Here is a 576,716-nt window from a genome sequence, read left to right on the forward strand (position 1 = left end):
TCATTGCAATATAGCACTAATGAAGACACCGATGGAGATTTTTCAAAGCACGTAAAACTACAGCACAAGCTTAAAATCAACAGGGTTTGCACATCCCAAAGCCCGAGACACGTCTGGAAATGAGGTATCTGCTATGACTGACACCAGCTGTGCTGTGCAGTCTGTCTGAAACAGCTGAAAGAATCCAGACTGGCTGCCCTGGGGCAGCAGAGACAGCCCACCTTTAGGACCATGATGCTACCCAGAGTCTGAGGTCTTTCTTGTCCGTTAGACTGTTGCTTGTCAAAATATCACTGGCTTCCCAAATTCTGTATTTTTTCTCAACAGTAGCAGCGATTGCTTTTGGAAATGTGACTTTTAAGGGTTTTCACAAGAAGCCGGTATCTTTTCCATCCTATTTCTTTGTTTAGAGATGTCCTCAGAGTTGCCAGGTGATCTTTTTGTCAGAAATGTATCACTTTTTACAATGTTTAACGTGCTTCATTAAACCACTAATACATACAAAAGTGCAACAACTCCATTGTCATGTGGCTGCATTCTTGTAGACCTTAAAAAATCCTGTCTCCTTATTTTAGTGGTTGTTTTAACTGGAAAAGTCTAGGCTTCACAAATCTTATTTAATTTTTAAGTTTGCCAGACTGTCAGTGCTTTCTACATAGCAGTTTCACCACTCCCTATAGAGGGTTTGCTTTGTCCAGTCCTGAAGACGAGTGTGCACATGCCAAACTGAGGGCAAATATGACCATTTCTTGAGATCTGCACAGTACTATTTAGCTGTTTCATTTGTTGCTGCGCAGCACAGAAAATGAATTAGTCTGTTTCCCCTTTTGCCTGTTAATTCTTAATGGCAGGCAAGAAAAGAAAGAAAAAAAGAAAGAAAGAAAGAAAGAAACAGAGAAAGATGCTAAGAATGACAAAATGCCATTGTAAGACTATCAGCCTTTCAAGTAGATTGCAAAGGAAGATGACTAAACCCACAAATTATAGTGAAGAATTTTCTAGTGAAAAATAAATTTGAATATTAGGATAATACCCTATGGAGGATTTAACACCCCCAATGACTAAAAATATGATTTTCTGCTTTTTGGAACCAATAATATATTATTTCCTCATTTTATTCTCAGGGTGGAAATCCTGTTGGCACATAACAACCACAGTGTTCTCTCACTGCTAATATTGCCTTGTCAATGTGTTTAGGGAGGTCTTTTGTGGTCTGCCTCTATTCAATGTCAATAGTCGCTTATCAGCAAAGCCAGACCCAGCTCAACTGGAGCAGGCAATATGTGGCAAAGAAATCCAGTGCTAATCCTTGAATATTAGGGAGCCATCTCCATCTGTAATTCTGTTGAGTTGGCATACTGTCTCCATTTCTTATTTCTCTAGAGCATTGTGGTCATTCCCAACCCAAGCAGCAGTGACACTAATGTTTCCATTAAGGCTAAAACTTAATACACATGCCAAAGTGGCTCCCTCATGATTATATTAAAGAAAAGCAGGAGGCAGAAGTACAAGCTGGAGAATCTGTAGAAATAAATGCTCCACATATTGAGCAGACAAAACTGTAAGGAGGAAGCAAGCAGGGCTCTCAGGCCCCTGTCATTTTCCTTCCCAGTCATGGATTTGCCTGCAGTTCATGTTGGGCGTTTGTGAAACCTGCTTGCATGTTTCCTGCAGGAACCGCACAAGCCCTGATTTCATGGTGGTAAGAGCAGAAGTGGTACCAGACATGCCATTAATAGAGCAGGGATTTCCTTCAGCTGAGAGACACGCAGCTTTGAAGAGTGCTGATCTCGATAACATGAAGAAGCTGGATGGATTTACTACGTGGGGCCTGACAATATGTGTCAGGACTCACCCAGATAAAAGATGCCTACGGGGCTGACAGCTCATGGGTTCTCGCAGGAAACTGCAGCAGCCTTCCCCATGTTAACGTGGTTCCCTTCTTGGGAATGATCACATACTCTTCCTCCATTCCTGTGTCATTTTCCTTCTGATGCATTTCAGATCTGTCGCAACAGATTGGTTATTCGAAACGCAGGTAAACAAAGTATTTTGTTGCTATTAAGCCAGCTAGATGTCTCAGCAAAACCAGATAAAGCTACAGGGAAGAAACAATTCTCTAAGAGGCCATAATATACACCAAATAGGTAATTACCAATAATTGATAGGGGTGGGAAGGAGTTTCTGTTTGGAGCACGAATCCTATTAATTTTCATAGGTTTATAAGACAAAAATGGATCATATCTTCCCAAACAGCACATTTTAAAATATAACTCCGCAGTTCTTATGTCAAGTCCATATGCTTCTAACTCCTTTTAAAATACCACAGAAAGTCAATTTCTTTCCCAAGTGTTTTAAGCTCTCGAGAGTTAAACGGTCTTCCTCCAGACATCTAAAGTCTTCTAAACCATCTATAAGGCTACTGTATTCCTTCTAAGTTTTGCTGTCTTTTTGCATTCCACCCCTTTTCTCCTCCCAGAAGGTTCATTTGCTCCCCAGAGGATGTCACAGGATGCTTACCCTCCCTGCACCATTTCAAATCCCTCCATATCTCAGTTTCCCAGATTTCTCCTACACAGAGGGGGGGACCCTTTATAATGCTTGAGATGCACCTGACCCATTGATGTGTGCAACAGACCCCTGGAGAAATAAAGCCCAAGATTTGCCTTCACGTAGCAGGATGCTCATCTGCTTTCTACCTGTGTGTGCATATCTCATGTTACAGCACTTAATACTAATACAAATAGAAGAATAAACTGGGAATTTGAGCATGCTTAGTGATTTATTTTGATGATGGAAGGGAAAGGCAATGTCTTACTGCCCTCTGGGGAAGACTTCTGGCACAAGTGTAAGATTGCTTGATGACAAATTCATCCATGTGATGTAGAAGTGGTAGGAGACTGACTGTCCAGGCTATTCCCAAAGAAGAGGCAGAGAGAAAGAGGGTTAAGAGACCTTCTTCTGGAGCACTGTAGGGGACCAGCTAGCTATCTCTGACTTGGCGTCTGTGATGACCAACCCAAATTCTGCTGAGCATTTCCAGGAAATGTTTTTATTCACTGTTTTGTATGATTACTATTGGTCACATGGTCACACTTAAAAAAACTGCATGAGTTTGTGTATTACATCCAATTTGCTCGCACCACGAACACACACACTTCTCTCACCCCAGCCCCTTCTCATCACCCCATGCCCACCTCTTCTCATCCCCTCTCCCAAATCTCCAGTGAGTGCCCCCATGTTTGTTCTTGGCACACAAATATTGAGATGGGTGGAGGGAGTGGCAAATCAAAATGACACATACTCCCAAATTTTGCATCCTATATTAGCTTTATGGCAGCTGAATAGCAGATGGTGAAAAGCACATCAGCCCACCAGAGAACACACAGTCAGTCTTTGTACAAAGCTGCCTGAGGCTGCTTTCCAGCTGCAACCTCACCAGTGTCCAGGAGACACTGCTATAGCACAGTGCCTGTTGGGGCTGCAAGCCAAATGTATTCATGGCACCAGCAGGAGCCTGTGTGGGACAGGCGGGTGGGAAGGTGCTTTACGTTCTTAATAAAGCCTCTGGCCAGTTTCTAAATGCCATTTAAGAAGTCATGTCAGCTCTGCAGGGATATTGTGTTTACAAAGAGGTACATGACCAGGGATGCACTGCTAAAATTAGAAAATGTGTTTTGAAAACCAATGATAAATGATTTCGTTGACTATCCTTTGCCAATTTTTCTTCCTTTCTGGCTCCTGTCTGATTGCCTATCCAGTTCTTGCATTCATGCTGGACAGCCTAGGAGCCCTACATAATTGGCTCTGAACTCCCAAAACTATGTTTAGACAAAAAGCATCAGAAAATATGATACGTGAGTGTGGGAACTAGAATACATTCTGAGTCCCAATGAAATCCTCAGAGAGTATCCTTGTGGGCTTGGCCCAGAAGTGGAAATCAAACACAGCATGATTTTAACTGAGTATTTTACAGTCAACTTTGGGAATGGTCACTTAACATCGGTGCCTTGTTTTCCTCATTTAGAAAGATAAGCTTTCTTTTATAAAATGCAGAGTTATGTAAGGCTCAGCTCACATGCCTACATGCTGCCCCATGAACCTCTGAAGTGTGAGTAGCTTCCACCAGTCAAAAGCTCTGGTTACCCTACCATTCAATATCTGAATTATAAAGATTATAAGGGTTACAAGACTGGCCGGCTTTAATTAAGAATGCAATGACCAAGTCTTTCAAAGACAGATGAATCTGTAGACACTACAGGTGAAAAAAAAAAAAAGAAGCTTTCTCAGAGGAAAAAGTTTGACACTTAGAATCATTTTATAACTGGAAATGTAAAGGGTTAATCCACAAAGTTATTTCAATTTCTCCTCCTCCCATAATCACAGATATTCACCAAAACTTCTCTCCCAAGCCTGGAAAGCATAGAAAGAAAGAGAAGAGGGGTAACGAGAGTGTCATGACTGTTCTGCACCCAGACAGCCCAAGCAGAGCACAGCGGGAGGCATCTCACCACATGCGCTGGGATGAACTCTGTCTGGGTGTAAGCACGAATGCAGCGCGACTAACCAGCTACAGTTAGCATGAATATCACAGCAGTGAGAACAGATATGGACAGGTCCTGCAAATCTCAGACAGAAGCTATCGAGACTGATACTGGGGGCTCCTTTTCTGCATTTCTGGCCTGACTAGCAGGCAGGTAGCCAGGCTAATATTGTAGTATTTATGTATGATTGTAGGATGATATTTCTAATGATAGAAGTAGTGTTGCTAAGTATTGTACTTCCATGGGACAGTCTGTTTTTAATCAGAGCTAAGCAGTGCTTACTGCTTAGTCTCATGTCCCATGGGACTAAAGCTTACTGATAAAAGTCATTTTTACTTTGGATATGTATTTACATGAAAAAAGATGTGCCCAAGAGTAGACTGTAAGATCAGCTGATGAGTCCAAAACAAACACTGCAAAGCTTCAGGTAATACCTAGAGAGCTTCCTCCTTGCTCTGCTGGCTTTATTTTCAGCTCTTTCCCAGAACAAACACCTGAGCCCTCAGATTCATAAAAGCTAGCTAGAATAAAACCATGCATCTTGAAATTGCCCATCTTGTAACAACCTGCATCACTATGTCATCCCTAAACAGTCCCAGAACAGGTTAAAATCCCCCAAACCCAGGGCACAACTTGTTAGTTTCAAGCTTTCAGAAGCTGGCATGGATGGCAGGGCAATAACTACATCAGGCCTAGGAAATATATTTATTCCCTGCAGCTTTGCACACACGTACACACTCATGGGACCCAGCTTCCCCCAGTAACACGATCGCACAAATTCTGCCTATGCTGACACTTGCATATACACAGTGTTTTCCATAAGCTGGAATTAAATGCAGATGTGATCTTCCTGTATGTTGTAGCACAGCAATCAGTATGGTAAAATGTACAATACATCATTCTCTTTTTCATGACTGCACACAAATGGAAAACCAATTTTATGCCTTTTGCTGATACAAATAGCAGTTCAATTCCCTGCTTTTTCACTGTGGACTTACTTTCTGACTTTGAGCAAGTCATTTAACTGCTCTGTGTCCTTGTACACCTGACTGCATAATGATATTTCTGTTAACAAAAAAAAAAAAAAAGTATGGAAAGGCTAAATTTGTTCCAATATGAGAAAGACTGAGGTGCACAGTGCCATAAATACAGATTGCAGAGGCGTTCTATAATATAGAAGGTAAGCATAGCATCTATTTTAAATCAAATCTACTTGAAAACTGAAAATTGTATTACTTCGAACATGGAAGAATATGCAGCAAACCAACCAGTTCCCAGTTCAAATGAGAGCTGCTGAGATCACTGGAGTCCAGTTTCAGAGCTGATCACTGCAAAAACAATTCTATACACCCAAAAGAAAGATGTTAATTGTGTACAAAGATAGTGTATGGGTGACCTTTTATAAATAAGCCGAGTTAGATACAAGGATTTCTACCTCCTTTTCTTTCTATTCCAATGCAAACACAATATCTAAACATGCCTCAGTGAGTGCTGGACTTATGAATGTCTGGCATCATTACTGAACTCCATAGCAGTAGTGGATCACATTCACATGTAAGTCATGGATCTTCCACATCCGCATATATTTCCCTAAGAGCTCCTGGAAGAACTCTGGTTAAAGCACTTCATATGAAAATTCAGATGTAAAACCATACCAAGAGAGTGCTAATAAGAATGTACTATTGTGAGCACTAATAAAAATGTACATTTCATGGTACCAAATACATAAAAATCCTTCACTATTATCAGCTTAATCACTTGCTGCCTTCTTGCTTCATCTCCCCATCATTAGAAACTCTTTCCTGCAAGAGGATAATTGCTCTGAATCTCTTCAATTACTACTGAAGCACTGCAGAGCATTTATAAAAAAACAAGTAGAGCTGAAGACTAGGATCATTGACCATGGCCTCCCACTCAGTGCGGTCCCGGTATTTTCTGCCAACAACCCCTGCAATAAGTTTATCATTTCTGATTCAAAAACCAGCTCCAAAGATAGTTTGTAAACACTCACCAGTCTGGTCCAAGCCAGCCCTATGTCTAAGCCACTGTCACTGCAGCAAGAGCAAGAGCAAAGCAGTAGCTCCCTGAAGCCTGGATGAAGAAAACAGTTTCTCAGCTGGCTTTGACAATCCCCCAGCTGCAGTGGGGACTGCACGGCTGTATGATGCTCCAGCGCCAAAGATATTTGCCCAAGCATCCCAGTAGAGCTCAGATGTTCAAGATGTAAAGCAGCAGCTGTCTCCTGAGCAGCTAAATCTTGTGCAGCAGCTGTTGCCAACACATTGTCTGCAAGGCTAGTCAGAACCTGGCAGCAGTCCCTACCTGAGCTGATTTCTTGATTTCTGTCACCCTGAAGGTTGTACAAGGAACACTGTCAAGTGCTGCAGGAGCTGGTAACTGCTTTGTCAGCCATGGTCCTGCCCTCCTCCTGCCTGTTTGTCACAAAGTCGCACAGCGGGGCCATCCCCTGGGATTGTTGCCAGCCACGGCCCACTGAGCCTTCAGTGCTAGCATGCAGCAGTGACGCAGCAGACCTCTCTCCAACTGTTGGTCTTCAGTGGCATCTCGGTGCAATCACAGCACCTGCCTGATGCTCTTTACTGCTAACAAAGCAGCAGCAGCAGAAACATCCTGGTTAGAGAAGTTGTGATGGACAACCTAGTTGGTAACTCAGCATTCCTACCTGTGAAGTGTTAACAGCAGCCCTGTATTAGCAAAGAAACATCTGAGTGTTGCCAAGAGGAACTGCAGAACTTGATGTTAGTTAAAATAGACACCCTGGCTGTACTTCGGTTCCAGAAGTGCTCTTTAGAGACACACACAGACTCCTCTCCTCACTTATGACTCTTCCACCTTCCACCCAGCTGCTCGCCCTGACCATACCATGAAGCAGGCACACGCTATGCACTACTTAAAAAAAATCTTCTTTTTTTTTTTTTACTGTTCCATAGACCTTGATGTTCTACCACTAACTAAGCACAAAACCATACATTTACAAGGTTGGGCACCTAAGGGAAATTTTAAGACTCCTATCATTCTTCACCACTAACTCCGCTCTGAAAATACATTCTGGTCTTGCGGCATAGTTTGAAATTAACTAAATATTGTCTCTATCAGACCAAGGTATGGGAGAAACTTTCAGTTGCAGATGGTTGACTAAAAGCTAAATCCTTTCAGTGTCTTCTCTCTTTTCAAGCCAGAGGACAGCTATCTCACAGTCCTTGGAAGATCACAGCTATCTAAAGATCAGATGGAGAGAAAGGCAGTCTGACAAAGGCAGGACTGAAAGTGTAGATCCTTCTGAGCAGAATCACAAAGCACTTTTCAACAGTGATTGTATGGTAGGAATCAAAACATGGGGAGACATAGGAAGCTGGACTAAGAATGGTCAATGGTTTAAAATTACTATATTTGTAAGAGTAGGTTGAAAACCAGACTGCTCATTTCAAGGAAATTTTGCCATTTCAAAATATTTTCTGTTCCACAGCAGGACAAAAACATTCCAAAATTTCCTGCAATGTGTAAGTGGAGTATCAAATGTCCCATTCATTCCCAGACTTTGCTTTCCAAACAAAGATGGACAAAGATAGCATTCAAAGATGGCATTTCTGCAGCCTGTCTCATGACTGATGACCTGTCATCTTTCAATGGAGAGATGTTGCACTAAAACCTTGCTAGCTGAGTGCTTCTTACAGTGGAGCTGGGAAAGAATTATGAGGTTTGGATATCACAAATTACAGTATATTACTGTTCTCATATATTCCAGGCAACCAAAGCTGACCACAAAACTTTTCCATCCAAAAGACAAAATGCCACAGCAATGCAGAAACTCATGTCTTGTATCTTCCCCTGATGACTGCATTGCTTTTACTGGAACATTTACCAAATTCCAGTAATTTGTGCAAGCTAGCAGAAAAGTGCGTACAAGAAAACTCCCAATGCTGATTATTGAACTGGAAAATCTTAGAAAGTGAGAGTCAATTCTTTCTCTTCCAGCTCAGGGAAAATTCCCATCAACTTCAACAGGATCCTCACCGAAATAGAAGTTACCTAAAACTTTTGGGTCCATATCTGGTTCCTCTCTCTTTCTGGTCACAGCACAGGGAAGATGATTTGGCATGGCTGTCATGACTTTTGCAGGAGAGACCAGCTAGTGACTCCAGAAGACCTGCAAGTGTTCAGTGTAATTAAAAGCACCGTGCTGCTCTTTCTGTGGGTAACTCCTGGGGAGGAGGCAATTTTTATCACATCTGACCGCTGGGCTCAGCAAAAGAGGTGGCACTTTCATTCATGGCAGAGGCATGACATAAAGCCAGAGGCCTGTGACCTATGACCAACAGTCAGAAGCATCAAAGGATCTCCCTGGGAAAAGCCTTCCCGCATGTTAATAGGAATTATCAGCTCTAGCTCTTGAAAGGCACTGTCCATCCTATGCCTCACGTTTCTTAGGAACTGGCGTATTGAATGGTCTCAAGGAAAGAAATTTTTATACATGAAACTGCCCTTGCAGGGAACAGCAGGGAAAGCCCTGACTGAAAGGCTCTACTGAATTATTAAGGTTGCCCAGAGTAAACCAGGGAAACCTCCATATTAATTCCTGATGGTCTCTTTCAGTTTTATTATAAAGCAACACCCCCCACCTCACCTACTCCTCTCTCTCCTCTTAAAAGAAACTTCACAAATCTGCTGAAGTAAGAAAGCCTGCCTGCAAGATTAGCTAAATACACAGGAGTATATTTTAGATAGATGCACCAAGCTAAATACAGCAGCCTTCAGCTGCTGGAGGGAGCGCATCATTTTGTCCAACCCCTCTCTCCAAAATGCATTAATGCTTTAGTAACCAGAAAGGAATACAGGCAGTGGGTCCTTTAAGCAGCAAAACCAAATATCTCATGGCTAAAAAAGAATAAATGCTTCCTAACTGGTCAGGTTTTTTGGGTTCATCAAGTTTCTTTCAGATAGATGTGTTTCTCTGCCCAAGTGTTGTTTCCATACAGCCCCTTGCAGCTACCTGTGACAGGCAGTGCATTAGAGGTGCACAGCGTGAGTCAGTGACAGAAACACCAAGTCCTTCACCTCTGGGACCGTATGATCATTCTTTTTCCCAGATTTACATTTTTTTCACTGTTCTACAGCTGTGGTTGAAAACAACTGCACTGAGCTAATAAGTTGAATGAGAAAACTGATTTTCTTGACTTCTTTCTCTGAGAAGGGTCTGTATTTTTTAGTATCTACCCCTGGTGTTTGCAGCTTGTTCAGTGGCTTCATGCAAAGGTGTTTCCGTAGCCTAGGTCTTTGACATGCTGCTGGTCTGGAACATACTACAGGGCTGTTCAGTCTTGCTCTAAGCCCAGCAAATTGTACATGAAAACAAAGAGGAAGAGGACAGTGTAACAGATGTATTTGTTGTATTGTACAGGGAGAAGCCAACCACGCAGGGCAAAGATATATTAAAAATAATACTTTCTGTCTTGAAAAGGAGTGTTACTATATTTTTTAAACAGCAGATTCTAAAGGTCTGAATCATCTGGGAGCTGAATGTCCTGCTGCTCTTGATTTTATTTTTCTAATGGTCCTCTGTAAATATGCTTGTGTTTGCTTATAAAGTTAATTTAGTGCTGGTGAAAGGCTACCGGTCCTTAACAGATAGCTATGTAAGCTACATATATGTAGCTGCATTAGCTACATAAGAAGTATAGCATAAGCAGCTCTGGCCCTTTTCTTAGCACCAGGCTCAGAAGTCCTGGGCCCCAGTGAAGCATGAATTTCTCCGCTTACTTGGATGGGAATGATATTTCAGTTAATCTCTTCTTCTGCTCTGAATAGTGTGAATGGTTTCAGCTATCACATCTAACAAGAAGTGGTTTATTAGTGTCTCTTCTTAAACAGTCTTGTGGTTTTAAGGGACTAGAATTAGCAAGTTTAAAAGTATTTCCTTCTGTATTTGTGCCATTGTAAATTAAATGTACAATTAAATTGTAAATTAAAATGTAAGGCTTGAATTAACACACTTTTTACACTTGACTGAGCTGAAAAACAGCCATTTCAGACTATGAAGACGTGGCAGAAGACACTGCTTTCCAGACTTTAAAAGGAGTTGGTATGTGTGGGTTTGCTTCTGTGGGTGAAAAAAAAAAAGAAAAAAAAAAGAAAAAAAAAAGGAAGCCAGTGCTTTTCTGTGTTTCCTAGTTGAAGTATTTGAGAAGTGCTGGCTCTGATTGAGTAAAGCTGAGGGCAGTAAATCACTCAAAAAACGCATTTCAAAAATGAAATTTCCTTCTTTAAGAAAAGACAATCCCCCGATCCCCTTTGCACTACTCTTCATCTGTCTGTCCAGCCCTTCAATTTTCCTCCTTTTTACACAAATTCTGGCTTCTTTTTCTGGCACATCATAGGAAGATAATGCTTCCATAAGGCTACCAATGTTCTTTAGGATGGAACAACGTGCAATACAGCAGTTGTCTGTCTTGTTCATATTCCAGTTTGGTAGTTTATAGCAAATGTGGTATTTAACATGCCTTTTGGAATGACTGCAGTCATTCTCTGGAAAGCAATTTGAAGGCAGGCTCAGTAAGTCTGGCAAAGACTGCTCTATCCCTATCCAATCTGCTTTGTATCCATCACCAGAATACAGACCTCCTTTGCGTCACTACTCGCAATGAAGAACTCGGCCCTTTGCAACAGAGCGATGTCATCAGGACAAAAGACCATTTCCACCCTGAAGGCCACATTAAAGAATCATTTTCCTACTTTACCAAGGCAATTCCATTATTTTTTTTCCTCTTTATGACCAAGGTCTAAATTGCAAGCACATGCCCCAGGCCACCATTCTTGTGACAAATGTAAATCTGCTACTGGCAGCAAAGTCCTACTGCACCCTTGCTTGAAGTGTTTGATCTGCACAGCCACGATAGGATTATCTCTCATTAAGCAGACAATAGATGATTGTCTGCAATCTGACAGCCATTATTACAGACATCATTAGATCTCCATAATAACTGAATTTTCCTTGATAACTAAATTATAAATTCATATGAGCCTACCATAGCTAACGAGCAACAGTTCCACAACTGGTAATCAGTCAGATTTCTGTTGTTTGTCAGCATTCAGAAAAAATTCCTTGACATATTATAATCTGTAGATGAGATAAGACAATACCACAATAAGTCATGAAGGACAGGAAGTAAAAAAATCCAGAATGGAGAGATAGCATGGCTTCCCCGCTGCTTAAACAGAAAGGAAGCCATTTTATCCTGCAAATAACAAGTTTATCTAGAAATTGGAAGCTTTCCATTCTGTTTTGCTGATTCTGTTTGAAAACTTATGACTGAGGGCTTTGTAAACCTGTGGGGACTAAAGTCAGCCCAAAAAAAGGGATGACTGAGGGGAGGAAACACCAGAGTGAGTGAGGGGAGGAATCTAGGAGGCAGAGCAGTGAGTTGCTTGAAAGAAAATGCACTTCCAAATCTCTTCATTCAGTTCTGAAAATGCACTAGGTGTTTTCTTTCACATTTTGAGTTAGCAGTTTCACCTACCAGTAGGTTATCAGATCAACTTGCTGTACCTTTATCAGCTAATCGTATCTAGGCCAAGACATTTCTTTGTTATGCCCACCACAGAGTTCAGTGCTTATTTGCTTAGCTGTTAAAGTGGCAGGAAAGAGATATGCCTAAAAACTTCAAAAAAAGATTGAAACATCCTAGAGTGCTTACTGCAAAAAGGGGCATTCTGGAGAATTTCCAGACTGATTAAGAAGGGATTCTGCGCCCCTATAGATAGGGCAGCATCCTCTGGGGGGGAAAATTCAATGATTCAATACCCCGGCCACTATGTAACAAGAGCAAAACTTGCATTTTTTCCTTTATTTTTTAAAGAAGGAAAATAATTGTTTTGCCAAAAAATGTGATGAAAATGCCATAATTACAAGGAATTTTTGGAAGATGGAATTAGAATTCCAAGGTGGGAAGGACCCTAATTAAGTAGCAAGATTAAAGCAAAATCCTTCTTAAGAGGGAATCCTGAAAGTTACAGGCACAATGTTTCAGAGCTACAGAGTAGAATTTGCAGCACCATAAATCCTAGGAGGGCAACTGCTCACACAACACACCAAAAAAACCATGAAGGGGAAGGGCGGAGTACAAAAGAACACATTTCTGGGGCAGGAAAGATTTTTCTGGGCATCTGGGGTTGGAGGATGCTGTTGCTAGCAGCTTGTAATTAGAGTTAACATTAGCAAGAAGCAAAAGTTTGGCATCCCATCACACCCCTCAATTACTAGAGTACCTAACCTTCTGACCTCTACCCAGGAAAATGAAATCGTTACATGAATTAATCATTTAGGCAATTAATGGCAAAAGTGACCTCAGGTTTCCAGCATAGTCTCTGGCACCAGTGGATTGGCAATGATGTAAGCTTCTCTGGGAATACGCTGGCATTGTGCCCATTTCTGATTTCTCACTGTTGACTCTGAGGGCAGAAGCAAACAATGTATTCACCCAGGCAGGGATAAATGCTGCAACTGAATGCCAGCCTACTCCTGCTGCAGTGTCACAGGGATGCTCCTCCTGCCAGCACCCCGTGTGCATCTCCCAAGAGCATGTGTATCCCAGAATGAGCAACTGCAAACAGCTTTCTTGGAAGCGCATGGAGATGAACTGTCTGGGCATGCAGAATACCTACCCCCTTTTTAGTAATGAGGGCCCTCTATTTGGCACCTGGAGGCTGTGCTATCTTTTGAAACATATGAATAAGCAAGATCTTTGTTTATTGCTCTCTTTCTGGGGCAGAAATAAGGAGAGAGAAGTCAATTTTACTGGGAGTGCTATTTTCAGATGGCCAGACTTATTTTGCTTCATTTCCCAGCTCACTTTGTTGCCATGAGTTTTCTGAAAGCTGGACTCAAACTCAGATACGACCATGTTTTTGCTGACTTAGAGAAGCTGGGGCAGGGGGGAAGAGATGTGAGAAATTAAAAGACAAAAATCTGCCTCGTCTAGTCCGGGTGAGGTGAGGAGGGCACGGCTCTGTCCCAGCAGAAGCTGATTCCCTGTGGGTTTCCATCAAAGAGAAATGTCCTCTGCAAGGTGGAGCCTTTTGTACCTGTGCCAAGGGAGTGGAAGCATTTTCTAGTCCCTTTGGTCTCACTTGGTGCATATACAAGCTGCAAGACGGTGGGGGCTCAGACTCACATCACAGCAGCACACCACAGAGATGTCCAGAGGGCTTGTGGGCAGAGGGCAAAGGCAAGTGGGGAGGTGCTCACTGATGGGAATATTGGCCATGTGTGGATTTTCCCATCTTTGGGCCATGTGAAAAAAACACAACAGAGAAAGGACTTTTGATAGGGAAAGTTAACCCCCCATACGAGAGATGTAGCATCAGGGAATAAGGAGGACCTATTCAGGACCAGTCCTTCCTTTGAATGAATTGGCCTGGTTAATCCAAGACAAGCCAGTCCGGACACTTGTCCTTATGGGGCTTTTTGCCTTCCTGCTCTTTTTAGAGGGAACCTACAGCTGTTGTTTTCTGAGTGAGGGGAAAGATGGTACCTCCCTCAGCACTCGTCACAAGAGTTTGCTTCCAGCTGAGATAAAATATCCACAGGTGAGAAACAACATTCTTGTACTCTGTCTCTTAAAAACGCCTTCTCTTGGATCCTGTTCTTTGAAAGAATGAGGTGGTAAATACACATGAAAAGGAGATAAACCTGTTAATGCCTTACAGCCAGCTGCAATTCCCACTCCAGGCAGTGTCTGGGCTAAGGCTACCCAGCTCTAGAGAGCCTTCTGTTAAAGGTTGTTAAAAGATGTATGCTGTAGAAGTGGGGTTGTACATCATCACTACAAACATCATTCCCTCTCTTTGGTCTACATGGCCTAACGGCAGTTGCCACATTTGTAATCCAACTTCCTCCACCTGCCCTGTCTGTCTAGCAGTTGCTTGTTAATAGAGCAAAGGTGGTGTAACAAAAGGGAGGGCAGATGCTAATTTACTTGATGCGCTCCTGTTTTTCCAGATAACATTAATTTGTGGACTCTAACCTGCTCCTCAGAGATTCTCACCCTTTCTTCGCATGATTAAAAGGGAGATAGCAAATCTGTGGAAGCAGATTTCCTCCCTTAGCAGCAGGCAAACAGGATGGTTTAATCATCAGTTCTTCTAACCAGTCAGGTAACCTCTCCTGATTCCCCCCTCCCCTTGCTATGCAGGTGTAGCTGGCTCAGCAGCGGACAGGATTAATCCACTTTCCTACTCACTCGCTCTCTCTCCATGTTAGAGAATCTGATTACACAGATTGCTTGCCATTTATCTCCACCTGCCATGACTAATGCTCCAGTCTGACCTCCTCTTTCTCATTCTTACATCTCTCTGCAGATTCGGTAGATACACAGACAGATGCACACACACTTGCTCTTTTTTTAATTGCAAGCAGCTCACTAAGAACGTCGGCATTTCTATTTTCAGTCAAACCAGATTTGTATCGTTACTGTTTTCCCCAGATTGCCTCAGACCGTGAGGCAGTTTCTCCCTTTTGGCTTCTCTCACTACATTTATAATGCACAGGCTTTACGGATTGCTGCTGCAGCTGTATAGAGCCCAGGCACCTCCACACAGACACGCAGAGTGAAAACACGTTATTAGAAACCCCTGCAGCATGTATAGAGACAAAGGCACAGGCTACGGGCACTGAGCAAGTGCACAACACACATTCCTTTTCCCTCCAGATCCTGCAGGAAAATATTGCCTGCAGAATGTTTTCCTTTAAACGAAAACGCCCTTGCAACACAGGTTCTGTAAATGATTCTGGCAAAACCCATTCCCACTTGCTCCCTTACCTTTCCGTAGTTGCTAATCCAGAGGCCCTGGACCTATTCGCTTTCCCTCTTGCACACAAACTGCCAGTCCCTCCTGCTTCACATTCACAGCACACTAGCAAGATTCACCGTCATCCCATTCTGCTGGATCCTTATCACCCTATTGGCCAAAGCCAGACAGTAAATTCACTTAGGCTCCTCCTTATAACTATATTATCACAGGAACAGGATGAATAATTTAGTAAAACAACTGGTTGACAGGCTCTGGTGTCACAGATTTCACCCCCACTGGCAGGCTTTTCTCTTATTAAAGAGAGGCAGGTAAAGAAACCAGAGTCTGTCACTATCCTGAAAAAGAGACCTTGGATTACCCATTGTATTCCTCATTCTGCCCCTCTTCTCCTCCTCCTGCTAAAGCTGTGGTATTCCCTATTTATCCTTGTGCATCCATCCCTAGCCCACAATGCAGTATTCCCCCACTGAAAGGGTCATTATCTTCTCAGTAGATGCAGAGATTTCTGTCCAGGTGCAAAGTGATACTGCAACATATCAAACACCTCACATCCTCCCTGGATTCCAGACATGACAAAAGAATAAAACTGTGCTGTAGAAGAGAGTGGCAAGACAAGCAGATCACAAGGAAATAGGAAAATGTCTCTTATATCATGACATCTTCTATTCAGCAACTACACTGTCATCCCCAAGGGGTGCAAATACATGGTTTCTGAAAGAGAAAGAATCATATGCACACTGTTCAGGGACCATGCTTTCACGTGCCTGTTGTGGGAGTTTGCATCCGCACACCATAAAACTATGTCGAAGTGGCATTTTTCTCCCAGGCCAAATGACTAGGTTGTCTTGGGGGTTCCTTCTGGCCAGAAACTTATAGAAACAACTAACACCACATCTCATTCCCAAGGAGTAATTTACCCCAAAATGAACGTAGTTCTTCTTCCTCACCGAAGCTTCCTCTGAAGGGTTACAGAATGCTGCAGCTTCCCCTAGCAGGGGCACTACTCTCCAGGTCAAGCCTCAGACCATCTCATGTTTGTTATGGGACCAGTGATGGAAGTGATTGCGCTCTGCGGGACAGCCACCCTCTCCTCATATCAAGCCACTGTGACTTAAAAATAAACAGACAGGTAGGATGTAGAAACATTTTTTCTCCTCCCTATAATAGTGCTTTTACCCTGTGCACTCTCCCTCCCCCTTAAGGGTCAATATTTACTCAGCTATGTATCTGCTATCATAATATGAAGTCCAAATTCACACTGGAGCACAAATTTCTCCATGTAACTTTTATACCAGCTCTCAGTTTGGTTCATCTGCCAGGACTGTCTGGACTGGATAGCACTTGAGCTCTCTCTCTCTAGAGGCACTATGGACATAATGAATTTGAGTTCTCTGCCTCTGTGAAGTCAAGCCCAAGTACCAGCATAGATAGAAAGGTGGACCACTGGTGACAGACCAACAGTTTCCCCAAAGGGCAATGTCTTTCTTTAGGCACTTCCCTCATGCTGAAGGACCAACAGGAAGCTTGGATAACACAAGGCATTTGCAACTTTTTTGCACCTTTACGCTTAAATTGCTGGACTGCCTACCTTCAGCCCAAGCCCAATCCAGAATGGAGAGTCAAACTGCCATACCCAGGAAAATAGTGCTAAGGCATGATGGGAAAGCCAAAAGTACTAGCCAAGTTCAAAATGAGCTAAGGAGAGCAAAAGTAAGAGTCCTGGTCAAGTTTTTGTTTTGTCTTTTTTGTTACAGATTTCTCTGTAAACTATCCTTCTGCTCCCAAAGTTGCTTCACTTTCGAAGAACGACAGCTGCTCTTTTCACCCCTCTCTCCCTTGCTGCCTTCCAAACTTTTAAGGGTTTTTGTGTTAAAGGAGGTCTTGAATTATGCACTCAATGATAGCCTTAGAGAAATTAAATTAAGCCGTGTGGCAAGTTGCCCAATGTCACTATCAAAACTCAGAGGGTTTTAGCATCATTTATTGAAGAGTTTTTATATGGTGCTTACTTAAATCACAAAAAGAGAGAAATTTAGGCTGTTGCCATGACAACTAGAGAATCTGCTCAAAATTCAGGAGATGCTTGCAGGGGGAAGCTCTTCAATGGAGAACTCCACATCATGAATATGGCCCTTGGTTATCAAATCCCTTTCAAGTTAATTCTTAGCATCAAAGCTTCTCTGACAAAGGGTTTAATAATCAGGAGCAAAGCTCTGGCTGAAAAGGGCACAAGCCAACTCTCCCAGCACTAATGTGAATTTAGGTGTGGTGAGAGGTCCTCAGCTGACAGCCCAACAGAGCACTCACAGAACTGGCAACAGTATTGCATAAACATGCATGAGGCAGGGTCGGAGGAACGGTATGAGACTTCATCTCAGACAAGCACTGAATAGAAAGGCAGATCATGAACCCTCAGTGCAGTAAATGTGAAAGAGAACTTCTACGGACAAGACATGGAGGGAGAGAAGGAAGCAGGGTCAAAGCTGCTGCCTGTGGAAATGCACTGAAAGTTGGGACAAGCTAAGCAAGGTCTTCCAGCAACCTCAAGAGACGAATTAAAGCAGATAAGAAAACAAAAGGACAAAACAAAAAGCAGGATGAAAGGTGTCAGAAGAAGCTGACAGACTGAGTAGAGGGAAGACAGGGCACCAGTCTGAGCTTTTGCAGGAATTAAATACTTGGAAGGTTGTTGAACATTTGCTATCAAAGCTGGTTCTCTGTATAAAAACTATTTTTTCAGCTGAACATTTTCTGATGCAGACCTTCTAAAAAAAGCACTATTTCAGTAGAAATTTTTGAGTGAAGTCTTTTGGTTTTCAATTGCAATACTTGAAGTATTTTTGGATGAAAACAAAGAACCTTTTTTTGGAAAACTTTGAGAAAGCTGTGTAGCTTCCACGGAAGATATCCCTTTCCTCATAATTATTTTTTCTTCAGACAATTTCTTGTCATTGTGGTATGCCCCTTTGCAATGATGTCTCACATGGCATAAGTTCCCTTTGGAACAAAGGGACAATAAATAATATTTACAGGGAGCATATTCAAAATCAGAGAAAATGAAATAAAACAAAGGCAAATGGAGTCAAGTATGAAAGCTTTTCCCATTCTTTCTTCATACCCAGATGAGAGGAACTGTGCTTAGAGATGAAATGCAAAAAGACATTGAGAAATTTAAGAAAAGATATATGATTGTATTCTTGCGAGTGTTACCCTTCAAGTAGGATAGCTGCCAGGGCAAAAGGATACAAACTGCAGGAATCCAAAAATCCAAGAATTTATTAAAAACTTCACTAATAACAACAACAAATATTAATAGTCAAGTTATAACTACCCCCTTTTATGGTGTCCTTTTCGCTCTTTGAGTCCCAAGATCAATAGGCTTACTCAAGGCAGTGGAACAATATTTTGGCTCCTCAAGTTCTCACTGGGAGGTGTTGATCTTTTGAGGGAGTCCTCTTCTTCCTCACCTCTGGGGAAGACTTTTATTGATTGTTTATGTGATCTCAGGTTGGTGGGACCCAAATATATAACCAGACTTCAATTGGCTATCTACTTGCAAATGAGTCTCTAACTGGCTATTTATTTTCTTTTTTTTTTTCCTCATAATTTGCCTAAAGCCTTTAATTTGCAAAAAGCCACTATTTGCTAGTGACAGAGTAATAGCAGGACTCAGCCAGACTGCAAATAGGCCATGTAGGCTCCTTTTGGACCCACCACATGTGACAGATCAGAGTTTGGAGTGAGCATTTTTTCATGCTGAATACAGTGTGGTGCCCTCCTTAACAGCTGTCAGCGTGGCAAAAGTGCTCTTGGGAGAGTATAACAGCAGTGGAAGCATTTGGGTGACAGGCTCCACAGAAGTAAATCTGAGATATAGGAGACAGGGTGAGACAAAGCAGAAGGAAAGGGTAATACATAACAGGGTAGGAATGGACTCTTTGGCAGTACCTGGGATGCCATTTTCTGTAGTGAGATGCTTTTGGGACAAGCTGTATTTTATCTGGTCAGACTGAGGTGTTATCCCGGGAATTCAATGCTACTGTGTATATATATGGTGATCTCCATAAGAAGCATGCTTACTGTCTTACTTAAAATATGATTCAATGTCTCAAACATGCTCCTAACTAGAATTTTCCATTCTTCAGCAATAGCGATTTGTGATTTCAGTAAACCTTTCAAGATCTTATAGCTACCATGTCTTGCTCTAGAAAAAAGCCACTAATTTTTTTTCTAGTGCCATTCTTTACTTATCTTAGTAACATTTTTCTGTAACAAGTTTATTAGTTGCAGTGACTTCTTGCCATCTCAACCATCATAGCAATATGAGTTCTTAAAAAGCCATATTTTATCCAGCTATGTTCCTCTAACACAAGAAAACACAAATGTCACAGTTTTCCATGAGGCTTTCTGAGTGAGAATCTATTTAATAGCAATCAACTTTAAAAATGCAACAAATACACCACTTCACCAGATCACCTGCCATATTTTGCAAAACACTGTTCCTAGGCTGTGAAAGTTTCCAAGATGAGAAGAATGTTTTTCTTTACTTCTGGGACAGTTTTTCACCTTTGGAAGACTGGAAAAGGGAGAGACACAGCCTGATCCCATGCCAGCATAGGCAATATCCCAAAGGTTATGGCACTCATTTAGGATACAGGAAACAGAGGGCCTAAATCTGAACACAGCGAACTGGAGTCTCATCTCTGGGTCCTCCCCAGGGCAGTTACCTAGCAAAAGCTTATTAGCTATTTGGAAGAAAGATTATCATTATATCTCCTTCATATTCCACTCTGTATCTAGGCTCTGGTAACGCTGGGACGAAGACTGAGTGCATGGCCAATGGTCAAGACTCTCACTGGAGAATGAGATTTGCACCAGTAGCTTGCGACTCACAGACCACAGATTTAACTTTTTTCTCTCACACCCCTGGTGCCTCTAACTCATTATTCTGATCTGAACTACAAATCTTATGCTGGACATAAGTAAGCAGAGCTGGCAATTTATGCTTTTTGTTTGTTTGTTTTCTTGGACTGTAAAACCTACTTCATCTTCCAGAGTTTACAGCCCTTTTGAACAACCAGGGTGAACATCTGGTACAAAAACTGAGCCTGAACATCATGTTCAGAAGAGATGGCTGAGGTGAATTCTTCTTTGGTTTGTTTTAAACCAAGAGGCATTGCTCAGTCACACTGTGCAGCTAAGAAACCACAGGTAAGCACTGTGCAGTGACCTAATCTTGTTTCTTATCTCACTTATTCTCATGCAAGACAAACAGTTCTGGCAATCCCAAAGGTTACGTATTAGGATAAAACTCATAAAATTAAAGCAGAATCGTGGTCCTCACCTTCAGCAGACAATCATCAAAAAGGGAACAGGTCAGCTGAACAGCATTATGGAAATACAATAAGAGAACCAAAAATTGATTTAGAAAGTTGGTTTGCTGCAGAGAATCTGCTCCTGCCATGTTCAGCTATTTCTTCAGGTACCTCTGCACTCTCACATCTTCCTCCTCCCTTCCCTGGTTGCCAGGCAACTAAAAAAAGTACTGGAGAACATGCTGGAGGAAACCACCTTGCAGGACACTGTGTGGGTTCCGCTTCCTTTCCTATAAAACCCACACAGGCAAATTGGCCTCGGCCTCAGAGGCAACATTTCTCAGTGAAACATTGCTTTGCATGAACAGTGGTTGTAAGGCAACTGATATATAACAACCAAAATAAATTCTTCCACAGACTCCAAGCTTGCTTCTGAGTTTTTTGGGGACTCAGCTGTTATCCATCAATTCAGTAGGTCAATAATTTAAGCAGTTAAAGCATAGAAATTGCCAACCTATGCAGTGGGAGATTTTGCAATATCCTGATACCCCATGTATGGATTGAAACACCTCTGAGGATCACAGCCTTGGTTGTACCCTTGCAACATGTAGCTGACCACAGCTATATGTTTACAGTGATAACCTAACCCTGTGTCCCGCAGAGCAAATGCAAAACAAATACAAAATTTTTGACCAGAAGTCTGCTTGCTAATAAAAGCCTAGGCACTTTTGGATGAGGGGTTAGTGAGATCAGTCACAAGAAAGTGAAAGGGAAAGCCCTTTACTGCCTCCATGAAGTCCCTTGGCCAACTTGGCATTGGAGAGGCTGTCTCATTCTCCCGGGTCTATGCAGCTTCCCATCCTCAGGGTCTGTATTGAAGGATAAATCTTGGGTATACCAATATAAGAGGCTAGGATCTGGCGCTTGGAGCTGCAAAAGGAGTACCTACACCTTGAAAGGACACCGTATTTATTTCAAAATACAATCTAGCTTAAAAAATGGTGGCATCAACTGAACACAGATGCAAAGTCAGGTCCAAAACACCTGGAAGACTAGACACATACCTGTGATTTTGCTTTCAAACCAAGCTTGATTTGCTAAGTCTCCTCCTGTATAGGACCAAACCTAAAGAAGAAAGAGGAGGAGGGAAGGAAAGGTGCGAATGCACAAACTTTCCATTTCAGGAGCTTTAACATTACCCTTTGTTTCCTAAGATCATACTGAATTCTTAATATTTTTCAATATTTCAGGCATATTTTTTGACAGAACTATTGCTGCAAAATAAAATCTGATTTTTAGCCCTCTTTCCATATATCATGTCAGAAAACCTATCTAAGCAAGGTTTGTCACTTTTATTATATAGTTTTCACCATAAAATGATAAGGTTGTGCCCTGAAGCCATTCAGATTAGTAGCATTCATTACAGACTTTAGAGTCATGTAGTTTAGGACTATGTCTTCTTAACCACATATCCCAAATGTCTTGGGAATTTGGCACTAGTTTTCAGTTTCCCCAAGAAATCTGCTCCTTCCACCCCTTCCGAGTAACCACTTGCTATTTCTGAATAGTTACCAGATTACAAATTACTACTGATGTAAATGATCCAGTCATTACTGGACTGAGATTCCACTCTTAGCTGAAAGGAGAAGTTCTTTTGCTTCCCTCCATACATGTACTTAGTTCACTGAAATTTTGTTTTACTAGCAATGAGATGTTTCAGGACTGTAAAGATCCTACTCTGGGTCTTGCTGTTCTTGGTTAAGCCTCACTTAAACAACTGGATTCAGCTTTCAAATTTGCAGCTGACATCAGCTATAAGCAGCAGATTTCTCCTTGGGTTCTCCAGCAGTGCAATACAGGTAGTTAATCTTTGTCTCCCTGTTTTTTTTTTTTTAAACATTTCAAATTTCCTTTTTCCCCTAAGGTCACAGTTTGGCTTGCTGCCTTTTTCTTTGAGGTCTAAAGTAGTACTCTATCACAAAATCCCAGTAATACCTTTACAGCTCTTAGAGTAGCAAATTGAAGTTGAGAGTGATTGAAAAAAGGAAATTAGGAGTTAGGAATAAGTTTTTGCTGAGTTGTCTCCTTCCTCCTTTTAAACACCTCTTAAATTTAGCACCTGAGGGTAGAAAACAAAACAGATGCTCTGATTAAGTACTTATTTCAGCTTTTTAATGTTAAGGTGCCTCTGCTACTATGGGAAGGATAGGGATGGGATTATGAACTCTGGCAACTGAACCTCACTATTTTTTGAAAACAGTTTACCCTGCTCTAGTTCCAGGGGGAAAAGTTTTTAGAATAAGATATAAAAGCATTTCCTTGAAAAAAATGGATAGGCTGGATGGAGGGACACATATTTCTGCATGATACAAAGACTTTCACTACATACTCTTGAGCAGTGATTGCTGCTTGCACTATCACCAGCAGTAGCCCAACCAGGTGGTGAATTCTGGATAGAGGCACATTTGAATTATCACAAACCCACGACATTGCATTTTGCAGCAGGCAGGCTGAGGTGGGAGGAACAAGTAATGGGGCAGAATGGGAATAGGGTTGCATGGAGAGGAAAGCAGAGAATGAGTATACGGTGGTGTGGCAGGTGAAGTGGCAGGACCCTGGTGGAGCCATGCAGGCTCATTTCAGTTGGGAGAATCAGAGTTTTGTTCCTTAGGGGAGAAAGGTGAGTGAATAAATCCTTTCAAGGGTGCACACATCCTAACGGAGCTTTTCAAATAGCAGTCTGCAGTGGGCAAGTAACCACTGCATTCAAATACAGCTTGCTTCCCAAGGGCATAGGAATCAAATGAGAAGCTATTCGTAAGGCTGTAAAACAGAAACCACAGAAAATGTTAACAAAAAAGTCATGTTTTAATTAAAAACTACTCATTGACTGATAAGAGAGACAAAATACTAACATTTTCCTTAACACTGTTGCCTGAAAGCCTTTCTCAAAGCATGGTAAAGGGGAAGGAGACAGCAGTAAAAGGCTGGAATGAATCTGAGAGAAAATGGGGCACATGCTCTGGTACCAGACAGAACTGCAAGGAAAAAATGACATGCTAGGGTAGTGTAGTTATTGATCACCATTCCCATTTCATACTTCTTATATCTCCTCTAGAACATCACAAATAAAGTGACTTAGGGGAATTTTGGAAATAACCTGTTGTTCTTCTTTATGGAAGATTTTCTGGGATTGAATAGGTCAGGGGCATCCTAACATTTCTTATGGCATGTCTATGCTACACAATACAATGCCATGTGAAGGTAACTACAGTAGGAATCCAATCCCAGCCACAACATTATGTGAGCTGCAGGGTAAGCCTGCTTAGTTGGAGGAGCATACTAATGCGGTTCAGCTGTTCCTGGTTCCTGTGTTATTGCTCTAACGCCAGCTCTGCCCTGTACCATGTAGGTACACTTTTACATTCTCATAAGGCAGCAGCTTTCACTTGAAGGGACTCAGATACAGATCAATACTGCTTACAGCCTTGGCAACAACAAACATATTATATCTTTTCTCTATAAAGGAGGTAAGTGATGGGCAATGATACCCCATCACTTTTCACCTGTTTTTCTCTGGTACTGTCCTGCAAATGCAGTTAAACAAAAATGCATGGGAATCCTATCTCCTAATGAGCCAGGAGAACACTTTCATATCAACAGCTCAAATAGACTTTGCACAGATCTCTAAAATGGGGCCTTCTCTCTTTCTTAATTGTTCCTACTGGTTCTGATACCTAACAACCTCCTACCTGAATGACACGATCTTTACAAAAAGGAGTCTTTCCCATCTTTATGGATTTTAAATTTAGATATATAATACATTTCTTTCTCCAGTTCCTTCTTGGATTGAGCATATCTGGACAGCTTCAGGTTTTCTACACCTTCCCCAGAGGCCCTTAGACATCACAGTCAAGCACTGTCCTCCACATGTGTTTCCTTTCCCTTCTTAGGTTCAGTAGGCACCTCTGTTGCTCAGTTCCTGAGCTGGCACTAAGAGCCTCCTGTGGAGAGGGAAAGACAACACAGAGAGACACGAATGCTGCAACAATAACACCTACCCTTGCCTTACGAGGCCTCTTGGGCAGCCCTCTGCCCATTCCCTTATTCAGCACTGAACTTGCACCAGGAGTTCAAACCATCTTGCAGTACAGCGCCTATGCAACTACATGCAAAGCACTGCCAGTAAAACCCCCAAAGAAGTTTATATTTTCTGAAGAAAGCTGCAACAATTTATTTGTACTGGGGCTTCTTCTCCATACATATTTATGGGGTCTGTTTATTCAAACAAAGCAATGTGTGAAATTCAACAGACACAGAACCTCACAGAGAAGTCTTCTGTCTGCTTTAATTAAAGAGAGAAGTAAAACACCCAAGGATTCTTTAGTGAAAATAGAGTTAAAAAAATCAACAGGAACCTCTGTGGGAAGATGAAGCTCCTACATTTTAATGACTTGTGACATGTCTAAGTCCTCCAGGCTTTCAAACCATTATGATTCAAGAACGTTCACTGTGGTCACTAAACAGACAGACACTATCCCAGATTATGTACTGCAGGTTGTTAAAATGAAAAACAAAACACAGCAAAACACCTTCTGCTTCAAGGAAGGAAAGCAAAAATTCACACTTTTTTTTTTTTTTGAGTTTACAAAAATGTACAATAGCCAAGATGCAGAGCATGAAGGCAAAGCAGTCTTCACCCTGGGTTAATGATCTCCATTTCTAACATGCACATCACAAACAGGAAACGGAGAAGAAGTCAAATCTTGGGAATATCAGCTGCAAAGAGAAAAATAAAGAGTTTATTTACACAAAAAAGAGAGAGATTTATATGTAAATAGAACTACCATGCTTTCGCTTATCCCCTTCTGTTTTGTTTGGATCGAGTGTTGATTTGTTTACAGTATTTAAAGGTCCTTTTTAATGAGCTGTGTGAAATCTGGCAGATGCAGGACCTCTTTGAACAACAAAGAATTTCCTGCATTAATGAAGGACGAAAGAAACCCAAGAATTAATTACAACATATTAAATCCTGTATGAAATGAAAGTTCAGATATCAGCAGGAACCACAGGGGTGAGGTAAAGGTGAGTGGAGATAAAATATGTGTACTCATCTTTGATGATGTGCAAAAACACCCTGTCACTACTAACCATCCCTATCAAAAAATGCATCTGGGGGTTGTAATTACAAAAAAGGGGTTAAATGGAAGGAACTTCTGGAAGTCTTTCCTCTTGATAAACAACTTCTCAAACTCTACCCAGAGGAAGTAAGGTGGAAAAAATAAATACAAAATAAACTATGGCCAAATGATCAACAGAAGTCAGTGGTAAGTATACAGGATAGCATAGCTTGTCCTGAGACAGATACCTGTCACAATGAGCAGGCAACTAGAGACCTGGAGGAAACTTACCACAACAGTGAAAAAAAAACCCCACCTATGAACCTTTTTCCCCTTGAAATACGGATTTCATACTGTATGTTGTAAAAGTGTGTGTGCAGGTAAATATGGAAGGATAGACTGAGGATAGAAATCCATTTATCTTTACTGTTGCAATGAGGAAAAGCACAATTATTTTGCTATACTGAAAGGTGAAGACAACTGTATGCCTGTGCATGCACAAATGAGGTTGGAGTTCTTCTTTTAAAGTGTATACTGGAATATCTTTTAGAGACAAAGTGGGGGGACTGCACCTGTGTATCCAAGTGTCTCAATGCTCTTCCTTCTAATATCTCCAGTCAAACTGAAATGTCTCCACTCAAGCAAAGTGATGCCAACAGTCTTGCTCAGAGCCTAGCATTCCAGTCTTGTATCTGCTGCCACAGTTCCGAGACCAGAAAACAGTATTCCATAATATGTGCTATGTACAATGGTGCTGCTAAATCTCAGTAACTGTGCTGATCCCAAGCCCTTGTCAATGACCAGGAAGAGGTGACTCAGTCCCACCATCCGTGTCTTGTATTAAAGCTTGACTAGGAAACATCCACACTATTGAATAGGGGGTATCAAATAAACTACCATGAACTTGTTGGATTAGATGCCTTGAAGAATTTCACTGCATCAGATGCTGAGGTGTCAACTGGCTTCTCTGGCTAATTACAAGAAGTTCTACAGACCCTTTCACTGGGAGCATGAGATAAACATCTGTGGTCTAACTTGAATTTCTTTGGTCATAGTTTTCCTCAAAAGAAATATGGATTTCCAATTCGTAATAGATGCAGGCGATAAAGCTTCTTTATTTGGCCATGAATCCACAGGACATAACCAGAGTTACAGGTGAAGGTTCAGATTTCTGGCAACACTACTAACACTCCCTGCTGTGTGAGCAGCTGATTTTAGATAGAGAAAGAATAATGTTGTGGCACTGTCTTTGGTATTTGATTCTGGATATCCCAGAAGGCCATGTGGAGAGCAATTGACTTCCTGTAACAGATAAAGGATAATACGAGGCTGTTAACTGCAAAAGGAAATGGATCAACTGAATGCAAGGCTGAGATATTCAGAGAACAGAAACAAGGCTCTTTGAGAGAAGGTTTGCATTGATGGGGAACGGATCTTTAGTCTTCTTACTTGGCCAATGCAGAAAACCTCAAAGATTACACAGAAGTCAAAAAGCGCTGTAATAATTGCTAAAAGGAATCCAGAATATTTAAAGGGCTTGCCCAAGCCTGCTTGCAAGGGCAGCATGTATTGGAACAGGAGTGCTGCTCCTTCCCCTCAGCTCTCCCACTCCAAGCGCTGCTGGCTGTTTGGTGAACAGCCTCACTCCCTGCATGCTGCAGTTGCCTAAAGCTGATAATCCATCTCCACCCCTCCCTTCTCCCTCTTCTCAGCCTATCACTAGCTTTCATGGGATATTTTTTTCCCTGCCTTCTCTCAGCTTCTCTCTCTTTGGGAGCTGGGCTTGCTTCCTCCTCCTAATTATTCATGCAGGGGAGCAGATGGCAGAGGGAGTGGATTTCTCACTCACTGGGAGTGTGCTAGCTTATACAGCCACTAGGTTTTGTCACACAAAGAAGGAGAAAATAATGCCAATTTCAGAAGAAAGCAAGATATTCCAGAACATGATTCCTAACTTCCCTTTTTCTCTATTTTTCTATTCAAGTAGAACATATTTTGGGCAACACTGTTCAGCTCTCAGTGTGTATTTATGCCAGTTACATTACAGTATCACATCACGGTACTTTTTTCTTCTCTTTTTAAATTTTTAATTAGGCTGAGAAAATAATTCACAGCATATCATTTATCAAAATGAATGTAGCCTTTTCATTTCAAGAAATATCTGCAATTCAGTTACTCAAATACAGTCACAAACATTTAGAAGTAATATTTTCAGCTCTGCTGTGGAAGTATCAGCAGTCCTCTGCAATCCTCCTATACTCAGATAGTGCTGGTCAGTTGTGATGAGACAAACGGGATACGAGCAGGATATCTCTGGCCTGAGTGGAGAACATCTGTAAGTACGCCTTGCTTGCAGCTACATTAGCAAATTACACAGCACCCAGCAATATTTCTGGAGACTAGATGGCAACCACCTGCTCCATGAAACTGTTGGTACACCTCCTGATACATCTTTGGCCTGAGCCACTTGCATGTTCACCAACATGCCTAGGTCTGCTTCAGTGACAAGAGCCTTCCTCAATAGGTGTCCTGGATAAGCCATGATTTTTCGGTGTTCAGGAGTACGGGCAGATAAACCATGCTGTTTTGGAGTCCAGCGTATTTACTATCCCAGGAATAGGCCAGTCTGTGCCAGCTGGCCTCAGTGCCCAGGGAAATTCTTGGGCATGTATAATTTATTAGGCTGGATATAACTGTGCTACAAGTATCCACAGAGGCATTTCAGTTTGCTAGCCCAAGTGACCTTTACATTATCACCCTGAAATGTTGCCACTGGAATGTGGCTGCAATTATTATTTGGGAATGTTTCTGTGGCAGTTATCAGCATCACCAAAATAATAGCACTAAAATACATATGGAAATATACATACTGTTATCCAATACTTTCAATATGTGACCAGCTCTAGTTGACAAACTGCTGCTGGGGACATTATCAGCAAATCTACTGTTGTAGCATAACTAATAAAGAATAGCAGTGCTTTACAGGAAGTCTTTCAATCAAACTTTTGCCTGACAGTTTCTGTGGCAATAATGAAGTGCAAACACCTTTTGAGCTACAGTGACATTCAGTTGATACTCCAAGAACAGCACAGAAAAAGAAGTCATTGGTGAAGGCCACTGGGGTCAGTCCTATTTTAATTGAAGCAACAATGCAGTCTTTAATAGCTAGACAAGCACTGCTAGACCTTGAGAGTTTCTGGTGATTTTCAGAAAGCCTGAACTGAAATGACCCTGCAGAAAACTACATGCAGCTGAAAACAGCCATTCAGAAAGAACGGACAAGTCAACCAAGCCCAGATTTTAATCTGCAGCTTTAAAAGCTTCTCTCCTTCATTATAACTTAGAGTAACTGAGTTGTAAATCAATGGAGTTGCAGTAGGGGAAAGCTGATGAGAAAGGAGAAGTCAGGCTTGTGATGTTTAGTGCAGTAAAGCAAAAGCTCTATTTCAGTTTTATGCCAGGAGAAAGAGAAGCAGGAGCCAATGCATTCCTAAGCAGCAATACACCAATTTATCAAGGCAAGTCTTGTGGAAAAAAAGCCAGCAAAGAGGAACAAGGGGAAAAAAAAAAAAAAAAAACAAAAAAAACCCAAACATGACAAAGTAATTTAAGGTGCTGTCTTCAGGCATCAGAACCCATTTAATTAAATGTATTACTAATGCCAATGCTGCTTTGCTTCTATTTGTTGCCAGTAATGTTAGACTGTCAAGGTAACACAGACAAAGGAAACCTAAGAAATATGTTTTCCATTACATCTTGCAGGTAAGAGCTACAGTAGTCAGAGCAGAAAAAGGAAGAATTACAGTAAACATTCCCTGTTTCCATCATATGTAACATGTAGCACACATCTCCTGGGACTGCTTCTTCATAGACATGAAAATAAGACTATTGTGGCTATAATGGACATACTAACCAACTTCTCTTTAATGGGATCCCTGCCGTGTGTAATTGAGAAATGTTTTTTTGCTATGAAGCTAGTCAATAACTCTTCACATTACAGCAACAGAAGTGTAGTCAAAGAAGGAAGCTGTAAGAATAGCAAACAATAATCCTTTGAGATTCAACAAGGAAGCACAAACTCTGTTCAGTCAGGTTTTTCTCTATCCATCATACAATAATCAAATCAATCAGTTTATCAGTTCAATCTCCTGAGCCCAAGGTCTCGTGATCGGATTCTTAACTGCTTTGGTCGCATGCCCTTCTAGTCCAGTACAGGTTGAGACTTGGCAAAACAATTCAGAGTGCAATAGTGTCTTGTTGATTTAAGAATTTAGTCATTGGACCATGAAGAAATTTTTTTTGTGCAATACTATTGCTTATACAAAAAGACTAGAAGAACTGAAGGCTATTACTGCAAAGACATACTACAATATCAACAGCCTTCAGAAGCAACTAGGAGGCTCCTCTGAGCAGTTTATAAGTTGTGTATGCAGAGCAGGGCCTTGGAGCAACTGTTTGGAGTCACTTGCTCTAGGTCATTCTAAGCATTCAAGCCCAGTCACGTTAGTATCCAAAGAAATGATCTCCAGGCCTATTAGCATTTGCAACTGGTAATACCAGAGGGCTTTTCTCAGCTTTGCCCCTGGAAGTAGTCCATAGCTGTGTTTTCTCTTACAGGATTCTCTATGACAGCACATTTGAGTTCAGCCCATGGTGTTACACACCCCTTGGCCCCAGATGAACAGCTGCAGAACTCTTCTAGCAAAAGCTCTGTTTGCCTAAAATTTTCCTCTGCAGAGATGACAGATCCTTTCTCTTTGTGTGAATAATGTGAAGCCAGTATGCAGCATCTGAGTCTGATCTTTTTTTCAGAAAGTTTCTGTAGTTTTCTGTAGTTTTTCCAGGAAGCCTGCACACAGTGCTGACAGCTAACCTGAAAGTAGCATATTTGACTGGTTGCAGATTGCAAGAGAAATAACCTTCTGGGCAAGCTTCAATTTCTACAGCTCTGTCCCACCCCCTTGCTATACTTTATAACTTGGATCTTCTCCTCCCCCACTCCCAACTGTTGCTGACTCACTGGCAGGATTCTTTTTCCTCCAATTTGCTGTAATTGCTTTATGCTGAGGCTATATTGATCCATCCAGGCTGTGCGCGAGGGGGAATTTCTCAACAATTCTGAGGCCACAGGTCTCTGTGCCTGTTGACAAGCAAGCACGGTGAGATCAGATGGCAGAGGTGCCGGGCCAAATCGAAATTCCTTTTTACTGATTACCATCTCTCCCGTGTCAAGTTCACTACCATTCTTTACACGGCATAGCAAAAGCACTTGAACGGCACATGAAGTCATGGTAGTTCACATCTTTCCCAAGCCCTAAGACAGATGGAGTCCATTTTGCTTTTTCTAGCAGAAGAACAGGCAGGCAAAGCATGTTATCTACAGTGACACTGATCTGGAAACAGTGCAAGTTAATGAACCTAGTTCTTGCAGCTCAAGCTACTGGAAGATTTTTTTCACACAGCTTTGAAAGTACTGTAGTTGTTCTCCTCAGGAATTGAACTGCCATTCCATCCACCACTCCCAATTAACTGAGCATTTGCAGCTGCCTTTGGCATCATGCTTCCCTGGGACAGGTAGTAGAGTCTGGTAGGAGCCACACAACCCTGAGTGCAGCCCCATCAGTTCTCAGCCACTGTTTCTTCAAATATTAATAGTTTTGAGGTTGCAAAATGGTGACTGTTTATCCTGGCTCACAGCAGTGACCAGTGATGCTTTAGAAGTCTCATTACTGGTTAATGAAACAGATGGTCCATTAGCCATGTACCAACTCACACTGCCCACCCAAACAGGCTCCTGCCTGAATTCAAACTCTGGTAATGTCTGAACTCCCAGAGGTTTCCCTAGCCAAGCTTTATGCTCAGTTGGCATAAAGGTGCCAGCACTTCAAACTCACTATTCCTCAAGCTCTTGTATGGGCTTTGCAATCTGGATGCAGTCAAAGTGAGCCTGAGCAGCACTTCACAAAGTACTTGCTTCTCTTTGTTTCGTACAAAGCTCTTTCATTAACAGTTCCTGCAATGCAATGTTATATTGCCATTCAGCAGGAGAAGTATTTGTGAAAATGGATTAGCTTTTTCATCTGGAGTGCTCCCAGCATATAAGAATAGGGATCTGATAAAATTAAAGGTCTGCTGTCAGGAATCAGCTTCCACATGTATCTAAGCTTTTGTAAGGCATTCATATTCTAGCCATGACAGCTGCATTGGAGCCAATATCAGAAAATAAGGAAAAAAAATGGGTGGGAGTAATGAGGCAATTGCAAACAGGGTACACAAATGTAGGAGACACCCTTACTTCCTTGTTCAGGAGATTTTTGTAGGCAGAAAGAATGAGTCCTAACTCAGTTGATTAAAAAAACAAAACACCCTACAAAGCTCATCTGACTAGTCTCCAAAGATGTGCCCATTAGACAGCAAAGTTGACAGCACTCAATTTTTCCCTGCCCCTGAGATTTGTTCTGTAGCCCAATAAATCTGTTTTTTTGTTATAATGACTTAGAGGCCAAAGCCTTTGTATTGATCTGGCAGCACAGGATCTAAGGAATTGTCTGGGCTTGTTCTGGCCTGAACACACTTTAGATAGTTTAGCTGTGATAGTTTCATTATTGCTAGATGGTTGCTATTGCTTAATTTTGTTCCATGTGCACTTTAGCTGTGATAGCAACCATCTAGCAATAATCAAACTATTGCTTAAATTTGTTCCATTTTCACTTTAGTTTAGAGTAATAACAAGCAGTTATTCTGTGTGGACTGAAATGCCTATGAGTGTAGAATCAAACGTGGTGTAGAAGAGCACAGACATAAGACAATGCCAGTAGACCCAGACTGTAAACACAAATCACTATGGTCAACCAAAGGCCACTATGGTCAACCAATGGCAACCTTTTTTGTTCAGGTAAAGAGCAGTTTTAGAGATAACAAAGAACAGAGAAACTGATCAACTGGAAACCAATGAAAAAAGAGCATGCAAGCAGATGGTGTTAAAAGTATAAACATAAACCCAAATGTACCATAAGACTGAAGAAGAAATCATCAGCATCATGTACCTACCAGCAAAGAGGGGGAAGAAATCCCCGCTATAAACGTCATAGCCCTCCTGGGGAAGACCTCAGAATGCCTACAGCTCATCATACCCTCCCCTGATGCACACATTCTCACTATTTTGCTTGAGAAGGACCAAAACAATCAGTGTTCAAGCCCAGAGGAACACCAGAACAGTGAGCACACCACCAGATAGAAGATCTGCACTTCCTGTTCTAGGAAGATTTTCTGTATAATTTTAACTTTATTACTGCGGCTTTTCTGTATTAATGTATGAGTGTATGTTATTGTAGCTAAGTTAATAGTTAGAACTAGTAAACTGTTAAAACAGTAATTGCACAAGTTATTGGCTTCATATATAAGGCAAGTTCCCCTTGTTGCCCTTAACAGGATTTTGGGAGTAACAGTTCCTGACCCGAGGCCTTTGTCCGAGTCTCAAAGAGGCTCCCTTTCTTGGGGAGCATCGAGCGGTTTCTTACTGTGTGGGGAGAACAACAACCTCTGCTCTCTGCATCCATCCCCTTTCTCTGGGTCCCAGCCTGGATACCACTGATGAGGCAGCTGGTGCTTTTCTCTGGCTCTCATGATTCCCTCTCTCTGCACATAAGCCCAACCTGCAGTGTCCCCTTTTGCTGTCTCAGTGCCACCTCTTGGTCTGTAGCCAACTCACAGATGCAGTCCTTTGTTTGCCACCATCACACATGGATCATCCCTGGACTACCGGATGCTCACTTTCTGGCAGTAAAAACCCACCTGCACTGCTGCCTACGAACTGCTTCCTTTTTCCTTCAAAAAGCAGCATCTCTCCAGTGTAGCTGGCAGATCTCCCAGCCTTTGAGACACAGTCAGTCTAGTGGGAATCTACTTGCATCAGCCATTCTTGTCTACAACTCATCATGCACAATTTCTGGTGTGGAGGCCCAGAAGAAAGCAGTCAAAGACTGAAGATAATTATGAGGTTCCTTCACACAATGCTGGGACTGCAGCACACTGACCAACTTAGATTCTCAAAGGTGTAAGGGACAGTTGTCCACCTTTATATCATTTTCCTTTCCTAGGATCTTCCACAACTAACTTAAACATGCACCATAGGATTTGGCAGTTTTCTATCTCATTCCAAGAAAGGAGCTCTGCTTCCATTTGTAAACAATGCAGGCACTTTCAGAAACATCAGATAATCTTCAGTTTATTATTGGTATTCTATTTCTGGGGCTTCTACAAGCTTTTAAAAATCATACTTCAGTCCTGAAAAGAAGAATGCTAATCCTTTCTCCCTGGAATTAACTGACAACTTTTTGTGAACCTGAGGTTATCAGCTGTACTGAATGAGTGGCGATTTTGGAGAAATAAAATTAGAAATGAGTGTGAAAAAAATTTATTTCAGAACTTAATCAACAGTGGATCTCTAGTCAACCCACCATAATCTTCTGCTGATGGCAAAAAAAAAAAAAAAAAAAAAGCAACATGAAAAATTACAGCCTATAATAAAAAGAAAAAATCCCTCCCTGACAAATCCAATCCACAGACTAAAAACCAGCAAAAAGCACTACCAACAGTAAAAATCTTTCAACTTCTTTCTGGTAACAGTCTTAATCTTGATCTTAAATGTTTCTGAATTATCACATGCTATACAACAAAACATTAGTAACTTGGAGATTTGGAGGAATGACTGAAATTTAAGGAAAAGGTCTGGGTGGAAGAACAGTCTTTCATTAGAACTAAAGCAAGCTCTCAGGAGAGTTTGAAAGTACAGGTTTTCCATCTTATGTTTGGGAGATTTGAAATGTCAACCTTTTCATGTGGCAGAATGAAAGTTGTCATTTCTGATCGAAGGATTGAGCATCTCTGATTTGAAGCCTTTTAGAATATGTTTTTCCTTCATTATTTTTCTGCCTCTGTGGATTAGAGGAGAAGCTGACTTTGAAACATTTTCAGGCCTAAAAGCTCTATTTCTGTACCAGATCTATTGAATATGCTGTGTGTCACTTTGTCCTTGTGCTAGGAAAGAACTTTGAAGCCACTTCGCAGACACACAGAAAGAAACAAGTCCAGTTATACTCTTAGGTCATGGACTTTAACACCATGTGAGGGCTGACATCAAGTGGAGAGGGCTTACATCAGAAATGACAGACAGCAAGATGGTCGCAACAGCTATCAACTCTATCCTGCCACAAGCTCTTGACTCTGAACCTGCCTGCCATCAGAACAGCTCCAGTTTACAGCTGTTAAAACTGAAAGGATGTATTTTTCGTGTCAGCAGAGCAGAACAGTTAGTAGTTTTTTCCAGAGCAGAGATTACAGCAGGCTGCCAGGCAGCCTTCAATTCTGATATGGGGTTCAGAGATCCCCTGTTGCTGGGTACCAAATGTCTAATTCATTGCTCAGGGAAGAACTGGAAAGTTGACTACCAGCTGACATGCATGTAATATGCAGCATGTTGAATTCTCTAACAATCCTTTAAAGAGGATAAAATATACCAAACTTTGTTCATTTAAAATGCTGAGATTTAGTTACGTATTCACACATACACACTGTGATGGAAGGTAAATATTCATGTACATGCACTGAACACCAAATTCTACAAATATTTCAATTAGTCTAACACATTTAACATGTTTAGCTTTGGAGATGGAGGTAGACACAGACAATATTATAGAAAGAAGTATAGTCTTCTGTCCCTTTTCCCCTTCACAGGTTGAGCGACAGTGAAGAACATTTCTCCTTGCAGGTCAGCCCTGGGCTTGGAGACTATTGTACAGGAATCTATAGTCCTGGCTTTGGACTACTGAATGTTACCTCAAAGCAATGCCTTTGCCTCATACACAGTGCCATATTTCAGACATGTCAGTGAAGTGCTCTGGTACAGTATTGGTACTATCACTTTGTTAGCAGGACGTGGCTGGAAGGAAATGCAGCCTGCCTGGAGAGCAACCACCCCTTCCCTGATCATCCTGTTCTCTCACTTGAGCAGTTAAAAATTAAGCAAGAAAAGAGCTGATGAAGGCAGCAGTTTAATAGGTCATTGGATTCATTCTGCTGTAGGGAGAAAGTATCCCTCAAGAAACACTTTCTTGGCTATTGGTTGTTCAGGCATACATACACATACTCAACTCCCCTGATCCTACCCTGTGAAAGTCTCCATAAGGCTGACTCCTACTGCTCTGGGCCATCTGGATATATTAATTCTGAAGTACTGTGATCGAAAAAACCCACAGTCATTCAAGTCCATAATGTACTAGAAGACAACATGTAGTGTTAGCTGGGCACCAGAAATCGGGCAGACTAGAAATTCTCACCAGTTGCCATGTGCCGTTTGTACTGTGAGTGTAGGATGTGTGGGTATTTAACAGTTTCCTCACTTGGAACAAGACCTCATTGACCAGATGGTTACAATTCTTTTATGGTTAAGTTTAAAAAAAATTTTCACTTAAGTCCTGATTAACTAACCCACGAACTTATTACTGTGAGAAAATATTAGGTCAAATAGAGCATTTACTACACCTTAAAGATCATTCAACACCCCAGTGGAATAACTAGCTTCTGCAGGGTTCTTACAGCCCTAACAGTAAAAAGAAATAGCATTTCCAGTAACATTAGGAAGGAGAAAATTGCAGCTTTTTTTTTATTATTAAATAAAGCTTCAGAAGATTATCCACCAGCTAGAACTTAGGCTAAAACATCCTTCCCTGAAGTACAGTAAATAAAACGTACAATGGCAATTGCATACCTTTCTTTGAAGCACTGAGGTCTAGTAACTGAGTAAAGAAGAGACATGCACTTATTGCAGCAAGATAGTTCTTATGCTATTATGTGCCTGATGTCATTCTCTGTCTTACAGAGGGAAGCAGTGAACATACCACCAGGCCAATATCCTGCATGATGGAATTTCAGCCAGTAATAGAGAATGAGCTTGCTCAGGTGCAAATGCATCAACTGGAAAAAGTGTCATCTGCTGCTTCAGTATCATTTTCCTCACAGCATTTCTGTCACCCCGATTTGCTGCTCTTCAGTCTAGTGAAGTGTAATCCTGTTGTGCGACCACCTCCCGTTCCAGTAATTAATTTGTTGCTTGAAGGAACACAACTAAATGACTTTAATTTCGTTCTGAAATAAACTGTGCTTTGGAACTCCTTTTGCAGAAGCTAAAAATTAACCAAGCTTTCTTCTGGATCAGGTGGTTTTATCTTAGCATTGTGTGCTTGGTACATTACATTAGCACAACATGAAGTTGGCACAAGAGATGTCACTCAGGCTCAACTGTAAAATAAAAACTGGTTTGGCTGGAAAAATAAAGGATATTTCTCCCCATGGTGTTCAGGGAAGAGAAAAAAGTTTGGTTACGTTACCTAATTTGTCATTAAAACCTATAAATATATTCTACAATTTTCTTTTGACTGATGCTAAATGCCTGACTTCATCTGACCTAAGCCTACAGAATAAGTGACAAAAAGTGACAAAAAGCTTTAATATGAAATACAGTGCACTTTCTTCTTTTTGATCAGTCCCAACTCAACAACACTACTTTGAAGAGTCTTGCTTAACCTCTGTAAACAGTCCTGAACAACTGCAGAGGCTGGATGGTCAAAGAGAGGATAAGTGATTCAGGATCTAGCTCCAGTATATCCCTTTTCAAGAGCAACAACTTCAATACTGCCTCAGGGCAGGACCTCTTTAGCATGCCTCGCTGGACAAGTTTAGCCAAAACACTCAGTCCAGTGGAGAGATCAAATGTCATAAGACATCTCTTTTCCGCTCCCATAAGGCATCTCTGGAGCTCAGGTAGATTCAGATGTCCTGAAACAAAACACCTCCATCAAAATAGCCAGAATTTTCTTTTGGATCAATCAGACTTTGATTAACTGCTTTCCCTGCTAAAGCTTTCAGTGTTCAAAGATTTTGGGTATGATGAAAGGCCAATGCTAAAAAGGATTGAAGGGGTTTGTTATCATTTTTATTGGAATTCTCTGTGGAAGTATTCTACATTTTTACAACCAGTTTTAAAGCTTACATACTGGTTATTTCACATGGCAAGCATCATCTGTGCTGAAGATCGTAAAAATGTAGTTATCTTAAAGGGAATCTCCACCTTGTCTGGCTGTTTCTAGCCATGAGCAAACTCTCAGAAGAAGCACTTATCTACAGGAATATGTTTAGAAACTCATCTTTAGAAAGTGTTACCCATGGCTGGTAACACTGAACCTCAAACTCGAACAACTTTTTTGCCTTTAGAGGGAAGCTCACACTACAGAAATGGTAAACAGATTTTAGAAATAAAGTTGAAGGGTTTCTTTTTATTAGTTAATAGTGCAACTTCAGAACAGACAACTTCAACTCCTGCTGTCCCATCTGAATAGGAAGGATCAGAACTGTGATGATGTCCAGTGGCAGGACGGAAACAGAACATCAGATTTCATGTTGGAAGCAGGTGCTCATGAAAACACACAGAAAAGTACTTACCTGTTACAGGTTTCCTTCATTTACATCATCCATAAAAAAAAAGCAAGAGATGTTCTCCCTTTCCTTGTGAAGTAAAGCAGAAGCAGCTAATGGAGGTGACCACAGTTCTGAATGGTTTTACCTAATGGACTGAGTACTTAAGTAGCATTAGCTTACCACGTGACATACAGTCTTTTGCCGATATTCACAGTGATCCTTGCTGCAACATGCATTACAGAGCTAACTTTGTGCATGAGATACAGACGGCAGGTTTTCTGAGACCTCAGATAGCGCTCCTTCAATGTCTTAAATATGCATGAATAATATTAAAGACAGGGCATGACAGAAAAATCCTAAAATGAGAAGAAATGGAATCAAGAGTTGGCTCCATTTCATTTAACAACCTATAAAGCAGCTTCTAACTCAGCACCCTGAACAAGGGATCAAGGTGAGTTTCAGATTTGCACCATCTTCAAAGAATGGCCTTCTTTCTGTGTATGAGCACACATATGAACCAAGTGGCACTTTTTGCCAGGAGAGAGTTACCTGTGAGCTGTTCTTATCTGAGAAGACTAAGAGGTCCTAGAGTCTTGCCACTAGCAATAAAGACTTTAGGGCATAAGTATGGTGAAAAAGATGGGCTGAAATATGAACACTGTCTCCAAATTACTATATTACTAAAAGTTTTAGAAAGATCATGAAGCAAAGGCAAGGAATGAAGAACACTTCTTAGCCACCACAGCTGTATCTTGTTCAACATTTCAAGTCCAAATGAATAAAAGTATGTGTAGTGATTGAGTTATTTCTGTAAAAAAAATTTCAAGAGGAGTAGATCATCCCATGGCAGGTCTACTGTAGGACAACATTTCAGCTGGTTAAGAAACAGCAGGTATTTTTTCTGCAAGAAAACTAAATTTTCTGCAGATGGTGATAGCACAGCATAAAGTGAAGGTTGATTAGTTTGTTCAATACACTAAGTACATTTTTCAAAGGAGGCTTCATTCACTCAAGTGCGTGCTCATCTTGAGTGAACATGCAAAGAGAAGAGTTTGTATATTAACCCCCCCCCCCAAAAAAAAAAAACCACACACACCCCACACCCTAACAAGATAAACTGAGCAGAGGGGAGATGTCTAAGTCATGTAAAATTTTCAATGAATTATCAGAAAAGCAGGTAAGAATACACTGAAATATTCTCGAATTTCCCAGGCCTCCCTTGATCTCTTTTCTTTTTCCACTAGCATGCTTCAAGAAAACCAGGCCCCAATTCGTTTACATTCAATCTCTCCCTTATTTATAAAGCTCAGCTCATTCACTAGAGAGAAGCAATTAACCTCCCAGCACAAATACTGAATCATATACTTAAGAAAACACATAGAATGAGTGATGTGCTCTGTCTGACATTAAATCACACTCGAGTTTTAAACTTTGAACATAAACATGAAGACCCCTGTTGAGATAGAAAGACACTTGCATTCACTGCAGATCCTTGCTGAACTGATCACTCTAGTTTAATCACAAAAAAACCCTCCCTATTATATTACAGTTTATCTTGGTATGATGCAAAATAAGTAATTAACTTTTCTTTAAAAAGTGCACAAATAAATCCACTGAAGTAGAGAACTTCGGACCCAAATACTTCTCAAAGGCTTAACCTTTTTTTATGAAGAACAGCTTGAAAATTGCATAGCTTCCTATTTACCTCTAAAGCAATATGATCTACTGCTACCACAGTAGAATGTGTTAATGCAACATTTCAGAGTTATACATATGAGACTAATATTATCTTTGCAGAAATTTCAATAGTAAGATGCTCAGAAGATAAAGAAAGAAAGAGTTCGTGTGGGAGCACACAAACAGACACACACACACACACACACGCATAAATTGCAGAGTGCCTGGAGGAAGTTGGCTATGTTTCAATTTTAAGTAGAAAAATCAGTTCCACAGATCAGCCAGTTATTCCCACAGGGTAAAGGCTGAAGTATTTTCTATATTTTAACTCAACATTACTAAACTTCTGTTATTATCCTGAAAGATATATAGGGCAGTAATACTTTGGCATATGCTTAATATTGTTATTAACAAGCAAGAGAGGAAAATACTGCATTAGTGCATTCAGAGGAAATCTGCAGGCATGGATAGGGCACCAGTTTGAAGAGAAGACTGAATCCTGGCCTGATTCAGCTACTGTGAAGAATTTAGATTTCTCTTGTGTTAGAGTGGGGTATTCAAAAAGTGTCCAACAGACTGAGATCAGCATACTCAACTCATTTTTAGAGAAAAATCTCTGAAATGATTTATGAACCGATTATTAGAAAAAGATGGAAGAAGAACCCTAAGAAATACTGAACCAAAGGCATTGTTAGATGAGTGACCAGAGTCGCTGTTTCCCAGCATCTAGATTAGTCAGATCATCCGGATCAGTTTAACTAGGTTTAAGATACAACAGCTGGCTGGAAATTGTACTCAGAATATTTAACACTGAGTGCAAAATTTTCCAGGGAGTCTGTATGCAACATGATGAATGAAAGTAGAAAAAGCTTTTGACTGCAATGGAAGGTTTTATTTAAGGCTGTGGCTAACTTTTCTCCTCCCTTGCTGCTATTTTTATAATGCAGAATAACATGCTATACCTTTTTCTAAAACTGAAGCTCCTCCAGAAGATGTTATTTAATGGCTCCATTTTCAGAGGGAGCTAAAGACCATATGAATGCCTGATACCACCTCTGCTTTGAGCTTTAAACACTTATTATGAAGCTGCTTATCAAGTCCCCTGATAAGAGGTGTGAACAGCAGACCATAAGGTTAAAAAAAAAAAAAAAAAAAAAAGTATTTCTCTCCCCTGTTTTTGAAAACAGTTTTACCAACTTCGATCACTCTTCAAATGCAAAGTGTTAGGCACTAGAGGTCACATTTCCAAGGAACTCAAATTAGACACAGAAGCTAGAAGTCCTTTGAAAATCATTAAGACTTTACTTAGACTCAGTTTATTGTTGTCCCTAAGTCACTATATACCTCCGTGCCCTGCAAATGAGGGGTCAGATTCTCAATGTTCTTCCTTTTCCCCCTTCTTTATCAGTTCGCACACTTGATTCATGGAGAAATCAAATGCCAGGCTGCTCACCTGAGATATGCATCTTCTTTGAGCCAAGATGCTCTTGCCACAGCACGGTGAGAGAACTGGACATACAGCCATATGCCTGAGGAGCAACTTCAGTTTGCTACTGCACCCTGTGGAGCAACAGATTGCTGGACACAACTTTGGCTTTGCAAAGTTTGCTTCTGGACCCATCCATGCTTCACACTCGGAGCCCAGAAGCGTGTCAGCTTGTCTCCTCAGCTTACACTGTCCTGTCATGTTGACTGCATACTTATATTTCTGTGCTGTATTTTAGCACTGCAGGAGTATAGCTCAATTACTGATGACAGGGATGAACATAGCATATCATGCAGTGTCACATGTATAGACACTGTTTGCAGGACAAGCATATTCTGCTTATACTGGTGAGATAGCTCAGGGTGGGACAGACCAGCAAATATGCCAGGACAGCAGAACAAACAGAGCTGCTGCCCAGTTCCTGTATGTGAGAGCCAAGCTAGCCAGGGGAGCAATGAGGTATATGGAGTACTAGGTCTTGCGGGGAAGGGGAGGAAAAGAGCATGTCGACATTGAGGGACACCACCAGGCCAGAGAGAGCAGAAGAGGTTAGAGTTCTACAGATGCACCCAAACAGAGCAGCTCCACATTTTAACCAAACAACCATTTAAATACCACTATTAGGAGGAAATCTGATCTTCCCTAGCTGGCTGTTCCAAAACAAACAAACAAGAAGGAAATTGATAGCTTCTCTCCCCACCCTGAGCAAGATACCTTGGCACAGCTGGGTTTGCAATGAAAATCACAACTATTGATAAATATGTTGCCAAGATGACAATGTATGTTTGCTCATTTTGTTCCATTTGTCTCCATGGAACTCATCAGGGACAACTACTCTGCTGGCTGAAAGAATGCTTTTGTCAGAGCCAAAAATCTTCCAGCTTGTCTGCAGGGAATTCCTTGCCTTTCACTATGATTGAAGGCCTGTACCTCACTGCTGAGCTGCATCTCATTAACTGAGCAGGCTTTGCAGAGCTGCTTCCTTCCTCCACACACCACGGTAGTCAAAGCTTGCTGCTGCCATGAGGAAGGGGTTGCTGACTGTTACAAGAACACTGACATTTGCTGCAACTAGATACAGATGTCATTAGGAGCCACATATTCAGGTGAAAAATCATTTCAATACCAAATTTATCCCCCTCCTCCCATTATTAATAAGAAATAGATAACCTTTTATGTTTTGGTTTCAGCAGCCTGGTTTGCTTTTGCTGTTTCTAGATCACTTCCATCAGCTTTGGGAAAAGCTTGGGTATACAGAAAGCTCTTTGATTCAAGTCTGAGTCAGTGCGAAAGCCTTCAGCAGCAAGGCCTTCCTACAGACTGCTTGTGCACTTTACATAAAAACAAATGCTTAAACACATCCACAGACCTCAGTCCACCAGTTTGCAGAGGAGGATGGGAGGAAAAAGAAACATTTGAACGTAGCCATGAGAAAGATGCTTATCTTTACAGGTCAGCCCTTCCAGATAAAAGCTAGCAAGCCTCATGGAGCAGCTACTGAGGGGAAGAATAAGGAAAAGCAGCTTCCTAGACATCCTGCCCCAAATCAAAGTGTAAAACCTATAGCTTATGGAACTGAGATGGTGATGTCTTATGACAAAGAAGAGCCTTATACATCATTACTGCTTATCAAATGGCTGCTTTCCACTTTCTTCCCTGCCCCCCCCCCCCGAATTTTCTCTCCAGGAAGCAGGCTGAAGCCCAACAGCCTTGTTTCTTCTTAAACAACTGGCAGCCCACCATTAAAGTTGTCAGAGAGTGCAGTTGTGCACACACTCTCAGGCATCACTGTTGAACCTACCTAAGAGTACACCATCAAAGACTTAGGGGTAGGAGCAGAGTTTTGTTTTTATTTGCTGTTACTCTAGTATATTAAAAAGAGAAAGGAGGAGTAAGGTAATTACCTAAGTTTTTTACAGGAGGTTCTAGAAGCAAGAGGTTAAGAGGATTTCTTTTAAGGGTGAAACTTCTCCAGTGTATCTACATCTACAAATAGTATAGAATATTGACCAATAGAGACTTCCCCACGCTTACTCAAAAATTTTGCTTACTCTCATTTAATAACAAATTTTTCATTTGGAAGCCCAGAGTTTCAGCATTAAGAGACAGTGATACATATCAGTTTTCCTTCTCTCCAATAGAGGAGAAGACTTAGAGACACTGAAACAAGTGCACTCAGGAAGACATCAGGAATTGAAGGCTTAGAGAAAACCAAAATAATTCTGCCTCAAATCCAGGAGGGGATGTTGATGAAGAGAGTGCAGCAAGATCACCTACACAGCCCACCTGTTCCCAGGCACACGTGCATATCCCCCAGGTATCTGAGGCCCTGCATACTGGCACAACTGTCACTACACAGCACAGCAGAAGAGCACAGCTAGCTGGCTTTTGGATGGATGTGGATCATTTTCTTCAAAGCAACTCTTTAAAAAAAACATGTTTCGGTAGTTCCAAGATCATGCAATGGGCAGCCCAAGTTTAGCACAGGGAAGCAGAACCATTTGTAGGTAACCAGATGTCAGACTAAGTGGTGCAAGGATTCTTGTCTGGCCTTAGGAGTTTGAGAAGCTGAACTCTCCTCTTGGACAAGTGTCCACACTTCAAGTGGTGGCTCTGGCACTACTTCAGTATCCACTCTTGAAACTGAGCTGGCCACAGTAGACAGATGTCAGATCAGCATGTGGAAGCTTCTGCTGTTCATGCTGAGCAGCATAACTCAACGCAGCAAATTCACAGTCTCTGCTGTTTGCTTTGTGGCCCCTTCAAAGTACGCCATAGAAAGCTTTAAAAGGCAGCTCTGAAGGTGCAGGGCCTGTTCATGCCCTATCCTATGTTAGCACCCTGCTTGCTTTTGCACTGCTTCTCAGAGCCTCCTTATGTATCCAAGAGCCCTCTAAAGTGATATAGTCTTCATTACATTCATGAGTTTTGGTAGGATTTTCTTTTGCAGGAATAAATTCAGCCTCAAACAAATGATTTTACTTTGTGAACAAACACTGTCTTAGCATGTTTCACTGCACACTGCTGCCTCTCTGCTAGAGCACAGCTCAGTCTAGAAAGATGCAAGAAAAAGAAGAACAAAGGCTCATTGCAAAAAGAGTTAGTTTTTTTTTCTTGCTGCGTAATGTTCTGTTTCTATCCAGTCAGAAAGATTAGGAAGGACTTGAACACCTTCACAATATCACAGGAGATTTATCCTTTCAAGTAGTGACATTTTCTTCTAGCAATTACAGATACAACACATAGTCACTGGCTACATCTTTAGCTCTGCTGTATGGCCGAGGACAGGCAACCTAACACTAAGCCACATCCAGGTTTTCTGAGATGAATGTAGCATTTCTGTTACTATTCCCCCTGAAAGCATGTTCAGAACTCGAAAATTTCTCTTGCTGAAGAATATGACAGGCCAACTCTGATCCTTTTATGAGATCAGACCTTCTGAGGTTTTACTATCTAGTGAAAAGAGCACTGAACTGTGAATGGTACCCAATGTTACCTAACCCATAGCAATAGCAACACTTTTTAGGTGTTTTCTTCCACTCCTTCTCCCCACTGCCCCACCCAGCAGAAGTAAATTTAATCTGTTAAACATAAATCAAAGCTGAAGAGTAGGAATAGCCATGCTATGTCAAAAAACCATAATATCAAATTAAAAGAAAGCAAAAAAGCAGCCATGGGAAGAACTCTCTCTTCTCATATTCTGCCTCTTGGCAATTATTGTCTCTTGCACTTTGAGAGTCCATCTTTTTATATTCATAATGCAAGATGTCTTCTGCTGCTTCATTCACATTTCACTACCTTTTTAACTAGAAAATAAGAATTTCAGTGCTTCTTGAAGGCCAACAACAACACGTTTGTACATTACATGGCACCACTTAAAAAAAAAGAACAGGGACCTTTCAGCAAGAGGTACAGAGGCAATTCAACCTGTGGAGCTGCAAATCACCTTTGGACCTGCAACACCACCAACTGAATCACACCTCTCTCTGCCTCACTGGCAGAACTGTCAGAGGCAGATTGCCTTGGTCTCTTCTGTGGCGGATGAATGGCACGGACTCAGGAGGGTTTGCGTCCTGAGACCTTTATTGTTTATTTCTGAGCATATTTAAAAAGTTAGCTGCTTCAGTGGTTTCACAGACACACTTTGCTAAGCCAATCATCATGCAGATTATGTCACAGGGAGCCAATCATTACACCGATCACGCACGCAGTGGTCATGCCTTGTACCTTGCTACTTGTTTAGAAAAGCTGTCTTGCCCTTAACCTTGGTTCCCACTGGCTTCTGCTAGTTTATCTGTACTTTCTCAGGATGTATCATTCCCAGCTGCACCGGTGTCCTTGGGTATGTTTGTCTGAGGCTCCTGTTGCTTGCTACTTGCAACTTTCCACCAGTTTAACCCTGTCATGACCCTCCACACTCTTCAGCTCTGTTTACTGTTCTGATGCTAGGGCTGAAGCATCCATGTTTTATTCCTGTCACTACCTGGGTGCCATTTGCTCAGCTAGCCTGGTGCATCTTCACAGACTGGGCTGCTACTTGAAGCTAGCCGGAACTGACAAGTCATGAAGGGGCTTTCTACACAAAGAAAGCTTTGGGCAGGTGTCTTAAAAAACACACACACACGCTTTTGAACCAACAGTTAAAAACTTGCTGCTTTTATCAGATTTCAAAGGTTTTGTGATACTTCAGCATTGGAAAAATAGCTTTCTATGAAAGGAGGGCTAAGAAAGCAAGCCTTCTTCAGATTCCTCTCAGAGAGGCTACTGCTGGGAGCTGAGGTCTTTCACAGCCTCATGGGAGGGAGGCCATGAGCTTGTCCCCTCTCACCAGAGCCCGTTGCTGCATACCTGACTGAACCTTTTGGTCCCGCCATCCCTGGCTGGGGCGCCAGCCTTTCTGGCAAAGGCCCTTTGCTGCATGTTCATAGCTGACCTTGGTAAGGAGAAAGTAATCCAGCAGTACCCCCATTCACAGTGGCCAGGCCACCTGCTAGAAGCAGGTTGTCACATGCAGAAGATTCAGTCCCTGGTTATTTTTTGTGCAGTAACAGTTAGCAGGTCTCAGATTGTCCCAGGTCCCCTCCTCCTGCCTCCTTGTTCTTATCCTGAAGCACATTTCTTTAGCAGCTTGAATCTTTTGCTAAAAGCAGCAGTCTCATGTTATACTACTAGTTTCACAGGATTAAAACCATGACAACACTAAAATGTATCCAGCCTGAAGGCTGGAAGGTGAGAGCCAACTTTACAGCTGCAGGGAAAGGAAGTTTTGGCAATAAACCCCCTGCAATTCTGAGGAGTACCATAAGACACAAGGACCACATGGGTCATGAGTCATTGCAGCTTTCCTCTGAAAAGTCACCACACAGCAAGTTGCACAGAACTCAATTTGTCTGCCTCCAATAACACCACAGCACAGTCTACCCTACCAAGATATAAACCAGCAGTTCCAGGAAATCCATATAATTTTGTCATGGTATCTAAAAGAAGAAATATGACATTTCTAGAAATACTGGAAGGATGAAGACACCCTCCCCCCCCCCCCCCAGTTTTCTTTGGTCCATTCAAGAATACAATTTTCAGTGATAGCTTAAATATCTGTAATAGCTACTTGCTTATCACCAAACTCTATTGCCTTAAGAATGTGAAAAATATTGAGTACAATTCAGTTAGCGCATATACTGTGCAAAGCAGCTCCACCACTAATACTAGGTGCAACTTTCATTACTCAAAGAAATCATATTTATTTTATAAATTTTCTAACCCACATGCTAATACTGCAGCACATTTCTTGCTGTATGAAGCCTCAAGCATGGGGGGAAGAGAAAGTTTTGGAAGTAGAACACGAGTGCTGACTTGGTAAAAAATAAAAAGGAAAGTTACATTCATGTGATTCAGGAACAGCATGTAAAGAGAGACTAACAGAGAAGAAGCAAGATTTCTAGAGAGAAAACTATGAAAAATGAACATATCACACAAAGATTTGCTCATTATAATGTGTAGTAGACATCAAAGATTATGGAAACTTGCAAAACATAACATTTGCAAGTATTCAAATGAGATAATGATATCAAAAGGAATATAATTGGGCAATTACAAGTGAGAGCATTTTGAAGGAGTGACACATCTATAATTTTACAATACACTTACACTCTAAATGCTCTTACACTGTTTTTTTCAGCATGAACATCTTACAGGTTTTCTGTTCATGGTTTCCTAAGACTCCCATATCAGGCTTTTAAAAAAAATCCCCCATCCCCTCAGGTTTCCTCATCATGGACTCTCCCTCACACATCTACAATTAGATTATCAACTAAACATGTCCTTCCTGTGTAAAACAATTTTGTGTAAGAAGAGATAGTCATAAACACTGAATTCCTCAATGGACAGACAAGTTCAGTTTTTGCAGGCCAGCTCACACATGATTTCAAAACGACGTGTTACATTTTAGAAGTATATGGGCAATAGAAATCATAGGTTTCCTTCCCTCACCTGATGAGACTAAAACTGCTCAGGCTTCATGGGGAAGTCAGTTATAGCTTTGAAGACTTAACTGACAGGCTATTAATTCCATAGTTTCCCCACAAACTGCTTAAATATTTAATCTCTCTACCTCTTAATGATATTCATCATTGCTGAAGCTTCAGCTTTGCGAAGGCACTTACTGGCTGCCCAGCATCCAGCTGTTGAAGTCCCAGTAGAGTTATGCAGGGAGACAGCAACCAAAGAGTTAAGGCTGCAGAAAAACAGTGTATACACAATAACTGTAACTAGCCCTCATTTAGGCCTACTTAATGAACATAGCAGATTACCTGTGACACAATCTCTAGCAAGTGAAAAACCCCAATTGAATCCGAGACATTCCTACATGGCATGGCTAAGCACAGTGGCTTTAGCAAGTGTAAGGAGAAATGTGAGAAGGCAAATGGGGTTAAACAGCTCAGATGGCAGCTGTTCTTGTCCCTGAAAAGGAAATGTGTTCAGTTATTCATGTTCTGCTTAAACTGACAATGAAGCCAGCTTCAACAGAGCAGTTCTTCTGCATTATTCATACCATGAAGCTAGAGCTTCTGCAAAGAGATGTTTTTGTGGATGGACAGACACTACAGATGGTTCAGAAGCTAAGCTTGTTCATAAACCTCAATGAAGGGAGAGTGTGTGGTGGGGGAGATTTAAATATCAAAACCCACTGAATGTTCATGTGAGTGAATAGATAAGGCTGACACCATCTGAAATCCATGCAGGTACAGAAACATCCTTGAAGTACATGGGGAAGCACTGAAATCCCCATCTCAGGTGTATGGTCACTTGTGTTTGTTATCCTGCAGGGCACAGCTGTACCTAGAGAATCAATTTAGCATAGTGGTTATTGCATCACACCAGGGCTTTTGTGGCTGTTTCTATCTAACTGGAAAGCGAAGGGATCTCAAAGACTCCAGCTACTCTCCAGAGCAACTTCAGAAGATGCTTCTATCTCTCTGCTATGCCTCTAGAGGAACACTCCAGAGGAAACAGCTGTGCTCTTACGGCATCAACAACAGGAGCTGCTCAGGTCACTAAAAGGCATCCAGAGGGCAATCAAGATAGTATATCTGGAAATGAAATATCTCAATGTAGGCCATTTTGTGAGCATGAATTTCAGAGAAGTCCGAGTAGGCTTTGGCAATACCTCTCTTAGGTGTATGAGCACAGAACAGAGTTCTCCTGCAAGCATTCATATGGGGCTGCATTTTTGGAAGCACCATGCAATCACAAATTAATTGAAAGGAGGACCTGCACCTTTTAAAGTCACCACTTCTATTCTTCTCTGAAGCTGGTGTTCTTCGGAGTGGCAAGGATGCCCCAGAGGTAACATGCTAAGTGGATGCAAGCACAGACCCTGAATCTCCTTACAGCAGTTAGCTGTTTCAGCCACTGGCAGTGTAAAGGAGGGAGTGCTGGAGAGACACAGTAAGTCTCTTTGAGCAAGCTAGACAGAGACTTTTTTCTGTGGGCAAAGAAAAATTGCTCTGAAGAAGTGCTACCAGCACAGTTCAGAAGTCAATTCTCCAGGGACTCTCAGAGCCAGGGATGTGTCCCTCAAAATTGCATGAGCAGAGACAGTTCCCTTTTGCTCCAGCTGACTTCCCCAGTCACCATAACAGCTCTGCATGAGAAACACTGCCTCCACTTGCAGTCCCTGAGGGAACCAGCTGTACAAAGATTTATCAGCAAATTCCACAATTATTTGCAAGCCAGGACAACCTCTCTAGGCCATGCCATCACATTTATTTATAATCATGGGTACACAAACTCAACTACAAATATGCTATATATGCCCACAGCGGCAGTAATGTTGTGGAGCCTCAGCATCCAGAGAAATACGATGGGCATGATGTAGCCTGGTAACATTTGCTTCCTGCCAGAGGCGAGCAAGGAGCTTTGAACTCCAGTCCATATCACTTGAATGGTTTCTTACCGCTAAGCTGTGGTAGAAGAAACGAGACTGCTGACAACGTTAATGCAGGATTCAGCCTCAACACAGCCATAGGGATGTATGGGTAAGTGGGTAGTCAGTGTCCTACTGTAGGCAGGCATTCAAACCAATGAGCTCACAGAATAATCCCCGTCACTGCAACGCAGAGAAAACAGTACCAAGCTGTAAGTTAAGATCACATCTGATGGCAGCTCCTTTTGGTACTTTGTTTCATGAAAGCCCAACAAAGTCAGATATAGTGCAGCCCTTTAGTCCATGTAGGGGATCGCAGGCTGACCTCTCACAATAAGTGTGCTTGTATAAAACTGGCAAGGCATGGCAGAAATCTTAAGCTGCTGCCTCTGTGTTACTCACCTCCAACAGACATCTACACGCACACGCTTTCTAGCAATTGGTGCCAATATGCAAAGCTCGCTTACCTGATCTCAGTTTCACCTCATATTACATTAAAGTCCCTTATTCCTACTAAATGGGCTACATATATTTACCTCTTACCAGATCAGAAGCTCTTCTTCTATAGTTGTTTTATTTCAGAGACCAAGGCCCTCCTTCCACAGAGCAGGCCTAAAATTCTTGCAGAAATTTCTACATCAAATCCAGAATCCATCTCTGGGACATAATATATTTTGACAACAAGAGCCAGGTTTTTAATCAAGATTTAAGTCATGGAGTCCTCATGTCTTCCTTGCAATTAGTCATCACTTTTAATCAATTATCCTCACTGTTGGGCACTTGAACTTAGTTTTTAGTCAGAATTTGTCTCACTTCAGGTGCCAACCACCATGTATCATAATTTTCTCTTAGGTTAGAGAGCCATCTAGCAGAAGTCTCATCACTTTATAGACTCTGGTAGGACATGAATCACTTAACCACCTTTCATATAAACAAACTGAACATGAGTCTTCTGCTACAGACATTTTCCTGAATCAGCTTTGTAATATTTTCTAAACCCTTCCAGACCTCTCCCAGCACCAGTATCCTTTTTGAAGTGTGGGCCCAGACTGATGAAAGAAAAGTACTCAGGAGCTTAATGGGTGCCAGCATTATTATTTTACAAGTTATCATTTTACTGACTTGTTAACTGAAGGGTTGTCTCTTATTACCAAAATTAATCAATTTTCATAGCTTTACTTGGTTTTTATCTCACAGCACGTGCCCAACACACTATACAAGTATCTGGATTTTTCACTGTGTTTTCTCTTGGGATCACCATATCCTGGATAATCTTGATAGGATTTCAGAGGTCCACTTGGAGTTTATGGAAAACGTTTTATTAACAAAAGGAATCCAAACTAAACACAGCAAATTTCTTTCTCTGCATTTCAAGCACAGCCAACTGCATGCTTTCTCCTTGGGGCTTCTAGGCCTGATTTTTCCTCCCCATCAGCAGAAAGCTACAGCACTGAAATTCAGTGGCAGAGAATGAAGCGTTTGGGAACTGAGTCTTTCATCTCCTAACACAAAACACACTTATTTTAGTGGTATATTTACAACAGCCATAGAGTAAGTGTTGGAGTAAAAGAAAAAAGGGAGGAAAAAATAAGTCAAGATCAAGAATGATGCTGAATCCTGGTGTAGTGAGAACAAAGTCAAATATTTATCTGTTTTCTAGATGTACAAGTCATTCAAGACAAGCAACAGATGCCAGTCTGATTTCATTTGTAGCCCTTGAATAAACTCATTGATGTAGGTAACTCCAGACTTATGCAAGCCAGAATCTAGCCCTGAGCATTTTAGAAGAAAGCTTTTTTATAGACCTATTTCTGACAGTACATCAGCCTCAAGGCAGATGCAGACCTGATGTGAGCAGTGAGGAGGAGAGTAATAGAGCTCTTCCCCGCTCCTGCACTCTTGTTCACTCCCTGGGTCCTTTGCTACCAAAGACAACGTGAGCTGGCAGTGCTGCAACAGAAGACCAGGGATGGGTTTCGTGAAAAACTGAAGTCCTCGTAGCCTTTCTGGTTGATCCATGTGTGGATCAGTCCCTTGAGTCTGTATCATTTGATATTTCTCCCTTCAGTAGTATCCACTCTCCATATTTCAGCACGGCCAGAAGGCCAGACTTATTATAGGCATCCAAACCACACCTCTAATCTACTCTTTGTTTTTTATTAATTAACAAAGGAAGGCTCTAGAATTTATATTTGTTAAGGAAACACTGAAAACGTGACATAATTAAAGCTTATCAGTGCAGGAATCAAAAACATTATTTTAAAAATATCTGTGATGATGTTTAAAACACTTGGAAGTCAAAAGTAATTTTTTCAGATGGGAGGCAGGTTACTCCTAAATTTTGCTTGCTTTATTTCAGTTAATGGAGCTGCTTAAAATTTACCTGAAACCCAGCCCTTTCAGATCTCTTCCTCTGCATTTGGCTCATACAAGATTAATTGAATAACACAAGTCCTTCAGATTACTACCAAGCCTCAGGAATCAGGGATGCTTCCCCACTGATGATCATTTAATTGCATGGATTTATTGAAAGTATAAGCTACTGAATTTCCTGGTGTGCTTAAACAAAGAAATAACAGTTTACGCAGAGTCGAAAGTTATCCATTTCCCTTCATGGGTCTTTTATAACTGGGTGAGCTCAGAGGAGGCAGAGGTTAATGCTTCCAGAGCTTGCAGACTTGGTCTAGATTTTTCAAAGACTTTCTGTCAAGGATTTCCAAGGGACACCTCTGCCTGCCCATCTGCACAGTTATATTGCTTCTCCAGACTCTCATCTTGTGCCTGTCCAGGTTTCCCTACTCGTGGGCTCTGAGCCTTTCTATTCCCACAACCAACTGTGCAATTCATCCCCCCTTGTCTTTCCTGCTGTTTGTTTTCCTGGATGAGCATTAAGTTACTCTTCCAACAATAGTGATCAGGAAGCACCATCTAGTGGTTCCTTTGAAATCCACTCTCTTCATTTACTTACAATCCCTGAGAATGATAGAAACAGAGTTTTGTACTATGCTCTAAGCATGCATCCCCCACAACAGACAGGAAAGGAAAACTAATATAGAGAAAGCAAGACAGCCCCGTGGAAACAATATGACAGGCAATTGCTCACCAGTCTTGGAAATGCTCTGGACTAAAGAAAGCAGGATAAAAAGACTGAATGGGGTGTGAGTGCACGTTACCTGGCAGGGAGAGGATGGCACTTGGGGGCATTACTCCTGCAACCTGCCCTGGGGACATTCAGGTTTTCAGAGCCAAAGCTGGTACTCTGCCAGGGCTGAGGTCTGCCTTGTCAAGATGAGAGCTCGCAAAAAATGTGGTCCTTACACCAAAGCCAAACTCTGAAAACCAGGTAGCTTTGTCGAGGGGAGAAACTTTGTTATAACAATAGGGCCTGGTAATACAAAGTTCAGTATGAGGTTGATAAGACTCCCTGATCCTAAAGGGTTTTTTTTGTTTGTTTGTTTGTTTTTAAATCCTACCCTTCCACCAGCTTTGTCCTTTGACAGACACTTGCATTCTTCTTCCTATCTATCTTCAGCAATACCAAGAAATCAGAGATACAAACTAAGGTACATACCTTGCCTAGGATTTAACATATACAGTCTGTCTTTAGCTACGTTCACTCAAACAAGTTACTGGGAGGTAAGTGCACTGCAAACTTAATGAGCTTTAGCTATGTCACAATAAAACACACAGATCCATGTCCTATGGTAAATATGATATTTTGATGCTCAGCAAAAGAGTAATAACTTACCTTCACATGTTTTTTGGCTAGCAGTCCACACACAGCACTTGCTGTAGATACATGGCGCAGTGTAAATTTCGAAGTTTTCTTACGTCCCTGAAGCGTATTACTGTGTCCATCCTTTACCTTCCTTTCAGTTCTCCTGTCTCCAACATAGCACCCAGCAAGACAGCTTCCCTACAGACTTCTTCTAATTCAAAAGTCCTCAGTAGGCACTTCATCAGCTTTCTCCATGCACCTACCTCTCCAAGCACCCAGTCAACCCTCATTCTCCAGAGTTTAATAACCTCTCACAACACTGTACTCCTTTAATACTGTTGCTAAACCCATGCAAACTCCAGCAAAGCAGAACTAATAGATTCTTCCTGGACTTTTGGAGATATCCACCACACCCTGCCAGTGTGAGTCAGCTAATTGATTCCCCAGGTGGGCCCAATGCTCATCAGTGATGCTTGGCAGCAATCAGTTTTTAAATGTGGAAAACATAAAACTGAAAATCCCATTATAGGAACAACTTCAAGGGCTGGTTCTTACATGGCAGGTTTCAAAAGCAAAAGGCCCAGTGCTCCAGAACCTGGGAGCCTTGAAATGGGAAAACAATACTGCAAGTTGTAAAAACAGAACTGAGTCCAGATATTAAACCATGGTACTGGGTTATCTCAAAGCCAGTACTAAGTGCTGCAAGCCTGGTTCCTCACATCTAAGCCTGAAATTGGAGCTCTGACTGCTGAAATCAGGCCATGTTTGATTACCTCGCACCTTCTGGACTTCTAAAGTTTTCAAATCTCAGTAAACAAGCTCTGAGTTTTGAAACTGGAAATCCAGGCTCCCAAAGCCGTGGTGTGAGAAATGAGTGACAGTGCCCCTCCTTTCCACAGCTGACACTTAAAGAGTTTCCTGGCAGTAGGGTGACATGTATGTTCCCATACCCTCACCTAGACACCGCTGAGCTTCCCATCAGTATGAGAGTACTCAGGAACTGGCAGAGGAGAGGTATGCGGGACAATAGGAAATAATGAGTTTCTAGGATGGGGAAGTTTGGGATTTGCTGCTTCTCTCAGTCCAGACTCTAAAGTGTCCTAGAGCAGCCTCTTGAACCTCAAAGGAAATGAATCAGTCCCCAAGGGTTTAAAGTTAATAACTGACTGTTACTGTAAATGTGTAACTAGCACACAACTTCTATTAAAAGCCTGGCTTTCTCTTCCTGGCTCTTGTGATCCTGGTTCCTTGAGCTGGATCAATTACGAGGTTAATAGCTCTGTCATAGGCCTATAATCACTCACCCTGTGCTTTAAAAACTACTGCAGGTCCTAAACAGTTTAAATCCTTCAGGCGCTTTGCAGTCCAAATTACTTCTCACCCCACCTAAGCAAGATGGTTCACCAAGAGAGAACTTGTGACACAGGAGGTAGCACTTGCCAAATGATCGGCTAGGCTTCTTAAAGGAGTAGTAAACCCTCAGCTTTTAGAAATAAAGTATTTCAAGGTGCATTACCAAAAACTAACTGAAAACACTTCTGCTGCCAGGCTGCAGCTGTCAACACATCTGTCAAGGGGAGCACGAAGTTATTGGTAGCTCCAAAGCAGGAATGACTGTTTTTACATTCACTGTTCTCTCTCATTTACTTGCATTGACCTTCCATTGAAAGGAAAACATCTTAAGAACTATAAATGAAAAAGACTGAAAGAGCTATGTTAGTAGTAGTGGTAGTATTAGTAACCGATGCTTTCTCTGAGGCTGGTTTATGACATAGATTGGGTATCTCTTAGAATTAATAAAAGGCCACAAAGGACCTCCGTATAAAGTGAAGGGACAAGGTCATTTCTTGTATTTCTCTTCTGTTTTTTTTCTTTTTTTCTCCTGAAAAATGAATAAAGCTGGTGTGTTAAACAGGAGTATGCATTGAAGTAAAATGTTTAGAGGTACATAGGTCTTTGCATTCCCAAGAAATAACCTATTCCTCAGCTGGCTAAACTGCTTTATTTTTTCCTGACACGCTTTTGTTTCACCTTCCATGCACCAAAGATTATCATACAATAGTTGCTGGCAGAACAATGAAGGAAATTGCACAAATGGTCTCTTAGTGCAACTGCATTAATTTCAGCAGACGTTTCCTAGGGCTGAATTGGCCTACTACCCATATACAGTAATTACAGCAGGCTTTTTGCTGTAGTTATTACTAGATATAACATGTTATTATCCTTAAGAGATGGGGAATATAGTGGAGAGAAGCAGTAATGTTTTGGGGACAGTCTGCTTGGTATAACAACAAGGAATCAGGAAGTCAGCAAACTAGTTTGTTGGCTAGAGAAAGATGGTGGGTCCTGGGAAAGGCAGGATCACAGTAGCTGGCTTTCTAAGAAGCAATAATTAGAAAAAGCCATTCAGCCAGCTCTGTGGCTGTGGGGTCTTATACAGAACAGTGTGAGGAAAACATGGCAGCTGCAGACAGAAGTTATTGTAGGGGCTTGTTCCAGCCTACTGGGACAGCAGAAAAAGGCCGAGAAACTCAGATCATGTCATTTTCAGGTGGCTGGTGCTCTCAGAGCCATGTGGGACTCCCCCCTTGCACTGGAAATCTGGAGCAAACTTGTGCTGTCAGCAGAATCCCACTTCTGTAAAACCAGGAAGAGAAAGTATCAGCACTGCACAGGGCTGCTGACTGCAGTGGACCTAACTTTGGGAGCCCCTGGAAGAACAGGATGGCCACATCGGGTGAAGGAGTCTCCATGCTCAGCACTGAGGGATGGGTAGTGCTTTCAAAGAAAATGTATGTCACACCCACTGCATTATTTGAAAGGATCATTTTGCAGTGGAAGGGAAGTTCCAGCTCCTTCAAAGTTGGAGGGTTTCTGTCATTGACATCAGTGCAGCCAAAATCACTGGAGTGGAAACAGAGTCCACTTACTGCTTTAGGGTGCTCTGCATCAGAGGCTATGTTCCAGACAGGCATGGATGGACTTCAGTTTCTTTCTTTTACTAGATTTCAAAATGTCAGGGCAGGGCTTTTTTTCCATTAGAATGCCCATCACCTAGATTGTCCCACATGCTTGGGACCTACTGCAGGCAGTTATGTTATTTATCTTTCTCTCCACTTGCTTTTCCATCTTGTTTTCAACAGAAGCTGACTGATAGTCTCCAGCTTCTGTCTTTTCCCTTCCCTTCTTCTTCAACTACCTGGAGTTTAGATGCTTCTGTTGCAATGGCTGTGCTATCACAAAAAGAAAAACCTCTTTCACAGTCTTCAGAGGACTCAGGGTCCTGCTGGGAACAGTAGCATTCTAGACCCGTAGGGACAGAGTGGATTTCATCCCACAAAAAAGGACAGTGAGGGCTGTCCCAAAAAAGAGCCTGGGGAGAGCCAGGGAAGTTCTCAGGCACCTTTTAATTCAATGTTGTTTACCTAATGCCAACCTTCTATTGCTTCTTTCAGGATTTAATAAGCAGCTGAAATATAGTGACTGGATTAGTTTTGCACATTTAGTTGCTGAGTCAAAGAATTATGACTTTAATACAGGAGAAATTGTATCCATCCTGGACTGCTTTGAATGTTATATTTGGATGAATAAGTACATGCACGCTCCTCATATATCCTTGTGGAAAAAGCAGTAAATGACTTCATTAAGCAATGAGACTATTTAGGAGAAATACAACACATGGCTTGTGTAGGTAAAAAGTATTCTGCTCATGTTGCTCTCTTATTTCATGCCCTCTCCAGTGTAAAGAAATTTTTGATCAACACACTTTCTGGATTGTACTTTAGTGCTTTGCTTTTCCCTCCATCCTCAGAAGTGGTGGTGCAGGAGGCTGCGAGAAGAGATGGAGCATGTTAAAGTCAAAGCAAGGTTGCTGCTTGGCTCAAGTGAGTCTCTGCTCTTGCAAGGCCCTGAGTGGAGGCAAAGGGACACAAATTTAGAAATAGAGCTGGTTGAGCATTTCTTCTTTACTGCATTTTCCATCTTTTTTTTTTTAATTTTAGAAGAATTTGTCATCCAAAATTGCTTTGTGTGTATATATTGAGATATTTCAGCACTGGCAAGAAGACAGGGCCCTCCGCAAAAACAGGATTAAGTCCTTCCAGACTACAAGGAAGCCCAAGAAAAATTTTATCCTGTCATGTTTGTGTTTGCAGTAAAACTGGGAAATCCCCACCACCACCACCTTTTTTCTATGTGTGCCACACAGTGAAAGCTATGCTTTGAAGCTCTGAAGTGTAGCCTAAAGCATTAGAAAAAACAAAAGCAAATACAAAACAAAACCCAAACCCTATTTTCTTAGAGATGAAAACACAGCACCCAAACAAATCGATCTCTTTGTTCAGAAGTTCCCTGTGTAACAGTTCCCCATGGATGAACTGGGACAATGCTGCCCTTTCATTTCGCAGGACTTTGGTGGAAACCCCTGAGTGCTGGCAGAACACTCAGGTACTTCGGCCAGAAGCTGCCCATTGTCAGGACACAATAGACAGTTTTGCATAAGTTAACACTGGCCACGCACTGGCTGATCAAGATTGAAGAGCTGTCCAGAAGTGATCCATCAGTGCACAGAATTAGACAAAGATTATGGGCCAGATCTTGGCATCTCTTCAAGTTGCTTGCAACTGGAAAGTTGATCTAAAGCCAGAAGAGTACTGAGAGGTGCTTTGCTGATGTCATTTGTTCAATGTTACCTGACAGCCCTGATCAGGGGATGAGAAGGCTGGGAGTTTTCTGGAGGCGAGATGTGGTTCAACCACTTTTTTGAGGGGAATTCGGAGATCATGGGCCAAAAAAGTGCTCCGTCAGGCTGTCTTCCATCCAAGATAAAGTGGACCTCATCCTAAATTATGCCAGAAACCAAACATGTAAAAATTTGATGTTCTTTCCCTCTCTTTCTCATGTCTCATGAAGTTTGCTAAATTTTTTCTGCAGTCTCAGAGCTTTTTTTTCTGCACTTCGCGTAGCAGCGCTGTTATTTCCCAGGGCCTTTGTAGTTCTAAGTATCTTAAATATAAGACTTCTTAAGCAGAAGAAAACATGTTCTTCTATAATTATGTATCCTTGCACAATATTGGATGGCAATAAAGATTTCATAATATTTGTTTACTTATAGTGTAATATCATTAGTTAATATCATCAGTTAATATCATCCAAAGACACTGATAGTAGGCTTCTTTTGGTAATGCTTAAGTCTAAAAAGGGATTAAGCGCTTTCTTGTAGGTGTTTGCCTTGCAGCTCAGGGTTGAGCTGATTTTGCTTATGTTTCTTAGTGTCCTCTGTCACTTTTCCCTAATCAGTGACTTACCCTTTTCTGGCATTGCTATTTTGTGTAGTTAGCTACCAGCACAATCCAGTTACTCTGGCACTTGCTCTTTATATAAAGAAGAAAGCAGTTCCTTTAATGTTTATACTGTCTCTCCAATGGCTATTTTTTGTCCTGTAGACATATTTATTTAAAGAATACAAAAATGCTTGGAATCCCCTTACCTGTAAATATGAATATATATATTTTTTTCTTTTTGGCATCCCCTGCAGATTCTGCACTGGAAGCATTCTCTCAGATTAATTGGATTCTTGTCAAGAAACCTTCCAAAATTAATGCACTATCAGACTAATATCATAGTTACATTTCAGCATCCTTTGAGTGATACAGGCCCCCCCATATCAAGTCCATATGGAACATTGCAGTGAAAGCCATCTTTGTCCATGAGTGCCTGATTACAGTACAGTAAGAGACAGGTGGAGATCTTGGGCTAGTGTCAGTGTGAGAGCTGAGTCCAGTGAGCAGGTAAAAACTCAAGATCAGAGGAAATCAAAGTATGTGTGGAAGCCTGAGCTGAGCTTGAATGGCAAATGGTAGCCTAAGGAAAGTTGGCAAGAACAGCCTTTGATATCAGATCACGTTTGGTTGCTGGCTCTGGGGAAAGGTTAGTGTCTCCTCTGCTGAAAATGGCCTGAGCTTGACTTGTGAGGCCTCAGCATAGCACTGAAAGGGAGAGCAGCCTCTTGTCTCATGCTAAGGCTGATAATAGACCAGGTCATTGTCTGCAGGGAGGATTGCCTCTAAGGTAATGACTCTGAGCTTGGCTTATTGACTAGTGCTTGTATGGGTCTGGCCTTAGCACTAGTAGGGACCATGTGTCTGGGCCATGGTTAAGGTGGGAGCTCTCTTGGACTATCGAACTGTGGTCAAATTCAGTGGTATACTGTGGGCCTAGCCTGCAGATGGGATGTGCGTCCAGGCCACTGGTCTGGCCTATGGTTCTGGCTGGCTATGGTGACTATATTTGTGTTAAGGTCTGGGCCTTACCTGAGAAGAGGATGGGAACCCTCACATGGACTCTGGCTGTGACTTGGTGGACCTAGTTAATGGCTCTTTCGCAGTGCTGGAGTTGGACTTAGGTCATGAGCGTGGATGTCAGCAAGAATATAAAACTTTAAGAAGGGATATCTTTAAAGGTAGAGTGTAAAAAAAAAGATGAAAACGTTTCTTTATGATGGGTAAAATAATGTCCCAGGCTTGCCTCCCCCACTCTTTTTCTGTAAAATGGTTGAAATTGATGGGCTGACTCTGTCTGGAATATATTCAGCCCCACCATGGAAAACAGCAGCTTAAAGAATTTGTCAAAGTTCAAAGCAACAGAAAACAGTCAGATAAGAAAGTCCAGAAACCTTGACTATAGCTATTGCTTCCTGCACAGCCTATAATTAGATACCAGGGTAGTACCTTGTATATACTTAAGATACAAGCTGGAATATCTTTTCCCAACTCTTCTGTCTCTGCATTCACATCTGTGCTCTTTGTGCTGTTCCTAGTCAGCTTTCTGATAAAGCAATATATCTATGATTGATCTTTGCTAGGAATCACTGTGAAAAATGTTTTCTACAAAACAAAATGCTATTGATTTTTCTCCAAATAAGTGCTGAGAACAGTAAGGTTTAATTTCCTGCCTCTCCATTTTTCTAACTTCTCTTGTTAACCTCAATTTATTTTCTCACCTCAGCCTGTAAGAGAACTTTGCAAATCAGTGTCATTTCAACATTTATTTTTCATTCTGAGGCCTGGTTTGTGAAAATATCAAGGCAGATACTCTATGTTCTTAAAAAAAGATGACCCTTATTTAGATGTGTAAATGCACTCAGAAGCTTGACTTTAAGCAGTTGTTTTTGGATACCTTGGCCCTAGCAAAGTGCTGCTCAGACGATGTTGCTCATCTGAGTGGTGCTGATCATTGTGTTTTTCAGAAGTCAAGAAACACATCCAGTAGTTAGTGGCACATTTTCAGTCTTGCTTTTTAAACACTCAATGGGGAAGTCCCAGAAGGTGTGTGGTTGGCAAAGGTGGCTCGTGTGCACACCTCACATTGTCCTTGGTACTGCATTTATAGATGAGGACAAGGGGAAAGTGTGGCAGAAACATGCTTATATCTGTCAATCCTCAACAAGGATACAGCCCTAAAGTACCTTGGGCATTTGATACAAGAAGTGACACAATATGATGTTTGCAAGAGCTAAAAATGGCATCCAGGCTCACACACCACAGCTCAGGAGAGGTAGAGGGAAAGCTGTGGTGACTGGGTGGACTTGGGCACCTTTCCGTCCTTGCTCTACATTCACATCAGCTTTGCCATGTCCATTCCTAGAAGTTATTTAATTTAGTCTGCGGCACAGAATCACGGTTCTGTTCCCCAATGAAAACATTTACAGAGCTCCGGCGCTAACCTGGTTTTGTTACAGTGGCCAGGGACACTCTGGAATTGCAGCGCAAGCGTGTGCCTCCCTCTACTCCTGGTCACAGGGCATTACACCACCCTCCTTGATTTTACTTGCCTGTAGCGAAATACTAAGTTTAGCCTATCAAATATATCACCAGGAATGGTTTTCATTTGAATTCAAGACTGATAAAAGATGAGTTCATTAGCTTCAGATACACTTAAAAGATAGCAGACAAGAGGTGAAGTCTTGATCTTGGTCTTTCCATCTCACTGTTAGCCTCCCTAACAAAAAAAGGTGTGTTTCTTCTAAAAACCTTACCAAAAGTTCCCTACCAGCCATGTACATCTAATGAATTACTGCACGTGAACATATGTTTAACTTAAATTTCTCTAAATACTGCCCAAAGCTAAAATATATGGAATTTAATGCAGGTGCCCATGAAGCATCAACAAAACCCCAAAATTTTAGATTGCATACTCATTTGGGGGGAAAAAAAAAAGAGCTTCTTTTAGTGTCTACTAGAAGATTTAGTCAAATGGGGAAAGACAGAGTTAAAAAGGCCAGAAACACTGGCCTGTTATTTCTTGCTGTTACATTTTAATGAACTTTTTATAAGTGTTAATGGAAGTTTCTTATTTCTTCTCACACAAAGTCCTCAATGTATTTGCAGTTGTGCTTTCTCTACTCTTTTCTTTGTTATATGAGTTTCTCTTTTCCAGGATAAGGCTGGGTGAAGGATGTGAAATATTGTTAATTATCAGCTTTTACTACTGAGACTGGAGTCAGTCTCTTCTTGGGAGCATTTACAATCCAGGGCCAGCATCCTGTATACATTAATGCTGAGGAGAGGTTATAGGCATGTAAGTAACTACTTTATCCTCTTCAGTCATTACTGAGAGCTGTCCCTGTGCAAGTGCATACGACAAATCCACACTGCACAAGATAACCCTGGCTTTACACACACCCCACCTGCCCTTACAGTGCTCCCACAAGGATGCTATCGAATTTTTCCTGTCTCACTGCTCTGCCCCTTTCACAACCCCAGTTACTACTATGCTGTCTCACATTAGGAAACCTAACCACATTCTGCCATCCACACTGCTCTCACTGCTTTAGCATGCTGCCCCAGGCAGATATTCACAAGAGCAAAAGACAAGGCACATAGCCATGGAGGGAGTCCATGATCTTCTGCAATTGTTACGAGTGTTGTTTCATCATTTACCTAACCAGGTGACTGCAAATGGGACACACTGCTGATGTGCAGGACTCTTGCCTCCTTAAGATCTCTATGGTAATCACTTGTCCATGCACGACAACTGAGTTTTGTCTTCTTGCCATATGACACTGGCACTGAGGGTGCCTACTTTCACTGCAATGCTGCTTACCCTCCATTGCCATGGTGTCTGTATCCTTCTTTGATGAGACAAGCATTCACAAGGAAGTCTCACCAGGTGACTCATGAGTCAGGTGGCTCACAGACCACTGCCAGTGATTGCAAAACCACCTTGACGCCAGCTTGGAGAAAGCTGCCAGAATCACTGTGACCTTCCACTCACTTCACAAGCTACACAAGCAGAGCAGGAGCCCTGTCAGACCAAGGGACAGCCCAAGACCAGACATCTGAGGAGTCTTTGTCATCCTGCAGCTGATGTTGGGTGCAGTCTTGGTGGATGTGGCTCTGGGCAGGAAGAACCGTACCTGATACCCCCAGCTCACGTAAGTGAGCAACTATGCCTATGCTCTGATGCTGAGCGCTGCAGCTGCTAAGACCTCTACCTCCTCCCAGTCTTAGGACGCTCCACTCCTCCCTTTCCAAATCATCTTCCAAATCCTTCCCTTCCCTCCTTCAGGCAATCTTCCCTTCTGCTCTGCACTTTCCCACTCTGTCTGCCATAGCAAGCTGTATCCTCTGTTGCCATAGTAGCAAGTAGCAAGCAGCAGATTAGCCATGCTGATCAGCCCATGCTGGAGGTCAGAGTGCTCCATTTGAGAGGAAAAAAAGACCTAAAACACTTGCTTTTTTATGGGTATTTCATTACCTTCTATAATAGGGGAGAAAATTGGTGCTGGTAATCTTCCTCCACACCACCACCATCACTCAGAAAACTCATTTTCCAGGGACAGTCAGAAAACTCTGCTTACAGGGACATATGGCTGCCTTTAGTGGTATTCTGACTGGAAGACTTCCCCATAAGAATATGTGCCAGGAGGAAAAGGATCCCATGCAAGTTCCTCCTACAGATATGCATACACATTGGCCGGTCATCCCTGCCTAGGCTTCCTCTAATCTTCATGCTGCAGCCATCATTTATGTCCATGAGGGATGCATCAGCTAGGAGATAGCAGAGAAATCAACAGGTGTGTCAGTAGCCAGCAGAAACTGAAGCAGGGAGATGGATAGGAAAACATCTCAAATATCAAGATTTGCCCAGAGACTGACTCCCCAACTGACCTCTTCCTTTTGTGGCTATGCTGACCCAAGAACCAGGTCCCCTTGCCTTGCCCTCTATTCTGTCTGCATCTGTGCCAAGAAAGATGACTTAGTTACTTGCATGCTCTCGTTCTGTCTCCCATAAAAGATTAACCCAAACTGATAGAAGTGCAACCACCCACAGAAAGGGCTTGTGTCAATGCTACTGTACCTTCTGAGATGTCTATAAAACAATGTAGGCAAGACTTCTCACTTCATATATGCTGAACTGGAAAAGAAAATAAGCTAAAGATCCCAAAAGAGAGCTCTGCAATGCATAAATATCCTGCAAAGGGCCAAGATGGCCCTGGATGTCTTGCAGCTCTTCCACCTCCCTCATTTACCACTGCTGGGTCAACCACTACCCCTGCTGAGGGAGCCTCACCTGGGCATCCTGTCAGGTGAAAGCTCCCCGGTGTCCCCATTCTCAGGGCCTCAGGAGCCAACACAGATGACTAATGTGCCAGTCTGGCCATCTGGAGAGGCAAAGATATAACAGCAGTTGAGGTGGACAGCCATGCGACGGGACGCCATGGACTCCCTTAGGTAGCTGAGAGTGAATTTGAGCATGTGTGCCAGACCTGCCTGGTACTCCTCTTCCCGCCTGCTGCCCTCACCCAGGATTTGCTGCAATATCACCCTCCTCCTCCCTGAGGCTGGGAAAAGCAGTGCTCTGCCCATATGTTTTTGCTGCAGACAAGATCCTCTGTGCCCTGGTGAAAATAACTGAGGCCTGCAGCTCCCATCCTACACACTCTGGGGGCATAGTGCCCTTCACTGGCTTCTCCTCCTCCTCCTCCTCCTCCAAGGGGCTGCAGGAACCAGCAGTGCCGACTCTGCGAAGCAGTTGTGGGACAAGGCTGATCCTGAGATGGGCTGTGATCAGACAGATGGGAAAGGCTGCCATTGACCTCAGTACAACACACATTAGGCACTTTCTTCTGAATACTGTGGGCACTTAAGAACTCACTTTGGATAATGTAGGCTTGGTAAAGAGCATTTAACCAACTGATCAAGTGGTACTACTTGTTGGCTGAAAGCTATCACATGGGACAAAATGATACAGTCCTAGCACTTCTTTTTCAATGTATCTTCCTCACTTGAGTGTGGGTTGTCATCTCCCTCCTCTATCACTCCTAGTTTAAGTCTCTCCCCACCAGGTTGGCCAGCTTGTTGGCAAAGATGCTTTTGCCCCACTTGGTCAGGTGGATCTGTCAGTCCTTGATCCTCAGAGAGGGTTCCCTATGTAAGTAAATTATCATATTGATGTCTCAGTTGTCCCACCACAAAATAGAGGTGACAATGATTCTCTTCTTCCCAGTGTGGCTGCAACAGTAAAGGCGTGAAAGACTGTGAAGCACCTGGATGCAGGAGCAATGGTGGGGTGTGGGGCAGAAGTCTACAATGATAGATGCTGATGGAAGTGGTGTTGATGGGGTACATCTCCTGTGATGATGCAGTCATGGTGCTGCCCTGTAGGGGGCGGTTAGGTACACCCCAAAAAACTTCTGATGCCACTTCCAGCATGCGGTATCTGTGACATGGCTTTTGTTGGAGCACCATTGCTAGGCTCTGGGCATGGCTGTTTTGATGAAATGAATTCATACATCACCATCTTGCTGGAGTTTAATTGACATAAGGGAACGGAACAGAACATGGAAGAAATCTGTGCTGCAGAGTGAGCTGAAGATATATGGGGCCTACTTACAAGCTCAGGTGAAAAATGGGAGAATAATGGCACCTATTTTGCAAGGTATTTGACTTATGGGCCTATAACTCTTAAAATCTTGGCAAACGTGCTCCAGAATGACTTGAAAATATGAGAAATTTACTGCGCACTAAGCATTCTCCTCCTTATAGAAAGCAGGGGGCCTTCTTTCTCTCTTTTCCTCCCCCCTCCTGCCATTCATCACCAAGTAGAGAAAAATCAGAAGTTCCAAAGCATATAGGTAGAAATATGATTCTAACACCAGGTTTTACACCTCAATCTACTCCTTATTTCAGCAAAGGGTGCTTTACATTATCAGCCTGTCAGTCCAATTTACGTGATGGAAGAGGTAAAGAGTGGGGGAACAGACAGGATGTCAAGAAAGGTCTGTTTCAGAAGATGTGTCAGAGAGGAATGTTTTTCACAGAGCGGTTTGCATCTGCTGGTTGGGGGGGTGAGGTGACACAACATTCATATTATTCATGCTGGACAAAACCATAGGACATGCAGCCCAGCTGCTTTTGCTGCTGCTGCTACTACCACTGCCTTGTCAGAGTCGATTCAAACACTGTCCTGTGCCCCAGAGATGGTACCCAACCAAACTGTCCTGGTCTAGAGAGGAGAAAAATCATGGCTAGGGCAAAAGGAAAGGTTTATGCTCTTGGAGACAGCCAGGGAAATGGGTCTGAGAAAAGATCTGCAAGGCCTTTTAGAGATGGAAAGAGTATAGAAGCATACAGAAGAAGATAGAAGTAAAAGTATGATGTGAGGTCACAATCTTTAGTGTGGGCTTGAAACCTGGTGTTGGCACCTTTCTTTACCAGGGGCCCAGTGCTGAGGAACCCAGGATGAGCTCTCTGTCTCATTGAAAGGGACAGGAACAGAGCAAAAAGGCTAATGAGTGCAGGCAGCCTAAAGATTTTGTTTGCTTAAAATTCATCAAGTATTTTGCCTGTATAGAGCTGAAGGACTATGCAGCTTCAGTCTGGACTTTTTTTTAATAATCATTATTTCTTGCCTTGGAAGGGGAGGCTTTTATAGTTTGACAGAAGATATAAAGCATTCTACCAGAAAACAAGCGAGGCATGAATTGCGATAAGAACAAGGGGAGTTCTGTTTACCAGGCAGGACGAAAGGATAAGTAATTAGCTTACCAACAGATACTGCTCTATCAAAAGGGAACATGATGCATAGAGGACCTTTACTGATGGACACATAAGAAACTATTTCAAGGAGATCAAATTTAAGCTCAGCTAACAAGAATTCCATAACACTCTGTTACTAGCACTTCAGATAGATAGCTCTCAGAGAAGACCTCACTTGCAGTATCCAAACTGTTCCAGTCTATTTTATTGTTCGCAAAGTGTTCATGAACCTTTGCAGGGAACCCCAGGCTGACTAGGTGCTGCTACTGGTTAATGAGCATCTCGTTCAGGATTACTGTAGTTGAGAGGTGGTCTTAGGCCTTCAAATGGTGTGCTCCTATTTCACATAGATTCAATAGGACAATCACAAATGCAATTCTGTGATCTTAAAAGGGACTTTTTTATCTAAAAAGAAGTGTGGATGAAGGTCAAAGCACAGGTCAGGATGTGGAAGTTAGAGACTGTCATTTCTGATCCAACAACAGCATCCTGTGTGACTCTAAGTAAAGCATGATCTCTGCATGTATTCATTTCAAAAGCTGAAATAATGGTAATAGTTACTTACTTCAGAAGGCTGCTGTGATGCCTAATCTCAAAAGTGTTTATAAAACACTATCAAATTCTTGGGCAGAAGACATCAGAGAAATGCAAAATATTATTTATAATTGCAGAGAAAAAAATAAGTTAAAAACATCAAGGTTGCAAAGTCAATCATTTGAAAGCTGGGAAATGCCCAAATTAAGGTCGTCGCTGAATACTTAGTTTGGCTTCTCTGTGTGCATGAGTTACAAAGTACGTTGTAATTATGACATGTTTTTTCAGGAGAGCATATGGCATCTGTGGATCAGAGAGGCTCTCCCTCTATCAACATATAAGCAGAAGCATTACAAAGGAGACAGGCTCCCTTGTGGGGGATGTGAGTGGAGTCAGCCAAAAGCCTAAATATCTGTGCACCCCAAAGTTTACTACTGACAGGGAATTAAGTATTTAAAAGTGTGGGATAAAAGACAATGCTGGAAGTATCTGTCTTGATTTATATATTACAGCAGTGGAAGGTAACACAACTCATAGTAGTGTTATTGACAGTGATTGGTGACATTTTGCCATTCAATTTTGTTATAATTTATTTTCAGTTAACTCATTCTGGTGTTGCTTTTTCTTCTTTCACTTTTCTTTCATACCTGTGGTGTCCCATATTGCCTCCTGGTTTCTATATCTCTTCCTTTGTTCCTCTCCCTCCAGCCCTTCTATTCTCCTTCCTTCTTTCCCTCCTTGCTTTTTCATCATATGCACTTCCAGTTTTTTCTCAAAACTCAGTATTTATTTCTCCTCTCTTTTTCTCCCTTTTATTTAATCTTACTGTATTATCTTACTGCCATCTCTGCTAGACGCCCAGTTATGCCCTTTTTCTTCCCCATCCCAATGCCTTTAGATCAAAACCAATTTCCTTGACAAGAACAGTGGCAACAGATTAGCATCACTTTGATTATAACTGAACTGTTTGTTGGAACTGAAAAGAAATCCAAATCAAGAGAGAAAAAACAACATGAAGGGGAGCGCAGGAGGGTTTGCAAGTACCACAGAGCTCAATGAAGTAAACAGCTGCTTCCCAGAAGATAATTTCTACATCCTCTCTGCTACTTTGAGTCTCCCTGCAATCCTGGCAATGGTGGGGCCTGAACAGCTGAGTGGCTGCCTGTGCAAACTGCCCCACTGCTTTGCCTCTTCTTCCTCCACTTCCTCACTGGAGGAGAAAAGCAGAACTCGTGATGAGGTGGCTTTTGTCTACATGACATGTTTCATGCTATCTCATTTACTTCCCAGCTCTTCTCTGCTGCTCTCAGTAGTGACATCATAACCAAAACCATGATGTCACAGTATCCAAAAATTGATTTTATTGGTACCATGTCCATCAACAGGATTTCTGTGTTGAATCACCTGAAAGACAGTTAGGTTCTTAGAGATGAAATACTATTAGAAGTAGAATGTATAGCTAGTAAACTTGATAAGAAATATTACAGAGAAAATGAAATTTTGAACAGAGAGAAATGGGTTAATGATAAGCCTCTTGCACTTGGGCAATTATTTCATATCAGTTAACCTTGAAATGTATCTATTAGGTTTCATTGGAATTACAACACTGTACATAACATCAGAATTGTCCTATGGTATTTTAAATATTATTCCCCCCCTGCTCTCCCTACAGCAAGAAAGTGTCTGTCTAAAGGGCAGGAGTCACATTTGCACAACCCAAATAACAGAATTCAAAGTGTGCTAATGATCCAAGCTGATGCAGCTGGCATTTTGAAAGGGCAATGCTAGGATCTGAGATTATGGGCACAAAGACAGATTTAAGCAAATCAGATTCTCAGAAATATTCCTGTATAGCCCACTCAGTTGAATTACAATGTTTCTAGAGGTGACATTTTGCTAACTATAGCATCTGAAGCAAAAGGATGTGGCTTCCTAAGACAACTTTTTATTTGACTTCCTGAATTCCAATTCCCAGGCCTGAAGGATAGAGCCCAGTGTAATAATGAAGTGGAAAACTCAATTACAAACATCAGATCACCTCATATAGGATTAGACATTCCTTTTTTGCCTCATTGAAGAGTATTGGCTTTTCTGCAGGCTGGGAAATTAAACGGGGTCTGAGATAAAATATTGATTACATTGTGCCACCCACAGAACTATCTAGGAATAACTACTGCGCTTTAAATTCACAGCCTATCTTACCCAAACTTACTCAAGGCATACAAGTCACTAGAGAACATCACAGAGCACATTTACACTTCCAAACTTATGTGCCTTTCAGCCTGGCCCACTGCAAAACTCTCCTCCTTTATTCCAAGCATGAGTAGAATTTCTGTCAATGGTACCAGATAACCTGGCTGTACGATAATACCGTTTTCTTTGGGCTGGCTGTACAGGGAGGAATTAGTTCATTTGGCTCATTCAGAGTCTCGACTGACTCAGCTTCCTCTGGAGCATCACCACAACAAACTGCATAAAGCATGCACCAATCACTGCTTAAAGTACCTGAAGCTTTCTGGTGTCTACAGATAATCCAATCACCCTGGATGTAAATGATCTAAACAGCTTGGGACAGCCTGATTTGAAGAAGTGCTCTGTCCTGGGTATAAGGGAAGTGGATGAAACATCATGCCATATGTATTAAGGGGCATAGGAGTAGAAGCTCTCAGGTTCATTTTGGCCATCTCCATGCTCCGAACTGTGGTCACCAAGTTACCAGTCACTCAAGAGAAATAGGCCGACATTTCCAGGAGAACATATATTTAGTCCTTGGGGCCTTTGCTAATAACTTCTCTTGATTAACCTTATCCCCAACTATAATGAGTTAGTCTGATGTGTTACTCACCCACCTTCAAGTGTTTCCAAGGCATCCTCAGAGATTTCTATCCACCTGACACAGACTTTAACCTTGTCTGGGTTGTTAAACCTGTAGTTGCTATTATGAGGGATTCAGGAAGGTGACTGATATTTTGCAGGAGTCTCTAGTGGCAGAACACAAAGGGCTGTCATTAATCATAACTTGTTTTTCCTTCCTCCTCCCCTCACTCTTGTTCACAGAATGCAGGAGACAATGCAAACTGTAAGTGGGTGGCCCTCTGGATGAAACCATTGTCTTTGCGAAAACTAAAAAAAAAAATCCCAAACCCAAAATGCAGCAGGAAACAGGCAGATAAAGTTTCAGCTAAGAACAAAAACTCATTATACTCATGATTTCCCCAGCAGAATTACTTTCTGATCCCAGAAGAATAGCTGTTTTCAGAGTAGATTAGCATCACCCTGCCACTGACCCTTCAGAGTGAAGTATTTGGGCAACAGCTTCTCCAGTTCTACAAGATTTACCATTCAGTATTTTTGCTGTTGTAGTTGATCATCCTCAATGCTAAATTGCACTGAGCAGGCCACTGATTCCTGTGTGAGATTAGTCATAAGAAGGAGCTTCTGCCTGGTTCTCAATGCAGGCAGGTCACATAGAGACCAGTCAAAGAGAGGTGCTGGGTTGAGAGTAGTATACCTCCTTTGGGGGAATCAGAGACTATGGACCATGCTTTTGTTGCTGTTACGTCTCCAAAGGCCATTAGCATATGCCCAGCAGAAGGTATGGTCCCACATACTCAGGGGAAGAGATCAGCTGATCCTATCTTTCGCCCATATTTTAGCTCAGCTGGCACAAATAAGATGAAAGCCAACAACTAGAAATATTACTGCATGAAATAATACCACAGTGTAGGTTGTACTCCATGACACTCAGTTTTGAAGTTTGCCCACACTGCCATCAATCTCCACAAGAATACAGTTTTCTTACAGAGAACTTGGCATCAGATCATAAAGCATTTGCAAGAGCATCTTGTTTGTGCAGGTAGCTAAGGGCAGGCACTAAGAGGTGAAGTAGGTTATCCAAGGCTACAGCAGTGCCAGACATTGAAGCCAGGTCCTTTCATGCCCAGGTCAGGGCTTTCTCTCTCCCTGCATACTTTTACAGGATTGTCCTAATGACTGGAGGATGCAGGGAACATCTCCTCCCAGCTCATTAAGATGATAGATCTGTGTTCCACTTCAGTGCTTCATGATAATTCCCTGAGCGTAAGGTACTTAACACTGACTTTGATCCCCATGTTTGTTCAGCTCCATTATCCTGGACTGTGCTGGTTCAGCCTACCTACCAGCGGGATCAGTCTGGATTAGATCTAGGTCTTCAGCCCAGAAAGCAAGGAAGTTCTTTCCCTTCTGCTGCCCTATTGTCCCTTCACAATCCTTTGCCAAAAGGGTCTTCAGACCTCTTTTGGTTTCTTTCCATCCCCAGCTCTTCTCCTAGGTTTTTGCTTCTTGGGCCAGTTTTGCAGGCTGCCATCACCAAGGGTGTATGTTTTGGTGCTAATTGTTATGCATATTGACCCAATCCTACTAGAAGCTGAGCACTGTCAAGTGTCAACAATATGTAATACCTGTTGGTTGCACTTAATATGAGAATGATACTCATTCTGGGCTCATGGCCACTCTCACCTCCTCCCAGTGTTTAATTACTCTGCCAACCGGAGATGTCAGCAATGTTTCAACCGCGGAGACTTTGGAAATCAAATTCAAGAAGGAAAACTGTAGCCAGTGGTGTTATTTAGCTCTGACTGTGATGTTATTGGTATGGGAGGAAATAGCTTTCAACCAGCCTTTCCTTTATGCTTTTTCTTAACTTTCATTGGCTCCAACAAAAAGTTTGCACAACCCACCAGACAGCAGCAGGAGCCCTTCTGTTGGAGGGACAGGCCAGAGGTCTTTGAATAAACAAACCAGCCACCTGTGGGAACACACAGTGCTGGCAAGGGTGAAAGAAGAACTCAGTCCCTGGAGTAGTTTGGCTGTTGTCTTTCTGTGAGATGGGAGCAGCTCATAAAGCCTTTCCATTTCCATTCTGCACCCCCAAAACTGGGCTTATACTTCCCTTCCCTCCTCTGTCTTGTTTGTGAAAGATCTATATTCTTCCAGAAAATACCAACTCTCTAAGGGCAGGACTGCAAAATGCAATGTGTATAATGCAATATAGGGAGAGCAGTAAAATCGCTTCTTATGGCTGTCGCACCTGTGAGCTTTGTTCTTTATTAATGCAACTCCACTATAAGCAATGGGCCTACACCCATCAAAGAATAGTGCCCCAGAAACTTTGGCAAGAGCAGAAACAAAGTCTTTGACCAGTAATCTGAAAACCAAAAAAAAGAAACAAAAGCTATGTTTCAACTTCCTGACCCTCCATGAAAAGAATCTTGTCCTGTTTATTCCAGTGTTTTAAATTGCAATGGTTAAAATTTGCTAGCTAACTTGTTAAAAAATGCTAGATAGTGTTTCCACACAGTTGCTAGCACAGTGGGCAATGACACCCCTAGCACAGTGGGGCAATGACATTTGTGCTGAGAAGAGGAAGACAAGGGCAAAAGCACACACACAGAAGAAAAAAAAAAAAAGCTGAACAAAGTGTAAAATACAGAAGAGTGAAGCTGGACCCTGCCCATTTGCTGCCAGAGGATCAAGAAAGCAGAACCGCCATTCGGCTAAATGTCATACAAAGGGAAGGAGAGATGCTTCCAGTCACAGGAAGAAACCTGGCAAGGTCCTGAAATGCCCAGTACACCCTGCGTGGTCATAGGCACCCATGCTGAGATCTTGCCAGTAGAGGGCAATGCCAGTTCAGGTAGACAGCAGTTCACTTGCAAAAGCTATTGGGGGTGGCCCTGTTTGCTAGCCGGTGTCCCCCACACTGTCCTGAAGCTGTGAATTAGATATTTCCCGTTTTCAGACTGTGAGACATTTTAGTTCTGATTACACTCTTACTTTCACTGACAGAGCCCTAAGCAGCTCTGCCTGCCACGGTGTAGGGAGACTGGGACCTGTAAGCTGCCTGTCCTTCCTTCGGAAGAGATGTGGGAGGTTGGGGGGTTTGTTTTCATTCTTCTGCAGACAGAGAAGATTGCTGGCCTGGATCAAATAAAAATGCTTATGGCAAGGAGCGAATACTAACCAACCCAATCAATACAGACACTGCTTTTTCTTTACTTGTCAGTCCTGTAGTCCATGCATTTGGCTTTCTTGAATCAGTCATTATGCACAGTGGTCAGAGTTATTACCCACCAGCTCTCAGACCTGAAACAGGTAAATGATAAGCAGTTTTGTGCTGCATGATTTCTCTGCATTTCTGCAGCATGCCTTGTTAAGCCTTTGGCACTGGACTGTGCAGCCTGACATCATTAATGCCTTCAGGGAGATGCCAAGCAGCCTAGAATAACAGGGCCCAGGACACAGGTGAATGCTAGCTTATCCACCTAGTAGTTACAGTCATAGGTCGCTCTTTTGGGTTGTCCCCTCTGCCACCACTTGTTTCCAAAAAACAAAGCAAGTTTTGAACTGTTTCAAACGATATTTCATGCATGAAATAATAACAAGAAAATCTACCTGCCCGTGACCATAAACTTCAATTCATGCCAATACAGACTGGTTTATATAGCAATGGGGGCAGAGCACATGGACGAGCAGGAGGGTGCCTGGGTGTGCTGGGTTCTCAGACAGGGCAGGGGCTGAGGTGCTAACAGGGAAGCAATTCAGGAAGGTGGGTTGGGCAGAATGGGACTGTGAAGGCTGGGTGAGTGCAGAGTTTATGGCCTGGGTAGCTTAAGCAGAGGCTAAGAGTCTGATGGAGGCTATGGCGAAGGAGAGACTGAGGTATCTCCAAAGAGCTGGGTTTAGCAAGCAGAAGCAAGGACAGGCAGAGTTACTGTGTGACTGCTCTGAGGGTGGGAGCTGGGGGCTGCCTGGGGTGAGAGAGGTGGAGAGCAGTGCGTAGCTGTGAAGCCCCAGCACTGAAATCACTCTCCCCCACCCCAGCTTGTTCTCCCATGCATTTGGCCTTTTCTTCTCATCCTGGAGACAGATAAGCCAAAGGAGGGGCCTCTGTCCAGGATTTTCAGTTGCCTCTGGCATCTCTAAGCAGAATTCAGTTTCTCCCTCATGCTTCCCCGAGACCTTTTCTCACTCTGCTCTGCCTCATTTTTATCTTCTAGTTAAATAATCTTTTACATTAGACTCATCTCCCTCCCTTTAGCCCACTTTTTCCCTCCTTTTTTTCCCTCATCACTTTTTCTCTGCTCCTACTAGACTATTTCCACACCAGCCTTGCCCTTCCAAGTCACGTCTTCTCGCTGCATTTCCCCCTCACCACTCCTTCCTTGTCTTTTCTCAGATCCTCTCTGGAGGCTTTAGGAAGTTGGAAATGTTGTGAAGGCTCCTCTGTGGCAGAAAAGCAGAGGTGCTGGAGCCAAGAGAGGTTCTTTAGGATGTCTGTCCCAGTTACCCTCCGCAGCCACTGAAAAGGGGCACTGGACAGACTGGGGATGGCTTCCTAGGATCACAGGATCACCAGACTGTTGGAAGGGACCTCAGGAAGTCTCTAGTCCAACCTCTTGCTCAAAGCAGGGTCATCATGCCTGGTCAGATCAGACCAGGTTGCTCAGGAATTTATCCAGTCTGGTCTTGAACACCTCCAAGGATGGAGACTTCATGGCCTCCCTGGACAACCTGTGCCACTGCTTGACAGTCCTCAGGTGGAAAAATTTCTCCTTATATTCAGACTGAATCTCTCTGCTTCAATTTACAGCTGATGTCTCTTGTCCTGCCACCATACACCACTGTGAAGAGTCTGTCTTCTTGATATATACTCTCCTCCTAGGCATGGGGGAGCTGCTGTTAGGTCCCCCCTGAAGCTGTCTTTTCTCCAGGCTAAACAAGCCTGGGTCTCTCAGCTCCTCCTCACAGAGCGAGTGCTCCAGCCCCTGACCATCCAGAGCTGAACTTGCTCCAGTTGATTGATATCTTTCCTGTATTGAGGGAACCCAAAACTGACTACAATATTCTAGATGGGGTCTATCGAGTGCTATGTAGAGGGGGATAATCACTCCTCTTGACCTACCAGCTGTGCTCCTGTGAATGCAGCCCAGGGTGGTGCTGGCCCTAATTGCTGCCAGCATATACCTTTGGCTCAGGCTCAGCTCATTGACCCCCAGGACCCCCAGGGCCTTTTCTGCAGAGCTGCTTCCCAGCTGATCAGTCCCAGCCCGTACTGCTGCAGGGGACTCTGCCTTCCCGGCTGCAGCACTTGGCTTTTGCCTTGCTGAATTTCATAAGGTGTCTGTCAGCCCATTCCCCCAGTCTAAGTCCTGCTGGATGGCAGCCCTGCCCTCAACTGTATTGACTGGTCCCCCACTGCCCCCCAAGTCAGTGTCACCTGCAAACTTGATGAACGTGCACTTTGTCACCTCCTCCAGGTTATTGATAATGATGTTAAATAGGTCCCAGGACAGACCCCTGTGGCACACCACTTGTTACTGGCCTCCAGGTGAGGTAAGACCCATTAAGCACATTATTGCACCAGCCTTTCTGTAGAGGCTGGCACACAGGAAAAGGGACTTCTTATCCCCATGGGTCCAGTGAGGATGCAGGACAAGTCCCTCACCTGTTCCCTTCCTCCCCAGTTTTTGCTGTACACTAAAGCAAAAGCAGCTAGGCTGAAGGAATTTACTACCCTATTGGCAAAGCCCCATTTTTTGCTGTGGAACAGCCTGGGGAGCATAATATTTAGGATCCCTTCAGCCACATCAAATATGTATTGTAATCCAAGCTCCTCATTTCAGCCAGCTTTTTAGGAGTTACTGCAGTAAGGAAAAGAAGCCACGAACCTCTTGTGTGCTGAGGAGCCTCTTTCCAGACAAAGCTGAAAGAGAATTTGTCTGCGTGCCATGCCCAGAGTCTCAGTGTGATGCCCAGGTCACAGCCTTTAGAGACTATTGGTGCTCTGGCCTTTTGTGCCAACAGGTTGGAAAAAAAGTGGGAAAGTGGGTGCTGTGGTCACTGTGAAGTCAACACAGAAATGTCTCCCCAACTCTCTTATTCAGCAGGAGTTAGATTTTTCAGATCACTCAGTAATGAATGTGGTCTAGAAATGTGATGGTGCCTGCAGGTATTCTGGGCTTAGGTACATTTGGGATTACCCTAGCTAGGGAGTGAGAAAAGTCCAGTGATCATGTTAGGGAAATAAACTCTAAGGTCTGGATTTTGACCCATGCCGCTGGCTGCTTATTTGAGATTTTACATAGACATCCATCAGTAAAGCAGAATCACCTTCCCAGTAAAATCAGTAGCAACAGTATTGAGTCCTGGTGGGACACATCGTATGACAATGCCAGTTAACCTCAACCTACTTCAGATAACTCACTTATAAAATGGGGTAAGTACCCTTTCCTCCATTGCAGGAGACCACGTACATGGAGGTTGGACATTCAGGGAACACTGTATATTATAGCCTTTGGTGCATGGCATCCAGTCACAACCTTTTCATGTCAATGCCATCTCCTGAGCTCTGTAGCTGGAAGAGGTACCTGAACTGAAAGGACATACAAAGGCCTCTCATTCACCTGTGAAAACCAGCCCCACAGCACTGCTGTCCTGCCAGCCAGCAGACCGCTGATTCCTCATTTGCCCTGAACCAGGAAATTTTGCCATGGCAGCTCTGCCCCCGAAGAAGGGATCCAGTTACACATTTCCTCACCTCATTTCAACACATGCACATACATATTCCTACACCTTTGTCTTCTAGTCAAAGTCAAGCAGCGATATGACACAGACTGAAATACTTCCCTTTTCAATAACCAAAAGTTCTAGTTCCTATGCCTTTAGCTTTGCAACAGTTTGTAAAGCAAACTGCACTGAGCGTTGGAATCAGCAGTAAAGTTCCATCTGATTTTATTTTTTTCCCTAGAAACAGCTGTGTTAAAAATCTTTGACTAACAAGTTTTCACTGCCATGCTAATCACTTTTCTTAATCAAACCAATGAACTGTCCAATTTAAATCTGTTTCTCATGAAACAAACATTTCACAAAGATTCAGTTACGATAAATAACCTACAAACTTGAGACACCAGTCTTAAATGGGCCCCCAGCTCGCAGTTCTTGCATTTCCTGACAACCAAAGAAGTGAGGGGAGCAGTCACCCAGTTAGGACTGGGACTGCTCCTTGCCGTGTCCAGAAAGGCAGATAATTCGCTTTGCCTCTACCATGTTTTGTTGTAGCTGAGGGGGGTAGGTGTAGCACTGCAGCAGAAGGGCTTTTACGGGCTCCAGCTGAAAATTAAATGTCCTGTTGTTATTTTAAGGGGGATTTAAAGTTAAAAATCTATGCCTCTCGCATAACTGGAGTGACTAGAAGTGGCAGATTGTTTCCATTGCTCAGAATAAATCTATCCTCTCTGCAGGGAGAACACAACAAAATTAAGCCTGCCCATCTGCAGGCAGACATTCCCTAAACAAGGCAATTCCCTATCAGGGAACAAAGCTCTCAGCCACGAACCGCTTTGATGTATGGCACCGAACGCCCTCACCACGCTGGAAAGGAGAGCATGATGGCACTGTGCTAGTGGGTGCTGAAATAACCTGGGATTTCCCATTCCCTTTGCACGGCTTGCACCATCTAGCAGGGACAGCGTGTGAAAATAATGTGAGGGCAGCAGCACAGACAGAGCAAGCAGGAATTTGCCGCGTCAGTTCTTCTCCCTGTACTTGAAGTGATTTGTGGTTTGCAGGCTTCCAGCCTGCCCATATGAAAGCACACAGCCTCACTACACAAACAGTCACTGCATGATAGAAAAACACAGAGATGAGAAGAAAGCCTGAACACTGAACACTGAACACTGAAAACAAGAACTGATCTCCAAGGGGGAATCGGCAACGATTGCTGGTAAGACTGAAGTGTAAAGGATTCCCCCAGCCATGGGCCAAAGGGGAACAACATAATTGCTAGGTACCTTGCAACCCAGCTGAAAAACAGCATGTTATGATTGGGGCCTACGTGCTCTAATAGGAGACCACCTTACATCCCCACCCCTTCTTCCCCTGCTCAAGACACAACCAGACTGAGCAACCTGCCAGGTGCTGTTAAAACAAACAAACAAACAAAAAAAACCCCTAACCACCTCAAAAGTCAACATCTAAAGCCTCTGCAGCTAATGCATGCCAGTAGGATAAATACCCTATTTAGAGAAATGCTATCTTAATCAGAGAATTAGTTACAGGATATTAAACTCACTGAGGTGCTGTTATCAAATACATACGGCAAACAATATTCTGTGTACTTAACACACATGCATGAAGAGTATGCAGTCTAAATAAGGGTTTTATTACCTGTGCATCCCTAGACATTTCCTAATGGTTTGTCCAGGTAACCACGACAGACAAGTCTGACTTTACAAACTTCCCCTGAATTATTTTGTGCTCACTGAGATGTAGCAGTAGCACAGATCTCCTCCTGATTTCTTTACCACGAAGTTGAGTAAAGGTTTCCTACTTTCTGCAACCATTGCTCAAGCTGAGCAGGTAGTAAACAGTATGTGGGTGTGCATGTATGCTCTCCCTGGTGCCCCAGCACTTGAAAAAGAGTTTAATTGTCTGAGGAAGGAACAAGGACTTGTGCCTCTCCAGGAGCAGCACGGAGACTAACGTGGTGGTAACTGCTGGCTGTCTCTGGAAAACAACATGAAAGAGTTATTCTCTGCAAGAAATACAGGGGACTGCTTGTGTGAAAGAAGAATCCAAGGACGTGCTAAAGGAAAGGCAACTGCGTATGAATGCCTCACACTTTTCTACGCAGTTCAGGAGAGAGGAAAGATTACTTCTAAAAAGCGTTGTTATGCCCTGAAGCAGGGGATGAATTGAACCTGTTGTAATTGTTCATCTTTTTCCCTGGTGGCTGCCAGCATGCACTTCAAAATATTGGCTTTTGTTTCAAAAAAAATATGTACGGCATTTATAATTGCAAAATTAACCTTCAAAATCAGAACCTAACATACATGAAGATGCTGTATCAGCAGACAGCCTGAAACAGGAGCTCTGAGAGGTGTCGGCTGCTGTCATTCACCAACTGTAGTTGTCAGCTCTGGTACCTAATTTGGGGTGAATGTCAGCAAAAATCTTTTTCTCTCCTAGTGTATAAAGGTTATCTAGTGAGCAGCTGATGTTGCTGGATTTACCACAGGCAGTATTTGGGTAAGTATAACTGTCACCCCATTTTGGCCTTGGTCTGAAGAAATATATTATGCTTTTTTAAATATTCAAATGGAAAATTGCCAAGACAAAAATTTTCAGAATTTTTCAGGTAGCCAGATTTGATCTGTGGAAATCCAAGACAAATGCAATTGGCAGATTATGTAGATAAATCCTCTTTTATGCTTTTTTTTAATGGCCAAATCTGTGGCAGAACTCTCACAGATATCACCAGCCTGAGTAACACCTGGCGCTTGAGCTGGATAACATATCCTGAGGTGGCACACACATCCCAGTTCTGTCTATATGCTCTAGTCACTAGCTAACTCTTTTTTTAAAGTAGTGTGAAGGTGAATGTGGCTATACAAGTGCCACAGAGAACCATTCAAAGACCCTGGCAGTAGGGTGGTGTGAAGCAAGGTACTGCCCCATCCCTACTTGGGTCTTGGGAACCCAGCTTGGCTCCCTTTGATGAAACATAATTCCCAGCCCTAAGGTAAATATATTGTAATCTGCCCTACTGCATCAGGCCTAAAACATTAATATTTGACATGAATCCTAGAGGATGCTCTGTTCATTATTGCTGATTTGTCAGAGGTGGATGGATAGGAACAGTTGTGAGTAATATGGAAATGGCATCAGCAGAGGATCCCTTCTGGAAGCCTGATTATTGAAAAATCAGCTGCTATTTACACAGTTAATGCCATTCACTTCTTGCACCTGCTCAATTACTCATTTTATAGTGCAAGCCAGCTTTGCCCTGCTGCAAAGTCAAGGAATTGAAGGGAGTTACACCTGCAGGCTTTCCCTTTCTCTCTAAAGAGAGCAGAGTTCAGCTTATAAAACTCCCACTTGCACATTTCCAGCTCTTCATCTTCTTTTTCTTTGAATTCTTTTCTACCTAAATATACATTTCCAAGCATTTGTTTCTTGTAATGAACTCAGAGATCGCTCTCTTTCTAAAATCTTCTTGGACTCCTAGTCTCTTTCGGCACCACACAAAACCCATTTGATTGTGCAATCACCTGAAAGAGAGGAAATTCAGCTAGCTTTCCAACTTACACTAGTCTTTGTTCAGATTCCATTTAACTTTGATAGAGGCTCCATATCCTTCATTCAGGGACATCCTATTCTTTATAATGTCCTTAAAAACATAAATTCTGTTCTGACATTCCTGGCAAAAACACTTTTATAGTAGACACTGCTTTAACATTTGGTTAAAAAAAAAAAAAAAGGATTAAGCAGCTGACCTGTCTTCCCACTCTTGCCCCATCTCCGTTCTCAACAGTGAAGCTCTTGAACGCAGAAGCTGCAGGCCTGCTGAGTGGCAGGGAGGAAGCTGTTTCCCTACGGCTGTACTTACTGCTAGTGCTAAGAGAATTACCAGCTGCAAGTGAGATTATGGTAGGTGCAGTTGCAGCTCTGAGCACCTAAAAATCCTATCACCAAAGGTTAATTCATGGAAAAGTGAAGGCTTCTGGTGTTTGCACAGCTTATTCTGTTGTCAGGAGAAGGACTCCCATATAATGGAAAATCCATGCTTACTAGTAGATAAAGCATTTATAGTACTAACCTGCTGGCTGGGTTTGCTTCTGTGGTGTTGGTGAGATTTTGTTCATTGTAGGGCATCCATCTGCTTGTTGTCACACTAAAACATGAACAGAATGAACCCCTATCTGTCAAATTCTTGTCTGTTTACAGAAAGCCCTAATAAACAGCAGAGAGAAGGTCCAGGTCAAGTAAAGCAGATAATCAGAGGATTAACTCTAAGCAGGTAAGGACTCACCTGTCTTCAGTGGGAACTGCCTTGTACTGTCTCTCATTGAACCAGGTATGGGGAATAAACCAGATTAAAGGGAAAGACAGCTCAAATGAAAAAGTAATAAATAGTTTAAAGATGAAAATGAAACAACCCAGGATCTCTCTTTTTTTGTTTCCATCTGAAGAAACAACAGCTTCTGAAACCAGCACATGTCAAGTCAGACACTGGAAAGGAATTGAGAGGATTATTTCACAATTTTATTGCACAACTGAAAATTAACTTTTTTTTCATATTTACAAGCCATTTATTTTGCACACACAATCTAAACAGCATTTTCCCCAATAAAATTGTCACCTAGAAAACTTGCACACGGACTGAAGCATACATATAAACTAAGTGGTTTGTGTTAAATGCAAGTTGCCTCAGTCTAACAACCCTGGAGGGGGGAGGTGCTCGGGACACACGAGCAGGGGAAGGAAAAAAAAGAAACACGTTCTTTTTTTCTTCCCTGAAACGTTGCTGAAGGATCTTTCCCCAACCTGGGGAGAGAAACAGAAGGGTTCAGTATTAGTTCAGGCAGAAGGCCATCCGGTCGGGTAATGTACTGACAGGGTGGTGATCTTAAGATTCAAAACCCTGCAGCGCAACAAGCCTGGCAAGAAAATGACAAGCTGTGTTTCATGCCTGCTTCACCTTAAAAGTCACGACATGCCAGTTTTCCCCTGGAAGATGTAAACGAAGTGAGGCTGGAGTCTGAAGCAGAAAAAACACATGGGTGGGTGGGGTTTCTCCTCCTTTCTTACGGATTCCTTACCTGCGCTTCTGGAAAAGTGCTGGCTGACACACTGCGGATGCTGCCGCCGCTCGCAGCAAAGTCACGCAGTGGTGATACAATGCAGTGAATGTTGCACAGCTTGACCAACAAGGCCTTGGGTCATATTTTAATAATTGTTATGAAGCTTATAGCTCTATCCTGAAAACCAGCATCTCCCTGGCTGTTTGCACAAGCTGTCAATCACAACGTGTATCACAGTCTCCAGAGCCCATAAATCACTCCCCTTCCCTGGCTGATCCACCCACACGTTTTTTCATTGTATAGATTGTTGTTTTCAAGTTTGTCAGCTAATTTTGAATGTGCTGCCTTGAAGCACTTAGCGCTTAGTTTCCGGGAGATTTTGACACCCACAATCACAAATGAGTAGGTGGTTTTTGGTAGCTCGAAAACAGGCTTGCAGGCCCAGCTTTGACCCATGCTGCATCAGGCAGGTGTGTACCTGAGGCACTGGAGTGGGGAACGTCAGGACTTTGGTCTGTCCGGCTGGTCTGGGAGCAGAGGGTGAGTTAGAGCTGAGGCAAGCAGAAGTGCTCTCTACACAAGTCCATCTCACTCCATTGATAGGGGACCAACTCCAACATTAAGGGTGGCAGGCAGCTGCCAAGTAGCATGGGATGAATCTGGCCTGAAGGCTTCCAGCTGGGCACCTAAAAACTTAGGGATTCTGGCATTACAAAATGTATTTGAAATTTAGATCACTTTGCTGCCTTTTAAATACACTCAGCGCCTGCTAGCTTTCTTCAAGCTGTGGGACTTTTTCTGCTGAATGGCTGAGAAACAGCATAAGTGATGCTAGCATGATCTATAAAGAGTTTGGAAGGAAAGGGAATATTTTCAGACTTGTCAAGCTATTTAGTGATGGTCCAGTGGGAAGTATGCTACTGGGAGATGGCTTTGTGAAAGGCAATTCACAAAGTGTAAGGCGAGCAAAACCTATGACCTAAGACCAAATGACTGATGTCAGGTCTACTTGGCGTTATTTCTTCTGCAGTGGCATATAATCACCATCACCATCTTAGCATGGCTAACAAATTGTAGTGATGTGTCACTGAGCACCTGACTTCTTTTCGGCATTAAACATATTAAAGACCTAGGTCTCTCTGTCCCCTTCCACAGCAGCCCGAGTATTTGTTTTTTAAGTGAGTTCTTACTATTTTTAGGGACCCAGCAATGGAGAGGCATCTTTTTCTATGAAGTCTTCATAACCACTTCTCAAGACCGTGGAAAGTGTCTATACTGTCTTTAAAATATCTGCCAACATCTATCTAAGGCTGGTATAAACATGGATTGGGGGTAGAGGGGGAAGGCAACGGGGGAAAAAGTGGTAACTCTAGGATGGGCTGCCTGAGGAAGGCTCCTGAAATTGAGCCTTACAGAAATTGTAGCAAATTTGTAAATTGTAGAAACTTGTGTAAAAATATATGGTCCAAGTAAGTTACCTATTATTACAAATACTGCTGCTGTCAACCCCCTTGGATTACTGGCAATGATTCTCCTTCTCTCAAAACAGTATTTTTCTGGAAGATATATAGAGAAGCATAGATAGGTATAGGGGACAGAAACGTTTAAATATAAATAGGTTGCAAATAAAACACAGAGATCCCATTCTTACAGCTTCAAAGTGCTCAATTTCCTCTCAGTTTTAGACTTGAAAACTGAAATAGGAAAAACTTGCAGAATAAACTTGTGTGGAGGCCTAGGTGCCATGCCAGATACATAATGTGTTAGTATTGCTTTAGTAATGAACTCACCCAATGGGATAGGACACGCCAGTGGTCTTTCATACTTACAAGAAGAGAGTCTCCTAAGACAGAAATAAAATCAGTGATAGCACAAGAGCAATTCTCCAGGCAATAGGAAAAGCCATCTCTTAGTAGAGAAGTGCTTAGGACACCTCAACGACCCCTCAGTTCTATTCTTTGCCTCAGTAAACACTGTAATATTTGCAAGTCTGATTGATGCAGAAGAAAGCACTATCAGTTTAAGGAAAAAAAGTTTTGCGATCTCTGTTAGTTTCATATATGAAAATGGTAATGAAAGCAGCAGAATTACTTATAAAGTATTTGGGTCCTATGTGATCTGATTCAGAGGGTGGTTTTTATTACATGCATTTGTTTTGCTCTATTAAGTGTAATCAGAAAGAAGATGACAGGGCCTGTATTATCTGCTTTTGTGATGAAACCTGGCAGGTTAACCTGGTGAATAGTCTGCACTGATGAATCGCCATGAATGCTAATCCTTGCAGGTCCTTACAGAACTCATTGCTCTTTTCAGATTGCCTTTGCGGTACTTTGAATAAACCCTAACTGTGAAAAGTAAAAGACGTAAACTCTCCATGAGCCATGTGAACCAGTACAAACAATACTATTTGATGTTAAGAACAGAAAGCTTCATTTTGTTCATCTGTCCTCTTTCTTACACAACATAGACAGTAGAAACTTGCTGCTCAGCTTGAACACCAAGTTTCAAACCAACTGGATTAATTGCTGCCAATATAATTAGCAAACACCGGGCAGGGTGTGAAGGGAAAATACATACATCTCCTGCTCCATTCTGAATCTGCAAACTGCTGAGTCCCATCTCGACGTAACCCCAAGGGGCCTCTGTCACCCTCTGTGGGTATCCATCTAAAATGCAGAAAAGCTCAGCAAAGTCTATTAGAATAACAGATTTAATACCAAACTCACTATTACCATCTAAAAAAACTCAAAGCAGCCAGACATGCTGCTTCCTTCCTGCTGCTGGTATTTAGTTCTGCCTGGATGAAGAGTTCACAGATCAATGAACACAGGATAGTTTTTCCTTTTCTTATTGCATTGCTGGGGAGCACTGCTGTAACAACAGATCCACAGGCAAATCAAAAAAAAGAAATTCTATGAAACTTGCTATCTCCAGCTTTGCCCCAACCATTGACCCAAGTGCTGATTTAAGGTGGAGACAATTTTAAAGACTGGATATTCAGCCTGCTACTGTTATCAAGCTGTTATATATATTTTTTATGAGCATCAGAGAAGCAATGCGGGAACTCAAAGAATCAAAACAGATTAGACATCTTTGCACTGAGGATGGTTTAATCTCAGTGCTGACTTTCATGAATTTTACAACAACTTAATTTACTGCAGGTGGGCCACATAGACCACTGTTCAAAATTGAAATGCCACAGATTCGGGATGACTTTAATCAAACCCCCGAACCCTATGAGCATGTCTTCTGAGGGACCTTCCTCATCCCTCTGAAATTTCGGTTATTTAAAACAACAGACTTGCTCCCCCTAACTGCTTATTTACACAATGTTTTCACTGCTTTACTGACAGACTGTGCTGATAGCCTTTAAAGAGCACTCCCAAAGGGATGGCAGGTATGCTGTAGGCTTGGTCAGAGCTGAGATCCATCGCTCTTGCACATTCAGCTGTTAGCATTCATAGACTTAGGGCTGAGTGCTATGAGCCCTCTGCGTGTGTAATTTCCATCAGCTCCGTAGGATCCCTTCACATAAGAAAAGCCTGTAGAACAGAACTGCAGGCTTTCTGCTCAGAAAGACTGAGGGCACAGAGGACAATTGATTTTCCTAAATCGCAGTTTAAACCTATCCTTTGGTGGGGGGGGGACCCAAGTCTGGCTATGCTCAGAATCAAGGCAGCTAACATATTATGAAAAGCTCAGTGAGAGCAAGAATAAAAGGAAATATCACCCAGCTGCTTCATTCTCTGAGTATCATCTGCTCTGATCATGGAATGAAGAGGAGTTCTCTAAAAAATCCAGGCAAATGATTGTGTAACTAGAGACTATATCCTAATACATATGTACCAGGGGTCAGAATGAAGTTGTATGAGCAAAGCACCAGTTCTACCAGCAACTTGAATTTTCATATCTTACAACTTCCATATGACTGACTTTGCAACCGTAGCAAGAGTCATGTGATATAATGGTTTGTGTTGAAGGTGCACATGTCCATTGTCTGAGAATTACATTGCCATAATAATAAGGAATAGGCTTAGCTTAGCCTGAATTACTTTGCTTCATTTATTGGGCACTTCTTGAATATACTAGGCGAGGGTGGTGTCTGTGTCTGATCAGAGAATCAGGCCAAAGTCAGAACTATTTCTTTTGGATTGAAATCTGGTATCTAGTGACAAAGGACTCTGGCCCTCAAATGAAGCCTTTGCCAACTGCACAGTGATTTCCCATGAATCCACGTTGCAGGTTGCAGAGGTTTGGGATATTTTCAGCCTACTGAAACAATAATTAGTTGGGAGTCAGGAGGCTGTTCTCATCCTTAGAGTGGAAACTATAGTACAGAATGACTGAAAAGATGATAAACTCTTAACCTGGGTTGCAAATCTTTTGCATCCTGATGTGTATCTACTTGTGAAAACAAGTCCCTATGAAAGCTGGGTATTTCTAAATCCACATTTGTAAGTGTTTCCTGAATTTCTTAGCATTTTCTAGCATTTCTGAATTTGCTGTACACAGCCAGAAGCTTTCTCAAACTTAATTTTATATTGTGAACCCAAGTAACAATCTTCAAATAATCCCTGATTCACCTGTTTGGATGTACACATAGTCTAAATATATATTTTGAATCCCTAATGCAAAAATTACTTCATTTACCCATCAGTATTTCTGCATCTTCAATACTATAAGTGGAAATAATAGTTTATGCCTACGAGTGACTTATTTGTTCCAGTCCTGTTTACTGGCGATGCAGAAACTTAGCTGCTTTCTTTTTCTAAAATTGAAATATTCTTTGGGCTAACAACAATACATTATTTTTTTGCAATCCCACCATCTAACACATTAGGCCTTGTTGAAGTTCATAAATAATGATGCTCACCCCACTTGCTGAGCTTGCCGTGTTCTCCGGATGCTGTGCTGAAACCTGAGGAACACCCATACAATAGCTGGCAGAGTAGGAAGAAATGTTTTGTGCAATACCTAAGAGTAATATCTCTGCTGATTTGCCAGGACTCCCTGTGCTGTTGGTCATTAATCTTTCTCAGCCAAAAACAGATGGGGCTATTAGGCAGGCTGCAGTAATGGGGGAAACTGGCAAGATACAGAAGAAAACACATTATCTTCTGGATAGAATTGCATGTAAAAATGAGAACATTAAAAATGTATTTTTCATATTTAATTGGACGATGTACGATTATACCTACCAGAAAATAATGTGCAATGTGTTTTGTGCAGGGCATTTGTAAAATTGATGGCTCAGCTGTGCTAGGGCCTTATTTTCCCCTATGGAAAGAAACACTAGCTACAACCCTGACAAGCTTTTTGAGCTTTTCCCTCTTACTCTGCTGCAAAAGCTACCGCAAATAAAACTACAAAGTGCCTTCACTTTTAGCAGTATAAGGAAAATGCAGTTTATGATTTACATACAAACCACATGAAGCCTATCAGGTAAAAAATCGGTACTTTAGAAATAATGTGAGCACATCTGATATTCGAACTAAAAAAGAGCGGTGGAACTGCAGGTACAGCTGCTAATTCCTTTATGACATTGAGTTCAAGATGATGATTACAGATAAAATAAAAATCACACATCACAAGTGGAACCAGATTGCTCGCAAAGGAAACTGGCAAGGTTGGAAGGAATTACTGAAAGTAGAACTTGGAAAAAAATTCTGATAGATACTAAGGACTATTCAAGCTCAACAAAGGCATTTTCTAGGGCTGTCAGGTAGGCAAATGTTAGATAACCCTTAGCCGGAAAAATGATAGGATGGAAATTACAGCCAAGCACTTGAATGTACACATTGTGATGACAGAGATAAATTATGGAAGCATATTAGAGGGTTACAATAAGGAATTAAATAAAAGTAAGTACTTTGGCTAAAACTTAAATCAAAGAGCATTTTATATCAAAGGGAGAAGCATGAAAACAAAAAAGAAGGATTAGGCACCTGCCAGAATATTATTATTTGAAATAGTAATTATGGCTGAAACATGGTGGGATGTCAGAACGTGATGGGATACTGCATTTGGAAATACACACTTCAGATTCTGGTGCTGGAAGAGGCTTAGTGAGCTGAAAAGACTCTAGTGACTCAAGTGAGTTAACATTTTTGGAATGGAGAGGAAAAGGGAGACACAGAACAAAATGTGTCAAATTAAGATCCCAAATTAGAAGACTGCAAGAATTTCGTAGGATTTTATTTCTGATCCCTTGACTAGGAGAAGGTTAGCATTTAGAAAGATTAAAAACACAACTTCTTCAAAATTTAAACCCCCCAAACCTCGTTGGATTAAATTAGATACAAAAATTTAAAAACAAAAACCCCACCTTTTTTCTTTTAAAGGAAGAATCAGAAGCCCTAAATAAATAAACTAAAATCCTCAGATTCAAAATGTAAGAGGCTTATGAATAGCAAAGTAGTATGATATTCCCCTAGATAAATGAAAGACAAGGACAAGGAAATGCTGGCATGATTCAACTGTAAATTTGAGAAGTTATTCAGACCAAATAGGGAACCTTCAGAGAATGGAAATCAAAACTTTGTAAAGCTGAAAGGAAGGTATATAATTAAGATGGAAACTAAGCAAGCTAAGAGGGAATTTGAAGAGCAAATAGGAGAAAGTTAAAACTGAAAATACACATTTGCTTAGTACATCAAAACCGGAAAACCTGAGATAACTGGTAGGCCACCCCAAACAATAAGTAGAGGGAATAATTAAAGACAATAAGGACATTGGCAAGAATCTAAATGATTTATTTGCATCAGTCTTCACCAGAGAGGGTGTTGGAGTGATATTTAAATGAGACTCGCACTTTCCAAATAACAAAGATAAGGAGAGGTCATAGACTGAAGAGTCAAGAGAGAAGTTGATGGAACAAATCAATAAATCAAAGGCATTAAATCACCAGGTTTGTCTGATATTTCTTGATGAGTTCAGGAGAAATCTGAGAATTAAGTAACAGAGTTGCTAACAAACATCTACTATAGCAGAGGACTGGAAGACAGTCAGGGTTGTAACTGGGTTGGCGATTTTTGCTGTTGCTGGTTTTTTTCACGGTGTTGGAGGAGGAGTCCTGGCAGTTAGAGACAGGCAAGTAAGCCTAATTTGCTACCAGGTAAATTTGCTGAAATGTATTTAAAAACCAGCCCCCATTCCTCTCAAATTATGAAGCATGTAGACAAACATGACATGACAGATACAAGTCACACAGTGTCTTTAAAGAAAAGAACAGGCTCTTTGAAATTACTAGCAATCGCTGAGCTGGTTACACCAGCCAGCACACCTAAGCCTATCTGGGAGGTCCCACAACTGCTGCACATATAGGAAAGTAGCAGATGATTACCTCCCCGCTCCCCCATCCCCATCTCATGAGCATCGAGGAGGGGATAACATTAGTGTTGATAATGGCACACCCCAGTAATGTACAGGTCCATGCTACAGGTTATGCTGTTGCAGGGCAATATCTATTCCATCTCTGGCCAACACTGTTAAGCCAAGGACAGGTGTACATCTGGAAATGAAAGTTTTCTGTATAGATAAAATTTATTGGTGGTTACACTGAAGCTCTGGAGATTTTATGTGGGTACAGCCAGTGTTCAGCCTCTCTTAGGATAAGCTTTTGATGTCTTTCTTCACATTATATGATCAACAGGACTTTGTGCTGCAGGGTTCTTCTCATCTGCAATAGTCACACTGACCTGGGCCCTTAATGGTGAGTGATATGGGATTTGGGGAGTTAAGATTTCGCTTTTTTTTTTTTTTTAATATATTTTAGCCAGGACTGAGCAGTCATTTCACTTCTTCTCAGCTCTTCACAGGTTTTTATGCAAATCTTTAAATGAAGCCAGTAAGAATAGAAGAAAAGTACTTTGGAAAATTATGCAGTGAAGTATTCATATGCAGCCAAAACTCCCAGGGGAAAATGTAACAATTACACATAGCTTTCCGCCCCTTTTTATTTCCTGTCAAAGATGTTGCCTTTTTTGGCTTTTCTTATATATACACAGCATGATGAACTGATATTTGTAGTTTAAATGTCTCGTTTAACTGCGTGGTTCCCACTGTAGCAGAAAGCTCTCACAAAATGTCAGGTTAGAAATAAAACCAAGCTCTAGAGGGATGAGGTGGGGAGGAAAGTAGAAGGAAGATCCAGTGGCTGAAAAACAAAATGGAATAAAGTGAGCAGAATGCAACGTGGATCCATTTAACAGCCTAGTCAGTGGTATCGGTAAGTATGGTCTATGTGGGTCTGGGGCAGGGAGAGAGACACATTTCTCATTGAGTCGTTTCTGCTTTCTCTATTAACATTGCAACAGAAATTACAAGTAGCCCTGCAAGGGGTAGTGCATTAAACCTCATCTCCTTATCCAATGTAAATACAACATTAATACTGAAGAAGAAAATGGCAAAAAGTCCAGCGTCTTGTTTTCTGTGTTTTGCTTGTTAGGTTTCCTGTCCACCCTCCAGAATATTCCTGTGCATATTGACATTGTGAACTTGACCAGCCCACATTCAAGCAAACGCTCACACTCAGATTCCCAGTGCATTCTCTTCTCCCCCTCAAATGGGGAGTTTATTCCTAGCAGTTCTGCTCCTTTTATTTATAAACTCCTTTAACGAAGTAGTTCTGAGACCTTGTAGCAGGCAGCAGGACAGCACCCAGGCTACTAATTGCCGTGTTTATATTCCCTGTTCAGCAAAGAAGTCCACTTAAAGCCCAAGGCCCAGTGCCTTCACGGATGGACATGCACCGAAAGAGTCTACAGGTCAATATCCCCCAGCACAAAATGCCTTCTATGGAAAATCCAATTCTTGCCTAAAAAAGATAGAGAGTTACAACCAGGCCTTTTATTTTACGAGACACACATGAACAAGTTGCTCTGGTGAAAACAGACCTTACACTAACAAGTTTTGTTCACATTCTGGCAGAACTATTGTTCTCTTTTACTGGACTACCAGAACCGAAGATGGAAAAGGAACACAAGGGTGACGTTTCCTTGGCAAGGAAAGCAACGGCATTTAGAACTGGGGAAATGGCAGGGTAGGGCATAGAGGATTTTCCTGATAAAACAGAATTAATTTGAGAATAAAAGACCAACAGATAGCATGTACACACCTAAACCAGTAACACACCTTCTCTAGAGTGCAGTATTGTATAAGCTTCCCCCTTCATTTTCAAGGCTAATTCAGACCTTTGGCTCATCCTGCATTAACAAGGTCATCCATGTTAACAGGGCCACTGTGAAAGTTCACAGCTGAAAGTTCCCTTTTAGAGTAGTGCAGATTTGAAATTCACAGGACAGCGATCCGAAGATCTTCCTTTACAGATAAAAAGCATGTCAAATTATTAAATAGCAACATGAAATCCTATATTCTGAAGGTCTGTCTTTGCTCTGCAGTTAAGAGAACGGCATTCCCAGCCCGTCCCCATTCCCCACCTCCTGTGGTACGATGGGATTGCGGCTGGCCCCTCTCATTCACACTTCACAAATGCTAAAGCTGAAAGGCCTGGGGTAGTCAGGGAAGGGACTAATGAGCATAGTCTGAAGACATGTCACTTCAAATCTCTACTGTTAGAATTGCCAGGTATGATATAAAAACAGAAAGTATTTCTCAGTTCAAAGTTTAAAGACTGGACCCCAAACATGAAGTGGCTCCTCCCTTCGGTGTCTTTGTTTCCCGTAAACGGGCTCTGTTGTGCTAGCTGTTGTTCTCTGCCGTGAGATATTTGAGAGCTGCAAAGCCGTAATGGCGTGACATATCTTGCTGGAATTCCTCCTTCAGGGTCTTGAGACAGATGCGGTATTGCTTGTTGGAGCGAAACTTGGTGATGTCAAAGCTGGGGGCATGCGGCATATGGATCATGTAGGCGTTGGGCAGCACTGTGAACTCGTACTCCTAGGGGAGAAAGACACCAGCTGTGAGGCGTGTTCCCAAACCCTCCTGCAACGCATCTCTCTCATACCTCTGTAGTCAAACATGCTCAGTCACGTGACAGTGAATGTAGATCTCAAAAACAACCCACAATGATATGCTAACCCATAAAGATACGCTAAATCAGCCTTCTTTTTTTAACTTGCATTTTCTTGGGTTTATGACGGACTTGCTTTCTCTTTTAAAAGTCTTTACCCCATATAAGCCAAATAATGGGGAAACAGGGCTAAAGTTATGTCTGAAGTCATGTTTGCAGCAGTGTGACTGCTACCAATGCAGCTGTGAGTGCGGACAGTATGAACCTCAAGCATCCATGCAAATGCATGCTTTTGTCCCTATAATTTATCTTACTCTTGGTGCTGGAATAAGCTATAATCACAAAAGCATACCTTAGGCTACACCTGTTGCTTTTTCTGTATCCTAACATACCTACAGTAACAAAACTGTCTGAAAGCATTTAGAAATCTGCAATAACAGGAGAAGATGGTATCTTTCATAGGCCACGTGTGAAAAGGGACGTGCTAAATCCATACTCTTTGAGATGCTTTTATGCAAATTAGCTTCTCCTTCACAAAGTATGAGACACTGGTAATTATTCCTCTCCTCTGAAACTGCTTCACTAATTTTATATGTTTAAACATGACCAAGATTTCTGACAATATTTTTTGTTGTTTAAAAATGGTGGTTTATCTAAGTTTCAGTTTCCCCTGTTAGAACTGTTCCAGTTTTATAAGTACATATATGATCATTAGAGCAAAGCTAGACAAAGACTTGATTCTGCAGACAAGTTGTAAGGGCAGTAGTGTAAGATATGCAAGAACCAGGTATCTACTCCTACAAGGCACTGGGAAGAAAAGGGACTTGAACCTCAGTGTTTTGCAGCCAAACCAAGTGCCCTAAGCACTCAGGTATCAGCTCTTTCTTCGTATGAACTTTCAAAAAGTCTGAGTTTAGATGGGATGCAAATGACAAGGAACTTTGAAGCCTCCAAAGACAGAATTCCTGTGATCCTTACCAGTCTCTACTACAACTGTTGTTGCATTGCCTCTTCAACCAAGACTGTATAAGATAGTGGGCAGTGAAGGAACAGCCAGAGAGCTCCTCCAGAGCATGCTGGCTTTAAAAGAAATGGTGCCCAATTTCTCCTGCTTTGCCAACTCCAGTTACTTGTAGATTAAAGAATCTGTGCAGAGATGCAGAGTATCTGCAGCACAGAGGCAGAGTATTGCAAAATATTCTGTATATTTCTATAAAGAAATTTATGGGTGAGAACACACTTGTAATAAACAAGAGTGCTCTCATCTACATATCTCTCTTTACCTAACAAAATCTGATCAACCTGGAAGAGACTCAAAACTGCTGGGTCATGATGCTATTAGAAACCAACTCTTTGAACAACATTGCTGGAAATGGAGCAGCTAAGGCTGCAGTACTGTCCCAGAGACACCTATGAAACAGTAGTACATGTGGGACCAGCAGGTGCAGATGCAGCTTTATGGCTGCTGCTTTCTCATTATGGGAGTCCCTGTACGTTGCTGGCTAGTGCTGAAGTGGTAAATCTTTGTGTCAAGCGACAGTGCTGTCATACTTGGGAATGGGCCCCTCTGAGCTTCTGTGTGGGACAACACACATACAGTAAGAGCAAAATAATGTGATGCTCACATGCAGAACTCCTTTAGCTGGAAGAGATTTAGAACTAATGGGGAACCAAACATAGAAACAAAGGCTGGCATGGTGGAGTGAGGAGAGCAGATAAGCAACAAACTACAAAATACATCTCCACAGGTCCTTAACATCTAGGGCTGAATCTACAGAGGAAGATATATTCCTCTCATACAATCTTCTCCTTTCTCTCTGTATGTCAAGTCTGCAACTCTGCAGGTCAGGTCAGGTCTATGTTCTGTGGTGTAAAACATTCAGCACTGCAGTGCTCCCATCCCTCCAAAAAGCCTTCAGGCACATACATTGTTCCAAAAACTTACTGGTCTGTTGCTAATAAGCCCCTTTGAAAGATGCTGGGCTGGAGTCCTGGAAAAGGGGAAGCTCACAGGCTAGTTCCACAGTCACTGGAAGAGTGGGGAAAGGTTTCTGAATGGCCCATCTCTACTATAAGGAAATGTCTCTTCAGAAAGCAATGCACTTGCTGAAACCTCTGTCCCTACCTCACAGGTTATAAATTCTTTAGACAGGGACTGCCATTATCTATGTATTTGTACAGCACTCAGCTCCGTGGACATCTGCATGCCCCCAGAATAATAACTATGATTATCTCTGCACTGTCTGCTGCTCTGAAGGACAATAGCCGCACAGGCCCCTGTAATGGAGGCTCACGCAATCCTCTTGACAGATGCTGGAGTTGTGAGGAGCAGTGAAATAATTCAATTGAGAAGCTGCTCTTCCTGCTGATAATGGAGCCAGCTGAGCAGCTGCAGGACCCTGATTTGCATACACCTCGAAGCAGAGGAATGCCTTGTGGGTGCTCAGTGCAGTGTTCCCTCTTTTTAGGGAGGGGGTGTTGTCACACTTATTCCAAATCCTCCCTGTTAATCTAAGGAGCAGTCAACCAGAAGAGACAGAATTCAGGAGAAGGATCAAAATACAAAAAAGAAGAAGCAGTTGAGAGCTTGAAGCAACACTAAACAAGTCCTAATTAGGGGCACATCTTAGTTTATTGCAAGGAAAACAGAACAACAGAGTAGTACAGTAGATTCTGGGCTGGCGCATGGAATGCTCCTGATATTTCTAGCTGTCATAGGGGAAGGTAGCTATGCAATTCCACATCTTCTCCAGACTGAGACTGTGTAGCACACTATCCCAGTATGCCCATTACTACAGATGGAATGAAATTTCTTTTCAATATCAGGGTGGTTTTAAGACTGGAAAAGAGAGAAAAGCAACTTCCCAGAATCAGTTCCAATCCAAGGGCTAATTAAAATAGCTGCTATGATCAACTTTTGAAAAATCTTCTGAATTATTCTCCATGAGTCTGTATGCTTGGCAAAACAGTCTCTGAACAAGAAAGTTAAACTCTGAGTGCTAGATGAGAGCAGCCACTGGAAAGGTAAGCTGTGTTACCCAGATTAACAAATAATAAATAATTATCCTGGCACTCTCCACTTTGATTAGTGTTTGGAAAGCACACTGGAAAAATTAAAGTGCTATAGCAGAGCAAAATACTATTATTAAGGATAATATAGTAGACTACTTTTGCTTACTCTGCAATCATTTTTTCTCAACATAAGTAGGTAAAGATTCATTGGGAATGCCCTTTTGCAAACAGAGGTGAGTGGCAGCCAGCCCAAAGTGACCATGTGGTATTGTAAGCAGAAGTAGAAAATATTCCTCCCACATTGGTGCCTGCACATAAGTACACTGTACCCCCCATCCCAAACTTAAAATCTCCCAGTAACATGTTGCATGTCTTGTACTGCTCAGCTCCATGCAAATTGCTAAGGGGTGAGGATCAGCCATATCCCAGACCCAAGTTCTCATAGCAGAAGCTAGCACAGTGGAATGCAGCTGGCCAAAAAGTATGGCTTTCAGTTAGCATGAAATGCTACTAGTTCAAAAACTGGGATCAGTCCACACTGAACTGAAACAAAACTAAAAAAATACATATATATAGAGAAAATGCCATGACCAAGACCCTGCTGACTGACACACTGGTTAGCTTCACATCCAAGAACAGCAGGGACATGCAAAACCAGCCATTTCAGTCAGCAGCAGTACTGGGCTCCCAGAGAATCATAGCCACTTCCAGTCTCTTAGATCTAGGGCTGTGGCAGGGACCATGGCAGCTCTGACAGCTCTGGTGCCAGTCTGGGACTTTCCAGGTTTCCCCGGATCTTTATTCTTATAGATTGTGCCCAGCAGCTCCATCCTAGAGCCACAGACCCAAGAGGCAAATAGCCCAAAGATAAGGTACCTGGATCCTTTAGGGTCTGCCCCACAGCCAGAGATCATGAAAATGTAAAGTCCTTGGCTTTGCAGAGATACACTCTAAATCCAGGCCAGAAAATGAAGATGCTTGCCTTCGATTCAATTTAAGATTGCTTTTTGAATTCTAGAATTAGCATTTAGGACTGACCAAAGTTTGTGTAACTAAAAAACTTCTAGCTAGCTCTATAGCTCCCCTAGTAGGTGATGTGATTGCCAACAAGTGCTGCAATACTTTGGCACACTGTTGGGGAAGAGGAGGGCACAGCAGGAACAGTAACACTCTGAGACAACAGATTTCTCAGCACCGATAAATGAATTCATTCAAACACTCTTCTCTGTGCTTGATAAGTACTAAACTGGGTGTTCCCAACTCAAAAATTACTCATTAAAGAGTTCAGTAAGGCCAAAGGAGCAATTTGGTGATGCAAAGTCTCAATCTATTCCACAGAACATGGATATATTTAACTACTCCGCTGCCCCTCGGTCAGATATGAAGAAGTTGTCTCCTCACCTGTGCATCCAGTTCCATGATGTGAGCTACTTTGTTCCAGCCAAATCCAACAAACCGTCTGTCATATTCAGGGCAGTCCTTCCTCACAACAACGTATGGCTCAAAGTCTGCTTCCCACTCAACGCGGTAGGGGGTGGTGGCTGTTCGCCATTTGGCAAAGTTTGTTGGCGCATGCCCTTTTGTCCAGACGTGATACCTTAAACAGACATTAATGGCGTGGACATGGGGAAGCAATTAAATAGGAGGCATCTTGGCAAGGCTACAGAAAGTTACTTGCTAGATAGAATGCTCAAAAATAAGGACATTAGCTTGCAGTTCACATCACCATTTTCAAGACACATTAGAGGCAATTTCTAGGACTATTTCCAACAGGCTTCCCAGACCCTCTATGTGCTCAGTGCTTAAACACATCTAGTTGGTGAAGGATAGTGTGAAAAAGGTACCTAACACTAATGCTAGTGTGAGAAACAATTACAAAGTACACAGACAGTTCATCTGCTCTAGCAAGTGCTGTCTCTCTTTCCTAGCAACCAAGTGGCTGTAACAGTGCTCTAAAATCAGTATGAAATTCTGCAGTTCAGATAAGGCCCCTGAGAACTAGCTATTTCTACACCACAGTGACATTCACGGTCTGTTTGATATGTAATTTTATAATTTGTATGAGAGACACCTGCAGCTCTGGATAGATGTTCCTTTTTATTAATTACTGTTATTATTATGGTAGGAGCCAAAGTATCTAATTAAGTTAATAAGTAAAATACTACATAAAGGCTTTCTGCTGTACTTTTTATATTGCGGGGAGTGCCCATGTGATCCTGAGTAGGATAATCAATTTGATTTACAGAAAAAAATCCTTTTATAGTTCGTTAATCTTATTTAGATCACAGCAGGTCCCTTCCAAGCACAGCTTGAATCCACCCCATTAGTGTCAGGGTCAATGATTCTCTCGCCCACTTACTCTTCTTACACCTTCCCAAAAATCAATGAGACAGGCTCTTTCTGCAGACTCATAGATTAAATAATGAAACAAAGGCATAGCACTGTATTACAGTGCTCTGAGATGTGTAACTGGAGGGGCAAAGCAAACATCCTACCAGTGTGTAATGTAAGGTATATTGAATTCACAGGGATGACTCATATGCTAAAAGTGAAGGGATTTAAGCATTAACTATTTACAGAATTAGCACCTAAGGCAATGTTTCAACCCCAGAAATTCTGATAATATTGTAAGCCTTCATTGCTCGAAACAGAGAGGTAAAAATCACAACCTAGGAGTTTATACTTTGGCTGTATATTTGTACAGGTTATAACTGGAAAAACAGAGAGGTGTGCAGTTTCTCTGACTCTCTTTGTTAAGGGGTTGTGCAGGAGGACAGAGTTATCAGGATAGCACTTGGGACCCAAGTAATTTATGTTCCTTTGAAGGCTGCGTTTCTAAATTGTAAAAAGGTTGCATCACTTTCAGATATTTGGCTTGTGGAAGTTTCATCTTATTTTCTACATCTACTGTTTTCTTTTTTTAATAAAATTTCAAAGCTATAGTAAACTTTGCTAAAGATAACAAAATGAAATTTTTATTCTTCTCAGAGTGTTCTTGCTCCCTGCCTTTTCCCTCAAAGCTTCACGTTTCAGTGAGAAAATGATTTAGTGAAATAAAAACATTCCTTGTTCTGTTCTCAGATGCTTAAGCATTTTGCTGGATTGTAGACGCAATCAATTAATTACTTAATCAGTTGCTGATTATGTTTTCTCAATATGATGCATCTTCTACCAACTGTGGTTTTCGTTGTGACTGAAAGCAATCTCGGCAGTACAATTTGTGGTTCATCAGCTACTATGCAGCCACAAAGTGGGCATATCCTCATGAGGCACAGTCACAGCCAGAACCAGCAAAGCCAGCAAGACTGCACAAAGCATCCCACTGCCATGGAGGGTTTCCACACAGCATACCTTGCCAGCCATGGATGCTCACGTGTCTTCTTTTTTTCTTTTGGTGGTGACTGGGGGATGTAATTGAGAGCTGTTTTGTACTTCTTAGCTGCCCAGAGGCAGAAAAGGTCACCATTTGGAAAAGAGGTGACAAAAGCAATTTCACTGAGGGAAAGACTGTAATCTGCCAGGTGGTGTGAAGGACTGGGATGCTGCAGGCACTCTCAGCAATCACTGTCACAGCAGCCCTCCTCCCAGCTCACTCCCACCAGCTCAGCCTCGAATTGTGGCATTATTAAAGCACCTTGAAAGTGGAGGTGGAAATTCCCAGCCCAGATCACAGCTGCTATGTGGCTGTTGATAGATTTGAGCAATGAAATGAGCCAAGGAAAGCTAGGGAAATATTTGTAAAATGTGTCCCACATTAATATGTAAACCAACTACAGACCTCATGTCCTTCAATTCTTATTTAACCTTGCTCTGGCAAAACTCCCACTGATGTTAAAGAGACTTTTGCCTGAGTGAGACTTAGGAAAGGACCTGCAAATCTGGCTGTGTATGTAACATGCCAATAGGATGTATAGCTCGAAGATGAAATCTGTAGTTGAAGACCACTGCTGTGCAGGCTGAAAATTTGATTGTTGGTGGAAGGTAACATCAGAAATAAAATCCTGAGGGTGTTATGTTCCACTAGATGGATTTTTTCTTTCAATGATGGAGAAACATTTTTTTTCTATCAACAGATCTCTTGTTAATTGGTATTTCTTCTACTGTTAAAGAATAATTGGAGAGGGAAAGATGCTTGTTCTCTTAGTGTACTTGGATGATTTTCCAGAGAGGCATGCCTCCCCAGTATCTCAATCACCTTGAGTTTCTATTTCAAGGCAGTCCCTGGTACAGGTAGTGTCAGAATTACGTTCTCCAGGATCACACAGGCTGTCTGTTATGACATTTGCATACAGCAATATGAAGGAATGGTATCTGCTGCAATGAGAGAGGTGTATAATACAGGGAGTGGGAGAAGTGCGAGAAAAGCTCTAAGGTAAGGGAAGGATGAGAGAGGCAATAAAGAGCTCCTTCAGCTATAGATAATACCTAGCATTTTTATAGCTGTTTTCATCTTTAGATCTCAAAATACTGTACAAAGGAGAGGTGAACATTGTTACCTGCCTTTCACAGATGGGGAACAGAGACATAAGACAGCAAAGTAATTTTCATACCATCTCCCAGCAGAGCAGTAGCGGAGCTGAGAAGAGAACCCATTTCCTAAGCTCTTTCCTGTGCAATACCATAAGGCCATATTATACTCTTTCCATTACTGTGATGTTTAAAAACATCTACCAATCATACCTTACCACACACCCAAGAGACAGTTAACCCTTGGTGGTTACATTTTAAAGCTAAAGAATCTGTGGCAGATAATAGAAGTGACTTGCTCACAGCTCCAGAAGGAGACTGCTTCAGAAAAGAGCTCAAAATTCAGGTGTTCCTGACTTCTCAACTTATATCAGAGCACACTGTTTTATTTCTGCATTGAGAAATTCTATTTAAGCAGCTGTTTCATACCTTAAAAGAACACATGACAAGCCTGCGTTTGTTTTCCCAATCAGTCAGTAAGGAAGTGAACCAATGAACAGAGAGAAATTATTTTTGGACACGTGAATGATACAGTTATCTGGATAATATTTGGCAGCCAAAAAAGCAAATTACATGCACATGAGTGTAATGGTCTCGCCTGATTTTGTAGCGCAATAAAAAATAATGAAAATAAAACAAATACAATTTAACAACTGAAGTCCTTCAGTAGAGCAGTATACTACTAGACAAAATGCTGAGCTTACAGATGGAATATATCCACATATGATGCTGTTCACTGCCTCTCTATGAAAGGGGGGAGGAAAATCAAATGCACTTCTTAGTGGAGCTAGCTAGCTAAGAGAGAGAGAGAGATCAAATATTCACAGAACAGTAAAAAAAACCCTTTAGGGATAATTACCACACATTCAACAAAAGCACTTTCTGCTACCTGAATGTGAAGAGGGTTCCCATGTCCAACATAGAGAGCAGCTCTGCTTTTGACTTGGGGAAGGAGAGGCGATAACGCAGAGTCTCAAAAGCAGGTACGATCAGAGCTTTCTTGGTGTTGGCCAAGTCTAACTGAATGACGGACTTCCTGGCAGAGAGAAACAACAAATACAAGCAGGAAAATTTTAACTTGGGCAAATTACTCAGCTTTTCAAAATAGAAAGTAGAGAAAGGGCGGTTTAATATTGTAAATGTGACTGCGGCTCACATTTTATTCCTGGGTTGCCTTGTTTTTTCCTCTCTTTTTTTAATTTACTGCTTTAAGAACTAGTATAATACTTTTCAAAAAGAGTATGGTGTTTGAGGTGTGCTTGAGTGATCAATGCTACCTGCATGTCCAGGGGTGCACAGAACTGAACTATCACTCTTGAGTACAGTCAGTTGACCAGTCCTATAAGGGAAACACAGTTAGATCTGTTTATGTTATTACAGATTATGGGAAAGAGGTTGCCCAGTCAATGGTAGTTCTAACAAAAAGGCATTTGTCCAGAACTCAGGGGGACTCTACAAGAGGAGGAGCTGGGCAGTGTGGTTACACTTCAGCCTAGCCATTGTCTGTGCTTTCTGGGCCATCATACTTCCTTTCTACCTCTGCTTTACAGCTCTGCGTGTCCTGATAGGTGAGTGTAAACTCACTGTGGACCAGCTAGTTGTCCACAGAAACACTGTTTGCCACAATGGTCAGTCTTTGGTCAAGGCAAGGCACAGATCTATTGCAACAGGACATGATGCAAATTAGCAAAAATGTAAACTAATGGAAGTAATTTTTTTTTAATTGTTGTTATTCACATGCACCGTAGTGCCCAGAGATCAGAGTTCATTTGTGCTTAGTGCTGTACGTAAGGCAGAGACGCTGTTCCCTGCAGAGCAGAGCTGTGCATTAGGTGCACGGAGATACCTTGCTCTTTGCCTTCTTCTGCTGCGAGCTGTTCAGTGCTGAAACTGTTACAGAGTGTGTGTGTGCATTCTGCATTTTGCACAACAGGGCCTTTCTCTAGACAGGGGCCTTAGGGTGACTGCTGCAGGAGAACAACAACAGCTTAGCAATCTTATGCACTGCCTGCCAGAGGTATTCAGTCTTTTCTTTCCTAACAAAGTAAAACCCAGAGAGAAGAAAGAGATGTTACTTTTCCATTCCCAGACTGAATCTTACTATGCTTGCCATTAGAAATAACTCCATCTTGATTTTCCTTTCATTATCTGTATATTTCATATGAGAAATCTCCCTCTCTCCCCTGTCAAAGTCAGTTCGCCTTAACAGGATTCACTGTCCTGACTTTTATGTCACTGCAACAAGCAATCAAGGATAATGCTGACGAGCAACAAACTCTCTACAGCCTTATAAGATGAAGGAATTGGGATCACTGTCATAATGCCAGAAAGGACTGAACAAACCACTTTTCTAGGCCTAGAATACCTAGAATTCATTTCTATTGCCATCAGAGAAGAACAGGGTTATTTAATAAAATTTGCATTTTAGAGAATTCATAACAGCCCCTATGGGCCTGTTCTATAAAAAGAATCTGTTCTCAGTGACTTTTTGGAAAGTTTGCATTGTTCAAAGAACCACTGCCACATTCCAGTGAACTTTTCACAACTGAGGGATTTTAACAGCCTCTTATAATAACTTTTCTGTACTTTTTCCACTATCTTCTCCCTCACTGTCACTAATGGCCAAGATATGTGCATGTAAATAGATGACTTCTTCAAAATCAGCCTCCTTGACCTTCCCAAATCACTGAGCAGTGCTAGCATCCAGTCTTGATGACACTCCTAATGATTCTTCCCCTTCGCACCTTCTCTGCAAGCAGCACGTGCTAATATAGTTTCTCTCACAATATCTTTGGCTTTCTGGACTCTATTCAAACTGTCAACTTTGAGCTATGCATCTTTGGGTGTTCATTTCTAGAAAGGAGCAGATGATGTTTGGAGTGACGCTCACCATTCAGGTTCTGCAAGGAAACAGCAGCTTCAGTCTATGCCTGTTGCTATCTTTTTGTCTGATGGAGAGCTCAAAAGTCCCAGGCAAAAATCAAGGTCCCACTGTGCTTGGCACTGTGCAAAGAGTTGGAAACAATCCTGCCCACAAAAGTTCACAGTCTGATATAGGACAAAGCTGAAGTAGGTGTAGGTATCAAGCAAGGGTAAGAGCAGAGACTGTCAGGTGGAGTAAGCTGTGGTGAAACTAGTGTTCAGCATGACTCATTTTGTAAGATACAGGATACAAGCAAAAAATGATGTGGATATCAATAATCCTTGCACACACTCTCTACTGTTATCAACTGCAAATTTAATATAGGTGTCAATGGCATAACCGGGTCTTGGAAAGAGTAGATGACAGTACCCGTACGAATAAAAGTGAAAAGAAGCATGAACAGGCAGATACGTGAGGCTGAAATCACTGGCACAGTCAAAAGTCAGGATGAAAAGACAGGTAAGTGGAGAGAAGCAGACGTCTGAAAACAAGATGCTTGTGGTAGATGCAGTCAAACACAGAGAACTGGTGAAGGTATTTCAAGGGTGCAATAACATAGCGGGATAATCTATGCAGAAATAATTTCAAGAGATATGTGAGCATCTGAGGGGGGATATTATTACGGCCAAAGTGGAGGGGTTCACCATAACTGAGCTGAGGCTTGGGACAGGCTCAGTCAAGAATTCCAGGGGCATGGATCTCCAAGTAGAAGAACAGCATGATTTTGATGGGGGCCAGATGACATAATGGACTAAAGTAAGGGGAAGAAGGAATCAGTGATGACATCCAGATGATGAACCTCAGTGATAAAGAACAACAGAGGCCATGTTAGATGTGATAAAGGCAGAGGGGATTTGGTAGAGAAGAAAACACCTTTCATTTTCTTCTAGGAACCTTAGCTGGTGCTCAGTTCCTTAGCTATGCAGGAAACATGATCATCCACATCGAAATGTTAGCAAGATGGACTGCAGGTAGAGCTCAGAACATAATTCTTTTGATGTTTTTGATCCTTACTTGCTTGTGAGTAAAGGGCCTATCTTAAGTCCCATACATAAACAACATGAGCCAACCCAGAACAACATGGAGAGCTAAGAGTTTTACCTCTTTTTGCCTTTCGCTTTATATTCTCAGTTTTATCAAATATTTTTCAGGGATTAATTTTCTAGAGTCATCATCCTAATTACAATCTAGTCTCCTCCTACCAAAAACAACTTTGTTTTTCCTTGTCTGTGGTGTGATTTTTTTTCCTGTTTGATTGGAGGTGCTTTTTGCTGGTTGATTGGTTCTGTGATGTGTGGAAATGGAAAATTTCCACTATTAGTATTGAAAGATGGGTGGAATATAACACCAATAATACATTTGGTTATTTTGCAAACCAGTGTTGGGGAAACTGTTTAATTCCTACAGTATCCTTCTGAGGGCCATTTTTTGGATTCAGTAATGTAGTTTCAAGGCACATTTTTCCATATTTGTCCTTTTCCCCAGCTCCCAAAACAAGGATATATGATTTTGTGAAGAGCTTTCTCTTTGCTAGTGTTGTCCAGGAAACTGTTTCCCAGGCATCTTTGTGTTCAGACCTGCTGTATGTCATTCTGACACAGCAAAGGTTGGGCTAAATTTCTAATCTACTAATAAACCCTATTTTTTGCAAGGCATGGAAGAAATGACTCTTAAACCACAAGAGTCTCCTCAGAGGTTGAACTAACTCCAGCACGTTGATATCAATCTTTTCATCTTCACATTCCTTTCCAAAAATTAACACGTAATTCTCCTTCCCATGTGGACAGACAGTAATATCATCCCCATTTCTGGAGGATGGGAAAGCTCAGACAGAGAAAGTTTAGCAACCTAATCCTAAACACTTGAATTTGGGAGGGGAAAAAAAAAAATCAATCCATTAATTCAAATTGGCTTTCATCATTTGGACCCTAATTGATTAGTTCAAGAATAATGTACAAAGAAGTCATAGAGCTTGTGATAAGAACTGAAGAGTTGTCAGTCCAGTGTTAAATTCATTAGAACATTCTTTCTCTCTGCAAAAACAACGAATGCATAACCTATGAATGCATCCAACAAATACAAATTAACAGTCAGAACATGAAGCCTGTCTCTTGCTGAGATGCTAAAGAGCAACTTCACAATTCAGGTTGGAAGGGACAGGTAAAAAACCTGTGGCTAGAATTAGGATACAAGCTCCCAATTCATGCTAAATGTGTCACTGTAAGCAAAGGGCCTATTTTACACAAATGTATCAGGAAGGAACTTTAATGCTAGCTGTGACAACTGTAGATACTATAAAGAAACAGCCTGTCTAGTTATTTTATAAGAACCTTTAGGATGACCCACAGACCTTACATATAGCAATCAGAAGGAGCCTTTAGCTCTGTGGCAGTGACAAGATGACCTCAGTAATTAATGACTGAAGGTGACAAAAGACTCCTACTCAGCACAGACCACAGAAGGCTCTGAGTTTTGTAAACAGGAAATCTTTAAATGACACATTTCTTTCCCTGTGTACTTTACAGAAGAATAAGGTGGGACAGAAAGAGATTTTGATGGAGATTAAAAGCATTGAAATGGCCTTACTTAACAGCTGTGGAAAAACTCAGTCTAAGTGCTAGAAACAGATACATAGAGGGACAACTAACCATCAGCTCCTCTTTCAAAAATGGCTACAACCCTTCACATACAGTGCCTTCAAAATATGTCAAAAATGTCTTTCAAAATTCCTCTCTTTCTTAGAATATTCTGTAGATATACAATCTACAGTATATGTAAACCAGTAAATTAGCAAGTGAGGACTTTTGTGACTTGTCCTGTACAAAGCCATGCCTGAAACACCACACTATTTCTATTTGCTTACAGTTAGTCTATCTGAGAAAATGAAGATGAAAATGTTTGCTTGCCTTTCTAAAGAACAGTTGTTAACATTCAGATAGATAGTACTAATCAGTTATTTGCAGAGTCAATGCAGAAAGATACAAGGTATAAGTATTTAAAATAATCTCATAGCACCCCCTGCTATTTTGCTCAGAAAAAAATCATTATTTAAACAGCTACAAAAGATTCTTGTTCATACAAAAAAAATCCAATTCCCTTTTAAAGAGCTGGTACTAGCAGATTAGCAATTTCGATATTCCTGGGCAGCAGAGGCTCACAATCAGAGTTAAGCTGGTATGAGACTCACAAAAAGACTTGTAGAGTCACACAAGGTCTCAGATGCAACAATTTTCAGTGCAAATCTGTTTTCTTTCTGAACGGCACCAATGGGTGGCATCACTGTGCATTTAGTCCTATGATTCATTATCATCATCCGAGAATAATTTCCATGGCTGTAATGTTTCAAGCATATTGTGGTACATCATTCTGTCTTCTCTCCTCTCTTCTTCCTTTAAGTGTTGGCTCCCATCAGTGCACTGTGAAGCAGCATGGAGGAACAAGTTGCTTTTTTGCTAATAAATGCCAATATCAACAGACGCTATCCCTACTGTGCCCAGCATCAATCTGAAGAAACGTATCCTATGCAACAGTAACATAAAAGAACAGAAAAGCTAATAACAATAGTCCCTATACATAACCTGAGACAGTTACTTTGTGGCAGGGACAGAATTATTTTGTAGTCCTCATAGTCTAAGTCACAAAGAAATATCCCTAAAATAAGTGAGAAACAAGCTGACACAGTGGAGTACAACTTAAATGATATTACTGGACCCCAAGGTCTTAAACGAAGTAGTGAATTTGGCCCAGTGTATGAATGTAGAAAGTAAAAAAGGCAATTAAGTCTCCACGTGAGGTGGAAGTGAGAGAAAGAAGAAACTTAGCTGCAAGCCTGAAACAAAGGAATTTGTCCATAAGTTTATGATACAGGAAGGTATATATATCTTTACACTCCAGAAACGTGGGAGTGCACTATGCACTTAATGGAACACCTACAGGCAGATTCTCACTGAAACCCTTTACCAAATTTAAACAAAGATGAAAAGCAAAACTGGTAGGGAGTAAGAAAATGAAATCCTCCTGTCTGGCCACAGGGCGTCCTCCTTGCTCTATTCTTTGCCCTCAGATGACCAGGTTCTGTAAGAGGGAAAAAGTCTTTATTAAAAGAAGCTGTGTTAATGGATCAGAGGCTCAGCCCAGCCTGCTCACATTCTTTAGGATACAATACACAGTGAGGTTACTCTTCCCACTTTCCTTATACTAATTATTTTGCCTTTACAGGTGCTGGCCTTGCAATCATACTATTGAGCTGATTAGACTATCACTCTATTTTCAAGGTATGGAACTGGATTAAGAGTGTGTCACAGGGAAAAAAGTTCAGTAATGTTTTGCATGCTTTCTTCTGTCACCGACATTGAGAACCAGGGATGTTTAGGGAAATTGCCTGGTTCACATCTCTGCTAATATAGGATGCTATTGCACATTTAATAATGCTTAGTCCAGTTCAGTTTTCAAACTGATTCTTCTGCTGCTGTAAGGGAATTATTCTGATGGCTAACAGAGCTCACATTTAGATCTGACTTTTTCTTTCTTAATCATATTGCCTTACTTCTAGTTACAGCCTCTTCTTCTACCCTAAAAACTTTTTTCCTTTGCTGGGCATTGACACATCAAACATCTATAAGCTGCTTGCTGTTTATTAGGCCCTCTTTCAGACCTAGTCAAACTGCATTATTTCAGGAATGTGTTAGAAGGATGGGTGGTGGAGGAGCTGGAAAAGTGGATGGCAGTGGGAAGCACTGCACTATCTGCTTACCTGAGGTACTCGTAGAGTCCATACATGGGCAAGAAGTCAATGTCGGAGAGAAACATGTATGGTGTGCTGATATGCTTCATGGCCACGTTCCGCAGAAGATTCACAGGGTAGAACTGGCCCTCCTTGTACACAATATGGTATCCGACATTGTGGCGGCTCATAAGGACTTCTGAGCCCTGGGCATAGCGCAGAAATTGCTGAGCTTCTGCATCAGAAAGATAGAGTGCCAGGCTAATTGGACCCTCCCAGTGTTTGCAGATGGCTTCAAGCATCTGGAGCCTGAAAGAAGAAGGGGGAGAATAAGAAAAGGATGTCTCCCTGTCTGGGACTCTTTGCCTGTGATTCATCTGATCAAATACAGATATCTATATCTAAGCGAGACAGATTGGGGTCACTCTATATCCTGTGGAAAGCAATAAGCATTTCTACAGCACAATTCATCTCATCTAAGTCGGTTTCTTTCTGGACAGATGCACTGCACCATAGATTTGGCTGTTTCTCTCCACTGAATACAAGGGTGTCTACAGTGGCCCTAGCTCAGATACAAACATACACAATGCAAATACCTAAAGTCAAGTGAAATCATCACCACCCTTTCTGCCTAAAGCCTTGATGCTGCAGGAAAACCCATAAGGATGATTGCCTTTGTCTGATGGGAGCTTTGAGCAGTTGCAGGGATCTGTCCATGTGGATCGAGATACAGGATAGGGGTCTTGTAATCTTAAGGAGTGCCTAGTGCCCAGTTTACACTTTAGGTTAAGATATTCTCACACACTAACACACTACAGTGCTCTTCAACAAGCTTGTGGAGGACAAAAGGTGTACAGACCCACAGACCATTTTATCTGCTGTTTAGGAAAATCTTCCCAAAATTTTTGCAAAGCAGTGAGTCAGATCTTAAAAGTTGTTAAAAGTGATGGGTCAAGGGAATACTGAGTTATATGAACATTTGCATTGACTAAAACAAAACTCGCTGTCAGGGAAAGGGCCAAAGGATGACACATCAATAGAAATGGTTTTTACTGTGTGTGGGGAGTAAGGAGAGAGGGAGGGAATGACATGGCATGGCTATGAGGTATAAACAAAAAACATTTCAAACAAAAACATCCTTTTAAATACTAATTTATATATGTTACAGCAGTACCTACTCATGTTTCACGAAATGACTTTTAAAATAAGTTGTATCAACGTATATACTTTCAAACTCATGTCAGTTATGACATTATTGATGAAGATGAGAACAAAAAGTCCCATATACAAAGTTAAATCAAATTCACTCTGATCAAAATAGTTCAAGCATTTTGGCAAATTTATACAGAACTGACTAGAGATTAAGATATGCCACCGCAAAATACAGCAAGGACTGATTACAAAGCCTCTTCAGTTAGTGTAAGGAGAAATGAACCTATGCAGCCTAGCCAGACATTCTATTAAAAATTAGGAAGAGCAGACCAGGCAACACAATCATCTTCTCTACCTTTCAAATCCACATGAGTAGATTTTTCCTATTAATATTTATACAAAATACAAAAAAAAGTTTTCTGCATCACTGTAATCAAAGAAAATAATTTTCCCCTTCTACTATCTCCCTAAGCTTTGCAGCAAAAAGGGATGATATACTCATACCAGTAAATACAAATTCTGATTTAACATTAATAGCTTTTTCCTGCATTTCTGAATGATCCTGATGACATCCAAGAAGATATAATTGTTTTTCTTAGATATGAGATATTACATTTACTAGTCTATACCCAGTACATTATTTTCTTTTTGTCTATTATTGAAACAAAGGTTATTATCAGCCTGAAACATACAGCTGAATTAGAAACACAAATCAATAAAAAGGATCTGAAAAGTATGTGAAGGCTATAGGCTTTTGATTGTACAAATAATAAATAGAGAAAAGTATATGCTTTTCACCTTTTTACAATACAGTGGAAACTTATTAATCAGGAGAATCCAATTCATCAGCACTCAGATTTAGGGCAGCTTTTTATAAATGGAATACTTGCCTCAAAAGAAATGCAGCAGAATGCCTTTCAAGGACTCCAAGCAGTGGACAAATGGCAAACATAACTTATTTAAATGGCACACCTGATAATGCCTGAAAAGCTTTTCATGATATTTAAGTGGGAATTGGGTTTTGCTGGTATAAATTTCCAGCTGGGCAGCTTAGTTCCCTTCCGAATACTCCATTTTGCTGTGTCTTTCTCGCTGACAAGCTCCACTTCTGTGAGTTTGATACAGGGGCTGATGGGTGATGTTCCATAATCTGCACTCTGTAGGTGTTTAGAATAGTTTCTTTTGACCATAAAACCTAGAATTACAAGCTTCTAAGCATACCATCACCGAATAATTTCATTTTTGTTAGTGGTCTTGTGGAATGCTTTCTCTTAAGGAATCCAGGGAAAACAAATATACCCCAGTACTGCATAACAACAAGATCATTATTTAGGTGGTACATTTTTCTTTTTTTTCATTTTTTTTTAAAGGTCTGTTTCAGTCAAGAGAATTTTACTGGAATTCAATAATATTGTGAGATTCTGTTTCCACTTTTCCTCTTAAGAACACTCAACCAATTTACAACTCATTTGTACTCTGATTTCAAGCCGTCTAATGCTAGTTGTGTTTTTCCTTGTCCACATTCTGATCTTACATTTTTATAACTCTCATTCTGATTTCTGAAACCTAGGTATGTACCATGCCTTTAAAAAGGCTGCCTAGCCAAAACACCCTCTTGAAAATCACATACATAGCCCGTGATGCAACCAAGCCATTATTAGAGAAAATGTCACATCAGTACAAAACGTGACAGGTAACCAATAAAAAACAGCACTGAATGAAGTCTCCCTCAGAGGTTCTATCCGAAGGTATTACTGCTGGCTCTTAAAATGCACCATTGCTCTCCATTCCCCAAGTCTACAGCACAAACACACGTAAACCTGTCACCATAGTCATGTCAGTCTCAGCTCCGACAGGACTGGACCTGGAGACACTGAGAATTGCTTTTTTGACTTTCCTTATTGCAGACAATCACTTGAATGAATGACACAGGGGTGTAGGATATAGCACATTGTTTATGTACATGTCATCTTACATCTGAGATGCTATGTGTAAATGTCTATAGTTACTCTGGAGGACTTTAATAAACATGGTCTAAAGAAGACCCCCCAAAATAGGGCAGTAACTGAAGGACGTGAAAGAAAACAAAACAGCTAAACACTTCTTTGGTATGATATTATTTATTGATTTTAGCTGAAAGAGAGTATTTCCAACCCAAATCAATAATTCATAGCAACACACCAATGAAGCAGGAAAGATTTTTCCTGCACAGTATCAGGAGGGCTGTTCTTTCTGAATAAAAATGTGTGGTTCTGTCTATCAATAAAAACATATGCCCCAGTGAGGATCCAGAAAGGGAAACAGATGCTCAGACTTTGCATCAGTGCCAGTGAAACAGCACCAAGCCGCAGCTCATTCTTTTGAATTAAATTCTAGAGGGTAAATATACCACGTGCACACACCAGCTTTACTAATTTATTGTGGCATTCACTCAGAGTCTGGCTTAATTTATGTCTTTAGTTTTTTACTCAAAGGTTTCTGAACACTTAAGAAATGTTTCCTCAATTAAAAATCAATAGAACAGTCACCGATGAGCATAGCAAATCGTAATAGGATGTGCAGGATGAAGTGCCGAGGTACTGGTGAAACATTTGTGCTTATTTTTAAAACAGGCTGTAAACGTTTTGTTGATCTGAATTCCTCCAACCCGCCCTGGAATACTGCTGACCTTCCCCTGGTGTAACAGCGGCGGTGCTCATATGTCATGTTGCATTCTGTATGTGCACTACCTGCTTATATTCAAGTAGTTCTGCTCTGTTTTGTAACCTACTCTGACAGCAACAACAATGAAGTTTGGATTAGGTTTGAATTAATAAGCAGAAAGAAAAAGAGATTGACCAGTTAAAAATATAACTGAGTTGGCCGATTTGGAATGTACTTTCAGAGCTTCTGAAAGGTGCCAACTCAGTGCAGTAGTGGGAATCAGAAAGGTGCAAGTAAAGCTTGGCATGAAATGGATTTTTTTTTCCCCAAAGGAAATACCAACATTTGAAAACTGAATTCCACTTTACAACAGAACTGAAAGTTAAAAAGAGTTAAATTAGAAATATTACCCTGAAAAATCAGCATTTGTATAAAAATGCAATGACTCCTCTCAAAAGGACATTTTTAATTTCACACCAGCACCTTGAAATTAAAAATTATTTATTTTAAATCACCCAATTTGAAACAAAAATGTTCGGTTTTGATTCTCATTATAAGAAAAATTAAATCATTAACTGAAATTTTCTGCAAGGAAATTGTCGATGAAATCAAAACAAGCATTGCCTAATGGGGAAATACTGTATATAAAAACTTGTGACCAGCTACCACTGCATGCCTAAATCCATCAAAAATGTCTCCTATTTTTTTCTAAGTTATTGTAAAACTCCATAAACTAATAATGCCTTTCAATCCTGACAGGTAACAAGTTCTGTTGTTCCAGTATTCAGCCTCCCATGAACTCTGTCCACACCCCAATGTGTACTGCAGAGCTGAAGTATGGATATATATGTAATATCTACATGTGCTGCTCCTAATTTAAGACAGGTCTTACAGCATGATATTTTAGTTTTCTGTGAAAATAAAATTTTTCTCTCCCTAAAGCATTACAAAGCTGGATTTCTGGAAAAGTTCTTACGCTGTAAGAACATACTCATTGTCCTTCACTTCCTGATGAACAAGAGGTCTTTCCTACCTGTCCATTGAAAGCTGAGCCACCAGTGTTACATCAGTGTTGTCTGAAGCAGGCTCATATTCGTAATGTAGAAAATACAAATGAGTGCGATGGACGGTGAAACGTTCTCGACGAAATTCATAGCATAAGTCATCCTCATCCAGCTCAGACAGTTGTTTCTGGAGCTGTAAGGAAAGAGTGGACGTAAAGACATGTTCTTTACAATTCCTTGTGCAACCAAGAGAGAATAAGGAGAACTTGAGAACTTGCAGGATGAGGCAACAAGGAGTGTAAGTAAGTGGGGCAGACAGAGTAGCAGTGATTTCCCAAACACTATTCCTTCAAGTCACCGGACAAGAGATTAAAAGAAAACATTTGCAAGTAAAGAGGTGAGGCAGACAGGCCATTGTATTATGATTATCTCTCTCCTTTTTCCACTTCTAGGCTAGCAATGAAACTGTCAACAATCACAATGTTTAATAATCACAAAGTTTCAGAGTTAATGCTCCACCATGATGCATAAGGTCATTCCTTACTAAAAGCAGTATTTCAGCTATCTGTAGATATACAGCTCTAGTGGACAAGATTCAGTGACAGATTAAGCTAGTACCCTGAACTGAGCAACTTCCATTCTGCTGCCTCTGTTGGAAGATAGTAATCTCCGGTAGCGGCATGGGATAGACAGCTGGAAATGTAACATCTTAAACTGAACATTAGTCAATGCCTTGAGACTTATGTATTTGTACCAGTTTAATTTTGCACTGAAATTACTCATTCAGCCACAGCTGACAGTATTAAGCTTACATTTTTAACAGGATTTGTGCTTCTGGATACCCAGTTTGAGAAATCCAAAGATGTCAGATTAACAGAAAACAGGTATTTTTTGGCTCCTCTGAAAATCAAGCCCCTTCAAAGTCAAAATGTGCATCTCAAAAGAAAGTACTCCAATCATGAGTCACTTAAATGTGTAGTTTTAAGAGAATAAAAGTTCAGCCCTGGGAAAAGAAGGGAGATAAAAATTTACCAACCCCCTATATTTCTGGCCAATTCCATTCCTGAACTAAACTATTTTAAAGCCAAACAATTGGCTGGATTATTTAAAAGGCATTTTAAAAGGAAAAATTGGGTATCCCTGTTGTAAAATGTCCTACAAAATATAATGAAGGTAAAAATTATTTATGGTCTTAACATGTCAAACTAAGTTCTGTTTGAGTTGCTCTAAAATGTAGATTTTTAATAAATGCATCATTTTTATACTTTATTTCTTTAAAGGATTCAATAAGAAGGATAGAATTATCTATTAACCAAAAAAAAGTTAAGAAAAAATACTTTATTAATTTTATAAGAATTTTTTACAAGTTTTGACAAAAATTAGTTCACCTTAAAATTGTTTTGTGAAAGTTTATGAATTATATACATTTTTTTTTAGATTTAAAAATCTCTTGTTTTTGTCCTGCTCAGAATGATATAAAGTAATAGTTTATGACACTATTTTTAAGAAAAGAATTGGAAAATATGGGAGTTTCTTGTTCTAATACTGTGTCAAGAAGAAAAGCTCTTGTTCTTGGAATTGTAAGTGCAATGGCTGCCGTCAACCATAATGCTTACAGCTGAATGTTTTCCTGTGAAGCCTGATGGAATAATTCCTGATATTTTCCTGTATATTACTCTTTAATCTTCTTTTGAATAATGGAAACACCTCCTTTGATTTCAATGAGCTTTGGATCACCTTCTGGTTCTTCCTTGCTATTGCTCTACAGAGATCTTAAAACATGCCCCCAAGAGAGACTGCTTTTAGAAAGATGAGAGTCCAAATCTTGACAAATCTTTGCTCAAGCAAAACTTCTATTGAAATCAAGGTTTCTTTTGGTGGAATAGGAATCAGGAGTTCTTTTACATTTTGTTGGAGTTTCATTCATTCTGCTTTATAAATCATCATTCAGCTGAGCCCATACTTCATTTTCCAAAGCACATTCAAATAATCTTCAAATCAAACCTTGATATTGACAATAACCAGAAAGAATATTTTATAATTTCTGTTTCTTCCTTAAACAGAGACATTGGTACGCCCCTATCAGAATTATCAATCAACCTCAAGTTTATATGGTTAAAAATACAGCAAGGTAGTTTTCAAGAATACCTTACTGTCCTGCTTTACATACAAATGACTGGGCTAGAAGTTTATAATTGCACAGCGGCTATTAACCAGGCAGTCACTGAACAATTATTGGATTATATTTGGGTTGCAAGCTAAGAGGGTATAAATACTTAATTAACAGTTACAGAATAATATTTTGGGCTACATTATGGCTTTGAGCACCACCAAGCCTTGGTGGGGGAAAAGGAGGAGACACAGCTTCTTTTAGGCCCCCATATTTTGATTGTGAAAGCCACAAAGTTGCTGACAGAAGTGAAGGAGAGCAGCAATCAGCAAAAGTTGCCTCCTACTACGTGGAAAGGGTAGCTTGCTCTTCCTGTTACATTTCTCAGGGTCGTGATTTTGTCTCAGGCTTTGTCTCTGAAGCCTGCCCGACTTGTGTGAGCTTGTAGCTGCACTGACGGTCCTGGAGGTTCTGCCTTGCACCTCTCCATGGCTCACAGCCAGTACTGTAGCTAGTGTTGGGATCCAAGGGAAGAGCTGGGGAGGTTGTGCCTGTACCCCTTGAGAAGAGCACACTGTGCTCATGGTCGTTCTGGGGACTGCTCTTCTCAAGGGGTACGGGCACAGCCTCCTCAGCTCTTTCCTTTGGACTCTCACCCGGCCTCTCTCAACCTCTAGCATGGTTACTCCATAGCTGGCAAGCAGCCTGCATTAAGAATGGACCTATCCTGCAATGGTGAGGCAGTATGCCTCAGAAAGCAAGAGCGTATGATCAACCCTGTGAAAATTCCCCTCATGTTGGGAGCAATACTGGACATTTTAGGCACTCTGGCTTTGGTCCAGCAAAACATGTAAGCTCACAAGCTATCTCACTGAAGCTAATAGCATGACATGCACAAAGTATCAGGACCAGTGTGCTGAGTGCTGCGCTGGATTATGCACTGTGAAGCAAACAGCCGGTCCATGCAACTGCCACCTGAGGCCTGCATGGTCTGGAAAAGTTAGTGCCCAGAAATCTTCAGGGGATAATTAGCCAGACACTTTTCTCTTGTATCCAAACTATTTCAAGGACAATGCTGTTGTTGTTGTAGCTTTTTTGCTATTTTTCAAGTGAAATTCTTAGAGCTATAATAATGGAACATAATGGAACACTGCAGACAATTTCCGAAGCTGAATAAACAAGCAAATCTCTCCTTCCTTTCTTTCCTCCAGACCCCCCAAAATCATATCCTTGAAAACAGCTACCTTCATATTTGAACACCTATCTTTTCTGATGCCTGGCAACAACAGGAAGTGGAGAAAATACTGCAAAGTGAATCCCCAAATTCTAGGGCAACCCCTCACCTATATTTCCTTCTGTGAAGAATGGTCCATCTTCACAATATATCTGAGCTTAATAAAACCAGTGTGTCTGCTCTCCAGCTTGCCTAATGTTTGCTAAAAACACAAAAAGGCAGAAGATGGGGGAGAGGAAATGAAAACAAAATGTATTTTCAACATTAAAAAAAGCATTCAGGCCATACTGTTCAGCTCTAACAATTAAGGAAAAAAAACCCAGTGTTCCTCTTCCTCAAAAACCAGTGTTTCTTTTGAACAAAGACCAAATTTTTGTTATTGCTGTGCATGTCTCGTAAGTTAAACTGTGAGACATAAACAAGAGCTGGGGTAAAATGTCTGGGTCTTCAACACCATGTTGGCCTACTCTTAGAATCTCCTTTTGCTTTAATTCCATATAAATAAAAATGAGAATATGAACATTTCCTTTCTTCTGTGAAGATTTTGGATATATCTGGCTCATCTGCTTTAACAATAATTGGTCAGTTTAAGAGCATTTTCTCCCTCTCACTTTCTCTGTTCACACATACATTCAGATACCAATGCCCTAGTATAACACACACAGATATAAGCTGCTTCCTCCTTCCTGTAAAGAGACACGCAATGTATAAAAATGTATACTGCACACAGTCATATGCCATTATTACACACACATATTTAAAATGAAGAATGTTAAAGATGCACAACATTCAAGCAAATTGTCTAAGACAGTCAAATATATAATCTTAAATGTGTCTATTTATAAGTTACCTCATCTTATTTTTCAGTTACATGATCACATAAAATTTCTCCAGTGATATTATCTTATCTACAGCATGCATATTGTGTGGATCCATTATTTACAGAAAAAGAATTTATAGTGTGATTTAAAGTTTGCTCCCACATTATATCTCAATGTAAACAAGGGTTGATACTGGGAATACTGACATATCTATGCAAACAGATGTTCATTCAAACACAGTGCACCATCAAAATGAGCATCCTAATATCAGCTGGATTTGAAAAAAAGATGGCATCCCCATTTTGAACACTTCCATTATATTTGCAACAATAAGCTTAACATAGCAAAGACTTCTTATCCTTAGAGTGACAGCATGTATTTTGCAAAAGCAAGAATACGCTTAGCATGAGATTCACTGTTTCTACAAGATTTTCAATGCTAAGGCCACTAACCTGCCACTGACCATGTGGGAAATTTCACCTCTAGGAAATACTCTCACAGTTGAAAGGAGATGTTCTTTTGAGACCGTGTACAGTAGATGTTCTCTTCGGAAATACCACAGTGGGAAACAGCAAGTTCTTTCAATTAGCATCATGATATTACTTGTTTCAGAAATAAAAATGATAGCAGAGGGAGCCATGACATTCATGATACCAAGAGACAGATATATCCAAAAATATAATGCATTTGCTAAGTTACTTCTCTGGGCAAGCAGCTGTGGCAGGTGATCAGACTTCATCTCAGGGAAAGTGGCCTTTGAGGTTTGGCTGCACATACAGGCACAAGCAGGCCAGAAGGTATTGAACTCTACCATAAATCCTCATCATTTACCATGTCTAGTTGTCTGACTAATATATCTATATGAGATGAGGTGGTGTTTTCTATCCCTGTGATAGATTGCCAACCCATATGATAAATGGCACATAACATGTACCTTTCACTGACAAACTGGTAGTCTGCTCATGAATCTCACTTCCTCAAGCTGTTTCTAGTGTGAACATATCTGTGATTGGCTTCATTTATTTTTTTTTGAATTGTTGTGTCACAGGAACATTTTACTTCCCACCAAAATATACAGGATTTCATCCCAAATGAGACAAATCCAAATCCAGGATCAAGAGTATTTTCTTTGGGATTAGTGATATTTCAAAACAAACAAACAAATGATGTTTTATGTATACTCCACCTGGGAATATTGGCTTCACCACAGCAGAAAGGAGGAAATCTGGGCTTCCTTCATAATATACAATTTGGTTAGCAAGATTTAAATGACAAAATTCTCATCCAAACAAAAACTATTTTCAGATATTTTAAGAGAAGTATTAGTGTTCTAATTTTCCTCCTTCTCTGTTTCAGGTGTGCCAATGGTCCTGCACTGCCTTTGCACTTCAGCACCTCAGAATCCTTATTGTGTCCATCTTCACAAAAGCCTCTGAGGCAGGGAAGTGCTGTATTCCCATTCCTTTGAAGGTAAGGGGGTCTGCACTTATCTCTTCTACAGATTCTTAACGGAGATGCCTGAATCAGTTGTTAAAGGAGAGAAAAAAGGCATGTCCTAGGGCAATTTAGATCCCGCAGAAGGGGGAGAACCCCTCTATGTACACACGTCTCCTCATAAAGCATTTAAAAAGGTGTGAGATGACCCTAGGCTTAAGTAACTCACCGATATTCCACAACACAGCTGAAATTGAGCAGCTTAGATGATAGAAACTTTTAACTTCCAGATCATCTTGCCTTATCCTAGGTGTGCGCACTTAAGATTCATAGCACAAAACCAACTCAGCCATTGAGACAGACAAAAAATAACATCAGCCCAGGATGAAACTATAAGCTGGTTATAAAATGCAGCAGTTTCATTTCCTCCTGTGTAGCTGTCCCAGTTCCCACCAGTAGGCAATTTGGCTAGCAACATTTAGCACTTTTAGAGTGTGTGAGCTAACTGTTGCCTTTAGTGTGGCGTAAACAAAACGGATGATGATGTAGGGAGGAAAAAACATTCACTGAGTCTTGTTTGGGATGACCTACATAAAGTACTTCTGGCTTTTCCAAAGATAAGTAATAAAAGCCAGACTAATCCCATGTTAATTATCCCTTATTCTTCCCACGCCATAAAATTTTGTGCATTTGCTATGGGTCAAATTGTGCTTTCTTTGTGAAACAAAATTGTGCTAAAGACAAAGAGGAAGATACTGTCTGAGCAACCTACCTAGCAATAGGAACTTTGCTGTAGCATATAAAAAAGTAGACAACAGTTTTGCTACGCAGAAGTAATATACTCACAATTAAGAACCCAATTTTTCAGCATGCCTAACACTGTAATCAGTTCTGTACATATAAAGTACAGCTTCCCTTGATCTCAGCTGCAGCTGTTAGAGCTTGGTAGTGTCCCATTTCATCAGCCCCCTGCCAAATTTTCTTGGCTCAGCTGTTCCCAGTCCTCCCTTGCAACACAGTTCCTTGACAGGTTGGTCTCCTTGCTTTTGTTTCTCCAGATTATTCCTAGCCCCGACCTTCCTGTGTAGCGAGTTTCACAGTCTCTCCTAAGTCTTAATCCCAGTTTTCCTAACGGAAAAGTCCCAGCACTGTTTCTAGCCCTAAGGTAACTGTTCAAGTAGTCTGCAAATTCTCTGCACCTACAGGTATCCATCAGTACTTTCCCCTTCCTGCTCCAAACACAATCTCTCCAGACCCTACGTCTCAATTAAGTCTTTCCTTTCTGCCTTTGACCTGGCTTTTACAAGTCAGTCAGGTATTTTTCTCCTCCACACTGCCTGGACATTAGCGAGGGCAATGGATATCATTTCAGAAGAAAGACCAAGTAGGTATCCTGCTCTCAGCTCAGCTGCCCTGTCTCAGCCTGGCATGGAGCATTCAGAAGCAGCAGAAAATGCCCATCTTTGCCCAGGTCTCCTGACTGCAGCATGCTCAATTGTTCTGCAGCACTGGGACATATATAATCCGGTCACATATATTCATGCATACTAATAAGGAGTGTCCAAAGAGCTGAGCCTACTAAAAAATTAAAGAAAACACTACCGAGGATGTGTAAACCACAATTCTTCAGCCTTATAATTTGCATAAATTTTCACCAGGTTGGCAAAGAGCACTGCCCGGCACTCTTACTGAATTTTGGTTCCTTCTCTGAGGCATGGAGTATTTCCATGAAGAGGTCATCAGAACTTTGTGATGTGGGTGAAATCCCCAAGCTTTTCCCCATGCTTCATTTTAAAATAGAAGAAAAAAAGAAAGAGGTATACTAGCATGATGAAAAATTGCAGTTCACATGATTCCTCCACCTAGCAATATTATAAGGAGTAAAAAGCATTATGATGGGAAGTTTCAGGCAACTAACAGGATGTACTACCAGCTCAGCATTTAATAATAATAACAATACCAATTAGAAACAACACAGCTGGGAAAGTCAAGATTCCCCCTCAAAACTGCCATATACCATCTGTTATTACTAGAGAAAGACTACATCATGATAAAATAGTAACTTTAAACCCCAGTCATACAAACGATGCAGATCCATATTCTTATACTTACATTCTGCAGAAGCAAAGGGTACCTACTGCATCAGTCAGATTGTAAGCTCAGTGCTCAGTTACTAATTTGGAAGTTCCCTTTGCAGGCTATTTGTAGACATTTAGAAATTGTTAAATTTGTTAGTAAAGTTTATACTATTTGGAAAATTGCTAGCATCAATCTCCTGCTTTCTGGTGGGTATTATAAGAAGGCATGCTAAGCCATTTGCTGATATTAAAAATCTCTGGCTTTGCACAAAAAGAGTAAATATATTAAATAATTCTAAAATAAAAAATATATAAGTAAAAAGACAATTAGTAAACATAGTCCTAAACAAGAGTTTTCAGTGAGAACTAATTAGAATTTTTTACAATTTTTGTAAAACAGGAACAAAATTTTGAACAGGAAAATACAAAATGGGGGAAATCTGGAGAGATTTTTTTCTTGTGTTTTCTGAAAATTCTTCTCTAAGGGGAATCTATTATCCTTTTAAAAAACTGAGTGAAATCAGTGATAAACTTCACACTCATCTTGCTCTGGGCTTTGGGTCAGGACCTGAACTTCACTAATAGTGGATGACCCATTCAACCTTCAGATTTAAAGCTCTGGCAGAAACATCTTGTGAGAAGTAGTTATCTGCAGAAAAGAGGTTTTATGAGAATAACAGAAGGTTGAGTGTGTGCCTGTGTGCAAAAATCAGGCCTATGGTATCTATCTCATAGCCTTAACTGTAGAGTTAGACTGGTAGACAAAAGATCCTGCTATAGTATTTCAGGCTTTACAGTAGGTCCTTTGGAATGAAATGCTGGAAATAAACATTAAAAGCCAATAGGAAACTCATAAATCAGAGATTATTGTGAGGTTTGTCTTCATGGGTTCCCCTAAAATGTCCTTCCTAGCATCAAAATAAAAAAGGAGAGAAAAGTGGGAAACAGCACGAAACAAGTAGGATGGAGTGACTAAGGACCTGCTTCAAAGGCCACTTGAGTCTATGGCAGTGTTTACAGGAGGATTTGGCTCATATTCTGAATTTCCCATCCACAATCTGCACAAAGGGCAAAGAGGTGATTGTATGACCAATTTGCAGAGAAGAGCCTGCTCTGTAATCTGGTGTTAGTACACATGGAATGAATGGGGACTGACAGAACTGCTTTATGGCAAGAGGCATGTGTAGGCCCATGCCTACAGGCTGTACCTGCAGTGTGGTCTCTTTCATAGATTTACATACATGCATTTTTACAAAAACGGAGAGAAATTTCCGCAGCACCTCCAAATTTTTCGATCTGTATGTCTTTGCTTACAATATTTTATTTTGAAAACCATATCTGTTCATTCCTACATGTAACTTTTTACATCCTAATATCAGGACTATGCAGCACAGGATCCAAAGACTGCCTTTACACCCCTTCAAATTCATTCTGTGGTACTTTAACTCTTTAGCAAATATTAAAAAAAAAGAACAAATAAAAAAGTAATAATCCATCCGCCTGCATATACATACATACACACACACACACACACAGACTGAGACAGGTGACTGTAAGGTCTGATTACCATTTAAACTAATGCCCCTCTACATCTCTCTGGCACTGTAGAGTCCTTAAAAAAGGAAGATACATAATTTACATTCATTTTAAGGCCATCTTGGTACTGTCAGAGAAGTGTTAAGGTGCCTTAGAGTAACAGAATCAGCCCAATGGTACAAACTGCCACACTTCATTATACATTTTACAGATATTTGCATTACAAATGAGATTCCTTAATTACAGGTTGCATTCTAAATAAAACACCATTACAAATATTAAACTGCAGAGGTGCAATGGCTGGCATATTGGAACAAGACCTTAAGGGTAGATTCTGACACCGCCAGATTATGAGTGACAGACTTGTAACAAGCCACTGTTCTTTCACAACAGGGCTCAGTGGATTTAGTGCTTAAGTAATTCTCTCTAATTATAAAAGCAGCAGAGCTATTCCAGCATTTTGTCAACCGGTCCATAGTGCAGGGAGGCACAGACAGCTGAAGCAGCACCTTTTACCCCTATACAATGCCTAGCACAATAAAGCCCAATTGTATTTTGGGGCTGCTATTCTTAATTAAGAGAAAAAAGAAAAAAATAGTAACTGTAAAATAAATAGCATTTCCTACCTTATACATATTTAAGTTTGCAAAAATCATAGCCTTTTATGTAAAATATATGCTTAGGAATACTAATGGAAATGTATGGCTGCATCTTGCCAGACTAAAGGTTCATCTAGCCCAGTATCCTGTCTCCAGCTGTGACCAACACTGGCTGCCTAGAGAAGAGTATAAAAGCAGGGGAAGTGTATAGTGATACTTTCTCAGAACGTTCTCCTAGTCCTGAACTTGTGGTTCAAGGACTTCCTGCACCAAAGCTTTACAGCTCCTGATTGATTTTCTTTCCATGAAGAGTCACTTTTTGAACATATGTTTATTTTTTAGCAACATTACCTCCCATTTGAGGCTTCATTACATCTTGGGTGAAATGTCTTCCTTTGTTTTGAACCTGCTACTTGCTATTTCCGCTTCATGCCCCCTAGTTCTTGTACTGGCAGGAATGACAAACAGTGGCTCCCTGCTCACCTTAAACGATGCTCTGTTTCTGAAGATGATGCTGCAATAGATCATGGGAATGTACTGTATTTTAATAGGATACCTTTGACAGTGTGTGTGCTACAGCAGAGAGAGAGAGAATGAGGAACTATCACATTAAAGATTGGAGAATGGTTTTCATTATAATCCTATTCTCAGGGTCTCATAACGTCCAAGCTGAAACCTACTTTTTGGATTCTACAATAAAAGGACACAGTCAAGTTTAAAGCAGAGCATACATCAAGGGTAACTAGCAAAAAGCTATGTCCACTCCTAAGTGACTACTTTAAGACTACCCAATGTTATATTTTTTCTATATCTAATTGTTTTGATAGAAGACTGTTAATTTTTGGTGTCTCTTGGCATGGTAAGACTCATATTTTTGTATGTCTAGCTCATGTTTTTCAAGTATCCTTTTTTTTTAAATTTATAAATGGAAGAACAAGCAACATTTCCTTTTCAGACACAAGCCATACCATATAACATATTGCATTCTACTTGTCTTGAATAAGAAACAGGCTTGAACAGTTAGTCATTTCCAGTGTCTGTCAACCAGACACAAGTTCAGTAAAATGAACCATTTTAAACTTTCAGGCTAGCTGCTTTCAGCACCAAGAACTTGTATTCACTACACATTGCTCCCCAACAATGTGTCATCTGGAATAAATCTGCTTATTAAGGATTTACAGAGCTCTGGAAAATATAGTTACAAGTCCATGACTGCATTCATGCTCTTCTAACCTATCTAACATCTTGTGAATTCAGTATAATTTTACTCAGCATTCTTATTTAAACAATAAAGCATGATATATATATATATATATATATATATATTTTTCACATCTCCCCTTTTCTCTTCCTATCCTCTGTATCTTGATGTGTCTGATCATTAGCCTTTCAGTGGTCTTTTATCACATTCAATTAATTTGATTCTCTAAAAGCATTTTGTTTTTGCAGAAGATTTTCCTTCCCCATGTGCTTTTGCCCTTGCTGTGCTCCCTCTCTGTCTCTTTCTTTCCTCTCACTGTCACTGTTTATCTCCAGACAGTTTCTCACGGTTTTCCCTATCCCCTTTTAGAAGATGGTGTGATGGCAAAATGAGTATCTGGGAAGCCATGCTTTGTCCTAAGATATATTTAACTTCTCAGAGCTAAAGTTAAAAAATTGTGGATGGATCTCCTGTGGTCATATTATCCACAGACTAAATGGCAACACTACAAGCCTCAGTGGTGCTACTGACTACCAATTACATCTTAACTGCTAATGTGAACATGATACTGTCTTTGCTTTACTGATTTTTATATAGAAAATTTCATGTATTTTAGAGAATTATGTATTTTTTTCTTGAAAATATCATAAAATGTTACAGGTTTCTTTTTCTTTCCTTTCATACTGTGTAGCCAAAATTGATATCTCCAGAGACCACATTACACACAAGGAATTCATATAGAACTGCATATAAATGTTTCAGTTAACTTTTTTTTTTTAAATTGGAACTATATGTACTCTGGCACACACATATATGCACATCTGAATGCAAACATCCTTGATTTCAGCCACTTTCAAAGGATTTTTCTCATCTGACAGGTTCCAATTACAAATTTTATGCTGATACACATAACTGCTGCTGTGCTCTGTTGGGCCAGGGCATAAAAAACTGTACAGTCTCACAGCCTATGTATACCTTGAAGTATTAATTCATTTTATAGTTTGCAGTATGGAAAAAACTCACAGACCTAGTCCAACAGTCTTGACATTTACATTTCTTCTTCTTTATTTATGAATTAGTATGTACTAGCCAAAATCAACATCATCTTATGCTGAAGAAACAACACAGCAAGAAATATTCCCTTCCCCTGAAAAGTTTTAGGTCTAAGGGAGAGATTTGCAAAATTGCTTAATGGAATGAAGAGCCCAAATCCTCATTTTCAGTTTGTGATCTTACCTTTGTTGGGGATTTTTAAAAGTCAAGATAACCAAAAAAAACAGGAGAAAGGCAATTAATATGACAGTTTTACAAGCAAGGAACTGAGGTACAGAGAGTTTAAACAATTTGCACAGCATCACTCTTGGAATCTGAGCATTGACCTCAATTCTCCCAAATCCCTCTGCACTGCGCTGCCCACACAACCAACTTCCCATGTTTTCACATTGCCTGTGTCTTGTATGAAATACCCTTTAAATCTTCAAGTCCTAGACATCCCACTTACATTTTCACTGTTAACATCTGTCTCACTGGGGCAGCCAAAGAGTTCCCGTCTCAGCAAGTTCCCATCATATTCTAGAAATGTCAGGTAGAGGTTGCGGAAAAACTCCACGTGCTTGTTTTTGACTCGCAGCTTCTTTGGCGAATTCCAGTGAATCACCTCAGAGGAAAAAAGAGAAAACAGATCCTGCTGTTAGAATACAGATTTGCTTTATCTGCTGGTTTTATGTATGTTCAGTTTACTGTCCTCTTAAAAAAAAAAAAAGAAAGAAAAAAAGAAAGAAAAAACTACGCAGATACTTTTTTCAGTCTTTTAATAAGGAAGACTTTACCACATCTTTCACATGTAACTGCATACTGTATAGATGATGTGTTTTTAAACTCTTTCACAGAATAACTTGCATATTTGTCTTCTTGGTGTATTTTTCTAGTTTGTGATGCAGCCCCTCATAAATGTTGCCACAACTTTAATTATGGCCTGATAGGTTATGGACTCTGTTGAAGGGAGTGGCAGTATGAGGGAGAAGGGAATGTTGATATTAAACATTAATCTCAGATTTCCACATGACTGTTTCAGCTAATGAAACTGATTCACTGTTTCAGGCCAGGCAGACTCTTCTCTTGTTAGGTATTGAGAAGAAAAAGCCTCAAATGAATTTCCGTATCCATTTGCACCCTTCAAAAAGGGTTTAATTTAATTCAACTTCCTTTTCGCCATTGCTTCATTTAAACAAGACTGATCTCAGCTGTTTCACACAACATAGCGATGCAGTACAATGCTTCACCCTTTGAATTCCTATTTCTAGAAGGTATTTAGCTTCTACTAATGGGAGATAACTCTCACACTGGCCTAGATTTAACACTAATGCTGACATAAAGGGCCTGATTCTCATTTACATCAAGGCAACTTTGCACTGCTTTCTGACAGTGTGAACGAGAATGGAACCCTAAGGAAAAACTAAGAGGGAGTCAAAAGTGGCTTGCAGGAACGATTTCCTTTTATAGAGGCAATATTTTAGGCATAAGAAAAAAGCCAAATGCTTTATATCCAGTTTTATTCTTGTAACTTCTCAAGAGATTAAAAAAAAAAAAAAAAGAAAAATCTCCATTGAGAATACTTCCAAGCTAGGAGTTCTGGAGGTCCTCTGAATCCATTAAGTTAATTGTGCGAAGGTGACGTGTCAGCCGCACACAGCCACAAACCTCTTTGCCACCAAGCTGCAATGCCAGCTGCTGAGACATTAGGATTGTAAGCTAATGGATGTTGTTCTGAACATTGCATTTGTGGAAGGGAGCACACAGAATTGAAGCAGAGTACACAGAGAAGAAGCAACCAAGAGCAGATGAACATAGTTCTTTCGGTGTCTGCAACCCAACACAACATGAACAGGATGTCCTATTGGATCACATCTGTTGCTGAATGAGTGGACTGAAGGAGGAACAGGCATGACCTGAATTCTTCCTGCACTAACTTCAGCAGACAATATAGTATATTCACTGAGTATTTATACCACAAAAAACCATGGCACACTCTTCTGCAAACCCAACACCAATGAAAATCTTTCCTGATATGGAAGTCTTTATCTCTCCCTGGGATTTCACTACTAAAGCTATCAGGATTTCAGAAAACCATACATGCAGTTATAGAAAAGCAACTGTAGGGAGTAAGATCATTTTGGAAGTAGGCAAATCACTTTTTCCAAACAAAGGAGCACTTTTAAATCAAGACCAGGAAGAAGCTACACACTGTATGAATCTGGGAGATTATTTGGAACAAATATATTTGGTATAGATGTTCTGCCTAGGTAATGCTACATTCTTTGCTGATTTTACATTTGTCCATATATTCAAATGTGTAGCTTGATTGTGAAATAACACATTGCTTCAACATGTTTTGAAAATAGAGAACAACACGGAAACAAAAGAAGCTTTAGCCAACACTGCTAGGATAGGACATAAACTCAAGATGACATATTTCCTCCACTGAAAAATGGATCTTTAAATCTCTCTTCTTTGAAAACAACTTGACATGTTTCATCCATTGCATTTAACTGCAGCAAAAGGCAGGAAATGCATGGGGGGAAAAAAAAAAAAAAGGCCTCAGTGATTGAATCCTACCTCATGGAAACAGGCAAACATAATAGCAGCATAGGGCTAAAGGAATCTAAAGGGCTGCTGAATAGTTTTAAAGGGTACTGGTATGCATTTTTTCCAAACAGGCACAGAATGGGAATTGTTGATCTGCTGGTAACTAGCAAGTCTTTAAGAGGAGATCAAAGAACACAGAGAAGCTGGAAAATGGGATGAAAAAAAGCCTGCTAAGAAAATTTTCTGTGTGAAAATTTTCTCTGCTACTCCTACACATGCTATTATTTCCTTCCAGATGCCTTCATGAGCATCCTAACACCCTGGTGAGCACTCTGACTGCTCACATCAGGGACCTTCAGCACAGAAATTTTTAATGATTATAAACTCCAAAACTGTTACAGGACAGGATCCCCTACTCTGCCAGGATTTCCCATCAACATACACTCTGTCACGTCACAGCTGAGCAGTGGTGCTGATGTCTCTACTCAGTTGTGTGGGTGATGATGTCAAAGCCAGACAACTGCAGTTGTCAGTGTAGAGTCTCTTTGATGCTGTGCTTCAAAATCTGTTGTGTGTGCAAAAGCTGGTAAGCGTCAAGGGCCTAGCTGGTGGTTGAGATCTGATCAGTTTTGAAACATGTGTCAGGATGCTGTATGTGTACAGATGTCAGGGCAGCCTGCAGTCAACTGAAGAAAGCTGAAGGGAGCTGATGACTGTCCAGAAAAGCTGATTTTTTTTTAATCAAGAAAGACAGCACATGTCAATGCAACTAAAGAACATAAAGGAACTAAGAAATCATCTGGATGACCTGAGGCAGAAAAAACACAAAACAGGTCTAGTGAAAGAGCAGGCTGCTTTTCAAATGTAGCATGATTAGAGAAATATTATGTGATACATGAAAGCACAAAAAAGAACAGCAGGTTTCTAAAAGCAAAAAGACTCTTAACCATCACTATATAACACTACATCCATAGACTTTTTTCTTCTTCTCTCCTGTCAGCCCACAAATTCACCCTGAGTTTTGACTGCAGCTGTCTGATTTGGTCTATTGCACCATCAGCAACACCAGAAGTTGCACAGGCCTGCACAAGCCAAGAAATCCTTGCGTGGGCTGTCATGGGCATCAGTGAGGTACATGAAAACAATGGGCTGCACAGGTAAAGAAGCTAAGGCCATTACGTGACTTTTAAAACCTTCATTGTGGGCAACACTGAATTGCTTGGGGGCGGGGGGGGGGGGGGGAGGGGGAAGAAAATCAGCTGGAGAGAGGCTATACAGAAACTAGCAAAAAACCTCCACACCAAAATAACCCCCAAAACTTAACGTCTACCTTATTTGTAGCCTGACCAACTGTTATCTCAAAATTGCAAAGAGAAAGTGAACCTAGAATCTAAGATCTTATTTCTATAATATCCCCTTTCCAAGACTGAACAGCACTGTAATACTGTATTATTTTTCCTCTTAATTTCTGAGCTATTCCAAAGCTCTGCTGGCTGGCAGAGGAAATTGCAGCTAGAACATACAAATTGCAGGGCTGTTTTCTGGACAGACATCTCAAGAATGGTGCTATCCTATAGTCTGTCCCATAGACCCTTCCCACTCTTGATCGAGGCCTCCTGAGAACTAAGGAAATTATCCTCTTAAATCTTCATTTAGCAATTTAAGTACTGAAAGATCAGGACATAAAATTCCACAGCTATTTAACACTTGGTTAGTTATCATTAAGCAACTTGGCACTATCTACATTTCTGTTAATACTACCCTAGTTAATCAGCAGCCGTTACCACTCACTGATTAGGCTCACTCAGCCTCCTGGAATATTTCCATATATTTTGTGACCTAGTGAAACAGACTATACTGAACTGATAGTTCCCATTTATTCGCAAGGTTTTGACCTAAATCACTCAAATGATGATGCAATTGGAGCCTTATAAACTGGCAATGGCATCTGAGATGGAAAGCTACAGAGGATGCTGACGGAATATAGGAGAGAGCTCTAAGGTTGGTCACCTAAACAGAACTGTACTGAAAACAAAAATCCCAGCAGAACCTTGCAGGTTTCCAGCTGCACTGTTCTTCCTGAGGAGATTAAATATTTCAAATCTGATGTTCAAACCACTAAACTATAAACGTCAACGCATTATTTCTATGGGTACCCTTCTCACTCATTTTTTCTCCACCCTGAAGAGCCTTCTCTCTCCACAAGAAATATTTAGCCAAATGTTTCCTTCACCACAATCCGTTTCATTTTTGCCCAAAGACAGATCTTGTGAATTTCTCACCCTGCCTCCAGCCCTTAAGAAATCAGAGAAGCCAGGATATCCTCCTCTGTCCATCCCTGTGGCTCTCTACCTACTTTCTAAGCTGGGGGTATAAAAAATAAAAATAAATTAAGCCTAAAGAGTTTTATTTTTGCAAAGCTCTTAATTAACCCTATGAGCACTTTGCAATTTAGGTAAATAAATAGAAGTGATATTTTACATGTGGGGAGCTTTTCTTGCTTAAAAGCTAGGCTCCTCTGTCCTTATTTAGGCAACCAGATAGTTCCCACTGAAATCGATAGGAGTGAAATGCTCACCAAATATGCATATAAAGCCACTCATATATGTCACTTTAATACCATCTCAATAGGCTTGCTTTTAGGCATGTTATTGTTGAAAAGTTTGGTTTAAATAACATGCCCCAAATCACAGTGCAAACAAGCATTGCACACACAACTTCTGGTACCTCGACCAGAGATGCTGCGAAATTTTCATTTTAAGTTATGTTTTATCAGAAAAGAATTGTTCATTTAAAAAGTAATTCTCCTAAAGGGTCAAATATTTCACAGAAACGTTATCAGGGAGGCTTTATAACTCCAGAGCATTATTTCTGAACTAAATGAGTGGAGGAGACTCATGTTTGGGTAGCCAGCAACCCAGAGGTCCAGACACTGCTTTTGGGTGCAGGATTTGAACCCCTGCCCTGACTGATTTGGTGACCATGATCTCAGTGAGTACTCTGCCCCCTAGCTTTTGCCTGTGGTGGCTAAAGATCACTATCCCTGTCTTTAATTTTTCTACTAAAGTTCTCAATTTGTCCTCAGAAGAGTTTGCAGCAATCCTTTCAACCCCTGTACCAATGCCTAACATGAGGCCTCCATAAGTTGATTTTAGATTATCTGTCTACAAAACAGCTTCCCGTTAAAAACACCTTTATAATACCATGGTGCTCCCTTTTTGGCAGAGCGGAAGCAGCTTATTGACTACATTCAAGGAAGGGGTATGTTTACCCCTCTTGGGCCCTTACTCCTTTCAATGTAGTTCTTCCTTGGTTGGCATTAAAAGGTGCAAGGCTGCAGAATGCCAGAGCTGCTGCAGATCAGTGCTGAGGTGCTTGGACAGCAGGGGTTGGCTCAGGGACTGGAATAGAAAGAGGTGCAGTAGGTCATGTTTGGTCATGTTTGAGACAGATCTGAAATGATACATTTGGGTTATGGAGAAGAAGCAGTATAAACTTTAGGAGGCCATCTCACAAAGTTGCTCTAGTGTGGAAGATATTCCCCAGGAGAGCACAGTGAATGACAAATTCCACTTTCCAAAAATTTTTTTATGAAGTTAATTATCTATCTACTTGCTAATTTAACATAAGTTGTGTTCAAAGCCAACTTAAAAAGCAATCAACAAGATTACTTATTTGGAGGGGTAAATTCTAATAATTTGATATATTCCCATTGAAAAGTCCAGGATCCCTTTTTCGTGATTGTGAATTACCAGATTCTCTGTGTGTAAATAGCATCTGTATCCTTGACAACCAGACTTCTCTTCAAGACCGACTCATTCAGTGAGGTCATGATTCATTGTCAGAGGCATCACAATTCATTACTTTCTTTCATAGGATTTTCCTGCCATTTGGTTTGTGCCAAACCACAGTAATTGAGATTTCTTCCCAGACAGGAACAAACTATTAACCAAAAAGGAAAGCAAACACAGGGCCCAATCCAGCAAAGGCAATGTTTAGATGAACCTCAGTTCTAGCTAGATCCCCACAGGCTTCAAAGGTCAGTAAGACATGGCCCTACAGCAAACCTGTCCACTCACATTTTGGTCTGCTGGGGACCATGTAAGTAGCCGAGATAAATGAGTTACGATAGGCAGTGGATGCCTACAGAGAATGACTATTAGCACTTCCACATCTTTTGGCCAGCCTTCAGTAGTAACTCCTGAGCGTTCTTCCAAGGCGTTAACAAATGCTATGCAAAAATAAACACCTCTGGCCTTTAGAGACTGCAAGTGGCTCACCTGGCAAGAAGAATTAAAGGGCATTGTTTCCATTTGCTTTCTATTAAAATTGTTCACTTCAAGAGATTCTTGACCGATGGAAAGCACTGTTAGAACAGGTGGCCTCAGGGTGGGGAAAGGAAGATTTCTGTCTGTATAATTGTTTATAAGAGTAGTGGCTCCATATGCCACATACAGCAGAACAAAACCACTCAAAATTCAGTCTAGTTGTTGACACTGTGGTTTCTAGCACTACAGCATACAAGACAGGAACTAGGTAAGCATTTAGACAAGCAAAATTATTAAAGTACTTCTATTCTAATGTTGCTTTAGAGGGATTTAAAGTTAATAGACATGAACTATGTAATACTTGATTATAAATACTTCTGTTTCTCTTGTGTCTACTGTAGAACAGCCCCACATGCGAGTCTGCCCGCATTCAGCGGAACAATTGTATGTGATGCTCAGCTGGAACAAGCAAGCAGAGTAGAGTTTAGCAGTAGTCCTACATTTGACTCTCTCTAACATATGACAATACAAATATTGTTAAAATTGATACATATGCAACTTAATGAGGACTATATAGACCAAAAGGAATGATTAGAATCCTCTTCAGGTGATGCAAAATATTCAAGAGCCTCATAGGCCTCCAAAAAGCATGCTGGCCATCCTACGGCCAGCAGAAAAGCAGTGTACGCATACTTGAACAGCAGCCAACTATGGGGTTTCTCTATTTGACATACTGTTGTGTATAAAAGATGACAAATCCTCAAATCCCATGGATTTTGAGACCAGATGGAATTAAATCAGTGTTTTTTCAATCTGACGTGAGAAATAGTCTGATCTGACTTGAGGAATACTTGGCTGGGCCAGGTTTAGCTTGGAATTTAAATCTCTTCCTGTGTTTCCTTCTTTCCTATGCCATCCCTCTTAATCCTACAGTAAAAACTTCATAATAGATCTTTCTCTCCCTGTTCCCCTGGAGGGTTCTCCTACTTAATTTTTTATTCCAGTCTTACTATGAAATACAGGATGTGCCAAATACATTGTGTCATACCATTTGTATTAAATGCCATGGAAACTGACTAGCTTGGGTGATTTTAAGGAGTATATTTTCAAAATTGGGCTAACTACATCTGCTGCTTATTTGTAAGGAACACACACCAGGACAGCCCAGTTCCTTTTTAGAATTAAAATTTTGTTAATTCTTATAATGGATTTTCACAAATTTAAGATTTCTCATAAAACACAAAAATGCACAACCCAATTAAACAGTGCTGCCTGAAGGCCAGTTCTTTAACTGATGAATATGGGCAGAGCTTCACTGAAGTCAGTGGGGCTTATTTGCACAGATAAAGCTCTGCCTCTCTTTCTAAACAAAGAATTATGGCCCCAATTCAATAGTGTACTTAGGGGATATTCCTAATATTAGTGGTGTGATTAAGTCCAGTGCAGCTGAAGATCGCTTGCATGTCTGCACCCCTTGCTGAGTTAGGTAACTCATTCCAGAGAGCCTGTGGAGGATATTCTGCATCTTATACTTCACTGCCTGTACTGTAATGAAATTGACAGTGTGATACAGTATAAAGTAATAAGCAACCAAGCCTAAGTCATACTTGTAAACATAAAATTCTTAATCGACAATGAAAATAGGATTCCATTTGTATTTAAGCAACTTACATTAAATGCTTACATGTAGCATTACGTATGTGCTAGATGTCCCACTGCTGATGGAGATTAGTCAATATAGTCATTGGAGTCTAGAGAGAGTGATCTGACCAGTTAGTCATTAGATGGCTACTCTGGGATGGATGAGTTGAACCACTCTCCAGCACCATCGATGGTACTGACTGGGAGCATGATTCGATTGCCTAACTAGAGATGTGTAGCAACATTTAAGGCACCTTAGGGTAACCTGCCTGCCTATAAACTGCCATGGCAAAAGGGTATGGGTCTCCTGCAGGTCTGTGTTGTATCTGCTAGCCCCATACAGATGTATCAGATAGCCTAAGTGACTTGACCTGTGTATAGGTAACTGAACCAAGCCCTAGATCCCCAATGATTAACTTCAATATTTTGTTCTCATTTAAGTGTAGGTGTCTTAATCTGGAGCTGAACCCCACTGTGACTGTCTCAGCTGATTATAAAAATTAATGTAAGATCCTAATTCACAGAAAAATGCTGTGATATCTCCCAGGTAAGAGGTGTATTTTTCTACAATTCATCCTTCAGAAAACATTTTCGCTGCTACTAAAATCTCCCTTCTTTTGTTTCAGGCCTGACAATTGCTCTCATACATGATTCTTAACATGAGCACAGAAGAACTAAAATCTCTACCAGCATCTTATTACATGGCATGACCATGATGCTGTAAGTCCCTACATGGATCCTGCCCTACAAATATCTATTGCAAAATGTTTATTGATATATTTATTTAATTTAAAAAGCTGTCTTCTGCGGACCATGCCTGAACAGTTGGTTGCAAATACTTTATGAAATTCAATACTGGCCAGTTTTGATAGGTCAGTTAACCAATATGGTATATCTTCTGTTGCTTGGAAAGTGAAGCTTTTGGAATTGGTGTGTCCAGAGTGATTATTTTTCTTTACTTATAATGAACACTTCTGCCATTACTCTACAAGTGTTACAAGGGAAATTTTGATTAGATATAAGACTGTGGTCAAACACTGGAACAGGGGCCCAGGGAGGTTGTATAATCTCAATCTTTGGAGATATTGAAAACTCAATTAGACAAAACCCAGAGCAACCTGATCTAAGCTGGTCCTGCCTGGAGTGGGAGTTGGACTAGATGGTCTCCCGAGATCCCTTGCAACCTGTATCATTCTATGATTCTGTGATTTTATTAAACTCATTTGCCAGAATAGTCTTAAAATATAAATGAAATATATTCATTCTTTTGAAATTATACACCAAAAATGATGCAATATTTACTGTGTTTTGATGCCGAATGTCTCTCCTGATGGAGTCTACTGCTGTTTAGCTGAGCAGTCTTATTCTACACCTGGAAGAAGTTTAATCAGCTTCCAGTCCTGAACTCTCTGCATGTCACAATTGAGTCTGGCCTTTCAAAATGACCACAGCACAATTAATGTTAATGCACCCATATCTGTTCAAATATATTCTATTTAACAATAATAAAAAATATGCTATTGAATTGATACCATAGCTTCATTTTATTAAATTAATAGGTTTCTATTCAGCCTTTTTTTCCAGGGCAAGTCCCAGTAAAAATAAATGTGGTAGTATGGCTGGGTGAAGTGCATGCAAAGGCTAGGTAAGAAATATGCAAGGTCTTTAAATTTTGGCTTAATGTATTTCTAGCTAGAGTTGGCCCAGCCCTTTTAGTGAAATGCAATCCATTAAACAATGCTGACTAGATAATTTCAAACATGTCCACTACAAAAAAAGATTTTGTATTCTTTGGCATGAAAGAGCTAAGAACTGGGACAGCAATAGGAACTGTAGCTAAAGAGTAAGGTGCAGTGGCATAGAAGAGGTGGGCATGAAACATGAGAAGGTGAAGCACTTATCTAACACCTTGCCTAACTCTAAATAGCTGGATTCATCTTTCACTTTTCTGTCTGTCAAAATGCAAAGACAAAGTAATATTTGCGTCCCCTGTGTTGGTGTCCTTACAAACTATATGTGATCGTTTTCTTCCTGTTTAAGGGACTTTATCTTTCTGTCACAGTAGAGTCTTGCATTTTCTGTCCCAAAGGATACCACCCATCCAACCTTCTGTAAAACATACCTTCAGATCAGATACATCTCTGTAGCACTGCTCAGAACGAGTGTGATCAGATAGCTGCACATTCCAGAAACATGGAAGCTGATAGACAAGGAAGGGATTTTGTTTGATGACTGCATTGAAGATATCCTAGTGGACAAAAACAGAGAAATGATTGGGTATATTGGTTTCAAAGAGTGGTGATCTCAGACCCTCTGAACTGACTGTCCTCACCCTCTCACAGGGAAAACAGCAAACTGAACTCTGCAAACCTTGCTTCAAAATCCTGTTTCCATGAAAGGTGTTACCACTCTAAGGGGTGATGTGTGGATCTGAACTTGAGGAACAGGCTCTCTTGACACACAGAGCTAATGAAATTCAGCATAGTTTTCAAAATGCGTACCTTGTACTGCTGGCAAGAAACTTGGTTCCTTTTCTAGCCATCAGGGAGAATTATATGCAGTAGATGACAAAATACCTGCTGTTAGTAAGTACTGCATCGCTTCTCAGTAAGGGAGATGAAAGCAATCCTAGCAGTTGAACTGCTTCAATATGAATTACTGTGTGGTATTTTAGCTAGAATTTTACTGTTGCAACAAGTATTCTAGATATTTCATGGAAAGGGCATGTAAGATGGATCTGCAGAACAGCTTACACCATAAGGGCCAGAACATGTTCTGCCTTTATGCAGATTTCCAGTTGGAGAAATAAGATACAAGAATGGTTTTGTGGTTAAGGCAGCAGGATGAGACAAGCAACCTTAGTCCAATCTGCGGAATTCTGCCCCATGCAGGTATCCAGTCACTAAGGACTGGATCTAAAATACACTGAAGTTGCAAGAACCCTTTTCATGAACGTAGTAGTTTTTGGATCAGACTGCAAGGGTACTGTACACAGATGTGTACAGTAAGCTCCATGTTTGCTTAACAATGGCTGGTCATGAACCAGACGTTAGCTCAGAAGCCGTGGAAGTATCTAAATATGATGCTGTACTTGAGTTAATAAGCTGCTGAGCAAGACTCTTTGGTTCAGGCCCAGTACTATATTAACAGGGCTTCCGGATTAAAAACCGATGGCTGGTAGGAAACACAAAGAGAGTAAACATGTATTTCTTTCTATAGACACACTATTTCTTCGCTCAGCCTGTTTCCCATCTGTGGCAGGGAGATAGCAGCACTTTTTCTTCATAGGGCTGTTGTGGTAAGGAGTATGTTAAAGACTGGGTGGACTCATCTGCCAGAGACAGCAAAGAAATATCTAGAGATTCTTAGAATTGAAATCAGCCTAGATAAAAACGGTAGGAAAGACACAGTGTATTTGGACTTCTAAAGTCTGGAGGATTTTATGTTAAAGAAAGAGGAATGAAAATTAAAGCTTTAAAACCCTAGTTGTCTTTCTTATGAATCATCTACAGAGAAGGTAAAAATGCCAGCACAGTAAGAGAAATCTCATGAGTAAATTTCCATTCCTCTCTTCCACATTTGCCCCAGAACAGTGATGCAAGAAATGGTGACTGCAGGTACAATATTTCTTCCCTTTGCCCATCCCTCATCCTCTTTCCTTTTCCTATCTTCCTCAATCCATGGAGTAGTGATTATGCCACTACTCCACAATGTCCTACTCACCTGGTCAGCCAGTGAAGTGGACAGCATGCTCATTAACTCCCGCTCTGCTGTAAGTCTCCACATCTGCTCCCATTTCATTTTTCGTAACTTATCCAAAAGCAGCAGGATAACCCCTAAAAGAAAACACAGCGCAGAGAACAAGAGAAACTGTGATGTCACGTGCCAGTCAAGGCCCTTCCCATCTATATGCTGACTCACAACAGTTAAAACAAGGACAAGAACTAAGACCGAGCAGTGGACACCATAGCTCTTGCTTTATGCTAGTGTAAGAATTTGATTGAAACTAGAATAAATATTTCAATGACCCTTCAGTTCACACATACTAATGAGTCCAAATAAATAGCAAGGAGAAAACTTGTATCATGGGAATACGATAAAGAACTGGAGCCTCATTGTGGTAGGGGCTGTACAAGCATACTCCCAGAAAACTGACAGTCTCAACAAAAACAAGGTAAGAAAGCAGCTCCAAAACATCCTGGAACTAGGAGAGGGATAAAGCTGAGAACAGTTAGAAGAGAAACCTGCATGCAGCACTCTAAAGACCTTGGGTTTCAATATACCACTAAGACAAAGTTTTCCTGAATCCTTGAGGCTACAGGAGAATAGTGAGTCAGCAGACAGATAAATGCCAGCTTACACAGACTTATAAGAAGGACAAAGTAGTCAAAGAGCAATAAAACTAGCAAGAAGGGGAGTAGAGGAGGAACTGAAGAACAGAGTAAGAGAAGGACATTGTACTTCTGGCAGTTTCCTTAATTGATTTCATTAAGACATAATTAGCATGTGGATTAATCCTGAGAAAATAAACCAGTACAGGTGATTCACATGATAGAGGTTAACTCCATCCCAGCTTTATCATTCCAAAGAGAATTAGACAATATCCTACAAGAAAGAGAGAATGAACCTCCTATCACTCAGAAGTGACCCTCACCGCTCCCTGTTCTGAGAAGTGATCGGCTCTGAAAGGGAATTCTGACAAATCACTGTCTACCAGAGAAAGGGTAGGGACAATCCTGATTTGTGATGATGGAGTTGCTGGTATGGGTCCATTTCTGCCATCTTCACACTGACTAGAAGTCTGCTTTTTGCAAAATTCCGCTGTTTTAATGAGTTTATATCTAAACAGCAATCGAGACTATGCTGGCATAATGAGAATTTTGTCACTCATGTAAAACATTTTACTCAATGTAAATGTATGTGGGGTGAAATCTGACCCTTAATATTTATCCTAACAGAATAGGATGTGACTGCAGCCCTTATTCAACCTAATAAGAAGTTAATCATCTAACACATCTTACTGGAATCCCTGAAACTTTTCTGAATAACAAATCATCACAGTAAACAATGCCGTTTACCGCATTGTTGACAGTGTCTGTCATTATAGCAGCAAGTGTTAATAGAGCAAGATCCTCAGGAAAGAAAGTTACACCTGAAGGAGGAAAACAGCTCATCATGCATTGTTATTCCTTGGCTGTTTTGTGGTTGGACAGAACCCCTTATGTGGAGGAAGGGAAAACAGCAGAAGCAATAAGACTGGATTGAAGTATCAGCAAAACCTTTCCTACAGTGTCTCACAAAATCTTACTTGAAAAATTAATTCTGAAGGACTTAGATAAGAGCACTATCATGGGAAATGTATGCTAGCTGAAGGACCATAAACAAAGAGTACTGATAAACAGCAGCATAGCAGCTTGACAGGAGGTACCTAACAGGATCAATGAGAGGTGCTGTGTTGTTTCACATCTTCATTAGTAGAAGAGGGAGTAAACAGAATAGTAATGACATCTGCAAGTGACATTAAACCAGGGGTCTTGTAACAAAAAATTCTGACAACTGTAGAGAAATGTAACAGCTATCCAGAGGAATATGAAAAGCCAAAAAGCAGGTAGTGGGAAAAGCTGCCCAAGGGGGTCTAAGATGATAAAACTAAAAGTAAAGAGAAGAAGAAAGGAAACATAGTCTGAATATTTAGGAAAAATTTTCATAAATCCTTTGTGGTGAAATAACCTAAGAACAGCAGATAAAATGTCCTATGTTATAAGCCTTTGAAAAACAGACTACACAAAGATTAGCAAATGTAGATGGACCAATCCTGCATGGGTGGGGACAGAACAAAGGAGGTTCTAGGTCACTTCTACCTTCATTTTCTATGACTTGGCAAATTCCATTCTAATAAAACCTTGAACTGCCATGAATAAAAAGAAAATCTCTTCTGGCAGTGAATTTTTGGCCTATATTAGTTGTGATTTCTATTGCAGCCCATCTGGTTCCCAAGGATGCTGAACCTTTACTGGAGGGATCCCCTTTCATCTTCAGTCAACCTTTCTGCTTCCAGCTGTTGTATCGAAAAGGGACATATTGTCACAACATGCTGTAATGTGTTTCTGCCAGTGTGTTTGTCTTCTCTCCAGCATACATAAAGCATATCTTTAGTGGAGTGTGTGGTGTGCTTGCATTAGTTTCTGAGAGAGCCATAGTGCATTGTCTGAAATTCTAGATCAATGTGAAGCAGATTTCTTCCACTGCAGGAATAAATTAGTTGGGATAACCTCCTCTGGTAGTGGCTCATTTCCTGTTGCAAGAACTGTCAGCTTTACTTCAAATATATAACTGAGGACATTCTTTATTAAGAAAAATAAAGAATAACTGCCAGATTCAGTTAACTCTAGTGTAATAGTTTTTATATTTTATAGATAATAAAATATTTTTCTTAATAAATCTTCTTTAAGCCTCCAATACAAGGAGGAAAAAAGGGAATTGTTTTTATGTGTGTAATATTCTCCAGTTTTTTCTCTTCCACTCTTATGCTAGCAGCAGATTATGGCATCACAGTTAAAGAGATTATGATGTCCTGAGGGCTATCATAGCAGCTGGGAGTGAAAGAGGCAGAGGGGGTAGAAAACTGAAATATATGCAAGAAAGGATGTATTGAATTATGATGAACAGTGGCTATTGAAAATATGTGAAGTGTTAAATGTTCTATTGTCAAGATTAGCTTAGATATGTTTCTATTTTAATTCACCTAACGGTTTGGGTTTAACATCTTGATGCAATTTCTGTTCACATTCTCACACTGCAGAATTCTAACTGACTGCTGCTGAAAAAAATATTGGAGAATATTTGTAACAGGTTTAAATACTTACTCATTAGTATTAGTGAGAATAAGAGATTTGTACTAAGAGGAGAATTTAATATTATCATCACCTAATTAATGTTATTTAGTGCAAAAGAAAAGCAAAAGCATGTGGGCCGGAAACTTTGAAGTTGTTCATGCAAAGGTAAAAGTACTTTTTTTCAGAATAGAGCACTTAGTTTTACTTTTATATTGTTCTGTTACCAAAATCAAACATAACAAATGCTGCAGTTTTCTGCAACCCTGATCTAACTCCAGTTTGCATAATTAGCGTGCAGGCAAAGTGCCTGGAATCAGGAAAGGGAAATATTTGCCCCAAGAGTCCCTTCCTCAGAGTCAAATTGACCGAAATCTCAAACTAAATTCAAGATGACATACAGATGAACATAAGGGGAAAGGGACTTACCCTCAGCTGCTGTGCTGGGGGAGGAAGAGACTGCAGAAAAAAAAAATTAAAGCAATCTTTTATGAACATCTGGGCCCAGGCAGTGGGACTGCTCATTGTTTGATGAGAGCAGCATTTTCCTTCCCTAACCTATCCGAGGGAAACAAAAGGGAAAATTTGGCAGGAAATAAACGGAAAGAGAAAACTGGGAACCTCAGTGTCTCATGAGTATTAAACAAATTATGATCAGGCACAGAACACCCTATTTTCTTGATCTTGAGGAATTGGTTCAGGCATATACAATGATACAAGTACCTTGAGGGGTTCTTGAAAAAGAACTCTGTCTAGGGAGGATTTTTCTTTATGTGGTTCAGTATCTTCTGCATGCCTCTTCCTTCATGCTTTATTACTAAAGATGTGGATCATGTAGTCTAGTTTTACCTGAATGTCATTTTCTCCCTTCCCTTGATGAGACTTTGCTTGATTTACCAAAATTTGACAGATTCTGAATTGCTATAACAAACAAACAAAAAAGGAGTTTCTCCAAAAACACAATTTCAGGAGACAAAAAAAGAGGGGAATTCGTGGAATAGATTAGACAAAATAGGGTTAATATTTTGCATAAAATATTTTTCCTGAAACATATTGTTTTGGAAATACTGCAATTCTTTGGCACATTTTAAAAACCAACTTACTCTAAAATCATATTTCTCACTTCAAACATGATATAAATTAAAAAGTTCATTGAAAATGGTTGCATGACTAGAAAAGGAAAACAAATGTTTCATTCTAGGTCTAATAACATTTTGGAATCACCTGAATTTTTTCTCTTCTTTCCATTTTTGATTCAATCAAATTTTTTCACTCTCCAATGTTTCGATTAAGGAATGGTTTCAGTAGATGTTTCAAGGCATCTCAGCAAAACAGCCTTTTTTTTGTTTGTTAATTGCTCCAGAACAAAATATTTAATTTGATTTTTCCCAACAGTAAATTGAAAGTTTTCAGTAAAATCAGCAATTTTCCTTGGAATGTCACCAAGCAGCCCCACTTCTCACTTCAGGAACACAGACTATGGCTTTTACTGAAATTCACAGAGGAATATATAGTACTGTAGGAAGTAATAAACAGCATTTTTAGAAAGAGCAGAATCACAGACATCATTACAGTGAAACTGGACAAGCTTTCAAACTCAATTAACGTATTAGAGCGGCCATTTTAAGGTGGCTGAAAAAATACTTAGCACCATGGGGGAAACAAGGTGTAGCTGCTAAGAGAGCTCCTTACTTTCAGGTGGGACAGGATGCTTTGGTGAGCTGCTTAGGTAATGCCATATTATGTGAGCAGCATCTCAGAGTCAGTCCTTGTTAGACTGTTATACAACTCTTCTCACAACTGTGCCTAAACAGTGAACCATCTAGACGGCAAGTAAATTTCATTATAGTATTTGAGAAAGATAGGCAAGACACACTTTGGTAATATATTATAAAGCAGTAGTGAGTTTTAAAAAATCATTGGGATTTTACAATACCTAACAAGCATACCAGAGACTACACACCAAACTACTGAGTCTTACAGGCTGTAAGGAATAATGTTAAACAGGACTGACATTATGGAGATTTAATACAATAAATAACTTTGACCCAGAGATTTAACGTAGTACAAACAACAGTAAGCAATGATGCTTTCTGAAACAGATTTGGCACCAAAAATTTTAGCTCAATTTTAGGAGCTATGGAAAGGGCTTGTAGTCCTGCTATCCCAGGAGAAGTACCATGATACAGAGTTACTGCCAAGTGCATAGTAACCCAGCATACTTCTGCATGTTCTTTTAATTCCAACTTACTATACCCCAAATCAGTAGAAGTGACTATAGTGGGTAATGCTGGGAATGTGCTATGCCTTTGCAGGATCAGAGCCCAAATTACCAGATTTGCTAAACTTGGAAATGGAATTGGATTTGGAATCCACTAGGCCACACCAGGAACACACATTTAAGTAGGTTGCTGAGCAGTAAATCATGTGCACACAAAAAATTCATGTGTGTATATGCTTATTGTGATTCTTTTCACTGACTGTAGCCTCTCTGCTTCATCTGCCATATCAAGAACAAACAGAAAATCAACAAATATACACCTGTTATGAATTAAAAAATGGGATTAAAGCTGCAATTCTACAACAAGCCACATATTTCTGCCCAAATAGCCATCACAACAGTAAATGCCCCCATTGCACACATTTCTAAGTCTTCCATTTTATGTCTTTGTGTGGATGGAAATCATTGAATGACAGTAACTGCTTAAGATAGAAATAATGATTTGTTTTACTTGATTTACAAACCACCTATCTAACTGCTGCTCATAATTTAACTAGCTGTAACATTAGTATAATAAAACCATAACTTATGTCTATAGCTTTTAATACGGAATGACCAGAGAATGGTCATTCTAACATAATTTTCTGTTATCCTGATACATTATTTAACTATGCATTTACATGCACCAGCCTTATTCTCCAAAACAGACTTTCACAATGTAAAATATCTAATGAAAATATGCAGTGATGCATATTGTGTTAACTTAGAATAAACAGTGACTCTACATTTGAACTTTTCTCTCAGAAAACAAAACAAGGCAAAGAAACTGTTTTAGAATGGAAAGTGGGTGTCCCTCTGGGCATGGTGACAGAATGCAATAGCCCTTGTGTTCTCAGTGTGTGTATTGAAAGTGAACCTGTGATAGAGTGCATTTTGAAATTTATTGCAGCTACTTTCTTGGGAGCCTAGTTCCTCTTGGAACTTTATAAACATTTTGTTTACACCTCCTGATGACTGTTCATTGAAATAAAACACTTCCATTTTTTTGTTCTCTTCTTTCAAAGTATGTAATTTCTCATTATGCAGAGTTAAGATCCAGGGTATACTATGGCATGATCCTAACTTCTTACACAGCTATTGACTGCAGCTCAGAATTTCCTGAATTTCTAATTTTTTTTTTTTTGACTCTACTCTTCTTGAGTATTTTTAAAAAGATACATATGCTTTTGTAAATTTATCTTTTATTTAACTACTGTTATATCTGGGGGAATTTCTCCAACTTTCGTAAAGCTCTAAGGCCTGCTGAAGAAAAAGTTCCTTGAGTCAGGTGTCTGAAAGATCTACAGGGGAAGAGCCATGAGCCAGAATACTTTTAGGAACTCTATGGATGAAAATCTCTGCTACCCAAAAACTGTTCTGGCAAGTAATGTCCTCCCTTCCTATCCTCCAGAGTCCTGTGAAGAGAGGTTACAATTCTACAGCGAAGAAAAACCTCTAGGCCTGGAGGAACTGGCCTTCTCTTACACAGAGTGTAAGTAAGTGGTGCAAAACAACACACCTTCTCTTCCCAAACTGCTGAGGAACTTTTCCTAAACCCTATAATGGAAAAAGCAACACGGCTGGCAAAGGGACTAATATTAGCAAAGTCAAAAAGGGAAGATAGATCTCTTCCCATCTGCTCTGACCACTTTGGGCCTCAAGGAAGACAATAAGGACAGTAACCTTTCTTGGATCCCTGTGTTTGTTGCAGTTTCCTGAACCTCATGCAAAGAGTTGTAGAAGATCAAAACCATCTATGAAGAAGCTCTTTACATGGGTTTTTAAAAGCTTCTCAGTTTCCCTATAGCCTTTGCACTTCATGTCCCTTGTGAGCATATAAGGCATAGACATTACAATATAAAGGCAGTGGAAAGCAACAGCTGTAGGGATTTCTCAGCTGGTCAACTAAAGAGATGGCTTCCAACAGAAATAACAAGAGGCAAATCAGTAAATTCTGTTAAAATTCTAAAGACTGGGAAAGTTTTTGCTCAGGAAAATCCAGAAGTTGTAAACCTTAGTTAAAACATTATGGCTTCAGAACAGCAAAGGGAGAGAGGAGGGAGGTTTCCATTTCTGTATGCTGAAGCACAAGGACAATGATCAATCTAAATGGAGCATATGAGAGCTGTTCCAAAGATGCAAAAGTCTCACACCACTGCCATACAGCAGAATTAGTGTGTATCTCTGTATATGTCTCGGAGTTGTGATGGACACGACTAGAAAGATGGTCAGGTACATATCTTATTATAAAGCACTTTGAAACACGAAACATAAAAAAAAAAAGTTGCTTTGGGGAAAAGTGGAAAATTTCTAGAGAGTTTTAAAGAACTTTCCCTCTCTCTAATAGTAAAAATGCAGTAAGCTCTGACGCTGTAGATTACCTGTGATTTGATTTGCTTGTTTGTTTAGGTGACTTCAGATAAGGAAAAAAAAAGTCTCAGACAGATTTTTAAGTGATAAATTCCAAAAGGACAATTCTTAGCTCTTGCAAAACAGGGGCCATAGGATTTTTCAAAATCAATTTGTGCTTGAACTAGAGCATAACTTCTAGAAAAACATTCAGTTTTGATTTAAAAATTTCCAATAATGGGTAATATATCACAAACTTCGGTAAGTTATTTCAATGCATAATTATCTAGATGAAAGATACATCCCTTATTTCTAATTCGAACATGTCTTTGAACTTGCAGCCAATTGTTCTTGTTGAACCTTTGCTAAATTGGTAAGCCCTCTATTAACAAATGTCATTTTCTTTTGCAGATACTAATAAGCTATGACCAAGCCACCCCTTGACCTTCTCCCAGATAAGCTCCTGGAGTCAATTTCCCCAATTGTATGGGAAGTTTTCAAATATTTTCTTCTAATTTTGTTAAATTATAGGTACCCTTCTTGACCTATGAAGATTAGACCTGGACAAGTGGCTAAACGTACATTTTTAAAAGTATCCACTCCAAGAAGTGATCCCTAGCACCCAGGTCAAGCAGTATGGAGCGGTTGTACACACACTGTTCAGGGCCTAGCTCCTTCTTGAGCAAGCTGGCCACATCTGTACCACATAGTACCTGTCTCTGAGGACTTGAGTTGTGCTCCTTTGGGTCTTAGACATAAGAATTATTTTATGTTTGCATTTGTCAATGTCTGATATAATGTGAGAGCCATGCTAGAGTTTACTAGATTGGAGATTTTATTTCATGAAGCTGAAGGTCTATGTTGCATGACCTGGAGAATGCCTTAACAGCATGTGGCAGTATTAGAATGTGTGCAGTCTTTTGAGCTAGTGTTGAAGGACAAGAAAGAGGAACCAAACACAGTGTGGTCCCATCTATACTATCTTCAAGAAACATTCCTTGGAGTGAACTACTGTCAACATACACCCAATATTTTTTTGGAGAGAGCTATGTTGCTCCCTGAGACAGACATGGTGCCAACTAACTTCTGTGCATCGTAGATGATCAGGGAGCCAAGACTGAGGAGCAAACTAGGAAGCTAAGTTATCTGACAATTTAGACATACCCAGTATGTCAGGGATAAAAAAAAAATCCAACTATGCCCAATTTAAAAAAGAAAACAAAACCCAACAACTATTTCCTGTATTCATACTTGAGATGTCCCTGCTTATACATCCGATGATTACATAAAGTGTTTTGGCTACTGTATTAAACCTGGAGCTTATGTTCAGGTGATTATCCATCTTGGATAGATTCTCATGCCTTTATTCTTTGTTTCTAAGCGTATGATTTTAGATGTCAGTGAATCAAAACACAGAGGTGAGAGTGAGTGTTACAATCCTACATCAAGCCAGAGTAACTGGACTTTGGGTGGCTATCCTGAAAAGGAACCACAGAATAGTATAGACTATACAGGGTCACTATACAGGATGGCCAGTCATTGAAGCTATTCTTTCCTGTGCAGGTGTATTTGGAAACAATGATCACACAGAAAACTTGCTTCCATAGATAAAAAGTGAAGTGGTTTGCTGAGATTCTCTGAACATTTGCTCTGGTGAAAGCAAGTACCCCTTCCAAAACTAACTTTTCTTGCACTCTCTACAAAAGAATCACTCACCTTTAAATAAAAAAAAAAGTCTATTTCATGATCCTCAGCTGCTGTAAATTAGCTTATGTCCATTTAAGTCAACAGTCAGGCCTTTATATTAGATCTGGACTTATCCATGATACTGCTTTTTTCTTCCTCAGTGTGCAGTACAAAGTGAAAGTTAATGAGGAATATTGCTTTAAATTATGCTTTTTTTTTGTTTTTGATCATCTCAAAAACATCATATTTAACAGGGGTTGATATGTCAACATTTTACAAGGTTTTTACTTTGGACTATGTGAAGAAGAAAAATGCACACTGCACAGGTGGTAATTAACTTGGCTGGCTTCTAATATTAGAAAAGTCATCCACAAGGCTAATTGTAGGGATGGGCACAAAGAGTAAGAACCAGTCACAGTTTTTCATGGTCAGGTGCTCAATCAAGGTCCTAGCAGCGGAGGAGGAAATGTGGGTCACGGGCTGAACAGCCTCTCAGGTGTTTCTTTACAGTTAGACGACAAAGGGGCTTGGGGTTTTGTGTTCAGAAGCAACTATACAACATTTTTATTTTTTCACTTAATGGGCAGTTTATAGGGTGGATTAGATTCAGGAGAACAGAATGTCTTAAGAAATTCATTAGGAGAAGGAAAGCAGCAGCACAGAATGAACAAGATTTAAAGATTAACTAGAGCTTTTTAAAAAAAAGAAAACATGATGTAGTTTAATGTAATGGTTTCACTAAAGGTCAGTTCAATCCTTCCTTCACAACCATTTCTCTTCTAATAACACAACAGAAATACAGGGCTGAGTTTGTATAAGGATAAAATGTGTGTGGAGCCTTTTAGCATGCTTATAACCAGCTGGTGAGGTATGAGTTGGATAGGTGGACTATAGTGAGTGGAAAATTAGCTAGACTGCCAAGCTGTAAGGATTATGATCAGCAATAAAACATCCAGATGGTGGCCAGTTACAACTGGCGTTCCACAGGAGCTGGTACTGGGACTTTCTGACATCTTTATTAATGACCTGGAGATGAGATAGCACGCACCCTCAGCAACTTCACAGATCACACAAATTGGGAACAGTGGTCAGTACCCTGGGGACAGGGCTGCTACTCATAGGGAGCTTGACAAGCTGGACAAGTGGGTTAACAGAAATCTCTTAAAGTTCAACAAAAGCAAATTCGAAGTCCTGCATGGGCCTATTCCTATATGGAATAGCCCCATGCAACAGGGCTGGCTGGGGGTTAACGTGGTTGAAAGAAGCTTTGCAGGAAGAGCTAGGGATCTTGGAGAACAGCAAATTGAACATGAGCCAGCACTGTGCCCTTGTGGCAAAGAAGGCCAACTGCATCCTGAGCTGTATTAGCAAGAATGTAGATAGCAGATCAAGGGAAGGGACTACTCCTGCTATGCAGCACTTGTAAGACCACATCTGTAGTACTGTTTTGGATTCCTTAGTCAAAGAAAGATATTGACATGCTGGAGTGAATTCAGCAGAAAGCCAACAAAATGGTCAGGGGGCTGAAGAATATGATGTATGAGGAGAGGCTGAGAGAGATGGATTTGTTTAGCCTGCAAAAGAGAAGGCTAAGGGGAGATCTTATTGCTATCTATAACTACTTAATGGCAACTGACACAAGTTGCAGCAAGAAAATTCTGATTAGGTTTTAGGAGAAACTTTTTGATTTTCGACTTTTCTGACCATGACAGTAGTCAAGTACTGGAGAAAGCTGCCTTGAGAGGTTGTGGAATCTGTATCCTTGGAATCCTCATCTGGACAAGGCCCTGAGCAGCCTTAGTTGGCTTTCAGTGGGAGGAGGACCAGATGACCTCTGGTGATCCTTTCTGACCTAAATTACTCTATAATTCAATGATCCTAATTAGGAAAACTTCTTTTTTCACCACTTCTGCAAAGGACTTGAGAACAAGACCATAGAAACTATCTGTATAGTCTATTGCAGTGCTCCTGTCCTCCCCTGAGCTCAGCTCTTTACAGGCAGGTGGAGGAGGGAGAGCTGAGGAGCTACAGTAGGAACAACTAAAGTCAGGAAGTGGCTGAACATAGAGAAAGAAAAAGGACAATGGGTAAAGGAAAAAAGTGAGCTGCTTCTTCTGAGATCTTAGTGGTCACTCAGTTTTGCAGATTCTTCTTTCTCAGAACATCTCCAACTCAAGCAGTATGAAGAAAGCTTCTTGATTTTCCCACATCCTGAAGATTTTTTTGTTTTTTTAAAGGGCAAAGTTCCATCCCGGACCTAGCTTGTCCAGTTCACTACAACAGTCAAAGCACAGTAGTTTCTGTAACCAACAGCACCGAAGAGACTGATGAGACTATGACTACATTCAATTATTATTTGTTGGCATTCTCTTAGAGGGGACAACTTTGACCCAAGGGTGTAGAAAGACATCTTAGTTACTCTGCTGCTTTCTGTGCCAGGCACCTGGCTAGTCCTTAAAGCCCAAAAATGGAGTCCAACTGTGACCCTTCTTTCTTTGCTTTGGGACCATGGCTAAAACCTCTGTTTCCATATCTACAAAAAGGAACTGTATTTACTTAATTGCCTTTATAGAGCACAGTGAGAAGCTGGAAAGTGAACTTGCACTACAAAGAAAAAGTACTAGTTTTGCTATTACTATGTATTTGCCTGGGGTTCTCCTGGCATATAATAGAGGTTTTTGTTCTCCGTTTAGGCACCTGGATGCCTCTACTAAGCTTTTATGTGCAAGTCTTTTGTCTGAATTTAACCTGCTAATGATGACTCCCCTACAAAAAAGAGAGGGCATTTCAGAGTGCTGGACAACATAATTACTCATCAAGCTATGTATGTTCACATAAAGAACTGTCTCTATCAAGCTAAAAATACCACACTTCAGAATGATTCTTTAAATCATTAGACTAGAATAGTAAATATATATATCCTATTTACATACATTATACAAAGATCTACATTATGAACTCAGGTCAAATCACTAAAAACACAAACCTTGGACAATTCAGCCAACTCAAACGAATTACTTTTTATTTACCCCAGTACTATGGAAACTAGAATCTGGTATGGACTGTCTGAATGCCATTGACTCTTCATCACAGGTTTCTTAGGAGATGAAAGTTGTCAGTGTAAATAAAGTCAGGTGTTGTTTTAAAAAAAATGCATTTATTGCAGAGCCTGATAGATTTAATTGCCAAGGAGCAGAGGATATATCTTAGAAAATGCAATGAACAGAGGACTAATTCAGTCACAGCAATCCCATTATTATGTGGATAGGCCTCTCAAACTGGAGGCACCATTTTCAAAATCAAATACATATTGACCTGCATTTCAGAAATGTCAAGCGTGCTGTAAACAAGTTCTCGGTACATCACATGCTTTAGGTAGTGAATGAGAAAGGCTGACAAGGAAGATATTCTTGCAAGTAGTCAGCTTTTAGATAGGTTATTTTTAAATGCAAGCTAAAGATTACAGCCAACAAAAATAGGGAGGTGGCCATCAAAAGCAGAATTACCATTTCAGCTTCCAAACATTGACACAAACAGACAGCTTTCTTGTTGAGCCTAAAAACACCAATGTGTGGGCACTTCCTAAAATACTTCCTGTATAATGTGCATGATACCTGTACTTTGAATGCATTTTTGTGCAGCATAAAGCACATGTACATAAGTACGCTTTGCACTATTGCACAAAATTTGCTGAGTGAGCTCATAGTCACTTACAGAAATAACAATCTAATTCAAAAATCTGAACAATTAGTACAGCGTGAAGTAGGTGAAGAGAGTATTACTTTTTGCCTTGATAGTGATGTTGGAACTCATTTTTCTTGTTTTTTCTTTTTTTTTTTTATCATTAAAATGTATTTTGCATCTGTTTTCAAAGGCTACTTACAACCAATCATAAGGATAGCAATTCCTGAACGACTGGTACCAAAAGTGACTAATGTTTTATGTAATGGGAGGTAGGAGTATTGCAATGGCTTTTAGAGCAGGCATGGCTAAATCAAGTGACATTCTCCTTTGTCAGGGACTGATGTATTTAAGGGTTCAAAAACCCATGAGTTCTCTGACTTCTTAATCCATTAAGAAAATTCTCAAAAATCGCCTCTTTCAAACAACAATATATTCCTTTCTCTAGACCATGGAGAAAAGTGCTAGTGGTAGTCAGCAGTTATAGAATATAACTTGTAAATTATATACAGATGGCTCTCATAGAATTCTGAGGCTTCCAGGGGAAAAAAGGTATTTTGGTAACAGATCTATACAGAATTAGGCAACAGTATCTATTCAAAGCGTTAATTGTGAGACTTGCTGAAAAACAGAAATGTCTACTTAAAAGTGTTCAGCACTTCTTAACATCAGGTCCGATATCATAGTATTCAGTTCAGTGAAAACTTGTTCTGAAAACACATGTGCCTAGCTGTTCACACTAACAGTGAAGTGCGCAGAGCACAGATGCAGGCAGTTACTGCTTTTCTGGATCAGGACCATAGACAGTTCCATGGACCCCCCCCCCACCCCCCCCCGCCCCGCCCCCCGCCACACACACACACACACCCACACACACACACACACACACACCCACACACACACACACACACACCCCTATTCTGCCTTTCTCTACCAGTCATCTGCTTTCTGCATTGAAGATGCACAGTATCATCATGAAGAAGCACAATTTGTGATCCAAAATTACAGAGGATAGAAATGGGTTGTCTCAAGACCCATGGGCTCACATCCCTAGTCAGTCCTTGGTGCGGACCAAGATGGCTGTTCTCAGAGTCAGAAAACATAAGAAAAAAATTTAGATCTGAAAACAGTACAGAGCATACATAGTATAGCTACATTTCCAGTGATAACTGAAATATTAACCTAGGAAAACAGTTTGAGTCTAAGGCTCTTACACTTTTCTAATTAAAAACAAAAACAAAGCCAAACTTCCTCAGTTTTTCAAGTGTTAGTTTTTTCCTCAGTTTAGTATTGTTCTTGTTCTGTTTTGGCATTAATTTTTACAGTCTCTACTACTGTAAGATTTTTACAGACCTCATGGTGGAAAGGGTCACTCTAAGAAATGGTTCCTGTGCTGTGGCATGATAGAAAATGAATTCTGAGTTGTCTCGGGAATAATGGACATTATTGTCAAGAGACTAAACTCTCCTGGGTTCTGAAACCTCTGCACTGAATATATCGCCTGGTATAATTTAGATTGATCCATTCTAAAGCTCCATTTGAAAGACTTGGAGACAGATTCTCAGTTGCTGTAAGTTGGGCAAGATGCAGTAAAGCCAGAGAAGCCAAGAGAGATTTACATCACCTGAGGAAGTGGCCTAAAATCATGACAACAGAGTCACCAGAAACAGCTTTTAAAAGCTATTCTCCACCATGCTGGAAAGTATAATGAAGACAAAGCGCTAAAAGCTTTTATGTTTAGAATTTCTTTGACAAAATATTTTTCTGAGGATTAAGATGGCCATTACTCCAGAAATGAACATCAAACCATACAGAGCAATTCTGGAGCTGTCAGTTTAGCATCTGTAAAGAGAAAAATCATAGTGCAGTTTAGGCAATACTTTCAAAAGCACAGTTTAGTCAGTAAAAAACAATATAGATTACACAGAGTGAAGTGTGCGTTTTAACTAACATACTATGGGCCTGTAAGTGTTAATCTCAGTGCAGACAGGCAAAATGGAGTGGGTGTCATATACAAAGAGTATTTGGTAAGGTAGCTTACTGAGTTTTGGTGAATGAGGTTCAGAAGAAGCTCTGGTACCTTTGTGGCACAGAAATAAGTGTTTAAAATGGCCTGAGGAAGTGAATGTTGTCTCAAACACTGCGAATAAAGAATGGGTCTAACTAAGAACATTTTACGCAAGACGAAATTATCTGACTTTTATTATTGACTTTGAGTTTGGTCTGCTTTTCCTAAGATTATATTATCATGGACTGAAGTGTGACTTGGATTATCTGCCTGTGCAAATGAGCAAGAGGCAACCAAACAAAAAACTTTCCTTCAATATCTTCATTGGCTGTCTGGAGATTTGGTCTGGGCACACAGGAATAGGAGAACTCATATGCTTACTAGGTTTAAAGGGTTAGTGGAGAAGAAACAAATAGAACTTTGGCTTTAATGTATTTGCCTTCCAGACTCTCCCAATCTACATGCTGTCCAGCTTGGCTGAGACATAGAAAGGAAGAGGTGAGTGAAAAATTATATGGTTTAGGATTAGGGAGGAAGCAGTGGAAGGCAGTGGAAGAGTTTTGACTCAGAGGAGTGCTTCTGCATCAAATCTTCCAGGGCTGGACCTGGCTGAAGAGACCCACATAAAAATCTCTCTTTTTAAGACTACAGCTTAAGACTGTAGTAAAACACTCTCCCAAGAGCAAAATCTCTCATACCTTCCTTCTGATTTGTCTTTTTTGAGCTCATTAAAGTTCCAGGGTTTTGGGGTCTCTTTTACTGTTCCTCAATACTGCTTTAAATACCTGAAGCTCTGAATTTTCCCTTTCCTGGCCCAGCTTTGGTCATGAATTTTGCTTAGAGTTATAATCTTTCTTTTGCCCCCTCCTTTAGTTTTCTGAATCCTCCTTGGCCACAGTGTTGTCTTCAGTGTCAATTATTTTAATTTGCTGAATACATCAAACAAACCCCAGTTTCTTTTGCTATTTCTTCTTCCCTGAGAGATTTATACCTCCAATCTCTGCTACATTACTGAGACAAACAATGAATTTAAGTAAAAAAAAAATTACAGCAAATTATTCTGATTCTGTCAATAACATATCATTTGCTACCTCTCAGAGCTTGCAGTGATCCCTTGTTGCATGTATGAAAAAATGTAACTCCACTTATTACAATCACCTATGCAATCCTCCATTCATTATCTAGCTTTTGGTTTTCTTTCTATGTCTCTTAAAAAAAAAAAAGTTTTCATAACTGCATGTGAGTTGTCTGAAGAAAGAAATTGTGAACAGACTAAAATCATGGGCAAGATTATTCATGGACAGGTAGCTATGTATTTACACTCAACACAAATTAACACATACAATAAATGTGAAAGACCATTGATATCCAATTAGTTTTGCTTCCAGTAGAAGAATTTTGTGATACACTGACATTTGGCACTCTTAAAAAAAACCTGGATCAGTAAGTTATGACAATATAAATGAAAGCTTTACAGAATTATTATTTACATAATTACATTTTAGATACCATGCATTTCTTGGTTACTTTAATGCTACGTAGTTGTGCCACATTTTTTTCTACCAGCATTAAAATGGCAGAAAGGAAAAGGTAAATTTGCAACAGAAAGTAATTATAAAAGGTGGTCATCTTTCAGAAGAACAAAAGATACTGCTTTATGCTATAACACTGGACATAATTGACATTGACAAGTTTCAATTACGTATAATGTGAGCTTTCAGGTATCATGGCAAACCCATGAAACTTAGCTCTGTCTCATGTATTTGGGGGTGGGGGCAATCCAAGCCTTAATATATGTACTTCTACTCTGGTGAGTAGAGAACCAGGAAACAAACCTCATTTGCCATTATCTTACATCCATATCTATTTGAGTTCTATTAGGTTATTCTTTTGAACATTTCCAGAGAACAGAGATGTTTTGCAAAGGCTGAAATTCAAATTCACAAAAACTGGCATGATTCCCCCCAATACACAAAGGAATATAGAAACACAGATGACCCAGCTACAACTGTGTGCAATCCTTTTCTAGTTAGCCTGTTTAGTTGAATCCTGCATATTTCTGCACAGCAAAACCACTATCATGGTGAATCATTTTCTGATAGTACAGGTATTTAAATAGACTCATCTTTTCTAAATGGAGCCTTCACCATCTGTTCTGCCCTTTTATTACAGATAGAGAGGGAACCTCACTCACTGCACCAGTGCATAAAGCCTAGCATTGAAATGATTTAGATGTATGTGTGTGTTCTTTATGCACCTGCTATGTTTTCTCACATACCAAACACAAATCAGTGGGAAGACCTGTCTCTCATAACCTAATAAATTCTCTGATCTAGTGCCTTTATTCCTTTCTCACAGTAGCAGAAATTGATGGCCAGTGGTTTGCATTTTATTAGGAGAATTATGACCCTGTTGCTGTCCTGCAGGAGTTATATCGTTACTAGGCTGACATTTTGTGATACCATTTACCTCTCTACAGAAGATGAGCCTTAATTCCTATTCTTTCCCTCTTGCTGGGCCTACATATGCTTCAGGTGCTCATCATAGAGAGAAATCTTTAAGAGATGTGCTTAGGATGTGTTAGACTACTACTGAAAAGCTCTGTCCTTCCCCAAAGGATGTCTCTCTTAAGACTATTTAGAGAAAGAACATGTTCCCCATAGAGCAGCATAAAAGCAGAAACTCCAAAACGCATCACACTACATCATTTTTACTACTCTAAGCTGCAAATTTTGAGGTAGGTTGGGAAGGAGGTACAGTATCATACTCTATACCAGGAGGTAAATTCCACCTTCAATGCAAATGTTAATTCAAAGAAAGCCCTCAGGGCTTACCTGTATTGTAGCCCCTCCCAAGTGCTGGCCAGGGACGATGATTCTTCCAAAGGTTGCCCAGATACCAGTCACTTTGGTTCTCCACCAAGCCAAGAACCTGCTGCCCTGGAAATGAGCAAATTACAAACACATCATTAAAAAAAAGGCAGTCAGTCAATGGTAAACACAAAATCTGGAGTGGGACAGTCAGTGGAAACAGAAGACAGCAGTTCTGAGGCTGCCTTCCTTTCATGCATTAGGAAGATGCCTAGTTATGTAACAGAAAACAATCCTGGCACAGCAAACTCAGCACGGTTCATTTCTTTCCTTCTCCCCTGGCTAGTCTGAGTAATTAAACACTGTGGGAAACTTTGCCGTGCTGACAAAAATATATCACCCAGACAAATCTGAATGCTGCTTGATTTTGGAATACAATGATGAAGAACACTCCTGGTGAGACGTAAGTGTTGGTAAAATGATCATCTAATATGAAGATCTGTTTATACTCTGATAGAGATAATATAATTGAAGAACAAAGCTTGATATAATAAATTATTCTTTTCCCATGCTCCCCCCCAAAATGGTTTCAGGTTTTTTTTCTCAGCCACAAAGGAAATCCCTTTTGCTCTAGAAAATATTGAATTCTAAGGGCTTACCTACATAAGAAAGTTGCACTGTTTTAATTCAAGAGAGTAATTTAAAACTCATTTAGGTAATGCCTGTGTGAAATTATGATTTCAGCTTTAGATGGGCTTATTTTGGTTTAGCTTACATTGATTAGCAGCTGGTTTCAGCTAGAGTAAAACGTGTTTTAAATCAAATGTGTCTAGAAGGTTTGCACTGCTTAAAAATCAACTGAAAAGTGAATGTTTGTATAGATAAGGACTTAATTATCTATCCTGAGATGTGCTGTATAAAATGTAAATAAGAGAAGTGATTGAAATGGTGCTCTTGTGAAGGAGGGAAGGAAAAAACTGCATTTGGATTTAAACAAAGAAAGGAAGGGGAATGGTGTTTTGACAGAGGGAATGGTATTTTGACAGAGGGACACACTCAGTAAGGGCAGTATGACTGGGATTGGAAATTGTTTACAACCTTTCTAGAAATCAGTTAAATATCATGCTCTGCAAGAACATTTCCAAATCTCAGATATGCTAGTAAAACTGGGTGTAGGGCCACAGCATTGCACTGAAAGTATTAAATTATCATTCTATGCTGCATATGTAGGACCATTGTCTGCATTACTAAAATTTGGTATGGTCACAGAGAGACTGGGCTGTGAAGCAAGACACACAGACAGAAGATTCATTTAATTTCATAAACAGCCAGGGAGAAGTTAGGATGGGTTAGGTCACCAGTTTCAAAGAGTGTAAGGGGTAAGGAGGAGTGAGTTGCCAATGCATTTAACAAATATAGCAGAACTGCACATTACAAAAGCATTCAAGGAGTGAATGAAAATCAATCTAGAAATGACTTTGAGAGATTACTGAGTGCACTCCTTACCACTGTTCAGGATCAGCCTACTCTATCCCAGTCACAACACACCCATCCTCACCAGCTCTCATTTTCTAGTGATGTCTCTCCTTTTCCATTGTATACTATATATTTCTTTTTCCACATTATAATTCTTCACTAGTTTTTAAAAAAGGTGAGAAATCTAGGTGAGAGGGGAAAGGATCATCTAAAAGCCCACCATGCATTTATCACCCCACTGGTGCTACTCAAAACTGGTAGTATTAGGAGAGCACAGTGCATAAGAAAATGAGAGGAATTCAAGTTAGAGGCAGATGCATCCTAAGCAACTGCTGAAAGTAAGGTCTGCTCTTTCTCCAAACAAACTGTAGCATTTCTCAGCCTGTGAGACACACAGAACACACTGGACAGCAAATGAGGCTCGATGGGCCATATATTGTGAGGAAATATGAAAGGGATCTTGACTGATTGAAACAAGTCTTAGTCAGAAAAGGCCTAGGGGCACAGATTTAAACTAACACTTGTTGATCCTGTGCTAGAAGGCTGACTATTCTTTATAAACCACTCCCTTACAGATGAGGTAGAATAAATCAAAATAAGAAACTACCATGGCTAGTAAAGGGTGAGAAAAACAGTAAAAAATTCAGGTGCAGCTGGGCTGGAATGTAATGGCACAGCTGGTAGGAAGAGAGTGACCCTGCCCATACTCTAATAGCACATTTCACAACTCAGCAGTCAGCAGATCCTTTTGAGGACAGTACTGCTAACATCAAAAGAAATGTTAGAATTCTATTTGCAAGAAGCTGATATTGAACTTCCTTACCATGGAGCATCAATCTGCTTTCATTATTTTAGCCCCATGTGTTGCCAAACAAGTCACAGAGTTCAGCCTTCAAACTGACAAATAATAAGAAATGAACAAACCTTGCTGCTTGTTAATGGCTTTGCTTTCCCACCTGCTAGTTCAAAATCTCAGTTCTAAAAATATACCCTTGAAATACTTATTTTCCAGTTAGTATTTCTCATATCAATATAGACTGGAAGGCTTAGGAAATTATATTTCCATATATTTCTTGTAGCAGTATCATTTCCTTCCCCTTTTCCCCTGTATTTTTAAAGGCACCAGAACAAATCCTGCTCTCAACAGCACTTCTGGGAGTTTGATATGGGACATAGATGAAGGCAGCAATTAACATGCAAGCTTTAGAGCTCAGATACATGGATAAGATAATGTGATTTATGTTGTATCAACTGAGCTGGAATAACTGCCTGTACCTGCCCTTTTGGCTTTTCACAAAGTAAAATGTATTAGCTAACACATTTCAGTTTGCTTTTGCAGCCACCTGGGAATGCACAAATGTTCAGGTGCTGTCCTAGGCTAATATATCATATAACTTGTTATAACTCTTACTGGTATATAAAATCTCATTAGGCAGATGAAATGACTTGCCTCCCAAGCCATCTTGGAGAAAGTTATGAAGATACATTTAGTACCTTCACTAGTTATGCTTCCATTTTTTCTAGTCTGGGATGGTGTTGCTGTCTCTTCCAAAGAAGAATACCAATTTTTTTTCCCTTTACGTTATCTCTATGATCTCAACTGAGGGCAGAACTGATCAGAACTGAACTTTAGCTGCATAGCAAATTTTGATGATTCCAAAAAATGCTTTCATTCTGAATTGGGATAAAAAACTGAAATTCAGAAATATTTTCTGGAAAAGAGGTCCCAAAATATTTTGATTTGCAACCATCAGCATAATCATATCTAAATGTTTTATATTAACAATATACAACACCCCATTTCAATAGTATTGAACAACATGATATGTAATATAGAAGTATAATATATAACTTATATGCCACATTATTCTATGTATTTAAAAGTTCAAAAAATAATCCAAATCATAAATTTTTGCCATTCTGGTTTTGAACAACTAAAAATGTTTCTGTCAAAACTTTCATCAAAAGATTTTGATATCAATGATCACTGTGAGTGAAAAAATTTATCTAACATATTTGAGTACTACCAGTCATTTCATTTAGTTAGTTACTTTCTCAGCTGCATTAGGAAGTCATAGAAATGAGGTACTGGCCAAAGCAATGCACAGTGTGAGCAGGCACAATGAAAACTTTCCTTGTCCACAGTTCTCTGGCTTCTGCTCTGACTTGTCCTTCTGCCACTCTTCCTGTCTTCCCCATGAGGCATATGCAGTTCTGCTGAAACTTTGCACTATTAGCTTTTGATTAACTTAAGTCTCCCAAGCAAAGGCTACAGTGCTGTTGGGCCTGCTTTTGCAATGTGAATGAAACTTCCTAGTTGGTATTTCACCAGTCTTGTTTCACCTCTGATCGTACCAGAATCTGAATTCAGATTTCTGGAGGTGAGAGTGTTGATCTTCCCTGCCACCAAAGCCTTTGTAAAAGGCAAGCGTGAAAGAGTTATTCTTTCAGCAAATGAGAACACTGTGGCTACCATTATGAATTTGAATTGTTCAGTATTCTGAACTGCCTCTTTCTTCTTCTTAAGAGTTATTATAATAAAACACCATGACTAACAACAAGAACTTTGTCATTGTTTTCTGCTCTGGGTCTACAGTTATGATTAAGTGCACTCTTCTCGCTCTTTGTTACTCCACGCACAAGTTAGCTTATGAAAATAAAGCTGTCTTTCTTACTTATACATATATCACCACTAACAGCCAGACAACAGAAAACACAGCTATGATTCTGGCATGACCATGGTGAAAAATTATCAAGCAGGCAGAATTACAGCTGGATTGCCCAGATCCAGGCTGTATTCCACCTGGCTGCGGGACGAGACTTCCTCTAGAAGGCAGCTACACACCTACAGTATTTTGCACAGTATAGCTCTCTGACAGCTCACATGATGAGAAGTGCTTCTCTCCTTGCAAAAGCTTAGCTGTTGCTAGAAGGAGGTTTCCATGGAAAAACAGATACTTCTAAGCCTGACAACTCAATGCCTTCAGTTCTCTTTTCACTTCATAGATTTTTGGTGGCTAATCAAGGGGAAAGGATGATCCTATAACTCAGGCATTGAAGGAGACCCAATATCTCATCTCAGTCCCTAACTTTGATACTGATTTCTTGTGTGATCCTGGACAAGTCATGTAACAGCCTCTTGCTCGATTCTCCATTAAAAAAATGTGGATAACAATAGCTCTTTTACCCCTTCCCCATTTTGTGTGCCTCACATCATGTAAACATAAGCACTTTGAAGTATTAACTGTTCATATCTAAAGTATAATAATGGCTGCACCTGGCTAGTCTAAAACTCAATCCAGCACAGTACTGTGTCTCCCACAGTAGCAAGTAGCAGCTGTGTAATTAAGAGTATAATAACAGGGTAGCTGTATGGTGGCATTTCTCAGAGGGCTCTACCAACTTCCAGCAACTTGTGGCACATGACTCACCTGAAGAAGTACCAGATTTTATTTATTTTGAATCTGGTATCTGCTAGTTTCATTTGATGTTTCACAATGAAAAAGATCATGAACAAGCTTTTCCTATTCTGCTTTTTATATGAGCGGACTAGCAGAATCTGTAATGGTAAAATCAAGCTGGATTATTTTCTGCACAACTCTGAGTAAAACTCTTTCATTAATGTACTTTCCCATCCTCTCCTTCTCTCTCCTTCTCCCAATTTCTTTTGCTTTATCTCTTGAATACCTGCATAAGGCACACCTTCCTTTCTGAAATGATCATTATATATGTGAAGCCACATCCGCATGGCAGAAATCTGCATCATTTCAATGAAATCAGTCTACTTATGCTGAGTTATAGCAGCTGAATGTCTGGCACTTCATGCTAGTCTTCCCTGACTCTGATCCTTCCTCTACGACCTTCCAGTCTCTGATCTTGCACCTGTCCGTACAAAATATGTGGTTTCTAAAATCTTTCTCTTCTCCTGCCACATATCTCATTCATCTCTTCGGATCACTGTCAAGTTCAAGCTTTTCATCCTCACTATTGATTCCCTGTGAAATTCCTGCTCTGTCTGTATCAATTCATGTTTCTCCCTGCTCCCAAACTCACTCCTGTGTTCTACTTCTATGCCCTCTCTCGTCCCTGGATCAGACTCTCTTCTCTTGCAGCAAATTCCCTGAGTCATCTCTGGAAATATACTTCTAGCACAAAAAATCTTTAGCACTTCCCTCTACAAAGTTTTTAGAAATTTTATCATAAATCCAGTGCAAAATATGGATGAGAAATCTTGTGTGTGCCCTGTAGCACAAGCCTGTGTGTCCCTAGGAAATGAGATGGCATTTTTCTCATATGTTGTACAGTGCAGGACACACTATGTTCAACAGAATTGAAATGCTTTACCTCTCCTGTGCATTTATTTCACATATATACCCTATGTGCACATGTATGCATATATATATTATATACATATGAACTGCATGTGTATACATGTGTATACATATGTATACATGTGTATACATATATATGTGTATGTGTATGTAGGTAGGTATAGGAAGAGGCATTTTCTGTCATGAAGAGCTTATCTTTTACATGCGGAAAAGTCAACAGAGTTTCAGGGCAATATGCCTGCCACAAAAGTTTAACTTTGTTATTTGATATTTCATTTGCATCAGGTACATTGCTGCTTCCCAACAGCCTCTGTGCTCTTCTTATTGGACCAACTTCTCAGAAATAGAAACTGCATGGAGAGTTATTAAAGATCAGCCTGAATGAGAAGCAGTTGAAAAGTAGCTCACTGAAGCTATTGCAGGACTGTCTCAAGAGAAGAGAGCATGGCTCCACAGGAATGGCAGACTGGATAGCAGACTGGTGCCAGGAAGAGAAGAGAGGAGACAAGCAGTTAATACATGATAAGAAAGGATTGACAGATAAGTGAAGTAGAGGTAGATGCAGTACCTAGCAGGCAGGGAAAGACAAGATGGGCCAGGAGAAAGGAATTAGTGAAAGGAATAAAAGAAGACACTGGCAATGTTGGAACAAGAATCTAAAAAATGGTATCAGCTGCCTTCTGTATGTACTGAGAGGTGGTGGTGTGGCCATGGTAAAAGAAGTAACAGCTTAACAGCTGCTTGGGCTGGAGAAGAATTCAGCAAGAGTTTTGAAAGTCAGTACAGAAAGAAACATGACAGGTGTTCCGTAGGTGGTTTGAGGGAGGATTCAAAAGGCACAGTCAAAACACAGCCTAAGTTCATGGGCCTGAGTAATAGAGCCAACTTAGGTCAAATGCAGTTGGAGCTGACAATGACACAAAAGGCGATCAAAAGCATGAAGTATACAAAATTGGACTGAGAGAGATTGGGGTAAAGAGCTACATCTGTGATTCATCAGCATAAGGAAAGATGAAAGAGTGAAATTAATCAAAAGAAGAGAATATACTGGGTTTCCCCTCATCTTCTCTCCTCCAAGGAGCTTGTTAGGAAAGGAAGAGGACAGTGAGGAGTCAAGCAAAATGCAGCAAAGCTAGCAAATCTGTCATTAAAGTTTGCAACACTTTCATCTGCACAGTTTCAAGGAAACGGATTCTCAGCAGCCAAGCACAAAAGAGTAAGCATGGAATAAACCTTTCACTCTGGAACGAAAATTTCTAAGGTTTTGTGTGACAATGGCAAGGCAATAACAACAGGCCTCAGGCACTGTCTGCAACTTAAAAAGAGTTCAAAGATGCTATGATTTGGACATGCACAGAAGTTTTTGTTTGTTTCCTGCCTGGCAGGAAAGGACATACTCGAAGCATTGTCAGGAAAACTGATCTAGCATGGAGTTTGGAGAAGAACGAGCCTGACCACAGAGGGACAGTTATGACACTGTAACCCAGACCAAGGAGATATCCATGCCAGCTTCAAGTGCTGCTGAGCCTATCCTTTCTCATTTCAGTTTTTATGTCATTGTTTATAGCACAACATGTCCCAGCAGTAGAACTGCCACCTAATTAACAGCTAAAGAAAACTTGACATGAACCCTTTCAGACCATGGGTATTCTGCTAACCAGGATGGAGGAGGTCACTGAGATGTACTCTCTGTTCTGACTACCCATCTCACTTTTTTATTCACACCAGTGGCTGCTAAAGATTGTGTGTCCTAAAACTGCTTTTCCCCTATTGTAGTCTCCCATTTAAATTTTGATTTATTTAATATAAAACAAACATAGAAATGCTTATATAAAATTGACAGCTTCTTTATTTGAAATCAGCAAAATGTCCTTACAAAGTCAATTCCAATCCACTCGTTCTAGTATTCAGGCAAAGGTCTGAGGGAAAAGTTATCTCCAAATGACTGTGCCCAGTGCTTTAGGAACTTACAGGCTGTTAAAACCATGGCACGAATTTGTCCTATGCAGGAATATGTGATCACTGAATAAAAAAAGCTTTCTTTTTTTCTTGCTGCCAAAGTTAATGAAACAAAACTGTCTTGGACGAGTGTGTGAAGAGCATGAAAGTAACTTTCCATGCACCATGACTCTGTCTGTCATAACTTTATCCATTTTACAAAGGGGATAAGGTCCTGAGATGCACATATTGGTTGGCACAAATCCCATCTGTGAAACACATCTCAGTAATGGGAAGCTGAGCAGCTGGATGCAATGTGTAATCAGTAATCTAACTCTTATGCAATGCCTTTCATGAGTAGTGCTTTACAAAGGAAATGACAGAACTCTTTCCAACTGGAGAAACTGAGGCAGTCATAGAATGACTTTTTCGAGGTCAAATGGGAGATGAGTGATGATCTATGAAGAAGTGACAGGACTTTCGAGACCCACAACACTGTTCTACATACTGAGAGATACTGTCCTTTTTAGCGGTCTAGTGCCTAAGCTACTATTGCTGCCCAATAATCATTTAGAAATTCCACTCATCTCATCTTCTGACCAGCTCTCAGCTTATTTGGTCTGCTAATGGCTGATTTTTTCTCACCACATCCCTGAATGCTACATTCTGCTCTGCCATAAATTTACTTCGGATAAGTCCCTTGGGATTCTGGCCACTTCTCTTCACATTCCTCTTGACATTCAGTCAGTTGTTCATTTCAGCTGTAGCAAGGTAAATCTCGAGTTGCCTCACTTAATTGAACAAATTTAACTCAGATTCACCCCAGAGTAACAGAGGTTAGCAGTCGGCTGTTTGTCTCTTTTTTTTTCTGTAAAATGAGGATAACTCACTACTGATCCATCACTACTTCACTATACTTTATCAGGTTTCGGTAGTAAGTGTTAGAACAGCAAACTGTTATTTATTAACAATGAATTAGAGACAGAAGGATATGAGTTTTCTAATATTCCAGAGACTGCTCGTGGCAATTGTGGGCAGCTTTCTACTTTATATCCTCTTAGGTGGTTATCGAATATAAACAGCAGGATAGTAAACTCTCTTCCTTTTTACTTAAAAGGAACAAATCCTCCAAACTGATGGATACACCAGGAAGGTTCGTAAGCATTTCAGTAAGTATGTCTCACAAAAAATCAGAAGTATGAAATCCGTAGATATCAGTAGAAATCAGTAAATATGTCTCACAAGTACTTTTTCTGAGCATCATAGAAGTCCCAGAATGTAGAAACCATTACAGAAAAAAATCCAAGATGAATAAAGTGAAAAGGACTGTTTTTTTGGTGTTAAGTAAAAAAAAAACAAAAACAAAAACACAGGGCTGTATTTGGTAGAAAAGGGCTGCTGCCACATACTTAATGTGAAAAAGGTTGCCAAGTTAATGTAAGTGGTGTTGAAATCCAGCTATGTTGACATTATTTTTCCCCTTTGTTGGGTTCAGTTCTGTTAAAAAATAAACAAGCTCTGCATTTCCCTTTGGCTTTGTGGCTTAACCAGGCAAATTATTCAAGATGAAAATTCAGGAGTGTTCTCTTCAGTAGACACAGATTGCAGTAAGATGCTGCTACCTGCCTGGCACTTCTTGACAATGCTATTAACGGCACTTATTATACTGACAATCAGTTTGTTTATGTGAAGAGCTCACCTCATCCTGTTAATTATGGGCTGCGAGACAGGTTAGAGCTCACAACCACTACGGCTAAGAATGATTTATGCACTGGGAGTATCAGATGGTAACATGACACGGTAAACATTTTTTCATATCTAATGGCTAAGGACAATTAGTCCTATATTGGGAAGTGTTGATAGAACTCTGATACTAAACAACAATTTGCTGTTTTGCATCTTGAGCCCATCGAACAAGAGATGCTTCTGCTTGATGCAACAAAGCAGTGGCTGTACAGAGCCAAACAAGATGCCTCATGTTTTAGCGATGAGCACAAGAGACTCAGGATCTGTTGCTCATTCTATCATTGAGTTGCTGCGCAATCACAGATGGGCCACCTCTTTGCTGAGCTTCAGCCTCTCTAAGTAGGACATGATTCTGCAGTCAGGCTAAATATAGGATGCGCATATAAGTGGAAAGGAACAACTTGGAGAACAGAATGGAAAACTTTGTCCTGCCGCAGGGCTGCACGTTATTTTGACTGCAAGAGATGGAGCACTGCAAATAGCTAATACACACGCAGAGAATTGCTCTTAAGTTTGAATATGACCATTCTTTCTCTATGTCCTTCTCTTTCTTTTAACCTGCACTCTGGAGACAAAGGGATTTGCAAGGCGAATTGGCTGAGGTGTTCTCCTGCTGAAACTGTGTCTACTGATAAACTCAATTCGAAACCATAAATAGCATTGACTCAGTTTTCCTAGCATGTAATAACGCTGTCTGTTACAAGAGAGTCAAGACTCACACAAAGATAAAATTATCTAGCTGCCACTTATACAGCACTTAGAACTTCCAGGGTGAATAGTAGTGTATGTTGCATGGATTGCCATTAAACATTAATTACTGCTTACTTTCTTAGTTTTCAGCTGTTCACTACATATATGACACATCTGGCTAGAATGACAATGAAGTGGTTAATATTCCTGACAGAGAATCAAATAGGTCTTGGAAGAAGGAATATGAAAAATTCCTTCATTCCTTCATCTTTTTCAAATAAAGGAATATGAAGGAATATGAAAAATTCCTTCATCTTTTTCAAATAAATCTTTGTGGATAGTTCCAGAGGTTTTAGGGTGTTTAACTGAAGTCCATCTCAGCACTGTCATTTGCCTTTCTTTGCTGTTTATTGGCTTAGCACTGAGTGATTCCTTTTGTTCTGAAGAACCTCAGAGCAAAGAGGAAGAACTAAATAAGGGGATAAAAATAAGTGTTATGAAAATCAACTTAAGCTCCTTTTCTCTCTCTGTTGTTTAATTATTTAGTTAGTGCAGATCTGGCTTTAATTGTGACAAACAGATCAAAAATGTAAGCCAAACAGTTCACAGAGAATGCTCAGTTTTGTTACACAGCTCTGAGCCAGGGAGACTTTAAAGTCTTATAAAAGAGTTAAAGTTTAAAAGCAAAGAGGTGAGAGATTAACAGAAGGTGCCAGTTTCATTAAGTAGATATGTTGATGGTAACGGGAAGATAGGGCAAGACTTGCTGTCCACTGAAACACAGCAACTCCCATAATGAATTCTGCACATCATATCTTTCAAGCTTCTAATATTTCATTCATTGATTTTATTGTCAAATGAAAAGGCGCTTGTTCCAAGTGGCATTTAGTGAGACAGATGGGGAAAGTTCCAGGCTTCATTAACGGGAGTCTGCTCTCTGGATAATGTTGACATTATATGGACAAAAAGCAACAAGAGTGCAACAGTCTACCAGTCCTGATGTTCAGAAAAGTCTCTTTGCTTCTGTTCCTGGAAGCTGAAGGGCTTTTCACTTTGTCAGCCTCACGTGTCGTCTACAGAGACCTATGAAAGAATGTTGTTCAGACTGTTTTCACACTGATGCTTTGAGATAAGCTCTGTTAGCCCAGAATTCAACTTTTGTGTTGACTGCTGTTTTCTGCTAGGAGAGGAGAGAAGATCAGAAGAGAAGGCTATGAACTATTAAACTTTCTGGCATCTAGAGTTAAGGAAGTATTCTGCATTGTGCTTACAAGACAGAGAGGACATATATATTCAGTTGAGCCTGCTCTTTTTAGCCCCAGTAACAAATATCATCAGAAAAACCTTAAAAGTCTGTTTACTGACACTCAATAGTTATGAGTGCATCAAATGAAAGGCAAATAAGATCTCAGAGTTGCTTTCAGCCACAGAAATAAATGTGCAGAAAAGCCAAACTTAGCAGATGCTAAGAGAATAATGAAATACCGATGGTCAGAAAAAGCACTCCAAACTTTGCTTTCTTTGGAAATAAGTGGAGGAGGAAAATGCGAATTGTAAAAGCAGTTTCTGGAAGAGAATCCACTCCCCTCCTAGAGAAGTATCCTATTCAGTGGATGATAGGGTCAAGATCCTTCTTGCTTATTCTCCTTTCCTTTCTATCCCATTAATTTTGCATTGCTGGTGCACAGCAGCACAGCTTCACCAGGAAGCTGCCTGCAGCCAGATGTTTAGGGTACTTCTCTAAAAAATAGGAGAAGTAGTTTAAAATCCTTCAGGCTAAAGAAGGCCTTCCCTTTCCTGGCCATATACTATTTCCCCTACATTACTATGTAAAATGTAGCACTAACACCTCCACATCCTCTCCTTTGTACTCTTCTTCAGTAGTGAGGTCAACTCCTTAGGTCCTTCTGAAAGGTAAATGCAGGAGATTCATGATTTAAAACAGATTTAGGCTGAAAATAGCTGGCAGTTGTATAGCTGGCAGTTGTCTGACTCAACCAAAATGACAGCATCTGTAGGCATGCGCAGCAGCAGAACTTAAAATGCTTGTGTGTTATCGTTAAAAGCAAGGTGAAACTTTGGTGAACTGTTTTGTAAGTTACAAGTCTAAACTTCACTTAGAATGAAATTTCATCAGTAATATCCCTTTGTGAATCTGAGCCTAATACAACTATGATTTTGTAGTGAATTTATAGCATGCTTTAATGTGCAAGTTTTCCTTTAGAAATACTAAAGGGAGGCATCTAAATTGATCAGCTGAAGTACTGAAAATCTCTAAATAAGATAAACCATACTTCCACACTAAAAAGAAAAAAAGAGAAGGGCATGAAAGCATTAAGAATTCTTAGGACATCAAAGATGCTGTAAGCCATCTGTGCAAGCACTGCAAGAAAGCATGCAAAGGGCAGGAAGTTATGGTACCAGTTAATCCCCTTAATCTCTACAAATGCACGAAGTGTAAGCAACATTCCTTTTATGAAGCAGTAAAATATTGTTATGAGTTTTAAATCTATCTTGAGTCTTAATGAATTCTGTAATCGAAAGGATAAGAAGACAGAATCAAGTAAGAGTATATTTCCCTTTACTTATTTTCCTGTTCACCTGACTAGGGACAAGATGGAAAGCAATAAAAAAATGAAAGTTGTAAACTGGACTTGGCTAACTCCCTCCTAACCACTGATGCTAGATGACACTCTGTGCTTGCTCTTAAAAAAGGAACATATAAATAAGACAAGATACAAAAAATTAGCTGCAGCCTGTCTGTATGATAAGCCTCTTTTGTGTTAAAAAGGGTATTAAAAAACAAAGGACTTCACTCTCTGTCTTCCTTGGAGAGAAAAGACTCCCTCACCCCATCAGACGATCACAAGACACTCCCTTTATTGGCACTTTGCTCCACATAGTGGAAGGCTGATGTCACCTTTTTGACACAGTCATGCTGCAGATCTATTAGGCACCATAATAAATACAAATTACTATAGAAACACATTTAATACTCTGGCAAATTAAAAATAGATTGCCTTTCAAGGACTGAAAACCAGCAACAAATTAATATGCACTTGCAGATCAGAAAAGCAATATGGCAAAAAATGTACGATGTAGATGAGAATTTTGGCTGCATATTGGGAAGATCAGTAAGATCCAGTTAATTCTAGAGACCAAAACTTGGCTTCCATTTAATTTAGTAGTGTGAGAATTCATTCAGACCACAGTCACACAACTGCTGTAGAAGCAAGCACACTAGTTCAAGAAATTATCACCTCTCAGGAGGAGTTACTGTCTATCTAGCATAAAGCCAGCTGCAACCCTCTTCACTGGCTCTCTATAATGGCTGAGTGGACAGTGAAAGGGACTACAGTACCCATGAAATCTGTTAATGCAGCTCATGGAGAAGTAATGAAGAGATGATGGCAATGATTCCTTAAATCACTCCAAGTAAAATTGTCGGGACATCAGTCTGCACCTCCAAAAGCATGCAGTAAATAGGATTTGCAGCTAAACTATTTTAATCTCTAGAAAAGGTAAATCCCTTGTTAGCACTGAGGACAGACTGTATAACCTGGTAGATGTGTGAAAGAGTCCCTTCAGTAATTCACTTCCGTTTCCACCTCTATCCCTTAAAAAGGCAGAACTGATCTTTCTCTAGGATTCTTTCCTGGAGGTGCATGCACCCACACATAAAATCTAAATCTTTAGTCCCAAACAAACAGATCTTTCTAGGACTTACTCTTCACAAAGAAAAGATAATGTAGATGGCTCCAAAGATCTCTTGTGAAATTATCTGTCCACAGATTTTCTTTTTAATGCACCCTAACTCACTCTTATTTAGTTGATGCAGTTCCAGTCTCCTTTTACCAGAGTGACTTCAACCTCCCCCTGTGGCATTTCTCAGCTCCCCACTTCATTAGTGCTACTTTTAGCTTGGACCTACACTTGTTCTATATCATGCCCTTAGGGTTTTCAGAAATAAACTTATTTTTCACAGGATCATTTTATTTCTGATTGTATGATTTTCTCTGTGTTCAATGCTGTAAAAAAGGACTGGCAACAGTGCTTTGTAGATCAGCATAAGAAATGTAGGAATCATTTTCAGTGATACACACATCCTCAAAACAACAAAATAGAAAAGTAAACCAACATAAAGCCCCCTCTACAACACATGCAAAGCTGGTTTCTTCACTTCTAGAATAAGATGTGACCTTGTGACTGAATTTAGAGCTGTTATTCTGTCACCTGGGCTCAGCCCATTAATTGCATGAGGCAACAAACTCCAAGGCATAGATCAAATTCTGGGACAACCTTCCATTTATTATCACTGCTTGAAGAGGAATCTGGCTCCTGCCTTCCCATGAAAGGAAAATAAACACTTTCCCATTTAAGCTTATAAGATCAATGCTGCAAGAGGAGAAATGTGTGAGTATGCATGCAGTAAAGGAAAGGAAGGTTTATGTAAGATGTGGCTTACATCACTAAGGCACTGAAAAGAGATCATTATCTGTTTTGGAGGTGGAAAAAAAGATCTTCTATCTATCATTATCAGATTTTGATCAGCTCTAGAAACTGAAAAGTACTACTGTTATTTCATTTCACAACAGATGGGAAAGTTCACCCCTCAGAAAGACTGGATGAAGGCTGACTCAACACTGATCATAAATTATTAACTAATTTGAAAGATTTTCCCCCTCCTCTTTTTCTCCAAGTCTTCTAAGCTAATTTTGTTGCTAATGCAAGGACAGATCTGAAGGAATAATTATCAAGCAGGTATGACAGAATTAAGTAAATGCTCAATGACAAGGCAATGCCAGGTTTCTCTCACTGAACCACTACATAAATTATTTGTGGTCAGGATTAAAGTATTTAATTATATCATCTTTTTGTAGATGACACAGGAAAATTATTTTTAAAATTGCTGCAAGACAGAAAAAAATTCCCCTTCTGTTTGCTTCTTACAATCTATTATTGAGACTGTAGTTCAAAAACAAAATGATCAAAACAGCAGTGACTCACTGGCAAGAACATTAGGATAAATCCATGTACCTTGAAAGTTATCTCCTTGCATACATACTCTTCTCCCCCACCCAAGACGATTGCAATGTTATGCAAATGTACTGTTTCTGGAACAAGGACAGCCTCCAGACCAGAAAGGTAGTGTCTCTCAGTGGTCTGAGTGTTTTTTTCCCAGGGCACCTGGTCCTGCTCCTCAATGTAAAGTTGTCAGTCACTTTAGTAAGCTCTTACTAAACATTACACTCTGAGAGAGAAAAGGGATTGTCAATTTTTTGTTTCACACAGATGATAGCGGGAAGTAAGGAAAGGCTGGCTACTTAAGAAAAGAAGGGGTGTGTAGATCAAAGGAATTTTTGACCCCTGAGGATGACAAAAGAAAAAAAAGGCAAACACGTCTAAGATGTAGCTTTTTCTCCTGAGGGTTTTCTTCTGCAGTGCCAAAAGGAAGAACCAACATTTTAGATAGTGTTGCTCAGTTCAAGTGAGTAGGTCCTAAATGTACTCTGCCCCTCTTATTGCCCATGCTGGCGACTGTGACACACAGCTAGCCTAGGACAGAAGAACTGAGAGAAAGGTACAGTACTGAGAGTTTGACTGCTTGTAGTGAGGAACATCTCAGTCTTGGCTGAGCTGGAGTGGAGAAGCATTTCTTTGCTTCCATCAAAACATCTTTTGAAGTCATGTTTAGCTAACTCTTCTGATAAATGAGCATCTGAGCTTGGTTTGCCTCTATTTGGCTCCAGAATTGAATGAAATGATCTAATTGGTGGATAAATCACATGAATTTGGACTTAATTCTCTAGTCACTGTCAGCTAGGATGGAAGGACTTCAAGCTACTTCTCATTATTTGGACTAATGTCCTGGTCAGAAGAAAACCCAATGGGGAAGCACTGGATTGGTTATTAATGCAAATCCTTAGTATCTCCCTTCAGAACATAAAGGTTTTGCCATTTTTCATACAGAATGTCTAATTATCACTGCTGAAAGCAAACCAGTCCCCTTTTTTTTTTTTAAATTTCAAGCCATAAGAAAAAAGTAAGAAAAAATAACGTGCACCAAATCATGACAGATGCATCAAATAACAAAGTACTGTGAATTTATTTTTAGGACTAACAAACCTTGACAGAGTCCCTTTAAATGACAGCTAAGAGGGAAAATCTACCTTCAGCTAAACTTTATTATTCCCTCTGCTGTATGGAAAGTGAAATAAATGATTTTCTGAAGGGGAGAAGAAAGGTAAATAAAACAAATATTACTTTTTTTTTTTTTTTTACTTCTTTCTACCTCCACAGTTTGGGAAACAGTGCTTGTATTATTTGTCCTCAAAAAACCAAAAATAGGTAAGAAACATTCTGTTTGAATAGTTATTAAAATCAGCATATATAATGACAATGGAAAGCATATGTGAATAATTGTCACCATGACCTAATATTCAGTAATTTCAATGAGCTTTGGATCATACAACTATACACATGCACAGGTGCATATTGTAGCAGTAGCCTCATGAACACTGATGAAAAATACAACAAAGGAAGCAGTTTCTTTTAATAATTCTATTAATTTCCAGACATACTCTATCAGTAACTCATTGTGATTGAGAGGGAAACTAACATGAGAAATATGCCTGCAACTGCATCATCCCCTAATGGGGGGAAAAAAAGGAAACTAATAGATGGAACTGCTAATGGAAATGAACTGAATTCTATATAAGAATTAGAGAGTGGAGTTCTGAGAGGTAGGTATAGGATACATGATATCGCATATGTTATAATATTTCCACAGAATAATACAGAAGTGATTTAAACATCCACAGCAGCTTTCAACTGAAATTTGATGTATTTCTTCTGGACCACTTAACAGTCATGAGTTGCTTCTTTATTTCCTTTCCCATCATTACTTACTGTCAATACATGTGCATGTTAAATTTGATTTCTCTCCTTTGTAATTAGTCTGGATCTACCTGCCAGACATAATAACTACTTCTACAATTCCACATTTGTGACATCAAGTGATTTCCATGGTGACTGAGATATATTCTTAAATGAGACTGGTAAGTGGGTCATATTTGACTGGAAATGGGGAAAAATGCCACTTCTTTATACATACATGCTTTGGTTAGGCTAACCAGTAATTAAGGGAAGACAGATTCTAAGAAAAAACAAAATGGTACAGTTTAATCTGGGTGGGAGCTGATAACCACAGAGACTTATGAAATAGTTTTTAAGGTTATTTTGTGGCTAGTGGAGACTTTCAGCAGCTGTCAGTCTGATCTTTGAGGACTGACTGAAGTTAATCCATAACTTCAGACTTGGTTCAACACATTAACTTAGTTCAATGGATTTTTGTTTTCTATTGGACTGCTCTGTAGAATGTCACTTTATAGTCATATTGCAGTAGCTTTGATCATGATGTCAGGTCTAGATTTGACACTACAAAATCTCTGGTCCTTGTCCCTTTGCACAAGGAATATGCTCTCTTCACAATTTTATTTCCCTTTATCAACTTCAAGCTATACTGCAGACCATATTCAAGCAATGAGATTGTAATGCAGGTATCTGGGTCTGGATTAAAATTAATTGTGCTCTGCTGCAAGGCACTTGTGTACTCAGACTTTATCTGTTAAGGGTGCTCTGGTGAGCTCTAGCACTGTTAAATCCCCTGAAACTCAGGACTGCTGGGTTAGAAGGGCTATTGAATAAAATATACTCAACATAATGCTCTTAGACTCTGATAAAATGGATTCAGCATTGTGAGACAATACAACAGGGAATGAAGACCCTCCATTTAAAAACACTGAGTTGAAGGAGTCAGTATAGATATAGGGTAAGTAGATCTGACTCCATTTATATCAAATGGAACTATTTCAACTTGCAGCAGGTCAGAATTTGGCTCGTTAAATTTACACTACAGAAAAACAAAGCATTTTTCATACATTTGCTTATAAAAACACTGGCTGTTGACTTTGCTACTGATTAACAGCCTCCTACTTTCCCGTTCCAGGTAAGTTGGTGAGGAAAGCTGTCAGACCAAGAACAGAATTGCTGGCAAGCAATCTTGTGGCCAAGGCAGGCTCCAAAGAGCATGTGGCCGTGTAGGAGAGGTTTTGCCAATTGGCAAACTGGGCTTTATGAATTCTAATCCACAGCAGCCCAAGTTCCGTTCCTTAGAGGAGCAAGCTATATTAAAACTAACAACTTTCCCAAATGCAAAGGAGGGATCCAACCACTAGTTTTGAAATGATACCAGGATGGCATAGCAGGATGTGTAAATTGCCACTTGATTTCTGTGAGAGTACATCTAATTTGATGTTTTCAGGGAATGAACCTCTGAAAGAAGAAAGGACCAGAATCCTGTGTGGAACTAAATGTTAGAATTCAAAGAAGACAATACTAACTCTCTAAAGTGTCTGAGAGTTATCATTTGGGGTACACACAATACTAGCTGACTAAGCACCTTGAAACCTTACATCTATAACTTCACATATTCACAATAAATCATGTACAATTAGTCCTCTAAGAATAAACGTGAGATAAATCAGAGGAAACTATGATTTCCCAGTGAAAAAAAGGCCTAGTGTGGAAAATATTTATTACTGCAGACAACTTATTTGTACAGAGGTAGCTCATATCAGAGCTCTGCAGTGCTAGATTCTGTACAAATACAGAATTTATAATGAATAGGCAAGACAGACTGACAATGGGAAGAAGAAAGGAAATGGTAATTTTGCCTTTCACAAACAAGCTCCAGGACTGTAGAGGCAGTAAGGAGCTTGCGGAAGACTGCAGTAGAGCCTGGGAGCAGACCCAGGCCCTGTGGATCCATTCCAGTGGAGCTGTTATTCTAGTTCTCCAACCCGATATATTTTTTTAGCAACTTATTTCAGGAATAAAGTTTAATAATACTTTGACAATGCTAACATGAATAAATTACTAACCTTTTTTCATGATTCAATAGGAGAGTCTAAATAGCTGTTAAGATTGCAAATTAGTTCAGCTCCACTTAAAGTGTTAATTTTTAAGATCTTTTGCAAATCAGAGACTTTGAAGAATAAAAAAGACAGATAATGTTTTCCCGGAGGGTCTGAAATAACTCCCCCAGCAAAGCTGCTCTCAATTGTAAGTTCTGTTAACCAAGTGGCAAAGGAAAAGCTCTCTACACCAACTCATTAATGTCAGACATGACCTTGGGAAATGTTTTGTAACATGTCAGGACACAAAGAATATATAATTCAGTAATTAGGAAGCATGCAGAAAGATTATATTCATGTTTTATACATATTGGTGGGTAGGCAAACAAAGGAGGGCTAGAGAACAGGAGTACTGAAACCATAGCAGGCTGGACAGTCAGTTTGATGAGAGTAGTTAAGAAGATTAATGTATACTCCAAGCTGAACTCCCCCAGTCAGCCTGTGCTCAATAATTTAAAAGACAATGCCAGATCCTTCATTTCAAGGTGACAGAAAATTCTGATGATGAAAGAGGTAGCTGAAAACTTACTTTTAATTAAAAAGCAAACAGGCTGAAACTCCCATGTGCCTAACAGGAAGTAATACCATTTAGGAAATGGTGGGGAGGAATTATTATTTAGATAGTTCATTTTATTAAATAAAGGAACTCAAAGAGAACCAATAACAACTTTTTCTCTCTAGTATCCTTAATAATACAAGATGATTACTCATCAACTTAATGAGAAAAAGTTCAAGGCAAAAGAGAAAGCAATTAAATTGACAGATTTATAGCTACCAAGAACAGATACTCACAAAATGCAGGCTAGGGTGGATTAAATGACCACATTAATTCACAAAATGTTACATTCCTAGGAAGATGAGTAAATGGATTGGATGACAGACCTCACATCTTTTATGTGAAACAAATAGGTAGATAGGTGACAAGCAAATTGATAGGTGCATGGTCAGATGGACACAGAGGTGACATATTCATAACATTAATAAAAAAAAATCAAAATGAGCATATATTATACAAAGTCTATGGCAAGAGAGAGCTCTGAAATTGGGTTTGAGAGGCCAGATTAAGACTCAGTTTCTACAGAAGCTGGAAGTTCCTGGTCAGCTTCAGTCTCTTGCTATAAACACTTTTAACCTGCTGAAGTTTAGTTACAAAACTACTTAAGTGTTAAGAATTTATGAGTCGTGAGCAAGAGCTTTTTTTCTAGGGATCACTGAGGCTCTGTAGCCTCAGGCATGCATCATCTGCTGCAATGCATGCCAGTGGGGAGTAGCAGTTCATCATGGTCACCCGTGACATTTTGCTGACTGCTCCATCTTTTTCCCAATGCTAAACTCAGTGATCTTAGACTTTCAGCACCATAGGGCTAACGGAAAATTAGTACATCACATCTTTTTCTCTGCACTTAGAAAGACCACACTTGGCAGATACTGCTCAACAAGGGGATAAAAGAGAGCGCTGGTTGAGAGCAACACTTGGCCCTGAACCTATTAGCCAGAATAGGGTCAGGCGTTATCAGCCCGACCTAACTCAATGCTATATCTTAATGCATCATCATTTTCAGCTTGCTGAAGTCAATGAGACTACTCATGGGCTTTTATGCTTCAGCATGTGATTAAGCACTTCGCTAAAGAAGGTCATTAAATTTAAATTGTAGATGCTTGCTAGGTACTCCTGAAGGTTGTTTTCTCACCTGCAACATATTCCCTTCAGACTCACGGCTGGCAAAACAAGCAGCAAAATAACATCCCAGTCTGCATGTCAGCAATCTTCCCACTAAACTTAAGACATGGGAAATGGATAGTTTCAGGAGGGAGCCATGTTTAGCCTACTGCTGATGCCAGCAAGAACAGTAGTATGTTATGGCTCTCAGTACAGGATGAGCTGCGCAGAAAAGGAAAGGTGTATGAACCTGGCATACTGCAGTGTCTTGCAGAGATATCTCAGTTTCTTTGAGTAGCAGAAGCCATAGAATGGTGTTAACAGAGCATTTTGCCACTGTGTATTTTAACCTGTTCAGTAGGACTAATCAACCTAACAGAGTACTTTGCTAGTGAAGTTAACTAGCTCAGGTACACCTTTATATGTTGGCCTGCATAGACATATCACAGCACTTCCAGAAGCTATCAAGATATTTTCACTCCTCTCTCAGTTCAGTGTGTACACCGCAAAGCAGCCCTCCACCCTGTTTCCTAGTCCTGAACAGCCTATCAATCATGCTGAACTGTATGCTAAAGCCATAATGCACATAACAGACCATTAAAAGCTCAAAGGAGACTACTAAACACATTTCATTAATCATAGTACAATCTAGTCTTGAACCAGGAGCTACTGCTTTGACAAGCTGGTGATGGAGCCCTTCCACCCATTTCTAGTGCCTGGGATAGGGAGAAAGACACTTGGCCCAGTTACCTTAACCTTTTGCCCTTCCTCGCCTTCCTCAAGAACATGTGGCCTGTGATGGTTACATTGCTGGGGAAAGAGAGTGAGTAGAGGATAAAGAATAAAAATAAGAGTAAAGAATAAAAATAGGACAGTCATAAGAAGAAAGCATCTGAATGCTGTTCAAAGAGCCTAGATTCTCAAGGGAGCCAGAACACCCAAAATTCACATGGATTTCAAGAGCACTTCTGAAAAACAGGCCAAACTGGCTCCCTCTTCCTGGCAAAGGTGCTTTATTTAGAGATTGGACAGGAAATCAGAAAAAGGACTTTTCTTCCTTGGGGCCCAGGCCCAGTGCTGACTCTACCAGTGTTAAAGCATACGAGGTAAAAGCTACAGGAAAAAATCTGAAAAAGAGATGCCCCCTTTGCACCACCTCTTATTGTTAGCTCTCTGGCTTTTCTCTGCAGCTTCCCAGGCCCCTTCCAGGGAAAGTCAGCAGGTTATTCGTTTCCAGCTAGGCAACTGGAAGGTTAACAAGAGTTACCTGCCAAGCACATCTAACTGTTTAACTCCTACCGATGCCACATGCCTCTGCATGCTAACTAAAAGGGCAGCATACTTTTCTTTTTACCCAGGGATCAGGTTGAAGAAAGGTGCTTTCAGCCAAAGTAAGCTGTTTTCTTGAACAGCAGAGAAAGAAGACACTGTCAATAAAAGATCCCTCTTTAATAATTAATTGGAAGAGTGAAAATGTCTGAACTGCAGGACCTATCGGTACTGGGTTCAGCTTTAATCCTAGTGGAGGATTTGAATCAACAAACTTCTTGCAAGGATGCTAAAACAAAGCTATGGTTTCTTGCCTTAGCTTCATCTCATTCTTCTCATGCTTTTACCCAGCTCAGACTTACAAAAGACTATTCCAAGTGAGTAAGAGATCTGTTGTTGATATCTTTTGATGAAGTTTACCATGCAACGTTAAAAAAAAGGAAAAAAATGTTTAATGGAGAATAAGAACTTTCAAAAACACAGTAGCAGAGTCTTGATTATACCAGATAAGCTGATTCCATTCACAGATGTATGTATTTGATATATTATCACATAATTCCCATATACTAAAATCACATACCTCCTACTCTGCTGATTTGTGTCCCAGGTAGGATTCTGGAGCAGAGACCTTTGCTACTTTACCAGCTAAAGGCAAAATTCATCTCCTATTTTAATACTCCCCTGATTCCTGTTATTCATCAGGGAAAGAGTAGTATTATATCCACAGTATGGCCTGTGATGTTTAATGCTGTCTTTGGGATATTTTAAGATCTGCAGCAGCTACTGCTCTTATTTGCACACTGCTAAATGGAGTTGGGTTTAGAAGATCAAACCATTCCTGCTTCATCTGCCAAAGAACTTTGGCCCTACTGAGAAATTTCTTGAACATGCTGTGCTTTATAGCAGTGTCTGGAAACACTCCTAAAGATCTGGAAAATGAAATTACTGTAAATTAATTCTGTTTCTATAGTACAGTATCCTCCTCATTCTGTGGAGCTGGGCAGCAGGGGTGCCAACTCTGAAAGGTAACTGCGAGACCCACCATATCTTGGGAGTGTTTATTAGCATTGTGTCTTCTATGGGTATCTAATAATGGGAGAAAATTGTTTTTGTTTTGCTTTTTCAAAGAGTAATCTTCTTGCTCATATGGCTTTTATGAAAAATTAGGAAGTATAACATGAATGAGCCAGACGACAAACAAGAACTATCTATCTATATTTTTTAACATTATGATTTTTAAGTAATTCTCCTGATCTTTGAGGGTCTTACCACAGTAGGCTATCCCCATTAAGGAAGGTCTCAGGAACTAACCTCTCATGATCAGTATTTCAGGTCACCCTATCCTTTCTCGTTACGGATTTTGGGTTCCTGTGTGCAAAAGATCGTGTGTTACTGTTACTTTCTCTGGCTCAACTGTATGTATCTTTTCGTATGCCAGGGTTTTGCAAGAGAAGCGATATTTCCTTGGTAGCTATGAAATGCTCCTGCAGCCAGTCAGGATTCAAGAGATAAAGAGATACTGGTCCCAAACTGATAGCTAGCTGGCAGATCTTGTTATACCTAATACTTTGAAAATACACAACTCGAAACCACCCAACTGTTGTGAACAAAAGAAAAAGGAAACTAACCTGTTTGCTACTAGAATGTTGGTTCTATCCATTGGGTAACCTAACCAATTCAGGCCTTCAGTCTAATAAATGGCAAAATATCAAATGCTACAAAAGAGTAACTAACTATCTGTAAATGCCATTTGTTTTTTCCCCATAAAAGTTCTTACTTGCTCTGAGAATTTGCCCAAATTCCAGCAACCAGTGTAGCTGTACCAATGCAAAGCACTGCTATAGACAAAACTATACAGGAACAGCTTGAAACAACTCTTTGGTTTCAAGCAAATGCAAGTTGCAGTTTACCTATCTAGGCTACAGATATGCAACATCAAGTACTGATGACCAGATTCCAGGTATCTTTCCAGTGTGAGCAAGGTGAAATACCTGCATACACAGATCAGATTAAATAAAGCTGGTATACAAAGGGATTCAAGTCCCCCCTAAACACTTTAGATGGGAAAGTTACCCAAAGGGGAGTCAGATGAGGGCATCACAGTTACCCTCTCTTGGACTTTTTGTTTTTATTTTGGTTCTCTTTAGGCATGGCCTCTGGGGGACACCTGCCAGCATTACATGGATGCAGCATTTCCCTGCCCAAAGCTGCCCATTTCTGGAGCTGTTACCATTCTCTTTGTGCAGGTTCTAATAGTGAGAAGGAGAGATTCCTGACCCTTTCAGCCACCACAGCTTACTTCATATGGACTTGGCTTTGCTATGGACTTTGCCAGGTGTTTCACAGACCCTCATGCAAATGTGACCCAAGCTGTAAGTGAGGAAGTGACAAAATATTAAGAGGGGGTGGAGAAGTGCAGGAAAAATCTTGCCACAACAAGGCTGCCTGAGTCAGGTAAAGTATATCAATAATTAAACATTAAAAAGAAAGAAACAGAATGAGTGTGGATTAGAGGCGCATCCTAAATATGGGCTGGAACTAATGAGGCTTTTCTTTTTACCATCAGAGAAAGTTTATCACATGTACTTCAAAGGCAGTTGACTTAGTGAGCAATGGAGGTGGGTCAGAGAGGGATTCTTTCCAGTGATGCTCAGCATAAAAACAGGAGCATTCATAATGGAACAGTTGAACTGGATATGAAAACATAATAATCCATTACTCAGGAAAATTTTGAGGAGAAGATTAAACCTTAAAATCAGAAAAGAGGAAATAGAGGAAAGGCATATGATATAAAAATAGAATCCTTCAGTTATTTGTATTTTTCTACAAAAAGTGTGTGCAGATGCTGTACACGCTTTTCATTTGGAGCTCTGGCCAGGTCTCTAAATCCTGACCTGTGATAACATTGCGCTGTCAAAATTTTTTTACTGTCTTCAGTAGAGGCTGCCCAATTGAATGCAGTCCATTAACGTTGCTAAAAGCACACTGATTACCAGTGTAGGTGTCATTAAATTGAGAGATGCTACACACACCAATGAGGACCAAAAATGCCACAGAGACCTAGAGGACTAACAGTGAGGGTGGGGAAAAAAGAAAAAAAAATCATCCTGGAGACAGCACAAGTTAATAAGCTCAAGGAATAGAAATAAAAACATAGAGAAATAGTGAATGGGAAGGAAACCGGTGGAAAGCTGCATGTTAGAAAAGATCTAGCAATAACAGAGAAAAAGCTATGATCTGTCGTTCTTTTCACAGGCCTGAGAGTCATAAACTCCTTGATTCTCGTCTCACTTGTGAAACTCCCTCACATTGTGTCCCTGGTTGAGTTAGATCCTCCTTGCTCTAATGCCGAGTCCTGCTTCAACTCTAACTGATGTCATGAGAACAAGCTCCAGTCTCTCTAACACTTAGCTGCATGCAGTGTAAGTGCTAACAGTAGACAGGCACAGTAGAGCATCCATGCAATACCTGCTCTCAAAAACTCTCTTGTAACAGCTCTGTATAGCCAGACAAAACTAGCTGTTTCTTTTGCCACACCATAGCTGAATCTCCTAGTGGTTCACAAGGAATCACATCATTTTGGCAAGTAAATAATCATCACTAGCTATTTATACTGCAAATTTTTTCAAGAACACGGCTGTACTATTATAACACAGGCGTACATAGTAAATAAAGGAGAATCTTACACTGGAGTTCAGGCATATGTAGACAAATCCCATGCTATCCCAAGCTAAATCAGAGCTATCAAACCTTCTTTTTCATGATCATCAAGTCTATCTACATTTGACATTTTCCAGCAGTCTGGTTCATTATTATTTTTTGCTTGATTTTTAATGGAGTCTCATGGGGTTTTATTTTTCAGAAAACCCCCCATATCCACATCAATTGTTCTTCTGTTTTTATATTGAGCATAGACGGTAAGATTACTTCTGTCAGACTTCTGCTGATCACTAAGTCTACTGTCTTAAGAAAAAAACACAGCACATCCACATATGCATTGTTTTCTAATTAAAAGCTGGATTCTCATCTCATTTTCACCAACATAAATCCAAGGATAACTTAAATGAAGGCAGTGGAGTTACTCTGGATTCAGTCTCAAGTAAATGAGACCAGAATATTGACTGAATCTCATAAATGTCTCCCTTGAGATCTCCATAGGTAACATAACATGGGTTTTCTAGTGAAAAATGCACCACATTCTTGCAAAATCCCCTGGTAAGAAAAAAAATGGTATATTTGAGTATATTAACACTACACAACTACATTAAAGCTTTTGGTGGGATCTCAGGGGAAACAGTTACAATATCCTGCCATCTCAATATACCTTCTCACCAACAGCGCTAAATATAAAACCCCCTCCCCCTGCCACTACCATAACAATTAAATAACTGGTTTCAATTTTTATATATTCCATGCCTAGAAGGGAAGGGTGTGATACAGCCACACCTGTTTTCCCTTATAAGAGTCATTAGGACTAATTACTTAAAACTTCACTAATGGCAATTGCTGGATGGTATTCAATTACTCTCAGCCTACTGTTCTGAGAGATCTAATCCCACTTGCAAGGCAGGAAACAGGTATCAAGTAAAGCTGCTTCAAGCTTTCTAGCTAGGATTACAATTGTGGTAGTACTTCATCCCTGATTCATCTGGAAGAGTTTGTCTCCTCTTTGCCCTTTTACAATGGACCCACTATGAACAAGGCATCAGAGACAGAAAGCTCCCGGGAACCAGCTCATGTTTTGTCTGACAGCTAGGCTAGACACAGGCAGTCTTTGGAGAGTAGAACAAAAAGTACTAGCTATTTTGGATGTCTTAAGAAGCATATCATTACTGCTTTTTTGTAGAGGTGGACATGTAAGCAAGATTTTTTTTTTTTAAATTTTCCAAAGTCCTCTGCCTTAAATTACAGCTCTCCTGTCTCTGCTTTGAACTTGAGTTGCAACTTCCTTCAGAGTTTAACATTGCTTTTCCAAGCACTGGTGGCAAGAGGACCAAAATAATGAAAGGTGCTCTCCAGGTCTCAACACACTTTCCAGAGATTTCTAACCCAATCCTTAGTTATTAATTTTGGCAATATGGAGACCTTAAATATTGTTAGAGAAATGGTTAAACATCTTTTTCTTCCACCAAGGGATAAATTAGGACTAATCAAGGCTTGGGATCACTAAAATCAAATTTATTCTAGTTTAGATTCTGCCTTCCAAGCTTCAGCCCAAGAAATTAGCATTCCCATCTGCCTTCAATGTGAAAGTCAAAGTTACACAGCAAGGTACCCTACAGCAATATATTTCAACCAAGCTAGCGCAAGACTCACTCCAGTTATAGCTCTATGTTCATTAGTATACAGGATCTGTTCATGACTGAGTCACCGAGGAGAGCAAATCTGATACATAATCAAATGTGGGCACAGAATGACATTTCTATTGCATTAGCCAGAACACATGATCTGGAGTTTATGCTGACTTTAAGCTTGCTATTGCAAGACAGATGGTACCTGATCCAGAATAAGGTTTCTCAGAATAGAGTTAACCCATTAACATTTTTGAACAGAAATGAACCAGTAAGTTTACAGCAGATTAACACTCAGTTCCAGATGGCTACAGCATTTTGATTCAGTACCAAGATCCCTAATTTTGTATTTACTCTAGCATTGAACTATGGCCTCCATCAATAAGAGCCTGCACCTCATAACTTCTGTGCTTTTTAGGGGAAAGTTAAGTATAGTCTTGGATACCAGTCTGGTGAAATGTGCCTTGCCAGTTGAGAGAGAGTGTGTTCCAGGAAGAAACTGCAGATGGACCTTGGGTCTATGACATTGCTAATGTTTTTAAGGCTGTATAGAAAACACATAGTGATGGGAAGATAAGAAAAGGGTTCCTTCTACAGCCTGCTAAGGTTTTTAATGCTCTATAGAAAACATATGGTGATAGAAAGATAGGAAAAGGGTTCTAGAGCATAAGAAAGTTGAAAAACAACACAGCTCAAATATTGTGTTGCATCTACAATGACAAAATAGCCCTGAAGCACATAGAGAACTATTTCCACAGAAATACATTGATACTCAGATGTAGTGTTTGCTGTGCATGCTTAATGTTACTGACTGAACTGGCTAGGTCAGGCTAATACTGATTATAAGTTCTGTATTGCCAATAAACTGAGCCTGCCCCAAGGGAAGACAGTAGGTTAGGATAACTTCTCTTTTATTACATGGCTGGCCAAGAGTATATTGCAACCTGCAGCTCTTCCTTACCTTTGCTTCACTTTAAAAGGAGATCTCCATAAATTCTCCCTCTGCACAGGTACATATTCTGGATCTAGATCCATCCCTAACATGCTCCATGGGATTGCAATCTTGCTTCTTTACCTGAGCTAACCTCATACAACAATCTGAGTGAAGTGAGACAGGAAAACAAAAATCACTCATGAATGTCAAGAAGGATTTTAAAAGAGGGCTCTGTTAAAAACAAAGTTTATACAAGGGGGATCAGCTGCCTTAGCATTAGCACTGAATAAGGTAACTAACCAACAACTTTGAACAGCTTAGGGTATGTCCATTATTTGGTTTGATATTATTGCTCTTTAAGAATCCACACATGCATGCACCCTGCTCAGCAGTGAGTTTCCTAATTACTAAACAAGTGAAAAAGATGGCAGCTTTCAGCATCTGCACAAAGTCCATCTCTTAAGAAAATAAAGATCTAATGCAGCCATAACACTCAACTATAAACCACAGAGTTTACAGCAAGACTGCCAACAAGAACAAGAAGAGGCTGTGGCAGGCTATTCTGCATTAGAAGTGGAAGAACTGTTCAGAGAATAGATTTGTACTGAACGCAGCTAGTTAGTAACATTAATGAGGAGAAACCACATTTCATGGTGGTCAGTCTTCAATAATTTAATTGTAACATGAACTAATTTCAAGGCTATATAGAATTCCCTCTAAAGTTTGGCTAAGATGTTTTCCTGGGGTAGAAGTCAGCATGTTATCATGATGAAAAGGAAAAGGAGAAAAGTATTTACAGTATTTAACACTAACCTCTGATTGTTTCATTTGAAACTTCTTGACTAGAGAAAGGAGTTGAAGAAGAGCAAGAGGGGAATTACGCCAAACAAATCTTGATTAGATTAGATAGAATGGGTCTCATTTTGAAGTTTCAAGATGATGGAGGGAATTTCCAATACCATAAAAATCAACGCCAAGAATAAGGAGTACCCTGGGATGCCTCTGAAAAGGTTAGAGGGAGGCATTCAGAAAGCAGGAACGAGATCCTGTTTCCCACAGAGATCATCAGTCTCAGGTAGAGCTGAGAACCACAGAATGGAGCCTGGAGAATCAAGCTTGAGATGAAGTGAAGCAGTAGCAGACTTGTCTAGGCTTGCTGAAGGGCCAGGAACTTTTAAGAACATCTGAACTTCATGGAGTTCCCTGCTTCCTGTTTCCCTTTGGGAAGGGGAACTATTGCAAGTCTTCAGATGAAAGCTTTTATGATCTTTAAAATAGCATATTAGGAATGTAAAGTTATTTTTGGTCAATGATGTTAACTCATCATACGACACAGATACATCCAAGCCTCCCCATAACAATTCTGATAATAACAACCTCCACAGCTGTCCAGCTATGCTTAGTCTACCCTCTTCCCAAACATGTTGTGTGACTTGCCATAAAAATATGAGCCTGTAGCAGTGTGCTCTCAACAATGGACAGAATAAACGGTTTGTGACTGGGCCATAATTTCAAATCAAAGTTTGATGATAAAGATGAAGATGCACAGTAATCTATCAGAAATTAGGAACATTGACATGCTCCAGGGGTCCATTGCCCTAGGATAGCCTAGTAAGGGAGTTGATGGAGATGCAGATTTCTCGAAGAAAAAAGCTCTATTACCAGTCTTTACAAGCCCAGGGGCCTTTGCAGAGTGCAGCTGTTAAAGATATCACATAGTGAAAGAGAAAGGCCTTGACACAGACAGATCCCAAACAATTTAGGGCTTGACAGGTCACAACCAACACCCTGAAGCTAGCAGGCTATCAGTATGCAGCTGGAATGGGCTCTCAGCATGAAGCAGTGCTTTATCAAAGGGCTGCCTCATTCAGCAGTTCTCACTTCATCCTCTGAATAGTCTCAAGTAGACCCCCCCATGTAAAGCACATATTAAAGTAGTCCAGTCTTTTGATAACTGCTATCGTGACAAGTTGTTTTTATACTAAGTCACTGCTACATATTATAAACCTTAACTCCTCTTTCGCTGTGTTTTGTCTGAGTATTTACTCATGTGGTCTGATTAGCCAGCCCTGCACTAAGCTCAGTACTTCTGATCTCCAAGATAAGCAACAGAAACTTACTGTTATTTTTTCTCCATTTTCAGTCACCCATCACCCCAGATTTTCGATGGGATTTAACTATATTCTTCTTTGTTGTTGTTTATTACATCATTTGGACACTTTATGGAACCCTTATAGAGTAGTATGATATATTTGCAAAAAGGCCAATTTTAAAGACACTATATGAAGAGGATAGAAAAAAAAGGCCTCTCATAAAAACTGTCACCCACAACAGCATGTTTCTATGGTAATACAGGACTGCTTTGGGTTGTTATGGCAACTAAACCTTTAAAAGCAATAGCATAAAGCCAAAGCAAAGAATCACAGGAATGGGACTTCATCACTGCTCAGTTTTACAAATAATTCTCAACCCTACGACCCCCCACAAAGACTAGATCAGGTGTTACAGTGATCAAAGCTCTTTAGGAAGAGGAAGAAAACCACATGGCTTCACAGCAATGAGTTTGCAGAGACTTCTTACCACTCTCTTTTAAAAAACTGGACCAGGAGTGCTGGTCCACAAGTGGAGCTCCTGCACCATACAGCAGTGCAAACAATAAGTGGTGATAAAAATGACAATAGGACTAATTGTTGGTTGTAGCCAAGTGGGGGTGATATCTGCACTACCCACCTTGGGGGAGGCACAGGCCTCGCTTACACTGAGCTGAATGCTGGCTAGCTCTTTAATGATCATGTATACCTCAGTATTTGCTTGGCAAGATTTTTCTTATAGTCAGATGCTGCTGCCAAGGAAATGCAGGAAATTTCTAGAGACACACACACTTGCTTCTATATGGTTCCACAGAAATTTGCAGTGGTATTTGACAATTTATGCCAATTTCAGATTTGAGAGGCTTCAAGATAAACATTCTTCACTAACTTTAGATGTGTTTCCACCCCTCCCTTTTCCTACTCTTTCTTTCCTGCTCTGTATTCTGTATATTCATTCCCACTCTTCATCCTCACACTATTTTCTCATTTACCTACCATTATTGTCCCCTTCCTTTAATTATGTTTGAAAGAATCATATGATCATGAAAATGAAACTGACAGTGTGCAAACGTCCTCTTCTAAGTCTGCCGAAGTGCCTCCAACCTTGTACCCCAGTACTGCATCCCTGTACTGCCCTGCTTATGCACTTCAGCCTTCATGCACATCAGACCTGGCTGAGGTCACCCAACTCTTTTCACTTGTGACCTATACCAGGTGCCTAGAATGGAAAGGAGAGCATATTTAAAGACTGCTCCCCCAGCAATTCACATCTTATTTTAGTTACCCTGTAAAAGAAGCTGTAAGTTCAGAGCAAGAATGTTTATGTAAATCAGGGAATATAGGAGATGATAGACTCCTTTACTGATGTAAGTCAGCATCATCCAGTTGACTCCAATGTTTTATAAAGCCAGTTTATACCAGCTGTGATGTGCTTTCTCAGGATTTTAGGATACCAGTGTAGCAATATTCAGATCATAATTTCTTAGCAGTATGGGAAAGCACCTGAATCTCAAGATACTGTAAAAATTGGTGGCAATATGACCGTAAAGTATGTTGGCAAAAAGCCTGTAGATAGCAATACAGAATGCCACTTGGCACCTGCAATAATCATATCCTGAGGCATGCAGGAAGGACATATTATTACTGTCTATTAAATCTAACATTTGCAGGAAGACATGGTAATGTCATGAATTAATGAAGTTCAGGAGATCCTGAGCCAGCTTCAGAGGTGATGTGCATTTCAGTAAGTTGGTCTGAGCATAAACTGGCAGACATTTTATGTTGATGGGTCAGGATAGAAAAGGGATAGCAGAGAGCCAGCCAAGGACAACTTTGTATGAGACAAGGTACGATGGCCCATTTTATTGCAGCACTTCAATCCTGCTCAAAGTTACCAGCGTCTCAGCAGGGTAGAAGCAGTAAGCACGCACTAGGTCTTCAGCCTTTGCATGGTTCACAGTCTGGCCTATTTATCAACAGCATCACTAAATGCTTTAACACCTTTTCTGCTATACCTCCACATCTGTCCCCATCATGCAAATCCTCTGGGTATGTCAGAATAGCACTCATTTGACAGGTCTCCCAGTCTCTAAATGAATAGAAAAAAACACAACATCCCCAAACACAGATATGAATAGTTTCAGGGTTACTCTTAGTTGTGCCAGCAACTAATGGCTCTTAAGAATCTGTTCTTCTGACATGTGCAGTCCCAGCCCATAAAGAATCTCTGTACCAGTAGGACCACTGACACAAGGCTTGTCTTATACCAAAGTGAGAATATTGTCAGGTTAGATGTTGAGACCCTTTTAAGCATTCAGGCAGTGCAAAGGGAACATAAACTGACTTGGGTCTTCACCAGAAAATGTAGAATGTGCATCTAGTTTACTGACATTAACTTGCACATCATTTACCACAGCCATGAATTTTGCACTTCAGGTTCAAATCCTACTCAGCACCAGCCCTTGTGCAGTGCAGGATACTACAGATCACCCCACTTGACACTTTATCCCAAACTATTAATTCTACTGCAACTAAATGCATGCGGACACATTTGGTCGCTGAGCTTTTACTGTATGCTTATCAATCACCTTTTGGAATGTATTTGGAATGGTGATGGCAAAAATCTTTTTCCTGTTAGCAGTGTTGCAACACACAGAAAAGATTTACTTTGAGGAAAGTGTCAGAGGAAGAAAAGCTCCTTCATTTAATTGAAATGCTTGGTCCATGCTAAATGCAAGCTAGAGATTACTATAAAGGGCATGGAGTAAAGCAAGCTGAGCTTTAAATAGAATAAAGACGCTTGGGAGATGCAGAGTGAACTGAGCCACTACACACATACCTACTTCCTTCTTTTAGCTTGAGGGTTAGAATGAGGGGTTCACAGAACCCTGAGTTCTCTAGAATGCTTGGAAAAAGGAAATCTGTGAGGTTTCTACAAAATTGGATTATTTACAGATTTTATTTACATGTCTAACTTGTAGCTCATGTTACCGTCCACGCTTCTTGCACATGGTGCATTTGTGCATAGCCTTAGTTCAGCTGTGTAATAAATTGGTTTAATTTTGTATGTTCCTTTCCCCCCTTTCTGGTTCTACAGAGAACAATATCATGAACTCAGTCCTGCTGATGGGACAATCACACCATTGACCTCTGGGCAATACATTCCACCTTCTGTGAGACAAACGTTCCCTATGTCACTGTACTCTGCGCAAATCCTTCTGCTGCCAAGGACAGTATTACAGACATGATTCGCAGCATGAAAGCAAAGAATTGAAACCACAGATGAGAGCTTTGTGATTGGAAATGGGGCTTTAGGTCCTTAAAAATATAGACTGCTAATGCAGAGCAAGGTAGGCTTGGAGAATATGCCTGGTTAAGAGCAGGAAAAAACAGAATATCAAGTTATTACAATGCACCTCACAGAGAACAGTGAAAAGCATATGTACTTGATAGATTGCATGTGATTAGAACGAGGGCCTTAGGCACAGAAACCTATCTATTAAATATCATTCCTTCTTTAGTCCTAGTAATATAACTATTAAACCTTAGAGTAAACTTCATTTGTTAGGTGAATGACCCATGTGTCTCATCTGCTTGGCTTTTTCACATATGTAAAGGTGAATCATCATTACACATTAGTAATTGGAATGATGGACAGGTAGCTGCTCCCCCCATATTCACTACTTGCTCATCCACTTACTCTGTTTTACTGCTATTTATGGAATGCAGAAGCAACTGGCAGAGGGATTAGTACATGGACTTAATTTGTGTGCTTCACCCAAGGAGAATAGCAGACATTGGGGATTGTGGGTTTGGGTTTTTTTTAATAGCCCTCTAGGAAAAAAAATTGTAAATAAGTTGTGATTTGCTGGGGCAGGAGTACTAAACGGATCTGTGGGGAGCATGTCTGTTACTGCAGGAGAGGGTGAACAGCTTGCAGGAGAAAAAAATCAACCCAAAATGTCTGTCAGCAGTCATCAACTCCTGACTGACTTCCCTTTTTTATTATGAGAGTTGGGGTGGGGGGTTATTTTTATTTCCCCCCTCAGTCTGTTCCCTCCCTCTGTTTTCATCAGTTTTCATTTTAGCACAGCCTACCAATGACTCAGGCCTCCAACACTGACATCCATTTCCCAGAATTGCTCTTCTCCTCTGCTAAGAACAAATACACAAAACAGAAGTGCTCCTTCTCCCAGTGTCTACCTTCTGGGAGCTGGATGTTCCAGCTTCTGAAAAGTCACAGCTTGTGCCAGCCAAGGGAGATGGGGACATGCACTCTTGCTCCTATCATGCCTGGCTCTGCCCAGATTTCTCTCAACCAAGATGTGCAAGGCAATTCAAATGCGCTATGTCCATTCTCCACAGCTGGAGTACTTGAGATTAATACAATTAAAGTCTCTTTAAATCCTGAAGAAAGAGTTCAGAGGAGACAGAAAATGTTTTTTGCTTTAGCACTGGGTGAGTCATACAATGTTTAGTTTGGGTGTTTGATACATCATAGCATTTAACCCAAAAAGACAGCTGTAGAGTGAGTGGCAGGTTAACAAAGACTGAAGAAAGATACTGCAGAAAAAGCACTAGATTGATATTGAAGAGATAGAAAAAAGTCCTCAAAATTTCTGTGTTGCCAACAATATTTTATTACAAATTGTGTAATAAGTCATGGTTTATTCTTCTGAAAGCCCCAGATGCAGAATCAGAAGATCACAAAGGAATATCAGCTTTCATTTTTAATTAAAACAGTCCTAGGTCTCCTGGGAAAAAGCTTGAAAATATGACCAAAGAGTACCTTTGAGAAAACAATACAGAAAAATAAAGAACCACAATTTTTTTTTTTTCATTTTAGAATCTCCCCCACCATGAGTTACACCCAATTTCTATACACTGTTGGCCTTTAACTTCTAAATATTTCTTCCTGGTGGTAGAAACAGACAAAGAACCATTCAGCTAAGAAAGAACTACAGATATTTCCAAAACTGTGGCCATTCTATTTTGGGGGCAATTCATAATCAGAACTTTCTGATTATGTCTCTTGTCACATTAAAACTCATAAACTGGAATGTGCACATGCTGATCCATATAATAAACTCTCTCCCCTGGATCTCATTTACTGAGGTCAACTTTCTTACATGCTGTTTCCTCAATAAAAAAATACCATGGCAAAGCAAAATGGCAATTAGAAAAAAAAAAAAAAGGACTTCCAGCTAGTCAACTTATCTGACCAGTATGGAGAGAAAGATGTGTTTTTTCTTTGACCCACAGAATCAGCAAGTCCCACCTCTTTGCTTGATCCCTCCAAATTAAAATCAGCAAAGTTCATCTCCAGTCATGGTTACAAGCTTGTCATTTTTCCAAAGGCCCTCAATCCATCCTTCCTTTGGTGCTTCACCAAGACAAACTGTAGTTCGGTGTTCATTCCTATAGTTTCACATGCAAGTCATACAGTAGCATCAAGAGACAGAGGAGGACCACACCCCCTGCATTTCTATTAACTATAGCTAACAAATAGGATTCTTTATCAATGAAGCTTCAAAACTTCTGCAACAGAAAGGAAGAAAACACATGATGTAATAATCAGGAATAGAAAATCTTAAGCTGATACAGTCTCCACAGGGACGATTTCAAAGAGAAAATCTATTTCATTTGTGGAATAACCCTAGGATGAGCTATGTACTGTAATCTAACCATTAAACACTTATACAAACCTTTCAGAAACCAACATACGTTCTTTTTATGAGCAAAGACAAATGCCATTTGGCCTTTTTAGACACCTATAAAAATTCAGATAATTTTAAGCTATTTTAATAGCTGCCTGACAATTCTATTAATGCACTCTGCTACAATGTGATCCTGTTTTCTTCACAAAAAGACTGACTCATACTGTGGATTTTTGCACACAATAAGGTGCATGTTGCTAATGCCTTCCTCTTGATTAGTAAGAAAATGGAAACCTATTGTACTGACCAGAATGAACAGAAAGATCACTGCAGGATTTAACACAAACAATGTGTCAGACTGCAGAGATCCTGTCTCAAAACTATCCATGGAAGCTTTAATGATTTAGTGAGTGTAAACTGACAGACTAAACTACAGAACCTACCAAGAAACAATTCTGTGGTTCGAATCCTGGCTTCAGCCATAGGCGACAATGAATTTTAAATTTTCATCTTGGCAACAAATGAATATTTTACATCATCACAAGACCAGCATACCTATAAAAAGTACAGTCTTTGTGGAAGAAGAACCTATGCCCATGACAGGTATAGTTTATCAAGACAGCGCTTCACTGACAGAGCCAAATTCAGAGAAATTTATACAGCACCCGCTGAATTTGCCTGATTCTCACTGGTGCCATCGGCATTTCACTTTCTGACACACTAAATTCACACAGAAATGGAAAGTTATGCATGCATTTGATATTACAACTATACACATAATAGTTCTTGCAGGAATATTATTACTAAACCACCTACACAGGAGATGTTGAATTTTGTGATGGTTGTGATTTTTTATTTGTTAGCACTTTTTCCTAAAGAAGCTGCAAAAATAGCATGAACCTAGATTGTTACCTCAGGCATTCTGCAGAGCAATATGCCAAAGCACCAACATACTGACTGTTTACAAATTTAAAGTTTGAGATCGACTATGTGACAGTCCCTCTTCAACTCTGGCCATTCGATCCTGCATCAAAATTGCTGTTGACATTCTCTGGTATTTATGATGCCAGTATGGATTTTTATCATTGTTTGAGCTCTTGACACAAAGCAAACAGATTCTATTGCATGTTTTTATCCAAGCAAAGCATGAGTATGGGGATTTCAGTCTCTCTACCAACCTTGTCATTTCTCCTTCTTGGATGCTTGGTTAAGGGGGTAGGTGACTCTGTTTTAATGCCTTAACCCTTTTTCCAGAGAAGACTTACTTGCACAGAACAACAGTCACTGTAGTTTAAGTTCTGCAGATGACTTAACCTACGTGTAGAGTTACTTGAAATGTACTACTTATTTAGTAACCACTCTCTTAAAAGTACTTAAAATATTTAATATGTGAGCCAGTTGGATTGTGAGACTGATGTATAGTAGTAGGGCATCACTGCTCAGTATAGCCTCTGAGTTACTATATGAACTTTGAAATACCATGGCCTTAGATGCGGTATTCAGTCTCACAGAGAGGCCCTCAACAGTGATTTCTATAGGGATTATTTCAGATCTCACTTGCGGGTCTCAGTTGTGACTCATACATGGTAATGGCCTAACAGAACCACATAGAGACAAGAATTGCCACCTGACACTAAGCAATAAAGCACAAAGACAAGTCTCTTGCTATAAGTATATACAGCACCCAGCACAAAGAAGCTGTGATCCTGACTGGAAATGCAACCTGTAACACAAATAATTATTATGATTTTCACAGTCAGATCCCCAATAAATTCACACTACCATTTAAAATGAGTGCTTTTGAGAATCCATACATAACAAATAGTTAAAGTCAAAATCAGATGCTTGGAAGAAAGAAACTACATTTCAATACCAAGAGGTTGGGTGAGCAAGATAACAAAACAATTAGCTGATGTGGCCTTTAAAAGAACTTCAAGATTGATGGCAAAGAGCATAACACTGGATTGGTTCTTTTCTCAGAAGAATTCACACAATTTCTGCAATAAAAGCATATTAGTTACACTGATCTTTGCTGTCTTAAACACTTTGCAGCACTTTATCCAAGAATGCATATGATCTACAGTCACATTCTTCTGCCCTTAGGCTAGATGCTTTCTCAAGTTTAGAACTGTCAAAATCCAGTGAAAGATGAATAGAAAACCTAACTGGTGTCAACTGAGCCACAGAAAAGGTGCATGATGAGTTAGTTATCTTTTCCAGAGGGCTGCAGTCTCACACCTTTGAAGTCAATATCTTGGAGGTATATATCTGTCCTAGAGAAACAGTCTGCTTACCTTTGGGAGAGCAAGAGAGAATGAGGCTAAAGGAGAAATGTCCAAATCCCAGCTGAAAAGCTGGATCTGACTCTTGAAATCTCAGTAACTAGTTCCCAAAGACAAATTTATGCATAAAGATTGAAACTTTCATATAAAAGTAGTAATAATTATACAGCCCCAATAACTGCAAAGAGAAACCTCTAAACATCACATTGCCTGAGAGACACTGTTTCAGGCTACTGAAAGGAGGTGTGAATTTCTCCCGAAGCCTAATGTTGCCACTTCAAAGAAGAGAATTTCAAATAAATTCACATATGTAAAAACTTAATTTGTGCATTCAGCTACAGAATAGTTGGAACATTTATTGTAAGGGCATATGCAAACAGCTTATCAGAAAAGGGCAAAAAGAGCAATAATTTAAAAAGGAATACTGCACCATTTTTTCCATCTACAGAGTGAATGTAATAATAGTTTTACCAACTAAAATATTAAGTTACTATGTAAGGGCCTGATCTTTTCAGCAGCTCTTGAGATGACTGGAAGAATAAGCTTTGTGGAACAGGGATACTGGATATCCCAGGTGCTATTTAAAACATTGCCTTTTCACACAGCAAATTGGACCTGGCTAAACTACAAGACAGTCCTGAGTTTGAGTTTCTTCCAAGAGCACTGTCCTAGAAAAAAGGGGAGCCGAGTTACCAGTCTTTCTTAGTCATTATATTCATTTGGGAAGAAAAGTCTTCCTGGGCACAGAAAGAATCACAGACTCTAGGACCTTCTCTCTCTTTCTCTGTGTGGCAGGAAATTGGAAGAGGCTGTGCTGGACTGGCTTATCTGTTATCCAGCAGCAATCCACAGAAGGAAGCTCTCTGCTTTCCTGCACTGCTTGCTGTGTAAAGTCTTTTGCTTGCTCAAACAATCTCAGGTGAAAGCAGGTTTTAATGGACAATTCTAGCCAACAATTGAGTGTTTGAACACTTCTAGAAGGAGAATCAGTGGTTCTAAAAATACCCTCCAAGCCGGGGTGGGGTACAGTGTCAGGCTCCCATGGAGGTTATAACTTCCCATCACAGGAGTGTTATTTCTTTTGGGTTTTAAGTAATATTTCAACCAACACACTAGATTGTCCCAAAGAAATCTTCATAAGCTTACTTGGGACTTCTGATGGGAAAAGCAAGGAGAGAACTAAAACACTAGTTTTAGTGTGAAGTGACACTGGCAGGAGAAAAAATAAAAAAGAAGTAACAGAGGACAAATTAAGAATCACCATATGATTTAAAACAATCTTTTACTAAGTTGTCGTGAGTCAAAGTCAGATTTTGCAGGCCTTTGAGTGGCCACAGCAGTATCTCTCCAACTTTCTTGCCCTCACTTTCCAGATCATCCACTCCCACTGGGTCCCACTTTCCTAATAGGTCTCCAACCTGCAACACAGGCTGGAGCACGAGCTTGGGCTAGAACCCTTCCTCTTCTCTTCCTTCTCCAATCTACAGGGTCACTTTGGGCATACACACTTTCCCAAGTCCTCTCCCACCCTGCTCAGCTCCTGGGGGTATGGGATTGTGCCATTAATTCTTTCTTTGTATGTAACATGGTCTGGGAGATGAGCAGATGTAGGCACCAACCTGAATTTATTGCTAGGCTTAAAAATATAGTGGAGAAGCAGGTGGTTGTCAGGGATCAAAAGATAGACCAGATAACTAACAAAATCATTCTAAAACAATTTCCTGGCTTGGGGGCCATCTCTTGATTTTTGGCATGCGGATCATGATAAGTATGTTATGAGGGCTGGGAAGAATTCTGCCTCTGTGTGTGTTAGAGCTTTCCACAACTCTAATCAGCTGAACTACCTTGCCTAGCTGTCTGGAGACTTCTGACTCACACCTGCTTTTTGGCTTCAAGTAATCATCCATCTTCCATCTTTTCTGCTTATATTTTTTTCAATCTTAGGCCTCCCCTCTGCTTCATATTCCCTTCTTTACAAATAGTTTTTATGCTTGGTTTCCTTTCCTCTGTAAAAAGAAAGAAGAATGCTACTGCTGTGCATTCATTGAAACTATGGAGGAAAATATAAATGAGGAGATGATCCCCCATATTATCTCAAGTCTGATTGTGATATCTTTGATCATGCAATGCTCTACGCCCAAGTTCAGTTTACACACTTTCCCTTACCTGCTATAGCATGCTAATATAGCAAATTCAGTAAAATATTGCTATTAATGGGACAGTAGTGCAGAGTGGGACAGTACAATAGCATAGCATTAGTCCCCGTGCACACATTTACGTAAATTATTGTCAAGGTATATGTTTATATGAAATTCAGGGTTCAGTGTAGGGAAAGGCTTCATGAAGAGGTTTGAACAAAACCTGAAGAGGAGGAAAAACTTTATATTCCTCAATGAAGCAACAGTTTGTGGATGGTTCAGTAAAGTAAGAAGATGATTGCTTCTGGCCTGCTGAAGGGACGTCAACATTTCCAAAGAAGAGAAAGGAATTCATTGAGAAGCAAGCACTAGAACTGAGTCTTTGACCACAGAGCTGAAGTTAGCAGCTGCTGCCTTGTTAGCTGGATACTGGGAAAGGCAAAGAGGCCTTGTGGATATCAGTATGGGATAAGTAAATTAAATGTACTCCCCGTTCTTTTCTATCACCTTTGTAACTGGGTGGTTTATTTTGCCTTCTGTAAATAAACACTTTCATTTGCTTAGGCTGAGTTTTGCTTGAGATGATTTAAAGAGAGCTGACTAATATCAAGGCTACAGTTCTGCAAGGCTGTAAACCTTCAAACTGTAATGTCTCTGCACTTACCAGCACTCCAATATGTATTCTGAGGGTAACAGGAGCACAATAGGGCATGCCTCTAAGTCTGAAAAGCTGGTAACACTGCAGTGCAAGACAATTAAGTAGCTTCAGTAGCAAGTGTTAGCCAGGAAAGGGCTCTGGCTTGTGACAACATAGCAACCTCCTTTGTAACAATCCCCTTACTGAGTTGCTCTGAAATTGTCCTTTCTCAAACAAACTATCAAAATTTTCAAGGAGCTGTGGGAAATAGGTAGAGAAAACTACTTCAGCTGGATACTTCTGATCCAGAACCCTATATCAACTCATTAACAGGAGCAAGTAATAATTCATTTCTATTCACAAGCAAAAATCTGCCCCATTCATCCTCCTCCCTAGTCCAAACACCATCCTAATACATTCATTTTCAGTGGTAACAAGAAGAAGTTATATTTAAAGTAATAATTAAGTTATATAAATAAAAAGTAATATAAAACAAGTTCTCCTGAGTGTTGAATAACTACAGGTAGTTAGAATGATACAGCAGTAGAGAATCCTCATAATTCTTTCTTTGTAACATACTGTATTCTCAGGTTCTCACCTTTCCCAAATAATTAGACCAATAAAACAAAATAAAGAGATAATTAGTGTTGTCAACATTTCTATATGCAAGATTGTTGAGAAAAGCAATGGAACAATGGATTCATAAATGGAACAATTATATTCAAACATCAGAAAATGAAAGAGCGAAAACATTTAACAAATAAATCTCAGGTAGCCCTCTTATCCCCGCTCTACTGCTTACTTTACCAAACCATTCTCCCTCCCCATAAATCAAGAAATTAAAACATCTTTAGAATACCTTTGAACTTGTGAAAGACGGCCCATAGCTCAGCAATATCAGTGGCAAATGTTATGTCTGTGTCGAGGACAATGACTCGCTCAAGATTGGAAGGTAGCGTCTTAGTCAGAACCAACTTCATCAGCCCGTAAATCCCAGAGTAGTGTTTGTTGGGGATCCAAGACACTTCCGACTAACAGGAAATGGAAAGTAGAAAGAGGAAGAAAAATAAGCTTCATTAGGGATGAATTGTTTTACGATAAAAACTCTTCCTGACACTAGTTTCTTGCAATAGTGGAAGGTCCCTAAGGACCAGCAATATCGAACCATAAAATGCTAGGTGGAAATAGTCATCTAAAATCTTAGTTTTAAATTAACTTCAGCAGCTCTGTAATATGTCAACACTTCTGAAGCCTTGAATAAAAACGTTCTTTGAGGGAAGTACTTCACACAATAGAATTAAAATTAGATCAGCCTCTCCAACTTGGTACAGTTCTTTCTGAGACATCTGTATATGTCCTGATAAAATTGAAATATCTATTTAACCCAAAATTCCAGGTGTATTATACATTGCTTTCATTTTCAAACAAAACAAAAACTTTTGGGTTTGCCATTCCCAGAATTTTCTGACATAGAAGTAGAAGTAACAAATACACATTTTTTCCTTTTATGTTTTGCAGATTTGGAGGTCAGAATTTCAAAATGCTAGCCATTTGGAACAATGGGCCACAAAATTTCATAAAATTTGTTTCTTACCAATTCAGATACTACTTAAACCTTACATCTTTAACTTGTAACTAGTGACACCCCACAGACATGCTCAAAAGTAGAGAAATAGAAAGAACATTTTTAACCAATTTTTCTTTTATTTGTATATATAAAAGAGCCACATCCAAATACTTACTGTTTTCTTTTATAAGGACTAAACAAAACCTTTCTACAGCTTCCAAAATAAATTAGGAGACTAAACTCAGTATTTAATTGCAACAATGTCACTAGGATGTTTCGTGAACCCTGAACCCTGTTTCATTTTCTTTCTGTGAGAGTCAAATTCTCAAGTACCAAAAGTCACTGTTCAAAATTGGGCATAGAAGTTTCTGAAAAGTGATTCCTGTTGCCCTGCCTGAAGCTCCTCTCACTTAATGTTTTAAAGAGCATCCACTAAAATTCTGAGATTCTTACTAAGTTTTCTCTTGAGTGGTGTTCCCTTTAACTTCAAATAGTATTTTGCCTACAGGGGACTTGAGTAGAGTCAGACTTCAGGGTTTGGCCTAGCATGTTGTACTTTGGAGAAGGTAGGCAGAAACAAAGTGCATTCATAAAACTGAGAAGACTTATTCTGTTGTTTAGCTGTCTCCTATCTATTCACTGACATTGTAAAGTTTATTATGTGAAACAGCTTTTGCACAGAAGAGCTAATTTCCTCCAAAATCCTTCAGGAAAACCCTTGCGTAGTAGAATGGGTTCCTCAACTTTATTTGGAAATTGGAAGAGTGGTGGAAGAAAGGCTAATAATAGCTGCTTGGAGTGTATTTCTCTTTCTGAATATAAAGTAACAAGGCCTGTGCTGACGTAAACTGACTTGCTCCTTTCCCTTTAAAACAGCATACAACTTCCTTCTGTATTCTCAGTTCCTGCACCAGGGCTGACCTTTCCCCCACTGCTAAGTTCATTAAAAAGACTAGAGATACTGGAACAAACATTTAAGGCAAATTTTAGAGGAAAGACAAGATTTTAAGGGGAAAGGCAGGAAAAGTCTGAGGGTCTTAAAATGAGTCCTAATAAAGAAAGTACAAATTGAAGCATGAAATTTTGTGTCTTTGTTTTCTAAAAGGTACCTCATCCTGGCTACCCAATTTGTATGTTCTCTTGTCTGTGTATATAATTCATATGTAACCGCTTGCATATATAATTTTGTTGGCATTGTTACCTACACGCATATAAGGTATTCGTGCTCTCCTCAGTGGGATTTGCACTGTTAAACACCAAAAGTAGCACAAGCAAGTGACATCATTGTGCAAAAACTCCAGGACTCTGGTATAAGCCACCATTAAAGAAATTAGAGTGAAGTAACACACAGCATGCTTTAATTCATGTGCTTGAAGAGCTGTCATTCTTACTTCATTCTTGCTTGCTTGCTCATACTGTAATGTGTATGGTGCTTAGAAAAGAAATCTAGATATATGCCAATTTTAAGTCTCTAAGTACACATAAATGAACCTCAATGCTCCTCAGAATTACTATTTTTTCTATGTGTAAAACTGAGATCAAGTTCGAATTGACATCACCAAAACTCTAGATATGTGTGGTCTCAGTTCTCTCTCTTACATGATGGCCCTAGGAATGGACCATTGCATCAAGGGATCAGTGATCCCAAACTCTGGATGTCATGCTGAATTCACCACTTGAAGTCCTTGTGCTAGACCAGCCATAAGGATCAGCTCTCTAGTCATACTGACATAATAAAAGAGTTAATGTAATTTTAGAGACTTGAGCTTGCTTTTATTATTACCCATCCCTAAGTTATTAACTTTGGATGGCATGTCCCTCATTTAATTAGTGCAAATGCAATATTGCTGTAGAATAAATCCTAATACGCTTATGCAAGTAAGCCTAAAAAGGCAGGGATTCGGAGGACTCGTGGATAGCCTGAGACATGCAGGGAAGGGAAGAGAGGGCTGGAAATGTAAGTGTTACCTACAAGGAGCCATTACTTTCTTTGCTCTCAGGATTCCCAATACCTAAAACCATTGCAATGTATCACTGCAAGGTGGAGATCCTTGCCTGGCAGTTCATTCAGACCCGGCACTCAGAAGCAAAAAGCCTGCCATCCTGCAGTCTGATGTCTGAAAGGATCGCTTCTGAAAATGACAGCAGCAGTCCCTATTCCCAATGGTCTATCAGAGCTGGCAAGTGTTTGATGGCATGTGTTGAAGCCTGAACTGTCAATTGGTTCAACGTATCTCAAGTTTTCTCTCCCTCTGATGTAGAGTTGACTAAGACATAAACAGGGGTCCTAATTAGTACCCAGCATAATTTCTTCATGGCTTCACTATTCATGAATAATGTAACCTTTCCAAACTCGTGCCAAGGATAACTCCTACCCTACACAACAGCACTGTGGAGGCTCACTCTCTCTGTATCACATATAGTCTTACTAAAAGAAATAAAAGAATACTATTGTGTTCAGTAGTCAAGAAATGACAGAATTTGGGTTAATTAATTGGTCCGTGCACAAATTTTTGCAAAATTCAGCAACCTTCATGCTACCCCCTTTGATATAAATGTTGATATTTAGCCATTTAATTTTTCTAAATATTGTCTAAATATTTTCTGTAAGCCTTAATATACCTTTTTTTCCTTTAACACAGTAAAAATGGTCCATATATGGGATATTTGTGAATCATTTGCTTTACTACTAGATCAGAGTTCCTTTCAGAGAACAAATATTCCTAAAAGATTCAGTATGAATAGAAAAGCACAGAGTTTGTAAAAGAGGAAACTGAAACAGAATAGTGTGACATATTTTGCCATTTGTATAATTCATAACTCAGTATCAACAGCACAGCTTGGATCTTTACCTCAGATCTCTAAGATCTGGAGTTTTGTTCATAGGAGGAGAGGCAAGAAGGGCATTTTGCTAGTGCTGACAGTGATTCTTCTTTTTTTTTTTTTAGTAAGCTAAATGAAATAGTATCTTCTTATTAAAGATCTTTCATCAGAACCATCCTTATTCTTTCCATAACTGAAGACTGAAAAAAACCTGAATTATCTAATCTATCTAGTCCTTTTGGTATGAATACTGAAATTATATACCATGACTCTGCGTGCTGTGCACATGTGATTATTCTGGTAAATGCTGAGTAATGGGGAGCGACAGTCTCTGTCCACTGATACTTCAACAGCAAGTTGTCTTCCCTAACTCTGCTCAGATCACCTCTGGGCAAAGCTGCCTGTCTTACATAGCAGTTGTTGACAGCCTAACTCAGCTTTCTCACAGTTGCTACAATTGTATACATGTTCATTAGAGTTAGCAGAAGTGCCATTATTATGGAAAGAAGCCTAATACAAACAAGTATCATAAAAATAAAATCAACCCTCCTTGTTTCTATGATGGTAGAGGGCAGAAGGGTGGCTCCTTTTCTGTTTGTGAATGAATTGTATACAAACTACATTCCTGTGGGTTTTATGTATTTTTATTCTTAAAAACATTTGAGCCTGGTGGCCCACACACTGAGATCAAAGAGCACAACACTTCTACCAAACCACCACAAATACATTAAACCAGAACCAGACTCTTGTGGTGTACTTGCTCAGGGAATTGTAGTGATTCTTTTTTCTAAATTTATTATTATTTTTCCCCTGTAAACAGCTGATGGGATAATTTGTGCTGGATTTCCCATGTGAATACTTACTGCTGTCTAGCTGTAAGTGAAATCTCTGCATGGGTAGGTAACTTTAACCTCTTTGAAAGGGAAGGAGACTTGGTCTTGTTTGGAAGACACTACAAATATGAGTAGAATGAGAGTGGGAACAGTGACCAACAGGAGAGGACAAAGAACTTAAGAATGCTTCTCTGATATCAGATGAAAAGTCCGTCTAGCTCAGCAGACTATCTCCAATAGTGGACAGTGGTAGGTGCCTACTGAAGAGTATAAAAGCAGGAAAATTATACAGTGATACTTCCCCCATAAATATTCCCATGATTTGCAGCAATTTTCTGAGCCAGAGGTGGAATCTTTCTGTTTAATAGCATTTGATGGATTTTTCATCTATGAATTTAGTTGATTTTTGAATTCCTGCAAATTTTAGCAACTACTACATCCTGCAGCAAAGAGTTCCACAGCTTATTTGTAACTCCTGTTTGCATCCACCTATCTATCAATTTCATTTGGCTTCCCCCAGCTTTTGTATTAGAGGCTAGAATACACAATTATTCTGTATTTAGATTCTCCATGCCATTTTGTGGTATGCTGTACCTCTGTCATATTCTTCCTCAGTCATCTCTTTTCCAGGCTTCAGTCTATTTAGTCTTTCCTCATATAGAAGCTGTTTCATATGCTGGATCAACCTTTACAGCTTTCTTTTTTCTTCCTTTTTTAGTTTTACAAAAATCTTTTTGAGACATAGGGACCAGAAATGCTTGCAGTATTTATGGCGTAGTGCCTCACGTATTTACACAATAGCATAACACTGTTCTTTGCATTTATCTGTTTCTTCCCTAATAATTTCTAATGTTTGATTTTAACTTCTAGCTGCTAGAAAGCATTGATTCAATTCTTATTCACAGACCTAGCAATATGTCAAGGCTTTTTTGCTGAGTGGTAATGGCTACTTCAGAGCCCATCACTGCACATTTAAAGTTAGGATATTTTTTTCTCATGTGTCTTTCTCTCCATTTATTAACAGCTACCTATTTATCCTCATTGGTATAAAGACAAAAATAATAGCTCTTAGATGCTTGTGGGAAGTCGGGTGTGGGGATGGATGCCAGTCATGACAGTGAGTGTGGAAAAGAACAGGGCAAGTGTTCTGGTTGGGTGAGGAGAAAAAATGTACTTTCAAGTTATGTGTCAGGATAGGACATATTTTAGTGTTTGCTAGAAGCCCAATCAATTAAATTCAATTATCATTACATTCCTATTCAAACATTCTACTCCTAAAGGTCATCAGTCTCACATATTAACGTGATACCTTGTTTTCAAATATGATTTTGTTGCACTCACCCTTCTTGTTGTTACATTACCAAAATTACGATAAATAGAGCAGTAAGGTGAAGCACAAGAAAAGAGAGAATTTATTTCCACTCTTGCACTACTGCTGGTTTATACATACACATACTGGAAGATAAAAATGGTACCTAGCTTGGAAAATCAGAAAGGAGAGCAAACATTCAAGAACATAGAGGAAAGCCAAACTAAAATTCGGTGGGACTGCATAGGTTTCCCTCATCGCTTAACATATTCCCTTATGCACTACAGATCCAAGCTCAGCAAAGTGCTAACAACTTGGTGTGCTATGTGCTTCTCTGACTGTGATGGGGTATGCAACAGTATCATTAAACAAAGCACTCAGAGCTTCAGTTAGCCAGCTACATAAAGCTGAGACTGCCTTTCTTTTCCAAATACAACCTTTTCCCGGTTAACCAGATCTGACTCCTACCTCCCTATCAGAAGAAAATCTATCCTGACTCTTCCTGACAAATAGGTTGCAGTCCATATAACTTCTTTTTGCCTGTTAAACAATGTATTTCCCATTCTTAAAGAATTCCTCCCTGTCTCACAGAATATAGCACTGTAGCAGTTCCTGAGCTACACAGAGTGCTTCCTGTTTAACATGGTAAGATGGGGGAAGTCTAGTTGATGTGTTTTCCCTGGCAGCATGTCCTTAAACACTTTACATTGGAAAAATGCAGCCTTCAATACTGTATTGATTTCTCTCTATATTCACTGCATCTTCTGAGATATGCTGGGGAAAAATATCAATCGAAACAATCCTCAGCAATGACATAATGTTCCCCTCCCCACACCAAGTAAAAGACATCCTTTCATCTTTCTGCTCAGCTGACTTCACAAACGCATCACTAGTGTCTGTACCTTGCAAGAACCTAAAGGTCAGACTGGCTGGATTGATGCACCAGGCTGAGAAACTGCAAGCCTGGAGGCAGAGGATGCCACCTTCAGTTATCCCTCTCAGAGGAAGGCTAAAAAATGGGATCAAATAGACTCAAATGCAGTCAGTTGCTACTGCCACCCAAACATAAAGGCTGCAGATTCACCATGGTGGGAGAACCGACAGCAACAGATGCAAGGAATCAGAAGACAGCAAAGGATGGGGAGAAAAAGGAGAGCAGACTGTAAATAATGTTGTCTCCCTAAAGCTGTCATGCTGGGTTTTGTTATACTGGCCTCTAGAATATACTGATTGAAATAAAGCGAAATGTGAATTTAGGCTTTGTAATGAATGACCTGATGGAGATCTGGATTTCCAAAAGTATGCAGCTTCTAGTTGCTCTCACTAGCTTTAACAAAGGCACGATGTTTCTGAAGACTGTATCAGACTGGTGAGAACCTAACTTCAGAATCTTAAAAAAAACAAAACAAAGCGAAGCAAAGCAAAACAAAACTTCCTGGCTACAGTATAATCATAGAGAGTCCTGTAGGTCTGCACAAACCTTCTGAATTGTATCTCACAATGAACAGAAAACCAATGCAATCTATGTGGTGTCAGAATTTACAGCTAGTTGGTTCTCTATGAAGAAAAAACACATAAATTCTTTGCTAGCTGCTGATATCAGGCAGCTCTTATAAATGGCCCAGGCATAGGAAACAGCCCTGGAAACTCTGATGTGTGAATCAGATGACAATAAAAATTGTATTTTATCAGATTGGACAAATATCTTCCCAGACACAGTTGATACCTTTTGTCCGTAGTTTTTTCATTACTTGTTTAGTGCTCTGTTGCTGCTATGAATATGAAAAGTGGGATGATAAAATTGTTCTTAAAAGCATGTGACCCTTATTTAAGGCAAAGATAGGAAAATACTGTCACCATTTTAACAGCCATCATTTTACTAAGTCTAGAAAAAAAAATTGAATTTGCAACACAAAGCTTAAGAAAAAGGGGAAAATCAACAAAATCGTATTGCTGGCACAAGACAGGAACTTTTCTTGATGTGCGGTTTTTCTCATCACTTTTTCAGTTTCACACAGGGACAACTTATTTCTGCTGTGAATTTTCCCTTGCCTCTTCTCATATTCATGAAAACAGACTCACAATTCCAGCAGCACTAACACAGATCAGGGTTAGTTTCAGGATAGTCTTTCCCATCTCACATTGTCCATGCCTCACGGTATCTAAACTCTTGGCAGGGACATCTGGCTGATTCTCTTTCACACTCTGTTGTTTTTCAGAGATCAACATTTTATTGCTGAGGTTGGGTTAACTGCATTTTTGAGAAAGGAAGGGAACAGCAGGTTGAAATTCAATGTGGGTGACATTTGTGTCTATCTTTAGCACACTGTATTTGATTTTGCAGGTAATTAAAGAAAATAAGAATCAGAAGAGAGAGAGAGAGAGAGAGACCAATTCTGAGCGACCAAAGAACCCAGGAGGAAGAAGGTGGCTGTCACCTGTAGCAGTTTCCTCAGTAGGAATGCCAAAAGAAATCTCCTTGCATTTCACCTTCGGAAATTCACTGCCTTTGCTCTGTCCTTGTCAAGTATCCAGCAAACGTTAACAGAAAAGTCTGATTTAAACTAAAACAAACTCTTCTGTTAATGTTTGCTGGATAACTTATAACTTTAACTTTGAATGTGATTTTTTCCCAGGTGATTCACAGGTTTCGATTATACTCTCTCCCATAACAGGTCCTTACTATTTATATGAATGGTTGTCAAGGAAACCAGAAATCAAGTAGTGCTGTATAACTTTTCTAGATTTAGAATTTCTTGTGCCTGAATACTTAAAAAAAAAAGAAAGAAAAGAAAAAGTAATTCACATTGAGAAACAACTGTAAGGAGACTGGAATTTATACATTTTTGCTAAAATTATTTTTCTGTTTCTGTTGGCCTTTGCTGCTGTTGTTCTTACTCATCATAAAGGTATCAGTAACTTTAATAGAATTCTGCTTCATCTCTTGCTTTATGAACAGATGATATCTTCCACACATACATGCAACAAGTCTGGATACAAATAGCAGTGAGTGAAAAGGTTGAGATAGAAATGGATGATTATCTCTGGGTCCTGGATAATGTAGAGCAAATGCAGAAATGATGGACCAAGCCACAATTGGAAAGGAAGATTAGATATGAAAAAGACAGAACAAACAAAACCTCCCAAATCAGCATCAGCATACAGTGAAGTAGAAGAATAAATGCAAATTAATTCTCCTCACTTTCTAACAAAGTCTGTAACACAGTCTGGCTGATGTTGATGCTTGTTTTTCTTTCTTTTTTTTTTTTTCTTCCCAAATCTCTCACCAGTACACACATATACACAAAGGACAAACAAGGGGGAAAAATGTGATTTAAGAATGCTTTTTCAATAACAACTTATTTAATAACAAAATTAACTGAGGTGCCAAGAGTTAGGCCATGCTCCATGTTTGAACCAACATGCTTTAAATGGATAAAACTGCAGACTGTTATATAAAATAGAATGGAGTGGGGTTTTTTTGGCTCTGCGATTTAGGTGACAAGACACTCAGACATATAGCTTATTCAGAAAACAAATGATGAACAGTAATTCACCTACTGGAATCTTTAAGGATTATCTCCCTCCTCTTAGGTCTTTGTCTGGCTTTCCTCCACAAGGTTTCCATTTCTCCCTCCTTGCTTAGCCCCACCAAACTCAGATGGCCAATTTCCATTTGACTCTAACTCAGTCCTTTTCTTACCTCCAATTTGAGGCATTTTTAATTCCCTCCACTGTTTCAAGCTATCTCCAAAATCCTGAATACTCTCTTTGGTTTTATTCCCTCCTTTGTACAAGATGAGGCTGGAGAATAGAAAAGGAAAGAGTGGTCAGTCTCAATTAGCACTGTTTCTTGTTCCTTTGGGGCCTTTGGCCTCAGCTCACAGCTGTTTTACAGTGTGGCAGTCAAAGGTGGAGGACCTATCAGGGTCAGAACAATCTTAAGAGCAAGGAGAATAACCCAGTCTTAAGGTCAAGGAGAATAAACCAATCACAGCCTCCCAGTCCTACTTCTCCAGCAGAGGCCAAAGTCTTACCCACTTGGTAAGATGAAGCCATTTTTTTTCCTTCCTCGCAGTGAATGAGTGAAAAGAGACACAAGGGAACTGGGCTAGATAAAAAGGCAGGAAGCCAAAGTTTCCTGCTAAAAGCTGACACATAGGCAGATCTGGCTAGAATTTGGCCAGTGGTCAAAAGCAACTCATGGCTGCCCTTCTCCCTTCACCTGTTTGGAAAGATAAGGAAGATTAACTGCATGCTTTAATTGCTAGTGAACTCAATCAACAAGCTCTTTGTACCAATCCATCGGGGAAGATACAAATCCATGAAAATATTATAGATGCCAGCTTTTCAATTTTAGCAAATATGCAAATCTGTGTACATTAGCTGCAGCCATTATATGTTCTGGCAAATTTCCATGTGGCTCTTGGGGTCAAAGTCCAAAGACATCTAATCTATATTTCACATGATGTTAGGATATTAAACAAGTGTGTCATCAGAATGCACTGGCCAGAATACAGAGCAACACCATCTCCTGTATAAATACATGTTATGCTGGGTTGACAATAGCCTCACTCAGTCACAGAAATGCATCCGGAGTGGGATTTTTCCCTTAGTAGATTTTGGGCAAGAGCCTTTATTTTAGGATGATGAAAGAAGGCAAAACAGTTAGTGACTAGTATTAACCAAATAATGTCTGTTAGAAAACTGTAGGTCTAAAATATTAAATATTATGCACATAAAGTTTGAGGAAAAGACTTCCTACCCATTTAAAAATTGAAAAATCTAGTCCTATTTGTATCCCATAAAAGAGAGAATGTACTTCAGTGCAACAGAGAGTTGTAGAAGATGCTGATATAAGGAATGAATGCAGCTTATACACAGACCTCTGAAATCCTAATGTGAGGTTAAAACTTGGTAAATAAATATAAACAAAAAAGGATGCATTCTGCTATTCAGAAGGAAATGACTAGCTAGCACCCAACATCTCACCAGTAAATCACCATACTCCAGAGCTATACTTTTACAGTTTCTACCTTCAGAGCAGGAATGATGGAACTTCAACAGCTGAAAATGCTGCACCAAGAAACAAACCTACCAGTGGGTGGAAGGCACCTCCTGCTGGTGGGACAAATGATGTATACCATAAAGAATTATTAGTTCTGTTATTTTCAGCAAAAACAAAGAATTAGCAGAAAAACAAAACATCCTCAGTCCTGCAGGGTTGGAGGACAGGTGAGTGGGGACCTATTGTATCGCAATTATTGTTGCAAGAGAATAAAAATTACATGAAGAAATTTTCTTTTCTCCAATGGTAAGTATTATAATAGATCAATGCTCCTGGAAACTAAAATGCTGCATCTGGGATAAAAAGGATAGAATGTATTACAATTATGAGCCAGAGATACTAACAATAACCTAGTATAAGAAGCACTGACTGAAATAGTAAAAAGTATTATTTTTCTTTGTTACTAGAAAGAGATAAGATGTCTCTCAAACAATACAGAACTACCTAGAGAAACACTGAAGAAAATAAAGATGTAATTAGGAAAGCTGGGCTCCTCCAAAGCATGGAATATTGAGCTTGATTTTAGTGACACCAATTTAGCTTCTGGCCTAGGTTCTGGTTAAATATTGGTCAAATACTATTTCAGATAACAGTGAAGTCACACAAGTGGTGTTTAAAGGAAGCCTCCACTTAGTAGCCATGTATCGCTTATCCTTCTTGAAACTTTTGGTATGAGGTTAGCTAAGGCCACTGGTATCACTCTAACTCCATGTAACCTTGCAGTTTCACCTAAGGAGTATCAGATAAGAATTGCAGTCAGATAGACAGGTGAGCACAGATCCTAAATTGCTGATTAAAACAACACAACTGGAACCATTTTATGAAGGCTTTTAGTTGTATCGGAAAAAAACTGGAATCCATTCAACTGTGGAAAAGGGTCAAACTGGAAGCAATGGAACAGTATATGAGAAAATTATCAGATTAAACATTGCTGAGATTTCATCCTCTTTGCTGAACGGATGAGACCTAGATATCATACCTTCGTGAAACAAAACTTTTGCAGGATGAAGTCAGTTTGAGCTGAAAAGTGAAATTTCACAATTTAGAAATTCAAACATTCTCACATCAAGTGATTCAAAAGTAAGTATCATCAGTGGCATCTAATGAATAACCTAAATATAAAGTCCCCCTTTAAAGCAGGTAAACAAACTCCAAATCAGCCTGAATGTCTCTACCCAGGCTGAGATGGTCATAGAAGACCTATGAGAAGAATGACTTCAGTTCACTCTTCTTCAGAGTCTTCTTCAGACTTCAGAGTGTGCCAATGCTATGTTAGACACACATAGCATGGCTTGTAACTGCCAGTGCTGGGAAAAGCTGTCACACAGAGAGGTGTGCCAGGGTAAGATGAACACCATTTCTCATCGTAAGATCTACCATTTGATCCCTGACCCTTCAGAATCCTTTCTGCCTACACTGACTACTTGACCATTGAATGAGAAAGAGCAGCTTCCATCTGAACTATCTTACCAAGCTTCCCTGAATTTCAGTTGTTTCTCAGAAACAAGTTAGAGCTTAGCACTTTACAAATGATGAGTTCTAACAACTCCAATCCCCTGGTGGTGAATTAAGCATATTCTTGGAGGCCTTCAGCATGCTTATCAATCAGACATGAAAATATATGCACGTCAGATCTTTGTAAATCCAAAAGCAAGGATCACTAAACATTTTTAAAAGACGCTGGGATTAATAACAATTCTGGAAAGAAATGCCTTGAACAGTCACTGCTGTCCTATCAGTAATCAGATGCCCTGCCCTATGACAGGGAGTTATTCCTACAAGCATGCGATAAGCTGTTAAGATCCAAGACCATAGTCATTATTTGTCTTCCCAGATCCTTGGCTATCAGTGACAAGAAAAGGAATTGTGCTAGAACACAGGATGACTGTTAACTTTGTCCAGCAAGTACAGAGGTTATACAATCTAGAACCTTTACTGCAGTCTAAGGCAGTTCAAAATGTTGAACTGTTTTGACAGGGGGAAAAAAAAAGTGAGGTTAGGACAGCAAACTGCTTCCATTCCTCATGGAAGGGTGATACAGTTCTGAGAAGGCAGATGCCATACTGAGCAAACATAGTACAAACAGTAGTCACAGCAGTCAGTTTGAGGCACTTTGTTTTTTTAACATTTTTTTTTCAGAGCACACTGTATAATTTTAGTAAAACAGAATCATCTTTGGAAAATCTCATGTGCAGTCATTTATCTTTTCTCATCCTCTGCTAAAACTCCCTTCTTTGGAGGTGCTGCACACGTTGCTACAGTAAGAGTGACATTATAGAAGCTGAATGCCAAACAGGAGTCCTTGTTATTGAAATGTCACAGAAGTCAGCTACGGTGATACAGATGTTGGTGATGGTAGTGGAAGAGATCTGGCTCCTTATTCCTCACTTTAGGTATGATACAAAGAACAGTTACTCTGACTTGCTGGCAGAGGTAGATCAAAATGACTGTATTGCTTTCTCCTTAAATCAAGAAACAGTGGAGCTACAAAGAAGCCCACAACTGTTAGAGATAAGTTACAAAAATAAACAAAGAACTCCAATGATTCCAAGACACTAACACCAGCAGGGAAATGAAATGGGATTTATAAAGACAGGCATAAGGATTTCCTTTGGAATATCTAGTTTAAATTGTCACATGGGTGACTATCCAAAATTAGTTTGGAGACTTCAGAATTCATCCTGGTACATGCAGTAGAAGCACTGTGTAATATAACACAGAAAGCAGACTCCGCTTGAGAAAGGCCCAGGAAATACTGTACCTTCTTGCATCGCACTGGGTTTCATCCCAGGATACCAGTCTCTCACAATTTCTAGTCTTAAATTAACAGACAACATTTGTAAATCCTAGGAGAGTTTACACAAAAATCTACTGCAAAAAACTCTTCCATCTTTGGCATCTTGTCTAGCTTTATAGTCAAAGTCACAGGTGAGACTGTTGATAAAAAATAGGTATCACTAAGCACACAACAACTGCTGAAAGTCTGTAAAAGCAGCCATGACTGTCATTCCCATGACAGATTTCTGACTGACCACACTAATTTCTACAAAACTAGATGGACCTTCCTTTAATTGCAGACTATTTTGAGCAGGCACAAACTTAAGACTCAGTGTGATTTTATGTAAAATTATTTTTTCATATTCTGAGTCTGAATAATAATGGAAAACACTTCTATTTTTAATTTGCAATTGTGCATGGCTTTTTTGTGTATAACAAGAATCAGGAGATCAGAGGAAGTAGTACTTAGGCTACTCTGTATGAATAGGTTTTGACCACTTTACAAAGGTTCCACTGTGCTGGGGAGTTTGAATTACCATTTGTTTCTTGGTGGATACTGATTTCCTCCCAACCAGTTTGATGGAAAATATCTTGGCTTACAAAAACTGGTTTGTTAATATCCAGCCATTAGCACTGAAAACCACGGACAAAGGAAGGTTAACACCACACAATTCTTAGTATGGCAGCTTTGTGTCACAACCACAAGCATATTTTATTACCTGAATATTTCAGGTCTCTATCATTTATTATGTTCATCATCAAATGTGCAAAATCTAAATCTTTATGTGGGAAGAAGTAAATTTAGGTCTAAAACTATGTCATCCAAGCTATGAAAATCTGTACAATGCTTGGTCTATAGGCTTTGGTATTTAAAATCTGCAATTCACATTTCCTCTTATTTTTTAAATTATTCTTTAAAGAAAGGGAAAGGGCAGCAAGAACAGCAGTAATCTATGCGTTTTATTTCACTGACATGTACAGTAAAACAATTCACAGAAAGATCTAAGATTGCTGAAATGCAGGAGCATTGCAAACCCACCATAACATGACAAAATGCGACAAAAACATAATGCTGTAAAGACACTGTAATTAAATACCTACTACTGTACACCTTAATGTCAACATAAACAGATGCTGTGTTTCCCATCCTGTATTGCATTAATAACAAGTATAAAGTGGAAAATAAAGGAGAAAAAGTAATGTATGTTTGCTTTATGACTTTGTAGGTCTGCCTATGAGATATACAATGAACTACTTATCAGACAAACAATCACATATTGCCTTTAAACACTATATAATCTGCATGCAGTGTAATGCAAATACAGTGTAATTATTATAATCAATGATAGTCCATAGTTAGGTACTAGTCCTGTGAAAATACACTGTTCTGGATGAATACTTCTGAAACATCCAGTGCAACTGCTTGGCAAGGAAGATTGTGGAACACTGGAAAGTGCCAGTCAGTTTTGTTGTTTGAGGCTTTATCAATATTGTTATCATTGCTGTTACCCTCTCCAGGTGATGCTAACAAGCTGTTCCTCAGACATCATCTCACGTGTTCCCACTTCTCAATCAACCCCTCCCTCTCATGTTCAGCAGGAGGTTTTCTGCAGTTCCGTTGGAAGGACTTGCTTGAACATGTTTCCAAAATTGGTTAATGGCCATGTATGATAGATACAGCCCCACCAATGCTATCCTATGTTGGAAAAGCTTCCACTGGTAACAAAAAGATGGGATGGCTACTGTAGTTGTTTTTAGTGTCATCTGTTGCACAGACACTCATGAACAGATTGTTTGTTAAAAAAACCTAACCTGTTATTGGGATTTTGGCTTAGGGTAACTCTTGTGATGGCAATCCAACCTCTCAAACAGGACAATCGGTTGCTGTCTGGATGTTGAATGGAGTCTCCATTGCAACAGTCCTTGCAGAGGAATCTTAGCTGGATTGGGTGAAACTCCCTGAAACATTGTTTTGCCCAATTCTTATAAGCTGGCCTGTGGTCCTGCTTCCAGCACATACATGATACATCAATACATATTATCTTAAACTACATAAAAATCATCTCCTAACTATGGTAAATATGCACAAAAGACTGTCCTATGTGACCATTTCCACATCTGTAGGAACAGTTTCCATTGACTATTTACAAGTGTCTTATCTACGTAGAATTGATTATTTTGCAGTAGGGACTGTCTGGGAATCTCTGGGACAATGAAATTCTCCACCTGAGATGTTAATCAATGCATTTACACAAACAAACTGGTCTAGGCACAGAAGAGCTGCCTGGGAAAACCTCTAGAACTGTCTGAAATTCCCACTGGGAGACCTCCTGTAACAGTCAAATATTCATTGTGCAGGTGGCTAGCCAGTCAATCAATCACCTAGTTTCAGTTTGGCCCATTGTCTCAAACAAGTCCATTATCTCATCTGTGCAGATGACTAGCCTTTGAGTTCCTGGACCACCCAGGAAATTAGTAACATAAGTGCTGTGGGTGAGCACATTAGCAAAGCCCTGAGAGCCAGCTACACTACAATTATGACTAAAGAACAAACTTGATTTTCATACTTAAATCTCATAGCCCTTGCCACACATCTATCTGACCAAATGATGTCAATGTCTGACCTAGTGAACTGCCTTCACAGTTCAAATGGAAAAAAGTGGAACTTCTAAGGAGTGATTCATCTCATCCTAAAGTAAATGCCTAAAGTTAGATGATACTGATTCCACACTTTATCCCAGATTAGTTTTGCCCTCTGGATCACATCACTGATTTTGACTGAGTGTGCAGACTACACTGACATTTCTCATATGAAACCCATATAAGGCAGCACTGGTAGTGAGAACTGTAGTCTATTGGTTTCGGGAATGAAAAAAAGCTGGAATACTGTTCATTAGCAGAGAAGCATGGAACTTTTCACATTTCCCTTTCAGGTCAAATGCTCATTTATTGCAAAAGCCCATTCACCATCTCTACCTTCCAGTTCACAGACCAATTGCAGCACGTTTGTGGGCTGAACTATTTAAAAGACATGGCTTTTCTGCTTTACTAGTGATGACAAGACTACATTTATCTGGGCCATCAACAGTTACACACAGCAGGGAAGATAGATAACTGTTCCTTCTCTCAGTTCACCTGATGTTGTCAGCAGTCTGTCAGGCAACATCTGGGAAAACAAACCTGCCTCATCTATATTCCACATATCACACATTCAGTACTGCTTTATCAGTTGCTACTTCGGCTCTGGGCCAATGTTGATCACAATGGGTTTAATATCTGTACGTTCTTATGAGTGAATTGACACAAGATTCCACATCTAACGATGAAGTGCTGAAGCACTAAGGGCTAGAGTGTTCCATGACTTCAATGGTTAGCTCTGGGCCTTCTTCACATAAGACTGAACGGAAAAACACAATATCCTGCAGCTTGATACTTGCAAATCACAGCTGTAATGGTTTTTCTAGATCAATGTTTTGCTGGTATAGTTTTAGGTGCATTGTTTAACCTACTTTTCAAACAGAATGTCATCTGCCATGATAAGATTTACTCTCCCACTGAATTTAACACTACTGGTCAATCCATTAATATAATGACTTTTGCTATCTACTGTTACATGTTTCTAGAATAGTTTGCACAACAGATGCATTCTTCTTTCTTTTATTTAAAATTCAAGGAAGATAATTTCCAGTTTCTAGTTATTTTGTGGGATGCAGTGCTGTAACAACTACCCCTAGTACATTAGGTCCAAAGTTGAATGTCAGGGCTAATGTGGTCACATAAAGTGAAGCTACACTGTCAAGTAACTTTCCATTTTGTAGTCATAGCCATATGTGGCCACACAGATTTGGAAGTGTTACAATGTAGGTCATACTGAGTGGAAGGAGCGTGAACTCTGTGCAGCTATGGAATAGCATTTCTGGTAGCACACCAGGTATCAGGTCCACACCTCAAGGATGCTTATTGCTAATTACTAACTGCATGCAGCAGTTTAGTTAATGGGACAGAGTTGCATTGGCAGTACAGTTCAGAATCTGAACAGTTTCTCAAGTAAGGGAGAGCTTTTAAGCACAGATCTGCCTTGTGGTTAGTGCCAAGACAATGAGGAGAGAAGCCAGGTTATGTTGGGGGTGGCTGTGAATGTCTTAATAGACCTGGCTGTTATAATCACCAAACTGGCTGTTTAAAAGAAATGCATCCAGCAAGCTCCCATCCCAAGCATGGCTAACCTTTCTCTTGGAAACACTGTTGCCTTGGCTCAGCTCCACAGCCAGTACTCCTCCTCTTCCTCCCCATCCCCTATCCTGTCCCTCAAACAAAATAGACATTTCCTACCCCCTTGTTACTCCATGCGTCTTCCAAACAGGCTGGTATTAGTTTGGCAGCACCCACCTTGAGGGAGAAAATGAACACAAGACTGTATGTGGTGCAGGACAACCATAAACAGCTGTGACACCTCAGAAAAGAAAAAATCAATCATCTTCTCTAAATTTTAAAAGAAACTTCTAATGCATTTAATTCCAAGCAGCAGACTGAAAGCACATATGTTGGTTTGCTGGCAGTAGAAAATCTGGGATAATCTTTAGTATCTTGTCTTCCCTTTCTTGTAATGAAGGCCTTCCATTCTCCTCTAAAACCTGCAAGGAGATGTCATCTACTGAAGAGCCTTATTTTCTCCGCTTTTTTTCAGGATGCTGGTCACTCTAACTCTAAGCTAAACAATATGCATTTTAAGAACTTCAGGAGATGTTAAGCAATATTGCCAAATATTTTAGTCTCCAAATTCTGCCTTTTAAAAAGTTAATAATCTAGTGGGAAGTGTTGCCTGAACTCTAAATAGCTACTTGAAAACAAGCAAGCGTTCATATTATTTATGGAGGATCTAACATCATGTGCTCCCTTCCACTGGCTGAGTAGGAGCAGGATTTTTCCTAGGACTTAAGGGCTTAAGCTAACATGCCAGCTCCTGCTGCGTTAGGAAGTGAGGGCCTGGAAGCCCATACTTATCCAAAGGGAAAAAGACAAATATGAAATGAAGTGTTTTCTGTATCAACTAAAAAGTGTTCCAAATGTGAATGAAAGCTATGCAGAAACTCCTCAAACTCCTGTTCAGTCTAAGCCTTTTTAAATTTCAGTCATTGGTATCAATTACAGAATTAAAAAAGAACTATAGAGGGTCATTAAAATTGAAACATGGTATATACTATAACACTGGATTCATAGATTACTTTTGAGAAAGGTAGAATTTCTAGCAAAACTTTCCAGTATCAGACCTGTTTTCCTAACACTGGACAGCCTAATATAGCTCCCAACAGTACATGTGAAAAAATAAAAAAATGCAAAACAACCATCAAAACCTCTCTAGAGGTTATTCAGGAAACAAAAGAAATGAGTTCCTACAGCTGTCTGTAAACAGCTCCTCTGTGTTCTTCGCTAAAACTTGCAGAATGATCTGGATATGAGTCAGTATTATATCTAGCTTTTAAAACTCTGTTTATATTTACAACTCTTTGCTGTCATTTGGCCTTGTTCTGTCACATTCACCTATGCTGAGTACTATTTTATACACAGATTTTTGGCCACTGAAATCAGGAGAATTGCTTGGTATGTAGTATGATGAACTCTGAGCAGGAGTGGCAGATCTGGAGAGATGTATTTATGCATCAATATCTGCATCCAGTAAGAGAGCAATCCCCAACCTAAAGCCTACGGGGTTACATGCAAGGCATTACTTTCGGTCACCAGCCATTTAAAAATTAAAGTTGAGTCAAGAGGGAGGGCAAAACAAGACTTTGCCCTATAGCATTTTATCTGCAAAACATTGCTGCCTATAAATCAGTAAGCTGGGGATCACTGAGGTCTTTTGGTTATTATTTACTCAAGTAGATTGGACCATACCCAAATGACCAGAAGGAAGACAGTAAGAGGTCTGCCTTGCCCAACTGAGAGGCTAATTAAGCACCATGAAAATCTTACAATTTACAGAAAAGCTCATCTAATATAGACATGTACAAGACTTACAAGAAGAAACCTCCTTCTTGTTTTAAAGCTATAAAGAACCGACGGAAAATATCTAGCTAATTAGGTTAATAGCTGCTTATTGCTTCATGTAGGAGGAAGAGTAAAACAATAAAAATAGCTACGAATGAAATATTTTTCTCAAGGATCATTCTTTCCCTTTACCATCTCTTTCTACAACATTTTGCACTCAAGATTCTACCAAGTGGTGTGCTTTGAATTTACCTTAATTAGCACAGCAATTTGCTAAATTTTGTTTTTCCCTTGTTTCAGGATGTTGTTCGTATTTAGCTCTGAACAGTCTGATATGCTGTACAAATTATTGCCACCAAATCCAAATGTTAAAATTTGAATACTTCACTCTACCTTCACAGTAAAAAAATGTGCAGCTCTGAAATGCAGTGCTTTGCCTCTGTGATCTAATTTAAAGTTTCCAACTCTATGAAAAGATAATACTTTATGCTTTGAGTAAGTTATTTTTTTCCCATGGAACTCTCCTTTCTTCCCAGTCACTCCTTTTGAAAGGGCATCCAGATAAAGCAGGTAGCTATTTCAAAATGTAATACTGAATACCTCTTCAGAGTGTGTGTACTTATCGTATTACATACGCATGCTTAAGGAAGGCAGGGAGGTTGAGTGTTTCCAGTAACAGCCTTAGGTTTATTGAACAAGATACTTAAAAATCCACCACTGCTACTAAAAAGAAGCACCCCTAGCAAAACATAATGTGATCAAATGCAGTTCAACCTGGGCAACCAGAGTCCCCTTGATAGCAGGCAAAATTCTAAGCTGCTAAACAATATATTCCATTAACAGAGAAACTGCACTGATTTTAGCAAATCAATATCTTTCAGTTACATTTAACTGAAGACACAATCATGTGGGTTAGAATTAATTTTAATCAGGGAGAATGTAGTGTTCTTCACCCCAATCCAGACAGATGAATAAAAGGGATAAGATGAAACCAGAAGTACATGAATAACATGTGTTTTGTCCTTCTTTACCTTGAGCTCATCTGCATCGTAGAAGTCTATGCGCACAGCAGGGACCATCCACGTCTGGAACAGAGTTGCCAGGATCTGTTTGGCAATTGCATCTGCAATGAGGTGGAAGTGGAGTGGGTTTCGCCTGATACAAGAAGGGAGAGAAAGGCATTGGTCGAAAGGTTTCTAACTCCTATTGTAAGAGAACAACATCAGAAATTAAAAAGCTTTAACTATGTCTAGCATTGCAGGATAAAATGTACAGCATGTTTGGCGGAATTCTACTTTCGTGGCCAAGATGCTGATACACTGCTACAATTTAAAGAAACATGACAATAGTACAAATACTGGACCAGTTTCTGGATGATTGTAAATAAATATAGTTCTTTTGACTTCACTGGAATGTGATGATTTATAACAGCTCAGGATCTGGTCCCTTCTACTGGGTCTTTAAAAGACAGCCAAGTTAATCCCCCTTTGGGGACGTTAGCTGTGAAAGTCATTGCTTCCAGTTTTCTAGGTCAGCCTGGTAATTTATCTCTGTGGTAAAAACAGTTGTCTATGGAGAAGTGGGAGTGGCGGGGAAGGTTAAAAAATAATCACCTAAATGAGGTGACATTCCAGGACCACTGAGTTTGCATGCACCACTTCTACAGAGCCAACTTGGGGTATCAACAGCTATCCCAGGGGAACCCAGAGCGAAATGTTCCAAGTGAGTGCCTTCTAGTACCAGAATAATGAACAGCTTCAAGAAACAGACTGACTGGAGACTGTAAATCTCCCCACATCCTTGTTTCTAAGAGCGAAGAAAGGCTGAAGAAAAACAGGAATAAAGAAAATATTTCATTTTAAAGTCCCAGATTTAGGTTCATCTCTATACTCATATGGCTTGGGCTAAGACAAATGCTTTGAAACAGGATGAGTGATTAGCCAATACCAACAAGAGTGGCAAGGTTTGACAAAGCATATGGATTTTTCTGTAACAATGTGAGCTTTGACACTTTAAATCACTTATCCTTGCTTCTCTCTTTGAGGGAGGTAAGCGACAGTCTGATCTTTATTCAACTTCTGTGGTAGGAGTATGAAAACCTGCCAGTAGATCTTGGTTATGATCTGTAGTAAAAAGGGAGTCTTCCATGTTTATCCCTAGCTTAGCAGCTCTCACAGTTAGCAGAGAAGGACAGGAGTTTGCAAAAGCCAGGAAGAAGACAGATGGTCCATTTAGCTTTTAGCATTGGCTCAACCTTCCTTTGATCCCTACGAAGGAATAGTGGAGTCTCATTTCTGTGAAATTTATAAGGGAAAATGGGTGTACTTGTCAGCTGATATTTTTCATTTAAAAAAGAAGAGCATTTAGTTTTAGATGGTAGTTAAGGTAGAAGATGACTGATGCTACTACATTCTGCTGTGTGAACTAAAAGAGAAGAAATCTGTCAGTTTAGGCCAACACACTTCCATTATACTTTCGGGCCTAACCCAAAAGGTCAAGGTTATTTCTCCCTCAATTTCCTGCCTTAATGAACAATATGTGCTTTTCTCCTTAATGCTATTCCATTCTGCTTTAAAGAGTAATACTGTTTCTCACTAAATAAAGCCCACAAGAAAACATAAAAATACATATAATGGTTTATAGTATCATAACACACCTCTCAGCAGAAACAGGAGATTGTTGTAATAACAATAAGCAAGGTATGGCCTGATTTTGCAGCGTTAGAAATACTGCACCTAACATCCAATCCAATTCCCAGTGATCTCAGTGAAGCTGTTCTACTGGTTGCAAGAGGATCAACTTACATGCTTGTAGGAAAAGCAGAAAAAGGGCATGTTAGAAGCCTTACATGTGAGTTAACCACCATGATGGCAGCTGATTTGAGTTCAACAATATCCAATGCACTAAGCCACAACGTCCTTTCCAAAAAGACAAAGGCTTTTTTAATCTCCAGCATGATCTGGAATGGGCAGGGGAGAGGGAGTGTTGCAGATTGCCAGCTGCTGAGTGTCCCATTACAAACCCAAAGGGATCTCATCAATTATGTCTGCTTCACCAGCCCAGCAGGAGAGGAGAAGAGGACATCCTGGCTCATGCAGATTCTGCAGTAACCAGGCACCTTGCCAAGAAAAAAATTGGGGAATAACAGCGATCAGGAAATGCAATTTCATTAGCTGAGAAAAGGCCAAGAGGAACAAAGGTACAAAAGCAGTGGGTACTGGCAAGGCAGTATCTGAAGGCAAATATGTGTAGAATAGGTCCCTCTGCTCAGCAGGGGTTGAGTCTGGTATCGTGTTTAGGAGTATTTCCCGGCTGGTTTTCTTTTGTAATGTCTTTTCTTTCTTCAGGGTCATTTATCCATATATTATGAAGTAGAATAAGAAGAGAAAAAATCAGTTAAAAACAGGAAAGCCACATACTCTTTTAAACCATCATTTAGTTAAAGGGAACTGATACAAAATATTTGGAGATAAAATATACCAGGTGAAAAGAAAAATTCCAATATAAAGACACTCAGATTTTCAGTAGCAGTTTATACTTATCCGAGTGACCCAGGGTGTGTGCAACTTAAATGGGAGCAGGTGGGTGACATTTTCTCTAGTTCAGCTCATACTGGGGAAAACAAGAAAGTAGTTGTACTCCTACACAGAAATCTCTTTCAAGTTGTTAGCCTTATGGTAAAGATTCAGCTGGAAGGGAAGTATGTGTCAGAGACAAAGCAGAAAATTAATACTTACAAAAATATATCTCCAAAACCAAACAGTGACCCACTGACATCTACAACTAAATATGCATCAGCCACAGAAGATCTTACTCTCCAGAGGAGATTTTAGCTATGTGGACTGTGGTGTTTGAGTGTAGTGCTAGAAGGGAACAGAACACAGACTCAAACCTGGAAGACCTTCTGAAGGTAATAGTACTGGCAAACACACAGGTGACATCTTTTACCCATTATGGTATCTGCAATACACTAAACCTAAAAGACAGAAGCCTAAAGATCAACCAGCATGCACTGCAAGAGTTAATGCTTTAAGATCAGAAACCTTTCTCAAAAGACATGAGATAGGGGTGTCTTCTCTCCCCTTTATCATTTGTCAACATGATTGAATCACTGGCTGTGAGAATGAGAGGTGACAGTCAAAGATATTGTGAAGGACTCTACTAAAAGCTATATTTCATTAGACTTGGACCTTTTGCTGTATCATTTGGAGCCAGTAAAACTATTCCATCCTTCAGGTTGGTCTTTTTCGAAGACAGAGACATTTTGGGATACAAGGTTTATAAAACTGAAATCAAACTGTATTACTACTATGGTAAGTCAAGGGATAGCCAGGTGGAGAGCAATCCTTCCCATGCATTTAGCAGCTACAGTTTAAGAAATTTTGGGAAGGGAGGGAGAGAAACCTGTGCCTCCCAGAAGGTTTGAGAGCCCCTCACGTGGGTACAAGTATGGGTGGCAAGGCCTCTGAAGATCTTTAACTAGCAGCTGAAGACAGTGAAGTTTGCTAGAGGAGGTTGAATGCATGATCAAGGTGGAAAAAGTTATGAAAAAATTTGTATGCTGTGGTTTCCTGCAATATCTGGGGCATAGATGGGATAACCCAACAGGACCCTTCCAGCTCCCTGAGCCTCAGAACTTTGGAGCAGGACAGCTTTCTTGGGTTGAAGAGAACCTGGAACTCTCAGAGAAATTGATGACCAACACATACTTCCTCTTCTCCCACTCAAACTGGGAAGTGAACTTTGACTTCACCTGCTTTAACGAGCTCAAAGCACAGCTGTGTTTTGTGTTTATTCTTAATGTGTATGTTATCCCATACAACTCATTTTCCACTGAACATGCCATGAGAGCAAATGAACCACACATAGCAGAAATTGGTTACATCACGTAACGCACTGCTAGAAATCACCATACTATTAATGATGGCAGTATATTAAACTGTATGAAACAGTTGAGGTCAAAAGGTGACAGTTTTGATAAACTACTTCTAAAAGATGAATAGATTTTGAAAAATTCCCAGTTCTTGTGTGAATTTGCGAGTTTGGGAGGCAAGGTTTCTAGTGTACCTGTTTCCAGAGCAGATAACCCTGAAACTCTGAACCCCAGGTTTTCCAGATTCCTTACTACAGAAACAGATATTGAAAAAGCCAGGGAATTTCTCTCCAAGTCCAGACAACCACCTATGCTCTTTTACCTCAAAGATTTTGAACATCTGAATTTTTACCAAATACAACTTTTCAGTTTCTGCTACATGGAAAATGCTGACATATTAATATCTTAATGTGAAAGAAAGTCATTTCAAAATGTGGGCATTTCCCATCAAGTAGAAACTCAATGTTTCACCACTCAATTTAGAAAACCACAAATATTCATATATTGTTTCTACTTATCTTAAAAACAAACCACTATTTGACAAAGTAAACCATATCTAAAAAAAGTATTTCCTTAAATGGCTTTTCTCAAAAGTGAATGAAAAGAGATTCTGGCCAAGATTTTCAAGCACGGATGCTCAAATATAGGCTCTTAGGCCTAAATATAGAAACTTAAGTGAATGCTCTTATTTCCAGAATTGCTGAGGTCCTAAAAAGTCTAGTAAAATGAACAAAAGTCAATAATTAAAAAAAAAACAGACTATGAATTTAGGAACCTATCCTGAGGTACTCATTTCTATAGATTTTTTATCACAATGTTTTATTTTTACATTTCAAAAACTTCTTATTCCTCACCAGAGTTTTGATCTGCTCAAGCATTTGTGGCCTATTCTTTTGGAATAGCCATTGCCACAGAATTAAATATAAAAATCTACAATTGAAAAAGGGAGTAGTGAACCAAGATTCACTCTTCCCTTCTGTATTATTCCATAGCTCAATTGTTAGCAATTCAAAAAGCAGCTGCTTGGTTGCATGGTTCTCTCTCTGCAACAGAGGAATTTTATTTTCTAAGAATATAGAAAGGTCAGGAGCCCAGGGGGGTTATTTCCAAAATCTATACTTTATTAAGGGAAGCACAACAAGGTAATACTTTTTATATCTGTAACAAATGGTTACAAGAACTTGAAACAGAAATTATAAAAGGCAGCTTGGGAAAAAAATCTTTCCAGTGCCCATATGACAATCCATCTCTCATATGGGGAGAATTTCAATGGGAAAATCATTAATGATTTTTCATACCCCTTCACATCCCGTATTGATTAAAACACTCCCCAAACTATTGGAGAGATCTTAAAGAGGCACAAGCTGCCTCATTCATGGATCTTGTTTCGTGTCAACCAATAGAAGCACTCTGGAAATCAACTAGAGATTTCATGGCTAGATTTTTTTTTAACATTGCTTTCTCTGTTATGTTTGCATTGTTAAGACAGCTAGAAATACAAAAAGATGTGTGTATTATTAATGCATCTATAGTAGTAAGAAACCAGATCACACATTAGAGTTTTTGCCAGAAGAATCTCCCATAAAACAGACTGACACGTTAAAAGAGATGGAAACAATGACAGAGGTTTTAAAATCTCAAATAAACTCCATTAAAGCAAAGTGGTCTCCATGGAATACAGCTATTAGATTACATAAGCTTTAATTACCAGCCAGTGTTGACTTGTGACTCTTGGAAACTCCATATCATCCTTTTTATTTAATTTAGATTTTCTTTTGGTTTGTATCTTATGCTACTTTTTCTAAGAAAAATAAGTTTATTATACTTAGATCAATCTGTAATACAGTTTGAAGTCCTAACCTTGATAATACTTAAGACATATGCTTGATTTTAGCTTGTGAACAGCCTCCTTAAAGCCAAGAGGCAACTTCATATAAGAAAGCATTTGTCTAGTTGACTTTGGCTTTGTTTATACTACGAACCTCCTGGCACCATTGCTATGCTAGTATTGCTTTAGGATAGATGCAGGGTGCAGCTACGAAAGTAGTGACAACTACTTTCCCAAACCAGATGGGCTATGCCAAAAAAAAATTAAAAAAAATCACTCTTTTGCTGGCATACAAATGCCTGTATACAAGGGAGTTCACTGGCAAGGCAATAGTAGCTGGCAGGAAAGAGAAGTTAATTTTTCACAGATTCTCACATTGACCTAACTGTCAGCAACTGTGTATTTTTGGCCTTTCTTCATTCCCTAATGCAACATGGTGTTTAGCATGTTTAACGTTTTCCCTAATGTAACATGGTGTCTTTGGAATTAAAAATAATTTTAAAAATTAAAAATATTTTTAGCTTTTACTCAAGTTAAGAGTTACCTAAATTAAGATGGGAATGAACTTTGCAATAAGAAGCTATAACCTATGGGCTTCTTTAGCTTCTTCTGCGGCACTCCAAGATTTACAGTTTTCAAAAAACATTGAAAATAACTTGGCCCAGTAGTTGCAGAATTTCCAATGAAAGTAACAACCATAGGACACTGTGTTATTTCTGAAAATGAAATGCAGATACTTTTGGAAAGAATACATATAGTCTTGCCCAAATGACCCAATATTTTTAATTTCTAGTGTTTAGTCTATTGCCTTGGGAAAACGAAACTTAAGCTGCACTCAGAGCACAAAGATACAAGCTTGGGAGTGTCAAACTGGCTCAGAGAGAAAACTTTTCACCCCTGCAACAGATTTATAAACTCTGTCATAATTAGAAACTAGATGCCTAAGACAGGAAAGTAGAAAAGTTGCAGGCAAGGACTGAGGGCTCATTCTAAAAGCTTCCCTCTGTGTAGACGTTCCAATGCATATTTATCAGTCTGCAAACTCCACACTATTCCAACTCTGCTGAGTCTCCCCCTGAGAACAGACTGTCAGTTATGTCAAACTGGGTGTTAAAAGCTGCTGGGATTTTGTGGCTTGAACATGCATTTTCTAAAGACAAAACTGAAATCAAGCTCCTGTTCCATTGGGAATGAAATGCATTTTCGAACTATGGTATTCTTATAAGAAACCCACCACACCATCCCCTTCCTCCTCCTCTTTCTGCTCCCTGGAGCCCGAAGACAGATATAGTTTCTCAGATTGCCTGGACAAGTAGCTTGCCTCTGTCTCATGATATGTATGGTATGACTAGAATCAGAAACTTGCTGTTTTAGTCCTGGCAGAGAAGACCTGGAGAGAGCTAAAACGCTCAATATACAGGATGTGCTGTACAATAATGCAAGAGAGGATACAGAACACTCCATCCATAGAAAATCCTGTAGTTTTCACCCCACATTCCTGCTGCCTTGCGTCTTTCTGTCCTGCACTCTAGCTTAAAGTTGAGGGTATAATAAATATGTTAATGCACATGGGGAGGATTATGAGACTGACATGGCCTCCTTTTCTCAGAATTTTTCTGCAGGCTGAAGTAGGCAATCTAGAGACCTCTTTTTGTATCAAAACACACAGAAATACTAATCAGCTAAAACATGCTTTAATTGCTAAATTGGAAGGAAATGCTAATGAAAGCTTGTGCGACTTCTTTGTGAATTTCAGACAGATTCACTGAAATCAGTGCTCTTACAACAAACACTGAATGAAATACAGCAGGAACAGAAAAGGACATTAAGGATGTTTGCTATGACGACCCAGCTGTTCAGTTAGTAGATTGTGTTCAGAGTGTTGTAGGGCAGGATTGAGGTGTAGTGGCACTGTTGCCTGAGGAGAACCTACACTGTGTCCGCCCATCTAATAACAACTGTGTTTTCTACACAAGCTTCTTTCAGTTATACAATACGTTCTTCACATACTTTTGTTACAGGCAAACTCCGCTCCTGCTACATCAGGTTTAGCTGAACATTGATCATCAGAAACTTCTAAAAAGGAAAAATAAATTCTCTTTGACAGTATATGTGGAAGCATGTTTGTTCTGCTTGTGCGAAAATGTACTTGAGATTGAATGTGATGATTTTACAAGTGGAGGACTAGGTAGCCTAGCTTTAGAGCTTAGGGTGAAACAAATAAGCTTCCACTCCACTGCAGACACGCAGTACTTTTAAATGTCTGTTTTGCCTGGTAGTGCCAGCCAGGATACATTCCCTGGTGCACATTTAGGATTTAGAAAGAGAGATGTTTCCATGCCAATTTTCACTGATGACCCTCAAGTCAGATGGTGAACCTATTACTGATGTCATGAAGTATCCACCATCTGAACCAACCACCTCCATCTCTCCTAACTCATTCCTCCTAATGCAATATCATGACCTGTCTTTGTCCTTTTTTCCCACAATTAAACAGATCCTAGAAACTAAAAGAAGTTTTCTTTCCAATCATCCTAATTTTTTAAGTGCATACCAGTCTCCAAGATAATACTGTTTGCATGGCAACCCGTGCAAGGGACCTGGGTTTAAGCTTAAATCAATTTTAAGCTGAGGAAGTCTGGCAAGTCAGTGGTTTATTCTTCAGCCTTCTTCACCATTCCATTCCAAAAAAAGGGATTCAAGAAAGAGTTCCTGAGACATGGGCCTCTGCACATATAGCCATAGCATCAGCAGATGCTTAAGAAGCCAAACCAATTGCCTGCATTTTCTAGAAGAAAAGTAAGAAATGTCTGCAAGAAGCTCTGTTTCTTTTTAGAGAACATCTTCCCTTTCTAGCAGACAATTTAATGCCTAGTGCGAAGAGCTAGTTCTAGGCAAGAATTGACTTAAATTTGTCTTTAATTATGTTTTGAGCAAACAAGCTAGATAGGTTACCTTGAATGTAACTGACTGCAATAAAGTTTCATTAGCTATATCGGACTTTATCTTGATCACTTCTGCTGAGCAAGAAAAATCCTTTGAGATGAGCAGTATTGCTAGCCAAGCAGCAAGTATGTTCTTGAAAAGGGCAGACTCCACCATGTTCAGAGATACCAACGTTACTTTTCTTTGTTTTGTTTTCATACTTTTAATTAAATATATTTCCCAGATTATTAATGGCAGAATTGTTTATAAATTGCTTATTTTTCAGCTGAATGGCTTAGGCAAAACAGAGACATTTCCTTTAACACAAGGAGACTGCTTAAACTTTTGGGCTACAAGATTCCTATTGTTTATAGAGTATCAGGAAACGTACAGAATATTCAAATCTTTTCAAAATGGAGGCAAGTACTACAAGAGAAAAATACCAAGAAGCTAATCACTGGGAGAACTCATATCACCATAAAAATGCGCATTTGCCAAAAAAAACAAACAACCCCAAACCCCTAGAAACAACAATCAAAATAGACAAAGCAACCCACAATCCCTGGAATATAAAGCCAGTTTACACTGAATAATTCAGAAGTTTAATTGGAAAATGATACCATTTTAAAATTTAACAGGATTTTAACAGTCAAAAAATTCCTCACAGAACATGATAAAAGTCTTTACTGTTGTTTTGGTTTTGTTATTACTATTTTAGCATTGTTTTCCCTGTTCCTAGCCCTTTGCTATGCTCATCTCCTGGGAAGTCCTATAAAGACTGTGTTATATGTGTTAATAATGAAAGTTGCTCTCATATTTTGGAGAATTTCCCCCCTCTACCCACCTTTCCATCTCCCTCTCCCTCCCCCCCAGCCAATCTCTTAAAATAATATTTACTGAGTCATTTCTACACTGTACAAGGTAAGTATTTAAATTCTCTTGTGAAGCTTATCAAAAATTGGTAAAAGATACAATGGTGCACCAAAACTGTTGCACAGAGTGACTGCTAACAGTGCTCCAGCAGGGGATCAGAAGCAAACATAAGGAGCAAGGTGCGGGACATTTATGCCTCAGAACAGGTATGCGTAACAAGATATTAGCAAGTGACCTGAACAAGATTCATCCTCACTGCTATAAAATATCATTCAATTTGCTGTGATGTATTGAAACTACCTCCTTAGCAAACTCTTTATGCTCTAAGCTGATTTTTTTAGCCTATTTGTGCTGTTTGATTAAAACAGTTTGATTAGTCTCTCACTTGCCCATTTTGATCCACTTTCTGCACCACTGTTGGAAAACATCTCTGAGAGACTTTACTAAACTGGACAAGGGATGTAGATGCACACCCACCCACAATTTAACAACATTTCACTTCACTGGAACTGCTGTTTATTAAGGGAACTGGCTATTTTCTCTTCATTGGACATCTATGCCTCTAGATTTTGGGATCTGACTGTGCTCCATGTGCTAAAACCAGGTTGTGAACTCCTGTGAGGGGCTCCAAGTGGCCCTTCCAAAGTCAGAACAGACAAACTGACTTTACGGAAGTAATAGTGACCATAGGAACAGGTTTACCTTGGAAAATAAAGGTCTAAATGGGAAGCTGGGATAGTCAGGTAACCTGTGTATATTTATGTGTATGGCTTTCAAATTACTATCTACACCTCTGCCATAAACTGGTCCCAGAATGAGGCTAAATGAATATAATACTGCTATTACTATTATTATTTTACAAAATTCAGGAGCAGGCAGATACTTTACAATACAGATAGGTGTAGCCCCTATTCCCAAAATGCAACAGGTGTAGCAGCTGGATATTGGATCCCTAGCGTTCACTGCAGAAATTTTTACTCAGGTGGAGCTATTTCTAGAGGTCATAAATTTCATGCTTCTTTCCCTTCAAAGAAAAAGCAACCGGGAAAGGGAATCTGACTTTCTTTTCAAGTAAGAGGGTAAATGTAGCAAGAGCTAATTTAGCCATAATCAGATATACAATATATAACAAATGAAAGCTACCTTTACCTGTGAAATAAGACGGACTTGACAAGTGTGACAACATCCCGACTGGCATTGTACCCTGCACAAACAATGGCAACGTGGATGGTCTGTGGGAGAAAAGGAACAAAAAAAAGCAAAAATTTAAGCCTGCTCCTGCATTCTATCATTCATTAAAGAGAACACATATATGACAGTGCTATTATTTAATGCGGCAATTGTCAAAGATTTGTAGTGGGTGTTTGCAGCTGTTTGCAGCCCACTTGAGGCAGTTTGTTAAAAACATCTTAATTGAGTTATAACACCATCATCATTCCAAAGTCATTACTGGCTCTAAATTACATCAGATGTCTGAACAGAATTGCATTTATTAGCTAAGAGCATATGTGTGTGTGCGTGCATATACACAAACACACACCCATTAATGACACAAAATTCTGAGTATGCAAACACAAAGACACTGTTTAACCTTCTGAACCGAAGTTTAAAAATATCTTGGTTAATTATAAGCGGATACGCTCTTAGAAACTCTGCGTCATTTCAATCCTAGGGATAGCTGTTAAAGAGAGAGTGAGGAAGCTCTGATGGACAAGAGCATGAGTGGGACAATTGTTTTGCCCAGGGTTGGGTGCATCTTGGTGATAAGACAGGACAGTAGCTGTGAAGCCAGGTGGTCTCTTTCCTGCCTGTGACTAGTAGCATGGGCTGTACTGGGCAGTGTTAATGTGAAGTTAAATACAATTCCCCATCCCCCACCACAATTTTCCCTTATTCTGTGCCTTCTCTCTTTTAATCTGAGGTGAAGATTTACTCATGTGTTCAAGAGGGAAGGGAAAAATGAAAGGTGCTACTAGTCATTATGATTAAGGTTGTAAGTAATAATTTGAAAAATGATGTTAAGTTACTCTTCTCTGGTTTTAGAATTAGCCACTGCTATTCCCTGGGAGAAAAGAAAATTAATTTCAGCAGATTTAGACTTCAGCTTCCATACTTTTCTGTTTCTTAACAGTCATAGAAACGAGGGAGAGTTCACCATGCTGGCAGCACAAAGCTGTGATCAAGGACACAGCTGTGAAACTGCAGGGAAGCCTCATTTGACTTCCATTTGAAGCTTGGCTAGCTAGCTTCTCCCACGTAGCTCTGATTTTCTGCAGAAAGCCCACTAAGCAGAGAACAAATAAGGAATTCTGCCTCTTCACATAGTCACAGATTCCCAAAGTCTGGCTTGTAACAGGAGCAAATTTACACAGAGGGTGGCATGTGTTGGGGACATGTAAAGAGTCCGTAGTCCCATCCATTAACACTGCCTTGTACAGGGCACAATATGAATCATACAATGGCCAAGCGGTTGCTCCATTGTGCATTCCCCACATGAACATCGCAGCTGCCTCCAAGCCTAGTATGCCTCACAAGCTGGAAAGACCTGAAGTTTTCAGAGGACTTGAATTAATAAGGCAACCTGTCTGTCCAGAGAGGCGTGAGAAAGAAATGATACTGCAATACATTTTGGGAGCAATGCTGTGAGGTATTCAGCACTTTAAACTCATGTTAAAATCAATGAGAGTTGAGCATGCTCAGCACATTGCAGAAATTGTTTCTGTGTTATTCTCTTGTGACAAAAACAGAGGAGAAGAGAGGCTACCCTTATTAATGACTGTAATTACAGCAGTAGTTTGTATCATACATAGGGGCAGGCGTCCTGTGGGCACACAGTTTCCTGACACTGCATGCACCGCTTTCTCTCTGGTTGCCTCCCAGGCTTTCTCAGGCTTTTGGAAGATCTAAGAACCTTCACTCCAATGCCAATTAAATCAACTTAGCTGAGAATGGTTTCATTCTACTTTAAACACTTCATCTGGATACAATGGATCAGACATAAATATTTTATAGGTTTTGACAGAATATCACTGTCATATCACTATCAACCTCATTTTATACTATCTATACTTGACAGAACGGTTTTCCTTATAGTCTTGCCCTCTACTTCACCGCTCCCCCCCCAAACCAGAAAGTTTATTCTGACAGGGACTTGCCCACATCTGTTTTCCCTTTCCTAAATCAATTTGTTTCAAAATTGACAGTATGTTTTCCTTGGTGTGCTTTAGCAGGTACCATTGTCTTTCAGCCAGGGCACAGTGTGAAGACAGCACTTGCTGCTCTGCTGAATGTCTTCTTCCAGTTCAGAGACAAAGGAATCCAGATATCTTCTGCTCAGCCTCTCTGTGGTGTTTGATACTATTTATCACTTCTATTCCTGCCTATGATCAGCTATAGGAAAGAACAATGGTCCTCAAAGAGAATGGAAACTCAGTCCTATTCTTCCAAAGCTTTTGCCTGCAGTATGCTGCAAGACAGTCTATTCCTCCCTTTTTCCTGATTCACTTTTCTCTCCCTCGTTGTTTAACCATTGAGCAAAATCCATGGGAAAACTGATGAGGCAACATGAGGTCAACAACCTGAACTATCTGCAGACTTTTGTACCCTTATTAAAACAGCATTATCTTCAGTTTTCTGCATATTTGTCCCAATTCCATGTTTGGATGGCGAGCAGCTGGCTGTAGCCAAATCCTGGCAAGACATGGCAATGCTGGCTGGAAGAAGGAAGCACTTCAAAGAACTTGCATCCTCCTGAGTACACTACTAGAAGCACCTGCTTTCAAATTACAAAATGAGTCAGCAACCTCAAAGCCCTCTGATATTCCTCATTTTCCTTCTGCAGCTGGCTAGAAGATTGTATCCTAATCCCATCAGAATTGGCCACTATGACTCAAGCATTCACAACCTCTGGACTCAGTTACTGCAACTAACATCTAGGAGTAAAGCCACATAGCCCCAAAATGTTCCATCTTCAACAAAATGCAGCAGTCTGTCTGCTTAGTTCACCATGTGTCTCCAAACATCTCACACCAAAGCTCTGCATGCTACACTAGCTCCTCACTGTTTAGAATCAGTGATAATTCTAGTTACAAAACTCTGGCCTGGATATTCAGAAGTCACTATGGGACTGAACTGAGCTCCTTGAAAGCGTCCATTGCTCTTTCACCATCATTCTCCTACAATGCTCTTTTTAACTTGAATGATAAACATGTTCATCATCAGCAGATGTTGCAAGAAGTCTGGATGTAGGCCTTGCATAGGATCTGCATTTAGACAATGGAACTCACTGCAGCAGAAGATCAAATGTTGATACATCTTGCTTTCAGAACTCAGTGAATAATAGTCCAATATTCTTTCTCTGTTTTCTTAATTCACTTGTCTCCCATTCACTTTTACATACGTGTATGAATAGGTAACCAAAGCAATGCAGAAGTTAATCAGACTGTTCCTCAGATAGGTTGGAGGTCAGGGACACAATGATAACTATTTTTGATTTTAAATAGTTTGGGGGGCATTCAAGCCCAGATACTGAAAGGTATTTAAAGAAGCTAACATTCTTTAGGAAAAGGAGATTAAATAATACTCAGGTCCATTTTAACATGGTTTAGAAATTATTACTGTAGCCATTATAGACCAGGAAAACTGTTTCTGAAAGCAAAATTTCATCTAAGCTCATTCTGGAGTGATTTTAATGGGAGAAAAGTATCCAAAAATACATGAAGAACAGGTCTTCAGATCCCATGATGAGGAGGAGTATAAAGGTGCCTAGATAAAACAGATGTTATCTTTTGTCTCCTCAGGCAACTTTTTGGAAGGGTGAAATATTAAGCTTAACAAACTCTAATTGGCTTTTATAGCTAAAAATAATAGTTGGTAAAGTGTTTCATACTTCAGTAATTTTCCAGTAGTACTAACCAGGCATTCTATTGCAATTACTTCTTAATCCTTTATAAATAATTTCAGAATTTGATTAAGAGATATTAAAAGCATGTTACAAGCATATAAATAAGCTACAAATGGTTCCCTGCGGCAGGTGTTATCTGCTTTTTTGTGTTTACACAGTGCTTAAGTTGGTGGAGCCCTTTTTTTTGTGACTTTGAAGCACTACACACTAAACATATTAAGCAACACTGCTGAGAATAATAACAAAACAAAAAAGCCTGTAAAAATGCTGCAAACTTTTATAAATATTCTGCTAATCTGCTAGATGGTATACTGCTAATTGACTATTTTCTAATATATTAACTCTTTTTAGAATATTTATAAATGCATCCTTAATTCAAACTAAACACCCAGTTTATGGAGGCACAAGCTGGAAAGATAGGGGGAAAGCATCATAAGAAAGAATCACATAGTTCTGTTAGCTTCCATCAACATTATGGTCTTCTTCTGAAGCCTGCTATTTGCACCCACATCTGTATAACGTCTACTCTTATACTTTCACAGCTTGTGTTAAAATTGTCTCCTGCTGGGAAGGCATGACACAGGGATCTTTTCCCTCCAGAGAGAAGGTCCTTGACCGGAACTCTATTTTTTTTCTTGCAATATAATGCTGGTCGATATTACAGCATCAGAAGAACTCTCCTGCAATGCAACACAGTAGGAAGTGGTGGCTGGAATACAATGAATCCCCGAACTATTTTTTGATATAGATCATAAATATTATCACACAGATTATGCTTTATCAGAGATTTAATGTTCAATTATAAGAGAAGTGCTAATTTCAGTAAACCTCAAAGAACTGCCTCATTGAAATAAACGATCTATCCCTAGAACTTTTCATCTCCCTCAGAGCCCCAGTCTTCTTCTCAAGACTTTGTCTCTTTCTACCCAAGTCTTTGACTCTTGCTATAATATATTCCAGGGTCAGAGCTTGAAAAGATTTAGTTTACAACTCTCAACCACTGAAAACAGGGGAGTGGAGTCAAGATACCGCTCTCACACAAACATGAAACCAGAATCTACAATAACAGGATAAACGATGAGACCTCTGGCAAATCTGATAAGGAAGTTTAATTTTAACTTCCATTGCTATTACTGAATTATTGAGTGAATTCCTTAAGAAAAAGAAGAAAAAGCTATTTCGTTATCAAAATACTGTGCGGTAAGATAGAGGGATGGCAAACAAAGTGAGTTTACATGTTTTATATAACCATTGCCTCCAGCACAATGCTAAACCCCACTGAGCAAGTAAATTTATTGGCAAAAGGCATTGTAATCTGAAAGGCCACTTAAACTATTCCTCCTTTAAGTTGCTATTTTTGTGGCCCAAATTGGCTGGCATATTGAACATCCCAGAACTGAGATTCAGCTCATCACTGCTTGGCATGATAATAAGGGGGAAGTGAGGTTTGTTTACTGATGGACTGAACCTTCTCTTATTAAATGTAATGCTAAAATGCTCACAGGCAGAAAAAACAGACCCTCATTATCAGGAGGAAAATGAAAAACAGACTCCTCCCTTTCCTTCACCTTAAAGTAATGTTGGCACTTTTTTCTACAGTACCAGACAAAGATGTCCAGAACTGGAAAACTGTAATTCATTTTTAAGCAATATTTGGTATTTGTCCATTATCTTTATCTGAAGAGATAATTAGGAATTCTTTTTCATTCACACTCACTTTCTTTCAACTTTTATCTTCCCAGCAGCACAAAGAAAGATAAAAGGTAATATGGTACTAACCTCTTTGCAAAAATAAGCTGGAGGAAGTTATTTTTCATATCTTCACCACTTAGGATTGACACAAGGCTTTTACGCAACACTTTCTGGTTTTGACCTATACGTTTTTGGAATAACTGTATCATTCAAATGCCTGACTACCAAATAGCTGGACAACATCCATAAAACTATTGGCATAAAATGGGGGAAAAAACTAACCTAAACAACCCCCTAACACCTTCTTAAAAACAGATCTCCATTTTTTGCAGCTAACAACATCTCTCTGGCAAGAGACATGCCACAGCTAACAGAGCAGGTGGTTCCACAACAGAATCAAGACACACTACGGAAAAGTGATTCAAAAGCACAAGCAGGTTTCACAGCCATGATTCAATTGATAATAAACTGTTCTAGAAGAGATGCACAAACAAGAGAATAAGGCTTTTAAAAGCACTGTGCCACCTTCATTTTGTTTAGAAACACACAAGGTCAGTTTGCCACAGGTCTATAAACTCACAGCTGTACTGAAGTCATCTTGGGACACAGCTTTGATTTTTACACCAGATTCAGGCACATAAGAATGAAAAAGAAAAAAACAACTGTCCATAACTGAAAAAGACATTCAAGTATTTCTAAAGAAAAAACATAGAAAAAGAATAATTAAAAATTATCTAAAGAGTAGTGCCCATCAGTCCTTAAGAGGCTATGAACATAGCAGAAGCTTTTACAGGGGTGGGAGACAGGGATCTGCAATGTCTTTGAAGGATCAAATCTGTCATACTGTTTCCGGCAGATTTTTTTTTTATTTACCTCACATTTTTCCACTGCTGGTTGCTGCCCACATTCGGAGCTGTTCCCTGCCACAATGCCAGCCCGCAGGCTCTCGCTGTCACCTGTCCCCTCTTCCATGGAGTATGTTTTGGAGTGGTTGCCATGATGGTGTGAGGGGCTTCGGCTCTGTGCCAGGCTGAGCTGCTTGCGAAGCGCACGGTTCTCCTCCTCCACCTCCCTCATGCGGACTTCCAAGCTCTCACGCTCCCGCTGGCTCGAAGCTGTGTAACGAGGACTGTGGGGCTGTGATTCAACTGGAGACAGCGACACTGGCTTCCCATCTGCAAGAGATGCTTCTTTTAGAATATAATTCAAGTTGTGTTTCTCTTCAATATTGGCATTGTGATGCAGGGATGTATTTGGAATACAACCAAATTTTATATGGACCAGGAACTTCAAGAAAATGGTTAAGAATATGCTAAACTTTGGACAAATGCTGAAGTTCTAGGAGCTTCAGGTCCCACTAATTTCAAAACCGCACTAAAAGATAAGCTTATGTTTCTTTTGTTCTGCATTGAGCTGCTTGCCAGGCTCTGGTCTGGGAAGACAGTCAAGAAGAGAAGGATTTAATTCAAGGACAATTAATATATAGTTAAATGTATTTTAGAAACGCATGTAAGACATAATAATTTTCCTATTCCCTATTTTCTCCACAGTCAAGCTACAGAATTTCGGTTACCATTTTGTGTCAAACAGTAGACCCAGCTGATTCACATGTGAGGAGCAGATGGTCTTTATTCAGCAACCCAGTATTATATGCTTGCTGAGAAATGAAAGGTTCAGAAGGATAGAAACATTTAATACCTGTGGGGGTCAAATTTGCAAAGTATTTTGGCTGAAAAAGACAATATGGGAATTTTGAAAAAAATTAAACAGTTCAATTTAGCACCTTTAAATGAAAGGTTATATTCCACAAATACAAAACATTCAATTTTCACAGTTTCAAAAGGTACCTTCTTTGTTCAAAACAGTATTAAAAATGACTTAAATATAATGGATAAAAAAGATTATTAACCTGAAATCAAAGTTTATAACCCAAAAGATGACAATTGGAAGCAGTTCTACCACCAATTCAAAATACATTATTGCCACCATAAGAGAGCAAATACAGATACAGCCGATATTTTGTCAACGGAGACATATTTTCACGTGATTTTAACAAGGCTATATGTATATTTAATACAAATGCTTAAAAGGTGGTAAAAAACACAAATTAATCTACTGTTCAAAAATGCTCAATTAAAATCAAGCGGAAACACAGCAAAGCAGACAGTAAGAGTTATCCATAGTGTTGTAATTAGCAAGGCATTCCATTACAGTAAAGATGGTATGTGAATGTCTTATACCAAGGTATTTCTCAGAAATAACTTTCTACCTGCATGTATTGAAAAGGTTTGCTATTTAATAATTTTTCCACTGCACAGAGTCACTTTGGCTTTATCAAACAAACACCAGCTCGAGTGGTTTAGAAAACACAGAAATCATGCAGTTATTGTTTAGCAGTTCTCCTTAACAAGTACATTTCTCATCCTCTGACTCGAATTATTTCCCTGCTATAAAGACCTGTTCATTGCTTGTTTTCTTCCATTGTTTCTTATTTACATGACTGGTGTGTAGTCCTTTAAACTGAGTTTATGAAAAAACAGATACAAAACAGCTCATTTCAAATTTCCGTTGCTGCGTGTCACACAGGTGCACACACATCCTATTATCTATATAAATAGCTAATCTGTTTTTAATCCACACTTGGATCGAATACATTTGCTTGCAGACCTTCTTCCCCCAAAATTCTCTAATTTATTATTTTTACCATCATTAAGACTAACAGATAAATCTGAGCTTGAAAAATGTCTTAGGACAGATTCTGAAGTTTGGTCACTGATATTTGGGAACTTGTATCCTCAAATAAACAGTTATTAAAAATAAAATGACAGACTTGAAAAGATTGAAAATCATGGTTGCAACAGTAGAGAAATGTCAACATTAAAGACAGATCCATGCTGTGATCAGAAGTACAATGAACTATTGAGCTACTGAAATATTATCTTTATAGGCAACCAGCTTAGAAGGCATAAAACTGAAATTGTGACTGCACGGACTCTGGCATGGACTGTATAAGTCCACTCGAGAAATCCTGAGTACTTAGCTGTGTAGCTAGTCTGCACTCGGAGGCTGTAGTTGTTTCTCAGCTGCTGATACCAAAACTAGCAGGACTTAAATTTGTTTGGATGTGCTTATGTTGCAGTCATCTTACTGGACAGCAAGACTGCATTGCATGCATGTTCTCAGATAAAGTGAAAAGCAGCACCCTTCCTTACCCACACAACAATGAACCTGTGTTATCATCAGATCTACAATTACAATGCAAACCTAGTCAAAGACTTCACTAGCAATCCTAACTCCTTGCTTGGGGAATATCCAGTATGACACAGATGTTACTTATCTCTTCTTATTCTTGTCATTAGATTCTGCCACATTCTCAGATAATTGCCAGAAAAAAAAAATACTGACGAAATATCAATTCTTAAAGGTAACAAGAAATGGAAGTAAACCTCAGAACAACATTCATCAGAATTTCAAAATGTGGAAAAAAAGGAGACATCTCTAAAGTTATTCTAAGGGCATAAATCAGTTGGTTGTGCATGCTGCTTTGCCAGAATTCAAAAGTAACAAAAAAGATGTAACTTTGTACATTTGACCAATTGTAGCTTTATTCATGAAGACAGTTGAATTGTTTCTATTTAACCTTTATAAGAGACAATATAGTCTGAGAAAAGAACTGAATGAAGAAAATGCCACCTGACTGCTTTAGACTGAAAGTTCTAGCAGCTAAAGGGAGCAGCTCACCATTTATGCAGCCTTAGCACTAAATGCCACTAAACTCCCCTCTGCCTTCTCATTAATATGTGTTTGTGCTGGTATGTAAAAGGCAGTAGTGGAATCATACAAGGAATCATAGAGCCAGCTAGCCTCTTGATCTGAAGTACATAAGTACTCGAAATGTGTTGTTTTGCACATTTTGTTAAAAAGTGCTAAGTCCAAGACGTTTTCTGAGATGACCAGGGTTCCTACAGCTGGACAAGTACTGTTTTGTTACTAATATTGGTGATTACTCTCAGGTACCTTGATATATTGGATACTTCCATAAGACCCCAACTCCTTGATGCAAATGATAATGTGACAATTACAGGACCCATTTGAAACAGAAGTATAAAAGATAAAAGTGAACCCAGTTTGACTTTCAGACTTGGAAGGCAAATAATTTTTGTCTTGATTTTTGAGAATGGCTCATAATCTTTGCACACCTGAGGTTGCAAAGGCTGGTGGCAAGGTACTATTTGAATTAAGTCCCATTACCAGACTAGACATATGAAGAGACTTCGAGTTCAGTGAACGTACAGTTGTGGCAAAATGCCTCTCGGGAGCTACTGCCTAGTGGATAAACACCAATCCATGCCACCCTGATTTGCTTCAGATCAGTTTTCAGGGCAATGCAAGGACTGTGTGTTTCACTTGCTCTTTGAAGAAAAAATAAGTGGACTACTGTATGGGAAGTCTAGTATTTGATTGACTGTAAGCTGCTTGATAGAAGAGTTAAACTGATGGCATTGTACTTGAGTTTTATAGTTTTAAGTAACTGGCAGAGTGCTCTGGGCTGATAGCCGGGCACTTTTTATCTAATCTAAATCAAAATAAAATAACATAACATGTAATGAGGTCTGTGTGACTTTGGTCCGAAAGATCTCCCAGGGAAGAGCACAAGGAACAGTGCTGTGCTCTGAAGCAAGTTGTACACTTTTGAATGCTGCAATAAATAATAATAAAGCTATTTTTTTTATTCTTCATTTGGGGTTATTGCTCTATTTTTGGGCTTTGGTAGTCTCAGACTTAGTATTTTTTATACCTGTGTCAAGCCTTTTACCTCAGACTTTCTTTGCTGATAAAACTGTACCAAAGAAATAAAAATGATCTGCAAATTTTCACTGCCTACAAACCAAAACCTAAACATAAAAACTTGAGCAATTATTTCATGGCAGACAGCAACCAATGACTTATCATCACAGTAGGGCCAACAATTCTGAGAATTTAACGACATGCAAGGTATGAATTCTGTGGCTTTCTGAATGCTCCTGTGTATGTAGAGTTGTCTGTCTTCTAAGGCAAGGGATGTCATTAAACCTTACTGTCTCCTAGTCAAGCAGAGCACCTTAAGACTTTGGAACATAAAGTCTAGGGAAAGCAATCCAGCACAATTTATCTGATAGGAAGGGAATTGGAGCAGTGGAGTTTTCTTATGGGCAAAATCTAAAGGATAAGCATTAACACCAAGCACCCTAGTTTTGTACTTATCAAATTTGGAGATGTGAGAGTCCTGAAAAGGACCCAAAGGCATCAGAAGCTTGCTGAGAGAAGAGTCACAGAGAAAGCATGGTTTAGACACAGATTAACTGCAGGTCTGGATGAGGGAGAAAGATTCAGAGGAGAAGAAAAGTGCAGAAGCAGGGATCCTGAGTTTCTTAGATGATTCTGATCTGAACTCAAATGATTAAAAGTTAGGAGCTAACTGAGGCAGGGAACTTTATGTAGCAAGTTTGGGGCATTTTTTCCCTTAATTTTCTACATTTCTTAATTTCATTTACTACCTTAAGTGAAGCCTGCTTTTTTTTGGCATCTGTACAAGGTCTAGAGGTTTCTATGTGCTTTAGCTATTATTTGTTCCCTGCCTAATAGTGTGTAATGCTTTTATAATGAATTAACTGATGATGGTGAACTCTAGGCTGCCTCTGAGATAAGAGGAAGTCATGCTGCTCACAGATAATATTTCAGTCTGTCTGACTGCAGATGCAAGAAAACACCACTCCATATCACATTTGTTCACATTTGAAAATTCACATTATCAGTGCACCCTTTGAGGTAACAATTTTAACCAAAAGCTGACATTCTGTAGAAAGAACTAGTATAGCAGGCAACCATCCTCATGAATTTCCTGCATTAAGGCCATGAGCAAAATCATTTGAAGTTCATTCCACTGCTATTTTTTTTCCCATAAAGAATATTGTAGAGAACTCCAAGGACCCAAAGGGAAAAGAAAAATAAGACAACTGCAGTCAGGGATATGGGGACATAAAAGCTCTGTGTAAGCATGTAAACCGTTCCTTTTCTTTTGGAGCTCTAGCTCAGCTTTAATCAGCTACCACCTTAGTACTCTGTGTACTTTCGCTCAGCTGGATGCTGTGGTAGACACTGGTTATACGGGCTGCTAAGAATGAAGTCCTTTTTGTTAAGAGTTTGGCATATTAAGATGTATGCCTCCACAGGTAGGTCCTAAGGCATCCCAAGATTCCTATTCCCACACTCACCAAGGAATTTTTTTTTGCTACAGCTGCTTATAAATCACTCCGGCATGATCACAGCCGGAAATAGAAAACCTTGCCCAAATAACCATCTTAACAGTAGAGTACAGTCTAAGCAATTTACTTCAGAGATCTGATCTCTGAACACAGAACTTCCTCATCTTCACGTGAGGGAGCCTCATGAGGCAGTTCTGAGCTTATGTTGCCAAGTTTCAGTAAAAGAAAGTTGTGCTATTGAATGACATTGTAGTGAGGACACTAAAGACTTCTGCCCACTAGATAGAGACAGCACAGGTAATGACATCCAAGCCTTCCCATATTGCCCAGGCAAGTTTACTCAGCTCTGACAGGAAAGCTGCTTCCATCAGTATTAAGCTCAAACCCTTCTCAAGATTTGGCACCAATAACATACATACTAAATTACATGTTCCTGGGTAAAAAGAGAGTGTTTTCACAAGAGACACAAATCAACTGTCAGCTAATTTCTATGCCTTGGACTGAATTCAGGTTTTGAACCAGCAATTTATTAAGACATATCCTTTAAGTGTTCACTTAAGCACATGCTAACATGTTTTATTAAACTGAGGCTCCACACATGAACCGTTCAGCTCCACTGTAGGCCAGCTTTACTTAAAGCATCACATTATTCCCTGTTGCTCATCTACAGGGACACCCCCTTCCACTGTCATTCCTCTGAACAAAATATCCATTTACAATTAGTGGATTTGGAAATTACATGCATCGCATGCAAAAACCTATGCCAACAAAACATCAGGTTTGCAAAGTCAAACACTCAGAAGTATGTGAGAATGATATTTGCCTGTTCAGTCTTCACTGTCATTCCCATGTGCCTGATGACAGGATCACTAGTTATGTGATCAACACTTTTTCCCAAAGAACCTTGGCATCACTGAGTGCACAGGATGGATGGTGCTCACAGCTGTTAAATGGCTTGTTTTAGCCTCACAATTCAGTTTGTGACCACTCCTACCCTGCTCTGAAAAGAGACTTCTTTATTTCCTCATTGGCCTGTGATGCTCATCACTGTAATACTTGAATGCTGCACAGATGATCAGTGACTTTTTTCCAAACATAGGGGAAAGATGGTACTATTAGTCCCTCTTCACAGCTGGGGCACACAAGTTTGGAGTCATTAACATCTAAAGAGAATAACAGTTGCACAATTGCCCCAGATGTGCAATTGAAATGGTTATGGTGCAATTTTTTAACAAATAAGCACCTTTTCTGCACTTTATTTGCTCAGAAGACAGGTCTTATCACCTGTATATGCAACTGTATAAGCTTAACAGTTCTGTAAATTACACTTTGAGTCTGCATGCTGGGAACCCAGAAAAGGGAAAAATTACAGTTAGCAGTCCCTGGTAACAGCTTTGTTTTAAGACCATCATGTAATGAACTTACTGGTAGAGACAGAACCAATTTTCCAGGTCAGAGTCAACTTCATAATCTACAAAACTGACCCTTTTCTTTCTACACTCCCCTGACTTGTTCATGACCACCTTCCAGGCTCTTTAATTAACGAAAGCAGGAGTCCAAGAACCATTCACTGCATTGCCACATTTGCTCTGCACACAGAATGAGGCAGGGGTTGTGCCTCAGACACTGTTAGCAATTGTATCATCAACAATGGCATCATGCTGCATAGCTGCAGACAGCAGATTATGCGGTGGCTGAGTGAACCTAATTTTGATACATCTAACAGGGGTAGTAGGGATGATAAGCAGAGAAAGACCGTGGGTTGGGAAAAAGCATGTAGCAATATAATGCAGGAAGAAGGGAGAGAAACTTAAATATAACATTCATCTGCCCTGAAAGTGGATGTGGCTCCTTCAATAGCTTGTTTTTTCAAATGAAATATTAAGAACATTAGCCAATTACTAAATTTAAAACAAGATCCCACTAAGTCTTAACATTCCTTGCTCATATCTTTGTCTAGAGCACAACTTTTTTTTCCTTTCTTCTGTCTTCTTCTCTCTCTTCCTCTCCCTGCTTTGCATTTTCTTGCCAAAATATATGCCTCTCCAAGAAAAGGACTAAAAATAATATTTCCCTCCTTTCCACTGGGAGTGGAGATGTAAGAAAATAATGTCTTATCAGAGTAAGCACTGAGTGAAAGTAAGATTTAATCGAGGATTTGGTCTGACAAAGATAACGTTATCAAGAGAGGAACTTGGCAAAGATAACACGTTATCAATATCAGGAGTAAAACTCGGGGAAAATAGTGTTTTAATACCTATTAGATTCTAAATAAGCCATCTGTGCTCTTGATGAATTGTTATTTTCTCCAAGCCCCATTCCTGCAAAGATGTTGATTTTTTGGCAAACTGTTTCTGGTAGCAGTTGGGGAAGGGGGGAAGAAAGAGGAAAAAAGGAAAGCTCTTTCTCCTCAAAGCTGGAGGAATACTCTTTTTCTTTTCAAAGGCTTTTCATACTGGTGAAGACTGCCAGCATGGGAGCACGATGACTCAGGTGTTTATACACCAACCAGGTATAGCAGGGAAAACTCCTACAACAAGGCTCTACAAGTTCATTGCAGAGCATTCCATAAAAGGAGAGGAGGATCAATACCCCTTATGTCCTTGACCACAGTAGCCAGGTTCAGAGTATCTGCCTGCTTATGGCAGTGTTTATGGTAGGAGTACTTGTCTACAGAGCCAATGACCAGCCATCAGTTAGCAACGACTTTTGATCATAACTGAGCACGTCACAATTAGCTGTGGTCAGTTGCGGGCACAAATAAATGACCCCTTTTGGATCAGTTGGAGACATTAGCACCTTCAGCTAACCATTATCACCATCCAGCTAGAGATCACCATTCCCACTTTGCTGACGCAAAGGATCATGCAACACTTATCCCCTTCAGTGCAAAGCATCCAACTCAGTTTAAATGCCTCGTTGGTCTGTGGGTGTCTGTGCCCCGAAGCTGAAACCTCGTACATTTATACAACTTGAGTTACATTTTGGATAAATTTAAATAAATTGTGGCACCTCCTGAAAAATGAGGAATCCAGTTCATAGTATGATGGACTACTAACTGCCTTAAATGGTAGAATGTGGGTGAATGCCACATTCATGGGAACGGGCAAGCAGGGGATAATTAGAAGGGAAGCTGTGGAGGGACTATAGAAGTGTGAATAATAAAGCACACTTAGGAAAAAGCATATGAATGATATCTGCAGGGTAAGTATTTGTAGCCAGCTGAATTTCCCTGATGTACAGTAGGAGTGGGAGGAAAGACAATAGCATCTGTTAATTTGAAGATTTCCTATGGAGTAGCTGCATCTCTTTTTTCATTAACCATTTGGATATCTTATGCCCAGAGAATTCTCTGTGTTCAGGTGTGATATTCATGTTAATGTAACTTCCGAGGCCTTGATTTAGCAGAATACATAGTCAACAGCAGGCATCCATTACAGCTCTCTAAGGTAAAATGCATCCCCACAGCTGTACACAGTGCTGTGACTGTCATTCCTGGTACTGGGGTGTAAAAGAGTAAAACTCTTATATGTTGGCTCCTGCTCAGTAAAACACTGTGGAAGAGGTAAAAAAAAGGGGAAAAAAAATAAAATAAAGCATTTTACAGTGTTTTTTAAGAGTGCGATAAACCTAAGACAAAATATCTATAAGCTTATAAAAGATTATAGAAATACCTATAGGTTCCTACAATCGCTACAGTAACCACAAGCAAGAGACAAGTATGCTCAATCAAAGCCTAGTAGTAGTTAATTCAGATTCTCTTGCTGATGATTTGCCTCAGCTGCTCATCAATAGAGACTCCAGCTGATAATTATTAAGTTAAACTTCTGAGCAGTATTTGCATATGTAAAGCACACTTTCCCTGCCAAAGCAACAATGGACGCTATAATGTGTTTCCTGATTGTACAGCACTTGGATTTGGGGAACCTGGGCGAGAGAGTCTGCTTTGCATATCCTTCCTTATCCTCATCAGGCCGACCATTCAGAAGAAATGCACTTACACATACTGACATCTACAAGCTGGAGCAAAAAACAGTGTTAACCCCGCATAACAGTTAAAAATGCAACCATTCGTTTCAACCAGAATACCTCTAATAAGAATGCTGCTGTCTTTCTCAGAAATCCTTCATTGCTTATAAACTCCAAGTTGAGATTCCATTTTACAGAAAATCTCCAATCTCAAAAATACTCAATGTCACAGATGGTGACATTGACCACGGTTGTCGTTTGACTTTGCTTTCTTAGCAGCATCATGTAAGTTAGTAAGCAAACCAGGAATTCCAACAATTTTTATTCAAAATTTGAAAATTTGCTAAATTTCATTGTTTGATTTGGGGGATCCCCTTCATTCTCCCTCCTCCCATCCATTTTTTAAGGTGGAAGGGGGCACAAAGCATACTATAAGACAGAGTTTTGCATATTCCTGGAAACATTCACCTGAGCTTTCTTACATCCTGAAAAATGTGTAATAGCTGCTCTGTGGCAAGAGAGCCTGGTCACTTTAAAGGACATTCAGAAACTCCAGCAGACGGATTCAGTCCATTACTTCCTAGTCAGTGAGCTCCAGATGTGGCTTCCTCTCCCATGGAATACTGAATACCATTATCTGGTTCGCTATTTAGCTTTCTCTCATCTCACTTTCTCCGGATCAGAACATCACTTCCTGAACGTGATTCTTGGCCACCAGTCATAGCCATACCCATTTTGTAAACTGTATCAAAAATCCAGACATGCACACAATGTACAAGTTACATTTATGTCAGCAATTCTCCATGCTTTCTCAGTTAAATGACAACACTTTCATACATATATAATAACAAACGTATACAATAATCCAAACATCCAATTTGGAAATTTTGGAAAAGGACTAACCAGCCTAATGACAATGCCTCAAAATCAAGACAAGGCATGCCCAGACCTGCTTACTGCCAGAGGAATTCATAGACACATTTGCTTTAGGGATAAGGAAACATGCCAAAGAATTGGGAAGACCTTTATGTAATCCCTAACATGACTACCTGCCCTCATATAGCTACTGTACCACATCGGTTTAAGAGTCTACCATAGGCCTATTATTAATAGACTCAAATGTTTTGTATCAAACAGCACAGGATGGTAAAATAAAATACACCTTAGTTTGGCTTTGGTTGATCATGGGAGGTACGTTGAAAAATGGAGGTCCAATTGAAATCCAGGGTTTAGGCTCTTAAAAGATAGTTCCAAACTTAGCTATATCAGGATTCATGTGTATAGGTAGAAGTCACCTGGTGGTAGCACTATTTTACACAATCTTAGAAGTTGATTTTCATCACCTCTCTACAGAAATACTGCAGTACTGGCTCAAGCTGGGTGAGGCCACAGAAACCTGCTGCAAAGTTTGTTCTATCCTTTAATCTCCCTTGACATAGAGATGCATTCAGAGAACCATGAACTCGTATTTTGATCGAGACTGCTGGAAGAGATTTTCTGAATCCCGACCATTAAGGATTGTTCAAGGATTAAAAGAATAAATAAACAAATATGAATAAATTATGCACCATGTGTTTCTTCCTTCGCAGGAACCAGAACTGCATGAACTTTCTAATCTGATACTGCTTTGGCCAACAACAACAAATATGAACACATGGATATAAAGGCAAATAGTAAAAAATAGATTTTCAAAGCAGTATGATTTCTCTTCTTTCTAAATGCCTAAGAAGATGACACATGCAACCAGAAATATTGCAAGCTTATATTTCTATTTTAATATGCAACTGTGTTATTTCACTGGTGACACAGCAAACCATAAGTTATTAATATTTTTCTGTATGGAGAGTCTTATGTTTCTCCCACACATTCCCAGCACTTTTCATTTAAGCCACTTCAGTCCTGAAGAACAGTGAGGGGAAAACGCAAATAACTGCACATTCAGAACACATGAAGGCTGATCCGTGTTATGACATTTATCTTCACTTATGACAAGACATAAAATAACTCATGAGTTCCTTTCCTCTCCTCCTCATGAGGAAAAATGTCATAACAGATCATCATGCACTATATACAGCAAAATTCCTAACATACAGAGAAAAAAAAACCCTTCATGTCACAGCAATGATGAAGACAGTAGGCTATATGTCATGGCTATGACATCAGAAGTGAAACATACAGCATTTAAAAATAGTAAATACAAAAAAGTCATAATATTAAAAACCCCTAAAACAGCAGTTCACAAATTAACTAAAGGAAATTAGTTAGATTACTTTCAGAAGTTGTAAGTGCATTAAACAGGAATGAGTCTTCCACAAAATTCATTAGAATCTTAAATAGACTTTCATGTTTTCTAGCTTTTTCTGCATTTTACAAATAGAAACTCACAGCTGGCCAACATATCGTACTTGATAAAATAATACTTTTCTTCTTAAAATTTAAAAAACCCATAATATATGCGAAAAGGAGTGATGAAATTCAAAAAAAAAGAAAAAAAACCCTAGACAATATACTCCTAATTCTGATGGCAAAAGTAGTATCTTGATCCCATGAAAATCAACAGTGGTTTCAGCATTAGCTTCAGCATGGCCAGATATCTGCCACAGGATTATGATCTCCTCTATGGTGACCAGGCTCCATCGACATGTATCATGAAACCTTTTTTTTGCATGAACATTTTTTATCTTAAAAACAAAATTGGTTTAATATATGTCAGATATTCCTTCTACACAGATAGAATAAGTATGTACAGAACTGATTTTATATCAGATATATCATATCAGGTAGATACAGATTTCATTTCAATCAGTGACCAAGATTTCCCATAAAACATGAGGAAATTAATCTTTTTCATGTTATTTTTGTGTTGTTATGGAAGTGAAGACAGCATATCAGGAAAAAGTCCTATTTCAAGTGAGTCAAAGGCAAAACTCAGTGACTTCAGTGAAAACAAGCATGGGTCTAATATTTCATGAAATTTTGCATGCATACAGCATGGTGTTGTTAGTCATTTTTATGTTGTAGCATAAATGTATAGAGTACTGTACTGTGCTAGGTCAGAATGTGGACCAGATCCCCAGTGCCCCATCACTAACCAGCTGAGTTTCCTGTGCAGCAAGCAAATGAAAATTTTCTTTTCCGAGCAGACGCAAGTTTATTAAGGTTAAATATCACCAATGTATGGCAAGATTTAAATGTTCTGCCTACTAAGATTTTGTTTTGTAATAGATGAAGCATATCTTGGAGACTAATTCAAATTTCTTCTTCAGTGCACAAAATCATCTTAATATATGTTTAAGATCCTAAATAAGGATCCTAAAGAATATGCCTATTCTTGTTTAGGACAATACTGAGGTTAAGTTTCACTGGCATGCTTACTTACGATTCTAAAATAAAGCTGCTTTACTGAATCAGGGTAGCAGTGCTCAATATTAACAGGATCTGCGTGTATTTAAATAAATACTCCCTATCTTTTCTTTTTGTAGAGTAGATCTCTCCTTTTCTAAGTTTTCATTCTCTCCAGGCATTTCTCTCAAAAGCAGAATATACTGTGAGAGTTAATAAGGACAAATGCAATACTACAGTGTGTCATTTTTAATGATGCTTTTGTAAGGTAGTCTGTGATTATGGCTAATAGCCATAGGCTTTGTACAGTGACACCTGCTGTGAACTAATTGTTTGATGTCTATGGCAAGTTTTTTTTGTTGGAGTAAAGGGAATGTGAAGGTGAAGGTGTTTACAGAAATTCTTACATTGTGTTTATGAGTAACAGGGGTGTGTGTAGTGGTTGACTGCAGTCTTGCAATTTCCCTTTATTTTTGTTGATGGACCTTCATTAAAACATCTATTAATTTTCCTTTGTCAGTATAATTATAGATGCATTCCTTTAAATCACTTGCAGTATCTTTTGTCATCTTAAAGTCTAAGCAGAACAGATGGAGACTTGATGAAAAATGTTTCACATTAAAAACAAAATGAATCAACCCTCCCCGCCCCATTCACTCTATGTATAAAGAACAACCAAACCTGCAAAAAAGTAATAGGTCAGCTCTATAAAAAAATGCCGCATCTGTAAAAGCTCTTAAAGGTCATGCTAAAGAACAAACATCATCCACCCCACCCCAAAAAGAACTACCTTCCTTTCTCATCTACTCCCATCTTGTTCTAGAAAAAGGACAGGATCCTGATCATTATTTTTAATCACATATTCTGTATTAATTCACACAAATTTGAGACAGGAATCAGCTCTTAAGAACAGACATGCGATAAGGCTGAGGAGCAAATGCTAAGAGGACATTTGTTTCCTTCACCCTTCCTTCCCCTCTGAGAACAGGCTGACAAAACACACGCCCTTACGTTACATGAGCCAGCATGGCTTTCTCCCTTCTAAATTATGACCATCCTCCCAGGAAAGACTGAGGCAGACAATGGAATAAAACTACTTTACAATGGTATTATTCCCAGGATTACTTTCTAATTTACGCCTTCTTCTGGTTTTAACTATCATTGAAATAATACAGGAATTGAGTTACAACAGCTCCAACTTCATGTACTCCTGTTAAAAAAAAAGCCTACGTTTCAATCAGTATATAATATACATTTTGTCCCTTATGGTAGAACTCTACTTAGCAGGACATTTGAACGTGATTTCTTATGTTTTAAGAGATAGCCTTTCTTCTTTTGAGAGACCATAACTTTACCACGTATGTATTCAAAACACTTACTAACCAGCACCTTTTACAGATACTATTTTTTATTATTTGGGGAGCACAAATATCACTTGTAGATTCTGTCAGAGAAGGTTTTTCTTTCTTTACCTGAATAATCTGACTGAATCTAATCAAAAGGGAAAGTAAAATTCCAGACTTGCCTGAAGACCTATACATTATTATGTGACAGTCATTAAATCTTTTTCCAACTTGGAACATTTAGAGAAGCCCACAACATATAAGAGTGAGCAAAGGATTTGCTGCCTGTGTTCAGTATTTCCAGTTCTTAAAATTATATTTAAAGTCTCGCAATATTTTATATTTATGGGAAAGTCACATCTTGGATTACATGGGAATACCAGTGCTTTTTGCTTGTTTGTTTTGTCTGCAGTAAGATCTCACTTTCATCTCTGGAGGAGAAAGCTGAAGAAAACATGACCCGTCAAGGTGCAAAAATCAGGAGACAAAGCTCTTAAAAAGCCTGTAATTATAGGTATAGTGATTTTTTAACACTTTAAAAGTGACAATGCTTTTTTTTTTTTTTTTTAACTAAAGCTGTTCAAATGACTTGTCCTTTGCTATGCCACATGAGCTAGGGTGGGTAAATTGAAGGGCCAGCACCTGTCACTGCTTGTGATAGAAACAGTAACCATCAATCCAACCTGAAGGGCACTTACAGGGTTAAATAAAATCATAACTGTTGCTGGGCATTTTAAAGAGCACTATGCATCCCGTGGTAATCTTCAGCAGAATTTTTAAAATTTCAAGACAAAACTATTAAGTCAGATAAATGAATATACGAAACAAACACATATTTATCACCAGTCATTTGAATTACTGCTTTTGGGGTTATTTTTTCAGAATTATACTTGAGAGGTCTATGCAGGCAAAATACTACGCTGAAAACCACATCATCTTCACTGGTGTCTCCCCAATATGCATAACTGTTTTTTTCATTCTGCATTCTGGACACTCAAAGTGTATCCAGATTCCAGGAAAAGTTCAGACAAAAATGAAGTGAGATCAGTTTCATTCTATCACACTATAGCTCTCAGAAAGCAAAAGTTTAACTCTGCCAAAGGTAAAAACCTCCAAATCTGTTAGTTATCAGTCTGTTAGTGTATTTAATTTAACAGCTCTCCTTTTTCGCTTTTTTTTTTCTTTTTTCTTTTTTCTTTTTACGCTTCTCTTATTCAAGCATTTTGGATCTGGTTCTTAATCAAGTCCTGATGATCCTTAATGCCTTAATTTCAGAACCTACCATTCCCCAATTCCCTTCTTCATTTTGAAACTTCTGCAAATTCTATATTCATCCCGTGTGCCTGTGCAGACTGTAATTCCTCATAATAGGCTGATGCTGATCCTGCTCTATGGATTAGCCAGTGTAAAATGCTTATGTAATGAATTTTCATCAATTCTTGCCTTCCAAACTCAGCCCTGAGCAGCCCAGGTATATCTAATCTAACCGACTGGCTTTTATCAGCTGCACACAAGAGGTGTGAAAATAAGCCTGATTTCAAACCTCAACCACATAGCTACAACCATGTTATTATTTATTTTACTTAACAGAACAAATGTGTATGAAGAATTCTAAGGTACACTCTTTAGTTATACATCATGGGCACTGGTATGGAGCATGTTTCTTTGAAAGTTATGAAATGACAATATTCTCATACCCTTTTTTTGATTATTTCTGTTAAAAAGAGAAAGAAAAATACAGCTGAATTTCTGTTGCCTTCTTCTTATGAAATCTATATTCCCATGTCAGATGGTGTCTATGTTATCAAAATTATTACCCTAAACTCAATTAGGGATGGATGAAAGTATTTAAGCAGGGGATGAGGTGACAGAAATATTCAAGACATAAAGCATCTAGTACAGGTGAGAACTCTATAACTTAGATAGAAATTCATTTATAAATGAGCCTCAAACTTAACAACTTGCACCTTTACTTTCAAATATTCTAAGACTTTGGGCATAATTCCCAGTGCGCAGTCATCTATGAAAGGTGGGAGTCATTTATTGTATTCTAGAGGGGCTATCATCAGCAATCCCAAAACGCACTCTGAGGTAGTTACTGTTTAAATGTTCCCATATTTGTTGTGGGATGGTTCTTCAGGCTGCTGGGTAACCTCAAGAATGCTTGTTTCCTTGCTTAATCTCAGCTGTTTTATAGCCACCATGGCAAAAAAAACAATTACAATAAATAATTTTTTACAATGAAACATGTAAGCTAGAGACCACAGAGGTGCCGTTAACACTCAGTTTATTCTACATTTCTTTTTTTCTTCCTCTATTTGCTTCTTCTTTGGTGAACTAATTGTAAACAAACGGTACTGACCTGTGGGCATGACAGAGAGATGGAGCTACAGGTTTTAAATGCAATGGGGAAGCAGCTAAAATTATTTTTTTAATCTACTATGACAGTCTACTTGAAGGAGAAAGATGTAAGAAAACCTGGTGAAAACAAATCCTTTTTATTTACCAAGACTCAGTTCTACATAACTTCTATTGACAAGAATTGTGCATTTATAGGTAAAACTAATTACGATAATTTATTAGTGCTCTGCCAGCTGTTCACGTATTTTCTCTCTTACAGGGATATATATTCCCAAATTCTTAGTTATGCGTAGGTGAATCAGGATGGTAAGGAAAATATGGTTATGTTTTGGAAGGCTCAGAATCCGTGCTGCAGCACTGAAAGAAAAGAAACACTGGGATGTAGCTTGCACTACTGCTACAGGCAAATTCCCTGGCCAGAAAAGGAACAAATTAAGTCCTAAGAATGTGCGCATCTCTTCCCTCCAGAGGGGAGAGAAGTGTTGGGAGGGGAGAGGGGCTTTAGAAATATATGCTGATATTATACCATTTCATAAAATTAGTATATGGAAAGAATATGTAAGGGTCTCAAGTTCAAGCACTGAAGTTATGAAATATCAGCAGTACCTCTGCCTTTGTCTGCCTCGTGTGTTTATAGGACAAAACAAAACAAAACAAAACCACTCCTTTATGGACCAGCAGCTGAGACACAAATGATAACAGTGGTTCCAGTCCGCAGAGTGGATGGTCTGTCAGACTGTAGTACCATGATACACTTGCTTACGGGACTCCCACCCTCTTTTCCCACAACCATAAGGAATGGGCTATTTCTAACGCAAACCACTTTAATCTGGTTTGCAGCACAGCCCCACAAACGCTACAGTCTTCAGCAGGAAAGGATCAGTGGGAATGAGTAGTTGCTTAGGAGGAAGAGTAGGAGTACTGGCAAGGAGCATGAACTTTGTAAAGCAGCTTTGCCAGGGCCACAGGAAAATCCATCTTCAGTTACATCCTTTCAGCAACCATGGTACACAACTTTCCTAAGCAGAGCTGCTCTGGAGTGCACTTCAGAAGGCTTTACTGGGACCAAAAGCAGACACATTCAAAACACAACACTCAATTATGTGCAGCTCAAGAAAGAGAAGGAAGAATTGGAGTATGGTTACAGCAGAGCAACCAGAACAATCAGAAGTCTAGAAAATATGATCCATGAGGAGAGGTTAAGCTAATTTTTGCCAGTTGGAACCAACAATCATTGCTGACAGCAGTAGGCTTTGAATTATATTCTGAAGCACAGAAGTGTTTTTTGATAAGTCACTGAAGAATTTTTAGGAAAGATCAAAGATAAGATACTGAGATGAGTTGGTGAGACAAGTAAGAGCCAGCAAACTCACATGGATCCTTTTGGACAGGTATGTACAGCAAAAAGATGGTGGCAAGGGTGACAGAATTTTTCTTGCTCACGTAATAAAATTTCCCACCCTCTATTACTCATATTGAAGACTGTTATATCTCACCTGGAATTGAAAAGATAATCTGCTCAGGAGACTAAAACTTAAAATTGCAAGATGTTTAAAGGTTGATATAGTCAGTGATCCAAATTAAAATACCATGAAAAAAAATGAGAAAAAAGGGCTAATGGAGACTTCTGTATCTCTGAGAAATTGACCCACTAGGGTCACATGTGGGACATTAGGGTACACACAGGATTGACCCATTAGGCTATATGTACATTAAAGGTTTTTAGAGAACAAAATCCCATCTGAAACTCTTATCAGTTCAGCTGCAACTTTACTGAAAATATAGCAATGACCCATGATATTTTCATGACCATTACTAGTCAGGACAGGGGGGGCAATGACACTTTCAAGTGGTGTATGAACACTTTCACCATATGTCTCACGGGTAGCATAAAGGACAGACTGTGACTTCATCCCTTTTTGACCACTCCCACCATATAATTAAAGCTACTGATATTTCAGATCATGACAAGCATATCTTGCTGATTGAATTTCAATGCATGGAGAATTTTGAACCTAGGGCAGGGTACAATGATGGGCTTACATATGCACTGAGGAAAAGTAGTTTAAACCATTAAGGCAAGGGAGTATGCAGAAACCAGTGAAGCACTGCTCTGAGAAACATGAAAATCAGTAACTTGAGGTCACATTTCATATATTCCTCAATAAAAAGAAAATAGCAAGAGAGAGAAAGGAACATAGCCAATTTAGAATAGGGAGCACATGAACCAGAAAGAAAGCATAATGAAACCCTAGCAACGGAGCTGTTAAGGTAAAGATGTCAAAAATATCTAATCGAGTTTAAGACAAGCATAGCAGATGCTGACCTTAAATTAAGTTTTACAAAGAAAAAAAACATATTTGGTAGACTTCTGGTTAATCTGATGAAGAAAAAGAGTTCACGTACTCTTAAGACAAACTACTAAATTTTAGGGGAATCTAAAGAGTGCATATATTATTCTTACCAACTTCACTTGTCCCAGTTTCAGGAGACAAGGAAATCTTACAGAATTAGAAAACTAGGTGTATGCACATTTTTGTAATAACTGACTTACTGAAGAGGCATGAGAAATAAATCTAGAACAATGGATGGTGACAAAATGAATGTTATATATCTGTATAAGAGTAATTCTTCACAAGCAGTGACATATCCACAAGCACTTTATTTGAAAGAAAAAGAAAATGACTAAATTTGGTAAAAGAAGCAATGGAGATTCGTTTTAACTATAACTCAGATGAGGATGAATCCTACCACTCACCTAACAGTCCAGAATTATTAACACAGCTGGCTGAGTACTCTTTTCCAAAACAGCTTGCTGTGAAGAGTTGCTCTACCAAAACTGCTTCTGTATCCCAATTTTAAACCTTACTTTTCCCCTAGCTGTCAAGAAAATTCTGGCAATTGAAGAATTTTTACTTTTTGTTTTTCCTTCCTTCTTATTTCCATTTCCACTGTAGACTGGGGGAGTGAGGAATAATGGCATAGAAAAGCACCCATAATGATTGTTCTCATTTAGGTGAGAAAGAAAGGGACTATTTAATTTAAAGATACCTATAATGATAGTTGACAATGAAATTCCTTTCTCTGGATTTTTTTCTTTTCTGCCTACCATTTTTGACTGAAATAAGATCTTCAAGGGCACTTAGCTGATTTAGAAGCACATTCCATTAAAATAAATAGGCATTGAGGAGCCTCAGAAATGAAGATTGTTTGAGAGGACCAGACTTTCAAAGAAAATAGGATGTCTACAATGCAGGTAGGTGCACCTTCAGGCATCTACCCTTACTGCAATTGCTTAAATGATTTTAAAAATAAGGTCTTAACTGACCAACTTTGCTCTTGAAAATAGGACTTAATATTCCTTTGAAAATGCTATCCCAAGACCAGTCATTAGTTTGTTCTGCCAGCCAGATACCAGGCAACACACTGTATGCAGACAAGCCTCAGGAAATGCAAGGCAAGTTTAAAGGAGGAGATGAAAACCCACAAACCTGGAACATGCTCTGTATGTCAGTGGCTGCCACCAATGCGTTTGACCAGGTCCAGTAGTAATTTTTATGTAAAGTCCTGCAACAATTTGGCTTTGAAAACTTTGTTGACTCCTACAGTACATTTATCATACTGGTAATGAAAAGGCTGCCAATATTAAAATTTCATCTCTCTTTCCTGCTATTAACAAATGAGAGAGGGTACAGCCTTGTCCTACATATTGTTAATTGGCTTTGGTCAGCTAACATAACAAGATATCTGAGCTGGGACTTAAGTATGAGTTTTGATAAACGTAGCCTAGTTTCAGGCTACTTGATTCATCTTAGTGACTCTGAGGCTACCTGTGTCCGGACATTTCAGAATCCAAACTGAACTGGCTGTGCTGCTGGTTCAAACTTTCCAGGCAGCAGTTAAGCAACATCTGGGACAAGTATCCCAAGTGGCCTCACAAAATTGTATACATGAAACAACCACATGTGGGATGTGGAATACAAACAAAAAGAACAGCTCATTAACAACTTCTTAGAAAAGATCATGCTAATTACAATGAAAATGTTCCCCATTTCACCAGCTTCACCAGTTTCAAGTAAATAGGAGGTCTTAGGAGTACCTTTTTCCCAGCAGAGACTGGGAACGAAGAAAGGAAAAAAAGCCTGTAAAGATTTTATATGACTGTATTAAAAGCCCTGTTACTTTGGTAAGAAACTAACAACCAAATCTTTGTTCAGGGGATTTTTCAGGCTCTCTAGGCAAAACACCTAAGCTTCTCAGGAGACTTCTTGAGCCATGAAAAGGGATATGAAAATATTTAATCCCTGACTGAACTGTTATCCTTGTGGAAGCACTGTGAGTACATACAATTACACCAGAAAAAAACCTCATGTTTACCAGCAGTACATTTCATTGTTGGGCAGTGGGTTTATTGCATTAATCCAGAGCTGTTTTACTGGTTCAGTTGCCTCCCTACTAAAAATGCTTTACCAGTGTAATATACTAGTGGTCCTATACTGGTGAAGTGTTCTTAGACAGGACATTGCTTAGGCCAGTGCAATATTGTGAGATTCCTCTATCACTTTCCTTCTTTTACAACTATATAAACAGTATCTTGAATTAGCAGTAATTTAATGTATACATAATATTTGGGAATTGGAGTGGGATTTTCAGAGTGACATTCCTGCATCATGAGAACAAGCAAGCTGTGCTTGTCTTCCTAATCAGATACTTTTGAGACATGCTCTTCCTTATGAAATCATGTAGGCCTATTTCCCTAGCTCCTAAATCACTTAGGTGAATCAGCTACAAGTACATCCTTTTAGTTTAAATGAATCACTCAGGTGATTTAGGAAACCTTTGAAAATCTTATTCCTACTCAAAATACATTGTCTCCAGGACTCTCAAAATGGGATGGTCAAGATTAGGCTTTTAAGCTAATAGTTAAATACTGAAATGAATTAAAAAGATATTCAAAATTGTTTAGGATCCTACAGTTCCCATTACTTCAGGGGATGCAAATATGAAAATGAAAAATCTGCATGAAACAGGGCAAGAAAAGTTGAATTAAAATCTGGATACATTTGATGGTTTCCTTTTATAACTATAATTTATGACTCAAAATAAGCATACTCAGATGTTATTTTGACCTACTATTAGTAACTGTTAGTTGATATGCTGTAATTTTTGCTGCAAATGCTTTTGTGTCTCTGTGTTTGACAAAGGAAGTACAGAGTTTATAAAGGGACACATGTTACAATGCTTAAGGCTTTTGCAGTATGTTTGTTAGACAAATTTCTTTGCCATGCATAAATAAAACTTTCTGTATTTATTTTAAAGAATAGGCACAAAAGGGAGCTTTCTCCATCTTACCAGTTTCAGAATTTTCTAACCATTTCATATTAAATTTACTTTTGGTATTAACAGCATTTAGGCCAAGCACTTAAAAGAATTATTAGGTTCCCAAAATTGTGGGTTTTCTTTTTTCTTCAGATTATAAATTTTGGAAAAAATTTTTGATTTTTTAGAATTTACTTTTTCAAGCTTAGCTTTGGAAGTATGAGAACTAAGTTTTTTACTTCAGTTAATAATGATATCAGCCAGCAATCATATTAATCAAAGAATGGTTAAAAAAAAGGGAGGGGGGGCAAACATTACAGAAAAATTGGATATATACTGATAGTCTGGCTGGTTTTAGACAGTTGCATTAATGGTAGGCAGGAAGATTGTTCTCCCCAGAGAAATACTTTGCTTCTTTCTGGTATTTCTTATTATTAAATGAACTTATTTCATAAACAAAAGTATGAACTATATAGAGATACCAGATTCTGTGGAGGCCGAGGTTAGCACCAAAACAGTATAAATTGTCCTCTCTGTTGTTCTTTCATTCCTTTTTCTCAAGAAGTTCCTCAAAGACAAACAGTTCAAACTTGTATGCAGTACTTCTGATTACTGCATAGAACAAAAGCTAGAAGAGGGACTACTTTAAGCATATGCTATTATGCAGCAAGAAGTTATATTAAAAATGTTAAAGATTACATATACTTTTACTCATATATTACAATGTAATAACACTTTGATGATGGGGCTAGCTTCCATAATACAGATTTGGAAGGGTAATCAGAGAAGAAACCACATCAAGATGTGCTGGCCCAAAATTTCCTGTTACAATCCGCCTAAATTCTCTAAGCAGCTATAGTAAACATAGAAAATCTTTCTTTGCTATTACTGAAAAAACAAACAAAACTCTTCTCATTTTTGCATGTTTATGGTGATGGGCTATGGGGGCTTTACATAATATTTGGAATCCCAGCTCTAATGGTGAAATTCACTACTTATAAAAACAGAGTACAAGGAGTCACATTTTCTTATAATGAATCAGCTACAAGTACATCCTTTTAGTTTAAATGAATTTCATGGCACAATTGGACAAAGCCATCTGCTGCCAATTGTCTTGGCAACTAATAGCATTGCTCCTGGCAGCTGCCAAAGAAGAACACATTGCCATACAGCTGTTAAAGTTGCTATAATACAGACAGCTAGCTAGCTTCACAGTTCCTCCCCGTCTCTTCTTCCTCCCATATCACTTAAGGCTATGTTATGGCCTAAGCACCCCCAAACATATCAGAGGAGGAGGGAAGAGCAGCTGGAAAGCTCATAGAGAATTCTGGCTATACTGAGTAGTATGCAGCATCTCTCTCCTAGCTTTAACCCTCCCTCTTGGCTATTGTGAAGAAGGAATAAGACCATACTAGTACCCCCATTAGGCATATCCTTCCTTCTGATACTTATTGTTGACGTGCTAAAAAGACGAGATAGTCATAGGCTATTTCAGACTGCCTACTATGGACTACCTAATTTAGAGACTGCACGTGCCTCTTTCCAGTGACTATACAGGAAACTAGGGTTTGGCTGCCCAGATAGCAGATGATCTGAGCTGTTCATCTGTCTCTTGAACTTAGGTACTGCAATTTAGGCACCTAGGCAGGTAGTGTAAACATAGCCCATGTTTTTAACTAAGATTTTGATCAGTACCTTTGAAGCATGCTGGGAAGATCCTTGCAAACCTCCTCAGGAGCAAATCCATGAAGTTTTAATTTGAGGGGCAGTGAAGAGTGGGAAGAAATGTACCCAGTCCATGTGTTAACCACTGTCAATCACTCGACTAGATTATAATGAATTGTCACAACAGGAAAGAATGGCAAAGCATCTAGACATTATAATCACTGACATGAAACTCTCATAAGTTTCAAAATTCTTGGTGATATTCTCCAGTCTCTTACAACTGCCGTAATGGACTTATGTAGGATTTCAGCTTCTAAATGGGCCAAAATACACACTTAGTCTTCCTAAAGGTAGAGAAAGACTGAAAACTAGATCCCTAAAGTTTAAAAATAAAAGATGAAATAAACCTCCATCACCATTCCGTCAAGACTTTCTGAAAGAGATCCTAGCCAATGGTAAAACTTCAGATTTTGAGATACTGCTTCTTTTGCTCTTGGCTAAATAACAAAAAAGGATATGAAAAAGAAACAGTCACAGCTGCTTCTTACATCACCACATTTACTAAATATAGACAAAGAGGTCAGACTAAGCTCCCTGTGTACTGCTACTCTGGCATGTTCTTGAAAGTTTCACAACAAAATAAGCACTAGCAGAAAGGTCATAAAAGACATAAGGAAATACTAATTTGTTTTCAGACAATACCCGTATTTTAAAAAAGAATAATAATTTCTTATTGGTTAGGTTGATTTAATGGAGTGGCAGAAAATGGAAGTCAATTTTGTCATATCTATAAACCTGCATATTAAAGGTAAGAAATGAAAACAATATGCAGACCTGATGCTTAACAGGGAATAAGTCAACCACACGGACACTTATTTTGCAGTGCACATCTCTGAACAACAAAGGGAGAAATGGAAGCTAAGAAGGAAGTGAAAAACAGAGAACCTATTATCTTTTCCAACAAAATGACTAGTACCAGAGCAAACAACCACCTTGCGTATATTAAAGTCTGGGCATCAGCAGTAGATGATCTACAGCCCATAACGATTCTCAGGCAGCATTAACTGGATTAACAGAATTCTCAGCCTGCATTAACTACTAGCTGAAAGCAAAAGTATCCATTTAGGGAGAATCTTGTATCCCCTCTGCTGCTCTAGATAGGCAGTTCAGGAAGTTGTAGTCAAACTGACAAACAGTAATCCTTAATCTAGCTGTCCTGAGACCAAAAATGTGCTTTGAAAAGCAGGGATGGGGGGAGGAGGAGATAAGGCTAGTGTCTTTCAAGAAAATGTACATTGCCTTTCAAAGTCAAAGGGAAGGCAGTGTATATCTACACACCTTGTGGCATAAATGGAGCTTGCTGGTGACCACAGAGACAGCCTTCAATACCATGGGATATTCCCTCCTTCCACCCGCACATTAGGTGATCATATGGCTATCTCACTATGGTCTAGTGCCCCTTCCCTCACCAACTCACGGATCAATGACTCATACTCATTGCCTAGTAATTTCTCACCTAAGTCTATCAGAGCTATTTAAGTTAGTTACCCTAGGAATGCACGCTGCTGAAGACACATTGATCTAGTTCTGGCCAACAAGCCAGTACTACGTTTTTGACATGTACAGACCAGAATTTCAAAAACCTTCACATTAGGCGAATCTGCTCTCATAAGGGTAAATGGGACACTGTCAGGTCCAAAATTAGCTGATTCTGAAAACCTACAGGCTTCCATATTGCATAAACTGTTCATTTTGAGTTCTTGGTTTACATTGTTTCTAGGTATCTAGTAACTAAGCCCGAGAAAAACTTATGTGCGTGTTAACCACATGAGGAAGAAGTTACAGCAGGCAGTGTGGTTACTTAGATGTTTGAATTTATATTTATACAGAATCAGGGCCTTGTATTTTAAAAAAGGATGTAATTCATTCTATACCTTACATATTCAATGGGAAAAGAGCTGTGAGTGAGTGCAGGCTTAGGGTTCTGAATTTGAAGTCCAGAAATTCAAAGTCATACCTGGTTCCCACAGCATCCATTACTCTCTTCTCTGGTACATATGTAGTGTTTTGCACTGCTGTTTATGCTAAGAAATTTATGCCCTGAAGTGTATGTAAAACATTACCAACTTATGTTTCCCACAGCTGCCATAACTCTGAAGTTCCTGGCTTTTGTGCATTTAAATTAACAATCATAACAATACACCAAAGTCTTTTCTTGCACTGAAATTCAATTCTAGATTTTTTTTTTACAGTATATAAACAAAACACTCATACTGATCTCATGCTGAAATAGCTTTTCTTCTTAGTACATTCTGAAAAAACAGTGGCAGGTCATTTACTGCTGCTTCTGCACAACATCTAATTTTCCTATGTAGCATTTTCTCAAATGTGTGTCTTTTTTCCAAAATGTCAAGGTCGCTTGCCCTTGCAAAGACTCTTATTCATAGCAGGTGTAAAGTTTTTGAAATAAGCCATTTTGAAATTATCCACTCATAGAAAATAACATCTGAACAAGACAGTTAATGCGTGAAACACACTGTTTTATCACCTACCCTGTTACCAGCTGACTAGCATTTTATTCAGCTCCTTTGTAGCTATCCTCTTCTTGCCATGAAAGAAATACACTTCTAAGTAAAGAACAAGTACTAGAAACCTCAACTCAATGGGTGACTGGTTTAGAAAAGTCAGAACAGACAAGAATAGGGACAAAGAATGAAAATTCTTCCTGTTATCATGATTAAATCATGACTGAATAATATTTGCAAGATAAATTCTCTTTTTCAGGAAAATAAGCTATTTTGTTCAAACAATTAAAAATGGATTCTCACACAGGGTCTACATGAAAATGTGAAAAATTTTAGCCTGAACAGTCACAGTCTCTTAAAAAATGTAAGCCTCTTAAAAAGGACATTTAAAAGGGAAACATTTTGGCAATCTTAACTCTTGACACTTTAGTGCTTTCCTCTGTGTATTTACACAATATACATACACAAGGAATATGGAACCCTGTTCTGCTCTGGTGATCCTAATTAAACAAGAAACTTGAAAAAGAGGATTATGAGAATAGCTGCAAGAATGGCCCAAGGGCTAGAAAACATTTGAGAAGGAAGTGTTGAAGGACAAAAATCTTTTCAGATAAAGAAAGGTATGGATAATAGGCAATTTGCCATATCAAGTACCTATCAGAAATACTGAAAGTCATTCCGGAAAGACTATTCTAATTCTAAAAGAATGGTACAAGATCTAGTGGCTGAAAACTGAGGTTTCAGAAATGCAGAACAGAAATAAGGTACAAATTTTGAGCAGAGAAAGTAATTGAGTGTTGAAATAACTAGCAGGGATCACTACTGATTTTCTGTCTCTATACCTTTTAAAATCAAGAGCAAGGTTTTGTAAAAGACAAAAAAAAAATCCCTGTGGCCTGTGTTGTGAAGAGGGTCACAACTGTGTCTTTTGGCTTGGAAGTCTAGAAATTCCCTTTACTTCAGGGATTGTGGTGAGGGGCTGAGAGCATTCCACAGAGCTGCAGAACGTGCAGCAAAGTGGTCAGTCATCTCCACAGCACCTTAGCCCCAGCCCAGAGGACCACATTTTCAAAATTCCAAAGAGGAATTTGAGAGTGTGAGAATCTACTCAAAGGTTTAGGGCTGCTGAACTATGCAGTTGTACTGTGTTTCCTTTGCGAAGCAAGCCAAAGCTGACCTCTGCTTTAATCTGTTGCCCTACCTCACCCCACCAAAATGGCCAGGTTCTGTGTCAGAAATCTACTAAACCAAACCAACTGTGTGGCTTTAATATTATAGACTGGAGCAAAACAAAGAAAGAAGCAATATAAATGTTAATGAGAAGATGTCTGTTTCACTTTATTTAAAAGTCAGACTAATCCCATAATCCTAACGAACAAAAATATTAGGCTATCCACAGTTACAACATAATGATGTCCAGATGGTGTCTGACTATGGGGAGCAAGATGAACATGGGGTTTTACAAGCTAAAATCCAGTGAAAAAATCTGAGCCCCACGGAGAACAGGGCTAAGACAAACTTACTAGTGGAGGTGTTGAAAGAGCAACTTGATTACAGCAGATTGCATCTACTGCTTAAAAAGCTATTCCATTTCATTTTTGAAGAGGAATTCTAACAATACAGTGGACAGAGGAGTCAGAAGTACATACTCGCTTATTTTAGAAGGAAACAGAGTTTGTGTAACATAGCTTCAAGGTTTTTCAGATTTTGTTTGCTTTTTAAACTGTATGTTTTATTTAAGAGCTATAAAAGTTATAAATCAGCCATTGAGTCCCCAATGATAGCTGCAAGTTTGTTAACACAGAGCTTTAAAAACAGACATGTGGAGAGTTAAAAAGACAAAGAAGAGAAGATTAGAGAGAGTTCATAATTTTTCCCTCATGAAGCCATATTGTGGTGCGTAGTTGGAAGTGCCATTTCAGTCATATTAAAGTGAAACTATTGAGCAAAGATGTACCCATTCAGTTCTTTGTAATGTAATATCCCTCAGTGTAAACTCAGCTTATGGAGTTCCAATGCAGGCTTAGAATGGGACTTCTGCAAAATTTCAAAAGGGGTCTTGAAGCCCCTAGGTCTTCAACCTAGAAGGATATACCCCCCACAGCAAGCTTCTTCTGAAATGCAACTAAATAAATGAATGAAGCTAATGTGTTGGTGGAGGCAAGGGTAGAGCAAAAATGTCTATTCATCATATACTGAAGTCCTGGAAAGTATTGCATCCTTGGAAAACTAAATGCAGTTGAAGTCTAACTGAATGTGACTGTTTTCATTATTTAGAGCCCAATTCTGCCTTTTTGCACACCGTAAGAACGCTGATTTTACATAATACAAGTAGTTGTACTGCAGACAAATTTCAAAATTTGACTTTTAATAACAGGAACCAGGTATCTTCTATCCAGTACTGCATATAAATATTCAGGGGAAGACAGTGTGCTCAAGAATAATTCCTACCAGAAAGAATAGGCTGTTCTACTGACTTAAATATTTATTTTGTGCCAGTACTCAAAAAGGGGAAACAGAATGATCATGGTAACTCCAGGCCTGTCATATTGATGCCAAATGCACTAAGTGCACTTAGATAATGGAAAAGTTAATCCAGAATTTGTTAGAAAATTAATTGATAAGAATATAATTAAAGATACTCAGCTTTTTGATCAGATTTCAAGTTGGCAAACTAAGATAACTGCACAGATGCAATATATTCAGATATCTGCAAGGTGTCTGATCCAGTAATAAATTTTCTTGTTGAAAAGATATAATACCAGGACATCCTATTTCATGAACTGAGTACTGGCTAGCTAGCAGATTTCAAGAAGTAGGTGTCAATTACTGAATCAGGAATATCCACTGGGATCTCAAAGGAACCATACTCTGCATGTTCCTATTCCACATTTCACTGAGACTTTGGAAATGCACAAGAGATTTGCACATGACACAGTTCAGAGTGTAAATAATGCTAAAGACAGGGCAACTCCATGGCACACTGCTCCCACTCAAACAAAACGCAGTTCCGTATGAACAATTGCAAAGCTACACTTTTGGGAACAAACAATGCACATCATTCTATAAAATTGAGTAGTGTATTTTGGAAAATAAGGATCCTAGAAAGGACTTAAAAGTATGAACTACTGACAGGACTGATATTTCATACCATGAAGACTTCTGGTATATACATTTTCAAAAGCATGCTGAAAATTTGAAGAGGGTTCAGAAGAGAGCCAGGAAAGTGAACTGAGGACTAGAGATAATGACTCACAATTGAAAGAGATCAATCCGTTTTACTTACGAAAAAGAAGATTGAGAGGTGAGTGATTAAAGTGTATAAACTCCTTCACAGTGAGAAAATACCAGGTACTAAAGAACTCTTCTTTCATCTAGTGGAGAATGTCATAGCAAAAAGAAGCGACTAGAAGCTGTAGCCAGTCAAGTTCAAATTCAAAATGGGGTACATATTTTTAACTTTGAACATGACTAATCATTGCATGAGCTTCCCATGGGGAGTGATAATTTTCTGTATCTTGATGTTTTCGAGTCAGGATTGCATTTCTCAAGGATAAGCTTCAGCCTCACAGAAGTAACACTGAAGTGAAAATGAAATAGTTTGGCTCAACACAGTAAGGTTTGGGGTAAAACATAAGGATATGATACAAAGACCAGATCAGACAACTAGAAGGCCCTTAATGGCCTTGAACTCAACGAATCTATGATTTCTATCAAAGTTTATAATTGGTCCTTTAGAAGTGGAGGGAAACTACACCTACAAATCTCACTGAAGTTTTTGCTACTGTCAGGATCAGGCTCTAAGCTACCTTCTCCACCACTGTTATACAAGGTCTCACCTAACATATTCCCACTGTCACCCCCAAGAGGCTTTCTTGCCACATTTTAATTTGAAGGCATCCTATCAAGTGAAGAAACAGATACTTCATAACCTTTTTGCTAAGTAACCGAGCAGGTAACTGCCACAAAGATCTGTGGCCAAGTTCCACATAGTCTACTGAACTGCCAGATGTCCTCACTGCAGACATAGCAGATGCACACTGCAGTGCAGATGCTACGTTGGTGCAAGCTATCATAGAATTTCCCAAGAGCTGCCGTTCCCTGGATCTTTCCTCTGAAATCCAATGGTTCCCAAGTCTATTTTGGAGTTGGGGAGGGAGATACAACACTCAGCATTCTCATGCTGTAGGTAATAAGGGAAGTGAATAAGAGAAAAGGTGCACATCCCAAGTACTACTTCAAATGTCATAATTCTGCAACAAATCTCATCCTCCTTAAGACTGTATGACAGATTAACGAAGAAAATTCACCAGCCATTTAAATGACAAGCCTGTGTACCTGTTTGATGGGTACTGCTTAGATTATACAACAACCTGTAATGTGAATACACATATGGACTGTCACTCAAAGGGGAGTCTTGGTTTTCCTTTTTAAAGAGTGAGCATTTCTGGTCCATATAATGTCAGAGTAAAGCTTGAAATTGTAATCTAGTTATAAATTCTGATCTAATAATTCATAACCCAAATGGCAACTAATGAGGACTTTTATTTTTAGGAGAACAGATGTAGAGTTGTTTTAGAAACAAAACTAAAAATTCAATGTCATGATTTTTGTGATCCAGAACTCATGATATTAGGGCATTTGGGATTGGCAATACTGTAAATGATTTTTTTTTCTAGCCAAAGAGACACCCTCAGTCAAATTAAATTCTTGTAAGTCTTTAAAAACTATGGAAGTCTTTAGAATATTTTAAAAATTTGAGGAATTACATCCTTTTTTTTTCCTGCCTATTTTTTGATTTTACTATCAGATTTTCTTATTTTGCAAACTAAGAAAACAGAGGGGTTTTCACTTCACACAAATTCATACAGATGTAGTCTTTATTTTTTTATTGCTCATTTTGAAAATGGGTATATAAGCAAGCCTTCCTATGGGTTGGATTAAATTCAGTTGTGACAGTTATGTATCACCCTGTCCTGCATGCTATTTATATAGATAATTTTTAATGTATCCTCATTTTTTTGAAAAACTCTGATTAAAAGAAAAAAAAAAAATTTAAATTGCTAGGATAACATTTATCAGTTTCAGGCTGGGATTCACCAAGAAGCCTGAAGCTCAGTTAAGTATCCATCTTCTTATAATTAATCAGGTTTTTTTTCTTTTTTAAAGGAAGAAAAATATCTTCAAAATGGAAAGCATGGATAAGACTTAGAGAATAATTGCCCTTGAAGGTTAAAGATTTTCAAACACTCATTAAAGAAATGAATGGAACTGTTTAAAAAAATAAAGTACTGACTTTTTTTTCCGATGAATTTCAAGAAAATTGAGAGGTCTGTTTTGACCTATGTGGTAAAAATGTATCTCAGTGTCCTCCCTCCATTGCCTCCAGTGAACTGATAACTCATTCCTTTCTCCAGAAGCTCTACACTCATTTGATGAAGTAGACTAGGAAATAATCAGGAAAAAATAGTTAATTTTGGTCAGATATTTACTATGAAAACCATAGTTGCAAATACACTGAAGACAGTCATCTCAATCTACAGCCTGGTGTCTCCGCGTATGTCTGTTTCTGGCTTCAAAGTCATGGAAAGAGATCCAGAAGAAAGCCAGGAGACTTCCGTAGGAAGGTCAGTGATCCTATGTCAGGCTCAGTAGTAAATTAGCTGCATTTCATATCTCTCTGTCCAGCTGACAGGAAAACTCTAACTATAATCAAATCAAGTATCAAGTGAGGAGCAGATTTATCTCCCTCTGTCATTTCATACACAGTGCATTTATGACTGTCTCCTACTTGCATATAGTATCTCCTCGTTTGCAGCTGTGGCATGGTAACACACACAGCTTGCCATGTAACAAGCCTGAATTCTTTATTACTCCTCAGGTAACATGCATTTCTGCTCTGGATAGACATTTGCCACATGGGCCTTATCTACAATTCAAAGAACTCAGGACTCACAGAAAAGCCTTACAGACAGGGAATAACTTTTTTGTCCCTCCCAACTTCTGCTCCAAGAGTAAAAAGCATGTCAAACTCTGAGGATCTATTTAAACCTCCATCATTCAGACAGAAAAAAAATGGACATATCTGTAGGTTCTCCACTGATTATCTTAGCTCTTTAAGTATCTCTTAAATCAAATTGCTGTTCAGGTTTTCAAAGTTCTGCTCTGACCTCACACAGATATCAAAACAATGCCCAGTTGTAATTACTAATAAATAATTTGAAAGTTCTGTTAAATCTTTGGCCTCAAGGCTTTACAAATTTCTGACAGCAGGAACTAGGACATAGGAGGTAAATTGCCCTCTCTGTGCTTACCAGCAGCAAAATCCTAACTTTCTTGGAAGGAAGCTGGTGCTGGCTAAGACATGACATAATTGGATGGATCAGTGGTTTGAATCACTTGGATAGGCCTCTCTTCTCCTCCACTGATTTTTCAGTCCCACTGCTCTTTGACCTAACTCCAATCACACTAACCATTATATAACCATATCTGTAACTTTGGTGATAGCAGTTGTGAAGCGCAGACAAACCTAAACATTTTCATTAACTAGTTCAGACCCTTACCACAGTAAGGCTGTATCGGCCTGGACTGCACAAGGAACCCCAAGATACCCTTGACATCTGAAGTCCACATTGCTACAGTGTCAATAGCAGTGAAACTGTAGGATATGCATCAACACTGCTGCAACTGTGCTTTTACATGCAGCGTAGACATACTTTCAGTTTTGTTGCCCCGTCAGGAGGAATGAATCACTTTGCTTATTTCTGCACATCTAAACTTCTCCTCTCCCCTCCTAGCACCTCTTTTTCCCCACCTCTCAAGTCTTCCTGGAATGCTATCACAAATGACTGAACAAGAGACAGAACTTCTTCTCTATGTTAAAGAAAATCCTGTCTTACCTGTCATTTCTTCCTAGCTGCAACAGTTACAGTGAAATAATACTAAATCAGTCTAGCAACTAGCTAGACTGTAAGCACTGTGTAAGCACAAACACTCTCCAACATCAATACCATTTCTGGGAGCCATTAAACTAATGTGCTAAATTCTAAACACTAAGAAGAAAGAAGCAGAGATAGCTTTGTGAAGAAATTTTCAGCTATCTGAAAATGTTGAACTTTTCTGGTTAATCTTGGATGGCCATATGACTTTGAAACATTTTCTTCAGTGGAACCCCAAAACATAAACGCCCCTAACCAGCATTTAAGCCTGTGCTTGTAAATCAAAGAAAATGGATGCAACAAAACTATACAGGTGAATAGTGTGTTAAATGAAATAAAAATGCATATCTGTTTAAAAGACAGAAAGCTAAGCTGTTTAGGACAAATCTACTCATAAAAAGAATAATTAATTATCATATAGGAAGGAGTCACAACACATGAACAGAAACTGCAGAAACTCTATGGGTTTTCTTTATGCTAAGCATAGCTAAGCAGACATTTGGACAGTAGAAAACATTCAGCATAGGAAAACAATAGGCAGGTGAATTTTGTACAACTGATTTGCCTGACTTCTTCGTTCTGAAATGTCACTGTTTTTACAGAGAAGAATATCTGAGCCATATGGATCCTGTCTGTTAAAACTGGGAAGATGTGAGTAACAACGTTCTCTTTTAACTCCATTTCTAGGCTTCTTGGCACTTTTGCACAGAACACATTGCTACCTTGCTGTACAATGGTGCTTGATTTTGTATCTCCAAAATAAAATAGTTTTGCTAGTGCAAATCAACTTAAAAAAGAGGAAAGAAATGGGATTTAAAATATATATATATATATATGTATGTATATTTTAAAAAGAGAGAAAGAAAATTAATAATGTACATGGAAAAGGAAACTGGCAAAGGTTAAGAATTTCTGATCACATCGTCATTGGTGCTGAACAAGGAACATAAGGACTATTAAGAGAAACACTAAAATAGCAGCCCTTATTCCCGTGAGGCAGCACTGCAAATCTATTCCCAGGAATTCAGTGATAAAATAGAGAAAATTGAACATGTGTGACAGAGAGGCAGAGTGAAATCAAGCACAAAAGGAAGTGCAACAGAAAAAGCTTAAACAGATGCAGGGCGTGAAAAGACTGAGGAAAGACTAAGAGTGTGAGGGAAGTGTGAACCACTGCAAGTGCAAGAGGAAAACAGGAACAGGATTTTGAGTGAATGAGGCTGAAAGTGGTAGAGGGTAACCGAGCATAAGCATGAAAGAAAAATCAGGAGTACGAATGAATGTACGACTGAGCAATAGAACATGAGAGCTGTGATGCTGTAAGAGATGGAAAACCAGACAGAAATGAGTTTTAATGATGATTTTTTCCCCTTTTTTAACTTCATCATTTATCAGAATAGAGACTATTAAATGAAAACAGAACGGCAAGCTAAGCAGAAGCAGTGTGAGAAAAAAAGAAGAGCCACAGTGACTACTAAGAATTCTCAATAAACAAGTCATTTGTGCATTTTCTTAAATTTTGTCCACCAATCCGAGGTGGTCAGAATGACCATACAGCCTGTCCTTTGGAAAACAGCAAACTGGAAGAAAGGGGAACCAATTATCTTTAAAGTGCAGCTATACGTTTAAATGTTTTCTCCCTTACGTGGTGAACTGTTACTATGTCATACATATTCTACTGTGAAGTCAAAGATACTTATGGTATCCCAATAAAAAGCCTTCAGTAAGCCACTGTAGAGATTAGGGATAAATATCTGTTACAGATGTCTAAAGAAAAGTTCTACTACCTGGTTGTATTTGCATAAAAATTTTCATTATAAAACCAGGAAATAATCCAGAATTTGATTAAAAGAAACTTAAAAGAAACTCAAGTATTTGAAGATCTGCATAATAACAGTTATGGTGCCCAAATTATACTGCCCATCCTAGTAACAGCCTTAACAGATCCATTCCACTATTTCTTTCATACCTAAACTACAAGATGCATTTCTGTAATCCAGTAATTTTTGCAAGAGTTTTAAGACAATCCCAGCCTATGTAAAATGGCAAGTAACCTGTAGAAGAAAGAGTGAGCTATTTCATTTTGTGTCATTCATGATAGAAAAATTGCTTGCTTTGTTTTTTGAAGACTGTTTCAAGTTTTTTAGAGTATAAGAGTACTAAAGCCAAAAGGTTGGATGGCTTTCCTGAGAACATTCAAACTCTGAAAAATACTGATTTTATTTGAACTTTCCTATGGTCATTTTACAAAATTACATTCATCGTATTCATGTTGTACTCTTGAAAAATTAGAACAAAAGATTCCTATAGATTAATTTCTACCTTGAAGGCCATTGAAGATCTACTTGGTCAATAAATAACTTATGCATGCTTATTCAAGCTCAAATTTGAAAGTCATGGACTAGATTTCACCAACAGCTTTCTAACAAACTACACAGAGAATATATTATAAGGAATAATGAAATAGACAATTAAAAATAAAATCTTCTCTGCCCCCAACTTTAAATGGGAGTAGCTTTTATTTTCAAAGAAATCTAGGCAAGCAGAGCAAATGGCTTGATATTTTACACATACGAACATACACATAGTTTTATAAATTCTGCATTATTGGTTTTTCACTTACGTTTTTTCCAAAACTTGGTTTAAATGCAAACTATGGTTTCAACAACTAGAAATTCTCAAACCTCAACCTGCACTACAAAAGTAAAAGTTTATTTTTTTTCCAGCAGTAATAAAGAGCTGCTCATCAGAATGCTGCTAGAAATTCTGTTGATGTGCAATTCAGAATAGTTTCCAACTCATTCTCCTATACTTAGAATAGCTTTGCAGTGCTAAGAAAAAAATCACTTGATAAACAACATAAGGGAGACCAGTCTGAAAGTAAGTTGGTTCCATCTATTCTCTTTCATACATAATATAAAGTTATACTTTGAAGAGACTATTTTTGCTTCCTGTTAAAAATCTATAGACTTGGACATTCTAAATGTAGTACTATGAGTGCAAAAAAACATGGAAGAAGAGATGTGCCTGGATCAAGGCTTTTGGGCCATCTGACTTCGATAAGCAGCAGAACATATGGAAATTACAGCAGTGATCAGGCAATTTACATCTTATAAATGCAAGTCAGGACAAAGGACACTTAATGTGATTCCACCTGAGAAAAGCTCTATGTACTACATCAGAGACTCAGTTAGCCACAGTATGTTCAGTCACTAAGACTGAATGGGGCTTGAGCATGTCTAGTTTTCATGATGATACAAAGAGAGATCTTGGCCACCTATCATTAACAATCTCACTGCATTTGTTGCAGAACAGGGCCTGCTTGCTTCTGCGTTCTGATCAAATACCAATATAATAACTATACTTCTTTTTTTTAATACTCCTGTCAATGTGCTACAGTATTACTCTTCATTCCCCAACCTAACCGCTTGTGTAAGACTGCTGAGGGTTTTTTATGCTTTGATAATGACAGACACTAGCTCCCCATAAATAAAATCTAAGTCATTGGGAACTACAGGTTCTCCGTATTTCTGAGGATCAATTCTGTATTTTGCAGAACACTTTTGTATCCTCCAGGACTGGAAGTATAGCAGGAGAAAAAAATCAATGTGTCAGGCAAAGAAATAACAGGTGGATCAGAGCTTTTTCAATACACGCTGTGTATTTCTTTACAAATTGCGCTCCCTGAACCACCCACTTTGAAAGAAATCCACTTTCCCACACAACTGCTTTGAGTAGCTCAGGTTACATGGAGAGGCTGTCACTCAAAAGACAACTTACAAGTAGTGTTCCCAAAGCTTAGCAGCCTTCCTTTTCCTCCATCAGAACTTCTTTGCCTTATGAGGTAGGTGCGATTAATTAGTCCTCAACACTCCATTATAACAATAATATTACCTAGCATATACAGTATTTTTCATCAGTAGATGAAAAAGTACTTAGTAAAAAAGGCAACTGTCATCCTCAAATAATACTAAATAATCAGCTCTGTGGGCTTAATCCTTAAAAATGGTGTGTTTTAAAACCATGAAGAAGCCAAAATATAAGCTCCAAATAATACACCTTCTCTAGCAAAGGAGATTATTGTCTGTTCAATGGAACCCAAGAGGGATCCATAAAGCAAAAAGGGAATATATTTGCAAAGATGCCACATAGGATTAGAAGGGACCTTTTCAGTTATTGAGCTAAGGCCCAGCTTTCCCATGCTGATATATCACATAAGCCCTTTCTTAAACAGCTCAAGTTTTACCTTAGAACTAGTGAGAGCTTTTTCCCTTTCATTAATACCACCGAGAGGCTCTGCCAGAATGTACTGATCTGATGAGCATACATTTTCCTCTGATTTCGATCCTAAATGTATAGATGATCTGATAAAACCTATTTGTCTTGGTATCAACACTATCCATTCATTTGAATAGCTCTGCCCTCTCTGGAAAAGACACTGTATTTAGAAAGTTCTCAGTTCAGGAAAGGAATGGAAAAATACAATCAAGTCTCCTATTCTAATAACCAGTAAAGTTTACCACATTTTGCCTGTGGCTACTGACATATATACATTATCTACTACTTTTCAGTGTCAAATTCAACTTTTTACTATTTAAAATGAGTAACGTTCACTTAGCCAACACTTCCCTTGGAATATTTATTAAAAGTCCAAGATCTAGCTCCAGAGAAGCGACAATCATCTTACAGTCCAGATTACTTTTTCCCAAGGTGCATTACTTTACACTTATCTACACTGAACTTCATTTGCCATTGTATTGTCCTGTTTTTAAAAAATCTTATGGTAGAGCTTCCACAGCTTCTGCTCATGATTTATTAAAACATTTAACTATCCTTACCTTTAGAACCACTTTTTCTCCTGTCAAATCCTACATTTCCCACTGATGCAATTTAAGCCCTTAACTCGTTATATTCTGATCAAATCCACTTGTGTAGGCAATGAAAAGTCTAGCCACCCTGTAGTACTGAATGCAAATGTACAGTCCTCATCTTCTTGAGAATTTCACTATACATCAACCTTTACCTCTTTAATGAGCCAGGGAAGAGGTTTGACCTGCCACCATATGCTTTAGGGTAGTGCTAAGATACACTTCTTTCTCAGCAAATGTCTGTAGACATTATACATCAAATATCTAGGATAACCGCACTTGTGAAGTTCTGATCTTTTTTACTCTATTTTTGCTATCTGAACAAGTAGCAAAGACATCCTCATATACTTTTTGCTCCTGCATCCTTGGCTGACAGCTCCAGCAATCTGGAAACAATATTCTGCTGTTGTCTTTGGAGACAAAGAATCAATAGCATTAAGTAGAATTCTCACAGGAAAAAACACATTCCTAATGGTCATTATCTCATGTTCATGTTCAACCAACTATCTTGAAGTAACGTCACTGCTGATACTTTTAGTTCACTCCTAATTTTTCTTCCTTTTCTTCACTTTCAGCATCTAGAAACATATTTGCCATTATATATATGTATGAAAGACAGTCATCCAAAACTTAAGTGGTCTAATTACTTCTTAAAATGGCTTATTTTGTGATACACTGGAACCACTGATTAGAGTAACAAGGCAGAATGCAACTTCCTTATCAGTTTCAAGTCTTTGCCTTTCACAGTTTTTTCCTTATCATTATTATTACTAAATACATAACCACAAGTTCTCTTACTGGAGAACTGAAGATCTACAGCCTCTGCTCCTGAATTAAGCTGATAAGGAAGAGCTGACGGGAGGTCTAGAAAGACTTAAATTAGCCTTATATAATCCTTGCAATGTCCACCATCACCAAAATGCTTCACCTGCAGGATCACTGTCTTCTTTCTATTCAATATACAGTTCATTCAATGGCGTATTTGCTCTTGAAAGGACCAAACAGGCAGGTTTTCTGTACTCTTTGTAATAATAGCAAAATCTCTCTTTACTTAATAATCTTGCTGTGTTATCAGCAGCTGTAAGCTGAAAGTATCAGCGTTCCATATTTCAATTCAGTCATTGTTTCTTAACATTTCCTTCAACTTTAGAATGTTGATTCTGTTAGATTCACACACAAATGCTTGGTGACCACCACATATCAATCATCCATTTGCAAGTTTGATTGGCAGCTTTCATGTTTAGGAGTGAATTTCAACAGAAAAATTCCCTGTAATTTCAAAAGACTGAAACCTGAAAGAATAATTTATAATGGATAATGATATGTCATGTTTCCACAGTGCTGAATCCTTAAAAATGTATGTGACACTCAGGTACAACAATTAGGTTAGTGTGAGATACAGTGGGGCTGCTTTTAGTAGTATGGCAAATGATGATCTCATATTTGAGCCGAGTCTCTCCCTGACTCCCCCAAACAATATCCTCTTTTCTTTTTTAACTCCTTTTTTTTTACTGCAACCCACTACTACCTGCAATGATTGCACTCTTTTTCGTCTTCTCTCCCTCACCCTGCCTTATTACAAAAAAAGCCAGCTCTCACTACTCTGTTCAACTCCCTACAAAGGAATCGTTTATAACAAGTGACAATCAAAACTGAGCACAATGCTTTTCTCATTCCCATTCATTAGCTCCTCCATTCCCAGTTAAAATCCCAAAGTCCTCATTTTTCGCCATGACATTTTAAACATCTCTTCTCTGAGACCCACTAAAAACACAGCTCCTGATCTTTAGGCCTTCTTTTTGTGATTTCTACTCTCCCAAGCCCACCCAAAACTCAGTTCTGCCAACAAGCACCACCTCTAATTACCACTGATAACCTTTCTGCCAGTGGGAGCTTTTCATTTCCTGTCTGCCACTAAGCAGTATCCCTATTCCACCACAGCTCGTCCATAGAAGCAACATACTGGTTTTACCTAGTCTTGAAACACAAAACTCTAATTAGCATAAAAGTGCTCCCTGTTCAGAAATGGCTAAGATTTTTCCATTATTTCTGTGCAGCCAAATTGTGACCAAAATCCCAGGAGCTTAATGGAGTATTTCTCACAACACCTGCATAATACATCATCTCCTCCTCCTTGTTATTTACTGTTGTATATATATAGTAAACACCACTTTAATTATTAAAAATAAACCACTGTGTTTATATATGCAGATGTTTTCCAAAGCAAGTTGTTTCCAAAGACAATATTTTGTCCTTAAGGGGAAGGAAAAAAAAAAAAAAAAAAGACTTGTTTTATCCTCCTGTGTCCCCGATTTCACGTTGGAAGATTACAGTCCATTATGCTCTAAACCTTTTTTTTTCCCCCCTCCAAAAATACCTTTACATTTTGCCTCAGGTTGACAGCATTACTCTATATCTGCTTCCCTTGAGTCAACCTGCAAAATAAACTATCATGCCAATTAAAAGGAAAATAGTACAAATTGTTTTAGATTTGTTGGAGGGGAAGGGAGTTCCAGGCCCCTCTTTAGAGGCAGCAATTACTGTGTGTAAGAGCATTTTATTCTGAGCTAAAGTCATTTTGTCCTGATTTACCGGCCTATTGTGTCTCCATTTCCCAAGGTGGAAAAGTAGCTTTTGATAGCAACTATGTTCTTTTTTTTGAAAAACCATTTTTAGTAAAACTGAGAAGGTTCTGTGATGAGAAACTTACAGGCCTGTTGCAGTTACAGGGCTCATCCCAAGTGAGCAGTGTAGAGAGAGGCCTTTTCGAAAGATGAAAAAACTGCAGTGATACAGGAGCTTTCCTGGCAAGAGCAAATAAATCAATTCCCAAGTATATCCAGATAGATATCAGACTAGGCACCTCTCTTTTCCAGAGATTTTCAAAAGTAATGACTAAATCTGGGTAAAAGAGTTCTTTGGTGTGCAACTTGAGCCTCTTCAAATTTGAAGGAGTCTGTTTTTCAAATGGTAGAAATACTAACTCAAAATCAGTCATCCAAAGCTGGTAAAGCAAGCAAGGTAGCATCCACAATTACCAGCTGCTTAAAACTTTCCTTAAGTACTTTCACATCATATGCTGTAGGCCACTGTTCAACCAACAAACACACTGTCTAATAAGCATGATCTATTCCGACACATACAGGGAACTAACCATGCTGCTTTTTAGTTCCCAGTGTTGCTTGGTCTTAATCTGATTTGTTCTTCTCTAACTTACAAAACTATTACTCACTTTTCCTAATGGAGAGCTTCTGCTTTTAGAATTACTTGGAAAATGATAATCAATAGACAGGATATGCAAATTTCACATTAACACCTATACAGGCAGGACTTCAGTGTCTTTGTGTAGTTGACAAGCGATAGTAGTAGCATCATCCCAGAAAACAATTTTGTCACTTTTAAGGCTTCTCTATAAGGTAAGCTTATGCCAGTCTAAAATGACATGTCATTTTAAACAGCTATTGCTATGTCAACCAGCATAATATCCCACATGACTGCTTTTACAGGTATATATGTCATTTTGGAAGCTGTTTTAACTGAGCTGGCAAAAGCCATTTTTACACTGCAATAATACTATCCCCGGCAATCAGTTATACCAGTATAATTGTACTGGTGTAATTTATGGATTTTTCTATGTAGATTCTTTCTTTTCATTCCAGGATTCCGTGTTTTTGCTCCACATCCTTACTGCACCATAAATCTAACCATACTTCTGAAGCTCAAATAAATAAATGTTTACAAACAGGAGCTGGGTATGGGGAGGATATGATATCTGAATTCATCTGACTCCTGAATACAATAAAAACCAAAGCTCCTGAACTAGCTTTGTTCAAGGAAGAATTTTCTTCTCTCCATCTCCTGACAGTGGTCTTCAATTAAAGACTGCAACGATGAAACTCACTGAGATTGACGGAGGAAATAAAAGGAGTGAAACCAGTGAAATGCATCTGCAGAAGCAGATTATTAAATGTCCCGCAGACATCGGTGCGAGTGACAGCCGCCAGAGCTTAGTGGAAAAAAGAGAAGCGGAAAATTAAACTTCTCATTGGGCCTGATGATGATTAATATCTCTTCTCTGATGAGCTGAAACTGCTTAATCTTTGCTATTAATATCAAATCACTGAGGTGCAAGTACAGTAGCTGAAGAGAAAGGGGGCATATGAGAATGTTTAAAACTGGGAAGAGGAGAAAGAAACATGAAGAAAAATAACTGAGGTACATTTTGCTCTCAAATCTTAAACCCGCTAAAGCAAAAAACTCGGAATGTAGCTGAGAGCCACTATAAATGTCTCTGAAGTCAGGTCACTTAGGCAAAACAAAGTCATACAATTTAAAGGAGATAAATAGTAGGTTTCAGTCATTTGGTTAAAGGCATTTCCATTCTACAGGAAGACTACTTAATTCATCACATCTCCACTCAAGTGTACATGAACAGGCATCTAATACCTTCATCCAACACAAATATGTTAGATAATTGTTATTTTCAGATTTACTTACCTCTGTGTATATTGGCAAAGCTTTAAAGAGAGGTAGTTGGAGTTTCTTGGAAACCAACAATTATGTGTAGCTATGCAGACAGATTTTTATGCGTGGTTCCTATAAACATATCCTGTAAACTGTAACTTCTCTGTTAAGATTTTTACCTTAAACCCCTGGGTTTGTAATGCACTGAGGAAAGAGGTGAAATAGCTAAATCCATTATATTTAATTCTCTCAGAAAACATTCCACATGCATTACATTTTCAGACCAAAAGAAATCACTGTTAAAGTCAGTGTAGATCACTTGGGATACACATTATAATAGTTTGATCAGTAGAGAATAAAAGCAGAGTTTTATATCACCCATTCTTCTGAAAACATTATTCATGCTAAAGTTAACAAGCAAAATCACTGAGTAGGTTAAATTAAAACCAAGACAGACAGAAAATTTACTGATTGTGAAATATGAAAGTTGTGGCACTAGTTAAATATGATTTTAGAATACTGAATGCCTTAACTCTGTGAAAAATTAAAGGAAAAAAATTTTCATTTCTTAATGCTGCAAAGGTAACTTGTAAACACTATACAGTAATTTTATCTTTTATTTGGAGAATCAAGATTACAAGGTTGCTTAAAAAAAAAATCAGTTTACAATCTTTAATTCCTTGAATAATTAACTGCCACATTAGTGCTTAAATAAATCTTATTTCCTGAAGTTAATAAAAATTACTAATTCGCAGTGGAAACAGTGTTAGATTTGATCTTTTCTGAAGGGTTATTTTTCACACCGAAAAGGAATGGCAAACTGGAGTCCAGAGTGAAGAATCTGCTTGGGGAATTAGTTTTCTGGCCTGTGATGGCAACTGATCACTGAAGCTTCACAAATTTTCTGGTAAGTAGTTTCTATTAGCTATGGTAAGATTGGTAATTATCCTATAAATTCATCTGCTTTTCAAAACAGCTATACATTTTGGTAATTGCAGCACTCTCATCTATAATTCTCAAGGTGATATTTATTACATTCCACTTAATGTTCTGCAATATATCCCATAGTCATGATCATTTATTCTACATGAAATGGAGACTGTCAAAACGATTTTTTTTAATTGTTTTCCTTGCCTACTTCTCATCTTTTACTTCCTACATTGAAGCCAGACAAATCTGGACAAGGATTAAAGCACACATTTTTTGAATGTGTTGAATTAACTTATTCAGAGACGTACTAGAATTTTCCAACAGTTTTAAATCAAGGTTAGAAGTCTGGCTAGAGGCAAAGTTTTGGCTAATCTCAAAGGCGCAGGTCAGATGCTGGAATGACTGGCCAGTATTATTTTATCAACTCTACAGCCTATACTATGCAAGATGTGAGACATAATGACTGTTAACAGTCCCTGCAGCCTTAAAAATCTACAAATCTTCACAAACCAAGAAAATGTTGGGAACTTTTCTGTGTGATTTTATTGAGAGAATCTACAAATCTGTCTGCCAATTCCATTTTGAAACACAAATTAAACAAAAGACTGCAACTGTTCTAAGAAAGAGGTACTGACAAGCAGGGAAGTAAAGATGAATGATAAAATAAGAAAACTAGGAGGAGAGGAAGAAAATGGGAAGAGAGGAACAATAAGGTTTTGAAGGTTGTTATTATTATTATTTACTGTGTTTAATCACATCATGAACAGATAGCTCTTTCATGTTTTTATACCAGCAATTTCTTCAGGTCCTTTCTAGCATATAAGAATATTAGTAGCTTATTAGCTATGGCTTTATTTCAGCTCCAGAAATAATATTATATATATTACATGCTCTGTAACATTCTTTGATATTAAACTATACCATAACAATCTCAATCACTACACTTAGGATATCCGCAGAGAGCAAAATGAAGATGCTATTGTAGCACCATTAGCCACAGATAAACTGCTTTTAATCTAGTTAGGAAGGGGGGCTCAAGCTTCCCACAGAGTACAAGCCGGTCAGCATTTTTTGGCTTCTCAGACTGGCCTATCTCTACTACCAACAGTCCCTGTGCTAGCTCAATTACAGTCACCAAAAGCAGATGCAACTGTACTACAACCATACCAATTTACCAAAACAAAAGCATGTTCTGTTACTGACTGTGGACTTAGCTTAATAAAATTAGATGAATGCAACTATTTTTGTAATTTGAACTACACTTTGAGTACCCTCGCCCCCGGCCCCGCTTACTGATCTCTGCAAACTCTGATGTTAAGCAACCTAAAAAATGAACAGGACAGAATTATAAAGAAAAAAGGAGATTTAAAACCCGATGGTTACATCCTGCATTTTGAGTTATATTTCACAGACCTATGCAGAAGTATAGTCATGCCACAGGTTAGAAAAAATAACTACAGCATGATCTCTCAAATGGCTTGATCATTGTTAAATTGAAAGAGAAATCTCAGGCTAAAAACATATCATTTTTCAGGTCATCAACTTTTCCTCCTATTGCTGGTATCTACAGAGTTGAGTGAACCAAGATGACTGCTGTCAGCCCACATTTTTTAAGTTAGCTGTGCATTCCACTCAATTCTCCAAAGATATCTGGATACATTAAAAAACAAACAAACAAAAAAAACAGCGCTCCCAGATTCAAGTCTCTAAACAAGAATTGCAGAAGGCAAAACAATGCAAGAGAGGCAAAACTTCAAGGAAGGGAAATAAACTACTCAGCTGAACAATTATTCAAGGGCTGTCATGACTGAAAAGCATTTGAAAGGGTAAAGACAGAATAAAGACATGTATTAAAGACACTAGTATTCTTTAATGTAAGCATACCAAAAACCTATCCATCCAATATCAGGATATTAACCACCATACTCAGTTGCTTTCTCTAAATCATCCAAGAACATTATCTGCAGAATATATGAATGGCCATATATAATTGCACAAAAGACCTACTCAGCCTAGTTTCTAGTCTTCGACAGTGAACAACAGCAGACAACTACAGAAGAATGTAAAGCGGATACAGAAAAATACAAGTCCAAATTTTTTCCAGTATATTAAGGATATCCCAGCAATAGGCAGCTCAGAGATATGCCAAGCCATAGTAGGGAACTTTCAGTTCTCAAGCCCTTGAGAACATTTTTCTTTCATAAATTTATCTAATTACTTTTTCAACCTAGTGACCTTTTTGTAAGCTTTTTATATCCTCAACATCTGGAGTCAATGAGTTAACTGTTTAACAAAGTGATGTGTGAATTATTTCCTTGAGTTTCTTTTAAACCTGATAAACAATCATTTAATTTGACTCCTCTTCCTTCTTGTATTATGCATACTTAAATATTCAAAATAAAATGTTCAAAATTACTGGAAGACACTAAGATACGATTTGCTGATTACAAGAAAGATTCTGACTTCAAACTTTCTCCTGATCTGAAACAGAACACAAATTTTAAAAGCATAAAAATTCCACAGAAATCAAATACCATAAGTCAATTGTTCTGAGTTAACTGAAATATTCAGCAGAATCAAAACATTCAGTTTTAATTTTAACCACTTAAAACATTTATATTTCAGGTATTTTTCTCATCCTCTTGGTATACACTTGTTGACCTGCTTGCCTGTTCGTTCACCCCCACAGCTCATTGGCTAATTTCAAACAATTTTGTAGAAGGGAAAAAGTCAGAGGTAATGAGGCTTCTACAACTGTCAGGAACCCGCAGAGAGAGAGATGAGAGATGCTATACATTTTCCTGTTGAGAAATATGCTGCAGTGTGAGCTCAAGATTTATTTAGATACCAAGAGACCCATATGGGAGCTAGATTTTATAAATGCCCTAATTGGGGGAAAAGCAAGTTTAACATCAATCAGCTACATGACATCAATAACAGCAAGTCAGGCTACATTAGTTCCAGCACTCAAAGAATATCTGATGTGCTTATAAAATTGTGTTGTGTTTTGAAAAGCCAAGCACTACTTGTTTGAGGTGGGACGGGGGTTGTTTGTTTGTTTGTTTTAAACAAGACCATTGAACTCCTCTTGTTTGGCTGTTTTTCTGTAGAAAAACATTTTTTGTCAAAAAAGTTAGCAAGTACCTACATCTGAAATAGAGAAAGAGAAATCAGGATATAGTTCTCCTGCTGCTAGTGTTCCATGCAGCCCTGACACAATCTAGCAACTGGATATCTCTCCTTCTTAAGGTGGAATTCCCTCATCTTCATATGATGTAACTTTATAGACCACATTTTTCCTAAAAGTTTGCTCAAAGTGTGCGGAAGAAAGAGATGAAACAAATCCTAGACAATTCTCACAGCTTATCTTCAGAACAAGCTACTCTTACAAAGGGGTTGCCAGCTTATTCCTGGTCAAAGTCGCCCTTGCCATTCTGATCTTTATGTTTCTGCCAGAAATGACAAAATAAGGGTTGACTGGAAAAGGAAAGCAAAGACAAAAAAATGCATTTAAAAACAACGATAACAAATCCATCCAATCAACAGGTGTATGGAAAGGAAAGGAAAGAAGCTAAGCCTACAGCTTCCTTTACTTATGATAGAATAAACAGCTACTTAAAAAATGAGTGTCAAAAGAGAACTTGTGTCCCCTGTACTGGAACTGAAAAGAGTGGTATCAACTTGCCTTCATTTGGTACAACACTCTGACAAAAGTGGCCACTGCAAAATTGGTAGAATTTCCTGAAATGATATATTGTTTCAAGAGTGTGAACTCCTGGCAAGCTAAGGAAGAAACAATGCAGACACCAGCATTTGAGTGTTGAACTGTTTAGTGGACCTTAAGGATAAAATTAAGGATAAAATTGCATTGCAGGCACATAAGTATTAAGTTTAATTGAAAGAGTAATTGAGAAGAAAAAGCCATATTGTCCATGGTTTGACTCCCCAAAGCTTCTCATGGCCATGTTGTATTTTGGCTCACATTTTTAGTCTAAGGCCATTCTCATTTTGCCATTGAAACTACTTAAACTTTCCAGTCACTGCTCACAAGCACACTGTTTCTTTATATAATAGGGAGTACAGGCCCATTCTTTTTTCATACTCACTTATTAATTTTCTTTTCTTAGTTGATGGACAGGCAAGCGCTCTCACATCTGTAAAACAAAATCTAATTCCGAGGATACTGATTTGCAAGCAAGAAAAGATCGTGAAAAAAAGAACCAGAGTCACAGGGTTTTTTTTTCCACAGTAGGGATCTTCTGGTCAAAAGCATACGTTATCTAAACTTCCTCAGTACCCTATGTATCCAAATTACAAGAATTTCATAGAAAGAAATGTTTTCCAGGATAGAGTCACAAAACTTGGCATAAGCCTGAGGCCTTTACTGTGGTGACCAATTTTACTCTTATACAATCTCCGACCAAAATCTACAGACATAACTTAAAATATCTTGATTGTAGCTTAGGCAAAGAGGTGCTAAAATGACAACTCTCAGCATATCTTAAAAAGGGGTTAAAAAAGAAAAAAAAGAAAAAAAAGTAAAACCAGCCTTTGCTCCAGGATAGAAGTGTGCACACAAGCAGCCGTTGTGCAGTGGTTTACTACATGCCAATCATAACTAAAACATACCTCCTGAAAACCTGCTCAGGTACCCATCACAGTAACATCCTTATTATGGGCAGGGTCATCCCTTCAGGACTTCTTTTCTCACAGCCTTATTAAAAACATCAGATCAATACAGAGGTTTAAACTTCTTTTTAAAATGGACACTGGATTAAGGTTTCTTGTTTGTATCTGTTGAAATACACAGCAGACACAATTCTAGCAAACTGGGCAAATTGTAATGAAAAAGGCAATTTAAGATTTAGCCCCTTTCTGATTACATTGTCTGTGACGGAATTATTTTCTCATGTTTTTCGTTAGTTGAAAGTGTCTGATGGACATTTTAGCAATTAATTATTTGTCTACTTCTTGCTACGAGCAATGTATTGCAAGCACTAAAAAAACAAGCAGTTTTGATCATTCACATGGGTCATGTGATAAACTTTTAGCACTTCGCTGGATAAAACCAAACTCCCAGAATCAGTTTTCTGATTCAAGTATTCACAAATATGACTTCAAAATCAGCTTCCCATGAATACTAAGATTGGATATTCATTGTTTCTGTAGACAGTCTTCCCAATTAACATATTCACTAGAATATTTATGGAAAGCATACACAAAAAGGGTGTGAACAGCATCAAAGTGAATCCATTTAAATACTAAGATGAATATTTGCAGCCTTCTTTCATTTCATTTTATTGTATTTTATGAGGTGTTTGCCCAACTCTGGCTCCAATCATGTCCCTACAGATTACTTGGACTAAAATCTACTCTATGTTAGGGAATGATAGTCACCTAAAACTGGGGTGCAAACAGGACAATCCAGAAAGGCAAGTCCCAGGAAAGAAAGAAGGCTCTGTTGGTAAAATGCTAGCCTGGCATTTAATAAAAACCAGACTCAACTTTGTGCTCTATCATGGACTCTCTACGTGATCTCAGACAACTTTTTCTCAAGTTTTCATATAAAAGTTACATTAGTGGCTCTGCCTTGCCTGTGGTACAGGTCTAAAGGTCTTGCCTGTGATACATGGTCTACAGAAAAGCCCTACACAGACACACGTTAGGGCTTTTAATCTCATGTGGATCCACAGAGGCCACAAAGCCACAGTGGACACTTTTGTGAGGAACCAGTGGTCTAGAGAGCATGTTACAATCCCAAACACCCATTTTATATGTATCTTTTATATATATATAAAGGTGTGTATATATGTGTGTGTGTGTGTATGTATATATATATATATACACATACACATACACACACACACACTTTACCTCCATGGTAAAGGAGATAGGAAACTGCTGCATATAGCTGGGAAAATGATGCTATTTCCGGAGCTACTGCTGGTTAGTGAAATTGCTATTTTCTTATAAATGGAATTGATTATGTATTATTTCATTATTTCCTCTCTCCTGTTTTAAATGCACTTCGTCCTTCCCACTCTATTACCTTGTCTTCTGAATGTAATTTAAGAATGTTGGAACAATTATCTTTTTCATTCAAAGTAACTGATAATTGAAATTATTCTGCCCTTGTGTGCATTATTAAAAACAACAACAGTAACCAGGTATGTTCAAAGGCTATACAGTATTCAAAACCCTCTTTAATATTCTAGTTCATGACCTTAATAGACATTTACACATGATAAATGAGGCTTTTAGTAGCTGTCGCTGTCACAGCCACAGCTTGGGTAATGCCACCTCCAGTGAATATTCCAAAGGGAGGGTCTTACCAGCAGTGACTGAATGACAGCTGTGAAGTAGCAGGCTGCAATATAATTTCTGACAAGAGAAACAAAAACCAAACCAAACCAAAATCCTCTTCTATAGAGTTGAAAACTATTTAAAAAGCAGGACATGGGAATTGATCACATTAGGGCATATTTGTATTACAGGTCCACTAACGAAGAGCTTATAAATGGTTTCTCAGTGAGTTCCCAGTGCCATGCTGTGGCAGAAGAACTGATATCCTTGGATATAAACATGTGGAGAAGTAATTTAATATTTAATTACACTGAAAACACACAATTTTACCACAGCACTGCAAACACCAGTACTGAACAGACACACACAGTTCTGGTGTCCTGAAAAAACAAGCAAACAAACAAACAGAATGGGAAAAGATGCAAACAAAAGAGCCCAAATTTCTTTGCTATGACAACTCAACCAGCTCAACCTGTTTAGCTTACTGAAAAAGACTGAGAGATGACTTGCCTACTGTATATAAGTACCTTCAAAAGGAAAAATAGCTAGCCCTGACAAGGGAATAATAAGCATGGATTTACCAAAGGTAAATCATGCTTGAACAACCTGACTGCCTGCTGTGATGAAATGACTAGATCTGTGAATAAGAAAAGACCAGCTGATGTGATCTCCATTGAATTTAGCAAGACTTTTGACATGGTCTTCCACAACATCCTTGTATCCAAGTTAGGATGTTATAGTACAGGTAGGTAGACTGCTAGATGGGTGAAAAACTGGTGGGATCGTTGGGCTCAAAGGGTAATGGTTAATGGTTCATACACTGTCTAGATTTTGGACAGTAGGTTAAACATGAGCCAGCAATGTGTCCAGACAGTGATGAAGGCCAACAGCATCTTGGGCTGTATTAACAGGATCACTGGAAGTAGATTGAGGGAAGTGACTATTCCCCTTTACTCGCTACTCATTAGGCACATCTAGAATACTGTGTCCAGTTTTGGGTCCCTCATTATATGAAAGACATTGAACAACTGGAGCAAGTTCAGTGGCGGGCCACCAAGCTGGTCAGAGGCTGGAGCACTTGACCTGTGAGGAGCAGCTAAAGGAGCAAGGCTTTTTCAGCCTGGAGAAGAGATGGCTTTGGGGGGGACCTAATGGCAGCCCTGCAGTGCCTACAAGCAAGCTGTCAAGAACACAGAGCCAGGCTCTTCACAGTTGCGCACGGTGGCGGGGGAAGAGATACAAAGGCCATGAATTGAAAGAAGAGATGTTCAGACTCTATATAAGGAAAAACTTTTTCACCTTGAGGACAGTCAAACAGGTTGTCCAGAGAGGTTTGATAGTCTCCATCCTTGTAGGTTTTCAAGACCAGACCGGATAAAGCTCTGAGCAACCTGGTCTGATCTCATAGCTGACCCTGCTTTGAGTAGGAGGTTGGATTAGAGAGCTCCTGAGGTCCCTTCCAGCCTGAATAATTCAGTCAGTCTATGAAAATACCACGTACTGATAATTTCTTTAATCTAGTGGGGAAAGTCGTAACAAAAAACACTGACTGGAATCTGAGGCCAGATGAACAGAAAAGAAAACCTTTAGCACCATTTGTGATCAATGAAACATAGTGCAGGAAGAGATAGAGGACTGTGCTGCTGCTTTCAAATCAAGGCAGAATGCTTTTGTGGGACATCTTTTATTCAAGCATCCATAGAGAGCTTAAAACATAAGTAAATTGTGTGAATTATAATGATGTACAAAACAAGAAATCAGATAAAATGACAGAATGGCTTTAACTCTCTGTCCATAATACCTTCAAATTTAGGAAAATAGTTATTTGGTTAAATAACTATTTTAACTGACCTTAGCTTTTAACCTATAAACTAAGACAAAATCATCCTCCATCCAGAAAATAAAAAAAAAAAAATCAAAAAAAAAAAGGAAACAGTTACTAACTTTATATTGTTTGCATTCCTTTTCCAGTGCAGGGCTTCTTAATAGGCAATGGTCTTTGCTTCCCAGCTTGCATTTAAGATTAATTCACACAGAGAGCTTTAAGCCACCTCAAATACCATTTAGCAGCAAATTTCAAGATTTGTACTGAGCTCTTTGTAAAAACAAAGGATTCTACACACACAGGAATTTAAAGCAGTACCCTATTATCAACTGAGGACACAAAATAATCATTACAACATGGCAGCATAATATTCTTCTAAAAGGAAAAGGTGAGGGCTGCATTTGCTCAGCTTTTAAAAATTAAACAAAATCAGTACTGTTCTGTCTGCTAAATCATTAGTTTTCCAGAATGCAGCCAGCACCCCTTATATTTCCAATATAATGTAAATCCCGTAAGTGTTTCAATCTAGAATGAGCTCATAGAATTACTGCCCATTAAGGCAGACTTTTAAGTAACTAAGTAAATTTGCATAAACAAATATTTGTACCTGGCATGTAACTAATTCAGAAATTTATGTACCGTACACTGAAATATCTTCAGATGTTCTTATTTTTAATTTAATTTGGAATACAATTTTGTTTTCAAACAGAGAACAAATTTCTCAGCTAGGGTTACATAAAAGAAGCTTGATATTTAAAACAATGCCTTTTTAAAATTATCAGACTGTAAACTAGTGTTTGAGCAATTTTTAAAAGGCTCAAATATCTTTCCTCTTGCTAAGATAACTACAAAAGCCAAATATTTTTTAAGCTTGCCAAAATAATACACCTAATGCCAAATATAAAATATTCCATCTTTTTTTTTTAAAGCTACAAAGTAGCAAAAAATAAGGTTGAAATCCAGCACTTTCTAGCCTGATCTAACTGAAATATCACTGTTGAATTCCTTTAAGGCCAGAAAAAAAGTTTGTCAGAGAATTTAAAAGGCAAAGTACTGGTTATTCCAAATCTGATTATAAAAAGTGCTAGTTATATAGCTGCAAGTCAATGTACACACAAACTTGAGGATATCCACTTGAAGAAAGAAGAGGACAGAAAGATATTCCAACTATAGCTGCTAACCAAGAGCCACACAGAGGGATCTGGATTCAAACTGATTTTATGTATAGAGATGCTCTAGGTATTAACTGATGTTTTGCATTCAGCCTTCTGGCACAACAAGCATAGAGGCAGTGGCCAGAACTAATAGTCTTCACACAAGCAGAACAAAAGCAATAAGACCACCCTCACGTGCTTGCAGGTTTGGGGCATGTAGGCATTTATAAAACCAGATCAGGGGCCCCTAAAACATTTCACAGAACCAACTTTTAAAGACATAACATCTTGCTACAAATCACTAAAAGGAAGCAGGCAGATCCCAGCACTTGGTTGTAGCTCCTAAACAGGAAGGACTAGAAGCAAGACAACTATTTTCCTGTCTTCTCTAGAAGAAGAACATCACAACTAAAAACAGATCATCTGATCTCAGGCTTGTTCATTAGTGACTGGGCTGTACTGTAAGGTGAAGGCAAAGCTTGAGAATGGGCTTATGTGGCACAGCAAGTCTTAGACTGAACTCTTCTTGGGCACTTTGCTGGCTGCCCAGCACAATCTGGTTCAGCCTTTATATGTTCATGTCGTGTTTAGAAAAGCTGAATTTGGGACATCTACAGATGGACATGATTGTAGCCAGCCCATCCTTATAAACACATTCAGACCCCCTGAAAAGAAAATCAAGTTTGTGTTAAACTTCTTAATTGCTCACACTCACACTCCTGAGAGCTCTTGAACTGGGACTAGCTAAATTCTTAGTCCAGCAGCATGGACTGTGAGCAGTTTTGTATTGAAAGCAGGCTTAGGCCTGGGCTTATCTGATATAATTGGCACTTGCTTTGAAGACTTAATCACTGCACAGATGAGATGAAATGCTCAGAATTTCATGCACACAACCAGTGGCTGCAGACAGACATCTTACAGCAGGGCTGCAACTATTTCCCCTTTGATCTCCATGCTTTCACTCAGCTCCCAGGCTGGATGACATTCAGGGACATTGCATGGATCACGGCTATGAAACCAGAGGACAATGCAGCATCATAACTGTAGGAGCAGAGATGTGTTAGAAGACAGGGAACTGTGTTGGGCAAACCTAGGTCATCCCTCTTACTATCAAAGCTATATCAAGTCTCATGCATGCTATGTAAGAAATTCTCCTTTTGCCCTTGTCTCAAGCTTTCTCTTTTGCTACGTTTACATCCACAGAGCAATGTCCCAACACACAGTCCCACATTCCACAAACTAAGTGCCACTGTGCTTTCCCTGGTCCTTGGGGCCACAGGGCAAGTGAAACCCTGCAGCTGGTTGACCATTATCTAGCAGCGCTCACTATGCAAAGAATTATGCTAGACACACCCTTCCCAATCTCTGACTTGTTCTGTAGGCCCTCCACTCTCTCCTAGCTAGATACACTTTCTACTTTGTGTCCCCACATGAAAGTCAACGGCTCATGTCACCCAGTCATATGGGATCTCACACACAGGTCCAATTAAAAATAAATAAATAAATAAATAAAATCAAGAGATTTGTGCAAAAACTGTCTTGAACACATATGGACATCTTTTTAAACAGTTTTAAATAATATTAAGGGCAGATCTGAAATGAGACACTAATTTTAATTGAAAGCAAAATCTTACAGAGCATAGGATAGAGCAACAATTAAACATCAAAAAACACAGGGAAGCAATGAGTAAGGGGAAATCTTTTTTGTTGTTGTTGTTTCACTTCTCAAAAATTTTCAAAAACAAGAGGAAAATCAAGCAACTGATGGCAGCAGTTACCTCCTCAGCAATGAGGACATGGTAAGAAAGGCCCTTTGTTCAAATCTGCTCTTTGGGAGACATTTCCTATGCAAGTCAAAACAGCTTTGTATGTATACAACCAATGATGACTGATCTGCACTTGTCTGCCCTCATACAAATCATTCAGCCATTATTCTCCTCTTACCTTCGAAACTCCCAGCAAACAGATAAATCCAGGTAATGGCTGGAACAAAAAGGACAGTCACAGAGGCAGCCAGGAATTTCCGTCGCCCTCTGCAGATTCCCAGCATTCTCTCAGGAGTGGAGACTGCCAGCCCAGTGCTGTTCCTATGTTGGAAGCAAATAGTCCACAGCCTCCCACATATTAATCCCTGAAAAGGAAAGGAAAAAAAGGTATTACCAGCTTATTTCTCTATAGAAAGGGTAGACTTTGCCAGTGTTCCTAAAGAGTTAAAAGAACAAGGTAAAAGCAGAGTTACTGCAACCGGAAAGCAATTCCCATTTCATCATTATGCACAACACATTTTACAATAAAGTAAGTTCCAGAAGTTCCATAAAACAGAGTAAGTCAATAAAATACATCTTATCACCTAAACACACACTAAGCTAATCATACAGACATTACCTTTATTTTTTTTTTGCTGTCCTTTTACTCTAAAGAGACTGGGTTCTTTGATCCCTATGTGTGGTGGTGGCCCTGGGCAGATAAGAGAAAGCTACCTGTATTTCTCGATCTGCTCCGAAAGAGCAAGAGTCACACCAGTGAATCAATGCGCTGGCTGCAGGTGGTCAAGGACTCAAGACAGTGAATCAAAAAAGGGAAGGTAAAGACTGGGGGTGGGAGAGCGTGTTATTAAAATAACTCAGATTGCCAGTCTCAAACCAGTGCTGATGAGCTGCTATATAAAAGGGGAAAACAGAAAAAGTAAAATACACAAGGAGAAGGGGATTCTGGAGAGTATCACTGTTTTTATAAGCAAAAACAAGCAAAATCAATAGGTCCTTAACTTGTTTAAAATACTTTTGCATTTCACAGACACAGGGAAGGCAAAATTATCTGAAGATTTTTATTCATAGGAAAATGAATATTCCCATAACTGTGCAGGCAGGCAGGGCATAAAGAAAACATTTCATATCTTTTGTTTTCTTTTGTAAAGGGAGGAAAATATAGAGAGGCTGCTATTAGGCTAGAGGAGTTTGAGAAGGAAAAGCAATCCATGCAAATCTAGTTCAGGTTTTGTGTGAAAGAGCTTATGATTTCAGATTAAAAAAAAAAAAAAAAAAAAAGAATCCATGTAGCAGCATGACAGGAAAAGAAATACAAACTGTGGCAGTACAAGGTGTTTAATAACAGTACCCTTTGGCTTGTGCTTAGACAAGCACTGAAGTTGAAAACAGCATTTAAAGCATTTCTATACAAACATATTAAAAATGACCACTGTGTACACAGAAAATATGTTTGAGCTCTACAACTCCGTGTATATTGGAGTTAAAGTCAATTCTGAAATCAAATTACAGCAAAAATGAGAGTTATAAACAGGAGAAATGGGCTCAGACAAAGAACTTTGCTGATGGAGATACCTGGCTGCAGCAATCGGGTAAACTTACAGCTGTTCGTCAAATGTTCAATAGAACCCACTTTACTACACTATGGTTTAAGAGCCACAATAGTACTCTTGACCTTGGAACTGATAAAATGGAATATAATTTGTCCAGAGCCAGCACAAAAAGCATTACATTGTGTCAGCTTTTCAACTCAATGAATGCCTCACCACAGAGATTTTGCAGGAAATATGTGGACAGACTTAATATTAACAACTGTGGAATTAGAGTCACTGTATTAGACAGAGACACACATTTGGTAGATAAATTCTGGAGGACCCTTATCTTTATTCACTGCATTTGGATAGTGATTACATTTCGTTTCTTTGCCTTACATCACATAACTAGTACAACTACTCTGAAGAGAGTCCTTTACATGCCTACTTGAAAAACATAGATAATTTCCCTGGCTTCTGTGTTCCACACTTGCTATATGTATATATACTATGAAGAGCACAGAATCACTTACTTCAGATAGATTTTTTTTTTTCTGTAACAAGAGGGAGTGCACCACTGACATCAATCTGTGCATGTAAAAATAAAACTTTGAAAAGATGAACTGACAAAGCTGGGTCACTCTCCAGCAGTTAAATTTTGTAATTCAACAAGCATTGGTCTCATACTGCTGCTACTAATGATACCTGTAAAACCCCCAGGAAGGAAAGTAAGATTCAACACAAAACATTTATGAAATCATGCTGTTAAAACTACACTGACAAAAACTTTCAGGAGAATGATATCCCAACAAATTAAGAAAATATAAGGAGGAACACTGAACTCCCAATTCAGCTGCAATGTGCAGCTAGGAATGCAGCCCATTCAGTTTTCTACAAATTGTCATCCTTCAGACAAAACAGCCAAATAATTCTATGCATTCATGCACATCTTTTACCTAACTAAGGCAACATCGGGGAAACTCCTAGACAGACAAGTAAGCTTGTGAGGGAAGCTAGGAAATGTTGATATATTTCATTTATTGATGCTTTAAAAGAGAAAAGATCCATAAACTATTTTAAAAGAAGTGTCTGCTGTTTCTCCCCATCCCCCAAAAGCTGTGAATAGCTTGCCTTGAGTCTAAAATATTAGTTTTCAGGGTATAAAATCACCGTATCTATTGAATACTTCTTCCCAAACTAGACAAAACCTACACATGCAATTCTATAAAAGGTCTATTAATGATAATGAAGATGCTTAGCTTAAAGAAAAAGCTTTGGACTCAATCATTTATTTATTATAGCCTTTTTTGGTAAAGATTTTTACCTAACATACCATCTTCAAATAAATTGAATGAAGATATTGCAGTTCTTTGACTAGGTTTTCTTTTCAGTTCCACTGGTGTCAAGCTTGATATTCTTCATGAAAAGAAAGTGACTGACAACACTGGGTTGAGCACAGAAATGCTTGCCATTACATTTCAGACCTCTCCTACAGCATCTGCTGCTCCCCAAGCCACGGTCCTGCTGAATCAGACTGTCACCTGCCTAAAAGGTCTTAGAAAGCAGCTTCATAGTACACTAAAAATGAAGCTATTGAGGATGTGACATTGCCAACTAAATTCATCTTTTCAGTGATCAAAAACACTGTAAGACAGTTCATTTCATTTAAACAAACCCAAGCAGTGTCCCTCCTGAGATAGCTTTCAAAGTCCTAACCAACTGTGCTAACTGAACAGATGTACTCAGAAATAAACAGCATGAAATGTGCTGGAAAAAAATAAGTAAGGAAGTAACTTGCCAGTCTAAGCACAGGATCTAGGTGAGACTGTCAGGTCAAAAAACAGCCAATGACTCCTCTTAATCTGTTCCCCAATGGAACACCTGCAACCTTACTAGCTTCAGTGGCTTTATCTGAAAGTAAGGAAGATCAAAATTAGCTTGAGTGAAAGCGAGCAGTTGAAAGAGTTTCTGGTAAGGGCTTTGCATTTTGAAACACGGTCTTGTCTTCACTCCTCCAGGCACAATCAGATTTTCTACCCACGCCACAATTACAGAAAAGGTGTTTGCATTTCAGCAAAAGGTGAATGCATTTCAGTTTATAATTTTTAATCTATTGAATATGCTCCAAGAGAACTATATGTATTTTAGAAATCTGACAAAACAAGTAATACTGACAAAAGGTAGCTAGCTCTAGGTATATCATGGATATATGTCTTGCTGTCAGCAAGTTAGATGCTCTGCACTTGTGTAATACATCCAGTTCAGGAGATCTAAAACCTATTGCACAGGTACGGATCAACAGACAACAGCAATATCAGACCAGCTCATCCTTGCTTACTGGTTGGTAATGGTGCTGTAGCAGTCTACTGGCTTGGACAATGCCTGTGTGACAGGTCCTGGTGGAAATTAAAATAAATTGCATTTCTCATTACAAAGGCTTACCCGTGACCTTCTTACCACATGGCAACAGTGAACAGAGTGACTTGGTTATCTTAGCATATGGATGAATACTTCCATTAACTATCTTGTCAGAGTGGTTGCTTGTTTTAAATCAAGAATTATCTCCTCAGCTAAGTATGAAGCAGCTCTCAACCAGTATAAGCATTACATACATTAAAGCATGTAACATAACACTAATCACAATGGTATTCAGTTTCTTTTTTTTTTTTTTTTTAATTATGGCATGACAGTTCAACTATGTTGGACATTCAGGAGTTCAATGGAACAATGCAAGTAATTATGAAAATAAAAATCAAACACAATTAACTAGATTTAACTGCTGTAATGTAAAAAGCTTTTCCAACTGCTTCATACATTTCCCTGCGTTTGTTGCAGTTAATCTTATCCCAGTAATCTTCCATTTGTTTTCAGAGCCATTGAAATGAATATATACAGTTAAAGCTGTCTATACACCAATCCTGTGCCTTGGCTTTACTGTGTATCTTGAATTAATGCTATCTAATTCTTTCTGCTTTTCCACACTTACAGTCACAGAGTCAATGGACAATTTCTACTGTAATGCTTTTCCCTTGGTTCTGTGTCAATGTAGCATCCATCCGAGATTTTTTCTTTTTTGAGTACACCATACTCAAAATATAAATAACCTAAGGAAAAAGCAGTATCTTAGCCACTATTTTTCTATATAAGTTCTTTAAAAAATTGTTCATGTGTGGTTATAACAAGCTTACTTCTTGGACTCCTTAGTCCTATGGCATCGTGACTTTAAAGGAGGATTTGGAGCAAATTCAGACTCAGCATCCACCTCAGAAGTTCTGTGAGGCCACTTAAAAGGAACAGATTACAGCTGAGCTCCCAAGTTCTACCAAATTTACTGTTTCTCAACTAGTTACAAGAAAATAGTCCTATCTATAAGAGAGAAAATAGCCAGTAAGTTGACAGCACAAATGAGTTCTACCTTGCAAATGTGCTAACTGCTCTGGCAGCACATAGGATGGACACCTTCTTTTATATCTTCACTCAGTATGTGCCATGGCTCAAGGAAGTTCTATTACTGTCCTGCTAATCAAACTTTTCTAAAAGGTTCCAGGTAGTAGTGCTGTAAACAAAGCCACCACAAGAATGGGGATCTATCCTGACAATAGTCTAGTCACAGACAGACAGAAGTAAATAAATAAATAAATAATATACTTTCACATTTTTCCTTTTTCATTGCTAGGTATTCCTTTATAAATTCACATACACACACACGTATATATTATATATCTATATTTAATAGCATTCTGTTTTCCTTTCAAGCCTAGACTATTCAAGGAAAGCCTGCAACTTTAAAACTTTAAAATCAAGGAAGAACACAATTAAGACTAATAGGATAAAAAAACATTCCCTGTGCCTCCACTAAAATGTCACTGGTAACGTGACGAGAGAAAAAAATTTATCACTAGAGAAGAGACCAGCAGCAACCAAACACAGTCACGACAGAAAGATCAGTCTTCACTGTTAGTCACATTTCATTTGCAAACCATGAAAGATACCTATTTCCAAAGCAGCTACTAACCCATTTTTCCAATGGACAAGTCAAAAATTCTCCAAACTCTGTTTTATGATACCCGCTCTCCTGCATGTGCATACACCACCAGTATTTCCTGACTCCCCAATTTATCTCAGAGGTATACCACATAGTCCAAAGAAGGTGAAACAGAGGCTGACTCAGTTTGAAGTCCAACCTGACACTGTAACAGCATAATAAAAAATACCTTGGGATTTGAGATCCCAACTTCACTGACTTATAAACATACTAGAGGTCACAGACAATCAGCGGTAATAGCTAGGTAGAGACTCTTCCAATAAAATGTAAAATAATTCTGCTCCAGAACTATGGTCTACATTCAGACCACATTATTATATATCAGACCTCCACACTTAGAAAAGGGACAAAGTTCCACATCTTTCCACATTGAGGCCCCCTCCTGAAATGATGGCAGGAGGACAAAAAGAATATCATGCTACCTGTTCTTGGCCAAGGCTGGAAGAAAATAACAGTGTTCATAATTCAATACTGAAGTCATGGGTTTGTCCATTCTTTAATTCCCTTTCTTGCATATTGTGTTCACGCAACCACATAGAAACAAAGCAGTCTTTAAATCAGAAGCAGGGCTCTACATGCAACAAACATATCACCTCTTCTCTCAAGAATTTTGATGCTAATGCTTTGTTTGCCAGCTAAAGTTCTTGGATGCTTATTCAAAAAAAATTGTTTACTTTCATTATAATCCTCTATGTATAGAGCTGCTCTAACGAGGAAATTGATTAAAGATTCATAAGAATATTTCGCCCAGGAGAAAACAATTATTGCTTGAAGTGTTCTTTCCTGACAAAAGAATCCATGTCTCTGTATGAACAGCAAGGTACTATTTTCAAAAAAGCTCTTCATTTTCTTGTGTAGATCTAAAACTACTGGTTAGTTCTAGGTGGGTACCGGTAACATGCTTATAGCAGTTACTTAATTGTCAGGTGGAAATAGAAGTTGGCCTGGTACTTGCTAATTGCTTTTTAGGAAATACTGGTATTAAAAAAACAAAATGAGAAATGGGACCAGGTGACCTCCTCTTTGATTCTGCCAGGAGGAAGGACTTGAAGAGGAATATACAGATGGCATGGGTCAAAAACTGCGCAGCTAGTGTCAACAAGAGAGATTTGGATTTTATGACTGTAGGACCCTCTCTAGGATTGAGGACTGCTAGGAAGATCAAGTGGGGCAAAAGTATCTTTGCCAACAAGCTGGTCAACATGGTGGGGGGAGATTTAAACTACGAGTGATGGAGAAGGGAGATGACGACCCACACAAGCGAGGAAGAGGCGGATCAGGTTGGCAAGGAAAGGGTCCAAGGTGATGTGGACAGGAGAAACCTGGTAATCAACAAAACAGGGCTGAAGGGGGCCCACCTCAAGCATATATGCATAAACAAGGAAGTGCCAGGAGGACAGCATGATGGGGGAAGCTCTCATAACTTTTCTGGGAAATCAGCCTCTCTGAAGTGCCTGTATACTAACACACACACCATGGGGAACAAACAAGAAGATTCTGAGGTCTGCATGCAGTTGCAGGGCTACGATCTCATTGGGATCACAGAGACTAGGTGGAATAGTTCACACAACTGGAGCACCTCCATGAATGGAGATAAGCTCTTTAGGCAGGACCAGCCAGGACAGTGAGGTGGGGGGAGTTACCCTGTATGTGAGAGAGCAGCCAGAATACGTGACTCTCTGTCTTCAGACAGGTGTGGAGCAAGCTGAGAGCTTATGGGTCAGGATTAGCGGGCAGACCAACAAGGGCGACTTTGTGGTGGGTTTCTGCTACAGACTATCTGATCAGGAAGAAGCAGATGAGGCCTTCTTCAGACAACTGGATGAAGCATCCCGTTCACAGGCCCTGGTCCTCACGGGGCACTTGAATCACCCCAATATCTGCTGGAGGGACAACACAGCAGGGCACATGCAATCCAGGAGGTTTCTAGAGTGCATCGATGACAACTTCTTAACACAAATGACAGAGGAGCCAATGAGGGGAGGTGCTCCACTGGACCTCATACTTAAAAACAAGGAAGGACTCATCGGGAGCGTGAAGGTCGGAGACAGCCTTGGCTGCAGTAACCATGAGATGATGGAGTCCAGAATCCTGAGAGAAGGGAACAAGGCAAACAGCAGGAGCACAACCCTGGACTTCAGGAGAGCAGCCTTTGGCCTGTTCAGGGATCTGCCTGGAAGAATCCCATGGAAAACAGTCCTGGAGAAAAGAGGGGTCCAGGAGACCTGGTTGATTTTCAAGGATCATCTCCTCCAAATCCCTAAATGGTTCAACTCCACTTAGAGGAAGTCAGCCAAAGATGGCAGGAGGCCTGCACAGATGAACAAATTGCTCATGACAAAATTTAAACACAAAAAGGAAGCATACGAGAAGTGAAAGCAGGGTAAAGTCACCCTGGAAGAGCAAAGAGACACTGCAGGGATGGGATCAGGATTAGGATTTAGGAAAACCAAAGCCCACCTTGAGTTGAATCTGGTGAATCTCACCTTAATCCCTGAAATGGTGATGGAGCAAATCCTCCTGGAAGTTACTTCCAAACATATTAAGGACAAGGTGATTGGGAGTAGTCAGCATGGATTTATGAAGGGGAAAGCATGCTTACCCAACCTAATAGCCTTCTATGATAAAATGACTAGCTCGGTGAATGAGGGGAGAACAGTGGACATTGTTTATCTTGACTTCAGAAGGCTTTCAACATTGTCTCTCATAATATCCTCATAGACAAACTGATGAAGTACAGGCTAGATAAGTGAATGCTGAAGTAGACTGAAAACTGGCTGAAATGCTAGGCTCAAAGGGTTGTGACCAGTGGCACAAAATCCATCTGGAAGCCAGCCACTAGTGGTGTACCCCGGGGTGGATACTGGGACCAATACTGTTTAACATCAGCATTAATGGTCTGGATGATGGGACAGAGTGCATCCTCATCAAGTTTGCAGATGATCCAAATTGGGGGGAGTGGTTGATACACCGGATAGTTGCCATTCAGAGGGACCTCCACAGGCTGCAGAAATAGGTTGACAGGAATCTCCTGAAGCTCAACAACAGGAAATGCAAAGACCTGCACCTGGGGAGGAATAACCCCATGCACCAGCTGGAGAGCAGCTTTGCAGAAGAAGGACCTGGGGGTCCTTTTAGACAAACTGACCATGAGCCAGCAATGTGCGTTTGCGACAAATAAGGCCAATGGTATCCTGGGCTGCATGAGGGAGAACATCACCAGTGGATGAAGGGAGGTGATCTCTCCCCTCTGCTCAGCACTGGTCAGATCACACCAGGAGTGCTGTACCCATTTCTGGGCTCTCCAGTACAAGAGAGACATGGACATACCGCAGCGAGTCCAGTAAAGGCCACAAAAAAGACTAAGGCACTGTAGCATCTCTCAAATGAGGAGAAGCTGAGAGACCTCGGATTGTTTAGCTGGAGAAGAGAAGGCTTGAGGGGACCTTATCAATGGGTATAAATACCTGATAGGGGAGAGTAAAGAAGATGGAGCAAGACTCCTTCTTGGTGTTATCCGGTGACAAGACAAGAGACAATGGTCGCAAACTGAAATACAAGAAAATTAATTTAAACAGAAGAAAAAACTTTTTTTTTTTAAATGTGAGTGTGGTGAAACATGGGAACAAATTGCCCAGAGAGGTTGGGGAGCCTCCATCCTTAGAGATATTCAAAAATAAACTGAACACTGCCCTGAGCAACCTGCTTTACTTGACCCTGCTTTGAGCAAGGAGGAGTGGATGAGGCAATCTCCAAAGGTTCCTTCTAATATCAACAATTCTATGGTTCTGGGATTCTATGATTTTGTACCAGTCTCAAAGTATATACTGGCCATTTAATTTAAATCCTCAAAGATTCCAGCTGTTATCTATTGCACTATGCATGGACAGTAATGTGAAAAGACAATTATACTGAAACACGCAGTTAACCTCAGGTTAAACTTTTAGTTAAAATAAATCAATATAGGTCCACTAAAGTCAATTCATCCTACATCAGTTCACAACAACTGTGGATTGAGTCTCTTAGAATTAATGGAAAAGATGTTGCAGTTTTTATATAAACGCCATAGTGCTCACCTAATTACTACGCATTGCTTAAATATTTCTAAAACAACACACAAATATTTATCTCAAATTTATATAAAAATAAAACCATCTATGGAATGGAAAATTATGAGAACTGCTGGGAATTTCATATTTGAATAACAAATTATCAAAAGCTGCTGATCAAAAGCAGAGAACAAATACTTCACGATGGCTAAACTGCTACATTACCAAACACAGTATACAGTCTTAATAGTTTATTTTCCTGCTACTGCAAAATATCAGATAGCAACAAGAGTTGTGAGCTACATTTTTCACAATTTTCCTGCTGAAATTCTTTTATACACCAAGGTATCTTCCAGGCATCCTGCAAGAGCTATCTATATCCCTAGGCTTTCACAGGGCTGAGTGGATGCTATACAAGTTAAAGGGAAAGGTATTTTCCGCATGCTTCACCTTTCTACCTGACACAGATGGAAAGTTCTTGTATAATAGTTTGGAGTTGGGCACTTTTTTTAAGTAGGGAAGAAGGTTGTTTATTTTGGTTATTTCACATAGACCTATTCTTGAACACTGGAACACCTGAAAACAGCTTGATCATGGCTTTTTATTTTGCACTATACAGATTAATATGGATATTAGTCAAGAATGGCATATGAAAATTTAATGCAATTACAAAAGGAGTATGAAAGGTGTTATCAAAGCCAAGCAAAGCTGTAGAACCTAGCCTCAAGAGGAGACACTTACAAAAGCGGTTAGTAAAGAATCAAAATTGTTTCTGTGCAGAGTTAGCATTTGAATAGAATCATAGAATAATTTAGGTTGGAAAGGACCACCGCAGGTCATCTGGTCCAATACTCTGCTCAACGCAAGGCTAATACTGGTCTTTCAAACCAATCTGTAATTTGGATAGGTCTTTACTCTTCATTTAAAAGCCATCATCTGAGGAAGAATGGTCAGGAGAGAGACAGGGCAGTGAGCTTAGGGTTTCTGTGCTCTCTCCTCACCTTTCCTCAAATTGCAATGATTTTCACTGAATATTTCCTTGTTCTGCATAAGAAGTTCAGTCATTTAATCTCTTACTGATCTCATGATTATCATCATCATTCTTCTCTGAAGATTAGACTAAGGTACAGAAATAATAAATATAAAATATTTAGCAAGTCCCTTGAAAAGAAGATGAACATACTGAAAAGAAAATTAATATATTTTAAAGACCTTATTCAAATGCACATAATTAACACTTCCACTTTAAATCTGATTATACCCCATAATCTTGGGGGCAGAGGGGAGGTTGCCAGATCTTTTATTAGAAAAGGAAAAGAAGGTAGTGCTGATGCTGATTGTCTTCCCTCCCAAGAAGACTGTAGAGGGCTATGCAGTTGACATGTTATATAACACAAGAGTATGCTTTGCACTGGCTGGTGTTTTGAGACACAGCAGTGGAAAGAAAGGAATAACACCTCTTACTGTCTCTTATAACTCCACTTCTACATTTCTGGTATCTTTTAAGACAATTTGACTCTTCCTGTGCTATACTGTCAGTCATTAATCTAACTCCAGAGAAGAAGTACAGTTATAGCTCTAGTAACTCAATAGTGGGTCTTTTGAGAGTAGGACAAAGGCTGGGTGAGAGTTTCAGAGAAGAGTTAAGGTGTAGGACTTTCTCACACTCCAGGCTGAGAATATTGCTGACTAGAATAAAGAACTCAGAGTGAGACAATGAAGTAGGAATGACTGAAAGTCATATTACAATTATTCAGTCTTTTAAAGGGATTTCTCAAAGATATGGGATTACCTATATTGAAGACACATTTTTGCAACAATTCTGCATATTAGTTCTTAATTATAGTTTAAAACCAAAAGAACCTTAACTATATCTGTATACAAACATACAAACACACATATATAAATATACCTTGAACTGATACCAAGCCCCAAAGGACACATTTGAAATACATTTTTAGGAAAAGCCAGTCTAACCAACACAGCTGCAGTTAGAATAACCCCATGTGTACCAATACTGTAACATAACTTCTCTCTCGTGTTCCAGATCTATCGTCTACTATGGTTGTTCACACCACATGTACATCTCTTGGCTCCTGGGCTCTCTTTTGGACTAAGCCAGCTAGCTCTTTCTAAGACAGAATCAGGCGAGGTTTTGTAGACAGTTCACTGCAGGGAACCTTCCCTCAGACGGCATGGATGAAATTGCTCCTGGCTTCCTGAACACTGTAATAACCCTGCAGCACTGTCTCAGCCAGTTTGCAGCCTTCAGGCACCACCATCATACTATGCCTCAAGAAATATAACATATACCCTTTGCATCATGTCATTAGTCAGGTGAACTGTGACAGTCTTTCCGAAGCATAAAAAGGCAGAAAAGTAATAATGCCTTGGGACTCAAAGGAGACCTCAGCAAAGTGTTATGCAGTGTGGATGCAGCCTGTCTGCTCTACAGGGGCTGAGTGCTGTGAATGGAGGCCGTTCTCTGCCTCTTGGCCTGCTGACCAGGATGTGCTTTCCGGAGCCAAAGCCTTTGGCAGTGTAAAGGTCATTGCTATATAGTCTTTTCTGTTATTTAAAGATGATTTGTCCTGTACGCATATCACAAGCATTATCATTTATCATAACTGTATGAGGCACAGTATTTACAATCTACTGGCCCAGTAAGCTGCAGGTACACACAAACAGAATAATCATAACCTCAAGCGGGGTTGGTTTAGTTACACCAGTACTGAGACCGGGCTCCTAATACTGACCTCAAAGCTGATATTGCATCAACAAGTCAAGATATATCTCAAAACATACTGCAGCAGACAGCAATAATTGCTACAGATCACTGCATTTTATGGAGAAGAATTTTCTCTGTTGCTCATGGTAAACTGTCAGTAAGACAATGATTGAGAAAACAATTCTAGCACATTTCTAAATATAAAATTTTAAAACCTTTTTTGTTGCTAGGACATGGAAAAATTATAGGGCATAACAATACAGTTATTCAAAGGGCAACAAAAGTAGTCCCTTGTATTATCAAAAATGTACCACAATATGATTATCTATAGATTCACACAGACTGCCTGATTTGACATCAAATTAAATAATACTGTTTTTGCAAGATTCATCCATAGCTAATTTAACACATGTTGGTAGGACAACAGTTTTGTATATTGCCAAGAATGTATTAACTCCTTTTTCAATTGATGAAAAGATAAAAAAATTAGGCTGACATTTACTTTTTTTTTTTTTTTTTTTTTGCTGCTGAGGATTAAAACCACACATACAGAAAATGCATGTAGTGATTACGTATTACTGCACAGATAAAAGAGAAAGAAACTCCTTTATTTTCAAAACAATGATGAAATTGCATTAAGAATATTTGTAAAGGTAGAGAACATGCCCAAATCAATTGGTTTGAACTTTGAAAATATGTCATCATTTGCAGTTTATAGTACTAACGTTAATTTTGGGATGCACTACTTTCTCCACATGGAAAATTTGTATTTGGAATATTTGTTTCCCATTAATTGCTGAGCTCATATATTGCATATAGTACTTTACAGGCAACTTGTAACTTGACCTTGAAAGTTCTGAAGTTGTTTTCAATTATTTTTCCTTATTTGCTCAAAAAGTTTCCAAATTATAAGACTTATTTTGTCCACCTTATTTTATGGAAACGTTGAAGCATATCTTGTAGCAATGGTAATTTTTATATCACGCAGTTGAAAGAATCTTAAAATTTATTCCAGTTATTAGAAGTTGCTCTTGTACATCAGGTGAAGACTACTGAATTGCAATTTTTGAGTTTCCTAAGAATGATAAAGCTGGAGATGAGGAATAGACCTACTCTGATGAAAGGTGATTTCTCTCTCTTCTACAATATGCTAAAAATGTCTGATACAGTCTTAAGATCATAATCTTACATTTGCTGAAATTTAGACATAATGTTGTAATTACAAATTATGACAAAATATTGGTGGTTGATTCTTTGGCCCTAACTATAATTCTTACCTCTTACCTGACCTAAAACATACCCTATGAAAGCAGAAAAAATGGGAAGGGATTTCTTTTAGTAACATACATTAGTTCTATAATGCATACCACTGACTTTGTATGTTGATGGCATCAAGCACAATCATATTCACCTGACCGAATTTCTCTGAAAAGAGCTGACTTCTTAGGAAAACACATTTATTCCTCAAGAATTGCAGCTTGACAAAATGCTAAATATTGATATCAATTGTTTGTATTCAGTAAGGTTTATGAACTTTTTTCACATTGTATAAGAAGATGGACTAAAGTTCTATTTTCAAATCCTAGGTTTCCTGATGTTTAAAACTTGTGAAGTGTATTCGTTTCTAACTCAAATGCAGTAGTTAAAAGAATATTCTCCTTTTTAAACAGTCCTGAATAGATTTCAGAAGCCTGCTAAATATTGTTACAGCTGAACTTAACACTGTATTTCATCTATAGACTTTTACAAACTGATTTTGAAAGAGAGATACAGTGAAACAGATTGAAATTGACAATAAGGACCATTTTAAACAAAATATTGAAGCTTTAGAAAATTGGACAGTATTATTAAAGGATATAAAAACATACAGTTGAGAAAAAAATATGCTAAAGAAAATGGTGTTCCTGTAAAATGCCCCTTAAACTATGGCAACATGTCTTATTTCTACTTAAGAAAAGTGATAATTTTAACATGAAGTCCTAGCACTCTGACAACCTCAGTGTTCCAAAACTGAAATACAGTCCCTTACAGCTGGGGTGAGGAAAAGAGGTTCGTTTTATGATTTTATTTTTTTAATAACACCTTCAGATTTAAAAGCTTTAAACGTACACATCTTGAACTATACTTGTAACTGTGAAAAACAGGAACTTTTTTCTTAAATGAAAAATGAAGCTCTAATATAATTTCAAGAATTGAAATTTATATAAGATGCCACTTGCAATGTCTCATTAGAAAATTGTAGGAGTTAGCAATACTGTTGCAGGCATTAATGAAAATGCCTGTGCTTGTTTGAAAGACAGATCAAACCACTTCTGGATATTGATCACAAATTCAGGGTGTAATCATGCAGTTCTTGAAAGTCTTGAGTCAGGTTCAGGACAGGTACATGTCAGCTGGGTCTGCTATGTTGCATTATCTTTCAAACACCTGCTGTGTTGATGAACTATTTATAAACTTTAATAAACAGTTGCCTGAGTTAGTTTATGTCCAATCAAGTAAAAGATCCCCTTACATTTTAACTGTTAGGAAGACCCTTTCAAGTATTCATATGGAAATAAGAATCCATGTTAAGACTTTTTCAGATTAACATCATAAAAAGCTACTATGAACTACAGCAGAACTTTACGTAAGTTGAATCACGTCTTTTTTGTGTCTAAATTCATCAGAAGTAATGTTGAATGTGCAATACATCTTGAGATTTTTTTGTTATCTTCAAAGCTATATTCAACAGAATGATCAAACACTGTATGTGTCATTCTTCTAATGCTGATAGTGACGCTGGCAAATAATTACTCAACAGGGTTCAGGAGGAAAACTGACTTTTGCATAGAAATGATAGGATTTTATCAGGCTTGAGAAACTGTGAAACACTGAAACAGTTTTTTGGGAGAATGTTCTTTTACTACTTATGGTACTAAAGTACTTTAGCAGTATAAACAGTTTTTTCTAGCTATCCTCAGCTTTCATTTGAAGATCTCAACATTTTTTCTAACACTTCCTTTCTGAAGCTCAAGTGTTATGATATCAGGATCTCTAAATTAGATGTCATAATACATGTCTTGGGGAGTCTTTTGGTATTTAAATTAAAAATTTAAAGACTTTAAGCAAAATTGAGTTGACTACAGTCATACAGCATGTCAATGACAAAGTCAGGAAAAGCATCCAAAAAGCCTAACTCCAGTGAAAATATCTCATCTCTTATTAAGGAATACCTCAGTCTCCTCATTGGTATTTTATCATGAGAGTTCAATAATCTTATCTAAGTGCTGCTAACAAAGATTAATGAATCAGATCTGTGCACTTCAGGTTTTTTTCATTTGTTTTTTATATTGACATGTTGGATTTCCTGTTTAGTTTCTAGTGCCATCTGTGAGGTTAAGAATTTTGGATAAGAGCTTCTAAAAACTGTTTCATTATGTGGATCATATGAAAGACTGGGAGGTATAAAATTTCAAAAGTTTATGGCAAACAAAATTTCAATCAGTATGCTAATGGCAGTAACATTTTCAATTGAAGCCCTACAGCTACTATGACATATGTCCCAGAAATTCGATCTCCATTCCTTTTGCTGAATTGATGTGGAAGAAAGCAGGGAAACAAGCAGTTTCAGCTACAAATGAGAAAGTCATCAATGAGTGAGTTTACATCAGCATCTTAGTTCAGATGGGGAGTACCCTTTTGAAGCAAATTCCCCAAGTATTCCCACTTATTGTAGGTTGGGCTGCTTGATCAAGTGGTCTTAGAGAGCACAAACTGGCTTCCTTTAGGATGAAACAAAACTTAAAGATACATTCCAGAAGTGCATCTATTGCAGTTCAAATGCTAAGGATGCTCAGCTGCTGGGACAAGACTGCAACTAGTCTAAAGTAAAAACCTGAAATGTATACAACCTGCATATCAGGTCCTCAGCACCGTTTCACTCTACAAATCCGCTCCTATTGGGCCTCAATACTTGCTAACATGGACAAAGCTGCATCACATGAAGCTGTAGAAGACAAAATCAAAAGCTGTAGAAGACAAAATCAAAAGCCACACAAAATATGAGATGAACTGAAATCCCTAAGTTTCACATAGCTGTATTAATGAGAAAGAATTCACAGGCTGTGACACTGTCAGGAAACCCAACAGCAATGATCAGATGAAAGCTTTTTCTTCATCTAAAAATTAGGCTATAGAAGGTTTCCTTTTTTATCATCCTATTCATAACCTGTCTTATGTTGAAGCATAAGAGCTCAGCTAATTAGGTACTTGATAAAGGTAGCTTATTTGGGGCATTTTCCTGCTTCTGCACTTACACTAGGCGAAGGAGGTAAAGCTAAATTACTCATTTAATGTCAACGTTTCTTTTCGTCAAATCTACAATTCTAAGCAGTTATTTCCTCAGAGGTGGCAATGAAAGGAATTAGATGTATTGTAACTTTCAATACTTCAGAGAAATTTTTAACTAAGAGAGACTGAAATTATGTATCCTGATGTTGTAGTTCTAAATGCTTCTAAGAAAACAAATGAGTTTCAACTAAAAGGGTGCTCCCTTTGAAAGTCAGCTATATAATTCCATAAAATGCTTGCATTTTTCAGCAATGAACACTGAAGTGGTGCAGTGCCACAGTCAGACACCAGATGTCGCATTGTTTAGCAAGATGACTATGGGAGAAAAATCATCCCTGATGCCTCAAGGAAAGGGAGAGGCAACTGAGAGTGAGTTAATCTCTGACCACAGTAGGCAATAAAAAGTAATGAGACACATTTGCCAGTTGCAGAAAAAACATACAGTAGCTAGGCACTGGAAAAAAAGCCCCACTTAATCCTCAAAGTGAGTGGTTGGCTTACCCACATAGCGCAAATAATAATACTCTGCAAACAAAAACTAAGTTTCAGTCAAAACAGCAAGCTTTCTACATTTTTCCTCTTCACAGTACTATGAATAGTAATTTTTTCTTGTACAACTACGCTATGTGCCCTAACATGGGAGGATCATTCATGTTAAGTGCTGTACAAATACCGGAAGTTCCTGCCACTACACACTTTGCAAACTAATACTAGCTGGAAAGAAAGTATTCTCATCTTCATAGTACAGAGGGCATCAAGGAACAGTGATTAAGTAACTTGTCTGTGGTCAGACTAAGTCAGGAAACCTGAGCTGAAATATAGATCCCCAAGACCAAGTCTGCCACCTTAATCAAAACTTATTCATCTTCTCTAAAAAATTACTAACATGAAACCGTTCATGCCATGATCAAACAAGCCCTCTTTCATAGTTCAATGACACAGAGAATCTACAGATTCAGGCTGTACCTCTCACTTAGAAATACAGTCTTTAGCAGCACAGTTGAACACCAGAGAGAGTAAATAACAACAGTTGAGAAGATACTTTTTTAAAATTCATTTTTATTTTTTAATTTATCTGTAACTCTTTGGCAAGATTACCTTTTGGGGTGAAATTTTTTATGAAGTTCTCAGCATCACACTTAAAGAGACGCTAAATTTTTCTTTCTCAAAAATTTTCAAACTTACAAAGCTCTAAGGCTTTTTTCAGAAGTCTAATCTGCATTACTATGAGCTGGCATGTGCCAGTCTTTAATGACAAACTGTAGCTCTGGGTAACAAATAAAAGATCATTTCCACAAGAAATTATAATTACACAACAGTTTAAACATGTACTGATGGATAAATCCTAGCTTTAGCCAGCTAGTCAAAGTAGGAATCTCCTGTCCCAGATGGGAGATCCCAACACTAACCAAAAGTTACAGTCCAAAACAAAGAATTATTCTTCAAGGACAGAGAATAGTTGAAAAACAGTTCTGCATAGAGTTATTCAAACAGCAAAAGCAGCATGCTTCTTCCACGCTGGAGGACAGGCAGGGCTATAGCCTCCACTCTAAGGATCATCCAAGTCTGACTTTGTCTTGTCCATCCCTACTCACTATTACATAAGAAGCCAATGCAGACCTAGATTTTACCTGCACACTCATATGCTTTCCACTGACAAAGCACATTCTTATAGTATTTAAAATCTGATATTACAATAATAATCTCTTTATTTCCCTCCAGGCTTGTAGGGGTTGATTTATCAAAGAACTGAAATAATACTGGCAATGCTAGGCATATGAATAGGAACACAAGCAGGTTTGTCATATTAATGTGCATGAACAATTTACAAAACTAAAACAAAGCAATTCATTTTTCATTTTTGCTTTAAAAGTGGGGAAATAGATGGTCCTTCTTATGAGTTATAGAACTGACTTTCACAGTGTAGGTCTCATGAGAACACCCACATAAATTTGGTCAAAGTCTTGTGTTTTTCGGACATGGCATCACAGCTTTGACATGGGACCATGGTTACAGAGGAAGAAGGCAGTGAAGTCTCATACAGTAGCTATGTACAGTCCTAAACACTGGAACCATAAGTAAGAAACAGATCACTTTCCCTGAGACAGTATCTCATTTTGCTCTGTATATGGTTCTTCACACACACAAGAGGAGAATTACAGAAAGGGAGATTTCAGCCTGAATAAGTGTCTGGCAAATAAAACACTAGAATAAGAATTCCACTACCTTTCCTTGTTACCCAAACAGGGTGATGGAAAAACGAACAAGGACACTAGCAAAGCTGATAGGAATGACCTTAGAAGCTGCTGCCAGGTCACAAAGATCTTCTCTAGGGTGCTCACACATTGTTAAAAATCACTGCTGTCCTTGGTAACTGGCAACTGCAAATCAGACAGATATCCTTTATGCACTAACTCAGTTCATACTTTTCCTTGCTCACATTTAAGTCTGACGCTATGGTTATTAGTTAAGACCCCCATAATTCTCACATTTAAGCAGCATGAAAATGTAATCTGCCCCAGTGTATCATCACTCGCTTTCAACTCCTTCACTGACAGAAGGCAATGCCTGAGAGATATGCTATTGCTTTTTAGTAAAGCCAGAAGGAAAGTCAAAACACAAAACAAAGAAATAGAAGAAAAGAAGACGGGAACCTAAATTCAAATTATATAAGAGAGATGATTAGTTCTTTTCTGAAGAAAGTGTTCTCTCTATCCTTTATCAAATCCCTCCAAAAGAACACCTTAAAAAATACAGCCAATCAATTTTTTCATTGTCTGGCCTTACAGAAACAGGAGGTGGTAATAATAATTGAGGCGCAAAATGAACTATTTTTTCAACAGTTGTAATCTAGAGAAAAATACTATCCTAAGTCCAGATTTATATATGTATTTCAAGATCTGCTTTGCCATTCTGGAAGTCTACGTTTTTATAAAGCCACTTTTATGAAGAGTCTAGACAAAAATGACTATTCTGTATTATATACAATGAGGTTCTAGATTTGGAGACTTTCACAGAAGTTATGAGTTACTAAATACTCTTGTAAAATGAGGTCTCAGAATGTCTCAAATTCAGAATTAAAATAGGTAGAATTAGAAACTGCCTTTAGATATGTAGGTTCTAAAAAGTTATGACCTAAATTATAATGCAAAAATAGCTCCAGAAGGGAAAGGCCAGACCCACTGAGCCACCTGCTCTCACAGTAAAAAGAAGACAGACCTAGTAGAAGCATTAAAAATATCTTTAACTATTTTATTTAAATTTTAATATTTTTCCACACACTGCTTTCAATCCTCTCTGTATTGATAGGAAAATTCCAAGAGTTGGGGAAAGGAAGTGAAGGACCTTTTCCCCCACCTAAGCTCTCATAAAAACAAGGTTGCTTCATTGCTTGCTAGCTGTTATAATCTTAGCCTTGCAAAAGTAGAGGCTAATCAGAATATACAAGTATCTGTAAAAACAAAAAGGAACATAATCTACTATCACACACATATATTAACAAGCAACAAAATCCTCTATAAAAAGGAACATAACTGTAAATGATTTTCCCCTATCTTTTTTTTCTTTTTAATTTAAGTAGCAATTCAATTTATTTTACTTCATCATCACAAATTTCTTTAGGAAAGCAATCAACCAGCTAACTCAAACCAGCCAAAGAAACAGAACCCCCTCCTCAACAAAAAGCCCAAGCCAAATACCCATAAGAATTGCAGAATAAATGACTGAGCAAGCTACTCTCAGGAGATTAGCTGTTATTGCAGAATACGTATTATGACTTTCATTTCAAGAACTGATATGCCTCTTCGGAAAATAAAAAACCTCCCTCCCCTGTAAGAAAAAAAAGTTGTTTTCAGATAATACATTGTCTACTCTGCTTACGATATGTAATGCACACACACTCTTCCTCTGTTTCTTAGATCATTTAATTACAAAATAAGTAAACAAAGTCTGTATTTTTCCTCTAGTTTTTCTTTGGTTCATGATGCTTTTAAGAGGAGCATGAAGATCTTATTTTCATGCCAAGATTCCAATTAATAAAGGGCCAGAAAAGATAAACACAGAAGGTATGACATAGGATTATCTTCGAATGAAGTGCTTATCAGGGTGGGATACAATAAAACACAGCATATGCCTATAGCTTTTATGGTATACAGGCATACCTTGTTTTATTGCGCTTCGCTTTATTGAACTTCACAGATACTGCGTTTCTTTTACAAATTGAAGGTTTGTGGCAACCCTGTGTAGAGGAAGTCTATCGGTGTCATTTTTCCAAAAGCATGTGCTCACTTCGTGTCTCTGTGTCACATTTTGGCAATTCTCGCAATATTTCAAATTTTTTCATTATTATTATATCTGTTAGGGTGATCTGTGATCAGTGATCTTTGATGTTACTATTGTAATTGTTTTAGGGTGCCATGGACCACGCCTATATAAGACAGCAAACTTAATCGATAAATGTTGTGTGTGCTCTGACTGCTCCACCAACCGGCCGTTCCCCTGTCTCTCTCCCTCTCCTTGGGCCTCCCTATTCCCTGAGACACAACAATATGGAAATTAGGGCAATTAATAAACCTACAATGGCCTCTAAGTGTTCAAGTGAAAGGAAGAGTAGCACGTTTCTCACTTGAAATCAGAAGCTAGAAATGATAAAGCTTAGTGAGGAAAGCATGTCGAAAGCTGAGACAGGCTGAAAGCTGGACCTCTTGCGCCAAACAGTGAGCCAAGTTGTGAATGCAAAGGAAAAGTTCTGGAAAGAAATTCAAAGTGCTACTCCAGTGAACACACGAATGATAAGAAAGCAAAACAGCCTTATTGCTGATAGGGAGAAAGTTTTAGTGGTCTGGATAGAAGATCAAACCAGCCACAACATTCCCTTAAGCCAAAGCCTCATCCAGAGCAAGGCCCTAAATCTCTTCAATTCTGTGAAGGCTGAGAGAGGTGAGGAAGCTGCAAAAGAAAAGTTTGAAGCTAGCAGAGGTTGGTTCATGAGGTTTAAGGAAAGAAGCCATCTCCATAACATAAAAGTGCAAGGTGAAGCAGCAAGTGCTGAGGTAGAAGCTGCAGCAAGTTCTCCAGAAGATCTAGCTAAGATAATTGATGAAGGTGGCTACACTAAACAACAGATTTTCAATGTAGACAAAACAGCCTTATATTGGAAGAAGATGCCCTCTAGGACTTTGATAGCTAGAGAGCAGAAGTCAATGCCTGGGTTCAAAGCTTCAAAGGACAGGCTGACAACAAGAGAACTAGAACTGACAGCACAAGAACTAGAATTAGAAGTGGAGCCTGAAGAGGTGACTGGATTGCTGCAATCTCATGATAAAACTTTAACAGATGAGGAGTTGCTTCTTATGGATGAGCAAAGAAGGTGGTTTCTTGAGATGGAATCTACTCCTGGTGAAGATGCTGTGAACACTGCTGAAATGACAACAAAGGATTTAGAATATTACATAAGCTTAGTTGATAAAGCAGCAGCAGGGTTTGAGAGGATTGACTCTAATTTTGAAAGAAGTTCTATTGTGGGTAAAATGCTATCAAACAGCATCGCATGCTATGGAGAAATCCTTTGTGAAAGGAAGAGTCAATCGACTCTTCCAAACTTCATTGCTGTCTTATTTTAAGAAATTGCCACAGCCACTGCGACCTTCAGCAACCACCACCCTGATCAGTCAGCAGCCATCAACACTGAGGCAAGACCCTCTATCAGCAAAAAGATTATGACTCGCTGAAGCCTCAGATGATGGTTAGCATTTTTTAGCAATAAAGTATTTTTTAATTAAGGTATGTACATTTTTTTTAAACATAATGCTATTGCACACTTAATAGACTACAGTATAGTGTAAACATAACTTTTACATGCACTGGGAGACCAAAAAATTTGTGTGACTCGCTTTATTGAGATATTCGCTTTATTGCAGTGGTCTGGAACAGAACCCGCAATATCTCCAAGGTATGCCTGTATTTCATCTTCTCAAAGACTAGAGAATTCAAAGGAATTATGGCACAAGCTTTACACTGGAAGAAGATGTTGCTGTGTCCTATCAATCAGTTGTGCAGAGATCTGTAGGAATCAGGAACAGGAATATGAAGATCAGTTTGGATGAAGTATAAAGGAAAATGTATGTGTGTTCTGAAAGTCCCAAAAGAAACAATGAAAGAAGGAATAAAAGAATGTCACATGTTGATGGCACCTCCAAATATGCAGGCCATTACGATATCAGCACCTGTACATGCAGTTTGTCAAGACAGCCAGTTTTGGAAAACAAAGTACAAATTAAAATCATTAAGAGAAGGTGACAGGAAGATAAAGAATGGGGTTAGAGCCATAAATCAGCAATGTTGCTTACTGACTTACAGAGATGGAACAGAATGGAGATGCAAAGTTTGCAATCACCGTCAACTCCTCAAGAGTACAAAAGGTACAGTCAAAAACACCATATGGTCACCAATCAAGAAAAAAAAACAGGAGACATGATGGGGACTCAACAGTTGGCATCTCTTATCTTCATGTTGCCACAAACAGTCCTAGCCACATACACTTGAACACACATCTTGGTTCTTGCGGATATGCAAGTAAGAAAGAGCGAGTGAAACTGGAGAAAGAATAAGTGTGAGGTAACAAAATCTGTTTGGTAAAGCAAAATCACCTTCCCCTTCCCTAGGGTCTTAACATTAAACTTTGTTACACTGGTTGCAACAATTGAAAGTGCATGTGGTCCCAGGGCAGTGCTACTGAAGAAAGTTATGGTGAGGTTGCCTAGCTCACAGAAGTAGCCTAGTACTGTCCCTTGTTGCGTAAACCAGCATGCTTGGGGATGCTGAATTGTATGATCCCATTCACAAATGCATGCTTGCTGCACGGTCTCATGTGAAAACATATGCCACATGATCAGATAACTATCCCTAAGCATCTTACCTGCTGGGATTTCAATAATTAAAGAAATCTGTTCATATACGGGAAATAAAGAGCTATGTGTCACTCAAGTATAAAAACCCTTGTCATGCAAGTCTTTACTGTTCTTGCAAACCATTGGGAAAGGATAAACCAACTTAATGTCCTAGAGTCAATAAAAGCCACTAGCTCTACTGTTGCTACCAGTACTATTACTCTTGCAATTACTGTTGTAATTAACTGGACTCTTCTACACATGCTAGTCTCAGCTAGCATAGCCCCATACAGCTAACATCAAGGCCAGGCAGAATCCTTCCACTAGTGGAAACAGGCCTAAGATTTGTGAAGCATCCGGAACCAAGTTCCACTCCTGCTGTCGCTGTGAAATTTCATATGGTCACGGTGAACAACAGGGCAACAACCATGAAGCAGCCGCAGATTTGTTACAGTTCAACCCCTGGTTAACAGCAATCTGAGAAACATTTTTGCTCATGTTATAGTTCATATCCTCCACAGAAGGAGCCAAGCTCATAGTCATAACATCACACATACACTTGATATTATTATTAAACTTTTTGCTGCTGTAAGCACCTACGGCCAATGCATGAATTCCCAGTTGTGTTTGGTGGAATAGTAACAGTTTTAAGTAAACAATAATACTGGCCCCAAAGAGCTTGAAATCTGAAAGGCAAAACAAAGGGAGCAGATGTTCCATATCTGAAAAAGCATTAGTACACAAAATTTTAGTAGCATTAATAAATAAAGCATATTATATAAGTAGCCTCATACACTGTAAATGGTTGATATATGGTTAGTACTCAAACAGCATGCACATTAAGTATTGCCGTTTGAAGTTTAACTCAATAAATTACAGCTCCAGTACTCTGCCTCTTTAAAGAGGTTTTCTCCTTTGAAAATATTACAGTGTAGGATGAGACAACATTTCATTAACATACAAGTGCTGAAAATAATAACGAGCCTACACAGTCACATTTGGAAACAGAGACAGACATTTTTACTTTATTTAAAAAAAAATGTTGGATAGAAAAAAAGAGTCTTAAGAGAAAAGCAGACTATGTTTGCTCTAATGGGAGGTAAAGAAAGAACAAAAGAACTTCTGACCTCAGGCACAGCCAAAAATAAAAGAAGTAATGTGGCTTCTTTCCTCACACAATTGCTGACTCTGTATTCAGTTATTCCCATTACATATCATTCAGATATGCAAAAGAGCTGGTAATTTCCTTATGAGAGATTTTTGCCATGTTTTTTTTTATCAGCTAGGAAATATTTCCTGACACATGCTGAATTTCTGACAGACTTGCTCAGTTTTGACTCAGCCTTTTGATAATTACACGGCAACAGTGCCTATGAATATAAGTAATTTCTGTTGCTTCTTATGCTATGATTATTCCAGAGTTTTCCTGATAGCAGTCACTGAGTCATTTCAAATACTATTCATGTTTTAAGAACTGTATCAGTTTCATACTACATGATTTTTTTTGGCCTGTTTGTTTTGTCTTAATCTTGAATCATGGTTAGATTTTTAACATCCATGAAAATGGCTGAGTAGTGATCAATGGTATTGCACAAGTCCTCTGTAAGTAAGAATTGTTTCTTCACACATCATACCTCAACTACCATACCTTTGTCTAACCTTCAGTATTTTCTGCTACTTCATTTCTAAATAGATCTACAGTTCCTAAGGTGACAAGGCTTTTTGAATAACTGCCTGTGAGCATCTAAATGGGGCATCTTAATGGGAAGCCCAGCTTCCAAAACACAGAATTCAACATTCCATGAAAATTAGGCCCCTTTAAGGCTCACTGGCAGCACTGATTTCGGATGGAGAAGGAAGCATGTGTTGAAGGAGAAACAGTTGTTCCAGCATCCTGTGATGCAGTGCCCGTTCTTTCAAGGGTTGAGCGCAGCTTTCTGTTTACAAGTTAACTAGCTTAGGTCAGCTTGGAAATGGGATTGTCTTGGCATTTGTTATGCCTCTTCCAGACCTGTATATCTCATGGTCTTGAGTACAAGACTAACAGTATTAACAAGCTTATCACAGTTCTCCAAAGTTACGGTCATACTTGGCGTTTTCGCACATGTGCTAGACATCACCAGTTGGTTGATCCTTTAATCTGCTGTATTTAGTAGAGGAAAAAAAATCTTGGACAGCGTGCTGCACATGGGGCGGGCCTCCTTCCAGCGCTCAGAAGAGCACCACCAGGAGACACATTGTCCAACTGCTACTGGGGATAACAGCCATTCCACCAAGACTAGCGAGCTGACACGGGCCCTCATTTTTCACATGAAGAGATGTGCCAGGCAGGCTGCTCATCACACTACTTGACACAGGGCAGCCTGAGACGGGGAAGCCCAAGACATTTAAAATGTTTGTTTTTAAGGATATAGGGTTTAGTCCAAATCTGAAACTGTATGAGCATGAGGCTTCCCGACCTCATATGCAACTGTTTAAAAACTCCCCTGATTCTTATGACTTCTTTTGCACATATGTGGAGCATGAACTACATCTTTAACGCTTGCTTCTTATCCATTCATTACTTAGCACAATACCCAATGAATCTCCAGCAAAACACTATTGTATGTAAGTTAATTGATAAGGTTGGTAACTCTAGGTTAGGATTATTTAAACTGACGTGCCTGAGAGGAAAAAAACACATGCAACAAAATTAGAGCTCTGTACAAGGCAAAAAGTTTGCATACAGTTTGATAATAGAAGATGCCTGGCACCTGTAACATGCTGTGCCACTGAACTTGAACTATGGTCATGAAAGGTTAGTCTAGGCCCTACCCTTGACCACTATGAGTCTGGATGTTGTACATCTTCTTTGACCTCTGCTTGCTTTCTTCTGAAAGCCTTTTACCAGAATTTAATTTCTTATTGGAGAGCAGCATGCATATAGATTTTAAAGTACTTCAGAAGAGTCTGAGTTTCTTCTAAAAGCATCACTGAGAAATCAGCACGACAATTAGAAGGAAAAATGAAGTACTCCAGCAAGCAGTTATGTAATTTAAAGGTTAGAGAAAGACTGAAAAGTTGTAGTCACCTGGTGATTTTGTTGAGAACATCCTTTTACACAACTCTTTTTACATAGTCTAATATTTTCAGTCTTATAACGCCTGTGGTGCAGTGGCAGGGAACACAGGTGAGCAAGTAGTAAGGAACACAGAGCAATAAGGGAAAATATAGAGGGAACTGGAGAGAAGCAGAAGGATACAGGAAGAGTTATCATAGGGACTGTAGCCCTTTGCCAGCATTCCCACTTAGGTACAGAGACTGAGGGACCAGAATACCCTTACATGACACATAAGCATTGTGACTGGAGCATTGACAGAGTGATGGTCCAAAAAAGTCAGTCTCCTATAATCTCCCAGAAAATAAGAGACCATTATCAAAGGCAGCTTAGCTTTCTGGAAACTGAGAAGCATTGACAGATCAGCACCATAATGATCCCATTCTAGCTGCCTTCACTGTGATAGGCATAGTCGCACTGCACAGTAGAAGGATACACTGGAACAGACTGGCATGTTTGTTACTGCTGCACAGTGAGTTAGTTAAAGGGTTATCTGTGCCTCGTATCACTGGTGAAGTCTCTGGCAGTAGTGGCACAAAGGTGACTTCTTTATTGTTATAGAAGTTACAGAATAGCATCTCTCAGTGTTTTGTATTGGTAAATCTTAGTGAGCCTAAGAATTTACATGGGGTAAGCACTCTGTCTGCATGTAATTCATCCATGTGTAGCTCCTGCACGTCTTATCCAACCTTCAGTTTTGTCCTTTGCTTAAGTAAAAGTAATTACATATTGTCGGATAGTGCTCAAGGTGTTGTTCAGCATCCGCATTATGCTGATGTATTATACAAGATGGTTGTATGGTAACAATTTCAGAGAGGGCTGACTTAAAATTATGTTGCAGTAGTAGCATTAATCTTAAACATGAAACTCTGGAAATTCAGGAAATACAATATTTTTGTGCAACTAATACTATCTATCTCAGTTATACAATAATGGGCTAATTTGCAGGATCTGTATTTTTAGAAAGCTGACTACATCATGTCTATCATGGACACTAAAAGGGCCCCAGCTAATATCACAGAACTCTTCTGAACAGTTATTTTTAAATTTATTCCAGATGCTCTTTTAAGTGGTGGGAAGAGAAATGAGCAGTACAAGGCAGTTTGGCTCAACTTGCAGTACCACCTCCCCCATTACACCAGCTGCAGTGGGATCAGCAGGCAGCTTTCTGCATCAGGCAGAAGATACTCGCCACCCCTCCTCTACTTCTTCTGTGGCAGTTCCCTGTGCTGGGAAGATGATGGTGCATTCTGCTGCTGGCACCTTCTAGGAATAACGGTCTGCTGCTCTGTATGGGACAGGGGGCAGTAAAATCATCAGAGAGATCTCAAAACATAGATACAGCCTCCATGGCTCCTGAAGTCAGGTCACTGTGATACAAGAGACTGGTAACTGTATACAAAACTTTTCAGCTCAAAGCTATTGGCTCATTTCCATCTCAGTTCAGTAACTGCTGGAAGACCATGCTTCCAACAGCTGTTAAGATTTTTTTTTTCTTTTAACAAAGATTTCAAATAGTGTAACCATCTTGTATGATCATTTTGATTATGCTATGCCTATACATTCTGGGCAGCCTCCTCAGCTAGCAAAAATCAATGACTGCAGCTACACTAGAGTATGCCAGAAAAACTTCTTGTCCATCTTTACCGCATATTTCCTATGCTCTATTCCTTCTCTCTTTCAAGTAGCAGTAATAAATTCTGTAGCCATAACTCTCTTTGACAGCATCATATTTAAGGCTGCACCCTTTCAAAATGTGTCTTGGAGAGATGATATATTAAGCAGAGTGCTTGTGGCATGCATGGAGCTGTCTGTCCTTGTTAGTCAAGTGAATAGAAGAGCATTTGAAACAAAACCCTCTTAGCCCAGGAAAACCCTATTTCTGCATTCCATGATGAGACAGGGAGCATGAACCACAAAGCCCAAACTATGGAGCTTCTTGTTGCATCATGGATGTGTGCTGAATGGGTACGATATCACAGCATGTAAGAACGCAGCCTGTTACAGCAGCAAGGGACACTTATTTGTATTTACAGTTTTTGCTGTGGAGAAATATCACACCATTTTAATAAATGATGCATCTTCTATATGTGGTCCATATCTTGTGTTTTCAAATTGATCAAATCTGTCTCCTGTGGAAACTTCTACCATCTACTGTTCATACTTCTACTGCAGAAAGTGACTACCTCACAAAAGCTGTCATGACAGTTCAGAGAGTTGGCCTTAACCCTGCAAACACAAGTATGCATGTGTTTTCCCCACCTCCTATTTAAAATAAAAGGTTCAGTATTACCGTCAGTGCAGCCCTTTCATCAGCACTGAAAGGCGAGAGTAGAACTGCCCATGGATCATCAAAATAAGCCTTCAAGTGCACAAGATTTGGTTCTACACGGCTAGTTTCCAACAGTGCAACTATAGTCTGAGACCAATCCTTGGGACCACTAAGGCAATTGCCACTGCTGTAAAGCCAAGTTAGAAAAAAAAAAGGGGGGGGGGGGCAGGAATCACTGACAATGCCTCTGCTGCCAGGCTTGGATCATACTATCTTTTACCCCCAAAATCTAAGCATTTCCATGTTGCGATGCAGTTTGAAATTTGCATCTTTCTTTCACATGGATTCCAAACCTTAATAAAAAGTAGAATGCTTTTTCTCTGTTCTTAACAAAGTTGTCAATTCTAGAATGGGAATTAGAAGCCGGTATACCCACCCCAGCACCTCTGCTGATAGATAGAAGATAATGAGCTGGGTCCTTCTTCCAGAAGCCTGTAATTCTAGCACATAGCAGGATTTGATTTTCTTCATTTTCTACAATGTCTCATCAGTTCTGATACTGAAGAGCAACTTCTTTTAGAATAGAATTGAAATGAATTAGGTCCAAATCCCAGTACGGGCCCACAGATCTGTTGAAACTAAGACAGAGAAACTGCTGGTGTCTTGACTGGTTGCATAATACACTTAGAGACCATGAAATATGTTTGTCTCAATCTTCAAGAAAACAGAACGAAGTATCATCTGCTCTCCAAGATCAAATTGATTTATTGAACATAAATAATGTGTCATAACTATTGATATGTGGCCATAAGAATGGCCAAGAGTATGCCTGCATGAATGACTACTACAGTTGGCTCACTATCTGTGAAAAGAGCAGATCAAATGGGATATAAGATAGCAATAAATTAAAAAAAAAAATTTATGTAGGTATTCAGTCTGGAAAGGCTGAAAAACACTGCTTGCTAGGCACAGATTTCCAGAAGGTCCCAAAAATATGATGTCATTAACGCTCAACTGCCAGAGGTCAGAAAATGCAAGTCATCTCAAAGAAAAAGCTCTTTTTTAAGGTTTTGTTTTTCATGATTCTTTCTCCAGTCAAAAAACATGGTTTCATACGAATAAAATGCTTTGCAGGACAGGAATAACATTTCCCAGTTTACACAGGACTGTTATCTGTATTACTACAATTACTCCTACAAAACATTCTAAAAATACACACACTTGTGTATAATATATGCATGAAAATACTTTAACCTTAAAAATCCTTTTTTTTTTTGGAATGTTTTTATTGTCTACATATTCTCCCAACCCCAGTTCTAGGGCACTCCTCAGTTTTATTTTTGGGGAAGGGTGACTTTTTGTGTTTTTTTTTTTTTTTTTCCTCCTTCAAAAGGTAAGAACCTGGAGAAAACTTCTGTGGGTAAAATCATATCATTCCACTACCAACAGAAGGAAGGTGTAAGTAAATCAAAAGCCATATTTAGCTCACTCCTGTGCCCCCTCTTCCCCTCCCTTTTTTTAATTAAAGACAGCTTTAATCATAACCTGTTCAACACTATGGTCAGATCTGGGGCATGCAAATATGCAGATAGAATTGATAAACAATTGCTTTGGACTAAGGAGGAGGTGCCTGGAACTGCACACTGGAGTCATACTCCCAGAAAACATCACAACTTCTCTGGTACCAGTCAGATGAACAGCTGAATGAGCAGCAGCTGCCCATGAGTTATTTTGGGGGCTAACAGAGATCACTTACCCTATGTGGAGACCAGATAAATGACCACCCAACTGCCTTTCCATCACCTGGTTTCAAACCTATTAGTATTACTATGTTTTCTACAAATAGCTCACTAGTGCAATTATCAGTTACTACCACAGTAGCCTGAATATCAGTAAGTTAAAAAAGATTAATAAAGAAAGTTTGGCAAAGCTAATGCATGCCTAACAAAAATCTGGATCCCTTTGACATGCTGCTGCAGCTGAAGGATCTTACATTAACGGGCTTAGAAGGAGGTCTGCGTAGTTACCCCTTTCTCTCCAAAGGTATGTACAGTCTTCTGCGCTTGTGACATGAATAATATTAAGGCTTACACGGAGACTGAAAAAGCTGCATACATAGACTCTAAGCCTTCTTTCCATGCATTTCAAACAACAGAGTTTATATATAAAGAGGTAAATTACTCTAAAGTCAATAATATAATTCCCGGTGTAGGAGCCAGGAGGATGCAATCCATATTATTATTACTATTATTCTTTTTAAAAATAAAGGGAATTGAATGGGATATTGGCATTTATCTGATCATTAATGATTTATGATCAAGTTTCTGCAAAGTCCTAAATTGCTTGGAAATCCAATAATATTATTTACATTTAATCAAAGTGGAACAATTAATCACTACTTAAATCTCATATTTCTCAGTAAAAGTACTCCTAACATTCTGAAAAACAAAAAAATCCCAAATCCAAAAAATCCCACTATTTTGCAAGAAAATTTATATGTATGGTTTACTGAGAGAACAGCTCTTCATTTAAAACTTTTGAGGCAAAATAATTTCATAATCACTAGATTTCCTCATTATGTTTCTAGGCTACCAGTAGTTAAAAATACTAACCAGTTTTAGAGCACAAAGGAATAGGCATCAATATTAACTAAGAGCAAAATACTTTGTATATACAATTGTTGCATTAATCACCTCTTACATTACAATGTGAGCATGATCTTGCCTCTGGCATCAGACTATATATGGTGCTTATTTTTAAATATTCATTCCAAATGATTAAAAACAAAAAGTCTGGTTGTATAAACCATTAGGTCCCTGTGTAATCCAAAGGGTTTACAAGCTCAGCACACATTTCAGTCCACAAAGACAATAAAAGATGAAATAGCACAAATTAAGCCAATTTTAGCTATTTATAAACATGGTAAAGAATTTAACAATTTTCAGGCAAAAAAAAAAGAATTGTGGTGGAGTAAAAGTTCAACAAACAAAGAAAAGAAATACTTTCAAAAAACAAAACAAAAAACAGAACTAGAATAACAGTCCCAGGAACACATTATAATGTTCTCATCCTTTTTAGAGAAAATATGCCATGACCAATAAATAGAAACACACTGCTACCTTGTTAAAACTGAGCTTCACCTCTGTTTTTAGCTAGTTTTCCTAAATAAACAAAGCTTGTGAAATCACTCTTCGTTGTTTCCATCTGCCGCAACTACCCTCCCCTCCTTCTGCACCTCTTGGGTAACTTGCACCAGATTTAACAAAAAGGTCAAGGTTTCAAAGTTAAATGACTTCCTACAAGTTGGTGAAATCAGATGCTGGAGTAAAGAAGAGTGACCTAGTAAATGCCCTTACTGCCCCAGAGAGGAAGATACTGTGGTGCAAACTCACATATCATTCAAAGAACTATCAAGAGGGAAGAATGTCTTATGCATATCCTGACAGGGGGAATTTGGCTGCTTCTAAAGTATCAAAGTATCAAATCTGAAAGTATCCAAAAAAAAGGGGGGTGGAGGGGTGGCTGTCTGCCCTACGATTTTAACAAGATCATATTTGGAAAGGTTTTGCCCTGTATCTCTGTGATTTGCACATACTTATCAGAATACACAGATTACATCCTTTGTTACATTTCTGTAGACAACGCCTTATTAGGTCCAGAAGCCTCAGTTACAGGACTTTCATGGCCCAAGCACTAAGAAGCAGGTAGTGAACAATACTGAAAACAGAATCTGTGTATTGTTAATAAACATTTTGTACAAATTCCTGAACACTGTGCACAAAAGCTACAGCAACTTTTCCAATTTTAGATGTCTGCAGGCCTACAAAAAAATCATTTGAGGCTTTGTAAACCCATTCATGGGAGATTTGCTATCCAAAAGAAGGTTCAAAGGATCAGCTAGGTGCATTGTGAGAAGCTGGCAACAGTATAGTGAAAAGAGTTAAGGTTATCCAAGCAACTTTTGTTGTATTTGGCTAATTTCCCAAAACACATGAAGATAAGGCTTGTGTGTTTTTTTCTTATGCGAAAATCTTCTATTTCCACTCTAATGCTTCTTAAGACAACATGTAACACTGAAATCTTCAGAAATGCCCAGTATCAGCTTAACTTTCCTCTCACTGAAGACAGTGAGAGTTTTGCTATTGACTTCAAGGAAAACAGAGAAATAATGAGCAGCTCTTGAAAACTGTCAAAACTGTTGTTAGGAAAACAACATTTTGCCCTAAGTTTTACTCCTAAAGTGGTATTTGATTTCCAACCTTAATTTTAAAATTGAAGTTCTCCACTAAAAGCATGAAGTAAATAGGTATTTCAATAACTATTGTTAAATATTCCTATGGGAAAAACAACTATGACCATAACTGTCTTTTCTCCTAGAATCATTCATACAGAGCTGTCCACTAAATCAAAGAAAGGGGAAAGCATGGAAAAGAACAGTGCAATTCATGTATATACATTCTTTGTTTATATTTATACTTATATGTTGTTTAACTCCTTCACGAAAGATGAAGCCTTGCAAAGAGAAAGTGGCCAGAGCAAAAGCCTAAATCTATTCTCATTTCATCATCTAAACTCTAGAATTTTGCCAATGCCTCTGGTTAGAGCTACCACATTCAAGACAGATTGTCTTGCCCACTTCCTTAGAAGCAAGTGAATTTTAGAAGATTAATTTTCTGCAACAGCTATTCTTACCTAAGACTACAGAACATGGATTCCTTCCTCTTGCAACATAGATGTTGCCTCAAAAATGAAACTTTAGTTCTTTCTCTTATCCCCAAACCTGTCTCATTTATCCTTTCCTGACTGCTGCTCAATTTGAAGCCGACTATGCAAAGGTAAAGAAAAAGCTGTGGCACTGGCATTTCAGTCTGTATTTACAAATTCTGCTTCCTGTGTGTCAAGTCTAAAACCCTCTTATTAAACTCAAGGGCAATTACTTTGAGTCTTGCTGTTCTGCAAGTCTCCACACCTGTCAGGGCATTTAAAACAAGACTGTCAGTAGCATTAACTCACAAGAAATCTTGCCACAATTACGTAGAGACTAGAGATAGAAGGCAGCATATGGCAAACACTGACTCACACGAATGCAGGAGGATTTCTACATTGTGTTGTGAATGATGCAAACTTCTCAACTTAAGCTCATGTTGGTGACTGCAAGGAAGAGAGAGAAAAGCCAAAACAGCTGTAAAGCTGGGACAAATTAAATCTTTTGCCTTTGGTCTACTAAGCACCATTGAAAGAAAACCACCACACCATATCTTATTAGCGCTGGCCTACCTATCAGGAAGATCTTTTTGAAATAAGACAGTGTCTCATACTTTGGATTACTTTAAAACATCTTTAAATAGTTAAATAGTATTTGAATCTATAAAAAGTGCTTGTGATAATACAGGTAAAGCTTTTCCCTTTGAGACTGTAATTAAATTATGTCTCAGAATAACTGGGTGAGATGCATACCATTGCACTATTTGTGATTTTAAGGTTCTCCTGGCACCAGCAGTATGAGAAGGATGTCAGTCCTGGTAGTTAGCTAAATATAAATGTAAGAAGCTAAAACTCGATCTAACTTCTAATTTCAATTTGAAAAATGAATTCTTTAGATACAGTGCTAAGAGACCTGCAAAGTCTCGTAACTTCTCTGTGAGATTCTTTCATATGGCTTCCTCTTCACTCTGCTATCATGACACTGACCACTTACATTCACAGTGCACTGCTAGGGTTTAATCTCCCACTCTCTGAACATTTTCCCAACTTTGGTGCCACAACCTGTCAGGAACTTGTGTCCTAACACAACTCTCATGTGACCTGACATTCATGTGGTGCACCCTGTCTCACAGTCCAACACATCAGGTTGGGCACTGGAAGCTAGCCCCAGAAGGCTAAAGTCTGTGCTGAACTGTTGGGCATCACTGCTGTTAATTGTTAAACAGCCACTACGGCTTTGAGGAGCAATTATTGCATTTCTTTGATGAACATATCAATGTTTATGCCCAGTTTGCTAAAAATTTTAATATCTTTTTATAAAACTGGTATCGTATAAATATATCTTACTGTTATGTAACATTATATTAATCAAATTATGGCAAATCCTTTTCCAGTACACTCCAAGGAAAATGGATGTAGAGCTGGAGCTTGGTGGTGAAGAAAATCCTACACCTATTTGATGCCACAAACCTTAACCTTTACACTCTCGATTCCATTTTCGATGCAGTATCATCCCCTATAAAGACATGAAACCTGGTGCAAAGAGATCATTTATGACCTTTGGTGAATCTACAGGAAAAGTGGGATGAGAATTTAGAAGAAGGAGAAGAACTATGTCCTGCAAACAGTGCACTAAACCACACTTATTCTCTTTACAACCAAAAAAATTGCCCTTACCAGCAACATTAGATAAATGAATTCTATAGGCAAACATAGGACGACTATCAGGGACCCTCATGCTTTTTCAAACGGTTCATGTGCAGCTTCCACTCAGTTAAAAGATGAGGCCTACATTTATTCACTTTCTCTCTCTCCCCCCCCTTTCCTGTTTTACTGATTCTGGCCAAGATCGGCACTTGAAAAGAAACTTACTCACACTCCCTACACCAGTGCAAATCACTTGATGTTTTCAGTAGGTTCAAAACAAGCAGGACAAGAAGGAATTAACTACGATTATAACTGGGTTCTAGTCATGGGGGAAATATTTCAAATCTGCGTATCCTACAAAAATCAAGTAACCTAAATAGTCTGAAGTCATATCATTTCCAAATAATACAGAATTTAAAAAACAGAAACTTTCTAAATAGCATCCCATTATTTGGGAGCATAATGCAAATTAAAGTTTTTTTTGTGTACTAGCACCTCCAACACTATCTATGCCACCTACTTAATCACATAATTGTGCACCTAGATGTTACAGAAAGCCATACATACTTTATAACCTTTGCACACACAGGTTGTGTTTATATAAAATAAAACATACAAAACCTGTTTAAGTCTGCTGTAGTCATACTTACGTCAATAAATTGGCTGACATTATAGAATATACACACTGTACATGGTGCATTTGTAGGAGCAGAAAATGTAATTCCAAAAGACATTGTACCATGTACCATAAGCACTTTTATGAGAACATCAACAGCTTATCTACTTTGGGGAAAAAAAAGAAAAAGCAAGCCTCTTGAGCCCAATTATCTCAAAATGTGTCCTCTTTTGTTCAATTTTATCATTCAATTAGCTCAAAGAAATGAGTTGGATGGATCAGCAGGTTGAGATTCTAGTAGACAGTACCTGATTCTTACCTTCCTTTACACAAAATGTAAAGCAGATCCAATGGAATCAGTCAAATCAATTTTATACAGTAAGAGTGTAAGTGAGAAAAGATTCAGGCTCTATTTAATTCACACTTAGGAAAGAAAGAAGTTCTCTGTTAGTCTCTGTAGTCTTGCTTTTGCCCACTTGTTTTTTTCAGGTGTCCAGGAACACCTAGAAGTCAGTCTGTCCTTTATTCCTACCATCTGAACAAAGATTTGAAGAAACTGGATACCTGAATGTTTTCAGAGAAATGTTTTTTGCCTGCAAATATCTAGCACAGATCAAAGGACAAGTCCACCTTTATGTAGATGGAGATGGAGAGACTTAATCAGAACCTGTCTTTTCTGTCACGCATAGCTTTCTGCATCACCTTTTTTCTCACGAGACTTTTCAGAGCTGTATTTTTGAAAAAGATTTGTGATCAAAAACACATAAAGGTTTTCACCTTTTCTATTAGGTATGATTGAGACCCAAAGAGACTGCAGATTTGTTTCCTCTAAAGTTTTTAGCTTTTTTTCTCCCATGAAAAGGAATGTCTGTTTCTCTGGGTATTTCAGTTTAATAACTCCTGGTAATTTCAGTTAAATTTGGCAGAGCATCAGCAGTTTCAATATGAAATTCTTGTAAGTTTGTGGAAATCAGCAACTAAGTATAGGAAGAGAAACCAAGCAAGTGTTCCCAGTGAAGAAAGGTAATTACACCTTAATCTTTATCCAGAAGTTTAGCATGTGAATGTGTTTGCACTAGCCACAGTGTCTGTTGTTAATTCTCCAGTCAAACAAGCAGGTGATATGAGAGGGAACTAAGAATTTTGTGTAGAGAGGTAAATTAGGAGAACAAGATACATTTCAATAGAAAATCAGTCCTCATTAGTTCAGCTGTTTATGGAACAACCTGTTTTACATTTAAATTCCATGTTCAGTGTACTGTTGAGCACTGTGGTTAGCAGAACAAATACTGTTTTGACATTAGAAGAGACTGAAAACTGAGCCACTGAAAGAGGGAGAATTTTTGTCAGAATTATGACAACTCTTTACTGATATAAACCCCAGATGATCTGTAAAGAGGTATCAGACAGCAGTCTGATAAGCAGCTAGTCGAGGAGTATCATTATGAAGGTGGAGCTCAGACCCTCCTTGCTGTCCTGAATGAATCACAAATCTGAAAGTTAAGAAGAAGGGATTCAAGAATTCTTTCAGTTCTGTTCATAGTTCAGGGTTTAAAACAGATTCCTCATACAGTCTCAGAAGATGACATTTTTGTTACAGAAATGAGCTTAATCACACCGAATAAAATAAGCCAGCTCTCTACATAGTACCCTAAACATCTGCTTTTTACATCTCTATCCAACTAAAATCATGTTTTTGTAACTGTCCTTTTTCATGTTGCCAGGTTGAATCGCAAAAAAGATGGGAAACCTCCCATTCTCCAAGAGCAGCAACGTTTGTCCATTCTAGGAAGACATGCAAGCTTACCAGGGAGCTTCCCAAGGCAGTATAGACCTGAAAAATGCTGTCTTGAATCTCTTACAGACAAATAATCTGTTCATTTGATGGTAAAATTCAAATATTTTGGTGTCTCAAACAGTCCAAGAAAGTATTTTGGGTAACATGTTTTAGACCTCAAAGACCACAGCATACTTTTACCTTCTAGAGCTCTTCTCTCTCACTTTTGTGCCTATCCTTCCCACAATACATTCACAAAGGGCAGCATACCTCTCCTCTGCCTTTAGTTCATTAACTAAACAAACCAAACCAGTAGCTCCCCTCTGCTTATTTTCCAAATTACATTCACCTTCTCTAACACGATAGTTAGAGTTCTGATCATACAGCATTACAGATAAATATTACTTTACAGTAGTAAAGCAGTTGCAGTATTTCCCTATTTTACAAAAATACCTTTCCTGATCTATTGCAAGATCATATTTGCTCTCCTTTAGGATTACATCACAATCACAGTTCATAATCATTTCAGCACTGATGATCATATGCATGTCTTTTTGTTCCTCAGTCATTGTAAAACAATAGAATTTCCACGTTATTGGAGATAGTGTTATAATTGGATCTTACATGCACAATCTTTCACTTCATACTATGCCTCTTATTTTTCTGTTGCAGAATCACAGAATAGTCGTGGTTGGAAGGGATCTCTGGAGATCATTTGGTCCCACACTCCTGTACAATATTCCAGTACTCCATGTCATCAGCAACTTTTCAGCTGTATGTTTTCTTTTGTGCCAGCTTCCTTAATGAGAAAGCATTAAGATTAATTCCAAATCTGATCTTTGATGGACTCCATCAGTTTTCTCCCTCCTCTCTAGCATTCTCTTTCCAGCCTTCCCTGTTGATCCATTACAGACAGTTCCTTGTCCACTTTTCATTTCTTATTCTAATCTTCATTTTGTTCTATCTTGACTAGTAATTCCCCATGTAACAGTATATCAGATGATGTAGTGAAATCCAGATAAATTAGATCTCTTGCCCTTTTCTAAAAATTAGTTGACAACAGTAAATAGCAGGTTAGTCTAGCGCAACCTATCTTTGATAACTCATAATGTATTTCATCTCATTTGCCATTCACCTCCATGCCTGTAAGTATCCCCTCCCTCAATAAACATTCTAAAGTAATGCACTGAGGTCAGACTAACAAGTTCATAGTGACACTACAGTTGCCATGTTCCAGCCATACAAAACAACGTCCAATTTGATAAATTCTAAAAAAAATCCTAACAAGTGGATTTACAATTTCATGTGCTGGTTATTTCAATATTCTGAGATAGGGATTATCATCATATCTGTTCAGTTTCAACACATTAAGCTCTTTGAGCTTTGCTTCCACCTCAGAAATGGTAATTTCCATTTCTATATATACCCCTTCCCGAGAGCTATCCTGCCTTTCCCTACATGCCCTACATTTTCATCTTTGCTGAAAACAATGGCAGAGCATTCATTTAGCTTTCAGGCCAGATGTAGATTATTTTTAATCACCACCCAATCATTTCTGTATGGTGTTGTCATTTTTCCTTTCTCATTCTCTCATTACATTTAGAGTTATAGAGGTGCTACTGTTTGTTTCGACTTTCCTTAAGAAGAGAGATATACTCTCTGCATTGGTGACAAACTTGAGCGCTGAATGTATGTGGAAGGATATCCTATAAATAGGAACAATCTCGTTCACCAGTGGGAATCATTGAATTAATCCTCCATAAAAGAAGAAGGTTTAAGAACCTGTGAAACTGGCACACCCTACAACCTGAAAACTGGGTATAGATATGAAGCAAAAATACGTGTAGAGATGCAATAGAGCAGGTCATGCAGTGGCTATGGAGCTTTGAAATCTATTGTATATTTTCCTAACAAAGCTGTGTCTTCAAATCACTGGCTCATAATGGATTCTGTTCTTTCTTTCATGACAGTGTATACATGAGGAAAATACTAAGACACGAACTTGAACAATTTAGAAAAGCATCTGCGTTGCTGCAAGGTACAACTAAATAGGCTAATTCTGAACTGTGATGTGTAAACAGGCTACCATAAAAAAGGTAGTTAGCTTGTACCAACTGTTGAAAAACAGTCAGCATATATGCTCTCATCCCATGGTAAAATGCAGTGAGTGTAAGGTGTTTCACCCCTCAATTGAAAAAGAAATAAGACACCACACAAATATTCTGTTATGCAGTCAGGGTATGTATGTGGACAGCTACCACAAGCAGCTGGCATAAGGTATCTTGTTATCCTATATTAACCTGCTGAAGTCTCAGAACCTTCTAAATCTACAGGAAAGTAGGAAGGCACTTCTCCTCCCCCTTGTTCTGTCCCTCCCCCTGCCCAGATCAAACCCACTCCCCCCCCCCAAAAAAAAAAACAACACTCTTTTTGGCCACCTGGACAGCTTAAATTGAATAGCAATTTTAGCATAAAAAACTGGGCATGAACTAAATGGAATAAATATAGTCCAGAAACAGCGAAAAGACTTCCAATCATCAGAACAAGGCTCCAACTATGCAAGAAAAAAGGTTAACTGATTTCAAGATTAAGCTTAAAGAGTTTAATGAATGGGACTGTATGATATTTGAGATGAGAGGAATCCAGATGTTATGATTCAGGAGTTCCTCCGAGAACTACGCACCTATAATCTCCACCAGCTAGCCTAAACTTGACCATGACAAATTACATGCTAAGATGGCATCCTGGAATGGTTTGAAGCTCCCTCCCACTATACAATAATACAGAAAACAAAATTTCTAACAATTCATAGACTGATGTAAGCTGGGCAGGACCTCCATAGGTTATCTAGTCCAACCACCTGCTCATAACAGGACTAATTAGATCAGGTTGCTCAGAGGCACATCCAGTTGAGTCTTGAACACTTCCAAGGATGGAGATTCTACAAACTCTCTGGGCAACCTATTCCACAGTTTAACCACCCTCAGAGTAAAAGATATTTTCCTAACACTTAATACCTAGTCCTAATACCTAATACTTTCCTAATACCTAACTGGAATTTTCCATGTTCCAACCTGTGTTCGTTGTCTCTCATCCTATAACCATGCACTTCCAAAAAGTCTGGCTCCATCTTCTCTGTAACCTTTGAGTAGACAGCTGTAGACAGCAATAAGGTCTTCCCTTCACCTTCTTTTAAGGCTGGACAATCCCATTTCTCTCAGCTTCTCCTTATACATCATGTAGTCCAGCCCCCAACAATCTAGGTAGCCCTCTACTGGTCACGTGCTAGCACAGCTTTCTTGTTCTAAGGAGCCCAAAACTGGACACAGTACTCTATACGTGGTCTTACAAATGCTGAATAGAGGGGAATAATCATTTACCTTGACCTGTTGGCTACACTCTTGCTAATATAGCTCAGTAGGTAGGTAGCCTTCTCTGCTGCAAGGGCACACCGCTGACTGATGTTCACTTTGCTGTCTGCCAGGACCTCCAGGTCTTTTTCTGAAAAGCTACTTTCTACCCAGTCAGCTCCCAGACTGTAGTGCTGCATAGGTTAATTCCATTCCAGATGCAGGCCTTTGCATTTGCCTTTCATTCTACTCCTCTCAATTTCTTGCTTGCTTTAGGTTCTCTCTTATTCTCTTATTCTCTCTCCCCCTCCCCGTCATTGCGAACCACAGACAAATATGGCAGGCATTCAGAATTTCTAAGAGAGAGTTTGGGAGCGATCCTCTCCCCTTTTGCCACTTTTGCAGTTAAGGAGTTCTCAGTCAGGACATGAATCTTCTGTACAAAAGATACATACAGCTGACATACTTCTTTCAAACTCTTCAGCTATCAGCACACTGCCCTGTAGACTACTTTAACAAATGTTACTTTTCCCTTTCAGAAACTCTCAGGGTGTATTGTGAGATCTTGAAATACTGTTCAGAGAGAAAGAAAAACAATCTCTGAACATCTACTACCAGTGTTTCTGGCACTGTGCCTTGGCCATCCTTATTTCTTTATTTTCTCTTTATCTCCTAAATGATGACTGGTAATTTAGCCTGTTGTCAGGAAGAGGAAACAAATTTGGTCCCTTATCTCAGAATGCAATTCCAGATTACTACTGAAACTGAAATTTGCTCCTGCTTTTTGTTTTAAAAATCAAATAGCTACATTACCTTGATTTCATAGTTAATGGGGGTGAGGGGTGTCCTATTTCTGAATAAGTGCTATTTACAGAACACACTCATGTCAGTGCTAAAATACAGAAGGAGTGAGTCATCTTTAGACTGTACATGACAAACTAAAATGATTGCTCCAGCACTTAAACTCCCTGACCAGCTCTCCCATTCAAGCAATGCAGTAAGAGCAGCGCTACTATGCATTGCTTGGGTAAGAAGTAAGCATGCATCTTTACCCTACCAGGCATGCCATATGTAGAGCATTAACATAAACTGGGACAAAGAGGATTTATGTAATAGCTTTATTCACTAATTATATAGTCTTCAGACCTCAACAGTTGGCAAAAAAAAAAAAAAAAAAAAAAGGGCCCTATTTATCAAGATAATTACTCAGAGGATCCCGCAACACAGGAGAAAACATATATAAAATCAGTATAGCATACATCTTCCTTCCCTGTTCCTAAATTATCTTTCACAGTCCAGAAAGAACCATTATGGGAAAACTGTGTCCTTAATCCTCCAAATTCTTAAACCTTTCAGGCTACTAGGCAACCCTGTAGCAGACAACCCAGGAATATGTGGACTAATCTGAAGCAGCTCACAGAAGGTAACTGGGAGATTGAATGTTTTGTCCACAGGCTTAAGTTTGCTCTATAAGGTTCCACAGCACATCTGGGTCCTCAAATCTGAAAAAACTGAAAATCACTGACCAAAAGAAGGAATTGAAAGAAATAGTCTTTAGAATATGTAAGTACCGACCCTTAAGATGACTAATAGGTGATCACTGTATTATTTCTTATTTCTCTGTGGCTAGCATGCTTCCTCAGAAACAATTACAAAGGGAAAAGAACGTATTTCTTCATTGGTTCATACAATTGCCAGTGGCTACTTAAAATGGATTGTTTGTTTGGCGAGGAGGTAAAGTACTGGCAATGAGGAATACAGCAGTGCTAACATATACCCCAAATTTAGTGATCCAAGTCAGAACCAATGCAAAAATCACCAAGAAATACTGGTCAAACTTATTCTAAAAACAGCACTGTAATCACCAGGACTTATAGATTTCTATTTTATTTTTAAATTGATTTTAGGTTTACAAAAAATGAGTAAACTGCAGCACTGGCTGAAGAAAAAGCCTGCAGTATGCTAATCTCACCCAGCTTTGCCAAGACACCTCTGTCCTGATCTGCAATAACTCTTCATTCTAGTTAGAGATCTCCATTAAAGAGGGATCCTCAGTTATGCCAGACAGCACAGCAGATTGGGGTTAAGGAAAGAGATCTCATGGAATAAGACCACCAAACTTTTACTTGGAGCTTCTCTTGGATTTGAATATTGCTATATGAATATTGCTATATTGATCCTTCCGCAAAGACAGTTACAGCGCTGCAGGAAAAAGCTAAAATTTAACAGGATCCCATTACTACTTACAAAGCACAATCAACTTGCATGACACTTGGCAAGCCAGAGAGAGAGGCAACCTCTGTCCAAGGAAACTTACAATGTGCAATAAAATGAGAGAAGATGAATTAGGTGTTCCATACAGTAAAATTGATAGAGTCTAGCTTGATATAACTATATGTAATGTTATGCTTTTCAAAAAGATACTTCTTTCACGCACACACAGTGATAGGAGGTTGCACAGGATGTGTGTTTTAAGAAGGAATTCAGTCAAGAAAAACAGGTCACTGTTTGCAAATATGTATAAAGTGAGAACGGTTTTCTGATGCATTAGGAAGGGATGGAAATTCTAAGCCTAAGGGTCTGCAAAAGAAAAAGGGATAATAAGCAAGAAGCAGCACAATAAGGCTGCAATAAAGCAAGAGAGGGAAGAAGGGAGACTGAGGATATAGGCATAGACTACTGCCAGTGTCTTGGCGTACTGTTGCCAAATGCTTTGATGATTGTTGGGTAGCTCTGAGCATAGAATATAACTAGCTCAATAATTGAGCTTCTTCAGCACACAAACAGTAGTCTTTTTTTTACCTCGGTGGGACTATTCATGGTCATAGAGTCAAGCATAAAACAGAAATGATATATGAATGAGGTGGAAAGCAATCAGAATATATCACAAGGACTTCTTCAATTGAGAAAACACATCCTCCTGCATTGATCCCCATCCAAAGTCACAGTATGGGCTGTTCAACAACCTTGCAGGAGCTGTCTCCAGTGTAAAGCCAGATGGTGATTTTCTTTTTCAGATAAAGACCTTTTTCCCTGATCCACATCATTGTTGCTTTCAGATTATAGCAGTACAAGCCATGCTTTACAGAACTATAACTCAAATCCTGTGTGTTCCATTTCTGTAGCTATACATCCAGGCCACAAGTTCAGGACCCCAAAATTGCATCAGTGGGATGGCAATGGCTGTGTGAGCCCCAAGACACTCACAGCAAGAAGCATGCCACCGTTTAATTCCCATCCTTTCCTATACGGTGCTGCTGTGGTGGCAGGTGTGGCTCCAAGTAACTGCCGACATACAAGGAAAGTCATTTGGCTTTAAAGGCCCAAAGAGCTGCTCTCCATTTCTTCTGAGGAAAAGGGGGAAGGATTAATGGAAGCATCATAAAGCCACGTCTGGCCCACGAGCTGCCATTTGGATCAAGCTGCTGTAAAACACAGAAAATAGACCCTCAAACGAAATGGGAATTTCACCAGTGAGCATATTTAGCGTATTCCCTCTTCACCCCCCCGCTGCCTGCTGATGTTGGAAAACAAAGCTCTAGACAACCAAACATCTGCTTATTTTAGAGAGAACCTGACCATACATGACAAGTTGCATATGCAGGATGCTCACCCTAAGGGGATTTTCTTTCTCATCCTTTGGGATTTTCTCTCTTGTTTTTCCCAGATGCCACCATCCAATATATATGCTGAAAAGCTCACTTTTGTTTCAAAATTCTTGGTGTAGAACCCACAGAGCAGGCACTTTTTGAGCTAGGTTTTGTGCTCTTAAAAATAAATTGTGCTCTTAAAAAACAATACCTTGAAAATCTTGAGTTGGGCAAGGCTACTGACTGGATTTCAGCTAAGCTGTACTTACATTTCACAGCCTAAGAGGGAAAAAGATGACACTTAAGCCCCAAATGGATACTTTAAAAATATTCTGTATTTATTTTTGATTTAGAAATTCAGCACACCTCTCATGTAAACTATCCAGATGATGAAGTGCTACTTACTAGCAGGCACAGAATTTAAGTCCCTCAAAGTACACAAACAGAAACTAAAGCTTAGTGAAATCCTACAAAACATGTGAAAAACTTATTTTCCATTTTCTCATTATTTTATTATAGCTCTTCTTTCCAAATTTGGTTATATACACAGACCTCAACAAGCACTAACTTCATGTCAATGTCTGCCATCTCTTATTTACCCACACAGAAAACATGAAAATATATTTTCTGCTCTGTTTTGTTTTTTGTTTTTTTGTTTTTTTTTTTTACTGTGGAAAAGGTATGTTTTTGTTAAGACTCACATAACTGAAACATTTTAAGAACTGTCCCCCAAGAACAAACAATGAAGAATAAAATATGTTTCCTTGGAAATGTAAAGATGAGTGAAAACAGGGAGAAATATGGAAAAGGTTCTCCTTCCCTCACTATCATATGTATTACCCATAATGCTATAAAAGATTCACTAGTATTTACAAATCTAATGATTAGAGACTTCAGAAACTAGTTCAGCATAAACTTAAATATCACAACAATTTACTAGATAAACTGACAGAAACAAGAAATCTCTGTGACTAGCTTTTCTGTTAAAAATCAATCCCCATTATAAAAGAATTTGGAGAATGTGCTAAAGTATATTGACTGTCCTCATTAAAAACACAAACAGCAGATCTAATAAACACCAACAGTAGTACTTGGCTAGACGGTTTCAAACAAATTAAAAGCATACAAGAAAATCCTCCTGAAAGGAAAGTAGGACTCCTAGATCTGGTATCTGGCAGGGAAACTGAATTCATAAAAGAAAGTCAAATTGCCTTCTCTTGCTAAATGCAGTATGACAGAATTGGTGATAAATAAGTAAGTTCTGTTTTGCAAATTATCAAATGCAAAGTAAAGTACTGTGGGCACGTCCTGCAGTGGTTTACATCCCACTTCACCGAGTATGTTGATTACCATTTTATGAGCAAAGACAAGTGCTTTTCTTGTCCACATTTTTTTTTTCCAGAATAATTCTGCTTCTTATTCCAAGATATAGCTGGGCTCCTAGTCACTGTTCTGCATAATAGCCTCTTTTAGTAGATTCTGTGCTATTTAGTTTTGCAGCTATTCAAGCAGCAGGATTTTCTAGAGATTGCTATTTTCCACAAGGTTAAAATAAAAATAGTACATATGTTAGGGAGACAACAGATTTTCCCTGAAAATCTTGAATGGACTGAATGTGCCATGCACATCCTGTATTTTAACCAAATATCAAGTGACATAAGAAGGACCTTATATAGCTCAGCCAATTATTTTCCCACCTCATTATGCAGAATCATCTAGTTTTGCAGAATCAGTTTCAATCCTGAAATATGATTTTCCAAACAGAAAATCATCCAGGCACAAGAGACAAAAATTAAGATTTTGCCCGTTTCTCCAACTTTTTTTAGAAAGACTTAGATGAACAAATATTCATCTCTCTTGCTCTCAACAGTGTGCTTTTCTTGTATTAGTAAACAGGCAACAGGCTAAAGAACTCCCCTCTTCCCTTTCCCATCCAAAAACAACAACAAGGGACAGTCACTATGGGAGAATCAGATTGCCACCTGACTAACCAAGGACCCTCCTAAGCCCATGCAGCATCTCATGCTGATAACACAGATTGGAGTAATATGCATTCCCCAGAAGATAAATTAATGCTGTTATTTAACTCCTTCAAAGGCAGGGATACCAGAAACATGCACAAAGGGAAGAAAGCTGCCTTGGTACCGTATGCTCCTGGGCATAATCAGTCAATCAGAAACTTTCCCTTGGGAATGGAGGACAAGGGGAGAATGTGACTGCTGCATACAGTAGGAATGAACAGGCCACAGCAGTGAAGAAAGAAAAGAACTACAAAATTCCTGATCTGCAAGGAAATTCATTCTGCAAGCTAACAGATACATGTAAGAAATAGATGTGCAAGGACCAACAGATAATGATGCATCTATTTTCCATCACAACCACAGAAGGTCCTTTGGACTGGAATACAGGAACACTTTTAGGTGACTGAAAAAAAAAAAGTAAGCTGCATTTCTACAGCTATTTACAGTTCTTGATCTCAGAGCAGGTTCCTTTTTAGGGTCAAGAATCATCAAAGGTTAAAATGTGAGAATTGAAACACATGCCTATTAAATGGTAGCACTGCTTGGCCAACCCATGGCCTGGTCTAACTTGTCACAGTGGCAACTTCCCCCAAATTTTTGAGCAATTCTAGTAATAGCCAGACCTCTACATAACCAACAAATACTAATAAAATGCCACTCAGTATTCAATTACTGTACAGTGAAAACTAAACTCCTACCAACAGAAGCTTTAAAAGATTTTTGAAGTAAACCCAAGCAGCTTTGAGCAGAGCCTGCAACATCCAGCAGGCCTAATAGCTTTGTTCAGTGGCAGCAGGGGCAACAAGGAGGCAACAGCAGCATCGGGCACAGGGAAAGGGAAGAATGGAGGTGCTGAATCAAAGTGAGACACAAGCCATTTTCCTTAAGGGAACATTAGCTACAGCTTTGCTATGAAACACTGAGTCCGACAGAGTCTATTATGGTACCTGCCTTTTCTAAGTGAAGAAGCAGCCAGGAAGAGCAGAATATCAGATCTACAATTCTGGACTAGGATGAAGAGCTTTAAATACAGGAATGAGATAGATATATTCATGATCAATGTTCAGGAAACAAAACTGACCCCTTTAACATTCCTCATGTTCTTGTTATCCACTTGAGCTATTTTCTCCTATTCTCTGTGAAGTTTTCCCCCTGCTTTCTTAGATCCCACACTCCAGTAGAATCAGGTGCATTGCTACAGACTCGTTAACTTGCATTTCCCTCTGGGATTGCTGATAATTTACCCAACTTCATAAATAGGGTGGCTGACAACTGGGTTATCATGTGGCTTGACCTCTTCTTGTAGAAATCCTTAATGCTGTCTGCAACAATATTTGGTTCTCCGAGATGGGAGATAATTCGTTTAATACTGGATGGCATCTATTCACTTCAGCTTTTGTAGCTGTAAATTACCAATTTTCCTTTCTTGCCCTTTGCTATTACCTCTTCTTAGGATAATCAGATTTTCAAATTAGATATTCAGAAAGGATATTCAAAAAATCTAGAGCATGGGGCCTGAAGCAGGGTGGTGGTAATGGCAGATGACTGTGACAAATAAACAGGGGAAGATGCCAAAGACAAGTTAATAAAATCATGATTTAACTGGGGATCTCAAAATATTTGTTGTTTTCATTAATATACAACTCCAGCATGTGGGTTAATGCATAATACCAGTTTTTAACAGATCTATGCAGTATGGCCCTGAACATATTATGAAAATGTGACCCATGTATACCATAAGAGCTCTGAAACTAGAAGACAGAAAAATAATGCAGCCTACTTAAAGAAAAAGATACTGTAAGACATGACTCATGATTTTTTTTAAAGTAACTAGTGTTGGTAGTTAAAGATGTGTGAATAATTGATACTTAGTACAGCATCTGAGCTTTAGGAAGAAAGTTCACTTAAGATCAAACAAAATAATCTTTAAAAAGTCACACTGAATGGAAGTTTCTATTTGATGCTTTTGGGTATTGGTAGGAAAAGACCGGAAGGGGGAAAAAAAAAACAAAGCTTTTGTCCAGTAGCTCAGTGCGTTCTCTCAAGATGCTAAGACGGTGTGTCTTAGCGCACTCCTCCATCTGAAGTGAAATGACCATTCAGTTCTCATTGCACGGACCTATATAATACACCAGAGTATCCCTTTGGTGCTGTTTCACTTCACATGCATAGTTCAACTTTCACTCAGGTAGGAAATAAAAACCTAAGCATGCCACCTCAGAAAAGAGCAATAAAAACCATGGGGAAATCCCAACATAGCTGCTTTCACCCTTCTTGGTACAGCAAAGAGAAACAGACAATTTGCTGCCCAATGGTTATTACACTAATAGTGGAACTGTCACCAAAAACTGAGGTCTTCCATTCACTCTTGCTTTACGCTTCCCATTTCTGCAAACCTTTTTGTGGAATGGAAACAAGGCTGCCTTTTAACAGCATAGGAGTATGGCGCAGTAGGCTTCAAAAGAAAGTAGTATGAGAGAGACGGTTGACCCATGTTGACTGAAAAAGTTGCATCCAAAATTGTTGCCAATTTTATTCACCATCTGAGGAAGCCAAGACTAAGTCAATTAAGTTTGAAGGCAAATAGGTCAAAACTCCTTCCTGTGCTTACCAATCATCAACTGGGATGCTATGACAAACTTCAAAGAGAGGAACAATCACAATTTTCAGAAACATAATTCATAAATCTGTTTTAAAGGCTGAAACACAAGTGGTTATTTCTCTTACAAATTTTCTTCTTTTGTTTTTGACAAACTCTTTTTTTTTCTCCCTAGTATCTGTAATAAAAACTGAAATTAATTCTGTTCAATTTTATGTACTTCTGCATTTATGCTTTACCACAATGGATTATATCAAACACAGAAGCAGGTAGACATTTATTGTTCTATGAGTGATACCACTCTAGAATTCACATTTGTTAACTAAGCCAGCAGACAGCATAAATTGTGTGGATGCTACAGCAAGCTTTGTTTGCTGTGATGCAGCAATTACATTTTTCAACAATTGAGCTGTAGTTTGTGGAATCGAAAGAATATTCCACTTCAGTTATAACACTTAGGTCATATAACTGGCAAGACTGTTTATCACTCTTTTAAAACTTTTAAAAGACTAACAAATATTTCTTATTCTGCTCGTGCTTTCAAAATAGGTTCCATTTTATCCACAAAGTGTCACACATTTCATTCCATTACTCAGTTTGAGTTTAGCCATATTTTTGGAATACAAATGTATACTTTATTCTACATTTAGGCAATTTAATTTCTATATAATATTTTACTGTGGTCAGCATTTGTACACTATACAGCACTTATGAGTGATCGTGCCTTTACTGCTCAGAACAAGCAGACTCCCAAATATGGAATCCCACTCCAGTACCATGTTTTATTTACCTCTTCAAAACAACACTGCAATCTCATAACTCATGTTAGTGGAGAACCTTCCTTAAAACAATTTGAATATGCCACTCTTCAATTCACCATATTGCAATTTACATATGTAGGATACTGCCTAAAGAACAGCTAACGGGGAGTTCACTTACACTAGCAAAGTCTAATAGTGTTACCTCTATACCACCCAAACATCAGAAAAATGCATGAGCTACGCAAGGAGCTAAAGGAATAATACAAAGAACAGCAAGAGAGGTCTGCAGATCTTTTTTTTTTTTTTCCTCAGAAACAATTTATAGATGCCAGAAGGAGGGACAGTGACACTAACTTAGAGGTGCCTTTTATTTGCCCTTCTCTGTCCTTCTCCTTTCCTGTAAGTGGTTTTCATTTGCTGCCTGGTCTAGTCAGTCTTCTACCTTTTTCTTCCCCCCTGTTATTACAGCCATCTTTTTTCCTTACATGATCTCTCTCAGCTACTTCAACACTATGTCTACAGGTCTGCTAGAAGTACTTCATAAACAACAGAGTCTTCTCATTCCCAAGAAGGCTCAAAACTTAACCTTATTCCTGGGGTTTGGCCAGAACAGAAACATACAGAATCCAGACAAGTCTTTATTCCCCTCCTTTCTTTCCACCTTACACTTCTCTCACCCTCAAGCATGGGCCCTGAATCAGAAACCTCCTTATAAATCTCCCTAAAATATTATCATATTTTTCAACACCTGAAGAATCATCTCTGCAAGCTGGTTATTGTGGGCAATGCTATAAGCAAGAGCTGGTTTAGGTCCTTTCTCTAGCAATGACCAGTATCTCCTCCTTCTCCTGGTCAAAATGAGCATTGCTGGTGTCATCGCAAAGTTTTATTTTTTCTTTGAGGAAAGTTTTTGTTTTCTTTTGGAGATGATGGCAGGAAATGGTAGGGAGGTGATGGAAAAAGGAACCCTTGCCCTTTTGGACCCTGCTTCACTGCAAAGTAAACCACTGGCTGACTCCACTTTCATGATCTGTGGGACTTTTCTTCTATATACCTTAAGATCACTGGGCAGTTGCCATGCTGTTCAAGGTACAGACAAACAGATATGAGGATAACTAAAAGAAGTCACAGATAACTAATGGGAATATAAGGAAGAGCTACAATTGAACCAATGAAGTGCCCACACTGCAAAGATCACATTACTTGAGATTGTGAAGAACAGTGTAATGCATATACCCTTTTGAAGTCTCATAATAGGTGGTCATTTTCCACCTTGACACTCAGTTTCTACAAATCACACAAACATTGCACAAAATCACTGAGTGAAGATCCATATTTTTATTGAGGAGTCATTTCTAGCCTTTACACTGGCAAAAAAAAGTTTAAAAATTTGAATCCTAAAAGATTAAGAAAAGGAGGTGAATACAAAAAGTCCAATATTTACTTTCATGGTTTTGAATCCTGTCTTGTTTGCTTTTTAGAGAGAAAGCAAGGAAAAGTTTCTGATCTGGAATTCTGGAATTGACATTACCAGGGTGAAAAGAACGCTCCCCAAATCTGCTGCTGCCTTGTACTAAGAATCATGTCTGAAGACTGAGGTGATTAGGATAATTATTTTGTAGCAAGATGGATTCTTGCTAAACTGAAGGCAGAGAGAAACTAGCAACAAAGACCTCATTCCTGCAATGTGGGATTACCCACAGAGAGGTAATAATAGGACGGGAACTTTGATGTCAATCGAAGACTTTAGAAAACTGAAAGAACTTCTAGTTATATGTGAATCAGCAAGAACACAGCTCAAGCTTTCAGATTCCACCCTTGGTGTTCTTCTGTATTTTACACTGACCAACTTCTAAGCTCAACAAGCTTGTTCTAGAACTCATTCAGGGAAAAACATAAACCCATTTAATATCATTTTTACAGTCATTTTCTGGATTTGTCTGCCCTTTGCAATATTTCTTCTTCAATATTTTTGAGTGTTTTTTTTTCCTTCCAGATTTATTCATTCTTAAATGAGGTTATTGCTTAACAGTTCTCCTGGACTTTCTAGAAAAAAATTAAATAGCAGTTTTCCCACATTTCCTATGTTACAATAGATCTTTCATCAGTTAAGAATACATTACATAGGTGGCATCTTAAAGAAATACCCTCAAGTCCTTCAAATCAAAGGCTAGGCAGCTAAGGTTCTGATCCTGGCACCACTTTTTCAAATGCTTAACTTCATTACCAATAGTAGTCCCATTCTTGTCAAAAAGACTTTTTTTTTTTTTTTTAAAGTAAAGTTAATGCATGGTTTATGTGTTTGCAGAACCAGGGCCTAAGTGATGAGAAACCGCATTCTGAATATTTTGTTATCTCAGTGTTGCAGCTCTTGCAATTACTACAAGTTGCCTGATATTTGTTTTTTCTCTTTGCAAATCACAAGAGCTTTAACAGCTTGAAGAATTGAACCATAACAGCTCAAAAGCCCAGATGTAAATAAGGAGAATCTGTTAAAAAATTCTATGGCTTTGGAGCCCACCTTCTGATTTTGTAACTGACACAGAAGTTTGCTGCAAGGGCTGATCTCATTTCTGAGTTTGCACATGGATTCTGATAGCAGTTGGGGGAGTTCCATGAAGTGTAATATCCCCACCCCCACCCCCGCAGCCTTCATCAAACCCTTTAAATAAATAGAATATTACAGAACCTTAGATAGAACCTTAAATAGAATTTCCTAGCGCTCTTTCTTTCTTTCTTTTTTTTTTTTTTTTGGTAGCTGAGTTTCTACTTTCAATAAAGAAAAGGCAAAAAGACACTGCTGGAATAGGTGCAAAAGTGAGAGTGGTTTAAGGCAGAATTTGTTTAAACTTCACCTTTTCCTATCAACAAAATGAAAATAGATGCTACCCTATTACATTTTGTTTTACACTTCCATGAGCAAGCGATACAGACAAAATATTGAACTTGACTTGTTATTTCCCCCTAAATCCAGTGTTGTCCCCACTTCACTACACTCCTACAGTTCACTGGGCATGTGGAAACAACAGCTGCTTATGAGACAACATGAAATTCAAACAGCTTTTTTAGACTTCATGAGGGGAACTCCATAAAGGAAATAAAAATATAAAGATTTCATTGTAAATTACCACACTTCTCAAATTAAATGTTCAATAACAAAATCTGAAACATTACACAGACTGAATCAAGACTTATTTGTCCAGTGCTCTATGACCAGCCAAGTTTAGAGGTTCAGTAAGAGTACAAACACATTTGAGACATGCTTTTCCAAGGCCTCATACTAGCCTTGAAATGGGGAAGAGAAGTCAAACCTAATTAGAGCAATTAAAAATTTAGCTTTATAGGGATTCTATCTTGTTTCTAAGGCTGTAATTTCTGACACTCCAACAAAAATTGAAACATTAACTTGGAACTACTCATAACAGATTTATGAGGACAACTGATGGGATATTAGTGATGAAAGACGGTCTCCAAGCTGGGTTTGGGTTTTGCCCTTCCTGTTTTCACAGTCCCAAGAAGTGTGACATCATTTGAAGTTCTTAAGGACGAAAGGAAGAGAAAAATACAAATACACATGCTATTTAGGTGGGAAAACAAGAAGAGTGAACAAAGAAACATGATTTCTTCTCCTTATCAGTTTTAGCTTTCAGGCAAAGCCCCATGGAGCCCAAATACAGAATATATCCAAAAGTCTCAAGCCTTGTCATTGCTGCAGATCCCTTCTGTGCTCCAGAAATGCACTTAAATCCCAGACAATTCCCCTACCCCTTTCTCCCCATGGTCTCCTATGCATATGGTCCTGCTGAATCCCCTTGTATTTGAAACAGATTTAGAATCTCCCTGGTGAATTCACCTACAGTAGAAAGAAAATAAAAAGCCATTTTATGAATCTTTAATTGAGTATTGCTATGGCAACAACCGTAATCCAGAACTTTTAAAGCATTTTCTAATATGAAGTATTTAGACAGACAAGTTAGTACATGGCTTTAAAACACTCAGAAATGTGTAAACAATCAGGAGGGATTACTGACGAAAAGAGACAAAATGAATTTCAAATAAAACATTAAAAGGCTTGAACTGCTGCTGTTTGATCTAGTACTTAGATAGGAAAATGACAATTATAGAAAGGCTTGCTTGACCAGGTGACTGAAGAAGCATGGCTTTGGGCACTCGAAGTATAGAAATTTCTACAATTACTAAGCAAGGAATACAATTAAAAGACCTGTAAATTGGCCATTCCTTCTCTAGTTTGATCTTCCATAGTATTTACAACTATACTTCAGTGCAACTTTCAGTGATACAGAAACTCCTTGTTAACTTCCTTAACCGTCAAATTATGATTAAAAAAATTTTTTTTGCTTTCTAGGGAAAGCAATAGGCTGTGACTCAAGAGACTGGAGTTCTGTCCATGATGCTGGGTCAAGACCTACACAACCTTGTTCAAATTACAACTGTTTCAATTCCCCATCTATACAGTGAGATAATGCTAGCTTTCCTCTTATGCTTGGTCTAACTTTCTCTTTTATTAGGCTATCAGCTTTTCAAGGCCAGAATTGTTTTTACCATATGGTTGTAGAGGGACAGTGGACAGATTTCAGTTAGAATCTCAGACTGCTATGAGTGGGTTTCAAACTGTATATCATGGTTAAAACACTGGGGGTAAAGGCATAGACTAATGAGCTTAAAGTGTTGACTTGGTCATAATGATCCAGAAAAGTCTGTGACTGCAATAATGCAGTACCTAAACATTATTTGGAAGTGGAATTGCTAAAGATAAGGGAAAGAGGTAGCAACTCAAGTGAGCTGGGATATCTTTTAAAAAAAGCACATTGAGAGGAAGAAATGACAACACACATTGTAATAATTGTTTTTGATCAGTAAGTTTCATCTTTGTCACAGAGAACACAGTGACCATGGATCCACAAACTGCTCATAAGTAGAGAACCAGCCTCTGTGCTATAATTTTTTTTTCTTTTTTTCTTTCCCTTTTTTTTTTTAAATACTCTCCCCCGTCTTCCCCTTTCTATTTTCAGTAGAGTTGGGCCTAAAAATAAGGCGATCAACACATAGCACAGCACTGCTTAAATGGGATTTTGTTTTACACAAAAGCCTGTCTCAACAAAAAGGCTCAGAGAAGCTCCTTATTACAGCTTCTGCAAGCTGACTTCATAGACTTCATACCACCTGTTTTTATATTATTTCTAATTCAGCTATATAATTGTTTTTAGAATACACAAAAGTTGATCTCTTCTATTATTCCTTCAACAGTAATTCTAACCTTTCAAAGGACACTTCAAATATTTCTTTAAAGTCTGATATGAACACCTACATGCAAACAAATCAACTCCATGACACTTTCATCTTTCATCTAGCCTTTCACCCCCCATTTTTATCCCTGTAAGTTGATAAGGAAAGGTCAGTGAGCACGGGAACAAATTTGGTATTCTCAGCTAGCACCACATTAAAGACAAAATTGACAGCTGCAAGAAGATAAAGGGTAACTCATTTTCACTTGGTTAACTTCTGCGGAGAGGAGCTAGTACAGAGTACAGCAGAAACACTAACTTTCCTCAATACATGTCACCCAGGCATTCAAGAATCAGTGCTTGCAGTAAATAGATCTGAGTCAGTAAGGGTTTGTCTACCTGGGAACATTCAGGAAAATTAATCCAAGTTAACTAAAGGTGTGGAATTAAAGTTGATTAGCTAGACTACCTTTAGAGGCTGTGTTAACTCCCTTGCTCAGAATCAGAAGAGCTCTACTTGGTTTGATGCAATTCAACTGGGAAGAGAAAACATCCATGTAAAAGATTTAATCACGTTATACTAACTCCTTTAAAATTGACGTGTTTAATAATACAGCTCAGTTTTCCACTGTCTCCATGTATGTAATCCCTGGCTTCACACATAAAAGTCTGACAGAAGTTTCAGCACAAGCAGATATTTTTTTGTTGTTGAATTCATGTGTTAGTGCCCAAATTTATAGCCCCCAGAATAAACCCCAAAAAGTAATCAGGCATTCCAACTCATTGCTTGGAAATTAAAACAAATTGCTGCCTGCTATATGAAGCTTCTCAGGTGAACAGCTGATTGCAAGGAAAAGACATATTAGATTCTGATGAGCTGGTTTCCCAACCTTTGTTGCTCATGCTTCAGGATATGGAATTGGAGCTCATGGAAAGGCAGTAAAATTCACACCCCACTGCCACACTTAGCTTAAGAACAGCAGCTGGATTTTCACATCCCTAAGGGAAAAAAAAAAAAAATGCACAAAAAAATCACCACATGGGTTGCAATGCTGTCTGGTCCTTAACTTCCTACAAAGGGTTACAACATTCTTGCAACAAAGTCATTGATGTAGCTGCACTTCCGGTACGTACACCTAGACAGCCTGCTCCACAAAGCAGCACCAGCACAGGTTTTAGTGGCCAAATACACAACAGGACCCTGGGACTAGTTGGTGCCATCACTGCAGAAACCCACAGACAGCTATGCTCTGTCAGTTCCTATACTAGCTCGCTTAAACCTAGTTTTTGTCTGTTTGCCGAATCTGTAATCACACCTCCTTACTGCAGCTTGTATCTGCCATGGCTTTGTGTAACTTTACTCATGTAATGGCTTACACGTGTAAAATCAAGGGTGTATTTCAGATTCCTTAAGGCTCCGCCCTGCAATTTGCATATACAGTGATAAGAGCCAAATGATGGTCTCGCATGTTGGTTTGGATGTGAAAGACAAGAAAACATATATATGTTTAGATTTTATCTATTTACCTATCTATATATGTAAGTATGCATATACATATATTTAAAAGGATGGCACCACAGTGGTCACCTTCAGTTGTACCTGTTTTTTCTCCCAGAGACATTTCAAGCCTAATGATATGCAGCCTAGATGACAAATGAAACCTATATTTCTAGCAAATATAACTATGGCTTCATCACTTATAAATGATGCCAATTACTGGAGGGGAGGGAGAAGAAGGGGGCTTAATCAAATTTGCCTCCCAACAACTTTGACTTTTCCTGCTTTCTCTTGAATGCAAAGGACAAGAAAATTATTTCAACTACAGTTTACTCTAGGCTACCAGAATGACAGTTGCCTGTTTGATTGTTAGTTATCCTCTTTTATTATGTTCAAGAACTTATATTTGAATGATTTATCCTGCTTTTTAATTAGATTCAATAATTAAAAAATCTTATCCATGAAACACTGCAGTCTTCTTTTAAGCACAAACAGGGGGAATTTTCAAAGGCACAGACATAAATTGGGAATTTAATGCCTAATGAAAATCACTGGGAATTAGGCTTCTGTCTGGGGGTCTGTATCATCACATAGTCTCAGTGAAGATTTTCAAGCAACAAACTAAAATGTTAATCTAGACACTAATCTAGTTCAGACAACATTAGTCTAAGTCACTGAAGGCCATATGTAGATCACTGATTGTACTGGTGATTTAGTTGTCATAACTGCTACAGCATCTCTCTAGAAAAGAGGAGCTAGTGGTTCAGGCACTCACTATCCATTGCTCACGCCACAGCTTAAGCAATCAGTGAGAGAAGCAAACACATCTCTTAATCTGAAACACAAATCTTTTACTTATGGCAGATCTTCAGTGCATGGCTGAGAACAACATGCTTCTGGAACTGATTAAGCAAATCTTTGTCACACACAGAGATATATTTGAACTGAACTGTTTTTTTTCCCCACCGTATGCCCACTCCACCTTTCTTCCAAAAGAATCTTTCCCACCCAAACATGTTTTTGGAACATCTGTCAGGAGGTAACTGTTGTAACTTTTGAGCCTTATAAAAAAAATTAATACTAAAAACTCTCCAAAACCTAAACAGACCTAGTATGATCCTCATATGAACATTTTACTAATGTTGATTAGTCCACCCCTAAAAAGGTTCACATTATTAAAAGTATATCACTCACTTCCTATGCACAACAGCTGCTCTCCTTCAAACATTCACCTGTGACTGAGAACAGACAGACAGCTAAAGTTACTTGTCCTCTTCCCATTGTGTCGAGTGCACACCTTCAGGAGTATTATCAGAACTGTAACAACACCCTCTCTCGCCCACCCCCACCCCTTTTAGTTTGAATGCATCCTTTGGGGGGAAAGGAGAGAAGGTCATGTGGCAACTTGTAATAATTAATGGTAATATTCATTTGGAATAAACACTACTAATAAAATTCTGGAGAAAACTTCTGTGTCCATACTACCTTTACAAATATGACAGTAAACCCAAGCGAACTGGCTGTTACGTGAAAGCACATACAGAAAAAATCATTTTGCTAGGCACCTTTGCAAATTCTGAGTCAGGCAGAACAACTGACTAGATTTTCCTCCTCTAGGATCCAATGTAGTAGGTCAAACTGGGGCAAACCATTTGTTGACTACAACACTTAATCATATGACAAAATGATACAACTTCATCAAGATGTACTGGAGTCATCATAGGTCAGGAGATCAAATGCATTTTGGTTTTGAAAGCTATGGCACAATAAAATGATATACTAATATATTCCTAATCACTTACAGCTACATAGGACAGAGTTAAGCTTTATCAATGAAAACACTCTGATGCCCTCCTGCAGCAAGGAATAAACAAAAAATCTTTAGGTTAAATAAAAAAGAATTGCAGTATGTGACTGTCTGATCAACTTCAGACAAGCATATTTGATAGGGATATACGATTAGCAATTTTGCTTTGTGAGAAAATTCCTTGGTTTTATATGGCATCTATATAAATAACTCCTCCTGGAAGAAGTTGCAGTAAACAGCTTCTACAGTGTGCACATACAGTAGCTACGTACATATGTATAGGACGAAGCACAGATAAGGTTGCCAACTTCAAAGAAGAGAGGGCAGAAATGGAAACTTAGTCAGAAGTCATACATACTGGAGGTGGGAGGTGGGAGGGAAGAATAACAACTCATCCTGAAAACAAGGAACACTGCACATTCCCAAAATTAATTTGACACTGAATATAAAAGTAATAATAAAAATATATATAAAAAAGAAAAGTTCCAGAAGGTTGTCTTGGATCTGAATACAAGGGGAAAAAAGTAACACCACATACAGCTAAGACAGGCAAGATAGAAAGGCAGATCAAAATTTTCCACAAAAAGGGATCAGGATAAATAGTTCCAGTGAGTGAAAGAACTTTGCATTATACCTTCAGTATATCTAATAAGAGTTACAACCCAGGCAGCTCTCAGACAGGAAAACTGAGCTTGGCAAAACCTCCAGCCTCAACTAAGTGCATTTGTTTTTAAACTTTTGATACTAGGAAATATTCAAGAAAGTTGGATTATAATCCCACTTTCTTAAAAGTAATTGCGTATTATAGATTTGACAGGCTCTGCCAGTAACAAATACACTCTCCCACTCACCAACTGTAGATATGAAATTTTGCAAGGCAAATGGACACAAGATTTATTGCCTTTTGCAAATCTTAAACTTTCATTTAACTTTCATTTACATACATATCCACATACATCACAATGTTGCAAAGACACTCTAAGCCTTGCTGTAAGATCATCCCTCCCTGAAGCTAGAAAGGCAGCCTGAGACAACAGAAAGAAAGAGGTGCAAGGGAAGTTTTCTTGCAATGAAGCAGCCTACCTCCATCTTGTCAGATCTGGTATGTGCTTAAAACTTTCATAAAGCTTCAGCTCCCCTTTCTAACTCCTGAATTTGAATGTTCAACTGAATTGCCACCGATACTTGATGAAATTTTCACTTACTAAGGGAACTCAACTTGGCCAGTTTGTCAAGCGGTATTTCTGGGGCTATTACAAAGGGTCACAGCAAACAGAAAGGACAGAACTTTAAGCTCACATCAGACAGAAAAGAAATGAAAGCACCTACTGCATGGTACTCTGTCAAAGATGTTACAGAAATATCTCCCATTCCATCGATGTTTGACATCTCCTAGCCCCAGAGAGAAAATGATCAACAGTGGGGGCAGGTTGGCATTGCATCGCCAACAGTGAAAAAACACATTCCTTCTGTTAAGACAAACTCAACACACTGCTTTAAGAAGCCATCATAAAATCAGGAAGCTTCCCACATTGATGTGCTCAGTTTCTTATCTTTTACTACTGCCATGAATCATACAGTAGTACCTGTTAAATCCTCCCTTTAGATGCCACATATTGTGCTAAGATTAGTAGGGTTTTTTGTTACTGTTTGCTTTATAATAAAGCTACACAGAGTGCTATGTATACAGGTAATGCTTTTCATTTCAGCTTAGCTGACCAAATACTGCATCTTTTGAAAGTCATTTTACTGGCAAACATCACTTCAATGGCATAGATGATGGGCAGAGTTCCCTGTCTTATTTTTCCACTTAGGCTTCTATGGAAGCACTTTCTTTACTATGAATACTTGCAACTTTGCTTTGTCTAGTACTGAAATACTAAAACATCTTGCTTAGTTTCCTCTAAAGTACAAGCAAGCCTTAGTGCATATAAAGGAGGCAATAGTGCTGAAAAAGCTAAGCACACTGCAAAAAGACATCAGACCAGCTTCCACGCACACAGCTCAAAACATTATAGGTAACTTTCACCTCTCATCAAAAAACCTCTCTGGTTCCTAGAGTTGCCAGGGGTCTTGCAGCTGGCACCACTTCCCCTTCTCTCATACTATAGAGTTATGTTCTTCCGCCCGTAGTATTACAAGCATAAATCTTTTATCTTACAGCCTCTTTACACACTCTGCCAGCTTACACTACCAAATATCATTCACCCAAATACATTTTCAACATGTACTTAATGCACAGCAATGGAAAAAGATAATACTGGGCCTCAATATTTAGCTTCTCCCTTCTCTTAAGTTTTCCACACTGGGTCTTCCCTATTACTCAGTACTGGAAGAGAAAGACAGTCAGCTCCAGCTGCTTGCAATCTATTAAACAAAATCAGTAGGCAAAAAGCATGTCTTCCATAGCTCCAGAATATCCCATCCTGGAAAAAGAACATTCAAGAATGAGCAGGCAATGCTGGGATGGGGAGAAAATTCAAGAAGAGTAAAGAGCTGCACAAAATTTAACAGAGGAAGCGAAAAAACTTTTTTTTTTTAAGTGTTTTTAGTTTACAGAGATTTTTCTGTACAAAATGTTCCTCAGTATAATGAAATGTTGACTTAGCACTCAATTAGCAAAAAGGATTTTTTTCTGGCTGGCTCAATATAAGCTGCACCATAAGCAAGAGATGGGACTAGATGACTTCCTGAGGTTCCTTCCAAACTGAATTATTCTATGATTTCACAGTAAACATTAAGAGTTGCTACTGAACACCTAGAAACCTGGGAGTACAAGACAATTGACATTTATATAGCAATTTCAAAATGGCTTTGCAAAAAGAAGTGAATACAAGGCATTTTGGGGGAAGCTCTTCTAGGAATTTCACCTTGTTGACAGGGATATGCATAGAGTGCTAGACAAAGCTGAATCTGTCCAGAAACAATGCTTAGGAACAACAAATAGGAGACTACTAGTTACTTTAAAAATACTTTTTGTTTTCTACTTTAGCCCTAAAGCTGTTTATTTTAAGAAGACATTATACACATACACTGCAGGTCCCAGATTCCTGAAGAACTGAAGTACAAGAACTTAGCTCAACCCAGTGTTTAAGAAGGAATAATACCAGAGGCACTGTAGCCCAGAGCTAAGACTCAAGGGATTATGAAATTCCACCTAAGGACAAGTAAAGACATTGGATCTAACTTTTGAGACAAGAAAAGGATCAGAGGTACATATGCCCCTCAAGCCATGAAAAGCAGCATACACGGGGGTCATGGTTAGCATATTCAAGTATGATACAGAATTGTGATATATAGTTTCTTTCTTCCTTTTACAAGAAGCATTTCTGTATTTATATTTGGAAAGCAACAAAGACAACAACAGAATCAGCATTATCACTGACTTGTTTGTCTAACTAAAAGAATGAGACTGACTTACTCATATGTTGCATGCAAATTATTAATCTAAGGCCAATTAATAGCCTAGATTTTTCAAAGTGTATTAAAAGTCCATTTCTTGCTCTTTGCCCCTCTCCAAAAGTGGATAATGAAACTCTGTCAAGTCAGATTGACTTTCATACCTTCGGTGTGACAATATTTGGGTATTTGGGTAACAATTTCATTGTCCTTTGAAATAAGTTTATCACCATCAAAATTTTTTCACAATTCTACAGGCTTTTGTATTTCTTATTTTAAAGAAAACTTCTTTTACAGCACTTATTTGCAGGCTCAATTTAAAGCTTACATATTCTCTTGGCTTACTTTAAGAACAGATGAAGTTGGCAGTTGTCCTCTTAGCGTAAGGGGCAATAAAAAAAAAAATCACGACATAAAGTGTTTATTATTCACTAAATACAATTATCACCAATCAAAAAATGGGCAAACTGGCAAGCGTGATGACACTAATTCTTTAGTAGCCTGTTAAGGATTTAAGACATATTCCTGCCTACCCCAGAAAATAAGCTAAAGCCATTTTCTGCATTCTCTCATTACAAAGTAACACTGGCAAGATCAGAGAGGAACTCCTGTAAAGACCACCTAGGAGAAAAGATGGCACAATGACTGCTGATTCTCACGATTGTGAAAAGCACAAATGCTGGCAACGGAATTCACTTTACAATGTCATACGCTTAGATACTGACATGAAAGACAGAAACCCGTAGTATAGGAACACTAAGAACTTGAGAAGTTGTAGATGGGCCCATTTTTTCCCACCTATGCACTACAGTTTTACAGTCTTGGGCTATGGGTAAAATCTTCAAAACATCTCTGCTGGGATGACACTGCACTCGAGTCATTTCCAGAGACATCTGAGATACCACCAAACAAGTGTGTTATAGCAACATACTAGAAAGTCTCTGTAAAATCTTTGCGGAGACAAAGTAGCAGAGGCTTTTGCCCTTTAATGGCCAAGGAAGATCAGATTTAGGTATGCAATATTTACTTGCATGGGTTAATCCAAATAAGAACTATTACATGTATCAACTTCATTAAGTTCATACAGTGGGTTAATGAAAGTGTTTGTTAACCTTGCTGTAAAAATAAGGAGATAAATAATTAAAAGAGTTATTTTTATAGTAATCAGTATCATCTTAGACTTTTTGAAAAATATTCAAACAAGAAATTTTTAACTTGGAGAACTAAATCGCCAATATCAGACTTTAAAAGCATTTACATTTTGTACTTTTATACTGCATGAATACTGGGTGCATCTAGACGCAACTTCTTTTTTTGGAAAGGGACTCCCACTGTCACCCATGCACGCTCCAGGACCACTCAAAGCCCTACAGTGTATTTAATACTGCAAAATAACCCAGCCCTGAAGTGGAGCACTGTAGATCAAGATCATCATAAACTTTAGCCTAACCTAAACAGCCATCTTGATTTTGGTTTACTACCTTCATTACTCCTTCTCTTCCCATTCCCACTAACACCACAGGGGGGAAAAAAAAAAAAAAAAAAAAAACTTACTTCTGAACAACTTTTATTTATTTATTTATTTATTCTTATAAATGCACGCACACACACATATATCTGATAGAAATAACAACCGTTGATATAGGAATCATTGAATTAGTTACTTGGCTCTTACCCAGTGCTAATAATGTATTTTGTACACTGTTACACTTAATTTATACTGCCCAATACAATTAGCAGAACAAGAAACTATCCTTTGTCAAACCCTTCAAGAGGTTTGGGTTAAAGTGACCGGTCAGAACATGCTCCTGTTCTAGCTAAATAGTGCTTAAAACAATGCGGAAGACGAGAAGCCGGGTGATAAATTCAACTTTTTTTTTTTTTTTTTTTTTTTTTACAAAGGACAGAGATAAAAAAGCATCCTTATCTAATTATAGACAGCACACACAGTGACTCTTAGACTGTAAAGAATCACGCAGCCTTTAATACAAGGTCCTCTTTCCACTCATTTCCACTAACCTCAACATCTAGTGCTGAAATCTGGCACAGGGAGATCACTTGTATTTTTTCTATTGCCACTGGCTGAGCTTTATACATCTCCAGTCATGCATCACAGAGCATCAGACACTTGTATGGCCACTTTGCATCACCAGAAACATGATCTAACCAGCAAGGCCAGCCAACATGCCCAAGCTGCAGGTGTCTCAGGATGTGTTTTAAAGACAGACATAGGTTAGGATCACAGCCACCCAGAATGAAACATTTCGGCCTGTAAAATAGAAAATGACATTTCTAATTGAGAAATACCAAAGCAGTTGATATAGAATTGTCAAAATATTCTTCAGAATAGTGTGTTCCATGAAACACCATGTTCCATGTGTTTTAAGATTTTGACCTGTCATTTCATAAGTTAAAATATCTGTTTACTATCTCCAATAGGAAATGCCTGCCTACACGACAAACTAACAGCTGCATAGGCAACCTTAAATCTGACATTCTTACTCCGAGTCCTTGGTTTTTAATTTTATGGTCTTGCACATTTTCTATGATGTGATGCATCTTTGAGTAACTTACCAGTTCAACAGTTAAGCTTGAATACCTGTATTACTACAGGATACCTAAACACTTATGTTTATTTCATTAATTTTATTTTAGTAGCACCAAAATGTTCCAATAGACGAGAATTTCATTGTGCTAAGCTTAACACAAATATTCCAGAGAAGGGGACTGTCATTTTTACTCTCTATTTAGTATAGATTTCAGCATATATTAATAGCAAATTTACAAAACAGAAAATTATCCAAGAAAATTCAACACTGATTTCCCTCCTTCACTTACTGACTTTTCTTCTCTTGTAGTTTGACCTCAATGTGATTTTCTTTGGTCTTTTTTTTTTTTCCTTTCCTTCTTTAACAGCAGTTCCTATCAGCAGACCCCAAATCAGACTGCCAGCCACAGTGCTGGGATCTCAGAAGTCCATAGTATGGACCTACACGCTCTCTCAAGCTCTGTGTGCCCAGTGTGGAGATCTGGAGAGAAGCTAAGTCACTTTGCAGAACTGAGGAGCACACATTTTCTCCAGCAATGCAGGGGTGTGTCACTGTCATGTAGTATGAAACATGAGGAACAGAGACCATGGAGCTGTGTCTAGCCCTGTGGCTCAACCTGTACCCTCTTTTACAATGCCTAAAGGAAAGAACAATTGCTACAAAAATATTTTCCCACCATCTGTGCCTGAATTTCTGAAGGGATAAACTAAGAAAACTGAGAAAGTGCATACTGAAACTACTGGAAAGTATGTAGAGATATTTAGCAGAAGATTTCTGGCCTAGAGCAGAGGGTCTCATATTCTGAAGGGATAAAAATTTCTAAAGAAATTAAACAAAAGCACAAGTAGTCAAAATCCTTTTATACAACCTCTAGCTTACTAGGAAATGTAAGCTTTTTCTCCCAGATGAGAACATGGCCACATCATGTTGATCCTTGCATCAATCACTTCCAGATGAAATTATCGTAGTTAACTGTAATTAGGTCAGAAAATGGAAGCAATTTCTCCAAAATCTCTATTCCAGCTTGGCAGAACACAGCAGGCATCCTGCCTGCAAGAGACTTGCCTACTGTGAGTTCGTAGTACAGGTGCCCTTGTTTTTTCACTGAGCCTCTCAAACCTGCCTTGCTGCTGCCTCATGTCCTGGCAGACAGGATCTGATCGCTGTCTAACCAAAAAACTGATTGCCTCCAGCTAATGCAAATTTCAAAAAGACCAAAATACGACAGCCATGCATAAAACATAACTTCAGTTATAGGAACCAGCTGTGTATTAAGCAGACAAAGGAGATTACATTGATCTTGCCTTTACTACACACCATGAGGATTTGTATCATTTATAACATTTCCCAAGATACCAGAAAAGGGGCTATGCATCTTAAACCACACACACACACACACACACACACACACACACCACCACCACCACCACCACCACCACCAACAACAACAACTTTCTTCAACCACAGAAGGGTCAAGATACAAAAAAATCTAGGAAGACTCGTATGGACTTCATTACACAGATGTACTACCCTCAAGAATGTTTACATACAACAGTGATTGACAGTTCAAAAAAGATTAGATAAAAAGATTAAATAAAAAAAGATGAGTGACAGACACACACAAAATTTCCACAGGGAGCTGTTCAACAGAGAAAGCCCTTGTCTGTCATATTTTCTGGCTTGCGTACTACAGATGGTGAAGAGTTTGCAAACAGTTGGACTGATTACTGTACATGATCAGGAATAAGGAAACAAACAATTGGTTAAATTTCTCTAAAAGGAAAGGAAATTAACATTTTTAAAAATGAAATTAGCAAAAGCTTCTGAAGTGAATTTCAAGACAACAGTAATATCCAACCACATTGTTTCTGAAAATCAAAAGTAACAATTCAGTTTTACCAAATCCAGCATTCATTCTAGCAATACCAAGTTCTCCAGATATTTATTTTTTGCTGGCACAGACTGCCCTCTTCCTGGAAATTTTGACAATTTCTTTTAACTAATAAATGCGTAACAGTCACTCTAATGGTGGGAATTTCAAGAGATGACAGGCCATGCAGACTACATAGAGAAATCAGCATAATAAAACTCAAGACAAGATCTTATGGAAGTGGAAGATGGTATCTATTTACAAAGCCTCTAAATAAGTTGTTTTGACCCACTAACACTCCAGTCTCTCACAGATTTCATTCATTTCCATTCTCAAACACGTATTCTCACAAGCACCAAGATATATGTGCCCAAGTGGTCTGGACACAGAGGACAAGAGATCCTAGCTGTCAAGTCACATCTCTGGGGTTCCTCTTCATTGGCAAGCTAGTTTTCAGACAGACCTTTTACACCTGTTAGGAGGTTCTCAGTCTCAAAGTCTTACTGACTTCAGTTTCCATAAATCTTAGGCCAAGTTGCTGTTCCCTATCTGTTTTTTTCCTCCTTTGGAACATACGTCTGTTCTCCTGATGACCTAACAGGAAAAGGAATGGTATACGTGGTATGTCAGTGGTATGTCACAACTTTTTTCCACCTTTCTTATGTTAGGATGCAATGTCTTCCACTGACAAGCCATCTGTGCTGCGGCCTTATCAGAGTGCAGGACTTTTGGTCTTGAAATAAACAACACATTTCTCACATTTACTTCTAGGAATGTTGTTCTGGGAATGGTGCTGTTCGTTATCAATACAGGCCATGCTTTTAGCTATTTTGCTTTGTTCTGCTGTTTCTTCTGGTGCTTACACACACATGCTTCTATTCATACTGCATTCATAACAATCTTAATATTTCTCTTACAAATCTCCACATCCACACCAAAAGGATATTCAACTGTGTCTAAGGGTGCTGCTATCTATCACTTTCAGGATATGTACTGATACTTATCCGTTTTGACAGATGTATCTGTGGTTTTAACAGTCCTGAAATCATCATAAGTGTAACCTGGCTATAATTTTAAAAGAATCTAATCTAAAGTGTAAGAAGTCAGTAACCACATCAGTTTGTCCTCAGATTTCTACCTAGCATAAGTACAGCATGTGCAAACTGTTCTCTTCGCTCTGCAGCAGTCTTAGTGGTTTGAGCAAATTAGGAAGGATATCTTGTCCAAGAGAACAACACTTCAGTCATCCAAGCAGGATTATTTAATTTATTCAGCTTACAGTTTGGTGGCACCAGGTATCAACTTTATTAAATTCAAATCAAAAAAGTTGGAAAATGCCCATTTAACTAAACATAACCTTTCTTTTATGTTTTACAAGAATCCTTTAGAACTTTCCACTCAGGCACACAAGGAACGTTTACACACTCAACAGCCAGCCCTGTTCTCACCCCAGCAGACCACCTTCAAGTATTGTGTTTATTAACCTGGGCCTAATATGCACTCGTAATGGAACTTATAGCAACGAATTATTGCCCACTTCTAATATCAACTAGAAATAGAAACAGAGTCCATAAAATGAAGGCAGTGCTTTAGTCATAAACCTTTATCAATACACTAGGGAGTGGAACTTTGAACTTGTGGCTAATTACTGATTGGTATGCTGGTTCTGCATGTAAAAAACACCATTACTTCAGCATGCACAGTGACAGCTCCAATTAATAAATAGAAAAACAATACTTGGAGAGAAAGCATAGTGGCCAAACATGCTAATGCATCAGTCTGTTCTTGAATTCACAATTCTGGACTAGGTAAATATTTTTAAGCATGCTTCATGTTAAAAAAAGAAGAAAAAAAAAAGAAAGTGATAATTTACAGCCACTGAAGATCCAGACTTCTATTAAGATGAAGTGACTAATCTTTTTTCTCCCCGTTTGTGTTTGTGAATTTATTAGAGAAGACGCAAAGTAATTCTTGTTCTATAAGTTAGTGCATCATCTCTGATGACAGAGGTGACACCTGGATGGCTCTAACATACAACACAGAAAGATAAAAGATATATCAAAGAGTATTTTTGGCTTAGTCCTAGAGTTATTCCATTTCTGAAACAAACTTTCTCCTTGCTCTTCTCTTTAAAGTTTTAAAAAGAAAATGAACAATAGTTCAGTCTTTTGCCTCCATATACAGACGAGATTAAATGCAGATTTTTATAACATGAATAGTGCAACCGTTTAGACAAGAAAGAAATCAGTATAGAAAAAAAAAACAAACACATTTCTTTAGAAGAGTAGCACCCACTTCCATTCCTAGGAAACACCTACATTCCTTGTGAAGAAGACTACTGAAAACAGAATAATATCATGTATGTATTGGTAAGATGGACAGGAAAAGGACTTGCATGGCAGACAGCTCCATGAAAAGCTCAAGGAGGAACTTGGGTTTTTTTAATTCTCTACATTTTAAAGTTGTTAACAGTGCTAGAGAGTCATAAAGGCATAAGCAGACCTGAAGAGAATTCCATAAAAACCTGCCTGACTGCTGTTTTATCCAGTTCTTAATCCCTTGAAGGTAACAGATGAGCACTGATCTTCTGAGGTTGATGCTGACTGAGATCCATTCTTGCGATTTTCAGGAAGAGCTAAACGCTTATCACACACTCCACAGATGTCAGCTGGGTATGCTCTAGTCAGATGTCTCCCCCAAAAAACAGAACACTTAAAAGCCTGAGATGGCTTGGGATCTAGCCAGTTTTATATTCTTCCTTCTTTCTCCTCTGCCCCCATTTACCTCATATGCCTGTAAAAATCATTCAGGCAAACATATGGATGAAGTGATCAATTATCATAAAATCTCCCTGAAATCTTCATTTGACATTATAAAGGATCTTCCATTATAACCAGAAAAGCATCTGTATTGCAGCTTAATGCAGTCAACACAGGAAAGTACAGTGGACTCCGCAGTTATCTAGGGAGAAGGCTGTCAAAATTCAGTTATTGACTTCCACTTTCTTCAGGAAAGTATCATGTTATTGCTTAGATTCAGAGAAGAAATAGGTTAGTCTTACAGGGAAGAAGAATTTGTGTATTTCCAGAGATAGGATGGGTTAGCTTAAATTTCAGTGAAGAGGTCTTAAGAAGTGACCTTGAGACATCAGTGATGTTTTCCTTTAAAGTCATCTTAAGGGAGGATAATGTTCTTTTACTGGTAGTACTAAACCTTGAGTTGATCAACAAGCAAGAAAGAATTTGAAAAATGCAGGGGGAAAAAAAGGAAGCATTTTAAATAGTATACACTTTTAAACCTTGCTAAAGAAGTTAATCTGAAGCTTTTAGCTGTTTCCTTTTCTTCGAGCATTTGTTGGATATACTTATCTTTTGATTTGTTGAGAAATCTAATGCATCTTCTTATTCCACCTGACCTACTGTATTCACAGAGCTACTAATAAAACATGCTACTATATTTTTAAGTTACTTTGCTAATTTGCCACTATTAGTCCTATTGAAGATTTGCTACTAGCAACCTCAGTATATGTATAGCTATCCAGTCTTTTGAGCTCCCATTACTTTTGTTTTCATTCATGCTCTCAAAAATTTTTTTCAAGGTCAGCTGGGCACTGGTACACTAAATTGTCTGAATGTTTTATGCTTTTAGTCCAGAGTAATCAACTGGCTTCCTACAGAAATACTTGGGGAACGAACTGGGAAACATTCCTCATCCCCTGGCCTGAAGTTCATCTTTCAAATGCAAGAATCTGTATCAAAGTATTTGCAAATCTGGCCACGTAATGCAAAAAGGCCACTGTCACACCCTGCCACCTGAGTGAGCATCCCATTGTATAACTAGAGGCACAACCAAGAGACACACTGTATTTTTATCACATTATGGCAGGAGAAAATCAGCTGCTGCACTCATAGTAGAGGCATTAGCAAGTAAAAAGCTGACAAAAGAAGAGATTCTGTCAGCAACATACTTCCTGCTCCCTACCTAAAAAGGCCCAATATTTCCTACATTAAATTCCTAAGTTACTTATTAAGCCTGAGTGCCATTTCAGAGAGACATCTGATCGTGATTTTGAGACGTCAAATGACAAAGAATCCACTGTCGGAGTAGTCTGCTACAATTATTAGGTTACAACTATGTTTCAGATTAGAACTAAACCATGAATTTGACAATAGAGGATAAAACAATCAGTGAATCAAACCATAAAATGTGGTACCTTCTTCATGACTCAAAAACTTAAAAATCAAGATTGAAAATCTCTAAATGTAAGGTATAGTTTAACAATTATTTATGAAGTCTGATGCAGGAACTGCTGCTGGAATTCTACAGCCTGACAGGCTAGATAATCAGAATAATTCCTGTGGCATTAGCAATCGCCTCTACGAAAAAAAGAAAAAAAAAAAGAAATTAAGATCAAAATTTCTGCACCCTATTCTCTTGAAAAAGAAAACTAAAAATACCAAACACATGCACTATTATATCTCAACAGGAAATCCATCTGGAAAGTCTTACCTTCCAGATGCTTTCCCCTAGTATCTCATTGTCCTGCTAATCTTTGCAACTACCCCTGGGAGGAAAACAAAACACTACACAATTTACTGTCAGGCTAACAGTCTGAGGGAAGAACAATACCCTAGAAACATGCCCTAGAGAAAGATACCCTAGACCACAGTCAGTTTCACATTATAACTGTAAAAACCAGAAAACTAGAAGAATTTGGATAATATCAAATGCAAAAATGTATCAAAATGAATAATAATAATAAGAAGAAGCATCTTACATGGACATCTTACAATAGTAAAGAAGTACATTTGCAAAAAATAAAATCACAAACCTCCCAGAAAGTCCACCAACCTCTTCCATTCAAACAAATTAAAGTTTAATCCCATTAATGCAGTCAAAATTTCAGCCAATTATTATTATTTTATAAAATAAAAGTGTGATGTCAAGTAAAACTAGACACGACTACCTAGGTGGCTTAGAGAAGTCCACAAAATGTTCTCCCCAAACTTCAGTAGGATAACAGGGTTTCTTCTTACCAGAAAGTCATCTGTACACCAATGAACCCTGCAAGCCTGTCAGGGAAGCAAGTAAGAGTCCTTCTATTAAGTTATAGGGGGTTGTGGTAGATTTCCAAATGAAATCCTTTTAAGTGGAAAGACAGATCTACTTAGTCACATGAAATGCTTGGGCTTCGAGTAGCTCAGCCATCTATTTGGACCCCTCTTGTTTCCTCTGCTGGAGCTGTATGGCTAGAAACTCACCTGTCTGTTGCTATTTAAACTGTCTGAAGCAGGGTTGCTGGCACAGAAAGAACCTTCCCAACAAGTTAACACAGTTCTCACAATAAACCAGGCTACTAGGTACCTAACAAAGGATGAGTGTTATTGATTACCAGCTTGTTTTCTTTTTTTCCATGTGATTGAATTTATATAACACCTCTTTCCAACCTCAAGGTGCATTATAGCATTACGAACAAGTAAAGAGTTGATTTAAAATAGAAAGAGTAATAACATACTTGATTTAAAAATGCAAAAGGACACTTGATGAGGAAGGAAGAAAAAAGGCATTCAGTTTTACAAGGCTTTCATTTTCCTTTACTATTTTACTATTTTCCATGCTCATGAAAACTTTCTGAAGAGAGCGAGATGCAATTTGCAGAATGTACTGCTCCCCCATACATGTTTTTCTACATCCACAGCATCTTCATCCTACTTGGTTAGTTCTACAAACCTTTTACTTACTAGCTGCTGAAAATGTGAAATCTGCACAGACATAGGCAAACCAAAAGAATTCAGAATAGACCAGTAAGATTTTATGCTGTTTCACTCTATTAGGCCAGATACATACTTTATATCAAAATATGCATAAACTAAAAACCCAATGGCCAATTTAGTGATGCCTTGGATATTATTCCAGAATTCACCAAGACCGGCTCTCATTTTTGCCAGTTCCTTATCATCTCAGCCTCCTCCAGACATGGCCAAACTATTACACCCAATTCAAATAAGAACAGTCCTAATTGCATCACATTAGCACAGCCATTTAAGGCTTCCTCTATGGGATAAATAGGAGCTCTACTTATAAAAGATTTGGGAGTGTTTCCAGAGAACACTACTTGATTCTTTCCAGTCTTAAATTTTACCTAAAAAATCTCCTTACCCCACCAAAGTAATGAGTAGAATCATGGCAGCAAGTTCACACAACGAAGAAAAATGTAGGCATCTCAAACTCCTCTTATTCTCCCGTGTTTGGAGCACTACATACAAATATGTTTTCCAAGAAGTGAAGCAGCACATGCAACATGCATGCTCAGAAAACTACTCCAAGTTACTATGAATTTCTTTGTATCATCCACTTTTTCTCCAGATACAGAAAAGATTTAATTCCTCATTCATAACTGCAAATATACCAAGTTTGAAATCTTAAAAATAAAGCCATTGCCACAACATGATCATAATCTTAGAAGTGTCTTAACTGAAAACCATTTTCCCTTCCTCCTTTATAGTGTTCAGATAACTCAAAAGACAGAATGCACATCCACAAAACTTTACAAAAAGAAAAGCAGCTCTAGCTTGTATGAAAAATATAGACAAAAATAATCTGCATTTTTTTTACATTATAAGTAACAGTTATAAATTTAGAGATGCTGTATTGCAGTAGAGCTAGAGAAGACAAGTTCATTTGCTGTGGTAACATTTACTACAGAAACATTTTTATTTGCTATATAGCATCACACTCTATTGCATGAGTAGCTATCTAGTGAGAAAGAACTACTTGCATTTCTCACCACAGTTATTTTGTCTCATAGTTTTTCCAAAGATCTTTGTTCATAAAATGTTTGTCAAAATGCATGCACACACAGCACCAGGCAAAGAAGAGATGAGAGACAGATGCTTTTACGTGTCAGTGGGCGGGATGGAAAAGAAGCTGGGGAAGAAGCTTTTGCATCCAACCCATTATAGTCATTCTCCTTTTAACCATCTAACAGCAACTCACAGATTCACCCGAAACACATTAAATCCTCTGAACTTATGAAACAATGCATTATTGAAGTCACAGCAGGGAAGCCAACTCAGTTTAGGGAACATAAAAGACTAGCTCTAGAACAACTTTTTTATTACAAGGTTATGGATGAAAAACAAAGGAGACGTTTTAATATAGTGAGAAGATGCACAGTCACAGGAGAAGCACAGTGGAAGCACTCTTCATAGATCTTTCCAGGGACACCAAAGAAAAATTCCGTTCAGATAGATTTTCGATCTCCAAAACAACAAAATAGATCAGCAATGCCTTAATCTCTCAGTCTCCTGCTCCAGCGTGTTAGCTTTCTCGCATGTATGCTCTCTTAAGCTTCTCAAGTGCACGCTCTTAGAATAAGCAACCTGTCTAAGATCTGAAACTCACTTCCATCATCTATAGATTCTCTCTCTGCAACATTTACTACTGTAAAACTGAGGTTGCAGCAAAGTTTACAGGTTGAGGAAAAATTCCATTGTTCTGATTTGTTCCTCTTTAGATTGCTTATGTTAGTATTGGTCTTTACTGGTTGTATTCATTGAAAGTACACTTAGCTGCAAATTCTACCAACCTGCTTTCACATATGCTAACTAGACATGTATACAGGGCAGGCACAGTACATGAATATATTATTATCGTTCCATTACAGCACAGCACAAAAAGGAAGACAACACTTTGATGCAATATCTTAACGGGACAGAATGATGCGAGTAGAAAGCCCTTATCTAGCTCCATCTAAGCTGTTGAAGGTGAAATCAGAGGTAAAATGCATAGAGCAATAATGACTAAATCTATAAATGGCCCAAAATTATTTGTTTTATTATAGGAATACAAGTAACTACAATCACACTGAACAGGCTATTATCAAATCTCTTCAGTGATAAAGCTTTCTGTTGAAGCGGACAAATAAAAGCAAGCGCATAAATCTCAAGGATATGTGGCTTAGGGCCATCATCCCAGAGGATTACAGAATATTTTTGCATCCTACCTCTGTTTTTAGTACCTCCATCTTTGTTTTAATATTATAGCTATTACCACCACTGCCATCTGAAGACTAGAGTCCCCTGTAGTTATGAATGGTAAATAGCGAAACCCTCCACTTGTTGATACAGTCTCTAGGGTATGCTTTAAAGGTACACACAGAAACCTTACAGTAAGGGTCAGTTTTTAATGAGTCCTGCCAGTGTTGTCCAACTGTGTAATGCTTTAATTATTGAGCACTATATTGCGAATTATGGACTGTGGTTGCCAGGCACCACCAAAGACCATGGTCTTGCTGTGCTACAAACAGTGCAAACACCTAACAAAGAAATCGTACCTGTTCTAAGGTACTTACACAATCCAGAGGTAAGATTGGGGATAACAAGTGGCTAAACGCAGAAATAAAGGTGAAGCATAGAGGAAACAGGGCAAGTATAGCAATCAGCGGTCACTGCACATTTGGAGAGGCAACAAGGTAGTAATCACCCTCAAATAACACCACTGGTTTCAACAAGAACACTCATACACACTACAGCATATAACCATCCCAGTCCAGCTCAAAATGAAGACTAGAGTTAAGGGGACTGACTCAACTTCCATGTAGTACAAATCAGGATTTTAATTTTGGACTCCAGATAAAATGAGAAATTGATGCTCTGTACAGCCCTATACAGCTAATAAAAAGGTTTCCCCAAATAACCCATAAATCTTATACATGTCATCATGTCACCTCTCTATTGAAATTAAAGACATCATTATGCAAGCAAACAAGCCTCCTGATTTATAAGAACACTTTTCAGAATATGCTTTGATGCATAAATAATAATAAAAAAAACTAGCTCACCATCAAATTTTGGACTCAAGAGAACCCCTCATCCCCAGATACACACACATATATACACACTTGATCCAAAGTGTGGATCAAAACTTGACTGATGCAAAAACACAGCTCCAGAGTGAATGGTGGGGTCGAAAAACTAGAAGCAAAACCAAAAGAAGAGGTGAAGGAAAGGCAAGAAAATGCTGTTCTAATCTAAAAAGCATACCCACTAATACAAGAACTTGAATACTAAATGAACTCTTGTGTTTAGAAAACTAGAATGCTCTTCTTCCTGACTGCTAAGCCACTATTCCCTTAATGATGGGGAAGAAAGAAATTGGTTTAAAATCTTCAGTCCTAAATTTTTGCTTCAAAATTATGGTACTTTTCAGCAAGACAGTTGCTGACTCAAGTAAAAAGCTTAGCAATGCTGAGTGGTAATTAAGAGATTTCATTTACAACACAATTTCCTGTTTGTACAGGGGAAAAAAATGCTTCTTATGACATGAAGTTTCCCATAATACTGAAAAGAAGCATGTAGATATAATACCATCCAAGTCTTTCATTTGTACCATGAAGTAAGCCATCCCTTCTTATGATTAGTGAATACATGCTTGAATACAGAAAACTATTCAAGGCAAAACTTAAGAGCTAATGGAGCCAAAGAAAATAGTTCTTGGATTTTTTTAGGATCATTTATTCAAGTCCTGTTCCAAAATTCATGTCAACAGGAGTCATGCCATTACATTCTTATACAGTTGGACCAGGCCTCAACTGCCTTGCAATATGCCTGATAAAATTTCCTAAGTTGTATTTATAGAAATTAGATCTCTATCAGTTTCCACTTTTTTTTTTCCCCGCCTCAAACCAGTGGTTTCACTTTATCAATCCCTGTATCTTTAACAGATACACAAGAATAAACAGATGGAAAAATAATGTCTATCAATCTGCATTTCTTAGTCAATCAAGAACAAAGAACCCTAGAAATAATCTACCATTTGTTTTAAATAATTATAGAGAGGTTAATGATCTGTGAGTAAAGAAAAGAATTTTGACTATGTTACATTCCATACATATCTTCACCTCAAAGGGAGATTTTCCTAATAGACCCTGAATATTCACAGATTCTTGATTTATTATACACAGGCATGGGACAGTAAGATATGCCAGTGTTTTAATCAGACTGTCACAGAACTTCCTCCCATCTGTAGTTTGACAATGGCAAGCAATTTTGAATAAACTGTGCCAAGCTTGGATAGAGATTCTCTCCTTTATTGAAATATTCAGTGCTTTTAAAGAAATAAACATGCATAAGAATTCAAATTCTCAGTCTACCTGTTAGCTACAGGTATATAGGGAGAGGAAAAACAAAACAAAAACCTCTGCAGGTATGACAGCACATTGGACATTCAATGGTGCTTAGAGAGATGTATTAAAGGCATGAACCACTCCCACTAAACATTCTGCATTCTACACATAACAAGTAATCTCAGATACACTTCTCTGCCAGCCCTTCGTGAAGCAGCTTCTAGAATACTGATCCTGCATCAGAAACCTTCTCCTGAGCCACAGAATTGCAGCAACACCTCACATCTCTATATCTGTGCTCTGCCAGCAAAACAAGTCCAAAACCCTTAAAAATCCCTCCTGTTTTCACACCAAGTATAAGCCATGACAAGAATATCTTGAACCAGAAGTAGTTCTATATGAAAGCAAGAATACTTAGCAGCTTTCTGGTGCATTTCATCTTTCAAAACATTGCAAATGTTAACCTGCCATAATCATTGTTTGGAGAAAGGAAGGAAGCAAAGAAGATGCAGAACTTGGTAGCAAAATGGATTGATGGCTTTCACTTTTTCACTTTTGCATACTGTGGTTTCATTCCTATCTTAGTGATACATCAAAACAGATTCTGCTGTACTAGAACAGCAAAGAAATACTACATTATTGTATAGTGAGAGATACTGGTAGACCTGGGTTGCTTTCAACACTAACACTTTCCCAACTGAAAATCATGTTGTTTTCCTTAAATTAACATTTCAAACGTTTTACATCCCAAACTGCCATGTAAAAAAAGCTTTTATATCCTTATTGAGAATAAAGGGGTTTTCATTTGCAATTTCCATTACAACACTTCCAAAAGCACACATGCCTGGCAGAATCAAGATGCTAGATACAAAGCTGTAATTTATGCAAGTTTGTCCATTACATGCCCTGCTGAATTCCATTTTCTTTGTTTAGGGTGCTTTGCATTAGCCACAGCTAATGGGACAGTCTCATGCCAAAAGATTTATCATGAAGCATTATCTGCTACGTTCATGTTCCCCTAGGGTATTCTAATACTACTAATATAGATCAATGCTGGGGTCCCTACTGAAAACCCCCATGCCATCCAGAAGCATCACTGTATGCTCACCAATATCCCATCACAGCAGACATTGCTAACTGATGGATAGAGTGGCAATCTTGAAGACGACGCCAACAGATTCTCATCTATATTAGCTAGTACCTCATTCCACTATTAGCAGCACTAATTTCAGTGCTCACAGGAAAAAAAAAGTAAAGTGAGAAGGGCAAAGACTTTCACCTGGATATTTAAAATTCAGCTCAGTTAAGGGAATAGCTTGAAGCCCCATGAACACTCTCATCTGCGTTTTGAACAAGACCTTAAAAAACTAGGGGCTTGAACAGGATGGAGAAAGGAGATGGAAGCCAGCTAAGAGGAAACAGCACTGGTTTCATGTTCTTCCACTGTTCGGCCTAGTTTAGCACGCTTGGTTATTAGAGGGAATTTACACTGTGTTACCTGGGTAAACTCAGGTGGAGTTACAGTCAGCAACAACAGCACTGAACATGGTGGCCAGGTCCACGGTCAACAGGAAAGGCTAACTGAAAATATTAAAGGGTATCATCTGTCAGTCTGCTTATCTAAGAGCAGAGAGGATTCCAAAATGAATCTAAGATAACCTGAACAATTAGGGAATGATTTCTCACTAAAGTCAGCATTACAAACAGCTCCTGAAAATGTTTCTCACTTCTTAATAACATTATCTCTGGCCTGCTAGAATACAACTGTTCAAGTCACTAAAATTTCACTAGAAATTCCACTTTGCTCTGATTAATCAAAGATACTAAAGCCCTAAAACAATTGCTGTACCCTGACTCAAAAAGATCAGACAGAACCAGTCACTGGTGATCAAAAATGTTGCATCACGAACTCAGATATGCATGGTGAATACAGGCAGAGAAAAAGACAGGAAAACGCAAGGGAACCTGGATTTCTTGCTATCTGTGATGAATGACTCGATTCCTGCCATGTTAGATTCATTTCACTTTCATAAATTACCATCACGCATCAAGGCAGGTGCAGTGGGATCTGTCTCCATCCTGCAAAAGGTTTCTGTTGGTTAGTCCAAAGAATTGGTCTTACAGACTATTGTAAGATTTTATTTTAGCACTTTCAAGTCAAATATAAAAATGTATTTAAAATACCACATCAATTAAAAAAAAAAAAAAAGATTAACCTGACAGAGAAATACCGTTAAATACAGTTATGTCCCAGAACTACAGTGAATTCTTTCAGAATTGTCCCCTGCTGCTGCTGCCAGTGGATCACAATACAGGAACACAGCTTTTATCTTTTCCACAGACATTTAAACAAATCCAGCAATAAATAAGCCAGTGTTATTCAAATGATAAATATGATCATTTGAGAAAATATCTCAAATTATTGAGATTAAAACTGCAATCAAAAAAAACCCAAACAAAACGTATCAGTTTTCAAACACTTTAGCACACTCTTACCTCCACATTTTGTAAGCTCTTTTGGGCAGGAATGGTTTCTTGCTTTGGGAATTTCTGACAGCCCAGCTATGCTGGCTGATGGTGTGAAAAGTGACTGTTGATTGACATAACTTGGCTAGCAGAAGCTGCCACAGTAGTCACAACTATACTGGCAAAAATGGTGCTTTTATTTGAATTGCTTCCATCATTTGTGGAATTTTATTGGTATGAAAGCGTTGCTGTGTCAGAAGAGTTCCAGCCACACATCACTGTTTATACTGCTGTTTTATACAAGCATTCATATTCCAATGAAGTACCCTTAAGGTACACAGACTCTATATATTTGTGCCTCATCCAGCATGAAGGAAACCCTCTCTCAGCTTGGGCCCCTAGGCATTTTAGTAACATGAATAAATAACTGCTTTCTATACTACATTTGCAATTCCACTATTTCAACCAGAAAAGCCAAGATGTTTTCCCAAATCACATTACCTTCATACATGGTAACTTATAATATGAAAGCCTAGGAGGAAAAAAAAAAAAGAAAGAAAGAAAGAAAGAGCGAGCCAAACTCAGGCCTTTCTCAACATAGCAATGGCCAATGCATGACAAATCCAAAACCGAGGGACAAAACTCAGCCGCACAGAAAATTAACTATGCTGCAAAATTAATTATTTCAGAGAATTCTTGATACTAACTGCAGGTTCAGAATTCTTTATTACTGATGTAGAATACATTCTGTTTAGGTCTGAGAGAGGAAAGGTAGAGAGCCTCACATATGGAAAACACGAAGAGATTTGGGACAAAAAGGAAGAATACTTGAAAATTTTGTTTTGTATAATACTATAACACCTTCAGGCACAAGCTGAATATGGATTTACCTCAGGGATGTTTCTCCTCTCTATCTCTCCCCACCCTACTCCCTAACAATTTTGCCCAGCAGCACAGTGGGATACAAACCACACGAAACACAGGAGTAGCCTTATATTCAGATAGATGTTGTGCCTGACCCTGTCTATCACTGGTCAGAAATGATATAAAATTATATCACCAATAGAAGTGCAGCATTCTTCATCCCATTAGAATATGTCTATGATTCAGCGCAGGCTTTGGTCTCCTTAAAGTCCATTTATGGTGACTTCTGCTACATTTGTGGGCTAAATGCTAGTTGCCTGCACCAGTTTCACTCTCCACATTCTTAACACCACCTGGTCATAGATAAACTGCATATATTTAATGAAAAATATTAACCTACAGCCATTAATGACCAAGAAATGTTTGTTTTCTCCTTAAAGCATTCTCCTATTTCCTTCTTATTTTTTCATTTATCCATTTACTGTTTAACGTGTTAATATTCATAGTATTTGTTAGATTAAATATGAACATATATTTTGTACACTTCCATACAAATACTGTTACATACTGAGTATCATCACGGACTCAGTTTTATCATTTAAGGCAGTAGTATATTAAGCAACAGTTCCTTCTAAAGACATTGGTGTTTTCACATGCCTAAAGCACAGGACAGTGATATGATGCAATCTGATACACTTCAGATGCCAGGTGTGAACACTGATGTGAGAGCAGCAGACACTGGCAAGTATGAGGAAGTTGAGATTTTACATCCAACTGCCCCAGCAGAGCATGCAAAAGTAGAGGGCAAGGTCCTGGGTACAAGCAGTAGAGATGTAAGTTCTAAGATGGATGACTACATTGCAGTGGAGAACTGTGTCTGGTCCTCCGCTATCCAAATCAGCTGGAAAGTGAGCTGATTAGATAGCTGTATCTAAGATATTTTCAGCTTGTACTTAATTACTTTGGCTTTCTGAGCTAGTGGTACAGACCAAATTATATTATTTTTTCCTCTACATTCTGCATGGTAGCCTCAGCAACCTGGTATAAAATCAGCATTAAGTACAAAAACCTCACTTTCCCTCTCGTCACCAAATGGTTTCTCTAACCACTCACTACTAGGTCCCATCTTGTGGTGGAACAACACTCGCCTCAACATCAGCATTGATTTTTTTTCCTCTTTCTTCATCTGTAGCATCCCATACTTTGTCAATGGGAATCTCACTGAAGAAGGACATCCAAAGCTAAAAGCTTCCACCATTTCTTTAAACTGATCGTTTTTTTCTTTGTGGAAGCCAATGTCAACATGCTAGAAGGTTGCAACCTTCTCAGTACTTAACTGTTCATGGCATCATCACCTACTGATTTCTACTACTTGGAAGAGTCACTGAAGATTAACTGACTTCTTATAAATGTAGGTGACATTAAAAAGCTCTAGAAAACCAAAATCAAGGACATAAGTTATAAAATATTCCAGTTATAACAACAGAAAGATTAGACCTTACAGGGGCCTTGTGCTTTAATGTTCCAATTCTCAGCTTTGATAAAAACAATATCTTGTTGTATGGTATACCCAACACTGACGAATCCAAACATGCAGACAATTTTACTCTTTTAAAGCGGCAGGAACCATCCTTATCCTGTTTAAGAGTTATTAAGCATGCCAATACTTTATCTTAAAAGAGTTCTTACAAGAATAATTTCCCTGTGTTTAAATGAGTCACACTCTAGAACCAGAAAGATTGGAAAAAAATATGAGACTACAGAAATAAGGAATTTAACTTTGGCTTGCCGAGCCTCACAGTTAATGTCAGTTCATTTTCTATAAAAACTTGGAAGCCTACGACTCCCTTCTCTTTTTTAAAAGATGAAACCTAAGATTCTTAAGAACAACACAATTTAAAGAGGGGATATTTGGGGATTTGGTAATACTAGAATGATTGGTTTTCATTTCTTATTCCTACCCGGTGGCATACTTCCTTATAGTACCTTCAGCCTGAAAAACATTGAATTAAGCAAATTCATACATTGATGTCTGGTAATTTCTGAACATAAACATCCATTTGCAGTATTAACTAGCAGTAGCATTAACTGAAGGCAGAAGGGAAAATAATCACCAAGGGAATTTGGTACTAAGGTGACTGAAGTAGGGGGACAGGGCAGGGAGTCAGGGAGAAGAGAGCAGTGAAATCCTGCCAGTATTCTGGAGAACCACGATCCCAAAGAGCTTGGAAAATCAGTTAGAAACTTCATCTCATCTGAACAGCTCACCTCCCCTCATTTCACCATTCAGGGACACTTTTTTTTTCCAGGGTGAGAAGCATTATTTTCTTCAAACGGACACAGTCATTCCCAAGTCCCTAAACAAGTCTGTAAGTCTATCTGGAAATTGTAAGAAAATGAAGAGGCTCATATTTTTTTTGTATAAAGGTTTCATTCAGATACAAATTACAGCACACTACTTCCAGTATTGAAAAACAAGCAAAAAAATTCAACCCTTGAAAACATCATTGTTTAAATACTTGGATCATTATTCAGCTGAATGCAACTGCATCAAAAATACAGTAACTGGTTGGGTACTCCTCTGTCAAATCCCACAATTCCTCTCCCTCTTCACTTCTCTGCCCCTTCCCCCCTCCCAGTTCCTTCAGTTTTCTGATTTGTATTTAAATGAAGGTTGTTCAATAACACAGTTTTCTAGTTCTCTCCTACTCATAAGTCTTAGCTGTCAAACATCTTCCAGGAGATAAAATCCTAAAACTAATGATACAATCAAAATGATGGTATTCTGCATGTAAATATCACACTCTTGGATTAAACTTCAGAGGGACTATTGAAAGCTGCAACTTAAAGTGACAACTCAAACTTCACTGGCAGTTATAAGCCAGAACATTTTTCTGGTGAAGGAAGGGGGGGATGATTAAAAGAAGTTTTTGCAAAACATAAGTTTTAATTTTAAAGTGTATTAGTTTCAGAATGTGACTGTAGGTGTAAACTGATAAGGGTGTTGTCTTTCTGAATAATGAAAGTTACGGTTCTGGTGTCAGCACTGCTGCTTACAGCTTTCCCAAAGAGCAGCAGATCATAAATACAGTTTTTGTCATTTTCACAGATAACTGGCAAAACAGTAAAACCAGCCACTGTTAATTGATGAGGCTCTTGACCAGCTGTCCCTCAGGAAAACTGCATTCAGCATACAGCCTTCTATCCCCCAATGACATAAGATTGGTATAGAACTGGCGTAATAGAAATCACTCGTCAATACTCAAAAATGCTTGGGAGAAGAGCAGAGTGGTGAAATATATCTCCTCTTATCACTGGTCAAGAAAAAGGCAATTGCCAATTCTGGTTTTAACACAGCACTTTGTTTAGCCCAGTGCTTTCTCTCCCTTCTATCACTGAGATTGTATAAGAAAAGTTAACTGTTTTTAGAAGACAATTGATTTATTGGTGTTTCCATCCTGGCATCTATACCTTCCAGAATACAGAAGGGATAATCAGTGCTGTGAAAAATCTTTCCTTTAAGAGTCATCTATTCCCTTTCATTATTTTCAAGTATACCAAAATCTATGTAGAGGTTGATGAAGAAGACTGTGTTCTACCTACACTGTCTGAGACTTCCAGCTGCCTCCATCATCAGGCTAGGTGATTTGGTCTGGCTTTTTGTGGCTGCATTGAACTGGCCTTGCTGGAGTTCCTCTTGCCAATTTCAAGCACAGCTTCTACCCAGTTAACTTCATTCTCATGGAATTAGTGGGTGCACCCCAGAAAGAACAGTGATTTGGATACTACTGCAAGCAGTGTTAGATCAGACCTGGTCTGATCTGCAAATTAAAGCAGGTAATGAAACCGTTTTACACAGTTTGCTACTAATTCTGACACATATGGCACTTATACAAGGATTCCAGCTCTGGCAGTTTTGTTTCAAAGTCAACGCCAAGACTGGGATGATCATTTCTTGCAATATTCTCCTTGATTTTTGACCCACCAAGTTCCCTATAAAATAGAATTTGCTATCTGCTACTCCCCTTTCACAATGATGCATTAAGCAAGCATATGAGACAGGATAGGCCTCCAAAGGCTGAGCCAAGTGACACCAAAAGGAATTAGGAATCCCTGCAAGGTACAAAGCACATTTCTTAACCCTTATCTTCAGATAGGGGTACCATCAGGAAGAGGAAAACAGTGATCCCATGTAAAAGCAAAAGTGGAAGACTAAAATTACTTTCCCCGATGTTAGTTCTGACTCTCCAACACTTAAATTACGCACAATATGGGATAATGGACAATGATTGTTTTTTAAAGCTAGCATTCACTGCAAAGAGAAAGAAGGCCAAACCAGACAATTAACAGCGCAAAAACAGTGCACGTGCTTGAGTATATATGCTTCCTTATATGAAACGATTTCTCAGAAAGTTCTCTAGTTACAGAATTAGGCAAATAACCAATATAGCATAACTCTGTGGAGACAAACTCATGAAAAACGACTATCTCTAACCATGTATTAGCTATTATGCGCTCCTCTCAAGCAACCCTTTCATAATGTTTTCAGCACACATAGGTTGGAGGAAAAATGGATATACCAGCAATTTCATACCCTTAAAATGGATATTTTTTAAATTAGTTCTAATGCAGATGACAAAAGATCTTCAATCAAAGCTGACAAGGGTTCATTAACAGAGGCTTTCATACAGGCCTAGGTATTTGGACAAAAAAAAAAAAAGGATAACTATTGATATCAATAGGAGTTTTGCATGTGTCAAGGTCAGCACTCATTGCAAAGAATTTGTAGTGAGGTTATGAATTTTGCCCCTTATTAGCCTTCAGTTTACAAATATCAGGCAAAAAAAGCTTGGGTTTTTTTGCTGTTTCTCTGTGTGTGCTTCTTATAAAGGCACACAAAAATCAGAGAGAAAATGAGTATGGGGAGTATTCCTGCAAGGGTCTATTCACCACTAATGATTTATTCCAAGTAAACACAAAAAAATACACATCTGAACAGGAAATAGGCGCACAAGTAATATTTTGGAGGACTGTTCCTTAAAAACAGTGTATTTAAGAACACTTCAATTTAGCATTATAAGTGTACATGGGAGATGCATATGTTTTAAGTTTCCTGAAATAATTCATTCAGCAGGAATACTACACTGGCTAATAAAAAGTCCTGCTCACTGAAATTTCTGTAGATCGGGCCTTTGACAGATCTTAGTGCTGTCAAAAGACACATACCCATTCACCACTGTTCTGCACTCTGGCTACCTGAGGACCATACCTGGAATTCCTACAGATTCAACAGCTGGCACAGGGAATCCAACATATTAGTACACAATATTACTTTTAGTGATCCTTCAGATAAACCCAGTGCAAATTTCTCCAGACCTGAAGACTTATCATCTTATTTCATCTGAACAGAGAAGAAAAAAAGTTGCCATGAACATTTCAGCTTTAAAAAAGAAAAAATGTCCTGCAACATACTGGCATCAAAATATCTCCAAGTTATGCTTCTTTCAGCAGCAATTGAGAAGGGGTATGTACTTTGAACAGGAAAGATGCAACGCAAAACATAAATCAAAAATGGTGGGAATTAAATATCAACAGGATGGAGAAAAGGGACCTGCTGCTAGAGTGAGTAATTAAAAAACAAACAAACAAACAAAAAGAACCTACCAATCCAATTATCCATCAGAGACTGTGCAGTTACTGTGGCTTCTACATGACTTGCAGCCTTGCTGATCAAGGGCTGTCACAGAACACCTAAGCAATAAGAATTTCAAATTTCAAACTTGGAATACTTATCAGCAAATTGCAGTTTTCAAGAAGCCTAGGGAGACCTTTTCCATCTTAGTCATTTCTCCATTTTAAAAAACAACAGAGCAAGGAGGTTTTTGCTTGCTTGTTTTGTTTTTATAACTACTTATTAAACTACCTTGTTAGCCTATTTCCATTTGCAGCAAGGAGAAGAATGACTTTGTTAAAATATTTCCCCTGCCCTTTAAGCTCACAGTCTAATGATAGAGCATTATAAGACGAGGAAAGAAGCCTACATTTCATAGATTTTATTACATTAGTCTGTGAGTTTTCACCACTGGATGAGGAAAAAAAAAAAAAAGTCCCCCTAGCCTACCTTTGCAGGAGAAAGCTAAATAATATGTAGCAATTCACTACACTGTCTTTTTCTGTGAAGTAACAAGCTAGCTTTTTTTTTTTTCTCTCTTTTTTAAGTAGCAGACGTAGCTACTTACAGAAACTGCAGGGAAACTAGGCAACCTTTCGATTCATTTATCTAATTTCCTGCTGTTCCTATTTCTGAGCAAGTAAAATAATAAATGTTGTACAAAGAAAATTAATCTGTATTCAGAAGATTTCATTAAATAAAAAGTGCCAACCTGTTGGCAAGTGCCAACTCTGGTTTTAACACAGCACTTTGTTTAGCCCAGTGCTTTCTCTCCCTTCTATCACTGAGATTGTATAAGGAAAGCTAACCGCTTTTAGAAGACAATTGATTTATCGGTGTTTCCATCCTGGCATCTATACCTTTCAGAATACACAAGGGACAATCAGCGCCGTGAAAATGTTTCCCGTAGTAATTTTAAAAGTGCTATAACAAACAAGTGCTGTACATACACAAAGAGGGTAACACCTTATAACAACTGTTCAGATGCCTCCTCAGGTTAATCTTCAGTTAAACAGTGCATGTGCGAAAAAGTAGGCTTTATTTGCTGTCTAGCAATACTGTTCTTCCAAGAGGAAAGGAGAGGAAGATACCGTACTCAGGTGAAAACACAAATAAAGATCGCTTGTCTGATGCTCTACAAAGAAGGGAAATTACTTGCTTTCTCCAAACAAAACTGGGCACAGAGCAAGCGCTAGGAATCTCTCCAAAAACAGTTACGTAAGGCATTGTCAAACTTCATGTCACCTCCACATAGGCAGCAAGTTGCTATTCCCCCCCTCCTGCCCCCCCTCCCTCCAGTGAGCTTGGATTAATGAGCTAAATGACACAGTTCTGATACAAGATTATAGCAGAGCTCTGCCCCACAGAGAGCCGCCCAGGCAAGGGAGATTGGGGGGGACGACACGACCCACCCTCGCCGCCCCAGCGTCCCGATCAAACGGCAGCGCCGCCCCGAGCGGGCGGGCAGGGTACGGCGCGCTCCCCGAGAGGCTCCCGCTCGCGCGGAGCTGCCCCCAGGCCGCGGAGCGAGCGGCCGTTTCCAACGGCCCGCGGCCGGGCGCTCGCCCCCCGCGCGCCCGCAGGCGGGGCGGCCGCCGCCGAGACCTCCGTCCGCGGCACTTCTCCGTGTGCCGGGAGGCATCGGGCGGGACGGCCCCCGCCCCCGCCCGGGGCCCAGCTCGCTCTCCGCGAGCCCCCGCGGCGCTGCCCCGGGCCGGCGGCCGAGGAGGGGGCAGCAAGCGCGCCCAACGCCTGGGGACCCGCTTCCCAGCTCTCGCCGTCCCACCGGCACCAGCCGGCCGTGGTAACCTCGCATCAGCGCGGGGGGGGGGGAGGAAAAAGCCTCTTTGTGCCAGGGGAGTGACAACCGTGCCTCTGCCTGAGCATCTGCTCAACTCCAGGTTTGATGGGGATTAAAATCCAGGAGGTAAAACGATAACCCCGACCCTACCGGACTCGGATCCGCCCCCCGCTGCTCGAAAGGAGACACTCGCCGATTGTTTCTCGCCCACTCCCGCCCTATTTCCGAGCCACTCGCCTCTAAAAGCAGCAGCGACCCGGCGAAGCACCTTACCTTCCCGGCGCGGCGGCGGGCCGGCTGCCCGCGGGGCGGCCGGGCGGCTCTTGGGCCGCCGGGCCGGGCGGGCGGCGGTGGGGCGCTCCGCTCCGTGCCCGCCTTCCCACGCAGGCAAGCAGTCCTTCCCCCTGCTCGGCTCCAGGCAGGCGGCTCCAGCTCCGTCCCCGCAGCCCCGCGCTCCGGAGGCGGCTCCGCTCTCCGCTGGATGAGGGGCTGCCCGCGACGGGAGGAGGAGAACGGCGGGGAGGTCCCCGCTCTTCCTGGGATGCGCCGCCGAGGTGGCTCCGAGCCGCGGGCTGCCTCCTCCTCCTCCTGCCCGCCCGGCTCTCTCTTCAGGGCCTGCCCGCTCCCTGGTCCGCGCTGTCCTGGGGGGCAGCCCGGCCCCGTCCGTCCGTCCCGCTTGTCCCCCCCCACCCCCCACCCCGGTCGCCGGCGGCGAACCGCGCTGTGCACAGGCCCTGCCGGCAGCCAGGAGGACCCGGGGGCGAAGGGGGATTCCGGCCCGGCCTCCTGCCCCCTCCCCGGGGCCTGGTGCACACGCTCTGCGGGGAGAGGAGGCCCTGCCCCGGCCTGGCAGGCGGCGAGTAGCCCCGGGAAGGTCACCGGCACCGAGGAGCCGGGCACGGCGAGGCTCTCTCCGGCAGCGCCGCGGCCGCTGCTACTGCCGCCGGCCCGGCCTCAGCGGCCGCTGGGTGCCGCGCTCCGCCCGGGCTCGCTGCGTGCCGGCGGCCGCCTCCGGGTCTCAGTGCCAGGCTACCCCCTTTCCCCCCCCCCCCTCCGCCCCTTCCCCGCTGCCAGCCTTCCCCCGCCGGGTCCCTGCGGCTCCCGGTGCCAGGCTGCCCCCTGCGGGTCTCGGAGCCGAGGCTGCCCGCCGCCGCCGCCTCCCGCGGCGGGGCGCCCGGCGGACCCGCGGGCCGAGGTGGATGCGGCCACGAGGACGGCCGCGGGTGCCGCGCGCGGAGTGCCCGCCGCCGCTCTGCCCCGGGCTCAGCGGCAGCTGCAGTGACTCTGTGTCTGTGTCATGTCTGTGCCTGGGCGGGCGGAGGCGCGGGGCCGAGGCGGAGCCAGCCCACTGACACGCCGCCCAGCGACAGGCGCCGCGCGTCCAACCAGCGGCGGCGGCCGCCGCGACACCCCGCACCGCTCGGCACACCGCGCCGCCACACCTGGGCCCGAGCCGAGGGGGCCTGCCCGCCGGCCGCACCCCGCGGCGGGGCTGCGGCTCCCCGCCGCGGCAGACAGGCCGCCCCCGCGGCGCTGGGGCGGGGGGCGAGGCCGGCGCGGCGCAGATTCCCCCTCCCCCCGCGCGGGGAGGGGCCGCGAGGCGCCCGCCCGGCGGCGTTCGCCCGCCTAACGGTCGCCCCAACGGCCGCGGCGCGAGGGGCAGGAGCGCGCTGCGGTAAGTGAGGGGAGCGCGGGGCGGGGGACGCGCCCCGCTGGGGGGCGGTGGCGGCAGTCCGGCCCGCCCCCCCCCCCGCGGAGCTGGTGGCGGGGTGCCCGTCAGGGAAACCGAGCAGCCTCTGGCGTTAAAGCGTCAGCGCTTGGCCTAAAACGACCCAGCTTTCGACCACCGTTAACTCGTCAACATTTCAGGCCAACTCCTTTAGCTTAAAGGCAGCCGAACCTATCCCTGTGTTGTTTGCTTGCGTACTGGTAACCGCCGACAATGAAGTGATAAACGTGCCTTTCTCCTCCCGTAGGCATAGAACAACCATCTACGCTTTTCTTTTTTTATCATTTTTATTTCACTTCATTAGTGCTGTAAAATGAATTATTACAATACATTAATATACTAAAACGACTGTATGATAAACTGTATACAAGTGGAGAGGGTGTCTGAAATTTCAAGAGAAGTACAAGCAGAACAAATTACAGGAGCAGAGCAAATGTGAATACAATTCAATTTAAAAACAATTCTTAGAAGGGAAGAGGAAGGAAAGTATACATGTTTTGAGTAGTAATGTAAATAATCAGAAGTAGAAATAATACAGATACTGTTTAATACTGCTTTCTTTTTTACAGGACTATAAAAGAATATTTTAGAGAAAGATGACATCTTAGAATATGTTGTTCTACAAAAGATACCTCAGATGCTAATTTATTCTGTTCCATCTACTACTTGAATGCTATGCCCTATTTGGAAGTTGTTTTAGTGCGGGCTGAAATTATGTTTTGCAGTATGCTATACGAAAATATTGTATGCTCTGGTACAGATTATTCATGGGAAGATAGTATTTGCTGGAGTTCATTAAGCCACTGGCCCTTCAGGCTTGGTATTCTGCCTCCAGCAGCACCTACTGACCCTTTAGAGTCAGGAGTAATAACAGATAAACTAAAGTAAATCATGAAGTTCAACATGCCAGTGATACCATGCAAGTGTTGCTGACTGCAAGTTTTGACATATAATGAAAACTAGGAAAGCCTTTTGAGAAAACCTCTGTATATCTGTAAAAGCCCACCAAATTCTGATCTGAATGATTTTCTTGAGAACCTACAGTAACATACAGATTGGTCTCTATTGTAATAGAGATTTTCATGAGCAAATCAAAGCCAGAAATGAGGTATTTCTACGTGAGTTATTCTGTCCATTCTTGAATGAAGCTAAGGGATCAGCCATCATGTAATAACATGTCTTTATCTTTTCTTGCACTGGTGAAGGATTGTAACTGCTTTGGTGACAGTCATGATGAAAGAATTGCTGGGGATGTATGGAGGAGGAAACAGGATTGTGTATACTGCTTCATTATTAATAAAACCAGGTTGTTTGCTGCCTATCACTGAAATTCTCAGCAGATTCAGTTTTTAGACTCATGTTATTCATAAAGACTAGCAAATTGTAAGAGTTTTATCCTGCAATATACTGAACAATTTCTGCAGAATCTTTATATTCTTATCTTTCTCAGCACCCACAAAAACTCCTAGGTTTGAAGAGCAATATTAGGATCATCTACGGTACCACCATACATGACAAATGATAGAACTTCATACTACAGAGCTTCTTTCTTCAAATTGCTCTGCATCTTGCAGGCTACTGTCCTGCACACACAATGGAAAACTGTTGTTCAAACCCAGAGCAGCACTAGTCAGGGGCTCCAGGTGAGAATAACCACAGAGTTACAAAATCCAAGAGGGATGGAGGGAGTGACCATCTGTGGAGTTGGAGTTTTTCCAAAAATTATAAGTGAGTAATCTTGTCATACCCATCATAAAATTGCTTCACCAGTCTCTGTCCTTGAAGATGCTGAAGTGGCAGTTGCCATAGACAGGGAATAAACAAGCAATGCAGGAGGACCCTTGTGCCAAACCGGTAAAAAATTAGCTGCAAATATTTGTGCTTCAAATCTCATTCAGCCAGAAGGAAGCTTTCTGCAGGAGCTACACAGGTTCTGGAGAAAGCGGTCTGTTTACATTTAAAGCAGAAAAGCAAATATTATAGTAATGCCAAGTATATAGTTTAAAATCAACAATTTACATAAGATTGAAAATAATCTCATAACTTCAACAGTCTTAGTAAAGAACGATGTAAACCAGACCTTTGTTTTTGAATAGGAATGTGTCCATTTTGAGATACTCTGTTATATGATGGCTTTCTAAAAACTATTTTTAGGCATTACCTTTAATATGTATTATATTGAAATTATACTGGTATAAAATTATCACACAAGTGTTTTGCCTCTCTCCCTTATTGGAACAAGAAATAGAGACATAACTGCGAGTTCAGAAAGGTTATAGTACTTTCACTATACCAGAACATCAGTAGCTAATATGGGATTAAAGTCTGTTTATAAGATCCAAAACATGTACAGATTAGCTGGGGTTTGATGAAAAAACAAGCTTTTTCTAATATGAGTATTTTAAGACCTGCAAGTATTCAAGCTGTAAGTACGTAAAGTTTGTCTACTCTGTAACACCAGTGAAGTCCTTTTTACAATCATTTGTCATAACTGTAGTCAACCACTATGAGATCTTCTGGAGGAAAAAAGACTACTTTAAGTGACTGAAAAGCACTTTACCACTCTAATAGTGTATTATGGGCTAGCCGCAACAGCAGCTAAAGTATTGAAAGCCAGCAACATGCATCCTCCCCCCACCCCCACACCTCTGCTTAATTGGTGTTTTAGATATCTAGCAAGATTGATGCTGCTGCATTACACTCAAGATACAGGACATGCATGGGCAAAACACTAAGTTCTCCATGACCTGCTTTTGCATGAAGTTGATGAAATTGCTACTTTTGCTTAAAATCACCTATTCAGAATATTGTCAAAGAAACTAAGAGAAATTCAGGTCTTATTTAGCAGGGCTGGCCAGATTGTGTTGACTGGCCCACTCCAACACAGTCAGTTGGGACTCTGTTTATAAATTGATATTAACTTCTAAATACTAACTTGCACAACTCTTAATAGTATTGGAGCATTAACAGTAAGACCAAAAATCTGAAGAAAGTACTAACCATTGAGATTCTTGTTATCAGTCTGCCACTGCAATGAATACAATTAGAGCTATTGCAGGACACGCTGCCTCTTATCTTTTGTGGTAGGAAAAGTCTTTCAGACAGGAAATAGGTGAAATTTAATCTACTCTGGAAAACAAATTCCCAGTTCTTGGGCATAAAGTAGCAGCTCTGTTTCATAAGCTCCCTACAATGGGCATTAAATTAAAATTTAGTGGAGATACTCCTGTGTATGTAGAGGGGAAAAAAAACAAGGAAACCAGAGAAAAATCCAGAGCCTCTGAGGTTATAGGAACTGAAAAAATACAGGCTGTTGAAATGAATGACTTTAAATTACTAGAAAACAGGACATGAGAATCAAAACCATGTAGGTTCAGAGGAAATGAAGCTCTTAGAACCAAAATGATTTGTCTTTTATGCCAAAATAAGCTTCAGACAACAAACTGAATATTCTGTGATAACTTCTGCTGTTGTACATATAGGCCTCTCACAAAATTCAGCAGTACTTCCGGACACAAAGATAAATATTAATACAGGGGTCTTAAATAGTACTATGCCCTATATCTGAGAAAGCTTGACAGAAAGAGGTATTTTTCTCTGTTTACTTTGTACCTGACAGCTTTTTGCAAAGAGTGTTTTTCCATTGCTGTCAGTTATTAATTTTTCTTTGATATGAGCCAGTTATTTTAACTTAAATTTAGCTTAAATATTTAAAACTTAAACATTAAGTATTTTAACTTAAATAGTGCTTTTATAACCATAAAACTGGCAAATAAGAGATATGCATGGTAGATATGATGTGACTTCAATTTTCTGAAATTTGGTTGCAACTCTTAAGTTGGGACCTACCCTGATTGTCAAGCCAATGAAACAGTCCTGTATTTATTTTTAAAGAAATAATTGAGTAATATTTTTGCTAATCTGACTCAAAAGATTATTTTGTACTCTATAATATAGTCAATGCCAGTGTTTTAGAGCTCTGAGTAATACGTAATTAAATCCTAAAAAAAGTAACAAGCGCTAAGTTTGAAGTAGTATTGTTTTTGGAAAAGGAGTCTTCACACCTATACTGTTTGCAGTGAAATTCTGGATAACAGTAGCATAACCATTCTGTTTTGACATGCTCATTCCCCTTATAGAAACTTCTGGAAAAGAAAAGAACCAGTGGACAGACTTTTAAAAGTAACTTTAAACTTCAATATCAAGGAAGCTGAAACTGGCTCAGGTATTCCTAAATGTAAATCAAAGTACGTTGAAGTCAGTGGACTAGACTGCCACCAATTTCAGTGGTGCTCAGTCTAGAATATCCTTTCTGTCCCAGTCTGTGTTCTGACTAAAAGTGTGTGTATATTTAAAAAAAATGGGGGCGTGGGGAGAGAGAGAGACTCCCACCTTTTCTCCTTACTTTTTCTTTTGTTACACTGGACCATTTATTGCCTTGCAATATGAATACTAAATAAGACTATGACAAGCCATAACTGAGTTGTAGACCTATGTAATTAATATCTGATATCCCTTCTAGGAGTATTAAAAAGCAGGATGCATTACTCTTCCATTCTTGGCCTTATATGTTTAGATTTTAATCTAAAGACACCTTTCACAACACAGACAAAAATGAGGATGCTCTACCTGATCAAAACAAGACCTTTTGTTTCTATTAGAAGCACCTGTCTTATACATGGGAAGTTTAATTGTTTTCAGAATAGCTTCATTAACTTCTGAAAGTGTTACCAATGCAGGCCTCACCAGAGCCAGGATGCTAATTAGAAGGAAAACTGGCTTTACTGTAGTTGAAGAATTGTCTTCTTTAAGAAAGAGAAGGCTCATTCAATCATTGACCGAGTGTGTCTGCCAGAATGTAGAAATAACTGCCAGTTATATAAACTCAGAGAATACCTGTGACAAATGAGTTATTCCCACAGCCAAATGGCCTCTTCAGACAACTGACTACAGTGAGCCCTCTGATGATTAAGTAAACGATGTTAAGATGTCCATCAACTTCTGTGCAGTCCAAGCGATATCCTTTATGGCCAGCTTCATCTCTCAGCTCTAATATCCTTAACTCAGTGGGTTACACATTTGGAGGATGCCAAATGATTAGATTGCTTCCTTAGGCAGCCAAAGTAGTAGTAGTAATGCGACTGGTCTTGGACACATTTACACTGATTTAGTCTCTGCTTTATGTTAAAGCTCTTGTGAGTCTGACTTCAAAAAAAAAAAAAAAAATCTATACAGGACTGAAGAGTAAGTGTAGATATCCAATGTAAACAAAATTAACATGGATGAGTAATAAGATACATGCTATAAGCTAATACAAAATATCAGGACTTGTAAAAGTAAGTCTAAACTTTGTATCAAGGGTCAGGCCTTTAGAATCTGCAAAAAAATAGTGAATTAAAAAATAAGAGTGTGGGGGGAGAGGTATTATCCCCAAATTTACTTACAGGAATCACTACCAGATTTGAGTCAAATAGGAATATTTTTGACCCAAAATGACAATAAGCAAATTCTAGGATCTGACTGTAATTATTTTTCCAGTCAGGGCTGTCCTTTTAAATATTTTGTAGAGCATTTCTCTAGAAAGCAGAAGTGCATTTTAGCTGCTGCTGCCTGATGAAGGGAGAGTAAAACCCACAGCCTGTTTAATAACTCAGGCTTATTTGCTTCTTGGTCATCCCAACAGTAAGACTGCCTGATATAAATCTTTTTTTCCAGTTTAACAAAACTGACAGAAGGAAGTCCACTTTCATATACTTATCAGACAAAAGCACAATGAAAGTTTATGTACCTGCTCCTGAATATAAACAGAGTGCATAATCCAAACAGTGTTCAAGAGTACAAACAAGGACTCATTTAGTGGCAACAAGTGGTTGTTTATAACAGAAATGTACTGCTAACTAACTAAAATGCCCCTTTGCCAGGGCTGAGGTGACAGTGAGCTGCGTCCAGCTCTCTGTATCCATGACTGTCAATACTAAAGGAAGTTTCTATGTTCTTGCTGGCATTTGAGAAGTTATAAACTATGATCTGGACTTGCTACATTGGCAAAAGAGTACAAAAGGTCACCCCATCTCAACAGTGAAACTGTCAGTGACAAAAGATAATCCTTCTCACTCTCATCAGCATTTACAGGGAAGTTGATGCTAAGGCGAAGCAACAAGGCAAGACCAATACTAGTGCTAATGAACCTGTCAACATTAAACACCTCTTTTTTCAGAGAAGGAAGATTCTGTGATTCAATCTGTATCTTGACACTAGGTATTTTCCCCCCACTGATTCTTCAGGTGGCACTAAAGCAATCAGACATACCAGAGGTCAAGCTGACAAAGCTGGACCCAGGAAAAGGGCAGTGCTTCAAAGTGCAAAGGTGACATTGAAGGGACTCATCAACATACAAAAAAAAAGCCTGGCCTATTCAATAGATATTATACAGTGTGTTTGTGTGTATACTTGCATTTCTGAGCTTGGTGGCCACACAGGCACTGGCATTGCTACTTACTCTAAGATTGCAGTCTTTATCATATTGTGTGCTGAGGAAAGGAAGAAGCATTTGGCTATCATGGATGGCATCAGAATTCACAGTTCCTGCAGTACCTAGAAGAAATGACCAGATGAGGCGGAACTTCCAACAAAATCAACACGTGTTTAAGTCAGTTAAAAGAACAATTTCATCTACAGAGGGGGAAAATGGGGCCCTTCACATTTTTTCAGTTTCTTTCTAGTAAGTGACATTCTTAGAAAAAAAATTAATAGGCACAAATGTGAATTGGATGCCTACCTGTCTTTTATGCCATTGAAAATCTCCACTCAAAATATTTGACACCCCAAACAATTTATATTTGTTTAGGCTACAGTCAGAATAGCTTTCTACTGCCATTACACTGGGCCTTTGCTCCCTGAAATAATAGCCACAACTGAAATTTTGTCCCTTGTGAACATTTTTGAATAAGAATCTGGGGTACTAATCAGTTGCATTTAGGAAGAGCTATGTCTGACAGCAGTGTAATATGGCATGAACATGAAGACAATTCCATCCAACAGCATACACATAGTAAAAGCTAGATGTAGTGACACCTGCATGACAAATTGGGTGCTGTAAGATACAGCTGTCATTGCTTCACTTAGGTCCATCTACCCCGTTATCTCAGTAGATCAATAGTACTGTATACTGTAATCAGGTGCACCTAATGATTCTTCTGATAATCTCACCCACTACTGTTGAGCTCCTATTGTAGCAACATTCATCTTATTGACACACTGGGAGCAGGTTTAGGCTCAAAAAATGACAAACTGTGGCATGCCCTGCCTGTGATAACTTGTAGCAGGATGTCCATGCAACTGACTTCAGATGACAAAATGCCAAATCTGAAAAAGATGCAAGCAGAGTAAGCTGTTTTAAGAGATTAGAAGGATCATTTGAAAGAGGAATTACACCAGCTACATGAATGTATTCCAGTGGATTTTCTAGACCTTTGCTCCTCCTGCTAAGGAAGGAGATGGCCTCTTGCAAAAAAGTATTAATTTTCAGTTTCCTCTGCTGCAAAGAATAGCTTCAGGAGAGGGCATGCCTGAAGCCAGTTGTCAGAAGATGTTTGGATTGGACAGGGAGCTTGATACTTCAGGAACTTGGGTGAGATACCTCATAGATACGCAGTGTGATAGAGTTTCAGCATAGTGTACATCTGTGATATAGTTGATGCTTAACATGCAACTTCAAAGGCATCCTTTGAAGAAAATTTCAGTAGGCCCAGATCTCTAGCCTGTCCACAGGGTAGCTGTGCTGTTGCACACCAGTCTGGTGAGACAGGGACACTCTCTACCCTGGCAACCTTAACATGTATGGCACTGATTAGCACCCCTTGAGGGACAGGATTACATAAAAAGATTAATAGTCCCCAACTCCATAGTTGCCAATTATTTTTTGCTGCAAACCTGTATTTTTTCATTATTGATATCCTCCTTTACTTTTGTAAACAAAAATTTCAGACTGAGAAGAGGATATTTGCTGACATGGGGGCACCTGCCTTTCTCAGCAGACTGAGGATTGTTATCTCAAAGATGCGTCAACTCCACTACTCTTAGCAGGCTGCTAACCCTAAGAGTCTGAAGACAATATACGACCTTCCATTAGCTGTGCATCGTTTCAGCAGGGACACAAAGTTACGGACTTGTTTTCTAAAACTGGATGAAGTGGAAAGAGTAGATGTAACAGGACAACTAGTTAATATAAATTACTTAAAAATACCACACAAAAAGTGTACTGTCCCCACCAGTTTAAATTCACACCTGTTCCTACCTGAACAGGAGAGAAGAGAAAATTCCTCTTTCAGCATCCAAAACTTAATCTGCCTCCTGGGTACCAAAACACCAAATCTTCAGCTGGCAGATGTCAGCAGACAGCACTGGAACCATACTGTTTCCTTGACCGATCCATTCTTCAACTCCAGACTGCCAACTTCAGTGTCAAAATGCCAAATGACTTTCAGTGCCAGTTCAGGGCAAACAATCAAAGCAATCGCCTGGGGACCTTGCACAATTTTGTCAGCCTGACAAGGCTAAACTGAATAGCAAAGCAAACCACCCATGTAGAGGAAAGGCTTTGTTCCTACCTTCTGCTTTTTGCTCCTGTGCTTATTACCAGCTCTACCCTCCAGTACTGCTGCCCAAACCTACTGCTTTCTTAAGACACAGGTTTTCCTCTGCAATGCAGTTTGTGTTGACATTGAGCCACATCAGCAGTACATTGACTATTTAAACTTGTGGGGAGGACAGTGTCAAAGCAAACCAAGTAACACAAATAACAGTACTGGGTGGACCTGGAGGGGGCAGTGAGCAAAGAGGAAGGAACCCAAGAGCTGCATCATGCATTCGCTATGCAGTTTAGGTGTAATGAACACAACATACACCCAGCTGGAATGAAAATGTGGGCACAAATGTACTTTTGGCTGGTTAAGTTAAGGTTGTTAATGAGAAAAATTACATAGACTTCTAATTGGCATGCATGTTAAAAACAGTGCCCCATACAAATGGGAATTAGATAGCATTCTGAACATGCTGTGTGACATGAGTCCAACTGAACAGGACTCAGGGGGAGATGAAATTACAAGTGTGTTTTAGCAGTCACTGCAAATTATCTCAAATAGGTTCTTTATACTTCCATGTTTTTGTGATCGCAAGCTGCAGTAGTTCAGGAATTTTCCAGGGTTGGATGTGAGTGCTGTGGCTCAGTGGAGGTCTGAGATTCCCCTTGGGAAGAGAATGAAGATCCCATCTCTAGCCTCAGTGAGTCACCGTAGCCTGGGTGCTGAGGCCACAACTCTGGGAAGATATGTTAACATGCTTAACACTGCATGCTGTGAGTTTCTCCCACAAAAATCAAGAGGCTTTTATAGGGATATGTAAATGTTTTCAGCAGGCTAGCTGTAGATGTGGACAAAGCAAGCTGTGGTCCAAGATTGTGTAAATAGTCATGGTCCTGCCAGAACTGTGGAAAGCCAGGCTGGCAGCTGCTAATACTGCTGTCACCACCCAGAAAAGGAGCAGGATGTCTGGAGCGGTGTCCACTGTTGGGGTTAGGAAGCCTCTCCTAGCAGTGCTGTCTCCAGCAACATGCTACCCACCCTTTCAGATGTGCTGGAGTTGAACACTTTTGCTTTTCCGCATGGTTTCAAGCCCTTCTCCCTCCAATTCCTTTCCTATAATAATAGCTACCCATCGTTAGTCCCTCAGTTTCGAAGCAGGAAAATTCTGTGTGGCATATGTTGCTGAGAAGTGTTGAGCTGACTCTGCTTTGCAGGACTAGGATTTACATATATACCAGAAATCCACCAATTCAGTTCTTTAATACATCTGTTCTGTTCTGCTCCTATGAACAATTTAGTGTGAGCAAAGAAAATTCTGTCTAAGCCAGATAATAAGCAAGCACATTTTTGGTGGGTTATATCAAAAAACCCAAAACAAAAAAACAACCCACAAAACTTCTTAAGAGATTCGAGATGGCGGAAGGTGACCCAGTCTGAGTCAATATAGGAACAGAAGACAGGGGTGGAAGTCAAATGTGTATGAACCATTCAATTTATCATATATAGAGATTATTAGATAGTATCACTATATGAATTTTTATGCTTACCCTTAAATGCATTTTTTTCCAATTCTAGGAATAACTTACTACACTTTTTTTCCTATCAAGTTATGCTACCTAAAGGTATTACTCTTAACTAATCTGTCACCCAGAACTTCTATGACATACAGTGCTATCCACATTCTGTATAGTGAAAATATCCCACTCCTCCACCCTGAGTAGACAGATCCATAAATTCTTTAACACCTTATTTCACATCAACACAAAATATGGGCCTCGCTGTGTTCTGGACCATCAGACTTTGTGAATGAGTTGTACAGAATCCCCTCCTAGAATTGCAGGACCTCCACTAAAAGTGTGCTTGAGGCATATCTCAACAGGCACTGAAACTCTCCACTGGTTTTGGTGGGTATCTGCTCTGCTCCCCCAGCCCCACTTCCCCTTTGAAAGAAGAATTAAACAGCCTACACTGATTATCATGTAAGTGATTATTGTTTCAAAGGAAGTTAAATTATGTAGTAGTAAAGAACTAGTTAGATGGAATCTACTACTGGTGTTTTGAAAACATTGCTTTGGGAAACAAGTTCTTAAGTAGTAATTTGTCCAAGATCTGGACTTATTTCCTCAAATTGACACATATTCTCTTTTTTTTTGGGGGGGGGGAGGAGGAGGGAGGGAGGAAAATACCCCAACATCTGTATTTACAAGAATCTCTTCTAAATTTGTTGTCTGTTTGTTTCATATATTTCTGGATTCTGTTGTTTTGTTAAAGCAGTAATTCATGGGTGCATGCAGAAATATCTGGGCAGCGGGAGGGAGTAAAAACTAACCAGCATAAAGAACAATCATGTGGAGTACAGACAAGGCACTGAATGACTTTGCTGCTTATTTCTTGGGATTTTTATGGCTTGCGTTGGTGGGATTTGAAGTCTAAAAAGCTTTAGCTCAATACAGGTTCTCATGTGGGAATATATACACATTCACACGGTTGTAGAAATTATCACAGGCACTGAAGATTAGCAACCTCTTTTTACATTGCTAGTCTATAAAAAGCATAGGGAACATCCATAAGAGGATCTTTTCCTTTTACAAAAAGACAAAACCTGATTAGAATATTACATAATCTTAATACATATTTGGTATCTTTTATCAGACAAGACTAGCAACTCAGAACTCTGCTACTTCCTAAGATGCTCATGGTAACCATGTGCTGAAAAACTTAAAATTGCCAGTGTGATTGTCTTTTTATGGGTCCTCCAGAACTGATTCATAGTGCTAGTTGAGAAGGACCACACAGGGAGGGAAAGAAGGGTGATTACCAACAGTACAAGAGTCACTGTCAGCTCCTTCCTTTATGACTACAACATGAAGCCAAAGCTGCAGTCATAAGTGGGGACAGCTTGGTAGAGAAATGGGAACAGTGGCAAGCATCTGGTCTCTAAATGAAGTTGAGAGTGCTAGAGAAAGAAAATAATCTTTGTAGATCCCCAAAACAAAGTGTCAGGAAGCAGCAAGAGCAGGGCTGCCCCATGAGGGAAGATGAGCCAGGAGCTGAGGGTGACCCCACTGACTAGGGTGCAGTCTCACAATACCTGAGGAAGGAGAGCAGAGCAGTGCTTGTGACAGTAGCAAGGATTCATTGACAGTCCAAGGTAAGGCAAGGTGAAGAATCAGCTCTAGGGTCCACCCAGGGAGCCCAGTCAGGAAGAGCGGGAGATAGAGACAAGGCTACAGCATAGGTCTGAAGTCCATTCAGAAAACAGGCACAGATGCACTTATAACTCAAAGCAGGAGATGGTGCCCAGGCCTGAGCTTAAATACAGCTCCTGGACTGGGGCAGAGAGTGTATGTGTGGGCTCCCAGGTGAGGCTGGTTAGGGCAGTTAAGGCCCATTAGTACCTTCAGGGGCCCAGAGAAGACTAGGGGGCAGGGTGAGACTTTTTCCACTTATTCTCAGCTGTGTTAAATGTCTCTCTCATTGATGATAAGCAGTAATATGAAGTGTGTGTTTATGATCCATCACAACAACTGCTGTAACAGCAGCAATCTTTCCAAAGAGAACAGAGAGGTGACTGTAACACCTTTAAGTGCTATAACAATAAAATAATAAATAAGTAAAAAAAGCAAAGTCAATAGACATTATAGGACCAGGAGTAGAGGAAGGAATTAGGTTTATAGATGGGATAAGGGAGATGTGAATTCCCTTGGAAAAAGGATCGCAGAAGAAGCATTAAGAATGTGAAGAGAAAAAAAGGTAGGGGAGTGTAGCAGGGAAAAGAGATTGCAGCATGGTGAAAGAAAAGGTGGAAGCAAACAACAGAGGCAATGACCTATGTAAAAAACAAGGGGTGAAGGAAAAAGAGACTTTGCCATTTTGGAGGACTGAAGGAAGTAATTAAAATAAAAGGGCATTGCTGAGAAATCTAGGAGAAGGTCATAGAGAGGAACCAGGACTAAGATCATCTTCTGAATTGCAGCCCGCAGATTGCCCAGTGCACTGAACACCAGTTCAACAGATCTGATCCAATATGTGGAACATTCAAAATACCTATAATTAATTTTGTAGTCTCCTCCCTAGAAATGCAGTACACTTTCTATACCACTGAAGACAGGCCTCACCAATGGAAGTAGTGATTAACTTGACAAGCAGTTAACTAAACTATTGAGCCCAAGTGTCCTATCAGTAACCAACTTGAATAGAGAGACCAGTGGATGTGCTGACAGGCAGTGGAACGTTAATGGGTAAAATAACAATCCTATAGATGTTAAATAAGAATGACAAAACAGCTATGTTGGTTCTGAGCTTGTGCATCAAAGAGGTGTAGCCAGTCTCCAAATGGTATATTCCAAAGCAAAAACAAAGGCAAAAGGGCTGAGCCTGTCCCTGATATGATCTCTTACTATAAAAAGGGGAGGACGTTTCATGAACATCCCCTCTGAGTTCAAATACATTTAGAATTTCAGCAAGAACTGTTATATTTCATTTATAAATATAGTTTAGAGAACAATCCCTAATTTTTAAGTATTCTCTGCATCCTGCAAGGACTCCTGCCCATTTTTGCTAGCCAATATGGAGCACGCTGCAAGTAAATTCCTCTATTAAATGTCAATGTCTCCAATACATGCATTAATATCTTATCCAAACAGATTGTTCCAAAAGATTTTAAAATGATTAGTACATTTTCTGTGCAGCAAAGGTCCTTAGAGATGTCTTTATCTTGGTTTCCTATTAATTTGGCAAGGATTGAAGCCCTAGGCTTCATCACAGGCCAATACCATGTCAAACAGGATGAACTTCTGATGATCACTGACCACTGAGACTAATAATGTCTAATTACAGCAAATGTTTCTCCCACATGGACATTCCCAATTCTTCACACAACAGACATTGAGAATGTTCTCAGCTGTGTTTTTCCCTCCCTGTAAACTGATGAAGTTCCCACCAAAATGCAAATTAAAACACTGCTTTCACAGCATCAAGGACTCATCCTCTCTGGTCCCAGCTTTATTAGCAGAAAGATTATTCCAAAGAAAAACAAAGTAAATCACTGCAAGATTTTTTGGCTCAGCTGTTGCTGGTTTTCTTTCTTTGGGGACTTTCTCCCAAATATTCAAATATCTCACACCTCCCTCCAGCAGGCAGCAAGAGATTCTGGCAGATTCACAGAATCACAGAATCACAGAATTGCTGAGGTTGGAAGGGACCTCTGGAGATCATCTAGTCCAACCCCCCTGCTCAAGCAGGGTCACCTAGAGCACATTGCACAGGATTGCATCCAGGCGCATTTTGAATATCTCCAGAGAAGGAGACTCCACCACCTCTCTGGGCAACCTGTTCCAGTGCTCTGTCACTCTCACAGTGAAAAAGTTTTTCCTCATGTTCAGATGGAAGTGTCTGTGTTTCAGTTTGTGCCCATTGCCTCGCGTCCTGTCGCTCGGCACCACTGAAAAGAGTCTGGCCCCATCCTCTCGACACCCTCCCTTCAGATACTTGTACACGTTGATAAGATCTCCTCTCAGCCTTCTCTTCTCCAGGCTAAACAGGCCCAGCTCTCTCAGCCTTTCCTCATAAGAGAGATGCTCCAGTCCCCTAATCATCTTTGTAGCCCTTCGCTGGACTTGCTCCAGTAGTGCCACATCCCTCTTGTACTGGGGAGCCCAGAACTGGACACAGTACTCCAGATGTGGCCTCACCAGGGCTGAGTAGAGGGGGAGAATCACCTCCCTCCACCTGCTGGCAACACTCTTCCTCATGCACCCCGGGATACCATTGGCCTTCTTGGCCACAAGGGCACATTGCTGCCTCATGCTTAACTTGGTGTCCACCAGCACTCCCAGGTCCTTCTCAGCAGAGCCGCTTTCCAGCAGGTCAACCCCCAACCTGTCCTGGTGCATGGGGTTATTCCTCCCCAGGTGCAGGACCCTGCACTTGCCCTTGTTGAACTTCATGAGGTTCCTCTCTGCCCACCTCTCCAGCCTGTCCAAGTCTCTCTGAATGGCAGCACAGCCCTCTGGCGTATCAGCCACTCCTCCCAGTTTTGTGTCGTCAGCAAACTTGCTGAGGGTGCACTCTGTCCCTTCATCCAGGTCATTGATGAAGAAGTTGAACAAGACTGGGCCCAGTACTGACCCCTGGGGGACACCGCTAGCTACAGGCCTCCAACTAGACTCTGTGCCACTGACCACAACCCTCTGAGCTCTGCCATTCAGCCAGTTCTCAATCCACCTCACTGTCCACTCATCTAACCCACACTTCCTGAGCTTGTCTATGAGGATGCTATGGGAGACAGTGTCGAAAGCCTTGCTGAAGTCTAGGTAGACAACATCCACTGCTCTCCCCTCATCTACCCAGCCAGTCATTCCATCCTAGAAGGCTATCAGATTGGTTAGGCATGATTTCCCCTTGGTGAAGCCATGCTGACTACTCCTGATCACCTTCTTGTCCTCCACATGCTTGGAGATGGCCTCCAGGATGAGCTGCTCCATCACCTTTCCAGGGATGCAGGTGAGGCTGACTGGCCTGTAGTTCCCTGGGTCCTCCTTCTTGCCCTTTTTGAAGACTGGGGTGACATTGGCTTTCTTCCAGTCCTCAGGCACCTCTCCTGTCCTCCATGACCTTTCAAAGATGATGGAGAGTGGCTTAGCAATAATGTCTGCCAGCTCCCTCAGCACTCGTGGGTGCATCCCATCAGGGCCCATGGATTTGTGGGTGTCAAGTTTGCTTAAATGATCTCTAACCCACTCGTCCTCCACCAAGGGAAAGTCTTCCTTCCTCCAGACTTTCTCTCTTGCCTCCAGGGTCTGGGGTTCCTGAGGGCTGGCCTGAGCAGTAAAGACTGAAGCAAAGAAGGCATTCAGTAACTCTGCCTTCTCTGCATCCTTCGTCACCAGGGCACCCACCCCATTCAGCAAAGGGCCCACATTTTCCCTAGTCTTCCTCTTGCTGCTGATGTATTTGAAGAAGCCCTTCTTGCTGTCCTTGACATCTCTCGCCATTCCAATGGCTGCTGTGAGTCAGGGGGGCAGCAAGGGGTTTCTGCTAGCTTGTCACAGTCCAGTTTGAAGTTCAGCCAAAGATTTTTGTGTTACAAGGTTTTCACAGCCCCTTTCTGCAGAATGCAGTGCACATGAAACATTTAAATTAGTGCAAGGTATTGCAAACATTGCAATGCAAAATTAGACTAAACAAAATTGCAGAGGGAGCATTTTTAATAAAGAAATAAATGTCATATTGGGGTTACAGTCCTTCTAAGAGAGAGAGAAAGTTAGAAATGGAACCCTGACTTCAAAGGTCTTTTGAAAATAGCAACTTATTCCTTAGAGACAAGAGAATACAGCAACAAACCAGCTGGTAGGGAGGGGTGATGCCAGATGCTGCAATTTCTCCTTTGGGGTAGGAGGTGGAGCAGATGAAATAAAGGAAACGTGTTTCAGTATAATAGCCTGCTAGAGGAATAATGCTTCAGGAAGTAGAAGCATAGGAAGAAAATAATGCAGTGCCCCAGCATCCTGGAAGCTTGAAGTCAATGGAGAGCTCCAGTGTCTCCCCAAAACAGATAAGTGAGATTTTTATTATTGTTACCCAACTCCATGACACAGGAGGAGTTTAGTTCTGGGATCTCACAGAGATAAAGATACAGGCACGCAACTATTGCCCCAGAGACTGACAGAGGAGAAAGGTTCACAGTGCTTGTGACAGGGTTTCCAAGGAGGATGCAGAGGGGAAAGAAGAAGGCTACTTTGAAGATGCTGTACGTGATGGTTTAAAATTCAACCTGGGACTGGTGTAAATCTCACAGTGAGAATGAAGGATAACAGGGTTGCTGCAGGACTAGCAGTCAGCAACAAACCACCCCATGAAGACAGTTTTTTGCTTACACTTTAACTTAACAATATACGGTTTTCAGCCCTGTTAATGTCACCTCTGAATTTGCATTACTACGCCTCTAGCCTATACAGTATGTATTACAGTAGAGGAATATATAGTCAGAGAGTGCTTTCTCATGAGACTGAACTAAGCAAGATGTCTGTCTGGTAGCAGCCAGCTTCTTTACTAATAAAATATTCAAACCATTACATCTTCATTTTAGGACTGGCTCCAAAAATCAGTCAGCCTCTGCCTTACAGAAGAGCTGGCAGTTAGACCAATCTTAACGCATACAGATCTCCTAGTTTTGACTGCACCTTTCCCAAAAGAAGGAGAACTGACCTTGAAAAACAAAACAACACACCCAAACCTCACTAGTTTTAAGAGAAGCTTGTCCAGCCAGGTACCTGATAAGGAAGTGTTTTAAACCACTTTTTCCTGGCAGCTCTTTCACCTACAACTCTTGACTTAGAAACCAGCTCACAGAGGCACTGTAGTCATAGAAGCAACAATATCATGCCCTGACTCTTCTGGCAAATATAGCCAGAGGGACAGCTGAGAACAAGCTTTGTTGAAGTAGAAGCAGCGATACAGAAAGTATTCATTTCCTTAGCAACTAGGACAACCTCTTCTTTAATTAGCACTTCGTGGTATGAACTTTGCTAATAAAGACTGCCTACACTCCATGCTAACCATGAGTTAGGTAATCTTGCACTTGCCAACATGCGGCAGCCTACCACACTTCTGCATCCTGACATTCTCCACATTAGCACTCTGTTCGCAGGTCCCACATCTGCAGGCACGCTGTAGGTGGTGGTAATGAATGATACATCCTTGCAGGTTTCTTGCCCAAGATTCATGATCCCGCATCCCACTGCATGTTTCAGTGGGCTGGCATGCACAAGATGTTGTGGAACAGCTTCTGTGTGCTTCTTTGGGATCTGGGATACCGTCTGTGCCAAAGGAATTAGTTTCCTGGTGTTAGCTTATCAGATGTGGTAGAGAAATGGCAGGGCTCCTTCACTGCCCAAGCAGCTCCCTCTTTGCCTGTCCTGCTCTGATTGCCTCCCTGCGGCACTCTCTTCAGGGACTTCTTCCCCAGCACCATCACTGATGACTACTGCACTCACGTAGGAAATCACCCTTATTCAGTGACACCAGCAATTACAGAATACAGTCTTCTAGAAACCATTTCACAGAGGCTTGTAGTGCCTTTCTGTGTTGTTCTGATGCATTTTTACGGGCAAAAGAAAAAAAGAAATAGTTGAATAAAAACCTGATCAAGGAAAACTAACTTAATGTGTAGATGAAAACAAGTTTTGAGAGAAGATAAAACAGTGTTTACTAAACCATTGTCATAGCTCTAAATGAAGCTCCTATAGACACATTCAAACTTCTATCAATAGTGCGAAGTTTAGAGCAGACTGTGAAGCTAGTCTGAGGTACTACATGCTCAAATATTTATTCTGGGCTGAGTTCTGTACTGCCATGAATATTGGAGAGGTAGAGTCCAAAGCTAGCATGGGTACATCTGTATAAAATGCTTCCATTCCAGTGGAACAAATCATGCTCTGAGACGCAACAATTCTCACTGCATAGTGGAGAGTGGGAGAAATAGTTCATTCAAAAGAGGAGAAAACTAGATTTCAAATTTTAAAATGGGTTATTTAATAACATGACTTATAGAAGCAAGTTCCTCTTTTTTTGGTTTTAAGGAATTAGCCATGGACTTTAAGGAAAGAACACAGCATCACGTGCATTGTGAAAGCCTGCTCAGCAGAACAGTGGATGAGACTGCAACTACTTGTGGGATCACCTTCAGTATGTTTTTGCCTACAGTTTACATAAAGGTACATGCCAGAAGGTTTCCTCATTACAAGATATACATGTTAGAAAAGTCAAAGGAGATAGTATTTCACAGTAAAACAGAGATGATTTCTGTAGGTTTTTTTTCTTTTTCCCAAAAAGAAAGATGCTACCATCCTCCAAGAAGAGAGATATCCATCCAAGACACTGGATACTCCTTGTAAAATTGCTTTCTGCAAAACCAAGAACCTCAGGATCAGTAACTTCTCTGAGTGCACAAACATACAGTACAGTGTCGTGCACACATATTGAGCCTGCGTTCTGAAATGAGGATAATACTTGGAACACTAGCAACGAGATGCTTTTCTGTGTTTGAAAATTTCAGGCTTTTAACAGATCACTGCCCCATCAGAATCAGCGATTCACAGCAATGAAGTGTTGTGATCAAAGACACACATTGAAAGTCTGGAGAGGAATTCAGGAAATGCAGCTTCAGCTGGTGTAAAGAACTGTCACCTCCTTGCTCTGGTTATGCATGTCCTTAAATTAACCATTAGATAATTCTACCACTTCACTGAACCTTTGTGTATTCTGCATTGAAGGTATTTATTCTTTGTTGTCCAGGAGTAAATGTTTTAGTGGTGTTTATGGAAATAAAAGAGACAATAAAGCTCCCATGCAAATCTTGTTTTGTGTATTTTCTTATTTGACTATAAAAATGATATTCCTGAAGCCTTGGAGTCAGGGATATTTTAAAACTGCTGATGAGCATCTTCCTACTGCTATCTTAATTAAATACTAGTGATTTACCCTGATAGTGATTTACTCTGATGACAGTTTGTTCCATTACAAAATACTTTCCTAGTGTGTGGAGGCATAATAAGAGAGTGCATCATCAACTGCATCAACTATTTCTATAAAATAGAAACAGTGAAGTTTACTTCCTCTTGCAAAGTGTTTTGAGATCTACTGATGAAAAGCACAGTAGAGTCAGGTAATTTTATTATACTCTAAAAGATATTTTACAGTGTTTTCCTGTTGCTGCTGTCTGGACTGGCAGGTACTCCTCTCAACCAATTAAAATATGTGATTAAAAGGATTTAGAATATTTTTCCTTTAGCTGCAATAGTAATAACAGCTTGGAAACCACACAATAAAATTGCTTTCCAAATGTAATTTGACATTCTTGAGCACTATCATTTGTTTTCATGCACTAATCCCTCTACCTGTGGAGAGAGCTTGCTGACAGTTTCTGCTGCATTCCTGCCCCAGGATACTGGTGACACTACTACATTGAAACATTGCCCCAGAAGCCAGAGAACCTCTATTGCTTCTGTAAGTATCTCTGGCAAGCAGTGCCATCTCTTCTGTTTCTGTGATATGGAAGGGAAGGGGTACATCCGTTGATCATTTGTGTCTTTGTTTCATAACCGATAACTTAGCCATCCACAGAATACATTTCCTCAGGTTCAGTTTAAGCCCATTTCTTTCACACCTGAAGCACGACAGTCACCTCCGGGTGAGCCTCCATGGAAATTCTGCTGTCAGTCTGCATGTTCCAGGGCACCGTCTCAGTCAGCACACACAGGGAAGTCGATGTGCATGGTATATAACTGGAGCCCTGGCTGCCCTGACATAGAGCTTTGGAGATCTCTTGTAACCTCTTACAGGATTTTAGTGCAATGTTGCTGACTGATACATGGGAGTTTGGTGTCTTGTCCATTAAAATCTGGAATTTCTGCAGTATTTTGTCTTCCAGAGATTTTTGCCCTCTGGATTAGGAGGTCCTTCCCACATGATGAAGACTACTGGGAGGGGGAAGAGAAGAAAAGGGGCAGATGTTTACTGTGAAGTTTTTCTTCACATTCTTTCTGTTGCAGAGAGGTAGCTGGCCAAGCGTGCTGAGAGCTCTCCTTATTCTCCAAGTATTTCTTGTCCTTTCTGAAAAATCCTAAAGGTGCCAGCACCGCAGGCATGAGGGATTTTGGGTCATCTTCTGTAAACTTACACCTAGGTTAGTGGGCTCAAAAGGATTCAGAACAGTGTTGTGTTATGTTTGTTTGCCAAAAGAAACATCTTTCAGGGGAAAAAAAAAAAGCCAAAAACAAGTTAGTGCTTTGGACTAAAAAATATATATATAAACAGTAAATTAGATATCAGGACTACTTTCAGTGATTTGGTTTTGCACATAAGTGGCGAATGAGCTAAAATGGGTAACGTTGAATAAGCTTACACATTTTCTAGTGTGTTATCACTGCTCTCTCATGGATGGGGGACAGAACTAAAACTGATCATCTGTGTGTTGTACCTCTGTCTCACTAGTAGCTGACAGAGGTTTTCCTTTAGCTCAAATAGAAGGTGTCTGGCTTGCTGGAGAATGAGTGCTGTGCAGTCAATTCTGATTTGCTGTTATCATCAAACAAATTGTAGTGATAATGTATAGCACATGAAGGACTTTGGTGATGTAATTAAAAAAAAAAAGTCAATGCTATAATTTTTTGAAGTGTTTAAAACCCATTCCTGAGACAGATTCCTTCGAGTGACAGACTAGCTCTGCAATGGCCCCAGCAGTTGCCAGAAACCTCTTATTTGCCCAAGTAGTAGGTGAAGTCCCCAAAATCTTGTTTTACATTCACCTACAGCACAGTATAAGCAGGCACCCTCTCTTTCATGCAATAAGGGCACATACATTCAGTCAGTCATGGGGACTGATGGGTTCAGCATTCTTAATCGCTTTGTAATTGGATTCTTTGTTATGCCACTTTGTGTGCATTTATCAGCAAAGTCCAGATCAAGAGAGGTCAAGCAAAGCTTCCCTGAACTCACCACTGCCCTTTCCACAACTGATATCACTCCTTTAAACCTTAGAAGATCAACATTTTTCTTTATGGCATCTGTGGACTAGGGTAACATTTACTTCAGATGAAATGTATCTCCATAAGACTGACAGAAGGCCCCCATAGTCTTGCTTGCCTATGGGAGCAGGGCAAGAGGAAATGCCAAGGGCAGATCTCTCTCAGACCTAGTCTTGTTTCTTTTTGATCCAGTGTGCATTTCTTTTTCGTTCTTCCCTTAAGCAATGAATTGAGCTCCTGTAGGATTGTTGACTTATAGAGTACGCACGTAGTGGAAAGGTTACTTTAGTCAGGGAAAAAAAAAGAAAAAAAGAAAAAAAAGAAAAGAAAATATTCCTCAAATTGTGTGTTCACAACTAGAAAAGGAAGCTCTCCTTCCTATAAACAGATGTGTCAAAAGCACAGAGGAGGTGTCCTCTTCTTTAGGTCACCCCAGCAATCATTCAGGATGACTTATTCTATTATTGTTTTTAACAGTAACATGAATGCTGTGGTCATGTTTGAGACCCCCCACTCCTAGATCAGAACCCCACTGTTAGCAACTATACAAATAATCCCATAGTGCCACCCAGAGAGAATCTTACAGCTCTTTAAAAGATTACACAGAGCAATTATCAGGCCAAAAAATATTTGTTTCTGGTTTACGAAGAGGGTCACACAATAAGTTTATTCCTTGGCTGGACACAGACTGAGGAATTAGTGACTCCTCACTAAGAATTACAAAAGAGCTTCACCCCATTATCTCCAAAAAAGCTTGTGACAGTGCAGTGTGAAGATGAAGGCTTGATCTTAATTCTTTAAAATGAATATGTTGTCCTTCTGGCACTGGGAAGGGTTCAAGTGGGAAGAGTCACAGCAAAAGTACATGTCTCCGATAATTAGTTCTGCTGATGAGAAAGAATGTATTAAAAGCAGGCCATTAATGGACTTCAGCAGTGTTCACAAAGTACGTGAGCCTTGTATCAACCAAAGGTTGGGAAGACTAAAGTAGTTTCACCAGTTGTGTGATCTTTCTACTGACTAGAGCAGGAGGTTTACAGTTTGGAGCTTGGTTCTGTGAACGTAACCTCTGTAGTAGAGTGTACCCACACATACAGAAAAGTTTGATGTCCCTCCAAGAGCAAGGGCAGTGAAGGCCATTAATATGAACCAACTGATTCAGACACGTGTCTTAGGATGTGAAAATGGAGCAACCTTATGCTGGATGAAATCAGTTCTCTTCAAAATTTCTGCAGGGCGCAGAGGAGCTGTGAGGGTTTACCTGAAAGGGGAAAGAATGAAATGAAGTTTTTTCATTCGTACTTAAAACCACTAAGGCTAGAATATTTGATACCAACTCTGACAACATATGTCTGACTTGCTGTCCTTTGAGACAGCAAACCATAGCACTGTTTCTTAAATGCCATTTAGAAATCCTGAGCTGTCCAGAGAGTCCTCCAGCCATAAGAAAGTACTCCCTTGGTCTGGATACAACTTTGTGCTCAAGCTTCTGTGTATAACTAGTGCATGCACAATCACTTGTATTTATTGGTGTCTTGAGTTTTGCTGTTACAAATTCAGTCACTTGCTCGCAAAATTCACGCTTCTCAGAGACTGTGCACACAAGTCTTTTCACATAATAGACATCATTTATTTCCCTGTTGTGTCACTTTGAAAATGTGACTGTTTCTGGAATGTTACTGAACCAAATGGTTTAGATATCTGGCTAAGAGTAGATCTCTTAGGCTGGAGCAAATGTGACTTCACTTCAGTGCCAGTCCCCCAAATAAATGTATTGTGAAAGTTTCCCTAGTGCTTTCTCTACATAGGGCAATACCTTCTCTTCATCTGTCCTTGGACAGAAAGTTTTAGTTCTATATCGTTTTGCTAGTGCTTTGTAACGTGCTAAAGATGCATTCACATATTAGTTTGCAATTTTGCACCAGGCCACAAAGCAGCCCCTTACTCAAAATCAACCTATGGTTGCTCAGAGGCAAGTGAACTTTGCAAGCTCTGTAGAGAATAGAACTGTTGTTTGAATTTCTGAACAGGTGGAAACTGTGTGTTCAAGTATTTTAGGTTTCTGTTTAGTGGTATAAATGGGGTACAGGTGAAGTAGCATATGAAACTCCTCTTTCCAGGGTCTGAAACACTGAGCGTTCCCAGTACTGAAGCTCACATAAAGGCTGTGGGTAGGGTAGTGTTAGGGTACACTTACAGCTGGCCAACCCTGACCTGCGGTTACATGAATGAGATAGCAACATGAAAACCAGCAGAAATAAGAAACCTCATATATAAAATAAGAAGGGTGTACTGTCTTGAAGGATTTGCTGGCCAGGGTAGGAATTATTAAGACAATTATATCACAAATACCAAATAAGGGTGTAAAATCAGCAAAATGGGACCAATTGGGAAAGAGTGAACAGTGGCAGGCTGTTTATTTCTAAGAGGATGAGGTAGTAAAGATTAAGAACTTAGGAAGGGAAAAGGGAATATAAGGGGTAGCGAAGCAGGTGGGCTGTTCAGAGATGCCTATCAGGTAGCCCTGCACCTGATCAGTGCAACAGAGCGGAACAATAAACCCATTGATCTGACCTTATATGTGTCTGACCTCCATAGTCTGGAAGACCTCAATTACTTTCCCTAACGTCCTTGAGGAAACAGCCAGAGGGGATGGGCCAAACTCCCTAGCAGACAGCAAAGACACACAGTGTAATATCATATGCCTATAACTCTGGCTGGCTAGCTCTGACTTCAAGCATTTCTTCCTCTTATTCCCAACACGAGGACTGGCAGCAGAGGACAGAACCAGCACTGGGTCAGAATCGGAGAGTTTTACTGCAAGAATCGTGTTACATCTTCTACACAAACTGGTGAGAGAAGAAATCATTTTCTAAGCCAGGGTGATTTTGCTATCCACTTTAAGCACTGCAGCATTATTAACAATGTTAGTATAATAAGTGTTAGCAATTTGGCTGAGCAACACATGTCAGACGAAACTCCTTAAACACTATCCCAACACAGTATAGACTTATAGGGAAACCAGGGACAGCATTTTGGAGTGAGGTGAATGGATTGGAAAGAAGCCATCTCTTCCTGGGTAGTCCCTCAGTCAGGGATCTGAAAAATCACTTCTCCAGAGCTCTATAAAGTTAATGGTATTACAATGGAAATCTCTGCTATGGAGAGCCTGCAGAAAAAAACAGCTGTTAGGATTATTTTTCCTGTTCCTCCCCACCTCCCAAAAAAGCCCCTTGCTTAGCAGATGAGCTTACGACTAATTCCCATGCCTTAAGCCAGGGATGGAAAAATCTAGACATGATTCAGGGTCTCACAGTTAAAGATGTAGGAGTGGTGGTGCACAATAAGCTACCTGCTGTCCACGAGAAGCACAAATCCCTCGCAGCCTCCTAAGGCCAGTATGGCAAGAATGACATCAGGAATGGAGCAGAAAGTAGCACAGCAGGGACATCCCTAGCAATAAATTATACCCTGTAGTTGTTGGGTTTACTGTAGACTGGGAGTAGGTAGAGAAGAGATTCAGACAGGGTGATGGGGAATTCTCCTATTCCAGCACTGGAACAGGGAGCCAGAGAGATCATGCAATCTCTGTCTGTAGGTATAAACAAAATCTGACTGAACAAACCTTGAGCAACTTGACCTAAATTTGAAGACAGTTTTGAGCAAGAATGTTAGACCTACCAAGATCCCTTCCAACCATTTGGATAGATTGCTCTATGATTTTTTCCAAACCAGGCATGACAACATGGATGATGCAAAGCTTCCTCAGCCCCACCTCAGATTATAAAAGGGCTTCATACTTCCCTGCTTATTATGTGTACTAAATGTACAATAGAAAGGCTTGTCCTCATGAAAGAAGTCTTTTGCCAGTAGGGCTTGTCTTATTTTCTCAAATCAAGATAGCTATCTCAGCAAAATGCTGGTATAACTGAGTCTAGAACTGCTGTCAGCATAACCCTCATGAGCAAGACCCTTTTCTCTTTCGTAAGCAACATAGCTATGCTAGCAAACCCTACAGATATAAACTTGATTTGAGAGCAGAGGCATGTACAGAGAAAAGGTAGAGACAACAGTGGCTTTAATTCTTGATACTTGTTGGAGAACCTTACTGGAGATGCTCTGACTTGAGGAAATTAGAGCTGCCTCCAGAAACTCTGCTGCCTAAATCAACAGCAGTCCAGAGCAGTATAGACATGATGGGTATGAGTCACTTCTCCAGATTCATCTTATCTTACTGTAGGTGTCTAATAGGTCAAATGAATCACAGTCTAAAATACCAGCTTAACAGGGAATCTAGTTGTCTCATTCAAACATACAAGCATCTATTATGAATGACTCCACCAGACATTCGTAACAATAGACCCACTACAGGTATGGTACATATATGTTGTTGTTATTAAAATAATCAACATGATGAAAGAATATCTTCCAATCAATTCAAAATAATTGTCATTCTTTCTTAAAATTTCCTAGATGGGAATTTCAAAATTTCTGGGTTCCAGAATGAAGACAAATGTCAGAATCCCTCATCAAACTGGCAGAGTATCTCCATGGAGATCTCCAGACATCAGCCATTTACAGCTGAAGAGGATCTTCTGTATCTTCCAGATCCCAAGGGCTCACTTCTACCTTTAGAGTCAGCACATGACATGGGTTAATTTTTTTATTTCCAAGAAAAGATAGCTGTGAAGATGAAAGGAAGGACTACCTGGCATTATTCTAACTCTGGATACATTTTTTCATAAACAGTCTCTCTTATCTTACTGAGCAAGGATTCATTTATTTTCCTCAAAAAAAATACCAGATAGCTTTGCACATTGTTTAAAGACAGATGTTAGGGATTGGTCCCATGGTTCACACTCATTCCATTTATAGGTCTGGCTGATCAAATCATGCTGCACTGGTCACTTCTGAACCCTGGTCTCTTCTGGTCCCTTCATTGAACCTTCATTGAATATTCTGGTTTATTTCATAAAGAACTCAGTCCTTGCTAGCACTTTTTTTAAAGTCAGGAGATAGAAGCCAGCCCCCCCACACTTCTTCTCCCTTGAAAGCAAAAAACATCCTCATTTTCAGGTAAGCTTTTACTTCTTGCCTGGAGAACCAATAGTCTACAAAAATCTGGTCTATGACTTTGATCGCAACATACCACTGTGCTTGTCCATCACAGCATATAGTTTTTATCCAGTTGCCTCAGCAATCTGAATAAAATCTATACAGGAATAAGAAAAGTTTGGGAGTTCTACAGAGCAGAGTGTATTAGAACAGAATTGCCTACCTGAAATGCCATTCTGGATGATCAGTCTTCCCAGCTTTGCAGCAATCCAGAGTGAGGTGTGGTAAGCACTCTTCCCACATACGTGCATATAAGCATATACATACATGCATATGAAAAGATTCAGATGAGCCAAAATAATGCAGAAACATATGGATAGAAATTATTTCGTCTTCATATCTCAACAATTTCTGTACTGGAAGATGAAGATCAAGTCTCAGTGATCAGCAGTGTTGCAGCATTTCCAAGTACCCACCACACAGGTTCTCTAAGTTTTGAATAATTCACTCTCTGACAAGATACCTTTGAGGTATTTCAAACTAAATATATTACTGTATGCCTATTCATTCATTCATTTATTTTTGCCACAAGCTCAGAATTTTCACTATTAAACACCTAGATAAGTACCAAGAAATCACTATTCACTGGTCAAATGTGTCCCCATTAAGCAGAGTTTATGCTAATACTGTCTCAGTTAAGTAACAGTTATTCATTGTCCTCAGGCTAAATTGTTTCACTGGCAGATGTCTCATTAAAGCAGCTGTTCTGAGTAACCGCAACCATGCTAAACAGGGGATTCTCTATTGTTATTATTGTTGATGTTATTATTAACAATAAGCATTTACATAAACACTTCAGGTGTGTGTAACTCACAATTAATCTCAACATATTCCCTACCCTGGAAGTATAGTGACTCAGCGACAATTTGCCACACTGGAACCAATTGCTAATTACTAATAACACAACACAGAATATCGTTTTTTAATATTATTGTTACTCTGGAGAAAGTGTTTCACCAAACCTTATGCTATTTTGGAGCTCATCCTTCATGACCTAAAAAAACCCATAATGAATTTAGAACCAGAAGCAGCATTCTTAGTAGCTAGAAGATGACCAAGGAGGTTTCTCTCACAAAAAATAATCACCTTCCTCTTCCCTTTTCTTTCCCCACTTCCCTTCCCCCTCTGTTTGCCTTCAGGTTCCTTTACCTGTAATCTATCCCCTAGAGCCCCATAAATTCCTCACCCATGTGCCTGCTAAGCCAGACTGCTCTCTCCTTCTCCCAGCTGGAGGAAGGCTCATTGTGAGAACACAGGAAGGCTAGGCGCTTCCAGCTCTCCATGTTGCTGCCCCATGCTCCGAGGGCACTGCTCAGCCTCTCCCACCTTGGAGGGAGCCAGCTCAGGTCCTCCACAAAGATGATGCTTACCGAGCCTAGCTGGCCCATACAAACCTCTCCAACATTTAGCAGACAACTTCTAACAAGGATATATTAAGTACACACAAATAAGATGTTTCAAATGTTCGACCTTGTCAAGTAAAAAATATTTTTTATATCAACAGTAGAAGGAGGAAGAGCCAAATCTGTCAAATTTTAAGTCCATCCTCCAAAGTGTGGGGGCACTACAGTTTCTAAGAAAAAATTCACCTGCTTTTTGATGTGGCAAAATAATGCTGTATTTTCCCATAGTCTCATTTTGGGTAATTTCTCAATCATTTTTGTTAAAGCATAAAAAAGTATTTGCTTATTCTGAGGTAAAAAAACCCACATAGGAAATATCTGTACAGTGGATGCTTGAGTAAAAGTTATGTGCAGTTGAAGTAAAGACTTATTAAATGGAAGAGTCAGAAAACCTTGGTAGGTGATGTTACTAACTTTGCTTGCAAAATTCAAGAAATAGGGGAAGGAATAGGAATTTGAGCCTACGCTTACAGTTTTCTTAATGGATTAGAGCAGTGCTTAAGCAGCTTAGAGCTACAGGTGACAAGTTTGAGAAATGGGATAAGCAGAAGCGCTCCAGTTTGCACAAGCTCAACATCTGGGCCAAAGCCCCAAAAGCTGCGATTCACCAGCCAGCCCTTCCGAGGCACCACGGGCCCCAGGAAGGATGCAGGGATTTAGGTGATCGAGACCCAAGCTATGAAGGAAACACAGGAGTAAGATAACACAACGTGGCTGAGTGGGCAGGACAGGGAAGGTGTGGGATGACAAGGGAAGACGATGTGCAGATTAACAGTTTTGCATGCAGGCTCAAAATAAAGAAGTAGAGTCTGCTTTGCAAAGTCTGCTTTGCATTAATGGATGTCTGCTTCATCCATAAAGAGGCAGATGATTGAGCAATTGCCTGATATCCGTGGAGGCTGTGGTGAGTGATTCAGCTGCTTGCATCAGAAGTGTTGCCACCTCACCTCTAAAGAACTAACACTTTAATGAACACGGTCCCCTTTGCAGAACACTTGTTTTATCTGTTGAATTAGGCTTGTTAGACAAACCCTTGAGAGGTTTTTCTTTTTCTTTTTTTTTATTTTTCATAATCAGCAAAAGTTAAAAGCCTGGTGTTCTTTCACACAGCCACAGATTTGTCTTTTTACTATTTCATAAGGCATAGTTTTGGCCTCCTGAAAAAACGTATTATCAGCAGTCTCAATATGAATGCAAGGAACTCTCCGAGGAGAGTTAGTCAAGACCATTAGCAGAGTCCCATGTAGAGTGGTAAATACCAATTTGGGTAAATTTAACTGTGTGATAAATAAATAGAACAGGTAAAAAACACCATTTGGGTGTTTTGGACACTGCAGACAGAGGTACCTGAAGTTTATGCTGCTCAAATTAAAGTTGAGTAAATCAGTTCTGCTTTTTTGCTTTTAATGATGTGAGTGGGAAACACTTAAAATCCCATAAAACTTTTTGAAAATTCAGACTTTTTTTTTCCAAATCTAATTCAAAATAGATAAAATCAACCTCTTGAAAATTTTCAATCGTAAACACTCACCATATACAAAACCCAGGTCAAGTGAAAAAAAAAAGTTTCACTTAATAATTTAGAAAGATTTTGATTTGCTTTTGACTGCCTTATCTGTTATGTAGCTCTGGTATTCTCATCCTGCTCTTTAAATTTATTTTACTTAGTTTGCATTTCTAAATAAATGCGTATTTCCAAATGGAAAACAAAAATTTTTCATGATTCAATGGAAAATTCTGAAATTTTTTTTCAGTGCAACCTACCTTTTGTTATCAAAATAAAGAATACTTTCAGTGACCATAGCACAATTAGCATGCAGGAGTTGCTTGCACCCAGTCCCAGTCATCCCCCCTTTTTACACCATCCATTTTTGTCCTGAGGATATTCTGGTTATTTTGCAAAAGTGCAATTTCACTTGCAGATGGAGAGATTGAATGGAACAAAATTTTTGCCATGATGAGCATGATACAAGAGATGTCCGGCTGTGACTTTCAGGAGCAGCAAGTACCCATCAAGGTTCCTGTTGAACCTTGCCACAGGTCTGTCTGCTCAGCTTCCTTTCAAACACCACGATAGACATCTCTGACACAAGCAGCTAGTGTTGCTGGTTCTAGTGGGGAGGAAACCAGAGAAGGCAAAGACTGTGGTTTGTGCAAAATTATTTTGCTTAGGACTGGCTTCAGCCATGACCTAGATGGGAGCTGCACACTTATGCTACTGCAGCTGCACCATGGGCTCTGAAGGCATGGGTACCATGCTGAGTGGTTTTAATGGAAGGGCATCCCATAAACCCACATCTGCTGGGTGTTTCCTGTTGCTTTCCAAAACTGATCCCACATAGGTGATATATGGAAGTGCACAATTAGTGTGTGGTCCTTATTAACATCTCGATGGAAGTGCTGCTGCTTCAGAGCTGTTGCTGCCAGAGAATGGCTGAGGGGACAGATTTTCCCACAGAAGCTGGCCATCAAGGTGGGATTCATCCCACTTAACTTCCTCTGTCTTGTCAGAGCTAGTCCTCTAAGTTTCCTCCCCACTGAATGGGGAAACCTGGGCACCTCTGCTCAGTGGAAAGGCATAGATGGTTCACATCTATTTTTTGATCGACTGAATTTTCTTCTGAACATACCCCTCTGACTCTATCAATGACAGAATGAACAGGATAACATGCTTAAATTAGGAGCCTAATTTTTATGCCTGTGAAGGTCCATGATATGAATACTATGCCTAACCAGGTAAAGGCCTTTTAAAAATCCCATTAAGCATTTTCCTGAATTTTCTGATGCCTAAAAATATTTGCCTTGAAGAAAGGAAAGACCAGTTTAACCTTCATGTTTAGGGTACTCCAAAATTAAGGCATCGTGACTCATGATGAATCATGAGAGTTCTAGGAGATCTCAAAAGTTTCTTCATCATTTTCACTGACTAAAAAGGAGAAAGTTTCATAAGAACAGACAGGCTTCAGGAACTGTCATACAGAATGTAAGCAAGCACCAAGAGGATAGAAGGCAATGTCGCAAGGTTTTGGAGTTTTTTGTCCTTAGGTATCAAGAGGCTCACACAGAGGTTAAATTCCTACATAATCTTTTATTTTATTTTCCTCAGCACTGATGGCTAAAAATAGACAAAATAAGAATCTTCTATCATTGCCAGAGTGGGTTAGACAGTCCTGGCACAGTCCAGCACAGAAATGTATAAATACCTATTCATTACTTTAGACCAGCCCAGCGAATAGGCTGCTTTGTGGCTACTTTTTGCAGTTATTTTCAGGAGAAAAACTTCCACAGCTTTACAGTAAATAATTCATGAGAGTATTTATCTAAACGTGCCCCTCCCCTAACCCTGTAATTACTTGTTCTTTAAACAGTTCTTGTGGTTTGTATACATGTAACTGACTGTGTCTCAATCCCCTATGACAATATAATACAGGTAATTTTCTTTGGCTGCATTACTCTATCATTACTTTGGTTTTCTGCTTAATATGTCATAGTAATGAACGTATAACAATGCATAGTAACTTTTCCCCTGCTCTTCTACTAGTTATTTAAAGAGAAAGGAGGGGGAAAGAGACAGAAGTCTAATTAATAATATGTTCATTTCAGCTTTGTAATGAGAAAGAGAGGAAAAATATGAAGATGGCTGTTTATTTCTTAAACCAATATAGCTTCAGTCCATGGTTATGGCTGGCAATGTGGCTCTATGTGGCTATTTCATTGCGGGTACATTAAAAAGCAGCAAAGAAAATGAAGTGTAAAAAACCAGAGAAGCAGCAGGAGGAAAACATTTCATCTTGTACACAACTAAATGGGAAAAGAGACAAGTAGGCAACAGATGACAGATGAATGGATCTATGATGCACTGTATTTTAGTGTCAAAACAGAGCCAACTGTCTAACAGTCATTCAGACAGTAGGAGAGGCACCACACAGCATGATTTCCAGTTCAGCTGGCACTTACGGGTTTAATTATGTACATGGTAAATATTCTGCAAGGACAATATCCTGGCTTCAGATACAAGCACCCAAAGCCAGAGCTTCCTTCTAGCCCTGCCTCTCCTACTGTTCTTAGTTTTCACTTTGAACTGATATAAAATAGTGCTGTGAATTTGCTGTCACAAATTCCACAAATACCACACCATCCTTTCCCAGTCCCTGCCATCTATGGAACATTAATTCCACCTGTTTCTCACAGGGGTCTTGCTATCTGACATGAGCCCTACCATCTAATATCAAGTGATCTAAGAAGATAAATAAGACTGGCTCAGGGTTAACTTTTACAGTGGCAGGAGGATATAATCTACACAGTTTCCTTGTTTCCTGCCCTTTGCTTTGACCATCCCGCAGCCAGAGCAGTACAAATCCACACAGATGCTTTCCTTAAAAATGAATTAACACCAAGAGTGTTGGCTGGAGCCTAATGAGGAGAAACAAGGATTTCCTCCTAGCCAACTTTCAAGCTGGGACTGGCTGAGAATAAGGAAGCTTTTTGCAGTTTGTTCAGTTGTCTCTAGGGTCACAGTCCAGTCTTGTTCCTCTGGTTCTCTGCATATGTGATCAGTGATAGCATGAGACAACTGGGGTGTAGAGTGCGCTGGCTGTAAAAGTACCTCTAGTCCTCTTTCCAAAGACAGCTTTTCCAGAAATGAGGATCTACTGAGAATTTATATCAAGAATATTTCTTTCCCTCCCTTCGACATTGTTTTCTTTTGAATTTGAGTGATCAGAATTACAAAACTATCTCCCCCAGTTCACTGGTTCCTTCCTCCCCAAGCTTTCAGTCTTCCTGGGGTTTGATTGACCTATGAAATGTAAAGCTCTGGGAAAGCATTGACTTTCTAACTCATGGTCTTTGTTCCATTACAATAAACCAAACCATGATTTTTCCAATATGAAAATATTTAAGTGGAAATTTTTCACCTGGTCCTACAGGCCTTGTGCCAGTTGTCTGCAGACGGGGCCTTAGGCAGGTGGAGGGGTGATGGAGAGGGGCAGGATGGCTGTGCCCCACATTGCCTGGTACGCACAGGCTACAGGTGGGAAGGGAGCCTACCACCTCCTTATGCATCCAACTAAATCTGCCCCTGTGCTTGTAACAGATATTCTTCCTTAGCTCCTGACCATGTGGTTTCTCTCGTTTCCTCAGTGGCTGGTTGGGATCTTATGCAGGACATAATGAGTCAGGAAATCCAGGCTGCAAAGGGGCACAGTCTTCTTTGTGAAACCCACAAGCTGACTCTCATGCGGGGCAGGACAGAAGTGATATTAGAAAAAATGAGAAGCTGCTGGTGGGCAGTGACAGAGACAGGGCTTCTCTGCTCTTCAAGATGTAGTACCCTCAGTAGCTGCTGAAGTTTGCAATGGGAAGATGACAGGGGACACCGAACCAGCCCCTAATTTCTAGATCTAGGGGTGGACAAAAGCATTTTGCATTTTGTTTGAATTCTGTCAGGAGGTTCCAAAGTTTCCCCAGAGATGCAGTTACCCCAGGCCTTTGGCACATTTAATTTAAGATAATACTCTTCTTTGGGTAAGAGCTGTAAGCTTACTGAGTATCCAAGCTGCTGTTAGCCTCATGGAGGGCCCCAGACTGAGATAAAGAATTAAGCCTGTCTCTCTGTCTCCTGTAACTCAAAAGTTTGCAGTGTTACCTTGCTTAGCCTGCAGCTCTCCCTTCTTCTTCTTGTAGCTTAAAGCCCTAGGCAACTGCCCTCATTGCTGGTCCATGAAACTCTGTCTAGGACAGAGCATGGCTGCCTGCTAACTCAGCTGTGGTTGTCTAGGGGGAAGGTAAGATCTCTTCCTACTCTTAAGCAGTTTTCTCATAGCTTCTAGGAACAATTAAGGTAGTGGACTGTGATTTACAGAGCCCTTCATGCTGTGGACTGTGGTTTTCCTTTCAAAGATCATCTTTTGTTTATTACAGCAATTGAGAAGGTTGTGCTTTTCTGTATTTAGTTTCCAGACTGGAAATCTGGCTATTCTAGCTAAACGTTGCTTTTACTTGATGGTCTTAAACACTGGAATTTGCTTTTCTGCTAGTCTAGTAGAAGCAAAATATATTGACCCTCATGGAATGGGCAATCCCTGAAGGTCCCAAGAATTCCACAGGGTAAATACACTGTAGATCAGCTGTTTTAATTGCCCTTGTATTTGTGTGTGTGGTTGGAGGCGCAGGGATAGGAAAAGATATAAAGTGGTTATAACTGAATAAGTGGTTAATTATTTAGCAACAGTAGAGAGAAATGAACCAGGAGAGATTGATCTTGCAAGACCAAAATTGGAGCAGATTTTCCTGAGGGAGGGGTGAACCGCTCTCTGTGACTCCAGGTTATGCAGAGGTCTTATTGGGCTAAGGTAGATACCTGTGCAAGTCATCCAGTGCTTGGGAAAGGGAGGAAAGAAGGTCTAGCTTAGCTTTAGTTTACTCTTGGCTCCTTCCTAGGCCCCTTACCTGTTCTGTATCCATGCCTTGGTCTGTAAGAATCCTCACTTTTTAACACCTCAGAAACACTGCCACCAGTTTCTCCTATGGCTATACAGCTTGGTATGATTTCATGATATATTCCCTCAATTACAGATTTGTCCTTCTATATACAGTATATGATGAGAGAGAGCGAGTGAGCAAGAGACCTATATGCCTTTAATGGACACCGCTTTAATACTGAACTGCATTATCCAAGCTTCCCAGTTGGAATATGCAATTTCAGTGAGTGCACAACCAATGATTTCTATTTATTTGTCAGTTGTTTTCTTGCCACGTGATACTGAGAGAAGAGGAGGGTTGCTGAGGTGTCAGCAACCCAGGAAATAAAATGTGCTGATAAAATGACTTATTAGGTTTCAGTAGCAGAAACTGTCTAAACTCCTTGCTAACAAAATCTAGTCATGAAAAATTACATCCCTGCATTTGAAAACACCCCCAGTTCCCTAATAATAAACTCTCTAGATGAATCTGTGCAGCACCAGCTATGTTTCAGTTTATGGGAGATTCATGCCATGTCCATTTGAAGAACTGATGACCCTCTATAGCCATTTCAAATCCAATTTGTCCCACACACTGTGAGATAAAGATTTTCACTTGTGTTGAGCATTAACCCAGAGAGTGCTGAACTTCTGTAGTCCCCATGCAGAAACATGAATGCCGCAGAAGCACTGAGCACTCTTTTGTAGCCTACTAATGAAAGAGATACCAACTTATTTACATCAGAGTTATGGGACTTTTTGGAGTGAATTTGCTGATCTGTACTACTAAAGCCAGAAAGAGGAGCAGGTGGAGAAACAACATAAAACCGACTCCCAGAAAAGATAGCTGGATCCAAACTATAGAGACTATGGGCCTTGCCATTAGCTCATAGAATCACAGCATAATTTAGGTTGCAGGGGACCTATGACAGTCATTTTATCCAACCATCTGCTCAAAGCAGGATCAAATAGAACAGGTTGTTCAGGGCCTTGTCCAGTTGGATGTTGAGTATTTCCAAGGATGGAGGTTCACAACCTCTCTGGATACCTGTTACAGTGCTTAACCATCCTTATGGTAAAAAAAAAAAAGTTTTTCCTGACATCTAATTGGAATTTCCTTTGCTGAAGCTTGTGTTCACTGTGTCTTGTCCTAGCACCATGCATCTCTTGGCCGAGTCTGGCTCCTTTTTCCCCTGTAGTCTTGCATTAGATAGTTGAAGAGACCAATAGCCTTAGCCTTTTCTTAAGGCCAAACTTAATTCTCTCAGCTTCTCTTCATACATCATGTGATCCAACAGACTCTGGTATGTCTGTTTTGTACTGGGGATCACAAAGCTGGACACAATACTACAGGTGTGGTCTCACAAGTGCTAAATGGAGGGAAATAACCACTTCCCTGGACCTGCTGACTACACTCTTGCTAATACAGCTTAGAATGCACTTGGCCTTCTTCCCTGCAAGGGCACTTTGCTGGCTCACATTCAGCTTCTTGTTCACAAGAACCCCATGTCCTTTTCTGCAAAGCTGCTACCCAGCCAGTCAGCCCACAGCCTGCACTGTTGCAGCTTGCTTTGCAACAGTGAGATCCACAAGCTCCAAGAACTAAAACCAGCTGAAAAGTACTTTGCTTCTTGCTGGAAAAAAGGTCAGGGAGTTCCCTGGTCATTGTTCCTGAGGAGGAATCAATACAAAGTAGGGGCAGGCTTTGCACAAAATGCTGCAGAGAACAGGGTGCTCTAGCTCTTAGGAACAGTAAAGAGCAGGAACAGACAGATTTTCACAGAATCACTGAGTGGTTGAGGTTGGAAGGGACCCCTGATCATCTAGTCCAACCTTCCTGCTCAAGCAGGGTCATCTACAGCAGGTTGCCCAGGACCCTATCCAGACAGCTGCTGAATATCTCCAAGGATGGAGACTCCACAACCTCTCTGGGCAACCTGTTCCAGTCACCCTCACAGTAGAAAGTTTTTTCCTTATATTCAGACAGAACTTCCTGTGTTTCAATTTGTGCCTATTTCTCTTGTCTTGTCACTGAAAAGAGTCTAGCTCTGTCTTCTTTACACCCTCCCTTCAGTTATTTATACACATTGATAAGATCCCCGTGAGCCTTCTCTTCTCTGTGCTAAACAGTCCCAGCTCTCTTAGCCTCTCCTCATATGAGAGATGCTCTAGTCCCCTAATCATCATCATGACCCTTCACTGGACTTGCTCTAAGTATGTCCATGTCTTTTGTACTGTGGAGCCCAGCGCTGGACACAGCACTCAAGAGGTGGCCTCACCAGTGCTAAGTAGGGGAAGGATCACCTCATTTTCTCTGAACTGTTTTTCTTCTAAACAAATGATTCTTTTCCTTAAGAAAGCTCTTTGGTTGTTAATTATCATTTCCATTGCCCTGGAGGAAGCAGACTTGCAGGGACCCTGGCTGATAGCCAGAAGCCAGTAGGAGAGCACAGACTAGTTTGTCAGAAGGAGAGTCACACCTACTTGCACATTTAAATGGTATCACTGCCCATGTCAGGAGCTTACAGATAACATCCTTGCAGAGGCAGCTGGGACTGAAACAGGCAGTCTGCTTGAAAGCTGGGACACTCCTCCACAGGGGCTAAACAGCAATGTCTCAAAGTTGTATCTTCTTCTAGTGATGCATTAGGATCCTTATCAGGGATCGGTACCTTTTGCCTAGTACTGGTGTAGCTTTAATGCCCCAAATTTAACCTGTCTTAAAAATATTGATTTATATTTGAAGAAAGTTTTCCAGATTGTGTATTTCAGTGTCTGTTTGCTTTCTAAATCTCTCTCTTCACAGTATCTAGTTATTAGTCTGCCATGACAGTAGCATAAATAGATGCAACTCAGCCAAAAATTTCTCTGTTGGCTATAGTAAGCAGAGTCTTTGTCTGGAATATGCAGTGGACTGGGTATATAGCAAAGCTACAAGTCCTGTGTTATGATCGATGGGTCACTGGTGGTCCACAAGGCCACGGAAAATGGTTCACAATAGTCCACATTTTGATAGTGTCCTTATAATTCTCATGTTAAAAGTTAATGATAAGGGAACATACCACCATATAAAAAATGTTAATGGTTTAGAAATTCAGGAAATCCTAAGCCAGAACACATTATTAAGGCTAAGAACATTACATGTGACAAGGAAGCTCCCAACATACCACTATTAGAGTTCTCTAAAGGAATCTTTCAGTGTATGCAAACTTCATATCTCTTTGGTGGGTATAAATAGAAGAGCCTAGGCTAAGACACGTAACTGTGACTGGTGATTTTGGGGGTATCTTCTGGACACTGAACTAGAAATGTCTTAAACAGAACAGATTTGCAGAGAACACTTTCTCAACACTTCCTGAAAGTCAGCGTTTTATAGGTATCTGAGATTGTGCCCTTAAAATGACCTGTTTATTTTATCTTAAATTAAACTGGAAACAAATAGCAATTCAGGACACACATCTGACTGCACCAGACAATATCTTTACTCCTAAGATTAGAGATTAAGGGAAGAAAAGAGCTGTTTAGGAAAAAAACTCAATTTATGGTTTTACTTATTAGCACAGATCTATAATATCTATCTATATGGACTGAAAACTATGCTTTTCAGCATGCTGTTAAGTGCTGACTCTTAGGTATTAGAGATTTACTTCATCTCTATATGAGGTCTGATTTAATTATTTACTATTCCTTAAAGGCCTAGTTCCAGCTCCTATTTAAGTCATTGGAAACGTTCGCTTCGTCTCCGTATGCTGGTCCCTATGAGCACTGTTTAGGCCGAACATCCAGCCTCTGAAGGAAGAATTGCCGCCTGTAACTCCTTGGTTAAACTCTTCCAGCCATCCCCTGGTGAGCAGCTGCAGCCCCTCTGCAAGGAGCAATTGATCCAATGAGGAAAAAAAGGAAGACAGATCTACAGAGGAGCAACTTCCCCCAGTTACAGCATCATGTTGAGTAGCCTTTTAATTAAGTATTGTTATAGGCCACAAGAAACTGGAATTTCACAGAATCACAGAATCACTGAGGTTGGAAGGGACCTCTGGAGATCATCTAGTCCAACCCCCCTGCTCAAGCAGGGTCACCTAGAGCACATTGCACAGGATTGCATCCAGGCGCATTTTGAATATCTCCAGAGAAGGAGACTCCACCACCTCTCTGGGCAACCTGTTCCAGTGCTCTGTCACTCTCACAGTGAAAAAGTTTTTCCTCATGTTCAGATGGAAGTGTCTGTGTTTCAGTTTGTGCCCATTGCCTCGCGTCCTGTCGCTCGGCACCACTGAAAAGAGTCTGGCTCCATCCTCTCGACACCCTCCCTTCAGATACTTGTACACGTTGATAAGATCTCCTCTCAGCCTTCTCTTCTCCAGGCTAAACAGGCCCAGCTCTCTCAGCCTTTCCTCATAAGAGAGATGCTCCAGTCCCCTAATCATCTTTGTAGCCCTTCGCTGGACTTGCTCCAGTAGTGCCACATCCCTCTTGTACTGGGGAGCCCAGAACTGGACACAGTACTCCAGATGTGGCCTCACCAGGGCTGAGTAGAGGGGGAGAATCACCTCCCTCCACCTGCTGGCAACACTCTTCCTCATGCACCCCGGGATACCATTGGCCTTCTTGGCCACAAGGGCACATTGCTGCCTCATGCTTAACTTGGTGTCCACCAGCACTCCCAGGTCCTTCTCAGCAGAGCCGCTTTCCAGCAGGTCAACCCCCAACCTGTCCTGGTGCATGGGGTTATTCCTCCCCAGGTGCAGGACCCTGCACTTGCCCTTGTTGAACTTCATGAGGTTCCTCTCTGCCCACCTCTCCAGCCTGTCCAAGTCTCTCTGAATGGCAGCACAGCCCTCTGGCGTATCAGCCACTCCTCCCAGTTTTGTGTCGTCAGCAAACTTGCTGAGGGTGCACTCTGTCCCTTCATCCAGGTCATTGATGAAGAAGTTGAACAAGACTGGGCCCAGTACTGACCCCTGGGGGACACCGCTAGCTACAGGCCTCCAACTAGACTCTGCACCGCTGACCACAACCCTCTGAGCTCTGCCATTCAGCCAGTTCTCAATCCACCTCACTGTCCACTCATCTAACCCACACTTCCTGAGCTTGTCTATGAGGATGCTATGGGAGACAGTGTCGAAAGCCTTGCTGAAGTCTAGGTAGACAACATCCACTGCTCTCCCCTCATCTACCCAGCCAGTCATTCCATCCTAGAAGGCTATCAGATTGGTTAGGCATGATTTCCCCTTGGTGAAGCCATGCTGACTACTCCTGATCACCTTCTTGTCCTCCACATGCTTGGAGATGGCCTCCAGGATGAGCTGCTCCATCACCTTTCCAGGGATGCAGGTGAGGCTGACTGGCCTGTAGTTCCCTGGGTCCTCCTTCTTGCCCTTTTTGAAGACTGGGGTGACATTGGCTTTCTTCCAGTCCTCAGGCACCTCTCCTGTCCTCCATGACCTTTCAAAGATGATGGAGAGTGGCTTAGCAATAATGTCTGCCAGCTCCCTCAGCACTCGTGGGTGCATCCCATCAGGGCCCATGGATTTGTGGGTGTCAAGTTTGCTTAAATAATCTCTAACCCACTCGTCCTCCACCAAGGGAAAGTTTTCCTTCCTCCAGACTTTCTCTCTTGCCTCCAGGGTCTGGGGTTCCTGAGGGCTGGCCTGAGCAGTAAAGACTGAAGCAAAGAAGGCATTCAGTAACTCTGCCTTCTCTGCATCCTTCGTCACCAGGGCACCCACCCCATTCAGCAAAGGGCCCACATTTTCCCTAGTCTTCCTCTTGCTGCTGATGTATTTGAAGAAGCCCTTCTTGCTGTCCTTGACATCTCTAGCCAGATTTAATTCCAAACGGGCCTTAGCCTTCCTCGTCGCATCCCTGCATACTCTGACAACGTTCCTATATTCCTCCCAAGTGGCCTGTCCCCCTTTCCACTTTCTGTATACTTCCTTCTTCTGGTTGAGTTTTGCCAGGAGCTCCTTGCTCATCCATGCAGGTCTCCTGCCTCCTTTGCTTGACTTCCTACTCATAGGGATGCACCGCTCTTGAGCCTGGAGGAAGTGATGTTTGAATATTAACCAGCTCTCTTGAACACCCCTTCCTTCTAGGGCCCTCACCCATGGGATTCCTCCAAGTAGGTCCCTGAAGAGGCCAAAGTTTGCTCTCCTGAAGTCCAGGGTTGCAATCCTACTTGGTGCCCTGCTGCCTCCTCACAGGATACTGAACTCCACCATCTCGTGGTCACTGCAGCCAAGGCTGCCCCCGACCTTCACATCTTCAACCAGTCCTTCTTTGTTTGTTAGTACGAGGTCCAGCAGCACACCTCTCCTTGTTGGCTTCTCCACCACCTGTGTCAAGAAGTTGTCACCAATGCTCTGCAGGAACCTCCAGGACTGTTTGTGCCTAGCTGTGTTGTCTTTCCAGCAGATATCGGGGTGGTTGAAGTCCCCCATGAGAACCAGGGCCTGGGATCGTGAGGCTACTTCCAGCTGTCTGTAGAAGGCCTCATCGACTTCCTCTTCCTGATCAGGTGGCCTGTAGTAAACACCCACAACAGTGTCACCCATGCTAGCCTGCCTGCATTTCAGGAATGTCTGTCTTTCAGCTGTATCAGTTGTGCCAGTCTCCTGCATCTGTGAAGCTCTAACCCTTTAACACTCTGCCAGAAACATAAGACAAAGGCTGTGAATAACATTCAAGCTTTTGTTCATTCTTCCATATGACCTTCTTCACATGAAACCCTTTTCCACATGGCCAGCGTCAACAATATTCGCACCTATTGGGCTAACAACCTGACCACAGGGAGATCTCATCAGCACTGCATTTTCCCTCTGTGTTCCGAGGCCTGCTGCTGACCCTGCAAGTCTTTAGGGATTGAGTGATATCTTCTCTAAGAGGAAAGGATAAGAAGTTTAAAGCAAAATTTAAATCTTCAAAGAAATCTTCAATGTCTGGCTGCTGCCTTGCCTAGAAGTGTAAGATGAACCACCAGGATGCAAATACAAGGGAGGAAACTACAGCAGAGTGCAAAGCTCATTTTATTCACACCAGAAAAGAAGCTCAAGGATGAAAACAGTAACTATTTTAGACCAGTATGATTATGTCTATATGCATATTGGATTACCTACTTGAATAAACTGTAGAGCTATAGTCACAAATTCACGGGATATTGAGATCAAAGTTTGAAATTTTTAGAACTAGCATCTTGTTGTTATATAGAGTTTCTACAAAATCAGTTGATAAAATATTAAATACAGTAAGTTCTACCGGCTTTGTGTGTGAGGTTTGGCCACTGAAACATCAGTCCACAATCGAAAACCACTTCAATATGTCTATAAATTTAAGCAGGTACTTAATATATCTATTCTGGAAAGTGCTTAATTGTGCTCTTACATTTATCCACGTTTTTAAGTCCTGTTGATTTCAAAATAGAATTTAAGCACACACCTAAATGCTTCACTGATTTGTAATATGGAGGAAGAGAATAACTGCATAGTGGAACAGATTAAAGGACTATCTAATAAGGTATCCAATACCCATCAATGCCCAATAATGCATTTTACTTTTTAGTGCTGTACCATGAAAAAATTTCTTCCTGACCTCAGCAGGTAACCATGCCCTAAAGCATGAGGATTGATAGCTCTTGTAATTGTGTTTAGCTAGTGTCCTTGCAGATGTTCTTTTTATTTATATAAATGCTGAATCATTTCTTAATCCTAGAGAGATATCACTCTCAATCTCTGGAGCAGTGAATATCATCGTTTAATTATACCTTTTGTAAACAACATTACCTTTCATCCACTCACAATGTGTTGCTTTGTAATTTTGTTCAATGGCCACCAATTTCTTTTTTATTACCAAGAAGGCTGACTAGCAGTGCTTTCTTGGCCTTCCTTTTACCATTCATAATTTTGAATACCTTTATTATAGCTGCCTTTTGTTCTCAAATTATTATTCTCCTGCTTTTGAAGTGTCCTGAAGTGAACTACCCCACTAACAGGGAAAAGAGACCTCCTAAATTTCTAGTTTCAGGAATCAGTCATAGTTTTAGCATAAAGCCCAGCTCAAAAGCTGTATACACACGAGCAGATCAAGAGCTGGGAAACAACCCAGGATATGTGTATGCTATCAGTTAAGCTGTCATCCCTGCCCTCTGTTCAGACCAGCCTTGACTACCATCCACACTGGTAGTCTTCAGACCTGCACTACAAGGCCGACACCATGGTTTGCAGAGAAGTCCTGAAGCTCAGAACTGCAGCACATGCCCAGGCTCTCATTCAGGCAGTTTATGTGTATGGAGTACACCCAGGTCCACCAGCAGCTCTTATGAGCTCTGCTGTACCTAAACATAGCATTGATCCTTTGAGCGCTCATTAAACCGTAGAATCATAAGTAGAAAGCAAGTAGGTCATAGGGATCAGTGTGTTTATGGCCTGCTCCTTTGTCTTGCTATACAGACATAACCTCAAAGTCACAAGCTGGTTTGTTACTTCTAGTGAGGAAGTAACCAGTGGCAGCCATTTCCTTGTGGTAGGACTGTCCACAACAGGGTCAGAAATCTTGGATATTTTTGTCAGAGGAAGCAGTAAAATCTGTCTGCTTTGCATGGAAAGGGGAATAGCAGCCCTTTGTTGGCAATTTTTCTTCACTGTGTTGGTATGAGTAGCTGGCACAGAGTAATAAAAGGATGCCATTTCTTTCCTATCTCATTTCCTCATATGTGCACAGAATGACCACGCGTCTTTGCCTGAAGTCTGTTTCTAACATTCTTTCATACCTGTTATTCTGCATGTAGGTTCTCTGAAATTAGTGAAGACCTCATTTGTATAAACATCTAAAACTCTCCATGAGAGGTTATCTGAATCTGGCCCTACATGGCATCATTGTACAATGAAGGTGCAAAAATGCAAGAGGACAGGAAAGGAGGAGGAGATCAGGTGACTGGATCCCACAGCAACATAGCAATGGTTAAAGGGCAACATGAGACATATCTGAGCTGTCATTCATTTTCTTCAGTCGTTGAGACAATGAATAATCCATAAAATGAGACTGTCCTAGTTGACACTAATATCATGATTCCCATTGGTCTTAGTGGAAAGACTGGGAAATGGAAAAGCTGACAGCTTGCCTAACTTGGTTGCTAAACACCCCCCTTATGTAGGGAGCTGCTCACATGCACAGAGAACAGGCAGGCTCATGACACTCTGGGAGCAACACAATGAGAGCAGGGTCTGCTAATGAAGTCTGGCCAAGGACAATTGGATGCATGGCTCCTTCACATTGCATAGGTGATATCAGTGAGGATGAACCACACAAACACAAGAGAGGAATGGGATGAGACACTGGGGAACACTTTTGAGTGAAAACAGCAGGATTCAGGCACAAACTGGATGGGAAAAGCAAAAGATGTGAAGATGCCAGAGAAGATCCCAGGTTACAGGTCAAGCCAATAGGGGAAAAAAACAATTCAGAAAGGAGGAAAGAAAAGCTTTTTAAAGGGAAAATAAGTATCTTCCTTTTGCTATGCCCAATATGACCAAATTAAATAATCTTAGGCATTTCTAATCTTCCTTTCTACGGAAACTCTCCAAGGCTTCCTTGGCCTCTGCAGGCAATCACTTCAGGTTCTGAAGTATGAGATATGATTACCATTATAATTATCTTAGCTTGTATAGATACAAATGTTACTAATGGTCATGAAATTATCCAGTGTGGGCTCTTTTCTCCCTTCCTTTTAGCCAGCCTCTGCATTAGTCTCCTTAACTTCCTGGGGCTGTGAATTTCTGAAGGGGAGTACATGCTGCGCAAGTCAGTCCGTTCCTCAGATTTGTGCTAAATATACAGTCTTTTAGAATCCCCAGCCTACAGCTTCCCTTGGGTTTCTAAAGGATTTCAAATAATAAAAAGCAAATTGGGAAATGAACTATTGTTAAGGGTGAATTTTATCAGATAGTTTTATGGAAATCGGTGGATTATTTATATAAGCTGTAATCGTAACACAATTCACTAAATATGTTTGAAAGCTAAATGTACTGCTTATTAATTTAAATTTTAAGAGTCCCCTTGTTCTTGCATTATGTGACAATATAAAAAGCACAGACTGATTAGTTTTCACTATTTCTCATATAATTATGAATACCTCAATCAGGTCTCTTCTAGCTCCTTTTTCTTTCAGGCAAAATAAAATAGTGCCCTTAAAATTTTCAGGTTTTACTTTTGACAAGTAGATAAAGTTGCCTCATTATCTGAAATATTGCCCTGTGCTTCCCTAAATTGTTACTGGAACTATCAACGTGCTATTTAACTGCACAGGTTTACTTTGCTACCCAAGGCATCCAGATAGGATTAATGGCCACTTATGCCAGTGCAAAGTAATTACCACAGTACCACCTCACTCCTCGCTTTGCTCTGCCAGTCTTTGATTCAGCTGGATTTGCAGCCCTGTGCCTGATTTGAGAAACAGCTGAGCTGAAGACAATGGGTTACTTCAAATGAGTTTGATCAGGGCTAAGCTTGAGCTCCGAGTTGGAGGAAGGCCTAAATTACTCCACAAAAATGATAGGCAAGCTTTTGGTAGGCAATTCTTTGGGGCAGGGACTATCCTTTATCCTGTGCTCCTGTGGTGGTGCCTAACAAAATAGGAGGTTGGGGTACAGCTGCAGACACCATCACAAAAAAAGCCTGTTTGAAGAGCAACAGATTTAGTAAAGCCCAGTTTTGTCTGGATTTAGGCCCCCCTATTCCTATGTATCCCACAATAACTCCCTGTCCTCCTAATTCCTGTACAATGTCACTGCTTGCAGGGCTTTTAATAACCTGCCCAAACCCCTGGCCCTGTCATGGGACTTTCATCCCCCTCCCACACCTCTAATTTGGCAGCTAGACAGAGGAAAAATTGTTCTGAACAAGGCCTGCACTGGCATGTTGAGCAAAAGCAGATAACCATGGAGTTTACTTGGAAAGCTTTCTTTCCATGGTGGCATTGATTTAGAACCATTTCCTATATTCAACCCTGATTTTCAGAAAGGCATGGAAGTTTCATATTTTGGACATCTCTTTAAAACTTGGTTGAAATTAGGCAGTGACTGAAAAAATCATGCAGGGAAGGAGGTTGGGAAGTAGAAGGCAGAAGGACAATTTCATAAAGGTTGTTTCCTTAGGAAATGAGAGTAATAAATAAATAATCAAGAGTGAGGCTGCATGTCTCTGCAATTATATGAGTGAGATTAATTTTTTTTTTCTTTCCATAACATTCATTGTAAAAGCATTGCTCTGGGCTTCCTAGATGGTTAGAAGTATTTCATAAGCCTGGCTTTTGCAAGAATGCAAGAGGCAGCTGAACCTGGTAGCTCCTGGATCTCTTTTCCTTCCATGCTATTTCCCTCCAAACTCCTGTAGAGAGGAAATTCAGTTCTGGGGAGGGGAAGTGAACAGAATACATGCTGTCTGGCAGGGAGGAAAGATCAATGGCCTTTCATAGGTCTGTGATTCACACTGCAGCTCATAAATGCCAAATTCTGGATCAATAGTCTCTCCTCCTTTACCTGCAGAAGCTATTCCCTTTGGCCCATGGAGACCTTCTGGGATGGTAATGAGAAGCTATTATTGTTGGCAAGATGCAGCAGAATGTTGCTGAGGGAACTCCACCGCCAGGTTGGAGAAAATGCTCCAGGGGAGAATGGACACAACTGGGGAACCGGTTGTGTTGTCCTGCAGGGCAGAGCAGGAATCTAGGACCTTGTCTTCTTTTGGCTTTGTTCTAGTTTCAGCCACCCATGCAAATCCTTGCATGGAAAAGAAGGCCACTGTTTTCACCACGCTCCCAGTTAAATTTGAAACTCCCTCTGCATTAGCTATACTGTGAAGGGCCAAAACTGCAACACCAATAGCCTGTGCCTGTTAAGTAGGCTTTGCTGCTTTACTGTTCTCTTTCTTTTTCCTCCTCTCTTCTGCTAATGCTTTCAAAAGAGGGGCTGTGTGTGCTTGTGCACAAGAGATGGACACCTTGAGCTGGACTCTTCCCTGCTGCTGACACGACACTTCTACCTCAATAAGATGCTGCACTGGCAGGAGCTGCCAGCCTTCCAGCGAGGCATCATCTGTCAGGTGGAACATTAAGCTACGCGCTATGTAAGCCAAGCCTATTAAAATACAATCCATCTCAGGGATGTAGCAAGAGATGCATTGACCAGTCTTAACATTAAGAGCAGCAGCAGACTTCCTGCACTCAGCATTTCCATCCAAAGACAGGCTTGCTAAATGATTCCTTTGCAAGATCCTTAGTTTACATCCACAGGCCTCCCAGGCAGGCATGTTTACTGCATCTCCTGGATGCATTCTTAGTCATTTTTTCCTCTTGTCATAAAAGAAATAAAAGTTTACCAAACAGATGAATAATTCTGGTTAACTACAAATGGCTGGATCCCAGAGGTGTCCCTACGGTGCAATTATCCACTCCCCCCTTGCTGTAACAGAAGAGCATCTCTTTATATTTATGTCAGATGATGATGTTGCAGTAATTCAGTGCTCTGCAGGCAGATACCATGGATCTGTCTTGCCCACCTACCTCCAGCCTACCCCAGTGGCACGTCTCACAGCTGGGACCTTGGGGAAAGGATTATAAGGGCCCTCCCCCTATTATTATTTGGTCCACAAACTATCAATCCCTGCTGTGAAATAGCTTAGAGAGCCCATGTCTGAAGCTTCTGGAGTCCTTTAAAGACCATAGTTTGTACTTACAGACGCAGCAGCTGTTTCAGGTCTTGAATTTATAGCAATGCTGCTCTGGTGCTGCTTACAGCACCCCTGATCAGCAGTTCCATAGCAAACCAAAAGCTTCACTAGAAAAAACACGGCCTAGTTTCCAGTCTCTATTCTCCCAGAAGAGGTTGATTGCCTTTTTAACCACACAAAGGCAGCAGCATTGGTTCCTCCATTCTCTCTTATTAGATGTTAATGAATCTACAGGAGAAGGCTGTTACAAATATCCCTGCCCTGGGGTAAGCTTCATTTGAGGAATGACTTATTTACCTGTGTGCTGAAATCCTCCTTTTCTTTTCCTGGCTTTCTTAGGAGGTGCTTACAGAAATCAGTGAAGCACTGGACAAGCACTTTCTAAGCTAGCATTAGATTTGGAAGCCGTAGAAGAAAGCTGCAGTAGAAGAAAGCTGTGGAGAGCTGAGAAGCTGGCCCCTTAGTTAGCCATGGGGAATTGTGCTGTGGGCATCTGGCTATCCTGCTGTGGGGACTTGGGCTGGTACCTCTACACAGTGCAGCACTGTCCCACACAGATGTAACAAGCTTGCATGGCATGTCTTGAGGAGGTTGGAGCTCTGCATAGCCATGGTGCTCCTGTGGGTCCTTGCCTGCTCCCTGAGGTCTGGCCCTGCAGCACCTCGCTTTCCAGCAAGAAAGAATGCAGTTCTCATGTCTCTCTTCATGTGAGCAGGGAGTGATTTGGGTGGTCATAAGAACACAGACACAATGTTATAGATCCACACTTCAAGCAGTTTGGATTTTGGTTTATAAAATTCATGGACATGCAAGCATATGCCTACAGAAGGTATGTTTAAACTGCTGATACTGGTGTGAGGACAGTGTAGTGTAGAGATACCAGTGTGAACATTAGTGGAGAAACTAGTTTTGTTGGCAAAAAAGTCTAGCCCCAAGTGTGCTTTTTTTCAAAGCATGCTCATTTACCCACCTTCTCTGCAGGTGAGCCCATAGCAGAGACCTCAGGACTCCCAACCCACAGAATGCCAAGGCTCTACACCCTCAAACAAAGGGGGTTTAATAGCTACCTCCTGCAACAGCACATATGTCTCTTCTGAAGGACTTCAGTTTGGCAGGGGTATTACCCATGGAAATTGCACATCATGTCTGTAGCTCCAAGCTTTGATTTAGGCTTTGATTTGCTATCAAGCCAGACTCTCTAGCTTATTTCATTTCAGCTGTCAGGCTAGACTATACCCTCCCTCCACTGGGGCTGAAAGTGCCCTCTGCAACTCCATTTGTTGATGCTAATTCTTACAAAACGGAATAGCTCTAACACAGTGCACAAAGGGAGATTCACTTCCATGCCTTGATGAATAGGACATTTCTAAAGGAAATTAATTTCAAGGGTGTTCTCCATTCTTTTCTCAGTTCAGGATATTCAGTCCAGGCCTTACCTCTAGGCTACAGGGTATTCTGGAATTACTCTGCTTCACAGACTCTTTTGGATCTACTTCCTTTATAAGAAAATATATTTAAATACTCACTGTGAAAGAATAGCCCTTTGTCTTGAAATCCAGGACCAAGTGAATTCCAGCCCCTGTTTCAGTGAATTTTTACACAAAGTTCAGGGAAGCAAGAACACACAGTCCTCCACATTCAGCATTATTAAGTCTACACATGAAAGAAGAGGAAAACAAAACAGCATAAGCTTGAAAAGCATGACCACAGCCTATCAATAGGAACAAAAGCCTCTGTAGCTGTCATTAGATCTGTCCATACTCTACAGTATCAGCCCATGTGGCATCCTTTGCCACATCATTTTCCCTTCCTCCTACCTCTACTAAACTCCCTTCAGGCGGAGTCCAAAGTTCAGAGATCTCCTTTGGCAAGTGATATCTTGTCTCAAGAGGAACTACAAGGGACCCTCCTCATGCCCAACGGTGCCTGAGCCTTGAAGAGATTCCTTGCACAAGGAAGGGTCCTTCTCCCTCCAGTTTCATTCACCAGTTTTAGTTAAGGTGGTTCCCAAAAGGTCACGTTGGGGATCTGCACAGAAGGGCTTCACAGGGGAAACTCTTTCCCAGCCCTGCACTGGAAAAAGGACAAAACCTGACAAAAGGACCCAAGGTAAACCAGACAGCTACTCTTTCCAGCTGGAAAGGCAGACCAGGACACAAAGGCTGGATAAGAGGCTGTCCTTGTGTCCTGTGGCTGGTACGTCACTGAAGTGCCATTGGCGATGGCAGTCCTATTCTTTCCCAGCCCTTTCATGTTTCCTTGTGTTTGATCGCATGCGTGTGTATGCTACCTATGTTATAAAAGCAGGATTAATTTCAGTAAAGACAGTTACAGAGCCAGAATTCAACTTTTAACTTGCTCTTCCATTTTCCCCAAAAGAATGTTTGGAGTTACCGTGAGCTTTAATTAAAAACCTTAATTAAAAGGATTTATGCAAATTCAGGAGTATTCTCTCCTCTCCCCCTGAATGCTTATTCAGTCTTTTAATCTTGGGAAACTTTAAACTTTAAATTTTTTTGTTCTGTATGCATGTTTAAGACATTTTAACAAGAATTCTTTGTCCAATTATTCAGAAAAGTAGGCCGTGTCTCTTTTTAAAAATCCCACGGACCCCAAATTAACTCTAAAATGTTGTAGGAGGTTAAATTTTATACCATCCTTCTGCCTTGCATTGATCAGTAATGCAGCTATTTCTGCTATGCATTTTTCTTCTTTTCAATGTCATTATTATTTGTTTTTTGTTCCGTGGGATGATCCATGCGACCTACCTAATCCTGGTCTAGGACTCTGCTATGCTAAGTGCTGTACAAACACAAAAGAAAAACATAGTTCTTACCTGAGTTTTCAGGACTGTAAGACAGCTATGAAGAGCTCAGTAGCAATGGTCACAGTGCACTCAGCAACTGCTGTACCAGAGTCAAGGATTTGGGGGATGTCACAGCACTGATGGCTTTAATGTGATTTTTGAGAAAAATAATGTAAAGGTAACTGTGGATTTTAATGGGAACCTCTTGAAGTTGAAGGTGTCATGTAGGAAAAAGTGTAAAGGTGTTTATCAGAAAAAGTAACAGAGGCAGAACGAGAACCTGGTGTCACTGAGAGAACAGAGGCAGTTACCATGCCACCCTTTTCCCTTTAACTGCCACTGCTGAAGGGAGTTTTGTTCTTCTGATTAGCTCAAGCATGTTATTATTATTTCAAAACTCACCATAAGACCACAACACCAGTGCATTATGAATCTGACACATTGCCTGAGACGATATGGGTATGATCAAATCTCAGTATCTGGAGGACAAAATCTCTGCTAGAAGCAATAGCCGATTCACACATAAAGTTTCCCTCCTCCAAAGAGTCATCACAGGCTCAGCAAAATCCCATTTACACCCTTGTACTTTAAGAGTTTGTATAGCTGAGGCACAATTAGGAAGCTGGCCTTAAATTGTAGGACTGGTCTAGGTGAATTTTATGCAAGTGTGTATAATTTTGAAGACATGAGATCTCTGGTCTCCCAGTGCCCCAACATTTACGCTGCTTTCCATGCTGATAAGCTAAAAATCTTTTCCAGTACCACAGACACCAGAGAGGACTGCTATATTTATACCCTGCTGGAGTACTTCTTCAGAGGCTGTGGGGGTCACATGCAAAATTTGCAGGTCAGCATATCACAATAATGAGTAAATCACTTCCCACTTTCAAGTTACGTGATTTGCTCTCCACAGGAGTTAATAACCAGATTTGGTTAAAACAAACAAACAAAAACACCACCACCACTACAAGGGCTTTTTCCTCCACAGCTGTTTTAGTGCAAGCATGAGTATCTGAACAATCACACTGATGCTTTTCCAGATCTGGAAGAGACACTAAGATTCAAGGGGGGTGATGGGAACAATGAGTGGCAGTGAGGAAGCAGCAAGTCTTAATTCTACAGAACATAGAAGAGTGATCAGAAAAACAGTTCTGTAGTGGGTAAAAACAGTTGTAACCCTTTTGAAATCAATTCTCTGGTAATCTACATCATCCTCATCCATGGAGATGCCACTTGACACCCCTTGCTAGAAGTGACCCTATGCCACCAGATGTAGAAGATCCTTTGTTCTTCTCTTCCTGCATCTGAGCTGCTGCTGATGGAGACTCCTCTAAGCTGAAGAAAGGCTTGACAGCAGAATGTCCCCTGTTGATGCTCAGAGGCACTTAGAGCAGCCTCGAGGCTACTCTAAGTTTCAGTGTTTAAGCAATTCCAACAGGATGCTCCAAAGCTTGAGGAAGACTAGAACATTAAAGAAAAAAAAGAAAAAAAAAGGAAGAAGAAAAACAGCTCTATCCCTTATACTCACTGTGTAAGGCAGGATAACAGTGAGATATAGGAGCTGCTGCAAGAGAGGATCCCAAAAGATGTGGTAAAACAAGAAGAATCACCCAGTAGCTGTGTATGCTGGCAAATCAGGTCTGTTCTATTTATTTATTCTGCTGATTTATAGACCATCTACTGCCATGGCAGCAGGGTGTTTATTTACAAGCAAAAGAACATAAATTCTGATAAATTCCATAAAACCTGTAGAACAAACAAAGCTTAAGGAAAAATGCAAAACTCTAGCTAAAGCTAAACATCTTGTATTGTGTTCTGAGTTACTACACAGGCTATTGTGAGCACCAGGATTTTTGACAGAGTTGACTGATAAAAATAAAACACTCTGAGGATTTTCTTGAAGACATTGAAATAAAGGTCAGTGGACACACTTTCAAAAGCACATATGTGATTTAGAAACCAAAGTCTTATTTTTGAAAGTCACTTAGGTACAGAATCTTATTGGTATTCATCACCTAACTCCAGTGAAATCATTGGAGATTAGATACCTCTCACCTTTGAGGATCTGGGCCTAATATCTTGGATTATTTGAAAGTCCTTCAGTTTTAGGAGTTTAGGTCTAAGTTAGTTTTGAAATTAAGCCTTAGGAGCCTCAGTCATTTAGACTGTGTAAAACTGTGTTGGAAAACATAAATGCTTTTAGAAATCTGGACCTTAGGAGATGAATGTCTCTTGACAGTCAATGAAACTGCAGGCTCTCCCTGTCTAAGGAAGAGCTTTTCAAAAGTATAGAGAGCTCTAAGGCCCTCAGTGTTGTCCAATATGCGCTGGAAGGTGATTTTTCAAAGAAAATATAACAATGAGTAACTTATTCAGCTTTCACAAAAGAGAGAGGGGCTCCCAAATCAAATATGACTATGTCTTCCAACTTCAATCTGATGTTAAGGAAGACTAAGAATTTTCTCAGTCTTTCAATAAAGTTACAGGAGTAAGAAAGTCCTCCCCAAATCTCAGAGAACTGAATAATTCTTCCAAGACTTGCAGTGAAGGAGGCAACCTACTGCAATGCTTTGCTCTCCTTACTGTTAGTGATTTCCCTAATGTCTAACCTGATGCTTTTTTGCTTTATGATTTTTTCCCATTATTTTTCACCCTAGCCACCATGGGCATGGAGAAAACTCAATTCCTTCTTTCTTTGCAGCAATTTTCTGTATCTGGGGACAGTTATGTCCCCACTCAATCTTCTGTTCTTTACAATAAATAACACCATTTCTTATAATCATCTGTTCATGAGTATCACTATTTGACTTTTTGTGTCAAAAAGGATGGAACTGACTCCAGTCAGATTTCCCCTTATAAGACTAGTGCAACATGAACTGTATGCAAACCTTCAGGAAAGGTTTTGGTGAGAATGTCTGCACTGTGAAGCCATTGTATGTCAAATTAGGGCTGAGCAACTGGTATTAATGAATGTTGGGTAGATGACTCAGTTGCCATCACTGCCAACAATTTTGAGGCTTAGGAAATGTAATTGAGTTCACCCTTCTGATAAACAGGGAGGTATACTTGAATGCCTTAGAGATGTGCTAGCTTGAAAACTGTACTAACCAAATAACTAATGAAGAAGAGGAAGATATTCATCATCATTTCAGGAGAGACTTGTAGAAGGAAAAAGAGAATAAAATACATTGCTTGAAATATATATCCACGTTCTTAAAAGCATCTATATGCTTTCATCAAGGGAAAATATTATGTTATGTGACTATGGTACATTTAAACAAGGAATATAATTTTTAGATGCCTTGTATTAAGAATCTCCTTTTGGCTAATAAATACATAATGCTTATGTAAAGTCTTGTATTGCAAAAATATATTTATCATCAGTGGGGGGGCTGTTGGCATTAAGAACGTAATTACTGCTACTAAGCTGCTACTCAGTGAAGGTTATCATATCTAAACAAAGTCTACAGTCCTGGAGATTTTCTAAAAGCACTATTAGAATTTGCCGCCTAAGGTGGTACACATAACTGCAGCTCTTGAGGCTGGCTCATTGACGCTGTGAGCAAAGTAGAAGGATTATTTTGTGGGCTTGGCAAACTATCCTTTTGTTTATGCAACCCAATAGGATATTTGCTTTCTTCACAACAGCAGGACATTGTGGATTCATGCTCAGTTTGTGATCTGTGATAACTCCCAGCTCCTTTTCTACAGAGCTGTTTTATTTCCCTATTCTGTATTCATGCATACTCTACACATAGACTGTCCACCTCCATGTGGCTTCATCCCTCATATCCTCTTGTCCATTTGTGGCTTTGCCTCTTATTTTGGAACATGGCCACGTGTCCTCATTGACTGTCCCTAACACTCTTCCTATTGCGACGCTGTCTGTCTAGGGCAGACGCAGTTCACAAATCTATTGGAAGCTGTGCCTATTTAGCAAAGTCTGCACCAGAGTGCTGTGACTTGCTCTGGAGCTATCAGATGTCCTCCGGCTATCCTTCTTCGTCTTCCCTGGAAACAAGACTGTCTCCTTTGACAGGGATTGGGATCAGAGAAGAGCAGATCTCTTTTCTCCTTTTCGGGACTGGACTGCACCTGAGCTTTGGGGAAGTCTGTCGAGGGGGCTGGGGAGAGGAAGATTCAGAAAACCCTCTTCTTATTTGTATGATGTGGGTAGAGAGTGAGGCACAGGGTGTTATCCAGCCATAGACAGTAATGGTTATTACCTATGACAACAGACTACCCAGGACAGGATCCCTCTCTTTGTTTTCACAAGTCCAGAGATCTGCAGATCTGGTCTGGCCATGACTACTGCCATAAAGGAATAATTCAGGACAGGTGGGGTAAGAAGGAGCAACCTAGTCCAAAGGCCAGTAAACCACTGCCCCTAACCTCTTTTAGCCAGAAAAAAAAGGGCTGTTTCTCCAAGGCTTTCTGTCTCATTTCATTACCTTCTGCCCCAGGCACAGTCCCTGTCACATGCCACTAGAGGAGCATCTGTAATTCTTCCGGATTCTGGGGTTAGTTGCACTGAACTTGAGAGATCATCATTTCTTAAGTATAAGAATTTATTAGAGCTAAGAAGTTCTACACATATGACAGACACTGGACAACACTAAACAATTAACAACAGGCAATCTACAAGTATAATAAAGCTAAAAAGTATAGTAAAGCTAGAAATATAACAGAACTAAAAAACAGCATACATATATCAGAGCTCTACGGTGAAGCCATGGATGCACGGTACATTGATGGTTCTCGGATGCATGGTACAATGACCGCTCTCACCCTTTCCTTGTCCTTATGGGCCACCCGTCTGGTATAGTTTTCCCCCAGTTATTCTCACCACGCTCAAACTGCACCAAGATGATTCAGGTTTTCCCTGACAGTTGGCATCAGGGGTGTCCCCGCTGATGGGTGGGCTGTTGGGTCTGCAGGGCAGCTGACAGTGAGTCTGAGTCCACACCAGAGGTATGTGGCTTATTTGCTTTTATCCTTCCTGGGCTTAGTTCATTATTCAGTCAAAGAGTGCCAGACCACGGTTACACAACAGAACCAGTGGTCTCAGCAATAACAACATGGTCAACAAGGTTGTCAACAGATAACAGTATGCATGGTCAACAAATAACCCAGTACAAAGTTCCACAGTACCTAGATGCTTACAGTGTGAGTCTGCGGTGTCACTTCTCTTTTGCTGACTAGGTTTGCTCAGCACTCATGGGGTCATTGGAAGGCTACGGCAACCCCCACATTGTGGTGACTCCAGCTGTGATACACCTGGGGTTCCTAAACTCTTGGGAAGCACCCCAGAGCAAACGCCTCTTCTGTGGCCTGCACCACCCTGAGTCCCATGCTTGCCTGTGTGGCGCCCATCAGTCCCTTGGCAGGAACAGTCTAGTTTTGGCATGGACCATGTCACTTATCTATGGGTTGAAAAAAACCCTCAATTTTTTTCCCTTCCCTGAGAAGTATTGAGCCAGCTCCTGTCATACTTCTGACCACCCTCTGGGATGCAGGTGATGCCGGTGGGGAGAGGGAGAGGACAGGAAGGTCCCTCGGGGTGTGCTCCTACTCCTGCCAGTCGAACTCCTGGGTGAGAGGGTGGTGCATCTGCTCCCATGAAGGACCCCAGGCAGGGGGGTCCCTTGCTGTGATCCCCTGAGCGCAGTGGCCTTCTGCATGCCCTGTGACAGACAAGTGCTCAGGGACTTGGGAGAAGGTTTCTTTCTGCCTGGATGCATCTGACAACTGTTTTTGTAATCCTATTGGATTTCAGAGCCTATTAACCTGACTAAATGTCTCCAGACAGCTTTGAAATTTCCGCTGGAGTTGGTGTCTGCTACTAGAAGGAAAAGGAGAACGTGGCAAGGAGGGGGAAGGAAACACAAACAAACCAACAGCCCCTCAACCTTAAACTTGTCTGACGGACACTGGAAAGGTTTAGAAGCCTCTCACCCCTCCATCCCTGCCACCCAAGCTGTTTCCCTGTCTTGCAATTCTCTTATCTACAGTTTCTCAGGGTCAGAAGATACTTGTGAGGGAAGTATAGAAAATTACACTTAGATTGGATGGTGTGAAGAAAACATCTCAGGAAGACAAGTACCAGAGCCTCTTGAGATAGTGCTGAGATGAAAATAGTTTATAAATAAGGAAACTGGGACTAGATGGGGAGAGTGACATATTAAGAATTCTGTCCTTCACTTTCATATAGAAGGACCATATTCTTGGCACCTAGGAGAAGGCATGTCTGCTGCTAATGTATGTCTTTGCTAAATAAGTTATTGCTTCTGAGAGGACATGCAGCCCAGTAACCACTCACTACTGAGTTGCTATCTATACTACAGGTGGATCTGAGACGGTGCAAACAACAGATTGTGGGTTCACCATCAATGCCAAAAGCATCTAGAAATATTTTTTTTAAGAATGAAAGCTTTATCTTGGATTGAGCTAAGTATTGCATCTGGGACTTTAATAATTCTCCTTTTTTAGAAAAATGTAAATAAGTTTCCAAACAAAAAGATTTCTTTGAGTTAAAAAGATCAAATGTTCAATTTAGAAAAGGTCAAGATAAATAGTTTCAACTTTCCACTTCGGTATTTATTTTCTTAATTTTTTTTCCAAATTTTGTGAGTTTTAAGTGCCACTGAATCAGTGGGGAAAAAAGGAAGATTCAGCTGAAAAATATCTCTCTATTCTATTCCCAATGTAAGAAGACATTTTCCTCACATAAAATGCTCACCTTTGACTCAGATATCACTCTCCCAGTAGGAGATGTTTTACTTCCAACCCATCATCCTGCCTCGTCATTGCTTGTCTCAAATATCTCTTGTGGGAAAATTCTGCAGTAGACATAATTCTAAGCCTTCATAATTCTTAGTCTTTCTTTTCTGTTTCATTTATCTCTCCCTTTTCACTGATTTTTCTTCCTTCACATCTATTTCCTTCCAACATCCATTTTTTCACATATTGTAAAAACATCCTTTCTCTTTTCCCCTTTACATCTGACACCTTTGGTCTTTCCAGTCCTCCTTCATATTGTTCTCTGGTGTTTATTGTAAAGAGGACCCCTGAACACATCTTTTCATGATAGAGCTGAAAGCAATTGCTCCTACACATGCTTTCAATCTTTGCTTTTGCATCCCAGCAGAGAAAGATATGGTCTCTTCTGCTTTCTCTTGCCTTCTTTCAAAAGCTCACTGCAAAATAGTGAAGGTGATAAATGGAGTCTTATCATCTTTGCATACATTGGCAGTAGTTTTTCCATCTCTTTACTGGGCATACTGCAACCAGTGTATTACAGGATCACATTTGTTAGTCGTGGTTACCTTGTGACTGACATATCACATAGGTCTTTCTCTTTCTCTGTTGTTCCCAAATGATGAATTTCTACTTTGTAGGAAAAATTTCTTGGTGATACAAATTTGGGAAATATTGTCAATATAGAGGAGAATAAAGCAATGCTAGAGGGAGAACTGGCTGACCTCACAGACTGGAATAATAGAAACAGGTTGGCAGTCACTACCATAAAATACAAACTTCGTGTGCCTAGGGACTAATAAGAATTTTTGCTACAGAGAGGGAGTCTATCAATTGGAAGCAATAAATTAAAAGCAAGATAAAATGAAAGCTTCTTCATAAAAAGGAACACATTTTTCTCTAAAAAAAAAAAATTCCATAAAAAAATTGCTTTCCATTCTGAACATGTTGACTTGCATTTATTTTTAAGATTATTTCGTTAGCAATGATTCTTTCAGTAAAGATTCCAACTTAGTGAAAATAGCACTTTCCATCAAAACTTTTTCAATGACAAATTTACCGTTCTCTATACATATATAGTAGTTAGATATCATTTTTTCCCATCCTGGAAGATGGTGCTCCATCTTTAAAGCAACCATTTATCTCATTTTGCTGAAGAAGGAGTAAAGTATCTCTTCTAACTCTGTGAGTAAATTTCTGGCCACAAAGAACATGACAGCAGGCCTTGTTGAAAGGAGGACTAGCAGGCTTGGAGAGATATTATTAGTCCTCAAGGAACAATCTTGGGACTACTCAATATTTTTTGAGAAATAATCAGGTCACAAGTGTTTTTTGAGTGTGACACTGAAAGAACTTTGAGAGGATATTAGAATTTAGAAGATTGCCTGAGAGAGCTTTGGTTTTCTGCAGTCGCTTGGCAAACAGTCTGAGTACCTCCATGAATATGTTGTTTTTAATTCCTGGGGGCTATCTATGCTCAGTGATTATGTGGCATGTGTACTGGCATGTCTGTGCCAATCTGTTGGTCCCACAAGGGTTTTTCTACATCTGAAATTTGTGGGGAGGAAGGTAGGAAATGTTGGTACGAACATGACCAAATGCCCAGATTAGTGAGGTAGCTGAAGAGACAATTTTACCTTTGTCTTTTAGGGTGTATCTTCACAGTTTTTTGCAGCCAAATGCATAGCTCACCTGCACACGCTCTGAGTTGCCCAGATAGAAGGCAGCTCCAGTTCAAAGCTATGAAGTTGTACTCAGATGAATGGATACAGCACCACACTCAGCAGATTACAGCTTGGACCCTGCATGCATATGTCTGACTACCACAGAGTAAATGCCTCTCTCACTGTGCTCTTGATTTTTCTGGAGAACATCCCCATTCTCACATAAGAACCTGACCAAGGTAAGATCAGAACTGTGTTTTGTGGTGCAAAAGACCCCAGGTCTGCTTGCGGTGTTCAGAGAAAGTTTCCCATCTTGTGAAAGGGCCCACACTCACAAGAAGTGCAGAAATATGGGAGAGGAGGCCAGGTTAGCTCTGTTAAAGGATTTATGACTGGCAGATCTGGTGACAGTAACCAGGGTCAAACACAATCTAGTGATAACCAGGCAAGTCCAAGAAGTCAGTCTGTGGGTCAGGGTCAGGGTCAAGAGGGTACATAACTTAGCTGGTGCACAGCTCAGGCAGAGGCCAAGAGCAAGAGCCTCAGCTTACATACAACTCCAAGAGAAGGGGCAAGACCCACCAAGGCTTCACAACCAGCTCTCTCACAACTTCAAGGTCAGTCACCTGTTTTACCAAAGCTGGCCCTGAGCCCAGTCAGCCAAACCCCAAGGAGAGTGTGGGATGCACAAACAGGTCACTAACAGCTTCTTCCATTTCAACCACTCAGATACCCCCTTGCTTTCTTTTAGATGCCAAACTCTCATGTTCTGTTTTTTTGTCATAACCTATTAGTCTTTTCCCTTTCTGTCCTGAAGCTGTCTTTACTTGTGTACAGTTTCTCCTTCTCCTATTAATTCATCTTAGTCTTCATTCCTGCTGCTGATCACAAGAACATATTCCCAGGGAAACGGGAGTGGGGACAATCTGAGGCCGTTCTGTGAAGCAGACCACAAGAGATAGGCCAACTTCACTGACATTACAAGCTACACAGAAGATTTTTCATATGTCCTGACACACATTACAGCTCACAGAGGACTGAGGGGAACGAAATGGTACATTAAAAGCAGCTTACAGGTGGGTGGTGTCAATGGTTCACAGGGTATCTCACCATTTCATCATGGGTAGTGTGGTGGATCCTAGGGATACCAATGATGTTAGCTTTACTTGTCTCTCTTTGCTCATTTCAAATAATCCAAAAGCCACAGAGTCAGTAGTGCCCTCCTCCCCTTCTCCCTGCTAGTCACATTGTATAGTCCTAGTAAAGAGATGCATTTGAATTACTTGTGAACAGCACATGGATCAAGAGCTACTGGTTGACCACACTCACCTGACACTTTCACCTATGTGTTTGATAGCTGAGAAATTTTAGTTGTGGCTGGTTCTCATATGATGCTATTGCTACTGTGCCCCTGGAAAATGAATCTACAGGCTCAGGTCAGATCCTCGGAGAGCAGTATCACTGTCACCAAAAAAACCCACATAAATGAACTGGTACAGAAGTCCCATCTTCATCTGGAACAGCAACCCCCCCCTTTTTTCATAGTGTCAAGAGAGAATTAAAAGACTGAAAATCTTCCTGTTTCAGGGTCCAATAGATCTAGTTCCTTCTGATCCAGATTTTCTCTCTTGCCTTTCTAAGGATTACCTACAAAGTGGCTAGCCGCATGAGAACTATCCATACTGCAGTTCTGAGAGCTGACTTTCTCAAGCAGCTCAGAGACTTAGGGCCACATTCAGATCATTTTTTAAAAAAAACTAAATTAGGTGTTGAAATTTCTTCCCTCCCTTGAATATTTAGGAAGCTACCCAGCAATCCTAGGTAATGATAGGGAGTCTGCATTGTTCATGTCTCCCTTGAACTCACATGCTGAGTTAGTCATAATGTGCAGGCTATGCACCTATAGCAGACAGTCTGAATATAGTCATAAGTGCTAAAGCCCTATAGAAAATCAGCAGATTATATGCATAAATTACTTCCTCACCTTATGCGAACAACTCTATAAATGAGAGAACAAGGCATCACCCCAGAAGTTCTTTGCACAGGAAGGTTAGGGAAGGAAATTTTCAAATGGAAATGTTTCAGTATAAATGAGTCTTAGTATGGATGAAATCTGTCCTTCAATAAAAGGTACTATTTGCATGGCCCTCTGAACTCTGCAGTCTTCATTGCATTACTGATCCTCTTCTCCCTAAAGGCCCTTTCACTTTGGTGCTGAATTCCAAAAGTTCAGTAGCTAAGCCATTCCCATTTATATACTGTCTCTCTCCTTAACTATGTTTCCTACACATCTCTATAAATAGATTTAAGCACTAAACTTTCACTGTGTTCTTTTAAGATGTGAAATTCTGTTACCATAGAGATTAAAAAAAAAGTTTAGCCATAAAAGTACCAATATTAGAGTGTAGGTTCTTTGGGGCAGGGATTTCCTTTTTGTTTTTGTACTGTCCTCAGCTAGACATATTGTAAATGTCAGATAATCAATAGGCAGATCTGTTTTTACAAGTTTTTCTGTGGCTCTGAATCATCTTCACCCACTGAGCTTCCCCTTCTCCAAGGCAAAAGAATCCTTTGTTTATCTTCTGAGTAAAACTACAGATGAACAGGTGGGTCAACTGTGCATCTTGGGTATGTCACCAGGCCCCCTTTTTTTAGAATAATTGAACCGATGTCTGGATGGTTCTTTTCTTTGCTTTTGTGAGAATTAGACCTAGAACACATCTGGCTTCCATTCAGCATTGGGCTAATCTGAATGATGTAGGGATTTGCATACATTTACTCTTGGTGCTCTGAAAACCACTGCTATCATCTGCCTCTAGTATAGCAGGTCTCAAGGGAACTGAGAGACATCTGCATTATTAAGACTAAATTGAACATTGGCTTTAATTACTCCATATTAATAAACTCTCCACTAAGCACGAGCTTAAGTATGTCCTTAACTTTTGGAAGCAGAAGAAATAAAGATGTTGCCCCCCTCCTCTCTCCTCTCCCTTTGGGTAGGGAGCTGGGGCAGGATCTTCGTAAGCCTTCATATGATTCAGAAGTCGAATGAATCATTCTGTGGGCACAAAGTTGGAAATCATCCTGTGTTTTAGGAGAAAATGTAATCAACAGGGTTTTAAACAAAAGAGACACCACAGAAGCAAAGCTTATCAAACCATGTCAGGATCTTACTGGTCTCGTGTTGTTACTTAAAATGCTATGAGGCTTGGACAGCGGTTAAGGAAAGGACAAGTGAAAGAGTAACTCTGCTGCTCTACTAAGCTCAGTAACTCTAATGAAGTGATTCATCAAAGGCAATGGAGCTGTTCAAGGGGAAGGATGTGTAATATGTGCAACACCCGAACTTAGTGGGATGGGTGGCAGTTCTTCACTGTTGGCAACTGCTTAAATCCTGAAAAAGTTCACAGAGCATAAGGGGCTGACTTGCTTTCTCCTTGTCCATATCACCACCCTCCCACCCAGCACAGAGTTCAGTGCATGTGGCTGTCTCTGCTCTACCAAATGTTGGATTGGACTAACTGGGGCTCCTGTCGTTCGGGACTGAGATACACCAGCATGTCCACACACTGAAATCTTTTGTTCCTACACAAAAACAATTCAACATGGGTAGTGGCAATATGAGCATCCCCATTCTACCTCACCAAAGGGCCCTGCAGCAGCCTTAGCTCTGAGGGTGAGAAATAGCTGTGAATGTACTGATTAGGGCTCTGTCACAAACAATCTGAGGGGCAAAGGGCTTAAAGCTTGTTTAGTAGTTAGGAAGATTGCTTGAGGGGTAGGGACATGACTGAGACCTGTAAATCTGGTTTGTCATCATTCTGGACTTTTTTCAGTCAATAGAAGGAGATGGATGCTCTGAATTCCCTTCTGGAAGTGCCCTCTCTTTATCCATTGATTACAGAGTAAATTTAAGGCAATGATATTCTAAGCTTTAGGCAGCACAGTCAGGTGTCTGACGTGCACCGGAATTAATCTGACCCTGGAAGGGGCAGCAAACTGACTGCTCCACCTTACCCTTCTCTCTACCTGACTGACTATGTGTTTGTTTTACAGGGAATCGACATTAGTTGTTCTACACTGTGAAACAATCAAAAGTGATGTGTTTATTCTGCCTCAGTTGCTTTGGTTCTTTCTTTTCCATTTTTTTTTCTTCTTTATGTCTGTTCCCATTATATACAATACTATATCTTCCTTACCCTCCTGCCTTTGTATTTAATCTGACTTCCCTGTGATATAGAGCTGTTTCAGCATATTTCCCTCAGCATCTTACCTCTAGCAATATGCCTAGTTATTTCTTTTCTTCTGCACTGTTTCTATCTCTCTTTTGCTACTCAATTTATCTACAACTCTTCCCTTCTCTTCTGTCTTCAGTGTTTTTCTACCTTTTCTTTTCTTCTTACATAGAGAATCTTCTTCGTTCCCTCTTGTCATCCTTCCATCATCTCTTTCTGCTCTCCTGGTCTCCATTGTATTCTTATTCCTCTTTACCTTTTCTCCTCCCTCATTCCTGCACACACATGCAGCACCTGAGGGATCTGGATCCCTTTTCTTTGGCTTGCTCTTCATCCAAAGGAAAACATTTTCCAGCTGTCAGCAATTTTGAAACCACTACCCATACTGGTCTTCATTTTGTCCTAGATTATTATATCAATAAACAGCAATGTTTATTTCTATTCCCCTTACACAGTATTTGTTTCACATCAGTGGAAAAAAAGGTATGTAAAACAACCATCTCCCAGCAGCACGGCCTTCTAGGGGAGGAAGGGAGAGACAGGTTTTGTCATGCCTAATCAAGGCCAGTGCAGGCTCTTTCAGGTTGAGCTTGGGGAAAGAACTGTATAATCAGATGTTTTTCTCTGACAGCACCCTGTCACCAGCCCAATCTGTACTGAAAAATAGGGACCAAGTATCTCAGCTAACACCATCTACTGTGGTACATAACAGAGTTAGAGAAGATCAGTCACTGAAGCAGCCAACACCAGTACAAAAACTGTTGTAAACAAAATCAAGCACCTGAATTGCAATTGGAAGTGAAGAGGAAGCCAGAAAATTAAAAACACAGCCTTTAAATGTTAAACCTTAGGTGTGTACATGTACAGGAGAACAGTCTAATATCAGCCCTGTGGCTGAAACAATGCAGTAGGCTGATCAGCATCATCTGCATCACCTGGCAGTCTAGAAATCATGAGAGAACAGACTACCAAGACAAGGACTGCTTCAGGAGGAAAAGGTGATATTTCTGAGCCAGACACAGAGTGAAAGGAAGAGCTCCTAGAAACCAGTGCTAGCCATTTCCAGTAATAACTATAAACCCCCAAATATCCTCAGATTTTCCTAGAGCAGTACAAAACTGTGAACAAAGGTGCTGCCCATTCCAGAATGGGCAGTTCTGCATAGCTAGCCACACAAGATCCTTCAGCTGAGATGACTATCATTCACAGCTCTGCTTCCCAGCTCCCCAGAAAAGAAGGAAATAGACTCTTTCATCCTAACACTTTATTCCTTCCCCATGAGCTCAAAGGGCACCCAGGGAACCATCCTGGCAAATGATGCTGGGGTCTCCTGAGAGCTGAGAGCCCATCACTGGAATCCCTGTGACTGAACCCAAGACTTAGCCAGACAGATGGACAGGACAGAGGAAAATGTGAGTTCTTTAATCCCAGGTGACTTGGATTCTGGGCACCTTCTCCTCCCTGCTCTGGTTTCTTGAGGACAAACGTGCTGCAGGCACATCTGGTTCTGTAATAAAGGATAAATTATTAAAATAAATAAAATATTGATGAACTGTTCTATAAAACAGAAGGCTTTAAAGTATTGATTAAGAATTGAGAAAGTAATAATGAGTTTTATCTTCAGAAATAATTAGGAAATAGTTTTTGTGTGGTATCTCCCTTCATGCAACAGGTGAAAGGCAGTATTTAAACCCTGGACTTGACTGTCATCTCTATAGTTTATACATCATCATCATAATAGTTTTTTTACAAGGTCGTTACATCTTCCATCCAAGAGTCTTGTGGCACTTCATAAGCAATAATGAAACAAGTTTCACAACAACTTTAAGAGACAGGTAACTTTCATCATAATCAGGGCAGGACAAAGTAAGGAGATTCAGAGTTTCCACATGCTGCAGTGTATGTTTAAACTAACAGCTTTCAAGAAAACATAGAAGCAAGACAGAAAGATATGTAAATAAAAGAGATGCTGTTCTCTTAAATAGTTAAAGATATTTAAATAGTTCTTCCTTAAAAAAAGAGTAAATACCTGTAATTGTGTTTGGATTCAGCACAGTAGGACCTATTCTGGGTTGACTCCTCAGAAACAACTGAAATAAACATAATTAGTTACAATTACAAAATTTCCAAATATACATGGAGATTTTAGCATTCACACATTCCTTGTAATCTGTCCCTGGAGGGACTCTCAGCAGACTGGTGTGTTTAGGTACTAGCAAAGTAGCATCACATGCTATGAACTTCCCTCCATCTGAATAGACAGGGGGTCCAGCTTCTCCAGGCCTCCCCTTGGCCTAGGCATTGTTGTACAGGAAAGGACCGCGTTCGCACTCAGCGCCTGTGCACACACTCTCCCAGGGTCTCACCATGTGGGTGACCTGATTTCACACTTGCTTCGTTGGAGCAGGTGGCAAGGGAAAGGACTCACTGTGAGACTCAGTTCTTCCAAATGGCTTTTAGCCCTTGCTGTGCTGTGGGTTTTCTACAGCCTTTGGAGAAAGGCACCTTCAGGGAATGAGTCAGTCTTCCCTAATATCTAAATCAGAAGCTTGGCACTTCCAGAGGGTGAATCAGATCTTATCTGGGCTGAATCACTCCCTGAAGCTGTCTATCAATCTGACCAGTTGGCTAAGTCTCCTGACTGTGGTTCCCTCTGAACTGCATCCAGACTAGTTTCTTTTGAGCTTGGCTGGTCCCACAGTTAATCAAAACCTTGTCCATAAAATCCTCCATTTCTCCTTTTTCTCTCTAACCCAAAGCCTCCTACCCCCCTGTGAATATCTTGACTTTGAGTATCCCACCACCAATTCTTGGTTCTTAAATTTTGCTTTTGAGGTTTTCCAACTCTCTGTTTCATTCCCCTGAAGAGTGGTGAAGGAACTCATTCTCTTAGTGGGTTTCAGTCAAGTCGTTCTCTTAAGATATTTCCACTTGAATAGGCTATTACTTCAGTTAATGATCCACTCTTGCCCCATCTGGCAGATCCATGACAAATGCTGTCAATTTCTGGTGGCTTACTACATGTTGTGGTGATTCCCAAAACAGCACTTCCTGACTGGGATCCAGAAAATATGCAGAAACCCAACCTGTCACTGATTTAAAACTGAATTTCCATGAATTTGATGCCATTGTATCTATTCATAATACGTCAGAATTTACTTCACTCTCTTCTCTTCATAATCTATTAGTTCCTATCTATGAATCTCTAGGTAGTAATCTATTAGAACAGCTGTTAATAGTGACATTAAATATCTGCTATGTAACTTGCAATGGGATCTTGCTTAGAGCAAGGTCCCGGGTCTAGCAGAAAGGAATGAGTAGTAGAGGTAATACAGCAGTCCTGAAATATTGCTGTGTAGAGGCCAAGATAGGGTTTGCTCTGTTTGGAGTTGCAAGGGCTGGGGCACAGACCCACAAGAGTGTTTCCACTGCAACACTGAATGTTGCAGTACCTGGCTTTCAAGGCCTTCATTCCTGACTTAATGACACATTGGAGTGTTGGGTGCTAAGGAACAGAATTCACTAGAGCCAGCGTGCTGAGAAGGGAGCTACTTAAATTAGCCAACAGGAGAAAACAACAGGAGGGATGAGTTTTAAATCATGTCTCTCTTGGGGATTGAATGGCTTAATTTGACTACATGGAGATTAGCTTGCAGGCTGCATTGCCTATGCAGAGAACAAAGTGTTTGAAGGCTCTTTAGCAAAGGCATGACGAAGCCCAATCGTTAGAAGACGGGTTAAAAAAAAAAAAAAAAAGGGAAGCAAAGTGCATGTTTTAAAGAATCAAGATAATTAACTGCTGAATTAGCTTATCAAAAGATATAGCACATTTTCCACCAACTGAGGGGTATCTTGTATTCTGAATTTCTCTATCAATACTCAAAAACAACTAAAATGTATGGGCGTGATTCAGGAATTATGGGGCGAAAATGTTTGTCAGACCTTAGTGTATATCACTATGATGTACCATCTCCTGTCTTTTCAACAGATTAATCTGCTTTTACTGGGGCTCAGTTTGGCCCCACTTCTCTTCCTGAGTGCTCTGTGATGTTTTGATACAGAATAATGTGAGTTAGAGGTAGTATCAGCTTGTCTTGTTCATCTCTTTGCAGCCATTTCAGGATTGTCCTTTATTTTCTTTTACTTTGACCTGGAGAGTTTTATGTCTCTGAACTGTTTCTATTGCTTCCCTTGGGATTATTCAGCAATCTATTAGAGCCCGCTACTAGGACATTTTTAACATGTGAATTATCCTTCAAATCTTCAGCTCATACGTCATTTCTTGAAAGTCGCACATCCTTTGGATAGCTCTCCCTCTCTTTTTGATGATTTCTGCTTTGAGATACGTTAGCTATGGGTAGCCAACCCACATCTCTTACACACTTCATGTTTACCTCTCATTCTGGGTCTGCGTCATATGTCCAGGGGCAAATCTCTGTTGAGGTGGAGGATGCTGGCTGACCAAATACCTGGCAGCTGTGGAATGCTAGAGAGGCCATAGTATCCAGCCTGGGAACCAGATCCACATTCATCCTCTGTCTTGCAGTGTCACAACAGGATCCCTGTCACCAGCTGTCTATGGTCCACTCAGCTCTTCACCACCTTGTGCTCTGAGAGATACATTGGTGTAGTAGATCTTGGCCATGTGAAGCTTTGAGTTATGTGGTGCAGAGGATCAGGGAAGTTGGCCATGCTTGGTGGATGCTGCTTTCCCCACTATTTAACCAAACTATGTACACTGGAAAGCCACATTCAGGCCAAAATAAATGTCACCAAAACTAACAGCCTGATTTTGGCCAAATTAGTTCTTTTAATCTTTCCTGCATGACTGCATAACTCCAGGTGCAAGAAACTCCTAATAACATTGGCTTTTCCCTTCAGCACATTGCATTGCAGACTCATAATTCATTTATTCATTCTCACCATCTATCTCTCTCAATAGTCAACTCTTCAAGTATTTCCCTTTCCTCCAAAAAATTTAGTTTTAGATGAGTTTTCCCCTGTGTGCATTTTCCCAGGCTGAATCTAATTTTGTTTTATTTTCAAACTCTATTTCTTTCTCAGCTTTGACAGTTAAGGGGTACGTACAAGGAGCTACACGGAATTAAATGCAATCTACATTACTTCTCTTTTTTCCTTGGAATTTGCAACATTTCCTGATTTTGTATCACCTATAAATGTAATTAGCTGTCTCTTTATTTTGGATCATGGATATGACTGCTCAATAAAGAATTGGCTGCAGTGAGACCTGAATAGATTATATCTCCAAACCTATGAAATGGTTTTAGTAGTAGCCTTTATTTATTTGAGATTTTTGGACCTGTTTTCATGCCATGCAACAATACCTTCTGTGTCAATAGACAGTAAGCTTCATCTTATCTTTTTTCACTAATTTTGCCTTGAAGTCTTGAGACTAAGTAATTAGATTTACAACACTGATGTATACTACAAAACTCTATGTTCATTATTTTTTGTGACTTTTTTATCAAATAGGTGCTTCCAGGCTTTTTTCTGTAGGGAAGGGAGCAAGTGGAAGGGTACAATGACAGCCATGGGACTATCTTCTTCTAAACTGGCTGTGCACAGTGCACCAGTCCCACTAGCAGACTGCTTTGACAGATGTGTGTTACTGATCTGCTATTTCAGAGCCACCAGAGGGAGCAAAAAACGTTGTGTTTAGGAGCGGCTAAAAAGAGTGGCTGGTGCTTTGCTTATTTAAGTTTTTAGTCATTAAGTATCATCTATTTAAGTGAGCAGTTTTCTTTTCTACACTCAAAAGGATATTCTTCTTGCACTTACACCTAAACTAGAATCGTCTTACATATGGCCTTCCTGCTCCTTCCATGGGACTGTCCCAACCTTTAAGGGTGTTGGCTGTAGAAAATAACAGCTGCTATATCCCACGTTATATGTGCTCTAGCACCATGAAATGGAATCAGCATGGCAGTACTAGTGGCAAATCTTATGAGACAAGGCTGAGGAGCACAGATACATGGAAATTGGGGAAGAAGACAACTGAGCATATTGCAACATGCATCAGCAGGTCTGAATTTCACCCTGTCTTTCTTCAGGGAACTCCATGTGTATAAGCAATAAGAAATGAGCTGAGCTGTGCTGGGCCATGTGGAGACTCCATCCTTACATGCTTTCTAGATTAGCTATAGCTGGGATCAGAGGTAACCTACTGCGCAGCACTGGATTATACTAGCAAACTGTGTGGAGATGCTGTGCTTGCACCTGATCATGCCAGCCACAATAGACTGAATTTTATCTTGTGCTCCCTATTGTGTGTGCTGCAGCCATTTGTTTCATTCCTTAGACAGTTCTTTGAGGCAAGGTCATCTTGCTGCCTTCCTGGGTAGTGCTGAAGGCAGCAGGGTCCTGATGCCTAATTGGAACATAATTATTATAATTAAGAGTATCCAATCACCAGCTTGCTTATCTTCATGGGAGGTCAGCTTCTAGACTAATATTCGTGATCATGTTGTTGTTAGTAAACTCACATATTCATTTAAAAATTGTACTCTTTGATCTCCTCATGAGAATGGGTATCTAAAGGTCTACCACCCATTATGTGGCAGGAGGCAAATACAAATACTGTTCCTCTAAACTTTCAAACAATGGCATTAAAGAAGCAGTAGGTGAAGCTCAGTGAAGGGTAGGATGTGTAGGACACAACAACTAATTCCTGTAAAATTTCTTATCTTCCATGCAGAACTCTGGATGCAAATGGTGTGTATATATTCTGTACTTACTTGTCTTTGTACTAAATGTCATAAGCTATTGATTGGAGCCATTAACATTACAACTGATGTTAAAAAGAACAGAACATGCTCTTGGGATTTCCCCATAAATCCAGTTGCACAGCTTTGCCACAGAAAGCCAAGTCTTGGATTAATGAGTCAAGAGGCCATTTTGTGCCTGGATATGCTCATGGAGGAGGGGTTACTAGGAGAATTTAAGATAGCTGAAATCTCTTAAACAAAATATGCATTAAAAATAAAGAAGAAAGGTATCCAGTAGAAAACCTGGCCTTCTAAATGAAAGGAGAGGACTGGAATGTAATAATAATGCAGATCTGAACAAGGCTGTTGTCTGCATCCTGGGGACAATTTGCACTGTCCAACTTAAGTCTATAACTTGGGCCCCTAGACCCTCCATGTAGTCAGCAAAGTTTCTGAAGAGTGACCTGAAGGAGACTTTTGGAGCTGAGGCTCTGGGTTCAGACTGAATTCAGGCACCTAGGCCAGAATACCTTACTTGAATACTCTACTTAAATACCTTACTTCATGGCAGCTCATTGTAACTCACTAAAAAGACTTTTTTCTAGCTCTACAAGACTGTGGTCTGCAAAATGGCCCAGAAGAAGGTAGGGTATGGTAGGAGTCTCTGGAATTCATTTTCATTCCCCAGTTATGTTTCTGCCTTCCAATTTATCTCAGGATAAGTTACTTCTCCCTTGTTCAGTGAAAAATTAAGACTGCAAGGCTCTCAAAGAGAAGAGTAATAAATGCCAGTCAAGTACAACAGATAGATAGACATTACTGACACAGAAACAGTACTGGAGAAGGAAGCTGATACTGTATGGCTTAGCCCCTGAGTAGAGAGACATCAATAGAAACAGCAAATGTGAAACAAAATCTAAATGTGACAAAACATTTGGCATTCTTCCAACACGCAGGCTTTCAAAAATGCATATACCACAATTCAAGGAAAAGCTGAGTTAAAGACCTCACAACCTTCAGGTTTTCAGAACACATTTACAGGGTGGAACTGAATGAACACATTCAAAATACAGAGCACTTAACACAGGAACAATCAAGGCTTTTCTTAGTGTCTAGAAATGTGAAATGTATGAGAAAATACTACAGAAAAATTAGCACTCTAACCTCCACAACTCACCTGGAAAGCACTGTAGAAAAACTCTAGTTGTATTATTAATAAAATTGATTGAAGCTAGGTCAGTAACATGAGTAGAAAAAATCAAGTCAATAAAATAAGATCAATAACAATAAGATTTCTCTGGCAACCTTGAACTCTGCATTCATACAAGTTTGGATGGAGAAAGTTGAAGATCAGTGCAACCATCTCTAAAATTTCTAGAATTTTTGAGGGGGTAACTGCAAAGAAAACAAAAGAAACAACATTAGTTTTTGATATTCTTTACAAAATAGATCTAACATTTCTGACTTGATCTGGTCCTGGTTATTGCTTAGAGGTAAAAAGCACAGTAGAAATACAGGAATTAAATGGAGCTTCTGGATTCAGGAATGATCAAGATCAAAGTCAGCAAACCGTTGCCTGTGACACTGAGTATGCAATTGCATGGTCTGAGCACAGGCATTAGCTGAAACTGGTTTTCTGGGTTGGTGCCTGCCATCTTTCAAAGCATTATACCTTATGCTGGTGAAGCTGGTGAGAGTGGATAGGTGACCTTCAAAAGTCTGTGGTATGGGCCACTACGTGGACTTTAATAGGATCATAATTTAATTCACACTTATATCACAAGACTGACTCCAGTGCTGAGTGGATAGCATATGTTCCCAGTACAAGAGAGACATGGAGCTCCTGAAGTGAGTCCAGTGGAGGGCTGCTAAGATGATTGAGGGACTGGAGCGTCTCTCATATGAGGAAAGGCTGAGAGAGCTGGGACTGTTCAGTCTGGAGAAGAGAAGGCTGAGAGGGGATCTTATCAATGTGTACAAGTATCTGAAGGGAGGGTGTAAAGAGGATGGGGCCAGACTCTTTTCAGTGGTCCCCAGAGACAGGACGCGAGGCAATGGGCACAAACTGAAACACAAGAAGTTCCGTCTGAACATGAGGAAAAACTTCTTTACTGTGAGGGTGACAGAGCACTGGAACAGGTTGCCCAGAGAGGTTGTGGAGTCTCCGTCTCTGGAGACATTCAAAAGCCGTGTGGACACAATCCTTGGAAACATGCTCTAGGTGACCCTGCTTGAGCAGAAGGGGTTGGACTAGATGATGTTCAGAGGTGCCTTCCAACCTCAACCATTCTGTGATTCTGTGATTCTGTGTGGAGCTACCTGAGCTAGCTGTGAACTCATTAAACTTGGTGTTAGAAATAACTTTGCCAAAGAAATGTGCAGGTTAGTGGTTGCTAATTTAGACAGTCACATCCAAGCAATGACATTCTGGATGTCCGACTCCCCAAGGTATTTAAGTGCCTTGTTTCCTTTAACTTCAGTGGGAATAAGGTATCTACAAATGAACAGGGGTCTCCCTTCCTGCAGCTGTGGGATATGGGAAAAAAGCAAAAAGGATTTGGCAATGATGACCTCAAAATACTTTTCTGCACACTATATCCCTAAAACTATCGAGGAGACTGCTGAGACTCTGATCTGTGACAGAGCAGTTCTGTGGCTGCTCTGCCTCCACAGGTAGGGATTATGGGAAACAGAGAAAAGCTGCAGTGCACAGTGAGTTGTCCTCACTCCTAATGCAGGCCTGGCGTTCAGGCTGGCAAAAGTCCTTTTTGTGAGCTCTTAAGGTACTTGTCAGAAAGTGTGCTTGGACACCTGAGATCCAGAAGGTCAATACAACAAAGCCATTCAGGGCAGGCAAGAACTGGGCTGTGTGTCCCATTCTTATCTTGGGATGCTATATAGCCAGCCATAGCCCTGGACTGCAAAGTCTAATTTGAGATCTAAAGTCTTCAATATCTGAAATATGACTGTGTGAGCCAACAGGCCTGGAGTCATTGGGATGCTGGCAGAGATGTACCTTCCCTTTTGGCCTCTGATGTCATACCACTGCCAGGGTGTCACCTTGTATTTATTTTCTTATGTAAGCCTTTTCTCCCATTAGCAATATGTCTTTCACCACACCAGGCCCTTGTGCTGGCTATGTGTATTGGACAGCAAAAGTCACTCATGAATTTTAGTCTCCTATCTTCTAACACTCACTGTGAGGTGTCCTAAGAGCCAAAGAATGCACCATGTGCCAAGCTTTACTGCCTGCTTAAAATTCATCTGGGGTAAACCTAATCAGAATGGAAGATCTTGTCTTCAAATACATTAAAATCTTTAAATGAAATCATTGCTGCTAAATCTCAAAATTTTCTGAAATATTTAATGCCAGTCGAATGAAAAGATTTAAGCAGACTTTGCTTTGAGAAAGAGGACCATAAGCTTTTGAGGAACTACAAAGTGCTACAAAGCAATGGGCTCTCATCGTGGCATACACACACATGCACATGAATGTGTGCACATGCTCTAACCAGACCTACACTACCAAGAAAAAAGAAATTTTTAAAAAAGCTTTGATATGTTTGCTGTTGGAGATGATATAGCAGGTCACAAATGGAATGCAAAACAGAAGGTCCAAGGAGAATTTTAATTACTTTTAAAAATCTCTCTCTGATTCATGCAAGAGGCCCAACCCACATCACCATCCACTTCTCAGCTACACTCCCACAAGCAGACAGCCAAGTACTCTGAAACCAAAAAAGAAAGAGGCTATGAAGATTATTTACGTTAACTAGCCTTTCTAATTTCCACAATTCTTCTGCTGAAATGAGGACTGACCCCTGACTCTTCCTTTACCAGTATTCAAAGTTATTATCTGTGCAATTAAAGCAGTTACAGAGGGACATTAGAAATGGAGATTCCTTTGAATTATTGCTAATAAAAATATTGAGGAGCTCTATTAGCTTTGATATCTTATCACCTAGTGCACAGAGCTCTCTCTCTCTCTCTCTCTCTCTTTCTCCAAGCATGGCTGTTCCCAGCATCTCTGTGTGTAATCAGAAGTGTCACACCTCCACAGAGGTAAATTGGGTTTATTTAAAAAGGCAAATTAAATTAAGCCCATTTAAGAATTAATTGTGACTGCCTTGGCTTAATCTATCATATTATCCTATTGTTGGCTCATCAGGACAAAATATCAGCTGACTTAGTTTGGTGGTGTGGGGGGGTAGCATATGCATATACACACAAAAAAGAAGCAGTAACTTCTTGCAGAGACATTTATTCTTATGAAGTTATTATTCTCTTGAAATAATAAAATGTCTTACATCAGCTGATCCTTTTAACAGCAGAATCTGTCATTTTATTTATGGAATGAAGAAACCACATTGTGTCTATGTCAGCAAAAAGGCTTTATACATTGCATGCCCGACAAATTCTCGTGCACTTACATAAAGTGGTCAACATTCCTAAGCCAGGAAGTTAACCATCTCTAGTAAAAACAAAAACCACGAAGGAATAGGTTATAATAAGGAGGCTAAAAAGAAACAACTTCCATCAAAAGTGCTTTAAAGGTAAAAACCTGATTTTTCACAAAACAAAGGCTGCAAAAGCAAAATATTTTATCCTCAGAATGATATCTCTGTCTATATCATGGCCAGGATCTTTATGACACACTTTTTAATGACAGAGGGAAAACTATTACACCATGGGGAAATGTAACATAGCTCACAGAAAGTTTAACTGTGTCACTGCAGATCAAAATATTTGGTGAAATAATGAGAAAAGAAAGTCAAAAAACTTTCTTATTGTGGCAATCTGTAAAAACAAACATCAGGACCACTGCTTTTAATAAGAATTGTGTGTGTTTAATGTGTCACAGTTTGGAAAGCCAGAATCTTGACAGGAAAAATAGCCTTGTCCCCTAGGTTAAACACATTTTCCATTCTAATCCCATGTTTGACCTAGTTTGTGTGGCCTTGAGCAAGTCACCTTCCCAGCTATCAACTTTTCAAACCTGAAAAACAGATTTGATGTTTTTGAAGTGACACCACAAGCATGAATTCACTACTGTGTCCCCGGCATACTGAAGATATCAGTGCTGTATCAGTGCACAGGACACTGTGAGAAATAATAATGCTTCTCTGCAATCTGCAATGCAACCCCCTTTCTCAACCTCTTGTATCCATAAGCATCTCAGTTAGAACAGGGATTTTAGGGTGGTGGTAACAGCTCTGTATCTAGAATCATATATAGCAGAGTAGTGCCTTAGAAGGACTGAATTACAGCTGGAGCACAATCCCCGTCACTTCTGGGTGTCTGAAGTGCCAGAATATGTTGCATACTGGTGGTGAGTGGCAGAATCTCAGCACAGAGCTTTTTTGTGATTAGTGAGGCTATAATAGAACAAAGAAGCCTTTACTGATGACAGACAATAGGCAGATTCTCTTGTTCTAGGAAGAGGATAAGTCTCTCTTGCTTTCAAATAGGAAAACGACTCTTTAGCTAGACTCTTTAGTCTGGGAATAATAGTCTATAGCAATGATAAACAGGGAAGAGGTTCTATGGAGTGCTTTCAAAATTCTCTGCAATCCAAGTGAAATTGTGATATAAAGCTTGAGAAAGAAATTCAGGAAAGGGTTACTGGAAAGAGAGAAAAGAACGCAATAAGATGGAAACAAATATTAGAGGTCAGTTTGTAGGCATCTTGTTCACATATTCCAAACTACTGTTAATCTATTGCTCTCTAATGGTGGAGTGTGGCAGTGCCTGCATGGCCTGCCCTTGGAAAATGGACTCTGGGTGTTTGTATATGAGATTAGAAATTTTGGATTAATTGTAAAAGTGTGTTTAGAAATTTATGAGTGTGCAGTAACATTTTGTAAGTGTTTGGTCTCATGGTATATCTGTTGCTGATATTATCTCTTGAATATATATTTCACTGACTGGCAGTTAACTGCCTGCCATTAATAAATCAATAAACCCCTTCAATCCTGATCTGATCTTAAAAATGTGAACTGAGCAATTTTTTCCTGCTACAGCTGATGTCTTGTGATTGGGACATTTATATACAGAAAAATATAATCTATGCAGACCACTAAATCAGGGGTCAGTCCTTGTAACTTAAGATTTTTTTCTTAAAAGAAAACCAGTCAATTAAATCTGAACAAACTGAAGCACAAAAAGAATGGAGTGAACTTCTAATTAAGGTCTGGGGCTGTGTAGATGTATTTATCCAAATTTAAAGAAAAACTATAAAGTTTGCTTTGAATAGCACTGAGCTAGACTTGAATGTGACTGTGACAAATTAGCTTTGGATACAGTCCCAGAGAAGAGTCAAAATTGAATTAGGGTCTCTACCTGTTTAAAATGGATTTGATGTCACCCTTGGAAAGAAGAGAAACAGAACTGGCCTCTCTGGTTACCTGAAATGGATGAAGATACATATCTATCTGTATGGCTTAGTAACTTCAAACCAAACTTCCTGACATTATCAAAATAATGCAGTAGCAGACCAATAGAGTTAGTGAGTGTTCCCCTTTAAGATACTGGCTGGTATTGTATTTTTCATTCTCTGTCACATCAGGTCATATGTGATGTTGATCTTGACCAAGGGAAATAAGTAGAAAGGATGGATGAAATTAGAAGGGGCTAATGACACAACTCATTTTGAGATCAGTTCAGATCAGCTGAAGGGATTGGATCAGCATTTTTTGACCAGAGGCAATCAGGATATCTGCTAGAAGAAGGCAATTAGACATCCTAGAATCATGAGTTGCCCAGCTGGAAGCTAATGAGTTATGAAGCCCGAATGAAGGAGAAATAGAGCCTAATTAGGCTAAATAGGAATTCCTACAGGAACAGGGAAATGTCAAGGAGCAGAGAGAAAAACCTCTTCCAGTGCTTTTTAACCAGAAGAAAAAATATTATCTTTTTAGTGTAATCATTTCTATTTTTATTGCAAAATTGAAGCCACCTTCCCTCTCTCCCTCATCTTCTGTTGTCCAAGTCATTTCTCTCTCCTTTTCTCTATAAAGGATCTTTTGGTAGTTTTCCACTCAGGCAACATTATGTGTTATCATGGAGGCTTTGTCGCACAGGGAAGGGAACCAGAAGGGAATTGGCTATGCACTGTTGGTGGGCAATGACTCTCCTTGAACACACAGATCTGAACTTTATCACCCCTGAAGTGGCCTCATAGAAAACTGTGAAAGACATCCTGTTTGGAACTATAATTCTGCCTCCACATTCTGCATTCTCTCAGACTCTTTCCACACTCCCTCCCTCACTATTTACTATGTAAATCTACAGAGCTCTGAAACTTGGGGGAAGTTTAATTTGGATTCAAATGGCTTAAAAATGAGAGCTCTGCACCTGAGCAAGTCTTCAAGGTTTGTGTTGACTTTTGAATCTGGAAGGGGGTCCAAAGTTACGTCCAGTCCATTTATATATTTAAATAAAGAAGGCTGCTTTAAAGCAGAAGCTTCACTCTTTGGGAATCAACCCACCTGTTCTGTAAGTGGGATTCTGGTATTCTCCACATTACAGCCAGTGTTACCAAGACACATGCATAAGTGGAGGGTCAGGGAGCAATCTAGGTCATAAGGTGCTCTTGAAGGCTGTCTAATCCAACACCCTGCTCCAGGCAGGGCTAACTTTCAAGTTAGAGCAGGCTAGATCAGACACAAAACATAACTGGATGCTTCCACTTCCCACTTCCCCACAGCTGTGCACTCATTTCTTACATCAGCAGTGCAGTGCTGTGGCTGCTGCCCTGGTTTGCGATCCCATGCCACCATAGGCTAACATAAAACAGGCTGCAGTGTTGCAGCTGGGGAAAGCCTGGACTGGCACTCATTTTGGCCTGGACACAGACCCTTTCTCCAGTCACTTGGCCCAGCATAGCATTTTCTCACTTGCTGGCAATGAAGGTGGTCTAGAAGTCTGGACAGAAAATTTACTGGATCATTTTGGGGGTCCCTATCCCAGCTGACGCACAGTTTAATGTTTCCCACCCCTGAATATGCAAAGGCTCTGCTGAGCCTGATGGCAAAGGCATATTTGCAATAACGTCTGCACAGAGAAATAAACCAGGTATCAATGTCTCAGTGAAAAGAAAATAATTTTTTCCTTTGCCATATTCATCCTCCTTGCTAAGGAGAGGGAGAGAGCTTGAAGTTTTCACTGAGACTCAATCAACAGCACAGACAAATGGCAAAATGACAAGGCTTGCATATGAGAGAAGACAAATCACAATCCTTTCTCAGGTTTGACTTTGCTAGAAACAGAGACATTAGGCAACTCTCAAAGCAAGAGAATTTTATGGTGTATATTCAATTACAGATGAAAGTCTTTAAGTGTTATTGATGACAATAGAAAAAAAAAAAAACAGACACACCAGAGAAAGAACCTGCTGAGAGAGAAAGTATTGTGATATCCATTATCTCTTGGGGCAAGAAGGTAATAGGGAGAAGAGAGAAAACTGAGATCATAATTCCCTGGCATGTAAAACCCATAATGGCAACCTATCCTTGCCTCTAAGATGTTACAGCCTAGTTAGACAAGACAGACCAAAGGTCTTTTGTGTGAGCTTGAAGCTACCTCTTCAGTATTTGCTCTCACCAGAGGACACACTTGTCAGGGATATTTTCACAGTTACCTTTAGGTTGTTTTGAAATTCCTGGCTCTTGTTTAGCCAGCTCAGAATTGGAAGAGAGATGATTGCATCTCCTAGGCCTAGGAGATCAAACAAAGGAAGACAGGAAGTGCCACTATTTTCCATTTTACAGAGGGGAGTTGAAACAAAAAGAGAGTCAATAGGTTTCCCATGGTCTTTGGAAGACTTGGGCTCCCAGACCATCCTTCAGAATTACCAGTACAATGACTTGATTTGGGGATAAACCTTGTTATCCATCTATTTGGTAGGACAGTGTGAAGGCAGTGGTCACTCTGTCCCAATCAGCAGGACTTCCTATCTGCTCTTGTAGGGAAGACTTGCAATATAAGAGCTATATAGTAGCTGGCCTATTAGTTAGGAAGTTTAGCAAGAGTGGTGTGCATCTCCTGATGGAGCCAGGGAAGACACTTGGCCTGCCCTGTGAATTTGAAAACTTAACAGGCTGTTCTTCCTTATGGGGAGGCTAGTGATAGCTTGAAAGACTAATGTGATTTCTTTCCTGAAGTGGGAAGGGTTAGGATGGAAAACTAAGGCTTATGGCAAGCAGCTTTTGAACAGAGTAACATAATATTCTTGTTCTTCCATGCTTCTCTTTTTCCTCCATGTTCCCTCGTACTGCCTCTGTCAACTGGTGACCCTCACTTCCTATGGCTGTTAGAAAGAGTTCATCCTTTTGTCCCTCTTTGCATTACCCCTCATGCACATCAGTAGCTTCATTTCCTAGCTTACCAAATCCAAACTCTGGACTGGCCCCACTGCACCCCCAAAGCTCATGGACCGAAGCCAAGGCCTGCTTTGCTTGCTCCTCAGCCTGCCAGATCTGCTTGCTCTCTTGCTTTCACATTTCTGTGAGCTGTCATCAGTGCTTCTTGGATGTCCCAGCCTGCTGTGTGTACAAATCTGTCAATCATACTGACATGACTCAGTCATAAGGCCTGTTGGGGTTTCCAAACAGCAAGGAAGCCAGCCACCAGCAGCAAAGAGAAGAAATGTCAGCCTGGCGGTGGGCTGCTGGAACTGGCACTTGGGAAGGAAATGAGTCAAAGCAGAGCTCAGGGCCAGATGACACTGCAGTCTGAACTACAAAACTGCTCCTATATGCATCTAGCAGGTGCCAGCTGTCTGCTGTGGGGACCAACAGCACTTTCCTGTCTCCTTGGGCTTATAAACTCACATTTGCTCTCATCACCGGTCTGCTAAGTGACTGTTTGAACACTGCTTCCTAGCAATCATTGCCTCAGACTAAGGCAAGGTCCCTAAATGGCATTTGTCAGATGGGAACGTCATGCAAATCAACCTTCACCACCCATAGATGAAGCAGCATTGAGACTGACTTACTAAATATCAGTGGTGCAGATAAATGCCACTCATATTCTACTCTCCTGCCTGCTTAATTTGAATGCAAAGATGCACTTCCATTGCATTTTCAATGCCAAAAGCTAACACAGATAGGACAAATGTGGACCTGGATGATTTTTGGGCAGCTTAGCTGACTTCTGTACAGCTGCATCTACAAATTTGCTGTATGTAGAGGATTTTCCCTGCTTATCATCATCATCAAATACAAACATGCCCAGAACCACATATGAAACTCTTTGTGTTGAGGAAGTTTTCTTCTTCCCAGATATGGAATAGAGAAAAAAAAAAAAGAAAGAAAAACAGAGGAGATGCTGTAGGGAGACGGAGATTAAATGGGGGAGGAAGGGAAATATGTAAATTATGAAGTACTGGAGCCCATTTTCTCAATTTTAAGCTGTTCTGGTCCTATTACGAGCAGGATAAAAGGTAAAAGCAAAGGAAACATCACCTACTAAATTTAAAATAGGATTCTGGCAATCTTTGTGTTGGTATGTAGTCAAAACAACAACAGTCAGCAAACATCGATGTAAATCCTGGGGTTCATGTCTAAAGAAAAAAAGCTGGAACAACACACATTTCGTATGGCACTCTGTCTCCCTCTCCTGGTGTGTCTTTCATACTATTTCTAATTAAAGAAATTTATAGGCCAGCCAGTTCTGTACTGCAAAGGATCCATCACTTCTAATGCAGTTTCCCTGGAAGGGCCAGAAGGACCTGGGACTGAGCCTCAGCTATCACCAGCAATCTTAGCAGCTTAGGCTAAAAGACCTAGATGTTATTCCAGGTTGCAGTAAATCCAGCAGCAACTCGTATATACAGCTGAGCTGCTGCTGGAGGTGGACTGAGCAGCACCTGGAGCCCTTTGGGTTGCATGGAACAAGTCTTTCCTTTTTCCTTGAACCCTGCAGACTGCTGGTATCTTATTCCTCCTGTTCAGCTACAGTCACATCTTCAGGTCCCCCGCTCCTTAAAGACAAGGAAATAATGTGATTTTGTATAACTTTTTTACCCTTTTCAATGAAAAACAACAAATATAGAAACATACAGTTTTTTTCTACTGGTTTTCCTACCTTTCCCTTTCTCTACTTTACTTTTCCCCCCCTTTTTTTTGTTTCTGAGGCTAAGCCCTTTCTTTCATCTTCAGTGTCCCAACAAGGATCTAAAGTAAAACCATAGTCACAGTCAGTGAGCTGCAGCTGTACGGTACATAGGATCTGTAGGACTGAGGCTGGCTCCTTTATCTACTGGTTCTTTTACAAGGCTTTTATCAAAGTGTTAAATTCAGCTCATGGGTAAGTTAGTGATTCTGCTAAGTTGAAGATGTAAGGCCAGATCTTTTTTTTTTTTCTTATGCTTTTTTGAAGTGTGCAGACTTCCCAAATCACCACAAACTCCCCACCAGAGTTATTATACACTTTCTCTTGAGTGGTGCTTCTTACAGAAACTCAAGAACAACCCATGCATATTTTGAAAAAGGTCTGGTGAATCTTTGAATCTTTATATTACGCATCTGTGATCAGGTATAAAGGTATTGAGCCAAAGTCATCTAAGGATTTTGAACATTTTCTTCCTTTTTCTGTTGAAAGGATAAGCCTAACATATGCAAAGAGCAACAACATTTTGTCAGTCAAGGCATGCAAATATTAAACTGCAAGAGGTTTCTCTTTGCCTTAGCTGGAAAAGCTATCATTGGGGGTAAAACCTACAAGAATTTGAGACTCCTGAGAAGGGGTATTCAGTGCTTTCACTCACACAATGCTCTTCCCATCTGCCCCTGGAGATGCCAACATGAGTGCCAGCTGGGGAACAGACAGCCGCCTGCTAAACGCAGAGAGCCTGTGGTGTTGTCTCAGAACTGCACTGAACATGAAATGACATGGAAGGGTTTATTTCCTGAAATTACCAATGCTGTGTGCAATCTTAGTACTGCTCTTGATCTACTGGCTTCATTCAAGGAAACTGACTGTTCTCAGCCATGCCAGCCAATGTCTGGGAGGTGAGGAAATCTGCACTTTAACAGTCTCTGCATAGGGTTTCTCTTCCTTTCTTCTAACTCCTGCAGCTACTTCTCTGTTTTCCATCTCCTCCTCCTTAAGCCCTGGAAGAGGGCAGAAAAACTTTGAAAACATGTGCTGGTAGGTGGAGAACGGAAGATCAAGACTCAAGATATAAAATGCATCAGAAAGGCTCCAGAGTGTGGCCTCTGAATCCTTCCTTGCCAGGGCTCATAGTTATCAGAAAACAATCCTCAAATCCAGTTTTTATTGCAATCTGAAGACACTGACAACTAATGCTAATGCTTCTGGAGTTGGGTTACGAAGTACATAACAGGGCATGGTGCTATTCCTGTGGGCAGAAAAGCCAGTTCCCAGGGGATTTTGGGAAGCAAGCAGGCCTGCTAAGGTGCCAAACAAGCAATGAGCTGGGTGGCTCTGGCTCCCCATTGGACGAGAACTGCACAGTCCTTTCAACAGCATTTCAAGAGTGGTTTATCAAGTGACTTTGAAAGAGCTATTGTTCGGTTTGTCTTTTAACTTTTTTTTTTTTTTTTAAGCCACAGACAACTACCTTTGATTTTCTCTGAGTTTTATATCAGCTGATCTGGTTCAGAATAATTTTGTCAGGTCATCTTAATCCTGATTGCCAGGACTACTTTTGCTATGCTGGCCTGTGATTTCATGTACCATCCCCTTTCTGATATTAAGTTGCCCATGCTATGCCAATCTTTTCTCTTTCCTGCATGTACCACTATTTCTGAAGCTCCCCAGCGTTCAAGTCCCAGCCACAGTTCTCTTCTAGACATCTCTGTCAGTAGGCACCTACAACCTTTTGCTATTCTAGTCCTCTGGTCTCTGCCAAGTAAAGACTGCTGATTGTGCCAAATCATGTTGTGGTTTGCACTAGTGCAGCACAAAGAAATTTTTGATAGTGTAACTGAAAAGAACAAATAAAAAGACTAAAGGGAGGGAATAAATTGAAACAAACAAAAAACCTATGTGCTTGTCAAAATGTATCCTTTTTTTCTCTCCCTCCCTAAATAAAACTTTAAATAACTGTGATGGATTCAAGCAAAATCCTTTTTAGGAAACAGTAAAAATGAAAATGGGGGAAAAAAAGTTTGGTTGCATTTGGTCTCAAAGCAGACTTCAAGATGAAAAAAATACACCTTTTTTTTTACTTGTTGAAGTAAAACATTTCCACTTTGCCTCTTTATGTTTTTTTTTTATTTATTTTTTTGATGAAGCTGTCTGCATATCCAACCTGAATTTGAAAATGGCTTGGGTTATTCCAAAACTGCATTTTCATTTAGCAGATTCTGATTCATTTGAAAAATGTTTATGGCTCCCATTTCATAAAGAGAAGTTTAGAGGAGACCACCAAATTCATCTTCATTTCTGCCAAAAATTCTTCCTTGGATTCTTGGCCTCTGGAGCCAGTATGCTTCTCTGAGCCTTCTTTGCTACTCTGACTTAACTGGTTACTCCTGGATGAAAGGAAAGGGGAAGGATAAGTTTTGTGGTATATTGGATGTTCTTGTTGCACTTCTTATAGCTCATTCCCTTTTGTGCTGAATGCCAAGCTCTGTTCTTAGGGTTCCTTGCTGCTTCTGTTTTCACAGCCCATCGGCTTCTTTTGTCTGGGTTGTCATTAAAAAATAAAAATGTCCAGTGCCCTTTGTTAAAGGATAAAAAAGAAACAAGCCCCCAGGTATCATGAAAAAACAGTGGTGATAAGACAAAAAAATTCGGCTCAAATGTTTCTTGCTGTTAGTGGATTTCTTGTGTTAGAGTCTGATTTTAAACACAGAGGCATATACTTACAGAGGCCCAAAGATTACGTAAGATTTTGTGGGTTTTATAAAAAAAAATCAGGATCTACAAAAAAATGGAAGGATGATAACTAAGGAATGGCATGGGGAAGAAAGAGCTTCTGTCCATGGTGCTAGTATTGGGAAGGCTCCAGCCTGGAAGGCAAAAGAAAACTAATTTCCTGCCATTCACATGTGAACTAACCTATGAGAACCAGTGTTATCATTTATTGTCTGTGTTGTACTGGCAGAGAAAGGCTCCAGTGTCAGCAAGCAATGCTAGGTGTACTGCAAGTGGAGATTTGGGAGCAGTCACTGTCTTGCTGTTTGCCCAGACAAAATGAGGCAGAGAGAATGCAACTTCATCCTAATTCCACTATTTGAAACTGAAGCACTGAAAAGTGTAGTGAACTGACCAAAGGTCATATGCATGATATGTCAGGGCTGGGAATCACAAACCCCCTTGATTTAGGCACAAGAGCATGCCATTTTCTTAAGTATCCTAATGGGGTATTTCCTTAAATTTGTCAGTGTACACAAAGGTACAGGCAATGCTGTGTGTAGATGTGCTGAAAAATACCTACATGTGAAGCTAAAACGAGGAAGTTTCTCTTTTTATGTGAAACAGTCTCTGGCCCTGAGAGGGGTTCCTAGTAAAACTTTACTTAAGTCCCCTGATACTCCAGGTACTTCTATGTCGCAACAATTTGTAGCTGTTCAGTGGATGAGCCCTGGAAAGTTATCATATGAGATGGTCACAGTCAAATCCCCTTTAACCGAATCAGGGACTGACATAGTAGATTAAACCCCTAATCCATCTAATTTGCTAAACTGCTGGACAGAGTGAATTAGTGCTATCCCAGAATAATTGCCTGCAGAACTGTTCCCATTTAACCATTATATGGGGGGGGGGGGGAATCCAAAATCTTGCAACTAAAACCATTTCTCTTTCCTTTCAGGGTCAGGGGAGCATAAGATGAAACATACATGTGAAACACCCTGATTTTTTGTTTTGCATCACCAAAGCCCAGTTTGTAAGGATTTACAAAACAGAAACATGACCTTTTCAACCCATCTCTTGGCAGAATTAAATCAAAGCTGTCCAGAGCAACTTTCAAACCCAGAAGAGACTGATTAACTGACAAAAAGATAGAAATCTGTAGTTAGACCAAAACACTCAAGAGCAAAACTTAGCTGTGATTTAAATAGGAGTTTAAATAGAATGGTTGGCCTTTGTAACACTGTTTGGTATCTGTTGTTGCATATATTTAAGAGCTTTCAAATTCTCTATGCTCATAATCAATATAGTATATATATATATATATATATATATTCTTTTTCTTGATTCACAAGCTGTTGAATTTACAGGTCTGGCCCTGGAAGCCATGTTTTAATATAGTTGCCAAATCTAAATCCAGGAGAATGAGGGAATACCAAGTACCTCTAGCCCTGCATAAAACCCATTAATTGTGGTAATGGGATAAGCTGCCATTTCAGTGTGCCAGTGTTGGCGCAGAAAGGCTGATGCTGACTATAGTTGCTCTGCTTAATTTTCCCTATCAATAAATGGGAGCTATCTTGGCTCATCTAACCCTCAGCATAGTGCAGTGGTTGCACAGGTTAATATTCATAACACATTCAAGGAATGTGCAGTATAAAAAGCCCAGGACTGGAAGCTTTGGGGGACAATGTTTGTCTCTATGCTGTGTGCCCATATGACATGCAGCAGCATTAGTCTGGTACAGGACTGAGTTAATAGGCATTGTAACCATATAAAAATTAAGTCATAATGATATATCAGCAACGTACATCACCACACGTTTAAAATGCATTTGCTTCAGCATATACTTAAGTGGTTTGTTGAACTGAAGCCATGAGTACTAATGGCTAATCTTAATGTGAAAATGCCAGAGGAGAGTGGTCTTAAAAACAGAAAATCAAACTGTTCCTGGGAATGATAAACAAACATATATAAACTGAGCCACAAAAACAGTTACAATAATGCTGCAAGTGCAGTGCAGATAAAGGATAGGAAGTTATAGCCTATTTCACTGGTGAGGCTCCGTTAACTTCAGTGGTTATGAATTTATTCTCAGTGAGGATTTGCCTTGATATTTGGGATCCCCACCCAACTGGTAAGCATGATCCAGGACCCACGAGATCTCTGACACCCCACTGCTGAGAGTAACAACACAAATTCTTCTCTGAGCCAAATACAGTGAACAGAGCTGCCGTGGCTGGGGATAATGCTGATTGCTTTGAACTTCCAGTCAGAAATCTAAGAGTCCAATCTGGTCAGTCAGGAATAATTGAGGGGAGGACCAGGGCAGTGAGCTTGGCTGCACATCTCAAGGATAAATAGATGTTGTGGTAGATGTAAATCCCCTGATCATTTTACTTTGCCTTAAATGTTGCTCTGCCAAAGTGTGAGGACGTTAAGGGGGATGCAGAGTTACTGTTCAGGACATAAAAAGCAAGGAAGCAGAAGTCAGCCACAGCTGAAAAGGTCAGTAGTACAGTCTTGATTCTAACATTGCAGACACAGACTTACAAGAGACTGCCTAGACCAAAACAGTCTTCCAAATATGTGAGCAGAACGACTAAGCAACTTTAAATTCTAGATAGTACTTTATTCCTAACATTCATTTTAAACCAACTCCATCTTCTTTCTCTTTCTCTTCTCCATCCTTCCTTTTTTTGCCTCTTCCTCAAAACTAGAAACTCAAAGGGGAGTTACTACTTCTTCTGAAAATGAATACAGAGTAGAGAGGAGATCAGATAGAAATAAAAAAGCTTCTTAACCCCTATTAAAATCCTCTAGTACTAAGCTTATTCATTCTTCCAGTCTGAAAATTGGTTGCAATATTTAAATGAAGCAAAATCAAAAAGATTAGAGATGACTGAAGTCTTTTCAGGAACTGAGGAATAATCTGTAGAGTGAGATTTTGACGGTGACCAAACCTGCAAGAAAATGAAAAGACTGAAAGGCTCTTAGCAAGTTGCTAATTACATCCTATTTACAATATGTCTCCTTCACAGGCTCACAAAGAGATGGGGGAAAAAAAGCAAGTAATTATTCTTTTAGATTAAATGCACAGAAAAATAACACATCTTACATTAGTGCTTCTACTGGACCAGGACAGGAACGTGTAGCCAGAGCAATGAATACCTAACCAGGTTGTTAATAACAGACAAGGACAGTGCAATATATATGTTTAGTAGATGAAACAACATTCTGGAAAAGGACCTTATCCTTGCATTACAGCATGGCCTAAAATCATTAATACGCTGTATGCTGTAGAGTATCTTGCATCAAACTGCTTACTATTTAAATGGGCAAACAAAAGGCAAGGGAGAAAACACCAAAACTGAAAACTGTAAAAGGTTGCAAAAGCCTATGATAGCTCCTGAGAATGTGGCCAAACCCTTACACCTTAAAACACATTGCTTTGCCAGCCTGCTTGCTTGTCGAAACAAGCTGTTGGAGGTGAGATCTCAGGCATTCTTGTCTTTGAAACTTCATCCCCGTCGGGTCTGGAACAGCCAGAGTGGATGACATCCAATTGTAGAACCACAGTGTAAAACCAAATATTGAGAAGGAGTGGAAATCCAGGGAGATTACAGAACTTGTTCTCAAGTTCTGTGTAACAGTCTTATTCTAAATCAGAACATTGCTAGGTACAGGAAAGCTCTTTTAAAGAATTTTTAGGGTTATCAAAAATTAATCAGCGATAATTTTCCTTTCCAGCTAGCAGTGGAATTGAACTTGTGTTAACAAGGCAGTTAGCTTTCCATGTGGAAGGACATAAACCAAGGGCTAGTCCATTCTTTACAGAACTTATGCAAAATGTACATTTTTCTCTGCAATTAACAATAACATAGAAAGAATATGTGATTTCTCTATGATGGTTGGCTGAATTGGCTATTTGTTCCCTTGTTTATGAATTATCCAACATTTACACCAATAAAGCATTTTCATTGTGTTGTACTTTCATATATCTTATACCATGACCCTACACAGAAATCCCAGAAGATACTCCAAGTTGGAGACAGCTGCTCAGTGCAGAGCTCTGTCTCTGTCCCACACAGGAGGCACTGATAGTACATTGGTAGCAGGTCTGTAATGCCTTCTCACTCATATTCCACCTTCCATATGTCCTCGGTTCTGTCTATCCATTTTCTGTCATTTACATGCCTTTCAGTATTGTTTGCTGAGATTTTGATTTCTATGGAAACAGTCTTTCCTACTTATTACATGGTATATATCAGGTTGCCTTTCACATCTTTTCCCATCTTTTTGTTGTTAGGTCTTCTTTTCCAGTATTTCTTCTCCCTGCTCCTTCTGTATTTTTCTTCCTCCCCTTCTTTCCCTCCAATTTATATGCCTTTATATTCCCCTACTCTTTGTGGCCTCTGAATTATTTGTGATATAATCTTTCTTTCCTTTCTTCTTTTCTTTCAATCTGTTTCTATTCCATTTTTTTTCTCCCTCTTCTTCATTTCCTTGTACCCTCCTGTCTCTCAGATGTTTCTCCTTTTTCTCCTTATCTCCTTTCTTTGAGGATTTTTATTTTGCCCTCTGCCTGCCCCATCACACGCAGATGTCTCTCCTCCTTTATTTCTCTTCCCACATTTCTGTGAAGTCCCAACCATTCATGTTCCTCTGCCCTCAGCCTCACTCCCAGCTTTTGGAAAGGGAGAGAACTGTCTAAGTTCATTTACAGATTAGAATGAAGCCGTTTCTCAGTAGAAGGATGTGGGAGCCAAATGAATTTCCTTTCAGCACAGTGAAGGACTACGGAGCTCTGTTCATGGAGAGGCAGAGGTGCTGTGGTCTTTTTGGGGAAAGCCTTGCAGATCCAGGAACTGGTCTGTCAGGAAGGGCTGATGCTCAGTGCTGCAGACAAAATTTTAAGTTACCAGAATGCTAAGATCCTTGTGCATCACAGGGTCATCCTCTTCCTTTTGTTAACAGCAATGGATTAGCGTACATGCCCTGGGGCATGTGGACATTATAGCTCTTGTAATTTTATCTTAATTTTAGAAAATTTTAGTCCTCTCTGCTTCTTCACATTTACATTTAAGGGCTTGAGTCTTATTCATGGAAAGGCACTTTAAGAGCACTCCTACAGTGGTTGTGGGGTCTGACTGTAAATGACAGTCACTATCATTAATGTCTAATCAGAGCTGAATCGTCTTGCTGCAATTTCATCCTACAGCCCAGGGCACTACAGGTTATTTTACACTGTATACAATGACATTTCACTGTGTCCTTTTAGAACATGTTCTTCTTCACAGACCACTTTTGAGCATACCTACATTATAGGAAAAAGGAGACAGTAATATATGCTTTGCTTTCTTTTTACACCATGCAGTATTTTAGAGAACTCTCTCCTACCATATCTCGCTTTTCTCTTAACCACATTAATGGATCTGATTCTTTTACATTTTGTCCCTATTTGAAATATCCCCATGTGGTTCTAATCATTTTCACTTGCCCTTCTCAGCATTTTTCCAATTTCTCTCATGGACTCTTTAAGCTGAGGTGACCAAAAGTAAATGTAGTATTCAAAGTGAGGACAGGCTGTACAATGAATTTTATACAATGGCATTATATATCATTTTGTCCATGCTGTTCACCATCTCCTTCCCCATACAGCCAAACATCTTATTTGCTGCTTCTGCATGCAGAGCAGATGTCTTCACTGAACGATCCATAATGATGCCTGGAACTCTTTTCCTAAGAAATAACAGCTAATTCTGAATCCATCAGTATGTATCGGTAGCTCAAATTGTCCCTTGCAGTGTTCATTACCTTGCACTTGTCTAAAATGAATCTAATCTGCCCTTGTGTTGCCCAATTTTCTAGTTTGATAGGTCTTTTTGGAATCATTGCTCACCTCATCTCCACTAAACAATTTTGTTCCAATAGGTAATACTGCAGTTTGCTTTGGTCACCCTCTCTGCCTAATATTTAATATTAACACAGTGGGATTGATTCATTGCCCGTGTTCCTAGGATAAAGCCTCATATGAAGGCCTGTTTGGAGGTGGTGTGAGAAGTACAAACACCTTTTCTGCCATCCCGGATGGCAAAAGAATAGCTGTAGCCACACAAATGGGTGCAGCTGTCTCAGAAAGTGTATTTACGGGGCAACACTCTAATTCATTTCTTCTTTTAATTGAGCTGCTCCTTGGGGAATTCAGGGGGATTCGTACGGGGAATTCAGAGTAGCACAGCCCCAGAAGACAGCACTAGAGCAGCTCGCACCCCAGGGCAAATCTCCCTTCCTGCTCTGGGTGGTGAGGGTTGGAAAGCATGCTGCAGTTAGAGCAGTTCTTGTTCTCTTTTTTTGCCATTGCCTAACAGTATTGATAATCCAGTGTTTCTTGTTTGCTTCTGTAGTTTTTGACTCATAGCAGAGTTCTGTCCTATATCAATTGTCACCTCATTACCCTTCCTGAAGATCAAAACAGACCAACAAACTCATATAAGAGCTTCATCCCCAATACCATAATTATCTCTTTCCCATATGCTTAGCATTAAAAACAGGACAAGAACATACAGCAATGGACTGAACCTATGGGACTGAGATGAATAGGCCCCTTCACCAAGCAGGTCTGAGGCAGGGCTGGCCTTGCTGCCAGGGCCCATCTCACTGCCCCGAGAGAGCAGGGCACCGGGGGTGGCCAGGGCAGCCCCAGCCCATGGTGCTGGGCACCGCTGCAGCTCAAGGTCAGGTTTGGGGGTGGGTTTGGGAGGCCCATGGCCAGGCAGTGACAGGGTGTGGTGGGGCTGGAGCAGGCACCGGTGTGGTATTGCGGGGCAGGGACTGAACGCCCCAGGCTGGGCTGAAATGAGGGTTGGGGGCTGGGGGTAGTTTGGGAGGCTGGGGGGAAGGCAGAGACTGGGAGAGCTGTCAGTGCCTGCAGGGCCCTAACTTTGCAGATGTTTACTCCCTTCATAGCTTAGCTGATTTATGACTCCAAAACAGCTACTGACTCCTTCATATTTCTATAAAACTGGGCCTGGATGTAGTTTAGTCTCTGAAAAATATTGCATTGTAGCTGATATCTACAGTGCTGTTTGATAATCAAAATAAATGGAGTCAGATAATTCTCGAGGAGCCAAAAGTACAGACAACTTTAGTTTAGCTAGCCCAAAAGAAAACACCTGATCCCTTCCCTGTCTGTGAAAAGTGTTGGTATATGGCCAAAGTCTTTTAAGAAATACAGGTCTTCTGTGTTCCACACATGGCATTGCTTTCAGTAGAAACACACTTTCTGTCCCCCTGCTTTCAAAAAAAGCAATTTCCTTCTTCTCAGAAGTCCTGAAACAGATCTTGTAACCACTAGCCCCTTTTGTCAGGTACTCTCTGATCAGACTCAGTGATTAAAATCTCAGTGGACTATCCTGCTGATCAGCTGCCACCACCCTGAACTGAAGTCTCAGAAAAAAATGGTATGCACTGGGCAATTCTTTGCCTAGGGGACTCCCTTGAAGACCTAGAAGTCCTCCAAAATTAAAAAGTCCTCAATTATTTGCTTGTGTGACTTACTCTCTTAAAATACAGTGCAGCATGGAGATAAATAAGACAATAGAAGAAGCAGGGGAAGCTTATATTCAAAACAGAGTTTACAATTAGATGTAAATACTTCAAAAAAATCTCCCCCAAACCAGCGCATAGATAGATCTCCCGTCATCCCATCCAAATAAACAATGACTGAGGAAGAAATCACATCAGTTTTTCGCTCCTGGACAGATTATCAATTCAAGGACAATGGAGCTAAAGATAGGTGCTTTTACTGAGCCAGATAAAGTACTAGATGGATTAATGTTGCTGCTTTAGCCACTATACAAGTCTTTATAGCCTAACCACTAGAATGAGACACAAACTTATTGTTTGGGCGTAAGTCATGATACAAGTACAGTGTATAACCTGAATGTATCCATACAGAAGATAGGGCTGGACAGGACTGTATTTATATGTAACATTGCTAAATCATGGAAAAGAAAAATGAAGTGATTTTACAACAGAGAACGTTCCTGACGTTGGACGCTCTTACACTAGGGAACAATTGTAGCAGAGGAAATGTTGAAGTCTGATCACTTGGGACATTTAAAAGTAAGCTGATCAAAACCTCAACAAATGCACAGTGGGGAAGACTCCAAGGCTAGATAGGCAATGGGGTGAATAACAGGAGTTTTCAATACAATATTTCTATGAAATTAGAGCTTGCTTTGCACAGCAAGAGAAGGCTGCACAGATTCTCTACATACAGAATAAATCTTTCAATTTTGTTACACATGCAAAGAACAACTAAATTCCAACAGGACATCACCATACTGTGTCCATGACTAAACCTGTATAAACAACATGCAGAGTCAAGTTCATAATGAAAAAGAAATAGAACAATAGCCTGTCACTTATGCTAAATTGGCCTTGCTGCCAGCTAGAATGACATATTTCACTCTTACATTAGACATTTTTACTTGTAAGTCCAAAAGAAAAAAAAAAAGAACGAACTCCTGGTGAACTATTAATTACAGATTGGCTTAAAATACTCTTTATCACTGAACACATAGGGCAAAACTCTGCCCTGGGATATGCATGCAAAACTCCTGTTTTCTTCAGAGTGACTTGCATGGGTATATCCAAGGGCAATAACTAGACTATTATTATTTGCGCAAAGAAATAAGCCAGGTAAAATGAAGAAGGCCTTTCTTAGTGGCTTAGTGGCAGATATATGTTCAAAGCTAACCTGAAATCTTTTATTGCATGCAATTAGCCTGACAAAATACTGTTTCAAGTCTCATTCATTAAGGGATTCCTGAGGGTCTTGATATTTCACTATCTTTTCTTTTTTTTTTTGTAGTATCTTTATTATTTCAGAGATTACCAAGCAACTTTTTGACTGACTGGAGATCTGAAAGAGAGGAAAGAGAAAGCAGAAGAGAAAGAGAGAAAGAGACAGATAGAGAAAGAGAGAAAAAAAAAGCTGGAAAGAGAGAGAGTGAGAGAAAGAGAGAAAGAGAAAGAGAAAGAGAGAAAGGAAGAAAGAGAAAGAAAGAAAAAAAGAAAGAAAAAGAAAGAAAGAGAAAAAGAAAAAGAAAAAGAAAAAGAAAGAAAAAGAAAAGAAAGAAGGAAGAAAAAGCAAGAAAAAAAAGAAGGGAAGGCAGGAAGGTGGGAAGGTGGGAGGGAAGGAAGGAAGCAAGGAAGGAAGGGGAAGAGGAAAGGAAAAGGGGGGAAAAGGGAAAAAGGGAAAGGAGAGAAGAGTATAGGAGAAGGAAAAAAGAAAAGAAAAACAGATGTATCCACTGAGGTTTTCAGAGCTGAAATGGAATCACTGTTCTTCTCATTTGCATCAGTGCAAGTCAGAAATGACTCTTGGGAGTCACATGCATGTAACAGAAACTGGAAGGATCTTTTTTCTGCACAGATTCTTCTGTTCATTTTGGAGAAGAAGCATCCCACTTCCTACTTGAAAACTGTGTGAACTAGGCAACTTACCAAGATGCTCAAATATGAATTAAAACCAGACCCTTAAATTTAGGTATTGAGTCTTGGAAAAATGCAAGTGCTTTTAAAAGATTTTCTGATCCCAAACTGAACAAGCCTAACTCTTGGAATCCAGGATTGTGTTTTCGGAAGTGAGTAGTGATGACGTATGTCCAATGTAAGACATCCTACAGCATTTTTGAGGAGGAGCTGAGCATTGGTCATCTGAAAAACTGGGCCCTTTGAAACATCTTAAATTGGGCACACAAAATGATTTTTGACCCTTTATTCTCGAATTCCTGATACATACATGCTTGAAGTCTGTGCTGTTAAGAATTTGCTAAAACCACTTAAAAAAGTTAAAGTTCAGCAACATTTCTTCTAGTAAAAGTGCTTATGGAGTATTTGTAAAAAATCCATTGGGTATTCCTAATAATAATAAAAAAAATCACTGTTTAATTGTTTGGAAGTGAGCTTGGGTAAGACTTTTTGAAAGTATTTTTTGGTGGTCTGCTCAGCTGTGCTGAGCAAGGATCAAAGCTGGCTCTAGCAGTCTAGAAGTGATTGTTGCTTTAGGATCTGGCCAAGTGTCTTTCAGAATGAACTATAAGACTCTCACTGACTTAAGGAGATGGGAGAGCAATACCACAGTACACCAAAATCTTTATGACAATAATAGTAGCAGTCATTACTTTTCTTATCATGTATAAGACAAAATATGCTTCATCTGTAAAACTCTGGGTAATGGTAATACAGGCTTTGTCCCTCATCAGGGAATTTCTCCTTGCTGAAGTCTTGATCTTGGGTTCGCATGATGTATTTCATTTAAGTATGCCTAGGTAGTTATCAGAAGTTATCACTCCAATGATTCTTCTGAGCATGTGTGAGACAGCTGCACTGCTGCTACTAGCTCTGCCCTGTGCTTTAACTGCTGCATTTCCTTCATATGTGATTTTTTCTATATGGAATTATCAACAGCATTCATTTTTCCTTGCCATCTTCCAATTGGAACTATTTTTTGCCTATTATCTAATATCCTGTTGTGTACAAAAGTTTCTAATAGCAGTTGCAAGAAAGCTGCATTGGAATATAAACTAGTTTCTAAATACTTTTCATGAAACATGTTTAAATTACAGCAAAATATTTCTTTACAGTGAAACCTACTTAGGTTCTAGTTCTATGGGGATTTATATATGAGTAATTTATACTGTGCGAATTGAAGTTCTGCAGTTAAAAATCAAGCCCATCTGAAGTATTTCAAGAAGAGCACTCAGAAGGAGAGGACCTTCAAATCCTTATTATTCATCTTTTTTTCTTCTTTAACAGAAGAAGATCTGATTCCTGAGGAATGACTTAAGTATTTGCTTAACTCCACTTAAGCCTCTGTCAGACTTGGCCCTGCTATATGAAGTAAAGAAACCAGAGACCAGCCATGGTGTTAGTCTCAAGTAATGATGCAAAGTAGCACATGAAAAACAGAAATATATGCTGTTGACAGCAGAGGCAAAGAGTGTTTCCTAATTACCTCTGGAATGCCAAGTCTGACAAGAAAATGTATTGCTTAGATGTTCATAGGCAGAATGCGGGAAAAAGAACTCGCATGTAAAAAGCCGTGGATACCTCCTGCAGCAGCTTCCTGCATCTCTCTCCTCAGATACGAGCTTCTTATCTTGTTATAGATCGTCAGGTCGTATTTCATTTGTTAAAAAGCTGATGCCAGGCACTGCACAGTAGAAACCATTTGCAGTACATGTAAGTCTTAATGGACCTGTAACCTTAGGGAAGATGCTAAAGCTTCTGGACTTCACTATACCTGATTAATACAGGAACCTGTTACGTTTGAAAAACCTTAACCCCAGCTTTACCAGCTCATGGGTTTAGCTGTGGAAATCCCTGATTCAGTCTGAAACGTGTTGGCTAAGACAACATCCCTCATATACCCTCTTAGTGCTAAGCATGTCTATGACACGATGTGAAATGCTCCTGTTCTGTTTTCCTGTGTCCTGCCTAGTTCAGAAGGCGTAAGTGAGGGTAAGTTGCAAAGCCTCATGGAAGCAGGATCTGGGGGAATAGGCCTGCGGACTGGATGGGAGAGATGAGAGAGTCACATCACTGTGGATGCTGATCTGATTCACAAGTACAGCAAAGCCTCTGTTCTGCCTTGGGTTTACTGCCTTGCCAGGGAAACATGCAACTTCCATTCCCTCTGAGGATGTGGTTGTAGAAAGGGCCTTAGGGCAATTGGCAATTCATCTCTTGTTCTGTTTTTCACTTCTGAGTAAATAGAATACCAAAAATGGAAGACAGAGATATGACCAAAATATGTCACATGGCAGAATATGAAAATCAAGAAGTAATATGTCTATTATTAGCTTTTCAGCAAAATTTCCTTCTTGATTTCCCTCTCTTTTTGCTGTGATGCTTTAGCAAAATCATGGACTCTCCCACAGACTTCTGATGTTCTTTTTTGGTCAACAAAAAAACCCTCTCTTTTTATTAGTTTTTCAAGGCATACATATTACATATACAGGTCAAAATGAATGATGAAATCATATGCATAGACATTAAATGGAAAAGCTTCAGTAGGCCTTAGCATTGTGTGACTTCAAACATTGTATTATTTGAATAACCCTGTCTCGATTGCTGGCTGAAGGCGGTTCTCAGGCATCAAGGAAGTGAAAGCATGAGTATAGTAAGGGATTCCAAATTTTAGAATATTGTGAATTTTAAAACCATTTAATGGTTTGAAGCTATTTCATCTCCTCATATCAGCCTCTTGAATTTTTTCTTAAATTACTTCGTTTCTCCCCCCACTTTTTTGTGAACTAAGTGCTAATGAAAAGGAAAGTCTTTCCTCAGGCTGCTGCTAAGGTTACCGTCTTCCCATCCCCCATTTCTGCTGAAATGCCCATGAAGCTCAACCTGAACCACTGCAGTTTATAGCTTGATGCTTCAAAGGTGAACGGGTTTGCCTTAAAATGTCAGGCTGCAGGCTGTCTGTAAATGACAGGAGAAGCTCAGCTGTCCATTTAGGCAGCTAAAGGCAGAAACTATGGCAGCCCTTCCAGTGTCAGTCACCCCACTCATATGGCAAAGCCCGGAGTTTGTCAGCTTTTCTTTTTGTGGAGAGAAGCTGGAAAATGTAGTTTCAGTGTACACAAAAGACTCCAGGAACCTAAAGGAACTCAAAAGGTGTAAAAAACAAATCAGGATTTATAAGGTAACCGTGTCATTTTGGAGAGGTGGTTCATTATTTGATTCAATGGACTAGCTAGCTGGAGCAGATGCAACAGAAGTTGCATCTCTCATTGAAACTCCCATTGATTCCTTTCACATGCACAGAAGATACCATTTCTGGTTTGTGGCTGGTATGCACCTGACAGGATTCTGTGTAGGCAGGGTCTCTTCTTCCTTTGGGCAGTCAAGGAATCCTAGCACATGCTATTTTTCTGGAGCTCTGCTTGTTGTTGTATGAGCTAGTTTGCAGTGCTTGGTTTCCTGGTAGCCAAGGATCCTTCCCACAGCAAAAGTGCAGAGAAAAAAATTCTTCATAAAATCAGGGTGTGATGTTTCTGAGGAAATCACAGACAAAGATTGGGCTGGTAGCTAGTGGATTTGAAGCTCCAGGCCAGTAGCATGGGGAAGAGGAGAAGGTTTTGCTTGCAAGATATTGAGTTGACTCTGCCACTTTGTACTCACACTGATGGTTAAGCACAGGAGTGAGTTAAAATACGCCATGCAGGTGAGGCTGTGGGTTCATATGCAGCATGAAATGCAAGGGGTAGGTGCCAGGAAAAGTCAGGCCAGCTGTATGCCAACCCCTGGGGCTCTCACACCCTGAGTGGGCCAGCAGCTTTCCTGGGGGCAGCGAAGTCTGTGAAGGCAGTGCTAAGGGAGGCTCTCCTGCCAGCAGCAGCAAAGTCCTTGGGCTCACTTTTCTGCTGTCTCAGTATGGTAGTTATAAGCCACTTGTACACTTTGTTTCTGGTTCAAGTAGCCTCTGGCATCAATTAGAGCAGCCTCCAGGGCAGAATGAGCTGCTATGCCTCTCTCCACGTCAACAGGCACACCAGCATCTCTTAACTCCTGATACATTTCCTGTGCAGAGGCAGTCATGACTGTGAGTGATACAGCACTAGCTATGTCTGTGGGAAACATCAGCTGCCACTTCAAGGGGAGTTTTCCAGTGACTTCTTTATTTTAAATGTGAGCACTAATCTATAAATGGGGGGAAGAGGAGACTAAAGCTAAATGTGACTGCTATCTATGCACGCTGCTTAGTGTAAGAGAGGGAGCCAGGGAGAACACCTTTAACCTTGGAAAATTAAAACCCTTAGAATAAGAGTAATTTCATGGAGAAAAAAACTAATTTATTTTACTCTCTGTTAAGAGGAGTAAAATTGCATTGCACAGCTGTCTGATCAGTAAGGGACTAGTAGCCATTATATACTGTACAGCCTATGGGATAGGAAATGAAAAGGTGTTTTCTCTCTATTCAGGTTTAGGAAAATAGTTATGAAACAAATTAGCAAGAATGAGCCAGATCCTTCACTGACATAAATCACATGCCCCCAAGAAAGATATGCATCAGCAGAATACTAAACATCTCAAAAACTAAAAGAAGTCACAAAGATGTATAGCTTATATAGGTTAACAGTTGAACATAGAAATATATAATGAATCTGATCCACAAAATCATGAGATATTATGAAATACATTTGAGATACTTTTGTTAGAAACCTTGTTTTTAAGCTTTTGAGATCTTCTGAGCTTTCTTTGCCAGCCACAAAGGCTGATTAGAGGCTTGACTCTTTAAGGAAACGTGACTGAAATCTTTGTCCATCAGTCTCTATGCCTGCCTGACTCTCTTGAAGAAGCTGGCTGATCCAACCAGAGTCAGCAAAGAGGCAAAAGATCTCAAAGTTGTAAAGGTCTGACAAGTTTCACAAAAATTGGCAGCTGTGTAGAAAAAAAAGCCTCAGATTAATACTGCCACAGAGGAAAAAGCTTCAGCACAAGCACAGGACCTTATTAAAGAAGACACAGCTTGTCAGAATAAGAGAGTTCGTTGGAAGTCATTTCGTCGGCAAGAATGGGCCACCTACTTGTAATTTATGACACCAAACACACCTTATTCTTTGGAGAGGATGGGAAGGGCAAAATGAAAAGCCAATGGTGTGTAAGAGGTACCTCAGGTACAGCCAAAGTTGAGTTGCTGATATCTAAACTGAATGTACTAGATTTAGGTGAATATAAAATTTGCCACTGAAGGGTAGTTTTTGAGAGCTGGACTCTGTTCGCATGTCCTTTGGATGATGTAAAGGAATTAACTCTTTTCGTTTGTTTGTTTCTTGATTTTCTCCATCTTTTACATGGCAATAAAGGCATGTGATAGTGTTCAAAAACATCCCGAAGAGTCCTAGTATGGAATGTCACTGAAGAGAGAAAGTTTACAATTACATCCATTATCCCTTCTATTTTGTTGCTTTGCCTGTGTACTTAATACAGCTTTTTCTTGTTTTTTGATACAAGATCTTATTTCTTCACTTCCACTTGTTCTTTATTCTTTTCTTTTCTTTTCTTTTCTTTTCTTTTCTTTTCTTTTCTTTATCTTTCTCTAATGAGGAACATCCCTTGTTTCTGTATCTAAAATAGCTCCCACTTCTGGAATATTTGTTGCCTTGATTGAAATGTAGCATGTCGATGCAAAATCCCCTGAACAGTATTTTACTGCACTCTATCAATCTCATATACAAACTAAATTGTTCTGAGGGGTCTGGAAAGAGAGTCAGCTGCTTCTTACACAAGGAGGGTCCCTCAGAAATAGCCTCTTTTTGCATACTTTCAGTAAAGTGAAATTCTTTTCTTATAGTGTGTTTCCTTCCTGTGGCCTTAAAAATACTACCCTTTCAGCGAGTGTACATGGTGCTTATGTAGGTTTCATCACTGTAGTGCTGAGCCATCCTCCTGACGGACTCTGCAGAAGCAACCCAGGTCTACATCTGGCACTTGACTGTAGTTGTGCTTTCAGGGAATTAAGGCTTGTCCAAAGGAAGAGTGGTCTTTAAGCCTGATTTGCTGTATGAAGCTTCTTAACCAGCATCTGTTGGCCCCATCTGAACTCTTAGTCTTAGTGGTTTCTGTTCTTGTAGTGCCTGCTAGTCATACCAGATGCTTTTTTCTCATCTTTGTCCCAGTTTGTCCCAGCCTTTGACTGTGTCCTTGCCATGCCCTTCAGCTTGGTCTGCCCTCATCTTCTTTCACGCCATGTCCTGACCCACTCACTAGCTTCTAACCCTGACTTTTCTTGATACCACTGTCTAGGTACATCCTTGGATTCTCCAGCTCAGACCTCAACTTCTCTTGCACTTTGCTCTTACGACACAGCTTCATCCTATCCTACTCTGGCTACTCTCGTCCTGTTTGTGTCTTCCTGGTTCTGAGGATCATTACTGTGTCTCTAAAAGGTAGGGATGTCCTCTGTATGTAGGTGGGAGAAACGTAGCTCTTCAAGCTATTACTTGCCCAATCCCCTGTTCCCCTATTTATTATTGAATTGAGCCTCTTCCAGGGGTTATTCATCTCTCAGCTGAGCTATGCCAATAGCCCAGGCCACCTTCAGCAACAATTCAGGCTAAAGTAGCTGACTTTTTACTGAGGCAGACTATACATGCTCATACAATCCCAAAATGCAGGTTGGTTACAAAGATGGGAGAGAGCTCATAATGAATATCCGGTGAGCAGAAAAATCTCAATCCACTACAGCTACTGCTAAGGGAGTTGTGTTTCTATACCATTGCACGTATTTTACAGATAGTCATAAAGACTAAGGCCAAATCTATAAAGTATTTTCAAGGGAAGAAAAACTCCAACTTATCTCTTAAATCTTGACCTATGTGGCTTCCATGCAGACATACAGGGAATCTGATGGAGCAGGAAATTGAAATAAGCTTCCTTGGTAACAAGTAGGTACTGTAAATTGCATCTTTTAAAGTTGGAAGCCAAGTTAAAAAACAATTTGCAAGTGAACAATTTTATTCAGCACCGTACACCAGTGGAATAGGGAAGGAAAGTTTTAGTTTAATTTGAAGTGTAAGAACTTCTGTGAAATTGCAGGTGCTACAAATTAACACTTTAATGGAAGCTGCATGCATTGCATCCTTTATGTCAGACTCCAATTCAGGTCGAGAGAGAGAATTATTTTGACATCTGAGGAGGATGCAGTGTTCTTTCTGCATATAGATCAGGTTGTCTGTGACAGGTAAATTAAACTCATCTGATTTTTTTTTTTTTTAAGAAATCTGATGGAAAAAAAAGAAGCAGGAGCTCTTTCATGTTTAAGTGCTGTCCTAGGAGTACAGTTCAAATTACAGAGCTCTTGGGTCTCTCTGACTGGACAATGGCAGTGCTTTAGTCTTGATTTGGTGAAACACTTCAGTGTGTGCTTAAGTCTGTCTGTATTCAGAACAGTATATAAGCGGTATCTAGATCACAATGCTTTCCCCAGGTGCTGGCTGTAATTTCCATTCATTGATTCTACCTGCCCCAGCTGGTCTAGCTTTCAGAAGATATTTACATATATATTCACATACCTTATTATTAATGTATATTATCCCCCCCCCCCCGGTCTACTTAAAGGTGTGCCACAGACTTTCTGTATTTCTAATGAAATATTTCTAAACTGGCTTCACGCTGCTTCTATGAATTTCAATTTCTCTATTTTTCCTTTTAGGCTGTTCTTAGCTAATCTTCTCATTTAAAGAAAAATCATTCTCTACTCTGAATATTTGTGTTGGAGACAGCTCTCCTAAACTGTAAGGAAGCAGAAGATGACATGTCAGACAATCGGACTCAGACTCCACTTTATTCCAACAAACAGGACATTCCCCTAATGGCACTGTCACTCCTCAGACTCTACAAACCTCTGCAGTGATGTGCAGTGTTCTGCCCCAGGTCCTCACATGCACCCTCCTCTCCCTTCAGCAACAGACTGGTTTGCTTCTCATCTTTAGTTTCCATGTTAACATGTCTCTTCTTCTCAGTGTCAAGGTCTGTCTCACGCTGGTGAGCAGCCTGACCCGCCATCACTTGTCATTTGGTTCTACAAATGCTTTGTTCCACACTATTGTAATATTCAGTAACTGCACAGAAGTCAAGGCCTCAAATAATCACATCTGTATTTGCAAGGCATCCTAACCTTGTCTTACCCTGCAAATCCCTACATGAGCAGTGTTTTGCGTATTACCTCTTGACCGTGCAAAGCTAGCATTTGTACACACAGAATCGGTATAGGGTAAATTCATATTTGCCAAAAGGTTTGTGTACATTCACTAATAAGGTTTCCCGAGAAACAGACCATAAGAAGTGGCAGCAGAAAACAAGAAGCTTTGTTTTTGAAAGGTCTGGTAACAATTTCATTCTCAGTTTAGTGGCCCCACCCCTGGAAAAGAGTCCTTGGCTTAAAATGACACATGTATGGAGAAACTTCTGGTTTTGTGGTGCTTCAGGGAAGAGAGTAAAGAGCACAGGGAAACCTCAGCACCTGGTGAGATAGAGATGCTTGAGTAGATGGAGACCTTCCATATGATATAGAAAAAGAAATATCTGGACCCTTTTTTAATGAACCTTGCTGCTGTGGTTGTCTTATAACAGTATTTAACACCTAATTTGCAGAACATTGTGATTTCTGTGACTCTTTTTCCCTTTCCCTTTCTGTTTTACATATGGAGAAAAGCTTGAAAAGCTCTCACAGGACATTTTAGATGTTCCGAAACAAAAACACAGAGGGTCATACAACATTCAACATTCAACAGTGATTTTTTTTTCCTTTTAATTTCTCTTTACAGAAACAGAAAACGTTAAAACAAGGCTGCTCTGTTCATTATTTCCTGCTGTCCTTCAGGCACCAGCTGTGTGAGAGGGAAAACTGAAGCCTGGTAGTCTGACACTGGATACTTTCTTTCTCTCCCAAGCCTGCCTCAATCTGTATTTAGGGTTTTAACAGACCAAGGTGATAAATCAGGTGGAATGATCCTGCCAACAGCTTTATCCTGGAAATCCAGCTTGGGTGGCAAGGAGAGAGATTATGGAGGAAGCACCAGTGGTCGTGCAGATTTCAATAACAGAATCCTTATTCTGCTTGGGAAAAGTGCCTGCAGTGCAGAGTTGTTACAGCGTGCTGTTGTACACCCCCACTGCCCTTGCCAGCACATGAGAGCCATGTCAACCATGCTTGAACAAGGCATAAAGCACCTTCCCTTAGAAACATCCAGGGAACCCTGGCAACTGCAGAGATAATGATTTACTCTATTTTCTCTTTGTTCTCCTTGACAGTCTGGCAAGTGCATAACTGTATTCATGGCATTCAGGGGACTCTGACCTGTTCATGCTAAAAAGATGTAGTGGAGAATAAAAGGCGTCATGGACTCATTCTCTCCTTGAAAGGGAGAGCTCCACTTGTATTTGCAGCAACCTAGTAATACAAAAGATCGTCCTAAGGTAAAGAATATTTCTCAGCAGGAATAGACACAGATATATATATGATCACAGAACATTTAATTATCATTGACAAGTCTAAGACACTTCCCTGGGCTTTCAAAGAGCCGCTTGGAACCAAAACAAGAGAATGCAAGCATCAATGAGATTTTGTCCCACCCTCTCCTGTTTGGACGAAGAGTGCGTGTCCCCTCTAAGGGTCACATTTGTGGTTTATTTAATGTTCTGCTGCTGTTGTGTATATCCTCTTCTTTCATTTTCTGCATCTGCAAATGGTCAAGTGTGGGAGGTGAGCACCACTTTATAATTGACCAGGGATAACTTCTGTGCATTGGTGGGGATGTTGAACCAAAACAGAACAGAGACTGCAGAAGGGCACAATGAGGGAAATGCTATTTAAAAACCTTGCAACTGAATTTTTGGACCAAAATTAAGGGGGGACCTCCTTTCATTTGCCTTTTTTGGCCTTCAGATTCCATGAACACTATTTTTTTTTTCTCACAACCATGAAAACTTGAATTTTATTTTTTTAAAGTTAGCTAAGATGACAGGATCCTAGAATCTTAGATGGTAATAAAATCTTGCAGTGGTCAAGTGCAAAATTCAGCCTGCAGTCTTTTTCCTGGGGACAAGGCAGTATTCGTGTTCAAAGATTTAACCAGACACTAGGAGAAATGTGTCTGATATGAGAATGAGAAGCAAGGAGTATCAGGATAGGCATCATCTCTGAAGAATTTGGTTCCCCTTCCAGCTTAGCTCAAACAAAATAAATATGGGGATTTGTCCCAATCCCAGTGAGCCCACATCATAGATCAGTACAACTGACAAGTCCTGAAAAGATCCAAGCAGATTCTTCAGGAGGCAGAGCAGCCCATATTTCCGTTCAGTTAAATGTCAGCTAAGCATACCTCACACTTGTGAAGAATTGGTTCCCTGGAGAAGATAAACACTGAGTCTGGCAGAGAAGCAGAGGGTGAGAATGGAGAGACACAATCAGCTGAATTTCTTAAATGTTTCTGAGATTCATTAAAAATAAGGGTGCCCAAGAATGTAAAAATAAGAAACACTTTGGTCAAAACTTCAAGTATGATTTTGCAGAGCTAAAAGCCAGTTTCTCAGTGCAGCATCTCTAGCTACATTATCTGCATTTGGTCAGAGACAGAAGAATTTGAAAAGCATTTACAGCACTCTGAAGACATTTTAACATCCATTCATTTAGATCTTTTAATTTTGCACTGAAGGGAAGCGGGAAAAAGAACTTGAACTTTGCTCATTGGAAAAGTAAGATCATTTCTTTTCCAAAAAAGAAAGATGAAGACTTTGAATGAGATCTAGCCAAATTCATACCAAAGGTGCTGAACTTTTCTCTGTTCAGAGATCTTATGCAGCAGAGATCATTTTGTACTGCATGCTGATACTTCCTCCAAATTAACTTAAACTGGCATTCTGACTCAAAAGCTGAAAAATATTAAACTTGACACTCTGCTTGTTTAATTCTCAGTTTAGGATATCTACAGACACCTATTTTGTGACTTCCCTGTTGCTGTTGGGTTTCCACTTAGATCACTTAGATGTCCTTTCCCACTGTTCACAAAATCTCTGCTGGCCCCCAAGTCACTCCTGCACTGTGACTTATGGGCCTCTTTCATCAGAGAAGCAAAATAATGGTCTCCTTTGACGCATGCTGGATGCGTTCTGCACAGCTCCAGGGTTTCTGCTGCTGCTAATGAGATTTTTCTGGAGGGTTGTGAAAGATCATTAAAAGGTGGTTTCTGAAAGCCCAATATTAGTTTTTCAGTGTTTAACTAGGGGTGCCATCTCACTGCTCAGTGCTAATAATGGCAGAATGGTTGCCTTGCTAGCAGGGATGTCAAGGATCAGCTCACTGGTACCAACACAGAGGTCCATCTACTAGATTGGGTGGTTTTGAGCTTTTGGTCTGATGAAAATAGGAGTAATACTTGCTGGCTTGTATCAAGGTGATTTATGGAGTTGACTGGTAACTAAAAGAGCTGTCAGAAGCCCAAGGGCCTAATTATGTAACCTTGCTGCATCTGCAGGGAGTTCCTACATTAATTAAGTAAACAGTCCAGTGGAGGGAAGGGAGAGAATTACTGCAGAGAGGTGCTTCAGGAGAAATCATTGTCCTTGAAAACAAACTGGGTGGTACTAACCCTTGTGGTGGGCCTGGGAAAATGGAAAAAATCCTTGGAAGACATCCCAGTAGGCTGCTGTTTGTAGGGGTGCTTAGGGAGCATGAAGCATGGCGAAAAGAGCAGGCCTTGAAATTCCCTACTGAAATAGGAACTGTAGAGAATGTCAGATGAACCATGGGGAAGAGAATGTGTTAGAGCTTGGGGAAGAGAAACGAAAAACTCCCCGAGAGATGCTGTTTGTTATTACATCCAGAAAGGGTTCAGAAAGATTGTGGAAAAAGGCTCATTTGTGGCCTTGGAAGAAAAAATGGCATTTGATCATAACAGGAACTTAAGTTCTAACATGTTGATTAATTAAGCTTTAAAAACTGGTATGCAGTTCCAAAAGCTTTCCCAATACAGCAGCAGAATTGTCCAAATGCTCTGTGCTGAGGGATTTCTAAACATCATGTCTGAAACAAACCTGAGACATGTCCTCTTTTTAGAAATGAAGCAGGTAAAATTTCTGCAGTGCTGAAATACTGGGACTGGAGAGAAGTATGAGAAGGCTGAATTCTGCTTCACTTTATGTAAAGCAGTGAGCAATGGAAGGAAAAGAATACATGGTGGCTGTATTTTTAACAGTAGTCTGTTGTCAAACACTTAACATTTCTAATACTTTAACTTTAGAGGTGGCTAACTGTATGACTGTAATACAGATGTATAATATTCTCCAGACAAAAATAAAATGCATAAGTAATCATATTTTTTACCTAAAAATACAAGAAGCAGGTGAAAAATCTCAGAAGAACCTAGGGCCAGAGAAGTATTCTTACAATTCTGTGGAATTAATGAAGCTCCTGGCAAGATAATAGATGGTGCTTATGACTTGGGACAAAAACTTTCAGACCTCAAAGGTGCCACAATTCACCGTTGACAAACCAGTTAGTATTTGCAAAACAGCAAAATTCCCCCAACCAGAATGAAGCTTCTGGATGTGAACAATGCCCTGACATCTGGGTGCTCTGTCATGTTCACAAATAGGTCACAAAAAGAGATCTGAGTCAGGAAGAAGTTCGCTGTCCAAGTCTTCAGGAAAAGAACATGAGGCACTCTATGCACGGGGCAGAAAAAGGCACAAGCCAGGGCTGTGCATGACATTCGTAAAAAGGCATGAGACTGTCAGGGTGTTGCATGGCTGTACACGATGTTGCAGGTTGCCAGTAGAGTCTGCACAGTAGAAGCACTGTTATCATCAGCTGCAGCTCAGAAGAAATCTCCATGAGGGCAAAGGACTGAGCTCGTGGACAGTCGGCGAGTGGACTTGGCTTGGAAGCAAGCAGGACATCCATTCATGTTAATCATGGCTTGTTCGTTGGGTAGTTCCAGAAATGCAGACTCTAGCACTGAAAACAAAACTTTGGGTAGCAAAGTAACAGTGATAATTCGGTCTTCAGTCATGAGATTACTTCATTTTCTCCAACAGAAGGGATAAATGTATGGACAATCTTACTGGCAAGGGCAGGAGGCCAGAACAGTTACACTTGAGAATGTCTTTAGGGCACAGGGAAGTAGATCCCAAGGAGGGATCCGAAGGATCCCAAATGCCCTATTATTGCTCTTAAGACTGTTTTTCCTCCTCCTTTAAAGCCAAAGGATCCAAAGCTCATTGGAATTAAATTAACATGAGCAGAAGTACTGACAGAATGGGTATATTCACACAACACTGGAGAGAGGAGTAAGCCTCCTCTTTGGGATTTACATCAAGGCATCAAAATTAAAAACTGAAATATTTTCCATTACCTAGAAAGAGAGACCTTTTTTCTTGTTTTATCAAATATTTTCTTCTCTGCTTGCTGTGTCAGCTCTGTTTCTGGCCTGGTTTTCTTGGGGCACTTAGGTTTTCCTACATCTAATGCTTGCCTTAGGGTACAGTTTCAGCAAACTGCCAGTTGGCGTGTGTTGGGCACCCAGGGTATTTCCCTTGGAAACAGACTCTCCAGTGAAATCTGTTCCACACTGATAACATTTAGATCTGAGGAAAAATAGCAGAAAAGTAAGGCCAGAGGCCTCTGGCAACTTTGCAGAGAGCTAGAGCTCCTGGCTACAGCTGCTCAAAAGAGACTAAATTAAGTAGAAAAGGGGGAGGCTTTCTGAGAGCTTTTTGCCTTGGAGGAAAGTTAAAGCAGTGAGATGCACAAGCAGTTTGAAATCATCACCTGCAAGCCTGCAAGGGTAGAAAAACATAAAGGAACCTTGGTGAGGCAGCTGCCACAGGGAAACTCATCTTTAACCTAGCTATGTCAATCAGCAATTTAAGAGTGCTACTGTGCATAAATGCACAATAAACATGAGGTGCAAATGTAGGGGGTGTTGGGGGGAATTAGAGAAGCTAAAGTGTTTATAGGCCCCAGCCCATGCCTGCATGAGGGGACAAAGCCTAGAGTCTGCCTCCAGCAAGTCTTTCTGTGAGCAGCGGTTCAAAGGCAGCCTCATTACCCCTGAAGTCTTGTGGATGGCTTCTCAGGTATCTAAAGGCGCAATTATCAATTGACTTTTCCTCTCTAGATGTGACTCCTTTCATGTCTCTCTCCTGTGTAGATACTGTGTGGATAACAGTATTTTTCTCTTCTTCCTGATCGTCAACTTCTGTTTACAGAAGTTTACAGGAACTTAAAATACTTGAGACTAATGATCCTCTTTTAATTTAGCTGAAATCAACCAAGGAGTTCAAAAGTTAAGGAAGGCAGATGCACAGAAAGAATAAACAGGCAGACATGCAGAGTAAGATTAGGTAAGTGTGGTTATTTTTTCACTTCAAAAAGCAATCTATAATCTGTTTGGTGACAGATGAAATGCAGATTGTGATTACTGCAACTTCTGCTCAGGATGAGATCCTGAAGAAAGTAACTATGGCTATTAGAGTAAGAAGCCTAGGACAAGACATTGCCTGTTTCTTTCACCAGTGTAGGAGGGAGCTTGCAGAGGTGTAATACAGGTAGCAGGCTGATGATTTCTAAGTTCCTACAGAAAAAAAGTGCGACTAAAAAGAGATGCAAAAATTGTTTATCAGTTAAAACTTCAAGAGAGGGGATAAAGATTTCTTTATGCAGGGCTCAAAAATCAGTAACACTGAAGAAACAAAGAGTTGTCGTGCACCTGAGAAATACCTGTCAATTCAAAGTCAGCCCTGAGTACTTCAAAAAAGTCACAAAGTCACTGAGTACTTCAAAAAAAAAAAAAAAAAAAGAGTTCCCTGGAGTAAAGTCAGCACAGATTTGTGTGGGCTGGAAAAAAAAATATACACCCTTGTTCTATTGTATTTTTCTCACTTGGCAGTTAGAATCTAAAGACAGAAAACAAGAATGCCTATGCGATCAGATGCTGATGACAAAGTAAAAGGCTTGCAGAGGAAAAGGGAAAAATAAAACCCAGTTTGGAGCTGGGTCCCAAACTCCAATACCGCTTCATGCACAAGACATTGCACATCTCTTGATGGGAAACAATGCTAGCAAAGAAACTGCAAGAGTATAGCCCTGCAGTTGTGTAAGTCATCTGCATTTGGCCACATATGAAGGAGAAGTAAGTGGCACCTTCCTCTACAGACCAGAAGCAAATGAGATAAGCAGCCTTAAGATGTCTATTTTACCCAGAGAGGCCTAAAAGAAGAAAGAACCATAGCAGGTTGAGAGGCTGTGTCCCTGCTGTGTTGAGGCATGTGTGTGGGTTCACTGGACAACTCCAAGGCTCGCTGGACATTTATGGCCAGTGATTGGCTTTGTTTTCCTGGGAAAAGAAGAGGCAGGGAGCAGTATTCAAGAACTTCCCTGTGGGATCAGCTGGAATTGACTGCTGTGCCAAAAGCCTCATATGCAGCCAGACTGATAGTTTAAAACACAGGCACTGAGCAAAGCAGACTCCTTAGATCTGAGTGTTTTCTAAAGATGACAAATGCTGAATCACGCCAGGCAGTTGGGTTGTTTTCACCCCCTTTCTCACCACCCATACGCTCAGAGTGGGCCTCACTAAGTTTCTCCTCCCAGAGCCCTGTTGGTGCTCCTGAGGCTTATGGTAGACAGCAAACACGATGGACATTTTCTCTGTTCTCATTCTCAATAGTAGCCTTCCTTTTACTCCCTGGCCTTTCATCGCCAACCGAGCTATGTTTCTCTGATCCTTGTGTTTAGATATTGCAAATCTTTGGGAATTTGATGGGGTTTTCTGGTTTGATCAATCATCTGTGAGTAAAGGGCTGAGATGAAGATGTTAAACACTATTTGCTTTTTCTCCAAAGAGAATATTTAACCTCAGTCTCTTAGGACAAGTGAAAGGCTGTGTGCCTTTCCAATCTAAGGGCACCAAGTTTTGAATAGTTAAGGATATATTTTAGGCCTATAGTAGTTAATGGGTAAGACTCATTGGAACCAGAGTTTAGCCCATGGTGTAATGGAAATAGGAGTAAGAATTGCATACCCAAAAAATCAGGACCTTCATACTGATGTTAAATATACAAATTCTTTAGAGCACCTCATCTAAGTCAGTGCTCAGTCATCCTGTATCTCTATGTTAATTAGTTTGGAGAAAATAAGACTTTCTTCTTCATATTGTTACTTTTCGCTTAAATGTACAGACAGTTGAAAAATGAGAAAAAGTCCTGTATTTTGATACCTGTGAGTTTTGCAAGATTCAGCTGAACCCACTTTCAATACATGGAAACTTATTAAGTTATTTCTTGAATAATTTTTAGAAATTGTAGCCAAAATGTTTTTGGTAAATGAATTATTGAAAACACCATCTAACTTGAAAGGCTGAAGAGTTCAACTAGTTAAATTGGTAAAGCCATCTTTAGAAGGGAAGAAAATGAAAAATGCATAATAAAGCTGAACCATCTCCACTAAGCAAAAGTTGGTCCTGAAAGTCCTAATGCCACTACTGCCTATAATGACTGCCCAGAACCAGCACTGAAATCTCTATGATCACTTTTCCTAAGGCTTTGCACAGTAGCATCTGGAGATGCTGCTCAATTTTGAGGACAGTGAATTTATGTCTAAACTGCCTCATGGGGCCTTTCTGTCAATTAAAGCATTTTAGCACTTTGTGGGAGTGGGTTCCCTCATGGACTGTGAATGGGGCTCACTGCTGAGGAAGAATGAGCCTGCCATAGCTCTTGATGCTTTTTTAGAGTTTGATGCTTTTAGCTGGGGAACCAGTTTTGCAGATGTATTGTTTCTTCCCCTTGAAGAGCATGAGAATGAACTCCTTGGGCACAGTGGGAGCTAAATACCCATGTTTGTTAGCTGTGTACAACAGCATGAGGCCTAGTTGTACATATACACTGTACGCTGTTGACTTTTGAAATGGAAAATATAAAGAAAGCAAGGGGAAGGCAAAACAGACTACTTAAAGGGCTATCACCTCATCACTCTAGACTTCCAGGGAATTATCAACATCAAGAGCGTGCTGCAATTCTATAGGTATAGCATGTGTGAATTTGCATTATGTAGACATATAAATACATCAGAGACATGGACGCTCTTGTACATCTCTTGTAACTGCTGGGAATAGGTCTGGATGACCAACCTCCTCACAAGTGCCTGAGTTTTGCCCAAATGAACACAAGCTTATTGATGAACTTGTTTATCCCACATTGTCAGAAAGGCTGTCAGTGTTTTATAATTACAGCACAGCGAGAGCTCCCATGCAGAATACTATAACGAGTGTGTTTTGTATTGACTCTTTAATACATCTGCTGATGACCACTTTTATTTCCATTCACTTTGCAACCTTTAGGGTTGACCAAAATTTTCCATCTCCAAACCTGCCCAGCAGTCAAGCACTATTAGCCTTTTCCTCTTGTAAAGTCATTTTAAGATAAGTCACAAAAAGTCACGTAAGGCTGAGTGGGAATTTAAGATAGGTTCTTCACCTGGTAGATTAATTTAGCTAATCTGAATTGCTGCCTTTCACATTAAGTGTGATGTGCCTTGTCTGTATCTTTTATACCATATTTCCTTCCCATGCCCAAGGTAAAATCACTGTTCCTAATCTCCAGTATCCTCCTGCTGTCTAGCAAATGATCATCTAATTTACTACCTGGGAGCCAAAACCCTGTTTAACAGCAATTCCCTGGAGAAAGCAACAGATTTACCAATAATCCAAATGACAGACATCTGTTCTGGGGATCTGAAGCTCTTGATTTAAACATTTCAAAATACCTGTTTTGAGGACATTGGGAGCTGCATGGTACAAAACTCATGAGACCAATTTTCCTATGAGAGGGGAAAAAACAAAGCAAAATTAGTTTATTTAATATCCATAAAGAGAAAAAGCAGACTTTATAAAGAAGCACTGCAGATCGCAGACATCTTGTCAGTCTTGTTGCCATACAATAGAAGCATCCTATATTTTCAACACAGCTGTCCCATGCTGACATGTTTGAAGGTCAAGTGGTATCTTAATCAGAGGCATTAGTGGGCAGCCGCTAGTATGGGAAGGCAGACGGCGCTGCGAAGCCTGTCTTTGCTTGAAGCTAGAATGAAGCTGAATCCCTGCCAGTAAAGCTATTTATTCTGCGTACATTGTGGGACTGAAGTGCAGAGCTCTACCAATGACTGTCTATTGCTGCCTGAAATCAGTATGTTACCAGGGGAAATCGTGTCTCGTAGGACAACTGCCATCTTGATCAACACTCCACATGTTGAATCAGGAGATCACTGCAGCTAAAAGCAGAAGTTATTACAGACTGTCTTGGTGCATCAGCATCAGTGACTGAGGGTCATGCAGGTCCCTGTCCGGAGAGGAGCTGCATGCTTTATAATCCTCTCTGACCCAGAGGTTGCAAAATCAATAATGAAAGGGTTTTATTTTGCACTGTGTCAGGGAAGCTGGGCAAATATTTGGGAAAAGGTCAATAGGTTATTTGTAAAAACCCTGAAAAGACGCTTTTATAGTGTTAGCTTTGCAAATGCTGAAGAAGCTGCACAGTCTGAAGCACTGAACTGTCAGAGGTTTCATATGTACTTTTAAAGGTGCTGGCTCTGTAGGAGACATGCATTATTTTAGCTAGTCACTGTACAGCCCATGGCATGTTTGAACTCTGGATAGAGGGGTTGCACTGGAAAATGTCAGTCCTTACTAAAATACGAAAAAAAGAAGCACTATGGGGGAAATGATGATTAAAAATAGAGTGTTTTCCCCCTCAGTACAAAGTCTAGGTAAAAATGAAATCCAGCACTTTCTGTCTTTCTATATGTGTTGCTGAGAGCCAAGTATGAATTCAGGTAATTTGTTTTGCTGTTAAAAAATGCAAAATAAAAAAGACTTCCACATTTATTTTTAGTTCACCTCATTAAATTTAATGGTTCATATTAAGGTTAAATTTGGCCCTGAGCATTGATTTGCTTTGAGAAGTCCCTTGTGACTAATAATGGATCTATATTCACATTATTGTTTTAAGATATAAATGGGATTAGTGGGTTTTCATTCTGAAGTTTTTTACAATGAAAAGCGATTTTTTTGACCAAAACAAAGGTTTTTATTTTTGCATAAATTCTCCTTTAAAAAAGAGACCTCATGAAATTGACTTTTTTATGTTTTTCAGAGAGAAAAAAGGAAGATAACTTTCTGGCAATAAAATATCTTTTTTTTTTAATAAAGATATTGTCTTCACTTTGAAAATTGAATGTGTGTATTTTTTCTACAGAGATCTTCAGTAATGGTGTTTTGTTTCTTTTCTTTTTTATTTCCAAATACATGCCTGTGTGGAAATTTAAGAATTCCCATTAAATGTGTATTACTCCTTCTAGGTCTTGAACAGAACACAATTACTAGCACTTTTGTTTCGTTAATTCCCCATACAAATACACCTTCTACTCAATTTAGGATCATGAAAGACACAGGGATTAGAAACCTATTTAGGCTGACTAAATCCTTTGGTAATTTAAAATGAAAAATATTATCACAGGTTGGCTGTTACAGCTACCAAATTTTTGGCTAACTGTTTCATTATTTGCTTGAGAGAATCCCTAGCTCTCCTCATGAGAGCAGGGAAGTTTGACAATGATTGCAATCTCCAAATCAGAAAGGCAAGCACACATTGCCATCCAGAGTAGGGGAAAATGCAAGGCAGTTCAGGAATTTTGAAATTTCTTGTTAGAGGGGCTTTGCTGAGAGAACAGATATGTGTGCATATTTGGGAGAAACAGCTCAAGTGGAGAAGAAGAGAGAATTCAGAAGATTCACAGGAAGAGATCCAGCAGAGTACCCTTTGTGCTGAAAATGTGTATAAGGAAGAGGGCAAGGGGAAGAGGGAGGGAGTAAAAGCTAGGCTGTGAGAAGCGGCTGGGCTGGATGGCATGGTGCAGTTAGCAGAGACACTCTGGCTGTCTCTTTCCTCCTGCCTCTAAAGCAGCAGGACTTTGATGCATCCTGCTTCAGTTACAAGAGTGTTTTCAAAGGCATGGACCTGCATCATCCAAATGTTTCTCTTCCTAGCAACAACTACCTGCAAGACCCTGATGTTCTGGACTGCTGCAGCTGAAAAATAATGTTATATTGTGAGCGGAGCATTAAACACTGTAGGAAGGTGATAACTTTGCAGGATGAGATGGGAATGGGGGCACTCTTTCCATAAAAAGAAATCTGTGCTGTCAGATGTAAAGAGGATGGACGATTTTTGCATTCAGCAAACCACATCTGACCATGTAAGATGCTCCCTGTGATTCCCCAATCAGCAAAAAGCTGTATCTAAAATACATTAGCATGTCATCTCAAAGAGCCTGAGCTTGAGAAGTGACCACTCAAATGTTTATAAAAGTGTTAAAGCCTCTTGGCACTATTATGTTTTTAGTTTTTTTTTTCTAGCTTTACAAACATGTATTTTTTAAAGTGACTGTTTTCTTCCATCTGAAATGTGGCCTTGGTAGATATTTTTAAGTTACTATGGCTACCTTGACCTGTCTGACAGCAAGGAGGGTCAAAGCTGACTCTAAAGGAAGGGTCTTCTTTCACCAGACAGTAAAGGACATGGGTGTGAAAGGGAAAAGACAGAAGAAAGAGCAGAAAGATACATGAAAAGTCAGAATAAGAGATTGGGGAGGGGGCATGGGGGGCACCTTTTCACAGTTATTTACTTATCTGTCATAACATACTTTCCATTCACCTCTGCAGGACACCTGACTACTAAAATTGGTGAAGGAAACATAATTATCCCATCTTAGTGACTGAAAATTTCCATAGAAGACAATTTGAAGCATTTTCCATTCAAAATTAAATTAGAAGTAGGGCTTTCAAAACTGCTGATCTACTGAATGTCTCAGTATGATACTTCCACACGTGTGTGTTTTCTGCATGCAGCTGGCATTGCTCTCAGCCTTTCAGAAACCAATGGCCAATGCTTTTTTCCTTCAAAGTCCCACCTCAAATCTCTGCAGTGTTTTGAATTTCCAGGCTAGTTTTTTAAGGCTTGTCTCTGAGTTAACAAGTCAGCCAAGTTTTCAAGAAGAGAAAAAAACTATATGCTCAGGTAAATGATAGATTGAGCCTGTATGGGATATTGTTTTTGAAACTGGAGTATGACAGGAAGTAATACAAGCCTCAAAAGGAAAAAGATCCTTCTTACACATTTCCTTTCATCAGAATGTGATAGATGTCTAGCAGGAGATACATGTATAAAGAAGCAGGGAGGAAGCTTAGTGAATACATCACTCTCTGCATGTATGTTTTTCAGCTTTATGTATTGTGTAGTTGTATATCTGTTTAGTTATCAATCGACATGTTCAGGATTGGATTGATGCAAATATGTATCCTGCAACTCTTTTTCTTTTCTTCCCATTTCTGCGATGATGGAAGGATTTCAAGTGTGTGGAGGATTCTTTGGAAAAAAAAAAAAAACAAAAATGTCAGGGTCTTGTTTTTGAAATGGAAATGAATCCAGCAGCAGGTAGAAACCTGAACTCCATTGCTCTGTAGTTTCTGTTACAGGAAAACAGAGCTCTGCAGATAGGATGCTCTTGTATGCCAGCATGGTCGGAGTCTGATATATTTCAAAATTGTCATTTTGACTTTAATGTGCTTTTTATTTCTATATGCTTTTCTCCTCTGTGTTGGCCAGAAGATTCTTATTTCAGGGCTGTGAAGGGTTATCAGTATTCTTGGGAATAGATTTACTGCAGGGGGATTAAAATGGGATGTAGCCCTCCCTCTCTTTCCTCACTAGTGCTGCCTAAACATATATGTGTGCTCCTGATCATGAGATGGGAGAGCCATTGCACTGCCATACAGCCAGTGCCTTCACATCAGGGCTGCATATGGCCCAGCTTATGAATTGCTCTCATTTTAAAGAAGCTCATTTGCTGGCCCTTTATTTTTCAGATGCATCACAGAAAATGAGAGTAGCTGGATTATGCCTGTGTTTTTGCAGTAGAATTTCCTCTCCAGACATGCTTCTGCTTTGCTGAGACAGAATAAAAATGTTCCCCGCTTCCCTCTGTCCCCAAAATTCAGAGCCCAGATCTCAACCTGCACAGAAGCTAAGCAGGTACTTAACAGAAATGGTTAATATTTTAACTAGTGATGGGTTTTGTTGACCAAGGAGACTATTAAACAAAAAAGTCTTGCTTGATAACAGTTAAAAAACAAAAAAAAAAACAGACTGGATGATAGTCCTCCACATTTTTCTGCAGTATTTTTGAAAGTTCAGTGAAAAATTGTGGAAAAAAATATATTTTCCTTTTTTCAGCTATTAGGGCTGAACTGGAAAATGGGGGAAGGAGGGGAGAGGATCTTGGTCTTTACCCACAGATTAGAAAGAAAAAGCCTATTTTAAAAGGTCATAGAAAAAAGGTGTCAGATTTTTAAGGAGTTGCTTTGAATCTTAGTCCATAAGTTACTGCTAGTCACTGGGAGAGCATTTTCTGCCCTCTTCACAAGCAAAGGCAGCAAAATCAGGCATTGGTCCTTGAGGCGATGCTAGCAAGGAATAAGAACTGACATTTGGATTGGATTGTCTGTAAAAGGTTGTTTGTCATTACATGATGTGCATTGTTTAAGATTTTGTATGTGCCCCTAGAGGCTGAGAAAATCTGCCATTTCTTGTAGGAATGAGTGAGCTTTCCAAAGTAAATTATATGAAGTACAATATTTGGGCTAATTTTGAGCACTGTGTTTACTTTGGCAGGTTGCAAGCTATTTAAATCTGCTCCAAAATGTTTAAGCTAGAACTGTCTGATGAAGCATTTTAGGCTTTCTGAAACAGAATTACATGATAAATAGCTTTAAAAAGAGTCAACAAAAATGCTTTCATTTACAAGTCTTGCCCTGCACAGTGTAGAAATATTTACTTATTTGTCAGAAGACAAAAATAATTTCATAGGTCAGACATCAGGTCTCTAGATGCTTTTTCTCAGCATCTTCTTTCAGAAAGGCTTGTCCTAGGAAGTCAGAGTCACTCTTTCTAAGTGAGAGCCCAAGCAAAACCAAATATTTTTGATTATTGCGTTGCACAGCTTGTGATGACTGGTAGTTCAGCCACTCGCTAAACTGGGAACTCCTGGTGAAGGCACTGGGACTGACGACTTGAAAGTATGCCCTGGCGATTCAGCCCAGCTGTTAGACTCCTTCACAAATGCATTTGGTACATTAATTCATTCACTCTGTTTCTGGTGCTGACCCATGGCAGTGGCTGTGAAGTGCTGTAAGCAGAGGTGGACAGCACAGGAGGTTGAAGGAAGACCTGACAGGTTGACACGGACATATGTGTGGCAGAGGCAGTGCAAGGGGCCTGGGGAAGAGCCACAGCCACACACACAGCTGGGAGGCTCTTCACCGGCATTGTGCACACCAGTCCTGGACCACCTGGTGCAGGCACAGCTTTGCAAAGGATGGGATACGGTTTTGCCCACAGAATTTGGGGTGAGGGGGGATGTGAGAGGACAAAGCAGAAGAAAATCACCTTGGCTGGAAGCAAAGAACTAGTTCTTTTCATTTCCAGATGAATTCTCTTTTCCCACCTCTACTCTCTCCATCAGTAAAGGTTAACTGAGTTTCTTACTGAAAATGTTATGAAATAAAGAAGAGCGTTAACGCTGTTGCTAAGTTGAAATGAATCTTCTTGACTTTTCCAAATTGTTTTCTCTTCTTTGGCATTTCCTTGCTATACCTGTAATTTGATCCCAACTCATAGACTGTGTAGGTACCTTGAGTTGGGTAAGAGCACTGCACAGATGTGGGGAAGGGCACTGCACGGATATGGGTAAGAGCACTGGGTGTGTCCATTGCCCTGCGCAACGGTCAGGCCAGGTGCTGGCTGACCAACTGTGGAGCAGGGAATGGGGTAGGTGGTGCTGCACATCAGGAGTGAGGGGTGAAGGCAATGCTGTGTATCTAAAACTCACCCAGTGCCTCCTGGCTGTCAGACAGGCTCTTGTCAGCGCTGACAGCCTGTCCCTTTCATGAGCATCAAATTAATCCTATCATTAAAATAAATCTCAAACTGAACCATGGCTGATAAAGAATCCAAAACATGTCTTTGTTACCCTCCACATGCATGGCTCCTGTCTCTGCTGGAAGGGCTCCTTAACCAGCTCTCTCTGAGCAAACAGTGGGAAGTGAGTGAATCTAGCAGTCATCTTTCCCTCCAGTGCCTCAGCAACTCTTGGAGGCTCCCAATGTTGGGGTTTACATGACAATTTAATTTTAAAGGAAGAGAGAAAGGGCTGGAGAGGGGGGAAGGGAAGGGAGAAGACACTGAAGAGTTTTAAAAGGATTTGTGTTAATTCCTTCAAGACGTCCCTATGTGATGTTTCTCAGTCAATAGGAGATTAGATTGAAGAGATGATAGCCACTGTTAATCCTCTTCTATCCATTCCCACAATAGGTATTAATATAGGAACAAAAAGCACACACAGACAAACTTACAGAGGACTTTTCATTCTCTCTCTCTCTCTCTTTCTTCTTCCTTTTTTCTTTTTTTTCTTTTTCCACTGTACATCAAGAAGAGCACTGAAGATCAGAGTCTTTTTGGTTTCATTGTTCCCAGGAAGGCGGTAGTGTGTCAGGGAACTCAAAAGTCAAGTGAGTGCGAGACTGTGAGGTTCTCAGGTTCCCTCTGCAATTGCAGACCTCTTATGTGTACCATAATGGTAGCCAGGCAACAATGAGCCTTTCTCCTTCCAGCAAGGTTGGAGGTAAAGCGCTGTGATTTAGGGTTGGTGTTCCCTTTGAGCGCTGGGCATAGCAAGATGGAGACCATGCAATTCAAATCTTGTCATTACCATGAATCTTCTTTTTTTAAACACATTTTTGCTAGGAAAAAAAAATTTTTTTTCCATTGCAGTCACTCAATGTCAGTATGGAGAATAAGGAGTGGTTCCAGTCAGCCAGAACTAGTCATGCTGTGAACCATTTCAATTCCAATTTATCCATCTGGTTTGTTCTCTCATTTATCCCTTTGTTAATGTATGTCTGACTTGCTGACATGCTAGAAAGGAAGAGGAACTTTAATGACTAATAACTGGCTCCCATTGCATGCACTAACCTGCACCATGCTAGGGGTTTTCATGCCTTGCCTGAAATTACTTTATAGAGCTCCTGTCTTCCTGCCCAGTCTTATGCATCTTCCCCCAAGGAAGGACATATGCTCCAAAATAGGTCATTGTGCACATCTTTTCTTGGATAGCTAACAGGACTGCAATAAAGAGGGAAGAAAGAAGAGACTTCCTTCATTCCTCCACCTCTCATTTTTTCCCTGTATGACAAAAGAAAAAAGAAAGGAAATTAATGAGAACATTAATGCAAGATACAAGTGTGATCTTTCAGTAGGCTCTGCTTAGATTTGAGCATCCTGATTCTTGATGGCAAGTTCTCTATGTTCATTCATTGTTAACCTTTGCAGAAGACTGAGGTCATGATAATACGCATTTCTATAGTGACTTTTAACATAAGGTACTGAACTGATTCTCAAGCATTAGTCTAACCTTGGAATAACCTTCCAAAGTAGTTATCACTTCCCTTCTTTTACAAATGGGAGAGCAGCATTGCAGGGCATTAAAGCAACCTCCCCAGAGTCACTCATAGCCTGTGGCATAACTCAGGACCAACACACAGGTCTCTAGACTTGAACTAGTGCTTTGAACCCAGGGCCATCCTTCCTAATGCAATCCACTGCCAGACAAAGCAAAAAGTGGAACTTATTTCCTCAGTTCCACTTTGCACAGTTGCAGTGGAGAGTCTCTGCTTCCTTTGCTTTTGGCCAAGTCTGTTCCCTGTAGGGAAATAAATAAACCATTTGCTGTTTCTGTCTGACATACCATCTAACATGCATGGCTCAGACATCTAAAACACAGGTGACCAGAAATAGAATCTGTTTTAAATATATAATTGTCCAATTTCTTTCAAGATTCTGCAAAAATATTCCCTATGACACACAGGAACTTTAAGTAGGTTTCATAGGCACTGCCTGTCATTTTCAAGGGGAAGATTGATAAGGGCTGGCATCAACTTCCTCCACTGCCTCTCTCCTTCCCCCTTCCCTGCATGAATATGTTTTTATCCTTTCTCCTAGTATCTGACGTTGATGAGCTTCCTGTCAGTCTCCAGTCTAACTCTTTCAACACTTGATACATCAGCTATCTGCAAAGCAGAGCCACACAGTTACTCCAACAGAGGAGATGAAAGGTAGAGCAGCTCAGTGGTTGTTTCAGCCCAGTAGTCCTGGTCCCTCTCTGTACCTATTGCTCTGCTCGCTAGTAGGGGCTATGGGGTGGGAAGGAACATGGATAGCCCCAACACACCAGCCTCTATAGACCGAGCTTTAGCTGCCTCTTTGGTTGCATGCAAACTTGGCTGAACTCAATGGTTAACTCAAGCATATTGTTACAATCCCTTGTAACAACCCCTTTCCGCCCATCCCCACCCCAAACTACATTGTTTTAATTGTTTAATTAATTTATCTAATCTATCTTCCTAATCTGTGTGGGTCACAGCTAGGCAATCCCCCATCATGTTAGTACCAGTCAAGTCCTGAAAACCAAGCCTTTTTTGATGTAAGCAATGACATATTTTCAGAGAATAAGCAGTTAAAGCATGTTCTCCATAAGAGCAGAAGAGAGCACGGAGCATCAGATACTGCCCTGATTCAAATAAAAACCCAGGGTCCAATCTTCCACCTTCTCTGGTACTTAGCCCAGACTAAGCTAATGCCACCATCTGCCTTCCTTAAAGTCCCAGAGCTTTTGGTGAGATCAGCAGACAGGACTCACTACAGTTTTTTGAGTTGTTCTAGCATCTACGCTCAACTCCCTTTCACTTCTTCCCTTTGCCCAGTCAGAGCTTTTATCCTCTCCTTGTTTAATCAGATATAGTTGCCAATTTTCTCTGAAGAGCTCAAGTATATTTTCTTTCAGGTGCAACTTTAGTGAACGATAAATCTCACCCTAGTCATAAATAACACTCAACCAATTTAAGTTTTCTGTTCTCTAAATTCAGGGGCCACTCAAGAAAAAACTCTTCCTACATTCATTTCCTTGGTCCCCAAACCAAGGTCTCTTCCACACTGATTGATTCTCCATTGCCTCTTATGTCCCTGCTGGAACAGAAAAGCTCCCCCTGCTGCTGTTGCTCTGCAGTAATTGCACTGCACTTTCAGGCAGGCTTCAAGCATTCATCATCGGGACAACTCAACGAGACAGCCCCGTGCTGATGAAAGGCCTTAGAGCCTCCATCTCTCTTGCACATACAATGACCCCCTTCTGGATGAGTTCTGGGGTGTGTGTGTGGGAGGGGAGGGAAGAATGTGCTTTGTTATGGATAACTTGTTTGTCAACATTTCTTCTCTCCTCCATATTCTCAGATTGTCCAAGAACAGATCGAGTCATCCTCACAGTCATACATTATTTGCTGAATATTTTCTGTGAGTGCTACTTTGTGTGAAGCTTATCCTCTGGCAGTCCACTGGGGAGCATTCAAAATTAAAGCTGTGTGCCTGAGGCACCCCCTATTTCCTAAGTGGACTCCAGATCGCAAACCAGGAACTCTGTGCACTCCCAGGAAGCCCAAGTCCTCTGACTCCCTTGCGTCTGTCTGCTGTTGGCTACACAGGTTGGGGCCCTTCAGCCAGGGCCTGAGCACTGCTCTTGGCAGGGCTACACATGTACACCAGGCTTCAGCCCTCACCCAGGAGTCAGGATGTGCTCAAACTCCTTCCCATTGGCCAGCCATGTGTGCAAGCCCCCTCCTTTGCCTCATGATTCGTCTGCAGCCAACCAAAGGACCAGTTGTCCCTTGGCACATAGGTAGGGCTAACTCCCCTGAGGCAGCATTCCCTTCAGGGAACAGACAAGTGGACAGAAGAGTCAGAGGTAAAATATCCTCTTGTTTCTCTCCAAAGCCCATTTGCCTGCTGCTGTAGGAGGGACTACGCAGGTGTGGAGCAGAAAGGTTCACAGAAATATTGGTTGGTCACAGGAGGATATTTCTGTTCCTAGCTTGGACAAATGTAACTCCAGGATGAAGGTCTTGGGAGAGCTCAAAATTCACTTTCCATGACTGTTCTGTAATATTCCTTTGCAGCTGTCTGGCAGAACACTTCTGCTAACTAAAATCGCAGGAATATGCTTGAAAAGAAAGCAGAGCATATACCTGTAGGGTTATATAACATTTATTTACCCCTTTCAGGGTTTTTCTATTTTGTTGTGGAATATCATTTATCCAGCTTTGGAAAGAAGCAATGGACTTTTCAGGAGACAAACCTTGGAGCCAGGAAACCAAGCTCAGTTCTCGAATCTGCCACAGGCTTCATTTGCGGCATCCAGTCTGCCCCTCATGTGCCTCGGGGTCACTCCCTGGCTCTGGACAACAGCAGCATTTCCAGCTGCTGAGGGGTGGTAAGGATGAGCACATCAGTGGTGTGAGGGGTGTCAGGAGTTACAATGGAATTGCCAAATGAGCGTTTCTCCTTCAACTCAGTTTGTGGGCTTTCTTCGGTCTCCCTTATGCAGGCTGCGGAAAACATTTGTATATAATTATATGTATATATACATGCATATAAAAAAATATATATCTCCATACTAATGCCCTTAACAATATGATGGGGAAGTTACAAATCTAAATTACAGCAGATATGCACATTTGTACTGGTAGGATTGTATCAAAACTGGCTAAGAATGTAAACATCTTTTTTTCATTTTGAAAGTTCAGCCTAGTCTGCAATTGGTATAAAATAAAAATTAAAAAAAAGATAATTGTCAAATCTTTTCAATTCAGGAAAATTGAAAGTTTTTCCCCTCAGCCATTATGCCATTAAGCAGTGTTAGGCAGCAAAACCTCTTTAAAAGTATGGCCCATTTTCCTTTGTGGGTGGGTATCATAAACATTAGAATAATCAATAATTCTAAGTATACCAGTCAGTGGGCACACTGATATTATCTATCACTGATATTATCTATGCCAAAACTCCTCAGAGACCTGATCCTAATTTCCAGACAGAAAAAAAAAAAATTCCTCAGTCCTCCAGTCTTCCAATTTTATGCATTTTAATTGCTAGATTAAATAGTTAAGCAGAAGCATTATTTAAAGTAAATATTAACCCAATTTATTTAAATTTACTTTGATATAAACTAAAACAATTAATTTAATTATCAGGTTAATCAAACCATAACAAATAAATCACCAGCCTTATGAGCTCTATCTAACACTCCCCACATTGGAAGACAGCAGTTAGCTACTAGCCATAGGCATAAAAGAGCATTATCAACACCATCTGAAACATCTTATTCCATCTAAATGCCAGATATAGCAAGATTCTAGTCACTCTCAGATCAAAGGTAATGTTGATGTTCATTAAGACAGTCTGCCCAAATTACAGATGAGCGGGTGGTTGTCAATATCTCTGCTTTGTCAACAGAGGTCACGTAAAAACACCCCAATGCATGTCAAAATGACTCAAATTGTTACATGCAAAATGCAAACGAAAATGCACAGAGAAATACTTTGAGGATTAATCTCACAACAGTCCTGATCTGAAATTTCATGCATGCATGATTCTGGAAAGAGGCTGTTTAATATAAGGATGTCTTAGGAATTCAGAATCTATTAGTTGGCTGCCATTCATAGGAAAATTCTGTGGGTTAGCTGCACACATGCACAGCAAGCATCATCAAGTGTCAGAAGTTCTCTTTTACTAAGGGTGATACTAGAACCATCCTTCTAAGAAAAGGATCAGAAAAAGACACCCCTTCACCCACAGATTTTATGTTCAGGCAATATGGTGTCTGTGATTTTTCTCTGAGTGTTTCAGGAAGCTAGTACATTGTTCAGAAGACTAGTTAGTGGTTTTCTTGGACTACCTGTTTAATATTGATAAATTTCCTTCTGACTGATTAGATGTCATATCTGATGATACTGCATATTGTTGCACACCTGCTTCCCTTTGCTGGCTGCCTGGGAAGGCAGAGGAAGCACAGATTACTTTAAGGATGGTGGTTACCTGATAGCCTCTGGATGACAGCAGTAGCAGGCACAGCCAGTTATAATGGCTAAGGAACAGAAACAAAGATTTCCTCTACACCTTTGATTTTTAAAGAAAATGGTGTGGTTCATTCCATGTCCTCAGAACTCCTGCTCACAGGCTTTTTGGCAAATTGAAACAGGGTGCTTCTGAATTCACCAGAATTGCTGGGGAAACAAACATCCATCCAAGCAGACTCCAAGTTTATGGATATTTTAATGTTTCAGATCATGGCTCAATGGGTAGTTATCATGTATTCTATCCTGCAACCCCCCCAACTCAAAAATTACTTAGAAGTGCAAAGCTAGCAAAAAAATGGTGCTAAAAACAGTAATTCTGTCAGTCCTACACTGTAGTTGCTTATCTGCAGAGACCTACATAACTGCTTCTTGACAATTCAATGCTTATTTTCAGATGCATTTTGATCCAGACAGATTTAAGGGAAAATGCTACCTTTTGTTGCCATGAAAACATAGGAGTTTTCCTTCTTCAAATTTCCCTTTTTAAAAGAACTGGTGGTTTAGGGTGTTCAATCTTTAGGCACAGGCCTGTCTCTTCCTCCCAGTATCGAGAATAGAAAGGCCTAATCCCGGTTGGGTCTCCTCACTGTAACTGTATTAGTATGTGTATTAAAATTAAAAATTAATACTTGTAATAATTAATAAATTAATAGCTCAGATTTTACAGGAAAGGGGCAATATTTGGCAAAATTCCTGCAGGTAGCAAAAGGTTCTGCTCTTCTCAGTATTAGCACTGGAGAGCTCACTGTGTCCCATCAGTTTACACAGAGCTGTTCCTCTCCCTTCTTCATGGAGCGTAAACCCGCCTCATGACAGAGCAGGGCAATTGAATATGGGCTTAGCTGAGTCATATGAAAGGCTGCAGTGGTCCCTGCTGTACAATTTTCTGTAGGCAAGGCACGTCAAGAGGCAGAAAAACGTTTAGAGGCACATTCCCCTGCACAGGAAATCTCACTGCAGGGAACAGACTCAGGAAGCTGTAAATGATGGAGATGGGGCATGGAGGGATTGCAGAGGTCATGCAAAGATCACCTGGGCTTTTTGTTGTGGTACTGCAGGTAGTCACAGTAAGCAAAGGACAGTGTTCTTCTGCAGTACCTGATGCAAAACCCAGCTGGCCCCATGAGGTGTTCTGCATGGAGTTTTCTTTAGTATTGTCTCCAGTTTGTTCTTCTGTTGTTCGCTGCCCTTGACCCTGGAGTGCTTGAGATGATGACTTTCTTGGGTGAAACCTTCCCACACCGACAATAAGACTGGTCAGGTTCTTCTCGCTTCCCCCCATCCTGGAAATGTTTGTCCATTAGGAAAAGGCACCTTCCTACATGAAAGACAGCTCCTGATTGACAGGCTGGATAGAATGTGTAATTTGTAATGCTGAAGTGAAGTTGACAGGAATAAACTAGCAGTCTGTTTTTTTGCTTTGCAATTTTGTTAAAAGATAAATTGTTCTGGCCTTTCCATTGTTTCAGCTATGTGAGAAGGACTTCCGTATTTTCCCACAATATGCAGCAGGAACAGGTTCCATTAGCCAGCAGCTAAAGATATAAGATATGCATGTGGAGAAGATGAACAAGGCTTTAAATAGTAAGTGTCTTTTCAAAGAAGCCTTTAGGAAGATTAGGATGTGTGTACTTGTGCCATTATCCCCACCAAAGGGGAAGCATCAACTCTAATTTATGGTTCAGTTTGAAACCTTTATCTGCAGCCTAGGATTTGCTTCAAGTGTAAGTCAACACAAGAGAGGATATACAAGGATTGAAGGCCAGGACTGGGAATCCAAGACTCCAAGGTCCTACGCTCATCTGTACTGAATTACTTTAACTTAGGGTGTATCCTTTAGCCTCCCAACACATCTCTCTCTTTCCACGTCCCATTCTGCAGTAAGAGAGTTCCCTGCATGCCACCAGCATCTGAATTACTCATGCCTTGTTCTGAAGGCCACACTTAAAAAAATATGAAAGCCTGGAAAGAGCCCAGAAAAAGGAAAAAGAAAAACCTAGTGACAAGGCCTAGGTAAGCTGCATTATTGAAACAGCTCAGACTCTGAATATCAAACCACAGTATATCACTTTAGAAGCCCTTCTAGGTGATTAACTTTGGGCACCATGGTTTCTGAAGCCACAAAGTTGCTGTTTTGTATGACACCACCTTTTGCAGAGTTCAGAGGCCTCCTAAAAAGAGGTAGGTGAGAGCTGTGCTATGTCTGCAACTGTAGGGGAGTAGGTGAAGAGCATCTGTGAGGGCAGGAGGGAAGGAATAGAGTTCATGACTGCATAGTGGGGATGGCAGGGGAATATCTAGCTGGAGGGAGAGCACCATGTGCAGGAGCTACCAAAGTAAGTCTTTAGTAGGGCTGCTCTGTCCTCGTACAATGCTAAGACCCACAGCCTTGGAGGAACAACCACTGTCAAAAGTCTGTGTACCCCAGCTTCTGCCATCAGAGGCAATGTTCCAAGGAAAGAAATCTCAGGGTGGAGGTCTTCCTGCAACCCCACAGTGCCCCTCACCTCATGGACTCGCATCACAAAGTTGTGGGACTTTCTACTACAAGAAGGGACCTTTTCACCCTGCAGTGTGAAAATGCTTCACTAGAGCTGTCTCACAGCCCATTCCCATTTTTACACTAACCCAGGCAGCTCTGCCTCTGTTCTTTCCCTGACCTTTTCTGGCTCCAGAGCACACCTCAGAGACAGAGGAACATGAGTGGGGTTTGACCATTATATCTGGAGGTGGAGACAAGTAGTAGGAAGGGCAGGTCATGGTCCAGTCACTTGGTGGGAGGTGGACAGCTGAGGGGAGAGATGGGAGAAATGTTCTCTCAGCCTGTATATGCACTGGGATGGATCACCAAGGGAACCATGGGCACCTTTAATCTGCGGGCTCCAGAGAAAGACCCCTAAGTTCTTCTTGGACAAAAAAATGGTTACTTGAAACTCAAGGGGAAGTGAACAGGTTTAAGGCAAGTGGAAAGATAAAGTGGGAAAAGACCTGGGCTATAATATACTACACTATAATATATTATGCTTTTTTATTTCTTGATGCACATGAAACAGTGTCTATCTACATAATTCTGGATGCTTTTAAAATTTTTCTTTTAGTTTATAAATAGGCCTAACTTCCTGGTTATATGAATGCTCCAGATTCTAGGTAGACAGCAGGGAGCTGGAACGCTTAGCCAGGCACTGTCAATTCTCTCCTTGCGTATAATCCCAAAGACAAGGAGGATAATAATTGTTTATGATATTAGGCAGAGAAAGTAAGCAGTGGAACTGAGGATAAAACTGATTAAAGGAAAGAGTGGAGTGGAGGAGCAGGCTGAAGTGAACAGTGATGGGATAGGGCAGATCACTGCCCTCTTCCAAAGACCTTTGCACAGGCAGTATCTTTAAGCAATTGTTTGAACATTTCTCCTGTTACCAACACATTGATTTCTGCTTGACAAGGAAATCAGGCATCAGAGTTTAAATGAAATGGAGTCCTGCTGTTTCCATGGAAATGTCCCATGCCTATCAGATTAATAGAGGGCACGTTGTGCTTTGCATAAAAGTAAACAAAATAAGGCTGCTGAAAAGGCAGAGGCTTACCTTTTCCATTCAGACTAAAAATCCCATACGCTCTCATCATGTCCTCTCTCCGTCTCCCCTCTGTACTTCAGCAGAGAGCCCCCCCTATGCTACATGCAGCACTTGTATCAATTGGCCAGAGCCCATGTAGAGACTTACTTCTGGGTAATTTGCATAAACTCTATGACAGACAAATTATAGGACTAATAACTTAATCCTGTGTAGCACACTGTATATTCCTTTGATGCATCCAACTCTTCTATATAAACTTTTGAGTTTCCCCGTGTCTCAGAACTGATCTCCTCCTCTATTAATAAGAACATTGTGTGGCTCAGTTAAGATAATATTTTGACTCTACATGTCCTATCCACCAGAGGAAATCAGTCTATTTCTGAAGTAAAAACTTCTGCATGTGAAAGAGGAGCAACCAATTATCTGTTTAGCATGTAGTTCCCATTGCAGTCTATTGATGGAAGTGGAAAGATTTGTCTCCATCAGGCAGCATGGTCAAGGAGAGTTTGGGGTTTATTTTTCTTGTTTGAATCAGCACCAGCTATCTAGCCTGACGAAACAACAGGCTGTTCATCAAGCTCTAACGGACCAAACAATAGCAATTTATTACTGCTGAAGCACTTGATATAGTTTGCATAAATATTTGTGTAACGCAAGCTTAACACAGCATGAGTTATTTCCCACTTCAAGCACACAGACAACATACAGCTTGCATTAGCCTGCCTGGAGCTCTGTGTTACCATAGCTGGATCAATTCCAACCCTGAAATAACTTGGATATGTCTATGTTTCACCAGGTTGTATAGGGTAGGCATTCTCAGCAAAGGTCTAAATCTGCAGCTGCCTCAAGTTTGTTCTTCCATCCATACAGCAAAATCTCATTTCCCAGAAACATAATCCTGGGTTTGCTCTGGCAGTAGGGGCAACTCTTGGATGCTCTTCCTTACTTCCCGCTTGCCTGGGATATTAGCTGGGATCTCTTTTGTGGTCTCAGGCTCAATCCAAAGTCACAGAAGAGGAAAAATTCAAATTTACTCCTTTTTAAACTTAGGTACATAGGGGAACTAAAAACCTAGTTGTTTCTTTCCCAGCCTTTTTTATCATTTAAGCAGCATCAAGCTGGCATGCAACCAAACACTGCGATTTTACCACTACGACTGTAGATTTCAGCAAATTTGTTTTCCTCAGACAAAGAGAGACAGGCAAGTAAATGCAGATGAAAGATAAAATGCAGCAGAAAGTGAAGGGGTAGGAAAAAAAGAATGAGTACTCTTGTCAGGGTGTGATGATGAATGGCTGGCAAGCATGTACTGGGAACTGCCTCTGGACAAGCTGAATTGCAGGTTAAGGGCAAAACCTGAGTTAGGATTATGATTCAATGTCTGGATTGTGTTTCTACCTCACTCTTGAAGACTGGACCCCAGAAAAGCAAAGATGAGCAGGCAAGGCTATGTATTAATACTTCAGCTAAGAAACTAGGAGTACTTTTAAAGTGACTAATGCATATTAAATGTGGAAGAAACAAAGTGTGGCTATGTCTCAGTGTTCTTAGACTAGGGTGCCCAACTCTGCAGCCTCTTAAAATCAAGGAAATACCAGGCCTGAATCCCTAACCCAGATTTCCCAGGAAGGCGTTACAGCTGCAAAAGAGAGAAAGTGGAAACCAGCAAGGAGAGCAAAACATGATGTTACCTGCAACATATAACCAGGTCTGCACTGCCGCTGCCTAGGCACTGAGGTTGAGAGACTACTGAACTATGGCTGAATGCAAAATTGTCCAGGCTGTGGTTCAGGTTTCCACCTCCAGGCAAATTAGACTAAGCTCTGCATGGTAATTTTCAACCACAAAGCTCAATCTTTTATCTTGGAACAAAGTATTTAAATAAGCCAAGGAAATGGTAGAAAGAAAATAAACAAAAGCTAAGATAAGCAATCCTCTGCCCTTTCCTAATTTACCCAGTTTTATACATTTCATCACATGGGAAAAAAACTACTGGCTATTTTACAGTCCTCTATAGCCTGAGCTTAGGCTGCAAAAAAGAAGTGCTCAGCATGGAATAAACCATCTTTAGCATGACTTCAGGCCTTTCTCAGAGTTCCATGGTTGTAAACCACAGTCCTAAATCCATCTCAATTTCAGCTGACTTGGTATATCTACATGAATGATCCAGCTATCACAAGAATTATCTGGGCCTGCACCAGGGGTAACAACAAGAGTGTTACTTGCAAGTTTTCACCTTCTCTTTACAAAAGTTTCAAAAACTGAAGGGCACTGAAGATTCCCCTGTATTATCAAGGGAGTCAAGCCAGTCAGAGTTCTTGAAATCTGCAGGAAATTTGCAGAGGAGCAAAGGAAATATGTGTATATTTGTGAAGAGAGAATAGCACTAAATGAAAGTCTAATAAACTCCCAAAGGGAACAGGAAAAGAAAAGATGTTAATGCAATTACTGCTGATAACATTTTGAAAGAGTGTGTGTGTGAGAGAGAAATTAGTACATCATCTTGGAATCCTTAATTATTGGCATGTTAATTACACAACAAAGCTATCCTCTTCTAATGAAAGGAATGAACAAATATCAGAAGTGTTGTTCCATTTAATCCGGAAAATGAACACTGAGATCCAAAGTTGTGTGATGTAAATCTGGAAGAACTCCAAAGAAACCAATTTACTACGGCATAAGATAGCAGAGATGCAATATAGTAAAGGAAGCCCACAAAGTAATGTCTAAGGAGATGGGGCATGAGGGCTGAGGCTGATTCCCTTTGGTTCCTGTATGTGGTTGAATGCTGACAAACTTGCAGTTTAACTAACAAGGTTCCCTTATTTGGTTCATTGTCTCCTTCCTGCTCTGGAGCTGAGAGGCCTTAGTTTCCATGTCATTCCACACAGAAGTTGTTACTCTGCTGTTAATTAGGAACCAGAGGTAATTAGGGGGATGAGATCACTTCAGTTTTCTGTTAGTAACATGCAGAAATCATGCATGTGAACATTTCTCTCAGACGCAGATTAGGCTGCTAACCAGGTCACTGTTGCCTACACAAGTCCGGCTACATTTACTGACTCACCAGAGTGCAGAACTTGGACTTGGTCATCCACATAGGAAAAACAGGATTTTTCCTTTTTAGAAATGACAAATACAGTGAAAAGAAAGTTTTTCTGCCTTTTAGGATGGAAGCCTGAAGTACTTCTTCCTTAGATAATTCCTCCTCAGTGCTTTGAAGTTGAAAGGCCTGTTTGTCTCATGTAGGAGACCTTCTGTGAGGAGTGTGTTAAAGTACATGGAAGGTATTGACCTTGTTTCCTTTTTTTGTGAAAGAAAGGGGAAGAAGAAAGCCCTAACCTGCTTTGAACCACTCTTCCCCCCTTGCTGTACGCTCATGCCTCTGCAGAGCCCTTTGAGGTTCTGTCAGATGGCCTGAATGAGCTCAAATATTCAGAGCATACTTCAAAAACTCAACTCTTCCCTCCAAATTCCAGCATGATTTTGGTGATGTAAAGTAATCCACTGACACATGAACAGTGCTTCCTGAGGCCCCTGTTCCAGCTTGCTAATTCCTAGTTCCTATATTTCTCTTTCCATGAACCATATGAAATTTACCCCTTTTATTCATTTTAAACAGCTTTTTCCCATACCAAAATGAACTGAAAATACCAATGACTATTACTTTGTCTCTAACTATACACATTTCTGCACTAGAACAATGCCAGTTTGTTTCAGTGAGCTGATCTCCATCAGGTGTGGGAGCCAAAGCAGGAAACGACATGACTTATCACTAGCTGACTTGGTGAGGCTTGGGTACATTACTCTGGGTATAGGAAAGGCAAATCACTGCCTGGGTGATGGAAAATACACCTGTCTAATACACAGAGGGCCTGTTAGAGTAACCATAGGAACTGATAAGACTAGAAGGTGGTTCAGATTAGGAGTTCAACTATTATTTAAATTTATTTAAATATATTAATAAAACAAAACCCCAGGAAAGGGATGAATTGCATCTTTTGTGGCCTGTGCAGTTTATAGCAGGAACAGGATAAGGATGTGCCATTTTCCTGGGTACTCCTCAAGAGCAAGTCTTATCAGACGTTTTCATCATGTACAGAGCCAACAAAGTAAAACAGATGTTTCTGTACTTCAGAGAAGTTCTTGGGCAAATATGCCCTCATTTCCTTTAGATCTGACTGCTTAGAATTCATACAGAGCCTTAGCATGATGGTGGCTGGGTTTTGTCAAAGGTTTCTTTCCCTTAAGGGTTTGTTCCTCCCCTGATGCATGCTTGTGACTCCCACTGAGGCTAATGGGGAGGAATGCATGCCTGGAGGACAGCTCTGGATCCCCCTCCATAAGAAAGGAGAGAGTGGGTTTAGAGGGGAGGGTAAAAAGGAAAAGAAGGAGCAGCAGGGCTTTGAAAGCTGTCTAATTATAGGCTGGTGTGGTTAACTGCTCCACCAGTCAGCAGGCAATAATGAGCATTTGGCACAGGCAGCTTTGTTTTTCCCAATTAGAGAGGACTGTCAGAAAAAGCAGTGAATGAGTGGGGAACAGACCAAAGAGAAAAGCCCATCCCACCGGTAAAATGTAGATGTGGATGCTGAATGTATTTCAGAGGTGCATTAGCAGTGATGAAGTCGATGCTGCAGATCTTTCCGTGGGTGGGTATGCACCACTTACTCAAGCAGCACTCTTGACTTGCATTAGACTGCCTGAGTGATCAAGGACTACTTTTACAAAAGTGTCCATAAAGAGCCTGAAGAGTTGGGTCCCCAAGCTGGTAAGACAATAGTGTTACCGCAAAGGGAAGGTATTTGCCTTTCGTCACAGGCTGACCTAAATAGAAGATTAATGTTAACCCCAGAGGCTAGCTAGCCCCCACTCAGTAATAGATACCCTCAGGATTTTTGTTATGAGAGATCACAATACAGTCCTTACTGGTGGCTCAGTGGGAGGAGAGGGGTCTTTTATTAAAACAGAAGAAAAAGCAAATGAACAGAGTAAGACCTGTCAGCACAAAGCCCTGCTGAACAGTGCCCCTGAGTGTGCACGCACACAAGCCTGCAGTACTGCAGTGGTCAATTCTTCCGGGTCATGGCTGAGTGGTAGAGACAGCTGCATAGTGTCTACTTTAAGGAGCCTTCTTTCCCAAAGAACTATACTGTAGATGATCCCCCTATGACAGAAATGCAGAGTCAGAAAAGTCTGCAGATATGTCTTTTTTCTTGCATTTAAGTAAATAAATCATTTCTCCCCTTCCCCTTCTGCATGAATTTATAACCAATTTCAGCTTGACTAAAATGCACATCAGTTCAAAGAATGGTAGGTTGAAAAATGTCTGCTTAAAATAGATTTGATTTTCATGTCGATCCTGGTGCTAGACCTTCTTACTGGTTTCTGCCTTATCCCTTGGGGGCCTCACAGTTGCAATCAGACCTGGCCATCTTCCTGTTGGTCTGTTTAACTTCTTCACTGCCAGCCACAGTTACAAAATTATCTTGTTGGAGGTTGTCCTGGCTACCTGAGGGAGGACAGTTTGGTGCATGCAGCAAAGACATCAGCCAGTACCTAGGAGTCGGGAAAGGAAGTCATTTAAATGACTGCATCTACATCTTGACTTAACTCCTGCTTGCAATGACCTGAAAGGGAAAAGAAGAAACTCATACACCTTACGATGTGAGTTCTTGAGCCTTTTTGGCCATAAGCCCAGTGAGAGGTTTAAATGGTGCATTATTTTCAGCTATGGAGACAGGAGAATAAGAAATGTGCATATTACAGTAAAGGTTGTAGCTGAGACCCCCTGTGAGATCTCTGAGTTCACATGCTCAATTTGGCATAGGTTGGCATATCTAAACTCCAGCAGAGAAACCCAGTAAAGAAACGCAGATGATGACTCCAAGGAGAGGTGGCTCATGGGGTGCTAGGGCTCAGGGCAGGTTTGAAGTTCTCAGGCCTCAGAGGATGGAAACAACATAACAAAACAGTTACCATACATACATACATACATACAGTTTTAAACTGTTTGGAGGGCAAGGTTGATCTGCTCTCCTGCAGCTGGGGAAAGCCGAATGCCTGAGGAGCACTGAGAGGCTACTGAGAGGCACATAAGGGACCCATCACCCGGGGCTGGCACCATGGAGCAATTTGACTCTGCCCTCCCTGCAGGGACTCAGAGCAAAATTCCTTGAGTGTTAGTGTCAGACCTTCCCCCATCCCGCCACATCCCCAAATCAGGTATTTCAGATTGCAATGATGCAGGAAAAGGGATGTGCCTTTGAGGGTATTGCTCTCTCAGAGGTGCTGGGAGTGTGCCCTAGCGTTGAGGAAGGGTAGTCTGGGATGTAAGCTTTGCTGGCTACAGCTCCTCTTTTAAAAATATAATTGCAATTATTTCTTCCTACCTATAGTCTGACTATCTCTAAAACTGACTACAAAATGGATACAAAGAAAAAGAACTTTATGAGCTCATGAATTTGCTTCTGGTGAAAGGTACTATCTCGATAGCCCCAGAGAATTAAATTTGTTTATCCATGGAGGATAGTAAAACTTCTCTTATTCCTTGTCCTATTCCACTGCCCATCAGAGGGGAAGAGGGAAATGAAATCCCTGGAATTCATGCAATATTTGGCTTTAAAATGAATACGCTAAAAATGTTTTCTCCTTTTATTTAAGAAACCCCAAACCAGTGGTATCAATGTTATACATACATGTAATAAGAGGCTTTTTTGTGGCGTTCTTATGATCTGGAGGAGATAACACAGGAAGAAAAGAGATGTGGATGGGAGAAGACAGGACCCTGAGCAGAAAGTGCTCTGAATTATCTTTGCTATTACATATTCTTTCTGTATGCTTGATGCTGTTTGTGTGCAAATTCTCTTTGCTGTGAATGATTCCTGTGGAAAATCCCAACAGGGATCTGAGCTCCACAACTGATCTGAGTGGGGGTTGCTGTGGTGCATATCACCTTTCATCGCCTAAGCACTGGCCGAAGAACCACCAATTCTTTTCATGCAGTGATGCAGTTATGGAAATGCTCTATTTCCAGGTAAAAATTTTCCACTTTTATGGTTGGCTCAAAGAATTTCAAGCCTGCTGCCTGTTCTGCTTTGTGACAAAATATTATATACTGAATTTCCACTATCTGCATTAATGGGATGTACAGTTACCACATGTAAATAGCATGTGCCAGCCTAGAGTCATCTTTCCTTTGAAATTTCAAAGAGCTTATTTTCTGGCTCTAAGGAGGCTTTGACACCCTCTCAAATGTTATTTTTCAGTAAGGAGAGCTATTTCTACTTCCTTGCCTCTTCCTTCACTTTCTAGAGGACAGGTTAATACTAGCTGGATCTGTATGTAGGAACTTAAAGTATGCCTCACTGCTGATGGTGTAGTTTCTAGTTTGCACTGTTTCTAGCCTGTTTTTTCTCAGCAGGGCTTTCTGAGAAAAGAAGTTCACTAGAGAAAATTGAGAAATTCTGGGGGGATAAGAGAGAAATTATTAGAATAGATGTCAGAGCAATTTCTAAAGTGTTGTTCTCTACAGGGCTCTTGTCCTCAGGACTTGAAACAGTTTGACTTTAAAAATGCATTTAGCCTTTCCTTACTTCAATTTCTGGGCCAAAAGAGGGCCATTTTCCTAAATCATGTATATCTAATGTTGTCCAAAGGCCTGACTGGTTTTAACCAGTCCCAAGAATACAAGCAGCTGCTGAGTAATCTGCCCTCACACCTACCTCTGGTGACATGGAAAGAGAGGCCTGCAGAGCCCTCCGTCTGCTCAGTCTCTGCCTGAAGTCTGCACATCCTTGTCTCAGTGCTGACCCAAGCCCACCCCCTGCTACTGAGGTTTAAAAGAAACTAAATTAACAGCTGGAGAATAGCTGATGGGTTGTGATTAAAGTAAAGATCAAAACACTGGCCAAATAAATGGATACTTCACCCATCATTTGATCATCTACCAGTGCAAATATACCTGAGAGCAACCTCTTACCATGTGGCTGTCGCAGTCTCGGGTCTAAGACCATCTTTGTCCCATTTCTGTCTTTGCCTATGCCAGAATGGGATTATGCTATTATTCCACTCTTGACTTTGCCCTGTAGGTTATAACAGTCTGATTAAACTGTGCATATGCAGACCTGCTTCTCATCCTTGCTCTTTGTCAAAGTGAGAGCAGCACATGAATTAAATACACGTGCAGTGAAAAGTACTTTTGGAAAATAATCTTGGAATGTATGGCAAGATATGAAAAGAATGAGTTCTGTTTTTAAGCCAAGAAGTCTTTTTTCCGAAAGTAGTCACAGACCAGTCCAGATGGTAGAAACTGGCCTAGTTTCACTGATGTTAATAATGCTACAGCAGTGTAAAAGAGGTGGAGAACTGATTCTGTAGTGCCAAGGGGTTAAAGAACAAACATACCTGTTCAAGCAGTTTGTAAAAGACAGGTATAAGAGACTAAATAGATCACCCAGTTCATCTTCCTAATGTAGGACTGTTCTTGGCTCATTAAGTAATACTTTATTCAAGTAGTTCCAGATGATAGGGTTTCTGCCATTTTCCTCATCATTTCCTCATAGTGATAATAAAAAAATCTTACTATCGTGTCCCTGCTTTTCAGTCCAGGTGCAATTTTTTTCCTGGTTTCTGCTAAGGCACACTAATGATAAAGAGACCTCATTTTTAATATGTGATCTTCTGTCTCTTCTCAGATATTTCCTACTTTTCAGGTCTTTGCAAGACTTTTCAGTATTGCTATATCATACAGCTCTTTCACAGTCAGGCCAGGCTTCCCAACTCTACTATTGCTTGAAGGAAGAGATATCTAAAAATGAACACAGTACTCCACATTGAAAGACAGTTTTTGAAGAAGCACAATAGACCATCATCTGGGATGTAGGGTGCCTAGCTGACCTGGGGACCAGCAGAAGTATTCTACTGGTGGCACCAGATCTGGTCCCACTGCAGAGCCCTTTCCCACTTCACTGTTGGGTACCTTTTTTTCAACAGCATTTTTAAATGCCCTTCCCCACAGCATGCTCATTGCATCCACTGCCCACTGTCACTTCTAATCTTTATTTGAAATTATTGGTTCCCTGATTTCTTGTTTCCAATAGTTTCCCACATCTCAGATGATTCCTTGTCCTACCGTTGTCACCTGAATTTCCCCAAGTCGGATCTAATCATGTTCTTATTGTTTGACTATCTTTCTCATCCTTCCTCAGCAAATACTGAGGCACCTAATCCCACAGCAATAAGAAAAGAAAACAAACAAAACAAGCTTGAATGAAGCTTCTCTCCCAAAGCTTAGAGAAGTGCTTGGAGATGACTCAGTTCCCTCTTCCACCTTAATAAACAGCTAGACATAATCATTATCACCTCAGAGCAAAATCTATTGTGAAACTAAGGAAACTGCTTTCACAGTTTGCCCTAGCTGTACTTTTTCCTCCCTCCCTTCATTACCTGACCCTTCACATCCAGCAGGAATGTGCTGGTAGAAGGAAGTGATGATGGGTGCTGGAAGAAGGAGGTGATGATGGGTGCTAAGCGCTGGGAAAACTAGTACTGACTCTTTGCCAGCTGTTATTCAGAAAGCACTTCAGCCCCTACCACCATTCCCTTCTGACATTGCCTTGTCCTCCCTGGTTTTTACAATGCAAGAGTTGGTATCAGCTGTGAATGTCATGTGTGTGCCATTATTTATTCACTTTTACAGTGGAGGCTGCTGTGAAACAAAACCTGGGGACTGAGGGCAATTCAGAAGCTTGAGAAATGTCATTGAAAGGTTGGTGGCAATAGAATTGGATAGGCTGAAGAAAAGAATAAAGACAGCACATGCCAGAGGTGGGAACTGGACATCTCCCTTCACTTTATTCATTGCCTACCAGGTGTCGTCCCCCTCCCCCCCCCCCCCCCACCGCCCCTGAATGTGGCTTTGGAAATGAAGGTGAGAGATTCTGTATTGCTGAAGGTATGGTGTGCAAGTCGCCTTAGCTAAAGACCAAGATGGGGACCCAATCCACAAGTGTGCCCCTGATTTCTGTTTCCTGCAGCCTGGATTATATTTGCTGCAGTCTTAAATGTGAGTGAAAGACAAAAAGTGATACTCTGTTACAATCCTCATTTCTTTTCTATGTTGGTTGTAAATGTTTATCATGTAGCTCAATGCATCCTGTCAAGACAGAAAAGAAGAGCAAATAAACCAAAGGAAGGCAGCTTTATTAATGTCTCTCTGTTCAGAATGGTTTTATGGTGGTGAAAGGACCCAGACGTGATTGAAAATAGGACCTTGCCTGAGCAAAAGAAAGTTCTTTCATAAGGTAGTTGAGAGGAATATTTATGTAAGTGGAGAGTGCAAGGGGGGGTAAGAGGGAGGGAAAGTTGTAGTCCCGAACAGACACATAAAGGAGTGAAGAGACAGTGATCTTGGGAAAGACAAGCCTTCTGGGAAAGTTAATTATCTTTTATTATATGATGGTTCTACTCTTCTAAGCTTTGAAACAACTTTTTTTCTGTCAAGACAGAGAGTTTGGCCATTTGACTTGAGTCCGTCTTTCTCATTAAAGCAAGATGAGTGCTTTCCCTTGTGCATTGTGATACTGTGATTTGACAGATCCAGCCAGGGCTCAGGAGATCACAGCTTTACTTTCAGCTTTGTCACTGGCCTGCTCGGTGACCTGAGTGAAGTCAAGTCATCAATCGATGCCTCATTTTCCTCCCTTAAAATGGAGCTAGTGAGAATAATCTCCCTTTTTTTTAGACTGTATTGAGGACTATTAATAAAAACATTGGATTCAAACTTGTGTGAAAAAGACTGGTGATGCCCGGTCACATATTTTCAAATATATACTTAAACGTAGCTAACTGATGATCCCTAAGCAGCTACTGTTTGTCCTGATCACTTAAAGGCATGCTTTATAGGACTCTGTGCTGAAAGTCCTGTAGACTATAGTATCACTGGAAAAGCACCATTCATATGGTGGCTTCAGAGGGTCCCATTCTTTGCTGCATCACTCTGTTGAGGTTTGGTGGGCAGCTAGCATGAGTCTGTGTCTTCCGGAAGGCAACAAGACAACAAAATTTCCATGTAGCACAACATAGCATAGTAAAGAGCCTATGCTAGCTTGGACACCAGAAGCAGTTCTCTCATTCCAGCAGGAGCTCTGCTTGACCTAATTTTCCCTGCTTTTTTCTGTGTGAAAACAGCTCTATGCTAATGTCACTGAACGGTTTCCAATACTTGCACTCAGAGATTTTGTGCATTGTGCAATGCAGTGCTGTTGGCCTTTCCCAAGCAAAATGGATGCTCAGTAGTTCTGAATGGCTATGGTTACACTGTATTTTCATCCTAGGTTCAGGCCCTGGGCTTTGGCTCCACAAACCTATTGACCCCCTGCTGTTCTATCCAAGCTGATCTTGGCTGTAGGGAAGTGGCTGAGCACATCCTTCCTGAGTGTGGCTGGCTCCTGGCATCCTGCCCTCCTTTTTCTCATCTTCCCCATGCAGACCCTAACTTGCTGGAGCAGGGCTGACCCCAGAGGTTTTGTCTGCCTGTGCAAGAGAGAGGGGTGTCAAGCCTGGGCTAAAGATTAGGAACAGGAGACAAATTTAAATTCTGGCCATGGCTTACAGTGTGGGGTAGCCAGCACTGCATAAATCTTTCTGGCAGCTGTTACACCAAAGAGGATGGTCAAGAATGGGGCCTTTCCCAGCCAGACTTGTTCCCATATTCATACGAACCCCCAAAAGCTAAAGATAAGGCTGAAGCATGGCTAGCATTGGTGTTTTCTTTTCCCCATACCATGTGCCTCTATTTCTCTCTCTATTTCTCATATGACTGCTATTTCTCTTTGCAGTGCCATGCAAGAGCAGCCCACATGCAGGGCATTAAACGGAGATTATATGGATTCACATCTCAGCAATTTATCTTTTGCTGGCTTATTTGAGACTAAAAGTACCAATCTGCCTTTTAATATCTCTGGTACTTCTAAACTTAAGGTGACTCCGAGGGATGGCTACACAGACTCATAAAGCTTTTTACATAGCTTCAGATTCAATATAGACGGATGACTCTTTCTTTATTTCTCCCTGTAAAAATCTTAGAGTACGTAGGTGGACAATTAGTCAGGCTTTCAGGTTGTCTGGCTGAGATCTGGCACACTCCTTAGAGGCTCAGCACCCGCAGAGAAGTAAATATGACTCAGTATGGATTTTGAATAGAGTCTTAAAGCTGTTGGACAAACAAAAATAAAATCAGGAGTACACATTACCAACTTTGATTTTTGTTTCAGCTGGTGCTATTATAAGAACCCGAGTCAAACAAGTCAACTTCAGTATTAGAAGGGCATTTAATCATCCCATTTATGCAGTCATCAAGCTAACCAAACATATTCCCTGTCTTAAAAAATTTTGGAAAGGGGAGTGATAATGGTGTGATTGGCTGTTAACATCAACAAAATGCACATAATGAATCTAAACTTTGGAGCTAGTGAAAGCTGGTGACATCAAAACTGCGTTCATTTGGTGTCTAAACCACCTATTTAGACATGTTCATAAAATGGCCTGCGTAGCCAGCTACCCTCCTTTCGAAGCAGTAGAGGCGCTAGCAGGGCACACAGGGAAACTGAAGTTTCACTACCGTTGTTTGACAGTCTGTAGCTGATGTCTTTAAACAGTCTTAAATTCTGTCATATAAAAATACTCTTTAAAATGTGTTTGAGAGTGCAAAGAAACTTAAACTTTGCTATTTTTTCTTCCTGTCTCTTTCCCAGTGGTAGTTACAGGCACTGAGTGTAGATGCAGACACACAGACACATGTTCTCCCCTTAAAATGAGAAAATAAAAAGTCTGGGAAGGTCTCCAGTGCATAAAAACAGAAAAAGAAAAAACAAAAATGCTTAAAATCGACAGCTGAGCTGTATTCTCCTCATTGCTTGTATTCTGGATTCCTGTGAAACAGGGACTGAACAACTGCAAAAAGACCTGGCACAGTGCAGCATATTATCCTAGCAGGCATTTTTTGAGGGGGAGGGAGGCTGAAGAGAAGCTGATCTAGCCTGTTCCCAGATTCCTAGATTTCTTCTGCCAAAAGTGATCAGTCTTCAGTTCTGGGATGCCATCTGGACCACAGACCCTCAAGGTGAAGGAGGTCTCCCTTCCTGCTGCCAGGCTGACTTTGTTCATTGTTCTTCCTTTCAAATACCCCTTAACTTTCAGGCCACAGACTGAAGCCTGACCAGGAAGGGATGGATTTAGGCATGTGCTCAACACTTTCCCTAATTAGAGCTGGAACAACTAACAGCTCATACTCTGCATAGCAATAATACTAGAAAAAATACTACTCCCTAGTTCCCTAATTATTGGCATTCCAGCGGGAACCTCTTCAATGATACTGTCTGAGTTTGCCGACCCTCAGAAACATAACTAATTAGCAGATAGATATCAGCAATTAGAATCTCTCAAACATCTTTGCCAGCCGTTCACACAAGTGTGCTACATCCATGATTAGTTCAGGGAAGACTTTCCACATTCCCTTCTGGCCCCAGCCCAGAGTTGCACAACTTCAGTTGTGCTACTACAGTGAAGCTGCTCCAGCTTTAGGCACTGAACTGGGCCACCAGAGGTGTCCAAGACTTTTTTTTATTACCAGAGGACAGAGCTAGGCATCTCCAGTGCATGATTTGGATGTTAAGAGGCATGAACCACCATCAGAAAGAGTTTATCTTTCCCTACTGATTACAATGGGGAACAAGCACAGCAACACTTCTCCCTGCAGGATATAGCAGTTATACTTTTGTGCCTAAGGACAGATGAATTCTGGTGGATAAATCCAGTCCCATCAGTAGATTAGCTCTGAGTTGTGGACATATTATAATTCTTTGAGGGTACTGCTGTGTAGATTTCCTTTCCCAAAGCTGTTTAATAAAGGCTGCCTTATAGGAGGAGGTGATACGGGGCCATGTAATTTCAAAGGAGAACAAAGCATGTTCTAGAGGTGTGAGCAGAATCCTGGCAGCTATCCTTAGTCAGGCTGATTAGATAACATTTCTCAGACAGTTTTCATTAGAAAAAAGTCATTTTATTAAGATCATTTTTATTTTTTTGCAAAATCATGTCAATTTCTATGGAATTCCTCTAGGAGAAAACATTTTTAAAACAAAAAGGAATTCAGGATTATATTTCAAAATTTCAATTTGAAACTTGAAAATTTTATTTGTACTAATATTTATGCATTTTTGTATTTCTTTTGATTGTGTATCCATTCTTTCATGACATCATTGTTGAAATGTTCTTATTTTAATTTTAGCACAGTGAAGCAATCTGTTTGATATAAATGAAACCAGAAGTCAGTCTAATTCACGAAAAGAGTTAAGTTGCTTTAATTAGCTCGGTGTTGTAATTTCCCTTAATAGTTTTTAAAATAACAGGCAAATACTAGGATATTTTAACAACCAGTTAGCGTTAAACTCTGATATACCGGTAGCAACAGATGTTATATGCTATTAATAACATGACAACAAATAATATAAAACTATAAAAAAAACTACAAAAAATTCAGAACAAATTTTGAAAACTAGATAAGAAATACTGAAAGGTTAAAATTCCTAAGCCCATTCTTTCTGAAAGTCCAGATCTTTCCTCTTTTGGCCCAAATTCCACTTCCAGATTTGAAATTGAGGCTGTGGGTAAGTATCCTCTAGCAAATCTAGCTATGGTGGTTTAAAACTGTGTTGCTCCAGCTGTCTTCTTCCTGTTGGTGGAGATAACCATCCTCAGAGCAAAATACAACACATTTAGCCTAACCTCCCCCCAACCGCCCCCCCCCACACACACACATACACACACACCCTGCTTCATTGGTTGTTTTAACTGAAGCTGCCAAACTTCAATCTGAAGGGACTAGGTCAGGGACAGACATTACACGGCAGGCATCACTCAATATCTGCTGCAAAAGCAGTGATCTCTAGCAGGAGGAGATAACAAATAGCTGGGGGGCTGGAAGCGTTTCGGCTGACCGTGGACGCTTGTCTGCCTACACCTGGAACTCATCCTCCTATAGCCAGCAGCTGCAGACAAAGCACATCCTGTCTTTGTCTTAATTTCCCCTTTTGTAAAGAATGTAAGTAATAATGCAGCTACCTACCTCAGAGGAGTGTAGGAATTAATTAATGTTAGTAAAGTGCTTTGAAGATAAGATCTAAGTATTATTATTAATAATTTACCCGCAATTTGCTCTGTGCCTTAAAAGACAGAAATAATTTACCATGAAATGATGTGATATTACCTAAGGCTATATTAAGGTCTTGAATGGATATGAAGGGCTTACATTGCTGTTAAAGTAAACTATTATGCAGAGGTGCCAAAAGGCAGAATTTGGCTTTATGTAAATACCCAGTCAGGACCTGGGTACATCATACAGAATTAGTATTTATGGGATACAAGGAATTAAGAGTTACCCATATCCTGGAATACATATAGAGATGCAGATTTTCAAAGGACATTCTTTTGAAAAAAGGTAAAATTTAATTCGTAATAAAATTTAAAGATGATAACAGAAAGCACTTAAGGACTGATCACTCTGAGAGGCAACAAGCTTGGGGTTTTGTTTGCTTCCTCAAACTAACACAACTAACTCCTTTGCCTGATTTATCTCCCACTGTTTACCCCATTCATTTTTCCAACTAAACACTAAGCGTAAACATCATCAGAAACACTTGTTGTGCCACAAAAGCGAGGGTTTAAGCTTCAAGGGAACCAGATTCAGTGATAAAAAGCCAAGAGACCCATAAACATAAGTGGCTGTCAGAGGGAACAGAGGGAGCAGAGCTGTGTGCTCACCTGGCACCCTTAGTTTGTAGACAAGAAAACAAGGCAGCTCTGGGAACGTCCAAGCACTTCCTGGACATAGAAGGTGGATGGATGCTCACAAGAAGAGCCCTGCGTTGCTCAGCTATGGCCTACATTGCAATAACTTGTCACAGAGTCAACTTTCCTTTGTGTGATAGTGAAGATAAGCCACAAGCAGCACTTCATGAATCTCTCTTTTAAGCCTTTTCTGGGGAGTGAGACACATTTTATTTCCATAGTTTATGAAGACACTGCCCATAGGTATCAAAGGGGACAGAAATATATCTGTCTGAATAAAGGATTCTTGGCAGCCGCCACAGCAATGAGATGAAACAGGTTGACTCTGGTGTCAATGGAGAATATCTCGACTCCCAGTCTGAGGATTGAGCTCTGGGGAATTTTATGCATGGAGCATAGCAAGCAGCAGGAAGAAGACAATATTTTTAATAGTTGATAAGCTTTGTTCAGGTTTTTATCATATCTATGACATAATACTTCCTGCAGCCTTATCAAATTTATATCTCCAAGGTTAACGAAAGGTAATACTAATGCGGATGAAATAGCAGGGATGATGAACTTTAGCTGCTGAAGAGAAGATAAGAATGTAAATCATCTGCCTGTGAGCAAGTAATCACAGGGCGAAGTGGCAAGGGTGGCATAACAGGTTAGACAGTCTTCAGAGCACCTCACTGAGGAGCTAGAACAGACACCCTTAGGTATCATGTTGTGAACTGAGTATCTCCAGTCCTTGGTGACAACAGGGATATGATTTTTGCCTGCCTGGTAATGAAGTCATTCTCTCTCATTCTTTGCTTTACAAGCCAAAGCATAGAAAAAACCTCTGTTTTTAGACTGCAGACTTCTGTATTTGAGTAAATGATTCATGGCTGGGGATTTAGGTCAAGCTAAGTAGATTTAGTTTAAGGACCTGATCACAGACAAGCAATGTTCTTAACTGTATCTGCTCCAACATTTTGATATGAGAGGCAACATGATTCCTCCTCTCACAGCAGTGCAGCTTATGTGAGAGGAGCAAACAAAGAAGTATCATGTCCTCTCTTAAAATAAGAATAGTATTATTCCTGTTTCACACAGGCATTACCTAACATGTACAGGGATTAAGAATCAGGTTTTCCACTAAGGAATTAAGAACTGTGATTATGCCATCCTTCAGAAGCTTCAGAGCTCACCTATGGGATGTGCACAGATTGAAGTATTCAAGAGAAAGTTAATTTGCAGTTAATTTTAATTGTATTAAAAATATAATCCCTATGAATGCTATTTGTGCAGTTCCAGTTTTATCCAGGAGAAAGCAGTAGTACACATAGCTAGTCCATGACTGCTTGGGCTGCCCATCAGAAAATATTTTGAGAACTGGAGTTTCCCCAAACCACCAAGAACCAGAACACCAGGAGTCAAATCCTCTACTTCCACCCAATTTAGAATAAGGATGTGAATCTAGATTAACCCAGACAAATAACCAGCTAATGAAGGTATAAAGTCAGTTCCTCTTTTTTTTCTGGGGAAGTTGTTCCACTTTGTATAAGTATTAAATATGCATCAGGAAAAGAGAGTTGGAAACTTAGTCATAAAATATCAAAGATGCACGTTCTGTTTCCTCATCTGCATAGGACTCAAACACTGGCTTTTGGCTCTTTCATTCTCTGGCTTTGACCTAAAATCCTACCCTGGACTTAAGAAACATTCCTGATAAGACTTTCATAGAAACATTGTTTTTTTTTCTGTCGGAAACTTCTGTTTCAGCAAAAGAGGATTTTCTGCCAAACCAAACAGTTGATAAAAAATATAAACCTTTCTGTAGAAGATGATGTAGCCTCATTTCTTTGTCATCAGTGGTCCTCATTACTTACCATGATTCAATGATTACTGGCCTTTGGGATGGACATAGTATTACTGGATTTTTCTGAGATTGTGCTTTTCTCCTCTTTCTCTCTATCACTAGATCTACCCTCACTGGTAGGAAGTATCATGGGTGTCAACTGTCTTTGTTGCTTCTCAAATCCACATGCAGGCCATTTCATGAACTTGTCATATAAAACAGACTCAGGTGCAGTCAAGACACAGGTATTTCTTCATTCATTAACACTTATGACTACACTGCTATTACCAAGAAGGCCCACTGCCCAGGTCAAGCTTTATCCTTATTTTCAAACAGTTCTTTCATTGTTGGCTCAGTAAAGGCAGGCACTAGTGGACAAAATAAAGCATTCTGCTGAGTTTGTACCAAAATACAGTAGCAACTGCCTCTATGGTTAAATGAGCACACACATGATTGTCCAGTTCAACTGATGGTTTAGGCACACTCTCAGATTGCTCTTGTGATACTAGACTGCCATGTACTGATATCTGTGATGTTCTTCTAATAATCTCTGTCTGCATATCAGAACCTGTCTAGTTCTCATGGTCAATGAACTGGCCTTGGTCATTCATACTTCCATTATATCTCAGCTGGATTTCAGCCATCTTATACATCGAGGTGTGAAGCTCTTAGCTACAGAGACTGCTGTCAGATCCTCAGACTTCGTCTCTCTACCCTTTATAGTGAATTCCTACAGAAAATTGAACCAACTGTCTTCTGGTCTGATCTTCAATATGAGGGACCCAGGATGCTTAATATATATCAGACCATGGAGCACAGAGCAGAAATCCCTGATTTAGCAGAAGCCAGTAAGTCTCTGTGTGGTAGTATTTGCATACGTCTTCTTTTTAAACAACAATATTGACATGGCAGTGAAAACCAAAACTTAGACAGAGATGAGAAAACGAGAGGAATCAAGGCATCAGAATGAAAAAAATCGTTACCCTAGTCCACACTGCAAAATTTGAAGGGAGGGGAAATTTTCCTTACAAGAGGAAGTGACAGTAAATGTAAAATTGTTCTCAGACCCAGAAGAAGGATATTTTGAAGCTTTCCTCTTCTTACTCTGCTAACATTTCTGATGTGTTGAAGCTGATTTGTAATTTACTTCCATTATAAACTTTTACTGTCAGCCCTATGTTCAAACTCAGTCCTCTCAAATGCTTCATTATGTCTCAGTCTTTGTTATATTGAAGCACTTGCTGTCAGAGACATAACTTGGGTTGTCACTACATGATTGGTATTTATGGCAGCTGTCCCTGAGGATATCTGGAGCAGTCAGCCTCATGCAAGCAGTGGTATTGGCTAGACTGGAATTCTTGAGTTCTCCCTGGATCCAGGCTTTTTTAGAGGCTACTGGCCTGGCTGGAATAGAAATAAGAAGTCTTTCCTGTTTTAGCTCTTGTACTGGGTTAGTACTAGGATTGAACATTGATCTGATTACAGTTTTGTAGGTAGAGATATTTTCTTTGGATACATTAAAAACTTGCAAATGGAACTTTCATTTTTTAAAAAAACATGTTTCTGCATAATACAGATGATACCATAACATCTTTCAAGCAAGACGACCCTCTGGGGAGTGTTCAGGTTGCACATATCTAGTTCTGATCCTCTTGATTTTCATAGAAGAATAGCTTTTCAGTAATTAGTGTAGAATAGTCTCTAGACACGTCTGAGCTGTCTGCTATTGTTAACTGAACTTGGGGAGAGAAGTCACGGTTAAGCTGTAATAACACTACATTTATGTTAACAGCAAAGTGACATCAAATAAAAGAGAAAATAAGATAAAATGAAAAAAGCTCATAACTAACTAGAAAGCCCATGGCTTTTTTCCTAATTCGTGCAATTGCAATAAATAGCATTGTGCTGTGACAGAACTGAATACAAAGCAATATCGTTGGAGAACACAAACAATGAGAGTCAGTTGCTGGGAAAATAGCTGTTGGTTCTGAAAGAAATTCTACCTCTTCTTTAAACAGATAATTATGATTATTGTTATTATTATTGTGGGACTGTAATACTCCTGAAAACAGTCACTACCATGTTGGAGTCTTCTACCCAAGAGGGGCTCAGGGAGTTCATATTTTTGTATTTTTTAGTTGCACAGCATACTAGTAGGCAGAGCTCTACAAAGAAATGAGATGTCAAGATTTGGATACCATTTTCATCCTAAATATAGGACATAAAGCCAAGTTTTGAAATTTTGGGGAAAGTGAGTGGATCAAGAACTCACATGCTCCCACTCTCTACTGGAATCTGCCTGTTGCTGGGGAGGACCAACTTGAAATTACTTCATAGCCTCTGCTGAATAAGTAACCTCAGAGTCTGGAAACTGGATTTAAGAGCTTCCAGGTTCCTAGTTCCTTGTCAGCTCTGCTACTCACCTGCAAAGCAATCAGCAACCCACCAGTCCCAAAGCCCAGGAGGACCAAAAGTCTAAACACCTTGCAACAGCCAGGATCTGGGGACCTGGAGGCTTTGCAGTTTGAGAGCTGGAGATCTGAGAGGGTCTGAGATCTCCATCCCTCATCAGTGTGTCAGGCAAACTAAGAGGGAGGAGTCTGAAACGTGGGGCTTCTTGACCTGCACCTGGGAATGTGAGCTGGTAGGAAGACAGGGAAGGTTTTCAGGCGGGTTTTGAAGCCTGACTGTGGTTTCACTGCACCTCCATTGCAATTAAACTATCTCAAAGAAGAACATTGTCTTCTGATGAACAGGCAGTTCTACTGTAGAAAGAAAAAAGCAAACTAGGCAGGGAATTTCCAGTTAGCTACAATAATAGGCTTATTTCTCATTGAGTGTGGCACTTGAAGTAAATATTTTCCAGTAAGTACAGTGGTGAGGATGAGATGAGCCTGTCCATTGATAGGTAAACCTCTCTGGTAATCTCACCCATGAATTATTGATGGGTGCCTTAGAAATATGCAGTGTCAGTGCTTTGGTATCGATGGCTGCTAGGACTGCAGGTAAGGGATCTGCAATAAAAATGTGGTAGGCAAAAATGACTGAGCTGAACTTACAGATTACTGCTGCTGAAAGGGGTGGCCCCCCTCCTCCTTGCCCATTCCCTTCCCTTGTGCAGGCTCCAGCTCTCCTCCAAGCTGTCTGCAAGCTGATTCATCTCTCTGAACTGACAGGATAATTATTTTCTTTTTTCTCAGTGAGGTTTCTACCATCATTAGGAGAGTTTCAGATTGCATTTGGAAGCTGGGAAAGGGGAGTAAGGAATGGCAGGAAAGGGGAGAGCAGGACCCATTTTCTACTGACCCTTCCCAGGGCTGATAAGCCCTCTGAGCCATACCCCTGTGGCCAGTGATGCACACATGGACTCCAGTGTCTGTGTACAAACAGTCTGTGTTTCAGCATGAATTTTGAAACATAAAATGGTTCCTCTTTTTCCAGTTCTTCCCAAGATATTGTAGTTGTTAGTCTTGTTCTTGAAATTCTTGGAAAAGTCTTTGTTAGAGAGGTTACAGACAGGACCTATTTTCCCATGCCTCAGTCCTATGCATGCATTCTCTTGGTGTGGTTTGTTGACTTTGGTGGAATTACTCTTTTATTAAAGGTAGATGAATGGCACACTGAAATGATAACCTGTTGCAGACTGCTGACAGCAATGAGGGGTATGTCCACTGGAAAGCAATGGGCTTTGTCTGAGAAGACCATTTACCCATGGTGATTTTAGCATTTTTTTCTTTAGCCTCATTTTCCAGGACACTGATGATTCAATGTATCCCAGCTTGGAGGGCAAAATTCAACTTCCCACCGTTAGCATAAATCCTGAGTGAACCTGTTATCCTTTTAGACTGAGATCAGACCACAGCCCTTATTATTTTGGTCTTTCTTTTTCTGTGTGACCATGATACTGAATATGTCATCAATGACATTAGCCCAGAGCTAGAAAAAGATTTGCTTGTTAAATCAGTCTCTCTCTGGGAGCAGGTTGAGTTTGGAACAGCAGCTCACAGATCCTGCAAAGCATGACTGTTTAGGTGGTGTTATGTTGGTTCTAACTATTAGTAATTCTGTAATGATTTTTTCAATGATCTTTTTTTTTTTTTTTTTTTAATGCAGTAGTATTTCTCCCTCCTCCAGTTGATTCTAGTTGCTTCAAAACTGGTTGGCCTTTAGTGGCTTGATTAAGAAATTGGGGCTGTCAGGGCTGGAGGAATTGAGAATGGTTTGGAATATTCAGTGCATATGAAATCCTGTAAACTTTGTGCAAAGGGGCAGAAAAGTGAGAATTTAAAGATTATGATGCAAAAGTATTGTTCTCGCTGCAGCTTGAGGACAGCCCTATATAAAGATTCTGTCTTGGCATAAATATACCCAAAGGAGCTAGAATTTTTGGATATATCAGTGCATCCTCTAAGATGCACAATTTCAGCCTCTACTATTAGACTTATATGCCAAACCACCTCTAATCTTTCTCATACAGGGATGCCTTATGCTCTGGGAGTAAAATGAACACATAGGGCTCCCTCCTGCTCGACCTTTCACCCTCACACTTTTTAAAAATCAGTAGAGAGTCATTCACAGTGGTGGAAGGGTGTTGATACCATTTTATTTGTTCTTCATATAATAATTTAACTGGATTTATAATCCAGAAGTCTTCTTTTCTTTTAGGGACAGTATATTTTGCAGGTTTTGGAAAAAATCTGGTGGCAGACATATCACCAGGTGTCTGCAAAATAGGAAGTCTAGAGCTCTGAGACTGCATCTGGGCTGCCAAACCAGTCTGGGTTTGGCCACTCTATAGAGTTGTTCAGTGATACAGTGGGGAAGGCAGGGAGCCGCCCTGTTCCTCCCTGAGTGCAGAGACTGTAGAGATGCTGAGTGTGAGCCGTGTCTGAGCAAAGCATGCCTAAGAAAGGAGACCCTGTGTGCTGCACAGTTATCACTGAATACATCTTAAAATATATAGGGCAATGTCACAACAGTGACAGTATTGGGGAAAACTTGCTTTTTTTCATCAAACCCTAACTCCTCGGGCTGTCATGTTGCGTGGGAACCCAGCTTTCAAACCAAAAAAGCCCTCATATATGCTGAAATAAGCTTCAAAAAGCTCAAGAACCAGATGATAAACAAAGAGAGACAGAATATGACATTATTTTTCCCTTTAAAATTTCCAGGGCATTTTTAATTCGAACAATGATTTTGGGTTTCCTGAAACTTTAAGTTGCTTGAGTTTAGCAATAACAACTTCATGACAGTGCAGCAAACACTTTTTTTGACTGTACATGAAATCATATCGGGATTCTTTCCCCAACCCAAATTTCTTCCTTGGAAGATTTTCATTACGGTAGGAGTATTATGATTCCAAGCAGCAGGGCAAAGGAATTGTCTTTTTCACCAATCAAATTGCAAAGATGACGTGACCTCCACTTTAGAAACCTATAATAACTATTTGTTTGGAGTCAGCAAATGAATTTTTACTAATTCCTGAAGTCTCAAGAGAAGAGTGAATTTTATGCTAAATTTATTCATAGACTAGATGTACCTTTCTATAAAGTGCATAATAATTCTGCTTTGTATGTTCAGATAATACCATCTGCTCAGACTTGCAAAGGAAAAAACAGATTCTAACCCTGTATCTCTAGGGAAGATCTCTGCCTTTCACATTTATTTTAGTTTATTTAATTTATTTTTGTTGGGGGTAGGGAGAGGAAGGGTTATCATTTTGTACAGCAGTTCTAAAAACCTAGAAGAAAATTCCATCCCTTTTGCTTGACGTAGCTATCAATCAGACTGTTGAGTTAAAAAAAAAAAAAAAGATAAGAAACAGTTGTCTCCTGGATAGACAGTGAAATGTAGTGTAATAATTTTATTTTTTTTTAATTACCACAGGCATTCTCAAGCTTTGGCAGCAACACAGGCCATTTTGCAGTGACAAGATTTGTAATGTTGGCAAAAGAGAAGGCCCAGCATCACAGGCTGTTGGTCTGCTTCTGTAGCTGGATCACTCATTGAATAAAACAACATTTCAGGCCCTAAAAGTTTTTTTTGTTGTAGTGTTTCTCTCACATTAACCAGGGTGACTGGAAAGATGATAACTTTTTAGAGCACCTTGTGCCTCCAATTTCAAGGCACTTTGTGGAGACAGGGCCTAACTGGCAAATGCGTTGGTACAGAGGGGACTCATTAGTACTCCATGCTCTTCCTGCCCCTCAGTTTCTTCTGTTGCTAAATGGGCTGGTACTGCCTTCCCTCATAAAGTGCTTTGAGGACTGATAAAACACATAGTTTGAGTGGGGTATTATTCTGACAGGTATAACTGCAAGGAGACAAGCTCTGTCCCAGAGTACCTTTAGCCTCAGGCTCCAATCATGCAATGTATTAAGCATGCACTTCACTTTGTGCTCTGTGAGCAGTTCAGCTGACTTCAGTGGGACTAAACAGAGTGCCTTAAGTTAAATATATACAGGCAAGTCTTTGACAAGTCATGGGCCAAGTGCTCCAGCCTTGTGAACTTCCCTTTATAGCTGGATTTCTGGATCTGTGGGGAGCTCCCCTGAAACAAACAATGTCGCTTCTGATATCAGGCTCTATATAATGATGAAAAGGCAGATTTGAACAAAAAAATGTACAACGAAGAGAGGAGGCAGGAATGAAGCACATGGGAACATCTTCCATGGCTGGCAGGTTGCAAGTACCCCAAATTGGATGGCTGAAGGAGAGTAGACATCACTGGGCACATCTGTGCCCCTGGTTGCAGCAAGCCTGAGTTTGTTGTGCCCAGGGTATGAAAGGGCTGGGTACAGGCTAGCTTCAGTTCAGAAACTATGCGACAGTGTTAAAAAGGCTGTATATACATACATACATATATATGTGTGTGTGTACGTGTATAATCCTGAATACACATACACACCTACCCATGCAGACCTACCCTACGCACAACTGTTAGTTAAGCCACTGAGAGAGCAGAAGAGTGGAGTGGTACAGATCTGGATGTCCCAAGTCTCCCTTTTAATCATTCCTCTATCAGAGGCAATTAATTTCCTTGTGGATTTCCTGAACATCTTCCATTCACATCGGGCCAGCCTGCTGGACAGCCATCTGGACTGTCTTCCTAATTCCTGCTTGGGATTCAAAGAAATGGACAACTGCAAATTATGTTTTAAGGTAGGATTTTTTTTTTTTTTTTAAGTTCACATTATGGGTTGAGTGGCATAACATGAATTTTCAGAAAACTTTGGACTGGCAACATTGCATCTAGATCAACCTTTCCTACTCAAGAAATTCCTAGCTTGAAAGCCCTGAGGACCTCAATCCAAACCCACTTTTACCCAGGAAGATAAACTGAACACTGTGCAATATTAAGGTATTGGAGTCTTTCAGGCAAAATTTCAGCAGTGACAAGATTCTCCTTTTAAATAGGTTTTCTTATACTTGTGTCTCACTTTTGACCTCAATGAAATCCCACAAATACTTAGTGTTATCATCAGGAAAACAATCTCCCTGTTAAAAATCTCTCTTAGAGTTGTGAACTTTTTTCCCAGCATCCCTATTCTCCTTTTTGCTTGGCCCATTGCTGCAATGGGGACTGAATGGTGTGAGTTATTGCCCTTCCAATGTCAGTGGTGCTTGGTGTGATCTTGGCTACTTTAGATATGAGGTTCTGCTCATACTAGTAGAGTCTATTCCTGGAGCATAGTATTTATGTATATATTATATGTATTCAGAGCAGCAGGAGCACTCCCGACATGGCAATAGGTGAAGATACTCACCAGCTACGTAATAGTGTTTTTGTGGAGTTCTTCCAACATTGTGAAAATGAAGCTAAAAGGAGAAAATGGATATCTGTATGTATGGAAGAGGCAAAAGAGATAGAATCAGGTGGAGGAAGGAGAAGAAAGAGAAAAGGGGGGAAAATAAGAAAAACAAGAGAACATGTGGAACATGGAGGCCTGAAGGGGATCTGGCACATTCTAGAGCAGCTTTTTCAGCCAATGCTTTGCAAAACCTTTGCTATCTATAGATAGCGTAAAAGGCATTCACAGAACAGTGTGGAGGAAATGAACATTAATCTAATTACTAAAGCAGCTTGTACATTCACTGGAGAACTGCAAGGGATCTATAAGCCAAGTATTCGAAAACTGCTGCTCTAGACACTGGGCAGGAGAACATTTCTCTTTCTGGCCATGCAGCTGTAAAAGTGATAAACGCGAAATGGAAAGAAACAGGCAGTTCCATAAGAATGCAGATTATCTCTGACAGGGAAGAGATGATGTACTGGCAACTCAGTAGGAGTTGAAGTAAATGACAGAGAGAAACAAAGAGAGAAAACAGGGGGGAAAAATAGTCCCGGCACAATCATTTTTCTTGATCTATGCCTTTCATAATGGTGCAGTAGGCAACACAGGCATCTCAGAGCACCTAGAGAGTTCAGTAATGAGACAGCCCATGCACGAGCAGCAGGCAGGAGCTGGGAATGGTAGAGCGATCATGTCTCCGTACCTGAAGCCCAGATCAATGGATGCTGCACAGGGTGAATGACAGAGTAATGGAGGGACAGGAATCTTAATTGGAACTCAAGGCAGGGTGAAATACCCTTGCTAGACTTTTGATCTGTTCCCATTACTGTTAAAAGTTGGAACAGTAAAAAGTTGTGTTCCCTTCTCTGTCTCTACCTGCAGGGTAAGAGAGGATGCCCACATAAAGTTCACTCTGGGGTATCACTCAGCCCCTCCTATTGCTTCCCAAGCTCAAGCCAGTAGCATTTGTCTCCAATGATGCAGTTAAGTATCTCCTGAGTATTTATTTCTGCTGCTGTTTAGCTTTAAGTTAAATACAAATCTTAGCTCCTTTTCAGACTTGTGAACTGCCACACTGCAGCACTCAGCCTCAGAGCTCAAGGAGCAATTTCACAACCTTAACTAGATGTTATCATCATTTCTGTTTTAATGTGTTATTGCTAATTTGCCTCCTGACTCTTTTGCCTTCCAATTTAATAGAACACAAGAGTTGCTTCCCTTTTATCCCCTTCTTGTCTTTTTTTTCCTGTTCCTTTTTATAGAGAAAAAGACATAAAGAAAGTGAAGAAATAAATACAAATACCCAAACAGCTCCAGAAGAAAGGCAGTAAAATGACTGCCCGCTGCTCCTTCTTGAACTGACTGGCAGCAACTCAGAGTCGTTTGTGTGAGCCTGGCATACACGATCGGCCGCCATCAGGTAATGTGGGACTTTTCTCTCTGCCCTGCTGGATCACGTTAACTCCTCCAGGTCTGACCAGAAAAAGCAACAGCAACAGCGGTAGGTTTCGATGACACAAGTTGTCCCTTGAGCCACCCCAACAGTATTGTGTTCTGACCTAACTCCTGTCTCTCCCTGACCTGAAAGAGCTGTGGCTGCAATGAAGAGTGGAGAGGTGTCATCTGTTTTGTCCTTATTACCTTCCTGGTCAGTTCCTTCAATCCCTTTCCCTGACACCTTGTGAAGCGGTATCAAGGACCAGCAGCTGCAGATTTGGGGACAGAATGGAAAGACCTAGAAAAGTCACATTTTCAAGTTTCCTGATATGTCCTGAGCCACCCAATACACCTTCTTCTAAGTGCTTGCAGCTGGAGTCTCCCTTCTTGGAAAATACATCATGTCTGACATGTAAGCTGTGAAACTCCATGATGAGGGGTAAATGTTCATGTGGCTCCCAGGGAAGCTCTAGGTATTTGGGCCTCAAATATACCTAGTCATCCTGTCAGCTGTGAGGAGTTCAAAGTGCAGCCAGAAAAAAGTTAAATGGTGCAGCACACTCACCCCAGGGCTTAACAATCTCTCTTGCCCACCTGCAGACTATATAAAAGAAAGAGGACAGTAATTACACTGGCTGAAGATGGAAAGAATACCATAGATCAGGCTGGATTTAAGGAATGGGGTGAGAATTTTTAAGGGGCTGTCTCCCCCATTCATGTTTTTTGGTGTAATGGGGTGTGGAGACAAGGGAATAGCTGCATTTGCCTGCTCTCCTCTCTCACCAGACCTGCACGCTGTCCTTCTGAGCTGACAAGAGTGATAGCCATGCTAGAGAAGTCTCCACTTGAATAGCACTGCCCTCTCCCTCCTTGTTCAGATTTCACCCATCTGCTGTTTGGGCTGACTGTGCTGCCCTCCACGACACTGGGAGGAGGTATGATTTTCCATGCACGTCATGTGCCTTAGCTTCAGAGCCGGTTTGGAGGCCAACAAGGCAAATGGTCTATGCAAATCATGTGCTAGTTAATGCCTGGAGGGGGGATGTGCAAATTAAGCAAAGCAAAACTGCTCTTTGCTGAGCTCTAACTTTCTGGAGTGCAGGACTTATTGGAGAGCAATGGGGTAACTGCCCGTGATCCCGGGCCACAGTGTTCCCCACAGATTAAGAAAGGCACAGGTCAGCGAGGGAGTGGAGGACACCTATGCCTTTGAATTGAATACTCCCTGCCTGAGCCATCCCTCCATGCTGAGCCCAGCCTTCACTCCGATGAAACAGAGCCCTGTTTAAAAACGCAGCTGCAGTCATCACCGGGGCTTTTACAAGAACACAAATATTCCTTTGACAGTATGTCTGTATCGAGTTAATTGGCAACAGAACTGCTGTTCTCTCCAATTTAAGTGAAACGTGAGTCCCTTCATTTAGGACTTTGAGCCCTTGTCACAAAAGCAGCCGTGCTCCCCCACAGTTCCCAGTCTGCATGCCCACCCCCTGGTCTTGCCATTCCCTCGTCCTCCCCATGTGGGTGCAGTTCCCTTCCCTTCCCTTCCCAAGCCCTCAGAGCTTCTCCCCTCTCCTGCATTTGCCCAGATCAATCTTACTGCCCTTGCACAGCATTGCCCATTGTCCTTTTTTGTCCCTAATAGAGCAAATTCAGCCATCAGTGCTGACTGCCTTTGCTACCTATTGAAACCATGGAACCAAGCATTACAGATAAAATGAGTTTTATTTTTTTTTAATCTAATGGGAAAACAGAAAAAAACAAAACAGTCATTTGTTCCCTGAGAACTCAGGAAATCTAAACCTCGGGAATCCCTAGAGAACCAAGAGATGAGATACAAATTAAATAAATTACCCAGACTGTTTCCTGACACAGCTCTAGAGAGTCTGATGTGCAGAAGGGAGGAGAACTCTGGGATGACTGTGAGCTTTTCTATTTTTCCTGTCTCTGTTGAAAGCAGAAAGGTTATCCCAGCAGAAACCTCTTCACCAAAAAAATAACTAAGAATTACTCAGCCCCTCCCTCTGTACTCCAAACACCAGTGAAACTCACTTGGTTCTTCCCTGAAGGAGAGAATATCCAAGGAAGACACACTGGTACCTGGGACAGTGAATAGTTCCCAGACTTGTCTCTGCTGGCCTTCCGCGGCACTGCTGACTACAAGGAAGTTCATGCTGACGCTTGTTTTGAAAGTGGAGCTATATTTGTTGCCTGGTGATTCTTGGGAATTTTTCCCGAGCTAATTCTAGATCTATTGAAATCCCCACAGTACAAAAGGGCTGGCATCCCACTGGCACTGGTAGAAGTTAGTGTAGATCAGAGCTCCAAGCCCCTGTGAATCCTGCTGGCAGCAGCCAGCTGAAATGATGTGTTGTAGACAACTTTGGAAGAGCAGGTGGGGGTTATCTTAGCTCATGCATACTGTGAAGTAATTGGGTTGCAGCAGCAGATAGCCAGGTGCTCATTTCATAACTCCTGCTTTCCTTTCAGATTGTGGTTGATTTACAGATGTTTTAGCTTTGGGTTGTCTTTGCTGGTGTGCCTGTGTGCCTATTTATGAGCTCACAGCTCCTGTCCCCATGTTTTCCCCTGCATTACATCCTACATTCCAAAGGCATTTTTCCAAATCAGGAAGCAGCAAACACTAGTTGAAGCCACTAAATGACAGCCTTCACTTACCCGGAAAGGCTGCTGCAAATGGTGACAAGAGCTCCCTTCCTTGCAGGGACTGAACAAACAATGATGGGTCATCCACCCTCGTGGCCTCTATGGAGTAAAAGACTGGGACCAGTAACTGGAACCTCTGTTCCCTCCTGGCTATGCAGAATGCTGAACCGCTCACCCACCAGCTGGCTCAGGGGACATTTTCCACTCTGCGCTTTGTCATTAATAATTCATTTGTCATGTCATGTAATGACTTTCTTGATCATTAAGAATTCATCTGGGGCTAATGCGTATGTCATATCCACCGTGACAAGAGACAGTAAAGCAAAACAAACCAACCAGCCAACCAGTATCTTTCTCTCTCTCTCTCTCTCTCTCTGCTTTATCCATTTCTATGTAATTGATTTGCAGTTGGCTGATTTTTCAATTCAGCTTTTTGAGGTTGGTTTGTGATTATTAATATTTCTCTTTTGAGCTTTTTTTTTTTAAATTCTGATTTGCATCTGTTTGTGACTCCCTGCTGGGCATTCTCCATACAGACAATATCATCAAACAAACAGCCTTTTTTTTCTTTTTTTCTTTACATTCAGATCTTTCCAAGTAACAGAATCAAATCCTATAGGGACTAAATCTATAGGACCAGATTTTTTCCAAAGTAGCTTTCTTCCCACTGAAGTACCCACAACTAATAGCCAGATTTTCACAACAGTACAGACCACAGAAAGCTAAACTCCTTTGGAAATGTGCTTTCTAGGCAGTCATATACCAGTGAGGATGTCAGACTAATTGCTGTGTGTGTGTAGACTACTTTCCATTAGGCAGCACAAGAATACCTTTCTCAGCACTGCCCAGCAATATCTCATTGATCGGGCTATCTCTCAGAATGAGTAACATACAAAACCAGCTTCCTCTCTCTGAAGAGTTTTCAGCAAGAGACATAGTCTTCTGTGGTGGGGAAGCCTTTCTGCTACAAGTTCAACTACGGCAATGCAAACCAGTGTAAACTGGTAAGAAGTGGTCACATGGAGGTAGAAGGTTTGGCATTTCATTGCCACGCCCTGAGTTATTCCCTGTCTCTGTTTATGCTAGATATGGGGGAAAATACCTCTAAGAACATTTTATCAAGTGCTGCTAGATAAACTGAAGTGAAGCAGGTGATTAATAACTAGAAATTCAGGATCTGATTTCCCACTTTGCTGCAGACTATGCTGTAACCCTGGAATAGCTTCGGCAGAACAAGGTGCCTCAGGGCACTGTCACAAAGCCCAAAACAGCCTTGGACAGTGTATCTAGCTCCTGTGACAAAGGAGCAGTAAGAAAAAAGAGCCTTGATATGCACAGAACAAGGCAGAAATGCCCCACACTTTTGAATCATATTTCTTACGCCTTCATTACCTGCCTCCACAATTTCCTGAAGCCTTTTCCCCACACCTCCCCAATAAACTAATTCTGCTCCCTTCTCTTTTTCATCCTCCTTCCTTCAAACTATGCAATCAATGACTGGGTGGAGGTACTCTCACAATTGCCCAGTTCAAATATACTTTACAGTATATTTGTACAGGCAGGGCTACTATTGGATGACGGTTGGATCAAGGTAGGGCAGTTCTACCCCCACCGAAACCTGAGATATAATAATATTCCACAGTAAGGCCAAACAATAATAAAAACATAAGTGAGTGTCACTATTCATTTCAACACACAATACTCCACTGTAAATATTTAAGGATGTTTTCTCTATAAATATTTGATGATGTTTTCTCTTCCTCTCCGAGTCCATGAGCACAGGAAGTGCTTCTACTCAAAACTCTGTACTGGTTTCTGCACTGAAATTGTAGGGTGCTAAACTCAGACATGTGTCTGATATGTAGCTCCTGCTTCCAGGAGCAGCCTGGCCTTGCTTCTTTGGCTGCTCATATGAGCAGCCTGGGGTGGATGGGAGACTGTGCCCAAATAGGAGGACTACACCTATGACCAGTGGGAGTTTTGGCCAGGGCCAGGAGCCAGAGCCCAAAGACCTACCCCTCTTGTGACTCACCTGAGTGGGGAAGTCACCCAGAACAGGAGCTCTGCCAATCATTGTCTGTCCTGGGCCAGGTCATCCAGATGCTGGAGGAATTATCGATACCCATGAAACTGTTCCCAGGCCTAACAGTGCCCTTACTAAGGTCCTCCACAACCCACTGATGCCCTGACTCTGCAGTGCTGTTTTCTGATCCTTTCCCAAAAGTGATCTGGCTGAAGTCTGGGAGGCATGCCTGAATGTGGCAAGACTTGTGGATGAACATTTCCCAGGAGTGGGTGAGTACATGCCAAGAGATGTGTTTCTGAGCCCATACTTTGAAAGAGAAATTGAGACAGAATCATGTGGAGTCTCAGGAGTGACAAGGGCAGAGCTCAGGCTTGCTTCTGCACTGAGGTCATGCCAGCTGAGCACCGCAAACAGCTGTCTGGCCAACACTGCTGTTGGTGAAGTCTCACAGGAGGCTTACATCCAGCAGTCAGAGGAAGATCATGGGCAAAGTCAACTACAAACCAAGGGAAAATATGTAGGTCCCATGGTTCATGTGTACAGCGTGTTATGTGGTGATGGGTATGCTGAGTTTGGATGTTGGGAGCTTCGTTGCTGGGCGAGGCTCGTAGCCTGCTGTGCTCACCTGCTGTTGCCAGCTCGTGTAAGTGTATGACCTCACATGAAGCAAGCCCAGAACCCTTACAGAGAGCCAGGCTCTCCCTGGGCTCCATCTTCTATGCCAGGGGAGCTGGCCGATGCAGGGCAAAGTGGAGCCTCAGGTCATAGCAGTGGGTAGGCGACACTGACAGCCAGAGCACTAGACGTGAATGCCACCTTGAGAACAAGCCAACAGGTCAGTATCTTGCTCATACATCGTCTTTTCCACCCTGTGAAACTAGGAAGTGAAACAGTAGAACTGCCTCAAGTGAGCACAAAGATACATCAGGAGCATCTAAGAGAGCCTGTCCAAAGTTTTTTGAGGTTTAGGGTCAGGCTGTGTCCTCAGTGGCTCTTGGAGCTGAAAAAAACCCCTTCTTTCTCATCAAAATTCTTTCTTGGCAGAGATTATGAGACAATGCCAAGAAACCCACTCTGGTTTGACACCCATTAGGACCAGGAGACACATCTGAACAGAGAAAGCAGACACAAGAAGAGATACACACTCACACAAGCACCATAACATCAAACTGCTCCCTCTATTGTGGTGGTGTAAAGAAATCCCCATGGAGTAGAGTTTTTGCAAACATACTCTTAGCAATACATTCCTGGTAAAGAGCTTTCTGTGATATATGGGGTCTAAGAGGGCGCAGCAGTATGAACATAATTCACTATTTCTGCCTGAGAATAAATCTTGCTCCAAGTGGCATGAAAAGAAGAAAGGAAAAGACAGGGAGAGTGGAGATATTTCAAAGAACAAAAAAAGGCTAATTGCTGTTCTGGACTGATTTTGTCTTAATTCAGTGCTTATATTTTATAGATTCAGACTCAGACCTCATCTCCCTGTGCTGCTGTGGCACAAGGCCTTGGATTTCTTACAGACAAGATAGAGCAGATATTGCAAAAGGACCCTGCAAAAGGGCAGTCTGGACTGGGTAAGTGCTGCTCTGGATTTAGAAAACCTGGATTTGGTTTTTATTTCTGCAAGAGATCTGTTGCATAAACATACGCAAGGTATGTCACTTTTTTTTCCCCATCATTTTGGGGTAGGGGCTGTCTCTCATTAACTTTGTGCAGAGCTTCTGGCGCAGACAGAGTCTGATCGTGGTGAAGGTCCTTGGCTAATAGTAGAACAATAGGGATGAAAGGAGCATACAGATAATAAAAGTTGTTCTGAGTAAGTGCATGTGATAGATGTTGAACACTTAATTCAGCTCCCTAAGCATAAGCATTCAGGAACATTTGAAATGCTCTGGGATATACAAAACATTCACAGAGGCTGGCAGACATGGCACAGGACCTATGGAGCACCCTGAATCAGCAGCTGGAGGGCAAACAGACTACCTTAGTGCACCTCAGACAGCTCTAGATGCCTGCAGTGAGACAACTGAATAGAGCCCTGAGAATAGACTCTGGAGCCTTTCTTCCTTAAAGTGGTTTGGAGGTTTCTACAAAATAAATTGACCTACACAATTATACCTTCCCACTCTTTTCTTTATATGGCAACTAATATGCCTCTAACTACCTCCAAACCAAAGCAACAATATGATCTAGCTCATTGAAAAGATGAAAACTCATAACTTCTCCTCCAGATCATATCATAATAGGCAATATCTAAACCAGGGGCTTATCCTACAAGCGCCACTCTTTCTGCTCCATATTGCCTCACTGAAAACAAGGAGTAATTTGCAGTAGTAAGCTCACTCTTGTTGCAGAGGACTACTGCAGCCTAGAGTCAGAGTAGAGGGGCACCAAAGGGGAAGCATGGGTTGGGCAGCAGTGGAGAGTGCTCATTTTGTTTGCTGTGAGAAAAGGTCTCTGTGAGACCCGATATGGAAAGCCATGAAGCCTTTGGGGCATCTTGATTGGGATACAGTAAATCCACCCCTCATTTTGTCCATAAGCTGGACCAAAGGAAGGGTGTTTCTATTCTAGCCCAAAACCAGAATAGCAGATACATGAAGGAGAAAGGTGGGTCTATTCCTTATCCCACAAAAACATAGGTGGAAACCAATCAGCCAGACTTGCTATCACCCCTCTATAACTGAATATTCTTATGTCTAGGCTCAATAAAGACCAAAAAAAAAAAAGTTTTGTATAAAATACAGGTGTCATTTTACATTTTTATATGAAATAAAAGAAATTAAGGATCAATAATTCTTGAGAGGAGTAAATGAGGAGAGAAAGGAAATTTAGAATCTACATGGAGCTCCAAGGAAACTTGAAGGGAATAATTAGATATAAAAGCTAACATACTTCCCTAGCTCAAGGATATCTCTTATAAATGTAAGCTAAGATGAAGGTTGTCCCCAAGGACTGATTCCCTAACCGTGTGGGTTAAGTAAATGTCTAACAGCATATCAGCTAGATACAAGGAAAGAGACTAGTCTGTAGATTTAATCTTAGGATAAGTAGATTAAATGTAGTTTTCTTTCCATTTTGTCACCTGTGTCTTTATAAATCTTTGCAACAGTAGTGTCTATTTTGGATTTTGTAAATAAATATTTTTTATTTGCTTTTGCCTTCGCCTGCCTTGAGCTGAGGGTGATTTCAAGGTAACTGAATAATTTCAGTGTGCTCTGATCCAAGAGACGAGATGAGCTGTACAGACCAGGTCCTGGCCCACCCTCAGAGTACCCAGTATCCCAGCACAAGGCCTTGGGTACCTAAGGAGTAGCTGAGCCCTTCACCAAGGTCTTCCTCAGCTTGGTTGGGAATGGATAATGGAGGAAAGCAGTGTGGAGGCCATATGACCACTGTTAGCCCAGAGAATCCCCTGGTGCATGGCTGGTTAGTGGGAAAAGGCCAGGAACCCAAGAGCTGCAAAACAGCTTGCAATACAGTTAGACAGCAGTCTGTTTCCAGCAGAGGTGGCTGACGGTCTCCATGCTGCTGTAAAGTCTTCTGGGAGAGAACATGGGCTTAGTGCTCCTGGGCCTACCCTAACTGAGCCTGGCTTGATGCAAATCTTCAACGGCAAGCACAGCCAGTTACGTCCCACTGTCATATCCACTCACCCACCTCTGGGGTTTGAAGAGCCAGCACTTGTCCCTTGGTACCAGTTAGAGAGCTTTAAATTGCTAAAAAAAAGCTAGAGTTATGGGAGTCAATGCTGGGAAGAGTAAATGGGTTGTACAGTCTCCTTTGCTGCCGGGTACACCTTCAGCATGGCAGGAGAGAAGAAAAGATTAGAAGTTATGGGCCAGAATCGATCTCCATGTGTTTTTCCTCTCCATGAGGCGTTATTCATGCCTTTGAAAGTGTACACAAATGTTTCCTAATAATAATTAATAACCTGTAGACTTAGGTTATTGACAGGTAAGGTCATCAAACCAAATGCAATGGCTGGACTTTAAAAGGAATAAATACTTTCATGGCCATTGATAATATTTACAGTTTTATTAACCCAGTAAGGGGGAAGTTGAATCTCATCGGCAGAGGGTCAGGAAGGACGCTGACCTTTCATACACAGCACAATGCAATTGGCCAGACACATTAGATTGCTTCCTAACTGCTCCTAGACAGTGTGACAGAAACTATTGGGTCAGTGTGAAATTCAGTGTAATCCCATCGCATTACATAGCACTGATTTTTTAGTGATACCAAACAAGATAAATTCCTTCTTGCATTGCATGTTGATGAGTAGAATTCAAAAGAACTCTCTTCTATTTTTCATATGGTGGCAAAAAGACTGCAGATGTAATGAATTGCGGTTAGAGTTTAAGTATTTGTTTGACCCTTCAAATGAAGACCTTAACTCTACAGCTTTTAACCTTTCTTAGCTGTTAATGAAAGACATACTTTTCTCTTAGGTAACTAATATGTATGAATCATCCCAGAAGAAAAACATGTTACAGGCTAGGCTTTTCAGTAAAGTAAATCTCCTCATATGAATCCATTTGTAGACTTACAGCCTGAAGAATCAGATATAACAGAATGTAACTGAAAAAATATCATAAGTAGATGACTTTGAAAGACAATGTTTTCCATCTCATTATCAGAAATTCAACCCCCAAAATATATATTTTTTGTCATACTGGAAAACTGGGGAAAGATAAACCTAACTTGTAACCCCCCCCCCCCCATTTTCACATTATATTATAACTATTGAACTTCCCTTGAAATAAGCTCTAGGATCCGAACTATCAACATATAAATAATTTCAGTTATTTTCTTTCCTGAAATATACCGCGGTAGGCAAGAGCACCATAATAGTTCCTGTTTTTGTTTTTGTTTTTTTTTTCACAAATTTATTTATTTTAGAAAAATGCTGTAGATGTCATAATATGAGTGCCGCATTTCACAGTGATTAGTTTGTGAAGACTTAAGTGTATGGAATTACTCAGGAAAACTCATTCCACAATTTATGAACACCTCTTTATTTGGACATTTAAGGCAGGATTCATCTTTCTTACCTTTAGCCTTCTAATCATTAAGTGACTTCCGTAGACCAGTTGTCTGGATTTGCTCTCTAGCAAATAGAGACTCTCTTAGATTCTGTCTTAGAATGGGATGCTTTGGAGCATGGGTATATCTCTCCACCAGCTTTAGAGGCTACAGAAGGAGCCTAGATTAGATCAGATGCCTATCATTTTACCTGAAAGACTGATTTAGGTACAAACCTACTCAATAGTAACACTTTAATTTAATGTGCTTGGATAGCGGATTTAGCTGAACAGGAATAAAGCACTGTATCCGAACACTGAATAAGCTTGTCCATGTACAGGGTAGGGGCAGTCAGTCAACTGAAAAAGCATTAATTTAAACATCCTCTGCTGAGGCTCGATATTGAGTCTCGTTACCTTACATGTGGCATGAGCATAGACTATGCCCAGTGGAGGTTTAGCGTGGATCAGCCAATAGTCAGTGACTTGTTAAACCAGCACAGCTTGGTGGCATTGGATCCATTTGCTTGCATTCATAGACTTATTCCAGAGTAGTTCCTACAGTTTGAATTAATGTGTTACTTTAATTGAAATTAACTTCCATTTGGAGACCTGTCTCTAATGCTAGGTACTTAGAGTAACATTTTCACACGTGCTTGCTTAGATTTAGAGTTCAGATCCTCAAAGGTATTTCCATTCAAATGAATAGAAATTACAGGAATAAATACCTTTGAGGATCTGAAGTTAAGTCCCATGAAGTTAAGTGCCAACAGGCACTTAACAGATTAAGCCTTGTTGAGAGTCAATGGAAGAGAGGTTCCTAAACTCTCTTTGTAGAGATGTTTAGGCTACAGAGTCTCTGCTGACACGTAGAAGCATTTTAAAAAGAACTGATTTAGCTAATTCACAAAGATATGATATAAATTCAAGGAGTCAAAACAAGCACCTCTGGTCTCTGCCTTTTAATATCATCCTCTATATAACTAGAGCTCATCTGATATCTAACAAAGACTCATCTTAGAAATAAGCACAGAATTATCCTTCTAAAAAAATACTGTATTACTGTACTCTATCTGGATCTAATGCTACACTCATCCATAAAGTAGCTGTATCCCTAATTCCCATATATATGCTTTTAAAATATATACCTATAAGTCTTACTAGCTTCTAGCAATTTTCATGCTAGGTCTCTGGCACTTGAGCTCCTTACTATGAATGCAAATATTAAAAATGATCTTCTGAAAACTCTCTTGTATCAGAAAGAAACTGATGAAAGATTCATTTCTGCTGTGGCCAAAGAAAGTTAGGAATTGCCATCTTTACCCCTATTCCCATTCCTGTTTGCTGACTTTTATAAATGATGTATCAGAAGTGCTGAAAAAAATGACAGTTTGACACTTTTACTGCCAAAGCTCAGACAAGATATTGCTAAGTTGCATCCAATCTTCACTGTAGCAAAAAAAGTAAATTAGTGGGATTTGCCTGATGGCATGCAGGACGTTATTGTTATCTTTATATAAAAGTGAATTAAGCTCACCAAGACAAATGAACAAAGTCCTGCTTTTCCTTCCTTGACTTTTATCTTTCTTATTGCTCTCAAATGCTCAAGTCTCGTGGATTATAAAGCCATTAGGAATCGTCAGGGCACTTAGTCTGACCTTCTGTGTAAACAATTTCACTCACTTGCTCCACAGGAGCCCAGCAACATGTTCTCCTCCTTTCTTTGTTCTGTTTGTACTTTGTATGTTGTGCTCATACGGGGCCAAATCGGCACTTGAACAGGCGCTGGGAATCGGCACTGGGATCACTCATGGAGTAAGAACTACTGTACACAAATTAATGACATGAGACATAAATTAATGACCATAGTGGAAATTGAATCCAGGTTCCTCATAAATCTCATTTTTCAGGCACATGATCAACTTCTGATGGCCATTCAAGTTGTTATATGCCAGCTGTTATATGTCAGCTGTAACTCTCTGTGTGCATGCCCTTATCTTGTGTAAAATATAAGAATATGATGGAGCGCAATCTACTTTAACTGCATTAGTCATGGGCTTAAGTCAACGAGTGCGGACCTTTGATGCATCTGCCATGTAACAATTTTTTTACACAGAGGAAATCTGGCCATTTGCCTGAGCTCTCAATGCAGTTTGCTGGAAACAAATGTACCCTATTTTTCCATGAAGAAGATGGGTGTTTCCCCCTGGAAGAAAGGTGAGCTGAAGGGCTGGCTGTGTCTCCCCATAGTTAGTGATGCATTGCACACTTTCCTTTAGAACTCTGTTCCATGTAATGCTATTTCACATCCTGCTGATGCTCCCTGATTTGAGTTTAATTTGTATGCAGTTTGTGCCACTTAGGAACAAAAGGCGAGGAATAACACAGTTGTAGTACATGATAATAATGCTTTTCTCCCACATTTTTTTCTATCTTGTCTAACTAAACTGGAAATTCTCTGGGACAAGGAATGTTTCTTAACACGTCTATTTGGAATGGCCAATACCCTTCACAGCAGTGGCTTCTGGGACTACCAGAATATATTATATGAAAGTGTGAGAAGGAGAAGAATTTCTTTGGGATCCACTGAGTGTATTGACTAGGTCTTGATTAGCTACAAAGGGAGTCAAGGTCATTAAGCCAGACAAATATATCTGTATATATGAATATAATCAACATATCAATATAATCAATACATCAATATAACTGTTTTGACAGACACTGCTCTTTAGTCAAATAGAAGTTAGCTGAGATGAATCCCACCAGAGTGTCTCCTTTCCCTGTATTAAGCTATAATTCAGTAGATCCTGTGCTTGTCTGTTCTTCCAAATTTGCAGTGTGAGCATCTTCACTCTAAAGCTATTCAAGGTTTCCTGTGGTGGAAACTGACAGCTCATCTTACTCCTGTGTGGAACTAGAAGTAAACTGACATGCCCCACAGTTATAACAGAGCCACTGTGAAAACAAAAACACATTATCAGGGCTGACACAAAAATTAAGGCCCTATCAGATTCCTTTGTGTAATTTCTGATTTGCCTGTAAGTCTCGGTATTTCTGGGCAATAATGCCTTTGGATGTGCCCCAGAATGCCAGACAGAGGATTTGGAGTCCTGGGCCATAATAGTGGGGGCAAGGTGCTCAACTTGTAGGTCCACTGATGTCAGTAAGGATCTAAACCATGTCGGTTCTTTTTGTAAAATGTCCATCAGAAATAATATTTTTCTATCCAACCACATAATTAACCTGGTCACTCTTTTTCTTCTCACCTCACTTCTTATTAAAAATCCTTTCCTCCAATCTGGATAAATACAATCTTGCCCCTATTCCTAACTATCGCTCTAGCCATCTCTGATGTAGAAGTCAGAGAACTGAGCTGGTGTAATGCCATCCATGAGATAATGTGCCTTCCCTCTTCACTTTAAAACTTGGCCCATCTGCCTTATTTAATATTTTATAATGTTACCAATCTCTTTTTCAAAACTGGATTTGCTGCTCTATTTATTTGCTGGCAACTGATCAATGCCCTGTTTTACAAAATTTAAAAAAGTCATAAAGCCTCCTTAAAGAACCCACACAAAATGCAGGTCCTTGATGCTGTCACCGTTCATTTTGAGATACTCAAGCTAAAATCCTCCTTTGTCTCCCACTGTGCCACACTGATGGTTCTGCCCTACACCTTTTTTGTGTCCATCACAGCATCACAAAGCACTTGAAACAAAATTGACCTCTCTGTCAGAAGTCCAGCTCTGTAATAGTGGGAGGTCAGCTGTGAGCTGCCTTTTACACATCCATTTGTGAGATGCTGGCCATTAATAATGAGTCCTGTTCAAATGTCAGACAGACAGTATCACTAAATTCATTTTATAGAAGTTTTCTGGGTGCTGCTTCTCAGCTCAGAAGGAATTTTCTCTACCTGTAATCTTGAGCAGGTCAATCTGTTTTACTAAATCCCACTTGGGTGGGAAGCAGTATTTTCTGTATTATATCCATGGACCATATTTTCCTTGTGAATATAGAGCCGTAGAATGTACCAAGATGGAAGTTTATCTTATGGCATCAGTTTCTTTCCAAACAGAGTTTTGTCCTCTCCACTGTAATTTAAAGAGCTTTTGAAGAAAATTAAGATGAGCAAAAATGCTTCTGTGAATATTACAGTGAATATCTGTATGCTCATCTATAGCCAAATTGCTAAAGGAAGGATGGGAATGGGATGAATACCATCAGGCAAACTGTGAGCAGGAGACTCAGTTCTGCAACAAAGCCCCACAACTCTGATAATGCACCACATTTCTGACCTGGAAAAGCCTCTGCAATTATACCAGCTTAGATCTGTTCCACAAACAACTCTCTCCATGAATCATCTGCATTGGCCTTTGTTTTTCTTTATTTTATTAGTAATTTTAGTCAAAGCCATGATTACTTCTAAAGTCGCAACTAAAATATTGAGATTCGTATCAACTAATTGTTATCTACACATACAGAATGTTTCCAGGCCAGATACGAAGACCACCAAAAGAGTGAAATCCATTCCTCAGTGCAAATGCAAACAAACATCAGTGGTAGTCTGCCAAATAGAAAGACACTGTGCTTCCATCTGAATATATTAAAAAGAGAGGTAAAAAAACCCATCCTTTACACTTGATACCTGACTATTGCTAAGCTAGTCCGGTGAGGTTTTGGCAGCTGAGGTCCGGCAGCTGAGGTCTGGCAGCTGAGGTCATTCTTGCAATTTTCACTACAGTAGCTAAGGCCTTGTAGATATCAAATCAGCAATTCCAGGGTGGAGACTTTATATGCTCAGGTCTTGATTATGGAAAAAGCACTGCATAGCAAAGTAGGCTGGAAACTTATAGCAGGTCATCTACCTTGTGTTAACACTTTTGGGAGAGTTGCCTGAATAGCAATATTCAGGGAAAGATATAAATTTGTTTTTAAAGCCCACTTAAATGCATTCAGACCTTTTGGTGGATGCTTCTTCAGAATGAATGTAGCCTTTATTCGGTTTAGCTTACTCAGTTCCATTTTCCAGAGGCTTTGCAAGCATTTAATGCAGTTTAGCCAATTCATTTTTAATGCACTTGGTTGGTAAAGTTGGATTTAACCTTTCTGAAGGTCAATCCACGAGTGAATGCTCAAATCGTGGGGTATTTACAAGAAAAATGCTAATACCGGGTGGCCAGCCTCCCTCTTCAGCCTGTGGAGAGTGAATAGTTACACCTAATGTTAATGGCTATGAGCAAGCCTGCTTGGAAGAACCCTCTTTCTTCACTGGCTATGGAGGAAGTTTAAGCAGACTGATTTCTTTTATTTTTTTCCTAAATTAGCCTTTAGGAGTACCTTATAGTCTTCATGCTAATACCTTGCTGTATACATGTAGGTTACTACATTTTGAAAGTTAATAGTCTCTCTATGGATCTTCTGGCACTAGTATAATAATATAAAACAACTTGTAACTGCATTGAGTGAAAGAGCAAAACTGCTGAAGAGATAAACAAATGATTTTATGCACTCTGGAAAAGTAGTAACTTTCAATGCTCAAAATGAAAACCTTTTCAAATGTTTGGCAACAGTATTTTCTGCTCCTTTTTGTCTTTACCCTAGCCCATCAGCTACATTAATAATGAAATAAGAGAAGAAAATAGCAACTAAAACAATCTTTGTCTTCCTGGAGACATTGATTGCAATTCTATTGCAGCTGATTCTTGACCTTATAAAAGTTTTTCCACTCCTGAGGGCTGGAATCTGAAGGTTAAAGATGGCTGACATTTAAAATAAATTTAATCAGAATTTTAACTTAAAAAAAACACATCTGAAAACAATTTTTGTAGAAATGTAGAAAACAATATTTGTAGGAATGTTATAATCTTCCCAATCAGCAGTGCAGTTGCTTTAAATCTGTCACATTTCCAAATCAAATATCAGTTGGTTCCACCCTAGCTCATCTGGAGAAGAATGGGTGAGCTGGTTCCCATCACTATGGGTGTTGAGAGGCTGTTAGAGGCATGGCATTTTTTTCCTTTGCTTACCAAACGTATGTGTTTCAGACAGGTATTTACGCACCCAGCCCTATTGCTGCTTAGCAGCATATGGACACCTTTCCAAAACTTAGATGAATTTTTGCTTAAGATTCCAGAAAAAAACTATTTCCAGCACTGCTGTGGGCATCTACAAAGAAGCAATTCCTTAAACATTATTGGGAGGAACTACCAAGGACAAGATATTTAGTCAGACCAGTGATGATTCTTGCAAAACCCTTCTCAGAGTAAGTGCCTTCAATTCTTTTTGTCCTGTAAGGATGCTGAATCCCCTTAGTTTCTCTTGTGCGATTCTTGTTCTCTCAGTCATCCATGTAGCTCCTGAATAAGAAGTCCATGCTTATTATAACCACCAGCATATTACTGAGTTAGGGTCACCACTTCAGGGACTGGTCCTTGCATTTTCACATCATATACTCCTAAGTTATAACTCCCAAGTTATAACTCCCATCCACAAAGAACAATGAGAAAACAACTGTAAGCACAATCTTGAGAGTCTGAGTTATAGGGTTAAAAAATAAATAAAAATTATTTATTCCAGGCATATGAAGATCTAAGTGTGCCTTCCTGTACAGCTCTGAGCATAAGATAGTTCGTGAACTGAATGACACTGAGTAGACCTTGAACTGTTGGACCTTAGACACCTTTCTGACATACTATCCTCCCTCTGCTTTCTAGCTCCTCAAAGGTTGCAGTTCAATGCCCTCTACTTTTCCCTCTCATCTTGCATCTGACCAACTTTCCATCTAGCATGCAAGATAGCTCTCAGACCCTTCCAGAAAAAAAATGTTTAGACAGGTTTTTGGAAAGGCTGGCACAGCACTCCTTCTGCAGCTCACAGAATAAGACTGGCTAGCCCAAGGCAGGAGACAGGTGGTCATGAGCTGTATCAACTCAGACATCCCTCATATTTCAGCGGGCAGATACTTTCCACAAACTGATTGTAAAGGTAAGGCCTTAAAGACTATGTTTCCCTGAAGAGAGAAATTGTACATCTCTGTGTCTTCAAGGCTGATGCTTTGGAAGGGGCAAGCTGATGACATGAGGAGGGACTCTGGGATGTCAGAAGCTTGGGAGCTGAGGGTAGCAGAACCTAGGTACACTGCTCCTGGGATGGGAAGTGTGAGTGTCAAGAGAGCAGTGGTCACTGTTGGTCTGCCCAGGTCACAGAGGCAGGGGCAGGGGGTACTCAGCACTGCATGCTGGAGGGTTTCCAGAGAGCTTCCCCAGCAGGGGACTTGATCAGGGCTGTGAGAATGTACCAGAGAAATCAGTAATGGAAAATACATACTTGGTGACTGGTTCCCTCCCCTGCCTGCACAGGACCTTGCTAGTGCTTTGTCCGTTCAGCTGTAAACGGTTCATACACTCCAGCACACCTCTTGGTATACGCTAGCACAGCTGAGTGGCTCCACTTGGAGGGAATATTTTCTGAGGGCTTTGCAGACTTGTTACTCTGATGTATGTCCCCTCATGAAGCTGTACATAAGATGCACCAAACTGAGCTCAGACCCTGGCATTCTTGGGGATAAACCCCCAAAGGACAAATACATCTTCCTCAGAGTCTTTGCAGCACTTCCCCAGCCCCAAGCCATGCAAAGGGATGTAGCGGTTTCATCACAGTTTCTATGCTGTCCATCATTCTCTTGCAGCCTGCTCTCCTACCTACACTGTAGCTGGTAGAGTGCAAACTCTACAGTGTGTTACTGACATTACAGAGTGATTAACGTGTCTGGGAACTCTCTGGCACAATGTCCTGAGAGGTTTTAAGTGCCAGAGAGTCTAATACCTGCAAATATATTTATCTTCCTTTGAATAGTTCATCAAGTTGGAATTCATGAACTGGATATTTTACACAGAAGTTTTATGAATTATGTACCAGAATGGAAGAGTTCCTACTTTGCCCCTATTTTACTTTGTCTCAAAGCCACAGTGGGGATCAGTGCCAATCAAAGCTACTGCAGCAATTAGAGATCAAACGGATGTGAAGGAGGCAGGCATGTAAGGTCTACAGTATTCTATCCGTTCATGGCCCAAGAAAAAGCTCTGCTTAGTTGTATATTAAAGTCTCACTACTCGTTTTGTTATACTTCAGTCTCACTTTTGTGTGCGCCTCACTGTCATGTGGAACGTCATATTCTTGGGAGCAGATCCACTCTGTCACCTATCAAACATGCCTTCTTAACCTTTACCTCTCACCTATCATACTGATGTGGTTGCTGGCTTTTCAGGCAGTGTTATCAGGAAATGGCTCCTGTATCTTCCTTGCGGTCACAGACTACATTAGTAGCTTTAAGTTTTGTGTTTTTTTTAAGAAGAAATAAATGTTACATGCAAAGATGTTTTACATTGCCAGATAGCTTCTGTCTCAGACACAAGCAAACCACCATCTTTAGAAACAGGTACTAAAGATATATAAACTTAGAGTTTTGCATATAAAGTATTTAGCTAAAAACAAAATTTCCCTGTGCATGGAAGGGGGGTGGGAGGAGGAGAAAAAGACACAAATACAAGATGCTAATTGTGCAGCTTGTTGTGCTAGCGGAAGGCATACCGGTACTGTGCTGATGAGAGCAGTATAAAAATAACTCAAACAGAAGAGAAACTTCCACCACTCTCTCCTGCCTCTCACCTCTCCCCCTGAATCACTTCTGCAGGCTGCTGTACTGCCTCCTGTGAGGACCAGCGAGACTGCTGAATTGAGTGGAGTTTAATTAAAACTGGGATCAGAGGCATGAGAGACAGGTTTCTTCAGGCTGGCATGTAAATAAGATTGTGCCAAGCAGTTCTTAGTGAAGTGAAAACCTTTCCCCTAGATGTTTTCTGCTTCCCAGGTTTTGCTGCTGGGAACTCAAATGTTCCTTCCACCTCTCCCCCCCATTAGTATCCAAGTCAAACAAACTGAAATCCAGATCGCAGTTAAAAAATAAGTGGATTTTCTATAAATATTTCTTCCCCATATTCTTCTTACTTCTTAGAGCTCTGGCACATCTTATCAGAATCCAGACCAGCAGAGCTCTTCCCAGCTTGAGGGGAGTTTTTCAACTTCTGCACAAATCCCCTTTAGTACAGCAGGCAGCTCTTTTATCCTGACAACCCTCCTCCCCCCCATACCCGAGGGGTGAGACGCTTACTTCCTACAGTGCCAAACTAGCTATTGTAGGAAGGGAATTTGCTTTTAGACTGGTCAGTCTCACTCTCAGAGTGAGAAAGCAGAGTCCCCTCTTGCCCCCACTGCAGCTCTTGTGCAGTGTCATACTGCAGCCCTGCAGCATTTGCCCTGCTCTGCTGCCCAGTATGTCAGGCTTGTCCTCCAGAGCCTGCCTGGCTTGAGTGCTGGGTTCTTACACACTTGGAGGCTCTGGTCCTGGGCCATAGGACAGTCTGTAGCTTCAACACTGTCTAACTGACACTGTCAACTATCAGCACAGGAGACCTTCCATGTTTCAGAGGCTGAGGCATCGAGCTCAGTATGGGCTTCACATTTCTGTAAATGCCATTCTATCATTGAACCTAACATGGTGCAGCTGGCTTATTTAGCTACTATTTTCTGGCTCCTGGCTTAACTAGAGTGCAGCAGAGATGATGATCCCAAATAAAGCTTTTTTTTTTCTTTTTTTTTTAATGCAAACCACCTTCCTCCCAGAGCAAACCTTTAAAGCAAAGAATGACAAGAGTCGAATCTGTCTGCAGTTCCAGTGCTAACGAGTCTTGTGTGGATCGGTTCTTACATGGCCAAAGTCAGTCCTCTCTGGGAAATAATTGACTGCAGAGAGAAGAAAGTGCCTTTTAAGTGAGTCCAATAGTAATAATATGGTGTTGGATCTCACCTTTAGGAGGTGATACAGCAAACAGGAACACGAAACTTCCAGGTTTCAGACTTGGCTGCTGCAGTGAAGGGTATGCCGGAGATTCATGTCAGAGCAGGTTACCTCACTAGCCTGTCAAATGAGTCTCAGGTTGGAGTGTGATTCAGACGAAATGAGATTGGCAGCCTTATCCCAGCCCCTTTGGTGGATGTTACTGTTACATTACTTGTGTGGCACTCACTATGATGCAAGATTTTTCTCTGACTATTCTGTACAGACTTTCTCTATTCAGCTTTGGGCTTTGCTTGGCTAACAGTCCCAGTTATGTTATTGCGTGACAAATACTTACACGGAACTTATCACCATCAAATTATTTTCCTCTTGTTCTACACCACCTTTCAACCTAGGTCCCTATTTGGAATTTAATGGCCAATACTGCATAAACATGTAGTTCCTAGATCTCCAGTTCTTCCACAGACATCTTTAATTCACATCTTGTGCTTGCAGAAAGCCCTGAGCAGCAAGATGAACAGCAGTCTTAAATGTACATGAGCGATATAAGTGAAATAAAAAATAATAGCACAAAACATTGTCTTAATAAAAAGCAACGAAGCAATTGGTAATAACCTAGTCAGCAAGATGAGGAATGTAAAAAGTCTTTGTCATTGCAGGACAAATGCTATTTTCTGTTCCAAATCTGATGGCTCCAGAACTCTATCAGCAACACCTCTGCCAAACAGACTTCCAAGCTGCTAATAAATGTACAAGACACACAGCATAATAAGATATCTTCCCTCCTTTTTATTATTATTATGAGAGGGCATTGAATATAAATTTCACTGACTGGTGTGTATAATAAAGGAAGTTGAGTGCCAACACTGAGAAACACCAAGGAATGAAAACAGCCAATAATAAATAGCTGTAAGGATAAAACCATCCAGAAGGCAAATAAACACCACTCTAAAAGGCTGGAGTTCTCAATGCCTTGTCTCTGTCCTCTCATACACAGAATAACAAAGCTATGGACAGAACGGGGGAGAAAGGCCATGAAAATATATGACCGGTTTCTGAGAAACTAAGGAACAAGAAGTGGTGACAGGATTTTCATGAAAAAGTAGGAGGAAAGCGTTCAAAAGGGAAGAAGGAAAAAAATGTAATGAATACTGCAGAGTAATAGTGTGGAGGAAAAGCAGCAGCTCTGGGGATTGTTAGCAATGAGTTATCGCAAGATTTCTTGCAGACTCAGCCTTGTGTCTCTTTCTGCATCTCTGCATGTGGTCAGAGCTGGAATAGCAAACATTTCTTGTCCCTTCACCAATTAAGACATCATAAAACTACACTTATGACTAAATAATAAACTGCATTTCCTTTCTTTCTACCTAAGAGAAATACTGAATGTGATAAGCTGCTGATAACAGAAGAAAAGATGGCTTAAGAGGCAAACATTGAAGGCTCAGCTTCTTGTTCCTAGGAGGAAAAGGTGTTGTTTACTACCTTATGGTGTTCTTTGTAAGAACACACTTTTTGTTTACGCACTACAACACAACCTGTTCCAACAGCCTCAAAGTCTAATAGAAAATATACTGAAAAGGCCATGATTAACACAGAGCATGTTATGGTAATAGTGTGTTGGTATCATGTTCTGTAAAATCATGTTCATTCCTAAACAGGAGGAGTTTATTAAATACTAATGCTACATGTGCAAGCAAACAAACAGGAAAAAACACAAAAGCTTCTGCACAGATTGAGCTCCAGCTTTGTCCCTTTTTTTTTCCAGGGACTGTACCCAGTCTGGATCTTTGCAAGGCACAAAAGGACATCTAATGGTTTGTTAATACATTGCAGTGAGCAAACCTAGTGCTAGAATTAAAGTCATGTGATGAAGCCTTCCAGACCTTTATTTGCCAGGTACTTTTGTCTTTTCTGAAGGATTTTCAGTCCACCAACTCCTTTCTCTTGACTTCTTGTTCCTGGGAAGAAAACAAATCTGTATCTCAGAGTTTTAGGTATCTTCCCCAGTCTCAACAGTGTCATAAAGCGAGAGATAGCAAGGATTGTCTCTGCTCTGATACAGAGACAGATCAAATGGCTCTTCTTTCCTCAACCCAGAAGTAAAAGACCACTCTACCTACAGGAATTTAAACAGTAGACACTGACATCTACTTGGGCCTGTGCCTCTTTTCCAACGTCTTACAACAGGGAGGGGAAGCAGAAATTAAACCTATGCCCACTTTTGCCTCAGAACAGCAATCCTGAGCTTCACCAAAACACCTGCTGGGAAAAATGAATGTATTCACAGGAGTATGTGTCTTCTTACAATAGCTAGTGTATAGTATTTTCTGTTGCAGGAAGAGTGTCTGTCAAATCTACCAAAAGAACTCCAGAGTTGATGGGCTTTTATGTCTAGACTTGGATTTCTAGCTCTGTTTGTATCACAGATAACTCTCTCCTCTTTTTCTCCTATCTTCCCCTAAGGAAAAAGGACTAGTGCCCAGGCATATGGATTCATGTGAAGGATAGTCTCTTAGCTTTTCCCCATCAACCATGTTCCTCAGGGGTCATTCCCACAAATCATACTAGCTTTTGTGGATTGTCTTATGGTACTGTTAGACTGCTTTAAAACTGCAATCCAAAGGGAGCTTTCAAATAAATAAAATGTTGGAAATGTATGTAGTCATCTCACTTGGATTCTCCAGCTTGCCTTTTGTACTGACAAGTAGGCACTATTTGATAAAATCCAGATCTCAGATCAGGTAGACTTGTAAGAAAATCAGTTTTCTCCACACAGTTTTCTGGCTATTTCTCATATTTGCAGATTGCGCCATCATTTTGAAAGCATTTTGTCAGGGGCACAATGGAAACCCCCATGCTGAAGCGAGAGGCAGACTTTCCCTAACAGTGATTGTCTCAGTGCCCACAGTCCAGCAGTAGAGATGATGGGAAGTTTTTGGTAAAAAGCTTTGTGTTGAACAATATAGCCTTTTGGAAGTAACCTTTTTACTAAGATAATACATGTTTATTTTTAGCAAGGAAAATATTTGGAGCTTTTTTACAATTTCTTCATGTGAAAGTTTTCTCTAAAACCCTTACATATTATGGAATGGCTCTAAAATCTTTTGCTTCATTAAAAACTAGACTAGTTTCCTGTAAACTGACAAGTGCCTATTTTAGATTTTTTTCAAAGCTGATTAAAAGGAATTCTGCAAGGAAAAAATATCCTTTCATTAGTCCCTGCTGTTGCAGTATCTGTTGATTGATACTGTATGACATACCATTTATTACCCCCTAAAGAGCAGTGGTTAGTTACCACACACACACCTGGTGGTAAGATCAATTACTTCATGGTAGAGCTGTCCCATGCTCAAAGGGAACTGTGGGCTTTTTAGCTCCCACTGAAAAAATGTATGGTTGTCAGTGCTCAGCACCTCTCTAGACATGACCTTTGCTCCCAATTCAAACATAACTTTCATAAAGGGCCTTCTAAGACTCATTAGTCTTTATATCCATTCTGCTCCTGTGATATGTGTTGTGGATTAGCGTGTTTGATGAAAGAGATGGATCAGCTGCTAGAGAACGGCAGCTTTATCGGGCGTCCAGTGCGAGTTTGCACCTCCTGGGAACAGAAGGTGTTGGCTGAAAGAGCTGGATAATGTGTGTTTGATTCGTCCTTTGTCAAGGTCACACCTGGCTAACTGCCTCTGCAAGGATCCTGGGTATCAGTAATTTATAACATCCCCCTCTTCTCCACAGATGAGTTTTTGTTCTTCCTTTGAAAGTTCTTCTGTCTGCCCCGAACTCTATGAAGAGAAAGTGAGTGAAGGGGCCTCATTATTTTAAATGGGGCTTGACAGAACCTAACAAAGAGCATAAAACAGAGCAATTTTCACAGGCAATCGCACCAAGGCAGTTAAAGCAAGGCTGAGAACTCAATTACAGCCCATTACTGTCGGAGCTGTCTCTCGCTCTCTTGCTCTTTCCCTGTCCATTGGTTTCTGCAAGAGGAACTCAGTATTGGCAAAGGTCCTTCTCTTCAGCTGTAGCTTTTTGGCTAGTGGTTCCTATCAGGCACAGGTCACTGAAGGATTCCGCAGCTGTTTGTAAGGTGGAAGTTTCTCTGTTAGTTAATACAACAAAATACCACAATACAGTCTGTTTCAAGGTGAAAAGGCAGCAAGTTCTTATATGACATTCTTGCAAAAAGGTTATGATATGAGCCTGTGATATACCATTCATACATGCACATGTAGACACATATGCACATATGCATCTCTAAACAATGTATGCACATATTTTGGTTACACTTCTACCTTGATAAACTGTTTAGCCAATGTCTCAAATGGAAGGTAAAGGTGGTATTATAATGCTTTCATGATTCTTTAGGTCAAGAGCCAGCCAAGAGCAGATACAAATCTTAGCATAGGTTGGAGTGGCTTAAAGCTTACTTTAATTTGTGTGTGCCACATGAACAGTTCCATATGGTCATTATGACACTGAAATATTGGGAATCTTAAGGAGTCTGTCAGTGTAAGGCTGAGAGGCTGGGAAGGCAGAGCTCTGTCTTCCTTGAAGATTCCTGGTGACAAGGCTGCAGCAGAATGGCTCCTTGGGCACCTTGAACACGAGTATATGCAACTGATTAGCATTGAACAGCCTGCTAATAGGCATCCCTAGGAATGAGAAACAGACCAATATTAATGTGTATTGAAATGGCTTTGAAAAAGATGTATTAAAAGAAGGTTAACATTGACATGACAATCAAGTTAAAAGATAAGATTTAAGGTGGATTGCACAACATAACCCACCTTGCTTGTATATATTCATTATCATTAAACTTTTTTCCAACATCCTGGAGAAAGGTTGTAGCTGAACTAAGAATAAAACTCAGTCAGCCTAGGTCCCAGATCAGCTTTTAAAGCAAAGTACATCCCTTCTGTTCTTGCCAGCTTCTGTCTCATTCATTGCCCATTCTGTGTACTGAACAAGACCAGAATCCTGGGGGGGGGGGAAGTAATGTGTGTTCATAGAGTACAATTCTGACATTTCCTCAACTTCAGGATTTGACTTTGCAAACTTTTAATATTGGGGTTCTGGCACATAATTTCCTTGGATTTGCAAAACAGCCTCCTGAGGACCAGTAGTTACTTTCCTTCCTCACTCTCAGCATGTCACCTCAGGCAGCTGGACCCAATAAAAGTCTCTGATTTTTCATCTGTTGGAGTAACTGGTATCATTGGTAAACTCTTGCTGTTTATGTGAACTAGCTACACAAGAATGAAATGACACATGACTCACCAGTGCAGCATAAAACGATTTGCTAGAAGAGCCAGGACTCTGAATTGGGAGCATTAAGATCCCTAGATGTTGTTCTATACTTCTGAAAGGGGGTGTGGTTTAGCGTTGTGTATATACTGTCAAACACACAGATGCACCATGTTTCTCATACTCTAGCCTAGAGATGGATGGCCTTGCTGTGAAATACTGGGAATTATTTACAGAGGTAATGGAGAAGACATGTTTGGCTGCCTTTTTGCATGGCAGTTCTCACTTCAGGCCAAGGCAGATTTCATTGCTTCATTGCCAGTAGGTTGCCTGCAACTTAACCTTTGGACCTACAGAAGAGAAGGTTTAGGGGAGCCTAGAAACATGCACAATGCATAATGAACATGTAAAGAACATTTGGTAGCTACAAAGATTTTCTAGTGAGAATGAGCAAATTCCGATTTACAAAATGTAGTAGGTTTTGCCAGAGATAGCAAAGAGTTTCTCTCTCTTCCCCAAGTCACTGTAACAAAAAATGTCATGTATCTATTTCCAAGCATGGAGGCATTAGAAAACTTTAAACTGGAAAAAGTTTGGAACTCTTTCTTTAATGAAAAGCAAAGGAATAGACTAACTCTATTTTCCCTTATCACCTTCCCTAAAAGAGTTGAAAATATTTTTGCTGCAATTAGAAAAAATAAACAATTACTATTGATTATTTTACCCTACATGGATAAAATCTGGTAAAATCATAAAAAATAGAAGTGCAGAATTAGGATAGAAACTGTTACTTGACTTTTAGCAATGACTGTTACTGCTGTCTCTGCCTGTTATATAAGTTTACAAATATTACTGTGAGGGCATTAATACCTGCACTGTGTGTTGGTTTTCCTATTATGGGTTAAACCTTACAGCCAGCTGTTTTTTCCTCTTTTGAGGTGTCCTCCTCTTCCTCTTTCCTAGTGCTTCTAACAGATGGGTTAACAAATCTTGCCTGCTGCAACTAGAGCTTTGTGAGCAAATAAGATGTTTCTTGCAGCTTGTCAGATCAACATATTTGTATATAAGGGACAGGTGTTCCTGGAAAGTGCTTAAAAATTCCAGTGAGCAAGCACAACACTCGTTTTTCAAAAAGTCAGCAGGGTGGAGCTGAGCTCCAACCAGCTTCTAGGAAAGAGCAAAAGTGCTGCCTATGATGTGACGCTTGCATGGCTGCAGGCAGGTCTCCTGCCTCCTACCTTCAGCCTTTAAAGCTGGGATCCAGCTGAAGGAAGCCTCTCCCCAGCAGCTGCCTACATATTCCCTGGGGAGGATGACATATCAGGAAACCAAGATGTCAAGGAGGTGGGGACAAAAAGCTAAAGGATGAACATTTGTTTCAGAATCTGTTGCATTCTCCTCATTCAAAGGATGCTGCATGGTTTTGAATTTGTCATGCTGGTATATTCCACACCAGTCAAAAAAACTTCCCTATGTAATCCCCATTTCTTTTTTCTTAGCTAGTTGCTGATGCCTGATAATATTTTATAATTCTGCAAATTAGATTTCGGCCTGTTAGGTCTCAGCCACTAGAAGACTTTTTGTGCAATCTAGTATGTCTAGTGTTATTTTTAGTAGGGATAGCTTAGTTTGGCTCGAAAATCAAAAGCTCCTTGGATTTTGATGGGGCTTAACAACGTTTTGCAGGACTTGAATATTGCTGAAATCTAAGTAAGTCTTCCTAAGAAGCTGAACAGTCCTCTTTTATAGTATCCATCCCTTAAAATGTATCTTGTTGTTAGCAGTGTTTTCAGAGCTCTGACAATAAATCTGATTCTCCTGTTTCTTGTAAGACATGTTTATTTTTAAGCTCCCAGAGTAATGGCTGCATTTTTGTAATGTTTGAAATAACGGCTAGCAGAAGGGTACACAACCTGAAGTGAGACCTCCAGGCCCTGCCACAATGTAACAAATATCAGAATTTCTTTTGCTGCTTCTTCCTCCTTCACCTTATTTATTTATTTTTTTCTCGAGACAGTGGCAGAAATCCTGTCTAACCTCTCTTTCTTGTCTATATACTCTTTAACAAGGAAGTCCCACTTTCTTGTTTCACTTCTAGCTCCTTTTCTTTTTCCCGTGGAGGCTGGAGAATGATGGACTAAGGGGAACTGGTGAGAAATGGCCTTCCCACCTCTCTCCTTCCTGTTCTTGCATCTCTGCCATGTTTTTTGATGTTTATACAGGCTGGATGGCTGGCAGGGGGTTCTACCAAGTCCATGGCCTTTTTCTCATCTCAGACACCCTCTCTTCTGCTCTTCAGTTAGATACCGCCAAGAAAGGAAGAAAATGAATAAAGCAAAATGATCTGATAATCCCCCATGCTGTGTGACTGTCTGCCCCACTGGTGGGACTTATATGGTTAAAAGATTTTAATGTACTCTCCCATCTATTTATTTATTATTATTCATTATTTCTCTAAAATAATATCTTAGAGAATGATTTTAAGCATTTATCATCTGATCAAGCTCTACATTAGATTGGTTTTGTGAATTATACATTTAAAGGACCAAAATCCAACCTTAATTTCATGTAGACAGAGTCTGAGATTACTTGATATGCTTTATTCAAGTTATATTCTATCTCTCCTTGAAAACAATAAAAATCTTTCAGTTCAGGCAGAGCTATAGAAATTGTACAGCATGTAGGACTGCATCAGCAAGGCAAGCAGATTCTCTGACAGTTTGAACAAAAGAAGTTCAAGAAAAAAAAAAATTCCTGCTCAGTCTTTAATCTTAAAGACACCATCAAATACCTTCTCAGAGAACCCCAAGAAAAAGTTGCACTACCAGCTTTCTTATTTCCACTCCTGTTCCCTAGAGCTTTTTATACATTTCCCAGTAATGATGTACAAAGGAATCCTGGTAGACACATTATACACAACCACAGTTCTCCTGGGAACAAAAGTAGGATACACAGAACCTGCTTTTCCACTCAGAAAGCATTTTTTTCTCTAAGACAAACTACTCCTCAAAATCTACTCAACATAAACCCTCTCTCATCTTTTTGGGTGTCTTCAGCCAGTATGCCAGGATCCTACAGCACCACCATCTGATCTAGCAGGATAAGCCAGCTTTCAGATTTCAAAGCCAAACATACCACCAAATTGTCCATTTCTTTCTCATTCTCTTTCTCCCAATTCCTGTGCACAGATACCAGCAGTCAGATTTGAAGGAGTAATAGTAAGAGAAAAATCTTGTTTTAGGAGGTTTATGAGGAGATGCATATAGCATGACATCCGTGTTGCACAAGGATGACTTCATCTGTCTTAAAGCCCTAGAATACCATAATGATTTTCATCAATAGTTTATTAACCAGCACTCACCCATTGAAGTGTCACTGGATTACACCAACCTCAGCTTTCTAGTTATTGTAGTCAACATTAAAAATAAATGCATTTTACAGTTATCATGTTCAAGTCACCCATCCCCACCCCCCATGCGACCACATATTCCTCCACCTACCAAGCAATTGTAAGGAACACCAGAAGGCTGTAACAAATAGCACCAAATGGGAGCAGATTGTGCTGGAGTAACAATTCCATCTCTGACCACCAAAAAGTGTTTGGGAGCTAATATTCATAACTCATGGACTCACCTGATGTCCATCAGCAGCTTCCTTTCATTTAGCCTCTAACAGATTTGTGCAACTACTTACAGCTATGCAAACTACTTCCTTCTCTTTCTGTCCTACTTTACTACCTCACTACCAGCTTTTTTTTACCCACACCTGTTAGTCACCATTTTCTCAAGTTGTTTAAGGGAGCAACATAACTAGATCAAATAAAGAGCAATTGTCTCTAGTCTATACTTCAGCTTGAGCTTTGGTGCTCATCATGGCTGACTAAAAGACTGTCTTTTGCAAAGTTTTCTGTGCTTTCCAGCTCTGTACAGAGTGCTGGTATCCTTTATTAGACTAGCTGAGAGGCTTCATTAAGTTTTTCATTGAATTTAGCTGGAAGTGGAGCCTGTCTTAAGACAGTAAATTTACAGACAAACAAATTTTGTGCTGGAATTCACTAAGTGCAACGTACCATCCAGCCACACTGAGTGAAGTCTCATGGGTGTGAGTAGGTCCATAACCTATTAAATAAAAATGGTGTTGCACAAAGGGAACTGAAAGACTGCAATAGTATCTGATAGACAATTAAAAGAAAGTGCTCATGGCTTTGTTGTTTGCCTGTGGTGATAAAATAGAACAATTAGAAAATTCATTAAAAGTCTATCAGTCTATGTGGAAAGACACATGTTTTGTGCAAGCCCAGAAAATGCTAATCTATTTGTGAGCAGTGTTACAAATATGCTTTTTCACATTATGAATCTTTTGGTGGCAGAGCTAGTTTAAGTGATTCATGTCCTGCCAGAAGCTACTCTTTCACTTATGTCAATTCCACTAGCTGTGTGACCATGTTTGCAAGATATGGGAAATGATCTAGTTAAAACATAGATGCGTGCACGTGCGCGTGCGCGCACACACGGAGAGAGAGAGAGAGAGAGAGAAACAAACAAAAAACCCCCAAAGACTCCCCCAAAGTGGTTGCTTTCTTTTAAATGAGATTATACTCATTGTCACAGTTAACAGTAGTGCTGAGCCAGCGCTGGTAAGGGGTTGGTAGAAGCCAGCAGGGTTTTGGGAATGAAGGAGGAAGGAAAGTAGGTCGAGGGCAGAAAATTCTTAAATAATCTCCTGCGCTGAAGGACATAATGAGGAATATTACTCTGAGTATTTCCAGAACATTTTGTTTTGTTAACTGATCCAAAAGTAACTAATGGAAACACCTAGATCCTTTGATTAGGTTGAATAACTCAGATATTTTTCTAGAGAGATACAAAGTAGTCTTAGAATGTGTAACAATGTATAATGCCATCCACTAACAAGCAACCCTGCTTGCTATAATTTGGCCCATAATTCAGCCAAAATCAGCCTACATTTAAATTCAAATTGCCTAGCAGTTTAAAACATATGTATTGTACATTCTTTTTTCTATTAGTTTTAACTGATCAAAAGTATATGCATGCATTCTAAGAGAAAGTCTAGGATTATTTATTTTGTTTTTTACTAAAACCAGAAGTGATTAGATGCCATTACCAACCCTGTTTTCATATCAAGATATGTAGATCCTGTTGCTGAAGATAAGCATTCTAACTTTTAACTGCTCAGTCTTCAAATCTTTTAAATATGGGACTGTCAGGTCTGATTCTGCAATTAGATCTTGGCTTTGATCAAGGCAGAGTCGAGACATTGCAATCATGACCCAAAAGGCATGCTTATTTTGCATACAATATTTTTCCTCTACAATCCATATCAGATATTATTCCTGTGATGCCATCAACTTGGTGAACATTTTGGACAAATTATTTAATATTTCTTAACCTTTATCTCTAGAAGAATTTTGGATGTGGAAAAAGCAAGCAATTAAGTCTACTTTGTCTTCGGATTTTTTGTCATAGAACTGTTGAGATTGGGATACATTTCTCTATTGCTCTTGATTGCTCTACTAGGCTATTCACCTAAATTATGTCAGAGCTGATTTAATTATCCTTAAAAGCTCCCTTCAAGATGAAATTCCAGCCTAGGTTTAAGTATCTCTCAGTATAAAGCATGCTTAGAATTTTCTACTGTCCTTAAAATAAAATGATACTCTTTTAGAAGAATTAGTTACACTGCAGAAATTATTCTCTCCCTTTTTTTGTACCAGGAGGGTACAGAGTGCCATAGTCTTGTGAGGATTTCTGCCCTGTTATCCATTCCCTTTAGCATTAAAGAGTATTCCCCAGGCCAGTTTTCATACTAGCATCCTTATTGCTGAAAACTGCTGCATACCAGCATGCAGTTACATGACTCATTACTGTTTTCTTAAGAATCAAGCTGAAAATGTTTTCTGCTGCATGAAGTAAGTCTCTCTCTCTCTCTCTCTCTCTTTTTTTTTTTTTTTTTTTTTTTTGTGGAAAACTAAATAACATGTATTTTTGACCAAAAAGTTCTCAGCTTGGAAATGCCAATACAGAGCCTCACTACACTTGCCTCAGTATAGTTATAATACAGTTATTTTCCTTTATGATGCATCTCACTCTCTCATATCATTTAAAATTACACAGTTTCTCTAGGGAACTTCATCCAATGTGCAAAAAATGAACTTCAAGAAACCAAACTCTCCTTCCCGCAATGCATTTTTATTGTTATTGATGTATGGCAAGTCCAAAAAATGGTAGGTTTTATGTAGATATAATTATAGATTTACTGATATATTTCCCTTTTAGGAGCTTTGTTTTGTTTTTCTACAAAATCAGCATTTTTACAGCCAGATCAAAATACACACACACTCACGTTTGTCAAAACATGCTTATCTCTGGAAAACAGTCCCAATGGAAAATTTTCAGATAACTCAGTTTTGAATCATTATTGCCAAATAGTTGAATGAACTCACCTCCAGCCACTTTCACCCTGTACCAAAGGCTTACTTATGTGTCCCCTTCTCTGTGGCTCTTTGCATGAGTCAGCTTCAGGGTTACTTGAAGCTTCTTGCATATGATAGAAGACGGCCCTAAAACTAACATACGAATGTGTGCCTGGTGATGGAGGAAACTATGGATCTAAGAACTCTCTTGTCAGCTTTGTTATCCATACCCTTAATGCATGTAAGTGCCTCTATCACCTGCTCAGCATTTGCTAAAGATAAAGATGAAGTTTGATAGAGTGTATACTTTTTAAGGTATGATATATTTAGAATATTGCAAAAGTCTTAAGAATGTTATACCAAGGTATTGTATTTGAATACATGAGAATGATACCCTTCTTTCTTCTCCCAGATAAGCCATCAACTTGAGATCTGTGTTTGAATGTCAGCAAGACCAGAATGGGTGAGATGAATCACTGGACTTGTTTTAAGATTGGGTAAGGAGCAAGGATGACAAGTTTAAAACAAGAGCAGGGAAAGGAGAGAAAATATCTGTATTCAGTAAGGAGAGGAGAGGCTGATTTTTGTAGTTGTTGCCTGTCCATGTTAGGTTAGGGACATAAAGCAACTGACGATTCACTCTTAGTCAAATCAGAAGCTAAGTGGATGTCTGTAATGTGATGACTGGCCTACACGGGAAAAACTGGGAAAGAAGCTCAACCAGTGTGAGTGGGGTCAGGAGGAGGTGGCAGAGTGAGATGTGGCTGAAACACACCTCTGGGTAGAACAAAGTTAATTGGCTATTCCCTTTGCACAAGCAGAAGGTGCAGAATAAACAGGATCTGCCTTGCTTCTGAGATGAGTGAAAATGGTGGCAGAGCAGAACTGATAAGGCTCCAGTTCTAGGCTACAAAGGCAATAGCAAGCTTCAGTCAAAGACTGCTGCCTGAAATGCTTTTTGACCTGACTCTTGCACTGCAGGGCCAGTATCCAATATCACCAGTGTAGTTCTGGGAAGTTACAGAAACTTCACAAAGGATTCTTCAAGAAATGTGTTCAGGCAGCATCCCTGATGGGAGACTTCAGTTTGTTAACAAGTTCAAGGAAAGCTGATTAATTTGGATAATTTCATCCTTCAGGACACAGCAGATCCAGACACCCACTAAGCCCTTCACACTGAGGCATGTTTGGCAAGCTCAGGGGTCAGTGCACACCTCCTCTGAGCTTCAGGAGCCTCTGCAGGAGCTGCCACTGATGGGTTCTTTGCTTCGGAAAGGAGTTCTTGCTGGCAAACACCAACCGGGCTCCTCCTAGTTAGTAAGGGGAAAAGAGGTACTCTGTAGCTTGGCCAATTCCAAGCTGTCTGTTCCTCCCCCCATTTTATAAAATAATATAGAATAGAATAGAATAGAATAGAATAGAATAGAATAGAATAGAATATATAAATACAAAATTAATTTGCCTCCCATAGAAACATGTCCTACTTCCATCTCAGCCCTGTTTTTGCAAGTTTCTAAAAATGGTTTTAATGGAGCTGTTGCTGCACCGTAATTGAGAGAGTCATTCTTGGACTATTCTAGAACATTCTGGCAATAGCACTGAAATTAATTTCCTTAATAATTTCTCCTTTAATTTCCCTATTTCATCTCCTTCTTCCACCTCCATGCTATTTATCACCTTCTTTCTGGTCTCTTCTTTACCACCTCCAAGTCTTGTGTTATTCACGACAGTGTTCAAAAGAACAAAATTGACATCAACACACTGAATCTTCCCACAGGCGAATACAGCACTTGTAGTAAATGACTGTATTGGTCTTTTTTGTAATTGTATTTTTTGCTTTTGTTTTCCCCCTAACATTCCCTCCTATTCACTTTCTCCTTCTCTTCTCCAGTCCTACTCACCCTTGTCTCTGTCTTATTCCTTGTTTTGTGTTTGTGTGGCAAATTCTCTGACAGGGTAACTTGCTGCAAGTCAGTTGAAATCAGGAGAATTTGGTTTTCTATTACCACTACTGCTTTGCACAACACAAGTTAATGTAGCATTGTGGTTGTGATGATATTTTTAAGCTTGAAAATGGCATTTCAATTCTAAATCACAGTCATTTATAACTTTCTCAAAAAAATATTACCTTTGGGGCTCAAATTTTTCATGCTCAGTCTCACTCCAAGACTGAATTGGTTTTAGAAACTTTCATAAAAATCAATCCAGCTGTTTTGTTTTGTTTTGTTTCAAAGTTATCCAATCAGGAGGAGAGAGAAAGTGATTTTCACCACTTAGGGTATTTTTCTTATGCTTTTCATCCCCAGTAACTCAAAACAACTTTATTTTGAAATACCATCCTTAAGAGTGAATGTATTCCTGAATGATGCATTGCCTTTTTTGAAGAAATTTGGTTTGGAAATTACATAGTTATAAACATTAGAACATTGTGTGCTGAGTATGCACAACATATTATTTCCCTTCTTTGATTTAGACAGCTAACCAATTGTGATTAATGTTCCCAGGCATGAATATTTGTTTGTGCTCTCATGAAAATTAGAGATGGAAAAGATCTATTACATCATGTAGTTCATCCTACTGCTGAAGGCTGGTTACCTACACCATGTACTTATACATGTGACAGAAGCTGAGAGTCACAGAAAATCCCTTTCTTGGAACTTCCCCGAAGAACATTATTGGAACAGGGAAAGTAATTTTAACTCTAAAGTGCATCTCTCTTTTTACCTTGGCTTTTCCATCTAAAATATTTCCTAGCACTTCCTGATAGAGATTTCAAGAAAAAATAAAATATGTTGTCAGCAGGTTGCACTATTGCCCATTCTAGGCTCAAACAATGGGGCTTCAGTCACCTACTTTGTAATTTTGAACAGTCTAAAGATTTCATTGTCAGGAAGTTTCCCCTGCTGCTCCTCTTACATCATCAAGATCTTCAGGCTATTGCAATAGTTCAAATCATGACCAATTACATCACTGTAAACAGCATCCCTCTCTCATTATTTGCCCCTTATTATGTAGCCTATTGTGCCACTGGAAGTTCACTCTTGTTTAGTCAAGCTAGCCATGTCTTGCTCCTTTAATCTTTCTTCATAAACCAGTTCTTCTAGTATCTCAGTTACCTAATCTGATACTTAGCTCTCATTGCAGTATCTGAGCATAAGTGGTTTCTGTTGCTTTTCAGTGCAGTCCTTCCTATTTGTCAATATTTTGTCTATTTTTTTGTCTAGAGGTGCCTAAACAGAGGACAGTTCTCATAGGCAAGTAGATCATCCCATGGCAGGTCTGCTGTAGGACAATATTTCAGCTGGTTAGGAAATAGCAGGTATTTTTTCTGTAAGAAAACTAAAAGCTGTTCATAAATTATCTTTATTCTTAATGAAAAATTCAGACTATTTCAGTTTCATTACGAAAAAGAAAAATTTCAAGAAGAACAAGCAATAATCCACAAAAAAGTCTGTTTTGCTGAAAATTGTTTAGAACTGAGACATTTCAGTGCTTCAGATGTACTTCAGACTGTCAGATATGTTTTAGGGCAGACTAGCTAATACACTTACATAACACAATTTTAAAAATAGATTTGTAGCTAGGAAAGAAAAATGAGAATGTTTACATTTGTGTTAGCATATCATGGTCAGTCTGCCATTCCTCAGAATTACCATGACCAGATGACATGTTTGGAGGAAAATACCAAAAGAGACAGAATATTTCTACTTAACTTCCTGACTTGCTGCCTCTGGAAGAGCTTATGCAATTTAAAAAATAACAAAGTTTTTTTTTTAAGGTGGTGGTTTTAGGTGCCTGCATTTTCTGAGACAGCCAGCTGGAACCTCATTTTCAGAAAGAACTAAGTGGTGCAAGTTTGAAAAGTGGGCTTTTCTGAATGTCTTAAATTGGAGATCCCCAAAGGAGATGATACTTAAAATCAACTGTTCTTTTTGAAAACAGGTCTTAAATTGTATCCCTCGGACACAGGCACTGGCATAGCAGGTACAATGGAAGATAAACAGTATCCTAGTATTCCTCCTTGCCTATTTGAAAAAATCCTGTTTCTGTTTGAATGGGAAGCAAAATGAAAGTTTTGCTGTAACTGACAGATTAGAAAAGGTTAATTTTCTCTAGTTTCTTTATGTAAAAACAATAAAATATTCAATATATAATCACTTACAAGACACTTGTGTACAGAAAGCAGTTTTCACATTTCTTAATTTCTTACAAAAATAAACAGAAAATAGAAATTTCCTTCTCAAAAGAATTTCAAAGAATTTGAAAATAAGATATGCTATTGAAAGCGTGTATTGTCAGGATATAGAATTTTTGCAATTAACTGGTTTCAGAAATGCAATTTGACAGTGTCCCTTTAATCCTATTACATCGTGTTCTCTCTTTGTTGGCTAATTAGAATGATTGGTCCTTGTCCTTTTCATAAAATCCTTTTATACATTTATAGTGAGTTATCCTTCTTTCCCATGATCTCAACATAATCATCTTGACTCATCGGTAAACATATAAAGCTGTTAGAAACTCACTGAGACACATACACAGTGTGCATATCCTCTTAATCTGTGTGTATATAAGTAGGAATACTCTAATACACTAGAGTGGGTGAAAAATTTTCTTGAAAATGCTTTTCGCATGACAAACAGCCTTTTAAATATAGAGGAATTTTCATGAAATAATGTCTCATGTTCTTCAAATTTTTATAATGTTAATAATAAAAAAAAGACATCCACAAAATGTTCTTTTTTTTTTAATGGTATGAATTTTACTTGTAGCCTTTCTGCTGTGATATCTTAAAAGTGTATCAGCTGGGACCTACTGCAGTGATATAATTTTCATGCTACCTTTCACTCTGGACAAAATAACAGGTGGGAGGAGGGGCGGCTAAAATCACTTCATTATTGACCAAACTTTGGTCACACTGTAGTCAGCAGGGATAACAAAGCTGGGTGGATGCAGTCTGCTTTTGAAAAAAACCTCACCTTTACTTTCCATCTCTTAAGGAAGCTTTTAGCCTTTCATGGGGCTAATACACTTAACAAAAAATATTAATGATGAACGTTCTAGCATGGTAGTTTAATATGCCAAGTATACCGAGATTAAAAAGCTCCTTTACTGTTCTTGTGTCATGACAACTTTTCCTTATGACAGCAGCTACCTTTCAGCAGAATGAAGCATATGGCACAATCACAGAAGGTAAGATGACCCACACTAAAGAAGCTGAAATGGAAATTTTTTTCTTTCAGTGAGTATTCTTCATCTCCTCAAAAGACCCATTCATAGATACCAGTTCCCAGAGACCTTCACAGGAGAAACAGGGCTTAAAATTGTTGTATGTATTTTACAATTTTTTTTCTGAAAGGTTCCCTGATTCAATGTTTTCAGAGTGTGTTTACATGATTGCAGGCTTCTTGACCTTGTGGTTGAAGTAATAATCCTCAGCTGGCACTACAGTTATTACTCTCTCTTATGTATTTATTTCACAGCTGCTGAAGCTTCAGGATATTACTGTAGTATCAATAATAAATATTAATATTTCTATAGCAATCAATTACTTTCTTAATTACTTTCACCACAGGAGCCAGGTGAAAGAGAAGCCAAGCTCTGAAGAAGAGCGATCCTTATTCAGTACAGTATTTTCAAAGGGGGAGGAAGTAATGCAGAAGGAACTGAAAATTTGCCAGTGAAGCAGACACCTAAAAAAGGATAGGATAAATATTTAGCCACTGAAATCTGTTAAAGTACAAAACATCATTTATAATTCAGATGTAAAATTACTACATTTAAATATTGTCACAGTTGTCATACAATGGGCCCATGCCAGCAAATTATAAGGCAAGTGTGAGAGATGCACCTAAGTCTTAACTCGTTTTCTCTCCTGTGGAAATGGGGCTGTCACTGCAACACTTTTTTTGGACTGGTCTCAAATTTGTATTTTTTCTTATTGTATCCAATCTTTATAACAACTCCAAACCTGAACAGTGTGAAGCCTGGGAAAGGGAATGACGCTGGAATCAGACCTTGAGCTAAATGTTGTGTATATGGCGTGATTTTAACCTTGAGCTCCTTTTTACTGGAAGAAATGCAGTGATTAACCACAAGAAGGAAACTGCAGTGGCCACCAGGCAGGGGCACATGGTGGGACCGTGCAGTGTGTTCAAACAGAGGCATCTGCTATGAGAGCATTGCGCCATCTGTGGTGACAGCCTTCAAAACTGCCAAACCCATCTGAGCCAGCATCACAGCCTGGTGTCCAGAGTGGGTATGGAAACCCAGTCTTTTACAGACCCTTGTGCTCTGGCAGGATTTGGGAGTAACTGACTGGAGGCAATTTATCCCCTTGCAAATATGCAGGTGGAAAAGAGGGGAACAGATGGACCCAGTCTTCCCTTCCTCTGACTTCCTAACAGGACTGTCAGTGACTAATCTCCTGGCTGTTCACCAAAAATTTAGGTGGGGGAAAGTCATCAATGACTGTTGTCCTCTGACAGAAGGAAGGCTTGACATCCAATGGCACATGAAAGCTATTCCATCAGGACTGAGCAAGGAAATGGTCCTCTAGAAAGAAGGAGACGTCCTGAGAGGATTTTAAAGAAGCCTTTATTCCTACAAAGGTTTTTTTAAATTATATTTTAAAGATAAGGTGGGGGCAAATAATTTTGCAATATCTGTAAATCTCCCCCTCTTGAGAAACTATTCTCCTTTCATTGTTCCAGTTATTATTTGAGGGGTTTTTTTTTGCTGTTTTGATTAGACATTATCAGCCAAACAGATCACACCCTACATTTTTTTCCCTTGTTAGGAATGAAACCACCAGTTTTTCACATAGGTGGTAAAGGGAACACAGAGAAACTGATGATAATGCTTCCATATGAGTCTTTATTGTGTCAGTAATTGCCTTATCCAGCAATAGTCCAGCCATCACCACATTCTCTGGAATAATATGAAACTGATAATTTGGGATGTACCGTTGTTATTGATAGTGTGGGATATCTCATGAAAGAACATCCTGACTCAAGGCTGTACAGGAGAGGCCGCTGGACATATCCTGTGAATGAGTGTACACAGAATTAAAGCCACTTCCAGAGAATATGTAAGCCAGTGATGGAAAGCTTGGTTGTATTTCTCAAGAGCCTAGAAGTGTTTGTGTCTGGAGTTTGGACTCTCAGTGGAGGTAAAGGGTAGCTGAAAAAAAATCTGGATTTCTGCAGCAGACATTTGGCCTTTGGAGGGAGAAGATTGATTATGACTGTAAAAAGCACCAGGAATGTGCTGAAAGTTCTTAAGAGATACAGAAGAGGTTTGGTTTCTGTTCTGAAAAGGATGCAGGGTTCATGTGAAAGGAAAGAGATTGTTTTTATAAGCACTGCAGTGCAGAAGTGTAGGTAAATTCAGCATTGTCTGGGAAAGAAACCCTAGTGTAGGATTTATCTGAGATTGACAATTATATAAAAGTGAAATATCACCAAAGAGAGAGTTGTTGCTTCTCTGTCATAATCTTTAAAAACCCTTCGATCGTTGTGGATGGTTCAGATCACGCTCCTTACTCAGTCTTTATCGGGTAGAAAATATCGGTGAGAATACATGGATGTTGAATGGGGGAAAGGGAGATATGGAGGGCTCTTGTGGGAGGTGTGAAGAAAAGAAGAAATGGAGCTAGTGTTCTTCAGTTATTTGTCAAGTTAAAGTTTCCAAACACCACAGCTTCCTTACAGCCCCTTAATTGGCAATGGTAGGACAGCTCATCTTCAAGGCACGTTTCAACCTATCAGCTTGCTGTGTAATGTAAGACTGGGGTCCTTGGCCCAGTCCCAGGCTTGTGGCTAGTCGTTTTTGATGTACTTGCATAAGTCCCTGCGTCTTTTGCATTGGCGTGCTCCTCCTAGCTGGCACTTCATCAGCTCAACTCAAAAGGTTTGTTTGATTATCACCAAGTGTTTGGTTACTAAAAACAAGCTGTCAGCCCTGCAGTCTGCAAGTATAATGTATAATTAAATACATCCTTTCCTCTGTTTCCAAAACACTATTACAATAATGTCAAGTTGTGATAATCTAGCGAGAGGCTACATAGAGTGGAGGGAATCAGAAGTGTGGGCTGCCTCTCTGTGTCTCCACTGTGTGCATCAGCAGAAGTTATGGCCTCACACCCCGCCTGTCATGCTGCAGTGACCACACCCAGGAAAAGGGGGAATAATAGTGATTCCAAGATAAAATAAAAAGGAAGTGCTGAGGTTTGTGTGGGAGCAGGGGAAGAGAAGGATGAAAGAGGGCAGAATTCTCCCTTTACTTTCTGTGGGATCTGATTTTCCGCTGATTTCAGTGGTAGCAGGACTTTGTCCCTCCTCTTTGTAACAGCAGTGTGATCCTAGATGCAGACTTCCCGGGGGAGCTCGGGAGACCATATCTTCCCCTCCCAGCATGGCTCAGTGAGATATGTGCCCCCACTCATGCGATGTGGCAGTAGTTCTGCAGCTCAGTGGTCTTCCCCTTCCCTGGTCACACAGATGGTATCTGTCACAGAGCCCTTCTGCTTGACCCTGATTAGCAGCTGAGTGGTGCTGAGCTTGACCTGCCTATGGATCCTTTCCTAAAGTAGCTGTCCTGCTGGAGGTATTGGCTGTACCAGAGAATGCACTCTGGCTTCCCAGAGCTAACAAACCACTGGCTCAACCCCAGTCCAAAGGTTGGGACAATCTCTTCTTTGTTGCCTTTACAAGACAGTACCTTGCTGTTGACTGGCAAGAAGTTCACATGCACAACGAAGGAAGAAGTCACAGGAAGATACAGCAGGAAGTAAAATATAGCAACAACCTGACCACACTGTAGGAAAACAGCCTTTAACAACTCCCTACTACCCTTCCTGAGTTGCTAATGTTTCACATGATAGTAATTCAGGTATGCCTGTCTCCAGCCTCTAGAAGAAGTAGTATGAGCCTCTGACTTCAGATTCCCACACCTTCCCCTCTGTAGTTACATCAGCTTTACTGGTGACGAGTAGTTGGCCCATACTGAAGTCCATACAGCTTTTGCCTTTTGCAGCTCATACAAAAGGCTGTGTTGCAGGCACCTTCCCTTTGGGGCTATCTTTGAGCCAAATTTTTGAAATGTCTGTGTCAGAGAATCAGTGGTCTACAGGGCCCAGGAAAAGAGACTCTAATACAACATAAAAACCTTTTCCCCCCTCCTCACTCCCTCTCTGCTTCCTCCGTCCTTCTGTTCAGTCTTACTTATTACCTTATCCAACTGGAATTTGTGCCAGGTTATGGCGACTCCCATTGAGTCACTGGAAGGGTTTAGGTGTAAAAAAATTTAAGGCAAGTGAAAATTCTGTCCTAGCTGCTCTTTGCTACAGTCATCATTAAGAAAGATTTTTCATCTCGGAGCTCTGCAGGTTGGATGCAGTCACCTGGACATTTCTATATGGCCTCTCACTGCTTGTGTGCACCTCTCCCTTTACCTTAATTTAGCCCTCTGACCTGACCCATGCCCCACTGCCTGCCTCACAGAGGTGCAGGAGGCAGGCAGCCTGTACTCGAGAGTAAGCATGGGACTTGCACAAAAATGGAAAGTAGAGATTTGAGTCCCTGCCTTGGCTAAGCTCCAGCTTCCAGCTCTAGGACATTCAAATGTTGCATCCCTACTTGCTGTTGTGGGTGGTCTTTGCACTCACAAGCACAGTTTTTTGGTTTTGTTTTTTACTGGAGGGTGGAGAGAAATGAGAAAGAAACACTAAGAAGTAAGTATTTGTCTCTCCTACAAAAACTGAAAATTCAGCTTTCCCTTCCAAAATGGAACAATCACCCTGCATCCCTGCCATAGAGCAGCAACCCTGGCTTTCAACCATTCCCATCTGGGACTCAGAGCAGAGAGCAGCAATACTTATTTTGCAGAAATAAAAGGTGCTGAAGTGACATAATAGCTTTTCACTGGCAATCTGAAGAGGGATATTTTTCCCCTACAGAGGGCCTAACACCAGCATAATTGGTGTTAGAAAGGACAGCATAGAAGCTGTCATTGACATGATTTTGGAAAATTTTGGAAATTATATCCCAGCCTTGCTTTTCAGGACTGCATGTCAAATGTCTGTAAATACTTACCGCACGTAAGAGAAGGCAAGATAAGAAAGGGAAAGAACCATCTCTTTTGGCCATTTTGTGGAGCCCTGAGGGTTTTATGAAATGCCTACTATGCCAGGAACCATCTGAAACAATTTCCCAGATCTTTTCAGTCCAGTCTCCTATCTCCTCTCCCTGTTTCACCTTCAAATTTTCTTCTGTGATGAATGAAGCAATTCTTTTGTTTTCCTGTCTCCCTCTCTCTAATTACCAGTGCAGGGCCATGACCAGAGGAAAATTATCCCTAGTCAGCAACAGGATCTCCTTACTCTGATGAGCTGAGGTCAAAAGCAGTATAGCTGAAGGGGGGCAAAACCATTTTCAGCATTATTAGAGAAAAGCAGGTGGTCAGGGATTTGATGCAGCATAATGTCACCCAGGTTTTCTTTGATAGTTCTGTTAACTGTTTTGCCTAGTCTTAAAGAGCTACTGAATCTCCTCCCAGAATTCCTAGCTTCAGAAGCCCCTAAACATCTTCACAGAATCACAGAATAGCTGAGGTTGGCAGGAACCTTTGGAGACCATCTGGTCCACTCCCTGCTCAAGAAGGGTCAGCTGAAGCAGGTTTTCCAGGACTGTATCCAGTAAGGTTTTGCATATCTTCAATGCTATTATATTTTAGGAGCATACATCCAATCAGAAGTTAGTGGAATTAATGCTCCTTAGTACCTATGATATTTCTGAAAGGTTTGTCCAGTGGAGGTTGAGAAAACCCAGAGGAAAACTCTTTTTGCTGAAATTGTTTCTTTCTGAGGCAGTGAGCTTTCAGCCTGAGTAACTGGTACAATTTGCAAAAGCTACTGGAGGTCAGCAGGGAGATGTTTGACATCTTCTCTAACTCCGGACTCTTGGAGCTCAATCCAAAGCCCTAAATATAGGCTTCCAATGCCTGTAGCCGTGCAAGAGGTTTACTCAGAGCTGGCAGATAAGACCAAGGAGACCTGTACCCTTCTGGAAAAGCAACTAGAACTCTTGCAGTGTACCTTACAGTAGTCAAAATGACTCTCCTTGCACAACATGTACTTCAGCCCTCTAGCTATCTTAGCAATGCTCTGCAAAACTTCCCTAGTTCTTAGTATGTCTCTTGTACCAGTGCATCCAGAACTGGTCACAGTACCTCAGATGCAGACTCAGGAGTGCCAAGTAATAGAGGAATAATCACTTCCCTCAACCTCCTGGCTATGCCCAAGGTAGTCACTACCTTCAAAGCAGGAAAAAACAAACAAACAAACAAAAAAAAAACCTATGAGAAAGCTCTGCAGGAGATGAGGGCTTTAAGATGTCCTGAGATCTCAGTCTCCGCAACACGTAGCTTGGAGACCAGGCTGGAGCACACCACAACTCTCATTTGGACTGTCTGCCTGCATTTCCTTCTCCCTGAAACTGGGACACTGAATCCCACTCCTATGTGGTGGCAGTAGGCATCTGGATCTGGGTGCTGAAAAAAACCTCCTGGGTCCTGTGAGCTATAGCCTGGAAGACTTACTCCTCAAAACAGAAGTTAACAATTCCTATTTCTGCACAAGTAGTAGAGGGATATGGCTGAGGAGAAGAAGGACCAGGTCTCTAGCTCTGACTTGCGTGGTCTGTGTTTATGCTGGCTGTGAATTTGAATCAGCTGTGTGTGACATCTTATCTGTAAATTGGGAGCTGTGTGTGACATCTTATCTGTAAATTGGGGGGGGGGGGGGGGGGGTGGCCCTTTGCTTGTGTAACAGAACATCCGGTGGGCCAGAATTAGATATGTTTGGGAAGCATAGCTAAAAAGTAGCTTTTTTCCTTTGGGAAAATGTATGCACTTTGAGCAGAAGTCTGTGGAAAATATAATTAAGTAGCACTGTGGCCTGTTCGATGCCAGGCTAAGAGCTGATTAATACTTGTGATCAATTCTGTGGGCAGTGTGTTAAAGACTGGGGTGAGCTACCCATTCTGTTTGCTTGCCTGAATTAAGTAGCTTGGACTTTACTGAGATTTTTCAGGCTTTGGGAGAATTTAAGAATACTTTCCTATCAAAAGGGCTAAGTCAATAGCTGTAAAAGGAGAGCTGCCACTGAACTTGCATATTGCTGGAACAAGGTGAGAAAAATAGAATTTTGGCTCTAGCAATAAACAACAGCCCAGGAATGGTAATATTTGTGCAGCAAATTGCACAAATTGGGTATTTGTTCTAATGTACTTACTGGCTGGTTTATTGCTTGTGCATTGACATTCATACATGTTTTAAAAAAAGAATGAAGATTTTTTTTTGTTTTTCTGCTTCCTTGTTGTTGTTTTTTCTTATGTATTCTATGTAATCCTGCATTGGTACTTTAATGAGATATTCTTACCTCTCATATACAAGATTTACCATTGTTTTTAATTAAGAAATCCTCAACCAGTATTTGACAGACCATTTTCAGTCTTGTTACAAATGTGTACTTGATTAAAATTCAGGTATGCTGTAAATCAGAGAACAGTGTTTTCTCTTTTCCATTGTTCCATAATGAATGTGACAGATATGATGACTGCCAACAGCATGTGCTTAGTATAAAGTACAATAACAGTAACAGGGAGTTAAAAACTGTATAAGCCTGCATCCTCAGAGTGGAGCTGAAGATGGTAACTTCCTTAACTAGAAGACAGCAGGAAAGTGTTAACTGCCACATAAAAAGGATTTCTTCCTACACAGAAAGAAAAAAGGAGGGTTGGAAGACCTTAATCTGTTGCCCTGTCAGGAAAGGGATTTTAGGATTGGAGAAAAGGCAGAAGAAAAAGATGTAATAGAAATACAAGCAGAGCAGATACTGTCAGTATTGGATACTGTCTGATGGGAACATTACTGTAGAAGCAAAGTATATTAAAAATATGTGTGTATGTGTGTTTGTAAGAAACACACAGAGGAAGGGAGCATCCGGAGAGGATAGCAAGCACTAAAGAACTTTGCATGTCAACACAGGTGCAATGATAAATCCAGAAAGTAAAAGAGAAAACCAAGATCTGATGACATCAAGAAAAAAAGTCACTAATGGACCTTGAAGAAAGTACCTAGAACCCCTTGCCAAATAGGGATTAAAAGAAAAACCCACAAGACTCCTTCCTTCTTTTGGAAGATGCTGAGTCTCTTCTTTCCAGTAAGCCTAGTGTACCTCAATAGTCTGGTATTTTAGCATATAATATCTATGACTGGCTATGTCTCACACAACTTCTTGTTGACATCTTCTTTCCCCTTTCTTAATAAATCAAATTTCAGTTAGAGTGGCTGGGAGATATAGGGTTTGTTTTAAGGAACAGGAGAAGACAAGGTGTTGGAAGACTCCTTGTGCTCTAGTTGCCATTAGAAAGGAGTTTTCTTCAATGCCATTAACTAGCTGATGATGTCCAGGAAGGTGCCTAAAAGCCAAGGAGAAGTACTGAGTAGAAGTTCTGCAAGTAACAGTACCTGTCAGAAATATCTATTGTCCTCACTGTATTTTGATCTATTCTTGGGTTCCGCAAGACATTTTGACATAGTCTGGAGCCTGTCCACTTTAGTGCAGTAATTCCTGGTCTAATCTGGAGTGACCACTGAAATAATGAAATTAACTGAACTCAGATGATGTTTCAGTGTGCTTACCACCTCCAATCTAACATTCTCCACCCCTCTTACAACATTTAGCATGTTTCCTAAATGGTGCAGATTTTAAATAAGGGTCACCCACACTGGCATTGATGTTAGTTTTGCTAACTCCCAACAGAAGAAAAGTACAGGCTGAAAAACACAGAATTGATTTCACATTTGTTCGTGGCAGCATGACATAGAATTGCAGCAGGTTGGAAACAAAAGGAAGTTCTGTGTCTAGAAGAAAGATGTTGAAAGGATGTTTGGAACTGATGATAACAGAGAAGTTAACTGATGCCAGAAGGGATTATGCAGGAGGCTTCCACACAGTGTGCATGCCTTTCTACAATTTTACTGAGCAAAATTTGGCACTATCCATTGCCAGATGCCCCCCAGCTCCTCTGGCAACCTTTCACAGTTCTGCACACACTGGTAAACACAACATTTTCCTGCTCTGCTGCTTAAGGACATTTATCACAAAGATGGTTTAAATTCCAAAAGTCTGTGATGTATAATATGGAAATGGTGCTGCTTGTAAGCTTGGTACTAATACTTTATCCAGTGCATTTTGTTTGAACATACTGTAATCTGTCAACTTTTACTCCTGATTTGTGTTATATTTATATTTTCCCTTGGATCAAAATGTAAATAAAGAGAAATGAAAGGTCCAGATAAGTCAGATCAAACTAATTCATGTTTTTACTAGAAGATATGATCCCAAAATATAAATTTTTCTGTACTGAACCAGAAGTTTTAGACCAGCTGCAAATAGGGTTAAACTGGTAAGGTTAACTATACTTACCATTCCTTTTCTCACTTGTCTCCCTCACTATCATTCTTTAATCTCTGCAGCAAAATAAAACTGAATATCAGAGGTGGGTAAACATCTTAGTTTTCAAGGGACAGAACTGAACTATGTGTAAGAAAGTCTAATCAACAGAGCTGTGCAGGAATTTTGTAATCCAATGTTTTCTCATTAGAAAATGCAGATTTGGCTATAGTCCAACAGGGACAGAGGAAAAGACAGGAAAAAAAGATGTTTCCATAAGGTCAAAAATTTTCCATTTAAAAAGGTTTTTACAGTAGCATTTGAATGTCTCATTTTGCAACAACTCTTTATTTGCTTATTATCTTGAAAAGACAACAAAACTGGGATAATGGTATAATAACTACACATCATTATATTATTAAATTTTAAATGTTAATAGTGTATTTGCTGTATTAAAGTTTAAAAATATTCAGAATGAAAATTTTACTTTTGCCCATCATTTATTATCAGTGAAATTTACCAACAAAGCTTCTTGAAAGAAAATAAAGGCATTGTAATTACTAGTGGGTTAGATAGGATTTACTTTTTGCTGTTTGCACAAATATCATATGGACTCAATCAAAACTTTAATCTTAAGGCTCCAAACTTTGTCACTCAAAATAACTTAAATTGTATGGACTTGGGTTAATTATTTTATTTTTTATTCCTAAAAGAAAATCAGCTGCCTATGGAAATTAAATAAGACTGCAGACAGTAAATTCTGGTTGGTTACAGTCAGAAACATGAGCTTTCTGAAGAAGGGTAGTGAGTCACTTCTACCTCAGTCTTTTTTCTTGTATAACACCTTGAAACCCCAGTATCTTTTTTTTTTTTTTTTTTTTTGGCACTGTGCCAATTCTGTAGGCCTGAGTGTACATCTGTGCTAACACAGGTGCTGAGGACTTTGCTTGCAGTTGTGAGCTGGTTCAGAACTGGTTGGGCTCCTACTCCTCCGGCATCTTCCTTAATTCAGGGGCATTTTGACAGCATAGAGGCGGATGTCAGGAAAGAAAATGGGGAGGATGCAGTTTTCTATCTAACATCTGAAGTGGCCCTAGGTTAGTATAAGGAGCCAGATCTTAACTAGGCCTGAGGCTGATTTATACTAATGTTACACTAACCTGATATACACTCTGGATTAGGGAATGCAAAGTTGGTAGTAAGCAGATCCCAAAATATAAGTTCCAGTCTGGATTATTGTAACAAATAAAATAGATCACCACAGTAAGCTCCCACATGAAGTACTCTGTTTTAGTCCAGGTTGATTGAATTGAATTAAACTAAGTTGAACTGTATTTGGAAAACTATTCATGCTTTCATGCACTGTGGTTTACCTCTTATAGGAGAAAGATATTAATCTATATTTTGAGAACATAGTGTGGGCTTTGCTCAGCTAATTCTGCAGAGACTGCACTGTACATTTTCACAAATTGTTAATGGGAATTCAGAGGCCTCAGCGCTTTCTGTGTTGAATCTTCTTTCTGTTATTAGCACTTAGATAAGAGCTGTTGAACTCTTTCAGCAGCAAGTGAGGCCTTTGTGTCAAGAAGGTCTTTACAGACAGAATCTACAATAGTAATATCTTTAACTTC

At 40.0% G+C, this 576,716-nt stretch overlaps 1 protein-coding gene across 4 annotated transcripts; it reads right to left on the minus strand.

Annotated features, from left to right (window-relative positions):
* Positions 1–89,307: 89,307 nt before the first annotated feature.
* On the minus strand, positions 89,308–374,994 carry LARGE1 (LARGE xylosyl- and glucuronyltransferase 1). 4 transcript variants are annotated; one of them, XR_010886140.1, is made up of 15 exons: positions 287,582–287,777; positions 233,260–233,561; positions 226,941–227,023; positions 216,324–216,447; positions 195,786–195,957; positions 153,837–153,941; positions 135,909–136,021; positions 134,308–134,433; positions 124,193–124,348; positions 111,708–111,871; positions 106,910–107,188; positions 100,123–100,269; positions 96,168–96,363; positions 91,222–91,681; positions 89,308–91,102 (listed from the first exon to the last, which is right to left on the minus strand). XR_010886140.1 is itself a non-coding variant. In XM_067309055.1 (15 exons), exons 2-15 carry the CDS (start codon positions 287,685–287,687, stop codon positions 91,484–91,486), a joined length of 2,271 nt encoding a protein of 756 aa, XP_067165156.1. In that variant the 5' UTR covers positions 287,688–287,768; positions 374,978–374,994; the 3' UTR covers positions 89,308–91,483. The 4 variants fall into 4 exon arrangements, 1 of the variants encoding a protein (XP_067165156.1); XR_010886141.1 differs by having other exon boundaries at positions 89,308–89,939; positions 90,917–91,681; XR_010886139.1 differs by having other exon boundaries at positions 89,308–89,939; positions 90,900–91,681.
* Positions 374,995–576,716: the final 201,722 nt, after the last annotated feature.

Source organism: Apteryx mantelli, chromosome 1 (genome assembly GCF_036417845.1).
Source record: "Apteryx mantelli isolate bAptMan1 chromosome 1, bAptMan1.hap1, whole genome shotgun sequence".
In the NCBI taxonomy this organism is placed as follows: domain Eukaryota; kingdom Metazoa; phylum Chordata; class Aves; order Apterygiformes; family Apterygidae; genus Apteryx; species Apteryx mantelli.

Excerpts from the sequence above, each read along its gene's own strand:
- LARGE1 (XM_067309055.1), bottom strand. The coding sequence starts at position 287,687 with ATGCTGGGAATCTGCAGAGGGCGACGGAAATTCCTGGCTGCCTCTGTG. Across the intron at positions 216,448-226,940 it reads AAGTCCGTCTTATTTCACAG|GCGAAACCCACTCCACTTCC; the intron begins GTAAAGGTAGCT and ends TTCTTGTATCAG. Across the intron at positions 195,958-216,323 it reads ACGATGCAGATGAGCTCAAG|TCGGAAGTGTCTTGGATCCC; the intron begins GTAAAGAAGGAC and ends ATTTCCTGTTAG.